The 513,053-nt window shown below is 47.2% G+C and overlaps 4 protein-coding genes and 1 pseudogene across 12 annotated transcripts; 3 read left to right on the top strand and 2 right to left on the bottom strand.

Moving 5' to 3' along the window:
* Positions 1-32,454: 32,454 nt before the first annotated feature.
* On the bottom strand, positions 32,455-284,661 carry EFCAB11 (EF-hand calcium binding domain 11). 6 transcript variants are annotated; one of them, XM_062181231.1, is made up of 8 exons: positions 284,504-284,661; positions 283,899-283,994; positions 279,467-279,512; positions 262,317-262,418; positions 261,031-261,121; positions 63,261-63,390; positions 50,907-51,024; positions 32,455-32,517 (listed from the first exon to the last, which is right to left on the bottom strand). In XM_062181231.1, exons 1-8 carry the CDS (start codon positions 284,576-284,578, stop codon positions 32,489-32,491), a joined length of 687 nt encoding a protein of 228 aa, XP_062037215.1. In that variant the 5' UTR covers positions 284,579-284,661; the 3' UTR covers positions 32,455-32,488. The 6 variants fall into 6 exon arrangements, with proteins under 6 accessions (XP_062037215.1, XP_062037221.1, XP_062037216.1 ...); XM_062181237.1 differs by lacking the exons at positions 32,455-32,517; positions 63,261-63,390 and having other exon boundaries at positions 50,976-51,024; XM_062181232.1 differs by lacking the exons at positions 32,455-32,517; positions 50,907-51,024; positions 63,261-63,390 and adding an exon at positions 118,497-118,710.
* LOC133751642 (transcription elongation factor A protein-like 8) lies at positions 131,522-131,842 on the top strand (annotated as a pseudogene).
* Positions 284,662-285,311: 650 nt separating the features above from the next.
* On the bottom strand, positions 285,312-286,028 carry LOC133751186 (basic proline-rich protein-like). Its single transcript, XM_062181031.1, has one exon. The coding sequence runs from the start codon at positions 286,026-286,028 to the stop codon at positions 285,312-285,314; it is 717 nt and encodes a 238-aa protein (XP_062037015.1).
* On the top strand, positions 285,413-374,153 carry TDP1 (tyrosyl-DNA phosphodiesterase 1). Of its 4 annotated transcripts, none has more exons than XM_062181212.1 (17): positions 285,413-285,457; positions 287,135-287,332; positions 289,547-290,115; positions 292,628-292,671; positions 293,823-293,878; positions 297,094-297,190; positions 304,671-304,705; positions 308,793-308,885; positions 315,656-315,823; positions 316,267-316,345; positions 319,664-319,849; positions 320,710-320,758; positions 323,512-323,578; positions 324,867-324,974; positions 352,307-352,409; positions 364,468-364,576; positions 373,857-374,153. In XM_062181212.1, the coding sequence occupies exons 3-17, from the start codon at positions 289,554-289,556 to the stop codon at positions 373,928-373,930; spliced, it is 1,830 nt and encodes a 609-aa protein (XP_062037196.1). In that variant the 5' UTR covers positions 285,413-285,457; positions 287,135-287,332; positions 289,547-289,553; the 3' UTR covers positions 373,931-374,153. The 4 variants fall into 4 exon arrangements, with proteins under 4 accessions (XP_062037196.1, XP_062037197.1, XP_062037198.1 ...); XM_062181213.1 differs by lacking the exon at positions 285,413-285,457 and adding an exon at positions 285,689-285,768; XM_062181214.1 differs by lacking the exon at positions 285,413-285,457 and adding an exon at positions 285,735-285,808.
* Positions 374,154-392,274: 18,121 nt separating this feature from the next.
* KCNK13 (potassium two pore domain channel subfamily K member 13) lies at positions 392,275-486,402 on the top strand. The gene is made up of 2 exons (XM_062181676.1): positions 392,275-392,608; positions 485,522-486,402. Exons 1-2 carry the CDS (start codon positions 392,275-392,277, stop codon positions 486,400-486,402), a joined length of 1,215 nt encoding a protein of 404 aa, XP_062037660.1.
* The last annotated feature ends 26,651 nt before the right edge of the window (positions 486,403-513,053 follow it).

The following is a 513,053-nucleotide window of genomic DNA, read 5'->3' as shown; positions in this document are numbered from 1 at the left end:
GACACCTCTCTCTCTCTGTCTTTCAAATAAATAAAATAAATCTTTAATGAAATATGTATGCAAAAATGTAGTATCTCCTTCCCATACCCTGACTATAGGGGACTGATTCCTGCTGCGTATCTTTCTTTGGCATTGTGCTCTCTGTTTATTAGAAAGATTAGCTAGCTCTCCTACTTAGTGTGAGATATCCAAATCTTTTGTTTCTGTGTTTGAAGAGCATGAAGTATCTATGGATTTGCTTGTTGGCCACCTGCAGCATATAAATTGTGGAAATGATTTAAGGGGTTTGAAGAGCACATAACACAAACATACTTCCAACATAAGCAACATCCACATACAACTATGCCCCAGTGAAGGCTTTCTCCATTTCTTAACCTAACTCCTGATACAGTCAGAATCTCACACTTTTGAATCTTCCTAAACAAATTAAAGCAAAGAGTGCACGTTTAGGCCAGATTATATAGAATTATAAAGATTGCAACATTGATCAACAGGAAATCTTGTGATTCATGGCATAGTAACAAGTTATCATATAATTCCATAAATTTGAAAGTACATTTGAGAAGGAAAATGGAGAGGAGACAGCTTTTTAGAAATGAAAGGAGGAGCTGGCGCCGTGGCTCAGCGAGCTAATCCTCCACCTAGTGGCGCTGGCACACCGGGTTCTGGTCCCGGTCGGGGTGCCGGATTCTGTCCCGGTTGCCCCTCTTCCAGGCCAGCTCTCTGCTGTGGCCCGGGAGTGCAGTGGAGGATGGCCCAAGTGCTTGGGCCCTGCACCCCATAGGAGACCAGGAGGAGCACCTGGCTCCTGCCTTTGGATCAATGTGGTGCACCAGGCGCAGTGCGCCGGCCACAGCGGCCATTGGAGGGTGAACCAACGGCAAAGGAAGACCTTTCTTTCTGTCTCTCTCACTGTCCACTCTGCCTGTCAAAAAAAAAAATTTTTTTAAATAAACAAAAGGAGGAAAGAAAGAGAAGGAGAGTGTTGCACTCAGATCGTCATCCAAGGAAGGCTGGGCCCCTGCCCCTCAGCAGTTACAGACCAACTTAGACAGGTTCACACACAGACCCGCCCCACGTGTGAGCAATGGCCAGCTAGTGGATATTGACTTTTTCTGGTTAAAAAAAAAAATAGTAGGGGTGTTAGGAAGGAGGTTAGAAATTAACCCCTCTACTCTGCCTGGCGCCAGCAAATCTGGGGAGGAATTTGCTAATTTTCACCCAACAAAACCTTCTTCTAGGACTCCCCACCCTTTGTCCTGGAGGAGAGGGGAGGTGGGTAAACAGACTCCCCTGAAAACCTAGGGAGTCCGAACAGACTGCGTGCTCAGCCCTCTGCCTCTCGGCTGAGCCGCCCGCCTGGCCTGCCCAGGTGTGTTCTCTCCATTCAACCATGTAACCTCGCCCTCCCCCAGTCCGAGTGCCTGGGCACTCTCTATCTGTCCCTTCAGTCCTGATGGATGCCCTTCCCCAATAAGGCCTTACCACTTCGCTCTCTGTCTCACGCCTGAATTCTTTCTTGCGTGAAGACAAGAACCCCACGGCCTCCACGGCCTTCCCTCCGGTGACGTGGCAGGCACTTGGCGCAGTGGTAAAGATGCCACTTAGGATACCCACATCCCATATCAGAGTGGACCCACGTGACCCACCTCTGCTTCCAATGCCAGCTTCCTGCCAACGCACGTCCTGGGAGGCAGCCAGGGACGGCCCAAGTACTTGGGTCCCTGCCACCCATGTGGGACACTTAGAGTGAGTCCCTGGCTCCTGGCTTCAGCCTGGCCAGGCCCAGCTGACACAGACATTTAGGGAGTAAACCAGCAGATGAAGGATCTCTCCCTCACTCTCTCTCTGCTTTCAAATATACAAAAATAAATTAAGATTTATACAAATAAAAACATCAAGCATGCACCAGTTGTTTGGGGCCCGAAGTCTCTCCCTGCCTTATTGGCGGATGGTCCTGTTCATGACCTCATCTATGCTCTGGGAATTGAAGTCCCTCCAGGAGCCTAGCAGGCTGTTCCCAGGGTCAGCCGTCACTGCACTCTTAATACTCCGAAAAGTGCAAACCAACCACACCAGGAAGGTGTCTGTCTTACTCACTGTTGTACGACTCCCATGATTTTTAGAGTAGAATGACAGTAAAAATGAAAACAAATTTACAGGGCTGTAAAGGATCGCATTAGGTCTGCACAGTCTGATACGGTAGCCACTAGTTACATGAGGCTGTGGAGCCCTAAAAACACAGCTGGTCTGAGCTGAGGCGCACTGCAAGTATAAGATATGCTGTTTGCTTTTTTTTTTTTTTTTTTTTTAAATTTATAAAGAGGCAGAAAGAGACAGTTTGGGGTGTTGTGGATGGGGGTGGGGGACAGGGAGGAGAGAATCTCCAATCCCTTGGTTCACTCCTCAAATGCCTGCGTTGGCCCCTGGCTGGGTCCAAAGTCCGGAGCCAGGAACTCAATCCAGGTCTCCCCTGTGGGTGGCAGGGACTCAGCTACTTCAGCCATCACCTGCTGCTGCCCAAGATAACATCAGCAGGAAGTTGGGATCAGGAGCTGGAGGCAGGTGTCAAGCCCAGGTGCTCTGATACAGGAATACAAGTGTCTCAGTCTGGGTCTTAACCACCAGGCCAAGCACCTGCTCCTACACTCTGGCTTTTGAAGACTTGGAAGGAAAAAAAAGATGCTAAATATCCCATTACTGGGCCGGCGCCATGGCTCACTTGGTTAATCCTCCGCCTGCGGTGCTGGCATACCATATGGGTGCTGGGTTCTAGTCCTGGTTGCTCCTCTTCCAGTCCAGCTCTCTGCTGTGGCCCGGGAAGGCAGTGGAGGGTGGCCCAGGTGCTTGGGCCCCTGCACCCGCGTGGGAGACCCAGAAGAAACACCTGGCTCCTGGCTTCGGATCGGTGCAGCACCGGCTGTAGCGGCCATTTGGGGAGTGAACCAACGGAAGGAAGACCTTTCTCTCCATCTCTCTCTCACTGTCTATAATTCTGTCAAATAAAAAAAAATTTTTTTAAATCCCATTACTAATTCTGTCTATTGATTGCATTTTGAAATAATAGTACTTTGGATATATTGGGTTAAATAAAATTACTTAAATTAATTTAACCTGTTTCTTTTTACCTTTTTTATTTAGTGTGCCTATTAGATTATTTAAAACTGCCTAAGTGGCTCACATTATATTTATATAGAATAGGGCTTCTCAAGGCAATTCTTTTCTTAAAACATTCAAGGTGGATGGTACTATGGTTTATTCTAGAAGAACCACAGAGATAGAGGTAAGTAGTTTATCTACATTCATGCTTTGAGTCCAGAAAATTCCTTCTCTATAAGAACAAAATCTTATGAATATCTATGGTAGGGGGAATCCCAAGTTTTTTTCTTTATAGGAACAGATAGTAAGTATGAGTGTACTTCAAAATGCTTGTGGAAAAATAAAATTAAAAGATAAGTTTATTATGGTGCAAAGTATTTTTGAAATCCATGCCAAATTTTCTTATAAAACACATTTTCCATACATTTTTGAAGACTCCTCTGTATGCATAGATTGTATATTTTTTGCACCAAAACATCTTTTAATTTTATTTTACCATGAACTTTTGCAGTACCCTTCTATTTTAGGTTTTGAGGGTTAAATGATTTCTATCATGATTATTCAACTCTGTTCTCCTAATGTGAATGTAGCCATAGCCAAGACCCAAGAGTATGGCAGTATGCCAGAACAACTGTATTTTAAAAAATCAGGCAGCAATGTTTTCAGTTACCAAGAATTTACAAGTGCACATTACAGACGTGACAAAACTGCTGCATAAAATAAGGAAATTCTACACAGTTATCAAGTCCTATTCAATAACACATGCCATCCTCTTTACAACTGTTGGACCTATTTGACCTAAAAGAGATGCCAGGGCTGAAATCATGAAAAGTCTGCACTAAATATGATGGGTTTTAACACAAAACAGATTTTCAAGTGCACTCACACTACATTTGTTACAAGGCAATTTATGTGTAAAAGTATTTAATATTCATAATTTTTTACACAATCCATTCGTTTGCCCATGTGTCTGTTTTTTCCATGCTCTGAGATCATGTGCTCTCAACCAATGAGAGAAAATTTGACAAACTGTGCCGTATGCTGTTACCAAAGAACACTGCTGTTCTACAAAGCACCCACTGTCAACCAATTGACTCTGCTGTGTTACTTAAGTGGGTTTTGTAACATTGTTTCATCTCTGATGATCACATTGTCTGACACTTGTTTTGCGTTCTGGTTAAGAGTTTTGACCTTCTGTTTCTGAAACTTCTTTTAAAACATTAACTAATTAATTTGAGAAGCAGAGAGAGGGAGTGAGTGAGCTCCCATCCACTGGTTCACTCCCCAGATGTCCACATGGCTGGGACTAGGCCAGACTGAAGGCAGGAGCCAGGAACTCAACCCAGGACTCCCATGTGTGTGGCAGGGACCCAATTCCTCAAGCTTTTTAGAGTCTGCATTTGTAGGAAGCTGGAATTGGGAACGGAGTTGGGACTTGAACCCAGGTTCGCTGATATGGATGCTTACCTGCTAGGCCAAATACCTGCCCCGACCTCTAAATGAGGAACAAAAGTGTACATGTAATAAGACTAGACCTGGGTTCAAGGTTATGAGGGACTTCAAAGGTTACAATAGCTTGAGGCCTCTCCAGGGACATGGCTGAGGAAACAGTGAAAACCAGGAGGTGCTTGGGATAGGTAGGGACCTCTGAGGCTATGCAGGGTATTGTGGATACGCCTCAGCCAGAATGGGGAGAGAGCGCAGTGCCCTTTCTGGGCATTTGGAAATTGACAGGAGATTGGCAACACAGCAATGTGTGTTCCTGGGCACACAGCCCCACGGGGCAGCGCTTCGTCAAGCTGCTACAGTGCTGGTTTGGGTGGTGGTCCCATTTCTATAAATACATCCCCTCTGATGAACGTTTATGTGCAATGTAGTAATTTAAACTTTTTCCAGTTGGTTTTGACAAACAGCAAATCTCTGGACATGCTTTAACAAATCTATTTTAAAATATAGCATAATATATAGTATATATTATTTATATATTATATACAATAAATCTATTTTAAAATATAGGCTACATGTTTCATTCATTATCAACCATCTAAATATATCAGAATTTATTTCCTAAGGTGAGTTCAATCTTTTCCTTGGAAATATTTTCAGACCATTTATTTCCATGGCAAAACTTCTAATACAAAAGTAATCTGTGAGACCATCTCTGACCACCAAATTATGGCAAATTCTAAATCAGCACCATCTAAATTAGAGACCCACCAGCTAAACATCAGAATCTGTCATTAATGTCTCCGTGAAGATGTTATTTTTCTTTTTAAAGGAGATAGTAAAATTATGTTCTTGGAAGTTAGGGTTTAAAATTGGAAAGGGACATAGGAACCCTGTAAGAAGACAGCTTCAGACAGCAGTTTGTATTCCATTCTGGGTTAGAGATGGTTACCAAGGAGACCGCTAGCTTCATCAGTAGGCTTCTAGGATCAGGAATCCAGTGGGCTCTCAGGAAATATTTGTAGAAAGAAAAAGGAAGGAAAGCTAGAAAGGACAAAGGGGATGAAAGGAAGCAAGAACAAAGAGAAGAAATAGCACCATGATGGTTAATTCTAGGCATCAACTCGGCTGGACCACAGAACCCAGATATTTGGTCAAACATTATTCTAGGTGTTTCTATGAAGGGGTGAAATCAACATTTACACCAGTACTTGGAGTAAAAAAAAAAAAAAGATTACATTCCATAATGTGGACAGGTGTTATTCAGTCAGCAAAGCCCTTAATGGGAAAGGTTGATATCTAATAGAGGACCCAAAAGGAATTCTCTAGCAATAAAATTGACACTTAAGATTCGATTAAGATTGTTTCGACTGTTGAGGAACAGTGTTTTTTTCTTCATACTATTTTTTAAAATCTATGTAGATGGATATTTAGCTTTTTCTTTTTTAAAAAATATTTTATTGATTTATTTGAGAGGTAGAGTTACAGACAGCGAGAGGGAGAAACAGAGAGAAAGGTCTTCTGTCCGCTGGTTCACTCCTCAAATGGCCTCAATGGCCGGAGCTGCGCCGATCCGAAGCCAGGAGCCAGGAGCTCCTTCTGAGTCTCCCACTTGGGCACAGGGGCCCAAGGACTTGGGCCATCTTTCACTGCTCTCCCAGGCCATAGCAGAGAGCTGGATTGGAAGAGGAGCAGTCAGGACTTGAACCAGCACCCATATGGGATGCAGGTGCCGCAGGTGGAGGATTAACCTACTGCACCACAGTGCTGGCCCCTCATACTATTTGTTGAATTTGTTATTTAGTGTAGGGTTAATTTTATGCATATAAAGTTAACTGAAAGTAGATCTTTTTTAAAAAAAAAAAAGAATGGAAATAGAGGGAGGAGGAAGAAGGGTGAGGGTGTGGGTGGGAGGGAGGGTAGGGTGGAAAGTATCACTATGTTCCTTAATTGGTATATATGAAATACATGAAATTTATATACCTTAGATAATTTTTTTTTAAAATGGAAAATAAAGGAGAAGAAAAGGTTGACCTTGCGAGAGGGGATTCCGCCAGCAGACCACCTGTGAGCTAAACGGAAGTCGCAGCTCTTCCTCAGTCCCCGCTTAGGCCAAGCTGCCTTCGCTCTCCAGCCTGCACCTGTGGCCTCATGGGCACAACCTCTGGTCATCTGGAGAGAGAGAAGACTTGGGCCTGATTCACAACGGTCCTTTGTAACACGGGGACACCCGCTGCGAGTGGGCAGCCTTCTCAGGACATCCCTGAAGAACAGTTGGCAAGGGAACCCTCTCAGGAGCAGAACTATGAGCAGGGCACCAAGCTGTTCCTTTGCTAGGAGGGTCAAGTGTCCGATTTGTGATTGTTTGATTCAAGTACGATAGCCAAGGGTTTGGCTGGATGGTCAGAGACTTAGAAGGATCTTGCCTGGAAACTTGGTTACAATGGAGTCTGGGGAGGAGGGATATGGATAGATCTCTCTAAGTGGGCGAAAAATGTGAAGATACTTGTGCTCCATGTGAATTCTTACCAAAAGGTGACCTCAGGATTTCAATAGTGATGTGGCTAGGATGGCCCACTCTGCGTATATTAATTGGCCTCTTTCCAATCTGCCTGCTATCACCCACTGGGCTCATAAAGACAGGATGGTGGGAGAATGGAGGTTGTGTACCATGGATGTCTGCTCACCAAGGTTGATCTGGCTACAGCCATTGCTGAGCGTTCAATTGCCAATAGCAGAGACCAACACTGAGTCCCGGACATGGCTCCGCTCCTCAGAATGACCAGCCAGCTACCGAATGGCAGGTTGATTTCACTGGGCAATGTCGAGCAGGGAGGAGCTGTGGACTGTGGTCTTGCCAGGTCCCTTGCGATCCTGAAGCAGCTGACTTGAGAGAGTGGTGGAGTGGCCTTTTGAAGACTCAGTTACAACACGTGCTGCATGACTGCAGGGCGGGGCAAGGTCCTGCAGGAAGCTGTCTAATATGTCCCGAATCTACACCCAGTATGTATGTGGGCTCCTTCTCTCATGACCAGAATTTAGGGGTCCAAGAACTGATGTGTGGACTTGGAAGTGGCACCACGCCCTGTTACCCGTAGTGACCCACTAGCAAGAACACTTGCTTTCTTTCTCTGCATCTTTATGTTCTGCTGGCCTAGGGGTCTTAAGTCCAAAGGGAAGGAAGATTCCACCAGGAGACACAATGATTCCATTGAATTGGAGGTGAAAACTGCTGCCTGGCCACTTTGGACTCCCCATGCCTCTGAATCGGCAAGCAGTGTTCCTGTGCTAGCTGGGATAATTTATTCTGACCACCAATGGGATAGTGGGCTGCTACTCCACGATGGAGGCAAGGAAGAATATTATCAAGTCCTAGGATTAAAGTTAATAACCCAATTCAGGCAGGACTGCTGATAGCCAGACCATATAGGAATGAAAGTTTGGGAAACCCCACCAGGAATAAAGCTGTGACCAGCAGAGGGAAAAGGAAATATAGAATAGGCAGTAGAAGGTGGTTATAAATACCAGCTATGACCATGTGAGCAGTTACTGAAACAGACTAATCATAAGAATTTCTTCCCCATTTTGTTATGAATACTTGTGTGTATGTATGTGTGTATAGACAGAGATCAGATCAAATACACTTTATTCCCTTATGTAGCATAAGATGTACTGACTTTATATCATAGTATTTGAATATTGTTAACTGGATACTATATTATTTGTTACAATATTTTAAGGAAAAGAGTAAAATGCCACTCAAAGACTTTGCATCCTCTTCTAGAGAAAGGGCTAGTATGCTTTTGGTTGTACACAAGATAACCGCATTAAGACAGGTGAAAGCATAACCCATTATTGTCCTTGTTCATAGGTCAGGTATGGTTTAAGAAGTGATGGGGGGGCTGGCATTGCGGTGCAGTGGGCTAAGCTGCTGCCTACATCACCACATCCCATCTCAGAGCATTGATTCAAGTCCCAGACACTCTGCTTCTAATCCAGACCCCTGCTAATGTGTTGGGAAAGCAGTAGAGGATGGCCCAAGGAATTGGACCCCTGCCCCCAACAAGCAGACCCAGATGGAACTCTGGGCTGCTTGCTTTGGCATGGACCAGCCTCAATTGTTGCAGCCATTTGGAGAGTGAGCCAGCAGATGCAAGATCTGTCTCTCCCTAGCTCCCTCTCTCACTCTGCCTTTTAAATGTTTAAAAAGGAAAAAAAGTATATACGGTGCCACATTGACAAGCGGCAGACTTGTCGTGGTTGATTTTGTGTGTCAACCTGGCCAGGCCACTGTACTCAGCCCTTTGATCAAACGCCCCTTTAGCTGCTGCTCTGAAAGGACTTTTTAGATGAGATTACATGTAAATCAGTAGGCTTGGAGTACCGCAGATGTGGCCAGGCCTCAATCAGATGATGACCTTCAGAGGAAAAAAGACTGAAGGCACTGGGCACTCGGCCACTAAAAGGAGGTGACTACCAAGTCCTGGAAAGACGTGGAGGAGTCTTAAATGCATTTCACTAAGTGAAAGAGGCCGTCTGAAGAGGCTCCATACTGTGCGGCTCCAATGAGGCAGTCCTTGGAAAAGGCCAAAGGGCGGGAGGAAGGGATGCACAGGCGGAGAAGAGAGGATTTTAGGGCATTCTGTATACGTGCCCATCTACCCTTAGAACGTATAACCCAAGAGTGAACTTTGTGTCAACAAGGCACATTGGATGACAAAGATGCATCGGTGTAGGTTCAATGATTGTAACAAATCTGCCCCTCACTGGGGGTGGAGGATGTTGGCAATGGGGGGAGGCTATGCACATGTCAGGGCAGGGGGGTTTATAGGAACCTCTCTGAACTTTCCACTTGATTTTGCTGCGAACCAAAAACTGCTCTAAAAAATAAAAATTTATCTTAAAAAAGGATTGGGTGAGTGTTTGGTGTAGCAATTAAGACCTTGGTTCGGATGCCCATGTCCCATATCGAAGTATCTGTTTTTTGTTTGTTTGTTTGTTTGACAGGCAGAGTGGATAGTGAGAGAGAGACAGAGAAAAAGGTCTTCCTTTTCCATTGGTTCATCCCCCAATGGCTGCTGCGGCCGGCGCACTGCGCTGATCCGAAGCCAGGAGCCAGGTGCTTCTCCTGGTCTCCCACGGGGTGCAGGGCCCAAACTCTTGGCCCATCCTCCACTGCCTTCCTGGGCCACAGCAGAGAGCTGGCCTGGAGGAGGGGCAACCGGGACAGAATCCAGCACCCCGACCGGAACTAGAACCCAGTGTGCCAGCGCCGCAGGCGGAGGATTAGCCTAGTGAGCCGCGGCGCCAGCCAGCATCTGGGTTTGATACCTGGCTCCAACTCCTAACTCCAGCTTCTGCTCGTGCACTCCAGGGGAGCAGCAGGTGATGGCTCAAGTACTTAGACTCCTGCCACCAACATGGAAGACCTGGATCACGCTCCCAGTTTTCAGCTTCCGTCCTGGCCCAGACCGGGCTACCGTGGACACGTGGGAAATTGTCTGTCTTTCAAATAATTTTTTTAAAAAACTGAGGTTCCCCAAAAGAAAGGGGGATTTTGCCTCTGGACTACTTTTAGACACAATGTGCAACATCAACTCTTCCTGGGTCTCCAGCTTTGGATTTGCCAGCCTCCGTGGACACTTGAGCTGATAGTTTAACATCTCTCCCTCTCGCTCATTGTCATTGTCACGTGGAAAGCAAAATGGTGGGGCTCCAGGTGGATGGAGCAGTGAGCAGTCAGAGGCAGGGTTCTCCTGGTGGGAGGCATCCCAGACCCACAGGGAGGTTCAGGATGGATCTGAGGTTTTTAAACCTGTTGGACCCAACCTTGGCATGGGTAGGTGAGAAGAGAGGGGCCATCACACTTGGAAATCTATTTCTTTAACTAAGCTATCAGCCTTATGAGCAGATGGAAGGCTAGGAGCTTTGGGAAGTTACAGTGCCAGCCAGAGAGCAGCCAGGATCTCTGAAGGGAAAAACGAAGGTTCCAATGATGGAAAAGGAGATTTTCTGCAAAGCTTTAAGAATAAAATACAGATTAAACAATGACTGATCAGATTTAAGGATGGGTGAGAAATGTAGCCCATGTACTTAGGTATATATTTTCCTTAGTAATTTGCTCTGTGGGACTATCTTCTTTGCTTTTAATGTTTGTTATCTGTTTTAATAAAGCTATCTCTCCTTTGTAAAAGAAATTATAATTAGGTTGTAAAATAAATTAATCTTTCAGCTGATCATACCTTTGGGAGATGTGGGTTTTTAGATTGCAAGGCTCTAGTGTGAGAATTGTTACTTTCTTGGTGGTCACTACCCTAACCATATGCAAAATACTAAGAGGACTGAAACAACCTCTAGTGCTAAGCTTAAAAACTTAACCCCAGACAGAAAGAAGTATCAGAGAGCTGCAGAAATACTATGGTTTCCATATGTACATCGACTTCAGATGCAGTTCTGGGCCTCCTCGCCACTGCCAAGTATCCACAATAGCCATCACAAAGTGGCGTTGGAGGCACCGATCAATGGTTTCAAACTTTTTCAAGCATGAGGAGTCCTTTCTAATATCTTCAAAAGTCCTGGGACACTCTACAGAGTAGTCGCCATAATTTAGTATTGGATGCAAAATTACTGAATGAGAGGGAGCAGGTGTTTCGCCTAATGTTTAGGACAACGGTGTTCCACTCTAGAGTACCTGGGTTCCATTCCTGGCTCTGGCTCCCGACTCCAGTCTTCTGCTAATGCAGACCTTGAGAAAGCAGCAGTGACAGCTCAAGCGACTGGGTCCCCGGATCCCAGCTCTGGCCTCCTCCAGCCCCAGCCGTCCGGGGAGTGATCCAGTCGATGGAGCTTTGTTTTTCTCCACCTATTTATTTATCTCTGTCTCCGACTCTCTAGCTCTCAAATAATAAAAATTTAATGACAAGAAGTTACTAAGAATTTGGAAGCTATTCTAAATGAATGTGTCCATTGTTGCTCACAAAGAATGGTGTCTGCTGAAAACAGTAGATCACTTGTAGGTGAGCACCATGAGTAACACGGCGCAGGTACATACATGAATTCAAGAGCCCCTTGTTGTAATTCCTTGGTAGCCTCAAGTCACTTCAGCCATGAATTTGACTTAATGGGCTGGGAAGTTCCTCAGCAATCTGCCCTCGCTTGTGTCCTCTGCATTTTATAACAAATAGATTCCTTGCTTACTTATCAACGGCTCCTATTGATGCTCACAATAGCTTCCTACTCACTCCACTCACCTCCACTCTAACTCCCAATTCTTTTTTTTTTTTTTAGGTTTAGTTTATTCATTTGAAAGGCAAAATGAAAGAGAATGGGGGGAGACAGAAAAAGAGAACTTCTATCCACTAGTTTGCTTCCCAAATGACCACAATGGCTGGAGATGGGTCAGGATGAAAACAGAAGCCAAGAACTCCATCCAGGTCTTCCACTGTGGGGGCAGGGGCCCGAGCACTGGGGCCATCTTCCTCTGCCTTCCCAGACACATCAGCAGGGAGCTGGATCCAAAGCTGAGCATCTGAGACTTGAACCAGCACTCCAATATGGGATGCTAGTGTTGTGGGCAGTGGCTTAACCCACTATGCCATAACGCTGGTGCCACCATCCCTCAGTTCTAATGCATCCTCTGCATCATGGCAGAATTACCTTCCCCAAATCCTAGCTCTAACCAAGCCACAACCTCAAACACACGCATGGCTTCCTATCACCACGGGCAGGCGTCTCAAACCTGGACATACCTCAGGCTCCTTGAGAGCGTATGTTAGCTAGACCGCGGGCTATGGCTCCACTCCCACAGTTTTTGACTCAGTCTAGGGCAGGGACTAACAATTCATCTTTCTAACAAGTTTGCAGTCCATAGTGACGACGCTGGCCCAGGGACCCCACTTTGAAAACCACTGCCCGGGAGCAGAAACCCAGACTTCTTAGTACAACGAAGTAGGTCCTTCCTGGTCTGGACCCTGACATTTCTTAAATTTTGTTTCCTGCCTGGTTTGCCCTCCATCCATTACCTGCTTGTCAAATGCCTACTCACCCTAAGCTCAGGAGCACCCACTAGGCAAAATTAATCAATTCACCTTTCATGTTTCCACTGGCTTAGCATTGCTTTTGCAGCCTGTGTCACAGATTTTTGGAATCTTCTGTGTACATGCGTCTGCCTCATCCACCAGACTGCGGGCTGTGAAGACAGGGATCAAATCATCCATCCTCTTGTTCCCAGCACCACAGCATAGTGGTGCCACAGCACGGTAGGTACTCAATAAGCATTTCTATATGCGTTAGGATCAGTATAAATATCAAATCACAGTTCTAAAAATTGAGATTATTTTTATCTATTTGAGAAGCAGAGAGAAAGCCAGCTCACTTCTTCTGGTTTACTAGCCAAATGGCCACAACAGCTAGAGCTGGGCTAGGCAGAAGCCAGGTACAGGGACTCAATCCACATCTCCCACGTGGGTGGAGGGATCTAATCACTGCTGCCTGGCAGGGTCTACATTAGCAGGAAGCTGGAGTCAGGAGCCGGTCTAGGCACTCTGCTGTGGGACTTGGGTCCCTTAACTGCTCTGCTAAGTGCCTGTTCTCCAATGCACGACTTTTTAAAGACATGTCTCTAAGGCAGTGAGAAGCCTGCCGCCCTGCTGGCTCCTGTCCCTTAGACTAGGTTGTTGTCAATGACTCAGAGCTCAAGATGCTGCCTACAGCAAAGAGAGTAACAAGTATGTAACACCATCCAGCTACTTGTGATCCTGATTACAAAGGACACATATACACATGTGTCATGCATGTAAATAAAACTGAGAAATGCACAGAATATTAATTAGAATGTAGGACCAACCAGGCTGACAACAAATTGAAAACTCGGGTTAGTCTGGTTTTTTTCAATTTTATTTACTTATTTTCATTTTATTTATAGTCAGAGAAAACTCACAATAGCCAGGGCTGGGCCAAGCTGATGCCAAGAGCCAGAAAATCAATCCAGGTTTCCGGGATGGGTGGCAGGGACCCAAGTACTTGAGCCACCATCTGCCGCCTCCCTAGGGCATACCTTAGCAGGAAACTGGATCAGAAGTAGAGGAGTCAGGACTTGAATCAGGCACTTAAAAATTACTGTGCCAACTATTCACCCAGTGTCACTGAATTTTTGTAGCATTCATTGGAAATCAAACATTGTCCCACATCTATCGGCAACACAGCATCAAAGCAAAGGCAGCAGCATTTCAGTCTTCCTTTCTCTACACCTCTAACAGACACTGCTGATGGGCTCCAAATTACAGAACAGGAATGTGGCAAGATGAGACAGAGGAGCTTTTAAAGTTTTTAGATTCTGCATAGTCCATGAGATAAAGAGGAAAAGGAGAGTCTATAAGAACATCTGATATGGTTACTAATAAAAGCAGACTTTGTGGGATGGATGTTTGTCCTAGTGGGACTCCTGTATCCCCTATCAGAGTCCCTGGGTTTGAGTCTCAGTCTGCCCCCAATTCCAGCTTCCTGCAAATGCAGATCAAGGGAGAGAGCAGTGATGTCCAGTAGCTGGGTGACTACCTGTCACCCAGATGGGAGATCGGGGTGGGATTCTTCTGCGTTCTGCCTGGCTCCGTCTTGGCTTTTGTGGGCACGTGAGGATGAACCAAAGGATACGACATTGGTCTGTCTCTTCCCCTGTCTCTCTGCCTCTGTGCTAAAAAATGTGGACTTGGTCTTAGGACTGTGTGTTATATAGCCACACTCTGGAGAGAGGCCTGCACAATGGAGAAGCCTCTTCAGATGTCTACAATACTATTTATACAGAGGCTATCATTCCATTGTTTGTACCTACATGAGGTATTGTTGCTTACTCATTGACTTAGGAAATGTTTGTATTACACTTCCAAGGATATGGCTTAAGACCCATGTCTGTAACTGCTATAACCTGTCAGTTCCCTCCTCTTCTTCTCTCCCCTCTGTCTTCCCCTTTCCCTCACTTCTCTTCCTTCCTTCCTCCCAACTTCCCTGCCTTCATATATTCATGCAAACTTCTTTATATATGCATGCACACACACACACCGTCCCATTTTTCACTTACTTCTCTTGACTTTCATAAATTTAATTTGCTAAATGATGGGTTCCCCGCGTTCTGATAATGGCTACCAAGTTTTGCTTAACCTTTGACTACCAGATCCTGTTCATCAGAGCATATTCAGCTTTTGAAACCGTCTTACTCATTCACTCACTCAGTAAGTGCTGGTGACACAGCAGTCAAATAGATAAAATTCTGACCCCATCAAGCTCACAGCCTTGTCTGTGTGTGGGAAACCGTCGTTAAACAAGGAATCTCACAGATACCTAATTATCAAGCACAAATTTCTTGAAAGAAAAGTCTTCCCTGTTAGACATTAACAATCTGGGAAGTGAATGTAAATGAAGAAAATGGGAAGATTCCATTACTGATCCCAATTCTTTACCTCTTCCTGCATCCAAGCCCTTTGCCACATGATTGTTGAAGTCCCCACAAGAAGTATGGGGTTGTGCTTCCCTGCCCTTTAACTCCGGCTTTGGCCTTGTGACTTGATCTGGCCGATAACAAGAGGCACAGGGATGTGTGCCAATCTTGGGTCTCAGCCTTAAAAGTCCGTATGTGCTTACACTTGACTATTCCACTTGTGCCATGGCCATGAGAAGAGCATGCCCAGACTAGTCCGCTGGTTCCAGGAGCCCACCTGTCTCTTCTAAGGGACTCCAGCCAATCCCAGGTTAAATCAGAGCTTCCAGCCACCCCCTAGTCACATGTGAGAATCGGGCTTGTAGCAGATGACCATTGGAGGCACAGGCTCCAATAACACATGATGATTGAGTTTTGGCCACCGAGTTTGGGCACCATTTGTTGCTCAATCATGGCTACTTGATGCATGCCATCAGGGAATTCTCCAAGAAAGTGACTGTTGGACCATGAGCCAAATATTAAGGAGGAGCTACATGGATAAAGAAGGTAGGGAAGACTGTCCGGGTGCAGGAAAAGGCAAGGCTGGAAGACCTCAGTTGGGAAAGAACCTGCTGTGTTCCAATGACTACAAGGAGCTCTGGTTTAGAGAAGGGAAGGACTGGAAGCCAGAGAGGGAGCCTGGGCTAGATCATGAATGGTTCCTCATGGAGTCTTGTTCGAGAACTACTTGTAATCAATGACAGTAAAATAAGACAATTATCATCTTCATCCTCATTAATCTAAATCTGTGCTGTCCAATACAGTAGCCATGGGCCTCATGTGGCCACCTAAGTTGAAATTAATTAAATTTACAAATTTCAGCTCCTCAACTGCAACAGCTTCATTGCCACTGCTCAGCAGCCCCAGGGGGTTGGTGGCTACTGACTGTCAAAGCAATAGAGGACACTGCCAGTGTCACAGACACTTCTATTAGGCTGGTGCACTGGTTTCACATGTTGCCAAACTAATCACTACAACATAAACTTATCATCTCAGAGCCCATCTGCTGCTCATCAGGCTGAGGTCAAGGTGTGGACTGGGGTCTCCTCCGAGGCTCAGAACCCTCTTTCCAAGCTTCCTGGTTGTCAGAATTTATTTTCTGGCATCTGTATGAACAAGGACCATCTTGCAGCCTCTTGAGGGTGCCCCTGGGTCCTCACCATGCGATGCCCTCTCATAGGACAGCCATTTCTTCTGTTTCCTCGAGGCCAGCAGGATACATTCCCTCTGACCATCACCTTCTTGCTTGGGGTCAGTGCTGTGCTGTAGCAAGCTAATCCTCCACCTTTGGGATCCAGTTCCTGTCCTGGCTGCTCCTTGTCTGATCCAGCTCTCTGCTTATGGCCTGGGAAAGCAGTGGAGGATGGCCCAAGTGCTTGGGCCCCTCACCCATGTGGGAGACCTGGAGGAAGCTCCTGGCTCTGGATTGGCCCAGCTCTGACCATTGTGGCCATTTGAGGAGTGAACCAGTGGCTAGAAGATCTCTCTCTTTGTCTCTCCCTCTCTCTGTCTGGAACTTTGCCTCTCAAATAACTAAATCTTAAAAAAATATATAATAGTAAAGCACTTGCCTGATGAGGTCAGGCTCACCCAGGATGAATTCCCTTTTGATTCACTCAAAGTTGGCTGATGAGGGCGTGATATCCAGTCACATTCACTAGTCTCACCCACTCAAGGTGAGAGAACGACGCATAGGCAATCTTGAAAAATATCTGAAAATGGCCTACCGTGGACAATACTGATCTAGAAAGTAGAAAAAAGTTCAATAAATGAAGTAGGCAATGGGAAAACTGCAATGACTAATGTGGACTTAGAGCCCAAGGGCCACAGCTATTTAATTCGTCTCTACATCACCAAGGTCCGAAAGAGCCTTCTTGTCAGTGAAGACAGGCCTCCGCCAGGATCAAGGTTTATCTACAGTAGTTTCCCTCTCAGAGTGGCTGTAACCACTACCCTGCATGTGACCACAAAGGACCATGGGTAAGACCCTTTCAAGCGTTACCTTCAGGGCTGGCACTCCTGCCCTGTGTTTCCTTGCTGTCACTCACCTCCTGGAGTTTCTGACCTTAAGCTAGCCCTGATCTCCAGAACCAAATCGCTGCTTCTCAGATTCACGGACTCGCTGGCTTGACACACCCTGGCTTCCAGGCCCTTGGCTCCCTTGACTGCAGACAACTGTGAAGTTTCAATCCTTGGCTCTGAAACCCACACACGGCCAGATGCTTCTGGGCACGGTCTCCATCTCTATCCATCCCCATTGGCTGCTGCCTGTCTCCCACCGCCACTTGGGTTCAGGGCAGGAGAGGACCCAAGTACTGATTTCTGGGGAGAAGTGAGCTGGCAGAAAAAGGTACTCCCACCACTTGCCTTGGTCGCCCTCAATGTCCACTTCAACCACTGATTAGAAGGACTCTGTGAGGCTAATTATTAAAGAAGCGCTCATTAAAAATCATGCGAAGGATACATGTATCACTTTGATAAAATTAGATCAACATAATTTTAAGTTTTACAAAAATACTGCTTTTTCAATGTTGTATTGACTGCTTTTCAGAAGTGCTGTTTCAAGGCTATGCTTGATTCTGAAAGGGTGCTTCTTAAAAAAAACCATAAAACTGGTTTTTCTCTTACAAGCAAAGACTAAGTGTTTGCATTCTAATCACCATCAGTGTTTCAAAGGAGTGGAGATATTTTAGTGCCTTTGGTGGGCATTGATCTTCTTACCATCAACACAACAGAACAAAAATGCACTCATATTAGCATTAATAATAAAACCAAGCCCATTATGCAGACTTCCTTGTCAGTTAAATTTGTTGCAGGCTCAGTTTGGGATTCAGTTTCATCCATTTGGAAGTACTTTTGCTGTCAAGCAAATTTTTGTTTTATCATTTTAATTTTGGAAGGTTTTTTTTTTTTTCTCTCCTATGTCTGAATCACATTTCCAGAGGTTGGAAGATGGTTCTTCCCCAGTGCTATAGGAGGGGATCGACTTGGCAAACTTAGATATTTTCCTTGGGATGTGAATAGAGTTAATTTTAACAGAGCTGTTTCATTTTAACAGCCTCGACTCGCACAGTGTGTGTCATGCCAAACAGCTTTGTGTATGACCATCGGCTGATGTCAGCACAGTTCTAGAAATAGTATTTGGTAGTTAACAGCTGCCACACAGAGCCAGAGGGGAACACGAGACATTGTGTTTTGGGAGGGTTTACAAACCTCATGGCTATTGTTTTTATTTATTCGTTTATTTAATTTCTTGACAACAGAAGATGAGCTTAAAATATCAAGTGTAGGCTTTTCCAAAACGACTTACATTCCTATGTAGGTCAAGTGGCTCTTAGAACCCCAACCCTGCTTGTACATGTGAGATAGATATTGTGCTTGGAAACAATATTTAATTTAATGTCTTTACTCATTTCACAGTCATGTATCTGGTCAACAGGTATAGAACAAAGGTTATTTTCTTTTAGCTCAAGGGATGTCAAAATCTTTACTCAAGGGCCAGACAGCAAATATTTCAGGTTTAGGGGCCTGTTTATGGTGTTTGTTGAAAGTTCTTCTGTTACTGGCCATAAATAGGCATGCTCAATATGTAAGTAAGGGGGCACAGAATTCCAATCAAACTTTATCTTCAGAAGAGGTTGGTGGGCCGGACTTGGCCATGGGCCATAGTTTCCCCAGGGTTGCTTCGAATGGCAAGTGGGCAGAAGCCATGCATTTCCATACGGCATGCCGTAAAGGCTAAAGGTACTAAGACTCTCTTACGGGCTTGTGAATCAAGCTCCCCATGCAGTCCCTGTAGAAACACATACAGTCCTTTAACGGCCACTGAGGGGTACTTCATTATATACATCTGTGTGTTCTACGAGCACTCTAATAATGGCACGGGAGTAACCGAGCAGTAGATATGATTTTATGCACTGAGAGGTAAAGACCAAGATCTCTGGTGGACCATGAACCTGATTTTTCTTCCCTTCCTTATTGTATTTAAGATAATATCCCCCTTAAAGTTTGAATTATCCTGCAAGAAGGCAGGTTCATTAACTCCAGTTCAGCCTGTGTATCATCTTAATGGGACGTATTTCGTAATGATGCGACTCACAAAACAGTCCTGTGCTCCAAATGACCTAAATGTTTCATTGAAGTCATTACAAGCATTGCATACTGGGAAGAAAAAGGATTATTTAAAGATAACTTGCACAGAAAAAAAAAATTCAAGAAGAAAAGTTGAATCACAGTCTAAAAAAAAAAAAAAGATCAGAAATATGCTGGTTGTGCAAGGTTGGTAAGGAAAGCTTTTCCAACCCGGTGTGTGCTCGCTCTCTACCACACGAGCTTATTGTCATGAAGTGCCCAGTTAGGTGGTCTGCAAAGACAGCGTGGAAACGGAACAAGGCCTTCCACTTTCTTTGTCTTTTGCACTCATGTCACATGTTCTAGAAATGCTATTTGAGCCACCAGGACCTCACAGGCAAAGTAATGGTGTCCAGTCTGGGGCCCCTGTCCTCTGTTTCCTGTGGCTGAAGCCAATGCCTTAGACCAGGTGATTCATAAGGAAAGAAGAGTTGTTTGACTCACTCTGGAAGCTGTGAAGTTCAAGTGCGTGGCGCCGGCATCCGCTAGGCATCTGGCAAGAGCCTCGAGCTGCACCACGACATGGCTGAGGGCCTCACACGGCGAGGCAGAGCACGTGTGTCAGAAAGCCCCCTGTTACAGCAAAGCCGTCCCCGAGACAAACCATTAACGCATTAATCCTTGAGCGGATTCACCAGAGCCCTATGACCCAACCCCGTCGCACCTGTAAATACTAGGCCACATGGAGTAAGTTCCCAACACATGAGTTTGGGGGCTCAGTCAAACCACAGCGGCTGGGGATGTCTACATAGACAGGATCTCATTCACCCGCGGCCTCCTAAAAGTGAGCACGTTCTTCAAGCACACCTCTCGCTCTAAGACTACATATTCTTTTAAGAATAGCTTTTGTGAGGGGTGGGCCTCACGTGCAGCCTCTGTTTAAGACACCCACATCGTATATCAGAGTGCCAGTTTGCTCCCTGCTACTCCACTTCCAGCCCAGCTTCCTGCCGATGTACCCCGGGAGGCAGCGGGTGAAGGCTCACGTGCCTCTGCTCCTGCCACCCACAGAGGAGACACGAATGGGATCTGAGTTCCTGGCTTTGACCCGACACAGCCCTGTCGTGGGCTTTCGGGGAGTAAACTCCATGCACGGAAGATTTCTCTCGAAATAAATAAATAAATAAATAAATAAATAAATATTAAAGATAGTTTTTTTAACCTTTCTTCTCTTAATGTTACCAATAGTCTTGTCTTTCATTGTTTCTTCTATTTGTTACTTCCTAGAGATGGAAATGTCACCCATCTGGCTAAGAGAATTCAGAATTATTTTAATACTGCAGCTTTCGTTTTTAGCTGGGTCTGTTACCTTCAATACTTACGTCTCGTAGCACCATCCGTATCTTGCCAAATGTTACAATGTTATCTTTTTCTTTAAGGGGTTTATTCTTACAGCAATTTCAGTTGAATGTTTAAATTGTTATACTATAAGCCATTCTTATTGGCCCACGTAATTTATGAAACCTATGCCTGCTTTGTGTTATTCATTTTCCTAACTGGGTTAAGTCCATCTGCTGATGTCTTTGGCAATGGGTTATCTGAAGGAGGCTGTGTTGTCAGAACCACTTTTCAGTTTGCTCTTCCCACCGTCATGAGGAAGCAACACTGGTCGCAATATGGATGGCTAGAACCTCACAGCCCTAACTTCATCATCACCCTCTTCACAAGGCGGGGAAGCGTTTTCATGTGCACATCTCTGCCTCCCAAGCCCTTCACTCCATCCACTGGACTCCTCACTAAGTGCTGAGCAAATTTCCTAACGTACCCCACTACTTTACAAAATGTGCCCCCTGGTGCCTAACTATTGCACCTGCTCTCCCTCCAGGACAAGAGTGCCCTTTCTAGAACTCTGAAGCAAGGGGCTGGAGGCAGGTGGAGGGCAGGAGAGCTCAATACTCCCTTAGCTTCTCGCTGGGCCACCAGACCCTCGCTTCTCCACCTTCCTGCAGCCCTCCCTGCCTCTCTGAGGCCCTCGCCATCCAACGAGGCCGCCTCTTACGTGTCCTCACGCCTGTGTCTGTTGGCACAGAGGCAGGCATGACAGGTACTATACACAAATAGGAGAGGAATTCGTGAAATAATCAACACAATCCCGGCTCATTTCCTTGTTCATCAACGATGGGCTCATCCTTCCCCTCTCTCACAGGTCCCAGGGTCGTCTGAAGGGTAGATAACCTGTCTAAATGCCTTACCTCAATCCTTTGCTCATATCTCATTTCCAATGGCTGTCACCTCCACATCCATGGTTGTGCAGTCAGGCAACACATCACAATGTTTCTGTCAACAACAGACAGCATGTGTGAGATGGTCCCATGAGACACTGTATCTGATTCAGTTGGTGTAAGCACTTTCTGTGATATTCGCACAACCAAGTCATCTAACGGCCTATTTCTCAGAGTGTATCCCTTTAAGGGACACATGACCGTCCTTGTTTCAACATCACCTGGAATGCATACTTACTCCACAACTTAAACATTCATCAAGTTCATTTCCAATCAGTCCACGGCCATCTCTACTTTTTTATCAGACCGTCTGCTTCAGTGTTTCTTTGAATTTTGACACCCACAGACAACTTTTTGGCTGCTCGGAACATGTGAAGTTTTTTGATTGTAGCTGAATTGTTTTTTAAGAGATTCATCAAAACTGTAATTGGGTTTCACTGTTCCTCTGAGGCATAAATTGGCAAGCAAGGGATTGAGTTGAGATTAACACCTGTGAGAGGAGGCGGGCAACGGAGCTGCACCGCGGCCACTACGAGGCCTCAGCTGGACCCGCCCGGAGCTGCTCTGAGTTGGGACACAGGAGTTGGGCCCTTACACAGTGGTGTCCGGTCACTGGCTGTGGACTGCCCTGGAGAAGGGTATGGCCAAGGGTGGGCTCTCTTTGGCCCACGCTAGTGCCCCAAAGCATGGACAGCTGGGAGTCCTCAGCCAACATCCTTCCCGGAGCCGGGGAGAGGCTCCTTCTCTCCTAGGGGAGAACCCGGCCGTGCAGCGCAGCGTCCCCATTGCACACTGCGAGTGGCATGGGCACTGCACTGATCCTCGCCACGCTCTGTGAATAGAGCAGCGCTCGGCCTGGCACTCAGGAGCGTCTGTCGTCTGCAGAGCCAGCTTTGCCTTGCTGCGCTAATAGGTGAGATCCATGAGTACTGCGCCCAGCGTAGCTTTCCCAGTCCACGTCAAGGTTTAGCAAGAGCCTAAAAAGCCTGAATATAGAGCAATTTTTTAAAAAAGGTATTTATTTAATATTCAGAATTTCAGAGAGAAAGGGACACACACACACACACAGAGAGATAGAGAGAGAGAGAGAGAATCTTCTATCCTCTAGTTCATGCCCCAGATGGCTGCAACAGCCAGGGCTGGACCATGCTGAAGTCAGGAGCCAGGAGCTCCATCTGGGTCTCCCAGGTGGGTGGCAGTGGCCCCAGCACTTGGGCCATGTTCTGCTGCCTTCCCAGGTGCATTGGCAGAGAGCTGGATCAGATATGGAACGGCCAGGATACAAAGTAGAGCCACAGAGGATGCCAGTGTCACAGGTGGCAGCTTCACCTGCTATGTTACAACACCGGCCCTAAAACCAATTTTGTGTGTAGGAAAATACCCTCATGAGAAAACACAAAACAAAAGACTTGTGCATACGTGTATATACTAGAATACACATACAAAACCTTCAGGAATGCAGACGAGGTAGCCAAGTAGCTACTATATATACTTAATTATGCATATTTAAAAACATCATGTTATAAAAACTCAGATTTCATGCAGCAAAGTCAAACAGACACAGAGATCTCCTACCCGCTGGCTCATTCCTCAAATGCCCACAATAGTTGGGACCAGTCTGGGGCTGAAGCTGGAAGCTGGGAGCAGGATCCAGGGGACCAAGTGCTTGAACCGTCGTCTGCTGCCTTGGCAGAGTGTGCATTGGCAGGAAGTGCACTCAGGAGTGGAGCCAGGACTCAGACCCACGCACTTGTGTCAGGGACGCACGCCTCAACCTCTCTGCCAAACGCCTGCCCCATCATATGACAACTTTATCCAGGTTTATTTATTTGAAAGGCAGAGTGGCTGTAGGAGGAGATGAGACAGACACGTGTGCTCTCGTCTCTGGCTGTGTGATGCTCTGTGCTGCCTCAGGGCTCTGCCAGCAGGAGGGCCACGGCAAGCCCAGGTCCCCAGGTCTCACACCTGCCACGTCGTAAGCCGAAATGAATCCTTTCTTCTTTATAAACTAGCCTGCTTTAGCCGTTTCATTATAGTAACAGAAAGTTATCGAATATACCCATTTTATTTCCACTGAAGGTATTTAAGAGCCAGCACTTAGGGCTGGTAATGTGGCACAGCAGGTTAAGCTGCCACCTGTGATGCCAGCATCCCAAGTGGGTGCCGGTTCAAGTCCCAGCTGTTCCACTTTCAGGGAGCATGAAGATGGCCCATGTGCTTGGGCCCCTGGCACCCACATGGGAGACCTGAGAGAAGCTCCCGGCTCCTGGCTTTGGCCTGGCCCAGCCCTGACTAAAGTGGCCATTTGGGGAGTAAACCAATGCACAGATCTCTCTCTCTCTCTCTCTCTCTCTCTCTCTCTCTCTCTCTGCCTCTCCTTCTCTCTCTGCAGTTCTGCCTTTCAAATAAATAAATAAATCTTAAACAAAAAAAAGATCCAGCACTGTTGAAGTCTCTACCCAATAATGACCTTGAAAATTGTATCTATGCCAAAAGTAGCTACTTACCATTGGTGAATTCCACAATAAAATGCTTGCTTTATTGCTTCTTAAAGTATTTTGAAAAGGTTTATTCTTAACAATTTCCCTTTGTAATTGGGAGGTCATTTTCCCGTTAATACTTATTAAATCTGTTTTAAAATTTTCTTTCTTTTAACTGAAGCCACAGTTTATCACCGTGAAAATGTAAAGCCAGCAATGTCTTCTCCAGGTGGCGTTTATTTATTTATTTAAGAGCACACCCTGCCGTGGGAGTGGTTTTGTAAGGATTCTCACTCATGGCAGTGGTGTTGCCGAGGTGGGGGAGGGGTTATTTGCATTCTGCCGGGGTGTGTGCAGCACCCAGGAACCCAGTGAAAACCTTTCCCACGGTATCATGGTTTCCAAAGAGAAAGAGTTTGAGAACTCCCTCAACTTCCTTGATCTCTCCTCCCGAATGTATCCGCCTCACATCTTCTCTCTAGATCAGAGGGAAGTTGTGCAAGGTCGGTATTATTCACCAGCGCACGGTTGTAGCTAAGATGGAGTCCCAGGTGACACCAGTGCAGACACCGGGACGCTGGCGATAGGGAAGACGGCAGATGACAAGTTGTAACAAACTGCTCAGGAGAAATTCCTTTATCAGAGAAGTCAATAGATGCGGCAGTTTAGGTGCCGCACCCCAGCACCCCAGCACCCCAGCACATCCGACCTGAGAGTACCCTGCCAGCAGGGCCTTCAAGACAGATCTGGGATCCGGCCACTTCTCACGACCTTACCCGGTTTCAGATCAGAGCAATGGGAACCTCCCGCGTGCCTCAAGTCAGCCACGCACAACAGACCTTGTCGGGGTCCTGCTGAAGACCCTGGCTGTCGATGAAGAATGACACCCAAAGTCCAAGGCTCTCCTTGACCCAGCCCCGCCTACCCCTGGGCTACCTTCCAAACTCTGCTAACCGGGAGTGCAAACCTCCAGAACGTATCCCACTCAGCTCACCTTTCCCATCAACCCCAGCCCGGCTCCAGCTTCTTCCCCTTCAGGGATCGCTGCTGGGATCACTCCGGGAAGGTTTGAAACAGGACCAGATGCAAAGAGGTGGGTGGGGTGTAGGGCGCTGCCGGCACTGCACACTGTCGGGGGGCGGGAACAGTGAGAAGACAGACCCTGGAAGACCCAGCTGGGTGGACAGGTGACCCAGTGCCTGCCGGCCAGCTGGAAACCACGAGGTCCTGGACCCCACACTCCCTTCCCTCCAAATCTCCTCCTGGAGTCTCCATTGGCTGAAGCCACGTGGCAGCCATGGGGCAGGTGTTCCTGGCACCTGGCAGGAGCAGGGGAGGAGGGTGGAGGGCAGCACCTGAGGAGCAAATGATAGGATCATTGTTTAAACAGATCCAGGTACCTCTGGGGCCAGGGGCTTGGCACACACACTTCCTTCTACCCGGGTCACCCTTGCCCTTCCTGACACCCCGAACACTCCCTCCAACTCCAAAGCACCCTGCCCTGGACAAGGTGTCCCTGCCCATGTGCCCGCAATACCCCATAGCACAACTGTGTCCAAGATGGGCTAATTATCTCAGGGCCACAGGGACAGGACCTGCGGGTCCCAAGCATCACTCCTCAACCAGCACACAGGCACTCAGTTTCTATTTGTTGACCAGAACTTGGCTCTCTAGGCCAGGGCTTTCTTCTCTATGACAAAAGGGAGTTGGGCCAGACAGTCTCCATGGCATCTACCGCCCCCTTCATCTCAGCACCGGCATCGACTCCATCTTTAGGGACCCAGGAACCCTGGCTCCCACCCAGGAACCCCAGAGTAGCCCTGCCAGGAGATGTCTACATTCACACCCAGCTCTGCAACACCCGGGCTGTGCAAACCTGGTCAATCCTTAACCTCTCAGGGCCTTAGCGCCCTCCTCTGAAAAGCAGGGACAACACCCAGATAAGGCGTGCCAAGAGCCAAGCACACAGCCCAGTGCAGTCGGCTCGCTCAGAATGCAGAAGAACCTAGGATCCAGTGAATCTAGGGTTCTAGAACAACGGCCCAGATGATTTATTCTGCATCGTGTACCCCAGATACGGCGTGATCAACCTCTCTAGTTCATAGAGTAGATGGAGATTAGCTCTTTGAATTTGTGTTGACACACCACCTGTAGTGACCTGCATCGTGGAGTAGCGAGTAAACCTGTTGCTTGCAAATGCCAGTACCCCATATGGGCACTGGTTCTAGTCCCAGATGCTCTACTTATGATCCAGCCCCCTGCTAATGTGCCTAGGATAAAGCAACACAGGATGGTCCAAGTGTTTGGGCCCCTGCACCTTTGTGGGTGACCAGGAAGAAATTTCTAGTTCCTGGCTTGGGCCTGGCCCAGTCCTGGTTGTTGTGGCCATTTATGGAGTGAATCAGCAGAAGGAAGATCTCTCTCTCTCTCTCTCTCTTCTATTCTCTCTCTGTAACTCTGTCTTACAAATGAATAAATAAATCTTTAAAAAAAAATCCACCAATAGGGCCGGTGCCGTGGCTCAACAGGCTAATCCTCCGCCTAGCGGCGCCGGCACCCCAGGTTCTAGTCCCGGTCGGGGTGCCGGATTCTGTCCTGGTTGCCCCTCTTCCAGGCCAGCTCTCTGCTTTGGCCCAGGAGTGCAGTGGAGGATGGCCCAAGTGCTTGGGCCCTGCACCCCATGGGAGACCAGGAGAAGCACCTGGCTCCTGCCTTCGGATCAGCGTGGTGCGCCGACCGCAGTGCGCCAGCCTCGGCAGCCATTGGGGGGTGAACCAACGGCAAAAGGAAGACCTTTCTCTCTGTCTCTCTGTCACTGTCCTCTCTGCCTGTCAAAAATAAGAAAAGAAAAAGAAAAAACCCCACCAACTATAACTAAAACAATACAGTTGTTAATTACATGGATATTGCGAATACATTTATAATAAGGGGCATACACTAAATGTATCTTATTTCTTATGCATAATTTTATACATAAACTGATTATGTCTACACTGAAGTGAGCAGCAGTATGAACATTACATGGAAAATTTTTATGGGTAATAATTTTCCATTTCTAATAAAAAAGACCCACTTGATTATCATATTGTTACCTAATTATTCCAGAACAAAATAGAGTCTGCACTTTTATTGGGTTAAACCAGAGCCCAGGAGTTATATTATCGTGCAAACCAAGTTTCTGACTATCTCATTAAATAAGAGAAGGTGTACCAACAAATGTAATTACCAAGTAGGACTTGTCCTGCCAATTGTTTTCCCCTTTAACTGTTTATGCTGTGGGTTTAGCCCATCTGGTTTTCATTTGAGAATAGAAATCATAAATCCTGCAAACCATCCACTGACTCCTAATCCTAGAAAAGACTGGAATTACTTTAGCAGCATAATATGTTTTTCTTTCCTCCGGTGGAAATAAATGTGCAGCTTTATAGTGGATTAAAAAAGACAATTGAGAAATTTCCCATTATAAACATGTATGGTGTCTTAATTTCCTAGTATACTAGCAGGCTGACTAACATAATTAATTATATTTTAAATGCAAATTGTTAACAACCGTTCATTTGGCTGAAATTATCAAGCCACATCCACTCTAAAGAAAGTCCTTCTTTCTAATTTCGACTTTTTTTTAATAAAAATAATTCCATATTCTCTCCCCTGCCCGGCTATCTCTTAAAAATTTCACATGATATTTAAAGCACCATTGTAGCAGCCCCACCGAGACAACAAGGCAGATGTAAGTGACTTATATGCAGATTTCAACCTATTTACAGAGCTTAATACTAAGAGACAAAATATTATATGCAAAATGCATTCATTTAAATTTTTGATCAGATCTTTCTGTTGCTTGATGGAGCAAGTGAGTTATATTGGTACAGGAGCAAACATTTCAGAATAGAAGTCTCAAGTCAAGGGAACTGTGATGAAAGACCTGGCCAGCTCTACGGCTGCGTGATCCATTAGTTTCACTCCTCTTGATTGACGAGTATCACCGGAATGTGAAACAATCCTGACATTTCCACAGCAAGCACCGAAGTGGCTGAGATAATGACAGCTCTCAGTGCTGTAGGATCCACGATGGCCCCAGGTTTCTGAAAAGGGAGGACCCCGCCCACTCACGGGATACAAGATAATGTTAGGAAGGACACACACATTGGGTACATTTCCAGTTATGTTCATATATCAGTGTGCATTGGAAAAACCTAACTAGCGTATGATTTCATGGATGGTATTACTCAGGAAAAAACCTCAAGTAGTTCAGAAGAGATGAGTTGATCAAAGAAAAGTATTAAGAAAGTAAGAGTGAGGGTGTAACAAAAATGGAAATAGTCATTTATGTGAGGGGCCTGCGAGGAGCTCATGGGAAAATGGAATTAAACAGAAGTTTGTTTTGGTGCAAAGAATTTTGAAATCCATGCATGGTTTTTCATGATACACGTCTTCCTGAGCTTTTTGAACATCCCTCTTATGCATGGATTTCAAGACGTTTGCACCAAAATAAGCGAACTGTTAATTCCATTTCTCTGTGAGCTCTTTCAACTGCCCTCATCAGAATGAGTAAAATTTGGAAAACACTGAACTAACCTAACTTCTAATTTTTGAAAAGCATTTATTTTAATTTTATTTGAAAGGCAGAGAGATAGGCCAACAATGATCTTCTATCCACTAATTCACTCTCTAAGTACCCACCACAGCCAGGGCCGGGCCAAGCTGAAGCCAGGAGCCTGGAACTCCATGTTGGTCTCCCACATGGTGCAGGGGCCCACATGCTTGACCCGTCATCTGCTGCTTTCCAAGATGGGCATGAGCAGGGAGCTGGATCGGAATCAAAGCAGCTGCACCAAATGCCCACTCCCGAGTTCTAATCTGATAGGTGAGAAAAATGAGGCCCAGAGTCACGTGCAGGGCTGATGAGGAGCCTGTGGCCTGTCAGAGGGAGGACAGGGTTGGGTTGTTAGTGCAGTGGTTAAGTCGCCCTCTGGGACGCCCGCACTCCATTCTGGAGCTGCAGGTCTGAGTCTCTGCTAATCCCCTTTGGCGCTTCCTGCGCGTGCACACCCTGGGAGGCAGCAGGTGACAACTCAAGTAACTGGGTCCCTGCCACTCATGAGGGAAACGTGGATTGAGTTCCCAGCTCCTGGCTTGCAGGCATCTGGGGGAGTGAACCAGTGGATAGACGATCTTTCTGTTTTTCTCTTTCAAATAAAATGAATATACAGAAATAAAATTCTTTAAAGAATGCAGATTCTATAGTTGACAGCCCCACACTAGGGTTGCCTATTTTGCCTTTACAGCATTTATTGAAAACAAAGAGCATGTAGGTTTTTGTTTTTTTTTTTCTGGAAGCATAGGTGGAAGAGAAATTCAAGCAAATTCCCAAGCTATTTGTGTATTTGCCATTTCTTTTTAAGGAATGGTGGCGGAAGACTTGTCATCTGATCAGAATAAAAACACGCTAATGAAAGCTGATCTCATGTTCAGCTATATTTACACAGAGTGATATTGATTAAATATGTCTTGTTATTGTTATTCCGTTCCCAGGAAATGGAAAGCAAAAGTCCGCATTTGTGAGGACATTTCAGAAAGTTCATGGAAAATGAAACTGAAAGGTGGGTTTAGGAGCAGGTGTTTAGGCTAGTGGTTAAGGTGCAGGTGGCGACACCCGCATCCCACATGGAGTGCTTGGTCTCAATACTGACTCCAGCTTCCTGCTCCCGCACACCCTGGGAGGCAGCAGTGATGGCTCAAGTAATGGGGTCCCTGACACCCACATAGGAGTTTTCTGGCTTCTGGCTTTGGCCCTGGCCCAGACCTGACCATTGTGGGCATTGGAAAGTTAACTAGATGAACATTCTCTGTCTCTGTCTCTCTCTGTCTCTGTCTCTCTCTGTCTCTGTCTCTATCTGCCTCTCAAATAAATAAGAAAATAGTTTAAGAGATTAATTTATTTTGGTGCAAAAAGACTGAAGTCCATGCATACAAGATATCTTCAAATTGCTCGTGGAAAACAGTATATTATGAAAAACCTATGCATAGATTTCAATAGTAGTTTGCATGAAAATAGGTTTATCTTTTAATTCCATTTGTGCACAAACTTTCTGAAGCATGCTCACACTTCCCTATGTTCCCGGTGAGGCTGCCTCCCCCTGCCTCGCGAGCCTCTCTTCGCATCTCCACGCTGACGCTGGCATCTTGAAATCATCGGCCCCGGTGGGAATATTTACACCACAGCCATTGGCAAAAGCTACAAATCGGGGCTTCCGCTGAGAGAGAGCTGATCATTAAACGTTTCTTTGCCAGCACATCCAATCTTTGAGCTATTCTGAGGGTGAACGGAAAGCAAGCTCTTTTAAAATAAAACTTGGGGACCTTACGGGACGATATGCAGATTCATTTGTATACCCACAGAAAGATTTCCAAGGGAGCCACAGAGCAGCACAGGCTCCTGGGAGCAGATAAGCTACAGCAGGAGGACAGCATTTGCCTGTGTTTTCTTTGCCTTCCAGGGACTTTAGTGCGATTTGAGCCCTGAGGAAAAATAGGTCCAAATAGTCAGAAACGGGTTTTCTTGTCATTTCGCTGACTAGAAAGACATTGCCTACAGCTCTTTGGAATGTAGAGATGGCAGGTGATACCTTCTCCAGAAAGACAAGTTTGTAGATAAAAATCCTCATGCCTAGGCTAGACATGTGCCAGCCGATAGAACTCTGCACAGTGATGGAAATGTCCTGTCTCTGCTCTCCAGCTTGGCAGCCGCTAGCCACACACAGCTCTGTAACACTTGAATAAGGCTGCCCAGGACTGAGATGCGCTGTATGGGGAAAATACACACTCAGCATAAAGAAAAGCCGTGCAATGTCACATTCACGTGTTTATATCGATCCCATGTTGAAAGATCATCTTTTGAATATATTATTTAATAAATATTATGTATTATTAAAATCAACATGTTTCTCTTTACTTTTTTTTTTTAAGATTCTTTGATTTATTTGAAAGGCAAAGCAACAGAGAGAAAGGGAAAGAGAGAGAGAGAGAGAGAGAGAGGAAGAGAGGGAGAGAGAGAGAGATCTTCCACCTATTGGTTCACTCTCTGAATGTCTACATAGCCAGGTCTGCACCAGGCTGAAACCAGGAGCCAGGAATTCCATCCTGGCCTCACATATGGGTGGCAGTGGAACTTGGGCCATCTTCAGCTGGCTTCCCAGCTGCCTTAGCAGAGAGCTGGATCAGAAATGGAGCCGCCGTGACTCAAACCAGCAACCGGCACTCTGATAGGGGATGCCAGCATCCCAAGCGCTGGCTTAACCCACTGCACCATCACGATGGCCTCCCTTTACTATCTTTAATGTAGCTACTAGAACATTCAAAATAACATATGTGGCACACATTGTATTTTGCTGGCACCACTGAACTTGATCATGAACTTCTGAATCAGGTGCTAGAGAAGGGAGAAGTACTGGGAACCACAGGGAAGAGGCAAGGCACAAACACAGATAAATTCTGCAGACCTTACAAGTTTTTGTAATGTACCCTCCTCTTCTCCGTGGAGGGTTCGAGTGCCCGGAAAACGCAAGTTGCGAGCCAGTGTCAGCGTCAGAGAGAACACACCCGGCTATTTGAAGCCAGAATCAGTGAATCTGAATCTGAGTTTCCCCCAGACCCTCGCCTTTGGTAGAGAGAATTACATCACTAAGAAGTCTCGATGGAATTCTCTGAGAAATTCGGATCAAATTTTTGGTCCTGCTTCCAATAGATTGTGTGTTCTATTTCGAGCCCCTACAAGACAAAGAACATTACTGTGCTTGAGAATTTACGTCTGATCACTTCCCACCTTGAAATACAGCCCCTGTTTCAGAAGGAGAGCTTCAAGGCACAGACGAATACATAAGCATGCCCAATAAATCAGAAGGGGGGCCATGGCCGCACAGGACTTGGACTTCATTATTGTGATATTAAGTCTTCCACGGCTCCAGAAGGTTAGGAAATATAACACAGTAACTCCAATAGACTTGACGTTGAACACAGACTTGGCTTCTGAATATGTCAACAAAAACATCTCTTGGGGGGGGGGGGAGAAATTATTTATTGTGCCATACAGAAATCCAAACCTTCGAGCCATTCACTGCCCACTTTATTAGCATCTCTGGGTTAAAGAGACAAAGGTCGAGTTCTAATTAGAATGCAGATCATGCATTAGGGAACCAAGTTTCCACCACCTGTGCTACCCGCGGAACCTGAAGAAGAAAGCACATCGGGAGGTGGCATGATGGGAACGCAAAGCCACACTCTTGCTGCACGCTCCTTCTGGGACCTGATCATTCACCGCAGAGTGGGAGCTGGAACAGTGGAGGACATGTTTCTGAAGAAGTGAAAGACGCATTGCATCAAGGGAGTAAACCGTGTCTACTAGTACAGGATGACTGCGCATGCGAACAAAACTCAAGAGATGTCTGCCCCTCCAAATTTATTTTTTGAAACTATTCCGTTTGAAGGAAAAACGTGCAGCTCGCGGGGTAAGCTAACAGCCTTGATCCTGTTACTGGGGAAGTGAAGTGACGTCGGCTGGTCCGCAAATCTGGCCAACCAATCCAGGTGGTCACACGGAGCCTTCCTCAGCTGTCAGTCTCAGGTTGTATCTCTCCTTTTTACTTCCTTTTCTCTTTGCAAGACTGATCTAGAAATGGAAAGGAAATGATTTCTAAACTAAAAGCACTGATCTGTGCAGAGACCTTGCAAGTGCAAACCTACTATTTCCTTCTTTCCTCTGCTCCTTGCGCTCCACCATTCCTGTGTCCCCTCCTAGGTTTCCCAAGGACTCTGCACATCTCTGCTGACACTGTTCTCCCTAACGCTACCCACCTGCTGATTCCCTGACGCACGCCACAGGTATTTACTGAGCGCCCCAGATGTACAAGGCCTGGGCAGCTGCTGTGGATGGAGGCCATAGTGAGAGAGAGGGATGAGACACCAGAACTTGACCATTCAGAGAGATAGATATGGAGGCTGTCATGAAAGAGTGCGTCAAGTGTCACCGGAACGCGGTACACCTGCTAGGGTCTGTGTGTCTTGGAGGAGGAAGCCGTCCCAAGGCGAGGCAGCCCAGAGATGCAGAGATGGTTCCCAACTGCTGCTTTCCGGTCAGAGCAGATGACTCAGGGTGGGCACTGGCTGGCCTTCAGCCACATTCCTGAGTCCCAAGGGACAAGGCCCAGCTGCACAAAGCCCTCCCATCAAGAACGTGTCTGGGGGGACCCAGTGGCCGCATTCACATTGTCTCCCTACTGCTGGAAGAGTTTCATCTCCCACCAGGGTTACTTTTGGAGTCCATACGGACATAGCACTGACACAGTATTTTAAGCAGCTGGACAGTCCAGCCAGAAGTTGCAACAAAGAAGATGGATGAGAGGACAATGTATGTCCGTCTCCGTTATCACCAATGGCACCCCGGAGGCCTCAGAAGACGGAAGTTCCTTCCAAAGGCTTTTCCTGGGCAACCGCGGATGATGTCACCCTCACAGCAATAGAGCCGTCATAGGTAGCAGAACAGGAGGCAGGAAAATGAGAGACGTGGAGGGTGTCGATTACCGGGCAGGAGCAAACACAAGGCGCTTCATGGAGCCTGGGTTTGTTTTTGCGCCAAATGTTTACTGGGCACCACCAACGTGCTGGGTATTGGGCTAGACTCTGGGGGTTAAATGATCAACCATTCAGATACATGGGTAGGTGCCATGATGAAAAAAAATATGCAATGGAAGTATACCAAGGTAAGGTCGAGGTAGTCTTCTTTGACAGGAAGTAATTGGGCAAAGTTGGGTGAAGACGTTCCTATAATCTCCACAGGGACAGAACCGGAGAAAAGGTAGTTGTGGCTGTTATTGCCCCAAATCTGCACGCTCTGGGAACGTAGATTTCAAAATGTACACACAGGGAGCTGTGGGCGCCCATAGGAAGTTGGCTTGTCGGACCCGGGACGCTTCCTGGGACAGGTAGCATTCTAACTGGCCTTGCCTATGGTAGGGTTTTGGTGGATGAAGGATGGAGGCAGACCACGTTCCAGGACGAGGAAGAAACAATAAAAGCAAAGACACTGAACTTGAAGGAAGGGGCGGACAGCGACCTGTGTTCATACTGTCGATTTGGAAGAAACACACACACCAGTGTCGCCATACCAGTCTGGGGTGGTTATTTCAGTTTTTCAGACAAGGAAACAGAAGTTCTAAAAGCTGAAACAGAAACACTCGCCCAAGGTCAGAAAATCAGGTATTACGTGGGAGACCCGGAAGAAGCTCCTGGCTCCTGGCTTTGGATCGGCGAAGCTCCGGCCATTGGTGGCCATTTGGGGAGTGAACCAGCAGATGGAAGACTTCTCTCTCTCTCTCTCTGTCTCTCTCTCTCTCTCTCCCTCTCCTCTCTCTGTGTAACTCTGACTTTCAAATAAATAATCTTTTTTAGAAAATATTTCAAATCAACCAGTGTGGTCTCTATCCTCCTGTGCCAGAAAAAATGCCCGAGAGAATTTGTCTCCTAGGTGGAGGGTTGGGGAGAGGGGAGGGGGGAGGTAGGGCGAGAGGCATTCTTGTTTGGATAAGCCAGGTAAATAGCCCTCCCGTGGAGGAATTTGATTTTCTGCAGGAGATAATGCAGCATCCAAAGCATTTGCCTGGGAGGGGTGCTACAATCAGATCTGTGTTCTGGAAGAATCCCAACAGCCATGCGAAGGAAGGATCAGACATTTCTGCACCATCTCATCAGCGGTGACCTGTTCTCCTTGAACAGTTACGGGAGTACTGCCCATTATACTGAGTGTCTTCCACCCTTGTGCCTAGCAACTGACTCAAGTTCTCCTTGCACTTCAATGGAAGTGGAGAGTTCCTAGAGAGGCAAGAACAACCCTCTAAACCCTGCCCTTCTAATGGGAGCAATTCAGATCCTAGGAGAGGAAATATTGGGGGGAAGGAAAAACACTGGGTACCAAAGCCACCACCAAGGAAGGCAGCTTTTTCCTCTTGCCACGCGAGTGTTTTCCACCTCAACAGACCACCCAGATGAGAATGCACTCACTCGAAGATCTGCATTTAGACAGAAGAAATAGGAGCAGGCATTTGGCCTGGTGGTTAAGATGCTGGTTAAGGGGCTGGTGCTGTGGTGCAGTGGGTTAATGCCCTGGCCTGAAGCGCCGGCATCCCACGTGGGAGCTGGTTTTAGTCCCGGCTGCTCCTCTTCCAATCCAGCTCTCTGCTATGGCCTGGGAAAGCAGTAGAAGATGGCCCAAGACCTTGGGTCCCTGCAGCCACGTGGGAGACGTGGAAGAAGCTCCTGGCTCCTGGCTTCGGATCAGCACAGCTCCAGCCATTGCAGCCATCTGGGGAGTGAGCCATCGGACGGAAGACCTCTCTCTGTGTCTCTACCTCTCTCTGTGTAACTCTGACTTTTGAATAAATGAATCAATCTTTAAAAAAAAAAAAAAAGGATGCTGGTTAAGACACTCAGGTCCCACACTGGACTATCTGGGTTGGTTTTTTGTTTTTTTCTCCTTAAAGGTTTATTTATTTGAAAGGCAGAGTTAGAGAGAGAGAGAGAGAGAGAGAGAGAGAGAGCTCTTCCATCCACTGGTTCACTCTGTAAATAGCCACACCCACTTTGGCTGGGCCAGGCCAAAGCCAGGAGCCTGGAACTCCATCTGTGTCTCCCATGTGGGTGCAGGGGCCCAAGGACTCGGGCCATCTCCTGCTGCTTTCCCAGGTGCATCAGGGAGCTGGATTGGAAGTCCAGCAGCAGGGACTTGACCCAGTGCCCATATGGGATGTTGGCCTTGCAGTTGGCAGCTTAAACAAACAGCCGAGCTGCAACGCCAGCCCATGGTGTGTTTGGTTTGGAGTCCTGCCTTCACCTCCAGGTTCCAGCTAAGCAGACCCTGGAGGCAGCAGTGACAGCTCCGGGGTTGAGTTCTTGTCACCCACATGGGAAACCTGGACAGAGTTCTGGGCTCCTGGCTTCAGCCTCAGCTCTTGCAGGCATTTGGAGAGGGAACCAGCGGTTGGCAGTGCAAGCGCTCTCTTCCTCTTCCTCTCTCCTTCTCCTCTATCTTCCACTCAAATAGAAACAGAAATTTTAAAATAAAATTTTAAAAAATAACAGAAATGTGTTTTCCTAGAGTACTTCCTGTGGTGAATTTCAGGAAAACACAGCTTCCACGGCATTGAAGTCCAACTGTGAATTGTACACTTGACTGTGGCGCTCAGCTCTTCCGCGTGTCAGTTTTAACTGGAATTCTGAGCTGCTGAGACTCGACATACACGAGCGGACTTGAACACATTTGTGGAGAAATGGAATTAAAAGATTTCCGTATTGGTTTAAAACACTTTCGAAATCCTTATAGAGCTTTATAACAATACACATTTTCTATGAACTCTTAGAAGACCCCTGACACTTCGGGCAAGAATCTGTGTTGTAGAGCCTGCCCGCAGTGAAGGTGGAAAACTAGATTTCAGCTCAAGACTTCTCCCTGCTCAGAGTGTCTGGAAGGCTGTTGGCTCTTCTAGTCTCTTACTTCCTGCCACCTTTTTCCATTTCTTGTTTGAACAGCCACGTCTTTCCTTCGTTCATCCATTCAGCTGTTCACTTAACAAATACTGGATGGGGTGTGCTGCATGCCCCGTGTTCTGCTGGGGATAGGGATGGGGAAGGACCAATACCTGCCATCCAGAATGTGCAGTGAAGTGAAGCTGGGGGGAGAATGTGATGGAGGTATGGGGGGGGGGGTGCTGCAGGAGCTCAGAGGAGTAAGGGGGCAATGCACAGGGGAGCTGGCACTTGAGTGGGGTCTTAGAGAGGAGTGGATGCTTGAGACATCAAGAGGAAGAGGGGGCTCGAAGCAGAGGCAAGGCGGTACATTTCCTCTCGTCCCGCTCAACCTCTTCTTTCCTCAATTCTATTCATCTTTTTAAAGATGAGTCATCCCAAGTGGACAGAGGGGGAAGTAGCTCTGAGAATGCTTTTGTCCAATGCCCCAAGAATATGTAACTCTATGTGTGCTCAGCAAGTTTCAGCTGTGTCTCCCTGTACCATGAGTGACTCCTCGACTCGCTCCCCAGTGCAGAAATCAGTGCAGTCGGTCACCTGCCTCTGACATCATATTCTGTTCCTCTTCATCTCCCACGAATGTCTTCAGTTAGCATTCAACATGCTGGTGTGTCTCGAAGGGCCACTGACGCTCTCCAGCCATCAGGAAGATCAGCTGGATTTCAGGAGGAGACACGAGGGATAGATGAAGGTGAACGTTATTTTTGTAGAAACTGATCAGACATGTACTGTCTGTGAGTCCTAGCATTGACCTTGAGAACCCTGTCTATAGCTCTTAGCACTCCTTTAAGGAGGCACTGGGCATCAATTTGCCCACATGAGTCCACTTTACCAATTTAAAATCTTTCTGAAATAGGGGGTGTTACCTATGATGTCTTTTCTTAAAAGAAACACCAGCAAATGTATATGACAATTATTTTAAAATCCCTGAGAAAACCCCACAATTATTGCGATGCTTTTCACCCTTGGTCTATACTAAAAGATTCATAGCCCATATTGATTTTTCTTCCCCAAAGACAGCTCAGTTTTCAATAAGCCTTGAGGCCTCCCTCCTCCCTTACATTCTTCTCCCTGTTTTCTCTGCTGACTCTGGCCTCTGGCCATCTTCCCAGGCAATCCATTTTCCAAACATATATATATTTTAAAATTTTACTGATGAAATCCAGCGTAGGATACGCGATTGCCCTGCTGCTGTGTGAAGTTGAACTTGGACAGTCAGGGATCAGGTAACAGTGGATATCTCTTCACATGGACAGACCTGAACCTCCTTGGAACGATTAACTAACGTGGACAAAGTGTCTGTTAGTATTAGGAAGAAAGTAGGGGAGTCAGGGGATCTTTTTTTTTTTTTTTTAAATTATTTGAAAGGCAGAGTGAGAGAGAGAGAGAGGGAAAGGAAGAGAAAGGGAAAGGGAGAGAGAGAGAGAGAGAGAGAGAGAGCTCTTTTATCTGCTGGTTTACTACCTAAATAAAGGACAGCCCTGGGGCCTACAGGGAAAACAGGTAGATTTCAGGCACATGAATGCCAAGGATCTGAAAAGATGTTTTGGGGGAGACCCATCCTTGAATAAACAGAGATATAATGTATGGGTGACCACTTATTTCTCCCCTACATTACTCAGTTAAAACGAAGGACAAGGGATGGAATCATAAAATGTTTGAGATGAGCCATGGGATTGTTTAATTTAATCATCTCATTTTCCACAAGAGGAAGTGGAGACCCAGAACTCTAAGTGAATTTTTTTCCTGCCATTGCATAGCTAATTAGGGACAGGGCTGTGATTAGAATTCAGATCATCTGACTATCTGAAAAGGAAACATCTCAGACATGTATTTTATGCAAGGGACATTAATATACAATTCACAAAGGAAGTACAAGTGGCCAACAAACATGAAAAAAAAATGTTCAGCTTGACTCATAATCAATCCTCAATAGAACAGGGAAACAAACACATTCATGTATGGCTTGGGGAAATCAAAATTGTAAGAATCTTTTTTGGAAGACATTTTGGGACTAGGAAGTGAGAATATAGTCATTAAGGTCAGCCTTGAAAGCAGACAGGCTCGACAGCGCACCCCTGGCTTGTGAATGTGATTGCATATATGGTGACTTATTATTTTTAAAAGTGCAGACTAATGTCATGTGTAAGTTGCACTAAAAATTGAGGACGGTCAGTGCGCGTCTGTTTCCACAGACGCCGTGGCCTGTGAACTGTGGTGTGCGTTCAGCCTCTGCCAGCGCTCCAGAGCCGTGTGTTCTTGTACATATGTGTAGAACTCTTACTCCACATGTGAAGCCTGCTTGGAATTGCACTGGACAGGGGCCACAGCGGGGGACTTGGATGAGGGAGGCCAGGGTGGCCCTGGGAGGGGCGGGGCCAAGGAGCTCTGCCAGCCAGCACAATAAAAGAGGTGGGACCCCTCCCCCGCAAAAAAAAGTTTAAGTGTGAGGTCCGCCAGCTGCTGTGACTAAATCTTTTCCTTTCCTTTCCTTTTAAAAAGACTTATTTATTTTGAAAGACAGATATATATATATGGGGGGGTGGGTGGAGAGAAGCCATCCACTGGTTCACTCCTCAAGTGGCTGCAAAGACCAGAGCTGGGCCAAGCCAAAGCTAGGATACAGGAGCTTCATCCAGGCCTCTGACACGGGTGCAGGGGCCCAAGGACACGGGCCATCTTCCACTGCTTTCCTAGGCACATTAGCAGGAAGCTGGATGGGAAGTGGAGCAGCCCGGACCTGAACCTGCACCCAAATGGGATGCTCACTGCAGGCAGCGGCTTAACCTGCAACACTGGCTCAGACTTAACCATTCTCTAGGTACAAGCCTCAGTACCCTCTGCAAAATAGTGATAGTACTTATCTCACAACTTTGTTGGAAGGGTTATAGGAGATTATATCTATAAAGCACTTAGCACCATGAGTAATACCGAGGTCTAATAAATGGCTCAGCATGATTATAAGTAAAAAGTTTTACAAATATTCACATGTGTGGGCCCAGCAGCTTAACATCTAGGAACTGAGCTTACAGAAGTGATCTGAACTGGCACAAAGATGGATGCACATGGATATTCATCACAACATTATTTATAATAGTGAAAAATTGGAAACACATGGATGTCCAACAATAGAGTGGGTAAATAAATGATGGTTCATCTTGCTGATGGAATACCACGTGGCCACTAAATATTACGCTACAAAAGAGCACTTCATCATGTGAGACGACATCCAGATTAAGTGACAAAAGCAGGTTACACAACAATGTATCAGCAGAATGCCAATTTCATAATAAAACACATGTATGTGTAGGTGTCCTAGACATACAGAAAGTGCTGGATGGCGATTTGGCAGGAAGAAGACTCTTCATACAAATCCAGGCTAGTCACACAAGTGCATTTCCATGGGAGACCCGTCTCCTAAATTAAGGAAAATCCAGTTCACTGGGTTGTGTTGTGAAGTCTGTACCAGAGGGAGAGAAAAGCATTAAGAGAGTTCCTTTTTCTGCTACTATCAAAATTACGTAAATATTTGAGCTTAATGAGTCCTTCTCAATCTTCCAAATTTGAGACGTCCTGAAAGGAAATTATATTTTACAGTTTATCTCAGTATGTTGAGTTTCTGTATAATTTCTATTATTGCTTTTCAATGCTGGCATGAGACCTGTAACTTAGACAATCCTCTGTGTTAGTTCTTACAGGAAGCTGATTAGGCTGAAGAAAATAAAATAGTAAGCTAAGTAGGCAAATTCTCTACGGACTAGCACTGAAAAATAATGTTAGAGTTGACTTGTTTACTATTTTCTTCTATCAATATATCCTAGGAAACCTACAGAGGGGTTAGGGTACTAACAAGAAAAATAAAGAACCCAAAGGAGCGAGTTACCATTTTCCCCACACATATGATTCCAAATTGTTCGGTTTAATAGACTTTGGAAAGACTGCAGTATGCATTCTTGGCGGTAAGTTACTTAACTAGTCTTTCTAGTTGAAACTTATCTGTGTGAGGTTCAGAACATACACACACCAAACAGGTCCTATAAAGGCAGACTTCATTATTATGGTTTTTATGCTTTAATTTTAACACAGTTAAATTATAAACGTGTTCCTAGGAATGTGCTCTTGGGCAAGTCACTTAACCTAACAAATCCTCAGTATACTCACCTGTAAACACGCAGGGTTGAACAAAATGATTCCTGAAAGTTTAAATCTACAATGATACAGCAAACTATGGCACAAAAATGTGAATTACATTTCAAATATTATGCTTTTCCTGGAAAATAAGTTGGTTTTATGAAGAATCCAACCTGGATTCGTTGAAATAAAATGTCTATGCTAATGTTTTTTGATGTTGAAGAGACAAGTTTCTGAGTATTATATTAATTCGAATTCTGATCACCAGAAAATCATAGATTAGTTATAACCATGATATAAATCATTCAAGTGATGGGTATACTAAGAAATTACTCTAATATCTTTTTACGTTTGTGGATCAACAATTTGTGCAAAGGTATTTACATTTTGTGATAGAAATACTATTTTTGAAAGCTGCATTTTAGCTTTAAAGCTGTTCCACCTGAATGTCATAACAAATCTATACAGGTAGCTTCCATTGCATTCTTTCCTTTATAAAGATCACAGCCTATATGGTTTTCTCCACATAGTATAATAAACTTGAGTTTGAGAACCAACTCTGAAGACCACATCTCAAACTGCAAAGCCAATCCTTTCTGCTACAGTGTGCTCGCTCCAAGGCTGAATCTGTAGCTCACTGAAATGCAAGCTTTCAGGTACAACTGCGGGTGGCTTTTGCGTACAGTAATGATTTTTCAGTGATTACATTTGTTTTTATAATTCATAATTAATATTTGACTTATTAAAGTTATAATGTTTAAAACTTACACATTTTTAGATATTCAATCTTTTAGATCAGAGGTTGGCAAACTACATAGAATGTGAGCCAAATCTGGCTGGCCACCTGTTTATGTAAATAGAGTTTTATTGGAATACAGCCATACCTGTTAACTTACACAGCATCTTTGTTTTTGTGCTAGAACAGTCAAGCTGAGCAGTTGCAACACAGCCCATACACCATGGAGCCTCAGACATGTACTATCTGGATCTTCACAAAACTTGCTGAACTCTGATTTAGATTCAACCTGCAGATCTTATTATTCAATGTATAAAACTGGGGAAAAGTTTCCACTCCTCAGTAAGAAAGCTTTTATAAATTCAATTAAAACTCCTTTAAGTTTTTTTTTTTATTCTTTTTTGTTTTGTTTTGTTTTTTGGTTGAGAGGCAGAGAGACTGAGAGACAGAAACAGAGCTTGCATCTGCTGACCCACTCCCAGATGCCCACGATGGTGGAGGCTAGGGCGGGCTGGGCTGAAGCCGGGAGCTAGGAACACAATCCTTGACTGCCACATGGATGGTAAGAAGTCAGTCACTTGAGCCACCATCACTACCTCCCATGGTCTACACTGGCAGGACGCTGAAGTCAGGAGCTGGAGGTAGGCATTGAACCCAGGAACTCCAATATGGGACTTGGGCATCTTAACTCCTGGGCTAAATGCCTTACTCCTCCTTCAAACATTTTCAAGTACATTTATATATTTGGCATGTTACCTTTTCTTTTAATGCAAGTCAAGCGTGTATCTTAACAAACAAAGAATCCCCCAAGTGTGTGTATTACTCCTATAAATCCAATAAACCATGTTGAGTTTTTAACTATATATGTAACTTGTAAAGATAGCTACAATTGTTTAACTATATCAAGTTCTCTCTTAAGTATTCCAATACTTTGTATCAATGTGAAAAGATTCCAATTTATAAACCAAAATCAATTATAATTTTTAGAGTAACAAGATTGACCTGTTTATCCAAGATGTCAACTTTTCTTACACAAAAACTAAAAAAAAAAAAAAAATGAAAAGATTCCTTCTTCACATAAGATATATTACAGACTTGATCTTTAGTGTTTCTAGGCTTAATCATGGACTCAAGGGAAACACATTCCAAACAGGAACTCCCAGATGCCCGGTGACCAGTTCCACCAGGCTGCAGGCTGTCTGCCATCTGATTACTGGGTTCCTCACGGTCGCTCCCAAACCCCCGGGAGAGTCATGGTTGCGGCTACCCAGTGAAGGCCCAGTCTCTGGAGTGTCCCCAGCACTGTCACATCCAGTGGCAAAATAAGAGAAGACTTCAGCAACCCTGGAACTCAGACACTTCAGGAATGAAGGTTTAGGTCATGTCACCAGGCAAAGAAGTCTGGCCCTCTGAGCCAATGGCTTGGGAGCAAAGATTTCACGGAGTACGCAGGAAAGGAAGGAAGTTACAGACTTGTCACCAACAGCTCAAAGGAGGGCTGCAGAAGCTACGCACTGTTTCTATGCAATTAACTTGCACATGGTCATCATTTCTTTTTATTTCCATCCCTCTTGCCTCTAATGTGTTCTAAAAGGATTTTTGTTCATGACTTACTTTATCATTTAGTCCAGAGCTAGTGGGACATCAAGACTGGGCTGTGACTGAGCTAACACGGAAAATAAGCATTACCCAGAGATGGACACAGGCAAGTGTTGGTCTCCCTTTTGGGAGCAGGCAAGTGCCCCTGAAGGTGAATGAGGATCTATTGTTGCTATAACTTGAAAGCTTAGATTCAGGAAAAAGAATGTATCTGGTGTTTAACAGCCAAAGGCGTGATCTAGAGCGCACAAGGTGGGTTAGCGCGCAGCAGCCATTCCATCTCCTTTTCACGTGTCTTCCTGTGCTGCTGACGTTGCATATCAGAAGCTCATTTTTCAGACTTCCTGGAAGCAAAGTTTTGAGCAATATGTAGGTTGTCATGATGCACTTGCTCGGTCCTGGCTTCACCTGTGCCATTTCTGCTATTTCTACTGGCAAGCCTGGTCAGGGAGTCATTGAGAGCTTCTTCAACAAGGTCAGCAAAGGTCCCAGTGTGTAGTGGCACTAGCCTGTGGGTGTCAAAGCAGGGTGTGGGCATCCATTCTGCTGCTGTCAATTTCAGGACACTGGAGCTGACGCATGCAGTGGAGGTTCTTGATGGCCATGGTTTCCTGAAGGTGGCAGACTTCTGATCGTGGCTGTGGTAGTGTGGTTCCCGAGCCAGCAGCTGCAGTGGCAACGTCACAACTTGACAGCTCCCCGTGAATAAACAGAAGGCAGTAGATCCTGTGGTGACCCAGTTCGGACACTCATTCTCAAAGTTCAACCTAGAGAGTGTCTTCAGTCCTGCAGACAATTCTGGAAATCATTTACCACCCAGAGAAAATTTTTTTCTGCTTAAAATGGATTCTGATCCTGGCCAGAACACCCAACTGACCCAGAGCATCTTTCCATCTGTGTCTTCAGTCTTTTGCATTCATCAAAATCCTCCATCTTTTTGTATTTCTCCTATATGGTAGATCTCATGATCACACCGTAATCCTCTCTCTCATGGCTTTGTCTAGCCACATCATGAGTAGTTTTATGAACGGTATTCTACTTCAGCTCTATTTTGCACTCTCCTTTGCCTTTTGGCTGTCCCATAACCGGTGCCATGCCTTAACCTCCCCTCTTGATGCTGGTCCATGTTCTGCACTTTTGTGCAACTCCTTGTATCCTCCCCTCTTTAATGTCTTAAATGTCTGTTTTAGTTCTGTCAGAATCCTGTTCCTCTGTGGTTAATTGGTGATGGTGGAAACAATGTTTTAGTATCAATAATAATGATGATGATGACAAACACTACTGCCAGTTATTGTTGATTGCATGGCAAGTGCTTTCCAAGAACTATCTTATTTAATCCTTAAAAAATCCCCAAACCTAATGAGGCAAGTGCTTTACAGATGAGGAGCCTGAGGTCTAAAAGAAGTTTTAAATGTGGGCCAGTGGGCCTTAGAACCAGGACTCAAATCCAGGTCCGAGTCCAGAGTCGAGTCCCTTGGCCGCCACTCTGTATTTATATTACCTCTTTAAATGTAAAGGATTGACCTGGGAATTCTAGGCGGCCTTGCAGCTTGATGGGAAAAGCATCAGATTTCACGTTGGCAGAGTCTTCCAGCACCAGACATTGTATTCTACTGCGATCAGGAGGACTAAATAGAAAACATTAAGAGCTAAACAAGGGGCTGCCACAATTTGCGTCATAGCACCATTTCTGTGGTAACAAGATAAGCATTTTGGCCTTTCTGTTGTACTGTATAAGAAATTAAACTCGGACGAATTTGAAAGAAGGATAAAAGTCTACAGGCAAATGAGCAAAATTGGAGAGAAATCGGGAGAAACAGAAAGGTTAGTTTATTCTTATGACAAATATATTTCACTGGAGTCCATATTGTGATAAGCCTCTAAGAGATTAAAGTGGTATAGATAATGCTGTGAACCGAGTTTAATGCGGGATTAGATAAGAGGCTGGTAGTCTGTACTAATGATAACATGCTTGAGGCTTAAGGTCACTGATTATTTGGAAAAGAGGAAAAGGTGAGCAGGCAAGATGGATCTCTCCTGTTTGATAAATCCTGGGCGCCCAAGGAAACAATAACCGCCACAAAACAGAAACCTGTAGTTCTGGAAGTGGATTCCAAGGGCCGTATGAAGATCACTTCCATATTAGGAAGTCATGTAGAAAAATTAGTGAGACTGTCAACGTGCCCATATGCTGCGTAAGGCGGGCCATGCTTCAGTACTAGGGGCTCTTTGGGAGTTCAACGCTCATAAGTGCTCAGTGGAGCAGCAGGAGTGAAAGCTGGGCGAACTCCCGTGTAACTGAACCTCGAACCAGAGAGAACAACTGAGCAGTTAAGTAGCTGATCTGAGCAGCTCCATTTGCCAAACGTCTGTGGCTCCTTTCCAATATCCTGCAGTCAAGTTGTTCTGCGCTCAAACTGATGAATAACTTCTGTGAAAAGAACTTTAGGGTAATGAATGAATAATCAGGGAGACTATGAAAATTACCAAATGGAAACTGATGTTTGCAAATGCTAATATAATTTTACTACAAAATTGTTCTGGTTTCTGCTATTGGAACACTTACACTACCAAATCTGAATCTCACCTACTGACTTGCCCTGTGCATAAAAAAATACATTAACTATACAGGGTAATAGGTTTTTTTCAATAGTGTTAAATGTAAAACGTATTTTCAGACTCTGCATTTAGCTTTCAGGATTTATCCTGTGCTCTCCATCATGCAAATTAAAGGTTCTATTTTGACACCGGTGGAAAAATAATCTAAGACGATCTCTATCCATCGAAAACTTTTCTATGATCCCTCGCCCGACCACAATCACGTTTTCTAACTAAAAACTGTAGGAACTGTGGTTTTCAAGGAGATTAAATGCTCTGGCAAAATGAAGAGTTAAAGTTCCAAGTGATGATCCTTTGCAGTGGGAAAAGAACACGCTTCTCAGACAGACTACGGAAGATGTTTTTCTTAAGATTAGGGCGCTCGGGTCTCCAGGTTCGAGTGCTGCTCAGTCAGCAAGGTGCTCAATTCCCAGTGATTGCTGCGCATTTCCCTGTTGATCACGGAAATTCATCATCTCAACCCAGACGCATTCACAAGCACGTTTACCATAAAAATGAACCCAAGAACCAGGGTTTTGATTTAAATTGTCCAGTTGCAGCGAAGGAGAAAAAAATATATATATATGCAGAAGATCGCAGCTGAAAAGCTCTGATTTAAATAAGCGCAAAGAGAATGCATCGCTGTGTACCTCGCGGTGTCTTGGAATTAGCAAAGCTCTCCTCGCTCAGAGCCCTTGCCAGTTTGATTAAACTCCCGGACACGTGGCCCACTCCGCCTCAGCTAAAAATACTGAGAATGGCTGAGAGGCCGGGAGCGACCGGGTCCCCGGGCCCTCGTCACACCAGCGGCAGGGCGTCCGCCCAGACGTGAGGCCCCGCATCTCGACCCCGCACCCGCGGCTCTGCACAGTCAGAGAGCAAAGCCCGCACCCCAGGCCTGGCCGCTGCGCCTGCGTGGCCCCGGGACACCGGCGCTCGGCTCGGGGCTGTTTTAGGAGGGCGCTGTCCTCCTGACGGGGTGAGGAGCCACCTCGGGCGAGGCCGCAGGGGCGGCGGCCGGGCCGGGGACGCCGACCCACGGCCCACGGGATCCCAGACACAAGCCCCGGCAGCTCGGACCCGGCGGTTCCCACGAGACGGACTGGAAAGTGTCCAAGCCAATGGCGGGCCCCAGTCGGCGCGTAGCCCAGCCGGGCCAGCACCCTCGCGGCCTGACCCGCGTCGGGGGCCGGTCGGTTCCTTTCCCCCTACCGGGCCCAGCGGCCAGGGCAAGGGTCGGCCCGGGCCAGAGACGCGCCGAGGCGCGGACGCCGCCCGGACGCCCACGCAGGCCCCAGAGCTCCGACTTCCCTCAGGCGACGCCGGCGTCGGGCGCCGCGGCCGCGCTGCCATGGCAACGGCGGCCCGCCCCCTGCTTCCCGGCGCCGGCGCGCCACGAGGGGCGGGGCGGGGCGGGCGTTGCTAGGAAACCGGCGGCGGGCGTCCGCCTCCGCGGCTGGGCCTCGCGGCTCCCACCCTTCACCTACTTCTGCCCTGCGGAGATGGAGGTGGGGGCGGGGACGTGGAGCAGCCGCGGGGTGGCCGCGGCCCGTCCCTTCCGGCTGGACTGAGGTCTGGCCTCCCCTTGGCGTCCGAGTGTTGTGTGCGGTGCCCTGCGCTCTGGCGGGGCGACGGGGCGCGCCAACACTTGCAGCGTCGTCGCTGGCCCTTTTTCCTTAAGCATCGCTGAGCACCTTGCGTGCATCCTCGGGCCATCCTGGGAGCTGGCCTCTAGTAAATTCATTTTTAATGTGAATTAAATGCGGCCAGGGTCATACAGCTGCTTGGGGTGGAAACAGCATTTGAGGTCCCTTCTTGCTCTACTGCAGGGTCCTTGGTTGTTTTTCTTCTTCTCCCCCCCCCCCTTTTTTTTTAAAGAACGCTCACGCTTCCTGTCCCCGGCTGCCTCTTGGCTAGCTCCTCGGCCCTTCTGCAGTCCAAATACACAACACCCACGCCGGCCGGCCTGCAGCGCCTGGAACGTGGTCTCACAGGGCTGAAAACTCCAGATCAAGGAAGTCCAAAAAAATCTGGGGCCCACAGTTTACATTAAGTATCGTTGAGCGACTGCAGATGTCGCAGGCTGTAATCAACCGCTGAAGCCGCCACTTAGGATCTTTGACTTCTGGCTGGAGAACGAAGAGCCAAACGGAAGGCTGTGTGGACTCGTGCTGAGGCCCCCCTGCTGGGTCGATACTGCAGGGGATTTTAAATTATTTTCCTTGCAGACGGCGTCTGTGTCCACAGTGAGTTTATTTTCTGCCTTTGGGTTGCCAAGCGTGTGTGAACAAGGGATTCAGGAAGGAAGCGCTTCCTCAGTAGGGGGAAGAGGGCGCAGAATGGGGTAGGAAGCGCAGCCAAGCAGGGGGCAATTCAGGGTGTACCCCGCCTGACCTAAGGGCCGGAGCCGGAGCCGGAGGGTGTACCCCGCCTTACCTAAGGGCCGAGCCAGAGCCAGAGGGTGTACCCCGCCTGACCTAAGGGCCGGAGCCGGAGCCGGAGCCGGAGCCGGAGGGTGTACCCCGCCTGACCTAAGGGCCGGAGCCAGAGCCGGAGGGTGTACCCCGCCTGACCTAAGGGGGCTGGGTCTTCACCACCGGTCCCTGCCTACAGTGCTTCCTGGAGAAGGGAGGGGCTCAGACACCTGGCGCTTCTGGCGCAGGGGTGAGTGGGTGGAAGGTATGCCCTGTTAAAGGGAAACCGTGTGCTTCAGGGAGATGTGGGGGAGGCAGGAAGCCAGGAGGACTGCGGACACCCAAGCCATGCACCACCCAAGTCCCCTCATCTCCCAAGCACGTGGCTGTAGACTTGGCACGCCCACTTTTCTTCTTGCAGTGGAGCCTCACTTCCGGCCATGCCCCAGCTACCGTGCACACCTTCCTGGAGACCTCCTCGAATCCTGTCTCCTTTGGGTTTTCACAGGCCCCGCCCTGAGCACCATGCCCTGCGCTGTGTGAGGAGCAGCCGGGCCTCGCTGGGGACGCTTCTCCGCCCTGAGCACCATGCCCTGCCCTGTGTGAGGAGCAGCCGGGCCTCGCTGGGGACGCTTCTCTGCCCTGAGTCTGCACTCATGTCTGAGTACGCATGTCTTTGCTTTTCAGTAAATCCTGCTGTTCTCGTCGCCTCTACCTACATCTTACAGTTGTACCGTAACGTGCAGGGAGGTAAGGACCTGGACTAAGCCTCGCTGGGGTCTTTCTCCAAGCCAGGGCTCTCGATCCCCACCATAGAATCTGGGGATCCAGGCATCTGCAGAGATCTGAGCAGAGCACCAACAGCATCGACCACAGTTCCCCACGCTGCTCCAGCAGACGCACAGGCTTCTTCTGTGACGTTCACTTCATCTTGCTGTCAGCTCATCTGGGATTCTAGCTGCTCGCAGATCTAGTGAGACAACCCACGGGCCTTGCTGCTGCAGCTGGGCCCGAAGCAGTCCCTGACAGGTGCCATCCCTCTTCTCCACCATTCATTCCACCGGGCATCTTGCCTGAAGAAGAACTCCTCAGTGCCACGCGGGTCTCGGGGAGTGGTCGCTGTAACTGCCTCTTGTCAGTGAGAACCAGGCCGGAGCGCAGCAGGACCCGCTCTGGCAAATCAGCTGGGAACAAGCATGTTCCTCCCTGCTCCACTGCGTAGCAGTCGCCCTGCCTCCTAGGATAAGGAGCCAGGATAATTGCAGCTGCTTTCTTGGCTCTCCTGGAGCCCCAAATCAGAGGATCGTAGCTGTAGTTTTAAGTCCAGCAGGACTCTCCTTGTGTCTCCTGGTGCAACCACTTCTCTGGACCTGGAGTGTCTAGACCTGGTGTCCCAGGGTTGTGAGGTGTACATTCCCCAGAAGGGTCCCTGAGCATGGTGGTGTGCCAGGCTCCTCCTGTGGCCACCCCCTGGCTCCCAGACCCATGTATTCAACACCCCGAGACACAACACAATAGAACGCTGTTGGTTTACGGCACCGACCATACTCTGAAAGGCAGAGTAACAGAGAGGGAGAAGGGAGGGGGGAGAGAGAGAAAAAGAGAGAGAAATACATAGATAGATCTTCATCTGCTGGTTCACTCCCCAGATGCTCACAACAGCAGGGGCCGAGTCAGGCTGAAGCCAGGAAAAGGGCACCCAAGCGAGGTCTCCCCCCGGGACGGCAGGAACCAAGCAGTTGAGCCATCACCTGTGACCTCCCAGCTGTGCATTAACAGGGAGCTGGGCTGGGGAGTGAAGCCAGGAATTGAACCCAGGCATTCCGATGTGGGACGCAAGGATGCCAAGCGGCATTTTTACCACTGTGTCACATGCCTGCCCCAAGGGAGATGGATGGCAGGGCCCCCGTAACTTGTGCCATCACCTACCACCTCCCAGAGTGGCAAGAAGCTAATCCCAGGCGCTCTAATATGGGACGTGGATGTACAAAATCCCATCTTAACAACTGCATAAAACACCTGCTCCAGTCTTTGGGCTTTTCTGAAGCAGCATTAAGAATTTTGGCTCCTCCGCCACATGTCAGCTGTTGGAGGGTAAGATTGTACATGATTTGATGTGAAATTCCACTGTTTTTATTCAAAACATGGACATAGTAGGACCCTTAATAATTTGGTTCAATGAATGAATAAATGAGAGTCCTTGAGTAAGATGTGAGATATAGATAAAAGGGAGGGGCTAGCACTGTGGCATAGCGGGTAAGGCCACCGCCTGCAGTTCCAGCATCCTATATGGGCCCCGGTTCAAGTCCCAGCTGCTCCACTTCCTATCCAGCTCTCTGCTAATGGCCTGGGAAAGCAGTAGAAGATGGCCCAAGTCCTTAGGCCCCTGCACCCACGTGGGAGACCTGGAAGAAGCTCCTGACTCCTGGCTTTGGATCAGCCCAGTTCCGGCCGTTGCGGCTATCCGGGGAGTGAACCAGTATCTCTCTCTCTGCCTCTTTGTTACTCTGCCTTTCAAATAAATAGTAATTTTAAAGAAAGGGAACATACTGAAGGCACTATTTCTAAATATTAGAGCAGCCGGATCACATGGCTCACCCCCAGCACATTGCTATCAGTGCTAGCTCTCCTGGTACTTACCTCATAGCACAAGTTAGAAAATAAGATGTGTTTTTCTTGATTTGCAATTGAGAGCAGAAATAATTCACAAGAGGCAAGGGAAGCAGAAGGCAGTCATTGTCCCTCACAAGTGGGTCTGTTTCTCCCTGGTTTGCATACACGTGCTCGCACCGAGAGCCCTGAATTTATCTAATTCTGCATTTATAGCAGTTTATTACCTGCAGGGATAAGTGAGGTTATATAATGGGCTGGTTCAAAGAATGTGCACGCTTATATATGCAAATATCTGTCTAAATTGCTTAAAATAACAAGTTGCTTAACACCCTAAACCGAGGGAATTTGGTTTGAAATGTTCAAACATCATCCCTCATTAGGCTTGCCTACCTCCAAGTACATGCCTTGAAAGATGATTCGCTTCTTTGCCAAGCCCCTTAGCCGCTTGCTGATTCCAGAGGAAGGGGAGAAGCTGGGGTCTCATCTCTTGTTTTATCCCCGTTTCAGGCTGGAGTGAGAAACAAATACATGATTGACGAACAGTTGTTATGCTAGTTGTTCGGGTTTCTTACATACACCCAACATGTTTATTAGACTTACATACACCCAACGTGTTTATTAGACTTCTGCTAGCTCCACAGGCAGCCTCCACTTAATAAAAGTGGACCTGGCCAGTTTGGGGAGTGTAGTTTGCCCCCAAGGGCACAAGGAGATGACCTTTGTCTTCTTAGTCTTTCTTGTCCCTTACTCTTCTAACTGCCGCTGCGGCTGCCATTGTTCGAATGTGGTTTTTCTCCCCACAGGTGAGTGTGTTGGGAGCTTGGACTTGAGTGTGGGGACATCGGGAGGTGATGATTACGAGTTGGGGCCTGGGGGTCGGTGCTGTGGCACAGCAGGTTAAGCTGCCATCTGCAGTGCTGCCATCCCACATGGGCACTAGTTCAAGTCCCAGCTGCACCACTTCTGATTCAGCTCCCTGCCAATGTACCTGGGAAAGTCCTTGGGCCCCTGCACCCACGTGGGATACCTGGAAAAAGCTCCTGGCTCCCGGTTTCAGCCTGGCCTATCTCTGGCTATTGCGGCCATTTGGGGAGTTAACCGGAGGATGGAAGAGCTCTCTGTCTCTGTTACTCTGCCTTTCAATTAAATAAATACATTTTTTTAAGAGTTGGGGCCTGATGGGAGACCCTTAGTTAGCTGATGTGTGCCCTACAGAGGGATCAAGTATTTTCTCCCAGGACTGAGCTGAGAGTGAGTCGCTATAAGAGCCCGAGTCTGGCCCACAACACACTCCTCTGGTAGTGAGTCACTTTCTACTACACACCCCTGCCATTCCCCCGGGGGCCTTCATGAGTCAGCATCATGCTGTTCAAACTTTCAGCCTCCCAAACCGTGAGCTAAATCAGCTTTTTTTTTTTTTTTTTTTTCATGAGTAGCTTGCCTCGGACATTTCATTGTAGTAATGCACAAGTAGCTAACACAACAGCTGTGGCACCAAAGCTGCTCACATCACTGGTTAAAAGCCTTTCACTAAAAAAGGGAGGGGGGTGTTGTGGCGCAGCAGGTCAAGCCACTGTTTGGGACGCCATGCTGGCTACTCCATTTATGATCCAGCTCCCTGCGAATGTGCCTGGGAAAGCAGCAGCAGATGGCCTGAGTGCTTAAGTCCTTGTCACCCATGTGGGAGACCCGGATGGAGTTCCTGGCTCCTGGCTTTGGCTGGCCCTGCCCTGGCTATTGCAGCCATTTGAGGAATGAACCAGTGGATGGAAGGTCTCTCCTCTCTCTCAGTCTCTCTCTGTCTCTCCCTGTCACGCTGCCTTTCAAATAAATAAATAATTTTTTTTTTGACAGGCAGAGTTAGACAGTGAGAGAGAGAGACAGAGAGAAAGGTCTTCCTTCCATTGGTTCACTCCCCCAAATGGCCACTACGGCCGGTGCTGCGCCAATCTGAAGCCAGGAGCCAGGTGCTTCTCCTGATCTCCCATGCAGGTGCAGGGCCCAAGCACTTGGGCCATCCTCCACTGCCTTCCTGGGCCACAGCAGAGAGCTGGACTGGAAGAGGAGCAACCGGGACAGAATCCGGTGCCCCAACTGGGACTAGAACCCAGGGTGCCAGCGCCGCAGGTGGAGGATTAGCCTAGTGAGCCGCGGCGCCGGCCTAAATAAATAAATCCTAAAAACGTAAAACCCTTTACTGACTTTCTCAGACCCCCAAAGACCAAAGAACACATCCCTTGGCCCAGCACCCAAATCTTGTGGTCCAGCCCCTGCCCTCAGCTCTCTGAGGTTTCCCCACTGCCCAGCCTCCAGAATTCTGCTCGATGTCAGTTCTCCCAACTCGCCGTGAGCTTCGGCGCCCCTATGCCTCTGGACGTGGGGTCCCTCAGTCTTGTTCACCTTTCTTGCACATGGCCCTGCCCGCACTGGCCCCAGCTGGCTGCTAAGACATTGCTGCCTCTGCAGCCTCCCTCAGCTGGGGGGACCAGGGCTCCCACGCACAACCCAGCCAGGTGCCAAGTGCACGCAGAAAAGCTGGCTCCCTGGCTGCACCGTGAGCTCCCAGGGGCCAGGACTCTGGGCTGTGCCTGCTGTCTCAGCACCCGGCACAGGACCCAGTTCACACAAGAAATTGACAAAAACATAGAAGAAAAAAAAATTTGTGTTGAATGAATGTTTTGCTTACGAGTTTGTAATTTCTGTATCTCTTCTCTGGGCAAATCTCTACTGCCCGAAGTTTGTGTAAGTGGTACATTTCATTCAAAATGAGTGACAGTTGAAGTGAAACAAAAACTGTTGGCACAATAGAAGATTTCCTGAAGAGAAAATTAACTTTTTGAAATGCAAACCACATGGGACTCATTCCTAGGATGGAAGGCACACATCGGAACGCCTCGTCCTGGAATATCAGCGCTTGGTCCTTGTTCGGTTCCCACAGACCCCGTCGGGATCAGGAATCGGCTGACCCAGGGAGGCGGCCGCAATGCCTCCTGGAAGGTGCGCCATACGGGGTTCTTCTCTCCCGCTGGTGTGCTGGTGAGCGGAACCATACCACGGCAAGACTGGGCTTCATGTGGTGCTCATGCAGGCCAGACAACGCTAAGCTCTAAAGAACTCTCCGGAAAGACAGTTTTATGATGAAAACGGATTTAATTGAGACCAGAATTCTTGCTGCCCAGTGCTGCTGTTGCCTTTGGTGGCTCCCAGCTAGGATGGGCGGCAGGGACAATTGGGCCAAACAGGAGGAGACCTGAGTGATCCCGGCGCGATCCCGATCGGACCCCCGGCGCCCTCGTGGAGGCAGGAGGCTTTACCGCGGTACCCGGGGTTGATGAAGTCACGGATGTATCGTCAAAGCTGCTGACGAACCCTCCTCTTAGTACTCTGTAAACTGTCCATCCCTACTGGGGTCTTGCTTACAGCGTTAAACTGGCTTCCTTAGCTTGAAGTGGTAACCAGGGAGCCCAGTTTGCTGTTAATGTGCATCATATGGTTTTCATTCTTGGGAGAATCGCCGAGTCTCTTCTGGCTCAGGAAACTGCTGGAGCCCTGCCCCACCTGACCAAGACGGTCCTTGGCTCTGCAGCCAAGCCAGGCAAGGGGAACAGAGGAGAAGGAAGGCACACGGTCAGGAGGGGCGCTTGCTCCCGAGGGCTGCCAGGACAAATGACCGCGGCTGTGGTGTCTGTTGTCTAACAGAAACCCATTTGTCCCCAGTTCTAAAGTCCAAAATCGGGGTGCCAAAGGGGCCGGCTCCTTGTGGAGGGCCTCCCTCCCGGCTTCTGGCGGTTGTCAGCCACCCTTCGGGCGCACCTGGTTTGCAAACACCTCTCTCCAGTCTGTGGCCCCGTCTTCACCCGGCCTTCCCCTCTATGGGTCCCCTTCTCCTTCCACGAAGGAAGACACCAGTCACTGGACTTAGCACCCGCTCTGCATTCAGGGTGACAGTACTGAAGACCCTCAAAACTAGACCCACAGGACCCTATGTTCACATAAGGTCTCGTTCACAGGGCCCAGGGCCTAGGACTTTGACATGTCTTTGGGGCATACATGATTTAACCCATCACAGAGGGAGAATTCATCAAGGTAAAAATCCTCCCTGCCACAGCGGGTATTGTGGCACAGGGGGTTAAGCCCCACTTGGGACACCCACATCCCATAGAGGAGGGCCGCTTCGAGTCCTGGCTACTCTACTTCTTTTTCTTTTTTAAAATTTTATTATTTTTTAAAGATTTATTTATTTATTTAATAGGAAGAGTTATAGGAAGAGAGAGAGAGAGAATGTTCCATCCACTGTTTCATTCTTCAAATGGCTGCAATGGCCAGGACACAGCCAGGAGCCTGGATCTGCAACCAGGTCTCCCATGTGAGTGCACAGGCTCAAGCCCTTGGGCCATCTTTCGTGGCTTTCCCAGGCACATTAGCAGGGAGCTGGATGGGAAGTGGAGCAGCTGGGACTCGAACCAGCATTCAGATGGGATGCAGGCACTGCAGATGGCAGCTTACCCCGCTGCACCACAGCACCGTCCTGATCCAGCTTCCTGCTGATGCGTCCTGGCAGGCAGCAGTGGTGACTGGAATGCTGGGAACCTGCCGCCACGCATCCGTCTCCGGTTTCCGCTTGGTCCAGCCGTCGCTGTGTGTGGGCATTTGGGCAGTGAGCCAGTGGATGGCGATATCTCTCTCTTCTGACTCTCCCTTTCAAGTAGATGAAAATAAATAAATAAACTTTAAAAACAGCCCTTCCTGCTTTGACCAATCCAAGAACTCTATATTTTGGCCTTCCGAGCTTTACTGGCCACTGAGGCAAACCCTGCCTCTTGTCCACAGTGTTTACAATGAAACCAGAATCTGAGACAGCATCGTAAGGAGCCCCTAAAACTGAAAAAGAGAAAAATAACTAAGAAACAAACACAGGAGGAAGACTGGTCTGAATATCCTAAACAACTGAACTATAAAACCAGTGATACATAATGGCCTCTTTTTTTTTTTTTTTACAATAAAAAATTACTTATATGTTCATAGAAATTTTCTGGAAGGATCTAGACTGAAAAGTCAACAGAGGTAATCACGGGATTTAAGTATTAGGGGTTTTAAATTTCTTCCTTATGTGTATATTTTATAATTTTATACCATCTCTTTTTTAAAAAAAGATTATTTATTGATTTATTTGAGAGGCAGAGTGACAGAGAAAGGGAGACAGTGAGAGAGAGACAGAGAGAGAGAGAGACAGAGAGAGAGAGAGAGAGAGAGAGAGAGACCCTCTGTTCCTTGGTTCACTCTTCAAATGGCTGCAAAGGCTGGGACCTGGGACTGAGCCAGGCTAACGCTAGGAGCCAGGAACTCCATCTGGGTCTCCCATGTGGGTGGCAGAGGACTGACTACTGGGGTCATCTTCTGATGCTTCCCAGGTGCGTTAGTAGGAAGCTACATCAGAACTGGAGCAGCCAGGACTTCAACCGGCACCCACATGGAATGCCAGCATTGCAAGTGGCAGCTTACCCACTGTGGCACAACCCCGACCTCATATAACATCTCATTTTAATCACTGGTGTTTTTTTTTTTTTTTTAATTAAAAGACAATGAGGGATGGACATCTGGCCAAGTGTAGCCTCCTGTCAGCTGTCTGCATCCCGTATTTGCTGTCTGGGTTTGATGAATGGCTCCCGCTCCAGGTCTACTAATGCAGACTCCGGGAGGCAGTGGTGCCGGTCAAGCACTTGGGTTCCTGCCACCCACGCTGGAGAGCTGGGTCGAGTTTCCAGCTTCAAGCCCCTGGCCAGCATTTGGGGAGTGAACCAGCAGATGGCAGCTCTCTCTGTCTCTCCTCTCCCCACCCCATTGTGGGCCCCGCGATATGGGAGAACTGGACGAAGATGGTAGCATCATCATCTGTTATGTAACGAGAAAAGTATTATCACTACAGCCGGAAAGTGAGGGTCAGCGACGTCAAATAACTCACAGTGCCACTGACTAGAATGTCCCAGGGCTGGCCCTGAGCCCTGTATCCAAGTTCACATTGCCTTTTGTGACTGAAAGGTGCCCAGTGATTTTTATTTGACTGGCTCAGTGTAGTGGAGAAGTGATTTGTGCCAGCACATGAAAGGTTACCTGGACCCTCACCCACGTGTGTGATCACCTCCCGCAGTCACGGCGCTGTCTGTTCCTCCTGCACGTGACCCATGCCTCCCCTTCACCCAGACCTACTGGCTCTTCTCTCGTCCTTGCTAACACCGTCCCCACACCACCACGCAGCTCCCTGGGTCTTCCCCAAGGCCCCAGTGCACAGCACCTGCTTCTCTGCCTTCTGTTTTATTTTCAGTTTTCTATTTCCCATTCATAAGTAACCAACTACAACAGTTTTTCCCCATCTAATTATTCCTAACAGAAGCAGCTTTAATGTTTATGAAGAAAAATTCTTATGGTCATGAGTAAACGCACTGCATTAGCCAGCACAAGGGAGAAAAATCCAATGCAATCAGCCTTAAGGAATTAATTGTCTCATGTACCTGGTAAATCTGGGAATGACGACCTTCAGGCACAGCTGTATCAAGTGGCTCAAGTAACGACATGTGGACTCTGTCTGTCCACCTCTTGACTTTGATTGACTTCACTCAGATAGGCTCCCTCCAACATGGCAGCAAGAATCCCTTGGCATATTCAAGCTCCCATGTTCCTTGTATCTCTGGATTCCAGGGCAAGAGAGACGGCCGCCCCCTCCCATCTGCCCCGTACCCACAGTTCTCATACAAACTTCCTATAATAATATTGACTTGTCCTGCTTGGGTTGTAAGTACAGTACCCAAAACAGACGGAAGCCCATCAGCTTAGAAAGGGCAATGGAGGTAGAGCAACAGTTGTACCCCCAGGCCCACTGAACCAACTTTCCCTGAGGGGTGCTCAGGACAGCAGAATGGGAGAGCACACGGCTGCTTCCTGGCCACCACAGCCCCCAATGCCTGACCTGGGAGATTTACCTGCACTTCCAGTTGGCTTGGGCTACAGAGGTGCCCAGTAGTAGATCTGGACAGGCTAGGAGGGAGCAGCTGAAAGCCCCTCCCACCCCCAGGGCCTTCCAGAAGTCTCTGTGAGAAAGGGGGAGAGTGTACAGTTCCTTCCCCTGCTCCTCGGCTCCCAGAGCAACTTCAGGGCCTCATTGCAACAAGCCTCGTCCTAGGTTGTTTCTTTTGGCTCCTGGACCCAAAAGATACTGATGGTGGTGGTGGTATCATAAAACTAAACTTTCTGGAGCACCAAGGACTGGTGCAGATGCTTTGGGTTTACCGGGTCACCTAATTATCTCAGCAAGCCCATATCGGGCATCTGAACCTCAAGGAAGTTAAGCAATGTGCCCAAGGTGCTATAGCGGGTGAATGGAGAGCTGGGCACTCAAGCCACTCCTTCCGCAATGAGAATGAACATTAACTGAGCACCTAGTAGGCGCCAAGGGCTTCATCTGGATTGTCTCTGTGGGGTTTCACACCAGCCTCACAATGCAGCCTCACTTCCTAAAGACGGAAATGAGATTCAACTGACTCGCTGTAAACCCGAGTTCATCAGCTTCTCATTACTGCTACAAAATACCCAAGACAGCCTCACTTTATGAAGGTTTAGTGGGGCTCACGGTTCTGGAGGTTTAAGTCCAAGATCGGGTGGCCCCATTGGTTTGGCCTCTGATGAGGATGGTGGATGGTAGTGGCAGGGCCCGGGTGGAGGGAGCCAGGACACAGAGAGAGCAGTGGGCAGAGACAGCAGAGGCATGTCTAACAGCCCTTTCACGAGTGCTGCCCACAGGACCGAGGGCCTCCCCCTGGGCTCCACCTGTGATCATGGTGGCTGGATTTTCCTATCCATTCTCTTCATACTTTTGACTTTGGGTTTAAAGGCCCATCTGAGTTCAGAGAGCAAATGATATAAAAACCAAGGCATTGCCAAATCCCAGAGCTCCACCCACCCCACAGTGAACTGCTTCTGCTAGGCAGCTGGGAGCCATCACGAGAAAGTCAGGGCCAGGGCCATGCTCTTGGAAAGTTAACCGGGCATCAGTGTCTAACTTCATAGAGGTTTAAGTCCAAGATTGGCGGTCCCATAGGTTTGGCCTCTGATGAGGGTCTATAAAGTTAGACAGCTCTGTGTCCCCAGCCCAGCGGTAGCAGCTGTTGGCCCTGACCCCAGGAGCAAGTGGCAGGACGGGGGTTCGAGCCCCAGCTGTGAGATTCCAGCACCCACGTTCCCATCGTCTAGGCCTGGCTCCCTGGGCCCCACGAGCGCCCGGGCGTCATCAGGGCTGCCTTGGTGCCTCCCTCCCTCACTGCACTTCCGCTTGTTTTGAACCCCTCGGCTGGCCCACCTCAATGGCCGTCTCTGAATAGAATCTGCTCCGAAAAAGCCAAAAGCCACCAGCAGCCGGAGCTGCTCGGCTGCGCTACTTCCTGTCGAATGGCGTCCTGGGGGCAGAAACCACCCTGTTATTTATACCAGAAGCTCTTTATTCGTGGCGCTTTACAAAACACAAAAGGGGCAGTCCCCTGCCTTTGAGCAGAGACAGGCACGCGGAGACAGAGAGTAGCAGCCGCCCTCCCCCCTCCTTACACCCCAACTTCCCCTGCTCCTCAGTTCTCTCCGCTGCCCGCTTTGTTTCCTCTATGACCTTCCTCTGTGCAGTCTGGTTATGGGACTACACTCCTAATTAACACATCAGGTCTCCCCTAGTCCAAAAAGTCTCTGAAATTTCCCTCCTCCATGATGCCGTTCACCCCCAACACCCCCTGCCATCTCTGTTTTGTTCCGCTTTGCATCCTGGCTGCTATCATTTGTTTCTTTGTATTGAAAGCTTGTCAGCTCAGGGGACCCGGCACGTAGTAATTAGGAGGTTGGTGCAGCACACGGCACAGCTTGATGGGAAGCAAGGCTGAGTAGACGCTCAGAGAGAAGCCGGAGCGAGCGGGCATGGGGGAGATGGCCCAAGACCATGACCCAATTTCCAGACCCACGGTGGCCAACAACCAGCCGGAGTCATCACTTTGGCTAAGCCTCCCTTCCACTTGTGCCACCAAAGAGGACATCATCTCTCCTCTGTGCCCTCGCTCAGTTGTTCCTCTCTGCCACGATGCCCTTCCTGCTCCCTTCCACCTGTCCCAACTCTGCTGGTTTTCAAGGCCAGAATGAAGCATCATCTCCCAAAAGCCTTGCACGGCTCCTCCAATCCCAATGAACCCCCACTGTCATGGCTCGTCCAGTATTTGGAGCACCTGAGCCCTTGATTTTGTAGACTGGTCCAGGTGTCTCCAGGCATCAGCCAACAGCGGGAAAAGGTTCAGCAAAACACCAGCTGAGTAAGAGAGAGCCTGTGCGCTGCTTCCGGTCAGGGCAGCCGGGGGCCCTTTGCCCTGCCGGGTGTAGCAGCAGGAGAGGAACGCACTGAGCAGGGACAAATGATGCCGCCCGTGCTGGCCTCCCAGCCCGGCCCCGTTTCAAAGCATTTGCATGTGCACAAAGCTGCACTATTTCCAGGGGCGGGGAGTTGCCCGGGTGAGAAGCAGCTCAACTGTCCCTCAGCTTCAGCATTCGAAGTGTCTGTCGGTGGCATTTTGGACTCATATCCGAGACATCCGTGGCTGACCTGGCCACTGGTCTTGTGCCGTACAGGGAACGTTGCTGGGATGCGGCACCAGCCGCTCACCGTCCTGTCCCTGTTTCTGGATGTCCCTCTTGTAGCTTCTGTGTTCTGAAAGTCAGCGCCAGGGACTCTTCTGAAGCTCCTGGGAATCGGTGCTGTCCCCGGGGTCTTGGTTGACAACTGCCCCGTGCAGAATACGCAAGCCCAGCCTCCAACTGGAGTCCGCACAGAGTCTGGGGTGGAACCCACTCCGCCCCTCTCCATGCGTTCAGGCCGAGGCTGCCACTTGTCCTGCAGTAGCTTCCTGGCTTGGTTTCTTCTCCACTCCCATCCTGCCTCTCCCTCTCCTTCCCTCCTCTCCCAGGCTGATTCCCCCGGGGGCATTCCCTTCATAAATCCTTGCCCATGAACCCTCACCTCCCAGTATCCTGCTGGGAGAACTGATCTATGATCACACATGCGGGGCATCTCTTCACTGGCAGTCACGCCCACACCCGGAGCCCGTATTTCCAGTCCATTTATTGAGTCCATATTTCTTGCCATATTTTAACTCCAAACATGCCCAAGACAGTGAAAATCCACCCACTCCTTCATAGGCGATGTGTTTCAGGCACAGACAGAAACTATTTTATGTATCTAGATTGCAAATTCAGCTTTTTAAAGATTTATTTATGGGGACCAGCACTCTGGCACACTAGGTAAACCCCTGCTTGCAGCGCCGGCATCCCATATGGGCGCCGGTTCGAGTCCCAGCTGCTCCTCTTCCTTTCCAGCTCTCTGCTATGGCCTGGGAAAGCAATGGAAGATGGCCAAGTGTTTGGGTCCCTGCCACCCATGTGGGGGACCCAGAAGAAGCTCCAGGCTCCTGGCTTCAGATCAGCACAGCTCTGTGGCTATTTGGGGAGTGAACCAGTGGATGGAAGACCTCTCTGTAATCTGTAACTCTACCTGTTAAATAAGTAAATAATCTTTAAAAATATTAATTTATTTGAAAGTCAGAGTTAGAGAGAGAGAGAGAGAGAGGTCCTCCATCTGCTGGTTCATTCCTCAAATGGCCACAGTAGCTAGGCCTGGGCCAGGCCAAGGCTAGGAACCAGGCTCTTCATCCAGGTCTCCCACATGGGTGACAGGGACCCAAACACTTGGGCCATCTTCCAGTGCTTTCTCAGACCCATTAACAGGGAGCTGGATTGGAAGTGGAGCAGCTGGGACACAAACCGGCGCCCATATTGGCTGGGCGTTGTAGGCGGTAGTTAAACCTACTACACTACAACACCAACTCCAATTGCAAATTGTGATCTTTCACCCTCCTAGCGAGCAGCATGACTTTGGATGCTGGCAAGGTAGGATAGATTCCATTCATCTTTCTAGAGCCTATAATTTTGGTATTGTAGCTCAAGAATGCCTTTGTGTCACTAGTGCTGCCACAGATCCTTCTGATAGGTTACCTCGAATAACCACGCACAAGAAGAAAATGAGCTGTCTTGGGTCATACGTCTCTGAACTCTATGTGCTTTATTCAACCTCTCCCCAAAGCCCCAACACCACATTGCCTCCTTTGCAGCTCGTGTGTGTGTGTGTGTGTGTGTGTTTCCCACACCCCCCACACCCACGCTCAAGGCCAGGACTTGTACTTCTTTGTTCTTCCGATGGCCTCAGCACGGGGCCAGGGTCACACCTGTCAAATTCAGCCACGTGCGAAATGAAAGTCACAGATGACTTTGAATCCAGCCAGGCAAACAGAATTTGTACAAGATTCACTCTGTTCCTGGGTCCAGGTACCTTTGTGAACCAGAGCCTGAACTGGCCGAAACATAATTTTCTGAAAGGCAATTTCTAGAACTCCTTGAGCCATCGGCCCTGGGGCACTTGGGTTTTCTTGCTAGCTCTGTTGTTCTGTAACCTGATCCATTTTCCTGCCTCGCTGAGAAATTCAAGTTTTCCTGAAGGTAAGGTTTTTGGTACTCCAGGTTTCTAAGAATGGCAGTTTATTAGGAAGTCTTGTGCTCACTCAAGTATGCAGTGAGCCCCGGTCGGCCAGCGGGACAGATGGGATTCCTTGAAGCCCTGTTCCAGGCATGGATTCCGGGGAGCTACATGCAACACTGACTCATCAATAGGATACTTTAGGCTCCTTCTTTCTACTGGCTTCTTAGGAAGGGCTTGGCTTTCACTCTGGAGTTCTCTAGAACACGAGACTCCCCACCCCGAGGAAGGATGCCACCTATCTCCTGCACTGGTTTCCTCTCTGCTTTTGGGCTTCGGTGCCACGTCTGCACGCGCTGACTTTTTACCGTTCAGCCCAGTAAGAACATCTACATGCGTTGGCCACGTACCATCTGGGATTCAACTCCATGTCTGGCTCTTGTTATGTAGGCATTTTCAGAACATTACAGCTCAGCTGTGAAAGTACTCTGGCTTAAAGCGAGAATGCAGTAGAACCTTGCTAATCTAACAACTTAATAACACTTGCCACCCCTTCGCAGCCAGGCCTGAATAGCAGGACGCAGAGCGAGGCTCCGTGTTCCCAGAATGCACAGGGGCATGTTCCACTGCTGCCTGTGCTATCGTCACTCATCTCTAACCTGACTTATCCAAGGAGATGCAGCACCGTTACTTTAACACTGTGCTAGCCTTTGAATTCAGCCATCACGCGTAGCCTCAAGATGCCGGAGGACTTGACGGAAACACGCTGGTTTATGTTTCTGGCTGTCTCCGTCAGTGCCAAGACTATGGGAAATGCATTGCAGTCCTCGGGCATTGGGAGTCTTCAGGTATCTGAAGACGATCTTCAGGAGAATGTTCTCAACGTGCTTTAGATACAGATAGCCAAACGTCGCGCAAGACTGTTTTCCCAAGGATTTCACTCACAGAGACATAATTCTAGTTATTTAGCCAGAACAGGTTAGTCCATTTTATCTCCTCATGGGGCAAGGCAAGCTTTCATATCCATATGAAAGTTGTTTCTGATGATCTCCAAATGATTTCCATGGCACATACTGAAATTTGTTTTCTATATACCATCTCTCCATTGATAAAAGTACAGATACTGGGTTTCTAAGACTAAAAGTCTTCTCTGTTGTTATTTTTTAATTTTAGCCCACATTTCCTAAAATTTTACTTACCCTAATCAAGACACTAGAGTTGAAACTTCTGGGGCCAGGGCAGTGGTATAGTGGATTAAGCTGCTGTCTGCAGCACCGACATTCCATATGGGCACCAATTAGAGACTTCTGATCCAGCTCCCTGCATGGCCTGGGAAAGCAACAGAAGATGGCCCAAGTCCTTGGGCCCCTGCACCCATGTGGGAGACCTGGAAGAAGCCATTGTGGACATCTGGGGCGTGAACCAGCAGATAGAAGATCTCTCTCACTCTGTCTCTTCTCCTCTCTCCGTAATTCTACCTTTCAAATAAATAAAATATAAATATTTTTTTAAAAAAGAAAGTTCTCTCTCTCTAATATTATTATACTCTTCTATATGATGAAATTTTTACAGGTCCTGGAAAGCAGCCCACTGTCATAGATATAAAAAGTTTAATGGAGATACACAAAGGAAAATTGACTGCTTGTGTTTATATGTTCCCATGAAAATGCCTACCAATCCATTCAATGAAAATATTTTCTGTTGGATATAGTGCTTATATCTGAATATAATATAAATACACTGTAAAAAGTGACGGAACCCAATTGACCCATTGGTTAAGTTGCCACTGGGATGCCCACACCCCATGTTGGAGCACCAGCATTAGAGCCTGGCTCCTCCCGTCCTGATCCAGCTTCCTGCTAATGCATCCCCGTGAGGCAGTTGGTGATGGCTCAAGAGCCTGGGTCCCTGCCACCCACGTGGGAGGCCCAATGGAGCTCCAGACTCCTGGCTTCAGCCTGGCCCAGTCTTGGCTGTTGTAGGCATTTGGGGAGTGAATTAACAGAAGATCTCTCTGCTCGTCTTTCTTTCAAATAAGATGAAAATAAATAAAAACATTTTTCAGTGGGTATAACCATTTTAAACAACTCCAGTATCCTGATGGCTCGTGGTGTGACAGCATCATGCAGACTTCCTACCTGTGGAGCTTTGGAATTCAGAGAAGGGTTGAGGTGTGCTGTGTGTGAACTGCTTTGTGGCGACCCCTTATCTTTTGACAGCAAATTATTCAAAACGTCCAAAGCTTGTAACTGTCACTCTCTTAGGTCATGCAGATGTACACACAGCGTTTGTCAAAAAAAGGAAGGACACCTCAGCGTCTGCCCTGACCCAAACTGCCCCACGTGAAGTCACTTTAACATCGCTCCTGTAAATACAGACCTAACCATCACAACCAAAGCTTTTCTTCAAGAAAAGAGTGTTCTTCCATGGATGCAAACAGAGCCATGTATTTCTCTCTTATAAACTCAACATCATTGAATGAGGCAGGGGAAATTTTAGAGTAATCCAATATTCTGGAATATTTTTAGTTGCTACCTTAACCCTTGAGGCAAGGAATTCTTAGAAAACCAGTGGATGGCCGGTGCCGCGGCTCACTAGGCTAATCCTCCGCCTTGCAGCGCCGGCACACCCGGTTCTAATCCCGGTTGGGGCACCAATCCTGTCCCGGTTGCCCCTCTTCCAGGCCAGCTCTCTGCTGTGGCCAGGGAGTGCAGTGGAGGATGGCCCAAGTGCTTGGGCCCTGCACCCGCATGGGAGACCAGGAGAAGCACCTGGCTCCTGCCATCGGAACAGCGCGGTGCGCCGGCCGCAGCGTGCCTACCGTAGCGGCCATTGGAGGGTGAACCAACGGCAAAAAAAGGAAGACCTTTCTCTCTGTCTCTCTCTCACTGTCCACTCTGCCTGTCAAAAAATAAAAAAAAAAAGAAAGAAAGAAAGAAAACCAGTGGAGAGTAACCACTTGGGTAAGCACCTTCACAATTCCAAGAAAATTTTCTGGATTTCGGTGTGGTCTTGCCTGCTGCATTCTTAGAAGTTACAGAAAGCCTGTTGGGAATTTAAAAAGTGTCCTTCAAAAATCTACGTAAGATTATGTGCCTGCCCTGCTCAAGACAACCCAGTGACTGATAATTTCAGGAGAGAATTCAGTCCTGGCGATGCTTCCCAAGCTCCTCAGGAGCTGGCCTGTGCCGTGGCCAGCGGTGTCCTTGTCCTCCTCTCTGGCTGGACTGTGGTCTCCATGGCCTCCTCTTCACGTTCCGGCTGGGGCTCTGCACTCACTCTCCCGGCTGGGAGTGCTGCTCTCCTTGATGGCTCTCCCTGAGCCACTCCTTGTTCCTTTGTTCAGGACTCTGCTCAAACGTCTCCCCCAAGGGTGGGCATGTGGCCTCAGGTTGAGATGCTCGGGTCCCATGGGGGAGAACTTCGGTTCAATTCCTGACCCCAGCTTCCTGCCAAGATGGGCTCTGGGAGGCAGAAGCGATGGCACAGATGCTTGAGTTCCTGGCACCCGTGTGGGAGACCCGGATGGAGCTCCCAGTTCTCAGCTTCAGGCCAGGCCTAGCCCCGGCTGTGCAGGTATCTGGGGAGCAAACCAGTGGATGGGAGCTCTCTGTCTCCGTCTCCTCAAATAAACATTTTTACGTGCATTTTTAAAAATGGCTGCCTTCTCCAAAGGATCTTCCCTGACTCCCTTGGGCCCATCCCAGATTCAGATGTTGAAGCCCCAGCCCCCCACAACCCAGAGTGTGACTGTTTGGGGAGAGGGCATTAGAGAGGTAATAAACGGCTTCATTAGCATGGATTCTGCTCACATATGACAGGTGTTCTTATAAGAAGAGGAGATGAGGAGGGTTACAGAGAGAGAGAGAGGGAACAGGTGCACACGCAGAGGGTGTCAAGGAGACACACCGTGAGACGGCAGCCTCGTACTGAGGAGAGAGGCCCCGGGAGGAGGCAAACCTGCTCCCATCTCGCTCTTGACTTCCGGACTCCAGAATCATGAGACAATGGCTTTCTTCTGTTTAAGCTGCCCAGGTGCTGGTATTTCATTCCAGCGCCCTAATGAGTAGCCGCCCCCAACCCAAGAGCCCCTCCCCTCACCCTACTTCCTATCAAACTCTACAGCTCTTTGCAACACATGATTATGTGTCCCTGCTACCTGTACACTTACTACCCTTCTTCCCCACTACAATGAAAGATCCTTAAGAGCAAGAACTTCACCTTCGTCACTGCTAGATTCCTGGTCTCTAACATAGCACCCCGCATAGAGTGGGTGCTCAATGCATACTCCATTAATTAATTTTGGATGTATTTTAAATAATGCACAGTAGCCTAATTCTAACAGGGGAGCTTTGGGCACAGCATATACACACAGATATTGACGTTCTGCGTTTAAATCAAATGAACCAAGTTATTCCCTAAATGTATAGTAACTTCTGTTGAAATGACTGTAATCCTAACAGGCACCTCGTAAATGACATTGAAATGAACCTAATAACTAGAGAGGTACTAAGTGGAGGCTGTGAATACGAAATCAAATTCAAGAACATAAAATGGTTTCTTTTTCTGCTTTCATGGCCATTATACTATATTTGGAATAATTAGGAAAAAATACACCACAAAGAAGCTAACGTTCAAAAAGCAGAGATACTTGAAAGCCTTTGAATACCTCACCAGAAATAATTTAACCAAATAAGATTAACATTGCAGATCAAAGGTAGAAAAACAGAAAGGGGAGAAGGGCAGTTGGGAGACTTCCCATTCCCACACACATTTAACGCCACACAAATGACTAATCGGCATGGGTTCCCACAGCAAATCATTCCCATTTTCAACACCTACAAGGGCGAACATCACACCACTGTTCCTGGAAGTAGAGTTGGTTGTGTCCATCATTCATGACCTGATTGGTCTAGGAGCAGATAAACAGTAGGGAAAAGTTAATGGTGTGGTAGGGTGAATCTCTGCTATTGCTATAATTAGCAAATATCTATTGGCTACCTGTCACTATGTGAAATTCCACCTGTGGTCTTATAAGAAAATGCTACATGCGAAAGCTCCATGTGGTGGGCACAGTCAAGCAAACCTACACAAATGGCTCTGGAGTGAGCCCTCAAAGGCGGGATAACTAGGGTTGTGGCGCTGACTCACCTCTGTGTTCCCTATACACAGTGACCCACGAATAGTTAGTGAATGAATAAATGACCATCAAAATAAATGTAAATATCCAGCAGCGCTCTAGAAATGTAGCACCAGCCATCCATGAACCGTGAATTCAAAGCAGTTAAGGTCTTTAAAGGGACCTTAGTCAGCTTTGTAGTGGGGTGGCAGGAAACAGGCTACTGTACCACAGTCCAATGAGACAGAGATTCCTGCACTTGACTTTGAGGTCAGGTCATTTCCAGTGGTACCAAGTTCGAATAACTATCCACGCAGTCTGGTCAAGACTAGATACACTTGTCAATCATTCAGGCATTGAAAAAGGGATCCAAATGTAGTTCTGAGATCTGACCTGACACCTGACCCATATGAGCACCCACAGGTAAACAAGAGGCCCCCACAGGCCAGAGCCCCTTCCTTTAGCATCACCCAGAGCCCAAGAGGCCGGGGGTGGGCAGGCTTCCATCTGTACCAGTGAACCCAGCCCAAGTTCCCTTCTCCATGGATACCAACAGGGACACCAGGACTGTTAGAGGAACTAAGGGGAGAAGGTAATGGTAGCTTCAGCTCGCCTCTGAGGCTGCTGCCAGAGAGGTTCATGGTCTTGATCATTTCCACTTCCTGTTTAAGAACTTGAGGGAAGCACTTCCCTTAAACGACACGAGGAAGTAAAGGCCTAGTTCACATGCCAGCCTACAGACCATGGTCCGCTCGGCCACCTTCCTAGTTCACGTGCCAGCCTACAGACCATGGTCCTCTCGGCCACCTTCCTGGCACACGTTTCGTATTTCTCCTTCTTCTGCCCTCTCTCTTCTGTAGTGGTAAAATACACACAACATAAAATGTACCCCTGTAATCAGATTTAAGTGAACAGTTCAGTGTCTTTAAAGACATTCACATTGCTGTGCAACCATCATCACTCGCCACGCATCTCCAGAACTCCAGAGAGAGGGAGAGAGAGAGAGAGAGAGAGAGAGAGAGAGAATCTTCCGTGCATTAGTTCGCTCCCCAAATGATCACAACAGCCAGGGCTGAGCCAGGCCAAAACCATGACCAGAAACTAAAACTGAGCCTTCAGTGTGGGTGGTAGAGACCCGGTACCTGAGCCGTCACCGCTGCCTTCCAGGGTCTGCATTAGCAGCAAGCTGGACTTGGGAGTGGAGCTGGGACTTGAACCCAGGCAGTCTGATAGGGGATGCAGACATCCCAAGCAGTGGCTTAACCTCATGCCTAATACCTGCCCCAGAACTTTTCCATCTGCCCGCACTGAAAGTCTGTACCCATTAAAGATCAACTTCCCATCCTCCCTCTCCCAGGTCCCTGATAATCACTCTTCTAGTTTCTGTTTCTAAGCATCTGACTTCTTCTGGAAACTCATAGAAGAAGAATCATAAAATATTTGTCATTTTGTGACCCATTTTTTTAAAGATTTTATTTATTTATTTGAGAGATAGAGTTACAGACAGTGAGAAGAAGAGACAGAGAGAAAGGTCCTCCATCCACTGGTTCACTCCCCAAATGGCTGCAATGGCCGGAGCTGTGCCGATCCAAAGCCAGGAGCCAGGAACTTCTTCCCGGTCTACCACGTGGGTGCAGGGGCCCAAGCACTTGGGCCATCTTCTACTGCTTTCCCAGGCCATAGCAGAGAGCTGGATTGGAAGAGGAGCAGCCAGGACTAGAACCAGCACCCATATGGGATGCCGGTGCCACAGGCAGAGGATTAACCTACTGCGCCATGGTGCTGGCCCTAGTGACTGTAGTAGCTTTGGCAAATTTGCTTCTTTTTCACTATCTGAAGAGTATTCCATTGTAGGTGTGGACCATCTTTTGTTTTTCCATTTACCTGTACTGAGCACTTAGCTGCTTCCACCTTTGGGCTGTGATATGACGCTTCTGTGAAAATGCGAGTACAAATATCGGTTGAAATCTCTGGTTTTAATTATTTTGGGCATACTCCCCAAAGTGGAATTTCTAATCAGATGATAATTTTATGCTTCATTATTTGAGATTTGCCATATTGTCTCCCACAACAGGGCTCCCCTTATACATTCTCATTAGTAAATGCTTCATTTCATTGGTTCCATGAAAATTCCATTCATTTTTTCGTAATTTGCACTGTTCGCTTCATCATGGCCGTGTTTCCATTTAGATTTTTGAACATAAGAGCTGTTTTGAGGCCCTTGTCTGGTAATTCCATGGTTGGTGTTATTTCCATTGATTGGATTTTTCTCCTGGCTAGTGGGTCCTATGTTCCTGCTTCTTTGATTGTCTAGCAACTTCTGATTGTGGTTGTAAACATCACAGTTTTGGGTCTGGACTTTGTTGTTTCTTTAACGAGTCTTGAGGATCACTTCATAAGCATTAATTTGCTTGTGCTTCAGCTGAATCCTCTCCAGCTTGTTTGTGAGCTTTGTTCGGTCGGATGTGCAGTAGGCAGTAGGTTAGGTACGGCACGGTCAATAAATGCCTCAGTGGTCGTAGTAAGCAAAATTATGGCCTCCAACAGTGTCCACAGCCTAACCCCTGGAACCTGAGAACATGACAGGTGACATAGTAACAAGAATTAAGATAGTAGGTGGGATTACGGTGCCAATCAGCTGCCTCCAAAGAGGGAGATTATCCCGGGTTATTCAGGTGGACCCAGGGAGCCTTACAAGCAGAAGAAGAGACCGGAGAGAACGAGAGAGAGAGAAGGACTCGGCTCAGCGTTGGCGGAGGAAGGAGCCAGGAGTCAAAGAAAGAAGGCAGCTGCCAGGAGGTGGAAAGGCAAGGAAATGGATTCTTCCCTAGATCCTCAGGACACAGGGAGCACATGGATTCCCTAGATCCTCAGGACACAGGGAGCGCACCACCAACACGCTGACCTCGGCCCGTGAGCTGGGTCAGATTCTGATCACCAGAGCGGCAAAGCCGATGCCTCTGTGCTGTTTTCGGTCACTAGGTTTCTGGTCATCGATTGCAGCATCCATAGGGAACAGGTGTAGGGGCAGACACCTTCTCCACCCCCGCTGGGCGGACCGCGCTGTCCTCCAGACCGTTGTGAACGCGGGGCCTGCTTCACTCCGCTTTGTTTCCTTCCTCTGGGAGAGCATAGTCCTGCTGGCCAACGTCTGAAAACAACTGAATCATGTATTTTTTCCAGTTGCCTAGCTCTTTGTAGCAGGAAGACATGTAGCACTGGTTATTCTATTCCAACATTGCTGGAGGCAGAATTGATGTGTTCAATTTTGCATACCAAGAAACAAATTTATAAAGCATGAATTTTTTTTAAAAATAACATCTTTCAGCTGAAGACTTGTCCTAACCTTCCCCTGCTTTCTTCTGGTCCTGGCAGCCACCACCAAAAATACAAGGAATTCATGGTGTTTTTACATGGTCTTCCCTCCACGAGTGCCCGAGTATTAATCTCCTCTACTCTGGTCGTTTTGAATCAAGGTCCACCCTATTGACATCATCTTGACTTAATTACCCCTTTTAAAGACCCTATCTAAGCTGCTGGGAACTCTCCAACACATAAATTTTGGAGCAATGCAATGCAGCCCATAACAGTATCTTTGACATTATTGTTCTAAAAGAGTCTGGCGTGTGTTCTGTTTCTGCGGCCCATTGATTGCATTTTCTCATTTCACAGCAGCAAATATTTAATGGGGATGAACTTGAGTTGCTGGACAGGAGCCGGGCTGTAGATAGGACACTGTTCTTACACGTAAGGAGCTTACTTCTGGGTGGTGGGATACACATGTGTATGCACACGTGTATTCAATTTTTTTTGAAAGAGAAAGACAGACACAGAGGCGTCTTTCGTCCTCTGGTTCACTCCCCAAATGTTCACAACACCCAAGACTGGGTCAGGCTAAAGCCAGGAGCACAAAATTAAATCCAAGTCTCCCATGTGGGTGGCAGGGACCCAAGTAGTTGGACTATCATCTGAAGCCTCTTAGGGTGGGCACTAGCAGGAAGGTGGATCAGAAGCAGAGTAGCCAGGACTTGAACCAGGCACTCACAGAGATATGGGTGCCCGAAGCTACACAAAATGCCAGCCCCTCGGATTCTATTTTTGAGACATTAAAACCTTAACTGATTTGTTTGCCTTACTACGTTCTTGTTTCCATCACCCAAGCCAGCTTCACTTCCCCTCTGGACTCTCTCATAGCCTCTTCACCCTATGTACCTGGAATGGGCATGGAAGCCACTCAGACTTACATCAATAGAGGGAGGCCTTGGACTCAAGGGTGAGTGAAAGTCCCACAGCCAACTGATAATGAAATGAATGGCAGGTGGAAATGAGGATGTCTCCATTAAACGCCAATCTTGCAGGCCTGTTGCCCACCTCGTAACCCAGAACTTAGGTTCAAGTCTAAAAATATAAGAAACTCCCAAGCTAACTAGAATTCCCTTTCTATTATCTTGGTGGCATGGGAACTCAAGAAGAAAGTTCAATAAATAGATTGTTGGCACCTTGAAATCAATACTGGTGATATTGCCTAACTGGAGAGGCAGGACAGTTTGATAAGAAGAGGAGCTCTGGCATTGACCAACGGAAGCTAAGGGTGAGGGTAAGTGAGCGGGGAGCACACTCTTTCTTTCTTTCTTTCTTTCTTTCTTTCTTTCTTTCTTTCTTTCTTTCTTTCTTTCTTTCTTTCTTTCTTTCTTTCTTTCTTTAACAGGCAGAGTGGACAGTGAAAGAGAGAGAGACAGAGAGAAAGATCTTCCTTTTTTGTCGTTGGTTCACCCTCCAATGGCTGCCGCGGCCGGCACGCTGCGGCCGGCATATTGCACTGATCTGAAGCCAGGAGCCAGGTGCTTCTCCTGGTCTCCCATGTGGGTGCAGGACCCAAGCACTTGGGCCATCCTCCACTGCACTCCCAGGCCACAGCAGAGAGCTGGCCTGGAAGGGGGGCAATTGGGACAGAATCTGGCGCCCCAACCGGGACTAGAACCCGGTATGCCGGCACCGCAAGGCAGAGGATTAGCCTATTGAGCCACGGCGCCGGCCAACACACTTTCTACAGAAGGTCAAGGCCTCGTCTATCCGTGGAGATGGAAAGACATCAAGCAAGGCCGATGACCTGCAGGCAATCTTAACTGACCGCGTTGGGTAAGCCTATGCAAAGTGCCTAGGAGGCTAGCTGCTAGAATAAACAAACTTCAAGTTTCCAAAGCTAACAAGAATCGAAGTTTAGCTCTTGTCTGTGTAACAGTTTGAGAAGGGACAATATCGTCCACACAGTCATTCAGGGATCCAGGCTGCTCGGTCTCCCCAGAGCAAGCAGGAGCAACCATGTAGGGAAGTACCAGGAAAGGAGTCATCCCAGTTCTCACCCACCCTGTGCCTCCTGAGTTCCTCACATGCGTTGAGAAGCTTCTGGTTCAATCTCACAATAACTGTTCCACGCAAAAGCCGATCCCCATCCAATGCTGGCGGGACCCAATTGGACTCTTAATCACTCTGGTTTACATCAGCTTCGTGATTAATGCTGATGTTATATTCTGGGGAAGTGCCAGTTAATTCAAAAACATGTAGAGCAAAAGTGAATTTTCTTGCAAGAAATGAAGGGAAAGCAAAGCAAGAGAACTGCTCTCGTAGGCTGCAAAGATTCCAGTCATGTAAATGGTTTTGCCATATTGCATTAATATGAGCAGTAAATAAACAGTTGATGGGGGAAATGGAATGTATGAAAATGTATTCATAGAATAACCAGCAGAAAATAGCTGCCGACTGACGGAGCGCTGGCCAGTGTAGCCTGCAAATGCTAGCAGGCAGCTCCGAGTTTGCTGCACTAGACGAGTTCTAATGTATGGAGCCCCTCATCAGACATCCCTACTCCTCTTGGCGTTCCTGCTTAAGTTCTTTGAAGCATCTTCATGGGGGCGAAGCAGACACCCAAAGCCTGCGATAATAATAATCAGGAGAAAACCGTGTGCATGCAGACAGCGCTCTACACACGCGCTGTGACGCATTTAATCTCCATGTTCACTCAAGAGCATAGCTTCTGCTACCACCTCCCTTTTGCAGGTGAAGGAACAAGGGCATGGAGGGCTGGACTGACTTCCTGTGAGTTACTTCTGTGTGTCAATGTGGCTGGGCCAGGTGCCCAGGTATTTTGGCTATTTCTGTGATGGTCTGGGTGAGATTTGCATTTAAAATCAATAGATCTTAAGTCAACCAGGTTGCCTCCTTGATGTGGGTGAGCCTCATCCAATCAGCTGAAAGCTGGAAAAGGCTGGCTCTCCCCTGAGCAATAGGAAATTCTGCGAGCAGACTGCACCCCAGCATCAGCTCTTCCTGGCTGACCAGCAGATTGCCCATGGACTTGAACTGAAACTCTTCCCTTGGTCTCTAGCCTGCCAGCCTCCCCCATCAGATGTGGACTTGCTAAGCCTCCACGATGACATGAGTCATTAAACTCTCCTTCTCCCTCCCTCCCACGTCTGTCCCTGCTCCTTTCTCCCTCTTACTGGCTGAGCATCTCTGGCCAATGACTTGCCTAAGGTCACACGGGCAGTGAATGGTAGGACTGGCTTTAAATCCTGAAGTCTGGTGCCAGGATCCACACTCCTGATGAGTACTGTCTGGTTAGCCTTCATCAGTGTGGTAGGGAATGTCTATTTTGGGGCCAATCATGATAGCTTTGTCCTATTTCTTCTTCTAGCTGACCAAAGCGGTCAAAGTGATACAAAGTGTCTAAGAGGCTGTCTGCTGGAAAAACCAACCTCCAATGTCAAGGCTAACCCCATGGCGGTTTGCTTCTCGCACATGTAGCAGTTTGGCAGGTGTCATCCTGGCTGCCAGGTGGCCTCCTCCACACAGTTACTCAGGGACCCAGGCTGCTAGAGGCTCTGCCACCTGCAGATTTAGTTTCCAAGATCACCTGAAGCTCCACTCCATCCAGCCAGAAGAAGCAAGGGGCACGGAAAGCTTTTAAACTACTACCAAGGAATTTTTTTTTTTTAAAGGCAGGCAGTTTAAATTGTGTTATTCTGAAATTATTATGTGTGGATGTGTGGGTGTGTCTGTAAAGTCTCCAACTTATCTTTCATTTTATTTCAAACTCCTTAAATTAACAGGGTATAGAAAGGCAGGTGTATTTCCTAATGAATCAACCAAATTGACTAAAAGGTTATTTTACATAGCAAATATTATGAGAGAAGGTTGGAAATAATGTTGGCACCAGATTGCGGAAGACTTTGAATGCTAGGCCAAAAAGCTTTAGACTTTATCATAGGAGAGATCCGTGGTTTTCTCTTGTTCTCCTCAGGACAAACAGACCTCATTCTCTACACCAACTATCACAGGCTATGTTTATTACACATATGAAAAGTGATGACATTTAACCAGTTGTTTATTTGCTTCTGATTTCGCCTCTTCCCCTACATACATCACCTGGAGGAAGTACGTGCATGTCAAGGGCAAGGACTAGGGTTTATATTTTCTCCAAGCTGCGCAAGCCCAGCACAGCATCTCCTGCATGAAGTTTAAGGACAACATTCTGTTGACATTCAGGAGGTATATGTTGGGGCGGCCGCTGGGGCACAATGGGTTAAGCTGCCATCCCACACTGGAGCGCCTGGGAGTGCCTTCTCTTCTCCTCCTCTTCTTCCTCATTCTCCTTCTTCTTTTAAAGATGTATTTATTTGAAAGGCAAAGTTACAGAGATACAGAGGCAGAGCGGATGGTGGTCTTCCATCCGCTGGTTCATTCCCCAAATGGCTGCAATGACCAGAGCTTGGCCGATCTGAAGCCAGGAGCCAAGAGCTTCTTCCGGGTCTCCCACATGGGTGCAGGAGCCCAAAGACTTGTGCCATCTTCCACTGCCTTCCCAGGTCATTAGCAGAGAGCTGAATTGGAAGAGCAGCTGGGACATGGCCCAGCACCCACATGGGATGCTGGCACTACAGGTGGCGACTTTACCCGCTGTGCCACAGTGCTGGCCCCCCACCTTCTCTTCCGATGCAGCTTCCTGCTAATGTGTCTGGGGGCGGCAGATGATGGTGCATGTGCTTGACTTCCTGCTACCCATGGGAGAGACCTGGACTGGCCCAACCCTAAGCTGTTGTTACCATTTGGGGAGCAAACCAGCAGGTGGAAGAACTTGCTCCTATCTCTCCCTCTCTCTTTATCACTCTGCTTTTCAAATAAATAAATGGATAAAACTTAAGGAAAAAAATGGTGCGTATCCCTACCCTTCAAATAACCCTCAAACTGGTGAATATAACCATAGGGTATAAGATACTAAGCCACTCTACTCAGAATTCTCACCAAATAGTTTAGTGAATTTAAGTTCCTTGTCTTGGGCTCACATCCTCAACTGTGTTTATATCATGGCTACCATCACAGTTGACTTCTATTCTTTGAAAAGCCTATTATTGGGCTGGGAGGCTCTTTTTTGGCCTTCTTTATTTTTCCTTAATTTCTATCAGTAGGACTAGTAGAATAGATTTTTGATGAGGGAGCAAAGCATTAAATAAATCACACCAAAAATTTATTACATAAAGAACTATTAGGGTGCTTTTTTAAAGTTTTCAGAAAAAGGAATTTAAAGATAACGGGGAGTGGTTGTTTAGCTTAGCAGTTGAGACACTACCTCAAGTCTCAGGGCACCTGGGTTGGATTCCTGCTTCCTGCTACGACAGATGCTGGGTGTAGTGGTGATGGCGCAAGCAACTGGGTTCCTGCCATCCATGTGGGAGTCCTTGATTCCTGGTTCCCAGCTTCAGCCTGGACCCAGCTCTGGCTATTTCAGGCATTCATGGAGAGGGTCAGTGGGTGGGAGAACACTCTCTCTTTCTCCCTCTCTATTTCCTTCTTTCTCTCTCTCTCATAAACAAATAATTTTTAAAAGTTTATTTTGGTGCAAAAATTTTTGAAATCCATGCATATAAGGGACCTTCAAAAAGTTATGGGGAATGTGTATAATAGAAAAAACTGCACACGAATTTCAAGTTTCTTGTCCCTAGTTTTTGAATCCACTTGTAACAAACTTTTTGGAACCCCCTTGTACAAGTAGAAAACAAAGCACTGTTGTGCTGGTAGTCAGCTACGATCATTCACTAGCTGAGGAACCCAGTCCCACCCTAAGCCTGTGTCTCAAATTCATGGCCAGCAGAATTACAAATCACTGTATAGTACGAGTCTGAGATTTGCAAATAATCGAAACCATTCATGCTGACGGTAGGGAAGAGTCTGCGGCATAATAGGTAAAAGTGACAACAGGCCGGCGCCGTGGCTTAACAGCCTAATCCTCCACCTTGCGGCGCTGGCACACCGGGTTCTAGCCCTGGTTGGGGCGCCGGATTCTATCCCGGTTGCCTCTCTTCCAGGCCAGCTCTCTGCTATGGCCCGGGAAGGCAGTGGAGGATGGCCCAAGTGCTTGGGCCCTGCACCTGCATTGGAGACCAGGAGAAGCACCTGGCTCCTGGCTTCGGATCAGCGAGATGCGCCAGCCGCAGCGGCCATTGGAGGGTGAACCAACGGCAAAAAGGAAGACCTTTCTCTCTGTCTCTCTCTCACTATCCACTCTGCCTGTCAAAAAAAAAAAAAAAAGTGACAACAGCACTGGCCTCTCTAGCTACCAAGCCCATGCAACTAAATCAGAATATGTGTACGAGTATGTATACTTACAAAGGTGAGCTTGGATGTGTATATATTTTCATGTTCTCCATTGCTACCTATGAAGCTACCTCAAATGTGGTTTAAATCAACAATCATTTCTTTCTTTCTTTCTTTTTTTTACAGGCAGAGGGGACAGTTGTGGTGGAATGAGAAGGCCATGCCAAGGTGGCCACTGGCAAGTGAGTGTCAGTTACTCAGAAATGGCTTTGAAACCCACCTGGCAACGGAGCCTGCCTGGCGACAGGCTGTGATTGGTTGGGGTATAGACCGCCCCTTGACCAGATTGGCTGGTCTTGGCTATATAAGCTGTTGTTCCAACTGTAATAAACGAGTCTGCGGGCTGCTCGCCTCAGGCCTGCTTTCACCCAACTCCCAGGGTATGTGTGGTGACTCCGCGCCTCTTGCCCTCACCACGCTGCTCCTCTCAGAAACGAATCCACTGCAACATTGTTGAGAAATCAACGGCGACAGACAGTGAGAGAGAGAGACAGAGAGAAAGATCTTCCTTTTGTCGTTGGTTCACCCTCCAATGGCCGCTGCGGCCGGCGCACCGCGCTGATCCGAAGCCAAGAGCCAGGTGCTTCTCTGGGTCTCCCATGGGGTGCAGGGCCCAAGCACTTGGGCCATCCTCCACTGCACTCCCGGGCCACAGCAGAGAGCTGGCCTGGAAGAGGGGCAACCGGGACAGAATCCGGAGCCCCGACTGGGACTAGAACCCGGGGTGCCGGCGCTGCAAGGTGGAGGATTAGCCTGTTGAGCCGCGGCGCCGGCCCAACAATCATTTCTTGTCTTACACAGTTCCAGAATCAACAGAGCTGAGCTGGATGGTTCTTACTGTGGCCTCTCCAGGGTTGTGGTCCAGTGTGAGTGGAGCTGGAGTCATTTTGAAGGCCTCTTCAGACACATGGCTAGGGCCTGAGCTGGGAAATAATCCCTATAGCTGGGGGCTGGGGCTGGGAGACAGGCGGCTCCCTGGGCCTCTCTCTTCATGTTTCAGCTTTCCATGTGCTGGCATCAGAATGGTGGCTTCAGTGTAGCTCCACTCCTCCTGCATGGCAGCTCAAGGTTCCCAGGGCGTACGGTGTACTGGGAGGCAGAGACAGACAGACAGACCCTACCAAGCTGAGTACTGTGCTCCTACCCAATCATGTATGTCCACTGCTTAGAAAACAAGTCAAGGTCTGAGCCATAGGAATAACAGAAGGCGTGAATACGGGGAGGCATCTCAAACTCTGCCACACTTTGTGACGCTAAGTCACATGCTCCAGCTCCCACAGCCGGTGGGCAGCAGAAATAAGATGTGAGCCCAGGAGTCTGCATCTGGGCTCCACAATCTCAGTTACTGCACCCCAGGCTTTCCTGGTGTGGGTGAATGTTCTTTAATAGTCACATTTCCTATTCTCAATGGACCCATTCCCCTCTGTGTTCTGAGTGAGTTCGAGGCTAGGCTGCTCTCTTGACGCTGACAGAGACACATATCTGAGTCTGCAGAGCCAAGGGCCAGACCCTGACACGGGAAGACTCCAGGGAGGGAAGGGCTGCCTCACCAAAGCTTCCCTGGGACACCTGCTGCGTGGGTACGTATTCAAGTCACAAAAATACACAGCACCTGCCTTTATAGAGAGAGAACGAGGTCTTGTCAGACGTCCTTAGGGTATCTTCAGGCCAGAAGCACATGAGCCGGAAAAAAAAAAAATGGATCAACGGGGAACAACTGGGAGAAAGCCCCACAGACGCTGGGATTCAGCCTTGGAAAGGGTCCCAGCAGCAGCTGATTTTCTGCCATATAATGGGCTGAAAAAAACCCATCTCTGCAAAGATGAAGAAAAGCCTAACCAAGTGCAGCTGCCATCCTCCCAATAATTAGATCTGGAGGATTATTGCTGAGATGAATGGAAGATATCATATGGTCATGGCTAGAAATATTTGCTATCCCTGTCTAACTACACTAGGAGACACTAGAATTCTTAGCAGACCCACATATGTTTGTTTTTAATTAAAATGTGCTGAATGAACCGTTAGCTGCAGTGAAATAATGAAGAAAAGCAACACAAGACAAATCGGCTAATTGACAACTCCAAACATCCTATTTTATACCCTTCAGTTATGTTAATGGAGATTTCCAATATGTTCTAGTTGAAATAATAATTACACAAACACAGTTACATAATAATCTAAGAGGTAGATAAAAACATATTACAAATAACGACAGCAGCAAAAACCACAAATGGGTCAAAGGATTACAAATTCATTTTCTCAGCCTTTATTCCAACAAGTATTTATGGAGTGCTTACTGTTTATTAAGTGCCAGGCTCTCATGGGCTAATGCCTATGATGGAATCATCCCAGTGTTTTCAAGCGCATATTTTTGCTTATGGTCACATGTTCTGTGCGTATCGAGGTGCTATGCAGAGTACATCTTCCATCACATGACAAGTCAGGGCAGCAAGTGACTTGCAAAGGGGGTCCAGTAACTTGAAGTCATTCCCAAAGCTAGTCTATGTGAAGGCAGAGAATCTGGCCAAGATCTCAACAAAGTCCATTTTATTTGATGCACAAGAGACCAGCACAGCTGTCTGGAGGAAAACGTGTCCTGGGACCATGCACACGGTACAAGGCCAAGGGCAGCTACCGTCCAAGTGGAACTCAAACAGGGGTTATCGGAGCCCTTTCCAAAGACCATGCCAGAATTTCCACCATGAGGTAACTAGAATTCTGGCCAAAACTGGGAGTCAAAATGTCCACTGTCTTTGGAATTTCGTGGCGATGAATCCTTTGGTGAAGAGTCTCTGATGAATGGAAGAGAATCACTCAGAGCCTCTCAACACCCCCGCTCTTAAATGCAGGGGCAGGGGCTCAGTGAGGTAAAGCAACCCCAGTGCGTTCACAGTTTACTTACAACCTAACTGCAGAGCCACCATCTCATCCATATTCAAGCAGAGAAAATTGTGGCTCATCCAAGACAAGACATGAGCCAAATTTGGGGCAAGGCGAGGGGTGACATCATCTGAAAGGGCTGGAAATGAAGTGTCAATTTGAATATCATCTGTACATAAGTGATAATTAAAGCTGTGAGACTCAGTAGGTGCCAAGAGGAAAGTCAATACAAATGGAGAACAGCAGTGTCCCAAGCCACGTGTCCCTTCCGAATGGAGATTTATTTATTTATATTTATGTGGTGGGGGTGAGATTTTCTTTCCTGCTGAATGATCTCAAACCTGGGGACCCCCTGAAAGAGAAACTAGGACCTCCTGTGGACGGTCACCAAGTCACTTGGATGTGGAGCAACACAGAGGGGGCTTTTCTCTAAGATCTGCGTCCCACGGGAACCAGAAGTCATTCCATTTATATCGGGGGAAGCCATGCCTCTCCGAATAGTTGGCTTGAGTAAGACAACCACCAATTCAAGCAGACACTCGAATGTCATTCTCAAGTCTGGTGTTAAATTTGGGCAGGAAGGCCGGCGCTGTGGCTTAACAGGCTAATCCTCCGCCTTGCGGCGCCGGCACACCGGGTTCTAGTCCCGGTCGGGGCACCCATCCTGTCCCGGTTTGCCCCTCTTCCAGGCCAGCTCTCTGCTGTGGCCAGGGAGTGCAGTGGAGGATGGCCCAAGTCCTTGGGCCCTGCACCCCATGGGAGACCAGGATAAGCACCTGGCTCCTGCCATCATCATGGAAGGGCAGCCTGGGCCCTCATCCTGCTCTGGACTTGTCACTTCGGATTCTTTTTATTTTTGACTACCAGATATGTTTCCAGATCAAAGAAGCGTCTTCTTCTTCTTCTTCTTCTTTTTTTTTTTTTTTTTTTTTGATAGGCAGAGTCAGACAGTGAGAGAGAGAGAGAGAGAGAGACAGAGAGAAAGGTTTCCTTTCTGTTGGTTCACTCCCCAAATGGCTGCTACGGCCAGCGTGCTGCACAGATCCAAAGGCAGGAGCCAGGTGCTTCCTCCTGGTCTCCCATGCAGGTGCAGGGCCCAAGCACTTGGGCCATCCTCCTCTGCACTCCCGGGCCACAGCAGAGAGCTGGCCTGGAAGAGGAGCAACCGGGACAGAACCGGCGCCCCAACCGGGACTAGAACCCGCAGTGCCGGCGCCGCAGGCGGAGGATTAGCCTAGTGAGCCACAGCGCCGGCCAGAAGCTTCTTAAAACACTAGGTTCTGTGGTAGCAAGGGCTGAACAGGGGTGGGTGTAAACGTGAGTGAAGGGTGCTGGGGCTGAATTAGTACCCCTGAAAGTCCTGTGTTGAAACCCCAACACCCATGGCTGCAGCATGTGAGTGTATTCCAAGAGTCTCTAAAGAGGCAGATAGCTTAAAATGGGGTCATTAGGGCAGGTCGTAGTCCAATGTGACTGGAGTCTTTATGAATGGAAGGAATTAGGACACAGCCACACACGTGGGAAAGAGCAGGGGAGGAGACAACGGGAAGACAGCTGTCTGCCGGCCAAGGAGCCAGGCCTCCGAAGCTGGCACCTTGCACTTCCAGCCCCAGAGCTGTGAGAAGACACTTCCTGCCCTGCAAGCCACCCTGACCGTGGTGCATCGGAGCAGCCGAAATGACCACAGTGAGGCAAAAGCAGCAGGGCCGACGGACGCGGCCTTCTCCACGGAAGCGCTTCGTCTTGCAGGTGCCCTCTGGTTCTAGAACTCGACCTCCCCATAGACGCATCTGTGCGGCATCAGCAGCAAAGAAGCACACCATTTGGTATCACTTCTCTCTGAGCTTTAGTCTTCTCACTCCTGAACTGAGATGAACGAATGACTGGTTCATAGTATTACGACGCTGGAAGTAGAGTCTCAACCAAGTCCCCTCCCTTTCCTCCTCATTTCTCAAAAAATCATAAAATACTATGGCTTCCTTGCTGTGTTTTTTTTTTTTTTTTAAGTTTATTTACTTGAAAGGCAGCGTAACAGAGAGAGAGAGAGAGAGAGAGAGAGAGAGAGAGAGAAAAGAGAGAGAGAAATGCCTGCAACAGCCAGGGCTGGGCCAGACTGGAGCCAGGAGCCCAGAACTCCATCTGGGTCTCCCATGGGTGGCAGGGACCCGATTACTTGGACCCTCTCCCTCTCCCTCCCCCTCTCCCTCTCCTGTTGGAAGCTCAACAGCTGGGATGGATCCAGCACTCCCATAGGGACGTCAGTATCCCAAGTGGTGGCTTAACCTGTTGCCCCACAACACCTGCCTGGCAGGTTTTTTGTTTGTTTGTTTAATTCGCCTTGTCTGGTCATTCATTGTGTGACTTTGGTCAAATTATTAGACTCGTGCCTCCTCACAACCCGCTTCCTCAGTTGAGGAATTAAAACCCCAAGGACAATGATTTGGTTTCCGGAGGAGGGGCTGGCACACAGCTCGGTACAAGTTCCCTTCATCCTTCTCAGGCCGTGAGCCTGCTCTCACGGCAGAGGAATGGTTGCTGCACTTGGTACTGTGCTCATTTATTTACGCTCCTCCTCATTCTAACAGGAGTTCAGCGCATAAGGATATCTCCCAAATAAGTGAGTCCTGGTCAGGGAGAAGCAGTGATCAGAGACCTCCTTCCTGTAACAAATTCAAAAGGGCCTTGGGGCGGGGGCGTGGCCTTGCAGCTGCGCCGCTGGTTAAGGGCCACAGCCCACATCAGTGTGCCTGGTCAACACCAGCCCACTCCTGACTCCCGCTTCCTGCTAAGGCAGAGCCCGGAAGGCAGCAGTGCTGGGCTAATGACTGGGCTCCTGCCATCCACGTGGGAGACCTGGATTGAGTTCCCTGCTCCCAGCTTGAGCTCCCACCCAGCCTGGGGCTCCTGCAGGCATCTGGGGAGGTGGCTCAGTGGGCAGGAGCTGGCTCTCTGTGTCCCCTGAAAAGAATTTGTTTTAGACAATCAAGAGGGGGCACAGGGGTGATCCCTAAATTCCCCCACAGTTGCATGAATCCAGAATGCAGCGAGAGGGAGCAACATTATCCTAGGGAGGTTGAGGTGAGATAAACTCGCACTAGGCAGCTTCTTTGTGGTTTCTCTTCACCCAAAAGCAAACTGGAAGTATCTCCGGCAATGGATGAGTTGGCCATTCTTTTGGCTTTTTTAGTTTCTTTAAAAGCACAACATAGGCCGCATTGTGGCGTAGTGAGCTAAGCCTCTGCCTGTGGCACTGGCATCCCATAATGGGCACTGGTTCTAGTCCCGGCTGCTCCTCTTCCGATACAGCTCTCTGCTGTGGCCTGGGAAAGCAGCTGGGGATGGCGCAAGTGCTTGGGCCCCTGCACCCACGTGGGAGACCCAGAAGAAGCTCCTGGCTCCTGGTTTCAGACTGGCTCAGCTCCAGCTGCTGCAGCCATTTGGGGAGTGAACCAGTGGATGGAAGACCTTTCTCTTTGTCTCTCCCTTTCTGTAACTTTACCTCTCAAACAACTAAATCTTAAAAAAAAAAAAAAAATTAAGAAAAAAATTTAAGATGATACTCTTAGCTACTATTTAAAATTAGAAACCATTCAAACTAAACCTTTTATTTGCTTCCAATTTTTTTTTTTTTTTTTTGGACAGGCAGAGTGGACAGTGAGAGAGAGAGAGAGACAGAGAGAAAGGTCTTCCTTTGCCATTGGTTCACCCTCCAATGGCCGCTGCAGCCGGCGCGCTGCGGCCGGCGCACTGCGCTGATCCGAAGCCAGGAGCCAGGTGCCTCTCCTGGTCTCCCATGCGGGTGCAGGGCCCAAGGACTTGGGCCATCCTCCACTGCACTCCCTGGCCACAGCAGAGAGCTGGCCTGGAAGAGGAGCAACTGGGACAGAATCCGGCACCCTGACAGGGACTAGAACCCGGTGTGCCGGCGCCGCAGGCGGAGGATTAGCCTAGTGAGTCGCGGCACCGGCCCCAATGTTTTTTAATAGAAAGCTTTTATTTAATAAATATAAATTTCATAGGTACAACTTTTAGATTATAGCGATTTCTAATATTTTTAAAGAGGTAAAACATCACAGTTAAGGTCCTGTTGAACCAACCAACATAGAGGGATGCTCTGAGTTGAGCTGATCCTTCCAGAGCATTTAACTGTTTATATTCATATACAAGGGATCTTCAAAAAGCAAAAGTAAAATGTTTATTATGAAAAAACTATGTGTGGATTTCAAAATTTTTTTTTGCACCAAACTTAGCTTTGAAATCTACTTTTTGCATGAAGTTTTTGAAATACCCTTCTAGGTGACACGCGGATAGGTTTATGTGGCTGTTTCATGACTGTGAGCGGTATTGTATGGAATGTACCATGAGGGTCCTGCTTTTTCAGTTTCTTTTTTTAAGGACTTGTTTATTTGAAAAGGAGAGAGGGAGAGGGGAGAGGGGAGAGGGGAGGGGGAGAGGGGAGAGGGAGTGAGAGAAGCAGAGGGAGAGGGAGAGGGAGAGGGAGAGGGAGAGGGAGAGGGAGAGGGAGAGGGAGATCTTCTATCCACCAGTCCACTCCCCAAATGGGTATGATTGCTGGAGCTGGGCCAGGCTGTAGCCAGGAGCTTATTCCAGGTCTCCCACACGGGTGCAGGGCCCAAGGACTTGGTCCATCTTCTACTGCTTTCCCAGGTGCATTAGCAGGGAGCTGGATTGGAAGCAGAGCAGCCAGGATTCCAACTGGTGCCCATATGGGAGGCCAGCACTGCATATGGTGGCTTTACCCACCACAACATGGGCCCTAGGTCCTGCTTGCTCTTCCTTCCTTCCTTCCTTCCTCCCTCTCTCCCTCCCTCTCTCTCTCTCTCTCTTTCTTAGATTTATTTATTTATTTGAAAGTCAGAGTTACACAGAGAGAGGAGAGGCAGAAAGAGAGGTCTTCCATCCACTGGTTCACTCCCCAGTTGGCCACAATGGCTGGAGCTGCGCCAATCAAAGCCAGGAGCCAGGAGCTTCTTCCGGGTCTCCCACGTAATTGCAGGGGCCCAAGGACTTAGGCCATCTTCTACTGCTTTCCCGGGCCACAGCAGAGAGCTGGACAGGAAGTGGAGCAGCCAGGACTTGAACCGGCACCCATATGGGATGCCAGCACTGCAGAATGGCGGCTTTACCCGCCACAACATGGGCCTTTGGTCCTGCTCTTTCAACTCCACGTTATTTTCTGAGCCCCTACTCTTTGTAGGGACAGCATTATAGGTGATTCCTGTCCTGATTTTCTACACTGAAGTCCTAATCCCTAGCACCTCAGAATGCAACGGTGTTAGGCTAAAGTGGTGTCACAAGGGTGGGCTCTAATTCAATGACCGGTGTCCTTGTAAGAAGGGGGGATGAGGACACAGACACAGAGGCGAGACTACGTGGAGACACGGCAGCACGTGGTCATCTACAAACCAGGAGAACGGCCGCAGAAGAAACCAACCCTGCTGACGCCTTCACCTGTACTTCCCGACTCCAGAACTGTGGGAACATCAATGGCCGCTGTTTCAGCCACCCCGTGTTCCTTTGCTAGGGCAGCCCCACTGAGCTAAGACAGCCCGCAAAGAACTGCACAGAACACAAACGCCATGTGGTTTTTAGCCGTTCCCTGTGATGGGCGTTCGGCTGGAAAACACAAACACACAGACTTCCCAGGGCTCCTTGCGCACACCTGTGGGAATATCCCCAGGGTAAACGCCTAGAACTGGGATTGCTCGCTTCCGGGGAAGGCACATTTTCAAATTTGCAAGATGCTGCCAAACGGCTCCCTGAAGTGTCTGTCTGTTTCCACTCTCAACAGTGACGGAGAGCAGCAGCTCCCTCGCAGCCTCGCCGACATCTGATATTCCCAAACTCAAACATTTCTGCCAGTCTGATTGGGGAAAAATCCGATTGTTTGAACTGCACTTCCCTAATTATGGATGGAGTGGAATGGTTTTAATACACGTGTTGCCTGTTCTTATTTATCTTCTATAAATTCTTAATTCATGTCCTTTTCCTGCTTTTCCTTTAGGTTGTGTGCGGGATCCACCTGATTGGTGGGAATTATACCCATTTGATAACAGTCCCCTCTCTGCCAGATATTTGGCAAATACCATCTCCCAAGACACTAGCCAACTTCTAATCTTGTTCACGGGGTTATTTTGACCACAGGTTTTTAATTAGGTGAAATCAGGTATACTGCTTTAGTTCATATTTTTTGTGTTGTTTTAAAGAAAATCTTTTTTTTTTTCTCCAAGATTCATGAAGGTGTTCTCTTAGAATTTATTCTAATAGTTTTAAGTATTGTTTCTTTGTTTAGATTTTTGTAGTACATCTTTAACTTATTTCTGTGGTGGAGAGAGGCTGAAACTTTTCAGAGTGAACTGTCCCAATACCATTTGATAAAATATCAACTACTTGCCGAACTGTTTTTTAGAAATTCAGCAAAGCACCCACAGACAGTCTCGTTCTAAGTGGTGTAATTTCCTGGTAAACCCTCCCTAATGTATTAGAAGAAAAGTGCCCCCGTAGGTAAGTAAATCAGCAGGCCTAAATGGGTGCCTGGACACGAGCCAAGCAAATGCTAGCGACTGCCTGCCAAAAACTGGTTTTGACATTAGAAGAGCCGATGCCAAGCCCTTCTTCCTGACCGTCACTGGAGAGCGGGCCCAGGTGCCTGGGAGGCCACTCCAAGTCTGCCTTGTCCTCCCATTGTCCCTGCCAAGGGAATGTGCTTGCTGCCCGCCAGAGCGCGGCCCTGCACAGAAATCTCTGGAATGATGTGCTGAAGCCAGCCACAGTGCTGTCTCTGAGCGTGGGGGCCGGGGCATTTGTAGGTATTATATTCTGAAATCTCTGTAAGTCTTCTTGGGATGCAAAATAATACGTACTTTTTAATCTGAAAAACTTTTTTATAAACTCCAATATGTCACTGAGACACTAAGGAAGACCAGGAGAAAAATCCCCGTGTTATTCTGCTTAAAAGGAACACGGACATGGGAACTTTGGGGTGGGGAGGTTCACACTGAGGTGACACTGCACTTGGGTTATCTGAATGATCTAGACCACTGCTTTCTGAATATTCCTTAGCCACAAAACGCTTTGTGCACCACAGGTGTTTCTTGGAAGACCGACACGCAAGAGGAGAGCATTTCTGTTTATAAAGGGGGGTCCCTTAGAGGAGGCTCTCTGGGCTCTACACCGCTGTCCCCAGGATTTTCATCAACTTTCCCTGAAGTCAATGTATCTGAGAGTCAGGAAAAGTTATAATAGTGCTTTGCACTTTCTTTGCACGTAATGTTATATGCTATTCTGAAACTCACGGCAGAAGGCAATCACTTCTTGCGTAAACATTGCTTGAGCGCCTCCTGTTTCCCAGGCCCTGGAACAGGCACAAAGCAGGAGGAGGTGACGTGGAGATGGTGAGGTCTGGCCACAAGTCTGAAGTGTATCGCTTGGGACAAGCAGAGTCAGGGAGGGCACTCTAGGCCCAGAGGACTGCTGGGCAAGGCAGGGAGGAAGTAGGCTGGCAGATTAGGGGCCCGAGGGGCTCAGTGCACTGAGACGCACGCCGGCATCTGTTGGCCATAGCAGGTGCTGAAACCAGAGAGGCAGGAGCAGTGAGTTATTATTGCCTAGCGGACTTTTCTAAGTTTGGACTTGGAAGGCCATGGGGATATGACGGAAGGGTTTGAAGCAAGAGATTGACACAGTCACATTTGTGCTACGGAACAATCCATTTGGTCACAGAGGGCACTGACAGGAGGCGTACCTCCTGCACTAAGGTGGGGAGACTGGGCAGAAGACCACTGTGGCCATCCGCAATGACCTGAACACAAGCAGTAGGGATGACACAAGGATGGAATCAGCCAGATGCTGGTGGGAGGAAGGGGGAGTGTCTAGGGGACTGCTGGAGCCGGGGGTTGTGTAATTGAGTAGGGTGGGGAACGGGTCTCATCCAACAGAGCAGGGAAGATGAGAGAAAGGGCCTGGCACATGATGAGTTCCATTTGGGGGAAGGCTTTGAAGTTCCTGTAAGACCTCAGTTGGTCATCAGCTCCCCAGGACCAAGACCTGAGATGCAGGTGAAGAGGAAGAGGTAGACATCAACCTCAGGAAGCAGGAATAGTGGTCCCAGAAAGCCCTGGGAGAATGTGCGTCCCAAGCAGGCCGGGTAAGGGCCCCATGAAGTAGACAACACTATCAGGAGGATCAAATGCTGTGCAAAGAAGAAACCCAAGCACTAGAGAACCCACTGGACACAGCAAGTGGCAGCTCAGTGGGGTAATGATGAAAGGCATTTCCCAGGACACTGCCTGGGGGAAGCCACATGTCAGAGCATGGGTTGAGAATGGTAGTGGGTACTGGAGACAGGGGAAGCAGGCCCACTCATCCGAGGACTGTGATGATCCAGAAAGCATGAGCTACCTTGAGGTGCACCTGCTGCAACACTTTGAGGAATGACACAAACAGTGGCTGGGCCCCCGACTCTCAATTCTAACTGCAGAACAGCATCACCTGGGGATTTTTTTTTTTTTTAAATGACAAAGCCTGGGCCACAGATTTAATTGGTCTACAGTGGGGCCTGGATAAGGATATATTTTTAAAACTCAGAAAGATGGTCTAATGTGAAGTCATGGTAGGGGAGCACTGTTCCAGTTATTCCCTATTTTGGGCAACAAAAGATTGAATCAGGTCACCGTGGGAGAAGTCAGATGACTGTCATACCTGTCCATCCTGGTGGGACACAAAAAGAGCTTATTAAAGGAAATGGGAGCCCGAGAAAACTCGTCTGTGCGGACATAGTTCCTTTCAGTGGAAACAAGCCAGAAGTTGGGTGGACAGCAAAGATGTATCTCCGTTAATCGGGAGAGGAATTTCACCGGATTTCCCAGAACACAGGAGACCTGTCCTCCGAACCACTCCCTGTCCACACTTGCCAAACACCCTCCTGATGAATAATTAAGCTTTGAGTACAGGCATTTGGTGCAGTGGTTAAGATGCCCACACCCCATATCAGACTACCTGGGTTCAAATCCCGGCTCTGCTGGTTTCCCCGTTTATTACTAACATGCACCCTGGCAGGCAGCACTGATTGGCCAAGTGGTTGGATCTCTGCCACCCATGTGGGAGATTCAGGCTGACTCCCTGGCTCCTGGCTTTGGCCTGGCCCAGCCCTGGCTGTTGCAGGCATTTGGGGGAGTGAACCAGCAGATGGAAGATCTGTTTCTGTCTCTCAAACAAATAAAAATTAGCAATTAAGCTTTGTCTGGTGATTTTTAGTCATATATATTTTTCAAAAAAAAAATTTTTTTTGACAGGCAGAGTGGATAGTGAGAGAGAGAGAGAGAGAAAGGTCTTCTTTTTTGCCGTTGGTTCACCCTCCAATGGCCACTGCGGCCAGCGCATCTCGCTGATCCGAAGCCAGGAGCCAGGTGCTTCTCCTGGTCTCCCATGCAGGTGCAGGGCCCAAGCACTTGGGCCATCCTCCACTGCCTTCCCGGGCCATAGCAGAGAGCTGGCATGGAAGAGGGGCAGCCGGGATAGAATCCGGCGCCCCAACCGGGACTAGAACCTGGTGTGCCGGTGCCGCAAGGTGGAGGATTAGGCTGTTAAGCCACGGCGCCGGCCTTCAAAAATTTTAAAGGAATAGATAAAAAGGATTAGAAAAAAAAGATTACAGAATTGTCTCCCCCACAGCCCCCCCCCCCCCCAAGCCACCTCCATCAGCAGTCACATCCAGAAGCCAACAACCTCACCATTTTTATTCTGGTTTCTTCTGGTGGTCACTCCCATCCTCTCAAGTAAAATGCTTACTCCTCTCTTTAGTAATTTATCAATACTGCTGTCCATCATATGTCAATATTAAAAGATGAAAATTTACTAATTCTGTCTTAACTCTTGAAGGTTCTCCCTTCCAAATCTTATGGCTGTAGTGTTGCTTTTAATTCTTTTATTGATCACTTTTCCACCTTAAGTAATGCATTTAAAATTCTGGTTCTCAGGTGAGAGATTAGCCCAGTGGATAAGATGCCAGTTGAGACACGCACATCCCGTGCTGGAGTGTCTGGGTTCTGGCTCTGGATCCTGACTCCAGTTTTCTGCTAATGCAGAGCCCAGGAGGCAGCAGGTGATGGCTCAAGTGGTTGGGTCCTTGTCACCTACAGGGGAGAACTGGACTGAATTCCCAGCCCAAGTCATCAAAGGCATTTTGGGAGTGAACCAGTGGATAGGCGCTCTCTCTTTCCCTCTCTCAAGCAAATAAATAAAATAATTTTAGTTCTCATTCTATAGTGTTTTATAAAGAGTTATTTATTTATTTAAAGGCAGAGTTACAGAGAGAGAGAGGAGACAGACAGAAATCTTCCATCCGCTGGTTTACTTCCCAAATGGCTGCAACGGCCAGCTTCTTCCTGTCTCCCACGCGGGTAGAAGGGGCCCAAGCGCTTGGGCCATCCTCTGCTGCCCTCCCAGGCACACCAGCAGGGAGCTGCATTGCAAGTGGAGACATGGACAGCCTGCTCACTGGGATGCCAGTGTTGCAGGCAGCAGCTTAACCGCCTGTGCCACAACACCCGTCCTATAGTGTTCCTTAAGTACACAACCTGAGGTGAAGATTCTGGCTGCCCCACCTCCCCCTTTCAATTTCTGCCAGCATTATCTTTGCTTTTGCAACACGCACATCCCATGTTGGAGTGTCTGGGTTTGAGTTCTGGCTCTAGATCCTGATTCCAGTTCTCCTTGATAATATGCCATTTTGTTTTTGTAACCCTGATAGGTTTTCTCTGCTTGGCCCACAGATTAATCCTGAGTTGAAAACCAATAAACCGTGTTTAAATTACTGTACGTAGATAGCTGTTGTACACTGAAGTGTCACGGTCTGTGCTGGGACCACTCTGGTCTCTTTCTGACATGCCCTCAGTCTCTCCAGACACTGGCCAGGTCTCTCTTCCAATGGACCCTGGGCTTTGAGGATCACTTCCTGCCGGGACCTTTGCTGGCGCCGTGGCTGAATAGGCTAATCCTCCACCTGCGGCGCCGGCACACCGGGTTCTAGTCCCGGTCGGGGAGCCGGATTCTTTCCTGGTTGCCCCTCTTCCAGGCCTGCTCTCTGCTGTGGCCCAGGAGTGCAGTGGAGGATGGCCCAAGTGCTTGGGCCCTGCACCTGCGTGGGAGACCAGGAGAGGCACCTGGCTCCTGGCTTCGGATCAGCGCAGTACGCAGGCCGCAGCGTGCTGGCCAGAACGGCCATTGGGGGGTGAACCAACGGAAAAAGGAAGACCTTTCTCTCTGTCTCTCTCTCTCACTGTCCACTCTGCCTGTCAAAACAAACAAACAAACAAACAAACAAACAAAAAAAAGAAGACCAGCACTCACCTTTCAGAGGTGATGGGAGATTGAGGAAGATTAAATGACATGATCAGGGCCAGCATGTGGCACAGGGGGTTAAGCCACAGCCTACAATGCCACCATTCTATATTAGAGCACCTGCTCCCAGCCTGGCTACTCCACTTACAATCTAGCACCCTGCTTATGTGCCTGGGAAGACAGGAGAAATGGCCCAAGTACTTGGGCCCCTGCCAGGATGGCGCTCCTGGCACATGGCTTCAGCCTGGACCAGCCTGGGCTGGTGTGGTTATTTGGGGAATGAGTCAGCAGAAGGGAGGTTTCTCTCTCTTTGTCTCTGTCTCTCTCTGTCACTCTTTCACACTTCATTACAAATACTTAAAATACATATTTAAAAAATTAAATGATCATGTAAAACCACTGACACACTGCCCAGAACAGAAGCATGAAATAAATGTTATCAACAATAATAAATCCAACATCATAAACAAGATAGAAATGCATTTGTCCAACATAAACCAAGGCTGGAAGTCTGAGCAGAACCGGGGCTGTCCTGGTTACTTTGCCATGGTCAGGGGCTCGGTCTCCGTCCGTGTTCCTGCATCCACCTCACGGTCTCAGGTTTTTGTATTCACACCAGAACCACAGTTATTACTACTGAATTTTGACTATCAGAACATTGGCACTGGTTTTTCAGTTGCTAAAATGCTACTGCCCGAGCCTCTGTGAGAAGTAGTTCGATGGAGTCCATTTCTAATTTTCCATTCTGAGGTTTTGTCTAATTCCTGGCTTCTCCCTTCTCCCTGGAGACTCCAGCTGTGGAGGTCCCAGTGCGCCTCACACCGAGGACGCCAAGTGTGGCTCCTGCTGGTAAACCCTTGTCTGCACCAGGCAAACACCTGCTACTCCAGCGTGGCAGACGTGTGTTTTTTCAAACCCACCAGCTCTGTTCACTGCCCCAGCCCACATCCACTGCCCTGTGACATTAATCTTGGGGCTACCCCGGGAGGCCTGACCAAGTGGAGAGTTGTGCTCTGGACATGAGGTTGCACTGAACCCTCACCCTGTCCTTCCTACATGTGGATATTTCTGCCACCTCATTTTTGTCCCTTTTGCTTTTTCTACACGATTATTCTTTTTCACATACGAAATAAAGAACATCTGCTTCATTTTAAAGGCACAGAGAAGCAGACAGATGGGAAAAAGCAAACATGCAACTGCTCCACCTTGGTGTGTATACTTCCAGAACATCTATGCAAGCCCATAAATTTTGTTTCCATGGAAATAAAGTCATGTAAGCTGCACAAATAGTTCTCCATCAGGATGACTTTGTCACCACAGAGGACATCTGTAGACATTTTGGGGATGTCAAAACCGGGGCAGGGGTGCTACTGGCACCTAGTGGTAGAGGCCAGAGACGCTGACGAACATTCTGAATGCACAGCACAGCCCCCCTCCCAATCCTTCAGTCACAAATTCGCTACCCAGATGTCCAAAGTGCCAAGGTCAGGAAATTCTGGTCTAAACCATGGTTCAGCAAACTATAGCCCCTGCTGGTTGGCTGCCTGCCTGTTTTTATAAATAAAGTTTTATTGGAACACAGTGATGTCCATTGCTTTATATGCCATCTAGGGATGCTTCTGCCCTATAAGGCAATTGAACAGTTGTTACAGGGACTATGTGGCCTGCAAAGGGCAAGTGTCTGGCCTAGCAGACAAGATGCCAGTTAGGGTGCTCACTTCCCACACTGCAGTGCCTGGGTTCGACTCCTGTCTCCAGCTCCTGACCTAGCTTCCTGCTAACACAGACCAGGGAAAGCAGCAGTGACGGCTTGTGGAATTGGGTCCCTGCCTCCCACCTGGGAGACTTGGGCTGCGTTTCCGGCTCCTAGCTTCAGCCATGGGCTAGTCCTGGCCTAGTCCTGGCCTAGCCCTGGCCGTCGTGGGCATTTGAGGAGTAAACCAGAGATGCGAGCTCTTCTTTCTGTCCCTCTGCCTCTCACATAAGTCAAAATTTTAAATAAAATTTGAAGCACAACTGAAATGTTAAATTTTTCTAGTAGGCACATTTAAAAAAAGGTATAAAGAAACAGAGGAAATTAATTTTAGTTCTTGAAATAAGTGTAGAAATTATTAATGATATATTTTATGTTTCTCATTTTTCTGATACCTAGGGTTTACCTGCAGCACACCCCCATTCAGATTAGCTACACTGCAAGCACTCACGTGGCTCGCGGCCCCTGTACTGGACAACGCAGATCTACACTGTTATAAGCTGACTTTTTCAGGTAGCATAAACAAGTCTGTTTATGTCCACTGCACATTTTTTAGAAAGATGTATTCATTCATTTATTTATTTGAAAGTCAAAGTTAGAGAGAGAGAGGGAGAGACAAAGAGATCTTCCATCTGCTGGCTCTTACCCCTACGCTGACGACGTGCGGAACTGCAGAGCTGCTTCCCATGTGTCTTGACTAAGGGGCAGACTGGCCTAGAGAGGTTCCGCTTGAAGCGAACGCTAGCACATCTCCCCGCTCCCTGCAAACTTGCTGGGCAACAAGAGCTTTGTGCCAAAGAAGTCAGATCGTCATCTGACAGCTGGGACGCAATAGATCCCTACGGCTCTTACCGCTATCAACAACCTCGATTCCGTAGGAAAGAGAGGGCAACGGTTCCCTCAGAACAGGCAGAATGGGTTTAATATTCTTATTTGCATCACCTGTAAGATCAATAGTTGTGACCAGCAGCGGCTGCTGTAGCACTGACACTTCAGCACCTTTGAAGATTGAGCCAGCCAACAGCGTGCTGGTCTGGTCAGCCAGAGGGACAGCTCCACGCAACAGGGCTGAGCCCTGCGTGAAGACCTGAGCCACAGGATCCGGTAGCCTGCCTGGTTGGAATCCTCATAGAAATGTGTTCCTACAGTCCCAGCATCGGACCGTTTTAGAATGAATAAATGTGCATGGGCTATGCACTGGCTGTGTTGTAAGTTATTGCACTAAAGAAGCCCTTCTAGGAACATGAGAAACGCAAAGGGGCAGCGTGTGTCTCCCGAGGTACCCCGCCTCCTCGCCGGGTCTCTTACTTACATAACGAGCCTTTCCGGACCGAGGGGCCCGCCATCACGCTCAGCAGCCGCTCTCCCAGTGGAGACGCTCAGCGTTTTCCGCCTGCTCCGGTGCTGGAGACTCTTGTCCGTGTTCTCCTTTTCATCAGGCCCTGGAAGGACTCCATGCCCAAAGGGTGGCACTATGGGTCCTGGGCCAACAGCCAGGGGGAGAAAAACAGCACGATCCTCTCCATCCCAGCGGGCTGTGGAGCTTGTGTGAGCCTTGGAGAATGGCCGGCAATGAAGGCGGAGTGTTTTCTTCTCTACTCGTTTTTAAACGCTCAGTCTTTCAACACCCAGGCTCAAAAGCCGCCTCAGCCATGAAGCCTCCACTGATTACCCCAGATGAGAATGGGCTTCCTTGTCCTGAGGCCCAGTAGGGATTTCCTGACTTTGGTCTCCCATAGGTTCTGTCTGGGCTGCCTCACAAGGTTGGTTAACTTTTCAAGTGGACTGGAACAGCCATGGATGTTACAGGTTCACCCCAATGGTTCATCCCAACTGGCTCAGGGTTGAGCCTGTGACCGCCCAGGACCACTCAGCATTTGCTCTGTGGGGTTAAATACACAGCAGGAGAGAGAAGCTCCTGTCCTCTCCTGGCTCAGGAGCGATAAGGAAATCATACGCCTGGCATGTCTCAAGGCTGGCTTCCTGCACTCCTGAACAACGCCAGTGCTGAGACAAGGAGAGCCTGAGAGACATCGTTTAAACACCTGGATCCAGCTATGCCTGGAACCATGACCCTACACTTCCCAGTTACGGCAGCATGTACAGGACACTTCCTCGTCTGCTTTGGCGTGTTACCATCTGTAGCGTAAAGGACTAATACTCTCACTCAGAGCTCCTCAAGAGGAAGGATGCCTAAAGATAAGAATTCTTAGGACCAGGGCGGGCGCTGTGGCATAGCAGGTAAAGCTGCTGCCTGCAGTGCTGGCCTCCCATATGGGCGCTGGTTTGAGTCCCGGCTGCTCCACTTCCAATCCAGCTCTCTGCTGTGGCCTGGGAAAGCAGTGGATGATGGCCCAAGTGCTTGTGCATCCACGTGGGAGACCTGGAAGAAGCTCCTGGCTCCTGGCTTTGGATTGGCCCAGCTCCGGCCATTGTGGCCATTTGGGGAGTGAACCAGTGAATGGAAGACCTCTCTCTGACTCTCTGTAACTAAGCCTTTCAAATAAATAAATAAATCTTTAAAAAGAAATTCTTAGGACCATAAAAATGGCCAGGATCTTCTCCATCCTCTGCTCTGCCCTTGTTGTTGTATGTTGAAGCCCAGCTGCCTCCAGGCTTGGGTTCCAGCTGTTGGGAAGAGGAAGAGCGCACGGAGGAGCACCAGGCTGTGTCTGCAGGTGCGGCACCAGAGCTGGCACAAACACCTGCCCTCCCACGCATGCTGCGAGTAGTCACTGAACAGCACGGGAGGCTGGGGCGTGTCATCTGGCTGGACAGCCGCGTGTCCAGTCACAGCTCTATTTCTGAAAGAAACAACAGGTGTTGATGCACAACTGGCAGTCTAAGTCACTCCAGGTGTTTGGGGATTAAAACGGTTGGAAGACCAAATTCAACTTAAGTGCATACAAGGTTGAGAGGGAGTGAAACCTCTGCTTCGTAGCTGAGAAGTGCCAATGAGCGCAGCTCCCCAGGGTCTAGTGGGGTGGTCTTGTGCTATGTCAACGTCGGCAAACTGGAGCTGCATTTTGTAGAGTTTGCTTTCCTGTTGGGTTGCAGGTTAGGGCTGACCAAGAGAGAGGGCAGCACGAGGCTCACAGGTGGCTGCAAGGCAGCAGCCTTCACGCTCCGAGGCCAGGGCAGGTGCGACCACGGCTGCAGGTTACATGCGCTGCTGCTTGTGTGGGTGGCAGCCAGGCCTGCAGCCCTTCAGAAACTGCCCAGTCACCATCAGCTTCCGCCTCTCCTTGGCTGGATGCAAGTGACAAAGCACTTGCACTGACAAAGCACCCAGCTCCTTCTGTGGCGGCCCCCGTCACTGAGGACGGAGGTGGTGAGACACAGACACGGCGCCAGCTGGCCTCCTGGGCTGTGACCTTTCTTCACATAAGGGTTTCTCCACCTCAGCACCATGGACAGTTTGAGTCAGATCATTCTTCGTCACGGGGGCGGCCCTGGGCGTGGTAGGAGGTTTAGCAGCATCCCAGGCCTCTACCCACCGGATGCTAGTAGGAATCCTTGCCCAAGTCGTAACAACCCTGTCTGTAGACATCGCCAAATGGCTGCTGGGGGACAAAAGTGCCCATGGTTGACACTCCCTGTCTTCACATCCAACCTTTCTTGCTGGCCTTGTGACCTGCAGCTACTTCAGGCCCACCTGCTGATGTAGAGCTCTGGGCAGCCTTGCGAAGACTGATCTCAGCTCCCACAGTCATACAATGTGACCTCCTACAATAAACCCCCATTCCACGTCACTCAGCCATTCCGCTTGGGGTAAACATGGACTCCTGTGGGCCAAGGCACTTAGCCTTCATGGACCCCACTGACATTAATAAAAACTGTTAAGAATTCTATTTTGGGGCTGGCATTGTGGTACAACAGTTTAAACCTCTGCTTGTGATCCCGTATCGGAGTGCCAGTTTGAGTCTCCGCCTCCCCACTGCTGATCCAGCTCCCCTGGAAAAGCAGCAGACGATGGCCCAGGTACCGGGGCCCCTGCCACCTATGTGGGAGACTAAGGTGGAGTTCTGGCTCCTGGCTTCGGCCCGGCCCAGCCCTGCCTGTTGTGGCCATGTGGGGAGTGAACCAGCAGATGAAAGATCTCTCTCTCTCTCACTCTACCTTTCACATAAATAAATCTTTAAAAGTTTCTATTTTATGATATGCTGCCATAAGCATTATCTGGGCTCAATAAATCATTGTGTAGTCAGTGTTATACTCATTTCTCTTCTATAAAAGATATGAAAAGGAACACTTCCGCAGGCCCCATCAGCAGGAGGCGCGGTGTGCCGTGCAGGGAAGTGAGCCTGGAGTTTGTCACTTCTGCCGAAGCCTGGATGACACTTGTGCTCACTTCACGCAATTAACTTCTTTAGAATCAGAGCAAAAACACATGCAAATGATTTGCGTTTGGCACAACCTGAGCTGAGGGAAATAACTCTGAACACCTGATGCTGCGCTCCATGGTGGCACAGCAAAATGGGACGAAGCCCCTCCGTGAGTGCTTGGCGTCTACCAGAGGGGTCAGCAGGAGGGCTGGCTGCTGCGGTGGGTGACTGCCCCCTTACAGCCCGTGCAGAAATTGAGTCACGATTGTGGTGGTGTGAACCCAGGGCTTCTAAGTCGTGCTTAGAATCCAGTCATGCTGCTGTCATGGAAATGAGTTATTAGGGAAGTGGGCTCCTGATTGAAGGGTAAGTTCAGCTCCCCACCCCCCAATCTGTCTCACCATGGGGATGCCTCCACCATGTAATGACACAGCAAGAAGATGCTGCCTCCCCATCCCCCTGGCCCCCAGCTTTGGACTTCTCAACCTCTGGACCCTTGAGCCAAACAAGCTTCTACTGTGTATAAAGGACCCAATATGGTATTCTGTAGCAGCAGAAAATCGACTAAGACAGTTACTATATGGGGAATTCAGGGGGAAAGACGAGTGTGAAATAAAATTGCCTTTCAAAAACACATCAAAGAAAACAAGTGTGTCTCAAAATGAAATTGCAGACATATGCTTTCGATGTGTTTTCCATTAGATTCTTAATAATAGGATGTAAATCAGTGAGTGGCGTCAGCTGGACCAATCCCAGGACCCTGTTTCCTACCGGTGCCGGCTGCTTCTGATTAGCTTGGAGCCCACCGCTCTGAGGGACAAGGAGCACCTCTCAGGGTCTGTGGGGGACAGGAAATTAGCCACCAGGCATCTTGCCTATTATTCTCATGCTTGCTTTAAGCAGTAAATCCATCAAATATGAAAAGGAGAAACAGAAATTGGGCAAAGTGGGAGGAAGCTGGGGATGCTGCTTTATTTCACATCCCCCTCGACAAGTTTGTGTACAAATGCTCTCTAGTCATTGCAGAATTACACCTGCTTCACACCAGATGTTTAATTGATCGGTAAAATTGTGGCGGGAGAAAGTTTGTATCACATTCTTCCTTTAGCAAGAACTGTTTTGTTTTTTTTTTTTTACATAGAAATATCAAGAATCCATTCTGTAGTTGAACAACCAAACCAAAGGCAATAGAGTTTAAGATAAATGTTATGAAAATTGCATAAAACATTATATCAAAACCCTTGGCAGTGTCAAAAAGCAAGGTTTCTGAATCCAGTGAGTAGCTGAGGAAGAAAATTCAATTTCATTTTTTCACTTTGTCTGCCAATTTTTATAGCACTTCATTTAAAATGGAATTTCTAAAGAATCAATTCAAATTAGCTTTACAGTTTTCCCAAAAGAATCCGCTTTAAAATAAATTGAATTGGAGCATGTGACATAATAAGTGGGCATAAGATTCATGTTAACTAGTCCGAAGGAAAAACTTCTCATAATGAGGAAACAAATAATCTCACATGACTGAGCTAAAAATAGGTTTGGATTGTCAGTTGCAGAATTGAACAGAAGTAGGGGGAGGTGTTATAATAATGATATGGAGCATGTCTCCCTAATGAAATGGCCTTGGATTTTGTAATAAATTCTAGAAAGAATCCTTTGGGCCAAAAGAAGATACCAGACATGAGTTGTTTTTGTAACAGAGTGACAGTGACAAAGATGCCTCCCAGCTGGGACCCAGCAGCTGCAGCTTTTCTACATGGTGGCTGCACTATGGACCACAGAGCAGAGCAGGTAGCAGAGGGAGGGCCACTTACTGGAGTCCGCTTCCCCTGGGTTCAGTTAGCTGTAACCTAAATGTTCATTGAGAGTGATGAAAAGTATTTAAACCTGTAAGCTCTTTGAGGTCAATGGCAACATCTTATTGGACCATGTAACTACCCAGTACCTGGCACGTAGTAGGAATTCCAGAAATGTTTGAGCAAGGAAAATGCTAATGGATCAATCAATGAACAAATGTATTGTTTGTATCAGATTAAACTTAGCTTTTTGGCTATACTTTTTAAGAACAATTTCATGGTGAAGTTGGGAAACGTGCACTCAGTTTAATTAAGGAGGGGGTGGTTAGTTGTTACGATTCTTTCCCCCTCTATTGATATCAAGAAACAAATACTTTGGCTTAGCATAGAAGACCCGGTGCAGATTTCTTAAGATCCTGCTTGGGAGCCAGTGCGCAGAAGTCGATCTTCCTGGGACTCAGCTTCTTGGAGTTTAGCCAGGTCATGCAGCATGAGCCGGCCCCACGTCCTGCAGCTCCCACCTGGGCTTCCTTGATTTCCACTGTGCTCATTCTGCAGAGCTGCTAACTGTTATGCTTCATTTCTTGCCTCTCTTACCTATCCTCCACTTATCAACTCTTCCAATGGTCCATCTATCTGATCATCTGTCCATCAAGCACTTGGGGATATGGAGAGAACAATAATAGCTAACATGTCCCAAGTCCTTATTATATGCCAAAAACTGTTAAGATACATTATGCTAATTAACTCATTTAATGGCTCCCCACATTCTATTATAATCCACATTTTACACATAACACAACTAAAGCACAGAAAGATTAAATATCTAGTCCAAAATGATGCCACTAGGAAATAGGGAAATCAAGACTTGAACCCAGAAGGTCTGGCTCCAGAACCGCCAGTCTGCTATACTAGTTAGACTGACACAGCCACAGCTGTCAGAGCTTACATTCGTGGAATTCAAACAACTCATTATATAATTTATTTATTTTTTATTTATTTTTTTATTTTTTGACAGGCAGAGTGGACAGTGAGAGAGAGAGACAGAGAGAAAGGTCTTCCTTTTCCATTGGTTCACTCCCCAATGGCTGCTGTGGCCGGCACACTCCGAAGCCAGGAGTCAGGTGCTTCTCCTGGTCTCCCATGCGGGTGCAGGGCCCAAGCACTTGGGCCATCCTCCACTGCCTTCCCGGGCCACAGCAGAGAGTTGGCCTGGAAGAGGAGCAACCGGGACAGAATCTGGCGCCCCAACCGGTACTAGAACCTGGGGTGCTGGCGCCGCAGGCGGAGGATTAGCCTATTGAGCTGCAGCGCCGGCCTCATTATATAATTTTAACTATAACAATTGCTTGCAAGGACAGTACAGGGTATATATGAAAAGGGACACCAAGTATAGTCCGAGGAAACTAGGAAGACCCCCCAGACGGAAGTCGATGCTTGGACTGAGACACAGGGGGTGGGCAGTGCAGGATAATCAGGAAAGAACAGCACAGGCAGGAGAAAGAGGCATCTGTGTGGACAACAGAGTGGCCACATGGCCTTTAGTGCCCACCGAGGTCAACAGGATCCAAATCGGCTCCTACACAGGCCTGTGTGACATTCTGTTGAGTAGCTCTCATTTACCCAGTCTGGAAATCAGAATCCGGGAGATAACCTTGTCATCTCCCTCACCCAATGCCCAGCGTAACTAATCCGTCACCAGTTCCTATCTCCCAATGGCCCAACATATCTAATCAGCTGTTCCCCCACAGATCTATCAGATCAACTCCTTTCTTTCCAATCCTAGCCCGCCTCCAGAATCCAAGCCATATTCATGTCTTGCTTGGATGCCTGCAGCATTTTCCTGTACCCAAGGCTCTGCTAGAACACGCCCCAGGCCCCTCCAGGTCTACAGCTAACAGTTCTAAAAAGCACCTCTAGTCATGCCACTTCTGCCCTCACTGAAAACCCCTGGTTGGGCTTTCATTGTTCTTGAGAAAAAGATACACACACACACACACACACAAGACAGGGTGCTGCATGGCCTGGCCCCCACCTATAAACTCAGCTTCGCTCCCGGCCCCACACTCTCAGCACCAAGCCTGCCTCCCCCTGGTCTCCTATGAGCCCCAGCCTCCCACTGGAGGACTCTGGCACAGGTTCTTCCTGCTTTCCTGGGACTGTCCTCTCCCCCTCCCTGTATAATTAGCACCTCCTCATCCTTAGATCTCCACTGCGTCCTCAGGGGAGTCCATGCTTTGTCCCTGCTTGGGTATCTCAACGGTTCCCGTTCAAATCTGTCAAGATACTTCTCCGTGGTGGCTGAATTATGTCTCCTTCAATTCACGTGGGAGCTCTAACCCCTGATTCCTCAGGATGCGCCCGTGTTTGCAAGGATGGGCCCTAATCCAATCTGCCTGGTGTCTGTACACCAAGATGTCTGGACACAAAGGGCGATGGCGGGGATGGGAAGGCTTGTGAGGAAGCCACAAGAAGGCGGCGGTCTGCAAGCGAGGAGCGAGGTCTCCATGAAACCAACCCTGCTGACACCTCGGTCTTGGACTTCCAGTCTCTAGAAATGAGTGTTTGTCGGTGAAGCCACTGGCTCTGTGGTTTGTTAGGGCAGCCGGAGCTGACTCTGGATCCATGGAACCTCCCATCTCAATCTGTTTTTATTATCTGATTGCCATCTCCCTGATCAGAACACCAGCTGTGAGGACAGGAAACTGGGTCTGGCTTTGCTCAGCCTGTAATCCCCAGAGCCTGGCACGGTAGCTTCCACACAGCAGATGCTCAAAATATGAAGGGTCTTCAACAAGCTCATGCAAAATGCCTATTATGCAAAAACTAGGCATGGGTTTCAAAACCTTTTTGCACTATCATGAGCTTGTCTTTTGGTTCCATTTTTCCATGAACTTTTTGTGGTGTTCTCATATTTGCTGTGTAAATGAGTGGCAAATGCAGTGAATGAGTGGGCAAATGCAAACATCGAGTGAACGGATGAACGTACATGAAAGAACAGTAATTAGCGAGCAGGTTTGACCTCCAGGAGGATTCTCTCTAGGCCTGGGTTGCATCTAGAAGCAAGGGCACCTTGTACTGGCTAATATGAGTGCTAGCGTGCATTTATACAATTTCACTAGATGCAGCAAATTCCTGGAATTTTAAGTTTCTGTTCCCTCGGAGAAACACTATTCAATGAAATTTAATCGCATGGATTTTATTTTTAAAGTGGCAAATATATCTCTCTTGAGTTAAAAAAAAAAAAAAGGGGGAGATCATTCTAAGAAGTATAAACCCAAGGTCCTTGCCATGGGAAGGAAACACAGCAGTGACTGAATGTCCTCACGTGTCTCTAGCCATGCTGACTGACTCAGCCTGGATGAGGTCCTCGCTGCTTCTCGCAGGGGCACGGACGCAGCCAGAGCAACATGGGCTCACCACGCGGGAGGCGGGGGCCCCACGTGAGGCTTCGGGCGGAAGTCTTCAGAGGAGGCCTCTTTTCTGGGAAACTCATTATTCACTTAATTATTCATTCTGTTTATTTACTGTATAGTTATTACACATAAATATGGTGCAAATCCCTAGAATCCTCAGACACCAGATGCCGGTTTCCCTCCGCAGTCCCAAAAGACACAGCCAAGCCATCACTGTGAGAATTAAAACAACAACAACTAAAACCCAATTAAAATTGTGCCAGCATGTTCATTTCCAAAAGAAAAACCCAGCGAACGAATAATATTCTAGTCACTCTCCTGCCTGCTTCTGCAAAGAAAAGAAACAAACAAACGAGAACTCTTCAACCTAAAACCGAAACAGCATTGGAGTTTAAATCACAGCTACGTTGAACTTCGTATGTGCACAAAAAGAGCGCTGGCTAAGTTCTCTTCACGTCGTCCTCCCATTTTCTACATCAAATGATTGAAGAACATGTTGTTCTGCTTTTCTTCTTTTTTTTTATTTTATTTTTTTATTTTTGACAGGCAGAGTGGACAGTGAGAAAGACAGAGAGAAAGGTCTTCCTTTGCCGTTGGGTCACCTCCAATGGCCGCCGCAGCCAGCGCACCGCGCTGATCCGAAGCCAGGAGCCAGGTGCTTCCTCCTGGTCTCCCATGTGGGTGCAGGGCCCAAGCACTTGGGCCATCCTCCACTGCACTCCTGGGCCATAGCAGAGAGCTGGCCTGGAAGAGGGGCAACCGGGATAGAATCCGGCGCCCCGACCGGGACTAGAACCCAGTGTGCCAGCGCCGCAAGGCGGAGGATTAGCCTGTTGAGCCACGGCGCCGGCCTTGTTCTGCTTTTCAAGCTTTCGACGTGTCTGGCAAAGCCCAGTGACAGCGGGGGAGATGCTGTGGGGGACACAACACTACTGTTGGGGTCTTGGAATCCTTGAGTCACGCAAGCTCTTCCAAGATCTCCCTGATCTGAGAGCAGAGGAAGGCTGATGGGTCCCGTCCACCGCAGCGCGCAACCTGAGCAAAGTCTGATACAGGTCTCCCACCAAGGGCCAAGGAGGTGAGCCTCCCATGAGAAATGGCTGGGGTGCAGGGAGCCTCCTCTGGTGACATCGGCCTCATGAGGCACAAAGTGGCTTTGACACAAGTGTGTGACAGTGGCCACCTCTAACAGAGGCCACAGACGCCCATGACAACAGACCTACGGCAGCCTCAGAGATGCAGGCAAATGATTCCATTCCTGGGGTACCTGAAGCTCTTGGGGATCGCACAGAGGCCTGCGGTGCCCCTCAAGCCCAGAGCTCAGAGCTGAAAGGCCAGGGTGCACCATTCTGTGTTGGGGGTCTGAGGATGGGCTCAGGGGCCAGACTGTCCAGGTTCAAAATTCTAGTTTTTGCCTTTTCCCACCCAGGGCCCTCATTCCACCTGCTGAAAAGTAAAGACTGCACCTGCTTCTCACAGTTGCCACAGGCATGAAATGCAGTAGCGCACATGGAGAGCACTGAGAGCAGTGTCAACAGTCGACGCTGGTTGTCAGTACCGGGGCCACTGAGTTCCCCCGTGGCCACACAGCACAGCACAGGAACACAGCAGCCAGCAGGGTTAGCTGTTTCACTGCTCAGCACCAAGAACGTAGCCACGCTCTCATGTGTGGCTATTCCTGGCACCTCAGATGAAAATGACTTCATCACCCTTTATCCCACAATGCCTCCTGGCCCTTTCTGTTACCTGTTGCAAATATTTTCACGTGAGTGGCCTGAATTGGGGGCCTTTCTGCTGAGAAGGCAAAAACATTTTCTGATCTGTTTGGCAACCACATTGTAAAGCATCAGACCCACCAAATCGCACAAGGTGTTCGTGAATAATACATGGAACAAAGACTCTGTGTATTTCATGTTTTCATTTTTACTAACATAACATTAATAATCTGCTGGTGCTTTAAGAATTCATGTGTGTGAAAGCTCAGTAGATTAAGTTAGGGCTCAAATTAGATGTATTAAACAGCAAGACCCGTGATATCATGGAAGAAACACAGTAGACCTGAAAAAATTCAATTTTAAATTAAAATAAAATCATTCTGTCCTCTGCTTTGATTTTCAAAGCAGCTGCTCTTTTCCATGGGCACTGACAATGCCTCATCATTAGAGTCAAAGCTAAATCACAGGCATCCCAGCCCCTTCCCCCCGGACAAGCATTTTGAGCAGAGTCGCTCCAGCTTCTGTTCTTGGTGGGACAGGGAGTGAAAGCAAGGCCTGCAGGAGTGGAGGGTCAGGTGTTTGGCTCTGCGTGGTCATAGCGATGGCACCGCCATGGGCCATAATACTCTGGGTGCATCTTCACAGAGTTATAAACACGTGGAATTGGAAGATTCTGCAGAGGTCAGCCAACTGACCACTTCCCAAGCTGCAATCCATGGAATGTTGGCTCTTTATGATGCTTCTGTTCACAGCCCCCACCCCCGACACACACACACACACACGTGGTTTCCTGGTGCAGCGAATGAGTCTGAGAAACTCTGCCCCGTCCATCCCTTTCTTGGAATGCCACAATGAACTTGGAGTATCTGAAAGCTCCTGTGAAGCCCTACATTTTAAAAACAGCCATTTACCGTCATGTACCATGTATCTCCCCAGCTTTGTTGGCCTGGCACCCTCTCTGTTCATAGCATACCACCTCATGTATAACAAGGTAATAGACGGTGTCTCCTCCAAAGACGTGTGTTAGAATCTTACCCCCTAGTTAGGAGGAAGGGACTCTGGCAGGTCATTAGGATCATGAGGGTGAAGCCCTTACTAATGAGATTAGTGCCCTTGAAAAAGGGACCCAGAGAACTCTCCTATTCCTTCCACCCTGGGAGGACACAGTGACAAGGCCAGCCATGAACCAGGAGGCAGGCCCTACCCGGACCCTGAATCTCTGTTGAGATATAAATGTTTGTTGTTTCAGCCTCCCAGTCTGTGGTGTGTGTGTGTGTGTGTGTATTTGAGGAGGGGAGCAGGGGGAGAGGTAGGGAGGACTCCCCCTTCTGCTGGTTCATCCTAAATGCCCACAATGGCTAGGGCTGGGCCAGAGTCAGAGTCAGGAGTCAGAGATGCAATCCAACTCTGCACATGATGGCAAGGACCCAACTTCTATAGCCATCTCTTGTTGTTTCCAAGGTTCTGTATTGGCAGGAAACTGGCATCTGGAGCTGGAGCTGGGAGTCAAAGCAGGAATTCTGATATGGGATGCAGGCTTTTTAGCAAGTGTCTAAACTGCTAAGCCGAGTAAATACCTGTCCCTATGATATCCTGTTACAGCATCAAATGGACGAAGATAACTGAGCAAGGAGCAACCTTATCTACATCAATCTCATCATTAAAATTTCCCTCTGATTGAATATACCAGGACCTATCATCCTTCAGGCACTCTGCTAAGACACAAAGACAAAAACAAAAATCAAAACCATGCACACACACGTACACGCACACAGTCCTAGTCTTTGAAATCTCATAATCAAGAGGTGGACACTGCTTCGGACATTTACATCTCATATGAGAGTGCCTGGGTTTGAATCCTGGCTCCCCTTCCAACTCTAGCTTCCTGCTAATGTGTGGGAGATGGCAGATGATGGCCAAGTGCTTGGGTCCCTGCTACCCACATGGGAGACCCAGACTGAGTTCCTGGCTCCTGGCTTTGGTCTGGACCAATCCTGGCTATTGTGGGCTAAAATGTAGGGAGTGAACCAGTGGATGGAACATCTCTCCGTCCCTCTGCTTTTCAAATAAAATGAAAATAAATAAATAAATAAAAATTTAAATGCTTTAAGAAAAAGAGTTGGAGACAGAAATGGAAATATTTGAATCACACTACAAGATGGGCAGAGCCCTGAAGAGACATCTGTGAATCCAAGAGAAAGCGACTCCTTCTAAAGGAGTTGGGACAGTTTTGATGTGGGAGATGATGCAGGCCTTGAAGAGGGCCATGGTTTGAAAGCTCCCTCCAATACTCATGTTGAACTTAGTTGCCAAGGTAACAGCAGCTGGTTAGGTTACCAGGGCTCCACCCTCCTGCATGGATTGATGCCACTGTCTTGGGAATGTGTTTGTCACAAAGGCAAGTTCAGCCTGTCTTTCATTTTCTCACCCTCTTGTCCTCCACCATGGGGTGACAACATCACAAAGGCCCACAGCAGATGCCAGCCGCCTGACCTTGGACTTTCTGGCCTCCAGAACTGTTGTTTATACATTACCCAGTCTCAGGCACTTTGTGATAGTAGCACAAGCAAAGACAAAGGGGGACCAGGTACTTGCCAGGAAGTTTGCTGCACAACATTGGTCTTTCTCCCAATCCCTTTCTAAAGTGCTCCCACAATCATCCTTCCTGTGGGGTGCTGCTTGCATAAATCACCATGCTAGTGCCATGAAACTTTGTCAGCTGATGGGACCAGGGTGGGCACCTAACCCCAGAGCAGCCAATCAAAAGGCTGCCCAGAACCCTACAGCAATGTTTAGGGAGTGCTGTCCAATACAGCTTGCTGCAATGATGTGGGAAAGTTCTGTTCATTCAATATGATAATCGTTCATCACATACAGTTATTGGACACTTGATGTGTGGCCACTGAATGTGGTTGGCCAGTGAGGAACTGAATTATTGACTCTTTCATCATAGTTTGTGTGTAAAAATTAAACTGAATTATCACGTACAGCTTGCTATGACATTGGATGGCACAGTTTCACACTGATTAAGAGATTCATTTGGTAATTCCAATTTAAATTCCAAATGAAGAAAAATCCAAGTGGATTTAGATTTATGATTACAGTTGAAATTTAAGATTATAAATAATATTGGAGTAGTCAAGAGAATGAAGACTTAAAAATCATAGAACTTAATTTATCACCCCAAGACATTTATTGGAATATGTGGGAAGATGTATTGGTTCATTAAGAGAATTAAAGACTTAAAAAAGAACTGATTGAAGGATTTGAAAAGATTCTAAATAAGTCCTCAAACCACAGTGGAATTAGCTAGAAATCAAGAACACAAGAAAAAAAAACTTTAAAAACTTTTAAAAATTTAATAATTGATTTCTGAATAGCCCATGTGTCAAAGAAGAAATTATAACAGAAAGTAGAAAATATTTTGAAGAGAATGATAATGAATGTAAAACATATAATTTGTAAGATGCAGCTAAAGCAGTGCATAGTGAACATTTATAGCCTTAAATACATATTTTAGAAAATAAAAAAGCTAAAAGGTAATGACCATAGCCTCTGAAGAATCTCAAGTAAAAGTGCAATAAAGAAAGATGAAAAGAAATAGCAATAATGATGAGGGCAGAAACAATGACACAGAAAACAAACAAAATAAAGCAACAAGCCTAAAAGCTGACGCTTTGAGAATATTAACAAAATTGACAAACCCCTAGGAAGACCAGTCCAGAAAAGATAGTGGGGAGCAGGCCTGTGGTATAGCAGCGAAGGTGCCAGTTTGGGGCTGGCCTTACGGTACAATGGGTTAAGCTGCCACCCGTGACACCAGTATCCCATATGGACACCAGTTAGAATCCCGGCTGGTCTACTTCCTATCTAACTGCCGGCTAATGTGACTGGGAAAGCAGTGGGAGATGGCCCAAGTATGCGGGTCCCTGATACCCATGTGGGAGACCTGAATAGAGTTCCCAGCTTCTCTGGCTTCGGCATGGCACAGCCCTGGCTGGTGTGGCCACTCAGGGAGTGAACCAGCAGATGGAGGATCTCTCTCTCTCTCTCTGTAACTCTGTTTTTCAAATAAATAAATAAAGCTTTTCTTTCTCTCTCTCTTTTTTTTTTAAAGATGCCAGTTGGGATGCCTGAATGCCATATGGGAGTGCCTGGGTTTGAGTCCTGGCTCTGTCCCTGATTCCAGGTTCCTGCTGATGCAGACCCTGGGAGGCAGAACTTGATGGTTCAATAGCGGATCCCTGCCACTCACTTGGGAGATGTGGACTGAGATCCCAGCTTCCAGCTTGGTCCAGCCCTGATTAGGGGAGTGAACCAGCTGACGGGAGCTCTGTCTACTTCTCAAATAGATAAAATAAATACATTTAAAAACAATTTTAAAAAGTGTAACTGAATACATTATTTCATATATGCAGTTGTAACTTAATGAAACTGTAGAAGCTACTTTAGAGTGATTAATGCAATTTCTGGGTTTGTAAACAAATATGAAAGAAAAAATTAAGGAGGAACTGGGCTTTTTACTACATAGCTTTAATGAATAAAATATTAATTTTGTAAAATCAAACTAGTCCCTGAGTAGGCTCACCATGGCCACACTGGTTTTCCAGGCTCATACGCCAGTGCCAAGGTGAGGCCGAAGGCCATGACTGCAGGGAGCCATGGCAAGTGTGTCATGGTGTGCTGGTGTGCTCCATTCATTCCAGGCTGCAAGTAGCCTAGCAAGAATCGAAGAGCTGCACCTTATGGGCTGATGGCACCCTCCAGTCTTCTCAGTTGTGAGGAATCATCAAAAGAAGTATAAAGGGCTTTCTTTTCGATAGTTCCAAAGGCGAGGGATTTCTTTCCCTTGAAATGTATAGTGGAAGCAGCATAATGGAAGGCGGAGGACTTTCTTCTTGACTTTTTTGAATGTTCTCAAATGTTATTCAAAAAAAGCAGGTGCTTTGAACTATGAAGTCTCTTCTCCGTCAGAAACCAACGCAACATGGGAAACAGCAGTGAACACACTTCCCAAGGGCAGAGGTCTCGCCCAAGCTTTGCCCAGAGGGTCCTAGGAGGCTGCCACGAAGTGGTGACCTGCAACGCTGTTTTGTCCCATAACAGTACGTTGAAAAATTATGTACCCTCTTTGCTGCCCATTTTTAAATGACATCTAAAAGTTGCATTAACAATTAAGATAGTGTCAGGACTATAACTTCTACTGTAAGATCTGAAATAAATAAAAAACCCCAAACTTTTTACTTAAGAATAATTTTAGATTTACAGACAAATGGTAAAGATAAGAGGGAGAATTCCTAAATCCCAGGTACCCAGCTCTATCAATTACTGACACCTTATATTAGTACGGAATACTTGGTCTGCTTTAACACAAACCAGGAGGAAAAGAAAGCTAGGCATCAGAAGCAATGGGTGGCAGGCCTATAAATGGCTGATCTGTACAGTGATCTGCCCTCAAGGAGACCCAACAGGCCAGTCCACTGCAGTGGCTTTCAATGTGGTAAGCCTGGGCTTCAGCAGAAGTCAGCTTGTGAAGAGCCCTGGCAGCTCTGCCAAGAGGTGGATCACTGGAAATGGACCTGCCCTGGAGTCGAAGGATGCCCAGGTCAGAGCCACAGATCTTATTGGCTCTAAGCTGAAAAGCCCTTCACTCAGCCCAACTTCCAAAGTGACCACTGCAGCTGAGGGGATGGTCAAGTAGGGTCAGCAACATTGCAGGCAGAACTGTAAATTTCTTGTTAGAGATGCCCCCTGCCTTTACCTGGCCAGCTCTCCTCCCAGGCCAGCCAAGTAATGAAAGTCAACAGAGTGCCTTCCCCTAGGAGGTTCACACCTCCCTTAGGATATACCCCATGTGAAGAGATAGATAGGCCTGGGCCTCTTAACTTACAAGGCCTAAAGCCCACCAGATTATTATCAAGCCCCTTCTATCAGGTTCTATTTGCCTCTCAATCAGAAAAATTACTTGTAGCTTAGACAGCACCTTTCTTAGCTTCTCTAATAATGACTCTGTCCTTTGTTCTAGGCCCTGTCTAGTGCACTTGGGCCTCATTCCTTTGTAATCATAACCTCTACTCTACCACCAATGGCTCTACTCCCAACCTGTGTGTACTGATGGTCCTCTTCCCCACTTAATGCTGTATAATTGTTCAAACCTGGTTAATGCCACTCTTAGGATCATTGGTTACTATCCTCACCCTGTCTTTTATGACCTTGTCTAAATATGATCAGAGTTGGTGAACTTGGAAGGCTTCCATAGCCTTGGCAACTCATGACGACAGCCTAGGATGGTTACTGGCGCCATAAACTAGAGTGTCAATTTGTTGGGTCAACAACAGGAGCCACTGTGCACTTGCTCCTCATGTGGGATCTCTGTCCTTAATGTGCTGTACATTGTGATTTAATGCTATAACTAGTACTCAAACAGTATGTTTCACTTTGTGCTTCTATGTGGGTGCAAACTGTTGAAATCTTTATACTAAATTGATCTTCTGTATATAAAGAGAATTGAAAATGAATCCTGATGTGAATGGAAGGGGAGAGGGAGCGGGAGAGGGGAGGGTTGCGGGTGGGAGGGAAGTTATGGGAGGGGGAAGCCATTGTAATCCATAAGCTGTACACTGGAAATTTATATTCATTAAATAAAAGTTAAAAAAAATATTAGTACGGAATACTTGAAATGATTCATGAACTAACACTGGGACAGTATTATTAATAAAGCCCACACTTTATTCTGACTTCCAGCTTTTGATCTAAGTCTTCTTGCTGTTCCAGACTCCCACCCAGGCTATCATGTTACATTTAGTCACCATGGTCCCTAGGCTCCATCTGGAGTTTCTTAGGCTTTTCTTGTTGTAGATGACCTTGACAGTTTCAAGGAGGGTTGGTTGAGTGTCTCTGCAGAATATTCAATCACCTTTAGAAGAATATATCTTGGTTGCTTCCAGTTTTTGACGATTATGAATAAAACTACTACAAACATTCACATATAAGTATCTGTGTGGACTTAAGTTTTCAGATCAACTGGGTAAATATCTAGACGTGTAACTGTTGGATCACGTTGTAAGACTGTGTCTACCTTTGTAAGAAACTATTGAATTGCTTTCTAAAGTGGCCGTGCCATTCTTGCAACCTCCGTAAAACAGGGAGAGAAAGGAGAAAGAGCCTGGAGTAGGGGAACAGGAACAGGAGGAGGACAGAGAATGAGAGGCAGGCCAGGTGACTTCATGGATACAAGAGATGCACATTGCACCTTAAATGGCCCAGTGGATGTAATTCTAGCAACGGAGGTGATAAGGAAAAAAAGGAGAGAAGGAAGGAGAAAGGACAGGACAGGACAGGAAAGGAGGGCGAGAGAAGGAAAGAACCCAGCTTTGCAGAGCAGTCCAACCTAACGGTAGCAGCAGGGAACTCTTGGGAAAGAAATTGACTCAAGCACTACCTCTGACACATTTGACCTCAGAAAAGTCATTTCGAATCAAGCTTGGCTGCCTTATTTGAAATAAAAAAGATGCCCAAACCTCATTTCTACCTTACAATAACTGTTGCTATGACAATACACGTGATATTTCCAGTCCCTTGGTCAATTTTTTTTCCTATGAACTCAATATTGTTGGAAATACTCTTTCTGTACTTTAGCCAACTTAACTGTTTTGCTCTCCTTTGGGCTCCCACCCCCACCCCAAGGATCAGTAAACCATAAAATAGGGAGTCTATTTGAATTTCAGTTTGTGTTTTCATAGAAATTAATCTGTATTTCTCTGAAGTTAGAATAACTATTTTTTCCATCCACATTTCTGAGTATTTTATCAACTTAATAAACTAAGAAATTTAGATTGGGCACTCTATATTTTATTACACTAAATTGCTTAAGCTACTTTTCAATCCATGTGGTCAATACCATTTAAATTTGTTTTGTGAGAAAGGTCACTTTGTGAGCTCCGTCCCCGAAGTTGCTGAATTTCAATTTCTGTGTATGTGTGCATATGAAGGTTTCTTTTGAGTTGCTTAATTCTGTAGTTCCAAACAGATTTCTCAGAACTTACAAGCGAGGAAAAAGGAAAGGAAAGAGCAGTTTGTTTTCATTAACCCTAAATTATAAATGTGTAAGTGAAGTGTGACCATCAGGCAGAGTCGTTCGGAATTTGCACACACAGGTGAGGGCTGCACACCTATTTCCAGAACGTGTCCACTGTTCAGCTCATTTCTAGAACTCCTCTTTGAGTATCTCTTTGAGAGTCTACAGCACACTGAAAGTGAAGTTATTTAATAATCCAATATAATTTTGGTTTAGCTTGGTGATTTTATGATGAAAATTAATTTTTTAAAAATATTTTTTAGTTGGGGCTGGCGCTGTGGCACAGCGGGTTAATGCCCTGGCCTGAAGCGTCAGCATCCCATACGGGTACCGGTTCGAGACCTGGCAGCTCCACTTCCAATCCAGCTCTCTGCTATGGTCTGGGAAAGCAGTAGGAGATGGCCCAAGTCCTTGGGCCCCGGTACCACGTGGAAGACCCAGAAAAAGCTCCTGGCTCCTGGTTTCAGATTGGCGCAGCTCCAGCTGTTGCAGCTGATTGGGGAGTGAACCATCGGATGGAAGACCTCTCTCTCTCTCTCTCTCTCTTTCTCTCTCTCTCTCTCTCTCTGTGTAACTCTTTCAAATAAATAAATAAATCTTAAAAAAAGATTTATTAATTTGAAAGGCAGAGTTACAGAGAGAGAGAGAGACAGAGACAGAGAGAAACAGAGACAGAGACAGACTGAGACAGAGAGAGGTCTTCCATCTACTGGTTCACTCCCCAGTTGGCCCCAACAACTGGGACTAAGCCAAGATAAAGCCAGGAACCAGGAGATTCTTCCAGAACTCCAACATGGGTGCAGAGGCCCAAGCACTTGGGTCATCTTCCTCTGCTTTCCCAGGCACATAAGCAAGGAGCTGGATCAGAAGTAGTGCAGCTGGGACACGAATTGGCCCCCATGTGGGATGCCGGCATTGCAGGCGGCAGCTTTACCTGTGACACCACAACACAGGTCCCTGAAAATTAATTTTTTATACTTACTATGTGTGAGATGCTTCACCTAGGTTAGCCAATGAATCTGGGGAAACTCATTTGGTGTCAAAAATAAAGTGCAGGGACCAGCATCGTGGCTTAGCAGGTTAAGCCATTGCCTGTAACCCTGACATCCAATATCAGAGCACCAGTTCAAGTCCTGACTGCTCTGCTTCCAGTCCAGCCCCCTACTAGTGCACCTGGGAAGGCAGTAGAAGATGACCCAAGTGCTTCTGCCCATACAGTGCATGTGGAAAAGCCGGATGGAGCTCTGGGCTCCTGGCTTTGGCCTGGTCTAGTCCCAACTATTGGGCCCATTTGGGGAGTAAATCAGCAGATGGACGGTCTCTCTGTCTCTCCTTCTCTTTCTTCCTAATGCTACCTTTTGAATAAACAAACAAATAAATCTTAAACAAACAAATAAACCCAAAGTGCAACCACAGAAAATGGACTAACATCATGGATGATTTTCCCACTGCAGGTAATGGGAGAGGGCTCTTCTAAAAGTTTGCAGAAAATGCAACTAAAAAGATAAGTTTATGTTGGTACAAAACTTTTTGAAATAGTATATATACATTGTCTTCAAAGATTTTATGGAAAATGCATACTTTGAAAACATGATGCGTTGATCTCAAAATTTTTTGCACCAAAATAAGCTTACCTTTGGATTCTGATTTTTCCACGCACTCCCAGAAGTGCCCCTGCAGCACAGAGGAGAGGCCCTGATTAGTGGCTGGAAGCTTCGTCACCCTCCCACTCTGCCCCTCTCCAATAGCCCAGGCTGTGCAGATTGCAAGTGCGTCCTCCCCTGTGGAAGAGGCTGGTGCAGATCCATCTGGTAGTGTGAGGAGCACACAAAGCAGCTGACCTCCCTTACCTGCTGAAAGCCACCTGTAGTCAACTTGGGTCTGAAAATATAAGTGGAAAATTCCAGAAATCAACAACTCCTAAGTTTCAAATACTCTGTTTTCAGTATAGAACTGTTCCATTCTTATGTATTATTGGTAATCTCTTACTATGCTTAGTTCATAAATCAAACTTCATCATTGATATGTACGTATAAGGAAACCACAGTACATGTTGAATTGAGTATTCCCCAGAGCTCTAGGCATCCACTCGGTGTCTTGGGACACATCCTCCCCAGATTCAGGAGGCGCTGTACAGAATACATAACATAACTGGACTCCCTTTTCCCTTTCCAAGATAACAGCTGTGAGGGAAAAATACAAGGATGAGATGGTCCAATACCTTCTTTAAAGTGAGTTTTTCTTTTTAAGATTTATTTATTTATTTGAAAGGCAGAGCAACAGAGAGAAAGGAGGGGGGAGGGGGGAGAGAGAAAGAGAGAGAGAAAGAGAGAGAAAGAGAGAGAGAAAATATCTTCCATCCACTGGTTCACTCCCCAAATGCATAATATACAGGTCTGGGCTGAGCCAAAGCCAGGAGCCAGGAACCCCATCTGGGTCTCCCACACAGGCGGCAGGGACTCATGTAATGGGGTCACCATGTGCTGCCTCTGTAGGTGCATTAGAAGGGCATTCTGGAGGAGCCAGACTTGAACTGGCACCCCAATATGGGATGCTGGGGTTGTAAGCAGTGGCTTAACCTGCTGTGCTATGACGCTGGCCCCAAAATGAGGTGTGTTTTGTTTCTGTTTTGGTTAAAGACCCACTACCACTGTGGGGAAGGGACTACTGTGTGCATGTGTGATTTTATCTGGAGTGGGGTGTACAACAGAGGTAGTTGTGAACAATGCAAGTGAGAATATCAATTGGTGCCATGTTACAGAGGGCATTGAGTGGTACATTACAGGGTTAGACATTATCCAACAGCAAAGAGGGCTGCTGATACAAAGGACTGGGAGGGTTGTAAGGCCGTGGGCAAAGAATCATGATGGAACAGGAGAAAAATGTCACGAATGTCTTGGAGAGACTGGCTCCAGGGGATCCAGGACTGGCTGGGTGCTGGGGCTAAGGAAGGTCGCAGAGATGTGAACAGAATTCTGAGGCAGCTGGCTTGGATGACAGCGTGGGAGGGCGTGGAGAGGTTGCTATTCACAGAAACAGAAAACACAGAATGGGAAACCGGTTTTGAAAATTAGGGGAACAACGAGTCTGATTTTAGCTCAATGAGTTAGCATTGAGGTGGAAATGTCACACAGGCAAATGAAAACACAGGCCTGGGTCCGAGCAGAGGTCAAGACGGATGACACAGGTCTGTCTGGGGAGTCACCTCCGTCGAGGCCATGACCGAGATCTTGGCATTGCATGAACTCACCCTTGGAGAACTGTTGATCAAGAAGACTGGCCGATGAGAGCTAGGCCTTGCGGGAATACTAACACTTGTGGGATGGTTGTAGGGGAGTTAATGGCACAAGACAGAGGGAAAAAATGGGCACAAAAATACCACAAGAGACCCACGTCATGGGGACGCAAAGGTGAAGGGACCGGCAAGATGAGGTCTCGGAGAGGCAGATGTGCTGGGCCCTCCCAGCTCCCTGGCGACCTCTTTGAGAACCGTTGCCACAGACAAGATCAGAGCTGAGTTCCTCAGAGAGAGGCCCAGTAGAGGCGGGGGTCAGGGACAGAGCAGTGGCCACACTTGCTCTCTCTAGAAGCCTTTTCTCGGCTGCCCCGGAACATGTTCCCATCACCTACGACTCTGTCCTTGGCTCCTTGCTTGTAACAGTGAGGGTTCTCTTGGTTTCAAATAACAGAAAGCCACTCCAGCTGGCTGGAGCCGAAAGATTTATTGGAAGGATACCGGGTTACCTCACAGGACCCAAAGGGTTATGATGGCCTGTGCACAAGCCTTAGCCAGAAACCAAACACCAGAGGGCTTCTCCACCTCCTTTCTTGTTCCCCTCTGGGTGTCTATTTTTTTCCCCTCCCTATGCTCTCATCACAAAGCAGCTGCCTCGGTTTTCTAGGCCACGTGGCAGAAAACATGTCTGTCACTTGCCCCTGAGTCACCGCCCTCACTGGGTCACTGAGCGGAGCACGGCCGGGCCTCAGGGGCACTCTCGATGTCAGCTGGCACAGACGCTCATCCTTGAGCCAGTCAACAGGGACCAGGCCAGCAAGGTCACGCCGCTGCAGATTCACCCCCAGGGGGACTGGTGACAAGGCTCGGGACTGGGATCAAAGACAAAGCTCACGGAACGAGGGTCTGGATTGGGCCTCGGGTGAATGACAAGGAGGGGAAGGTTCATGAGTTCTCCCGCTTTTTGGTTTTGCTCTGTGATCCTGGAAACTCCTTAGTGGCAAACCTGGGAGATGCTGTCCCTACTTGTCACTGTCACCTGCCAAGAAAGGAGATGGAATCTCCCGGATCGTATCACTCCCTCTCTCTGCAACCAGCCCTCGGGACACCTGGGTGAGTCCCCAGTGGCCCACGTCCCTACTCTGTGGGTGAACCAGAGTTGGTGCGTCCAGGAGGCCACTCAAAGCCACTTTCTGGGGTCGCTGGCCTTGCAGTGGGATGAATTAGGGGCTACTTCCTGTCTGGGATGTTCCAAGGCTGTCAGTGCCTATGGGAGGGAGGCGGAGCTACAGGTGCTAATGGTGCTGGCTCTGGCTATCCTGGAAGCCAAGCTATACTGCCCAGCCTCTGTTAGGTTCCGTAAGGCACCCACTGTTTTCCCTTAAATTCCTGCATGGTGGATTCTGTCACTGAGACCAAAGAGCCCTGGCTGATCCAGGGTCAAGGGAGTTTTCTAACAGCTTTCCCCAACCTGGCCTCTTGCCTGTGGCAATCACAGGAAGAGACCCCTCCCTTTCCTTTGTCACGCTTCCCAAATGAGGCCCAAATAGTGACTGCAACCCTGGGTTTTGGTACTGACAGTTACCGGAATACCGGCACTCTGTTGGTGCATTACTCTAATTTCAATACTTAGAAAACAATCTAAAATCCATATCATTCATGTTTTGAGATCAGGATCAGTGACTCAATTATTCTATTTATGATGAAAGTATTTGTTGAACAAAACTCCACCCCAAGTCAGAAAGGCTTTTCATCAACTGCAATCATTTGCAGAAAAACACAGGCTACTTTGATCAACTTTGTTTTAGAAATAACACTTCATTTGTTCATTTTTCTGGTTTTCAATGTTTTCTTCCTTTTAGATGAAGTTTCACTTTTTATGTTTTGCGTAAGAATTTTTTTTTTTAAAGAAACTTTTAATTTTGGAATGGTTTTAGATTTATGGAAACATTATGGAAATAGGACAGAGAGTTCCCACGGACTCTTCCTCACCTGGTCTCTCCTGTGGTTAACATTTTATTTGAGTTTGAAAAAACTGTCACAATTAATGGACCGATATGGATACATTACAATTAGCTCAAGTCCATATCTGATTTCTTTTTACCTGGCATCCTTTCTCTATTCCAGGATCCCATCCAGAAATCCACATTGCCTTTAGTTGTCACGTCTCTTAAGGCGCGTCTTATTTCTGACAGTTTAAAGCTTGATTTTTACTAAAGTCATGTACTAATATCAGAATGATACTCGTGTCACACTTCTATTTTCCCAAATTAGATTTCTATTTGACCTTTAGATGTTTAATACTTTTAAAATGCACATTATCTGAAATACTGTTTTTCTAATGTTGTAATGTTATATAATCCTGATCCCATAAATAAAATATTAGTATTGATACTATTCTTTTGGAGTTGTTTTGAATAAACACAAGGTGTAGAGAACATGAACACGGGGTGGCTGAGGCTCTGGGTGCAGGCAGGACTGCCCAGGGCCGGGGAGACGTGGCAGAGCCCCGCTGGGCAGCCCAGGGCTCGCTTCTCTGCAGCAGGAACGCCAGGCCCAGGCTATCCTGAGGATTCTGCACACAACTCTTCCGCCTCCACTACACTGCTCTTTGTCTGGAGCCAGAGAGGGCTGACTACATTAGCCTAGTCTGGTTTCTTTGGTTTGCACGGTGAGTACCCTGGGGTCACTCTGCCACGATCCCTTGGACTCTGGGTACATTACCTTAGAGCAGTCTTAAGTCTCTGTTTTCCCAGCAACACCTTCCTCATTGCTTGCAACACAGGGAGCACTTAGTACTGGGAGGCATCATGATCTGTTCAACTCAAGTTGAATGAATGAAGGCCACTGGCACCACTACAGGAAAATGCTGCCCCTTCTGAGACATTCGGAGCTCCTAGGAATCAGGGACACGGGCGGGGTGATGCGGGCTAGCAAATGAGGTCAGGAAGTAGAACACCTGACTCACAGTGTGGAGAGGGGAGCCTATGAGGAGAGCAGGCAGGAGAGACCAGCAGGGGGCAGTGCCAGTGGCGGCAGCCTGACACACAGAAGCCTTCCCCAGGCCCCAACCACCTCCAGGATTCTGAGATGCAAGGACCATCGCAGCATTCAGAGAGCGTGACTGAGCATTTAATCACAGGTGTGCACCCATCGTCAGTAGAATGGAGACTGTTCGGCCTTTAAACAGAGGCCCCTCTTCTGATCTCCCGGGAGTGGCACCAAGTGGCTCTCAGTGACCATCAGGCAGCATCTTGTCCATGCTTCATGGCATATTCAAAGTCTCTAAAGCTCACGTGGCCATCAGAGTCTTGATCCACTTCCCTGGAAGATGAAACAAAACGTTCTTCACACACCACTCTTGTCCGCACCCAGGCATCAGGAGCACATCATAACCTTCATTCCTTGCACTTGTCTATGTGAGACAGCAACCTAGTTTTATCCACTTGAAGGTTGAGGTTGATGTCTCCGTATTTTTTCTTACACTGATAATATATATGGTAGGGAAGAAAATAAGGATATTTATTAAAAACGAACAGAAATAACACGCTCAACATATTTAAAGGAGTGAAGCCAAATGAACAGGTTATATAAGGAGGAATGACCTGGTTATATCCTGAATCTTTCTGTGATATATATCAAAAAATACACGGTCATCTGTACACCCCCATGGATACCAAAATCCATCATGCTCAATCCCTTTTAAAAAATGGTGCAGTATCTGTTTTATGCTATGCACATCTTCCCATATATGTTAACTCATCTCTAGGTTACTTACAATACTTATTACAATGTAAGAGCTATGGAAATTGTTATACTGCATTTTTGAAGGGAATAATCAGAAAAAACAATCTGTACATGTTTGGCATAGGTGCGACTTTTTTTCTTGGATGTTTTTGATGGACAGCTGGCTGAATTGTGGCTGTGGAAATCTGGAGGGCTGACAGGAGCCAGAAGCTTCTTCCGTGTCTCCTGTGTGGGTAAAGCAGCTTCTTCCACTGCTTTACCAGGCACATTAACAGGGAGCTGGATTGGAAATGGATCAGCCGGTACCAGAACCAGCACTCATCTAGGATGCCAGCGTCGCAGGCTTCAGCTTAGCGTGTGCCACAACACCAGCCCAGGGTCGTTAAATTCTAAAACCAGAGCTCTCTACTCGATTCCACATTGTCTCCCTGCACAGACAGGGCACTCCAGAGAGAAGCGATTACACTGCAGTTTCCACATGGCCAACTCGAACTCCAGAGGTTTCCGCTGGCTTCGTTCAAGGCCTCAGAGGCTGTTAAATCCCCACAAACACCTGATAAGCTTTTCTGACTCCTATGAAGAGTAATGAAGATGTGAGCCTCTGGCTGCCAGGCTGAGGGTGTGAGGGTGTGGGTGGCCTCCGTGGGGTTGTCCCTTTGTGTCCCTGGAGCTGCTGAGACAAGGGCTTTGCTCCCTGAGCGGGGAGCAGGGAAATGGGACCCACGTGGATCCACGTGGCCAAGAAAACAAATGTCACAGGAACAGAATCGCAGCATAAGCAACACATCCCAATCAGCAGCAGCAAAAGGCACAGCCATTAAGAAGTGCGTTTCGAGTGGCCATCACAGTTCCTCTAGGTGGGGCGATATAAAACAGTGTCTCCTGGCAGCTTCTGTGGCGGATATACATGATACGTGGTTAAAACAACAGGCGGAATCTCCACAACTGCCACAACACGGGCCTTCAGAAAGCCAAGGCTGGCCTAAGCAAGAGGGCCACTAATCACTGTAATAGTTTTAAAGCAGGCTTTTAAAATATTGAATTCTAAGATAAACTTTCTGAATATTTCATGCCAAAGTCTCTGAAGTCTATAATGGTTCTGGATAGAGTGATAATTTTTCATTCTTTTGAAGTAGAGAAAAATCTGTACTTCTCTGCCCCAGGGCAAGACCATGTTGCAATGTGTTCGTGGAAAATGACTGCAGACGCCCAGGCCATTATTCTTGTTACTTCCTTTGGTAAAATACACACGACGATTTCATGCTGTACAGGACCAGGAGCATAATGTCAGATCTTTTCTAAGGGATTAGAAATAATCAGCAACACACGTTGCTGACTACAGAATATAAATCACCCCCTTTATTAAATTAGGTAATTGAAGATTCTTAATATTGCTGAAGTATTTTTTCCCAAGGAATTGGATTAGAAAAATGGCCTTTTTTCTTCCTTTTGAACTGGTATGGTTGAACTATAAATCTCAGAGGGTGAGGGAAGTGAATAACCCAGAGGAGCAATGTTTAGAATATGCTGGTTCTTGTGTGTGTGTGTGTGTGTGTCTATTCACTTATCAAGATGCCGCATGTTTATGGAGAAGAGAGTCTCTTTGCCTGGTTCTCTCAATACATAATCGTCACTGTCTTTATACTGACTTCCAGTTTTTCTGTCTTTGCCAATATGTCCTGTCATTAACTGGGCATGATGTAACTCGGAAGTTGTAACGGACAAGTTTATTCACCAGGTTTGGAGTGACACCCCATTCATAAAAGGAATGGAGGGACGATGCGCTTGTGTTTAGAATGAGAGATGGTAAAATACTTTATGCCTTTTGACGTTTCTTCCCCATCCCATGTATATGAGCAGATCCAGTTCATCTCAACAAGAGTGAAGAGGAAATTCAAGTTTCGGCTAAAATTTTAAAAGCCAGAATGTATGGTGTTTCACTGCAGCCAGAATTATTCTGGAGAAAGAAGATTCCACAGCACCCACACTCGTGTCACTGTGTGACGGAAGATCAGATGTGGCTGGTGGGCAGAAGTGACAGCGTGCTGGGGAGATGAAGAAAATGCCATTGGGTAAACAGTAAAATGTGTCATTATTTCTGTTTACAGCATTCAACCCTAATAAGATTCTACTCTAGTTCTGAAACCAGAACGTGTCGTCTTGTGTCACCCACACACTGGAATTTTTTTATTTGTGTCATGTTGTCATTTTTAAAAAAGATTTATTTATTGATTTGAAAGGCAGAGATACAGAGGGAGAAGGAGAGAGCTGGTCCATCTTCTGGGTCACTTCCCAAATGGCCATGATGGCTGGGGCTGGGCCACGAGGGAGCAGGAGTGCTGAACTCCACCTGGGTCTCTTACGTGGGTACCCAGCAGGGTCCCAAGTACTTGGGCCATGTTCCACTGCTTTCCCAGGTACATTAACAGGGAGCTGGATTGGAACTGGAGCAGCCAGAACTCAAACTGGAACTCTCATAGGATGCTGATGCCACAGGAAGCAACCTAAACTGCTGTGCTACAATGCCAGCCCAACACTGGAATATTCTACCACTGCTCACTCCGCTCAGAAGTAAACTCTAGGAGGGCAAGAGCTTAGTCATGTTTGCTGCGTATCATTTGCTGCATGTCCCCGCTTCGTAGCCCACAGCAGCCAGTCAGTGTTTGTTGAGTGAATGAGTATGCAGGATAAATGAATGCTGCCAATGCTATGGAGCAGCCATTCCCTCCCAGGCGATGAGGGGGGATTTAAGAAAGAGACTCTGTCATCACCATACAGACTCCAAACACTCACAAGAGAAATCACATATGCAAAAGATGTCACCCCAGGACCATCACTCATGGACCTGTGATCTCTGTGCTCAAGCACATTCTGCAAGCCCAGATCAGCTACAAGAGAGACCGAATGACAAACAAGGCTGAGAAATGAGGCAGCAGAAACGAGGCAATGGAAAGAAGGGTGCCCTGAATGGCAGGCTGAACCACTCAGAAATAAAGAGCAGGAGAGTGAACAAAGCAGACGGTGGATACATTCAAGAGTCTGTGTTGACCTGGAGTCCAAGGCCAAGCACTTCTGCACAGTTAAACAGCTACTCTTTGACCAGACACATGGCTACAGACATACATGCAGCCTTGTATTTCATAACTGGTTTTTTAAAGGAATTAAGGCTTTTAGAAGTGTGTGAGGGGCTAGTGAATTGCTATCAACAGCTGCTTTCTAGAAATTTAGGTCCAGTTAAAGTAAAGGCTTTTCTGGTTGGTCTAGTTTGCAAACCAAAACAGAGACGTGGAATGGATTATGGGTGTAGGAACTCAAGAGAGCTCCACTACTTTGTGTAATTTCGTATGAAGAATTTAGGACCAGTTTGGGGGAGGGGGTGGAACACAAGGTAGGAGAGAGTGCAGGAAGAGGGGATGCAGTAGGAAAACTGCCACCAAAGCCCTTAATGGTGCAGCTGTCAAGAGTCTTCTGGTGAACTGCTTGCTGCTATATGCATTGCTTGTCACATCCTTGACCAAGCGGTGTAACAGGCATACATCCTCTGGGGGCAACAGTGAGTTTCGGAGGTGTCAGTGTTGAATCAGAGCTGAAGACTAAGTTAGATGAGTTCTGTCTGAGCAGGTGCAATAGAGGGCAAGAAAGTCAGATGGGCATAATAAGATGATCCACCAACTGAGTTAGTTCAGAGAAATGAGAACTCACAGCCACTTCCCTTCCAGAGAAGTGCAAGTCTCTTGGGAAGTGCTTTAAAATTCTACTGGGTGGGAATTTGGGGTTCCAGGCAAAATTGTCTGGACACTGAAGTGCAGGGAGCCCTGGGCTGACAGAGGTATACATTGAGTATTTCAGGTAGGACTTGACTCTGTCCATTAAACTGGATTCTATCAGATTTCTTATCTGGTAAAATAAAAACATCCTGATTCATTTTTTTTTTTGACAAGCAGAGTTAATGAGAGAGAGAGAGAGAGAGAGAGAGAGAGAGAGAGAGAGAAAGGTCTTCCTTCCATTGGTTCACCCCCCCAAATGGGTGCTACTGCCAGCTGCGCCAATTCGAAGCCAGGAGCCAGGTGCTTCCTCCTGGTCTCCCATGGCGTGCAGGGCCCAAGCACTTGGGCATCCTCCACTGCACTCCCGGGCCACAGCAGAGAGCTGGACTGGAAGAGAAGCAACCGGGACAGAATCCGGCGCCCCAACCAGGACTAGAACCCGGGGTGCTGGTGCCACAGGTGGAGGATTAGCCAAGTGAGCCATGGCGCCGGCCCTGATTCATCTTAAAAAGTGGTTATAAATTACTTTTGTCAAGATGAACGCCAGGATTTTGTTCTGGTACATCCTGATGGGTTAAGCAAGATTCTGCTTTCTCCTTTCTGTGATGCATGGGGGCTCCCGTGGCGCAGGCTGGATGCACCCATGACCCAGAGGGTAAGAGGTCTCAACCCTGATGGAGTCAAGGTGTACACTGTGAATCTGTCATTAAACCAGGCCACAGCGGGATTTTCTCCTTAATTTGTAAATATGTAAGTAATGGCTGTCTCTTACAAGCAGTAAATGTTTCTTGGGTGAAAATATTTACATTGCAATAATTTCTTAGGATGTTCTAAAAGTAGTTATTTCTTGGAAAACAGTATTTGTTGTAAAATCATTCAACAGTACCCCATGGTCAGGTCTCCAAAGCTGGATTTTAGACTGGAGTACTTGTTTGTATATATGCATGGAAAGAAAAATAGAGGGATTGTTTTAATAGATTTCATTCCCTGGGATAACATGTATCAAAATGGCAGGTGATGAAAGTGATATTTTTGAAAGTATTTACTTATTTGAAAGGAAGAGTAACAGAAAAGGAGAGACAGAGAGGGAGAGGGAGGGAGGGAAAGAGGGAGAATTGGGTTGGGGGAGAGAGGGATCAATTGATCTTTCATCTGCTGGTTCACTACTCAAATAGCTAGTATAGCCAGATCTGGGCCAGACTGAAGCCAGGAGCCAGTAACTCCATCTGGGTCTCCCACATGGGTCACAGAGATTGTCCCATCACCACTGCTTTTCCAGGCACACTAGCAGGGAGCCAGATCAGAAGCACAGAGTGGATGGGACTTGAGCCAGCATTCTAATATGGATACCACAAGTGGTGGCTTAACACACTGTGTCACGACACTGCTCCCAGAAGTGGCATTTTTAAGTGGAAACAAGAATATAAACTTGGATATACATCAAAATTATAATATTAAAAATTTTAAATTATTTTATTTGATACACACACACATACACACACACACACCCCTCCCTAATGCTGATTCACTCCCCAAAGGCCTGCAGTGTCTGGGGTTGGTGGGAGACCAGAGCCAGGTGCTGGGAACAGAATCCATGTCTCTCATGTCGGGTATGATGGCTCACACCCGAGCCATCACTGCTGCCTCCCAGGGTTTGTCCTGGCAGAAAGCTGGAGGCAGGAGTTGAGAATGGAACCCAGGCACTCTGCTGTGGGATGTGGGTGTCTTAACCACTAGGCCAAAGGCTTGATCCCATAATTGCAGTCTTAGGGACATCTATATTCATTTGGGCAGAAGTTGAAGGTCATAGCTAAAAAGACAGCTGTCTTATGAAATGGTAGGTTTACGGGTAGCTCTGTTTTAACTGTTCAACTGAAGGAATACTTTCTTTTAGTCTGAATTTTCCAAACAAGTGGCCTTATTTCACATTGCATAAATGTTTGACAGTGTATCAGTTTCTCACCCTCGGTCATATTGACATGTGAGATGGGGTAATGCTGTCTACAGGGGTGAACATGCTGTCCTGTGTGTCATAGGGTATTTAGCATCATCCTGGCTTTTACTCACTAGATGTCAGTAGTGCCAGCTCCACAGTGTGACAGCCAAAAATGCCCCCAGAAATTACAAAGCGTCCTCTGGGAGAACAAGATCATCCCTGGTTGAGAACCACTGAGCTACAGGAACCACAGTTTTAGACAATCCTGGGGAACATTCCAGCTTATCTAGACTCCCTAAAATAATGCTTTACAAACATTGTAAACGAGACATGTGATTTCAAGGTCAGCTAAGGCACACCTTGAGGGCTCCTTGAGTGAATTATGCTGACAATTGCCCCGACACTCTCTCTGACACACACCAAGGTGTTTTGTTGTGCTCCGTTCTATTTGAGGTGGGGGGAGGTGTAGAGGGAGAGGGCTGACTGCCATCTACTGATTCACTTCCTAAATGCTCACAATGGCCAAGGCTAGGCAGGGGCTGAAGCCAGGAGCCAGGAGCACAATCCAAGTCTCCAATATCAGTGGCAGGAACACTAGGATAGATCCCAACAATAAGATTTCTCACTGAGCCCAGGGGAGACCCAGCCGAGAGGTGTGCTCTTGCTGGTGTCAGAATGCTGTGTTCCCAGAAAACACAGTGACACCTGGGTAATTATGTCTGAGTCACTGTGCTAGTCACACGGGCTCTGAAGGTTAATGCCACCTGTGATTCAGGGGAAACATGAATGAGAAATTTAATGTGGAGGCAAAGATTTCAATGAGCAAAGTCTTCCTAGTAGAATTTTTGGCAGGGAGAGGGAGAATCTCTTTTCTCTTTGACACTTCATGGAATAATTTAAACTAAAGTCAAAACTACCATTACATCAGGGACAAAGCTGTCATTGTGACTGAACAGCAAGAGAAAAATTACACTCCAAGGCCACACATTCGATGCAATGGTTAAGTCACTGCTTCGGAGGGCAGCATCCGATCCCGACCGAGTGTCTGGGTTTGAGACCTGATGACTCCAATCTTCCCATCCAGCTTCTTGCCAACGCACATTCAGGGAGGCACCAGATGATGGCTCAAGTGCTTGGGCCCCTGTCACCCACGTGAGAGACCTGCATGGAGTGCCAGGCTTGTGGCTTCAGCCTGGCCCAGCCCCGACTGTCATGGGCATCTGAGGAGTGAACCAGCAGACAGAAGATCTCTGGCTCTCTGCCTTTCAAATAAAATGAAATAAATTTTAAAAATTACCCTCCAAGCAAGGAGCCCTGCTGGGGATGAGAGGACCCTGCAATGGAAGACGGAGGGCCAACAGCTTCTCCCACAACCACCTTCTCACCTGATGGCCCTGCTGCTGCTCTGCCGCTTTGTCAGGGAGAGTCCTGTGGGGTGCTCTGGCAATCCAGTGAATAATCCAGTGTTTATTAATTTTACCTTTTAAAGGATTCATGTGAAGAAAAGTCACCCAGACATGCAGGACACATTAAAGAGACATGCAGGTGACTTCTGGTCTTTCCTGTGCGCCTGCCTGATGCTGACAGGTGCATCCCTTTAGCGTGTGTCAGACTCAGATGCTCTGCACCTGTCTTCTATCCCAGCAGTGGCTGGGAGCAGCTCCCCTCAGCTGCATCCTGTGCCAAGTGCCTTGTGCTGTTTCTCAGAGACTGCCTGCTCACTGGGTGTGGTATGCAGCTACACACACACACACACACAATGTGAATGTACATCCGAGGAATCAACCAACTGCAGGTCATGCACTATGCAGTCATGTAGTACTATGTGGCCTACGATGCCTGTGTCTGCACTGAACACATACAGGCTGCTTTTTTTCTTGCCATCATTCCTTAAACAACAGAGTATAACAACCATTTACACAGCATGCACATTGTGTCAGGTATAATAAATAATCCAGATATGATGCAAAGTATATGGGAGCTCTCAGCTCTGGCTCCTGGCGCCAGCTTCCCACTAATATAGACCTGAGAAGGCAGAAATAAAGGCTCAAGTAGGTGGGTTCCGGCCAGCCACGTGGGAGACCTGGACTGAGTTCTCCCCAGCTTCAGCTGGGCCCAGTCCTGGCCACAGCAGGCATCTGGGGAGTAAACCTGCTGATGGGAGCCTCTCTCTCTCTGCCTCACAAATCAACTAAAAATATTAATAATTTACAAATAAAGCATATGGGAATATATCATAGGATATATGCAAACATCACATGATTGTATGTAAGGGACCAGCGCATCCATAGGTTTTGACATCTGCGTGGGTTCTGGAACCAACCTCTCATGGATAGGGAAGGGTGACTATGAACAAAGGAGTGAAGCCCTCACAGGGCAAGCCTTGACCAAGGAGGCAAGAGGATTCAGTGGATAACAGTTCTCTCCTTCTGACCTTCAGGTAGGGAACTCTGAGGTCATTGGAGGGTCTGGTGGGAATGGGCTCTGGCCGCCCACAGCAGTAATGGACTTAGCAACTGACACTTGCAGTAGCTTCCCCTCATTCCCTGTTTCACCACAATAAGCACACAAGTGGGCATCTCAGCACTGCTTTCAGGGAGAACCCAGAATGAGACACGGTGGGAAGCTTATTCTGAGGGATGGGGTTCGCGTGGAACGTTTCAAACTGCTATCAGCAAGAGCATGTCACATCCGCTTGTCATCAAGCCAAAGGGACATCACCACTTGAAATAGATCAGAGTGTCCTTGTGCTATCAAAATTCTATTTAGAGCCAACAAAATATTGCCTTTAAGAAGAGCTCAAGGTTCAAAGTCCCAGGCAATAGAAATGTCAGAGTTAACTCGAAAAACAGCAGCAGCCCTCTCCCCCTCCCTTTTAAATAAACAAGGACTTTTTATACATTTTTAAAAAGATTTATTTTATTTATTTGAAAGGCTGAGTGAGAGAGAGAGAGAGAGAGAGAGAAAGGCCGGGGCTGGGCCAGGCCAAAGTCAGCAGCTAAGAGCTGCATCTGAGCCTCCCACATGGGTCCAGAGGCACAAGCACTTGGGCCATCTTGTGCTGCCTTCCCAGGTGCATTAGCAGGGAGCTGGATTGGAAGCAGAGCAGCAAAGACTTGAACAAACACCCATATGGGATGCTGGCATGGCAAGCAGCGGCTTCACCTACTGTGCCACAATGCCAGCCCCAGCAGTCTTCTCTTTACTCTGTAATATACTTGTCCAAGTTAGAATATTTAGTCTGTCAACAACAAATAGTATTATTCGACTTTAAGTGTCCCTCCCAATGTGAGGACAATATATTACTGAATGTAAGATCATTATCTGATCTTTTTGGACGCAAAGGCAGTGAGCTTGTGAACAGGCAATGATCTGGCTGTTTAGGATGAACCGTGAACAATAAAGGCTGTCCAGACCAGCCAATAATAAAGAACAGCCCACAGGCCAGGCGGAACTTCAGCTTCAGCACTAGGTTCAGGTCACTAGACTAACGTAGTGGACATCGCTGCTTACTCCCCCAGCCCCCATCCTCCTGCTCTGAGGTCTGCAGCAGCTGTGTGATTTGCTTGGCATGCATCCCCACCTCAAGCTCCCGAAATAGAATCCAAAAGGCCTCAGCCAATCACTGACCCCACCCTCCCTACCACAGGGACTGGGTCCAAGACTGAAGGGCATAAGCCAGTTGGTAGACGGCATTCCTCCCCTGGCCACTACTGATTGGTGCAGTTGTTCTTGACATTATGAAACCTAGTGATTTTGTTTGCAAGTTGAGAAAGGAGGAACTCTTTCAATATGGACATCTAGGATGCAGAGATGAGACTTGGTAAAGCAATAACCTTTTCCTATCACAACAGTGCAATCTTCACAAGAGATACAATGGTGCATTGATCTAACGATTTGTGCCCAAGGCTAAAGCTAATTTATTTATCTGAGAGGCGTGTGTGCGCGCACACACACACACAGAGAGAGAGAGAGAGAGAGAGAGAGAGCCAGGATGCACACTCCCATCTGTTGGTTCACTCCCCAAATGCCCACAATGGTCAGGACTGGGCTGATTCAAAGTCAGGAACTGGGAACTCAGTCCAGTTTTCCACGTGGGAGGCGGGAACCCCACTACTTGCATCATCACCACTGCTTCCCAGGATCTGCATGAGCAGGAAGCTGCAGGTAGGAACTGGACCCAGGTAATCTGATGTGGAATCCGGGCATCTTTAACTGGCATCTGAACCACACGCTAAATACCTCAGAATGGAGCTATGAACAGCAAGGGGAAGAACCAGCTGAGCGCACAGTGAGGCACAGCCTCTTCCAATCAAGCTGGATTCCTGCCCTAGGTCAAGACTCTTCGTCACTGACCCAATACAGTTTTTCCCCTAAAGAAAAACAGAATAGATTCTCCAGCCCAAGAAAAAAAAGGAAAAATGGATGTGAAATGCAGTCACAGCTGGCAAAAGTGATTAACCATAAATAATGACTCACTTTCCCCATTTGCTAGGTTTTAAGAATGAGGAGTCTTATTTAAAGCCAGACATGTTTTAGGAGGAGGAAAGAATGTAATTTCAGAATGCCCGATTGTTGACTGCTCGTGGACATGAGGGGAATGCAGCCTTCAGATGGCCCAAAGTCTCATTTCTGGCCAGCAGCTTGACACTCCTCTATCAAGTGCTTTAGCAGGGCTGCTACTACACGGTGACGTGATCTCGTTCTCTCTGGAAGAGAGATTACGACGCAAGAAAATAGCACGGATCAGACAGCTTTAAGGACAAAGAACAAAAGCCAGAGTGAACGTCTTTGGCTGAATCATAAACATCTGTTTCCTGTGCTTTTGGGCCACCAGATTGTTCATTCTCCGCAGGGCACAAACGTTCTGAATGTGGCAGGCCGGTATCCGTCCGGGGCAGCTCCAACCTTGTGGCCTTGGGCAAGTCTTAGCTGGGGCGCATTTCAAGTTCCTTTTTGTCAGGTTGAATGGTTGCCCCAGCTGATGGCCAGGATTTGATCCAGTTCTACATGTGGGTGAACAGGAACCGGATCTCAGTTACACAACTGGTGTCTGTCTACAGAAACTTTAAAAATGCAACCCAACTGACGTTAGTCATCTTTAGCCTTTTGAGAAAAGCAGTTTGAGTCTCTGATTCTGAGGACAGTTACAAGGAGCCAAAAACATATCTGTACCTATATCTATATCTATATCTATATCTATATCTATATCTATATCTATATCTATATCTATATATCTCTGTATCTGTATCTATATCTCTGTATCTGAATCTATAAACCTAAATGGAGAGAAAAAGGATGCTGCCTTCATTGGTGTGACATACAAATAGCGATACAGCCATTTCTATTTTAAATCTATAATTACTTCAATGGAGACCTCCAGTCTCATCTTGAACTTGATTATGAAATAAGAGAAATGGACAGAGATGGCAATCATTTAATTTCTTATGACTAGCTATTGGGAAGTGATTTTCATCCTATGCTCAACAGATCTCTGGCAGGTTATGATCTGGCTAGAAACAACACATAATGATAAGGAAAATTATGTTTTCAATCACACCTGCTTTGACAGTACAAGTCCTTCCACAAAGGAGGCAATAAAATGAACTCTGACCACTTTAACAGATGGCATAATGGCTCAGTGCACAGATGCCGTTTCTCTGAAAGCAACAAGTTCATATCCTGGATGGGAGGTTTAGGAACCAGCTGAACTTTCAAGTGTAATGTAGGAAAGATTACACACTTTCCAGACCCGACGGCTGAGTCTTAGCAGGTCCAGAGGCTCAGAGAGATGGACTACAGGAATAAAGCTTAATGAACTTTATTTTGCTAATGCAACAAATAGATCTGAAGTTGAAATGTGAACTATAAACATCAAGCCATTTGGAAGTGCCCCACTAATAACCCTGTCAGCTACTGTTTGGCTGGAAACACGCTTTTTCAAATGCATACTTTCTTGAAGTTAGAAAAACACCAATCGCCAAATAATCCTTATTTTTTAGAGTAGTATAATAATGTGGTTTTTTAGAGAAGTTTACTTATTATTACTGAAAGGGTGAGTTACAGAGAGGGAGAGACAGGGAGACAGATCTTCTATCCACTGGCTCACTCTCCAAATTACTGCAACAGCCAGTGCTGGGCCAGAGCGAAGTCAAGAGCCAGGGGCTTCATCCAGGTCTCCCACGTGGGTACAGGAGGTCCAAGGACTTGGCCCATCCTCCACTGCTTTTCCCAGATGAATTAGCAGGGAGCTGGATTGGAACTGGAGCAGCCAAGACCGAGCAGGTGCCCATATGGGTTGCCAGTGATGCAGGTGGCAGTTTAACACACTACATCTCCACGTCAGCCCCTAGGATGTTTTTAAGCAGAATATATTTTGAAATAATATGTAATACAGAAATTATAGAGTCTTTTTTGTTCACTTACTTGTGCTTTAACAATTTTTTAATTTGCTAAATCTAAAGTTTATTTGGAAAAATGAATATGCCATAAAATTCAGAAATTTTTAAAAATAATGATAATGTAAAAATATATAAACCTTTAATAATTAAAACAGTATGACTGTAACTCAGGAATCACTGAACAAGGACAGTGTCCACTCCCTGTAGCTGGAGAAGGAGAAAAGAGTCCTGGATCTTCTACAGATTAATTCGTTCAAAAAGGAAATTACATAAAAATATTCAACATGCAGAAGCCTGGTGCAGAAAATGAAGGAAAGTCACAAGACATGCCAATGGCCAAGGAAGGCTACCATCATGTGGCAGAAGGAAACCCGCAACCCGCCCCGAAGGTGTGAGCCAGGAAGCAGAAGGAAACCTTGAGGAGGTGACCCAGCAGGGCCAGAGTTAAAGCGGACCCTCCCAGTAGGCATTTGGACCCTGAGTGGGAGAGGTGGAAAGGCTGAGCGAAGAGATTAGAGAGGCAAGAAGCAAGTTTGTGATTGATGTATTGGAAACAAAGTCACTCACACAGCAGCCATCCTTAGCCTGTGTGCTTTAGGCCTTGAATTCTTTTATTTTTATTTTATTTTTTTGACAGGCAGAGTTAGACAGTGAGAGAGAGAGAGAGAGGCAGAGAGAAAGTATTCCTTTTTTCCGTTGGTTCACCCCCCAAATGGCTGCTACAGCCGGCGCGCTGCGCCGATCCAAAGGCAGAAGCCAGGTGCTTCCTCCTGGTCTCCCGTGCAGGTGCAGGGCCTAAGCACTTGGGCCATCCTCCACTGCCTTCCTGGGCCACAGCAGAGAGCTGGAGTGGAAGAGGAGCAATCAGGACAGAATCCGGCACCCCAGCCGGGACTAGAACCTGGGGTGCCGGTACCGCAGGCGGAGGATTAGCCTAGTGAGCCATGGCGCTGGCCATCTTGTTTGATATTAAAATCTGGCCCCCGTTTTCCTTCTGTTAGCATGTTTCTGATCTTTGGCCTTCATTTCACTCTAAATCATCTGGTGGCATTCTGCTTTAGGTACCAAAATCCTGGTTAGCAGTATCTCCTTGGATTTTGATCCATCTTCCAGGTCTATTTGCCAATGGGGAAGTTTCACACCTATGCATGAAAATGCATACATTCCATATGGTAAAGTAAACCACGGCAGGTTATAAAGAAGCACGTGAAGGATCAACTCACACATACAGGATAAAATCCCAAATTGTGTGTGTGTATACATCCAAATACACATCAAAAACTTAGCTGCCTGCTTCTGTGTTGTGCGGAGTTTGGTCTGTTTTGTTTTGTTTATGTGTATTTTCTAATGAACACCTGTGGCTCTCAGACACACAGAAAGCATCAGGGATTCTGTTTTATAAGTAAGAGTAAAATACTTTCCAACCAGCTTATATGGGCAATGGGGAAACCTAAATTCTTGAAAGAACTATTAAAGAAGAAATATAAATTTCTGAATCTCTTATTGCATATTAAAAAAACAGTGAACCAGCAGATGGAAAATTCCCTCTCTCTCTCTCTCTGTGTCTTCCTTTCTCTTTCATTCTGCCTTCCAAATGAATACATCAATCTTAAAAAAAAAGAAGGTGTCCAAAAATATGTAGATGCAGGAATTCAGCAAAGGTCAAAGGAGGCATTTCAAACTGGTGGGGGTGAAACTGGTTGACAGGAAAGGAAGCTGGGGTAACTGGCTACCTACTGTGGGGCTGGGGAGAGTGTGAGCTTGCGAAGTGTTCAACAGACCTTCCTTCCCCATTTTGCTGGGAACTATTCTACATTTCTTAGCATCCCTCACAACTAGATGCACCTGGGAAATCTGGCGATGCCAGGTTAATTATGCAATGATACAGAAACGAAGAGTGTCACTGCTCTATCGAATTAAGAGCATACCATACCCTGGCATAAGTAGGGCCTTATAGTCACTCTAGGGACTAGAAAACAGCCAACTCTTGAAAGCTGTTCTTACAACTCTTTACAGAAGGCTTGGGCAGTAGTCCAAGGATTCACTGTATATATGTGGGGTCTTCAGAAAGTTACTGGAAAATGTGTTATCTGGAAAAACTAGGCATAGTATAAAACTTTTCTGCATTAAAATAAATTGATTTATTAATTCTATTTTTTCCTGAATTTTTTGAAGTATACTCGTATCTCTGGCTTTAGGACAATCATTTTAATATTCTATGAAGTCACTTTTTTCCCTGTGAAATGAGAATGCAGGAATTTATATAAATTAAGATTTTAAACAGTTTGTGCTTTAGTTTTAAATAATCCATTTGGGAAAATAAGATTTTACATCTCAGCCCGTTTCTCACTGATGTGCTTCACTGAGCCAACAGAAAACTTGGCCTTCGTTCAGCATAATTACAATAAATTATTTATGTTTTCATTTACAACATGCTCCTAGCACTTAAAACCCCTGGGTCTGTGGACAATAATAAAAAAGATGAAAAAAATATTTCACAATGAAACAATTCCCTCAAATTATCCAAAGCACTCTACTAATAAAGTCCACCTATAATCAGAAAGTCACGCCAAATGAGATGACCGTAAGGGCCTTTAAGAAGAGAATTTCAGTGTGAAGAGGCGAAGGTTCAGGGGGCGCCCACAAGCATTCAGGAAATTACGGAATGCACAGGGGCATGCCCACGGCCCAATCACTCGGATCACAGGAGGAAACCCAAGGACGCCGTGTGCAAGTGCGGCGGGCATCAGAGGATCGGCACCTGGACCTGCTCCTTCAGACAGCAGCTGGGAGACACTCGTTTTAGCAACAGTTCTCCAAGTAGGTACGCAGATGGAGGAAGGGAAGGGACGCACCCCTGCACACACATTGCACCCCAGTCCCAACAGGCCTGTTCTCTGGTGTCCAGCACTAAGTGATTCCTGCGGCGGTGGGGGGTGGGGGGTGGGGGGTGGGGGGTGGGGTGATCACAGATGGCACAGACCCCAGTGGGCTGGAGAGGACAGTGGCTTCCGAGGGCTTTCCATGATGTGCCAGTCACTAAGGGACATCTGAGATTTGGGGGGCTATTCCTTGCCTTGGGGAAAAGCTGCTCTCCCATAAACTGCCACGCTAAAACAGATTCCAGGGACTCAAATTACTGGCCCGATCTGGCATGACATTTTCTGCCCATTATCTAGTTTCTCCTGCCTCCAGGCAGGGCTGCATCACTGATTACTGAGCATTTTAGCCACTAAAAAAGATCGCGTTCATCATTAAAGACATGAAGTGTTGATCTGTGCCGGCTAAGTGACTTACAAGGTTCATGGCCTCCTAGTAACAACTCCAAGAGGCTATTTCAGGATATTTATTAAACAAATTAAGTGTTTACGTTACGCTCAAGTGCGGAGGCATAGTCCCTGAGTGCAGGAGTGTGAAAAGACGAAGCCGAGAGAATTTGTGCTGGGGGAAACTCTGCTTTCTTTCCCACAGCTCGGGGCTGAGGATCCCCCAGATGCTTGGGAAGGAGTCTGAACAAGGCAGGGGATGTTCCAACCTCCCACCCTCACCCACCAATGGAGTCCAACGCCCATCTGCCTAAACGTTCACCCTGTCCCCAGATGTGTCCCTTTTAGAAGATTCCCTCCACTCCTTGGTGAGCAGAGATTAATGACTGGGTCTCTTCAAAGCCTACAGACTGAAAGAAATGAATACAGTACCTCCACAATTCCACGCCCCCCCAATTTAAACTCTGAGATCCACAGTAATGATGGACTTTAGCTAAAACGTATTTTCTTTAGCCAGTGGTATGCACATGGTAAAGGAAATCTGTTTTCTCAAATGTGATGACAGTACATCAATGTCACACCATTCGCAGTTGTTTTCACTGTTCCTGTAGGCAGAGCCACCTCCACCTCCTTCACTCTGCTGTCCCCACCATGTGGTACAGTGACTGGCACAGCAGTGTTTAACAAATATGAGAGTTCTTCATGGAAAGTGGCATTAAAAGGTAAGTTTAGGGATGGCTGTTTGGCCTGGTGGTTAAGATACCATTTGGGACGCCCACATCCCACACAGGAGTCCCAGCTCTACTCCCAGTTCCAGCTTCCTGCTAATGTGTTCTCTGGGAAGCAGCAGGTGATAACTCAAGTAGCTGGGTGCCTGTCACCCACTCAACTCTGGGCTGAGTTCTCAGCTCCTGGCTTCCACCTGGCCCAGCTCCGGTTGTTGTGTGCATCTGAAGCATGAACCAGCTTAAGGTAGCTCTCTCGGTCTCTCTGCCTCTCAAGTGAAAAAAGAAAAAAGAATTAAATTAGTTTATTTTGATGCAATTTTTAAAAAATTCATGTATATGCTGGGGTTTTCAAAAGTTCAGGGAAAATGTGTATTTTCCAGAATCTGCATGGATTTCACATTTGTTGCACCAAAATGAACTTAGCTTGTAAGTTCATTTTTTCACAGACTTCTTTTTTTTTTTAAAGATTTATTTATTTGAAAGACAGATTTACAGAGAGATCTTCCATTTGCTGGTTTACTCCTAGATGGCCGCAATAGCCAGAACTGCGCTGATCCGAAGCCAGGAGCCAGGAACTTCTTCTGGGTCTCCCATGTGGGCCATCTTCTACTGCTTTTCCAGGCCATAGCAGAGAGCTGGATTGGAAGAGGAGCATCCAGGACTAGAACTGGCGCCCATATGGGATGCTGGCACTAAAGGCCAGGGCTTTAACCCACTGTGCCACAGCGCCAGCCCCTCCATAAACTTCTTGAAATACTCTCGTATGTGCTGAACACATGCACCAAGTGCGAAGATCACTTTGGCACTTTTCCTGTTGATCAGCATAGGGACTTTTGGATCCTATTTTAAGCAGAACATAAACATTGCCTACAATTGTTATAGTTTTCATAACTTTAATTTTTAATGGCTCAAAACAATTTTTCCCAACGGATTTATAATAATTTACTCACTGTTGGACTTCTGAATTATCCCAGTCTTTCAAAAACGTGCCCACAAGCACACTTACTCACAATGTTTTTGCTTAGAAATGGGTTTCTGGGTTTACCTACTCCTTCACCAGACACACACTCGGAGCCCAGTATGGACTGGACATGCAGCTTCTCAAGAGGTAGCGCTGATCAGAACAGACAAGCAGCCCCCTGGGCTTCTAGACCATTCGGGGGCAGAAGGATCTAGCTCTAGCAGCACGGCAGCATTACCAGTGTGCGAGAGCCTTGCCAGGGCAACAGAGGGTGCTGTGAGCAGGTGGATGAAGGGACTGAACTCAGTGAAGGTCAGGGCGGCAATCCCTGAACAGAGGGGGACTGGCTAAAACCTCAGGGATGAGAAGCAGCTGAGCTTGTTAGGGGGATGCAGGTAGAGCAAGAGCTTTCTAGGCAGGGTCAGCAGCATGTGCAAGGGCCCTGTGGCAGAAGAGAGCAAAGTGCAAAGAACAAAACAACGGGCAGTGTGGCCAGGGCACAGAGTGAGCAAAGAGACAAATGGAGTTGGAAGGTAAAGGGGATGAAACTACTTAGGGCCCAGTCTTTCGTTTAAGGGTTCTGGTCATAATCCAATGAACAATGGGAAGTCGCTGAAGTGATTTGAGGAAGAGGCTGTCATGCTTAGAAATCTTCCAAGTTCACCCTGCTGATGCAGGCAGAATAATGCCCCACCCTCGCCCCCAAGATATCCACGTGCTAATACCTGGAACCCAGGAATACGTTGCACCACATGGAAAAGGGGGATTTGGGTTTGCAGAATGGAATGAAAATGGCTGACCTTAAAATGCAGAGATCACTCTAGAAGATCTGGGCGGGCCCACTGTCATCTTAAGGGGCTTTAAAAGTGGAAGAGGGAAGTTAGGAGTCAGAGAGAAAGAGAGAGAGATTTGCGGCTGCTGGCTTTCAATATGGAGGAAGGGGCCATGAGCCAAGGATGCAGGCAGTCTCTAGAGGCTGAGGGAGGGGAGGACATGGACACCAACTCCTTGATTTCAGCTCAGGGACCCACTTAGGATTCCTGACCTCCAGCACTGAAAGATGATACATCTGTGTGTGTGCAGGAGTGCACGTGCATGTGTGTGCATGTCTGTGTGTACATGCGTGTATGTGTGCATGTGTGTACACGTGTGTATGTGTGTGTGTACATGTGTGTGTGTGTGTGTGTTGAAAGCCACTAGGTGTATGGTAATTTGCAACAGCAGTCATAGGAAACTATTTGAGGGAAAGACCATGCGTTTGGTTTTGCATATTTAAGTTCTATAAGCCCTTGACACAGAGAATGTGGTCATTTGGAAGTAATCATTTATAGCAACTCTCCTAACAAGTTGTGTGATCTTCTGATCAAGTATTTTACCTTTCATAACTGCAGAGCTGTCATATATAAAAAGAAAACACATTTCAGGTCGGTTCCACTTCTAACTCTCTGAGTTTATAATCTTGGAAAGGAACAAATATGCTTTCCACCGAGATTTCTGCCAGTACTTGGCAATCTTCAGGGAAAAAGTGATATTAAAAATAGTGAACTAAAGGGGGAAGAGATTCCATTTTAAAAAAAAAAGTACCCAAAATACACAATAATCTGGAAGTATCTTAGTAAGAAATGTGTTGACTTTTTATAAGGAAAACTACCAAATTCCACAGAGACACATACAGGGATATTTGACAACGTGGGGGAACATGTCATATGTGTGCTCCTGGATGGGAACACTGGGCATCGCAAAGAAGCCAAAACCTTCCTAATTAATGTATAGGCTGAACACAGTTTTCATCGAAACCCCAAAGGGAGGTTTTCACAAATATGATTCTACCATTCATCTGGGAAATAAACAGGCAAGAAAAGCCAAGAACAGTTTGAAAACAAGGAAGACCAGGTTCTAGAACATATTATAGAACATGGGGTGGGGGTGGGGGCAGAGTGTGTCTCTGGAGTAAAAACAGAGAGACCAAGGAAACAGAACGGACAGCTTCAAAACATCCACTGACAGGTGAAGACTCCATCCAGCGTGTGAGGACGAAGGCATTCTATGTAAAACAGGAGCACTTAACAAGTGGCCAAGGGATCTCCCGATCACCACCAACATAAAGCCCACGTAAATTACGGTGCTAGGCTTAAAATCCCAGCCAACAAAGAACATGGGAGGGGACATTAACCGGGTCTCTAGATGTGGGAAACTCAGTATAAAGGCAGTAGAGGAAACTGTGAAGGAAAAGATCACAGATCTGTATACCTGGAAACTTAAAATCTTTGAACATAAAAAAAATCACAAATATAAAAAGAAAACAATAAACTGAAAAATAGCGGTCATAAAGCAGAAGTTTATATACAGATATTTCACAGAAAAGGGAATAGAGTTAATAAATATGAAGATGTTTGGGCCAGCTCTGTGGCTCAGTGGGTTAAGCCGCCACCCTTAATGCCAAAATCCCATAGAGGAGCCAGTTTGAGTCTGGCTGCTCCACTTCTGGTCCAGCTCCCTGAAAGCAGCAGCAGATGGCTCAAGCCATGGGCCCTGCCACTCATGTGGGAGACCCAGACGGAATTCCTGGATCCTGGCTTTGGCCTGGTCTGGCCCTGGCTTACGTGACCATTTAGGGAGTGAATCAGTGGATGGAAGATCTCTCTCTATGTCTGTTTCTCCTTTTTCTGGTACTCTGTTTTTCAAATAAATAAATAACTCTTGTTTTTTAAAAAAGGTATAATTGTTATCTCACTGATTCAAAAATAAATAAAACATCTTTAAAAAAACAAAATTAAAAAGAAAATGTTCAACATGACTAGCAACTAGTGAAATAAGACAAAACAAAAATGGGATATGATTTTCATCTATTAGATTAGCAAAGATTTGAACCACAAATAACATTTAACACGAGTGAGAACATGGTGAGAGGGGCATTGCCACTAGGGGGAGTGTAATTTGTTAATTAAACAATTTGGTTAGGCCAGCGCCATGGCTCAATAGGCTAATCCTCCTGCGGCGCCGGCACACCGGGTTCTAGTCCTGGTCGGGCGCCGGATTCTGTCCGGGTTGCCCCCCTTCCAGGCCAGCTCTCTGCTGTGGCCCGGGAGTGCAGTGGAGGATGGCCCAAGTGCTTGGGCCCTGCACCCCATGGGAGACCAGGAGAGGCACCTGGCTCCTGCCATCGGATCAGCGCGGTGCGCCGGTTGCAGCGCAGTGGCCATTGGAGGGTGAACCAACGGCAAAAGGAAGACCTTTCTCTCTGTCTGTCTCTCTCTCTCACTGTCCACTCTGCCTGTCAAAAAATGAAGGAAAAAAAATCAATTTGGTAAGAAGAATCAAAATCAAGAACTGTAAGAATGATAAGGTAAAGTCCATACTCTCTAATATGATATCCTGAAATCTAGGAGCTTCTCCCAAGGAAAGACTCTGAAAGTGCAAACTAGTAGGTTTGTTGCAGGCTTATTTATAAGGTGAAAAGCATGGGATATAAAACCTCACTTACTTTAATGACAAATAACATGGAGAGAAACAGGAAAAAATAAAGACCAAAATACTAACCATGGTTCTCTTTGGTTTGCTGGGGGATAGAGTTGGCTTTTCTTTTCTTTTTTTCACTTTCTTCTGTGTCCAGAACATTCTATAAGGGTCATTCGTTACTCTATCTGCTCTCCCCTGCTGCCCTCCCACCCTCAACCCTATTTTGTCAGCTCTCCCACTGCAGGTCCTCGACAGCTGGGGAAAATTCATGTGCAATAAAATCATCTTGAAAGTGGTGGCCAACAAAGGAAAAATATTTAGCGCTTAGAGGGAGTCCATAACGTGAGTTTATAAGGAAGGAATGAAAGGAAGGATGCTAGCTAGGGACGGGACTTCCAAAGAAGCAGCAGCCTTGGGCTACGCAGGGAAGGAACGCGGCTCTGGTGTGGGCACACATTCCTCAGCTCTGGTGCTCTGCGGTGATCGGCGATCGCAGGGTCTGACTCTGTGGCTCATCTGATGCTCTTCAGTAATAAATATATCCCCATATGGAAGTTTTACTGAAAACGGCCCCCAGGGGGGAGAAAAGAAAACAAACCTATTTTTTTTTTCAACTTTGAATCAAACCACAGGCATAAAATGAACGACCTTGAACTTGGTGCTTCGTGCTACAATCCCAGGAGCCCTGGACGGAATAAACACCCTGAGATGAGAACATCTTATGTCTTCTTTCCCTCCCCATTGCTTCTCTGTCCCCTACCCCCACTGCTATGATGTGAGCTATGCTGAGCACCATGGATCTGCTGCCTGCCAGCGCCCACGCCACGTGGTCAGCCACCACATGATAAAGGCCACTACTAACTTTCCCACCACACAGCCCAGTTGGAACCCTCTCCCAGGAACATGAACACACAATCTTGTTTCCCTTCAAGGGCTGTTAGGAACCAGCCAGTAGGGGCTGGCATCATGGCACAGCATCCCATATGAGCGCCGGTTCAACTCACTGCTGCTCCACTTCTGATCCAGCTCCCTGCTAATACTCCTGGAAAGCAGTGGAAGATGGCCCAGGTGCTTGGGTCCCAGGCTTCTGGCTTCTGCAGTCATTTGGGGAGTGAACCAGCAGATGGAAGACCTTTCTGTCTCTCCTTCTCACTCTGTAAGTCTTCTTTTCAAATAAACAAATCTTAAAAAAAAAAAAAAAAAAAAAGAACTAACTCAATCCTCTCTTCACCATACACATGAGGAACCTGAGACTCACTGGCATAAAGCAACTTTCCCAACTCCAACGGACAGCCGGCTCTCTTGATTCATAGAGGGCACGGTCCCATGCCAACCTAATAATCACTTGGGACTTTCTGAGATCTAGTGAGCCCTTGTCAACAATCCGCATGGGTCCCCTGTGGCACAAAAAGGACAGTTAGGTTGCAGAAAACTGCTGTCATCTCCAAGTGTGCACACAACTGCCAGGGGGTACCAGGAACCAAGTTTGGAGCTCCTTCGCTCTTTCACCTTACGGGGAGGATAGGACAAAGCCGGGATTGGGATCACTTTGCTTGTATAGTCAGCCCAAAGACTTTTTTCCCCTTTCTCTCTCTCTCTCTCTCTCTCTTTTTTAAGATTTACTTTTTTATTTGAAAGTCAGAGTTACAGGGAGAGAGGGGAGACAGAGAGATCTTCCATCCACTGGTTCATTCTCCAAATGGCCACTGCTGGGACTGTGCCAGGCCAAAGCCAGGAGTCAGAAACTTCATTTGGGTCTCCCGCATGGATGGCAGAGGCCCAAGCACGTGGGCCATCCTCCATTGCTTTCCCAGACACATTAGCAGGCAGCTGGATGGGAAGTAGAACAATCAGGACTTGAACTGGTCCCTGTATGGGATGCTGCTGGTGGCAGGTTAACCCACTGTATCACAATGCTGCGCCAACCCGAAGCTTCTCGTGGCCACATCGAATGATGGAGACGTGAGCACCTGGAATGAATGCAGTGACCATGCTCTCACACTGGATGTCCTCCTCAGAGCTCCCAGGACAGCACACGGGACCATTCCAATAATTTGGGGGCAAAAGACATTTCAAAATCTGAGTGCTCCAGAACGAGGTAGCACATCTGAGAAATTCTCATTCAAGTTCTTAATTACTTTTCCCCCACAGATACTGGGCTGTGTTTAAGAAAAGAGCCCTCTAGCTGGTGCCATGGCTCAACAAGCTAATCCTCCACCTAGCGGTGCCGGCACAACGAGTTCTAGTCCCGGTTGGGGCGCCGGATTCTGTCCCGGCTGCCCCTCTTCCAGGCCAGCTCTCTGCTATGGTCCGGGAGTGCAGTGGAGGATGGCCCAAGTGCTAGGGCCCTGCACCCCATGGGAGACCAGGAGAAGCACCTGGCTCCTACCTTCGGACCAGTGCGGTGCACCGGCCGCAGCGCGCCGGCCGCGGTGGCCATTGGAGGGTGAACCAACAGCAAAGGAAGACCTTTCTCTCTGTCTGTCTCTCTCTCTCACTGTCCACTCTGCCTGTCAAAAAGTTAAAAAAAAAAAAAGAAAAAAAAAAGAGCCCTCAGCAAAGTCTGAGTTTAATAGAAGCTCTGGTATCATAATTAGAGGAACTTCACTATTAAATCTTTTTGGATTAATGGTACATAAATATCTGTAAATTTGAGTTTTACGCAATGGCAATGGCACGGAAATAAACTGTTAGAAAGTGAGTATGCTCAAAATAACACAAAAGTAAGAGTTTTGACTGATTTGATGATTTAATTGGAAGCATAAAAATCAAGAAAAAAAGTAGAAAGGAGAAAGCTGGATGAGCAGACTAGAGCCAGGGCTGAAAGGACAGAAGACCAGATACTACGGGAGCTCCATGGACAAGACAGAAGACCAGATACCACGGGAGCTCCAGGGACAAGGCAGAAGACCAGATACTACGGGAGCTCCAGGGACAAGGCAGAAGACCAGATACCACGGGAGCTCCAGGGACAAGGCAGAAGACCAGATACTACGGGAGCTCCAGGGACAAGGCAGAAGACCAGATACCACGGGAGCTCCAGGGACAAGGCAGAAGACCAGATACCACGGGAGCTCCAGGGACAAGGCAGAAGACCAGATACCACGGGAGCTCCAGGGACAAGGCAGTGGGCACTAAAGTCTTCTACAAAGGAACATATTTGGAACTTCAGAGCAAAAGATGAAAAATTTTTGAGTCAAAATGAAAAAAAACCCCATATTCTTCTTATAACATACTGAGTGCCAGCTCTCATAATTATTTTTGTATTAAAAGGCTTAACAGGGAATTTTATAAAATAAAACATACATTCTGTTCTTCAATTTCTGAAAACCACATAAAACCAAACCCTTAAAATAAAAAGCCAAGATTGTTCCTGGTGGAGATAAAGATGTTGGTGGCACACTTCGAAGAGCAGAGTCAAAGCAAGCACAGTCTTTGTCTTACATCTCAGAGGAAACAGGCAGCTGCGATGGCGATAAGGCAGGAAGAAGAGAAATGGAAACGGAGTAGCTCTGACTGCTACAGTCATGATTTTCTTTCTTTTTCTTTTTCTTTTTTTTGACAGGCAGAGTTAGTGAGAGAGAGAGAGAGACAGAGAGTTATAGACAGTGAGAGAGAGACAGAGAGAAAGGTCTTCCTTCCGTAGGTTCACTCCCCTAATGGCTGCCATGGCTGGCACTGCGCCAATCCGAAGCCAGGAGCCAGGTGCTTCCTCCTGGTCTCCCATGTGGGTGCAGGGCCCAAGCACTTGGGCCATCCTCCATTGCCTTCCCGGGCCACAGCAGAGAGCTGGACTAGAAGAGGAGCAACCGGGACAGAATCTGGCACCCAGCAGTCATGATTTTATAACCCAAAGAACTCAAAGGAATCTACAAAGAATTTCAGAAATAAGATACTGCAAGCCTATCATACCCAGCAATTCAAGGGGCCTGTGCTGTGACTCAGCAGATGAAGCCTCCACCTTGGGGCAACAGCATCCCCCATGGGCGCTGGTTCGAGTCCCGGTTGCTCCTCTCCTGACCCAGTCCTCTGCTGTGGCCTGGGAAAGCAGTGGAAGATGGCCCAAGTGCTGGGGCCCTACACCCATGTGGGAGACCTGGAAGAAGCTCCTGGAATCTGGCTTTGGATAGGTTCAGCTCCGGCCATTGCAGCCATTTGGGAAGTAAACCAGCAGATGGAAGACCCTTTTCTCTGTCTCTTCTTCTCTCTGTCTGAAATTCTATCTATCAAATAAATAAATAAAATCTAAAAAAAAAAATTCTAAAAATAATAATAGCATTCCTTTTTAACAATAACAGCTACCATTTTTTCTTTCAAATCTAAACCTTTAGATTTCCTTTATAACCAGGACAAAATATTCCTTTATTTAATACATATTTATTGTGTATCTAACTTAGTAACTAATCTAAGGAGGGATAGATCAGTCCAATATAAGTAAAACTATAAATATTTTGTAGAAGAAATTAAAATATTGTAAACATAGAAAAACTTCAAGTTAATTTATACATGTAATATATTTTTACATAAAGTAACAATAGGATATTTTATTATACAAATATCCTAACATGCATATCAGAGATTAATTTGGACGCTAAGGGAGAACGTGCCATAGGAGACATCAGAATGAGTAATAGATCAACCCATATTAAAGGTATGTGGCTGACTTCAGAAATCTAAACCATGGAACAAGGTGGACACTCAGAAACAGGACCCAGGCTATGGGAGAACTGAGGAGATGATGACCCCAGTGCACCAGACAGAAGAACTGCTAAGGGTATTCCTTAGGAATATTTTTTTTTAAATGAAAATCTTTACAAATCTTAACCTCTTGGTCGGCGCCGTGGCTTAACAGGCTAATCCTCCACCTTGTGGCGCCGGCACACCAGGTTCTAGTCCCGATTGGGGCGCCGGATTCTATCCCGGTTGCCCCTCTTCCAGGCCAGCTCTCTGCTATGGCCCGGAAAGGCAGTGGAGGATGGCCCAAGTGCTTGGGCCCTGCACCTGCATGGGAGACCAGGAGAAGCACCTGGCTCCTGGCTTAGGATCAGCGCGATGCGCTGGCCGCAGCAGCCATTGGAGGGGTGAACCAATGGCAAAGGAAGACCTTTCTCTCTCTCTCTCTCTCTCTCTCTCTCTCTCACTGTCCACTTTGCCTGTCAAAAAATAAAAAATAAAAATAAAATAAAATAAAAAATCTTAACCTCTTACAAAGATTTTTTTTATTTGAAAGGCAGAATAGACAGCGAGGTAGAGACAGAGAGAGATAGATCAATTTTCTACCTGCTGGTTTATTCCCCAAAAAGGCTACAACAACTAGTGCTGGACCAGGTCAAAACCAGGAGCCTGGAACTCTGTCCGGGTCTCCCACATGGGTGCAGGAGCTCAAGCGCTTGGGACATCCTCTGCTGATTTCCCAGGCACATTAGCAGAGAGATGGATCAGAAGTGGAGCTGCCAGGACTTGAACTGGTGCCCATGTGGGATGCTGGCATCGGAAGCAGTGGCTTTACCTCCTGTGCCACAACGCTGGCCTCTCCTTGGTAATATTAAGAAATACAAATTTAGACTCTTACTTCACACCTCAAATAGAATAAGATCATAAAAAAAGAAAAATTTCTCAAATTTAGAAGAAAACAGAATAATTTATTTTCTCAAATGAGCATTTAGACTTACTACTTAATGTACTGAAGAAATTAAAAATAAATTACAGACTGGGTGAGGGAAAAACTAAGATTAAAGGTAAATAATGATATGAAAATATTTGTGATATATATTTTATGTGAATTTTGATATTTAAGATAACAAAAAGCCTTGCAAATCTATAAGAATAACTATAACTTTCCAATGACAGGTGGTCAAAAGCTACTAAGAAAAAAAATGTAAAATACACCAAATTTAAGTAAATATTCAACTTGCCAGGTAAGTGAAATGTACTACAACTGCAATGTAACACTTTATAGTTACCAAAATAGTAAGTAAAACCAAGTGAGAAAGACCACAATCAGCAAGTCTCCAGGGAACGTACTATGCGTCAATGACAGTGCTTCCAAACTCTTTGGAAGACAGACAAAAGGTAACTAGAACCAGGGGAGGGAGGGAGATAGAGATGGAAAAGGGTATGTTTTTGACCACTAATCCTACTTTTAACAATGTATCCAAAGAAAACATATTTTTTTTAAAAAAAGCTTTATTTATTTATCTGCGAATCAGAAACAGAGAGAGAGAAAGAGAGAATCTCTCATCCACTGGTTTATTCTCCAAATGCCGCAACAGCTGGAACTGGCCAAGCCAGATCCAGGAGTCTGGAACTCCATCTGGGTCTCCCATGTGGGTAGCAGGGACCCAGGCACTTGGGCCATCCTCCACTTTCTTCCCAGGCTTAGCAGCAGGAAGCTAGATTGGAAGAGGAGTAGCAGGGACTTGAACCAGCACTGTGATATGGGATACAGGTGTCCCAAGCAGCAGCTTAACCCATTGTGCCACATGGCTCACGCCAAAGCAACACATTTTAAAAACTTCAGGAGACAGGTTTCTGGTACAGCAGTTAAGACGCCACGTAGGAGCATCCACATCCCATCACAGAGCGTCCGGCTCGAATGCCAGCTCTGCTACAGCTTCTTGCTGATGCACATCCTGGGAGACCGCAGCTGATGGCTCAGATAGTTGGGTCCCTGCCACCCACGTGGGAGACTCAGATCCAGGTCAGAGCTCCCAGCTCAGCCTAGCTGGGCTGGTGCAGGCATTTAGGGAGTGAGCCAGCAGATGGAAGTTCTCTCTGTTTCTGCCTCTTTCTCTCTCTCAAATAAAATGAAAAAAATTTTAAACTTTTTAACGTTTAAAAATATTTTTCTTCAAAAGATTCTGTTAAGGCAATGAAAAGACAAGTTACAGACTGAAGGGAAATCTTTGCAAAGTAAATATCTGACACACCAATACAAAAAGAACTATCAAAACTCCATGGTAAAGCGAACACAGTAAAAAGTGGGTAAAAGATTTAAACAGACATTGCAATAAAGAAGACATATGGATGGGAAATAAGTGCACGAAAAGGGAGTCAACATCATTAGTCATTAGGAAAATACTAAAACCACAGTGAGAGATGCCATGCCATAGAAACAACCGCTAAGTGCACAAAGAGCAAGCATCCGTGGAGGCAGAGCAAATGGAAGTCTTTTCCACTTTTAAAGCACGGAAACTTGGACAAGTTTTGGCAATATCTTAAAAATTAAACATACATGTACGGCGAGTTCTAGCCACCTTGCTGCTAAGTATTTATCTGAGGGAAAAGAAAGTATACAACCATTCCAACTTTTAATTCAAAGAAATGTCCACAGCTGCCTTACTGTCAACAGCCCAAACTAGAAACAACCCAACTGTCACCAGCATGTGGAACACTGATGCCACAGAATATTACTCAGCCGTGAAAAAGAAATGGATTACTGATACATGTCATCACATGGCTGTATCTCAAAACACTTCTGCTGAGTCAGAGAAGTCTGACAAAAAGAGTACACATTGTGTGATTTCATTGCCAGAATGTTCTAGAAAGTGCAAACTAATTTGCACTGCTGGAAGGCAGTTTGCAGGTTACCTGTGAAGAGGGAGTAGGGAGGAGATAAAGGGGTCAAGGGGTAGAGCGACTGCAGAGGGAGAAAAGTTTTGCTGGTGATGATCCTGCTGTGGTTTGGACCCGGTGTGTCCCCTGCAGATTCATGCCCTGGGAGCCTTGTTCCCAATCTGTTGGTGTTGAGGTGGTAGGAACCTTAGGAAGTGGAGTCCAGAGGGAGCTGATCAGATCATGGGGTGCCACCATCAGAAGGGATGGATGTGCATCTCAAGGTAGTGGGTAAGGTCTGGGGGAACCGGGTTAGTTCCACAGCAGCAGGCTTCACGTGCTTGGTCTCTTCTGCATGTGGCCAGGTCCCTTTCCACCTCTCTGCCAAGGGGCCCTTGCCAGATGCTGGCACAATGACTTCCCAGCTACCCCTTATCCTTATCCACTACCAGCACCAGGTGTTCTGTTACAGGAAGACACCATCAACCAAGACAGAGTACCCTTGATACTCTGACTGTGGGTTTATTTCCTGGGTGTATCTATGTCAAATTTATTAAATGATACACTTAAAATATGTGAAGTTTATTGTATGTCAATTATTCCACAATAAGGATGCTAAGAATTCCTTAGGTAGAAAATCATCTATATCACCCTCTGTTACAATGGCAAAAATCTAGTATGCAAAGTGTCCAAGAATAAGAATACAGCTCAGGTGGCCAGTGTTGTGGTACAGTAGGTTAAGCTGCTGCCTGTGATGCCAGCACCCAATAAAATCACTGGTTTGAGTTTCGGCTGCTCTACTTCTGATCCAGCTCCCTGCTTATGCACCTGAGAAATTAGTGGATAATGATCCAAGTACTTGGATCTCTGCTACCCACATGGGAGACCAGGATGGAGTTCCAAGCTCCTGATTTCAGTCTGGCTCAACCCTGGCTGTTGCAGCCATTTGGGGAGTAGATCAGTGGATAGAAGATATCTCCCTCCCTCCCTCCTTCTTTCTCTCTCTCTCTCTCTCTCTCTCTCTGAAACTACATGTGCTTTTATCATGATGCTGTGAAAACCTATGAGTGCCTAAAGCTGGAAGAGGCCAGGGAGCAACCTAAGGAAGGGATTATAGGAATTATACACAGAGTGGTTCAAACACATTTCTTTCTTTTTCAAAAAGAATAGCAGGTTTATTTGTTTGTTTCTTAAGGTTGCATTCTTTTCTTTCTAAAGCTCTCTCCAAAGTACCTGGGAAATCCTAGCACTAAAGAGACAAAAAAAGCTAATGCACATTTCAATGAATTCCCCACAAAAATATTCATTACTTGCCTCAAATTTCCAGTCTTCTTCATTCCTGCTGTTCCCACCACTGCCCTGCTAGCCTTCAGTCAGGTCCTTGTCAGTCTTTTCCAAGCTACCACACGATCTCAGACTCCATACGGCCATCAGGACAGGCCACGTGTTGAATATCCCTCATAAAAACTGCTATAAGACTTGTGCTCTGCCCACATACTACAGTCAACGCTTTAATACAGGAAGGGGCTTCAAAAATTCATGGAAATGTATATTATGAAAAAACTATGCACAGACCTCAACATTTTTTTGCACCAAAATACATTTATTGTTAAATTCAAAATTTCTATAAACTTTTTATAAATCTCTAAGAGAAAGAACAACCTCTACTTCTAGCCTTTTTCTGACCTTACACCCTAAGAAATCACTAGTGTTCAATTCCTACAGACCACCCTTGGCTCTGGGGGTACAAAAGTGAATAACTTGGGGGTGATGGTCAATTGTATGTATCAAGCTGGCTGGGCCATGGTACCCAGCTGTTTGGTCAAACACAAGTCGAGGTATTCCTGGGAGGATGATTTTAGGAGTGATGAACATTTAAGCCAGTAGACTCTGTGTAAAGCAGAGCGCCCTCTGTCACGTGGTGGCCTCACCCAACAACTTGGAGGCCTTCAGAGCAAAGACTGAGGTCTATTGTCAAAGAAGCAATTCTGCCCCAAGATTGCAACACTTTTTTTTTTTTCAATAATTGAGTTTTGAGGTTTAGTTTATTTATTTTAAAGGTAGAGTTAGAGAAAGAGAGAGAGAGAGACAGAAGGAGGGGTTTATTGCTGGTTTACTCCCCAAATGGCCACAACAGCCACAACTGGGGTAGGCCAAGGCAGGGATCCAGAAGCTTCCTCTGGATCTCCCACATGGGTGCAGAGGCCCAAGTATTTGGGCCATCCTCCACTGCTTTCCCAGGTGCATTAGCAGGGAACTGGATTGGAAGTAGAGCAGCCAGTCTCTGGAGCAGCCAATCTCAAATCAGCACTCACATGGAATGCAGGTGCTGCAGGCAGTAGCTTAACTCATTACACCCCAGCAACAGCCCTGCAGTGCTGACTATGACTTGAGTCTCCAGACTGCGACCTATAGACTTTGGACTTGCCAGCCCTACAATCATGCTAGGCAGTTTCTTAAAATTAATCTCTCTCATCATGTATATACCCACATACACACACACACACACACACCCCATTCATTCTGTTTTTCTGAAGAACTCTAATGCCCTATGACTCTGACATTTATGGAACTTGTAGCCCAAATTAGGGAACAGGAATATAAACAAGTAATTAAACCCACACCATTGCTTCTGCCATAAACAACAGGAAAATATATTTTAAAAAAATGGCTGTCAGAGATTGGACAACAGAGAGCAAGGCCTGTGACCCCGCAAGGAAAAATTAATGAAGCAAGTCCTCCGATGATCCTGGCTCTCTGCCTGCAGGCATGGTGGGAACTGAAGTGCTGGGAAGGGAAACCTTAGTCTCAGTGAGCTGAGAAGGCAGAGTTTAGGGTTTGCAGCACAGAGTACATAACATATTTCAGACCAGGAATCTCTCTTTAAAATTTGAAAGGCAGGGGACAGATATGTGGTGTAGTGGGTAAAGCCACTGCCTGTAGTGCCAGCATCCCATATGAGCACAAGTTCAAGTCTCAGCTGCTCTACTTCTGTGCCAGATCCCTACTAGTGCTCCTGAAAGCAGCAGAAGATGGCTGAGTCCTTGGGCCCCTGCACCCACATGGGAGACCCAGAAGAAGCTCCTGGCTCTGGGTTGGCCCAGCTCTGGGCATTGTGGCCATTTGGGGAGTAAAACAGCATATGGAAGATCCCTCTCTGTTTCTCTCTTTGTAACTCTGTCTTTCAAATAAATAATCTTAAAAAAAAAAATGAAAGAAGAAAGGCAGAGAGATGCAGCTTCCATCTGTTGGTTTACTCCCTAAATATTCTCAATGGCCAATGATAGGCCAAGGCTGAAGCCCAGGGCCTGGAACTCAATCCAGGTCTCCCATGTAGGTAGCAGGAACCTATGTACTTGAGTTATTACTGCTGCCCCCAGGATCTACAATGGCAGGAAGCTGGAGTCAAGAGCTGGAAGGGAATTGAACCGGGGTACTCCCAAGTAGGACACAGGCATCTTAACTAACATCCTGTCAGGCCAAATTCCTGGCCCACATATCCCTTTTCAAAAGTAATTAATTAGGGGCTAACACTGTGGCGCAGTAGGCTAAAGCCCTGGCCTGCAGTGCCAGCATCCCATATTGGGGCAGGTTCAAGGCCCGGCTGCTCCATTTTAATCCAGATCCCTGCTAATGTGCCTGGGAAAGCAGCAGAGGATGGCCCAAGTCCCTGGGTCCCTGCACCCATGTAGGAGACTCGGAAGAAGCTCCTGGCTTTCGGATCAGCCTAGCTCTGACAGCTGCGGCTACTTGGGGAGTGAATCAGTGGATAGAAGACCTCTCTCTCTCTCTACCTCTCTCTGTAACTCTTTCAAATAAATAAATATTTTTAAAAATAAAAATTCATTATTATAAAAAATAATTAAAATATTTTATTTATTTGAAAGGGAGAGAGACAGACAGAGAAAGAAAGACACACACACACACACAGATCCTTTATGCACTGGTTCACTTCCAGCTGGTGCTGGGCCAGGGCAAAGTCAGGAGACAGGAGTCCAGTCCTTGTCTCCCATGTGGGCGGCAGGAACCCAGTCACTTGAAGCATCATCTGCCACTTCCAGCAGGAAGCTGGAATAGGAAAGAGAGCTGGGACTCAGACCCCAGCGCTCTGATACAGCACGCATGGGTCCCAGTGGCATCCTAACCACTGTACCAAGAGCCTGCCCACATGACTAAGTACCTCCTCCTCCATATGACAAAATCATTTGCAGCAGTAATGTAGTACAGCAATAATCATTACTGTGTGGCCCGTTCTCTGGCTTTCAAAGAAACTATTAACAATGCAAAAAGGAGACAAAGCAGCACTTTACAAAATGTTCAAATTGAGTAAAGTAGTTCAGGTGTAAAGTAAAATTTATACTTGACAAACACCACGTGTCAATTTCCCTTTCTGTTTCACTATTTTACATTTTCAACACAAACTAAAACTCGCAAGTGGTCATATAAGGCGACAGAATTTAGTAACTCAAGTCCTTTCTTCATCTTTACAACCTCTGAGCTATCCCTGGTCGCACTGGGTCCATTGTTCACACCCTGGAATTCCTAGGACCACAGGAGACAGAAAAACAGACTGCACCTGAAGCCCGTGCACACGAGTCTGCCATAAACACATCCACAAAATGAGCACGTGTCGCTGCCTTTTTTTTTTTTTTTTTAAGATTTACTTATTTATTTTGAAGGAGTTACAGAGAGGCAGAGAGAGAGAGAGAGAGAGAGAGAGAGAGAGAGAGAGAGAAAGGTTTTCTATCTGCTGGTTCACTCCCCAAATGGTCACAACAGCTAGAGCTGTGCCAATCTAAAGCCAGGAGCCAGGAGCCTCTTCCAGGTCTCCCATGCGGGTGCAGGGGTCCAAGGACTTTGGCCATCTTCCACTGCTTTCCCAGGCCATAGCAGAGAGCTAGATCTAAAGTGGAACAGCCAAGACTTGAACTGGCGTCCACATGGGATGCTGACACTGCAGGTGGTGGCTTTACCCGCTATGCCACAGCGCCAGTTCTTTGTTGCTGTTTCTTAAAACCAAGAAATAAAAACGTGCAACTTAAGCTTTATATGTATATTATTAAAAGTCAAAAGGAAACTTAGCAATTGTTTTGAAACAGACCAACGAAAGCTTTCCCTACCTCTTCCCCTGCAGGAGAATTTTTTTTTTTTTTTTTTTTTTTTTACAGGCAGAGTGGACAGTGAGAGAGAAAGGTCTTCCTTTTCTGTTGGTTCACCCCCCAATGGCCGTTGTGGCCGCTGATCCAAAGCCAGGAGCCAGGTGCTTTTCCTGGTCTCCCATGTGGGTGCAGGGCCCAAGCACTTGGGCCATCCTCCACTGCACTCCCGGGCCATAGCAGAGAGCTGGACTGCAAGAGGAGCGACCGAGACAGAATCTGGCATCCCGACCGGGACTAGAACCCAGTATGCCGGTGTCACAGGTGGAGGATTATCCTATTGAGCCGTGGCGCCGGCCTGCAGGAGAATTTTATCATTGATTTATCAGATTTCCAGAGACGTGGTGACAATTAAAATAAGGTAGACTTTTAGTCATTTCCATAATTGTTTTAAGATTCTCTCCAGACACCCCCATTTTTCAGCAGTTGGGTTGCTTCCCCAGAACTACATTTGGTGCACCACTGGCTGGCACAGGCTTACGGTCTGGATTTTGTGGGGCACAGTACTGGGGGGAAGTACTCCCAGAAATCTGCCTGGGTTTCTCCTAGGTCTGGCCGGATGTGCTATGGATGAGCAAAGGGTGAGCATGATGAGAGATGGCATGGCTCTGCTAAACCACCATGGAACCTCACCCAGGGGATGTACATGCTGGGATTCTAACTCAGGAGAGGGGAGAGACTTACTGAAGTGACGCCAGAAAGGGTGACCCTCAGAAGCAGGGCTAAGGGATGGGTGCTGTGGTGCAGAGGGTAAGGTCACCACCTGTGGTGCCAGGATCCCATATGGCTGCCGGTTCGAGTCCTGGATGCCCCACTTCCAATCCAGCTCCCTGCAATGGCCTGGGAAAGCAGTAGAGGATGGCCCAAGTTCTTGGGCCCCTGCACCCACGTGGGAGACCCAGAGGAAGTTTCTGGCTCCTGGCTTTGGATTGGCACAGCTCTAGCCATTGTGGCCATCTGGGAAGTGAACCAGTGGATGGAGGACCCCCTCCCCCCCCGCCGCCTCTCTCTCTCTGTAACTCTGCCTTTCAAATAAATAAATCTTTTTTTTTTTTTTTTAAAGTAGAGCTAAATCACTCACAGAGTAAAGGGTGCTCCTGAACAATCCTAACAAAGCTGATAAATGAGTTGAGACAATTTCAAACTGATTTACAGGTAAATTAAAAGCCTGCCATAAGAAGGCATGAAAATCCTAAAGATTTTACACCCTGTGGTACCCAGCACATGTGCACATGTTTTGAGACATCACTTCTGGGATTGTTCTGTTACCCAGGTGGTCCTAATCTAATCACATGAGAACTTTCTCTAACTGGTGACCAAAGAGGAATGAGAGTTTCTAAGGTAAGAGGGATTTGACACATTAGTGTTGCTTTGAAGACGGAGATGATCCCCCGAGAAGGAATGTCGGCATCCACTAGGCCAGAAGCAGACCCTGGCTGACAATCAGCATGAAAATGTGGATCTCAGACCTCAGCCTGCAAGAAACTGGGATCCACCAACAAACCAATTGAGCCTGGAAGCATTCTTCCCATGAGCTTCCAGATCAGAGCCCAACCCAGTCAACATCTTGACTTTGACCTCCTGAGACCCTGGGCAGGAACAGTGCGCCCACTGGACTCCTGACATTCAGAACCGGGGGTTGTTTTAAGCTGTCAGGTGTGTGGGAATTTGTCATGCAGCAATAGAGAACAAATACAATGGCACTCAGAATCCAATAAAGACATGACTACACAACACTAAGACGACGGAAAGTGCGATGCACAAACAGGCCAGGACTCAGAGTCAGCTGAGCCCAACAGAACCAGGATTTGTAGGAAGCGTGCTCCATGATTTCAAGGACATGAACAGAATGCAGACAGGCGTGGAAGGTATCAAATAGATCTCAACAGGACATATAGAAATAAAAAACATAATATGTTAAGTAAAAAATGTGTGGGATGGGATCAACATTGTATTAGTGCAGAAAACTATGCATGTGAAGACACAAATCTTCCAAACTGGACCTGAGAAACAAAGACTGGAAGAGAGGAGCACCAGTGACTTGAAGGGCAGCACCGGGGGTCTAACATGCATGTAACTGGGGTAACACACGTGTAACTGGGCTAACACACGTGTAACTGGGGCGCCAGAGATGGGGGGTGGAGAAAATACATTCAAAAGAGTGATGGCAAAATCTGCCCAAATTCTCTGGAGACTACGATCCTGCAGCCGCACCAAACACGCTTTTCTTTTCCTTTGCACATTCTGAGGACCACTGGGCCTGTGACTAACTAAAGATAGGTAATTCTCGCTTGTGAACCCCAGTTGAGTCCCTGCCATTCATGAGGGAGACCAGCATCGAGTTTCTGGTTTTCCTGGCTTTGACTGTTTCAGCCTCAACTACAATTTTCCTGTTCAAAATACAGAAACTGAAAACATGTCTGCAGTAGGAGATAATTTGTAAGATAACTTTTCTTAGGGATATGTTTTGAAGAAAAGCCCCACTTTATACTAAATCCTAAAAAGCAGTGTTTAAACTTGCTGTAGAAAAGGACCACTTTTAACAAATTTCCAGTCCACTGCAAACTGACACTTTATAAAAATTAATAAAAGTGAATTATTAGAAAAATGAAATTTAAGAAAATATGCAAAATAAAAGCTGCAATTTTATGTTACTAGTTCAGCAAACAGTAAATTATATTGAAATAAATACTACCAGGGTAGACACAGGGAAAAATGAAATTATAAAAATTGCTGTTCATTGAAATTGTGCATTTCAGTAATTAATATACAGGTTCAATAGTACACTTGTATTATTAAATATAATTTTTTAAAAAGATTTATTTATTTATTTATTTAAAAGAGTTATACAGAGAGAGGCGAGGCAGAGAGACAGAGGTCTTTCATCTGCTACTGGTTCACTCCCCAACTGGCCACAATGGCCAGTGCTGAGCCAATCCCAAACCAGGAGCCAGGAGCTTCCTCCGGGTCTTCCCACGTGGTTGCAAGGGTCCAAGGACTTAGGCCATCTTCTACTGCTTTCCCAGGCCACAGTGGAGAGCTGGATCGGAAGTGGAGCAGCTAGGATTCAAACCGGCGCCCATATGGGATGCTGGCGCTACAGACGGTGGCTTTACTCGCAATGCTACAGATTATTAAATATCTTTATGTACACTTTGAATGAATACAGTGCACATAAATATTTAAGGTTTTAATGTGACAAATGGACTTGCTTCCTGTTTGACAATTTATCTAATTTACGTAAAATTTCCAGTAAGGTGGGTTTCATGTAGGGAATAACATATCTGTTTCTGTGCTTTATTTTAATAATAATAATACAAAAGAAATCAGTCCCACAGAATGGAGTGGAAGAAGAAACTTTGGAGCAGCTTTGGTGAGCTCAGTTTATTCATTTAAAATTTTTCTTGGGGGCCGGCACCGTGGCTCACTTGGTTAATCCTCTGCCTGAGGCACCGGCATCCTATATGGGTGCCGGTGCTAGTCCCGGTTGCTCCTCTTCCAGTCCAGCTCTCTGCTGTGGCCTGGGAGGGCAGTGGAGGATGGCCCAGGTGCTTGGGCCCCTGCACCCACATGGGAGACCAGGAGGAAGCACCTGGCTCCTGGCTTTGGATTGATGCAGCGCCAGCCGTCACAGCCATTAGGGGAGTGAACCAACGGAAGGAAGACCTTTCTCTCTCTCTCTCTCTCTCACTGTCTATAACTCTACCTGTCAAATAAATAAAAAAAAATAAAAAAAAAATTCTGTAAAACAGGTGCTACTGTGCTTTCCAAGTCCTTCAAGCTTTCTACTTATGTCAATTCTAGCAATGTAGCTTGTAAGTTAGAGTGAAATTTAAATTATCATTTGATGGGAAAAAATGGATTCTGGATCTACAACTTTTTCAAGGCATAGATCTACCTTTAATGGAAAATAAAAATTAAAATGCTTTATCAAGCTTTAAGGTGTTTGGTGACAGTTTTTCACAGACATGCAGTATCAAGAACATCACTGACGTCTTTGATGGTTGTTCGGTTTTGAAATGTGTATCACAATAATCTCTAGAAATTCTGTTCTTCCTAGCTTCTTTCATTTTTGCCCTTTGAAATTACCTGTCACTGGAAAATATGTTGCATTTCTTCCTTACAGAGAAGTATTACGATCACTACAAATGCTGAACATATCAGGTGCATGAGCAATCCTGCTTTTCCATTCTGTATCTTCAGCAGGTTGGGACCAAACTGTCTTATTTTGCAGAGACGTTAACAGTTGTTGTATAGCTCAAACCTCCTTGATCACTTTGCCTCCTGGTTACGATCACACCACAGCACACAGCGACAGCTGTTTATGACCTGCTTCCAGAGTATCATACAGCAGCAAGAGAATAATCAGGAATTGAAGACACCTGCCTTTACCCAATTCACAATGTTTAGTGCAACACTAAGCTAAATGTTAGCTCCACCAACATTTCTTTTTCATAGCAGGACTTTCTCAAGGGAGAAAGCACAGTTTACACGGCAGCACAGCTCCTTCATCAGGAAAGCTGCTCCGGGACTTCTTCTGCACTGTCAGATCACACTCAGACACAAAATTTAAACTCCAAGTCACACTTGTTGACAGTGCCATCCTTCATCATTCCGTATAGTTCAGACTTAGTTATGCGTATCAGCAACCAAGTCGCAAAAAGAAAAAGATTTTGTCTTTCATGTCGTCATCCTGTTTGAATTGCACATAGACAGGAATATGAGTGAAATGATTGCTCGAGGAGTGGCTCTTCCAGGTCATGAGTTAGGTCTAGGATATCCTGAGTCATGCTGACACTGGACAACAGGAGTTGAGCTACCTTCTTTGCTGCAGTTCCACCCAATATATCCAAGGAAATACCTTTGATACAATCTTTCACTAATGTCTCAGGCACTGTATATGGATTTTTGTCTTGGCAAGCTGAAATGTGGCTTATTAAGAATCCTGTAAAGTCCTAATGTTTATATGTGAAATACTGAACATCTGCTCCAATCAGCTTTTTAATCCAATATTCCTGCTTTCAAAAATTTCTTGTGGTTTTTTTAGACTTAATTTTTGTAAATAAATACCCCTTAAGTTTGGATGGCTTGATTGCTTTATGGCCAGTACATCTTAACAAATAACCGAACACTATGTTTTTAGCATGCCAACATCAATTATGGCTTTAAGCTGAACCCAGCATGTCAGGAATCATAGTTTGGAGGAAAAAACAATGGAACTCCTCCGGTCTTCTTCAGAATCGCTATGTGGTTTACACTCCTGGCACAGTGAGAACAGGGAAGTGTTTTCTCACCGAAAAAGGCCCTTCAGTAAAACAAGGGAGAAAGAAACCAATAGAGATCTTACTTCCCTAAGTGTCTAATAAGATTAAACGGTGAAAAGAAAAGTTCTGATTAAAAAGGAACTTGTAGAAATAAGTGTAAAAAAACCCAATGCTTATGTTGTCATGGATTTTTATGTACTTTCAGGGTAGTTGAGTTGACAAGGCAGTTGATGAAATATCATGCATTGTAAGAAGACCCACATGCACAAGATTATCTATCACACAATTGGCACCACATAGGAAGGTGCTTCAAAAAGGTTATGGTACAGGGGATGAAAGGAAAAGTTTATTTTAGTGAAAAAAAAACTGAAATCCATGCATAGCTTTTCCATAACATGCATTTCCATAAAGTTCTTCAAGACACTTTGGATGGCTCACCATGGGAGCTTAGCGACATACCCTGCTCGGTAAATGAGTCCACCCTTGTATATTGCTCCACCTGTCATGACAAGGTCAAATTACTATGAAGTCTCCAATACTTACTACAAATTTCTATAACTAACTTGTCTTATACTAGCAACAAACAGTTCCTGGGCCAGAACCAAACGGCTGCACTTGGAGTAGCAAGGTCATGAAGTATCACAGATAAAGTATCAACAGCATTTTTTAAAGTTTTTTAGAAATTTTTTCATTTATTTAAGGAGAGAGGGATTGTAATTCTACACACTGGTTCACTACCCAAAGTGCCCACAAAGGCTGGGCCTGGGTTGGGGCTGAACCTGGGAGCCAAGAACACAATCCAGGTCTCTTACATGGGGGACAGGAGCCCAGTTACTTGAGTCATCACTCTGCCTCACAAGGTTGATATTATCAGAAAGCTGGAGTCAGGAACCAGAGCTGGTTAGCAAACCCAGGTACTCCAATATGGTATGTGGGTATCTTAATGGGTATCTTAACTGCTAGGGTAAAAGCCTGTCCCTAGAACCAACAGCTTTGGCTGGTGGACTGCCTTAGGGATGTAGGATAAAGGGAGTGGATAAAGAAAGGGAGGATACAAAGGAAGACCCTCAAGCAGTTCTTAGCTGGAGCCAACATGCAGATGGTGTGCTACTTACTGAAATAGCAGGGAGAAATACGAATGGATTTGGATATGTCATATTTGGGGTGGGTAGGAGTCACTCAAGTGGAGATGAAGTAAGTATGGATGAATCTGAAATGTAGGAAGAGATCAGGTCTAAAGGCATAATTGGAAATCAACAGTGTTTAGATGTTACAGCTCTGCATGCAATCACCTAGGGGGAAAACAGGGGTTCAAAGGAAGGCTAGGGCCAGGTCCCCGAGCCTGCCAACAGGCAGAGAACAGGAGGTGGACAAAATCAAGGTAGGGAAGGTGTGTAGGGTAGACAAATCTCGTGTGCATCCCTGGTATGGAGACCTGGGTTACAGTCACTGGAAACTGCCATACTCAGTTAGAGCAAGGGCTAGATCTTCACCTTTGATTCCCTCAGAACCCCTTGCAAGGTGCTCTGCATGTAGAAACACTTGATGGAAAAGCGAAAAAAGACATGATGGCTGTGAATTGCTGTACTTCTTATTCTGGGACTGAAATTTTGTGGCATTTAAATTTTACAGAATATCTTATGATTATCTGTATTGATAATTTACTCCAACATGATTCTTCGCTGTTTTTATACCAAGAACCCTTGTGACAGTTTGACAATGACTGCTTTTAAATGCATAAAAATGAAACCAATTGCATTGAAATTGGTATCAAATGATTTTAAAAAACCAAATTAGCAATAATGTATTATAGGTGATTCTTATTAACACATTAATTAACATGACCGAGTGACAGGTCAAATAATATACTGTAATCAAAGCAGTGATGAGCGTGAACAACAGTTCAACTTAGCCACAACATTCATGATAAAATTTCTATTTCTGAGAAGGCCATAGATGCTGCTAAAGCAACTGCTCTGCTTTGAGTGTTTTGATCCCCTCAAATTCATGTGCTGGAAGACTGATTTCCAATGCAACAGTGTGGGGAGGTGGCACCTAATGGGAGGTGTTTAGGTCATGAAGTCTTGGTCCCACTGAAAGGGCTAATGCTGCTATAAAAAGGGCTTGCAGGTATAGATTCATATTCATTCTCTCTCGCTCTCGCTCTCGCTCTCTCTCCCCTACTCTTCTGCCATGTAAGGGGCAGTGTTCTTCCCTTGGGAGGGTGCAGCGGGTCAAGGCAGCAGCAGCATCCTGGAAGCAGAGACCAGGTCCTCACCAGACATCAAAACCCAATGGCATCTTGGTCTTGGATTTCCTATCCCCCAGAACAATGAGAAACAAGTCTCTATTCTTTGTACTCACCCAGACTCTGCTATGGCAGCACAACATATTCTAGTCGGATGACTGTTTTTTTGCCGACACTCCTGGTTTAAAAAGATGCTGAATATCCATTAGAGGCTCACGTTCTTGGATCTCAGATGAAGAATCCCTGATTCAAAAGCTTCCTTCCACTTGTACCCTGACCTTCAGGTTAAAGCCTCTTTCAACAATATAACTTTTCCGTAAGAACAAAATATCTACCAAATAGTACACTGTTTTTGAAACACCAATTGGGCAATAGCTATTAGATTTAAAATATGCACTTCTGAGATTGGATGAAGATGGCAGAGGAGGGAGGGCGCTTATTGCTCTAGTCTAGGAGACAAAAGTTTAAACAAAATGGAGAGAGTTCAGTCTCAGGGAAGAGTTAGAAAATAAATGGCAGAGGAAACCCCACACAAATTAGAGGGACACAGCGGACCTACATGGAGGGTGTGAGTATGCACAAATCAGGACCCCAGCAGCCAAGCTTTGGACAGTGAGGTGAGACCAGACTACAGCAGCCCAAGCCACTGACAATAAAGCTGCAGGAAAAGCCTGGAGGGAATCTGGCTTGCAGTTTTGTAGGGGATAGTGCACCTGCCAAACCAGAGGAGAAAAAAGGGGGGGAGCGCATTTCTCTCTCCCGGATCACCCTGCAATGGTGTCCTGTAACAAGCTGATAGAGAGCAGGTGCCATTTTGGACATACGTAACAGCCGTGCCAGCTCATGCCTGCACCCAGCAATCAGCCAGGTGGAGATTCCTGAGTCTGGTGGGGAGAACTGAGTGGGGGCCTGGGAGCTCGTGACTGTGGGAGCCCTGTGTGCTGGGACTGTGACAACACTGAGACTGTGGGGCTGTGACAACACTGAGGCTGCATGGGAAGGCTCAGGGTGTGGCTGGGACTTTGGGCAGTCACTGTGGGAGGCTCCACATGCTCAGGGCTCCCTGGTTCCCTGGTGAGGGACATCGCTGGGGAATCTGCTTACATCGAGGGCTGCACAGATCTTTTGTGTGGCCCTTGTGGAAGTGTGAACAAATATTCTGCCCACCAAGGCTAGTGCCCAGGCACTGGTCTCCTTTGAGAGGAGGAAATGAGCTCAGTTTATGCCAAAAGAACAGAACAAACCTCCCTTCCACTAAAAAAAAAAAAAAAAAAAAAAAAAAAGGAGATTTACCACACCCAACTTGGGTGTCACCTTAACACTCCCTTCACCCTGGAGCACTGAACAGAGCTCCCTGGACACACCCACCACACACCTCTAGGTATTGTCCGAAAACAGACACTCCACTAATCTACACAGACATAGTCCAAACATAAAAGCCTTCACAGCAAAAAACAAAGGAACCAATGAGTATCTCCACAAATGTCAAATAATAAATGCACCAATTCAAGAAAAAAGAATAAAGAACACACGATAACGCCCCCAAAAGAACACACTTCAATACTAGATTGTAAAAATGAAAAGACTGAAGAAAGGCCAGAAATGGAATTCAAAAAATTGATCATAGGATTACTTAGAAGAAATTAGAGGCAAATGTACAAAGTAATGAAATCCATACAGGACATGAAAGAAAATTTCTCCCATAAAATTGAGATCCTAAAGAGAAAGCAAAATGATATCTTGGAAATGAAGAATTCAACAGAACAAATAAAAATGCAATGGAAAGTCTTAACAACAGAATCGGTGAAGTAGAAGAAAGAATTTCTGACTTAGAAGACAAAACACAGGAAATTATACGTCTGACAAAAAACAAGAAGAAATTAGAAAACTAAAAAACACAGTTGGTAATATAAAGGATACTATAAAACATCCCAACACATGGATTCTAGGAATGCCTGAAGGTGTTGGAAAGAAAGGATTAGAAGGCCTTCTTAGTGAAATAATAACAGAAAACTTCCCTAATTTGGAGAAAGAAAGGGACATCCAAGTACAGGAAGCACACAGAACTCCTAATAGACATGAACAAAAAAGATGTTCACCACGACACACCGTAATCAAACTCTCCACAGTAAAACAAAGAAAAGATTCTAAAATGTGTATGAGAGAAATGCCAGACTACTTTCAGAGGATATCCATTTCGACTCACAGTAGACTTCTCATCAGAAACCTACAGGCTAGGAGAGAACGGTGAGATATATTCCACGTCTTAAGAGAAAAAAAACTGTCAACCCAGAATACTATACCCCAAAAAGCTCTCATTTATGAATGAAGGTGAAATAAAGACCTTCCATAATTAACAGAAATTGAAAATTTGTCACCACCCATCCAGCTTTGCAAAAGATACTTAAGGATGTGTGTGCTGCACACAGAAACACAGAAACATGTTCATCACTATGAAAGAAGGTAAAAGAAGAAAATCTCCCAGTAAAAGTACAAAGGAAATCCAAAGTAAAAATAGGAATATTTATGGAAAAATGGCAGGGCCAAGTCGTTATTTATCAATAGTCACTCTGAACATAAATGGCCTTAACTTTCCAGTTAAAAGACAGAGACTGACTGAATGGATTAAAAAACAAAATCCATTTAATTGCTGCCTACAAGAAACACATCTTGGCAACAAAGATGCATGTAGACTGAAAGTGAAGGGATGGAAAAAGATACTCCATACTAACAGAAACCAAAAAAGAGCTGGTGGAGCCATCCAAATATCAGACAAGATAGACTTTAACACAAAAACTGTTAAAAGAGACAAAGAAGGGCACTATGTAACGATTAAGGGATCCATTCAACAGGAAGATGTAACTATTATAAATGTATATGCACCTAATTACAAGGCACCTGGCTATTTAAAAGAAATGTTAAGGGATCTAAAGGGAGACATAGACTCAAATACAATAGTAATAGGGGATATCAATACCCCACTTTCAGAAATGGACAGATCAACCAGACAGAAAACCAGCAAGGAAACAGCAGAGTCAATTAACACCATAGACCAAATGGACCTAACAGAAAGCTACAGAACTTTTCATCCTACAGTGGCAGAATACACATTCTTCTCACCAGTGCATGGAACTTTCTTTAGGATACACCAGATGCTAGACCATAAAGGAAATCTCAGCAAATTCAAAAACAATCGGAATCACACCATGCATCTTCTCCGACCACAGTGCATTGAAGCTGGAAATCAGCAACTCAGGAATCTCTAGAACATACACAAACACATGGAGACTGAACAACACGCTCCTGGATGAACTGTTGAGGAATAGCTTTTTGGTTTTTTTTTTCCATGCAAATTGTTGAACTCTTTACTTAGTATAGAGTTGTTCTCCTGTGTATAAAGTTAATCGAAAATGCATCTTAGTGTCGAAGGGGCTGGGGATGGGAGAGGGAGGGGGAGGAGGGGTGAGAGGGCAGGTATGGTGGGAAGAATCACTATGTTTCTAAAGTTGTACTTACGAAATGCATGAAGTTTGTATTGCTTAAATAAAAGATGTCTTTGGGGGGAAAATAAATTTTAAAAAGGAAAGAAAATATGCATTTCCCTGGACTCAATTCCACTTCCAATAATTCATCTTGAAGAGATGCATGTGAGTAAACACAGTTCAACATGTGCCCTGCAGACATGCTTAAAACACTTATTCATTCAACAAGTAGCTGTTGAGGAGCCTACTGTGTAACAAGCATTCTTCTAAGGACCAAGGATTCAGTATGATGGCGTTACTGTTAATTAAGATGGGAGCAAACCAACAGAGAACCACATCCAAGCAAGGAAATCAGGGGTTTCATTCTGAATGTGGAGAGAGTTGCACATGTGTTCAGAGTTGAGTAAGAACAGCAGAATAGCAGAAAAGATAGAAGCAACTTAAATGCCCCTATTAGGAACTGGTTATATACACTGTGGCACCTTGAAAGAACAGGAGTTACAAAGGTTGTGATATAACTATACTAAATACAAAAAATGTGCATATTTTATGAAAATGCAAGCTACAGTATGGTATGATAGTGTTTTTTGTACATTTCATATATTATTTATTTGAAAGACAGACACACACACAGAGAAAGATCTTCCATCTTTTGGTTTACTCCTCAAATTCCTGCAACAACTGCGGTTGGGCCAGACCGAAGCCAGGAACCAGGAATTACATCCAGGTCTCCCACATGGGTAGCAGGGACCCAAGTACTTGAGTCACCACCTGCTGCCTCCCTGGGTACAAATTAGCAGAAAGCTGGAATCAGAAGTAGATCTGGCACTCCAATCCAGGCTCTCTGATATGAGATGCAGGTGTACCAAGTACTGTTTTAGCCACTGTGCCAAACGTGCACCCATGACAGCATGTTACTAAGGTATCTATATGTAATATGAGTGTATATGTGCATGTGTTCATTCGTTCATATGCTCAGAAAAATCTGGATGTATATACACCAAATATGTAGCACCATTTATATGAGGAATTGAAATGGCAGAGGGGAGATTGGAAGATGAATATTTTATGATTCATTTCTCTATTGTTAGAAGTTTTAAACAAAGAACATAGATGATGTGCATAATATAACATTCATAAAATGGAAAAGTTTTAAAAAGTGTTTTGAGATGATGCTTGGTTCACACAGAAGCAAACTGTCTCAATCACAGACACATTTTGTTAAAGCTGTTCCTTGAAATGAAGTAGCAGTGTTCTGCTTCAACTCTTCACAGTTGCAGCAGGCAGTCTGAGACACAGGGTGGCTGGTAGTGGAAAACAGAGACACATGTGGGAAGGGGAATGGAGAAAATGAGACTGGGACAGACATTATTCTGAGAGCTAAAACTTAAGCTGTGGGCAGTACTGTAGCTCTAGCTTTTTTTTTTTTTTTTTTTTGTTTCCAAATGTGGATGTCTTTAGAAAAGTTGGGATCTCTCCTCTTTGCCACAAGCCCCACCACTCCTTACGGCCTCACACTCAGCCCAAGTCACACCTATATGTTTATGAAGGCAGTGCCTTCTACATCCGTACATGCACTGAGTTTGTACTCTGGGCTAGGCACTTTTACTAGATTCTCCCTTACACTGTCTTGCCAGAAGATTATAAGCAGTAACAGAATTTTCCTCATAAAATCTACATACACCTTATCTTCCTTTTAGTCATATTGATTTTCTGGGACATCAATAAAAATTACAATGGTTATCATACCACTTTTTAAAAAAGATTATTTATTTCTTTATTTGAAAGGCAGAGAGAAAGAGAGAGAGGTCTTCCACCTGCTGGTTCACTCCCCAAATGGGTGCAACGGCCAGAGCGGTGCCAATCTGAAGCCAGGAGCTTCTTTCAGGTCTTCCAAGCGGGGGCAGGGGCCCAAGCACTTGGGCCATCTTCTACTGCTTTCCCAGGCTATAGCAGAGAGCTGGATCATAAGTGGAGCAGACGGGTCTCGAACTGGTGCCCATATGGGATTCTGGCACTGGAGGTGGTAGCTTTACCCACTACGCCACTGCGCTGGCCCCTATCAAATCACTTTTTTAAAGAAAATATTTATTGGAAAAGTAGAGAGACAGCTAGAAAGAGACAAAGATCTTTCATCCACTGTTTCACTCCCCAAATGCCTACAATAGCTGGAACTGGGCCAGGCTGAAGCCAGGAGCCTGTAACACGATCTGGGTCTCCCATGTGAGTGCTGCGGAGCAAGCACTTGAGCCATCAGCTGCTGCCTCCAAGAGTGAGTGTTAACAGGAAGTTGAAACCGGAAGCTGAGCTGGGACTTGGATCCAGTGCTCTCACACGGGATGCAGGCATTTCAGGTGGCACCTAAACCACTGTGATAAATGCCCACCCAATGTAATACCCCTTTTTAAGTTTCTACTTATGTTATTAAAAAATGTGAACTATTCAAATCAACAGGTGATTTTTGGTGTAACTTTGACGATTCTTTCTTCCCTTGGACTGATAAGAGTTTGCTCTGTTTAAGTGTAGAGTGGCACTAAAAGATAATATGATGATCATTCTTCAAGTGACTGTAGCAGGAACAGATGGATCTTAACAACAGGATCCTAAAATTCTGTGACTGTACAAAGTAGGTACCTTTGACTAACAGAGGATGAGGGGTAGGGAAAGAGACCTTGGTAGGTAAAGATCAAGTAAAGTAATAAGTGAATTCAGCTTCTCTTTTGGCAAGCATCTTTCTACGCATTAAATAATCTCCACTCTAAAATTACTGTGAGTGGTTAGTAACCTAATTATTTGTTGGGTGCATGATGAATGAAGAAACACATGAACACATCACACGTGGCAACTCCTTATCTCAGTGAAGAGAGAGCTGTGGATAGTTTTCTGCTGAATTCTTTTTTCAAAGTGGGTTTTAGATCTAATGCTGGCCTTGAGGCTGAGGTTTGGTACTAAAGCTGTGAGTATGAAGCATGGAGTGAAGAGAAATTGTACTGCGAGATACAGAAGGGGAAAGGCTGTCGTCGGGTTTTCCCATACCCAAAGGGAAAGGGCTCTGAAATGTCCTCTTCTCAATAATTGTGAGCATACAGTAACCTCCCAAGCTTTGTTTTCCAGAAGAGCAGATCATTCAGTCTAGGCAAACACAGTGTGGCTTAATGATTATTTTATTTTATTTTATTCATTTTATTTCCTAGATTCTCTGGCAAGAAGTACAGAGCAAAATGAAACAACAGTGTGGGGGCTGGCACTGTGGCTCAGTGCGTTAACGCCCTGGCCTGAAGAGCCAGCATCCCATATAGGTTCTGGTTCTAGTCCCGGCTGCTCCTCTTCTGATCCAGCTCTCCGCTATGGCCTGGGAAAGCAGTGGAGGATGGCCCAGGTCTTTGGGCCCCTGCACCTGCATGGGAGACCTAATGAAGCTCCTGGCTCCTGGCTTCAGATCGGCGCAGCTCTGGCTTTTGTGGCCAGTTGGGGAGTAAACCATCGGATGGAGGACCTCTCTCTCTCTCTTTGCCTCTCCTATCTCTGTGTAACTCTGACTTTCAAATAAATAAATTAATCTTTAAAAAAAAAAAAAAAAGAAACAACAGTGTGGGGAGACAGCTGCTAAGCAATCTATCGTCTTTCTAGTAAGATGGCTACATCATTTTTTTTTAAAAGATGTATTTATTTATTTGAAAGAGTTATACAGAGAGGAGAGAGAGAGAGAGAGAGAGAGAGAGAATGAGAAAGAACATCTTCCATTCACTGGCTTCACTTCCCAAATGGTGGCAATGGCCAGGGCTGGACCAAACCAAAGCCTGGAGCCAGGAGCTTCTTCCGTGTCTCCCACATGGGTGCAGGGGACCCAGGATTTGGGCCATCTTCCACAGCTTTCCCAGTTGCATTAGCAAGGAGCTGGATCAGAAGTGGAGCAGTCAGTCTTGAACCAGAGCCCATATGAGATGCTGGTGTCGCAGGCATCGGCTTTGCCTGCTATGCCACAATGCCAGCCCCAAGGGTTACTTCATTCCTGCTGCTAACATATACCCGTATTAGCTCTGAAATAAGATACAAGGGTCGTCCCTCCTCCACCCCTCCTCCCTTCCCCGAGGTGGACTCCAGTCGCAGTAAGACATACATCATGTACATTCAAAAAAGTTTGCTCCTTCTTCCTTAAACTTTTAAAGATTTTTGAGTCTGTTGCATGAACCTGAAACCAGTAGCTGGACTTGCATACATAATATGATATTGACAAGCTGGGAGTTTAATGCATAAGGAAAGCAGCAGCCTTGGGCAGAAGGCTAAAGAAGGCGACATTTAAGGGAAGGAGACTCAGCAAGGTGGTCAGGAAAGAAGGAAGCGCAGGAGCATCAGAGGACACTCAGGAGGCAGACCCGGCAGCGACAGAGTAGGGAGGAGGACTGGAGTACTCACGGGTGTTAGCAACAAGGTCAGAGCAGTTCCAGCAGAGGTACTGGGGCAGAAGTAACATCCCGATGGATTAAACGGGATTTGGTTACAAGGAGCAGAAAAGTGACTGCAGCTTACGGTTTTAGACAGACAAGATAACAGATGCAATTAGGTCTAGAGGATGCAGAGAGAGGCAGAATCCAAGCTTTCGTGGAAGGATCTGAGACTGGGGGTGCAGGGGGGACAGCGCCTCTGCCACCATGACAGGAGGGAAGCCCGCTGTCCAGTGCGCAACCTCCATGCCCCTCTGGCTAAGCCTCCTCTCCCTGTGTGCCACAGGACTGCAGAGCACAGCGGCAGGCAAGAGAGGCTGCTGCTTCCGGAGCTTCTGTTTTCCCAGAGGAATAGGAAGCAGGTCCTTTGCCTCAAGTGACAGAGAAGACGGTAGGATGGGAGCCTGATAAAAGTGGCAAAGATTTGAAACTGGTTTTGTAGAGACCAAGAAAGAGGCTCAGAGAAAACACAGGGTTCCCCAGGAGCTCAAGGGATCCAGCTGGATGCCACGCTTGTAGTGTTTACACTGTTTATACTACAGGCACTCGACAACCAGCACAATGGAGAGCTGGGTTGAAGTTCTGCTAGGTAGGAGTGATGGAGGTGTTCTGTGGCTCAGAGGTTGAGGGCACTGCTAAGAGCATAAAGGATCACAGGCTCACGGCTAGACAGGGAGAGAAGAGGGCATGATAGTTGACAGTCTGAGAAAAACAGCTATGGTGAGGATCAGAAGATCTTCATGAAATCAGTGAAGATCAAGTTCCCTGGGACCAGCATTAAGTTAGACCTGGGCCAGACGGGATCCTGCCCTGGGCTCTGCATTTTTTTTTTTTTTAATAGAGAACATTGGGTTTCCTCCCTCCCTTCCTCCCTTCCTTCCTTCCTTTTTATTGATTTGAGAGGCAGAGTTACAGACAGTGAGAGGTACAGACAGAGAGAGAAAGGTCTTCCGTCCGCTGGTTCACTCCCCAGATGGCCGCAACGGCTGGAGCTGCGCCAATCCAAAGCCAGAAGCCAGGAGCTTCTTCTGGTCTCCCACACAGGTGCAGGGTCCCAAGGACTTGGGCCATCTTCTACTGCTTTTCCAAGCCATAGCAAAGAGCTGGATTGGAAGAGGAGCAGCTGGGACTAGAACCGGTGCCCATATGGGATGCTGGCACCACAGGTAGAGCATTAACCCACTGTGCCACAGTAGCAGCCCCTGGGCTCTACCTCCCACACATCTTTTAGAGCATAATCTAGGTACCTGGGGCCCCAGAATTACCTTCCAGATAGCCCGAGCCCACTTCTGGTGTCCGTGCAGCCTCTTCTGGAGGGTCTGCTCAGGGCAGCACTTTGAAGGGGATGAGGATTGAGCTTGGCCATGAACGCCTGGGCATCTGCACAGCAGTGTGAGGCTGCTCACTGTGTGGAGCAGATCTGGGGAGCAGAGGCCAGCGTGCCCCTGCCACAGGTGTTCTGTGTGATGAATTCCGAATCAAACCTTTGCTTTCCAGCTTATTACTAATTTATAATTGTCAAGGTTAAAATAAAACAGATTTTCTTTAATAGTTTACCTTGACTCTTGGCTTCTAAATGTATAGACATTCAGCATGAGGGCTTCCATTGGTACGGTGCCCTGGGCCCCTCAAATGTCAGGGCGCCCAATGAGGGAGTGAGCTGGGTAAGAGGCTGCAGCAGGCACTGTTAGGCTTGTGGTCAGATGGCAGTGTAAACACTTCCTGAAAACGCTCAGCTGTCTGCACCATCCATAAATCACAGGATCAAATCTTTTAAAAATAACTCAGAGCCCTGTACTGTTCATCCTGCCTTCGCTGATTCATCTGATCCACTTGCTGCCTGGCTCTGCCCCTCTGGACCGCACCAGCGGGGCTCCCTTGCTGCCTGCATTCCAGAAGGGTTTTGCCACCAGAAAGCAGCAGCAAATCATAGGAGGATGGGAGCCCAGAGAAGTGAACATCTCGTCCTTGCTCCCTCCCTGCCTCAGGTCTTCCTTCTGCAGTGGCTGTTCCCTCCCCTCAAACCCATCTTCTACCACCTCCTACCCCTCTGTGTAGCTCCAGCTCTCCCTGGGCTCAGTGGTCGCACTTCCCCCCTCGCCTGCCAGTTCAGGGCTAGGAGTGGCAACAGCTTCCAGCTGTGCTTAGTCTCTGGGTACCTCCAATGATCTTGGATTTTTTATTCCTGCCCACACTTCTATAGGTAGCCCCTTCATTAAAATAGCATGAATTTTAAAAATTATGTTTTAATTTATTAGAGAGAGAGAGAGAAAGAGAGAGAAACTCCCACCTGCTGGTTCACTCCACAGATGCCTGGGATCCAGAACTTCAATCCAGGTCTCCCACCTGGATAGCAAGGACCCAACCACTTAAGCTATCGTCTGCAGCCTCTGTACATGAGCAGGAAGCTGGAATTGGGAACAGAGCAAGGACTTGAACCCAGGCACTATGATACTGGATACAGGCATCCTCACAGCACCAAATGCCTGCCCCTTAAACGCTCTTGAGTTTAACCATCTGAGTATTCTATTTTCTGCTGGGGCCCTGAGAGTACCATTTTTAAAAACAAGGAAGAAGCATCTCTGTGACTAGCAAAGGATAATAAACCCACACTAGTGGTGATGACAAAGAATCCACTGCCATTGTGGCGTTGGAGGTGGGGGCAGGGGCCAGAAAGCCTTGAGAGCTGAGGATCCTATACCTGCATAGGACAAAATATAGGAAGATGAACATACCCCACAAAAATTAGAGGTGAGCGGCTGGCGCTGTGGCACAGTGGGTTAAGGCCCTAGTTTGCAGTGCCAGCACCCATAGGGGGACCAGTTCATGTCCTGGCTGCTCCACTTCTGATCCAGCTCTCTGCTATGGCCTGGGAAAGCAGTAGAAGATGGCCCAAGTCCTTGGGCCCCGGCACCCATGTGGGAGACCTGGAAGGGGCTTCTGGCTCCTGGTTTCGGATTGGCACAGCTCTGACAGTTTCAGCCATTTGGGGAGTGAACCGGTGGGTGGAAGACTTCTCTCCCTCTCTCTCTCTCTCTAACCGGTGGGTGGAAGACCTCTCTCCCTCCCCCCCCCCCCACCTCTCTCTGTGGCTCTTTCAAATAAATTTTTAAAAATCTTAAAAAAAATTAGAGGTGAGGTGGGGTGAGAGTGACATTAGTTACTATTTTTTATTAAGTTAGAGTCAAGGCCCCAACATATTTATGATTAGAAATGAAGATATGATGCTTGAAAATAACTAACACATGAGCACAGAAATACTTCCTTGAAGTGGGATTCCCATGTCATACTTACGGTTTATTTCAGAGCCAAGGAACACACGGGTCTGGGATTGAGGTGATGCCAAAGCCTTTCAAAGAAGACTCTTTTAGGGTAAATTTGTAGGGATGTCAAGATATCATTAAAAGAAAATTACAAAATATACAAGATATGCAGCATGATAATAGGCAGTCCAATGAATGGGAAAATTCGTGTGTGAGGAAATATATATGATAGAACACTCTGGAAAGGAGACTTTAAAAATCCTCAAAGTCATAATGGTGAGAATATTAGCAGTCAAGGAAGACTATAAAATCAGAAGGTTGTAAAATAAAAATAGGCAGAGATGAAAAGAACCAACCAAAAATCTCAGGATGAGAAAATATAATTAGCAGGTTTGACAGAGCTAAGGAGAGACTTAATGAACTGGAAGGCATAACTGAGGACATGTCTCAGGATGCAGTAGAGAGAGATTTAAAAGATTAGGGAAAAACTGAAGAGAAAATTAAGGAGACACAGATGACATAAGGGAAAGTGCTGACACTAAACTAGAAAGAAGTTTAAGGAGAGAGAGAATGGAGGAGAGAACATTTTTAAGGCTTCAAACATCAGATCAGGAGAGAAAATTAATTTGAGCATTTAATATATGTAGAAAAAACTTTCAAAGAATCCAATACCTATTTATAATAAAAATTTAACAAATTGGAATTATAAGGGATTTTTCCTTCTATTTTAACTCTATATAGAGATATACTAACTGGTGAGACTTTAGAGGCATTTCTATAAAAAGAAGAATCATAAGGATACCCACTATCATTCCTACTGCGCAATATTATGTCAGATATTCCAACTTGTGGAAGTTATTTGAACAGGAGACTGTGTAGATGGTGTGTTTCCTGATAATGGTTTAGGATACAGCTTAAGAGATAAGAGGCTCGAATAACAGGCATGAAGATTACTAGAACTGAAAAAGTTAAGAAACTAAAAATCTCAAAGTACTGGTGGCTTTGGAGACGACAGGGCCTCAAGTTCTGGGGGAGGCAACATGTCATATATGTGACTCAGAAGCTGGTGGATGACAGGGACACGGACACAGAAGAGGAATCAGACAGATAACAGGATGAACAAAACAGGATCTCCATTATGGTTGAAAATCATGGCCTCCAAAACCATCATGCTTCTGGAGCAGCGTGGTTCCAAAAGAACAGTTGGAAAAAGTGCTCGGGGAAGAGCCAAATTTCAGTTAAAGCAAGAAGGCAAACGCAGTGTTCTGGCATCCAGGTAAGCATGTAGGAAAATTTGTTTACTGTGGAGAAAGGATTCCAGGGGTGTCCTTAGAAAGTCTATAAAAGAGTAGAATTGTGGAGGGTGAGTCAGAAAAATCAGACTAAAGTGAAAAAATGAGGTTGAGATAATCACAAAGAATGGAGGGGTTTCTGTTTTCAAAAGATACAGTAGGGCTGTGAGCCTGGTAGGATTAGCTGTCTTTGAGGATGAAGGCCATTCTACCGGTCTGCCACAGCCCAGATACTTACAGGAGAACCATGAGATGTGTTAGGAAATGGAGTGCAAGTCCTCTTTGGGGTTACAATGGGAAGAATAAAGACAAGCGATGCAAAGTGCTGAGGTAAACAAGAAGTGAGGTGGCTTAAATGGCCTGGGGCTCAGCCAACAGGCAACAAAGTGAAGTCTGACCCTCGGATTACATCCACTAAGCACGACCTGCAGATCTGTCATTTGACGATGCCTTTCCTTTAAACTGTTGCCTACACTAATTCACAGTAAATGCAGGTACATTCACATTACGGATATTAGGAATCTAGGGGGACTGTGACATGGCACCAAGCCATGAATCTGGAACAAACACCAAAGCTTTACATGTAATAAAATTTAATAGGGGGCTATAAACTTGGAATCTAGAAGTATTTAATGGGTAAATATTATATAGAAACAACATGAGGCATTTTATTTTTGTGATTTCAATGTTGAAATTGTTTTATACCTTGCATAACTAACCTGAGACTGGATTTTGTAGGCCACTTGGCTGTCCCCCAGTGGTGACTCTCTCTTGCATCCACCTGATCATTTCCCCAGATGCAGAACACAGCATGCTCAAGCCTTAGGGGCTTCCCTTTCAATAATGACCACTGAGGAACAAACCCCAAGACATGCAAGGACCAGCATCTGTTAGCCTATGAATCTGGACTATTAATTATGTAAGACAAACATGATGTATTCAAGAAAATAGTACCCATTCATCCGCTTTTTTCAAAATGGAAAAGCACTACATTTAATTTGTGGTTCTCTGCATTTTAAATAGGCAACTCAATGAAGCAATAAATGCGCTCATAATGAATAGATTTTTCTATGTAGGGAACTCTTCCTGGCAGTGGCATAACTGAAGATTTAACCTGGTGAGCATAAAAATAAACAACAGAAACACATAAAGACAATTTGACTTAGCCAGAAATGGTGTTTCTTTTTTTTTTTTTCTTTTCTTTTAAAGAATCACTACGGTAGAGGATACATTTTAGTTTGTGACGTAAATGCCACATTGTGTAAAAAGATAAGCTTGCTGGAATTAAATTACCAGAATCTACAGCGAGGTCTGCTCTCTGCATATCCTGATTCCTCATAACACTACCGCGCTTGGTCATGCTGCTGACCTCTGGCCTTCCGTCCCCTGTGTCTCCTTCCCCACACTGCTCTGTGCATTTATTCCCCGATCCAAACACCCAATACTGCCCTCCTCCTCCTAAACCTTTGCATTGAGAACCATGGAACTTCTGTTCTAATTAAACTGTCTGACATCCTCAGCTTCTTCAGCCAGTGCTCACCTCACCTCACCCCTGGACTGGAACGAGGTTCTTTGTTGGGGATGTGGCTTCCCTCCACGTCTTCCCAGATCCCGTCTCCTGACTCTCTGGAATGCTGCACTACATAAACTTCACCTTGTCTCTTGCACCTTGAGCCTTTTCTCCCTACTGGCTCCTTCCCACAGAAAGAATTACAGTAATGTTTAATATCTCCCTTCCCTTCTCCTTCCCCCCTTTCTCAATCTTAAACCTGCTGAGCTCCACCACTCCAGGGAAAGCACTCTGAAATAGTTGATGACTGAACAGCTACCTCCTTGTGCTTCAAAGGACCCTGTTCAAGCTCACTGTACTGACTTCTCACAGGCTGGTTATCGCCAGCCCCTCCTCTCCTTCTTTCTGGAAACTCTACTTCCTTGGCATCAGTGGCCCTATGGTCTCTGGATCCTCTTGGCCCATTTAATCACTATTGCACACTCTGCTTGCTTTGTGACCCCTTAAATGCTGGTCCTGCCCAGGTTTCTCACCTAGGCAGTCCTCTCTTCTAGTTTAAATCCTCTCTCTCAGGGATCTTACGCAACTCACAGTTTCAGTTATGAATTCTATGATGAAGATTCTCAAATCTGCATCTCTAGCTCAGATTTTTCTTTTCCGCTTCAGAAACACATGGTCAGGTGCTGAGTGGGCATCTCCTCTTGGATATCCAACAGGTGGTCCACAGGAGATCCCCTCCTCCCTTCTAAATCTGCTTGCCTGTGCTTGCTCTGTCAGGGAACATCATTAGTACTCCCAGGTGCTAACCCTGAAACCGGGATTCAACCTCCAAGTCTACCTCTCTCCCTTTAACCACAACCAACCTATTGACCCAGATCTGTAAATGTCGCCACACAAATCTCTTGGAAACTGGTCCATGTCTCTCCAACCCCTTGGTCACACTTCAGTCCAGGTGCCATCATCTGGCTGAGTACCACCATGACCCCTACTAGGTCTCCCTGCTTCCAGACATCCATTCTCTACAGCTGGAGGAATCTAGAATGCACTCTGATGTCACTCTCCTGCTGGGTGGCCCTCCAGTGTCCCCCATTTCCCTAGGAGGAGGTCCCAACCCCTCACATCCAAGGCATGTTCTGATCAGGCTGCTGTCCCCTAGTCCAGCCTTAAGTTACAGCCCTGACCTCTTCACTCTGTGCCTCGGTCGCACTCATTTGCTTCTGTTTCTACAGCGAAGCCACGATTTCTTGCATGCACACTCTTGCACATGCTTTTCCATACACTGAGGGCGGTCATTCTCTCCTCTCTGCCTGGCTAATTCTTCTTCACCCTTCAAGAGTTAGCACGGATGCTGATTTCGCTTGGAAGTCTTTCCTGAATAGGGCCAGGATGTGCTCCCACATCACTGTGCTTCTCCTAGCACAGCACTAGCCACATTCTGTGGGAATTTTCTGTTTAATTACAGATGACTATTAGCTTCATGGGCAAGGCCCACACCTTGTGGAGCTGTGCCGACCCAAAGCCAGGAGCCAGGAGCTTATTCCAGGTTCCCACATGGGTGCAAGGGCCCAAGCACTTGGGCCATCCCCCGCTGCTTTCCCAGGCCATAGCAGAGAGCTGGATTGGAAGTGGAGCAGCCTGGACTCAAACCGGTGCCCATATGGGATGCCGGCATGGCAGGCGGCAGCTTTACCCACTATGCCACAGCACCGGCCCCTCCTTTATACTGTTAAAAATAAAGGAGACTCCTAAAGCATTTCTGTTTAGGAGAGCTATATCTAATAATATTTACCATATTAGAAATGTGCATCAACATTGAGAAAATTTTAAAATATCATTTAAAAATAACATTATTAATTCTACTGCATTTTAACATAAATAGCATTTTTATGAAATTAATTTTTTAAAACAAAAAAAGAAGGTATTACTTCATTTTTTGCACATTTTAAAACATATGGCTTAATAACTTATAGCTAATCTCTAATATTTGCTCCTGAATTCCCTTTGTGGAGAGGTAGTTGTATCATATAAAAAAAAAATATGGCCTCAGGGCCAGCGCCATGGCTCACTTGGTTAATCCTCCGCCTGCAGCACCAGCATCCCATATGGGCACCCAGTTCTAGTCCCGGTTGATCCTCTTCCAGTCCAGCACTCTGCTGTGGCCCGGGAGGGCAGTGGAGGATGGCCCAAGTGCTTGGGTCCCTGCACCTGCATGGGAGACCAAGAGGAAGCACCTGGCTCCTGGCTTCGGATCGGCACAGCGCCGGCTGTAGCGGCCATTTGGGGGGGTGAACCAATGGAAGGAAGACCTTTCTCTCTGTCTATCTCACTGTCTAACTCTACCTGTCAAATAAAAAAAAAAATATATGGCCTCACAAAGATATGCAGTTGACAGGAGAGGAGAGTTTTAATGGCTTTTTCAGATGATGAGAGATGTTCTTTTCTCAATACTATTGTACACTATAACTCAATAAATGGCATTTTCTTAAAGGCAAACTGCAATGTAGAACTTGAAACCATTTCAATTAACTTTCATTCTTTATTATGTTAAATTACATTGGTAACCTTGTACTCTTAATGGATCCTCACTCAAGCATGATGCGTGATTTCTGTATCATCATACAGTGGTCACCAGAAAGTACCAATTCATTGACTAGTCACAGGGCTCTTCTCAATGTTGACACATTTCATTATATGATATTAAAAGATCATAGTTATTAACATCACCACTGAACTCATCAGAAAAGTTTTTAAGGATTGAGAAACTGTCAAGCTCACAGTGGTAGACATGAGTTTCCTAAGTTCTAATTTTCCTTGGAAAGCTCCAATTTTAACTTTGGCAACAAATACGTCAGTTGTTTTTCTTGGATTGACAGGCTCACTTTATTCATTCTGGAGTAAATGTTGACAAACACTCAAGTCTGAATAACAGCAGTATGTCTGTCAGTTATCCTTTCAAATAAGAGGTTGCATTCCTTTAAAACAGTGGCCAGCTCAGATCTCAACAAAAATGCAGATGTTCTTCCTGGAGACACTCATGGGGCTCCAGCGCGTGACACACACGCTGCATGGCCACTCCCCAGGGGTACACTTGAGGACTGAGATTCAGTAAAGTGAATAGCTTTACTGCTTCATCATAGATATTCTTAAGTGAAGCTGTCAAGTTCTTAGGTAACTGTGAGGTCCAGGTGGTAAGTAATACAGTGATTACTATGGCAGCTTAGTGCTACTGTCTCGAGTCAGTGAAAATCAGGTGGAATAACTCATGAGCTTTTACCACAACCATCAGTGCAAATGTCAAGAGAGTGGAAACAAGGCAAAAGTATTGTGAAAACAGTTTTGATTCACAACACTGGGCCCTGGGCCTGTGGATCATGTGTAGAGAACTTCTGAGTAGATAAATGAATACAGGGAAGGCCATCACAAGCTAGCTTGGGTGCCTGGGACCATGCTGCCTAGAACAATCTTATATCCATCTGAGTGCCTTGTACCTGGCTAACCTCACATGTTTCTTTCCTCTCAGACTTCCCAATTTTCTCCTACACACTCCTCCAAAACTTGGCTTTAGCCCAATCTCTGGGTGCTAACACCTAGGCCTTAATGAAGTCCTAAATGGAACTCAATTTCCTGATTTCATTTTTATTGTTATGTTGGGACTTGACTTTGGGTATTAGCCCTTTGGTCTCAGGCTCCCTGATCAGGAGTAAGTTAACCTTTCAGTGGTACTGTTTTTTGGACCACTGTGAGATGGTCTGCCAGGTGGGCCTCTCACTAGCTGGCTTTCTGTTTTGTATTGTGTAGGTGGTTGGAAGAGGCATTGGGGGGGGGGTATAAAACATGGATATGCTATGGATTGATAATGTTTAGGAACATACCTAACATTGAAAATACAAAAAAATTGTTTTGTTATTTTTTTTTTATCTTGTAAGATAAGGTAAAAGAGTTTTCTTGCAGAAAAGGGTTAAAAATAGTCTTGGGGTAGGAGCTTGGCATAGCAGGTAAGATGCCACTTGAGATGCTTGCATCTCGTATCAGAGTGCCGGGGTTCAAGTCCCAGCTCTGCTTCCAATTCCAGCTTCCTGCCAATGTGTACTCTGGGAGGTAGCAGGTGAGGACTCAAGTATTTGGGTCCCTAGCACCCACATGGGATACCCAGATTGAGTTTCAGGCTCCCAGCTTTGCCCTGGCTCTGGCTGTTGTGAGCATCTGGGTAATGAACCAATGGATGGGAGACTGACTTTTCTCTCTCTCTCCTTTTCAAATAAATAAACATTGAAAAAACTTCATCTGATCAATAAGCATAGGCTAAAAGAAATATACACCATATTGTACTTGTTTTAAAATGTATTTTCATCTATTTGAAGGGTGGTGGAAGAGAGAGAGAGAGAGAGAAATCTTCTTTTTGCTGGCTCATTCCCCAAATACCTGCAACAGCCAGGGCTGGGCTAGGCCAAAGCTGGAGCCAGGAATAGCATCTGGGTCTCCTACATGCATGGAAGGGACCCAAGCTCTTGAGCATCACCTACTGCCTCCCAGAATGCATTAGTAGGAAACTGGATCAGAAGTGGAGTAGCTGGGATTCAAACTGGAACCCTAATATGGAATGCAGGCATCCCAAGTATGGGCTTAACCCTCTGTGCCCACAATGCCACCCCTACTGGAGTTCCATTGCTTTGCTCTTCCTTCAGTATCTTCTGGATACACACCAGGAGTTCATCCAAGTATGAGACCTTGGTAAACGCATCATTTAAAATGAAAGTTGTAATGAGGAATGGAACAGAAAAGGTATCATTTTCTGAAAACAGCAAATAATTTAGAAACAAATGAGTATGATTTTCAAGGAGGTATTTTCCAATGGAGTAGCTCATTTTTATCATTACAAAAAGATGCTTTTTTTCTCCATGCATATCTCTTCTTACTTTTCTGAGCATGCTTGAACTACGGTTTACACGTCAGCTCAACAACCTCCTCGTATCTGGAATACCCAAGCACCACCACAGGAGTATGTATGTAGAACAACCCTCCAATATTTTCAAAAGCCAGTGACAGAATGAATGTCTTCATGCCACTACTCAGCTCTCTGGCAAGTAGAGACCAGAGGTTTACCTTCTGGGGGTGCTGAGAAGATGTCTCATTTGGCCCTGGCAGTGAGGGGCACCATCTTGGGAAAGCAGAACTGTGGCCGGCGCCACGGCTCACTAGGCTAATCCTCTGCCTGCGGCACCGGCACACCGGGTTCTAGTCCCAGTCGGGGCGCTGGATTCTGTCCTGGTTGCTGCTCTTCCAGTCCAGCTCTCTGCTGTGGCCCGGGAGTGCAGTGGAGGATGGCCTGCACCCGCATAGGAGACCAGGAGGAAACACCTGGCTCCTGGCTTTGGATTGGCGCAGTGCACTGGCCGCAGCACGCCGCCGGAGCGGCCATTGAGGGGTGAACCAGCAGAAAAGGAAGACCTTTCTCACTGTCTCTCTTTTCTTTCTTCTTCCTTCAGTATCTTCTGGATACACACCAGGAGTTCATCCAAGTATGAGACCTTGGTAAACGCATCATTTAAAATGAAAGTTGTAATGAGGAATGGAACAGAAAAGGGCCAAATGAGAAAGAAAAGGAAGAAGAAAGAAAGAAAGGAAGGAAGGAAGGAAGGAAGGAAGGAAGGAAGGAAGGAAGGAAGGAAGGAAGGAAGGAAGGAAGGAAGGAAGGAAGGAAGGAAGAAAGAAGAACTGTGCAGGTGACAGAGCGCTCGGGAGGCACCATGAGTCTGTGCCCTGGGGAGACACGAGCTGAGAACGAGCAACGAGAAGGCGGGGGTGCTTTCAGGAGCCCCAGTTCATTCCAGTGGTGAGTCTCCGAAAAAGAGATCCCTGGGGTAGTTACTGTCCAATTCCTTCACAAACACGAACACGTTAACTTCTCCCATGAAGATGACTTTGATCAGCCCAGCCACTGAGAGAAAGCTCGTCAGAGTTTGGATCTCAAGTCCTATAGGCAAACTGTCTGGACTTGAATTTTGGCTCCATCACTTATAAGCTGAGTGACCCTGCGCAAGGGACTTAACCTCTCTAATCTTTAGAGCCCTTATCTACAAAATAGAGACAGAAAATGGACCCATATCATGGAATTATTTTAAGGTTATAAAGGGACAGATGATCTATATAAAGTGCTTAGTACACTGGCTGGCATGTGGTGAAAGCTTAACAAATGACAGCGATGATTATTAGCATTATTCTTCAGAACACAAAGCTGGTCATCTCCTGGAAGGAGAAATGGCCCAGGACTTCTAGTCTTCCCCTACCAATCCCAGAAAGAGGACTATGAGAAACAGTCGAGGACGCTATCAGATTTTGGGGTACTAATTAAAGACTATGTCACTAAGGAATGTTTCCACCACAATTGGGAGAAATCTCTTTAGACATAAACGTGTAATTTTTTTTTTTAAAGACTTATTCTACTGGTTCACACCCCAAATGGCTACAATGGACAGGCTGGGCCAAGCTGAAGCCAGGAGTCTGGAACTCCATCCAGGTGTGCCATGTGGATGCACACTTGGACTTGGGCCATCTTTCACTGCATTAGCATGCAGCTGGATTGGAAGCGGAGCAGCTGAGACTTGAACTGGTGCCATACGGGATGCTGGTGTTGTAGGTGTCGGCTTAACCAGTAGCACCACAATGCTGGTCCCTAACATGTGGATTACTAACCATCTGTTCTAAAAAATATGTAGTCTTCTTAGTTGGGGACTCAAAAGATACCAGGGTGAGGTCTCAACGACAACTCTCTGATTAGAATTACGGTTACCTCAGTTCTGATGACCTGCACCTTCTTTGAGTTTCAAAGCTGACCTGTGATGGTTGGTCCAGGGACTTGTCAACTACTCAGACTCATCTGCATATGAGTTGGCTAATGGCAGATTACTGTCCATAACTCCCTTCTCTCTCTACCTGCTCTTCAACATCTCTGAGATCCCTTCCCAGGATCCTGACCGCTCTGCATCCTGTCAGTCGACGGATGGCCTCTTGGTTTTGCTCGTTCTTTATTCTCTCCTGGCCTGAGGCTCTGGTGCCATGCCTTTGTCACACTGGCCATTATCTTTGTTTTTCCATCGCATTTGACCTACAAAACCCAACTCTGAAATCTGTGCAGTCACAATTCTACCAGGCTTTGGATTCCATCTCTCCTCTCTTCTAGTGGCCTTGGTTCCTTCAGTCACATTCTTTTTTGTTTGTTTGTTTTGTTTTAAGATTTTACTTATTTATTTGAGAGGCAGAGTTACAGACAGAGGGACAGAGAGAGTCTTCCATCTGCTGGTTCACTCCCCAGATGGCCACAACGGCTGGAGCTAAGCCGATCTGAAGACAGGAACCAGGAGCTTCTTCCAGGTCTCCCACGTGGATACAGAGGCCTAAGCCCTTGGGCCATCTTCTGCTTTTCCAGGCCACAGTGGAGAGCTGGATCAGAAGAGCAGAAGCTGGGACTAGAACTGGTGCCCACATGGGATTCCGGTGCCACAGGCGGAGGCTTAGCCCACTATGCCATAGTGCCAGTCCCCTTCAGGCACATTCTTAAACCTTCACTCTGTCACCTCTTTCTTCCCAATATATAGATATCCTTAGGAATCTCCCTCAATTTCCAGTTTGTTCTTTAGCATCTTATTATTCAAAAGCAATTTCCATCAGTTCCCTCAACTTCCTCCTCATCAATTCACTCCCAATCCAAAGCAATCTCTGTTCCCATTATCATATCCAAGCTGCTTTTGCTATGACTGTCAGTGTTTTCCATATTTTTGCTAAGACTGTCAATGTTTTCCATATTTCTGCTAAGACTGTCAATGTTTTCCATATTGCCAAACCTCATAGCTCACCTTGTTGATGTTGGTGACACCTAGGATTTCATCCTTACCCTGTAGTCTTCTCACTCTTTAAAAATTCCCCATAGGATCTCACACATGATATAATGTAATATATTTCATTAAACTTTAGACAATGCTACATAATAGTTATACTTCAAGAAGATAAAATGCCATTTTAAACAGGAAGTAATATCACTGATCTACATAAAATTTGAACACATTTAAAAACCATATTTATTTTAAAAGATCTGGCCAAACTGGTCTTATTATTAAATTTATGATTCAGAACCACTATGTAGTATGTATTGATTTTCTAAATGATGAAAGAATTGTTTGTGTTGTTGAACAAAATGCCATTACTACTACTACTACTACTGACAGAAAGAATTCATGAATGTAAACTGGAGGATATCACAGTTTTGTTTAGTGAATATAAATGAACTACTTGTGAGTGCTAGGTGTACTGTTTGCTGTGTATTTTATTTTGTTTAGTTCAGAGAGAGTTGATTGCTGAGTATACAATTTAGGCTAGGAGACTTGTAACTTTGGTATTTAATAAAAGAAGCTATACATACTCTCTTTATAATGTAAGTGATCTATATACATGCACAGAAGATCTGTTTCCTGGGTGCGATGTATGAAAGTATGTATTCTTATTTTGAGGTGTCATTTTGAAATAATTGAAATACATTAAAGAACATCTAATTCCACATGGAAGCATTACTAAAAAATATATTGGTATCATATTTTTTTTAAAAAAGCTCACCATAGGATCTCAACACACCTGAGACTTCAACCACTCATAGGATTCACAAATCCATACCATCTAGCTCAGATATCTCTGCTACGTGGAGATCCCATAGGCACACTGATTAGGAATATGGACTCTGAATTCAGAAAAACTCAGCTTACAAATCCATTCTCTGCATTTAATAGTTGTCTGGTTATGAGAAAATAACTTAAACTTAGGTTATAGAACAGGAGCAATCATATCTCTAGTATCTACCTCCACAGTTCTTTCAAGGAATAAAAACAATGATACATGCTGAAGCACGCAGCTAACATAACTATTGTTGTTGTTGTTGTTACAGAATCCTCTACCCAAATCTCCCCAAAGTGACTCAAAACTCACGTATTGCAGCTATCAATTTAATGCCCCTCTCTTCCTCCTTCCTGATAATAGCCTGTCCCCCTCCTGTAAGTTCATATCAGTGGCATCATCTCACATGAGGAAGCCGAGGCTCAGAAGAGTTCCTCACTCTGCAAGAAAGCGCGGGAAAATGGCCATTTTCAAACCTTGACCCTTCTGAGTCCAAAGTTCATGCTGTCTTCCATGATATATGACTGGTGTTCAATTCCTAAGCCAGTACTTTGGAAATTTATATTTACTAAATAAAAGTTTAAAAAAAAATTTTTTTTTTTAATTCCTAAGCCAGAACCCAGGAGATTTACTTTGGATGCCCTCCCTCTCAGCTATATCTAGTGCGTGCTGGAGAATTGGCTCTCATGAAAAGAAAAAGAAAAATGCCTGGTTTGTAGCACTTGCTGATTTCAAGTCGCCAGGGCACCATCACTGAAACGATGGCAGGGCTGGCTGGAGAGCTGGCGTGAGCTGGCGCCAGCACACCACAGGATGCTGTCAGCCCCAACCCTGTGAGTCTGGATCCTGATCATCTGCCTCAAAGCCACTCACCAAAAACAACTTAGTCCAAATCAAGTCAGATAAAACAACACGCTGAACCGATCTGTGTGAAAAGGAATACTATCCAGTAACAGAAAGCTGAGATCCTCTCCTTTTATTTGCTTTTTCCCTCTAATGTACTTTTCCCCAGCTGACTTAATTCTGACCGTTCTTCAGGAAGTCCAACTATAGGCAAGTTGTTCATCTCAGCAGCCTCCGCTCCCACCTCCCTTCACCTGCATGGCCCAGCCTTGTGTATCTTTCTGTTCCTCATGAGTGCCAGGGCCTCCTCCCTCATCTTCCCTGGCTGATTCCGGCTCCTCCGTGTAGGCCTCTGACATCTGGGATGACTCGAAACAGATTAATGTGAAACAACAGGAATTAAGTCGGGATAATGCAAGTGTCCAACAACTGGCACATTACTGAGATAAACTAGGCTCGTTTTCAGAACCTACATGGTGTGATGCTATTTTGGTAGGGAAGAATGTACTTTTTACACAGAAAAGAATCTAAGAAGTTGGACTTGGGATTCTGGCAATGACTTTATAATGAGGGTGGGGTTATGTGAGTTTTTCTGTGCATCTATAGCCTCTGTAATAAGTAGGTATTGCTTTTTATCATGAGAAAAACCAGTTTTGAGTTAAGATGCTTCTATGGTTAATATCTTGGCATTCCAATTGTTCATCATCACAGTTTTAGACAAGGCTGACTGGCTGACTATCCATCAGATAGAAAACTATGGAAAATACATATTTAAGAACATATAAATCATCATATAATGCCCCAAAATTACCAGGACTGAAGAAATCAGACACCCCAAGTCTTAACTTTCAGGTAAAGTGTAATTCAGCAAGATTTTGTGTTGATTAGATTATGATTGACCAAATTCTATGTAATCATTAACTCTACCTTGAAATCTCTTCTGAATCTTGGAGTTTTCATTTTTCTATTCTCTTGGTTTCCAGCTTAGGAAAACAAATTCCTGGAGTACACAAGCCCCTCATTATGATCAAAGTTCCGCCTACTTGGCATCTCCCCCTGCCACAGGCTCACCTGCTCCTCACCCCAGTGAAATCACCTCTGCCCCTCCTCTGGCCAGTGCATGCTCTTTGCTTGAGTAACCCAAAATCCATGTCCCTGCATGTATCGTGTAGTTTCAGTTCTTTATGCCTTTGCACTTGCTGTGTTCTCTGGAATATCTTTGAAACACACACACACACACACAAATATTCTTTGCCTTTGTATTTTGAATGTCTCTAGACTGGGGTACTCAAAATATTGTCTTCATATCAATAGCATCATTACTTGAGAGTTTGTTAGATGCAAAATTTCAGCCCCCCCCTCCCCCAATAACATCTATTGAATCAGGAACTCTGAGGATGGGACCCAGGAAGGACATTTTAAAATCCGTACAAGTGATTCCCGTGCACCTGAAGTTTGAGAAGAACTGAACTGCTCTATACAACTATTAATGTTGCCTGAATTAATTGGTAAATCAAACTTGGCACACTTCTACATTTTTAAAAAACCTACCTCCATTCCAAGCTTTTGTACATGTAAATATATAATTGTGTACACATAACGTCTCATATCACTCTCATCAAAATGTCTAATGAAACTGTACCTAATTATTTCATCACAAGATATTTAACTTTGTTCTTTTAAAAGACGAAGGAAGTTACCACATTCTATAGCGCTTCATTTTAAAACAATCTTCATTTCAATATTTACTTATTTGATAGGCAGACAGATGGTGGTGGCAGGAGACAGGAAAATAGAGAGAGAGCTCCCAGCTGCCAGTACCTCCCCAAAGGCATACAACAGCTGAGGCTGGGCCAGGCAGGAGACAGGAACCCAATCCAGGTCTCCCATGTAGGCAGCAGGGACCTGAAAACTCAGCCATCACTTGCTGCCCTCCAGGGTTTGCACCAGCAGGATGCTGGAACCTAGAACAGAGCTCGGACCTTACCCCAGGCACTTAGATATGATATGTGAGCATTCTAACTGGTCTCCTAATTTCTAGGCCAAATACCCACCCAATTTATTATTAGGTAGCTGTTTAGTAGCTTCTTCAGACTCTTTAAGCTTAATCTGTGTAACTCCTAATTTGGGATGGAAGTTCAACACTCTACCTCTTGCCTAGGACCTCACAGCAATTGAATGGGAGGTCTGAGTTCATCAAACTCAGAATTTAGTCTAGGCTTGGTCCACTGAGCACAATACTCCTAGTCCTACTACAGGAATTAACTTGGTGCAGAGACCTTGGAAGGTTACTGCAAACACTTTATTCTGTGGTCAGACAATTAAATGTGTAAAGGTCCCTACCCTCTATCTGGTCATTACCTAAAGGACATTCTTATTGGGGCAGAAGTGATTTGTTGGTGTTGTAATATAGGCAGGCTTTTTACATCTCCCTCTGTAGCTGCTGAAATGCTGGCTGGCACCCAAATGTCCCACTTGGGTTTTGTTCAGGAAAGATTTCTTCCAGCTGCTTTATTTGTTCCACGATTACATGTATGAGCTTCCAGAACGTACAAGATCACAAGTCAAATGAAAGGCTTCATTTCCCAGTTTGCATAAAGAGAGAAAATTTGCAACCAAGGAAACAACAAGACTTGGCTAAATGAAAGTCCAAGTATAATGAGACTGAATAGTATTCCTACTAAAAGGTCAGCGCAGGCTAACGTGCTAAAAGAAAACAGACACTGTAGAGTAATCAGAGTGTCTTTGTGCTCTAGTTATGGTTACACTTGCAAAGAAATTCAGACTCCCCTTTTAGCATTTATAATTTGGAGCAAAACAAGCTCATGGAAATGAAAACAAATTCACATTTAATAATCAACAGAAACAACTACATAATCAGGTGCCTGTTTCAAGGTTGGGAAGATTAATCTAAAAGTGAAGTCAGGGCATCCTGGAGATTGGCCATCACTCGAGTGAAAGCCTGGGAATCAGGTAAAGAGATGCAGGGCTGCAGGAAGAGGCTGACCAGAAGGAAGGCGCTCATGGCAGGTGCAAGAGTAACTGAACGCCAGGGAGCGGGAGACCCTCACATCCCAGGACACGAGAAGAGCACCTGTAGCAGGGACGTGGAGAATCCGCCAAAGCGCATCATCAAATCCAAAACTGCATTAGGAAATTTAAGAAGCAAAATCTGAGATTTGTTCCCTGACTCTCAAACGTATGTACTGAAAAGTCTGCAAAAGTGGACAGAGGCCCGAACGTCAGTCAAGCTTCCAACACATCACACGTTTATGAGTTGGGATTAAGTTGCAGAATTGGTGAGAACACAGACTGGCTATATCACAGGTGGACAGCTGCCACAGGTAAAGAAGACGAAGCACAGTGAGACCTTCAGAAGATTATGTGTAAACCATGAGAGGCTCTGCTCGGCAGCAGTGTGGACCAAGAGTCAATCAGTGAATTTCAAAGTCTGTTACAAAGCAGGAAACACACACACAGAACTGGCTGCACATTGGGTGGATGACCCCTCAGCTGCTGGCAGTGTCATCTGCCAGCAGCTCACAGCTGAAAACCTCCTGCAATGAAACCCCCCACCAGGAAATTGCCTTGTTCCTGCCCAGGGCGATGCCCCCTCCTCTGGGGAGGGCCCCCAGTCTGTGTCTCGTCAGTGCAGGACAAGTACAAATGACTTCAATCTCCATCTCCAAGTCTGTTTCCTGAGAGTCCAGTCTGATACACATCAGTTAAATGTTCATTTTTAAACTTAAAATATAAACATGTGTTTATTCCATGATACTCTCATCGATGCTGAGCAGTTAATTTTAAAAACTGGCCCATTGATTATCTGTATCTCGTGTAAATTACACCTAAATTGCCTGTGGTTTCCTATTTTGCTTTCCTGAAAGCATGTAAATTTAAAGACCATTGGAAAACAACCTAGATGTGATTTTTTAAAAAATCTCCCAATCCACAATTTCTATGGTTAACTTATAGCTAATGTGATAGATTTTTTTAAAACTTTAAAAACTGCGATAAAATATATAGAACATAAAGTCTATCACTGTAGGCATTTTTAAGTGGACAGTCTGCTGGTACTAAGCCCACTGCTACTGCACAGTCATCCCCATCATCCATCCCTGGAATTCTTTTCATCTTGTGAAACTGACACTCTGTGCTCTCCAGACCAGGGCTCCCACTCTACCCCACCTCCAGCCCCTGGCAACCCTGTTCTCCTTCCTGCCTCTATGGATTCAACCACTCTGGGTATCTCAGTGCCTCAGCTTAATCAAGTCTTTCCGAAGCCCTCAAAGTTGATTTTTATAGAAAAAGCAGCTGTCTTTTTGTACTTACATTCCATCTGTTTGCCTAATATTTAATTAAATTACATAATTACAATCACAAGTTCAACTGGCAAGGACACGTCTGGGAACAAACAAATGACATAAACAGTTTTTGGAAGAGGCACAATGGCTGCCTGGTGTGGAAGTGCAAAGGCAGGAGGAGCCCATGGCTACAGGTGTTCACCAGGTCCTTGGGACTGCTGGATAGAGGGCTAGAGGCTTCCTTCCACCTGGTAAGCTGGGTGACAGAAGTGTACACTGTGTGCAAATAGAGACTGTTAGCACTCAATGAGCTCATCACACCAGTTCCATGATGTTACTCCAGGCCCATAATCCTGTGAGGCAAATGTTGTCACCACCCTCATTTTACATACAAAGAAACCAAGGCACAGAGAAGTAGTTAGGCAATTTATCCAGTCGCACCACTAAGAGAGTGGCAGGGCTGAGTCATTGCCTCCAAAGCTTGCCACCCTCACCCCACCTACCACTCTAAAGTGAATACTAACTACAAGGTGTGCCAAGAACAAAATACAGAAGTGATCCTTTGTTTTCTGTTGGTGTCACCCAAAATGACAAAATCTATCACAGCTAGTTTTTATAAAAGGCTGTAATTTAACAAACAAGGGATGCACTTAAATCTTCACAAGAAAAGATGGTAGGTAGCACAATCTGCAATTGTTATTTGTTTACATAGAAATGCTTTCAGTTAATTAAAAGACAGGGAGTTAGGAGATATTTACAAGGCAAAGAACTAGAGTCAGACATCTTAATTCTGCTCTCAGATTAGCACACACAAAAGAGGATCAGTTACAAATGAAAAGAATGGAAAGTTTACAGGCTATAATAAAAGCTAAGTGTGTTACAGTTTGAGATAATTCTGAGTTATGGAGGCAGAAGGAGGGAGGGGTTTAAAGAGAGAGTGAGGAGCCCCTGCTGTGGCACAGCAGCTTAAGCCACCACCTGCAGTGCCAGCATCCCATATGGGAGCCAGTTGGAGTCCTGGCTGCTCCACTTCTGATCCAGCTGCAAATGTGCCTGAGAAGTAGAAGATGGCCCAAGTGCTTGGGCTCCTGCACCCATGTGGGAGACCTGGAGGAAGCTCCTGGCTTCTGGCTCCTGGCTTTGGCCTGGCCCAGCCCTGGCTGTTGCAGCCATCTGAGGAGCAAACTAGTGGATGGAAGACCTTTCCCTTTCTCTCTCTCTCTCTCTTTCTCTAACTCTGCCTTTCAAATAAATAAATAAATCTTTTTTTAAAGAGCGAGTAAGCTAGGCAGCGTACCTAAAGTAACTCAGAGTCAGATAGGAGGTGACCAACCAAAGAGGTCTCATTACAACCATCTGCATTAGCCCTCATATGGAAAAAACCAAACTACCATTTCATCGGAGAGATTTTCCCAAGAAAATAAAGCATGCATTTGTGGTTGCCTATTAAAAATAATTATGAATGATAAAACAGACACAGAGAACTTTTTTAAAAGTGGCATTTTGATTGCTAAAGTGTAATAAGTAGAAGCAAGCTGCACAGGGCAGCCAGCAGGAGACCAGGGCAGAGAGAGGGAGCCCTCATCCTATGGGACGACAGGGTAGTGTTTTTTCCACACTCATTAGCAAAAGGTCCCTCACTGCTCCCCCCTCCTCCAGAAGGCTGAGACAGCAGACAGCTGCAGAGATTCCCATCAGAACAGCACATGGCCAAGAAAGGCCGCCTGCCCCACCAAGCTCCTTCTGCACCAGCAGTCGGTGACCAGACATGAGACACACACCTAATACCCAAGCTCTCTCCCAGACGTCCTGGTCGGCTCCTCTTTCATGGAACCTTCTGATCCTGACACCATTTCTAGAGAGGGCACCTCTTCTGGTTAGACTAGAGGCACCTTAAATACTGGAGTGCAAATTCCAAATTGACATTACCGCCCACCTTGCACTTGATCCTCCTGCTATGCCCCCTGTCTTATGGACTGTTACCATGGTTCTGTGGATTTGGGCATACAATACTATTGGAATGCACCTGCTCTTCCACAACGGCCTCCATTTAGGGGCTTGACTCTTAGAATAAGACCTCTTGATAGTGGTCAGAAGGGTGTTAGCAGTTCGGCCAGGAGGTAGGATACACAATCGCATTTGCTGAGTTCCACCTTCCTACCTAAAAGCCATGTTCAATTCCTGCATCAACCAGGGCACAGCCCTGGGGGAAAAGATGAAAGTGAAGTGGGGACTTGCGCTTGGCACAAGTGTGAGGGAGTTTTAGTGTGCCACTTAGTCTGAATACAACAATCAGCTTTGCTTCGCTTCTTTCCTGTCCTCTTCCCTCTCCTCCCCTTCCATTCCCTTCCCTCCACTTTTCTACAAATGTTATTGTGCATATTTAAGGTATACAACACGATGCTATGGGATACATATTTAGAGATAGCAAAAAGGTTATTATACTAAAGCAAATTAACATATACATCATCTCACATAGTTAACCTTTGCTTTTGTGGCAAGAACAGCTAAAATCTACTCATTTGGCAGCACAATTAAACTACCTATATAACTCATGTTGCAGATTACAGCTCTAGACTTAGGCATCCTACAGATCTGTTACTTCACGTACTCTGATCCACATCTTCCTGTTCTCTCCTCCCAGCCCTCGCTCTTGGGAAGCACCATTTAATTCTCTATTTCCGCAGCCTGGCTTTTTCTTTTTATGATTCCACACTTATGTGATATCAAGCAACATTCTTCCTTCTGTGTCTGACTTAATTTACCTGGCATAACGTTTTCCAGGTTCACCCATGTTATGACAAACAGCAGTATCTCCTTTTTGAAGGCTGAATAGTATTTCATCACACGCACACACACCAGTTTCTTTATCCGTTCATCCACAAGCAGATGTTTAGGTTGTTTCCAAATCCTGGCTATCATAAATAATGCTGCAGCAAAACACAGGAGTGCAGATGGCCGTGCTGTATGCTAAGTTCCTTTCCACTGGGAAAAAGCACAGAAGGACTGCAGTGTCACATGGTAGCTCCATTTGCAATTTCTTTAGAAACTTCTGTACTATCTTCCACAATGCCAACAACGTACACTGGTTTCTTTTTCTCCTCACCCTTACAAACACGTGTTATCTTTCAACTTTTTGTTAACAGCCATACTAATGGGTGTGAGGTGGTATTCGCAGTGGTTTTGATTTGCATTTCCCTGATGATTCATGATGGTGAACATCTTTTCTTACGGCTGGTGGCCATTTTGGTATCTTCTTTGGAGAACTGTTTATTCAGGTTCTTTGCCCATTTTTAAATTGGGTGGTTTTTTTCCCTACCATTGAGCTGTATGGGTTCTTCATAAATTTTGGATGTTAATCCTTTATCAGATGCAAGGTTTGCAAAGGCCAGCTTATTTTCAAGACCCTTGTATCCAATCAGCCGACTGCTTCCTCTGGCAGTCTCTTGCACTACAGTGATTCATGCTGTGTAGACACAGAACTATGTGTTCACTGTCCTGAGCCATCTCTCCTGGCTGAGACACGCAAGGATGCTGCTGGGGCTTCCCAGTAGTCCCCTTCTAGAATCTTCTTGAGAGCATCTGAGCTGGAGCAGAAAACATAAACCTGACTTTGTAGCTCAAACTTTGCCATGAGCGAGCAAACTGCAGGGCTGCCATCAAGTCACCCAATTCTCTGAGTGCGAGCTTTCTTGTAGGGAAAACGAATGTAACTGTATTTCCATACCAGCTGGCTAAATCCCACAACAAACAATAAAGATCAGCTAAGGGCCAGGCGCTGGCCTGGGGCTCAGAGATGTGAGTCACAGCTCGGGGCCTTTATGCACTCCCAGCTTAGTGCGACAGCTGCAGACCAAAAACTGTAACAATACAACATGGCAAGGGCTGTAATCCAGACACCTGAAGCAGGAATGACTGAATCAGGCTGAGGGGGAAGAACTGAAAGAGAATTCATTCCAAGTGAGATACTTGCTGAAAAACATGAAGCCTGGCGCATGTAACAAACGTATTTTTGGTTGATTTTGTAAAAATCCCCTGCACGTGGGCTTCTAGGCACTACGGACCTTGTTGTTTCCTTGTCTTCCTGCAAGTTCCCCTTTTATATGAAGGACAAAACGCCTGACGAGCCCTGCGGCAGTTCTGGAGCAGCTCTGGTATAATCGTCAGGTGCCTCCTCTGAGCCTGTTATCTCTGACACCTGCTTTTCTGACCATACACAAATACTATGTGATTGCTGCCCACTGATTGAACCGAAAACCAGGCAGTTTTCTTCCTTTCTTCCCACCTTCATTAAGAAGGCTTCTCAGAGAGGAGACATTCTGAGTTGTTCCCTAGACAGAGAAAGTTTGTAGTCTGAAACACAGAAAATGACATTTTTTGATGCTAATACTTCATGATATTTTTACCGTTGTACCTCATTATCTTATACAAGAGAATAAAGCAAAGTAGATACTAGAAAAAATATAAAGTGGAAACCAAAAATTCTGATATCAAATTTTTACCCAAGGATAAGAAATTAAATAAGGATCTTGGATCACAGCTGATTTTGGATTCTGGACAAAGCATCTAAGGTAGCAAACAGTGTTTGTTGTTGTTGTTGCTTTTAAGATTTATTTATTTTTTTGAAAGTCAGATTTACAGAGAGTGAGAGCGAGAGTGAGCAAGCGAGCGAGAGAGAGAGAATTTTCCATCCACTGGTTCACCCCCCAAATGGCCACAACAGCCAGGGCTAGGCCAGGCTGAAGCTAAAAGCCAGGAGCTTCATTCGGGTCTCTCATGTGGGTGCAGGGGCCCAAGAACTTGGGTCATCTTCCACTGCCTTCTCAGGCACATTAGGAGGGAGCTAGACTGGAAATGGAGCAGCTGAGACTCAAACTGCCGTCTGTATGGGACGCTGGCACTGCAGACTGCGGGTTAACCCGATGTGCCATCGTGCTGACCCCACAGTGACTTGCATTACAGACTATAGTGGTTTTTTTTTCCAACTTTTATTTAATAAATATAAATTTCCAAAATACAACTTTTGAATATAGCAGCTTTTCCCCCCATAGTCCCCCTCTCACCTGCAACCAACCCACCTCTGACTTGCTCTCCCATCCCATTCTCCATCACGATTCATTTTCAATTATCTTTATATGCAGAAGATCAACTTAGTATATACTAAGTAAAGATTTCAACAGACTGCACCCACAAAGACACACAAAGTATAAAGTACTGTCTGAGTCCTTTACCGTTAATTTGCATAGTACAACGCATTAAGGACAGAGGTCCTACATGGGGAGCAGGTGCACAGTGACTCCCGTTGTTGATTTAACAATTGACACTCTTATTTATGACATCAGTAATCACCCGAGGCTCTTGTCATGAGCTGCCAAAGCTATGGAAGCCTCTTGAGTTCACCAACTCCAATCTTGATTAGACAAGGCCATAGTCAAAGTGGAAGTTCTCTCCTCCCTTCAGACAAAGGTACTGCCCTCTTTGGTGGCCCATTCTTTCCACTGGGATCTCACTTACATTTAGGTGTTGTGTGGTTTTTTTTTTTTTTTTTTGGTCACAGTGTCTTGGCTTTCCATGCCTGCAAAACTCTCATGGGCTTTTTAGCCAGATTCGAATGCCTTAAGGGCTGATTCTGAGGCCAGAGTGCTGTTTAGGGCATTTGCCATTCTATGACAGACTATAGTGTTTTGAAAATATGTCCACACATTCTTGGAAGTCACCTGTTTCAAGAACGAAATCTAAAAGCCCTTCCCCTGAAATGTGGGCTCTCTCCCAGAAATCTCCCGTAGGGCCGTGTCATGGAGAAACTCAAGTAACCCTGACCAGAGGGCCATGTGGTGAGAAAATGAGGCCTCTACAAACAACATGCCCCAACTTGCCAGGCAAGTGAGGGAGCCAGCTCAGAAGCAAATCCTCCGGCTCCAGTGAAGCCCTCAAGTGCACACCGAATTGAACGTCACCTCATGAGGGACATGGACCAAGCTCAGCTGCTCAGGAATTAATTCCTGACCCAGACATGCTGGTGAGACGCTATGTGTTCACTGCTGGAATCAGCTAAGCGTCAGGGTTGATTGTTTATCTGCAACAGACAACTAAGGCATGGGCCAATAGGGTAGCAGTGATAAGGCTTCTGTAGCAGGACACAGTTCCCTTCATTTTCTCTGGATCCTTTACATCTGACACACATGGTTGTGGGTTGTGAGACAACACAAAACGTCACTGCTAGCTCTAGCTCATTCCACCACTCCACACTGCCCACCTCATAGGAAAAAACTGAAGCTTAAGATACTAGAATTATAAGACTGAAAAGACCGAGGGGTTGTGGCTTCTTAAGAAATAATTTAAAATAAGGTTCTTGGCAAGGCAGTAATAACGAAAGTAAGCAGCATCACAAAGCTGTACAATCCAGGGAAATAAAGCAAAGCAAGTGCTAGCTACTTTTATTAGTCACCAAACAGTAGGTTTTGGATTTTACCAGAACTGATGGTTTTGGCACTTAAGTAATTTATTTCATTTATTTAAAAACACAGTTTTGTATGGATAGTGTGAATTAGTCTCTAAAGGTTCAAGATGTTAGATCTACAAACAGAAGAAAGGGCACTTTAATCTCACTTATTATTTCTTACTTTTCTCAAAAGTTAGATTCATTTCTTAATAAATATTTCCTGTAAACCTAATTTCTGCCAGAAATTACCCAAGAGCCTGAGAATGGAATGTTGGGAACGAAAGTCTGGTCCTCGAGATCTCGCAAATGGTAGACTAGTGATTCTCACAGGAGCATGGCCTTGGGGACACAATACAATACGGATGCACAGGCCCATTTGTAGGAACTCAACATGAAAGGTGGGGCAGTCAGACCTGGAGGCCTCCCTGCTGCTAAAATCGTAATTGATTCCGATGCTTGTTCAGCATGGGAAAAAACCAAGGTGCATAACACAATACAGCCCCCTTAGTCCTTCATCAAATATTTAGTGCACCTCAGGGCCCAGGTCTGGGGACACCACAGTAAGGAATTCTAGCCAGACAAATGGAGGCGCGGTGAGGATGTTCTGTCATGGCAGGGGCTTCTCCATGGTCCTATCACGTGGCAGGCTTGACAAGTAATGAAAGAACACGGCAGCAGGGTCACGCGTTCTGAGCTCTTCTGATTTGAGAGCAGCCTCACTGATTTCAGAAGGCAATCTTCTCACGTGGTGGCTGAGAAGCTTTAGAAGTTGACCTCCCCAAAGCCAAGCATGAAAGAAGGGAACAGTACCGAGTTCTAATTTACCTTTTTCCTTGACTGCCGCCTCTCAGGACTAAAACGTGTCTTCAGGAAACGGAGCAAGGCCAAAGTATATTTCTCTATCAAGTCTAAAAAGCTGTGTTGTTACTAGAGGCATGTCCTCTCAGGTGCTACCAATCTGGGACTTTTTGGAAAGATATAATTGAGCAAGAAAAAGAAGGTAGATGTGAAAAATGTCTTTCACTTGAGACTGCTGTAAATTGTCTGGAATGTCTCTAATAGGCAGAAAGTAAGTTCATAGAAAACACTAGCTTTCAAGTCTGAATCAATGACCTAGAAATAAATCTCAGAGAGGGATAAGTGAAATTTTGAAAGAGTAGAATCAAAGAATATCAAAATGCTATTTCCAAATGGCTTGTAAAAATAATGTTTTGGGGTTACAATGGTACATTTTAAATCTACAGGTATCAATAATATACTGGCATTTTGTTACTTAATGGTGGTCAACTGAGGAGTAAATTTCCTTCCACAGATATTATGACTGGAACTGACTGAGGAGCTTATGATCCAGTCTCGCCACTAACACAAAGTCCTTTCTCTTTCCAGGACCATTCCCACCTGCTAACCATTGTCACCATGCTTCTAACTACCTAGAGGTTAGCTTTTATTTCTTAAGTTTTTATTTATTCGAAAGGCAGAGCCACACACACACACACACACACACAAAGGGAAAGAGAGAGAGAGATCCCCCATCTGCTCGTTCACTCCCCAAATGGCTGCCACGGCCAGAGCTGGGCCAATCTGAAGCCAGGAGCCAGAAGCTTCTCCTGAGTCTCCCGTGTGGGTGCAGGGCCAAGGACTTGGGCCATCCTCGCTGCATCCCCAGGCTCATTAGCAGGGAGCTGGATTGGAAGCGGGGAAGCCAGGATGTGAACTGATGCCCACATGGGATGCTGGCAGCGCAAGCGGTGGCTTAACCCACTGTGCCACAGCACTGGCCCCCTTGAAGGTTAACATTTTGTCCTCCTCCTACACAAAACCAAGCCCAGATCTCTTATTGATAGATTTCTCTGTTTTCCCTGTTGTTTCCCCTCTGTGTCCATGACACTGGCTCTCCTGGGACAGTTCCTAGTCTGTCTTCCCTCCCAGCCAGTGATGCCCTTCACACGCCCTGCTGCTGCACTTCTCTTTCTAACCATCCACGGCATCGTGATTCTCCTTCTTGCCTGAGCTCCCCATCTTTGGAGCCGACTCTGATAGTTCTCTGTGTGTTGCTTCCCAACATTCAAACAGCTGTCGAGGCTGATTGTTTCTGCATTAACCTTTCTAAGATCTGACCTTCCTCTCCCATGTCCATCTCTCTCCCCATCAACTGAGACCTGGTCAGTTACCATGGCTACTATGCAACAACCTCTTCATCCTCTGGTACCTCCTGCAGCTGCAGCCTACAAGCAGGTGCAGGAAGACCTTTCTCATCATGTCCCTTCCCAGCCATCCCGCTGACTCTACCTCCAGGACCTTAGCTAGACCATCTCCTTTTGCAAGTCAAATCTAATACATTCTCCAAGATCCAACAGGAAACTCCTCCTTGGATGACATCTTCCCAATCAGAAACCCCATCCACAGTAAACTGTAACCTTGTTGGTGGTCAAGTCAGGATCACATTCTCCTACACTTGCTGCAACAAGAGGGCAGTTCTTGCAGAGACCACAGCCATGTGGGAGGGGACAAGGCAGGATCCTATACACGATTGCTACATTGGACTGAATTGCACTGCAGCTCTGCCAAACCTTAATTACATTAGGATTGAGGGGGAAAAGAGGAGGCACATCTTGTTTCAACTGTAATAGTTCTTACTTTAATTTATTATGTAGTAATAACGTGAACAGATGCTAAAAGCATTCATTTTTTTAAAAAAATTAGAAAATGACGAACAAAATCCTTTAAACATTTTTGTTCATTTTCTTTCCTCTGACACTTCAGATCAATCTTCTCATTCTGAATACACAGGGGTCTTTTGGCACCTGAGGAACGAAGGAATCATGACAAGGGGTAGATTCAAATATGTGAAGGATGAATTGTGTCCAGAAAACCCTGGGTCAAAGAGAGATTTTCCAAATGGGAAATGAATTCTGACAGGGAGCTGACTGCTGGGAAATGAAGGAAGGCTTTGAAAAGCTACTCATCATGATCAGATTTTAGTTCTGTTGACTACTCTAAATATACACGTGGAATCTATAATATATGTGTCCTTCTGAAAAGATTTCAATATGCCGAAGAGGAATCCACATCATCAAAGATGGTAATGTGTCACAGACACAAAATAACAGATGTTCATGGTAATCAATCTTACCTCTCGATATTAAGGTGAGCCCTTGGCTAGGTAAAATAATCAGGAAGTTATTCTGATACATTGTGCAACATCACATGTGAAAATTACAACTATATTTTATTTGTCCTTGTTGCTTCTGCATTATTTCATTTAATATGTGAACTGTTTTCTCTCATGCACAGGGAATTTATTGAGCATTTTCAGTGTGCCAGGCACTGTCCACAGCTCTAAGGATTCAAAAATTGCTGTTCAAAAGGAAGTCACAGCCAAGTAGGGGATTTCACAGGCTTTGTGGGGAAAAAATGAAATGTAAAAGACAGGAATTAACAAAAAGGGAAGACAGAACACAAATTGGAAAATGTTAGTTTTGTTTATCTTTTTTAAAGGATTTTATTTGAAATGCAGAGAGCGAGAGCGAGAGCGAGAGCGAGAGAGAGAGAGAGAGAAAAGAGAGAAGAGATGGATCTCCTATGCACTGGTTTACTACCCAAACAGCCACTACAGCTGGGGCTGAACCAGGCTGAATCCAGGTGTCTGGAATTCTGTATGGTCTCCCATGTGGGTGGCAGGGGCTCAAGTGCTCAGACCATCTTCTATTATTTCCCCAAGGGCATTAGCAGGGAGCTGGATTGGAAGCAGAGCTGCTGGGACTTGAATTGGCACTCTACTAGGGTATGCTAGTGTTGCAGGAAGGCAGCTCAACCCACTGCACCACCATACCAGCCCCCAATATAGCTTCAATCTTTAATTTCTTAAATTAAGAACAATCTAACCACTCAGTGTTAAATAAATCCAGCTATGAACTCTGCCAATTTGATCAGATTCAGTTTTCTGAAATTCTCATGTCTGAATGTATCAGGCCAAATGACAACAGTGACAGTTGCACATGTGCTAAGATGCTGCAAAAACAGGGATTCTGCAGATGGAACAGCCCTCAGTACCAACATCTACCCCTTCAGAACTATAACTGTTGGTATTTTTATTTTCTCATTTGTTATTTGGCAACACTTCCTTCAATGTTGTATATGAAACTGAGAATGATATTAATTACTACATCATTATAAAATAATCCTGAAAGAATAACAGAAAAGCATCAAAGAAATTCTGGAAAATGTATGAGTGATCAATAGGGATCTATGTGACCAACTCCTAACAATTATGGAGGAAACATTACACAAGAAAGACAACCATGGAACAAAGCAACAGGATTAAAAATACTAATTTTAAAGAAAACAGAATAAAATGCAGCTGAAAAAGCAAACCTGCTCACCACCTGGAGTGTTCTCTTCCTAGCCAACATCTGAGCCTTCGCCACCCCTGCAGCCCTTCCTCCCTCACCTCCAACTGCTCCCCCTTCTGAACTCCCTCTGGTCGCCTCACCTGCTGGCACCAGGCAGGGAATCAGAGGCCACTTTCCATGTTCCATATATTTGCCTTTCTTTCCAAATGGATGAGGAAAGGAAGTACATCTCCTGTTCTCTGTCCCAGCAACCAAGGAAGCCCTCTGCCAATGGTGAGTGTGGGGTTGGTGAGGGTGTGTATGCTAATGTTATGCTAATGCTTCTGCAACATTAATGAACATAGCTGGTTGAGAAGAAAGAACCTAGGGTTAAAATTTCTAAGTGCCACATATTTTGCCCAATTTGAAAATATTTCTGAAGAACACAATATAACATTGTATTACTTAGATAAGTAAACATTGTAAGAAATAAAACTTTCCCATTTAAGAACCAGAAAGATAATTTATTCTGAATTTTAAAACTCTTTAAGCTTAGATGAGATATATAGAGAACAAAAGATCATCCAACCTTTCATTAACCAATAACCTAATTTGCATGTTCTTCCCCTCTTGTCAAACTCCAGTTTACAAAATTATTCTAACACAGTACAGCTGATGAGGAACACTATTTAATTTTTTAGCGCTTTTAAAATTATTTACTATTTATTTGAAAAGGAGAGAGAAAGAGAGAGACAGAGAAATCTTCCTCTTCTGATTTACTCTCTTGTTCACTCCCCAAGTTCCTGCAATAGCCAAGGGCTGGGACAGGCTAAATCAGGAGCCTGGAACTCCACTGGGGTCCCCCTTGTATGTGGCAGGACTGCAAGTACTGGAGCCATCACCTGCTGCCTCCTAGGGTTCACATTAGCAGGAAGATGGAATTAATTGGAAGTAGACTGAAACCCAGGTACTTCCATACAAGATGCAGCCATCCAAGGGGGGTCTTAATCACTACACCAAACACCCATTGCTGCTTAATTTTTAAAGTACATTTATTTTGGGGCTGGCTGTGGTGCAGTGGGTTAATGCCCTGGCCTGAAGCACCGGCATCCCATATGGGTGCCTGTTCGAGACCTGGCTGCTCCACTTCTGATCCAGCTCTCTGCTATGGCCTGGGATAGCAGTAAATCCTTGGGTCCCTGCACCTACATGGGAGAACTGGAAGAAGCTCCTGGCTCCTGGCTTCAGATCGGCAGAGCTCTGGCCAATTGGGGAGTGAACCAGCGGATGGAAGACCTCGCTCTCTCTCGGCTTCTCCTCTCTCTGTGTAACTCTGACTTTCAAATAAATAAATAAATCTTTTTTAAAAAAATAAAATAAAACACATTTATTTTATTTTTAAAACAGTTCTTAGCAACTGTCCCTAACAAGTGGGATCCACATCTTTACTGAAGTCCAGGCCCTCCACCCACTCAGCCAGTGATCAAGTGTCAAGGGCAAGGCTGGATTGGGAAGCACATGTTTCAGGGTCCCCTGAATGGCCTGTCTACCCTAAAAACAATTTATTTGAGGTCTGTTTGCTGATGCTCTCCTTTATTTAACATTATACAAATAGACAAAAGGCTTAGAACATCTGCCTGCTGCCCTCGAGGTGTGATGCTTCCCTACAACCCACTGGACTGGGCCTCTGTTCTTGGTCTCCAGGATCCCTGAAGTTTGGGAAGGAAGGACCCACCCACCGCTCTGGAGATGTGTCCTCAGTGACTAACTCTTGGATGGCTAGGCTCTCCTGGCCCCACTTATTGACCCAAAACCTTTAGAGTGAAGCCCCACTCTTCTGGCCCTCTTGAGAAGAGCGGCCCTCCCACCTCAGGCCAGTGAGGCTGTGGGCACGAGGCCTGCAGCAGGTGCAATGAGCATCACCACCATGCGAGGAGTCAGCCGAGATCACAGCCAAGGGCGGGGAGGGAGGGCAGAAAGAGTACCAGATGTGTGGAGCCAGGGCTCCGGTGGAATTACACCCGAAGTCAGTGCCACCTCGGCATGGCTCAGCTGCAAAAGCCAACAAATTCCTTCCATCATTCACGCCAGCTGGAATTACAATTGGCCACATGTTATATCCAGGGAGAAGAAAACAGAGCAATTCAAAATGGCGTCCTGAAGTTCACAGCAGTCGTCCTGGACAGACCCTGTCTTGAAATCAGGCACTGATTTATCCACTGACACATGAGCCCCAGGCACCTGAAGGCAGTAGAGATGCCAAGGAGGGAAAGGGCCTTGCTCTGAAGAGGATGACTTTTAAAGATGTTATTTAGGCTTCAATTTTGTCCAAGACTGCTTAGTTGTTAGGGGACTAGAGTTTTAAACTGTAGGATTTTATATTACAGAATTTTCAACCATAGGTGTCAGGGATCCTTGGGGGCTAGGGCCTAGGCGGGCACCCCTCAAATGTCTCCACGTGGCAGTCCCTCCATCTCCCTTCTGATCCTGACTGCCCTCACTAATGAGACCACCCAATGGGGCTGGGAGGTCTGCGGACCCCTCAGACATAGGGCTGCCAGGATGGCTGGGAAGTCTGTCTCCAGACCGACCGGCATCTCCCCCACTAACAGCTTCTTGTGCTGCATGTGTGACCTTGCGGCTTTAAATCGCACCTCCAGGGTGGTTGCCATCTTTCATCCAGAGCTAGCAGAGGAGGTGGCTGGGTCCCTAAGGAGACGGGCTGTCTCCAAGAGACTCCCGGTATCTCCTTGAGCCCCAAGCCAATCAACACACAGTATATGAAACCCCCTGTCCAATGGGCACCCCCACAGAATGACCCAATGAGCAGAAAGTAACGCCTTAAAAACCCTGGGTACTTCCTCAAAGCCAGTGTCCCACTCGGGTACTCCGCCTGGTCTCCTCCTGGACCAGACACTTTTCTGTCAAATAAAAGTTTCTGCCTCTTTTCAAATTGTTTCCCAGCTTTTTATTTCTCCACTAAGCTGAGGAAAAGAACCTAGGAAACTCGCTCCTGCAACCTCCCTCCCCTCCACAACCAGTAACAACTAGTAGGCTTCCCTTCTCCAAATCCCAATAAGACTTACAGACAGGATACCCTGTCCCTCTCCTGCTAAAATGCTTGGGGTGATTCCATGTCTTTGGCCATGAGGCCCGCGGGCCACACTCCATGTACACACAGCCCTCCCTCTTCAAGCCTCACTGGCAACTCCTCAAAGGCCCCGAGAAATGTTTCCTCTCCAGGATTCTGTGCACCCTACTAACTTTCCCTAATGTGCTCTCCCACAGCCCTGTCATCAGGCTGCCTCCGACTTGATCTCCAGGTCCCTGTGTAGACGTGTCTCACTCAGAGAAGCTGCCCTGGGCCCAGCTCCGTCAGGGCTCCCAGTTATCACTGGTCATGATGTCCCCTGCTATTCTAGAATGGCAGTAGAGAATGAGCTAGTTTTTAGTGTAATCATTTACAGAAGGTCTGTTTCCCTGTCTGGACTGTAAACCTGAGAATGAAGTCAAGAACCAGGTCTACTTGTTCATCCCCTTGATGGGGACTGAACTGACTCACGACTTCATGATTTCTAGTCTCTGTTTGCTATGCTGTCTTGGTCTCCTTCAGGTCAGTGTCCATGTCTTCTATCGGCAGCTTTTAACTCTATTACACTCTCTGCCTTATACATACCTCGGACCTCAAATCAGTCACTGGTGACCTAAGTCAGGAGAAGTCAAACAAGGACACTTAGCCCCTTCTGGACCTCACCTCCGCCAACGGAGTTCCACTCCTTCAACTGTGTTAACACATGGCCTGTCTAGTGCCTACCAGTCCGGAAAGAATACAAGGAAAAGAGTGACAGAAAGCAGGGCTGACTCAGGAAGCAAACTCTAGCTAATGATCCTGCAGTCCCAACATCGCTCCCTTTGCTTGGCCTTAATCTTTGATTTCACCTTTATTCCCTTTTAAAAAAATTTATTTACTTATTTGAACTGAAAGTTGAGGGGGAGGGAGAGGGAGAGGGAGAGGGAGGGAGGAATAGAGAGAGAGAGAGAGAGAGAGAGAGAGAGAGAACCATCCACTGGTTCACTTCCCAAATGGTCCAAGGGCCGGGGCTGGGCCAGGACAGTCAGGAACCTGGAATTCCATCTGGGTCTCCCACATGGGTGACAGGGGCTCAAGTATTTGAGCCACCTTCCTTTGCTTTCCCAGGTACATTAGCAGGAAGCTGGATTGGGAGTGGAGCAAACAGAATTCTAACTGGTGCCCATATGGAATGCCAGCATTGCAGGTGGTGGCTTATCCCACTGCACCATGCTGGCCTGATTTCACTTATTCTGTGTGTTGAATAATCTATGCTTGCTTGACTTAGGCATTTAGTAAGTCTTTTCTTTTAATAATGCAAATGCCTCTGGGAGGATTAGGGAACTATCAGCTACACACATGTTAGTATGAAGGAGTTAAATCAAAATGCTTCCCTACCAACATATGAGATCAGCTACTCCAAGGGGATGACAGGTTAAGGAAAGCGCAGGGAGCCACGGGTGATTGTGGAGGGAGGGGTGCACCCTGGGGCAGGAGGGCACAGAGGAGAGGGAGCCCAGGAAGGCAGGAGAAAAGGTTTCCCTCCTTTCCTTTCTACGTTTTAACACTAACGAGAGTCCCAGGCATTAGGGTACAGGTGAGCCACACCAGGAGTTACAGATGTCTCATGGGCTAGCCTGGGAAGCTAAGGGTCATTTTACTACATTGTTGGGTGTTCTAGGCTAGCTTCCAGATTCAACTTCCCAACCATGGAAATTAATCCATTCTTAACTGGGGACTATACTTCCTTTGTTTTATTCCAAAGGGCAAAATCCTGAACTAAGTCCACAAGTGTGCCATAAAATGATTGCCTAACTGATAGACCAACAAGTGTACAGTCTTATCACCAAACCAAAACCTGCAGTCCCTGAAGAGAAACCCTGGTAAGATCAGGACTAAACTAAACTAAAGATCTCTCATGATCATTTTCCAAGGACCTGGTATAGTTTTTAAGTTGGAGTGGCTTGTATTTCAAATTACACATTATGGCCAGCGCTGCAGCTCACTAGGCTAATCCTCCGCCTGTGGCGCCGGCACACCGGGTTCTAGTCCCGGTCGGGGCGCCGGATTCTGTCCCGGTTGCTCCTCTTCCAGTCCAGCTCTCTACTGTGGCCCGGGAAGGCAGTGGAGGATGGCCCAAGTGCTTGGGCCCTGCACCCGCAAGGGAGACCAGGAGAAAGCAACTGGCTCCTGGCTTCGGATCAGCGCATTTGTGGGGTGAACCAACAGAAGGAAGACCTTTCTCTCTGTTTCTTTATCTCACTGTCTAACTCTGCCTGTCAAAAAAAAAAAAAAAAAAACACAAAAACGCATTATTACATTTCAAGCATTATTATGCATACGGTACACCATGCATTATCATGCATGGGACTGTGTGATCTCCAGAAAGAGGTAAAGTGATAACAAAACATTCTTACTAAAAGGAAAGATATTTTGATTTCGTATACAAATGCCTCACTTGGTGGGATTTGATATATCAAAATGAAACTCTCCTTAGAGTTAAGTAGCAAACCATCTTCTATACAATATGCTCATGAAAATGTCACAACAGGGGGTCCTGGGTCCCTTGTGCACTGTGCTTAGCCATGCTGCCAGCCTAGGGGAGGCTTATTCTGCTCCTTTACACTGCAGTTCTTTGTTTCAACTGCTCTCCAAGTCAGACTAAAGTATGGTTTTCTTCCTTGCCACTGAATAAAGATAAATCTGCAAGCTAAGGATAAAGAAGTTCATCCTCCGCCTTTGAAGCCCATTCCACATTAAGTAACGGAGTTTCCTCACAGGGACCAATTATGACTCAGGAGGAAAATGACATTCGAGCACACCAGAGATCAAACACTGCACATGTCCCGCCTACTTCTTACAGAAACAAATAAGCGCACACACTAGGTCTCATCCCAGCACACATAACATCTGTTCTCTTTATATTAATAAAAAAATTGTTTTAAAAAGCTAAAAAAAAAATCCACACAAGCACGTTTAATGAAATAATAATAAAAAAAATCTCTAAGATGCTTTTCCTCTCCTTTAGAAATGTTAAGTCGAGCTTATAAAAAACATTAACCATCCAGGTATCAATGATACAGCTTTGCTGGGAAGGAAAAATATGAAATTCATTTGAAAAAGGGGTAATCAGAGGGATCTCAGCAAATCCCAAGGTAGTCTCCCTCCTGCCTAGAGCTCATGGAGCCTGCCCTACTTGTCCTTACAATTCACTTCTCACCACCACAACTGTGTAGCTTTCTGACTTCCAGGAGATTAAAAACAAAAATTTATGGGGCCAGCACTGTGGTGTAGTGGGTTAATCTTCCACCTGCGGCGCCCAGCATCCCATATGGGTGCCGGTTCTAGTCCCAGTTGCTCCTCTTCCAATCTAGCTCTCTGCTGTGGCCTGGGAAAGCAGTGGGAGATGGCCCAGGTCCTTGGGCCCCTGCCCCGCATGGGAGACCAGGAAGGAGCACCTTGGCTCCTGGCTTCGGATCGGCTCAGCTCCAGCTGTTGTGGCCATTTGGGGAGTGAACCAACAGAATGAAGACCTTTCTTTCTGTCTCTGTCTCTCACTGTAACTCTACTTCTCAAAGAAATAAAATCTTAAAAAAAACACACACAAAAATTCTGGGGCTGGCACTGTGGTGTAACAGGTAAAACCACTACCTGCAAAGTCAGCATTCCACATGGGCATAGATTTGAGACCTGGTTGCTCCACTTCCAATCCAGCTCCCTGCTAATGTGCCTGGGAAAGCAGCAGAGGATGGCCTCTGGTTCCTAGGCCCCTGCACCCCTTGGGAGAACCTGGAAGAAGCTCCTGACTCCTGGCTTCAGCCTGGCCCAGCCCCAGCCATTGTGGAAGCTCCTGACTCCTGGCTTCAGCCTGGCCCAGCCCCAGCCATTGTGGCCATTTGGGGAGTGAATGAGCAGATGGAAAATCTGTCTCTCGCTCTCTCCAACTCTTTCTCTCTCTGTATAACTTTGACTTTCAAATAAATAAATCTTAAGAACAAATTCTAGGGGCAGGCAATCGGCCTAGTGGTTAAGGCACTAGTTAAGATGCTGCATCCCATAATAGAGCACCCGTGGTTCCCAGCTCCAGTTCCTAACTCTCACTGCCTGCTAATGGGCACCTTGAGGGTAGCAGACGATGGCTCAAGTAGCTGGGTTCCTGTCACCCGTGTGGAAGACCTGAGTTGAGTTTCCAGCTCCCAGCTTCAGCCCCATCCCAGTCCCAGCTGTTGAGGACATTTGGAGAGTAAACTAGTAGAGACAACTTCTGTAAGGTAAGTTTTTAAAATGACGGAAAAATTTTAAATTCTGCACACTCACATTACATTACTAGAAACTGAAGGATTAAGTGACAGGTTTGGCATTGTTAAAAGCATGAGCTTTACAACGCGCAGAACTGAGTTTGCATCCTGGCTCTTGCTCCGTAAGAAGTTGTTTCATTGCTCTCTGAGCCTCTGCTTCCTCAACACAAGTGGGGGTGATGATAGCAGCCAGCTCAGGGTTTCTGTAAAAAGTAAACTTAAAAAGGCATGGAAAGCGTTTGGGCTGGCATTAGGTATGATGACAACTTCCAAGAGACCTTAGAAAGACTCTAGCGTCTCAACTTCCAAGGTCAGCTAGAACGAGTAGCCAGCTATCTTCCCACATTTGATAAGGGTTGGAGAGCTCCCAGAGGCCTTGTTTTAGGCTAAGCTACCAGCAGCAAGGAGCCAAGGACATTCTCAGGGGACGCAAGGACACAAAATTCTCCCTAGAGTCGGGCCACCGGAGAAGGCTTGCTGAGTCCTTCTGGCTCTTGCCTACAGGGATGGAAGCAGGAAAGGAAACAAGACCGGCTGACCCAGCCCCTTGGGCAGTGGAGAGGGTACACATAACATTCCTCCAAACTTCTCTAAGCTCTGGGTAGTGTTTCCTCAGCATGATAAATGTACGTATTTAGAGTCTGCTTTCAAAAATTATGAAAATTAACTGTACCTAGATTAGACATGAAGACCAATGTTTAATTAATCTTAGCTTAGGCAAATACCAGAGTACTTATTTTGATAGTTTCATGATATACCTACTATCTAAAAAAGGTGAAACACTGATTTTCCGGTATTTCTCCCGTGAGTGTATGTTGTGATGCCATTTTCCTGTTGGGTATTCTAACTGGATATTGTAGAGTTTTTGAGAAAAGCTACTATCCTCTATGCTTCTACAACTCATATAATAATCTAACAGATGTTATATAATTCACAGCAATTCAATAATTCCAATTATAAACTGTTTCCCTAAATTGATCACAAAAATTAATTATGTAACAGTTGACACATATAAAAAATATGTGTACCAAACAGGTACATTATGAAGCATGATAATAAAGCCCAGAGTTGTGAACCCACCCCCAACTAAAGAAATGGAAATTTTCCAATCTTACCACAGCCATCTGTATGTTCCTTCCTGACCTTAGCCCTGTGCTTTGTATTTAGAAGTGCTCACTCTCCCGAATTTATCGTTCTCATGATTTTCAAAATATGTTCCTTCTTAACATGGATCTTTAAATGTATATTGCTTAGTTTGGCTAGCTACTACAAGGATCCAAGGTTGGCATAGCCAAGTGCGTGTGGAAAGGGCTGAGCTATGATGGCTCAGCTGTCATCATTCTCCCTTAACAAGGGAACCAAAGCTCTAATAGTTCTCTTGGTTTCTGCCTATAGAAATCACTAATTTCTCTTGACTCTCACTCAATATAGGCATCTGTCTATACACGTGTAGTCTGAAAGGAGACAGAATCATCTGCCTGCCAGGATAAATCTTTGTTGTTTCATTGGGGGTGGACTTGAGGCTAACTACCATATTGATGAGCAGTCCTGCCTGTAGGGGAATAAATCAAAACCTAGACCCAGCTGTCCCGGAAGTTGTCTGGGAATCCACTACAACTACCTTCCCCATTCCTCTCCATTAACAATAAAGCAGAAGACCATCATGGCCTGGTTGACCATACAGTTTGGCTAACCTGTTTACTACTAATGTCCATGGACTTCCCTCAAATCCTGTTGAGGACCATGATTTCCCACATCCTTCTTCCGGAAAGCCATGGCTTCATCATCAAGAACGAAAGAACTTGGGGGCCAGCACAGTGGAGTAGCAGGCAAAGCCGCTGCCTACAGTGCCAGCATCCCATAAGGGCAGCGGTTCAGGTTCCAGCTGCTTCACTTGTGGTCCAGCTCTCTGTAATGGCCTGGGAAAGCACTAGAAGATGGCCCAAGTCCTTGGGCCCCTTCATCAGCATGGGAGACCTGGAAGAAGCTTCAGGTTCCTGGCTTTCGATCAGTCCAGCTCCAGCCATTGTGGCCATCTGGGGAGTGAATAAATGGATGGAAGACTTCTCTCTCTCTCTCTTTTGGCCAGGCAGAGTTAGACAGTGAGAGAGACAGAGAGAGAGTTATAGACAGTGAGAGAGAGAGAGACAGAGAGAAAGGTCTTCCTTCCGTTGGTTCACCCCCCAAATGGCTGCTATGGCCAGCGCGCTGCACCAATCCAAAGCCAGGAGCCAGGTGCTTCTGCCTGATCTCCCACACAGGTGCAGGGCCCAAGCACTTAGGCCATCCTCCACTGCCTTCCCAGGCCACAGCAGAGAGCTGGACTGGAAGAGGGGCAACCGGGACAGAATCTGGAGGATTAGCCTAGTGAGCCACGGTGCCGGCCACTCTCTCTCTTTCTCTGCCTCTCTGTAACTCTTTCAAATAAATAAATAAATAAATATAGAAGGAAAAAAAAGAACCTGTTGAAAGAAATTGCTAAAAAACTATGAAGGATCAGGGAATTTAGCCCCCTTGTAAGCTGCCACATCCACAGGCTCATGGGTGCTGGTAGAAGAACCAGGTCAACTGGGTCACAAAAAAAGACTTCATGATCCACAGCATGGCGAGCAGCAAGATCTCAGCACATTCATGCCGGTTCTCCTTGCTCCCAAATCCTCCTGGGTGATGCAGATGTAGATACTTACACATGCAAAAGGTTGCATGACTGAAGAGGAACTTCACATTGGAGGAAGCCGGATCTTTCTAAGTGGTCATAAGCAAATCTGCCCTCTGCTCTGCAGGAGACACTATCTCCATCATGCAAGGATATCTGTTATGAAACATTCTTGGAAAGGTATTCAGGAACAAACAGTAGTCAGTGCCTCACTCACAAGTCACACAGAAATGAGAAGCACAGTGGAGAGTCTTCCACCACGTTCTACTTCAGTAAACCATTTTGTTAAAATTTATTGTTCAGGCCGGCGCCGTGGCTCAACAGGCTAATTCTCCACCTAGCAGCGCCGGCACACCAGGTTCTAGTCCCGGTCGGGATGCCGGATTCTGTCCCGGTTGCCCCTCTTCCAGGCCAGCTCTCTGCTATGGCCCGGGGAGTGCAGTGGAGGATGGCCCAAGTCCTTGGGCCCTGCACCCCATGGGAGACCAGGAGAAGCACCTGGCTCCTGCCTTCGGATCAGTGCGGTGCGCCGGCCGCAGCATGCCAGCCGCGGCGGCCATTGGAGGGTGAACCAACAGCAAAGGAAGACCTTTCTCTCTGTCTCTCTCTCTCTCTCTCTCACTGTCCACTCTGCCTGTCAAAAAAAAAATTTATTGTTCAACTATTTTAAATTCAGTCTTGAGTGCATAAACAGTAGATTTTTTTCCTGTTTTGTTTTGCTTTTACAGAGCCTCTTGGAAGAGTGTGTGTGTGTGTGTGTGTGTAATGCACAAGATTTCCCAAAAGATGTGTGTTTATTACTTGACACATAGGTGGCTGATAGGGTTAAGCATTCAGAAGATTTGAGAGAATCTTTCTGACACAGTGCTCTCTTCTATTAAATAAGAACAGTCATTTTGCTCCAGAATATTAGCTTGAGACATAATTAATGGTTGCAAAAGACTTAGAGATAGAAGTCTAAAAATACTGAAAGTTGTAGCCAGCGCCTGTCTGGACAGCAAGTCTCCTTGGAATGAGGGAAGCCCATCTTCACTGTGAAGCCCCTACCTCATATTATCCTACAATTTGCACCTTTTCCTCCCAAACGGTCAGTTTCCCCATGTTACTAATGCACTGACCTCACTGTCAGATTACCCTGTAATTTATTCCTTTTCTTTAAGTCCATCTCGTGCCCTGCATCACTAACACACTGACCTCGCCTGCATGTTAGCCTGCAATTTACACCCTTTCCCCCGACTCCATCAGATGTCCCATGTCACCCCTAATGTACTGACAGCTCACAATTTGCACTGCATTTCTTGCAATTTGTACTCATTTTTTTCAGAAAAGTTTCACAGTTATTGTGTGTCTGGAACTCAAAAACAGAGACCTCTGAGGGTACGGGCAGTGGATGTCACCATTGTGAAGCGAGAGAGATGAGGAGATGGGCCCTGAGCGGATGGCCAAGTAAATGATGAAAAGGAAGAGGTGAATTTTCTCTTCTATTGCATTCTTATAAAAGAGGTGCCTTTTCATATGTTAATTTAAAGTTTCTCTCAATTTGTACTACTGTTTCTTGCCATATTTCTCCCTGGCCACTCAAGAGGTCTGGCTTCCTGCAGGATGGGCTCCCTTTAAATGAGTGGGAGTCGGCGAGACAGGAGGAAGTATGGTTTCCAGGTACAGAAAGCTGCCAGTGCAAATACGTCTGAGTTGTGGGTCTAGAACTGTTAGGAAGCTCTAGACATTTAAAAAAGGTGGGAGCATGAGATGAGAGCAAGGTGGCTGCAGTGCCTCGTAAAGAAGTGCTGTTTGAAGGAACCTGCATGCGACGTGCCACGTGCCTGGGAGCCACTGAAAGCTTTAAGCAGAACTCACGTTTCAAGTCAGAATAATCTCTCAGATGGTGGTTACACAGGACACATTAGAATGACTCCTTATTATGAGACTGGAGATAGGGAAACAAACATCATTTTCACTGCCTTATCTAGAGTACGGAGGACACTTTCCATAGCAATCACAGCTCTACTCTGGGCAATTCTCTTAATGATTATTATAATTCAGTATCTAACTTTTTAAAAAGTTGACCTAAGAGACAATAATGAATGAGATCATTTATCTTAAACTTCTTTGAGGTCTAAATTCACTTTCCATCCTGGCTTTTCTCATTTTCAGCCTGTGTCTGATTACTTTACAAGGCACATGTTCCTTTCTTCCTTTAATTGCTTTTTGTATTTCCTTCTTCTTTTTTTAAGTTACTTGTTGCTAAGCAATGTGTGTATCATTAGGATACATATTACCTTCCTTTATTACTTTGCCTGATATAAATTGACCCAAACAGTACTTTCTGCCTTTTTTAACCTGTCTTTGGCCATAATGAATTCCGCCCCCCCCCCTTCTATCCTTGATCATTATTCAATAGCTATTGGATGTAATATTTAGCCCTGCTTTTTCTGTTCTCTACTGTTTTTATTAAGCTCTGGTGGGCAGACTCTCACATAATATCACTATTGTTCCTTTCAGTCTACTCTGTCTTACTTCTTTCCTCTGCATTTAAACATTAGAAAAATACCTCTTCTTTTATGAAACTTAGGTCAGTTCCTCTTACTTTCCTTTTATTATTTTGCTATTCCAGATGTTGGCTCCTTGCCATTTCTTAGCACTTCTTATTTACATTAGTGATTGTATTAACTATGGCACAATCCTACAAAACCACATCCTTACTCAATGTATTATGAACTCCTCATTGAGAGGGTCAAGTAGTATTGCTCTGTTTGTTCCTATTAAGAGTGAAGGGCAATGTGAAGTGTATATGGACAGGTTCTGAATGATGATTTTTGTCTTTTCTCAACCATTGCCAAATAATACAATACCCAGAGAAACAAGCTTATGAGAACAAGCCAAAGAGATTATCCGTAAGAAACCATCTGTGATGGCTTATTACACACAGGTGAAAAACTAATGCTATGCTTCCATAACCCTATATATCCACCCACTCACCTTAAAATTAGACTGTTTGGGGTGGAGGCTGTGGTGCAGCGGATGAAGTTGCTTTTGGGGATGCCCACATTCCCTGTTACAGGGACTGGTTCAAGTCCTGGCTGCTCTGCGCTTCTGATCCAGCTTCCTGCTAATGCACCTGCAAGGCAATGGATCCCAGCCCAAGCACTTGGGTTTCTGCCTCCATGTGGGAGATCCAAATGGGTTCCTGGCTCTTGGCTTTCATCTGGTTTAGCCCTGGCTGTTGGCTGTTGAACCAAAAAATGAAAATGGATCTCTCTCTCTCTCTCTCTCTGTTTCTGTCTCCTCCCCTTCTTCTGTCACTCTACCTTTCAAATAAATAACATGTCTTTAAAAAATCAGATTATTCAAGATATATATGACATGGTGAGAAATATCAATTTGCAACAAAGTGTGCCTTATGTGCATTATGCTATTCTTAGGAACAAGAAAAGTCCTGGTGAATATTCTTGTTCCATCACCTCTCAGTCTGTGGCTTTGTTACATGCATGACTGAACAGAGGCAGAGGTAAAAAGTTCCATGGGTATCCTAATATAATAATGTCTAGCCAAGCTTTGAATAAAAGGGACTGATATCAGAGGAAGGCTTTACAGTTTCTTGAAAATTTGTTCAGACTTACACAGAAATACTTTCATTAACCTTTGTCAAAAGGTGACTAGATACACAAATATTGGATTATTTTCTATTTAGGCACAAATCCCGAGTTACCTGTTGCAGCTGCTGCTGCTTTTTTTAAAAAGATTCATTTATTAATTTATTTGAAAAGCAGAGTTACAGAGAGGAAACAGAGTAATCTTCCAGCCTCTGGCTTACTCCCCAGATGGCTACAACATCTGGAGCTGGGCCAGGCTGAAGCCAGGAGCCAGAAACTCCATCCAGCCCTCCAGTGTGGGTGGCAAGGGCCCAAGTGCCATCATCTGCTGCTTTCCCAGGAGCATTAGCAGGGCTCTGGATCAGAAGTGGAGCGACCTGGGACTTGAACTGGTGCTCATATGGAATGCCAGCATTGCAGGCAGTGGCTTAACCCTCTATGCCACAACCCCACCCTACTTGTTGCTTCTAAACCATTTCTCTGTTCATCTATTTATTCCTACCAAGTACCTGTTAGGTATAAATAAATTTAACAGGATGACACCATAGATTTATGCTACACATAACAAAAAAGTCATTATATAATTTTGTACTTCTTATGCCTTACATTTCCTAATGGTGTAATATACTTTCTATTTTAATTATTAACATCTACTGCATCTCATCACATTAGTAAAAGAGAAGAGTAACATGATCATGTCAACAGAAGTGGAAAAAGTATTCAATAAAAGTCAGTATTTGCCCATAAAATTTCTTAAAAGTAGGAAGTCCCTCAATCTAATAAAGGTTATCTGGTCTCCCAAAACAAAACAAAAAATAAAAAACTATTATAATCCTCCTGCTTAATGTGAAATAGTAAAGCCTTCCTCTTCCACCAATACGGGAAAGAAATAGGATATCTGTGATACTTGCTAACCTAAATTTTATTCACTACTTCACCGGAGGCCCTTGCCAGGGCAATACAAAAAAATAAATCAATCACATAAGAGTTGGAAAAGAGAAACAAAACTACTATTATTTGAAGATGATACAACCAGCTCTCTGCTATGGCCCGGGGAGTGCAGTGGAGGATGGACCAAGTGCTTGGGCCCTGCACCCCATGGGAGACCAGGAGAAGCACCTGGCTCCTGCCTTCGGATCAGCGTGGTGTGCCGGCTGCAGCGCGCTGGCTGCAGCGGCCATTGGAGGGTAAACCAACAGCAAAGGAAGACCTTTCTCTCTCTCTCTCTCTCTCTCTCTCTCTCTGTCCACTCTGCCTGTCAGAAAAAAAAAAAAAGAAAATATATACTGAAACATGAACTATTATGTTGCTAAGATTAACTATTAGAATTAACAGTTAATTAGTGTTAAATGTAAATGTACTCAATGTGCTTTCTCCTAAATTCTATACTAAAGACATATTCTTCAGTGTGATAGTATTTGGGAGATAACAAGGTCATGAAGGTAAGGCCCTCATAATAGGATTTGTGCCCTTATAAGAGGAAGAAGAGATCTTTCCCTCTACCCCTCTTTCTCTCTCCACTAAGGAAAGATCACAGGAGCACACAGCAAGAAGAAGAAAGCCATCAGTAATCCAGGAAGGACCAGAACGAAATGGCAGAGCAGAGTCAGACCAAGCTCGCACCACAGTCTTATACTGTCTGCCTCCAGAATTACGAGCAATAAATTTCTGTTGCTTAAACCACTCGGTCTATGATATTTGTTACAGAAGCCATAGCACACGAAGACATTCAGCAAGGCTGCTGACTGAAGACCAGCAAATGAAAATCAATTGTATATCTAGACAGACAAGTAGGAAACCATCCACAATGTGTACATATTTCAAAACATTATTCAGGACATGAAAAATATATAAAATTTTACTTCTCAATTAAAATGAATTTAAAAGTTTGCCAGTCTCTTACCAATTTAAAAGAAATATCTACCATATGATACCAAAATCCTACTTATTAACCCAAAAGAAATGAAAACAGATATCCACACAGAGACCTGAACACAAGTGTTCACAACAAAACCATTCATAATTGACCCAAACTAGAAGCAGCTCTGACGTCCACCAGTAACCCCATCAGCAAGCTGCGCTATAGGAACACAACAGAATGCTACTCAGGAATCAGAACCACCGACACAGGCAACATCAAGGGTGAACCTCAAATACATCCTGAAAAGCAAAAGAAACCTGATATGAAAGATCAACTACTGGATGATGCCATCTGTAGGCACTTAGGAAAGGGCAACAACATGGGGACAAAACTCACATCAGTGATGCCAAAGGCTAGGATAGAGCAATCACAAAGGGTATAAATATTTTGGCTGCCAATTGTGGTTACAAAGTTGTGCAAGTTATCAAAACTCACATAACTGTGCATCTAATAGGGAATGCTATAATAAAACTAATTCAAGCATGTTGGCAATAAAAAGCTAAAAGTGGAAAAAACTATATTAGGATAACATTTAGTGGGGAAGATTAATAGATGCATGAGGTAAATTTTTTTTAAAAAGATACAAAATTTAAAAATTATTCAAGGGCTGGTGCTGTGGCACAGCAGGTTAAAGCCCTGGCCTGAAGTGCTGGCATCCCATATGGACGCCAGTTCTAGTCCCGCCTGCTCCTCTTCCAATCCAGCTCTCTGTTGTGGCCTGGGAAAGCAGTAGAAGATGGCCCAAGTCCTTGGGCCCCTGCACCCACGTGGGAGACCCAGAACAATCTTCTGGTTCCTGGCTGTGGGTCAGCCCAGCTCCAGCCGTCGCGGCCACTTGGGGAGTGAACCAGCAGATGGAAGACCTCTCTCTCTGTCTCTACCTCTCTAACTCTTTCAAATAAATAAAATAAATCTTAAAAAAATATTCAAGAACTTGTTCACATAGTCATAAATGCTGTTCATACAATTTTTAAAGAAAAATGAGTATCAAATCATTATGGTATTAAAATCCCACCATATACATTTTAAAAGAGGGATATTTCACTTTTAAGTGTCACTATCTATAATATTTTGGAAATTATATATTTTGACAGCATTTAAACTTACTTTGAAAATTTTTAGCCTTCTATCTAAAAATGCATGTGGAAATACATAATTTTTAAGAATTCTCCCAACAATATACAGAGACTACTGCAGTAGGCACAACCTCCTCAGACTGTGCACAGCTGGTTGACAGATGTGGCAAGGTACAGCCCACCCCCAGGTCTCCTAGGCAGACAGGCAGGCAATTTCCTTCCAGCTTAAGCAACTTTCTACCTAGGGATGCTTCTTAAACACTCTCACGGTGCCATAGGTGAAAAGATCACACAGTATTGCCCTAGAGCACTTCTTGCACATGTGCCCAAACGGAAAGGTCCAACAAAGCACTAATTAAATAATGAATGACTGAAAAGAACTTAAATAGCCTTACACAAGAGATTAGATACCCTTCCATGAAATACTGCATGGCAATGAGAATGAATGAACTACACGAGCTGCATGAATCATTATGGATGAGTATCAAAAGCTTAATGTTGAGTGAAGGAAAAATCAAGGTGGTAGTTACATATGATAACAGACCACCTATGAGGGTACTTCAGAAACTTCAAGGAAGAATGGAATGAAAAGATAATTTTGGTTAAAAAAAAATTTGAAATCCATGCAGAGCTTCTTCCTAATACGCATTCCCCATGAGCTTGCTGACACCGCCTCTTTTATACATTTGAAAACATGCAAAACAAACCAACATATTATTTATTAATAAGAACCTATTAATAAGAACCTTGTATTTAAACATGCACCAGATTGATCAATGCAAAACTATGGATCGTGGTTCTCTGTAGAGAGACAGAGAGAGGAATCTGGAAAGAACGCATAAAGGTTTTCAGCTCTATGTGTGATATTAAAAATCTGTAGCAACTATGGAAAATATTAAGACTGGAAAAAATTAGGTGGCCAAAGGGCAAGTGTTATTATTCTCTGTGCATTTCTGTGTTGAAAATATTTCCAGTTGGCACAAAAAGATCAAGGTACACATTTAGTATCTTGAAATTTGGCAGGAGTTCTGGTTGATTGTAGTTTTGATGATTTATGGCAGATATACAATCCTCAGACACAGACCAAAGTATCAAAAATTTAATCAACTTAGAGATTCAATATATTCATGTTAACTTTTTAGTTCGTTAATTACTAGAACCTAAACCTAAAGTTGATCTGGATATCATTTTTAACTCCCACATAACCCGAAGTAAGAAAGACCAGATATATCTAACATAAATACCCTGCCATTCGGGTGGCAGGCATACAAGTACTTGGGCCTTCATCTGTTGCTTTTCCCAGGTGCATTTATTGGGAGCTGCTTTGGAAATGGAGAAGCTGGGACTCAAACAGGCCCGAGGTAGCAGGTTGAGCTGCTGAGATGCCTGAGTCCCACATCTACGTGCTGAGGTTTGACACCCCGCTCCACCTCCTGATTCCAGTTTTCTGCCAATGTAGGCCCTGGGAGGCAGTGGTGACGGCTCCAGTAATGGGGTCCCTATCACCCACACTGGAGATTTAGATTGAGTTCCTAGTTCCCATCTTTGGCCTCCATCCAGGCCTGGCTGTTGTGGGCACTTGGAGAGTGAACTGGCAGACAGGGGCTCTCCGGGTCTGTCTGTTGGTCTATCTGTCTGCTTCCCAGATAAAACAAAGCAGAAACAAAGCAGCATAAACTTACTGAGGTGGGGGATGGGGCGATGTTACTTCGCTTGGGGACGGTCTCTCTGATGATGTGATGCTGAAGGAGGGAATTACAGATGCAAAGACGGAAACAGAACGGAGTGGAGGCCAGCGCTGCGGTGCAGCAGGCTCAGCCGCCACACGTGAGGCTGACATCCCATGTGATGGCCAGTTCAGCCCTGCCTTTCAAATAAATAAGTCTTCTTAAAAATTTTATTTTAAAGAAGGGAGAAAGTCTCCAACAACTAAATGCACAGGATCACAAAAGTGTAATGAATTAGATGCAAGTTTTCTAAGCCTAAAGAAATACAGTACACTTATCATCATGCGTAGTGTGAAGTTCTAGAACTCTCCTTTAAATGTTAAAACTAGAAATAACTTTTTTCCTATCCATTAAGTAATGTCACACCACAGTCATATCACATGACTTCCTATGTGGTATTCAAATATAAACATTATTAAGGTATAACACTGAAATAAAAACTGAAAATAAAATAAGAAAGAATCCGTAAGCTACTTCCTGAAAGACACTAGAAAGAAATCAACATTTTTCTAACATATGTACCAAGCATTTAGAAAAGAAAACAGACTGCAAATATATTCTTGGGAACAGGTGTTAAGGAATAAAGAACCAAACTTAGACAGGAATCAAAAAAGCAGGTGACTGTGAACAGTAAAATAATATTACAGCAAGACATTAAACATCTGTATCATATTTCAGCGCATGTGTTAACAATCAAACTTTTCTTGAAGCTATCATGCATTTTCTTAGGAATGGATATGGCAAATGGTGAATCCTTTCATTTCAATCAGAAAAGGATCATCTAAAGCACACTTGCAGAGAGGTAAACTCTTAATCACCAGCTATATCCCAGATGGTCTTCCGGGAGTCACTGTCCAATGCACGGAGACCAGCAATACAGCCAACACAATTAGAACACCAAGGAAGGAAGTAAAACAGACAATGCTGTCCCTGTGGTCCGAATATTCACGCAGAAATCTAACCATCCTATCACAGCACTGGGGTGATGAGAATGCTTAGGAATGGGGCTGAAATGGCCTGGTTTTCCCCTTCCACTCTGTGAGGACACAGCTTGAAGGTATCATATAAGAACCGGAAGACTCTAGATTGGATCTGCGTGCTCCTTTCTCTTGGACTCTATACCCTCCAGAAGTGTGAACAGTAAATTTCTCTTGTTGATAAGCCTTCTGTTTTTTGTATGTTTGTTACAGCAGGCTGAACTAAGATAGCTAGCCTGCCTTTGTTGGTAAACGGTAGGGCTGTGACTCCTTCTCTCTTGTAGTTCTAATGGATCGGCTCAGAAGATGCCACAGGAAATACAAAGAACAGTGGAAGCAAATTGGTGGTCGAGGACCAGACAAACCTTCTGTAGGATGATGGAAAAACATCTCAGATTATTCAAGCCAGAAAGACAAAGACCACGAAAGTCCTGTGAGGTCAGGAAGGGTTGGCAGATCACAACTAGAATGATTTTCCACGTCGGAAAATTAAGAGCCACAGGCAACACTGAAGATTAAAAGAGACTACATGAAGACAATTTCTCTTAATCACACTCCCATGCAAATGTATGAAATGTCTTACCCATGAGGTGAGACAAAATACAAATAATCCTTAAAAAAGACAAGAAAGCATGCAATAATGTCATGGGTTCTGAAGCCTGAGTTTGGATCTTGTGTTAGTACTCACTAGCTGTGCAATCTTGGGAAGTTTTTTAACCTCTGTGTGCCTCAGTTCTTCACCCGTGAAATGGTTGTTGTGAGAATTCAATGAGTGAAGGGCTTAGAACAGTGCTTGTCACACAGGAAGTGCTCCGCACGTGGCAAAGAGCCCACAGAGCGGACTTGACCACCATCCTGCTATCAAGGTTGGCCCTTGACGGGCATGTGGGAGCTAGGACTTCAGGACGGTCCCCACGACCACTAAATGATACGAGTGCATCACTGTGTCTCTGACAGTGTGTGCACTCCACCTGGTTTAATCTGAACACTGGTCTCCTACTAAGAGTCTGGAATGTTGGCACATGCCAAGCAGGGAGTGCCTCTTGTGATCAACTTGCAATAAAAACCCCACGTGTTGAGGCTGTTGAGCCTCCCTGGTTGGCAGTTCCACAGCTGTTGCTGGTGGAATCGAGGGTGTTCTGTGTGACTCCAAGGGTAGAGAACTCTAGGAAGCTTGGACCTGGTTTCCCCGGGACTTTGTCCCATACGCATTTTCCTCTGATGATTTTTCCCCCATCTTCTTGTGCTGAGATACATCCTAGCAGTGAGTGTCATGACATGTCAAGTCCTGGAGTCCCTCCAGTGAATCATTAAATCCAGTGAAGGTTTGGAGAACCCGCTGACATACCAAGACACAGTTAATCCATTATTATTTTAAAATAGATTTATTTATCTATTTGAAATGTAGGGTGACAGAGAGAGAGAGAGAGAGAGAGAGAGAGACAGAGACAGAGACAGGAGAGAGGATCTCCAGCCACTGGTTCACTCCTCAAATTGCTGCAATGGCCTGGGCTGGGCCAGGCTGAAGTCAGGACCCAGGAACTCCATCCAGGTCTCTCAAGTAGGTGGACCAAGTAATCGCACTGCCTTCCAGGCATGTTAACAAGAAATTGGACTGGAAGTGGAGCAGTCAGGACTCAAACTCTTGCTCTAATATGGGATGCCTGCGCCACAAGCTGCAGTTAAAAACACTGTGTCACAAAGCTGGCCCTCAATTGTTTTATACTAAGCATGACTATAGCAAGAATTTATTTCAACAAATCTTGACGTTAAGTTCAAGAGAAGTAATTTTTAGATATAGTACCTTGATAAAAACAAAAAATACTGCATGGGTTTTTGTTTTGTTTTGTTTTGTTTTGTTTTTGACAGAGTTAGACAGTGAGAGAGAGAGACAGAGAGAAAGGTCTTCCTCTTCCTTCCATTGGTTCACCCCCAAATGGCCGATACAGCTGGCACTGTGCCGGTCCGAAGCCAGGAGCCAGGTGCTTCCTCCTGGTCTCCCAAGCGGGTGCAGGCGCCCAAGCGCTTGGGCCATCCTCCACTGCATTCCCAGGCCACAGCAGAGAGCTGGACCAGAAGAGGAGCAACCAGGACTAGAACCCAGCACCCATGTGGGATGCCGGTGCCGCAGGCAGAGGATTAGCCAAGTGAGCCACGGCACCGGCCACATGGTTTCTTTTCATAAAGAATAGATGCAGTAAGAAAGTTGAAATTCAATGACACAGTCATTAAATTATATTACTATTTCCTGATACTATGCTCTTATGTCAACAAAAATAAATATTCAGTTTATATCTTTTTAATGATATTTAATACAAGAACAGTAAGTGGTCGGAAGACCATGTGGTCATCTCCAAAGAGTGACAGAAGATACAGCACAACGAAAACACCAGAATTGCTATACCTTACAAATGATACTAGAGCAAAATCATCTTAAAATTTCTGAAGAGTTAAAAAGATACTGGGGACTGCCAGGTCAAATTCTTGGAGTAGATCAAACCCAAAGAGGTGGAGCGGAAAGTTGGCATTCCAAACCCACTTTTATCCTCTAGGCATTGGCCTGTGTCATTCACTTGAGTTTTGGTTTCACAGCTTTGTGGGTGAAGAGGCCAGAAGTTAAGATCCAGGTCTTGCTCAGTACGGGTCATCTTACAGGATTAACTTCTTCACATTAAGCTGAAACCCAAAAGCTTTTGTGAAAGAGTCCTGTTGTTGAGAAAAAGAAAAATGAAGGAAAAAAAACGATAAGCCATCTCTATTGGGTTGTGCTGCTGACTGGCCCTTGGGTAAACCAGAACTCTGATCTTAGTACACCTTGAGTGAGTACTGAAACTTCTACCTGAGATTTGTTTAAACATGGCTGTGCCGGTGGTGCTCCCTAGAGCCTGGCAGACACAAGCAAGCTACTCTGAGGAAGAGTCCTTCATCTTGAGCCCATGAAAGCCTCGCAAATAATTTTCCAAGGCTAATGAATACCAGAAAGTCAAATACAAATTTACCAGGAGACAAGTCACCAAGAGCAAGAATCAGCAGAAAGAGACCTACATCGACTGTAGCTCTAGTCTTTATATATAAAATATATATTAAAATATTCCGGGTATAGGAAACAATAATTTTTACATAGATAACTAGTAATATTTGGTTATAATTTTTTAATAACTTTGTACTTTTAATTCATTTATAATACTTAATAGTTTGGAATATCATGGTAGAAACTGGAGTTTTCAAGTAGCAGAAAATAATGCATTTTCAAAAGCAAGAGGTTTCTCATTATATACGTTAATATTTTGAAAGCTATACAAATACCAAGGTAATATTCTATATACAAATAGCAAGATATTTTGCCAAATAGGAAAAGAGGAATGCTCCCTTACTTACGGTATGAGGGCAGTGTAACCTTGACACTACAAGGATATGTATGTGTGCGCAGGTGCCTAAAATGGGGCTGAGGTCTTCCTTTCTTGTCTCACGTATATAAAAAGACAACAGCATGCCCCAATTGGGTTTATACCAAAAATTTAAAAGATGGGTTGATATTAAAACTAAATAAAAAGAAAAATGATAAAAGTAAATAAAATTATACCATTTAAAATTTTAAAAAGCTAAATATACATACATACATCATTTACTACATTATCAGATTAGAGAAAAAATGGTATCCTCTCAAAAGATATCAAAATAGCATATAATAAAATTTAATGCTCATTTTTGAATTAAAAAAAATTCAGGGGCAGGCACAGTGTTACAGTGGGTTAAGCTGTCCCTTGGGATGCCTGCACCCCATATTGAAATGCCTGGGATTGAGTCTTGGCACCACTACTGAGCTAGCTTTCTGCTAATGAACCTAGGGAGCAGCAAATAATGATCCAAGTACTTGGGTCCCTGCCAACCACTTTGGTGACCTGGATAGAGTTCTGGGCTCCCAGCTTCAGTCTTACCCAACCCCAACAGGCAGATGGAAGATGTCTGTCTGTCTGTTTCTCTCTCTCTCTCTCTCTCTCTCTCTGCCTTTCAAATAAATGAATAAAACTTTAAAAAGCAAAAAACTCAAACTAGACTAGATGGGAACTTCTTTAATCTGAAAAAGGACCTAACTATAAAGCACCTATAGCTATGATCAAACTAAGTGATAACATTTGAAATCTTTCCCCTTGTGCTACAGAACAAGGCACCATCACCACTAGACATCCTCACCAATGCAGTAAGTTAAGAAAAAAGAAGTTAAAGGGGCCAGCGCCGTGGCTCACTTGGTTAATACACCACCTGCGGCGCCAGCATCCCATATGGGTGCCGGGTTCTAGTCCCGGTTGCTCCTCTTCCAGTCCAGCTCTCTGCTGTGGCCCAGGAGGGCAGTGGAGGATGGCCCAAGTGCTTGGGCTCTTGTACCCACATGGGAGACCAGGAAGAAGCACCTGGCTCCTGGTTTTGGATCAGCACAGTGGCGGCCATATTGGCCATTTGGGGGTGAACCAACGGAAGGAAGACCTTTCTCTCTGTCTCTCTCTCTCACTGTCTATAACTCTACCTGTTCAAAAAAAAGAAAAAAAGAAAAAAGAAAAAAAAGAAAGAAAAAAGAAGTTAAAGACATCAGGATCAGAAAGATAAAAAAAAAAAAAAGGTTACTATTTTCCATGGTTTTGCTTACTATCTTTATAGAAAAACTCTTAAAAATCTACAAATTTAGCAAGGCTGTTGGAATACGATCAATATACAAAAAGCAGTTTTGTATTTCAGATGCCACTTGGGATGATCACATCCTGTATCAGAGCACCCAGGTTTGAATCTTGGCTCTGCTCCTGATCCTAGCTTCCTGCCAATAGCATCCTAGGAGGCAGCAATCAAGGCTCAAGTAGTTGGGTCTCTGCCACCTGCATGGGAGACCTGGATTGAGATACTGAGATTGAGTTTCCAGCTTCTGGCCCAGGCTGGCCTAGTCCAGCTGTTGTTGGGCATTTGGGGAGTAATCAGACAGAGATTCTCTCTTTCTCTCTCTCTCTCTCTCTGTCTTTCAAATACATTTTAAAATGTTAAGTTTAAAAAATCAATTTTACTTCTATAATAAAAAAGTTTAAAATCTATGATTTATAATAGCAGCAAAACTATAAGATATGTAAGATAAGTCCAACAAGAGAAGAGAAACACTAGAGCTTGTAATACAAAGTAGTGATTAAAAGCATGATCTGTATATCCAGGCACCCTGAGTCAGAATCCTGCCTCTGCCATTGCCATTTGCGGCTGTGTGATCTCCAGCAAGTCAATTAACCTCTCTGCGCACCAGTGTCCTATGTGTGATGTCTCATACTAACAAGATACGCCTCATAACGTTGTGGTGAAGACTGATTGTTAAGGAACAGCGTGGGGCCTGGTACATAGGAAACGTTGTGTACGTGAAAACCATTACGATTATGATGGGGATGGTGGGGTATGATGTTACAGAAAAGTAGCAACATCCTCTGAAAGCTTTAAGCAATGTCCCATTAAATGAAATATATACTATACTTACGGATAGAATAAAGTATCACTAAGATGTCAATTTCCTAGAAACTGATCTGCAAATTCAACACAATATTAATTAAAATATCAACAGAGTTTTAGATTTTTTAAAAATATTATTTATTTACATATTTTATTTGAAAGGCAGAGAGAATGAAAGAGAGGCAGAAAGACATACAGACAGAAATCACCCACCTGCAGGTTCACTCCCCAAATGCCCACAACAGCAATGGAGCAATGGCTAGGCAGTCTGGCTGAAGCCAGAACCCTGGATCTCAACCTGGGTCTCCAATGCAGGTGGCAGGGGCCCAAGTACTTGAGCCATAGCCTGCTGCCTCCTAGGGTGTGCATTAGCGGGAAGCTGGAATTGGGAGTGGAGCGGGGACTCAAACCCAGGCAGTGCTAAGAGGGCATGCCAGATGGTATCTTAATCAGTGTGCCAAATGTCTCCCTAGGCTTTTAGGATCTCAACAAGCTGGTCCTAGAATTTACATGGAAAATCAAAGAACTGGAAACAATCAATAAACTGATGAAGTAGAAAACTAAGGAGGGAGATTTGTCCTATAGATATTAAGATTATACGAGGACAATGAGATATTGGTGTAGGGACAGATTAAGTGACCCATGGAACAGAACAGAAAACACAAGAAGAGAGACAGCAGGGCAGAACAGTAGAGAGAAGAGGGCACAACTGAGAAGCAGAGCTGGAGATCTGTTATCTGTACAGAAAAAAAGTGAAACTGGTCCCCAACCACCAGATTATATCCAAAACCCATTCTAGAAGAGTCAAGGATTTAATTGTCAACAGCAAAATCTTGAAGCAAGTATAGGCAATATCTCTCTGGACTTGAGTCAGATAGAATCATTCTAACTAAAAAAAAGTTCATAAATTCACCCAAATGAAATTTCACTTAGCTCCCTAAAGATACCTGAAGAAGTAAACAGACAAGCCACAAATGGGAGAAGATTCCTGCTAGCTGACAAGGTTTGTACATGATATGAGAACACATGTAAAGAACACATTCAAAGCAAAGGAAGCTGCAATAGAAAAATGGATTAAACCAGAATGAATCCATAACAGAAGGGACCAATAGCATGAGATAGGATAGATAAATCATTATTAATCAGAGAAATGCAAATCAAGCCTACAATGAGATATCAAACACACTGGACTGGAAAAGATTGAGAAATCTCAGAGTAGTAGGAGTTGAAAAGAATGTAGATCAACAAGACCTCTCACACACTGCTGGAGGAAGTGCAAATTGCCATGAGTGACTGGAAATATCACTTGGCATTATCAGTAATAACAGAAACAAAGTTGGGAGAAAAACAGTAAGTACTCATCAATAAGAGAACAGATAAATTGTGGTAAATCTGTACAATGGAATTCTATAAACATTTTAAATGAATTAATTATAATTATACATAAAATGATAAATATTAGAAGAATTATTGATACATACATTGTCATGCTTTTATTATAAAGTTTTATGTTGAGGAAGATTAAACTTTGGGGAAGTGTGGGGCCGGCGCCATGGCACAGCGGGTAAAGCTGCTGCCTGCAGTGCCGGCCTCCCATATGGGCGCCGGCTGGAGACTCGGCTGCTCCATTACCTATCCAGCTCTCTGCTATGGCCCAGGAAAGCAGTGGAAGATGGCTCAAGTCCTTGGGCCCCTGCACCCATGTGGGAGACCAGGAGGAAGCTCCTGGCTTCAGATCAGCGCAGCTCTGAACGTTGCGACCAATTGGGGAGTGAGCCAGCAGATGGAAGACCTCTCTCTCTCTCTCTCTCTCTCTCTCTCTCTCTCTTTCTCTGCCTCTCCTTCTCTCTCTGTGTAACTCTGACTTCTGACTTTCAAGCAAAATAAATAAATCAAACAAAATTTAAAAATTAAAAAAAAAATGTTAGGGAAGTGTGGGGTCTCCAATGAGTGGAGGAATACCTGGGTATATCTGAGTTAATGGTAATAGTTCTTAGGTGGAATATACTAATTGTACTGTTCAACACACTAACTTAAGTAAATAAAATAAAGGCATTCATGCAAGGAAAAGTTATATTTAAAAATAACTACACACATTTACAAATTTACATCTAGTTACAATCTGATTCAAAGCATTCCGCTGTAGTTTTAATTTATGCAAACTGTTAATATGCCATTTTGGAATAATTTACCATAACATTTAACTTATTTATACAACCTACTGGGAAGACTAGCATGTAAATACAGTAGAAAATAAGGAAGGAAAACAGTATACATTATTTCCATAAAGCCAATTTAAAGAAGTATGCTGAATAACTCCTTTTAGTACCAAGAAGCTAAAAGATGCAATCATCAATAGGCCAAATGTACTGAGACCTATCAGTCAAAGAAATGTATCTGTAGAAACCCACATCAACTTTATACAAACAGAATAATGTTATGCTTCTATAATCCATTGCAATGGCAAACACAATGGGCAGCAGCTGAGAGACCTGGGTCTTAATTCTATTGTGTGCCCGCTGAAGTGTGTGACCTTGGGTAGGCCATCTAACCTTGCATGTGTGAAACGAGAGACTGACCCTTCTGTTCTGTAAGGCTCTACTACTGGCAAAAGTCTATGGTCCTTTAAGAAACTATACTAATGAAGAATTACCAAAATCATGATGTATTTTCCTAATATAATTATCACCATATGCAATTTAGTACTCAAAGACTGGATGATGGCAGTGTCTACAAACTCTGAAAGATAATAAAGCATTAATACAACATTAATATGGTAACCTGTAATGGAATTCGTTAAAACGAAAAAGCTGTGTTGCCCACAGACAGTTGCCAAGAAGTAGACAAATTTGCTTTTTGGTAGACTAGAGGTGTTTTGTGGTATAGCCTTTTCGTGCAACTATATTAAGACAGAAAAAAAATCATAATTTAAGCACTAAACATTAAATTCTGTAAACTTGAAAAGTAACGTAATCTTAGAAAGTCATTGTTAAACTGGCTAACATAATATAGGAAAGAAAGGTCAGAAACTGTTCAAAGATAGCCTGAAAACCCCAATGGGCAGAAAAATCACAAGTATGCTCATGACACTATACTCATTCTCTATAAAATTCTAGACTTTGGACTTATCAAAGAGTTCTAAACTTTCTCTTCTATCAAGATTTCCATACAAAAAAAGATTTCCCCAAAACTTCTGGGAAAATACATATCCTTGATAAATATCAAAACTTTCTCCCCTTTATCAAAGAAAAAGAAAGGACAAGTTATAAGTGGGTGAAGATTTCTGTCTTATAAATGAGAAGGAATTACTGCTCAGAATATACAAGTACCGCTTATGTGGATCAATAACATGAACAGGAATGAACATAACAGGAAACCCAAATGATGGTGAACTTTACTAGTAATCAGAGAAATTAGAACACCAGATGCTATTTCAAGGCTGCACTGTGGTGCAGCAGGTTCAGCTTCCACCTGCGATGCAGGCATGCCATACAGGCGTGGGTTCAGTTCCAGCTGCTTCACTTCTGATCCAGCTCCCTGTTAATGCACACGGGGAAATAGCAGAGGATGGCTCAAATGCGTGGGCCCCTGCCACCCATGTGGCAGACCCAGAAGAAACTCCTGGTTCCTGGCTTCAGACTGGCCCAGTTTCACCCCTTACAGTATTCTGGGTAGTGAACCAACCAGCAGATGGAAAATCTCTGTCTCTCCCTCTTTCTCTGTAACTCTGCCTTTCAAATAAACAAAAAAAAATAAAATCTTTTAAAAAAACAAAGGATGCCATTTCACACCCATCAAACTGGCAAAGGTGAGCATTTTCCAACAACTGTGGGTAAGAATAATGCCGACGTGCCGATGATGAGAGTGAACTTGCACGACCATGGGGAAAGCAAGTCAAGCTGCTGACATGCACGTGCTATGACCGTACGTGTAGGGGCCCTAGAGACGCTCTCCCACGTGTGGATGGAGAAGAGGAATATTCACTGCAGCCTCATTCGTGATCACAGCAAATAAGCCCATCCATGGGAGGACAGACATACAAAAGGGAAAACCTCTCTTTCTGTTTTCGTATTTCCATACAGAGGGACCAACACTCCAGCCTCTCTACCTTCTCATTCCTCCTAGAAAAGTGACTTGTCCAGTGGGTGGCCCCATCCTCCTCTTCTCTATTAGGGCCACCTGACTATGGGAGGCATGTACACCGTTCTGCTCCCCAGTACCACAGTGGTAGGCCCTCGTGGCAAGGCAGAGAGGCATCCTCGGTAAACCACCCAGGGCGGGATTTGAAGGTTAAATTGGCTTAATTTGGACTGCAGTTCAGCAAGCCCATCCCTCCAACAGAGCTGATAATGAAGCTGATATTTCTACAACTGATCTCTTACACTTGGAGTCTACTTATTACTTGATTCTAGATGGTAAAAGAAGGTCACAACAGAATACTATACATCAGGGAGAATAAATGAAAGAAACATGTATCAATGCAGATAAATCCTAAAAACATAATGAGGAGAAAAAGAGCAATTTGCATTTAAGGTTTTAAAATAAGCAGAACAATAACATGTATTATTTAAAATATGTAAAAATGTGTCATAAAATATAAAGATGCGCATGAATGATTTAAAAACTTCAGGATAATGATTATCTCTAGGGCAGAGGAAGGGAAATGCAACCAAGGATAGCTAACCAGAGGGCTCCAAACACATAGGAATGGAAGGTTTTGCTTCTTAATCCGGGAGGAGTATGCACAGTTTTCTTCTTCTATCTCAAATATTTCAAATATACTTACATACCACACATGCTTCTATGAGAAAATAAGAGGCAGAGCTACAAAAGCTTTGGGCACTGCCTAGAATGCCCTGCCTTGTCACATTCCGGCTCTGTCAGCTCTTCTCCAGAACCCTCCAGAGCACAGCCAGTGGGAAGAGGGATTTGCGGTGCCTGGGGGTAGATAGTAAAGGTGGCACTGGCTTCTCCAGTTTTGTTCTAAATAGGAGGAAAATCTATCAAACCCCAGAATCAGAAAGAGGAACAAACAAGCAAAACAAACATCCAAGGAGTGGAATCACTACCAGCAAACCACAGGCAGGCTTCTAGAACTTACTTTTGCCCTAATGAAACTTAAAGTATTGCCTTTTTTTCTTTCTTTTTTTTTTTTTTAATAAAGTCTTTTTGTTAATTATGTCTGAAGGAAGATTCAATAACTGCTCCTGGTAATGCATTTCAATGTCTTATAAATCACTGGAAAGTTTAATTCACTGGAAATCTTAAGTCAGTGTATTGTAACCACATACGGTCTGAAGACCCAGAAAGGAAATAGCGCTTCTTTACTTCCTGACCCCTTATCTAAATCAGACACCCTGAATCCCAGCCTCATGACAGCATGGCCTGCAGACCTGCATCACTTCAGTTTAAAGAACATATATTTGAAACTTTCATATATTAAACTACTAATTTTTTTAACATCCTTTATTTCTCTCAAAAGAGAGATATTCAATTGCAAATACATTTTGGTCTGATGCATCCACAGGCCTCCCAATCATTTTTTCATGTTCCGTGTCAGCAATGCAGAGGAACAAATGAATAGAACGTTAAATATTACAGATCCATGGCCTTCAGGTTAGCTAACTTGCCTTTAGTACTATTTTACCATTTGTAACCTAGGGATTCCTAAGATGGTAAAAGAGGTGGGTGTTCACTGATAGAAACAGTAACTATAATTTAGGAAAAGCTGCTTTATAATGAAAGCTTATCACAATGTCTGCTGCAGTGAACACACCAGTGTCTTGTGCCCAGCATATACTCTGGAGGTATTTGTTGAGCCGAACTTAGGGGGAAAACTGGCAGGAAATGCGGGAAGATGGTGGGGAGCCAAGCCCTGCAACCCTCCACCATGTGTGCTGGGGGGGAGGTGGTGGGGAAGGCGCTGAGAAAGGCAAAAACCCTTCATCTCCCTGTAGTCAAGGCACAGAAACATCAACATACAATGCCAGCACAATATGATGTGGGATACGATATGACATGTTGTAAAGGAATACAACACAGGATATGAAAATAATCTAAAGCAAACAGAGCAGCACCTAGAATTAAAGCACCATTTTACCCCAACTACCTTTCAGTTCTCACTCGCTGTCCCTCACACACTGCAACTGGACCAGGCTGGCTTCCCTTCAGCACCAAGCACATCTGCATTTCCAAGCCTTCTCAACTTTGCTGCCAGCTAACAAGCAGCCTTTTCTCAGGAGGTCTCAGTTCAAATGTCAGCCCTCGAAAATGCCTTCCCTATTAATCCAAAGGAAATGAAATCAACATATGAAAGGGTGAGCTGTACCTCTATGTTCATGCCAGCTAAGATATGGAATCAACCCAGATGTCCATCAACTTTAGACTGGATAAAGAAATTATACACTATGGAATATTACACAGCAGTAAAAAAAATGAAATCCTGTCATTTGCAACAAGAAGAATGCAATTGGAAATCATTGTACTTACTGAAATAAGCCAGTCACAAAAGGACAAATACCTTATGGTCTCTCTGATCTGTGGTAACCAACAGAGTACTCAAAATGTGATCTATAGGAGTGAAACTGACACTTGGAGATGCGATGATTTTGAACAGCCCTAGCCTTGACTCTAGGAGAACAATGTTTTCCTTATTCGTTTGCTTGTTTTTGTTCATCTTTTTTTTTTCCTTCTTATTAATTGATGAACTTTCTATTTGGTGTAGGGCTAATCTTATGAGTATAAAAATTATCTGAAAATTGATCTCTGTAAAAAATAAGAATGGGAAGGGAAGAGGGAGGTGGAAGAAGGGGAGAGGTATGGGTGGGAGGGAGGTGGTGGGGAGGGAGAAACGCCATGTTCCAAATCTATATATATTAAATGCATGAAGGTATATTCCTTAAACAAAATAAATTATAAAAAATAAAATAAAAAAGAATTGTACCTATGAAATACATGAACTTTGTTAAAGCCTTCCCTGACTTCTCTATGTAAAAACAATTCCCCCATGATGGTGTGCAGCTGTCACACTGCCCAGGATGCCAGCATCCCATACCAGAGCGCCTAGTTTGATTCCGGCTTCCTGATAACACGCACCCGGGGAGGTGAATGGGTCCCTGCTGCCTATATGGGAGACCTGGCTTGAGTTCCAGGCTCCTGGCTTCAAAACGGCTCAGTCCTGGCTGTTGTGGGCACTTGGGGAGTGAATCAGCAGATAGAAGATTTCTGTCTGTCTGTCTCTTTTTTGACAGGCAGAGTGGACAGTGAGAGAGAGAGAGACAGAGAGAAAGGTCTTCCTTTACTGTTGGTTCACCCTCCAATGGCCACTGCGGCCAGTGCACTGCGCTGATCCGAAGCCAGGAGCCAGGTGCGTCTCCTGGTCTCCCATGGGGTGCAGGGCCCAAGCACTTGGGCCATCCTCCACTGCACTCCTGGGCCATAGCAGAGAGCTGGCCTGGAAGAGGGTGAACCGGGACTAGAACCTGGTGTGCCAGCGCCGCAGGCGGAGGATTAGCCTATTGAGCTGCTCTCTCTTTCAATTGAAATGAAAACAAACTTTAAAAATTTAAAGCAACTCCCCTCATACTCAGTCTTTCTCTGTAATTTATTCTGTTTCACTTTCCTTATGGCATTTTCTAATAAATATGAAATTAATATGTTTGCTCAGTTACTGCTTACCTTGCTTTTGGACAAACTGTGATGAACCCTGTGAGAGCAGAGATCTGATTTGCTCTGTTAGTGGCTCTAGCCCCAGCTTCCAAAACATACCTGACACACAGTAGATTGCTCAATAACCACATCATGAATGAATATATGCCTTCCCAATTTAAAATTCCTTAATCTCAAGGCTTCTAAGAATGTAACAAACATTGTTCTACATAAGACCACTGGTTGAACTCTGTAATCAATGAACAATCATTCTTAGGCATTTAAAATTAACAGAAAAGTGATCTCTGTTAAACATAGGAGTGGGAATAAGAGAGGGAGGAGATATACAGGTTGGCACATGCTCACTCGGACTTACCTCCAATGGTGGAACTAGAAATGTGCCAGAGGATTTCAACTCAGTCTTACCAAGGAGGCAGGTACCAATGCCAGCGCACTTGGTAAAGTGATAAGTGTAAATACACAGCCGATCAAAAAGATAGGGTATGTGTCGAAGAGATTACACAAATAAGACCAGTGTAAGCAAATAATGAAGGTTAGAATTAAAAGGGAGAGAATGATCCTGCGGGGAAAGCAGGACACACAGCAGACTCATAGAATGGCAAACACCCAAAACAGCACTCCTGCCTCAGAATCAACCCTTGGGACATTCGGATCTGGCTAAAAGGTCCATGAGAGTCTCACAGGCATGGAAAGCCATGACATGGTGGCAAAAAACAATCTAAATGAAAGATCCTGGTGAACAAGACCCCAGCAGAAGGAACAGGCCATCAAGGAGAGAGGCGCCTTTCTCTGAAGGGAGGAAGGAACCTCCACTGTGATACGGCCTTGACTAAACAAGTTCAGAGTTGGTGAACTCAAGGGACTTCCATAGCCTAGACAGCTCATAGCAAGAGTCTCGGGTGATTGCTGACGTCATAAATAAGCGTGCCAATTGTTAAATCAACAACGGGAGTCACTGGGTACATGCTCCCCACGTAGGATCTCTGTCCTTAATGTGTTTTACTATGAAACTTAAAAACACTACTAGTCGAACAGTACCCTATACTTTGTGCGGTTGTGTGAATGCAGCCTGTTGAAATCCTTGCTTAGTATATACTAAGTTGATCTTCAGTATATGAAGGTAATTGAAAATGAAACTCGATGAAGGGCGGGATGGGAGAGGGAGTGGGAGAGGGGAGGGCCACAGGAGGGAGGGAGGTTGGGGGGGGGGGGAAAGCCACAACAATACAAAAGTTGCACTTTGTAAATTCACATTTATTAAATAAAAAAAATAAGAACTATATAAAAAAAAAGAATGTAACAAACATGTTGCCAACTTTATTGTTTTTTTTTTATCAAATTTTATCAAGTTTTTGAATACTGATCTACAAAAAATGGGGAAGGGCGGAGAAAAAAACTTATAAATTAGATAAAGTTATTCATACTTAAGATTAGATACCACAAAGGATTGATACCACTAAGCCTGCTGAACAGAACGCTGTTATTTATGTATTTAATCACACTGATCTGATCCATTAAAAACTAAAAATAAATGCTTTCACTATTTTTCCAGTAGGCACTAATTTAATTATATTCTGTTACTAAAGCTATTACATTATTTCCTATCCAAATTACCTTGTACTTTCTAGCACTGATATTAGCTATCTCAATATGTCACAAGTATTCTTGTAGAATGAGAGACGGGAAGAGGCGAAACACAATGTGAACATATTACCGAGTACAATGCTTAGAAAATGTGACTCCTTTTCTCAGCCAGAAAAAGGAGACATGACACATTAGGGTAGTCACTGGGAGTAAAGCCTCACGAACAGGCCCATCAGAGTTCTCCATGCGTCTGGCTCGCGTACATGTCTGCCAGAATCTGGAAAGCTGTGTTTTACTGAATACACTTTTAAAGCAGAAAGCTATTCCTTGAAAAACAAACTCAAGAATCCTTCAAACACAATTTTACTGGCACGGTTTCAGAATCTAACTGCAGCGGGGTATTTTGTCTAAGTTAAATTTAAACCTCCTCATTTTTCAAGCTAACTTGTTCTAACTAATAGGTTTTAAAATAATGAATAGCCACGGGATTATAAATGCTATTCCACCTTTATAAAATGAAAGATCATTCTGCCTGATAGGAAGCTTCATTTTGAAGACTGTGCAATTGGAAAAAAACAATATATTCTTGGAATAAATGGTCATTTTCCATGAAAGCTGGGATACAGCTTTAGCACAAAAGTGAAATAAATGTACACTGTCAAGTAAAGGCCATTTTGCCATTTGGCAAGTACAGAGTGTGTTTCCATATAATGGGGGTGGGAAGGTGGGGAGCATTCCAGGTGTTTGTAAGCTGAGAATGTAAAAATACAAGGTTTTTAAAGCTTAGAATTATGCCTTGGAAAATCAACACTCGTTTTGGACTACGTTCAAGAAACTGTATGCGACAAAACTGAGGTCTGGTATGAGGGTGTGCGAACAGTCACCACTTGTTATCCAGCGTGGAGGCCACTTCTAGAGGCGCACTAAGACTGTGGCTGAAGAAGGCTCCCAGACCACACCTGGGACATGAACCCAGTGCAGCCAAACCTCGAGAGCTAACACAACAAAGCCTGGTTTCAGATGGGATCCTTGAGTGGGGTGGGGCCTTCCCAAGACCCTACCAGGTTGGAGATTTGTTACTTTTTGATACATCCTTTGTTCAAAGTTGAGTCTCAAGGTCAGCACAGATTCAGGAATGGAGGCATAAACTCTCTTAGTGGGAAGAAAACCAAGTCAGTTTGTGAAAAGGGTCCAGGCACAGGGGTTGAGGATGTGTGGCCACTGTTGCAAATGAGCTATTACCACGATCCATGAACTTATCAGTCCCTTCCTAGGGAAATGGCTCTCTGAATAAGGTTTGAGGAATTAGCAGGAGATCTCTTTACTGAAATACATGACAGATATATGACAATATTGAACAGAACGATATGAGCTCACAAAAAGAGAGATTTACGATAGTTCCACTAAAGTTACTACACAGTTACCATAATTATGCCTAAGGTAAACAGCAGTGTTAGAGAAGAGAGGGAGGGAGTCAATCCCCACCATCCCACCACAAAGAGATCTCATACACAAAGAGCTGCACAGCCATGCCAGCAGGTGCCAAGCATTTAGTAAACAATGACAGGTATGGAAACGCAGAGTCTGTGACTGGGGCAGTACCTAACCTAGCAGTTAACACGCCAGTTAAGACACCTGCATCCCGTCTTACAGTCCCTGGGTTCAATACCCAGCTCTGGCTCATGACTCCAGATTCCTGTAAATGCATACCCTGGCAAGGTGGGTGGGGGCAGGGGGACAAAAGGGGGCAGCGTCAGGAGTGATGGGCTCAAATACTTGGGTTGCTGCCACCCCATAAGAGATCTAGATGGAGTTCCTGACTCCTGGTTTTGGTCTGGCCTAGCCCTGGCTCTTGCAGTTATCTGAGGAGTGAACCACTGGATGGGAGTGCTTGCTCTTGCTCTCTCTTTTTCTCACTCTGTATGGGAAAAAAAAAAGTTTAAGTGTGTCTTTGGAAACAGAATTACTTAACATCTCTGAGCTCAGTTTTCTTAGCTGTAAAATAGGAATCATAATAATAGCGTACAACTCATTAGGTTATTGTGAGGATTAAATGAAATAATGACAACAGCTGACAAGTAAAACACTTAATAACAACAACAGAGACTTTCACTGCCATCACTATCCATTTGACAAATGGTCCAATAACTCTTTTTTGTCACATCAGCACATGACTACCTGATATTCCTTTTATCAGGTTTTGTTTGGCTTCAATACAACTGAGATAATTTGAATCATTCTATTCTAATGGCAGTCCTTGCAAATTTTCTACAGCTTTCGGCTCTGGATAATTTATAACCAGGAGAAGGCTCAATTCTATGACAAATTCATTACTGCAACTCATTAAAACGACTATGTCAGCTGACACCTCTGGGTTACACATGAATCTGGGATGCCTATGCATTGTCCTTTCTTTTTACTTCTATAAAGGGAAACAATTTCATATTTCCTAAGAGGCATAATTTAGCAGGTTTAAGGGTGGAGCTTCTTTAGGCTGAAAAAACTGAAAGAAAAAAATGCATGATTTGATAATAATTTGCAGCATGCTAAGAATCCCATTGAGAATGAAAGATTTTGCTTTCTTTGTTTGGAGATCAGAAAATGGGACTTAAGGGTACAAAATTTTATAGCAAAATTGTGGCCGTGAAGGAAACATTGACAATGAAGAAATTGAGGGATATAAGTAAGTTTGAGAATTTAACATTGAAATTACTAGCAATATTGGGCAGTGAAGCAAACATTTATCTTGTATATAGTAGGTGCTTAATAAACTTTTGTTAAGTAATGTTGGATGAAATTCAAGACATCAAATTATCTGTTTTTCTTTTCATCTTCATTTCTTGCCATTAGATCGCCGTACTATTAATTACAGTAAACAAAAGGTACAGAGATGAGAATCAAGGTATTTTAATATGGGAATTCCTTTATTCCTTTAGAAGAGGCATTGCAAGTTCAGGGAGGTTAGCAGACTTGTCTACATCAGCTCCCCCGAGCTAAGGGATGCAGACTTGGGAGAACTGACTGACAGCACCGTGCACTGACATCACCCCATCCTGGAGAAGAAAGAGTTACAGAGAAACTCAAGCCAGTCGACTCTGTGATTTGTTTCAGGGTCTAACAAAAGGGTGAAATGAGTAGCTGGATTCTGAGAAACATGGACTTCAAATAATTTAAGCCATAAATGTTTTCCATTATGATGTTTAAACAGTTTATGGCTGCCTAAAAATACAGACTTTTTTGGTCATTAACACAGATTTTACAGTATGGCAGTATGAGGTTTCTGATATTTTTATCAGAAGATTTTATGACCAATTTGCAAGGAATCAGAGAATTTTATACAAAGGATATATAATTCAGCTAAAGTGTTTTCATATATCTACAACCTTAGGTCTATGAAAAGAGTTATGGCCTTAGATTATAACAGCTCTATTTCTCACTAAGAAAATTTATATGCTGTCCAGATCTTTATTCTATTGAAATTGAACTGGAAAAGGCTCTTAAATAAAATGATTCCTTCAAAATCTGTAGTCTGTAATTGATTGATAAAGCGATTCTAAACCCCTTTTCAAGGGTACACCTGGGGAGTGGTAAGCAGGAAAGACATAGATTCGGCCTTGCACGCTGAGAGACCCATTTGTTTCCAACTGGAGTCAGGATATCTGGCTCAGACACAAATTCCATCCGTGAATGTGATCTTAGCCAAGTGATGCTTCCTCTTTGGACCTCAGCTGCCCCATCTGTGAAATGGAAGCAATCACAGCAGCGACCTTGTGGGGCTGGTGTACGGTTTGCACAGGTAAAGCATTCAGAACTGGGCTGGGCACACAGTGTGCCTTAGCTGTTGCCCACCCCCACCCCCTTCACAGCTACTTGCTCACCGTGAAAGCCTTCCAACTGAGGAGGGTATGATATTACTATTACCTTTGAAATATTCACAGTGAAGAGGAAGAGTGGATAAATATCCACTTGGCTGTGATCAATCATTCCTGAAGTCAAAAACTTTTTATGTTCTCCTGCCATTTTCCCTGCGATAAAGTTGAGATACCTTCATGAAAACATTAAGAAATAGCGAGGGCTCACTACAGGCCAGGTATAGTATGTTTAGATGCATTTACTCATTTAGTCCTCCAAACAACTCTATGGATGAGGAAATGAGGCACAGAGGAGTTACCTGCTTAAAAATCTACTAACTAGTTCAACTTACTAACCCATCTTCTCAGATGTGGCTGTACTGTCCCGTATGGGTGTGCCTTGAGCATCAGCTGTAAAGTATCTGAGATGCACAACTGCAGGGAGAAACAAGAGAGCAAGGGGAAGTCCCTCAGGTGCAGATCTGGTCTGCCTGGGCAAGAAGGGCTGACCACGTTTACTGCAATGAATATCAGAGGGCAAAGGAACTTGCTGAACTCAGGCTAGCACCACACTGGTAGGGAAAACCATGGGCTCTTCAGGCAGTGGTAAAATGGAGAACCAGAGGGTGTTTCAGGTAATACATTCATTTTAGAGCCAGAGCAAGCCCAGAGCTTGGCAGAAGACAGGGTCCTGGCCTTCAAGACAGGAAGCTAGAAACGGCAACTAGAGTTTGGGACAAGCCATGGTGTTCATCAGCAAAATTCAAAAAGCTGGACATGCTGAGCTGGACAATCACTGTGGGGTTACAGGGATGGTTGGGTTTGGGAAGGTAATTCCTGGAACCAACCCTGATAATAGCTACACTTGCCACATTTTAATCCCTTCTCCATGCTGCAATGGGAAAGATCACATAAACCCCAAGTCTGATCATGTCACTTCTCTACATTTCTGTAGCTCCCCGGTCTCCTCTGCATGAAGCTCAACCTCTCAACAGGTCTCACCAGGCTCTTCACGACCTGGCCCCTGCCTGCCTCTCCAGTCTCATCACTGCACTCATCCTTCTGGTCCCACCCAAGCCAAAGCAAGTGTGTTCGCCAGCAGACTAGCTGCACTCTACGGTCCTTTGGTGCTCTCCTGCTGACCTCTGTAGATGCAGTCTCCTGTCCACCTGGCCAACACCGTCCTTCCAGTCCCACACCAGCCATCACTTCTTCTGAAGTCAGCCTTGGTGCCTGCTCTGTGGGATGCATCCTTCCCACCCACAGTTCTTTGTAGTCATCTTTCAGGATTAGCCACCTTGGATTCTAGATACCTATCTCTAGCTAGCTATCTACAGAAGACCTTAGAAGGCAGAGCAGCACCTGCGTTGTTTGCTGTCATATATCCCTAGTGTCTGCAATGTAGAAGATGCTAACAAATATTGGTTTCCCAAAGCAGGATATAAGCCTGAGAACAGAAAAGCCTAAGGCCAAGACAGCCCCCACCCCCCAGTGACTGAGAGACCAAGAGAAGATTGGAGTGGGTGTTGGCCACAGTAAGAGAGAGGGGAAGACCACATATATAATCAGGGCTCTCGGAGGATTTGAATGGGTATCTACAGATTGAGTACTGGAGTCCCTCCAAGTGTTGCCAGCCTCACTTGGAAGACATGGCAATCTGATTCCTTGTTATTTGGCAGGAAGAAGAATAGAAGAGGGAGAACAAAAAGATTCAGACAAGTTAAAGCTATTTCTATCTCTTTAGCATTGAAAACAGCATACTGATTAGAGGACAAGGGAAAACAAAGAGCTAAATAAAGAAACTCAGGGACACTGTGGTATATTATTAGAATGTAGCAAAGGGCAAACTCTAAAAGGCTATTTTACTTTAATCATTAACAAAGGTGCACCTAGTACACACGCTATGGATCAGACTGGGGATGGGGGAAGACAGATTAATCCAAGCCTGCTCATTTGGTGATAGCTTAAAGCAAACAACTTTCAGAAATACTATGAAGCAAGCTAGTAAAATAAATAGAAATGAAGTCCAAGGGATTTCAACACAAAAATTTGGGGGAGAAAAAAAGAGCTCCACAAAGCAAAACAGACAAAATACAAGGCTAACCAAACAAGAGCTAAATCAAATAAACAGGCACTGCCGTGTGCCCTGGAGGACTGCCAAGGAGGGTGAATTTCAACAAAGAATGCTTCTGCCACCAGTTTGGAAAACTTCAATTCCAAAGAACACTACAGCCACTGTCAAGTGACAAAGGAAGAATGGGAATAGAGAAGCAGTGGCTCAGACCTTATTTCAGGCTCTGTACACAAACACTAGAACCTTCCTGAAGACACATTGAGGCAGCTCATGCCCTCCCAATGTGCTCCACTCACAGCTCCTTGTAAGAAACAAATCCAGGTCATGGATGAGAAATTTGCATCATCCAGGGGTGCCTGCAGCAGTTTTCTCTCAGTTAGCAGAGGAAAAGACCACAGTAATTACCTGTTTGGCTACCATGCTAGTATCCAAGGTGTTGAGACATGGCCATGGAGCCTAAGTAAAACAATTCATCTTGTGAACCTGAACCCTGGGAACATACTCCTGAGCTTTGGGGCTGGAACTCGTGCAAATCAATCAAGTTCCCCACATAGGGTTAAGGCATAGTTCTCTACTTAGTTCTAGTCTGTGGCAGTCACAGTAATAGTAGCCATCGCCACAATGACAACAGCCCCCACTGACCAAACATTTATCCTCTGCCAGGCACAGAAATAAGCCTTTTTGCATGAATTATCCACATTGAGCCTCCCAACAACCAATGTCTTAATGTTGTAGCTGCTCACTCCACAGATAGGGAAACTAAGGCAAACCGAGATTCTATTCACAGAGAATTATAAGATATTTACATAGTTATAAACAACACAGCAGTGATTTTCACTGAGAGTTATTCCAGAACATGCCCTCTGGAAAAAAAAAATGTATTTACGGGGAAGTGTTGTGGCATAGTGGGTAAAGCCACCACCTGCAACGCCAACTTCCCTTATGGAATCCGCTGATTCGAGTCCCGGTTGCTCCACTTCTGATCCAGCTCCCTGCTAATAGCCTGGGAAAGCAGCAGAGGATGGCCCAAGTGCTTGGATCCCTGCACCCACGTGGGAGTCCCAGATGAAGCTCCTGGCTCCTGGCTTTGGATCTGCCCAGCCTTGGCCATTGTGGCCATTTGGGAAGTGAACCATTGAATGGAAGACCTTTCTCTTTCTCTTTCACTTTCTCACTCGGCCTTTCAATTACATAAATCATAAATAAATAAATAAAAAGATGTATTTATGTATCTTAAAAGGTAGAGTGATGTGAGAGAGGGAAAGACAAAAAGATCTTCCATCCACTGGTCCACTTCTCAAGTGGCAGCTAATAGTCAGAATTGGTTCAGGCCAAACCCAGGAGCCCAGGTCTCCCATGAGGGTGGCAAGGGCCCAAGCCCTTAGGTCATCTTCCACTGTTTTCCAAAGTACATTAGCAGGAAGCTGGCTCAGAAGTAGAGCAGCTGGGACTCAAACTGACACTCGCATGGGATGCCAGCATCATGGGTGGCAGCTCAATGGCTGTGCCATGACGTCAGCTCCAAGAACACGGCCTCTTAATTGGGAAGAAAGGCCAGAGTCTGACAAAACAAGGCAGTGCACTATGAACAAGCATTTATTAGCTATTGGTACAGTATGTACCATGAACTATGTGGGATAGAACTGGAGTAAAGGGGCTTCATTTTTAAAACAATAAGGAAGAATAACTAGAATTCCTTTCACCTATACTGCGTTAAAAAAAATCTTCAACTTTATTAGACTCCGAAGAAGGAAGGATTGCTACTCTTTAACATCCATCATGTCTACACATGCAGTATTTAGGTGGTTCAAACCACGAAGAAGACTAATACAGCCAAACAAAAGGGGAAATGATTATACACAACTCAGGGGCTTGCTTTTTTTTTTTGGCTGAAATTACCCAAAATGTGGATTTATTGGATTCAAACACACAGGGACCTCAAAAATCTCAAGTTCCTTCAGGTTTCATTGGCTTAGCATTGCTTTCCCCCTTGCATTTCAGTATTGCTGTCTTTATTGAAATTTCTATACATTAACATGTGCTTTTCTTTTATACATGACCTATTTTTCCAATGAGACTGAGACGGGGGCAATCATGAATGCACATTTAAAGCCACAGGATATTTAAATTCTCCCTACTTTTGTCATACATTTTTAGTACTTTCTGTGCACGATGGAAGATAAAAACTTGTGTGCATGATTAATTGTAATGATGAAAGAATGTGAGGCAGTTGCTTAAGAAACGGGAACAACAAAGGAATAAACTACTGCAGGCATCACCAGGACTGGAATGACACTGCTCTGTGTACTCGGTTTCCATGGCAACTAGCAATGGGAAGATGAATGTTTCATAGTCACTCCACTCTGCAGTACACGTCTATAAATCAAACTTGCATACAGAGCACAAGATTTCTGCTGTGGGCTGTACTCAGAGCCGGTTTATTTTCCTGTTACTGGATAATTATGGAAAAGAAGCACAAAACAATGAGGTCATTTTGAGTAGGGAGCAAACTCAGAAATTACTAATATACCTGCAGCATATGATGCCATTCATCTAGTGCAAAATGAGAAGCAGGCAAGGCAGAGCGAGTGAAAACCCTGCCTGCCTGGGCTGGAGACCAATCCAGGCACGGGTGGGCTTTGACTGAGAATTGCTCATTACAAGCCTGGTGTGTCCTACCTGCCTCAAGTTCGGCTCTCAGATGGGTGTTAAGAGCACCTTCACGAACTGCCCCAGGTACAAAGTTTTCATTCTGGTAGCTGGGCAGAAAGTATACCCCATATTTAGTATTAAAGTTTATTGAGGCAGAACAAGTGTATGCTTGTTTTTCTTTACTGAAAATGATTCAAGGTGTACAAGTTTGGATGTAAAACAATGCATTGGCATGGGATTAGAAAATAGGACCTGAGTTTTGATCCAGGTCTATGCAACCTTGGGTAAGCCATTTAAATTAATTCAGCAGCCTCCATTTTCTTAGCTAGAAGTTCAAGAGATGGTGCATATGATTCTTAAAGTTTCTACCACCTTTCAGTCCATGATTCCATTATCTTTAATCCTCAAAGGTCTGACCATATCAACCAGATCCAGCCTAAGATATTAAGGTATGCTATTTCTAAACAAACAAACAAACAAACAAAAACCTCCCTTGCAGAGTTTTGTTTTTAAATTCTGTACTGGCTAACATTCCTAATCACTGGTGTTTTCTGATTTCATTGTTCACACTGGACTCTTCTTCTGACTCGTTTCAACCTTTCAAACACAGAATAGACTGTGGAAAGCAGAGTAGAACTATCAGAGTTTTAAAAAGTTAAAAAAAATTCTTTTTTACATATAACCTTATAGCTTATTTTATAATATTACAAAGAATATTTAGATTTAAGGGATTTCCTAACATTGATAAGGACTGCTTATCAACCCCTGCCAAACCTGAAGCGTTCTGCTTCTAGAAGGTCAAGATCTCAGAGACATGCACAGGGTCCAACCAGAGCCCACCTTTGCAATGCCAGAGACCCAGCAAGGGTAATGCTCAATAAAAGTTTGTGAAACAAATAAATGCAGGATGAACAAATTCAGTGACCCCTCTGCTATTCCTTTCAACACCCTGTGTTTCCTTCTTCAAACTTAAAACATTTAGAAGGGTTCAGACCAACATATAAATATCCCCCAAAATAGACAAATATCTAAACACCAGATCTAACTACAGAGTATCTCTTTTTGGAGTCTTTACAAAATCTTGTGGAACTTAAGTGTGGGGTATCTCTGTATTAGCAGGACATCAGGCACCTTCAGGAGCAAAACGGGAGCATCTGTCCCAAAGCCCCGTGGGTTGTGGTGGATCCTCAAACTGGACCGAGTCTCTGCTTCAAACCAGGGAAGAATCCATACAGGTGCACGGTGGCTGTGGAGCACCTCATCACAACAACCATCAATCAGGGGTGCTTATGCCAGCTCTGGGCTACAGGTATTAACCACACTCACAAGCTGGGGAAATGCAACCGTAAAGAATCTATAGGGCCGGCGCCGTGGCTCAACAGGCTAATCCTCCGCCTAGCAGCGCCAGCACACCGGGTTCTAGTCCCGGTCGGGGTGCCAGATTCTGTCCCGGTTGCCCCTCTTCCAGGCCAGCTCTCTGCTGTGGCCCGGGAGTGCAGTGGAGGATGGCCCAAGTGCTTGGGCCCTGCACCCCATGGGAGACCAGGAGAAGCACCTGGCTCCTGGCTTCGGATAGGCACGGTGCGCCGGCCACAGCGCGCCAGCAGCGGCGGCCATTGGAGGGTGAACCAACGGCAAAGGAAGACCTTTCTCTCTCTCTCACTGTCCTATCTGCCTGTCAAAAAAAAAAAAAAGAATCTATAAAGTAACTAAGGGGCAGTTATGAAGCAGGTAGAGAAATTCAAAACCTAGTCTCCTGCACGGGAAGCTAGTACACAGTGACTCTTTTTGTTTTGGACTTCTGTCCCCAAAAAGTTGCATTGTGAGACTCAATAGTAAAACTTGTTCTCAAGAATCACTTCCATTAAGTGAATTAAATGGAAGATAATACTATGTCTCATAGGTTAAAGTCATGTCTAAGAGCTCACAAGAGATGTGCCATCCTTGGGTTCTTCTTTAAATACAATTAAGTTTCTAAAAGGAAAGAAAGTAGAGGAAGGAAGGGAAAAGAGAAGGGGGAAAAAAGGCAAAATCACCTTCAAGAAGCAGTAACGTAGCACAGCTCTTGTCGAGACTGTTGAGGAACAGTTCTTATTATTTTTATCCATCCTTTTTTTTTCTTTGTTTCTTCTTCTTTCTCAGATTAAACAAGGGTGGGGAGGAGTGGGTGAGAGGGCGGGTACATGGGAAGAATTACTATGTTCCTAATGTTGTATTTATGAGATACATACAAATTTAAAAAAAAAAAAAAACTAGTCTCTCTGGCTCAAAAAAAAAAAAAAAAAAGACTCTTGTTCCACTTAGACTTCTTCAGAGCTAAGAAACAAAGAGTTAAACAGGGGTGGAGCGGTCAGTGAAGGTGTTCAAATCCCATACAAGTATGCCTCGGTTCAAGTTCAGGCTCAAGTTCCTGATAGGTGATGACTCATGTAGCTGGGTCCCTGCTACCCTTGTGGGAGGCCAGGATGGAGTTCCTGGCTCCCAGCTTCAGCCTGGCCCAGCCCTGGCTGCTGGAGTCAACTGGCAGATGGGAGCTCTCCGTTTCTCATTGATTCTCTCTCTCCCTCTCTCCCTCTCTCTCTCTGCCTCTCAAAAAACAGAGGAGAATTAAACAAACAAACCTAGCTTCTACAAAGCAATGCAATGCTCCTACTTTCACAGTAATATATTAACCATAAAAAAATTGTAGCAAAAATACATCAGTATTCTTAGTTGCTAAATTCAGAACATCAGTATCACCATGATTAGCCATCAACCTCTCCAGCACATACTATTTCCTGCACCTCCATCCCCAGATGAGCCTTAGAAAATGCAATGATTTGGGCACATATTTTTGGTCCCAATTTTTAAAAAATTAACAACATTACATTCAGCAAGGCTCCAGGTATACCTTCATCTCCCTCTAATTAGCTTCTTATCAGAGTTTTTAGCACCACCAACTGGCTAAAGAAATCTACTACAAATGTGCTTGGCTCCCAATCTGTTTTGCCCATTGAGATCATACATTTATTTCACATGTAATTTACAGTAAAGTAATTTATTTCAGTCACTAAATAAAATTAGAAATGCTTTTCATTGTCAGTCAAATAAATAATAATCTACTCTTGTTTTTCACATAAGAAAAAAGGTATATTTTGGTTAGCAAAAGTCATTAGAGAAAACTAAATCTACCCACCAAAGCTAATTTGATTTATTCTGCCATAAACTCACACTCAGAAAGCAAAGGACTGAGAACCACAACAAAAATTAAAAACCAAAAGAGAAAGCAGAGTCAGCGGTGTCAAGTACTAGGCTAGCCTATATTATTTATATCAGAAATGAATTAAATTGGAAATAAAAGTGATTGAGGGGGTAATTTCACATTTTAATACATTCTGAGCTTTTCCCACCAGGACTGCCGTCTCACGGATGGATATGGCCATCTGATAGGTACAGATACACTGCCATGTCTTCCCTTCCTGCTTAATGGAACCACACCTCGCAGAGGATACCAGGATAAAGACAGCACAGCTGGACCCCTGGGGTACAAATCTGACCTCTGCACAATGAATCAATCTGTGAAAATAAGTATTCCTCAAGGACTAAGTCCAATTTTCCCTCCAATACAACCAATTTGTGGATACAGTTGTCTATGAAAAGCACAGCAATCCACCTGTTGTCATGGCAAATCTGTAACCTGCAGAATGAATGGCACCGACACTATGACAGTCATTGCAGAAACCTCCCCACTAGATAACACGCAAGAAAGAAAGAAAAAGAAGGTGCTACCCAAAGAATCAAATTTGTCTATGATAGCAAGATGCTTGCTGTCAAAGGCTTTCTAACAGAGTCTAAAACGACCACAATAATTGTTGTGATAACAGTTTATATCTCTATACAAATGGATAGTCAATTTCATATATATTTTTAAAGTTTTTATTTATTTGAGGGGCAGAGAAACACACAGAGAGAGAAATAAGGGAAACTGGCAGTCACTGTTCCACTCCCCAAATGCCCTACAATAGCTGGGGCTGGGTTGAGAATGAAGCCGGGAGCTAGAAGCTGAATCTGAGTCTCCTCCATCAATAGCAGTGACCCAACTGCTTGAGCCATCAGTGCTGCCTCCCAGGGCTGCACTAGCAGGAAACTGATGTCAGGAGCCGGAGCTGGGAATCAAACCCAGGGACTCCAATGTGAGACACGGGCATCTTATCCTAAGCTAACCACCCTCTCTTCCATTTCATAATTGTTAAACCCTGCAAGTCTAAAGCTGCTATTTAAAGCCCAGAAGTTAATTTGTAATAGGCACAGATAAAATAAAGGGCCAGAGGCTGCAAACCCAAGTTAACGTGTAACTAGAACATTCAAATTTCAAGTAAAATAATCCTATTTTTTTTGCTCATTTATTTGCTTGTTTCATTCATTCACCCACTCACATATACATCAAATACTCTCTCCAGCAAACAAAGTTGAACTTCTGCAAGAGGAAGAAAAGTGAGTCTCTTTCACTGCTCCTTCCTCTCCTTGGATGAGAGTTTTTGTATTCCACCTCTAGGCAAATATTTCTAACTGAGATCATGAATGGATAATGAAGAACTTTAACAATGAAACTTAGGTTAAGAAAACCATTCTGTAACTTTTACTTATTTTTGTTTCTAAATATATCCTAAGGTGATTCCTGAATGATACCTAATGCAAAATTTGTTTAGACAAGTTTGTGAGATATGATTGACAAAATAGTATATATGTTTAAGATGTGATGTGGTGTTTTGATGTAACAATACCTTGTGTGAATATCAATTAAAGTGGTCTCCCATGCGGGTGCAGGGGCCCAAGCACTTGGGCCATCCTCCACTGCCTTCCTGGGCCACAGCAGAGAGCTGGACTGGAAGAGGAGCAGCCGGGACTAGAACTGGCGCCCATACAGGATGCTGGTGCCTCAGGCGGAGGATTAACCAAGTGAGCCATGGCGCTGGCCCTGGGAACCACCTTTCTAATTTGTTTCTCTAAATTTAACTATTTGAGATTTCACAAATAAGTAATGTTATATAATATTTATCTCTCTGTGTCTGCCTTATTTCATTTAGCATAACATTCTCCACATTCCCCCATATTGTCACAAATGTCAGGATTTCCTTCTCTCAAGGCTAAATAACATTTCATTGTACATATTCATATATATGAATATAAACATATATGAATATGTATCTCAAACTTTGATGAAATTAATTATTTTGTTTTTTTGCTCATTTATTTGCTTGTTTCATTCTTTCACTCACTCATACATTCATCAAATACTGCCTCCAGCCAACAGTTGAATTCTGCATAAGTCTATATACACCATGGACACTTAGGTTGTTTCCATGTAATGGCTCCTGTGAATGATGCTGCAATGAACATAAGGGTGCAAATATTTTCACTGTAAGCCCAGTCTACTCCACCATTATTGTTAGGCAGTGATATTCCTAAAGAGGTGATGAAAATAGTTGACCCTTAACAAGTACCAGAAACAATTATTATCAAATAAAAATTATTGTCAATTTCCTATGATGGTTTTTTTCATTAACTAAAAGATAAAATAACTGAGAATGAATCCAGTTGAGCTTGAATGTAGCAATGAAGGAGTCTCAGCTTTATCTGTAAAATGGGTGGAAATGCCAGTCTACAGGTAAGGGCTCTGTAAGGTCACATGTTATAGGTTTTCAATGAATGGGAGCCATTCTCATGGGATATGACAGCTGGGATACAGCAAGAGCGGAGGACTGGGTTTGAATGTTGTGAGTTGAATGCTGTGAGAAGCTTTCAACAATGAACTCTGAGAGAAAGGGCAGGAGATAACTGGCGGCACACAGAAGGAAACAGCAGCTTTCTAGGTGGGGGACACGAATGCCTCTGCAGGCAGGGATGGAAGTTACACACAGGAGAGGGAGTGGCTGATGGAAAAAGTCGTAGGTCAGAAAGAAGGGGAGGGATGAAACCACAACAAAAGAAAGGAATTAGGAATTAGACCTACTTCTCCCTACAGGGAAAAATGAAAGGAAATTAGAAAACTTTGGAGGTGAAGAGGAGGCAGCGAAGAGAATTCAGGCAGAGGCTATGTCCCACTCCACAGGGGCAGCTGGATCACCTGCCACACACCACGGCAGGAGAGGCTGGATCCAACCATCACCAGAACAGGTCCTCACAGACCCAGCATGTGGCCGGCGTCTCCTGGAACAAACTGGCTTGGGGTGTTTTCCTGCAGAAGAATACAGGTCACAGGCACAGGAGGGCTGGTGATGGCACACATGTCAACTGTGTGCTGCTCCTGTAAAGGGACTTGTAGACAGCTGAATTAGAGCCCTCCTGGACAGCAATAAAGGTATTACATGACCTACGTGACAAGTGCACCAGACCTCAGCAAGAAAAGCGGAGCACTGGAGAATTTTACAGGACAGGGCAGGGAGCTGAGTACAGGAGACACATCTGGGTAGGTCAACCACTTTGGTGACCTGGGGACCACAGGCTCTGCCTGAGCTGTGAAGGTGTCCCATTCTGGTATTCAGGTGGGCAGCAGGGGGTCTCAGCAAGAAGATTCAGAAATCTCTCAGGCATCACTTTTTTTTTTTTTTTTTTGGACAGGCAGAGTGGACAGTGAGAGAGAGAGACAGAGAGAAAGGTCTTCCTTTTCCATTGGTTCATCCCCCAATGGCCGCCGCAGCTGGTGTGCTGTGGCCAGCACACCGCGCCTATCCGAAGCCAGGAGCCAGGCGCCTTTCCTGGTCTCCCATGCAGATGCAGGGCCCAAGGACTTGGGCCATCCTCCACTGCCTTCCCGGGCCATAGCAGAGAGCTGGCCTGGAAGAGGGGCAACCGGGACAGAATCTGGCTCCCCAACCAGGACTAGAACCTGGGGTGCTGGCACCGCAGGTGGAGGATTAGCCTAGTGAGCCACGGCACCAGCTGCTGGCTGCTCCACTTCTGATCCAGCTCTCTGCTATGGCCTGGGAAAGCAGTAGAAGATGGCTCAAGTGCTTGGGCCCCTGCACCCATGTGGGAGACCCAGAAGAGGTTCCTAGCTCCTGGCTTTGGATCAGTCCAGCTCCAGCCTTTGTGGCCATCTGGGGAGTAAATCAGCTGATGGAAGACCTTCTCCTCTCTCTTTCTCCCTCCCTCTTTCTCCTCTGTCTGTAACCCCACCTCTCAAATAAATAAATAAAAATCTTTAAAAAAATGCCAGCAGAGCAATGTGACAAGCAGACCAGAATGGTGGAGTGGAATGTTTCATCAGGGAAATGTGGGAGACATGTGAAAAACGCATACCAGTTTCTATGTAGGCCTTGCATGTTGGGCTAAGGAATCTAGACTATCTGGTCAGCAGCAAAAAGCTACTGAAGTCAGAGCGTGACATTAAAAATAATATAATTCACAGTTATTATCCTACATTTAACTAGAACAGACCAGTGATTTTAAAACTTCAATGTGCATGTGAGTCACCCAGGGATCATACTAAAGTAACCACGGGGTAGACCTGTGGTGCAGCAATTATGTCACCACTTGGGATGCCCACATCCCATATCAGAGTACCTGGGTTCAAGTCCCAGCACCACTTTCTGATTCTAGCTTCCTGCTAATGCACACCCTGCTGAGGGGGGTGCGGGGAGTGAGATGCAGTGATGGTTGAAGTACTGGGTCCCTGCACCGAGGGGGGAGAGCTGGACTAAGTTCTGGGCTCTCGGCTTCAGCCTGGCTCAGCTCCAGAACTGTTACAGATACCTGAGGAGTGAGCCAGTACGTAAGAGACACTTTCTCTCTCTCTCATTCTCTCTCTCTCATCCTCTCTCTCTCTCTTATTCAAATAAATTAGTTAACAATTTCTAAATTAGGTTTCTCTTTTATAAATATAATACACAATAGTATCAGAATTTCCACCTAGAAGTTAGCTAACTACAATACACACAAGAAATTGATTCCTTTCTCTGTAAAGGAAAATGGCATGAATACATTCATGATGTGCAGCTATTAATAACTTCAAGGATGACTGAAAGGGTTAGCAACATTTGGTCACAGAAAGAAACCACGGCAGCAGTTTCTTACGTGACAGTTGAATTAAGAGAAAAATGGCCCTCGCGCTGTTACAGCAAGAGCAGCGGATTCCACCACATATGCAGATGAGGAGTTGGACGCGTTGGCCACAACACTTGTTACAGTGACAGCTTGAAAACGAAACCTGGGGTTGCAGCGCTGCCACAGGCAGTAATTTCCTGTGAGAACAGCCTTTGTCACACTGACAGACCACATCTGCATTCACGCTGCGGTGGGCGCTGGGCACTGTCTGTGCTACCACGCCACTCTCCGTGCTAAATAACCCACCAGGGAAGCCTGCCATCCCTGAGCACAACCCCTCACCTCCGAGATGAGGAGCCAGCACCCAGAGGGGCTCGGGCGTCTGTGGAAAGACTAAAGCACGCTTGCGCTGGGACCGGAACCCGGTCTCCTGACGGCCAGCAGGGGCTCCACTGGACCCCATCCCCTTCCGCGGTGCCAGTGTGGCATTTGGAGAGCAAAACAGAAAACCTAAGACAAAATGTCTGTTTTCCACAGAAGCCACTCATTTACATAAAACGTAGCCACCACCTGTTAGGACCCACAGTTTGTGCTACAGGAGTGGGATGACAGACACTCTCTGCCATACCTGCTCGTGCTAAGCTCGCATTCTGATGCTGCAAGTGATATACAGATATGTCTCCTCCATGAGGAGAAAGACATTTACAGCAGGTTGGGGGTTTAAAGCAGGGGAAGACAATTTCCTTTACGGACACTGGAAGGTGGGTGGCTAGGATGTAGTGTATGAGTCAGTTTTCGAGGCAAGCAATGGCTTAACATCTGGGCCTCGAAGGGTGAGCAGAAACTGCACCTGGATGGGTTTCACCTGGGAGAAGACCACCAAATCAAGACATCCTAAATGTCAAAGAGATGAAATATATTCCTTCCAAGTAACACATTCTTGATAACATGAATCACGATAGCTTAACTGAAGAAATAAAAGTAACACATTCTATTTAAAGACAAATGGGATGAAGTCATTATTCTTTAATTGTTCCTGGTCCAGTTTCTGAGCCACAACTCTTGCATAACCAAGTCTAAAGTTCATATCGGTAAAAACACTATCCTCAAATGCAAGGAAATAATTTTTGTTCATGAGGAAAAATCAATGAAAAGCTGGCATTTTTTAATAACTAGAATATACTTCTATAGCTGGATTTAACATTTTTAATTGACATGCAATTATACATATTGATGGAGAACCCCGTGATACTTCAATACATGTACATAACGTAAAATGATCAGATCAGGATAACTGGCATATCCATCTCCTCAAATATTGGTCGTTCTATAGCAGGATATCTCACAGACAGATTTACTCAATATATTACATGTTAGGTCCTGGGAGTCCCTCAGAGAGGAAACTCTGAGGTCAGCTTGCGAAGGTCACATGTTCCAGTCCTCATGCACTAAGCACATGTAAGGGGCTAATTGGAGAGGGGAATCTGACAACAAAATTCTGAATGAAGAAAAGTGGAATAAAAACTAAGGCATTACTGTTGCAGAGAAGACACACAAATTAATGAAATAAAAATTGGAAACTCAAGAAGTCTACAACTTCGGCCATCACTCTTGCAGATAAAGCTATTGACTGCTATCTACAAAGAAAGAGATACGATTTCCAGTCTCCTTTTTCCTTTTTTAAAAATAATGGCAGTTACCTCAAATAATTTTATTTATTTATTTATTTATTTGAAAGCGTTACATAGAGAGGGAGAGACAGAGAGATCTTCCATCCTCTGGTTTACTCCCCAGATGGCTGTAACAGCTAGGGCTGGGCCAAGCCAGAGCTAGGTTCCAGGAGTTTTATCTAAGTCTCCCACATGGGTGACAGGGGCCCAAGCACTTGGGCCATGTTCCACTGCTTTCCCAGGTGTATTAGCAGGCAATTGGATGGGAAGTGGAGCAGCCAGGACTCAAACCAGTGCCCATATGGGCTGCTGGTGTTGCAGGAGGTAGTTTTTACATGCTATGTTACAACGCCAGCCTATACAAAGAAGCATGTAGGTACACAGATCAATAAGCGTATTCATTGGAGTAGGTACTCACGATAATAACTTTGACTTAATAGCAATCACACGACTGAACTTTATAAAGAATCATTCTGATGTCCCAAATGCTGACAGGGAAGCTTTTTCTTGTTAGAGACTTGCACCAGAAAATGAGAGCAACAAGTCGGCAACTGGCAGATAGGAATCACGGGAAGCTTAAGAACTCACCACAGAGTAACATTTCGAAAGAGATGCAAGTGATTTGAAAAAAAAATAAATGCTACCTTAAGTCACTTCCCTGAGCCCCCAGGCTCTGTAAGACTCTTCCACTCAGCGTTCGATGGTTTACTCAAGCTCATGACAATCCTCTCCTCATAACGGCTGTGACAGGAGGCATCGGAGAGAATATCCATCATTCCCTTTCACAACTGAATCCCCTAGTCCCTACCCCCCACTAACTCTCTGACATTCAACATACTTTATTCAGCAAATCATCATGCTCTTATTTTGAACCAATTTTTAATACCCAAAAAGGAGAGTTAGATATTCCATGTTCTCTGACCTTCCCTCATAAATATGAAAAAAGGGACTCTCACCACCAAAAATACCAAGCTATAACTTCCAATGTCTCCAGCTGTGACTGGTGTGTATTTTTGGCATCTCAACATTCTCACTTTACCTTAGTCTGTGGCTATTCACCTGTGAACTCCGAATCTTGGGAATGGAGTCAGACCAAAGGCCTTCTGCATGTCCACATTTCATTTCATAGCTGGGAAGCAAAGGAAGCTTCGCAGAGCTTTTTGCCAACTGACAGGTGGTGGAAACGTACAAATCTCAGTGCTGACAATGAGACAGAGAAGGCTCTGAGGCATGGAGAAGTAAACAGACCCAGGCAGAACAAAACGCCAGCCAGAAGTACCGTGGGGTGCTGACGGCGGGCAGAGTCAAGAAGAAGCATTAAGCCCGCTCTCTGATGACAGCTGAGGCTAACTCATGAGCTGAAAATGCCCCCAAAAATAAAGCAGAAAAAGGCCGTTGGAGATTAATTCATGAAAATCACATGGAGAAAGAGAAAATGGAAAATAAAGCCACATGTGGCTATAAAGCTCCTGATTGCATTTAAAGTACTCTTTCCTAGTTTATAAGAAATAAATTAAACCATGAAGAAAACTGTAAGTGGGAATTTCACTGTCCTTGGGTATTTAGCCTAAGTGACAATAGACCAACAATTATTTATTAATTGCAATGCATAAAGCAACAGGCCAGTGCTGGTGGAGATTATAGGTGAGTCCATAAACCCAGAGAACTTGAAGTATTTTATGGAGATGATGATAAACACCATATTTCTGTTTACCAAGTAAGTGGTTGAAATAATACAGACCAATAAATATCATCAAAATTTAGAGAAAGGAGGCAAGCCGTTCAAGGTAGCAGGATGAAAAAACAACAACAAAAAAGCAGTACTGAGCATGACCTTAAAAGATAATTCAAATTTGCATAGCCAAGGAAGAGGGAGAGGCACCGCCAAGAGAGGGAAACCAAAGAAAAATTGCACATCACACAATCAAGGGAGCAAGCACTATGCCAAAGGAAACACAAGAATTAGGGACCAATGAAAGATGAGTTTGGAAAGGGGACCAGATGTTTGAGAAAGGACCATATGCTGGAAGCCAGGTTAACGTTACCTGTCAGGCTCACTGGAGATTTCTGAACACTAACAAAACAACAACAACAAAAACAACAGCAACACAAAGTTTTCACCAAGTTCTTTTGCTAAAGAGGAAAGATGTTTCCTGTTTTAATCTTTTAGTGCTAAAGACAGTCCAATATTTAGCACTAATCCCATAGTAGAAACAGTCCTCTTCAGCTCTGTCTCTTGAACTTCTGCCATTTCTAGGGGGTAGGAAAAAAAGAGTCTTCAAGTAAGGAATTTCCTAAGAAACTCTGAATAATAACAGACATAATCTTTGATACAGCCTCAGCTATTTTAGTATACAAAAAAAAAAATCATGACTACCAGCTCTAAGAAGAAACCAAAGTCTCAAATTTTAAACACTGAAACAAATCTCAAATTTCAAAATTCAACTATGATATATCTTATGATATATTTAGAGAAAAAAAGTAGCACCAAGTTTTGATTTTGTATTTTATGTGAGAGATATCACTTGGTTTAAGGAAGTAATTTGTTTTTCATAACCCTCACCTCAGTAGAAAATTCACTTTCATTAATTTATGCCAAAAAGTTACAGTGAGCATCCCCCACTCAATCACTCAGTGAAGAATCATTGTTTCCCCCTAACGAAGCCAACATTTCCATAAAACAAGAGTTGAAAGTTGATACAGATCGACTTACAAGAGATACTATAAATAACTAGATAACAGGTAGCCAAAAAAGGACATAAAACACCTACAGATATAGCTCAGGAAAGAAATGTAAGAGAAAACTCAAGACAGAAAATAGAAAGTCATACTGGATTCAGCACAAAGTGGAAAATACACTAAGAGACAAAGCAAGGATTTTTGAAATCAATGTTAACAAAAAATATAAAAGGACTTCCAACATAACTAGCTTTCTCCAAGAAAGTGACTCAAAATGGTAGCATTTAAGCCATCATCTATTTTTATTAAGTACAATGCCCCAATAAACATTTCTGGACATGAAACACAACAGGGAATACAGTTCTTATGATCCCTACTAAAGAATAAACGCCAGCGAAGCAGAAACAATGGCACAAGGCTTGGAAGTGTACTTTGAATTCATTTCACTGCAAAACTGAGACTAAAACAAAGTTAGGAATACAGAGCAGAATGTGACTGTTATGAGTCCTAATGATCCATGAGTGTTTTCTTACAAACCACTGCTTTCATTCACGATGGAATTACAGTAAACAATATCAGAAAAGTAGACAACAAATCATAAAGCTTATAAAAGCATCACCATTAGTTCCTGTAGTATTCTCAGTGTTGAAGAACAAGACACCAGTGTTTCTATCAAGTCATAGAGGGAAGTGATTCTGTGAATCCTTATGTCCAAGTCTCTGGATTGTTTGATTTTACTGTCATTTGGTTTGTTTTGTAAAATGAAACTGCAATATGAACAAATACTTCCTAAAAAGACTACTATTTAAAAAAATTTATTAATATAAAGAGAACAAATTTCATTTGTTTCATAGGTACAATTTTTAAAAGATAATCTTACTTCCTCCCTCTCTCTCTTTCCCTTCATTTCCCTCTTCCTTCCTTTTTTAATTTTTGCAAAAACATTATTTCAATATACCATTTATTCACAGGCTTAATGTGACACTAACAAATAAACAAATAAAAGTAGAAAGAACACAAGTCCACAAGAGTATAAAAAAGAGCTAAAAACAACAATCAAATCAGAAGATGTCATTTCATTCCTAAACATTTTTTGCATTCTGTATTATCACATACCAGGGAAATGTTTATATATTTGTCTTTTTGAGGACTGTCCTATTTCAATAATCTTAATGGTTCCCAGTAGCATGCACCATTTTGTTGCAAAAGACAGGATTTCATTCTTTTTATGGCGGAGTAGTATTCCACAGTGTATATATACACATTTTCTTTATTTGGTCATTAGATTACGGACATTTGGGTTGATTCCATAGCTTAGTTATTGTGAACTGAGCTGCAATAAATATTTGTGTGCAAGTAACTCTTTTTTTTAAAGATTTATTTCTTACTTGAGAGTAAGAGTGACACACAGAGAGGAGAGGCAGAGAGAGAGAGAGAGAGAGAGAGAGAGAGAGAGGTCTTCCATCCGATGGTTCACTCCCCATTGGCCACAACGGCTGGAACTTTGCCGATCCAAAGCCAGGAGCCAGGAGCTTCTTTTGGGTCGCCCACGTGGGGGCAGGGTCCCAAGGACTTGGGCCATCTTCTACTGCTATCCCAGGCCATAGCAGAGAGCTGGATCAGAAGAGGAGCAGCTGGGACTAGAACGGGCATCCATATGGGATGCCTACACTTCAGGCCAGGGTGTTAACTCGCTGTGCCACAGTGCTGGCCCCTACAAATAACTCTTTCATATGCTGATTTAATTTCCTCTGAGTAAATGCCCAGGAGTGGGATAGCCAGGTCATATGAGAGATCTATTTTCAGATGCCTCCATACTGTCTTCCATAATGGTTGTATTAGATTTCATTCCCACCAACAGTATATTAGGGTACCTATTTTCCCCACATCCTTGCCAGCATTTCTTATTTTTTGATTTCTGTATGAGAGCCATTCTAACTGGAGTGAGGTGAAACCTTAATATGATTTTTATTTGCATTTCCCTGATGGCTAGTGATTTCATGTGCCTGTTAGTCATTTGCATTTCATCCTCTGGAAAATGGCTGTTTATGTCTTTTTCCCAGTGACTGTTGAGTTTGTTGAGCTCTTTATAGATCTTAGATATTAATTCTTTATCAGTTGCATAGTTTGCAAATATTTTATCCCATTCTGTCAGTTGGCTGTTCACTTTAATTTGATATGATCCCATTCGTCTTTTTTTGCTTTTATTGCCTGTGCTTCTGGGGGTCTTTTCCAAGAAATCTTTGTCTATGCCAATGTCTTGCAGAGTTTCCGTGATGTTTTCCTCTAGTAATTTGATGGTATCAGGTCACAGACTTAAAACTATCATCTACTGTGAGTTGATTTTTGCATAAGGTGTAAGGAAGGGGTCTTGTTTTATACTTCTGCATGTGTAGATTCTATTTTGCCAACTCTATTTGTTGAATAGACTGCCCTTTCTCCAGGGATTGATTTTATCTTGTTTGTCAAAGATTAGTTGGTTGTAGTTGCATGGACTGATTTCTGGGGTTTCTATTCTATATAATATTCATGTTTATTTTTGTGCCAGTACAAGGTTGTTTTGATTATAACTACCTTGTTGTATGTTTTCACATACCACATGAAATATGGTATTGTGGTGCCTCTGGCTTTTGTTGTTGTTGTTGAAGATTGCTTTAGCTATTCAGTCTCTTGTGTTTCCATATGAATTTTAGGTTTGTTTGTTTTTTTTTTTTTTTTTTGAGATCTGAGAAGAATGTCCTTGATATTTTGATTGCAATCACACTGAATCTACAAACTGCTTTCAGTAGTATGGACATTTTGATGATATAAATTCTACCAACTCACATAGATTTTTTTTTCCATTTTTTGGTGTGTCTTCTATTTGTTAATGTTTTGTAATTTTCATTATAGAGCTCTTTTACATCCTTGGTTAAATTTATTCCAAGGTATTTAAATATTTTTTTAGCCACTGTGAATGGTATTGACCTTACAACTTCTTTCTCAGCCATTGCATTGTTTGTATATACAAAGGCTATTGATTTTTATGTGTTGATTTTATATACTGAAACTTTACCAAGCTCTCTTATGAGTTCCAATAGTCTCTTAGTGGAATCTTGGTTTCCCTATATACAGGATCATGTCATCTGCATACAGGGATAATTTTACTTCCTCCTTTCCAATTTGTATCCCTTTGATTTCTTTGTCTTGTCCAATGGCTCCAGCTAAAACTTCCAGAACTATATTGAATAGCAATGGAAGGTGGGCATCCTTGCCTGGTTCCAGATCTTGGTGGAAGTGTTTCCAACTTTTCCCTATTCAATATGATGCTGGCTGTGGGGTTGTCATATATTGCCTTGATTATGTTGAGGAATGTTTCTTCTACATCCAATTTTCTTAAGGTTTTTGTCATGAAGGGATGTTGTATTTTATCAAACATTTACTCTGCAGCTATTGAGATAATCATATGGTTTTTATTCTTCAATTGGCTAATGTGATATACCGCATTTATTGATTTGCATGTTGAACCATCCCTGCATACCAGGATAAATCCTACTTGGTCTGGGTGAATGATCTTTCTGAGTTGTTGGATTCAGTTAGCTAATATTTTGTAGAGGATTTTTGCATCTATGTTCATCAGGGATACTAGTCGATAGATCTCCTGCTTTGTTGTATATTTTCCTGGCTTTGGAATTAAGTTGATAGAAGTTGATAGAAGGAGCTTGGGAGGATTCCCTCCCTTTCAGTTGTTTTGAATAGTTTGAGAAGAATTCAGTAGTGAAGTCATCCAGTGCTGGGCTTTTCTTTGTTGGGAGTATCTTTACTACTAATTCAATCTCCATATTGGTTATTGCCCTGTCTAGGTTTTCTATGTGTTCATGACTCAATTTTGATAGATTATATTTTTCCAAGAATCTATTCATTTCTTCTAGATTTTCTAATTTGTAGGCATGTAGCTGTTTGTAGTAATTCCTGATGACTCTCTTCATTTCTGTGGTATCCATGGTAACACCTCCTTTTTCATGTTGATTTTAATAATTTGGATCTTCTCCCTTTTTTTCTGGGTTAGTTGGATCAACAGTTTATCAATTGCTTATTTTTTCCAAAAAAACAACTTTTCATTTCACTGCTCTTTTGTATCTTTTTTGGTTTCAACTTTGTTTATTTCTTCTCTAATTGTAATTATTTCTTTCTTCTTACTGACTTTGGATTTGGTTTGTTCTTGTTTTTCTAGGTCTTTGAGATACAGTTACATAATTTATTTGATATTTTTCCAATTACTTGATATAAGTGCTAATTGCTATAAACTTTCCTCTTAACGCTGCTTTTCCTGTATCCCATAAGTTTTGATAGGGTGTCATCTTCATTCATTTCTAGGAATTCTTTTATTTCCCTTTTGATTTCTTCTATGACCCACTTGTCATTCAAAAGCATGCCGTAAGGTAAGAGCCTACTCTTGATCTTCAGAAACTTCTTTGGGAATAATTTAGAAGAATCTAAGAAAACTTCATTCATTCAAACCACAGATGACTGGTCTAGCTAAAATTCTCCTTCTCTAGCTGTCTTCTGAGAGTGTTCTTCAGAAACCAGCTTTCTTCAGGGGAATGAACTCCATTCATGTGGTCAATTAGGTCAAAAACTACTCAAGTTTCTGAAAAAATTGTCTAATCTTAGCAACATTATACAATCTTGTACCACCAATAGCCTCAGTAGATGATTTTTATTTTTTTAATCCTTTATAATTACTTGCACCATTGAAACAGGGCTAAATGTGAGCCATCTGTGTTTTTTTGCCCAACTTCAATTTGCACAAAAAGGGAGGATTTTTCTCTCCTTTCTGGGTTCACAACTTCATTTAATACTTTTTATTCAACATTTGTTCTGGTTTAGGGATTGTGATGTTTAAAAAAATACAATTAAGAGTTTAAGCAGGGCATATCCAATTAATTAAAATGCCTTGTTTGGGTTGTGTTATTGCAGTGTTCTCCAAAATGTTTCGATCACCCAACCCTAGCAAGTAGTACAAATCTTGTGGGCATGTAATCCACAATATAAATATATTTATTTATACATTATATGCAATGTGCTAGCATATTATATTACATGCATTATAAAATTATATAGAAATTTCTCAAGGACTTACTATAAATATTCATTATTAGCAGCAAATAACTATTTGCTATCATTAGAAGTTATTAATAATGTGAAATAAAGACAATGTGATCCAATGTTTTTTATTGTTTCTGAACACCTTAGCTTAATCCATCTTTTGTGATTAAGCAATTTAAAGTTCAATTTGTTTTGATGCTTAGTTCTAACAGTTGTCATAGACACTTCCAGAAAATACATAGATCTAAAGGAAAAAAGGTCATCATGGCATTGAGAGACTCAATTTTTTAATTCTATTCTCTGATAATGCAAAATGTTAGAAGATTTTCAATTTATTTTTCATTTTAATATTTTTTGCTTGTTACTGTTAAATGAAACTCAACTAACAAATGTCCATCTTTCCTGATATGGATTAGTTGCTCTTAAAAATGTATCAAAGCTACTGAATTTGTATATTTAAAAAAATGTATTCTAAAACCAGTGAAACTTTATGAAATTTTTTTAGACCAGATTTCTACAATTAAGTTCTTGAACACGGAGATATGAAGAGTTTTAACGGGTGACACACATCATTTTTTAAAGTAAAATCACATTACCAAACATCCATTTAAAAAAATGTTCTCCCTGTAGAACAGGTCTCATCCATTGTTAAAACATGGCTTTTATGGTGAAGGGCAATATTTTAGAATATTTCTCAAAAATCTCTGTAAGGTAACATCTACTAAAACCATTTAACACATAAAGTCAGCAAATCTGGACTTGCCTTTTTGTAAAAGGAAAACGAGTAACAATTTTTAGTTCCTTTGTTAAACACAACCTCTATGTGGTAGAAATACACAATACTCCTTACCATCCCATTGCCAAGCATATACAAAGATGCTACTATGTTGTAAAGGACTTAACGTTCACAAATCCACTATGAAATACCGCCTGATAGCACTGAGTGCACATCTGGGTGTAAATTCTTTGCTCTTCTTTGATAGATGCCTCAATGAATTTCATACATGTCACTGTTAATGAAACTGAGTGCAATAATTATTCAAATTACCTGCTTGATAATTTCTATTGAACAGGGTGGCTGCTGGTCAGTTTACACTAAGCTGATGTATCACAAACAAGAAACCTGCTGCAAGTCCTCCACTGTCCACTCTCTCCTTCCTGCGTATCAGCACCTCTGGGAGTGGGCATGGGACTGCCTACAGCAGATTCCATTTTCCTAGCTCCCCTCCCCTTGCAGAGACATACGGCCTTGGGGCTACGATCCAGTCACTGGGCTGTCAGGATAAAGACATTTAGCCTTACAGGGAAGGGCATATCTTCTGCTTTCTCTCCTCCTGTCTGGCTGGAATTCATATGTGAGAGCTGTAACTTAAGCAACCATCTGGAAGCAAGGAGGAGAAGCCAAGTGTTGAGGCAACCAGGGAACAAGAAAGGGATCCACATCCTTCCGTGCTGTCATTCAGCCCTGGTTGCCCATGTTGGTGTGAGTGGGAAATACACTTCTATCTTTTTAACTTCTGTTATTTTGGTATTCTAGCTCGCCCTGGTGCGCTGACCCCTAATGCATGTGCTTGGTAACAGGGCTGACGCAGGGCTCGTGCTTGGTGTCAGTCAAGACAGCTCCGCCACTTTCCCACGGCAGCACGTGCGTGCGTTTGACAGCGCCTTCAGGCTGCAGTTCCCTAGCAGACACTGGTCCACTCTGTCAGGATTAGTTCAGAAAACTGCATAATCTAATCTTTTCATAAAAAGCAGTGTTATTCATTTGAGACACACAGTGTTTCCAAATGCCTGCAACGACCAAGGCTGAAGCCAAGAGCCAAGAATTCAATTCAGGTCTCCCACATGGGTGGCTGGGAGCAACTTCTTAAGCCATCACTGCTGCCTCCCAGGGTCTGCATTAGCAGGAAGCTGGAATCGGGAGGGGGAGCCTGGCACCAAGCCCAGATGTTCTACCTGGCATCGTACCACTAGTTCTAACACTTGGCACACCTCGAAACACCAATCTTTACATTCACGTTGTCAGGTAAGTGTGAACTGCAGCATGTGTAGCACGGGAAACAAGTGAATGAGGAGACACCATAGGTAACTCCCACTCTCCTCTCCAGACAACTCAACAATCAGGTGAAACCAGAGTTTGACTAAAATACAGACCAGAGGACAGCATGAGCATCCATGTTGAGTATCTGTGAAGCTTTTTCTTTGTTGTTCAATGCATAAGTATATGAGGTCCTGCTTTCTTCCTGCTCCTGTCCTGCTCCTACCACAAGTGTTTTCATGCACTTGCCTGGGATACGAGCACTCTTTCCACTGGGTCCACGTTAGTGCCCACTGTCTAAGGTAGAGATAGATTCACTGATAACTTCAGAGTTCTCACCCAGATCATGACACTACACTGTGAAACTGTTCACAAGTGAAAAGACCGCATAAGTAAGTGTAAAACTTGTAAAAGCAAACGGCAAGTCAAGGAGCAGACATGAGTGAAGATGTTGGTGCCTACCTGAAGACCTCAAGAACAGTTCTCCCCGGCAATCTGGGAGCCACCTGCCTAAAGGCTTTTTGGAAATCTTCCAAAGTTAAAAATCCACGATCTATATGAAAACAAAACAGAAAACATTTTCTTAGTTCCATAAACCCAATGAACTGTTTTTTTCAGCCATGATATCTGCGTGAACCTTTGTTTTCATAAATATTACTAGGAGAATGGCAATAATCCAAGATGGTCTCATGGGAAGAACTTGAGAATGGACTAACATTCTCCACAGTGCACTCCTGGGTGATCTCCAAGGTCACTTCCAATCCTACCACGCTGGACTATGAAGGTACTCAGTGAAATAATGGTCTTTGTGAGTTGCTACAACAATTCAGTCTTTAAAATTCACTTTTTTTTTTCTTGCTCCATGTTAGAGTTATATTATTATTTGGGGAGTGACCACACAGCAGCTAAGACACAGAGCCTGGTCTCTTTTCATCCCATGTTTGAGCTGGGGGAAGGGGGAAGGGGGGAGTGAGGGCAACTCCCTCAGCCACACTCGGCATGGGGAAACAATTCCCCAGTCACACGTGACGGAAGTAGGAGCTGAAGGGGAAGGCCACACGGTCTCCCACATTTCCATAGGTGGCTTGTGGTCTATAACCCCACAAGGCCAGTCCTTCTGTTGTCCATTACAATATAGGGACAGTACAGAGATATGCAGGCACAATTATAAACACCATGATCCAACTGTAAATGTCACTGCATCTGGGGCAGATACTGGGCACAGCAATTAAGACGCTGCGTACGATACCTGTGTACCATAGCAGATACCTGAGTTCAAGTCCTGCTCCTGATTTGATTCCAGCTCCCTGCTAACACACGCTGGGGGGCATCAGGTGATGATGGCTGGAGCACTTGGGTCCCTGTCACCCAAATGGGAGACCCAGATTAGGTTCCCAACTCCTGGCTTTGACCTGGCCCAGCCCTAGCTGTTGTGGGCATTTAGGGAGTGAACCAGTGGCTGGAAAATCATTCTGTCTGTCTCTGTCTCTCTCCATCTCTCTGCCTTTCCAGTAAATAAGAAATAAAAATTAAATATATATTAAATATATAAGTATTATTCCGTGTTATATGTAGCTTAAGATTATGGAGAAGGAAAAAATTTACATCAACACCATAGTTGATGCTCAATGTAACAAAATAGCCTTTCAGATAGATTGTAACTTGATTTACTGATTATACATTTTCATTTACAGCTCCTTAGTAGCAGTTTGCTACATCTACACACTCAACAGCCACAAAACACTTACAGCGAACGTCAAAAGCCGTGAAGATGTGTCTTCTTTCATTCTGATATAGTTGGGCCTCCTTCTTCTTCCTTACGATCTTTACAAACTCCTCAAGTAATACACCTAGAAGTTTAGGGGAAAAAGCAATTTTCCAGAGATGACAGCCTTCCTCTTAAAGAAAAAAATAAAAACAGAAATGAAAAGTGATAAATAACACAAATAATCAGAATTTATTTTAATTTCAGTGAATAGCTTTACTCCAAAAGATCTATAAAGTCACTAGGACATTTTGCTAAGCGCTAGGTAGGTACACCCAACACTTGCAATCAATGCCAAACGTGATGGACACTCTTAGGGTTCATGGGGCCTTGTCAGGGGATAGGGGTAGTGACCTTGAGAAGTGAGCACCCTTCCCTCTACAGAGATGGCAGACAGGCACGAAACCAGCTATTAAAGAAGGTCTCAACAGGTTTTCCTTATGCGTCTTTGATCCCCTTTTTCCTTCCTGGCCAGATGTCACTGCAGCAGGGTTTTTTTTCCAACTGGGAGATCGGGTCAGAGAAGTAGTTTCTCCAAAGTCGCTGTCAATGGCACACTGCACATAAAGGTGGGGGGGAGCATTACATCAACAATAGAGCTGGCACCAGCCCCAGCCCTGGATCCACCCCACGATGTGTTCAGCAGCCGCGGGCTCAGCTTCCTGCGACTCTTACAATAAAAGAACCCAGCATGATAACAGGAGATTGGATACTGTGCTTACGATGTCTATGAAAATGAATTCTAATGTGATCTTTGTAGTAGGCTTAAAGAGCGGAGCCAAGAGCTTAAACATTTTGGAGAAGGGAGTCTTAAGTATGTAAAAAGAGCAGTTCATTTTTATAACTCAGGATTTCCATTTTTTAAAAAAAGTCATCACTTTGTTTTAAAAATAGCCCCAAATCATATATTAGCCACACGTGCCCTTTTCCTTTTGGTGAGGTAATACTGAACTTTATTCCTTTCCTAAAATAGTTCTGATTGCCTAAAAACAAAAAAGTAGAATAATTTTTCTGTATTTGTAGAGATTTATAAACTTAAAAAAAAATCTATCTTTATGTTTTTACTGATCCTTTTACAACATTCCAGGACCTACTAAGTGCCAGGCCCTGTATTAAACTCCGGAAAAAGAGAGGAAAGAGAACATCCAAGATTCCAGGCCCAAGGGACTGCCGGGCTAGCACGGGAGACGGCCACGCCACAGGCTCAACCACAAATGTACCTGAAGTTGCCATCTGGGGTACGGGCAGAGAAGGGGAGAACGGTGTCTCGGGAATCCTCTTGAGGGCCCGCTCTGGTGAAGGAGAGTGCTCTTCCGGGAGCTGAGACCTAAGCCAGGAGACAATACCAACTGGCTAAGGGATGGCAACAGGGGCGTGCCAGGCAGTGGAAACAGCGAGTGCCAGGCCCTGGGGCCGGGAAGTGGGAAGTGAAGAGGCCGTGGTGAATAAGAGATGGAAAACAACAGAAGACAAGGTTGGCGAGGGAGGCCAGGCTGGAAATCACAGGCCCGCATGCACCGCAGCAAATAACTTGGGTTTATTTAGGAAGAAATTGTAACGATCCAACTGGGAAGTGACAAGACCTGATTTAGATTTTCAAAAGCTCTTTCTGGCTACTGCCATCGGGGTAGGGGAGGGGAAGGACTGTGGGGAAAGCAAAAGTGTAACAGGGGAAGCCAGTCACAGGCCTTTTGGCAAGAGACGCAGGTGCTAGAGTGCTGGCCACGGGAACAGGAGCAGAAGGTTTCCAGACACATTTTAGAACCGACATGACACAACTTGATGGAGAATCAGACACAGCAGGTGGGAAGGAAGATGTCCAGAACAACCCATAGATTCTTCAGGGAGTCACTGGGGGAAGAGCAGGATTGTCAGGTGAGATGTCTGGTTCCAGTCTGGATGTGTGAAATGTTCAATGCTCGGTGAAGACAACCAAGAGGAAAAGTCAAGAAGACAGCACCCTGTACTCTGGGACACAGGACAGACCTCCCAGCACCCAGCAGAGTGCCTGCAGGCATTCAGTAAACCATCAGCAGCAGGGAGCCTTAGGGGATTGCTTCCAAAACTCCTACAGGTACCAAGACCCATGGATGCAGTAATTGCATACAACCCATGGTTAGCCTCCTGTATACCTTAAATCATCTCCAGCTGGTGCCGCGGCTCACTTGGCTAATCCTCCGCCTACAGCGCCGGCACCCTGGGTTCTAGTCCCGGTTGGGGCGCCGGATTCTGTCCCGGTTGCCCCTCTTCCAGCCCAGCTCTCTGCTGTGGCCCGGGAAGGCAGTGGAGGATGGCCCAGGTCCTTGGGCTCTGCACCCGCATGAGAGACCAGGAAGAAGCACCTGGCTCCTGGCTTTGGATTGGCGCAGCACTGCTCATAGCGGCCATTTGGGGAGTGAACCAATGGAAGGAAGACCTTTCTCTCTGTCTCTCTCTGTCAAAAAAAACAAAACAAAACAAACAAAACAAAAACAAAAAACAAACAAAAAAAAAACCTCCAGATGACTTATTCTATCTAATACAAGGCCAGTGCTATGTAAATAGTTAGCATGCTATTGTTTAGGGAACGATGACAAGAAAGAGAATTCCGTAGTTTTTTTTCAAATATTTTTTATCCAGTTGATTGAATCTGCAGATGCCTATTCTGTGGATGCAGAGGGCCAGCTGTATGAACCACAATGACTTCACATCTCAAAGAGCGCTCTTTCTATCACTATTCCCGTCAGCAGTTGTTAAGGTTAAAGGAAGTGAGGTAGCTCCATTCTCATCTAATCACCCTGTGGCCAGAGCACATATGAGGATACTTCAAAAATTTCATGGAAAAAGTGGAATTAAAAGTTCTATTTAGCAGGCTGCTGCTGTGGTGCAGTGGACTGAGCTGCCATCCCGTATGGGCACAGATTCAAATCCCAGCTGCTCCACTTCCAATCGAGCTCTCTGCTATGGCCTGGGAAAGCACCAGAGGATGGCCCAAGTCCTTGGGCCCCTGTACCCACGTGGGAGACCTGGAAGAAGCTCCTGGCTCTTAGCTTCAGGCCATTGTGGCTATCTGGAGAGTGAACCAGCAGATAGAAGCTTTCTCTCTCTCTCTCCTGACCCCTCTCCATAACTCTGCCTTTCATTAATAAAGTTTAAAAAAAAAAAAGTTATATTTAGCACAAAAAAATTCTGAAATTCATGTGTAGTTTTTTCACAACACACATTTTCTATGCACATTTTGAAGACCCCTCAAGTTTAAACCTGCTAGGTGAGGTTAATATTGAAGTCTGGCCATGCTGTGTTGCCCTAAGAGCATACCCATCACTTTAGTTTCACGAACACCAAAAGCTAATCAATTAAATAGCATCTAGACTTATCAAAGCCTTTGAATAATTATCCAGTGATAATGATAATGTCCTTGAACCAAAATGAGTCCATTGCCACATGCATCAGAAGGCCAAACACCAAAGACAATGTCTTTTGTGGAAACAGTTTACTAAAAAGTGGACAAGCAAGGAGCCAGGAATCATTCTGAAAACTGACTTCTTGATCAGGGGTCTGGAGAAAGTTTTATAGATTAGGTAGAAGAGGGCCAGTGAAGCGGCAACACTGGTGAGGCAAGTTCTGATGGGGGCTTGGAATCAGGCCAGCACAGTGTGTTCTATGTAGCTCTCTTTCAACAGCAAGAATTTAAAAAATATATCAGGGGCCACCGCTGTGGCACACAGGGTTAAACCTCTGCCTGTAGTGCCAGCATCCCCTGTGCCAGTTCTAGTCCCAGCTGCTCCACTTTGGATCCAGCTTCCTGCTAATGCCCCTGGGAGAGCGGCAGAAGATGGCCCAAATACTTGGGCCTCTGTACCCACTTGGGAGACCCAGAGGAAGCTCCTGGCTCCTGGCTCCTGGCTTCAGCTTGGCCCAACCCCAGTCATTACAACCATTTGGGGAGTGGACCAGCACATGGAAGCGCCTGCTCGCTCGCTCGTTCTTTCTCTCCATCTCTGTGTATAGCTGCCTTTCAAGTAAATAAATAAATCTTTAAAAAATATATTAGGCCCATAGTTAATGCATAAGATGGGGGAACTTTTCGGAAAAGAATGGGGAAACATAACAAGAGAGTTTTGAGTCTGGGGCATCAAGAGGTAGTATCCATGGCAGGTATCCTGGGCACTTCTTGGTAGCCTTTTCTATTCTTACCCCAGCCCACCTCGCTAGCCTTCCTCCACAACTTCCTGGTGCCTCCCCTAGGCAAGGCTCTACCGGCCCTCCTATCTCTGGCAGTGTAAAACACTGCCTGTAGTGCACTTTCTCCTTTCGTCTTCCTAGTGAATCTTTGTATCTTCTTCCAGATGTAACTTAACTCTTCTTTGAAGGCATCTCTGGTTTCTCTCAGCTGAGTCCCTTTTCTGTAACCCTGAGGAGTTTATGGTAATCATTTGGCCACATGGCTGTCTGAGACGTGTTGAAGGAAGGCAGTATACATTTTCGAAATTTCGTCCCCAGTGTTTAGCATGACACCTAGCATGTGGCAGGCATTCACTGGGTTTTCTGAATATGTTAACATATAACAAACAAATGCTAACTAAAAGGAAGGTCTTATTTCCAGTTTTCAGCAAAAAGCATTACAATATATGTTTAAAATAATCTTATACCTCTTTACTGACGCCATAAACAAGAGTGTCAAATTGTTAAATCAACATCAGGAGTCACTGTGTACTTACGTCCTATGTGGGATCTGTCCTTAATGTGTTGTCCAAGGTGAGTAATGATATAGCTAGTACTGAAACAGTATTTTTACACTTTGTGGTTATGTGTGGGTGCAAACTGATGAAATCTTTACTTAGTATATACTAAAGCGATCTTCTGTATATAAAGATAATTGAAAACGAAAAAAAAAAAAACCCTTGGTTTTAAATTGGAAATTACATAGAAAAATAATATTTTTAAAAAAAAATATCTTGCAGGATCTCTGTCATTAATGTGATGTACACCGTTATTTAATGCTATAACTAGTACTCCAACAGTATTTTTTCACTTTGTGTTGCTATGTGAGGGCAAACTGTTGAAATCTTTATATATACTAAACTGATTTTCTGTATATAAAGAGAATTGAAAATGAATCTTGATGGGAATGGAAGGGGAGAGTGAGTGGGAAAGGGGAGGGTTGTGGGTGGGGAGGAAGTTGTGGGGGGGGGAAGCCTTTGTAATCCATAAGCTGTACTTTGGAAATTTATATTCATTAAATAAAAAAAAATAATAATTTTATACTTCTGCAAACTATCGCCCAAAAGTAGGTCACTTTTTGTTCACAAAGCCAGCAAAAAAAAAAAAAAATAGTAACTCCAATTTATTAATATATAATAATCCAGTAAAACAAACGAAATTCAGAGAAAGGAAATGGAAGCATAATAATTGCTCTTTACTTATCATTGCATCTGACTTTGAGAAATGATGAGGGTGGAAAAAACACAATTTCACAGCACATGTGTGGTGGTCTCTTCTAGATTATGGATTCAGATAATGCATCAGTATTTGGAGCTATATTCAGGTTTTTATTTCACAGTCTTGTGGGCACAAAAAAAAAGTTTCATTTTTTACCAGGAGAAAAATTTATGTAGACTTGAAATGTATAATGAACAGTTTAGATTGCTTAAAGAAACAATCTAGTAGCAAAAGTAACCCTGCATGTTCTTTTACACTGTTTTCCCATAGAATCATATTCATTATTTGTTAACGTCAGTTCTGAAGGGGCCAAAGTGCCTGAGTTCTTGGACTGTAAATACATCCCTCCCGGCCATGTCCTTCACTTGTTTCGGCCTTCCAAGGCAATACGTGACTTTTTCAGAAAAGGGAACTTTCATTCAGCTTGGCTCTCATGCTGCACTAACACGATCACTTTCCAAAGCCAATACATAATCATTTGCATCTCCTGAAGCCTTGTAGTGAAACACAATGTTTTATACATCTTGCTGCTTTTTAAATGGCCTAGAAAGAGAGTGCCTACTACTAGCTCCACCTGCTGTCACAATATTCAAACCTAAAATTTCCACTTCACAAAGACTTTTGCATGATTCTATTGGCATTAGATTTCAAACTCAATGAGAAAAAGGTAAAAGAATATGTTCAGAAAATTCTAATTTCAAATACGATGTTGAGCCCTCTTTGTACGCTGTTCCACTAATAACAGTCACCTAACCACACTCTATTGTGGTTACAAATTAGGATCACAACACCAGGAACCATGTAAATTGTAAATCTGTGTTCATCTGCATTTATTATTAAGATGTTGGCCCGTGCCACCGCTCAATAGGCTAATCCTCCGCCTGCGGCGCCAGCACACCAGGTTCTAGTCCCGGTAGGGGCGCCGGATTCTGTCCCGGTTGCCCCTCTTCCAGGCCAGCTCTCTGCTGTGGCCAGAGAAGGCAGTGGAGGATGGCCCAAGTGCTTGGGCCCTGCACCCGCATGGGAGACCAGGATAAGCACCTGGCTCCTGGCTTCGGATCAGCGCAGTGCGCTTGCCACAGCGCTCCGGCCACGGTGGCCATTGGAGGGTGAACCAACGGCAAAAGGCAAAAGGAAGACCTTTGTCTCTCTCTCTCTCTCACTGTCCACTCTGCCTGTCCAAAAAAAAAAAAAAAGATGTCTATAAGAGTTCAAAAATCACCTGTGTAGTTGGACACCAGCAACAGTTTGCAGATCTCTCTCCCTCTCTCGCCCTCTCTCCCTCTCTCTCACTAGAAAAAGTTCTTCTTTATAAACAGGAAAACCTGGGGCCAGCGTTGCGGCACACTGGGTTAAGCTGCCACTTTTGGTGTCAGCATCTCATATTGGAACACTGGTTCAAGACCTGGCTGCTCCCCTTCTAATCTAGCCCCTTACTAGTGTGTCTGAGAAAGCAGAGGAAGCTGGCCCAAGTACCTGGGCCTCTGCCACTCACTCAGACCCAGATGGGATTCCAAGCAAATAGCTAAAGCCTGGCCCCACCCTGGCTCCTGTGGCCATCTGGAGAGAGAACCAGTGAATGGAAGATCTCGAGCTCTTTCCTTCTCACAGTGACTCTGCCTTTGAAACAAATAAACCTTTTCTAAGTGTCTCCCCTCAGGACGCAGGACTGAGGATTAGGGCATAAAGACCACTAGCACCAACGATCTGTACAAATCCTTCCTGATTTCAGGGCTGCACAAATGAAAAAGAGCCCCTTCGATTGTATACACTTCCCTTAGCAGAGTGAGCCCCTCTCAAGTTCTGTAGGGAACGGCTATGTGTATTTTTACCTCCTAAACCACATAATACATGTGATGCAGATAAGTCATACTATCTTTCTTTCCTTTTTTGTTTTTAAGACATTTTTCCCAGGAGAGTAATCATCTTTCTCCACAGGGGTGGATATATTCAAAAAGTCCAATAAGGCTATATAGTTTTCTTCCTTGAAAGTTCCATTATGTATATATTTTTTTTGTGGTTCACAGTTCTAAGCTTCAGGGTCAGTGCACACAGAGAAATCCCCTTGAAAATGAAGCAGTCTGGTGTCTGGCTATCACCGTGAGCTCAAATTAGAAACTGCAATAAACCTGGGGAGGGTGAAGGAGAAAACAATAAAAACGTCAAGTTATTTGGGCAAGAAGCCTGGTGCTAGATTTACTAGAAAACTGAGGGTTCAAGTTCATTGTGCCGTTTTTCCATGGATTGAAAATGCCTAAAATGAGGGTGAAGTAGCCTTGTAAAAGGTGTAACGTAAGCCTTCTCTCATGTGAGAAATGAAATTCAGACTGTGACTTCTGATACAACGTGTCTGCATAAAAAGACTGCAAAGACAGAGGTAAAGGTGCCATCACCGAAGGTGACCAGTAGTCACAGCAAGAGGGGTAAGCAAACTCAAAGGACTGATATTTTCTTCCAGCTTCCTGCAGAAGAGTGGGGAATAAAGAGAAAACAATCTGCCTGAATGGAAGAAATCAACTTTTACTACATCACTGGGAGGAGAATGAGTAAAACCAAGTTGCAGTAGAACAGAGGAAGCTGAGACAATAAAACCTGACGAATATCAAACACGGACAGGAATCGCTGCCTTTTTTTTTTTTTTTTTTTTTTCTATCATCCACATCTCCTGCTCCTAAAGCTTCAAAGGTTCTTTGGTGTTAACAGCACAAATTCCTGGTACCGCATTGCATTCTGGAACGGAAAGCTGCATCTTTCCTTCTAGGCAGACTGGTCCTTACCCTTCCCTTCCCAACTCTCCACCCCCATCGGGCCAGCATGTTTGGCTGAACCCAATTCAATGTCAGGTTCTGTGCTACACTCTGCTGGTGCAGGAGGTAAAAATACTCCAAGGAGAGTGGATTCTGTTGATGGACAGCCTCTGTAATAATAGCATGAAGGCTGATGGATCTGGGTCTGCAAACCTGAGAGGGGAGAAGCAGGGAGTACTGTAATAAGTGGGATAGGGTCTGGTCCAGGAGGAAGAGCTCAGGCAGAGGGTGGAGCCCTTGAGTAGAGGGTCTATGAGAAACCACCCTCCCCCTACAGGTGGTATGCAGGAAGAGCCCTTTTAGACGGTGCTAAACCTGCCACACTCTCCACCACCTGTGGACAGGCCAGCAATGAAGCCCCTCTGTCTTGTTACAAACAAGTCTACACGATATCCAATGTGGGAGGGAAGTGTGTGGGCTACTTCTGAATCTGTACCAAGTTCTGCACCCATGCTGGCCCAGCAGAGCACATGAGAGCCATGGGAGCTGGAGATCGCATGCCGCTGGTGTCAGCTCTGTATTCATTTGCCACCTTTTCAAAGCCGCCCATTCTTCAACACTCAGCTTCAGGACCATCGGTATCTGTGTACAAAGAGGAAGTGCCACCTTCCTTTGAACTCTTCAGGGTCTTCTTGGCTATGTGGTATATATTTGTGTAACATCCGGCCTAAGAGAAGTGACAATACTTCTCTCATTTTCCCTGGCACATAAGATATGCATTTTAAGATATGCACAGTGTCTGTGTCTCCTAATTCATTCCTTGCATTACACCATTCAAAAGGCTACTTCATCCTCATTTTAGGCATTTTCAACCCATAGAAACATATTCACCATTTTCTAAATGGGAAAATAATTATAGGTATGTATGGGTGATATCTGTGATATCTGATATTTTCTTCCAGAAATGTGTGGCAGAAATGTGGCAGATATGGGTGATTGTCTGCCACAAAACAGTCCTATAGTTATAATTATAGACAAGGTAATCTTAATGCATATGCAGTTTCCTAATTATGGAAAGGAACTAAGACAGCAACTGAAATCTGAAGTCAAACAAAACCTTCACCCCTGCTACACCCTGGCCTTTGTTCTGTAGGCAGGAGTTAAAGACAACAAAAGACATACAATAGCAGCAAGTGTTTTACAACAGAACCTCAGAGACTAAGAAAAATGGGAATTTAAATTCAGAAAAGTAGAATGTTGAATAGTCAATGGTCTGGTTTAAAGCATGTCAGACAAGACAATAACAGATAAAAGCTTATGAACCAACTGGTCATTAGCCTAATCAGAAATTATTTTTCAATTGAACTTATTCTGTATGGCATGACTGAGTCCGACAGTGCACAATTACTGTTCGGATGAATCAATCTCTTTGATTTTTCCATCATTCAAAGTCGAAGATTACAAGTCAGTTCCTAGAAAGCTTTTTCAAGTAGGAAAGGAAAATATGTTCATTATTTCAAGAGGGCAATAATATAAGGAAACAGAGGGGGAAAAATGCTCAGTCTAATCATTCAGTGAAAACAAAAGACAGAGGGACCCTGTTCTGGCTTTTCCCTCGGTGCGTTTTATGTGGATGTGGGGTGATAACACACAGACAGTGGCATCGAATGCTGCCCATCCTGAGTCTCATCTGTAGCAATTAGCAGCCAGTAAGAGTTGTAGCGAATATAATAATCAATGCATAGTGTTCAGATAGCAGGTAACTGTTTAGAAAATGACAACCACAGTAAGTAACTACAACAATAATTTTTAAATGCTGTATCACACGTAAAGGTTACTTCATAAAGAATCACGCAAACACCAGGTATCTATTATAATTTCTTACACATTATTTTATTATTCTTTTCTGGATCCTGGTTTCCTCATGGTAAAAAGGGGGCAGAGAACCACTTTCTAGTCTTTTATAGGCATACGTCTTTCAGTTTGTATACTTGGTGAAGTCATGAAATGTATGAGAAAGAATGAGTACATGAATTGTAAAATATATATATATATATATATATATATATATATATATATACACACATACTCCCCAGTAGGGAAGAGGCACCAATACTGTAAACTGGAAATAACCTCGCTGGTGATCTGCTGCTTCCTTAAATAAGTGGCTTGATTCTTTTTTTCTCTCACTAATAAACGTCCTTGTTTCTGGCTGCCTAAACAGTTTTTGCTTGCATTAGCTTGCTTGTGGGGTTACAAGCAATAAAAGATGTCGTTAGCACCTTTCAGCCACTCAAGCCAGCTGCCCTGAAATTCTCCCAGCAAGAACTTTTCTTTCTGACATTCTACTCTTATTTCCAGTAGTTTTTAGCCTAACTTCTCATTCTTATTAATTTTCACAAGGGACCCCTACAGAAATGACCCATCCAAAGAGGACTAGACTCTGGGGAAGCAGGCCCTGGTCTTCCAGGTTTAGAAATTGTCCCAAACCAAAAGCAAAGTGGGCACATCTTCAGGACTTTGGCCTTCCCTAAGGGCAGCTGAGCCAGGTCAATGCAGGACATGACCCTGGATCTCACCCAGGATGTTGGGCAGCAACTGGGCCCTACACAGGGAACTCCACGCAGTGGCTTGCTCGAGACCTGGCATGACCTTGCCTTGAAGTAAGAAGAGCCTCGGGAAGCAGAAGGAGAGTCCCCAAGTCACAGCTACCAGAACAACACTGGAAAGTTGGTGACCTGCATAAAGAGTTCCCAGGAAGTCAAACCAACACTTCACTTCTTCAAGATCAAACATTAAGAGGAGAGATAATATATTTGGAAAAACATTTAATCTGTGTACGAACCCTCTTTATTCAGGGGAAGTACTATGAAAATAGGACTGAGGTCATTCACAGGGAGAGAGTGGACTAGACGCTCTGAAGTTGGTTCAGTGTTGAATAGCTCTAACATAAGAAATTCGTGTTAGTGGCCGGCGCCATGGCTCACTTGGCTAATCCTCTGCCTGCAGCGCCAGCACACCAGGTTCTAGTCCCAGTTAGGGAGCCAGATTCTGTCCCAGTTGCTCCTCTTCCAGCCCAGCTCTCTGCTGTGGCCAGGGAAGGCAGTGGAGGATGGCCCAAGTGCTTGGGCCCTGCACCCGCATGGGAGACCAGGATAAGCACCTGGCTCCTGGCTTCAGATCGGCGCAGCGCGCAGGACGTAGCAGACATTTAGGGGTGAACCAACGGCAAAGGAAGACCTTTCTCTCTCTCTCTCTCACTGTCTAACTCTACCTGTCAAAAAAAAAAAAAAAAAAAAAAAAGAAATTCGTGTTAGCAGCAGAGTTACAGTGACTTCCTGTTCAAATGGATATTTTACATTCTCTTCATGGTCTTGAGCCTCCCCATTCAAGAGACTGTGAATTAAAGCTGGCTGAATAATTAGTGTCTTGGTTATAAGCTTGTTCCTTTAATCCTGCTTTAAGAAAGCTAATTTGATGTTGAAATCAAAACCGTAAGGAAGAAAAAGACTGGAAGCTTGTAGCCTGAGTAGGACCCCTTCATGGCAATTTTGGAACAAGGCACTAAGCACCTACATTTTGATCTCACTCCTCCAAACGAATCCTTTCTCTGATAGCTTCCCTGAATTTCCAAGATGACTAATTTCTTCATAACCCTTTGAAGTAGCTTTAAAACATTCATTCTTGGAAAGAACTGCTGAGAGAGGAAGCATCCTAACGACCTGATTGAGAAGTGGCTGTAAGAGTCACTCGGGGATACTGCATGCAAGGAAACGCACACTGGACCAGTCATCAAAGTTGGAAAGCCCTTGGTCACAGGGAAGGCTACTGTCAGCATCAAACAGTCCCATAGTGCGTTGGAGGAACTGTTCCCCAACAAGGCAATGTTTGCCGCACACAAAAGAAACCACGTGAGTGAGGTGAACACAGACGCGTCCTTGTCTACACACAACTCAGATCAGGAGGAAACTCCATGACTGCGGCAAACATGAGAAATAATCCTGCACGAGAACCCACACGGGAGGAGAGATTCTGTATGTTTTCTGAACATAAGATATCTTCAACCACGAGTCAAACTTCAGGAAGAAAATACGGACGAGGAAAGTATCATTGGCACCCCAAGAGGGTCCTTTTACCGTGAATCCATCCTTACTTACACTGTTATCAGCGCACTCACACACAGGAAGTCCAGAGCGTGCTGAAGGCGGGAAAACCTGCCAGGACTCACACAGGAGAGGATGAGTGCGACACACGGGGCAAAGGCTTTCTATGCAGTTGTATCTTCTTAAATGTAAAGGGCACAGATGGAAAGGAAGCCTCTCAGTGTACTGACTGCAGATTAAAGACCTGTGGAAGTCAATCTTTACATCGAACCCCTCATTACAGATGTAGAGAATTCAGGGAGTCGTTCTTCCAGAACTTCTACCTCTCTGTACGTCAGAAAACTGCTTAAGAAACCTTCGTTATGAAGCCAAATCCTTAACTCAAAATTAAAGAACATACAAGAGGAACAAAATAATAATGAACACTAAGGTGCCTTCCTCAAAAGTCACACTCGGTATGTCAGAAAAGTCATGTAACAGAGAAACAACGAATAGGGGAAGACCTTCATCCAGACAGAATAACTCAATGACTATCAGGAGACTCTCAGAGCTGAGAAACTTAAAGCAGAGAGTGTGGGAAGTCCTCCTGCCAGAAACAGAACTCTTTATAGGTTCAAATATCAGAGACCATGAGAAAAATGCAATTAAGACTTAAATAGGTATATAACTAAATTTTTTTTTTTTTTTGACAGGCAGAGTGGATAGTGAGAGAGACAGAGAGAAAGGTCTTCCTTTTGCCGTTGGTTCACCCTCCAATGGCCGCTGCAGCCAGCGCATCTCGCTGATCTGAAGCCAGGAGCCAGGAGCTTCTCCTGGTCTCCCATGCGGGTGCAGGGCCCAAGCACTTGGGCCATCCTCCACTGCCTTCCCGGGCCATAGCAGAGAGCTGGCCTGGAAGAGGGGCAACCGGGATAGAATCCGGCACCCCGACCGGGACTAGAACCCTGTGTGCCGGCGCCGCAAGGCGGAGGATTAGCCTGTTAAGCCACGGCGCCGGCCTATTTCTTCTAATATGTGGTAGAATTCACCAGCAAAGTCATCTGGACCTACAGTTTTCTTTGGGAGAAGGCCTTTTAACTAAACAACTTCTTTGAGATATTTGAGATAGGACTATTCAGGTTATCTGTTTCTTCCTGAGTGAGCTCTGGTAGTACGCATCTTTCAAGGAAGCTGGTCAGTTTATTTATTAAATTGTTGGCATAAATCTGTTCATAATATATTCCTACCATCCTTTAAGTAACTGTAGAATTCATAAGTTACAAATATCACCTCTCACATTCCTAATATTAGTAATCTATGCCTTTTCTCTTTTTTTTTTTTTCCTGCTCAGTGTAGAGACAGTCTCTCAATTCTATGATTGCACCCTGCTACAGTTTGAACATTATTTGGCTCCCAACTCATACAGGCCTTTTAAACCTCCATGTCATAAGTTAACATGACTAAGAAGGCAGAAGCTTAAGTTTATGAGGTGGGCCCGTGGGCAGTCCTTAGACCACTGGGGCCATGTCTTTGGAAGGTGCTTTCAGGAGAGTTGGTTACAGAAGCTGAATTAGATCCGCCTCTCTTTCTGCTTCCTGGCTCTCCATATGGCCCTTCCTTCCCACATGCTCTGTGGTGGCCATCCACTACCCTTACCAAAGGCCACAACAGTGCTGCCACCCTATATTAGGCTTAAAACTCCAAAACCATGAGCTAAATAAACCTCTTTTTTCTCCCTAAGTAGGTTGTTTCATGAATCTCACTGTAGTGCCCAAAAGCTGACTGGAACATATCAAAAACTCAGCTTTTGGCCGGTGCCGTGGCTCAATAGGCTATCCTCCACCTTGCAACGCCAGCACACCGGGTTCTAGTCCCAGTCGGGGCACCGGATTCTGTCCCGGTTGCCCCTCTTCCAGGCCAGCTCTCTGCTGTGGCCCGGGAGTGCAGTGGAGGATGGCCCAAGTGCTTGGGCCCTGCACCCCATGGGAGACCAGGAGCACCTGGCTCCTGCCTTTGGATCAGCACGGTGCGCCGGCTGCAGCGCACCAGCCACGGCGGCCATTGGAGGGTGAACCAACGGCAAAGGAAGACCTTTCTCTCTCTCTCTCTCACTGTCCATGCTGCCTGTCAAAAAAAAAAAAAAAACTAAAAACAAAAAACAAAAAAAAACAACAAACTCAGCTTTTGACTATCCATATTTTAGTGTTTCTCTTTTCAATTTCATTGATTTCCATTCCAAACTTTGTTATTGCTTCTCCTCCACTTACTTTGGGCCTCATCTGCTCTTCCTTTTGTAACGAAAAGTGAAAGCTAAAGCCATCAGTTTAAGACTCCATCTTTTCTAATGTAGGAATTCATCACCATTACCTCCCAAGTACTACTTTCAATGTATCCCATAAAATCTAAATCTAAAATGTTATATTTTCATTTTTATCTAACTCCAGATATTTTAATTTTCCCATTTAGATTTTTTTCTTTAACCCATTAAGTGTGCTTTTGTTTCCAAATATTTTGGGCTTTTCCAGACATCTTTTGCTATTACTTTTTAAGATTTATTTATTTATTTGAGAGGAGGAGTTACAAAGAGAGGGAGATACAAAGAAAAAGGTCTTCCATCCACTGGTCCACTCCCCAAATGGCCACAACGTCCAGAGCTGGGCTGATCCAAAGTCAGGAGACAGGAGTCTCCTTTGGGCCTCCCATGCTGGTGCAGAGGCCCAAGCACTTGGGCCATTTTCTACTACTTTCCCAGGCCACAAGCAGAGTGCTGGATAGGAAGAGGAGCAGCGGAGACACGAACTGGTGCCTATATGGGATGGCAGTGCTGCAGGTGGAGGCTTAGCCTACTATGCCACAGCGCCAGCCCTTGCTATTACTTTCTAATTCCTTCACAAGGAACATGGTTTGTACTTTAAGTGTACTGACACTTGTTTAATGGTCCAGAACATATGTTCAATCTTATTAAATACACCATATGGACGTGAAAAGAATATGTACGGTGCTGCTGGGTGTTCTGTGGATGACAATTATGCTAAGTTGTTGAAAGTGTTATTTACGTCCTCAAGATCCTTACAGAACTAATGTCCGTTAGCAAGCACTGCTGCTGATGTGATTCTGCAACCTCCTATCATCACTGTGGATTTACCTAGTCTCCTTTATAGCTTTTATCAGTTTCTGTCTTCATGTATTTTGAATTTTCACTATTAGGGGTATAAATGTTTAGAACTGTTTAATCCTGACAAATCCACACCTTCAGCATTTTTAAATGATACTCCTTATTCCTAGTAATATCCTTTTTCTGAAGTTTGCTTCATTGGATATTAATAGACTCAAATCTAGATTTCTTTTGATCAGCATCAATGAAGTATGAGCTTACTTGAAAAAAGTTTACAGAAATAGAATTAAAAGGCAAGTATACTTGGGTGCAAAAAATTTTGAAATCCACTTTTAATATATATTTTTCCATCCATTTAAAAACTATTGTGATTTTATATTTAGAGTATGTTTCTTTTAAGCAACACAGTCAGATCCTACCTACCTTTTTTTTTTTTTTTAAGATTTATTTTTTTGAGAGGCAGAGTTACAAAGAGGCAGAGGCAGAGAGAGGGAGAGAGGTCTTCTATCCACTGGTTCACTCCCCAAATGGCCGCAACAGCCAGGACTGGGTCGTACTGAAACCTGAAGCCAGGAGCTTTTTGCAAATCTCCCATGTGGGTGCAGCAGCCCAAGCACTTGGGCCATCTTCAGCTGCTTTCCCAGGCCATTAATAGGGAGCTGGATTGTAAGTGGAGCAGCCAGGACACAAGCCAGCACCCATATGGGATGCCAGCATTGCAGGCAGTAGCCAAACCCACTACACCACAATACTGGCCCCAGAAGAGGTCATTTTTAAAGCCAATCCAGCATGCTCTGGATCCTATCCCCCATACAACATTCATCTCTCCCGCTCCCTCTCCCTCTCTTTTCCCCTTCACTAGGTCATTTTGGCTAAGCTTTGAAATATGCTCTCACATTCTTTAAAGAAAAAAAAAAACAAAACAACCTTGATCCATGCCACTCTGGAGTTAATAAAAGACCTGTCTACTCACACTGCCACACTTTATCACTATTTATCTTCAACTCACTCTAGCCGGCCTCTGCCCACGCGACGTACTAAAACTCCTCTTGTTAAAGTCGCCAAACACCTCCAGGTCGCCAACTCCAACGGACGCACTCAGTTCCTATGCTACCTGATTTTCCTGCAACACTGGATGGTGCTGACCACACTCTCTCCACTGAAATCCCTGTTTCTCTTCACTTTCCACCTCCCACTCTTGGTTTTCCTTGGTTTTCTCCGGGTCTCCTGTGTCATTTCCTCATCCTCTACCTGACTCCTGATGAGCACAGGTCCTAGGGTTCTCAGTCCACTATGTCTCCCATGGTCTCATCCTCTCCCATGGCTTCAACAACCACATGCATGCGACAACTCCCAGGGAGTTCTGAATTCCACATCTTACAGCCTGACTGCTCCGACAGAGTGGACTTGACACTTCTCCAACTTACCTATTCTTCCCCCATCCCAGCCTTCCCATTTCAGTAAATGCCACTTCACGGCCCAGCTACTCTAGACAGAAAACCCAGAGGCATCCTGGGATGCTGGAATCATAAGTCACACTTTTTCTTTGTGTCTTTTCAACAGCTTAAACATTTCCCATAATAAACATACCATATTTAGAAAGAAAGAAATAAAATTAAAAGAACCAAAACCTTTCTTTTAAATAATGAGAAACAAAACAAAGATGGACTTCAACTTAATGCTTTATGGTCTCTATGTTTGTTCTTAATTTTAGTCTTGTGAAAGTCTAAATAAGGATACTAAAAATGAACATTAAGTTTCACATTACCAGAAGTGCCTGGGCTTATGGAAGACATCACAGAATCCGCTTCTATCTAGAAAAGAGGAGAGAATCATAGGACATGTAATTTTTACAGTATAAATTCTAAATTTCTGGAGTAGGGGGAGGGGTGTATTTTATGAGAAAACAATCTTGTTATATTTCATTCAATAGCTATAATCATCATTTAAGTTTTACAGTAACATCTGTAAGATACCAGATACTAATCTGCTACAGACTCTAATGTTCCAAAACTTTATTTCATTGGCCAAGACAGGTTAAACCCAGAAAATCAATTTGGGCGTCCAATACGTAACTTAATCAAAAAGGTAAACGTTTGCTTTGGACAAATACAAGTAATTGTTACAATGAGCTCTATAGCTTTAATTTTTTGATTGCTTTCCTGATTATAAAAGTAACACAACTGATATTTTAGAAAGTGGAAAATAGGGGCTGGCACTGTGGCACAGTATGCTAATCTTCCACCTGTAGCACCAGCACCCAGGTTCTAGTCCCGGCTGCTCCTCTTCTGATCCGGCTCTCTGCTGTGGCCTGGGAAAGCAGTGGAAAATGGTCCAAATGCTTTGGCCCCTGCACTCGCATGGGAGACCTGGAGGAAACTCCTGGTTCCAGGCTTTGCATCGGCTCAGCTCCAGCCATTGCAGCCATTTGGGGGAGTGAACCAGGAGATGGAAGACCTTTCTCTCTCTCTCTCCCTCTCACTGTCTGTAACTCTACTTCTCAAATAAACAAAACAAACAAACAAACAAAAATCTAAAAATAAGTAGAAAATATAAAAAAAACTGTAAAGAAAATTTAAAAACCACACAGTAAAAACTACTATTAATATTTTGGTCTAGTATAGCTTTGATTTCCCATGTATTTTAAAAATTTTTATTATTTGAGAGGCAGGGAGAGAGAGAGCAAGAGCGCATGTGCCAAGAGCTCACTCCGGCCCAGCGGCTCACTCCTGCAGTCGTCCGCAATGGCTGGCTGAGGCTGGGCAGAGGCTGAAGCCAAGAGGTGGGAACTCAATCCAAGCCTCCCGGTGGGGACCGGGAACCCAGTTACTTCAGTCTCAGCGCTGCTTCCCAAGGTCTACGTTAGCAGGAAGCTGGAAGCAGGAAGCAGGAGCCAGGAATCAAACCCAAGTACTCCAGCGTGGGACACGGATGTCTTAACGAGTAGGCTAAGCGCATTCCCTGGAAGCGTTTTAAAATGTATTTGAGGACACACTATATATACAGTTTGGGGACTCACGTTCCTAAACATTACAACCCAAGCATTTCCCCATATTGTTATATCAGGGAAGCAGACCCTGCATTACAGGTTCTGACCTAACTTCTCCATCTTCAGTCTTGAACTCTCTACAGATTTCAACTCCCTGCACGTTCTTGGTCCCTCAAGTCCCTCCCAAATGGGCCCCACTCCATCTTCTTGGTGAAGTCCCAAGCACGCTGGTGTGTTGGTTTCCCTAACACAGGGGTCTAGGGTTCTGTCCCTAGAGCCCTGCTCTTCAGACTCCACACTCCCTTGAGTGGTACCCTCTGGTCTCAAGTCTTGAGCTCCCACCTACAAACTGAGGTGTCCCAAATCTACCTCCAGCCCTCACCTCTCCACCCAATTCCAAATTCCTGAGAGGCAGTAAAGCCGAGATTTCTACCACTGTCAGCTCAGTACTCTGCCCAGTTCTGAACACGCGGATGCAGCTGGACTGCCCCGGTCTGAGCTGACCTCCCCTGAACCTGCTCCTCTGAACTTCCTCTCACATGGTGGCACCCCCGTGGCTTCAGTCCTGGTGGTCACTCCGTGTCTTACTGACACGAAATCCCATCAGTCAGCAGGACAAGACTCATCCCCGTTCTCAGACGCTTCCTGTCAGGGTGGCCCAGCTTCTCCAGGCTCAGCGACACCCACGCCTCTCTCACAGTTACCGCCGGATTAGGGCCTTCTCAATCCCCTTCGCCTTGCTCCTAAATCGCAGTTTTCTAGGTCTCCCTCACCAAACTGAACGGCTTCGAAGGACTACGTTCAGGTCATCTTTAAATCTCCAGCAACTAGCCACTACTCCTTTTATTAATATGAAGACACAAATGTCACTGTGTGAACAACTGCGTGAGTGTAAGTCATTTACTATCTAAGTTCTTTTTTGTGAAATAACATTCTACTGTTGTGGTATGGTTGCTTCAAGTAACATTTGCAAAGAATAAACATTTTCAATGACAGCAGTTTTATCTCATTTCTTGACCTGTAAACATTCCATTTATTCAAAAGCAATATTCAAAAATTAAACCCTAAACCTCAATCTAGCATAAAAATAAAAATCTATTAAATTTCACTTAAGGGAATGAGAACTGTGGTACAGATTAACCTCTGCTTGGGACACCCACATCCCATATTGCAGTGCCTGGTTTAAGTCCCACCTCCTCTGCTTCAGATCCAGCTTCCTGCTAATGTTTACACTAGATGCCCCGGTGCACGGGTTCCTGCCACTCACAAGGGAGACCCAGATGGAGTTCCTGGTTCCTGGCTTCCACCGGCCCAGCCCTGACTACTGTAGGCCCCTGAGGAGTGAATCGGCAGATGGAAGATCGCTCTCTCTCTCTCTCTGTCATGCTGATACTGCCTTTCAAATAAATAATCTTTAGTAAGAATTTCATAGAAGGTATATAGCAAGAGCCACTTATTTATTAAAAGTTCACTGTACAAATGACCGTTAGGTGATTTACTCTATTAGTACATTACTGTTTAGCGTCCTGCCACCAGCAAATATTTCATTTGCTTTTTAAAAAAGAAAACGGGCCAGCATCGTGGCTCACTTGGTTAATCCTCTGCCTGCGGCGCTGGCATCCCGTATGGGTGCTGGGTTCTAGTCCCAGCTGCTCCTCTTCCAGTCCAGCTCTCTGCTGTGGCCTGGGAGTGCAGTGGAGGATGGCCCAAGTGCTTGGGCCCTGCACCTGCATGGGAGACCAGGAGGAAGCACCTGGCTCCTGGCTTCGGATTGGCGTAGTGCCGGCCATAGTGGCCATTTAGGGGGTGAACCAAGGGAAGGAAGACCTTTCTCTCTGTCTCTAACTCTGTCAAATAAAAAAATTTTTAAAAAAGAAAAAAAACAATACTTCAACTCAGTATAAAAAGAAAGACCTGCTACCTGCCGTGAAGTGTGTGCACAGTGTATTACTGCATTACTGAGCCCTCCCTTCGCCTGACGGTTGCAGTCAGAGTTCCTGAATCTGGACAGGATCTTGACCTTGATTAATTCCAGTTCGGCATCTTAACAAGAGGGCATTCACTTCCAGAATGGATGTATGGGGCCAGCAGGACAGCACCCAGACAGGGGTGAGCAGGAACTCTGTGCTCCTGAAGCAGGAGGCTCATTGGGCCCCAGCTTGCCTCTCCAGCCTGGTGAACGGGCCTCTTCTCTGCAGGGTAAGATCCAAGTCAAAGGCACACATCGCATGACCCGGAATCACCTCTCTGAAAATGTACATCCCAGAGAGACAGAACATGAACACTTTTGCATTTGTCTTCAGATATAAAAGGACGCTCACTGCAGGAGCTTGTAGGAATGAAAAATAACAGAAACAACCCAGGTAACAGAAGCCAGCCAACTGGCTGAGTGCTAGGAAGCCATTTTTTCAAACAGAGTAGCGATGTGTTCTAGCAGGCTGATCTACTAGATGAGAAGCCAAAATAAAGTCGGCAGAGTACGCGCCCTCCATGTTTCCAATAGAACGCCATGCATATATGCGGGTCATGGGCAGGAAATTTTGGAACGACACACAGGAGACTGTAAATGGGAACCCTGGAGAAGTGGGACCTCTAGTAGGAAGGGAGGGGGCTTTTTTATTATATGAATATATTATTTATAATTTTTTTTGACATGCAGAGTAGACAGTGAGAGAGAGACAGAGACAGTGAGAAAGGTCTTCCTTCTGTTGGTTCACACCCCCCCCCCCCAATGGCCACTGCGCTGATCCGAAGGCAAGAGCCAGGTGCTTCTCCTGGTCTCCCATGGGGTGCAGGGCCCAAGCACTTGGGCCATCCTCCACTGCACTCCCTAGCCACAGCAGAGAGCTGGCCTGGAAGAGGGGCAACCGGGACAGAATCTGGTGCCCCGACCGGGACTAGAACCCGAGGTGCCGGCGCCGCAGGTAGAGGATTAGCCAAGTGAGCTGCAGCATCGGCCTATAATTTTTAAAAAGGGGAAAATTAAACCAGAGAAGAGAGAGTGTGCGTGAAGATCCATCCCCAGCTTCCCTGACACCTGCCAGCATCTCACAGTCTCCATCCTCACCCGCGGCCGGCAGGTGGGACAGGGGGAGTGCGTCCCAATTCCCCGCTGAGGCCGGCACTGGGGACAGCCCGGGCGTGGCTCACCAGGCCGCGTCTGCTGGCCCTCGGCACCCACTCCCGTCCGCCGTGTCTGCCCGGGCCCTACCTTGGAGGGCTTGTAACCAAACAGCATCACGACAGCAACTTTAAAGTCCTCTCTGCTCAGGTAGCCTTTGTTATCCTCGTCGCAAGCTTTGAACACCTGCGGAGCACCAAACACCGGCAGTTAACGAGACAGAACCTGTTTGTTCTCTTACTTTTTATTAGCAGTGACGGGCAATCTGGACCTTAAAAGTCCGAAATTCGGCCCAGAAGTACATGCGCGTTCCATCATCCTAATTTAGTTCTCAAAACATATTAATGATGGGCTAAAAAAAAAAAAAAATGGAAACGAGTGAACCCGTACACTAATGCAAATTAATGGCTTTAAACCTGTGGGATAAATTCTACTCAAAATTCAGTTCTGCGATTAGGGCGGAGGAGCGAAGGAGGCTGTGAGCGCAGCGGAGACCCGGTTCCAGGCCAGGCGCGGGGAAACAGGCGAGGGGACCCAGAAGTGGCCCGAGAACCGGACCGGGAGCCAGGGCTGGCGGGGGTGGGCTCGACCTCGACCCCCGGCCCCTCCGAGGGGCCGCCCGGGGGTCTACACCACCAGCGCGAAGTACCCGTCCGTGCCCCGGGCCAAGCTGAAGTCGCCCTCCGGACACCTACTTCCACCCACTTCCTGTGTTCCGCGGGGCTGGCTTCCCAGGCCCGCGGCCGGACCCGGGCCCCTGAGGCAAACATAGCCCAGTCACCGACGAGTCGGAGCCAGAACCGTTCGAACCAGAACCAGAACCCCCTCCCACAGAGGCCGGGCCGCGGCTGCAGCCACGCCCACCGCGGTTCCGGAAGCGCGGCTTCGGCGTGCGACTCCACGTCTGCTCCCATTGGACGGCCCGCGAGCCACGGGCGTCGACTCTGCAGCGCTATTGGTCAGAAGCTTTGTTTAACAACGTTTCCTAGGACCAGCTGGGGCGGGGAGGCTCCAGGGCCCGCCCCCAGCGCCTGACTCCGCCCCCTTCCCCGTCCCACTTAACTCCTTGCGCGCCGCGGGGCTGGCGACGCATCCGTGTGCAGTTCCCAGGTTCACTACGCTTTCTCATGCGCTCTCCCCAGCTTGCAATCAATAAACTTTGGCTGGTTTTGATCGACGGCACCTGTGCCTAACATCACAGGAAACACGGAAAGGGCGTGACCGGGGAAGCCATCGGTGTCAATCTCTAGGGGTTCCCTAGGAGATGCATAGTTCATCTCAGGCTGCTCTAGTCCTCTGGCAAATCCTTAAGGTCCCAAAAGAACAGACACGCGCCCCGAAGCAGAGCGCGGCGCTCCTTCTGCAGCAGGGGCTACGGTCTGCGCCAAGGTGAGCGCGCTCCCCTCCCCGCGCGTTCTCGCTCGCTCCCTTCTGCAGGCGCCGGCGGGACGGACCGCGAGCATCCCCTTCCCCCGCCCCGCCTCTCGCTGAACACCACGGCCTTTAGGACCCAGGGGCGGCCCGCCCGGGACGGGAAGGGGCCAGGCCGAGAGGCGCGCGCCGCGGCCCGGGGTTTGAACCGCGCGCAGGCGCACGGTGGGCGGCGCGCGGGGGCGGCGACGGCGGCGGCGGCGGACCGGGCGCCTCAGGTACGTGGCCGCCGGCTGCGGGAGCGTCGAGGTCCGGCCTGAGCCCGGGGCGGGGCAGGGCCGCCGGGGATTCGCCGGGGGCGGGGCGCTGGCGGGCCGCGAGGGGCCTCCCCGCGGCTTCCTCCCCCGGCTCCGCGCTCGGCGGGGCCGGGCGGTGACGGCGCGAGCCGAGCCCGGGCTCCCCGCGTCTGGGCGGGCGCGGGGCCGTCACGGGCCGGGCGGTGTGCGGGACGGGTGCCCTGGGCCGCCCGCAGCGCCTGCGGGGGCCCCCCGTGCTGCTAGAATGTTCTCGGACGCCGGTGTCGTCTGCGGTGAGTCTCCAGCTTGGTGGTGTTAGTCTCTCGAGAACAGGTAATGTGTGGGGTATAAATAAAAGAGCGATGGAAACACAGCACTTTCGAGTTATTTTATGAATTTGAGAGAAACGGAGATGCCCGTTCTGGTTCGCCGCCCAGACGTCCCCAGCAGCCTGGGCTGAGCCCGGGGGAGCCCAGAACCCGACCTGGGTCTTGCACGTGGGTGGCCGGGACTCCGGCGCTGGGGCCGCCACCTGCTGCCTCGGGGTGCGCATGGGCGGGAGGCTGCGGCGACTCGGTGACTCCTGTGGGCCGGTGGAGCCCCCGGCAGCTTACCCGCTGTGCCAGGAGCCCACCCCCCAGCTCCAGGGTCTTTATTAGCAGACCTTCCGGCTGCCCCCGCTCTTGCAGTTAGGAGCCGTGTGCCACCCCCTGGCGTCTGCCTGAGTCGCCCCCCATCCTGCTGCTTCCTTGGCGTCCCTGGAGGCTCCGACCCCCTCGGAATGCGACCCCCTCGGAATGCGCCAGAGTAAGGGTGTCCCTGCTTTTCCGTCTCACCCCTGAAGCCTAATTGTTATGCTGATCAGCCTCTTCCATCCTGAAATTCACCTGTTCTAGAGGAAACTATGTTGTTAACTCCTCGTTCCCAGTGCTTGGTACTGAGTAGCTCATAAGGAAGAGTGTGTTGAGTAGATGGGTGGTATGCGTGATACCCATTTTACAGATAAGCACACTGAAGGCCAGCAGTTCTTGAACCTGCCCAGGTACACATGGTCTGGGCCCACGGCTGGCCACACAGAGCCTCACTGAGCAGCCTGGCTCCCGGGCCCTCCTGAGGGTCTGCCAGTTCGAGAGGGAGCAGCTGGAGGTATAAAAGGACAAGCCTCAGCTGCGCGTGCAGTGCTGGGGAGAGCGCAGGCTAGCAGCTCTGGGCACGGTGCCTTGCCCACCAGACTTTAGGAAGTCCTGACCCAAGTGCTAGGAAGGTTCTGAGTTAGCATCTGGCGGCAGAATTTCTCCAGATTTTCATCCTTCCAGTGTGGCACACGCCACGTTTCACTCACCTGCCTCCCCAACGTCTGTTGTATTTATTGTTCTTTTTATTTGAATCTTCTGTCTTACACGAACAGAACAGTCTCTTAAATAAAAGTCAGTGTTCGCTTGCTATCGTAAATGCAGTTGAGTGAGGACACCTTCCCCTGACGGTAACAAACGTCGTCGTGCTTACGTAACAGCCCAAAAGCTGCTGCTCACTCAGAAGCGAGACTCGGAGCGTTTCTTCCACACTGCAGCTTTCTCCTTGATGACGGGACATTGGGTGGGCTGAGAAGGGTGCTTTCATAGTATTCGTTCATTAACGTCAAGGCCTCGTCCCCTCCAGCGTGAGAACACCGCTGTCCTGATCGAGTGCCCAGATTCAGGGTGAGCCCACCTTTGCTGTCGGATTCTTACTGCTTACGGAGAGCATGACTTTGGACGTCAGCCGTGAACGAGTCTCTGCACTCTGCGTGAAAGCACCGTGAGATGTGTCATTCACAGAGGAAACCTTGTCGGACTTGTAGTTCATTGGAAAACTCAGGTAAGCGAGTAATTGTGGAGTGTTGGGTGTTTAAGGGGGCCACATTGTGGCTCAGCGGGTTAGGCCACCAGTTGCAATGCCAGTGTATTGAAGTGCTCCACTTGCAATTCCATTCCCTGCTGATGCACCTGCAAAGGCGGCAGAAGATGACCAAGTACTTGGGCCCCTGCCACACACATGGGAAACCAGCATGGAGTTCCTGGCTCCTGGCTTCAGCCTGACCCAGAGCTGGCTGTTGGTGACCATCAAAAATTGGCTTCCTGAACATCACAGGAGTGGACCCAGTTCTGTGGGCTCTGTGACAAATGTGTATTCATTTTAAGATCTTTTCATGTAGAATCAAGCCTCCTTTTAAAATTCGTTTTATTTGAAAGACAGATCTTCCATCTGCCGGTTCACTCCCCAAATGCCTGCAAAAGCCAGGGCTTGGTCAGGCTGAAGGCAGAAGTCCAGAATTCCGTCTCTAGGGACCAACTACTTCTCAAGGCACATGTCAGTAGGAAGCTTGAATGGGAAGTGGATCTGGGACTCATGGGATGCAGGTGCCCCACACAGCATCTTAACCACTGCGCCAAAGGCTGTGGTTTTTGTTTGTTTGTTTTTTTTAATAGAACCTTGGGTTATTTTTTTAATTATTATTTATTTGAGAGGTAGAGTTTCAGACAGTGAGAGGCAGAGACAGGTCCTCCGTCCACTGGTTCATTCCCCAAATTGCTGCAACTGCCGGAGCTGCGCCAATCCAAAGCCAGGAGTTAGGAGCTTCTTCTGGGTCTCCCACATGGTGCAGGGGCCCAAGGACTTGGGCCATCTTCTACTGCTTTCCCAGGTCACAGCAGAGAGCTGGACTGGAAAAAGAGCAGCCGAGACTAGAACTGGTTCCCATATGGGATGCCAGCGCCGCAGGTAGAGGATTAACCTGTGCCACAGTGCTGGCCCCTATTTTATTTTTTAAGGAATGTGGGTCCTATTGAAAGAGTGCCGTGGTTTACCCTACTCAGTGCATCCTGTTCGGCCTCTTTAAAACAGCAAAAATTTCAATTGATTCCATCAATCTGAGCATAAACTCTTTGAGTTCTATAAGTTTTTTCTGAGTCTTGTACTTAAAAATGTTACATTAATAAACTGTTCTTTATCTGGAAAATCTACTTAGATACCCCTTTTCCACTGAATTGACATTTTGTAAGTAAAACTGGAAATACTCGTTTCATGTGTTTTCTTTCTTTTTTTTTTTTCTTTTTTTTTTTTTTCTTTTTTTTTGACAGGCAGAGTGGATAGTGAGAGAGAGAGACAGATCTTCCTTTTTGCCGTTGGTTCACCCTCCAATGGCCGCTGTAGCCGGCGCATCGCGCTGATCCGAAGGCAGGAGCCAGGTGCTTCTCCTGGTCTCCCATGCGGGTGCAGGGCCCAAGCACTTGGGCCATCCTCCACTGCCTTCCCGGGCCATAGCAGAGAGCTGGCCTGGAAGAGGGGCAACCGGGATAGAATTCGGTGCCCCAACCAGGACTAGAACCCGGTGTGCCGGTGCCGCAAGGATGAGGATTAGCCTGTTAAGCCACGGCGCCGGCCTTCATGTGTTTTCATTGAGAACAAGAAAGCTGGAATTATACTGTGGTTTAGAAAGTAAATGTTCCATATATGCTCTTCCTCTGCAGGTTTTAACAGTTTGGTTGATGACATGGACAGTAAGATAATTCTTAAATACCGTACAGATGGCATCCTTCTTGAGGACTTTAAGCCTTGTAAAATATGGCTTGGGGGGGGGGGCGGGCAGTCAGATATACCTACTTAAGTCCTGTGGTGACTGTGCTTGGGTGGAGGATAGATTTGGAAATTCCAGTGTGACCTTAAGAATTTGAGCATCCTTAGAGTTACTTTTTAACTTGGCCTTAATCCTAGTCACCTGTTGGAAGCTTCAGGGTTGGGAGTAACCTTTGGTTTTGGAGTTTGGCTGCAGCCCCCACCCAAGGGTGTCAGAGAGCAAGGTCTAGATTGAAAGGCAGAGGGAGAAGAAGGGAAAGAGGGCAGGACTTTTGTTGTTTGGCAGATATTTATGGCAGATCTGGTAATGTGCTGATGACCAACCACAAAACAGCTGACGTTGGTCATGTGCCCCAGCTTCTGATAAACTCAGAAGCGCGTCTGACGGAGAATTTGAGAAGTGATTTTGCCAGTGGCCCAGTGAACAGGACCTGATGCTGTTTCTTTCATTTCCAGAAGTATAATGTCTCAGGAAGGTAATTACGGGAAGTGGACAATATCCAGTAGTGATGAGAGTGAGGACGAAAAGCCGAAACTGGACAAGCCATCCACTTCTGCCCTTCCCCACGCCGGGCAAGGCACAGCAAGTGAGCCAAGGTACACCTGTTCTGAGGCTCGCAAAGCTGCACACAGGAGACAGGCGTCCCCTGTGAGATTCAGCAACACAGATTCGGCTTCACCTCCCAAAAAGCAAAAAAGTGGTTCCCAGGGAGACCTGGGCTGGTGTCTCTCCAGCAGTGACGATGAGGTCTCCCCAGAGTCCCAGCCAAAGCAGGCCAAGGAAGCCGTGGGCTGCGAGGAGCCAGACGTCTCTTCTCCCAGAGACGGCACTGCCCAAACGAGTGGAAATCACAGCGCTCCTGCCAGCCACAGACTCAAAGAGGAGGTGGAAGACAAGCATGAGGCGTCGTTGGAAGGCCAGGACCTTTGGGATATGTTGGATCGAGGGAACCCCTTCCGCTTTTACCTCACTAGAGTCTCGGGAATCAAGCCCAGGTACAACTCCGGAGCCCTCCACATCAAGGGTAAGAGGAAGCTGTGCATCAGAGAGCCCTCGGGTTGCCCTTGAGAGGTCGCTGGGGTCAGATGAGGAAGGCAGCCCAGAGTGTGCCTCAAGAACCCTGCTCAAAGGTTTAGATGTTCTCAGAGGAAAAGAAGTGCTTTAAACAAGCAAGTACGTTAGTGGGAGTGGGACAGCAAACCTTGCCTGGGTCGGATGTACAGAGGGTGTTTCTGCAGACCCTGTCACTCAAACCACTGTAACACTTAGCACCATACTTAGAATTGCTGAAGTCCAAGATTAAGCCTGATCGGTGACAGTGTTGATGAGGTGACAAACCTCACAGCCTTTGTTTATCCTCTGTGGTCCCTGAACCGGCAGCATCAGCATCACCTGGAACTTATTAAAAATGCAAATTCCTGGGCTCCCCCATGCTCGTTGACTCCCACCCTGGGGTGCAGGCCTTGCAGTCTGTATTCTAACAACCCCTCCCAGGATTAATGCCCAGGCACGTTACAGAACTGTTGCTTGGAAGCTGGCTTGGGTTCCTGGTGAAGAAGCAAAGGCACGGCCAGCGCCGTGGCTCAACAGGCTAATCCTCTGCCTTGCAGCGCCGGCATATCAGGTTCTAGCCCCTGTCGGGGCGCTGGATTCTGTCCCAGTTGCCCCTCTTCCAGGCCAGCTCTCTGCTATGGCCCGGGAAGGCAGTGGAGGATGGCCCAAGTGCTTGGGCTCTGCACCCCATGGGAGACCAGGAGAAGCACCTGGCTCCTGCCTTCGGATCAGCATGGTGCGCTGGCTGCAGTGGCCATTGGAGGGTGAACCAACGGCAAAGGAAGACCTTTCTGTCTCTCGCTGTCCACTCTGCCTGTCAAAAAAAAAAAAAAAAAAGGCACAAATAGATACTTCACTGAGAATCAAAGGTGGTCTTGGGTTGCTCTCCCTCCCTTTACTCCCTGGGAGCCACAGGCACTCTTGCTGTATGGATTGTTAATGCAAGACCTGTCTGAATTTCAGTTTGGGGATTCAGAAAAAGAGGCACTGTCAAGAATATTTCTAAATTTCAAGTACATAATTCTGTATCCCTTTATACAATGAATAAGGGTTGGGACATTTAATTGCATCTTGTTGAGAGTTTGATTCTGCAGGTTATTTTCTCTTTAAGCATTTCCCATCAAGGTTCTTTGAAGAGCTTTAAGATGCTTGTCAGTGTTTTTGTTTTGCTTTAGAGTTTGTCATGTTCCACAGAGAACTCTGGAGTTTCTCTGTATAGAATGAAGTGCTAAAGACTAGCAGTTAGTGAAGGTGGGGAGGTGAGATTTCCTTTTCATTAATTCTAGGTCTTTGCCTTGCTGGATCTACAGTTTAGAATAGTTAGCCTGCCCATGGTCACAGAGCTGGTTGGTGGTAGGGCTGGGATTTGAATCTAGGCATTGTGGCGTCCATGCTGTTTGACGAACCACTCTAATATATGCCTTAACTGTAGAGCCTTGAGAAAAGCTCGTGGAGGAAGGGGACCTCAGATAGCCCTTAAAAGATGGGTAGGATATAGAAAGATGGAGCGAGGTGCTGGTGGGGGCAGGGTGGAATAATGATCTCTTAATTGTGCCCTTTCCCAGTAAGGCAGGAACTTCTCTGAGAGTATTTTGTTGGCAGTGGCAGTGGTCTTTTAAAATCTTTGTACCCAGCATCTAGATCATTGGATATCTGCCAATCATATAAGTAAAGGAGCTGACTCTTAACCCCCGGAGGCAGGAGGCCGCAGGAGCAGAGTTGCTGGAATCTGACAGCTGGGCCCAAACTCCAATTCTGCCCTTTCCTGGCTGCATGGCCATGGGCACTTCTTAAAGAGATTCTTCATCTACAAAATAGGAGTAGCAAATCCTGTCCCCTACAACTCAGAGAATGGTTCTGAAGGAGTAAGAGTTACTATGTGGCAAGCACCAAGAGTGGTGCCTGGTACCAGTGGGTCCCCTAGACACAGCTGTAGTAATTGAAGATGGTGATGATGGGCGCTTCCTTTCATGGTGAAGTTCACGAGAAACCAGCTTTCCACTCTGTCTAAAAGTAAGGCCCAAATGGGTTCCAGATGGACCCACCTGACCAACATACCAGCAGCGTGCATTTAGAATCATGGATGCCCCTGACCCTGGGTTCACAGGAAGTGAGAGCTTGCAGGCTCCCAAGGAGGGGTCCTGGAGAGGAACTTGGGTGGGTGCTTGGAGGAGGTCAGAGTTCAGAGACCCAGGAAGAGGAGCATGCATCTTGAGGAGCTTCTGAAACTGACGAGCACTGAAGTAGATTTTGGTTTTGCACCGTATCTCATGAAGAATGCAGAATCAATACCCTTCAGTAGCACAGGGGAGTTCTTTCTTGAGTTTTATGAAACCCCCAAGTCTAGCTTCACCATCACTTTGCAGTTTGTTTTCTGAACCAAATCTTGATCATCAGTGACTGTTGATTAAGTTAGTTGTGATCACTGGGACTAGAGGACTTTTTCTGAGTGTGAATTTGACTTTTATGTTTTGTTGTTGTAGATATTTTATCTCCTCTATTTGGAACACTTGTTTCTTCAGCTCAGGTAAGTTTATGGTCAAGCTCTTTTTCCTTTGGGTGAAAGGAGACAACTAAATAACTTCTCAAGAGAACACTGAGCGGTGGAACCTGTGCCCTAGCAGAGTCCTTGAGATGTGGGCACGGTGTCCTTAAGATGGCAAGAACTGGAGGCCAACACCACATGCCAGTCATGGGATCATGGCCGTCAACATAGAACACGGATGCCACTGTCCGTAGAACAGTTGACTCTTGATCAGGCCACAAAGGCGGACCTAGGAGGCACCGTGGACATTCCAGCCTGAAGACTCACGGGACTCGGTGCAACCCCCTGGGAAAGTGTGTGTAGATCTTAGAAACATATGGCACTCCCTGCACCTGCCAGAAGGGAGGGAGTGGGTGTGGGGGTACAGGGGCATGTTCGTTTTGCCTGGCTGCACTGCTCCCTTTGTGCTGATAGAGCACGTGAATGCTCCAGGCTTGCAGGCAGATAGGAAAAAGGGCCATGTCCCTGGAGAAAGGCAGGCTTCCTCTGCCTTTCACGAGTGGGTGTGATCTTCAGAGCCCTGGTTTCCAGATGGAAGATAGGGTGCTGTCTCAGGCAGCTTGAGTTCCCGCATCCAAGGTTACCCCAGCGTAAGGGGGAGCACCCCGGGGCAGACCAGCCCAGAGCTTGTGTTCAGGTTATAGTTGTCAGCCTCGGGACTGTCAGCCGCAGATACCTGTGCACAGATCTGTCTAGTGAGTTAGGCTGAAAGTAAGTGCTCCTTTCTGCAAGTCCTGGGAACTTTTATCTTGTGTGCTTGGGTGTCTGTCTTTATAATCACCTGGGGAAAGGGAGATACATGTACAAACCTGTTTATTCAAATTAACCTCAGAGTTGTTAGCAGTAATGCACCATTGACAAGTACAGTTGCTGCCAAGGTGTGCAGTGATAATTCCCTTAGAACCTATCTTCTTGTGCATTTAGCTCCATTTATTCGGTTCCTTTAACCATGTTTTTCTTCAAGTTCAATTTTAAGTGTGTGAGTATTGCAGCATGACTGCCCAGGGTTATAAATAATTTATGTCGTCCATCACTATTTTAGACTCTCTTTCCATGTAATAACTAACGGTTCTTTTTGTGAACTGCTTGGCTGAATGACTGGTGTCTTAGTTACTTTTCTCTTCCCTGTCTAGTTTAACTACTGCTTCGATGTGGACTGGCTCATAAAACAGTACCCACCAGAGTTCAGGTGAGTTCTGCGGGGGACAGAGGGTACCATGAACCATAATAGACTTTGAAACCTAAGATTTGTGCTTCTTGGGCAAAAGTCACCCATCTTTTTGAATATTTTTTAGAAACCATTAAAATCAGACAGGTGGTGGAAACGTTTTTAAATTTCATCAGATTATGTTTGCAGAGGTTAGTATTCTCCTTTGTGCTCTGTCCAGAGGCAAAGAAGGGCAGATTCCAGCTCAGCAGAACTTGGCATCCAGTATGAACCTGGAAGCAGAGATCGTCTCCGCTTGCGTTCCCAGCCTCTAGTGTGCAGCGCGTGTGCGTCACGTGGCACCTCACGTCTGCTCTGTGTGGAGGATCTCTGAGTTTTTCAAATGGTTCTCCCTGTAGTCCAGGAGTTAGGAAAGGTCGGTAGGCTTTCCTGGACCCGGGCCGTGCGTGTGAAGCACTTTAAAGCGGTTCCATCTTCTGCAGTTGCCATCCTTGTGTTGGACAGCAGACCAAATAAAGATGCCTGGCGTGGGAGCACGCTGCCCGCCGCCCATCCCCCTCTCTGACACGTTCATGTGGCAGAATCCCGTGATGGCAGGTAGGGTGGAGGGACACACCAAGTCCTTGGTGGATTTAGGATATCAGATTGGGGATACCTTTGTCATTCGCAGACGATAAAATAAGGAGATTTCCCAAGCGGTGCTGGCACTGAAGGGCTGGTATCTGACCTGCAACACAGAGGATGTGTTTTAACTGCCCGTTACAGAAAACCAGAAATGACAGTGGGTTAAACAAGACAAATTAATTTTTCCAGCATGAGAAGCCTTGGTGGTAGGCATTTGTGCTCTGAGTTGGGAGCACTGCTGTTCTCTGAGACTTGGCCACCTCTTCTTTCTGTCCTGGTGGGTGTCTTCAGTCCTCAGAGTCACCTTGTGGTTCAGGATGACAGCTGAAGCTCTAGCTTGCTGCTCTGTGTTCTGGGTAACAGGAAGGAGGAAGGAAGGAGGTATGAAAGGCCCATGTCCCCGCTGTGCCCTAGTGAGCATCCTCTGGGAAGTCCTCTGTGACACCTCTGTCTCACTGAGCACAGCTCAGCTGCATAGCAGGGGCTGGCAGTGTCTTCATGCAGCTGAGCACACCTTGTCCTGAAGGCAATCAGGGTTTTGTTCAGAAAGGAGAAGGGTGTACCTGGAGGCAACGAGCGGTCTCTGCCTTGAGCTCCTGCCAGCAGGAACTGTCCCTGGCACTTTCTCCTCCTCCCTTTGCTGCTCAGAGACTTTGAAATCAACTGTCAGTCATGTAGCGACTTGGCAGGATATTAGTATCTGTCACAGGTTGAATTGTCTCACCAAAAAAGATGTGTTGAGAGTCCTGAACCCCTGTACCTCAGAAGGGAATCTTACTTGGAGATGAGGCCTTTACAGATGTCTTCAAGTAAAAATGAGCGAGTTAGGAGGTAGACATTAGTCCATTACAGTTTGTTCCTCTGTAAAACGGAAAGTGAAGATGTGGAGAGACAGAAGACTAGGAAGGCAGAGGGAGGGTGCCACCTGCAAGCCAGGGACTCCAGAGAGCAGGAAGGGGCAGGGAGCAGGTTCCACACCCCCACACCCCACCTCAGGAGGAACTAACCCTGCCCACACCTCTGTCTCAGACTGCCGAGCCATGGAGCTGTGAGACAATGAGGTTGTGTTGTGTAACCACCCAGCTCCTAGTGCCGATTGAGCATCCAAATCCGAAAATCTGAAATCCAAGATGCGTGGCAATCTGGAACTTTTTAAGCACCTGCATGTCCTCAAAAAATTTTGGATTTTGCAGCAAGTCAGAGTTTTCAGATTAGGGATGTTCAGCTGGTAAAGTCTATGCAGATTCCCAAACCTGGAGAACCTCTGGAACACTTCTGGTCCTGGACATTTAGGGTAGGGAATACTCAGCCAAAGCTTCCTTACGGCAGCCCCAGCCCACCAATCCAGTGTCTGTTGGACCCCCAGTAACTAGTGTCGGGTTGGAGGAGCCTCCACCCCTCATTGCTACGGGCATCTCGAGAAAGCTTTCAAACATCGTAAAGATGAGGAATGACCTGAATGGCCAAGTTTAAGTGACAGCCAGGACTTGTATATGGAAAACCAGAGATCGACAGGCTGTGTAACTGATTATGTCGTCGTTTAGATGCTATTTTTGGTAATATTTCAAGAACCCATAAAGGTATCAGTGAGTTCAGCTTTTCATCTTCTGTAATTAAGAAAACCTGATAGTCTGTTAACATCTCATTTCTAAGAGATAGATGGATTTTCTTATATCATTCTTGTACTGTTTTTTTGTGTGTAAAATCTGTTCCAAATAAGAAAAGCAATTAGGAACGCACACTTCATGGTTTCCTCTTGGTAAAAGAAAGCTGCAGGGCGTGACGTAGTTGGGGGTCAGCAGTAAGCATGCGTTTCCTGTGATCTGCATGCGAGGTGGGCCCTGTGCAGCAGGATTGATGCAGTGTGGATGTGGCTGTGGTTTATCTTAACTCCATTGCCTGTTGGAGAAAAATCCAATTTTTGTTGTGTTGGGAGAGCCTGTAAAAAATAAATTGATTTCTAGGGATTTTTCTCACTTTGAATTAACTGAAGAAGATCAAGGATCCCCTAGAAGCATTTTTAGTCTATTGAAGAGTGTCTCAGGTTCCTTGGAATTTGAAAACGCAGCATTTGAGTACACGTTGAGCTCTGTTTCATTTCAGTCTAACCAACCATTAATGAATCGTGTTGTGCCGTGAGCCTGTTCACTGTTGTGTTGTGGTTCTAGTGTCGTGTAGAAGTATATAGTTCATAGCAAGAGCTTGGTGAATATAGATATGGTGTGGAATGAATCCATTGCTTGGTCCAAAAGGAAAGAAAAAGCATCATATTATGAAATGATTATTGTCTTTAATCTGTTTGAACTTGAATATATTAACACAGAGCTACCTGTGTGCCCTTTGGGACCAAAGAAATAATTACCAAGGACTTTGCTGAGTCCCAGCCCTGCTGTGTTACAGCAGAGCTCCAGGGTCAGGCCATGTGGCCCCGTGTTAACACGAACTGGTCTGTGACCAGTAAGTGGTCACTGCTCTGCATTAGCGCCTGTATTCAGTCACCATGAAGGCAAGAAGAAAATGCCAGGTAGCAGGTGGGGAAGCTGGCATTCCCTAACAGGGAAGAGCCCAGCATCATGAGTGATGTGCTTTTACTACTTCTGATCTCGTTTCAGGAGGAAACCCATCCTGCTGGTGCATGGTGATAAACGAGAGGCCAAGGCTCACTTACATGCCCAGGCCAAGCCTTACGAAAACATTGCCCTCTGCCAGGTAAGAGCCTTCCTGCTGTTGGCAGTGATGTGCATTCTGAGCACTGAAGGAAAATTTGGACCTTTGGTTGGTCTTCCCACCTGGTGTAGAAATCCTCTCTCCAGCCTCACCAGCAGAGACTGGTCTAGCCTCAGCTTCAACACTTGCAGAAATAGCCCTTCCCATTTGGCACCCTCATAGTTGGAAAGATTTTCCTTTAAAGATTTGTTTTATTTCTTTGAAAGGCAGAGTAACTGGAAAAGGGGGGGGAGGGGGAGGGAGAGAAAGGGAGAAAGAGATCTTCCATTTGCTGGTTCACTCCCCAGATGGGTGTCCATGTCTGCCAGATGGGTGGCAGGGGCCCAAGCACTCAAGCCTCCTCCACCCTCTGCTACCTTCCCAGGCACATTAGCAGAGAGCTAGACCAGAAATAGAGTAGCCAGGACTTGAACGAACATTCCAGTGTAAGATTCCAGCATTGTAAGCAGTGGTTTAACCTGCTGTGCTACAACACCAGCCCTGGAAAGATTTTTCCTTTTTTTTTTTTTTTTTTTTTAAGATTTATTTTTTATTTGAAAGCCAGAGTTACAGAATGAAGGAGAGACAGAGATCTTCCTTCTGCCATTTCACTCCCCAGAAGACCACAATGGCTGGGACAGGGCCAAGCCAAAGCCAGAAGCCAGGAGTTTCTTCTGGGTCTCCCATGTGGGTACAGGAGCCCAAGCACTTGGGCCATCTTCTGTTGCTTTCCCAGGTGCATTAGCAGGGAGTTGGATTGGAAGTAAAGCAGCCAGGACTCACGCCAGCGTTACAGGCCACAGCTTAACCCACTACACCACAATACTGGCCCCAAGATTGTTCTTCGTGTACCTGAAGTCTCCCTCCTTTTTACTTCCACATGTTGGTTGCTCAGAATAAACCTTCCCCTGTGACTGTTGGTGATTCATGTTTGAAGTGATCTAGCCTGTCTCCCTGTATCCTTTACAAGTTAGAGCATTCACTTTCCTGAGCTCTGTTAGTACACCGTGAATTGCATGTCTTTCCCCAACCTGTTGGCTAGTCCTCTGGTTGCATCTGACCGGTCAGTGACCACTTAAACCTGGGTTTCAGCACTGAAGAGATCTCAATACGCAGCTCCATGGCTGTAGGTTCTTTGTCGTGTGAACCTTGTGTTTTGTGACACCTTGTCCTACATTAACTACATTGACACTTTCACCACAGTCCTCAGTTCTTTTGTACACAGTTGCATCCAAAGACTACACTGGGAGAAGGCAGGGGCTACATTGTGGTGTAGCAGATAAACCCGCCGCCTGTGATGTTAGCATCTCATTTGGACACCAGGTTGAGTCCTGGCTGCTCCACTTCTAACCCAGCTCCCTGCTGATGTGCCTGGGAAAGCAGTAGAAGATGGCCCAGACATTAGCATCGCTGCACCCACATGCGAGACCTGAATGAAGTTCCTGGCTGTGGCCTGAACCAACCCTGGCCATTGCATCCATTTGGGTAATGAACCAGCTGATGGAAGATTTTCTCTCTCTCTCTCTCTCCCACCCTCCCAGTCTTTCTCTAACTTTGCCTTTCAAATAAATCTTAAACTATTTGAATAAAGTCTACTGGGGAGACCCATAGATAGATAGAAGTCTGTTGGAAAACTACCTGTGTGAGTCATGCGCTGTGTGTGAGCCAAGCCCAGTGAAGGGCACTAGTGGTCTCATGATCAGTGTGTCCACTTTGTTTGCTGGGACCAAAGCAACATAGAAAAAAAAAAGTTCTGAAAGCTATTAACTGTTTCTTAATATGTGCTCATAATTTTAGTGCTGATACTTTGCAGGCAGAACACTGAATTGTAGACTTGCTTTAGACTTTCTGGAAGATTTTTTTTTTTTTTTTTTTTTTTTTTTTTTTTTTTAAGCAGGCAGAGTGGATAGAGAGAGAGACAGAGAGAAAGGTCTTCCTTTTTGCCATTGGTTCACCCTCCAGTGGCCGCTGCGGCCGGCTCATCTCGCTGATCTGAAGCCAGGAGCCAGGAGCTTCTCCTGGTCTCCCATGTGGGTGCAGGGCCCAAGCACTTGGGCCATCCTCCACTGCCTTCCCAGGCCATAGCAGAGAGCTGGCCTGGAAGAGGGGCAACCGGGATAGAATACGGCGCCCCAACCGGGACTAGAACCCGGTGTGCCGGCGCCGCAAGGTGGAGGATTAGCCTGTTAAGCCACGGCGCTGGCCTGGAAGAATTTTTAAATTTAATTGTTTTTAAAGATTTTATTTATTTGAAAGTCAGAGTTAGAGGGAGAGGAGTTAGAGAGAGAGGAGAGAGAGGTCTTCCAAATGCTGGTTCACTCTCCAAATGGCCGCAACAGCTGGGGCTGAGCCAGGCTGGAGCCAGGAGCCCAGAACTCCATCAGGTCTCTCACATGGGTGCAGGGACCCAAGCACAGGGCCATCTTTCACTGCTCTCCCAGTTGCATTAGCAAGGAGCTGGATCAGAAGCAGAGAAGGTGGGACTTAAACCTGCACCCACATGGGATGCAGCTTTAACCCACTGCACCATATACCATATACCAAAGGATTTTTTTTAATTGCATTTGGCTTTCTCAATAAGAAGCAGGCCTAATGGGGAGAAAAGCAAGGACTTCAGAAGAATTCCTTAGGCTTAGCATTTCCTTCTCTGGAAAGATGAGAAAGCATGATGAAAGATACTAATGTAGCTTTTTTCTTTCCTTGTCATTAGCTTGTTTGTGAGTTCTGCTCTTGGAACACAGATTCGAGGATGAGCTACAGGCTCCTAGATTCCTTTTCTTTGCTGCATTCTGCCAAGTATCTCTCTCCCCATCCACACAAGATAGAAGAGATCCAGCTCACCTTGTGTCACTCTTCCAGCTCCCAGATACCTGTCTGTTTCACTGAGGATTAAAGCAGTGCACGTGCTCACCTGCTCAGTTTTAAACATACCTCACAACATTTCCCCTGTGACTTAATCCTCCGTGCTCTATGTTGTGGGTTCTGCCCAGCGTGTGTGTTCTGCCGAGCCTAGAATTCCTTTGTTTGCCTCTGTTTTTAGCAACAGAAGTTAAACTGGAGTAAAGTAGTTTTTATGGGACTAATAGGGGGCAGGAAATAAACTGACAGGGGAATCCTGAGAACCAGTGATTAAGTTAAAGTAGAAATAGAAAGTGTTTTTCAAAGGCTTCTGTATTGCAAGGTTTAGGAGAGTCCTGCACCTGATGACCTGCTCCAGGCCAGCCACTAGAGGGCATAACAAGCCACTTCTTCCAAACTTTGTGCCAGGAACTATTGAGATCCAGGATTGAGACTTCATCCATACCTATTGTATTTAGTACCTTGCCTGAAAGAGTAATTCTTGACTTTTTCTAGCAAAACCTGAGGCATATTAGTCAAAGAACCAGTGGACGCTGACACGTCTCCCATTTTGCAGATGAACAGCCTGAGGCCAGAGGTAGAGACCTTTGGGGGTCAGGGGCCACATTGCCTAGTTCTGTGCCAGCTTTTTACCTGGGTATATCAGTCTGCGCTCAATGATAAAACAAAATATCAGTGGCTTTAACAACTGGCAGTTAACCTCTCATGGTTCTGGAAACAGAAATCCAACATCAGTGTGCCAATATTTTCCGTTCCTGGTGAGGGCCTCTTCCTGGCTTGTAGGAGCCCACCTTTTCACTGCCCTCGCGTGGCAGAGTGAGCACACACACGCTCTCTGGTGTCTGTGTTTATATGTACATGAATCCTGTTGCATCTGAGGCCAACGCTGCTGACCTCCTTTAACACCAGCTGCCTCTGCGAAGTTCTGACTCTCCAAATACAGTCAAGCTGGGGGACTTTTGGGGGACACAAAAGTTCAGTCTGTTCTGAGCTGATCACTTAAGCCTAATTGTTGAACCCAAATTTCGTCATCTTTAAAATGGATTGCTTTCTGCATTTCCTGACGAGGGCTCTGCACCACGTGGTTTTGGCTCCTGGGGTAGCTTAAAGGGAAGCTGTCGTGATGTCCGGAGACCTTGGTGTCCTGCACGTGAAGGAGGAGGATGCCCTCCAGCGCTTGAAGCAGGAACCCACCCAGGTGGCAGCAGCCTTGACTTCTAGTAGAACAGGACATCTACAACAGGAAAAGGGATGGCCTCTCCATCGTACGTCTGGAGAGGACCTGGGAGAAGCTTCTGTTGGCAGTTCGTGCCATGGTGGCCTTTGAAACCCTTGATGTCAGTGGGGTACCCTCCAGGAACACTGGCTGAAGTTGCTGCTGCCACTGGAGCCGCTCCTGTTGCTGGCCACTCTGACTCCTGGGTCTTTCACTAACCAGATCCAGGCAGCCATCTGGGAGCCATGTCTAACCAGGGCTGACCGCCAGCCTCTCACAGAGGCATCTTCTGTGAACCTGCCTACCATTGCTCTGTGTAACACAGACTATCCTCTGTGCTACGTGGACATTGCCATCCCATGCGACAGGGGAGCCCCCTCAGCGGCCCTGATGGAGTAGATGCTGGCCCAGGAAGTTCCACACGTACACGGCACCATCTTGTGTGAGCACCCGTGACAGTTCACGCCTGATCTGTCCTACAGAGATTCTGAAGAGATGGAAAAGGAAGAGCAGGCCGCTGCTGAAATGCTGTGACCAAGGAGGAAGTGGTGTGAGTGCTACTCGGCCCGAGGGTGCAGACTGTTAAGGCGTGCAGGGCCCCCTGTGCTTACACAGCAGTTCCCTCCTGAAGACTGGGCTGGGCTCCCACTGCTCAGGCCCCCGAATGGGGCAGAAAAACCGCTGGTCTTAAGCTGCGATTCAGTCTCTAGAACAAAATGAAAATGAGGTTGACACAAAATAAATACCAGTCTCTAAGAAGAAAAAAAAGATAAAATGCATTGATAACATTTCATCATCAGCTGTGTCAACCCAAATAACAGGTTCTTGAAATATTAAGTTCCTTTGGGAATAGCAGAACATTGCAGTGGGAGTACATGTGTCAGTGATCTGAGTGCATTCAAGGAGGGGGAAGCAAAAGGAAGTGCTTCAAGGTGAAGTGAAGATTACATTAGATATGTTGAAAGAGGGCCTACAAGGCTCCACGAGGGCGGCGCCAGCCATGAGTAAGCAGCCAGCTGCTGGGCAGACGTGCTTGCATAAGTTTTTTTTGTGGACAGTGAGAGATAGAAAGCTTTCTTTGCCGTTGGTTCACCCTCCAATGGCCACTGCGGCCGGTGCATCGTGCTGATCCGAAGCCAGGAGCCAGGTGCTTCTCCTGGTCTCCCATGGGGTGCAGGACCCAAGCACTTGGGCCACCCTCCACTGCACTCCCAGGCCACAGCAGAGAGCTGGCCTGGAAGAGGGGCAACCGGGACAGAATCCAGTGCCCTGACCGGGACTAGAACCCGGTGTGCCGGCACCGCAAGGCGGAGGATTAGCCTATTGAGCTGCGGTGCCGGCCACAAGTATTGTGTCAGGTTGCCATGGCCTTATACAAGGGTGTAGTTCTGGCCGTTGTTTGTGAATGACTGTGGTTACCAGGCACACGCACATGAAATGTTCTTCACGGCTGCCTGGTTTACCTTACTGTTTTGACTAGGCCTTTGACAAAAGTGACCCCATTTTGATTCTGGCAACTTCCAGAGGTTTGCAGAAGGGTTTGGTTAGCCCCAAAGAGCACCCATTAAGTATTGTCTGGGGAAATTATTGTTCCCGTTGTTTTTGTGCTTAGACTTGCCCCAAAGCATGAAACTTGTGGCAGGACTAAGCTCCGAAGCCAGCTCTCTGACTGTTGTGCTTCCTCAAAGAATAACCAGCTTACAGAATGGAGACATGCAACCCAGTTCTCTGCTGTGTCTCCTGCAGCCAGAGCACCCCCAAACACCACGTGGAAAAGTACAGTAGCTCCCCCTACCCACAGTGTCACTTTCCTTGGGGTCATTTATCTGCAGTTAGCTGTGGTCTAGAAGTATGAAGTAGGGAATTCCAGGAATAAGCAATTGCTGAGTTTAAAATTGTGCACCGTTCTGAGCGGTGTGATGCAGTGTGTCACTGGGCTCCGTTCTGCCCAGGACATGAGTTGCCTACTCGCTTCCTGCCCTGTGGTCAGCCAGTGGCTGTGGCAGCTGTCAGAGCAGCTGTCGTGACGCTGCAGTGCTTGTGTCCAGGAAACCTTATTTTTCTTGATAATGGCTGCAAAGCATCAGAGTCAGGATGCTGGCAATTCGAATATGCCAAAAAGAAGCTGTAAAGTGCTACTTTCAGTTTAAAGATGAGAGTTATATCCTTAATAAAAAGAATATACTGAGGTTGCTAAGATGCAGGGTAGGAACAGATCGCTCTGTGAAGTTGTGAAGAAGGAAGAATATCTTATTCTGCCTAATCTATCTCTGAGCTAGCCTAGGGACGTAAGTATAGGAATAACAGTGTAGTGTCCAGGACTGTCCCAGGTCTCAGGCACCCGTTGGGGTCTTGGAATGTATTCCCTACAGGTCAGGGGTGACTGCTGTACAGTAACTGGTGTACCTGTTGGTGAGCACGCCCAGAGCACTGGGTATTCCAGTTGCCCATTGCTGCCCCAGCAAACAGCTCTACCCCTCTGTCCTGCAGAGAGAGATGGAGTTGGGGGCAGGTGACAGCAGCAAGAGCTACTGTTTGTAGGCATTTTGTATGCATTTTCTCATTAACTCCACCTTCTCTCTGAATCTTGTTAATAGCACCCAATTTTTAAGAAGAGAAAGCTGAGGCATAGAGACACGAGTATTTCCTAAACCATTCAAAGACGTAGACTACATGCCTAATGGCTGAGCTCTTCCTGTGGCTTTTAATTCTTTCAAAACACATCTAGTGGCATTTTCTGCTTAACCAGGATGTTGTATAAAATGTTTTACTTTTCCACGTGCCTACCATTGGTTTGTAAAGGTCAATTTGTAATGTGAAAGTGGATTTAATGTATTACCTTTTTATTTATGTTCTAAGGAATTTCTGTTTAACATTCTAATGTCTTCATGTTGTCACCACGCTCAATGTTCCTTTTAAATATGCTCTGAAAACTTCACTGATTTCAATGTAAGCCAAATACCTAGCTTTAAAACTTTGCATGGAATCTTATTTGTTTTATTAGCTTTTTTTAGCAACTAAAGAAATTAAGTTTTTCCTCCCAATTACTATATTAGAAATGCAGTAATATTGAGTCATTCTGGGTAACAATTGTGTGTATGTGTATGTGTGTGTGTGTGTGTGTGTGAGTGTGAGTGTATGTGAGAGTGTGTGAGAGTGTGTGTGAGAGATGTGCTTCACTGGGTCTATTATACTTGGAAAAGCTGTCTTGTTATTCAAGGGCTTGGCCAATAGAGGGCAGTAAAGATAGTTTTTTTGTTTTTTGTTTTTTGTTTTTTGTTTTTTGTTTTTGTTTTTGTTTTAGTTGACCTGACCCTTTACTAATTTGATTTCCAATAGGAAATACTATTTCAGTTAGGGATATTATTGAATTTTTGAAAAATAAAATGACTTTTTTTCTCATCCTAGGCAAAGTTAGATATTGCATTTGGAACACATCACACGTAAGTAACTTTTTATGAAATGGGGGGAATGTGATTTTTTAATTTTTGTTTTGACTAGTTATGGGATACCATGTGGTGCTTTGATGCTTGTGTACATTCTGTATTGTTCAAATCAGGGTTAACATCTGTCTTGTAGAACATTTATCATTTCTTTGAGGTAAAAACATTCGAAATCTTTTCTTCGGACTTTTTCTTTAACTGCGCAGTCCCCTGTTAGCTGTGGTCACCCTGTTGTGCAGTAGGACAGCAGACTTCTTCCTGCCGTGTAACTGGGACTTGGCACCAGCTAGCCTCTCCTGCTCTCCCTGGAGCAAAGCTCACTTGCAGGAAGCATCCTCAGAAAAGCTGGGGCCTGAGGGTTTCTTGGGGGAGGACAGAGCCGTCCACAGTGGGTGCTGTTGTTTTCCAGCAGCTTTAACTCAGGACACTGAGGTTCTGGCTGTGAGTGTGAACAGAGACCCTTGGGTTCCTCCCCTCCGCCGGGGCCTTTGCCTCTGCCTGGCTTGGGAAGAATCGATTGTGGTTGTGTGGCCCCTGTGGCTGCTGAGGGTGTGTGTGTGCACGTCAGCACCTGTGGATCCCCCTACCTGTAAGAGATTCTGTGCTTTTTGTAAGAGTCTGAGTCACATTGAGTACAGTATTAGAAAGTCTGCTCCACATTTCAGTTGAAAGAAAACTACTTTATTAAAAGTTGTCAGCCTGAGAGGCTGACACCTGTTTCAGTGCAAGACAGCTCCTCAGACATTTCTCGGTTACTGCCTGTGTGACACCTTGTGTGAGATGATCAACTCGACTCTCATTTTGCATGCTAGTTTTATAGCTGTTTTGTAGGGCCCTTTGACTTGATTCTGTAAATGAGAAAAAGAACAAGGCATGGTTGCTCCTAGCTCAGTAGTTTCAGGCAGCATATTGCTCCAGCCAGGGTTTATCGCAGGGCTGTGACAGGGCCTCATCTTTCTTCCAGTCCAGCAGTGGAAATGGGTAGCTTGCTGCTTCCGGCATGTTCCTCAGGGCAGAAGTCGGTCTCCTAGGAGGGATGTTTGTCCTGAGTCTTGTGTGTTTGTCTTCTTTATAAACTTAAACCTCTGTTGGCCAATCTGATTTGAAAGAAACTAGAGTAGGAAGAGTGCAGCCAGCTGTTATGAAAGGGAGGCCATCCACCAGACTTTGGGGCTTTAGATGCTGTTGTTAAATGTTGGGGCATCCACAGACCATCCCCAACTGTCACTCTAGTCCCACAGAGGATAGAGCTTGAGGCCTGTTGGAGATAGTCAAGCACCTGACTCAGGGATAAGCTATTCTTTGTGCATCACTGAGCTCCAGGGTGCTCACTGCCGCAGAAGATACAGACTGCCATCAGGGAGGGCCGTCTCTGCCGCAGGGCCTGGCACCAGCAGCGAAGTCCTCAGGCCAGAGCCCTAGCTTAGAGACTTCCCTGATTCCAGAATATGCCCGGCAAGTCCCGTCCCCATTTGGCTTCTGACCGTGACTCAGACCCCCGGGTTCTGGTTTCTGTGCGGGCCACCTGTGTGCTGTGCCAGCAGTCTCGTTGTGTGTGCAGCTGCCCTGCCCTTCACTGCCGGCAGGCGGTGAGGAGCCTGCACTGCTGCTGACCGCTTGTGCTGTCCCTCCTGGGAGGGACTGGGCATGGGAAGCCAGTCCGGGACCTGGCTCAGCGAGGCTGCCTGGGCCTACAGGGCGTTCTCCTTTGTCTAGTGCTCTTCAGCTAGTTATTTTGTCCATCCCCTTGGGACTAAAGCTCCAAGAAGGTGAGTGCCTTTCCTTGGGCCAGTGATGGGGATGGGATTAGAACCCTTTCACTCTTGTTTTTAATTCTGTTCCTGTTTGCTCACCGCTAAAACTGACCTCATGGCTTCTCTTTGGTCCATTTACCACCTCTCCCCTACCTGTACACACTTTCCAGGTAAAATTAACAGAGTTCTTAATTCAGAGTTTAAAATGCTTGGTCACGGGAGTAATTATAATAGAACATTTCCCACCTACTTAGTATCTATGGTTTACATTTTGTTGAAACACTGGTATCTTACAAGTGGATTGAGCTTATGTCTCACTTACTCTTGGTTGCTTATTTTTAAATGTTTTACAAATTGTTCTTTAAAAATCTGTTCTGCTCCAGAGGATATAGTTTTTGTTCTTATAGTTTTCCAACTTCTGGTGAAAGAAGCAACACAAACCTGAGTTAGAAAAGGAGAAAAACCTTCCAGCTTCTTTGTTGTGGGGCTGTAAACTCTGTCCCTTCCTAACAGAGTGGGGCTGGCAAGAGCGGGTAGGAGACAGCCTTTGAGAGGGCATGAGTTGGCCCGGAGGTACAAAAGCAGGTGCTGTGTGACAGCACAAGGACACAAGCAAAGGCACAGCCTGACCTCAGGAAGCTTACGGCTTTGTGAAGTGTAGTAAAGTTGCTCTGTCTCTTGTGGAGTCTTAGGATGGTAGAGCTCTTCAGTTCCCCCCAAAGCTGGGAACAGGGTTACCTCTGATGGCCCTGAGGCTCGGGAGGAGGGGAAGAGAGAAAGACAGGACAGCGAATGTTGGGTGTCATCATCCATGCAGGAGCCAGGGTGAGTGGGCCATGCCTCTCCCCCACTCACCTCTGTAGCCGGGCCTCCACCACCCTCTAAGTCCTCTGTCTCACACCACCACCACCACCTCCCACCTCTCCCCATCCTATGCAAGCAGCATGAAGAGTTTATCATCTCCATGTCCAGGGAGGTGTTCCCTTTGTGCCCTCCAGCTTATCAGACCATCGAGCAGGTCAGCCTTCAGGACGGCCACACCACCCACCCTTGTCTGTCCCTGTGGACACACAGCATTTTGCCTCTGGAAAGATGAATGTGGCTCCCCTGAAATGTGTCCCTAATGCTGTTTGATTGAATTCATTGTCATTAGTACATGATTCTAGTGATAATTGATGCCTTGATTAATGAAAATATTTGTAAAACGTATATCATGCTCCATAGCTGGCTTATTCTTAATTACAATCAGCTGCTAATTTGGCAACTGTGTATGTAAATTTACCCAGATTTCAGGAAGCATATTTCATAAATGGAAAGACAATGGCTCAACAGCTGTCACTTCTCCAGCTTTGCATTAATTTACTGTTTGCCAGCTGGGGTTAATCTCTCATTTTGTCAAGAGCTAAAAATCTCACTCTTCTTTCTGTCCTTGTATTCTTTCCCTTTTTCTGCCAATATCATCCTGCCCAAATAGTATTCATACGGTTTGTTTTTCTCCACATGTGAGCTAAGTCACATTAAGTATTAAGTAGCAGTTTGGCCTCAGTGGGAATTATAAAAATGAGTCAAGACAGAGTTAGAGATACCCTAGTTGGGGAGAGAGGAGGAAGGTTATGAGTGTTACAGGTTTGTAATGGAAGAGTTTAAAGATTGTGAAGACAACAGGCAGGTAAAAGTCATCCAAGACTAATTACAAACACAGCAAAGTGCTGAAGGAGTCATAGAACAATGGCATGAGTGTGGTTTCCATTTAACAATACATTTTGTACTTCATTCACAACAGTCCTGAGGTGGAGTTGATCATTCAAGCTACAAGTGAGGAAAAGCCCGGGGTGTTGAATGGTGTACCCAGAGTACAGGGCTTCTCAATGAGAGGTGTTCTGTTGCACACATACATATCTGTGCTGAGAGAAGAGTTCCGTGAACCCATACCTAGCAGTGTGCTCTTAACGTGTTTCAGTTGTTTAACATTTTTGTCAACAAGAGGTTTTGACTAAACTCTGGAAAACACTGGACAAGAAGGTTCCTGTTGTCTGTGGTAGAAACAGATGATCTGTAGACAGTAAGGGACCAGGGCTGAACATGTCAACAAGATGGGGTGGAAAATCGTCTACCTGCAAGTTCTCCAAGCATTTTTAAAAGGCCATGTCCATTCACCACTAAAGCAGACTCCTAACAGTAGTGTGCACAGGGGGAGATTTTGAGTGTCGCACGTTGTGTGATGCAAAAGTTTAAAGAAGAATTCCTTTAACTGTTTACTACAGTTGCACCAGACAGGTATTACTATTTTTAAAGTGCTGTTAATACTTTTGATCCCTTTTCTGTTTTTGTAGGAAAATGATGCTACTGCTTTACGAGGAAGGCCTCCGGGTTGTCATCCACACCTCCAACCTCATCCACGAGGACTGGCACCAGAAAACTCAGGGGTTCGTAGGAGACTAGCCACCAACTTCATAGCAGTCTCTGTATGTGCTGAGGAAATCAAAAGCCAGAGTATTTGCTTTATTCCTTTTTTTCTGTGTGTGGGTTTTGGGTTTTTTTTTGTTTTTTTTGTTTTTTTTTTTTTTGAAAAATTACTGAAATGTACAGAAAATTATATATTTTTTTTATTTCAAAGAGTTACAGAGAGGGAGGGAGACACAGAAAGATCTTCCATCTACTAGTTCTTTCCCCAAATGACCACAACAGTCAGGGCTGGGCCAGATGGAAGCCAGAAGCTTCCTCCAGGTCTCCCACATGGGTGCAGGGCTTTCCCCAGTGCATTAGCAAGGAGCTGAATGAGAAGTGGAATATCCAGGACTCCAACCAGTGCCCATATGGGATGTCAGTGTTGCAGGCAGCAGTTCAACCTGCTGTACCCCAGTACTAGCCCCTACAGTGATCTTGTACTGCCTCCTCTTTCCCCCATCCCACCCTGTTGAGGTAGCCAGTGTGCACGATTTGGCACATCATCATCTGCAACCATCTCCGTTATAAATGTAACACATAAATGTGAGGATACTTTTAAAAGTTCCTGGGAAAGAAGAATTAAAACATAAGTTTATTTTGGTGCAAGAAAAATTTGGAATCCATGCAGAGTTTTTTATGATGTGCATTTTCTGTGAACTGTTGAAGGCCTCTTACATTTACATACAACGAGTTTCTTCCACTAGTTTTTACAGAAATAGGATCATAGCAAGGTAGAAGGACAGCATGTGCAAAGGATTTAAGGCAGGAGAGGGAATGCAGGACAAAGACCTGAACCCGTTAGTCCAGGAGGACTTGCCACATGGCTTTCTTGGTTTCCTCTTGCTCTTGTACTCACCTATGCTTTCTCATGCCACTGCCCAACAGGTGTCAGAAGAAAACTTGAGGTGGGGCAGGGTCATGCTAATTGTATGCTAAAAATTTCCTCATGTCCCCAATCACTTTATTTCCCCATGAAACAATTCTAAACTACCTTCTCTTTAGAACATTTGATATGGTTGTGAATCTCCAAGAGAAGAATTGAATGAGAATGTTTTTCCCAGCTTTTTTATTTTTATTAACACTTTACCCTTTGTCCTTGGTGCACAGGTACTAGATCTAGTTTTTTATTCCTTTTTTTTTTTTTTTTTTTTTTTTTTAAGATTTATTTATTTGATGGGGCTGGCACTGTGGCGCAGCAGGTTAATGCCCTGGCCTGAAGCACCAGCATCCCATATGGCCTGGGAAAGCAGTGGAAGATGGCCTGAGTCCTTGGGCCCCTGCACCCGCGTGGGAGACCCAGAGGCTCCTGGATCCTGGCTTTAGATAGGCACAGCTCTGACTGACTGCAGCCAATTGGGACGGAAGATCTCTGTCTCTCTCTCCCTGCTTCTGTTCTCTCTGTATAACTCTGACTTTCAAATAAATCTTTAAAAAAAAAAAAAAAAGATTTATTTATTTGAAAGGCAGTTACAGAGGCCATCCCAGATGGCTACAACAGCTGGAGCTGGACCAATCTGAAGCCAGGAGTTTTCTTCTGGGTCTCCCACGTGGGTACAGGGGCCCAAGGACTTGGACCATTTTCCACTGCTTTCCCAAGCACATTAGCAGGGAGCTGAATCAGAAGTGGAGCAGCTGGGACTTCAACTGGCGCCAATTTTGGATTCCAGTACTACAGGTGGCAGCTTTACCTGCTACATCACAGTGCTGGCCCCTTGATTCCTTTTTTTTATTTAATGAATGCAAATTTCATAGGAACAACTTTAGGAATATAGTGGTTCTTCCCCCCCATACCCGCCCTCCCACCCCACTCCTGTCCTACCTCGTATTCCTTCTCCCATCCCATTCTTCATTAAAATTCATTTTTAATTAACTTTATATACAGAAGACCAACTCTATGCTATGCAAAGATTTCAACAGTTTGTACACACACACACACCCCCAAAACATATAAAGTACTGTTTGAGAACAAGTTTTGCAGTTAATTCTCATAGTACAAGTCATTAAGGACAGAGGTCCTACATGGGGAGTAAGTGCACAGTGACTTCTATTGTTACTTTAAACAGTTAGCATATCAGTGATCACCCGAGGCTCTTGCAATGAGCTGCCAAGGCTCTGGAAGCCTTTTGTGACCACAAACTCTGTCAGTATTTAGACAAGGGCATAAGCAAAGTGGAAGTTCTCTCCTCCCTTCAGAGAAGAGTACATCTTTCTTTGATGGCCCCTTCTTTCCACTGGGGTCTCACAGAAATCCTTCATGTAGGATATTTTTTGCCATAGCGTTTTGGCTTTCCATGCCTGAATGCTCTCATGGGCTTTTCAGCCACATCCGAATGTCTTAAGGGCTGATTCTGAGGTCAGAGTGTTAATTAAAGCGATTGTCATTCTATGAGTCTGTTGTGTGGACTGCTTCCCATGTTGGACATTCCCTCCTTTTTAATTCTGTCTATTATTATTACGAGGCACTTGATGCTATTTATGTGATCTCTTTAACACTTACCCTTGATTCCTTTTTAAAATTTATTTGAGAAGCAGAGAGATAGAGCTCCTGTCTGCTGGTTCAGTCCTCAAATGCCCACAGCCTTTGAGCTGAGCTGAAGCTGGGAGCAAGGAGCTCAATCCTGATCTGCCACCTGGGTGGCAGGAACCACTTGAGCCGTCACCATTGCCTCTCAAGATCTGCTTTAGCAGCAGACTAGAATTGGGAGATGGAGCCAAGAACTAAACCCAAGGACTCCAGTGTGGGATGTAAGCATCTTAACCACTGGGCCAAAGGCTGCCCCTTGATCCCTTTTTAAAGAGTTATTTGCTTTTTGAATGAGGAAGTTGGGAATTTGCTCAGATTTCAGTTCAATTGTTGCTCCCTCCTGGTGATCTCTGAAACTCGAGAAGCTATAATTTCCTCCCATTGAAGTCATTTGCGCATGGCTGCCTTCCATGGGAAAGACGGGCTGGTGAGCATCCTTCTCTGGTGGAAGAAGCTCAAGTACTCACTTGTCTAGCCCCATTTCAGGATGTGAGTATTTTCTGCTATCCTCCTCTGCCTCACCCTATCCCATATCATGGCTTAGCTTGGGCAACCCTGTTGCACCTTGGACTGAACCAGTCGAGAGCCTCCCAGCTTTCACCCATTGGGCCTACTTCAGTCAGTGTGTACGGTGCAAGCCTAACTTCTCTCCTGTTGAGTTTTGGAAGACAGTCGTTTTCCCTGAGGCATGCATCACTGTTCTCACCACTCTGCTTCCCCACCACAGCTGTGGCTCCAGCCCTCATTCCTGATCCCTGATAGTTTTCCTATGAACGTGTTCTGGTTTTCCAGTGTCCCTCGGAAAATGTACTTCTCAGAATGAACCCTAATTCTGACTGGTACAGGGTTGAGGGAATCCCCACTCCAGGAAAGTCTCAGCCAAACGACTCTCTTGACTGAATTTAGGGTAACTATGCCTTTGCTGCCACGAGAGCTTGCAAGCCAGGTCTCTCAAGCTGCCAGATTGGGTCTGGGCACTCACATGTAGCTGCATCAAAAAAGAAAATGGGGACTGTGCTGTGGCACAGTGGGTTAAAGCCCCAGCCTGCAGTGCCATCATCCCATATGGGTGCCGGTTCGAGTCCCAGCTGCTCCACTTCTGATCCAGCTCCATGCTAATGTGCCTGGGAAAGCGGTGGAGGATGGCCCAAGTGCTTGGGCCCCTATACCTGCAAGGAAGACCCAGAAGAAGCTCCTGACCCAGCCCCAGTCATTGCAGCCATTTGGGGAGTGAACCAACAGATGGAAGACTTCTCTGTCTGTATCTACCTCTCTTCGTAACTGTGCCTTTCAAATTAGAGAGAAAGAGGTTAGTAAGGCTCTGAGAATCCCATGCAGTCTCCAGTTCACTATGATGTCTAAGCTTGAGCTGCAGGTGATGGTGCTTCCTCAGGCTTCCCTAGGGTAGTTACTGTGAGACTAAAGCTAAGAGCTTTAACCTTATTCCTTGGGTAAAAATAAAGTGTTTGGAAAATTTTTAAATTAATTTACTTATTTGAAAGGCAGAGAGAAGAGATCTCCCATTCACCAATTAGCTTCTCAGATGCTGGCAATAGCCAGGGCTGGACCAGACCAAAGCCAGGAGCCAGGAACTCAATCCAAGTGTTCCATGTGGATAATAAGGATCTGCACTGGCAGGAAGCTGGAATCGAGTGGAGGCAGGACTTGAACCTGTGCACCCTGATACGGAATGTGGATGTCCCAAGGGATGTGTTAACCACTGTGCCAAATGCCTGCCCATAGCTAGGATTTTTTAAGAATATTATTAATTAGATAGTTGCTTCATGTGATTCAAAACTCAAAAGATACCACGGGTATGAAATCTCCCTCCTGCTTCCCTCTGCCAGCCCCTTGTGTGGCGTGATACTGTTTCATGCGTAGTCTGCTCCTCTCTGGCTGGTACTTAGCAGTTTCTTGTAGCCAGTCATGGTAAAAGGTTTTCAACTTTCAGAAGCAGTTTTTTTATGCATGACCTTCATCCTTGGTCTACCCTGGCTCTGCGGTCCTTTCTGCTGTGCCGTGGTTCCAGTCTACCTTCTCAGCTGCTGGTAGTTTCTCACTTAGTGAATCATTCGGCCTCCCTAAGTTTCTCATCTTATTTTATGAAATGTTAAATCTACCTTGTGGCTCAACATCCTAGTGTAGAAAAGTCATCTTGTGTCCCGTTCCTCATCCAGCATGATCCCCCGAGTAACTAATCCAGGAGGAGCCCTTGTGCAGCCTGTGGGCCCAACCCAGTCATTTTGCATCCTCGGAGCAAAAGCCCTAGAGAAATCGCTGGGCCTGTCCCAGATGGCCAAGCCAGCTGGAGGCAGATGTGGGTCCAGAGCCCGGCCTCCAGCCCTTACCACACCACATCACCTGCTGTGCTAGGGGTCTCCCCGAGGTGGGGAGGGTGTGTAGACAATGCCACCTGCTGGGAACACCCAGAGCTCCGAGGCCGCACAGCCAGTGTCCTTGTTTCTGTGCATGCTTCCTGCCTTAGGGCCTGTAGCTCACTGTATGTTTTCAGGCTGAGGTTGAAGAGGAACTGGACAGTTTCTCTTTTTGGCGTAATGGTTAGGGCTGTGCTGGAAGTCACCACAGAAGGGGGAAGGCAGTAACAGCTGGTTCTTTCTGAGTACCCTAGTCACATACTCTGCATTGCCTCACGTGAGCTTCAGCAGCAGCCCCGAGAGGCAGGACCGTGAACCTCGTTTTGCAGTTGAGTGAGCCTGAAGCACGGAGCCTAGAAGCCACACTTTTTTATTTTGAAGTCTACCATGGAGTGGTTTGTAGGATTGACTTTAGATATTCTGGTTTTCCATTTGCGGGCATAATGGAGATGTTTTGTGCCAAGTGCCTTGATTTCATTCGGGAAAAAATATTTGAGAAATGAAAGATGTCTGTAATGTTTCTTCACTGAATTAAGTATTTGAAAATCTGAGGTTGGTGTTAATGACGTATCGTTAAGTGGTACGTACTCATTCCTGACACCAGAGTCTAGGATATGAGAATGTTTCAGGATGATTTGCTGTATACTTTATGAAAGTCAGTTGGTCTAAAAGACTTGGCATTTTCCTTAGTATAGATAACTTGGTTCTTAGTACTCATCTTGTTCAAGAGGTACATTGATGTAGACGTAGGTAGATTCTGGTTGGGATTACGACAAATGGTATGGATTAGGAGTTAACCTTTGTCATCAAGTCTTAGAAAGCAACATGGAAGTGTGGAGGTGAGAAGAGGAATACGGGAGGGAAGGATGGAGGGTGAATGAGGGAGCTTGGAGGGGTATGGGTTGGAAGATGGAGGCAGAGGCCAGGTCCTACTGGGTCTTTTTTTTTTTTTTTTTTTTTAAAGATGTATTTATTTATTTGAAAGGCAGAGCTACAGAGAGAGAGGGAGAGACAGAGAAATCTTCCACCCATTGGTTCAATCCCCAAATAGCTGCAGCAGCTGGAGCTAGGCCAGTCCAAAGGCAGGAACCAAGAGCTTCTTGCCAATCTCCCACATCGGTGCAGGGACCTAAGTACTTGAGCCGTATTCTGCTGCTTTCCCAGGTGCACCAGCAGGGAGCTGGATTGGAAATAGATTAGCTGGGACTCAACGCACCCAAAGGGGATGCCAACACTGCAGGCCGCAGCTTTATCTGCTACGCTACAGCACCAGCCCCTGTCCTGGGTCTTAAAAAAAAGTTCACGACCAGGAAATAATTCTGAATCTGATGGAAAGCCATTGGAGCAATCTGATTAGATTTTTTTTTAAGATTTTTTTATTTATTTGAAAGAATGAAAGGGAGAGAGAGATCTTTCATGCACTGGTTTGCTCCTAAATGCCTGCAACAGTCAGGGCGAGGCCAGACCTTAGCCCAGAGCCAAGACCATAGGGGTGTCCCAAGTGAGTGGCAGGAACCCGAGTCCTTGTGCCATCATCTGCCTCCCAGTCACATCAGCAGAAAGCTGGATCAGAAGAAGAGATGGGCTTCAATTCCAGGCACTGTGATGTAGGATGTGGACATCCTAGCAATGACGTAGCCTGCTGTGACACAGCACCTGCCCTAGATTGTGTTTTGTACCTCCTAAGACTCACTGTTCTTACCATGGGAAGGTGTATGGGGAGAGCGTGCCTGTTCCTGCTGGTGGGTGTACAGTCAGTACAGAAGCATCCTTGTGACCAGTTGTGCTCCTGACTGCTAAAGGTTTTGGTGTGTATGTGTTTGTTTGTTTGTTTGTTTTTCTGTTCCAGAATATGGTTGAGCCCCTTGTACCCACGACTTGTCCATGGAACCCACAAATCTGGAGAATCGACAACACATTTTAAAGCTGATCTCATCAGTTATTTGATGGCTTACAACGCTCCTTCTCTCCAGGAGTGGATAGACACCATCCATGGGCATGACCTCTCTGAAACAAAGTGCGTGTCAGCTCATCATCACTTGGGGTGTGGGATGGAGTTCTGCCATGCATGCCCCGTGGCGGCTGGGATGCAGGCCTCGGGGAGAAGTGCAGTGATACTCGCTGTGCTTGTGCTGCGGTGAGGCTGAGGACAGACGCTGTCCGTGTGCATCTGTGGTTCTTGAGTGTCAGACTGGCCGCCTGGGATCTTGCTGCTTGCCTTAAGCTGCCCCTTGAGGTTCTCTTCAGCTTGGAGTTCCTTTGCTTGCTAGCTTTCCCCATGCAGATGTTCCACTGTTGGTCGGTTTGCTTGAAAATGAGTTGAGTATCAATCACTACGGTTTAGGTGGCATCACAGAAAGGTTTCTTGATCATTGTAGTTTTTTTGTGTATTTTGTGATTTTTTTTAGGTGACAAAGCTTATCACTATGTTCTGTAACTTGTGTTTTATATCTTTTTTAGCGTTTACCTTATTGGTTCAACCCCGGGACGCTTTCAAGGAAATCAAAAAGATAATTGGGGACATTTTAGGCTGAGGAAGGTAACAGATCCTATACCATTTTAACATTGCTTAAAAATGTGTATTTTTTTTTTCATTTATAATTGTGTCTTGATGGCAGCTTCACAATATCTCTAGTAGAATTTTGCGAGAATGTCAAGCACTTGATAAATTGTCTTGATTCTAGTTTTTACCTTTTTTTTTTTTTTTTAGATTTATTTGTGTGCCTGTTTGAAAGGCAGAATGACAGTGAGACAGAGAAAGAGAGAGATTTCTTTATCTGCTGGGTTCACTTCCTGCATGCCCACAGCCAGGGCTTGACGAGGCTGAAGCCAGGAGCCAGGCTGGGTCTCCTATGTGGTTGGCAGGGGCCCATGTACTTGGACTGCCACCTGCTGCCGGTGAATTAGCAAGAAGCTCATTGCAAGTGGCGGCAGGACTCCGTCCTAGACACTCTCATCTGGGATGTGGTCATCCCAAGTGGCAGCCTGACCCACTGCCCATTTGCTTGTCCCACACTTGCTTTTTCATGTTTTGTTTTGCCTCTTTGATTTTTTAGATCATTACAAATAACATAAGTGTATGGACTTGTTTAGTTTTTTGTATTCTTGTAATAAAGATTATTAGAGACTTCGCATTCATACAAATATGAGGATACTTCAAAAAGCCTATGGAAACTGGAATAAAAGATAAATTTATTTTGGTGCCGAAAATGATGAAATCCATGCATATGTAGGGTCTTCAAAAAGTTCATGGAAAATACATTATTCTGAAAAAATGGATTTCAAAATTTTTAGCACCAAAAGAATTCATGACTTCATGACTATTTGAAGTACTTCCATCATAGCTTTAGATTGTTTGGCATGTCAGAGTCTTAACTTACTAGTTGAGCATAGAACAGAAAATAGGGTTAAGTAAAGGCGACAAATGAGCTGTAACGTGTCTTGTTTATTAAATCAGTGCCATTAAGAGAACTATAATTTCAAAAATGACACTTGGTGCTGGTATGAAAATAAATACAGAAAGATCTTTAACACGAGAGCACAACAAGCAAGTTCAAGATTAAACTTTCCTTCACCTGTGTAGATAGTTTACCAACCTTAACAAATTCCCCAACATGACTTTTTTTTTTTTGACAGGCAGAGTGGAGAGTGAGAGAAAGAGAGAAAGATCTTCCTTTACCGTTGGTTCACCCTCCAATGGCCACTGTGGTCGGCGCGCTGTGGCCGGCGCACCGCGCTGATCCAAAGCCAGGAGCCAGGTGTTTCTCCTGGTCTCCCATGCAGGTGCAGGGCCCCATGACTTTCTTAAAAAACTTATGTACCGACCAGAGTGTGGCACAGTGGGTTAAGCTGCTGCTTATGACGCGGGCCTTTCTGATCGGATATCGGAGTGCTGCTCCACTCCTGCTAATGCACCTGGGAAAGCAGTGGGTACTTGGGTCCCTGCCACCTCTGTGGGAGACCCAGATGGGGCCCCTGGCTTCAGCATGGCCCAGCCCTGGCTGTTGCAAACATTTGGGAAGTGAACCCAGTGGATGGAAGATACTTCTCTCTTTCTCTCTTCCTGTTTTTCCCTATCTCTCTGCCTTTCAAGTAAATAAATAAATAAATCTTAAAGACAAAACCTTGCCTTTTATTCTGCAAATTATGTAGTGAAAGACTCTCCCTTGGTTAATAAAAGTTTTTCATTTTAATTTGCTTTTTGAAAAGACAATGCTGCTTAAACAGTATTCTGAAGGCAACGTCTTTGTACCTTGACCTAGATGGGAAGGAGAACACCACCCTGGCTGTTCGCACCACTTTGGAAGTAGATACCAACTCCTGGACTCAAATCCTGCCCCATTGTCTATGAACCATGTGGCCTTGACTTGTTCCTTAACCACCAATCTTGCAATCACTTCCTATGTCTCTTTGCCTTTCGCATATAAAGAAAATAGATAAATAAAACATTTAAATGGGCAGAATAATGATACTTCTCTCCAGGATTGTGTAAGGATTAAATTAAACAGTGAATGTAGGCGCTGGCGCCATGGCTCACTTGGTTAATCCTCTGCCTGCGCTGGCATCCCATATGGGTGTTGGTTCTAGTCCCGGTTGCCCCTCTTCCAGGCCAGCTCTCTGCTGTGGCCCGGGAGTGCAGTGGAGGATGGCCCAAGTGCTTGGGCCCTGCACCTGCATGGGAGACCAGGAGGAAGCACCTGGCTCCTGGCTTCGGATCGGCGCAGCGTGCCAGGCTTAGCAGCCATTAGGGGAGTGAACCAAGGGAAGGAAGACCTTTCTCTCTGTCTCTCTCTCTCAGTCTATAACTCTGTCTGTCCAAAAAAAAAAAAAAAAAAAAATACAGTGAATGTAAAACAGTGGAAGTAAGCACATGGTAAGTGTTCTGTAAGCATGAGTGGTTATTTGTCTACTTACGGTTTTTAAGAGTTTTCAGAAACATGTCTCATACCCAGTAGCTGATGATGCATCCCAGCTATCTGCTTAAGGAAGACAGGTAGATAGATGCTCAGAGCCTACTTTTCCGGGCCTATACATCACAGCACAGGGACTTGTCTGGAAGCATGGTTCAGGTTCAGTAGAAACCAGGTCTTAAGAATTGTCAATTCAGTTCTGCTTCCTGCACTGTGCTGCACCCAGGGTGGAGGTGGAGCACTGGGCTCTGGTAAATGTGTGTGAATAACAAAACATCCATCAGAATATGAGCTCCCCTGGGGCTGCAGCAGTCACTCTTCTTCCTGTCTAGCCTCTGGGTAGGCGGAGACATGTTTAAGTAGATACAATTTCAAATGTTTTCTGAATCATTCCTTCAGCTTTGCATAAATACCCGAGCAACAATTGCAGATTAGTCTTCTCCAGTGCCTTGGGTGGTGTAGAGCCAAATATAATTCTATTCCTTTGTTTTTAAATCGTCACAGGTACTCGGAGCCCAAATATTAGACTGGGGATATCAAGCTTCTTTCAAATAATCGGAGACAAAAGATGCAGTGGTTTCATCATTTAGGAATTGACTAGGTGTGTTAAGCTGTTAGGATTTCCAGATAGAAACCTAATTTCATACCACAGCTCAGTTGTTTATCTGACATTTCTACTAAAATGGATCATTTAGAAAATTTATCCATTTTTGCTTTTAGTACAAACCAAAGAATTTTGGGAAGGCAAACTATCTACCTACACTGTGTTTCAGAAATGCCTCCCAAAGAAGAAAAATGGATGTATGGGTGTGAAATTGTTCGCTAATATTTTCTGCATTTCCTTGTTAATGAGGCATTCCAAGGGCTGAAGTCTGTGTTTTTAGGTACTGTAGCATTTCTGTTAGATTATTTGAGAGATTGTAGCATTCACCTTTCTTCTTTCACAGCTTCTGAAAGAACACACCTTGTCCGTCCCCCAGGCCGAGTCCTGGCCCATCGTGGGCCAGTTTTCTAGCATTGGCTCCTTGGGGGCTGATGAGTCCAGGTGGCTCTGCTCGGAGTTCAAAGAGAGTTTGCTGACCCTGGGGCAGGCAAGCAGAACCGCAGGGAAAAGCACCGTTCCTCTGCATTTGGTGAGTTCCCCTCCTCCTCAGGTGAATTCATGTTTATCCCGGGAGAAGAACTGAGACTCAGTGCTGCTTGTCGTAGAGAGAGGTGCTGTGCTGCAGTGTGCGGACAGGAAGAGTGGTGTGCCGGCATCACCCCTTGCGTCCAACCGTGTCCGTGCTGAGAGCTGGGGGTGTGTGCAGGAACCCCGTGCCAGCCACAGACCAGCCTATGATTTTTCCATTCTTTGGGGTTGTCAAACCAAGGTAAAACCATACTTGGCATAACATGGCCGATAGAATCACAAGCATTGTTAACTATTGAAGGACCTGGGAATTAATCATTAATTTTGCATTTAATTCAGTGTTAACTTGACCTTTCAGAAGAAGAAAAAATTCTAACCAAAATATAATACATTTGTGCTTTCTGTAGTTTAATTACTACTAGAAGGTCAATTTCTTCAGTAAGATGGGAACATTTAAAAACCTAAGGCTTATTTTCCAAGTTTCTAAACTAAGTTTTTTTTTTTTTTTTATTGTTTATTCAAGAGACAGAGGTCTCATCCATTGACTGAGTCCCCAGATGCCTGTGATGGTCAGGGCCAGACTCAGGATCCCAGGATTCATCCAGATCTCTCATGTAGGTGGCAGCAACCCAACTACTTGAGCTGCCTCCCAGGGTGCTCATTAGCAAGAAGCTGGAATCAGTAGCCAGAGCTGGGTATCAGGAAGCTAGAAGCAATAGCCAGAGCATTCCACAGGGACATACGCATCTTAACTGTATCTCAACTGCTAGGCCAAATGCCCACTCCAGTGATTTTTCCTAAAAGCTGGTCATCATTCCTTCAACATGATACATTCCAATTTTTTTCTCTTTTTATTTTTAGATCTATCCTTCTGTGGAAAATGTGCGGACCAGCTTAGAAGGATATCCTGGTAATTGTCAGGGAGACCCTCATTTGTGCTTTTTGTGTATGTTCCATAGATGGCATAGATGGCATCCAGGTGGGCAGTGTGGGGGTATTGTGTAATCTTCACAGCAGCTCACGTTGTACACCAGTGCTCTTCTCGTTTTCACTAAAAAGGTAACCAACAAGTTGGGTGCCCAGACCAGATGTCCAAATAACATTCGTTCTCCCCACTATTCAGTATCTCTTCAGAGCATTTCAAACTTAACCTTCCTCTTATCTCTCCTAGCATCCTCCCTGCCTGTGTCTGAGAAACTAGAAGGTTCTTTCACATTTAAATTCCTGATATAGAGATGAGTTGCAAAATTATCTTCACCTTTTTAAGAAAAGATTTATTTATTTATTTGAAAGACAGAGTTAGAGAGACAGATATTTTCTGTTCACTGGTTTACTCCCCAAATGACCACAACAGCCAGGTTGAAGCTAGGAGTCTGAAACTCCGTCCAAGTCTCCCTCATGGGTGGCAAGGGTCCACATACTTGAGGCATCTTCCACTGCTTCCCCAGGTACATTAGCAGGCAGCTGGACTGGAAGTAAAGCAGCTGGGACTTAAACCTGTGCTCATGTGGGATGCTGGTGTCATAGACAGTGGCTTAACCTGCTGTGCCACAGTGCTGGCCCCTAAATTGACCTTCTAATTCCATTTTTCCATGAACATTTCAAGTTCCAGAATTTATGCATGGTATTTCCTTTGGTATAATCTGTTCGTGTGTCCGTTATGTCAAGGGTGTCATCTGCAGATGCCTAGGATTATTTTGCCAGACAGCTATGAGACCTGATCTCCATTTCCTTTGTGCCATTACTGGGCACTAAACTTTTATCTGGAATTCAGCAACACCCTGGATAGTGCAATCAGGATGTATTAACTAAAAGCCCAAATGCTGTCTGCCTTTGGAGAGAGCTGTGTTGGGCTGACGTGCGCTGGTGGCTGGAAGCAGCATGCCCTGAATTAGACTGTCACATTCACTTACTGCTCATCGAGCTCAATGTAGCCCTGCCAGAAACATACCAGTAGTGTTTGGAATATAGGGGCCATTTGTTGCTTTTTAAGACTTTTTTTTTTTTTTTTTTTTTTTTTTTTTTTGACAGAGTGGATAGAGACAGAGAGAAAGGTCTTCCTTTTTGCCGTTGGTTCACCCTCCAATGGCCGCTGCAGCCGGCACATCGCGCTGATCCGAAGGCAGGAGCCAGGTGCTTCTCCTGGTCTCCCATGCGGGTGCAGGGCCCAAGCACTTGGGCCATCCTCCACTGCCTTCCCGGGCCACAGCAGAGAGCTGGACTGGAAGAGGGGCAACCGGGATAGAATCTGGCGCCCCAACCGGGACTAGAACCTGGTGTGCCGGTGCCGCAAGGCAGAGGATTAGCCTGTTAAGCCATGGCGCCGGCCCATTTGTTGCTTTTTAATGGTAAATATGAAATTATCTCACTGAGACTCTGGGACGTGGTGATAGTTTTTCTTTTGTCTTCGTTCTTTACCTCTAATAGCTGGATTCATTCTAAGTGTACTTTTAATGGAGAAAATTTTGAATTTTTCAATAAAGCTATTTTATGACTAGTTCTAAAACTGAGAATGTTTACAGTCATTTGTGGTAGGAGATAGGACGCCTCATTTGATAGACTGGAGTTGTTGACAGCCCCCCTCTGGGTGTAGGTTACTGTGGAGAGGTTCCAGAGCTTGTCAGGAAAATCACTGATGAATCTGCAGTGGGAGTTCTCTTCCTTTCAGAGAGGAACAGAAACTGGCTTCTAATTACGTTTCCACTGGAACTGTGTCTTGATTCTCTTTGTATGAATAAGGCTTTTAAAATTCCTTTTTTAAAAACTGAGCTATTTACTCAACATTTTAATTCACTTTCCACTCCTCGCATTCTGTAAGAATCTGTTCAGCTAGTACAAAGTCTGTTTGGAAGCAGCAGTGTGTGCAGGTAAAGTAGACAGAACTGAGGTAGCACCCTGCACTGCCCCACAGGGTTGTGGTCCTAGGCAAAGAGAGGCTCCCCACTCATGTCTGTGATCTGCCTCGGGGGTATTGTGGGCCACAGTCCTACCAGTGCTCTTCCAGCAGCTCCAGTCTTTGCTGCTACAGCTGTTAAGTTACCACCATCATGTGATTTAGAAATACCTTTGTATTTTTTTGATAGTAAGCATCTATTTAAATATTTATCACTCCTGAGAAAGGAAACCCCTTTAACAGTACATGCCAAATGCAAATATAGACATTTTCATTCAAAGAACTATTCCATAAGGTAAAATAATGGCAGTGGTGTTTGTTTACCTTCTTTCTTTCTTTATTTATTTTTATTTTTTGACAGGCAAAGTGGATAGTGAGAGAGAGAGACAGAGAGAAAGGTCTTCCTTTGCTGTTGGTTCACCCTCCAATGGCCACCGCGGCCAGCACGCGCTGATCCGAAGCCAGGAGCCAGGTGCTTCTCCTGGTCTCCCATGGGGTGCAGGGCCCAAGCACTTGGGCCATCCTCCACTGCAGTCCCAGGCCACAGCAGAGAGCTGGCCTGGAAGAGGGGTAACCGGGACAGAATCCGGCGCCCCAACCAGGACTAGAATCTGGTGTGCCAGCGCTGCTAGGCGGAGGATTAGCCTGTTGAGCCACGGCGCTGGCCTTGTTTACCTTCTAACATGATGTTTATTACAGAGTTTCTTCTGAGGGAGTTTCAAGTTATATTTCCTAATTCTTATCATTTTGTTTTGTTTTTCTTTTAAAAGCTGGGGGCTCTCTTCCCTATAGCATCCAGACAGCTGAAAAACAGAATTGGCTGCATTCCTATTTTCAGTAAGTAATTGGTTTAGAATACTGCTGTTGCTTCTTTAGGAATATGAATGTTATTTATGTCAGTCTGGTGTTTTTTTTCATTTTTTTTAAAGAACCTTATGTAATATAGCTATATTCTTTCATCTACATATGCTAGTGGTAGAAATAATTTAAAACAAGGTTTTAAAATGTTCTTGGAATAGGTTTTTAATACCACAGGGTAAAATTTATCTCCGTGAAGTTTCTATTTAAATATTGGCATTCAGAGAAAAAGATAAATAAAAGATCATGCTGGGTGGTTTATAATTTACAGAAACAGTGTTTTAGTTCATTTTTCTAAAACAAAATATGGTCACTGTGTCTGCACCATCGTCTGATCGGTGGCTGCAGGCTCGCCGAGGGCAGAGGCCCAGGACACGGGACAGTGCGCAGTGTCCTGAAAGTTGAGCAAGTGGCTGATGTACGGATGAGTGCGAGGAGTGCCCTGCGTCCTCCCCAGCCACAGCAGCCACGCCAGGCCAGTCCCGGTCTCATTGCTGGCGGCACAGGTGGTCATTGCCCTGCTTAGCCGGACATTAAAGCAGGGTTACCTTGCAGGAGCTCTCAGCTGTAATGAGCGTGTCGCCCTGGCACACCTCTCTGCTGCTTCCTGAGAAGCTGTCCCTTCCAGAGAACGCTTCCTCGCGCTGTGTTACTTAGTCACGGCTCTGCTCTCAGCATTGTGATGGCGAGGGCCTCCTCGTGTGGTCCACAGTAAGAATTGCTGCCACAGGCCATCATTCCCATGGAACCTCAGTCCCACGGCATTGGAAACAAAACTCAGATACGGCGGTACCGGCATTGGAAGCATTTCTGAATTACCTGCCTGCCTTTCAGCGTTTAATCTTGATGCACTGTTGTATTTGCCTATTTTGCATTTTGTTTTGCTCAGACTTTTTTCTGCTCAGCAGTGCCCTGTGAGAGCACGAGTCTTGCCTTTCAGGAACTCCCAGTCCCGCTGGGAGAGTAGGCCCACAGTCAGTTAAAACACATGTGCATGGCGAAAAAGAGGAAGGCTGTGTGCCACGAGGGTGTCGTGGTTTGTTTGTGGGTAGTGTAAATTTTTCTTTTTCTACATGCCTGCACTCTAAAATATGCCTGCACTCTAAAATACGTCTGCACGTATCCATTATCTGAACGGAGTTCACTACAGTACAGGGCACGGAGCTGTGTACTCAGCAGCTTTCAGATCCTGCAGTTTCCTCCTGTTAGCATTGTGACTGGTTTGTGTTATCTTCTAACCGGTGGTTTGTGTCTGCCCTGTCACTAGCAAATGGTCAGCCGAGACATCTGGCCGCAGCAACGCCATGCCACACATTAAGACCTACATGAGGCCCTCTCCAGACTTCAGCAAAATTGCCTGGTTCCTTGTCACAAGGTATATGTAGTCCCCATATTCCTGATGGCAGGGGTTTTTTAAATGTGTTTCTGATTCTTGCTCTGAATATTGAATGGGTTGCCCAGAAGTGGTTTGTGCACTGATTGTCATTCGTTTCCTGGGTGTGTGTGCGCGTGTGTGAGCTGTATTTAAAAGAGGCCCACGGCTAATCCCTTTATAGAGTGTGAGGTCATCACCTGAGTTTATTGGTAAGCTTTATGTGTTTGTAAGGTTTGCATAAAGTTTGCTCTTGCGTCTGTTATTTGATACTTCAATGAGAGTAAACTAATGGACATTTGGAGTAAATATACAAGAAATGAAATGTTAAAATGAATAATTTTGCCTTAATTACTTTCTGTTTAAACAAGCAATCAAATCTCTTATGTGTTCTTTTTAAAGCATTTATTAAGATATAATTCACATACAGTAAAATTGACCCATTTGAAATTTACAATTTAATGAGTTTGTATAGTCAGGGAATATCACCATAATCTAATTTTAGACATCACTCTATAATAAGAAATCCCTACCCATTGGCATTTTTACATCTGCCTTTATGAAAGGAAGATAAATTGCTATGCCTTTTGAAAATAGAGCTGTGGTTCCTGACGCTAGTCTGAACTCAGCTCTTTATGATTCAGTAGCATAATTGATGTCAGTAGTGACTAATTAAACCATGACAGAGTAGAATTATTTCTTTAAGAATGAGACAGTGCCCATGAACAAACTTTTAAACAAAAGAGCCACTTAGAAACAAAAACCAACTTCAGTCCTAGTTTGTGGCAAGTGGCAGCTAGTTTTGACCCCGGCTGAGGATAGGGACAGGTGGTGTGAGGTGGATGCAAGGGGACCTCCTGAAGGTCTGGGAGGCAACACAGTTAGTGGAAAAACACCCTTTAGGGTCCTGAGCACAAGGATTCCAATGCCGTCCTGTCACTGACCAGCTGTGGGACTGCAGGCAGCTGATAACTCTGTTTCCTAAGCAGTCTAGAAATAGCGGGACACGATGGCTGCCTCTGGGGGGCTACCGTGAGAGTTAAATGAGATGATACAACTCAGTGACTGGAATGACTCGGGCCCTCTGTGCAAGGCTTGATAGCTGTGATGACGCTGTTCAGCCTCTCCTTCTCCGACTATGGAGGCTGCTCAGGGAATCGGTGCTCTTTTTCTTTGCTGGGCACTGCTTCTGCAGAGGTAGGGCTCCTGGATGGACAGACAGGAACAATAGCCCCTGGGCGGGGAAGTCCTCACCTGAGTCGGAATGGCGTGGCATGCCGGGCAGCCAAAGTGTGCAGTGTGTCTGGCTGCTCTTTGGGCAAGGAGGTCCAGGCCTGCCTGGGTTGGTGAATGTGAGGCCGTTACTAATCCCCCCACCCCTTAAGCTCAATAAAGCGAAGTTGTTATAAATATTCCTAAATTCAAGTGCTGATAATTTAGTCTGAATGCTCTCCAGCTTTCTACAAAGTTAACCAACAAGAATGTGAGGGACCTGGATATTCAGAGAGACCACCTTTCAGTGTCAGCTCACCTGGTTGTTCAGTAAAGTAAAACCAAGTTATGGCCAGTGCCTAGTAGCGTCGGCACACCAGGTTCTAGTCCCGGTCAGGGCGCCGGATTCTGTCCCTGTTGCCCCTCTTCCAGGCCAGCTCTCTGCTGTGGCCAGGGAGTGCAGTGGAGGATGGCCCAAGTCCTTGGGCCCTGCACCCCAAGGGAGAGCAGGATAAACACCTGGCTCCTGCCTTCAGATCAGCATGGTGCACTGGCCGCAGCGCGCTGGCTGCGGTGGCCATTGGAGGGTGAACCAACGGCAAAGGAAGACCTTTCTCTCTGTCTCTGTCTCTCACTGTCCACTCTGTCAAAAAAAAAAAAAAAAACCAAGTTACTAAGCTGCAAATTTTGAAAACTTGGCTTTTAATACCAGTTCTGCCATACATTGGTCTGTGTATTGCCCTCACTAACCGTATACTCTGATGATAAGTTGGTAAGACTAGAGGAAATCACCTACCTGCTTCCTGGTCTAAAATGCTGTCATTGGAAACATTTTCTGAAAGTAGATTCTCATCCAGCCTAAGGACTGCTTTACTAAAAGACAGTTGTTTTGTTGTTCTAAGTACCTTAAAGTGGTGGATCATTTTCCTCAATCAGGTGTAGCAAAAGTTGAGTTGTAAGATTTAACCCATTATATCATTTTTTTATGCTAGTCAAGTCACTTACCAGCATCATGCTCCTTTGCATAAAAATCACGTTGAATTTAAAGACTGCACTGTCAGCTTTGGTTAGAATTCTCTTAACTGTTAGCTTTGCTATCTGATTTTCCTCAAAAGGCAGGAGAAGAAATACAAAGAAATAGAATTATTTGATAAACAAGTGGTTTTGTGTGGCCTCCTCATTTTTTCCTGCTGGGAAAACTAGAACCCACAGAGGCAAAGTAAACATACAACCATGAAGTGCGAGCTTTGTCCCCAGAGAGTGAGTGACTAGAAGTGGGTTTTTTTCTCCTTCTGTCAGGTGGACGATTTCTCCAAAATGGAGTGGTATCTGAGTCTTTTGTGTGTGAATCTCACTGCTCTTTGGGTTTGCTAGAGATGGAGAGCCTAGTGCTGGGGACCGGAGACAAAGAAGAGAGGCTGTTTGAAAGGGCTGGCTTCAGAGATGAGAATGGAAATTTAGGGTCCAAAGCAAGCAGGGGTGATTCCTTTAACACTTGTGTGGTGTTCCTTGTTCTCCAGAGAAACAGCTAGTTGGGTTGTACAGGTGTATCTGGCTGTCCCAGTAGAAAGAGAAGGAGATGGTGTAAAGGAACTGGGGCATGCATTGTGCAAAAGTCCAGAATCTGTAGGGCAGGCCAGCAGCTGGAAGATTTGGTAGGCTTAATGTTGCATTCTGGAGTGTCTTTTAACTTTATTGGAGAAGTTGAATTTAAGGGCTCTTTCGGGTTTGTTTCTCTTCAAAGTGGAATAAAAAAGGCAGATGTACTTCACAGCAATTGCATGAGTGCTAGTGATCGTGTCTCAGAGCCACTAAGGGGGTTGAGATTAAAGCAGCTCTGTGAGTAATCATTTTCTAAAAGCAAAGTTTTTCTAGTTCAGTTCAGGGACAGCCTGTGCTTGGCCCTGGGCACAGGGTGGGGCACAAGCTCTGCCATGTTGGCAGCACCGTCCGCTAGCTGTTTACCTGTGTGAGGACTGTAGTGGGAGCATTGTTCTTGAAGGAGACGCATCAGTGGAAGATCAGCTGAAGCTAAGGAGGAAAGTGATGTTTCAAGTCAGCCTTAGAAAAGTACGCCAGAGGTTAAACCAGAGGGATCGGAAGGGGGATTGATGAGAGGAAGTGGTGGGGACATGGCCAGGGCGGTGGGAAAGCACATGGAGTTGTCAGGGCTGAGCTGAGTGATTCTTTGTAGCTGGATAAAAGGAAACATGGGCTCAAATGCCTTGGGGACAGCTTTTCTAAGACTAAGGCCCCGGTTACTCCTACAGTCCGTCACACAGCTTCCACTACCGGTCTCTTCCCTGTTGGTGCTGATGCTTCTCTGTGCGGGCCAGACAGGGCGCGAGCATGACAAAACAACTGTCGGCGTTTCTTCATTCGACATCTCAAGAGGCCTGGATACAGTTTTACAAGAGGTCTTCACAAAATTCCTGGGAAATGCACATTAGAAAAATTATGCAAGGATTTTAAAATGTTTGTACCAAAATAAATCTTTTTTTAAGGTTTATTTATATGAAAGTCACAGTTACAGCAAAAGAGGGACAGAGAGAGAGAGAACTTCCACCTACTGGTTCACTCACCAGAAGGCTGCAACAGCCAAGGCTGAGCCAGGCCAAAACCAGGAGCTTCTTCCAGATCTCCCACATGGGTGCAGGGATCCAAACACTTGGACCATCTTCTGCTTTTTCTAGGCCATTAGCAGGGAGCTGAATCGAAAGTGGAGCGATTGGAATATGAATGTGCATCCATATGGGATGCCAGCATCGCAAGTGGCAGCCTTACCTGCTACGCCACAACACTGGCCCCTGAATTCATCTTTTAATCCCATTTCCCACAAACTTTTTGAAGAGTGCTTGTATGTGAGATGCTGTGAATCAAGAATTAAATGGGACACAGACCCTGATATAGTCAAGGCCTCTAGGAATGCCCTGGGAAACTCAGGACATAGTGTATCTTGACTAAGTGTTATCTTTGAAGACAGCTCAGGCTGCAGGATGGAGAAGGGGTCTCTGGGAGGAATAGGAGCACACAGGTGCAGCCCAGTTAGGGCAGCATGGAGAGATGACTGTTCCCGGGAAAGAGCTGGGAGACACAGGCTGTAGTGAGAGTGAGCCCCAGAAGACCCTCTCTCAAGAGAAGGCAGTTAAAATGGTGGGAAGAGCATGGATTTGCAGTTATGCAGATCCGTGTCTGGATATCTGTATTCATAAAAGTAGCATGTGAGTTAATACTTAAGGATTTTTTTTTTTTTTTTTTTTTTTTTTTTTTTTTTTTTGGACAGGCAGAGTTAGACAGAGAGAAAGGTCTTCCTTCCATTGGTTCACCCCCAAATGGCTGCTACAGCCGGTGCGCTGCGCCGATCCGAAGCCAGGAGCCAGGTGCATCCTCCTGGTCTCCCATGCAGGTGCAGGGCCCAAGCACCTGGGCCATCCTCCACTGCCTTCCCAGGCCGCAGCAGAGAGCTGAACTGGAAGAGGAGCAGCCGGGAGAGAATCCGGTGCCCCAACCGGGACTAGAACCCGGGGTGCTGGCGCCACAGGTGGAGGATTACTAGTGAGCCATGGCGCCAGCCTAACTCTTAAGTTTTGTTGTAAGGTTTGAGATAAGTTATACAGAGCACTTTAACACAAATGGTAGAAGATGCTCAATAAATGACACTTCTCTTCCCTACTATGGAAGCTTGATTTTTATATTAGTTATGATTCCTGAGTGTTGATACTCATAATAAATACTCCATTGCAAGCACTTGAAACAGCATCTCTAATAAGTGTATGGTATTAATTTTTCCCAGTAGAGCCCAACCTGGAAGCTCACAGTGTCACCGCAGGAACTCAGTACATCAGGGTCTGTCCTCAGGCCCTTGGACCAGTCCCTTGTTCTCGGTCTCTGTATCACCCAGAGGATCTCGGTCATATTGCCAAACCCTTGCCAGCACCAAGGAGAAAATTGTCCTTTCTGCTCCGAGAGCAGAAGAGAGTCGACCTTCCTGAGGCAGCTGCCGTGTGGCGGACAGGGGCAGTGCTTGCCTGCATTCCCCATTCCGTCACTGCCACACAACCTCGTGAGGAATAAGGCTGCAGGCGGAGGCAGCTGCACCCAGTACGGAAATAGAGTGATAACAGAGGTGAGGTTGCTGCTCCCGTGGAGTTTACACATGGGTGAGAGATTTACCAGACAGCTCATTGTACGCTTACCTCATCACAGTTGTGTTTCTCCGACTGCTGCATAGGTAGCAGCCCCCCTGAGCAGGCCTTAGCTTTCAGTCTTTTAGTTCTCAGCTTAAACATCCTTTCCTCTGAAAGACCCTCCTGGCTTCCTTGGCCTGATGGCTTCTATAGTGCCCTGGACTTTCCCCTGCAGTGTGGTTGCTTGTGTCATTATCTCCGTAAGGCCAAGCTCGTGTCTGTCTTGTTCAGCAGCCCCCAGTGCCTGGCAGCATTCCTGTCTTGTCAGAGGCGCTCCATGAAAATTTGTTGATGAGGCCAAGGAAGGCCAGACTGACACGGTGGCGGTGAGAGCACTGCCTAGACTTTGTGTGTACTTAAATATGAAGGAGGCTGGGCCGGCGCCGCGGCTCACTAGGCTAATCCTCCGCCTAGCGGCGCCAGCACACCAGGTTCTAGTCCCGGTTGGGGCACCGATGCTGTCCCGGTTGCCCCTCTTCCAGGCCAGCTCTCTGCTGTGGCCCGGGAGTGCAGTGGAGGATGGCCCAAGTGCTTGGGCCCTGCACCCCATGGGAGACCAGGAGAAGCACCTGGCTCCTGCCATCGGATCAGCGCGGTGCACCGGCCGCAGCGCACCTACCGCGGCGGCCATTGGAGGGTGAACCAACGGCAAAGGAAGACCTTTCTCTCTGTCTCTCTCTCTCTCACTGTCCACTCTGCCTGTCAAAAATATAAAAATATATGTATATATGAAGGAGGCCTCAAGGATAATTCTTGAGTTTGGGTATGACTGGTAGGGAGACATGGGTTGATCACTGACATCAATGCAGTGTAGAAGTCAGGGAATGGATCTAGTTTTGGCCAGAGGATGGCAAATGTGGGAGCAGATTGACTTGTGATGGGGACTTTTAAGGGGAATTGCTTGTTGGAAATGCACTCAAAAATGTGTCTGTAGAGCATATTAGGTGTTTTCCTTTGCACTGAGTGTTGACATCATAAGCCTTTACAACTTTTCCAGGGGAGGATGTAGCAGGTTGATGCCTGGGCTCTGAGTAACATACAGGAGAGAGATCAGATAGGTAACAGGTAGGCTTTTCATGTTTGCCAAGTGTTCAGTCATTGCCAAACAGAAGAGTTGGGTACAAGCCAGACCTCCCAGGTTGAAGAGCAACTGGTCACTATGAAATAATCTTCCAGAGTCTAGCCAAGAAAAATTTTATACATCCTGTTTTAGACATTGTGTTTAATCATTAATTCAACACATGTCTATTGAGCATCTACCATATACCAAGGCCTTTTCCACATGCTGGGAATACAATACTAAAGCATAATCCTTAACTTTATGTTCTGGTGTTGGGAGTTACACACACAAAAGAATAGGTTTATTTTATTTAGATAATGTCAAATGGTAATAAATGCCATAGAGAAAAGCAAAACAAAATGATAATTTTGGTACATAACTCTTTTTTCTGTATCCTTGGGACTAGATGTAGTTCAGTATTTGAAATTCAGAAAGATAATGCAGTGTGTACATTGTCAGTTTAATGTCCCTAGCTCACCATGATAAAACAGATGTTTCAGAAGCAAAGACTACAGGCAGCCTTCAGTCCTCTTAGGTCTACTTTGCCACCCAGTGAGTTAAGATCAAATTTTGCGGTCAGATGCAATAAGTTAAGTGAAAATTTCATTTTGAAGTTGATTCAGGTTGTTGTTTTTAATAATCAGAGCTAGCATGTTGTTCTCGCTGTCAGTTCGCAGCACATGCTCTGAGCACACTGTATGTATGTGTTATATATATATATATGTATATATGTATGTATGTTATGTAGGTTTGCTAACTCCTGTGATCCTCAAAGCAGTCCCTCAGATGGAGGAACTGAAGCACAGAGGAGGGACACAGGTGCCAGGGACAGGGACAGGGCTCCAGCAGGCACACCTGCAGGCGCTGTGCTACAAGGCAGCAAGGGCCCAGGGCGGGCAGCAGGCCACTTGTTCCACGGGAGGCCCAGGAGAGCCTCGCGGGTGCAGTGACTTCAGCAGAGACCTGAAAGACTCCAAGGAGGAAGCTGTGTGGACTGAGGGAAAGCATGCCGGGCCACAGGGGCAGGAGTGGGCGTGTGGCATTCCCAAAACAGCGTAGTGCTGCTGCAGGGCGTGGGTCTGGGTCTGCGAGTTCAGAGCAGTACCTGCGGCAAGACTTTGCCTCTTTCTTTTTTTTCCTTTTTGACAGGCAGAGTGGACAGTGAGAGAGAGACAGAGAGAAAGGTCTTCCTTTTTTTTGCCGTTGGTTCACCCTCCAATGGCCGCCGCGGTAGGCGCGCTGCAGCCGGTGCACCGCGCTGATCCGATGGCAGGAGCCAGGTGCTTCTCCTGGTCTCCCATGGGGTGCAGGGCCCAAGCACTTGGGCCATCCTCCACTGCACTCCCGGGCCACAGCAGAGAGCTGGCCTGGAAGAGGGGCAACCGGGACAGCATCGGTGCCCCGACTGGGACTAGAACCCGGTGTGCCGGCGCCGCTAGGCGGAGGATTAGCCTAGTGAGCCACGGCGCCAGCTGACTTTGCCTCTTTCTAAACCTGCTTTAGGGCCTCAGTGGCCATTGACTTGTGTCTTCTGGATTTCCTGAGGCTTTAATATTATTTGTGTTTTTTTTAAGGATTTATTTTATTTATTTGAAAGGCAGAGTTATGGAGAGAGAAGAAGAGACAGAGACAGTGTGGCTCACTCCCCAGATGGCCACAACGGCTGGGGCTGGGCCAGGCTGAAGCCAGGAGCCAGAAGCTTCTTCTGGATCTCCAACATGGGTACAGAAGCCCAATTACTTCAGCTGCCCTCCGCTGCCTTCCCAGGCTATCATCAGGGAGCTGGATCAGAAGTGAAGTAGCCAGGACTCAGACTGAGTTTATGGAAGACAGTTCTATATCCATGAATTTTATAATCTGAATTGACTGGAAAAATAAGGTTCTTTTTATATATTTTCATTTTATTTGAAAGAGAAACAGATCTTCCATTCGCTGCTCCATTCCCCAAATGCTGGCAATTACCAGGACTAGGCCAGGCCAAAGCCGGAAACAGAATTCAATCCAAGTTTCCCATGTGGGAAAAGTATTTAAGCCATCACTTGCTGCCTCCCACTGTACACATTAACAGGAAGCTGAATCGAAAGTAGAGCCGGGACTTTGATATGGGGTGTGGCCATTACAAGTACTATACCAAATGCCCATTCCTGGTGTTTTTTTAAAATGCTTTTTCTACGTCCCATGCTGTGGCGTAGCAGGTGAGGACACCGCCTGCAGCACTAGCGTCCCATACAGGCACCAGTTCAAGTCCCGGCTGCTCCACTTGTGATCCAACTCTCTGTTATGCCTGGGAGGGCAGTGGAAGATGGCCCAGGTCCTCAGGCCCCTGCACCCATGTGGGAGACCTGGGGGAAGCTCCAGGCTCCTGGCTTCCAGTTGGCCCAGCTCCAACCATTGCTGCCATTTGGAGAGTGAACTAGCAGATGGAAAATTCTCTCTCTCTCTCTCTCTCTCTCTCTGCCTCTGTAGTTCTGCCTTTCAAATAAATAAATAAATCTTTTTAAAATAAATACTTATCCCATGAGACTGTCGATAATAAGACATGGTTTTCATATGGTAGACTTTAGCTTATACTCAATATGTTTCTCAACATTGGTGTTTTGATCAAGGTAATTGCCATTCAAGATTGTCCTGTACATTATAGATATTTGATAACCTGGCCCACATGTACTAAACACCAGCTCAGTAAAAGTAAATAAAAAAGAAAAAAAGTGCTATTTTTTTAAAGATTTATTTATTTGAAAGTCAGTATTACAGTGAGAAAGGGAGAGACAGAGAGAGATCTTCTATCTGCTGATTCATTCCCCAGATGGCTACAGGGCTGGGACTGGACAAAGCTGGAGCCAGGAGCCAGGAACTTCTTCCGGGTCTTCCACGTGGGTGCAGGGGCCCAAGCACTTGGGCCATCTTATGCTGCTTTCCCAGACCATTAGCAGAGAGCTGGATTGGAAGTGGAGCAGCGAGGACACAAACCAAGCCCCATATGAGGTGCGAGCATCGCAGGCAACAGCTTTACCCACACTACACCACAACACCAGCCCCCAAAAGTCTTACGTTTCTAAGCATTCCTTAGATGTCTGTCTCTGGGGATATTATCATCATTCTTGCAAATAACTGCACAACTTTGTGAAAACTGATGTATGAGTGCTACTGTCCTTTCGTTTCCTGTATTTACCCACTTGGGTGAGGGGAGGCAGGGTTATAGAAAGCCCCATATGTTCTAGACCAAATGAAACGCTGCTGCCAGGAAGTTTGAATACTACATCAGTGAAGTGGCAGAAATGCTGTTTGAAGACCCAGATTTCAGCCAAAGGAAAGTAAATACATCAAAAGTTACATAAATTTAACCTTCTGGACTTGTTTCTACTTTGTGTATTAACAGTTCATGTTAGTGTTTGTGCTTTGGGTATTTTATTAAGTGCAAAAAAATTCAAGCCAATTCCCCAGAAAAAATTATAAGGGTAATAAACAAAATGGATGATCAGACTATGAGTTTTGGTTTATTTATTTATTTGAGAGGTAGAGTTACAGACAGTGAGAGGGAGAGACAGAGAGAAAGGTCTTCCTTCAATTGGTTCACTCCCCAAATGGCTGCAATGGCTGGAGCTGCGCCGATCTGAAGCCAGGAGCCAGGTGCTTCTTTCTGGTCTGCCATGAGGATGCAGGGGCCAAGCACTTGGGCCATCGTCTATTGCTTTCCCAGGCCACACCAGAGAGCTGGATTGGAAGAGGAGCAGCCGGGACTAGAACCAGTGCCTATATGGGATACTGGCACCGCAGGCAAAGGATTAACCTACTGTGCCACAGGGACAGCCCCAATCAGCCTATGAATTTTGAATTAACAAGACTTTTTATTTTAATAATCCAGATCTATGTATCTAAGGAATTATGGCCCTTCAAGGTGGTAACCTTTTTTTGTTTGTGTTTTAAGATTTATTTGAGAGGTAGAGTTACAGACAGATGGAGAGACAGAGAGAGGTCTTCCATCCACTGGTTCACTCCCAAAATGGCCGGAACTGAGCTGATCCAAAACCAGGAGCCAGGAGCTTCTGGGTCTCCCAAACGGGTGCAGGGGCCCAAGCACTTGAGCCATCTTTCACTGCTTTCCCAGGCTATAGAAGAGAGCTGGGTTGGAAATGAAGCAGCTGGGATATGAACTGGTGCCCATATGGGATGCCAGTGCCACAGGTGGGAGCTTAGCCCACTACACCACAGCACTAGCACCAAGATGGTCACCTTTTGAAATCATGAAAATATTGACCTTGCTCATATTTTCAAAATTGCCTTCAGAGTAAGTTGATGGGACACATTTAACAAATACATGTTGTTTTGTAATAGGCACCCTTTTATTTTGGCCTTGTTTCACTTTTTCTTAGTTCATAAATTACTGCAAACTAAGGAACTTTTACTGCCACAGGTTTACCATCTTCTGGTTTCTGTGGACCAAAAGTGGACACAGGTTAGCTGGCTTACCTCTCGGAGTCCTCACTCAGCTTCACTGGTGGCTGGCATAGTGGAGTTGCCTGTGGCTGCAGGACTGCGGTTCCTGCTTTCTTCCTCTCTGTCCCTGGGTAATGTCTCAGCTCCAAGGTGCCGGTGGCTCTAGCGTCTGTTTCCTTCTTCAGTCCAGCAGGAGAGTCTGTCTCATTAGGAAGGATCCAGGCCCACCCAGGGTTATGTCCCTTTTGATGAACTTCTTGTGGCTGGTTATATAAGTGAGATTCACCATTCTTGCTCACACTGGGGATTGTGCAGGGCATGTGCACCAGGGGTAGCAGTCCTAGGGGCCAACTTCCAATTCTGCCTTCCACAGCCTTTGTGGGCGTTTATTACTCAGTTTGATTCAACCATCGTATTCTCCAACCTTGGCTTGAAATACCAGCTTACTGTTTGCAAAATTGAAGTTTATTTTTCACAGTTAAACAAAACTATCCTTTTTTAATAGAAAGCTTTTATTTAATAAATATAAATTTCAAAAGTACAACTTTTGGATTATAGCAGTTCTCCTCCCCATACCCACCCTCCAACCCACAAATTGTCCCATTTTCAACTCCCTCTCCCATCCCATTCTTCATTAAAATTCATTTTCAATGATCTTTATATACAGAAGATCAACTTATTATATACTAAGTAAAGATTTCAACAGTTTGCACCCACACAGACACACAAAGTATAGTATAAAGTACTGTGTGAAGACGAGTTTTACTGTTAATTCTCATAGTACAACACATTAAGGACAGAGAGGTTCTACATGGGAACAAATGCACAGTGACTCTTGTTGATTTAACAATTGACATTCTTATTTATGGCGTCAGTGGTCACCCGAGGCTCTTGTCATGAGCTGCCAAGGCTATGGAAGCCTCTTGAGTTCACAAACTCTGACATTATTTAGACAAGCACAAAATCAAAGTGGAAGTTCTCTTCTCCCTTCAGAGAAAGGCACTTCCTTCTTTGATGGCCCCTTCTTTCCATTGGGATCTCACTCACAGAGATCTTTCATGTAGATCATTTTTTATAACAGTGTCTTGGCTTTCCATGCCTTAGAAACTTTCATGTGCTTTTTAGCCAGATCTGAATACCTTAAAGGCTGATTCTGAGGCCAGAGTGCTGTTTAGGGCATTTGTCATTCTTTGAGTCTGTAGCACTTCCCATGTTGGGTCATTCACTCCTTGTTAATTCTATCACTTATTATTAGCAGACACTGGTCTTATTTATGTGATCCCTTTGACACTTAATCCTATCTTTGTGATCAGTTATGAACTTAAACTGATCACTTTAACTAGTAATGTGGCATTGGTACCTGCCAACTTAATGGGATTTGGAGTCCCATGTCAAGTTTTCAGCTTGACCCTTAGGGGTAAATCTGAGGGAATGTGTGCTGAACTGTGTATCTCCTCCCTCTCTTATTCCCACTTTTATTTTTAACAGGGATCAATTTTCAAATGGATTTAAACACCTAAGAATAATTCTTTGTTAAGAGTTCAACCAATGGGGCCGGTGCCGCAGCTCAATAGGCTAATCCTTCACCTGCGGCACCAGCACACCAGGTTCTAGTCCCTGTCGGGATGCCAGATTCTGTCCTGGTTGCCCCTCTTCCAGGCCAGCTCTCTGCTGTGGCCCGGGAATGCAGTAGAGGATGGCCCAAGTCCTTGGGCCCTGCACCTGTATGGGAGACCAGGAGGAAGCACCTGGCTCCTGGCTTCAGATCAGCATGATGCACCGGCCGCGGCAGCCATTGGAGGGTGAACCAACGGCAAAGGAAGACCTTTCTCTCCCTCTCTCTCTCTCTCTCTCTCTCTCTCTCTCTCTCACTCTCACTCACTCTCACTCTCACTCTCACTGTCCACTCTGCCTGTCCAAAAAAGAAAAAAGAGTTCAACCAATGGGTATTAAGTAAAAAAAAGAAAATACTAAAAAGAATAACGTAGTAAGCTGTTCCTCAACAGTCAAGACAAAGGCTGATCAAGTCATTGCTTCTCATAGTGTCAGTTTGACTTCTACAGGTTTCCTTTTAGTTGCTCACTTAGTAGTCACAGATTAGGGAGAACATATGATATTTGTCCTTTTGGGACTGGCTTATTTCACTCAGCATGATGTTTTCCAAATTTCTCCATTTTGTTGCAAATGACCGGATTTCTTTTTTTTTTTTTAAACCACTGTGTAGTATTCCATAGAGTACATCTCCCGCAATTTCTTTATTCAGTCTTCTGTTGATGGTCATTTAGGTTGATTCTGTGTCTTAGCTATTGTTAATTGAGCTGCAGTAAACATTGAGGTACAGATAGCTCTTTTATTTGCCAATTAAATTTCCATTGGGTAAATTCTGAGGAGTAGGATGGCTGGATTGTGTATTAGGGCTATATTCAGATTTCTGAGGTGTCTCCAAACTGACTTCCATAGTGGCTTTCCAACTTCATTCCCACCAACAGTGGATCAGTGTGCCTTTTTCCCCCACATCCTCACCAGCATCTGTTGTTTGTTGATTTCTGTATGAGGGCCATTCTGACTGGGGTGAAGTGAAACCTCATTGTGGTTTTGATTTGCATTTCCCTGATGGCTAGTGATCCTGAACATTTTTTCATGTGCCTGTTGGCCATTTAGAGTTCCTCTTTTGAAAAATGTCTATTAAGGTCCTTGGCCCATCTCTGGTTGTTTATTTTGTTGTTGTGGAATTTCTTGATCTCTTTGTAGATTCTGGTTATTAATCCTTTATTAGTTGCATGATTTGCAAATATTTTCTCCCATTCTGTTGGTTGCCTCTTCACTTTCCTGACTGTTTTCTTTTGCAATACAGAAACTTCTTAATTTGATGTAATCCCAGATGTTAATTTTGGCTTTGGCTGCCTGTGCCTCTGGGGTCTTTTCCAAGAAGTCTTTGCCTGTGCCAATATCTTACATGGTTTCTCCAGTGTTTTCTAATAGTTTGGTGGTGTCAGGTCATAGATTTAAATCTTTAATCCATGTTGAGTGGATTTTTGTGTAAGGTGTACGATAGGGGTCTTGCATGTGGAAATTCAGTTTTCCCAGCACCATTTATTGAATAGACTGTCCTTGTTCCAGGAATTGGTTTTAGCTCCTTGATCAAATGTAAGTTGGTTATAGATGTTTAGATTGATAACTGATATTTCTATTCTGTTACATTGGTCTATCCATCTGCTTCTGTTACCAGCACCAAGCTGTTTTGATTATAACTGCCCTGTACTATGCCCTGAAATCTGGTTTTGTGATGCCTCTGGCTCTGTTTTTGTTGTATAAGATTGCTTTAGCTATTCGAGGTCTCCTGTGCCTCCATATGAATTTCAGCAGCATTTTTTCCATATCTGAGAAGAATGTCTTTGGTATTTTGATTGGTATTGCATTGAATCTGTAAATTGCTTTTGGGAGAATGGACATTTTGATGATATTGATTCTTCCAATCCGTGAACATGCAAGATTTTTCCATTTTTTTTGTACCTTCTATTTCTTTAAAGTTTTGTAATTCTCAATGTAGAGATATTTGACATCCTTGGTTAAGTTTATTCCAAGGTATTTGATTGTTTTTGTGGCTATTGTGAATGGGATTGATCTTAGAAGTTCTTTCTCAGCCGTGACATTGTCTGTGTATACAAAGGCTGTTGATTTTTGTGTATTGATTTCATATCCTGCTACTTTACCAAACTCTCCTGAGTTTCAATAATCTCTTAGTGGAGTTCTTTGGATCCCCTAAATAAAGAATCATATTGTCTGTCTGCAAAGAGGGATAGTTTGACTTCTTCCTTCCCAATTTGTATCCCCTTAATTTCTTTTTCTTGCCTAATGGCTCTGTCTGAAACTTCCAGGACTATACTGAATAACAATGGTGAGAGTGGGCATCTCCGTCTGGTACTGGATCTCAGTGGGAATGCTTCCAACTTTTCCCCATTCAGTATGATGTTGGCCGTGGGTCTATCATAATTTGCCTTTATTGTGTTGAAGAATGTTCCTTCCTTGCCCAGTTTTCTTAGAGTTTTCATCATGAAAGGGTGCTGTATTTTATCAAATGCTTTCTCTGCATCTATTGAGATAATCATATGGTTTTTCTTCTGCAATTTGTTAATGTGGTGTATCACATTGATTGATTTGCAAATGTTGAATCATCCCTGCGTACCAGGGATAAATCCCACTTTGGGTGGATGATCTTTCTGATGTATTGTTGGATTCTATTGGCTAGAATTTTATTGAGGATTTTTTGTGTCTATGTTCATCAGGTAAATTGGTCTGTAAATTTCTTTCTTTGATGGCTTCATAGAAACTATTTGGGAATATTCCCTCTCTTTCAGTTGTTTTGAATAGCTTGAGAAGAATTGGAGTTAGCTCTGCTTTAAATGTCTGGTAGAATTCAGCAGTGAATCCATCTGGTCCTGGGTTTTCCTTGGTGGGAGGGCCTTTATTAATGATTCAATTTCTGTCTGGTTATGGGTCTATTTAGGTTTTCTATGTCTTCATGGTTCAGTTTAGGTAGGTTGCACGTGTCCAGGAATCTCTCCGTTTCTGCCAGATTTCCCAGTTTGTCGGCATACAACTCTCTGTAGTAATTTCTGATGACTCTCTTTCTGTGGTCTCTGTTGTTACATTCCCTTTTTCATCTCTAATTTTATTGATTTGGATCTTCTCTCCCTTTTTTTGGTTAGTTGGGCCAATGGTGTGTCAATTTTGTTTATTTTTCAAAAAAGCAGCTCTTCATTTTGCTGATCTTTTGTAATGTGTTTTGGATTCAGTGTTGTTGATTTCTTCTCTAATTTTAATTATTTCTTTTCTCCTACTAGTACTTGGTTTGATTTGCTATAATTTTTCTAGATCCTTGAGATACATTGATAGCTCATTTATTTGGTCGCTTTCCAATTTCTTGATGTAGGCACCAATTACTATAAACTTTCCTCTTAACACTGCTTTTGCTGTATCCCATAAGTTTTGATATGTTGTGTTGTTATCCTCATTTACTTCCAGAAAGTTTTTGATTTCTCTTTTGGTTTCTTCTGTAATCCACTGTTCATTCAGGAGCATGTTGTTCAGTGTCCATGTGTTTGCATATGCTCTAGAGATTCCCGAGTTGCTGATTTCCAGCTTTATTCCATTGTGGTCTGAGAAGATGCATGGTATGATTTCGATTTTTTTGAATTTGCTGAGACTTGCTTCTTGGCCTACTATGTGGTCAATCCTAGTGTAAGTTCCATGCACTGCTGAGAAGAATGTGTATTCTTTTTTTTTTTTTTTTTAATTTGATAGAGTTAGAGAGAGGGATAGAGAGAAGGGTCTTCCTTCCATTGGTTCACTCCCCAAATGGCCGCCACAGCCAGTGCTACGCCAATCTGAAGCCAGGAGCCAGGTGCTTCCTCCTGGTTTCCCATGCAGGTGCAGGGGCCCAAGCACTTGGGCCATCCTCCACTGCCCTCCCGGGCCACAGTAGAGAGCTGGACTGGAAGAGGAGCAACCAGGACTAGAACCCGGCGCCCATATGAGATGCCGGCGCCGCAGGCAGAGGATTAACCAAGTGAGCCACGGCGCCGGCCCTGAGAAAGTGTATTCTTTAAGTGTAGGATGAAAGCTTCTGTAGATATCTGTTAGGTCCATTTGATCTATAGTGTCGATTAAATCTGCTGTTTCCTTGTTGGTTTTCTATCTGGTTGATCTGTTCATTGCTGAAAGTGGAATATTGAAGTCCCCCAGTCCTATTGTATTGCATTGTAAGCCTCCCTTTAAGTCCCTTAACATTGCTTTTTAATAGCCTGGTGTCCTGCTCTTAGGTGCATATATGTTTATAATGGTTACATCTTCCTGTTGAATTGATCCCTTAACCATTATATAGTGCCCCTCTTTGACTCTTTTAACAGTTTTTGTGTTAAAATCTATTTTGTCTGACATTAAGATGGCTACACCAGCTCTTTTTTTGTTTCTGTTGGCATGGAATATCTTTTTCCAACCTTTTACTTTCAGTCTGTATGCACCTTTGTTGGAAAGATGTATTTCTCGTAAGCAGCAAGAGTTTTGTTTTTTTAATCCATTCAGCCAGTCTGTGTCTTTTAACTGGAGAGTTGAGGCCACTTACATTCAATGTGACTATTGATAAGTAGTGACTTTGCCCTGCCATATTTCTAAAGATATTTCTATTTTATACTTTGAACTTCCTGTGAAGATTTTCTTACTTACAGTGAAGATTTTATTTACTTACTGTGAGATTTTCTTCCTTTACCTTCTTTCATATTGATGACGTGTTTCTGTGTGTAACACATCTTTAAGTATCTTTTGTAGGGCTGCATGAGTGGTGACAAATTCTTTCAATTTCTGTTTGTTATGAAAGGTCTTTGTTCCACGTTCATTCACAAATGAGAGCTTTGCAGGATATAATATTCGGGGCTGACAGCAAAACTATCCTTGAACGTATTCTCAGAAGATTGAACTTCAGTGTAAGTTTTATACTTACTTGAAGCCACAGGAGGAAACTTTGTGTGGCAGTGGGGGAGTGACCCCTTTGAAGAGCCATATTCTCTTGGGCATGAGAGTTGTTGAAAGTAAGGTCTTACAGAAGGTTAACGAAATCTGTAAAGATCTGACTTCCTAATCTGAAGCAATGCATGACCTTAGAGGTGTGCTTCATGAGACGGCTGTGGTGTGTCCATCACGCCTTGTCACCCCTTGTCCTCTACCCTTCCTGAGCGGGAGACGCACTGGCTTCCCGATGAAGGTCACAGGTCAGAACCTTGAGTGTCCATCTTTCATTTTACTTCTTTAAACAGAAGTGTGCCACAGTTTTCATCTCTTCTCTTTTAGTCTGTGTTGAGATTGTGGCTGTCCCTGAGTACATTTTTCACAGATACCAGGTCATGTTTTAGTATCTGGCTGCCATAGTTACCACATCACTGAGAATTTTAAAACCATTTTTTATGAAGTTTTCTATTTATTGGACTGTCTGCATTAGAAGTTTTTGTTCTACCCTGAGATAAAATGAGCTTGTAAGTACAATACTTTACTTCCTACCAGAACACTCGTGCTGACTTGGTAATTGCTTACTGTCTGAGTGTTTGGCCAGGATGACTGCCTGGTACTGTGCCTAGGCTATGGAGGCCCAGAAGATTTTGAATCAGTGAGTTCCCCTCAGTCTAACTACCATTCGTTTTTCGACTGCTTCTCATATTTCCAGTTTGTTTATCTGTACTGAATAGAAATATTATACTTCTCCTTGAGAGCAATGTCAGACTCTCCTCTTGGAGATTTTTCTAGCTAAGCAGCCATAATTGATGAATTTTTTTCCTCTGTGTTTTCAGGACACCTTTTACTTGGTCTTTTTTATACCTTCCTCACGGTTTTTTTATGGATATTTTGCATCTGTATATTATAAGGTGCTTGAGCACAGAATCCTGTCTTTACTCATCGTTACGTCCTTGGCCTCTGACACACAGTTAGTGACCAATAAATATTTGAATCAGAACCCTTGAAAAACTTTATTTTTTCAAATATGTAACATTAGGGAATTTTTTTTTGATTAATTTTTGAAGGAGTTACCCAGAGAGAGCTCTTGTGTCCACTGGTTCACTCCCCAGATTGCCACAATGGCCAGGGCTGGGCCAAGCCAAAGCCAGGCTTTCTTTCCAGGTCTCCCACAGGGGTGGCAGGGGCTCAGCACTTGGGCCATCCTCCGTTGTTTTTCCCAAGCCAAAAGCAGGGAGCTGCATAGGAAGTGAGGCAGCCAGGATATGAACCAACACCCACATGGAGTGCTGGAGTCCCAGGTGGCAGCTTAACCCGTTGTGCCATAGTGCTGCCCCATTATATAGGTACTTGAAAAAGCTCATGGCAAATGTGCTTTATGAAAAAAAATTCCAGAATAGATTTCAAAGTTTGTTGTGTTTTTGTTTTAAGATTTATTTTTTATTTACTTGAAAGGCAGAGGAGAGACAATGAGAGAGAGATCTATCCGCTGGTTAACTCCCCAAATGGCCGCAATGGCCAGGGCTGGACTGATCTGAAGCCAGGAGCCCGAATCTTCTGGGTCTTCCAAGTGGATGCAAGGGCCCAAGCACTTGGGCCATCTTCTGTTGCTTTCCCAGACACATTAACATGAAACTGGATCAGAAGTAGAGCAGCAGGGTCTTGAACTGGCGCTCATATGGGATGCCAGCATCATAGGCAGAGGCTTAACTTGCTATTCCACAATGACAACTCTGATTTCAAAGTAAGCTCATCTTTTAATTCCGTTTACCATGAACATTTTGATGTGCCCTTGTATAGGCACACAATATGAAAAAGATACATAAAAAAAAGTCTCATGTGTCTTCCTACTCCTGTTCCTCAGCTGCTGTGCTCCCCATCCTGAAGCCACCACTGCTAGTTTTGTTAGTTTAATAGCTTTAGCCCCATCAGCCTTTTCAAACCCAGATGGTGATGTTATCTGGTCAGCCAGCATAGTATGGAGGCAATAATCTGAGAGAGTCCAAAGAGCCAAGTCCTAACTTGGGATTTCCACTTACTAGCCTTGCCACTTAAATCTTTACAATCTAGGCCTTTATCCCATGTATAGAATGCTCAGAAGATGGTAGAATATATCCTCCATCTACCAATGATGTTATCTGTTAATCTGTTAATAATCTATTTAATATTAACTGCTGGATTTTTAGTGGCTCATCATTTGGACTTTGGAATTTAAGCAAGCAGCCTGCAAAGCCTTTATCTGTATTGCATATATAACACATTGATGCATAATACACGACCTAAAGACTTGTCCGTAGATACAGCTTTGTCTAAACCCAATATGTGGTTAATTTAAAAACCGGTTCAGGTTTTGGCACTGTGGCGGAGTGGGTAAAGACACTACCTTCAGTGCCGGCATCCCATGTAGGTGCCAGTTCAAGTCCTGGCTGCTCCACTTCTGATTCAGCTCCCTGCTATGGCCTGGGAAAGTATTGGAGGATGGCAAAAGTGCTTGGGCCTTTGCAGCCATGTTGGAAAACCAGAAGAAGCTCCTGGCTCCTGGCTTCAGATCAGCCCAGCTCCAGCTGTTGCGGCCATTTGGGGAGTGAACCAGCAGATGGAGGACTTTCTCTCTCTCTCTCTCCTTTTCTCTGTAACTCTTTCAAATAAATGAAAATAAATCTTTTAAAAAAAAAAAAAAGAAACTTAAAATAACAGTTTAGCTTGAACTTCCATACTACTGTATTGGCTGATGATGTTCTTGTGTCTGGCTGCTAGCTTTATGGAAGGCTATTTATGGGTTTAATAAGATTTTCCTCCCATCTGTTTTGATACAATCATGAAATCCCATTTTTCATGGGCAACCTGCTGTTATAGAAATTATTGGGTCATGTTGACAAATACAGCATTTAGATTTTACCACAGGCCAGAGCAGATCAGATGAGCCTTAGAAGCTGCCTTGGCTAAGAAGATTGTGCCCAGGTTTAACCTGCAAACCCAAGGAGAGCAGTTAGGAAAGCTGTGCCTTGTGGGAGGGCAGGAAACAAGGCGAGTACTGCCTTGCCATCATGGTTGCCTAGCAACGAGCAAACAGTGCAGGATTGCCCACGATGAGCCGGAATGTTGGTGCTGCCACTCTGAGAGAAAACGAGACAAGTGCTTGACTACAGGATCGCCACGGCTTTTTTGGAGAAACATAAAAGGCGTTCCTTCCTCTGCTTTTCAAAATCACTGTGCAACACTTCCTTAATGTCTGTTCCTTTGATTTTGAAACTTTTTTTCTCTGAGGACTTTTTTTGGTGTGTGTGTGTGTGTGTGAGAGAGAGAGAGAGAGAGAGAGAGAGAGAGTGTGTCAAATTGGATCACACACACACAAAAGAATACTTGTAGATGGTACTGGTTAGGCTTGGTTGCCTGGCACTGTGGCTCCAAGATACTGGGATTAGTTGGCATGCCTCATGTACTTTGTTACAAATAATGATCGTCAGTCAATAAATTTGCAGATGATTTGCTTCGTGTTAGAGATAATTCAAGGTCGTGTCGCCACCCTTGCTCTCTTGCATTCTGGTACAAGCATGCCCTTTTCCACAACTCTGAGTAATTCTCATGAAGCATTTTCCCTGATGGAAAAGGCCGAGACCCCTGACCTGGGCCTCTGGACCCTTTGTACCCTGGCATTGCTGGTCATGAGGTCACCTGAGGCTGGGGAGGAGGTGCTGTTTGGTAGTCTCCCACCAGGGATTAGCCTCCAAAGAAACGCTGCCCATGAATAGTAATAGATAGTCATATGGTGCTTACTGTATGCTGGCTAAGTCCCTTTTTATACTAAGTGATTTAATCTTCCCAGTTAGCTAAGTATTATTCTATTTCCATTTTAGAGATGTGAAAGCTAAAGTGTAGAGAGCTTAAATAACGTGCCCCAGCGACCCAGTTATAAGCTGGAGAGCTAAGATTCAAGCGCAGGTAGTCTGGTGTGAATATTTTGGGCCTAGCATTTGGTTATGAATGAACAAGAGGTGTTGCCTGCCCTTGAGGAACTTGCATTCCAGTTGGTATAGGCATGTTGTCCCTCTACTTTGGGTTTGGCACTGTTGGCTAATATTCTAGAGAAAGCACACAGCTCAAAAATTGGACCACAGCCCGGTTTCCTAAAGCAGAACCTGCCCCGTCTTCTCTCATCTCTGCACACAGCGTCAGCTGCCTGTGCTGAGTCAGGTTCCCTGATCTCTGCCCTGGCCCTGCACCTGCACCCCGTGTCCTGGCTTCCTGCCCTCACCTTTACCGTAGCCTTACCTGCTGTCAAGATTTTCATTTCCACCATTGCTGTCATTTGCATCCCTTGCTGAGCAAGCTTAGGTGACTGGATCACCAGCAGTGAGTCTCCAGATGTTGCTTTTTGGTCAGCTTTTGTGTGCCCTGCCTCTGTCAGTTCACTCAACAAGCAAGAATTGGGTGTCTGTTCTGTGTCAGACTTTGTTGGGGTACGGTGCCTAGAGCTCCAGTGCTCCCATGAAATACTTCATCATGACCATCCAGTTCTTGTTTACTGGTCAACATCCGGGCAGCTGACAAAAATTTCTTGAGCATCTTGCTTCTGTGGTTTTTGCCCCTACAGTCTGTTCACACCAAGCTCAGCTACCTTGTGCCTGTGTCCTGGCTGTTTCCACTGCCCCACACTGCTTTTAAGTCTCCTGTCATCCAGTGTTTCACTCCCCTGCTCTGCCATTTGCAAACACATCCAGTGCCTATTCAGGTTGCGGACCTGCAGGCATCCCTGAGCTTGCTACTTGTGCTGGCCTGCTGAGAGCCTGATCAGTGAGTCATTAGGTTTACTGTGTGCACGGGGGAGAATGTTGGCTGTAGTAGAAGGCATCCCATTTAGTACCTATTAATAAATTAAGATCCCTTATGCATGGAGTGAGTACAATAAGCTTTAAAGTGGTACTTTTTGTGCCTGAAAGAGCAGGTATCTTGTAGGGCTTCCTGAGCACTTTAGTAGAAGAAACGATGAACTTGAAGGTCCTGAAATGGTACATTTGGGGATATAGAAAGAGAAGCTTGGCTGGCATGGAGTATTGGATAGGGAGGGCTGAGAGAGAAGCCCAGCGAGTGGAGGACACCAACTTTGATGGAGGGGGAATGATTTTAGACTTTACAGTTAGGGGTCACCAAACGTTTTTGAACAAGGGTGTGACGTGATCCGCAGTGTTTTACTGATGTCACCTGTAATGCCGTTATTATAATCAACAGCTGTTTTCACAACAGTGCTGTCATGTGCTTTCTGAGCTCTAGATGATGCCATTATTATTCTACACATCTTGTGGATGTGGCTGTGGGCATATAGGGTTCAGGCTGTTCATCTAGTAAATGCTTGAACTTGAACTTGAATCTAGAACTTTTGTTAGCTCCAAGTCATATACTCTTTCTGAAATGAGTTTATGGGATGGGTTAGAAGAATTAGAACACAGAGACAGGAGCACCTCCCGAGAGAGGATGCCAGCATCCAAGATGGGGTACGGTGGCCGTGGGGTGAGAAGGCAGCAGAGCCTTCACCCAGAGATGTAACAGAAAAATCCGTGGGATTCCCAGGCTGAGAGTGGTCTCGGGCCAAGAGTTGGGAGGAAGGAGCGGCTTACCTGTTGGGGGAGCACAGCTCTCCAGGAGAGTCGCAGATGCTGTGGGGCGGGCTGGTCACTGGCCTTAGTGAAACCCCTCATTTGTGGCACCAATGCACTGTGTTACTCTCCGTGAGGCTCCAGAAAGATGAGAATGACTCCCAGCAGGCTTTGACCAGTGCAGGAAAACAAAGTCGAGGCCGTGACCTTCACAGACTGGGGGGAGGGGCCAGAGAGTGGGAGGGGCGCATCAGAGGAGGGGCCTTCTTCAGAAAGCTTTTCAAGGCTCCTGGGGTCCGTTGGTCAAATGTTGGCCACATCTCAGACCTTTCTGTCTTACCTGGCTGTGTAACCGTCTAGGGTCTGCAACCCCACTCCTGCTTATTAAAGACAGTTGCTGCAGCCATCTTGGCCTGCTCCGCATCTGTAAGCCAGGGCTTGGGCTGAGTCGGTGGTTTTCACACTATGTTTCTTGGAGCCCTGTGGGTTTTGGAAACAACCTTCCAAGGCCACCCCAACAGTGGGCATGAGGAGAGGAGTGCATTCCCGGTGCACACAGACAATAATCTTTTGTTTGTTTTAAATGACTTCTGTGAACAAAGGGTTATCCAGGTTAAAAAGAATTTTTTTAACTGTTATTAAGATTATTTCCCAGGGTCCATTCTAACAAACATTCTGTAATTCTCTTAAAAGCGTCAATACTTGAAGTAGGCTTTTGGCTCAGCAGTTCAGACGTTACTTAGAATGCCCCTGTCTCATGCTGTAGTGCTCGGGTTTGAGTCTGGCTTGCTCTCACTTCCAGCTCCCTGCTCATGTGTACGCTGGGAAGCAGCAGGTGCTAGCTCAGGTAGCTGTGTCTCTGCCCCCCACTGAGAGACCCAGATTGAGTGGCAGGCTCTGATTTGGCCTGGTCCAGTAGTCAGAGTCATTTAGGGAATAAGCCAGCAAATGGGAGCGCTCTCCCTCCTCCTCTCCTTTCTCAAATCTCTTTTCCTTCCTCCCTCTCTCCTTTTCAAGTAAATAATTTTTTTTAAAGTTTCAGTACCTTCCCAGACCTTATCTTTATGTTGTGCTTTACAGTGTAAGCACTTTCACCTAGATTGTTTCACTTAATTCCTCATTATAACCCAATACTATGAGCAGATGGTGTTAAATCTGTATGATAAATGAAGAAATTGGAGACCAGAGTACATAACCGAAAGGTAACAGAGCTAGCCAAAACCAAACCTCAAATCGCTAAGTCTGTTGCTCACACAGCGGGCAGGTAGTGTTTGGAAATGTGCACCCCGGCTTCCTGGCTGTCCTGATACCAATGATCCAGATGTTACTCAGAGTAAAAATAAGCATTAAAGGTGATATTTCGAAGCCGGCGCTGTGGCTTAACAGGCTAATCCTCCACCTTGCAGCGCCGGCACACCGGGTTCTAGTCCCGGTTGGGGTGCTGGATTCTATCCCGGCTGCCCCTCTTCCAGGCCAGCTCTCTGCTATGGCCCGGGAAGGCAGTGGAGGATGGCCCAAGTGCTTGGGCCCTGTACCCGCATGGGAGACCGGGAGAAGCGCCTGGCTCCTGGCTTCCGATCAGCACGATGCGCCGGCCGCAGCGGCCATTGGAGGGTGAACCAACAGCAAAATGGAAGACCTTTCTCTCTGTCTCTCTCTCTCTCACTGTCCACTCTACCTGTCAAAAAAAAAAGTGATGTTTCGAGGAATGTTGACTTCCCACAGCCCACCAGTGACTCGCAGCCTCTTGGTGTCTCAGGCTGAAGTTGAGATTCTGGACACTTAGAATTCCCCTTGGGAGCCCACTGACAAAGGCAGGACTACAGGAAACCTCCGGACAGGTCTGTGTGGTCTCCCGTGGTCCTCACTGCGAGTTAGCCTCGGGTCTTGGAATGCTGAGAACACATGGCCAGGGCTGGGAGGATGAGAGGAAGCCTTCTGGCAGGTGCCTGTGGCGTATGGTGCTGACCCTCAGGAGAGGAACCTAGAAGGTCATCAGAGTGAGAGCAAACAGCACAGGAAGACGACTCCCACCTCGCACTCACTGGCTAGCTTTGCCCTTGTGCCTCTGTTTTGTGTTTGGATTTTTTTTTTTTTCCTTTTTCTTCTTTTTGCTAACAGGGGAGAGGTCTGAAAGCAAGTTGCTGCAAGTTGGACCTCTAAAGAAAACATCTTCCCCAGAGTCAGTACTGCTTTCCCGTGAGCGTCCCACGTCCCCTGCATTTTATGTCTGACCCATCCCCGGCCGTGGCTTCCGGGCCTGGGGCTCTTGTGCCCGTTTCCGGAGGCAGCGAGGTCTGCGAGTACTTTTTACAACGCGCTTCATCAGGGAAAGAGTTCCCCTTAGCTCTGACTTCCACGTTCCTTCTGGGGTGTCCTCTTGGAGCTCTTCAGAGAACTAGTTCTTCTCTTTCTGGGTAGCTGGTCTCCTGTTGGAGCAGACAGCGATCCCCACGTGTTACACAGAAAGAGACTTGATGTCCCAATGAATGAACCTCGAAATACTCAGTTACCTGCAAAGTCAGGCCTGAGGAGTTCTGAACAACCGAGGTTTTACGATATGTCTTCAAGGTAAAATAGAGTTTAGGTGAGCCTAATTGAGAAAACGTTTACAGCAGGTTTCCATCAATCAGCTGGTCCATGCGCATTCTCAGCCGCCGCAGGTGCTGTGAGAGAGGCTCAGTCTGAGCCGCTGCCTCAGCACCCAGAGCTTCCTCCCCACCCTGCCGCAGGTGTGATGTGGTGATTCGATGCAGGTGCACACTTTGTTAGGCTCAAAGCAGGGTAGCTGGCCGGCGCCGCGGCTCACTAGGCTAATCCTCCGCCTTGCGGCGCCAGCACACCGGGTTCTAGTCCCGGTCGGGGCGCCGGTTCTGTCCCAGCTGCCCCTCTTCCAGGCCAGCTCTCTGCTGTGGCCAGGGAGTGCAGTGGAGGATGGCTCAAGTGCTTGGGTCCTGCACCCCATGGGAGACCAGGATAGGCACCTGGCTACTGCCATCGGATCAGCACAGTGCACCGGCCACAGCGCGCCAGCCGCGGCGGCCATTGGAGGGTGAACCAACGGCAAAAAGGAAGACCTTTCTCTTTCTCTCTCTCTCTCACTGTCCACTCTGCCTGTCAAAAAAAAAAAAAAAAAAAAAGGCACTTCTCTCTTCTCGTTCTTTTTAAAAATAAATTGTTCTGGGGCTGCCATGATGCCAGCATCCCATATGAGCTCTGATTTGGGTCCCAGCTGCTCTGCTTCAGATCCAGCTCCCTGCTGATGGCCTGGGAAAACAGCAGAGGACGGCCCAAGTGCTCAGGCCACTGCCACCCACATAGGAGACCTGAATTGAGTTTCAGACTCCTGGTTTCCTGGCAGTCATTTGGGGAGTGAACCAGCAGATGGATGATCTCCTTCCCTCTCCTTACTTCTCCTTCTCCCTCCCTCTCCCTCCTCTCTTTCTGTATATGTCTGGCTTTCCCTCTCTGAGTAGTTCTGCCTTTCAAATAAATAGACCTTTTTAAAAATAGATTGTTACAAACTGTAGACACCCTGCTGTACTGTCCAGTGTTAGAACTTACTCCTCCTGTCTGTTTTGGTTCCTGTTATCTGACCTCTCTCTGCTTGCCCTGCCCCTACTCCTACCTCTTCCTGGCCTCTAGCGATCGCTGTTCTATTCTCTACTTCAGTGAGCTCAATTTTTTAGATTCCACTGTGAATAGGAACCAGTGCGCATCCTGGCACCTACCTTTCATGTGGTCACTTCTGAGTCTCCTTCCTGCCACACTTGTGATCTTTTGACCATGTCCACAGTTCCTTGTCCTCACAATGCGTGATTCTAAATGCACCATTTCTTTCCAGATATAAATATCAATCTAGTGCCCTTAAGACCTGTTTCCTTTCCATTGAAAAAAAAAAAATTAGCACTATCTAGCACAAAAAAAGCAAAAAAGAAAAGAAAATATGAAGCCTAAGATGCTATTGTACATGGTTTTTCATTAAATGCTACTTATATGTACAAGAAAATCAGAAATTCTAGCTACACTAAGGTCATAAAAAAGTGGGGGGGTGGGCTTTGGACAGGGGGAAAAATCTTTCTAAGGCAAGATAATTATTTTAATAGCTGCCCTGGGGGAAATGCAGATGAGGGCAAAGCTGTCCCAAATCAGCAATTAGATACATCTTGAACGTCGTGGCAGAGCAGGATTCCTTTTCAAAAATGCCGCAGCTCCACCAGGAACTGAATAAAAATGATTGCGCCTATATATTTTCTTGACCGATGCTCTTGCAGCTGTGAGAGTGTGACGCGCACTGAGCCGCCTCCCTGAGCCAGCCTCTTCTGTGTCCTGTCTCCACAGCGCCAATCTGTCCAAGGCCGCCTGGGGCGCACTGGAGAAGAACGGCACCCAGTTGATGATCCGCTCCTACGAGCTCGGGGTCCTCTTCCTCCCTGCCATGTTTGTAAGTTCACACTTCCAGCTGCCCACGTGGTCACACGTGGAACTGGTTGGATTTTTGTGTTCTCTGCCCTTAGTCACAGTCTCCTGCCCAGGGCCAGGGGGTGGGAGTAGCAGAATTGGGATCTAACCCAAAGCTAAGTTCTTAACTACTGGGCCACGTTGATGAACTTACTGAACATTCACTAATGGGCATACAGCAGGATCCGATCCTGCCCTCAAGGCACAGACCTGATTAGAGGCTGCCGATGCTGCTCACCGTGAGGTTACACCAGTGCTTGCACTGCCGATGCTGCTCACGGTGAGGTTACACCGGTGCTTACGTGGATCTGGGGAAGCATGGTGTGAAGATTTCTCACTGGGAGTAAACAATTGCCAAAGGAATGACCTAGCCCAACACAGGACATCTTGGGCTGGGCTGACTGGAGGATGCAGTTGGGAAACAGAGAGCTCAGGGTGGGGGCTTGAGAGGTACGTAAGGTTAAGATACAGGGAGCGGAGGGGAGCAGCGCTACACCTGGGAAAGGAACTGTTAACACAAACGAAGAAGCAGAGGTGCTCGCGTCGTAGGCTAGAGTTCAGCAATTGCCAAAGACACTGCGACTTGTCCAGTGAGTCCCCTGGAAAGGTGCCGTGTTGGAACATCTGCTTCTCTGATGTCCAGCACAGGTGGCTTGTCTCCCAGCTTGGCGTGGCTCAGAAAGTGGCTGGCTTCTGGGTAGGGCCCAGGTTGTATGAGGCTTTTGGTTCCCTAAACAACAGAGCCATAGATGGCCCAGAGAGACAGGCTCTGTCCGAGGTCTCCTGTCTCACCTCGTACTCACACCAGGCACACGTACAGATGGAACACAATCAGAACGTCTCACACTGTGAGTTGGTTAATATTTTTTATTCCTTTTCCACCATGTGCTATATTTGACTTTACAATAAATGCCTACAGCACAGCTCTTGTGGACCAAAAGATTTTGCTAGGGGTGTCATGTACTTGTCATCAGACTTGAGTCTGGAACCTACTAGCTACAGCAAAGTACAGGCTTAAGGCAGGTGTGCAAGTACCTCTGCCTGCCTCCAGCGATCCTCACGTGCGCAGCTGCGGCTCCTCCCTGCCTTCCCTTCACCGCCTTGTGCCAGTTTCTGTCCCCCTTTCTGTCCATCACAGGAGTCTCACTGCAGATCTGTAGGTGTGGTCCCTTGAGGGTCATGCCCTGAGATATCAGCACCTTTTGTGTTTTTATCCAGAGGAAAGCAAAGCAGATCTGCATGCTGCTCACAATAAAGATCGTGACTCCTACTGCACTGTTACCCTGCCCTGTGGACGAGGGAGGGACCTTGCGCAGCCAGAGCGGGCTCTGTCCCACAGGCCTCAGTCTTCCCCACACACTGCTCTGGGAAGCAGTGAGTTCACAGCACAAGGGTGACAATAACTCACTGTGGTTATGGCGACTGTGGCTTAAACTGAGGGTGGAACTATCTCCCAACAATAGCATGAGTAACAGAGTGTGTTCCACACTACTCTGGTTTCGCTTTTGTGACCAGCACCTGTAGAAATTCTGGTGTTTTGTCCGTGTCCTAATGTGATCCCTGGTTGCGAAGGTGACAGCAGGAGAGACACATACTGCTCCTCCAGGCCCTCTGGGCCCCTCTGAGCTGCTCATTTGTGCTTCAGGTGTTGTTTCTGTGACTGTATTAGAGAAGACTTAGAGAAAGAGCGGGAGCAGTCGTGCAGAATCCCCAGCTGGCCTGATCCTGGTCTCTTGTCTCGTGTCTGTACTTCTGGAATAAGGAGGAGCCTCCAGGCAGTGCTTTCGAGTGAAATAGAGATCCCAGTATTCATGAAGACCATCAGACAGGAATGTACAAACCAGATCCCACCCCCGTCCATACTGTTCCAACAGGCTGGCCCCAACCCGGATGCCTGTAACTAGCTGACTGCCTAGGAAGGTAACAGGCTCCCCAGCAGTCTGTGGGCATCTCAGGGCTCAGAGCCTGCAACGGTTCTGAGCACCGGCTCCGTCCCTGACACTGGTGAGGACCCACATACTGCCACTGTCTTGTCACCAGCCGTTTCCCCATTAGGCCGGGCAAGGTGCTGACATCAGGCACTGCAGTGGACAATACACAGACGTATACTGACCTTGTCCTCCCAAGGTCTACAGTCAAGTTGGGCAGGGTGGTCGTGACAGCCAGACAGACAACCTATTCACAGCTGATAGCACTAAAGACGCCCCGGCTGCGAGCCTGAGTGGACAGAGCCCAGAAGCTGAGAAGGGCATTGGTGATGTTTTGGTCTCGGCTCTGTTGAAGCCACAGACAGAGGGAGTTCATTGAAAGGCTCCTGGGGAAATGTCATGGAATCCGGAGTTGTTAAACAGTGGAGCCTTGCGAGGGTGGGGCCTGGCCAGGTCTGGGGGTGTGGCTCTGCGGCCCAGGTGCTGGCCATTCTACCTTGCCAAAAACTCGAGCTTCCACCTGTCTCCCAGGCTTCTCCCACAGCAGTGGACCTGTCGCCACAGATGAGAGAGTTGTTGGGAGGTGGACAGTCACAGGGCATCCACCCATGAGTTGGTGCTTGTCTTACCAGTCTGCAACAGAGGAGACTCGGTCTTCCAGCAACTGTGTCGCAGCGTCTGTGTTGCATGCTGTGGTGCGAAGTGGCTGGAAAGGAACTAGAGCTTTGCGTGACCTTCCCAGTGTCGACGCTGATGGTTGTGACTTTGAGGGCAGCCCAGAGGTCAGTGCCGTCAGGTGACTTGTCGTTCTGCTGAAGTGGGGCGAGCACTGGAATGAGACGGTTGGCCTGTGCAGGAGCGCGTGCAGAACACAGCAGCAGTTTCTGCCTCAAACGTTTCTCAGTTTGTAAGTGAACATCCCGGTGGCCTGGGGGTGACGCCTCCATGCTCATTCCAGCTCCACAAGCTGTGTGCAGAGCTGTGGCTGTGGAGCTGTGATTTTCATTCAGTGTATGGTACTTGCAGTAGGCACTTAAATATGCCTGCAGATCGTGTTGTAAGCAATCTGCAGTGTGGACCAGCTCACCGTAGCTGTCTTGCTGAAATTAAATCAATCAGTCTCTCTCTCTTTCTTTCTCACGCTCCCTCCCTCCCTCCCTCTCTCACTCAGGAATCTCTTACAGTACTTACAAGTGCCAAGCCTGTATATTCATTTAATAAATATCTTAAAGATTTCTGTATTGATCACAGTCTTTAAATGTTTACTGGTACGAATGCATTTTGTCCTTTTTTGGAGGTTTCTTCTTCAGGACCAGCCAGACACACCCCCAGATGTTTGCAGTTAGGCGTTTGCAGGTGGACTCACAGAGCAGGGTTCTGCCAGTGTCCCTCTGGCTGGGCATTGTCCAGTACCCAGTTTCTCTAGTTCAGCCCACGTTTGGCCTTTCAGGCAGAACTCCTTGTCCGCACCTCCCACGTCTCTGTGTGATCAGCGCCCAGAGCTGCCGCTTTTGTCCTGCACCATCAGGCCATCTCGGTCACCGTGTTCCAGTGTTGTGGACACCCAGGCCTGGCACAGTGCCCAGAACCGCAGGGGCCATCGCCTCTCAGGAGCCCTGCAGTTCTCTCCTTTCTCACAGCCCTGCTTAGGACCGGTCACTCAGCTACCAAGTGAACTCTAGTAGGTGGAGAGCCAGTGTATCCCATTCATAACAGAGAGACCTCTCGGGTTGATCTGCAAGCTAAAAAGTCCCTGGTAACTAAATACTGAATTGTTTCCATTTTTTATTTTCTGCTTATTTTATTTGGGTAGATCTATAAATGCTTTCTTTCAAGATCAACCTAACTTCCAGACAGAACAGGTCATCCATTACTTTCCTTTTTTAAAAAAAGTTTTTTTATATCTTCATTTTATTTGAAAGAGTGGGGTCTCCCATCTGCTGGTTCACTCCCCAAACAACCAGGGCTGGGCCAGGCCAGGCCAGGCCAAAGCAAGAAGGACTGAATGCTACCCAGGTCTCCCACGTGGGTGGCAGGAACTCAAGTACTTGAGCCATCATCTGTTGCCCCTCAGAACATACCTTAGCAGGAAACTGGATTGAAAGTGGGGTAGCCCAGGACCCAAACCAGGCACTCCAACATGGAACCAGGGGTGTTGTAAGCAGCGACTTAACCACTGTGCCCAACACCCACCCCAGTAACTTTCACTTTGATTAGGAATACGTTCAAGAGCTTTGGAGATTAATATCAAGATACATTTGACCTTGTGTATACTTAGTGATCTGTGATACATACTAGGTGCCTAATAAAACGTTTAATTTAAATCAGAAACTATTCTTTTGAGGTCTAACAATGTATCCGCTATTTTGTGTTTTCTCAGTAGTCCTATTGCTTTGGGTGTGTTGAACTTTTAACTTAGACTGTTTCATTTAGGTTTAGGAAAATCTCAATTTATGAGAGAGAATGATTTCAAAGATCAGTAGCAGTGTTCTAAACCCTAAGGCCTCGTGTGTACAAATATTTCTTTGAACCTTGTTCTGTTGGTGTTTATTGAGTACATGCTTTGTCTCAGGCACGGAGCAGACCCTGGACTAGAGCTGCCTAACACATTGTGGCTGGAGTACCTGCCCCTCGGAAGGATACACCTGACCCTCTGAAGGCCATGGATCAGCAGCTAATCCTGGGTCCTTCCCGACAGAGGGGAACCCAAGTGAGCCTGTGCTTGTACTGAGGCCAAGAGGCACCTCAGCCCTTCCAAGCCCCAGGTTCACCTGCTCCTTAGGGTTCTCCTTAGGTTCCTTCTTTTCTGTAATCAGAATCAAAATTTTTCTGTCAAATCTCCAAAGAGTCAAGTCTCTGCTTTCTCTTACCTCTGTTTTGTTTAAGCTGTCTTATTATCTTTGTATTCTGAAGTACACCCTCATGATGACTGTGACTGCATAGAAAATTTTAATTAAATCTGTAAGAGCCACTGCCTTCACCTCTCCTTACCTCACTTCCCCCACCACCTCTGCCCACCTGACTTGAGCCCTGCCCCTCAGCTGTAGGCTCCCCTAGTTTCCTGGGAGGCCGCAGTGGGCAACAGTGTTTCATGGGGCATTTCTTAGCGACCTCTTGTGTTCTCCCACTCAGCTGATAAAGCCACTGTCCTCGTCCAGTTGCCACATCCCATCCCATCCCATCTGCCATGCAAGGAGCCCTCACCTGCTGCTTCAGGCCACCTCCTTTCCTCTGGACTCACTGACCGTCCTCCCCTTTCTGCGTCCAGGTCACCACCCTAGTTCTGGGGCCATGTTTCTGCCCATGCACCAGGGTCTGTGTTGCTTTCCCGTCAGTGGCTTTCAGTGGCTCACCTGGGCCCATGAGACGACATCTCCATTCCCTTGTATGACATCCAGGCCCATAGAGAGCAGAAACAGCGTGTCTCCCACCACCATGCCCGTGGGCCCAGTCACCCGCCTGGTCAGCATATTGATGATCCTAGGCCCATGACAGCACTGGCCCTTGCTGATTGTCTCATCCTGTGCTTCCATTAGACACGCTGAAATAATTTAGGAAGGGACAGAATGTGGAAGAACATGTTGGAGAGATCCAAGAACCAAGGAAAGGAACGGTCCCAGAACAGAGAGCTTGAAGATGTAGGAGCCAAGGTGACAGGAAGAGAAAGGGCTCTGACCTGAGACTTTACTCTGCAGGCCCCTCTCCTCTGCTCCTCGGTGGGAACAGCGTAGTAACCAACTCCTAAAGTATTGTGAGATTTCAGTTACAACCTGTCAAGTGCTTACCTTTGAGCAAATGCTCGGTGAAGGGTGTGGTTGACAGTGGCACTCTTAGTGATGGTGTGGAAACTGTGGGAAGACTGGGAGCAGAGGCTGGCACTCTGCAGGTTCCAGCTACATCAGAATCTGTGGTTCCACGATGAGGCTGTGCTGTCCTCCTCTCCGCACCTGCACTCCACAGGCAGTCCTTTGCTTGACAAATACCCATCTTTCAGGGCAGCTTGGAGCTTAGCAAGAAGGCGGAGTATTTGAATTCCATTCCCAGGTCTGGTTGTGTTTTGTTAAAACTCGCCGATCACAGTTTGCTGTGCTTTCAGTAGGATGCAGCTCCCACAGCTCATGCAGGCGTTTAATCACCAAAGCCATCAGTGAATGGTACTAGGAGGGTGGCGACCTAGTCCAGGTACAGTGTATGGGAAGTGGGCCCAGTGGGAGGTCCTTGGGTCACTGGGAAGGCAGCCCTTAAAGGCTGAGCTGGGCCCAGCCTCGCTCTGCTTGTCATCCTTCCCCCATTCATGCTTCTCCACGGCCAGCCTTCCTCCTCGCCAGGTGGTCGAACCAGTGGGCCCACCTGAGCTTAGACTGTGACCCTCCGAAACTATGAGCCAGAACAAGCCTTTCTTCAATCATAGCTTGTTTCATATATTTAGTAACAGAAAGCTGTCAGTCAGAAAGCTGACTGATGCTGCATTAGAAAGTTTAAAAGCTGAGGCAAGCACTTGACACAGTAGCTAAGACACCGCTTGGACACCTGCGTCCCACGTTGGAGTGCTGAGGTCTACATCCCGGCTCCACCTCCCAATGCCAGCTTCCTGCCACGTACACCCTGCAAGGCTGTGGTGACGGCTCGAGTAACTGGGGCCCTGCACCCGCATGGGCAGCACGGACTGAGTTGTGGGCTCCTGGCTTAAGCCGGGCCCAGCCCTGACTGTGTGGGTATTTGGGGAGTGAATCAGCAGATGGGAGATTGATAGCTCTGTCTGTGTCTGTCTCTTTATATGTTTCTGTCTCTCTTTCTCCTCTCCCTTCTCCCTCTCCCTCCCTCCCTCCCTCCCTTTCTCTTTCTCTCTCTCTCTCTCTCTCTCTCTCTCTCTCTCTCTCTCTCTGCCTTTCAAATAAATTTAAATTAGAAAAAGTTTAAATACTAGTTTTAATGTGAATAGCAAATTCTGGTATGTTTGACTAAGGCTTTAGAATGTCTCAGAAAGATTTTTTTTAAAGATTTAATTTATTTATTTGAGAAGTAGAGTTACAGACAGGCCAAGGGAGAGACAGAAAAGTCTTCCATCCGCTGGTTCACTCCCTAAGTGGCTGCAACAGCCAGAGCTGAGCTGATCCGAAGCCAGGAGCCAGGAGCTTCTTCCGGGTCTTTCACGCGGGTGCAGGGACCCAAGGACCTGGGCCATCTTCTGCTTTCCCAGGCCACAGCAGAGAGCTATATTGGAAGTGGAGCAGCTGGGACTTGACCTAGCACCCATATGGGATGCCGGCACTGCAGGCAGAGAATTAACCTACTGTACCATAGTGCCAGCCCCAGATGTTTTAGTATTAATGGACAATGCCACATGTAACATGCATATCTATAAGATAATGTTCGAATGTATATTCCTTAACTAGCTCACTTCCCACTCTGTGTGGTGGCACTAGGCTCCATTAAATATTGGTGACGTTTTATATGGCTGCAGACTTTGGCAAGTTGTAAATAATGTCTACAGCAAGTTTTTATTAAGTTTTTACTGAATTTTATTATTGAAAGTCAAACTTAACATGTAGGAGCAGCAACAAAAAATAAAAGTACAAAAATAGACTCTTCATGGAAAAAAGCAAAAAGTGCCCCAAAAAGCTTTTCTTAAACCCCAGCTGGCAACACTCACACTTGTGGATTATACAAAAGATCTTCCAAAAGTTTACAGAAAATTAATATTGTGGGGAAAAAAAGCTGTGCACAGATTTCAAAATTTGTTTTTCATCAAAATGAACTCCTATTTTCATTTTTCATAAATTTTTGGAAGTCCCATAATGCACTGCCTTGCAGAAAGGCCTCACCACCAACCTACTATAATGTACTTCCTCACCAATTAGTCCATCTTTAAAAAGTCTCCTCCTGTGAATGGACACTTAGCCGAGGTTAAGCCAGTTCCTGGCTCCATCACACCCTGGGAGGCAGCAGCAGTGGCTCAAGTAATAGGGCTCCTGCCATACACAAGGGAGATCTGGATGGTGTTCCTGGCTCCCTGCTCGGGTTCCTGTCCAGTCGCCACCATTGTGAGCATTTGGGGAGTGAAAACCAGCAGATGGGAACCCTCCCTCTGCCTCTCAAATTATTATTTTTAAATTAAAATAAACAAAAAAAAAATTGCTGCTTTGGGAAGTTCAGCTGCCGTCACAGTTAGGAAAACCTAATGCCTTGCAGAGGATTTCACAGTTGAGGCTGCTGATCAGGTAGATGCAACTGAAGAAATATCTAACGTGTGTGTGTGTGTGTCCTGTTCTCCGAGATGGAGCTAAGCTGCTAACCCTGGGTCAGCACAGGGATAACGAACAAGCTCTTTCGCTCCCAGAGCTGGCCAGGGGCAAAACCAGCAGTTTCTCCTGCAAGAACCCTCTCACCTGGTGTTTCATAAACCTATTGGCTGAACTGTCTAGTTGGAGACTGTGCCTGGGGGTGCGTTCCTCTGTTGGGTAGATTGCCGAATGATAATCATGGTGGTTTATAAATAGTGGTCATTAGAAGACAGCCTCAAATTATTTGACATCCAGATTGAAGGGAAAAGTGGTACTTTTTTCCATCCATAATTCCCTAGAATTTGGACCAGAAATGGCATTCAAGAAAAAAGCGTATTGGTTTCTGTCAGATGTGGGTGGTTCAGCCCTTTCTACATCTGAGGTCAGATACCACAGAATGAAGCCCTGGGCCAGAACCTGTAGAGTGTCAGACCTGAGTCCCAGCCACGAAGAATCTTTACCCCTTGCCATGGTACAATTGAGCTAGAAACAAAAGAAGGTAGAAGTGTTTGTTCTTTTTACCCAAATCCTCATAAAAGTATTTAATGACTAAATGGGCATCCCCAACCTCTGGCCTCTTTATTTTTAAAAATATCCAAATACTAAGGTTTCCAGAATTAGGCTCATCCTACCTCCGCCTGCCTCGATACTGACTCTTAAATTCTCAAGGATTTCTTCCTTTGTCATGGTTCATGGTGGTGATTGTGAGCCCATCTGTCTGCTTAGTGGAAGGAACATTGGACAGGGCTGCAGCCTAGCCAGCTGTTTCTTTGTTTTAATTTTTGAGACAGAGAGACAGGGGCAGACCAAGATCCATCCTCTGGTTCAGGCCCCAAATGCCTGCAATGCCCAGGCTAAGCCAGGCGAAAACCAGAAGCTGGGAACTCTCACACAGGTGACAGGGATCCAACTACTTGAGCCATCCATCACCTGCTGCCTCCCAGGGTGAAGGTTAATAGGAAACTGGAATCGGGACTGGAGGTGGGACTCGAACCCAGGTCCTTAACTGCTGGCCCACACGCCCGCCCGCTTGCCCCTCTCAGCAGCTGTGTGGTCTTGGGCAGTGACTGAATGTGGGGATTTGTTTCCTCTCTGAGAACTCCCTGAGTGCACTCACAGCTGTGCCAGTTCATCTGCAGTGCTGTGCTAGTCGTCCTTCTAAATAGCCTTACAACTTGGGTGCTACTAGCAGCTTCATAAATGGATGTGGAAACTGAGGCCCAGAAAGGTTCAGTAACTTGCCTAGAGTCACACAGCAAGTAAGTGGTCTACACAAGGACCAGATTACAAAGGGTTTCCTCAGCCCCAGAATGCATCATCAGTAAGATGTGAGAAAGGTCACTTGGCACCGTCCGTGGGGAGGAGGTGGCCCTGCAGAGCAGGCGGAAGGGTGGGGAGCCAGCAGGCCGTGTATCCTTTCAGACACATGGCTCAAGACCTCCAAGAGTCCTTGGTCTCCCTGTGCTCTGCTCTCCTCTGTCCCTGCTTTTTATGTTTCTTCCATCTCTTTCAGATCTTTGTCTTGGATGCCCACCAGCCCCATTCTGGGCCAGGGCCGCCTCCCTGTGTAGCTGCAGCCCAGTCACAGTGGGGACTCGCGCTCGCACCTGCATGGCCCAAGGCCATCGGCTGAGCCTTTTCCTGTTCGAGTGGCAGTAGCTGCTGGTCTCACTCCAGCAGTTCCTAGCCCCATCTGTTCCCATAAACACCACACCTCTCACCAGGAGTCCTGTGGCTCACAACTCAGAGGAGTGAGTGACAAGGCAAGGTGGTGAGCTCCGTGCTTCGGGCAGAGCTGAGGCCAGGGTCTGGGGCCACGTCTTCAGGGTTTATTTCTTCTGCTGGACTTAGGGGAGCCCCAGCAGCTCAAGGCTTGCTCTGACCTGATGGATTCCCCCGACAGGAAGATGAGGTCTACCCAGCACCTCTGACTTGGGTCACATGCCCAGCCTGAGTCACAATGGCCAGGGTGTGAACCTGGTGGCCCAGGGACAGTCTGGCTGCAGCTTTGCTCTGCGGGCCCCCGCCCCCCACTCTGTCCTTACACTTGCTGTGCCGGATGTGCCCACAGGAAGCTGGTTCCTTCACTGATGTTCTGGATACTGAAATTCTGTTAGATTTGCAAAACCCTGCTGAAATGCTGTGTTCTACAGAGGCTTTCGTGTCCTACCCCCTGGAAATGGGTTGTCTCCTCCTCTGTTGAACAGAGCCTGCGCCAGGCATCACTTCCTGGTCACTGGACTGCTGGTCCCCATCTCTGTCCCTGCCGTAGCTCGGAGGGTTCCTGGGCTCTTCCCACGCACAATAGTTCTTTACTTCATCACCCCTGTGCCCACCCTCTCCATGTACCTTCAGGCAGAGGCCTACAAAGCAAGCAGGGAAGGTACTTCGATCTCTTTCCACAGTCCCATATTCTTGAGCAGCTGCTGTGCGCCAGGACTTGCTCGGTGCCGAAATTAGAGACGTGAATGTGACAACCCGCAGGCCCTTCGTCAGCCCGGCTTTATGAGCACCCAGCTGTCCACTAACCGCCGTCTTCCCTGGAACACACCAAGCTCTTTGCCACCTCTGGGCCTCTGCCCGGGACATGGTTCTTTCCACCCCCACCTGACCGGCCCTACCCTTCCCAGTTTTGAGGAGGCTTACCCCAAATCTCACCCAGGCCCACCGTCCTCTCACAGCGCTCCTTGGCTGTTTTCACAGCACCTCGCGCCAGCTGTAATTACTTACCTTGCTTTACCGCCTCCCCACCAGGCTGTGCATCCCCTGAGAACAGGATAGCATTTTTGTGCTAATACCTGTATGACTGATGCCCAGCCCCATGCGTGACCGACAAGAGAGACACGAGACAGAACACGTTAAGTAAATAAAAGCATCTGCCGTTCCCACAGCTTAGTGGGTGTCAGAGCAGACGCTGGGACTCGGGTTGTCTGAAGCGCCGGTCAGTGTGGCTCCTTTCGTGGGCCCTGTGCCGTGCCCGTGACCAGCCTCCCCTTCCTGAGCTACTCAGTCACAGAGGCCCAGGACCTCGGTGCTCCTTGGTGCGGGCTTCCCAGACACCGGCCCTGGGGTTTAGGATGTGGAGGTGCATCTGTCTGGGTGGGTAGACAGAAGGAACAACAGACTGAAGGCTGGGTGTGGGGCGAACCTGGGAGGGGCAGAAGTGAGCAATGCAGGAAGGGTGGGTGGGCTGATGTACTAAACATTGCTGGAGAGAGAGAGATTCAGCTTGCACCCTCAATGAAGTCTAAAATTAACACCGTGTTCTGGGGTTTTTGGGATAAACTTTGCATCTTAGTGGGTTTTGCAGTTTCATTTCTGTATTGCTGTCACATTATAATGGAACAATTTCATTATCCATGAAAGCAACTTTTACTTCTCCTTACTCCAGAGCAGGCAGCCTGTTTCTATAGCAATATTGGAAGCATTTAGAGGTATTTTTATGCAGTGAGCTCTACAAAGTCCCTGCAGACGGTACACAGTGTCTGGTAGAAATGAGCCATAACCACACACACACACACACACCCCCCCCCAGATGATTGCTTTGCATCCGTTATTAAACTTCTGCACACCTTGCTATAGTGTAATTCCAGAAATTTTAACCTCCCTGATTTTTAGGAAAGCAGGTGACTGGGAGGGAGGGGCTTGTAGGTATGTTTGCCTGTAACCATGGATGACAGTTCTGAAATAGTCTGAATGGTATTGGGGGGGGTGCCACAAAGAAGATGCGATTGCTTCTTGGGACCTTCTGGGGTGTTCTTGGAGTGTGTAGGGAGCTTGTTTTTTCAGAAAGGGGGTGTTGTCATGGATGCCCTCCGTGTGTCTACAGGGCCTGGACAGCTTCAATGTGAAACAGAAATTCTTCTCCAGTCACCAGGAGCCAACAGCTGCCTTCCCTGTGCCGTATGATCTGCCCCCAGAACTGTATGGAAGTAAAGGTAAGACCGAAAGAAAGGAAACCATGGGTCACTGTGCCTCTCAGCGGGACTCTGGCTCATGGAACCCTCCAGAAGCCAGGTGTGCAGCGTCCCATTCATCTCTCTGCCTGGGGCCACACCTCTCAAACTGCTGGTCTTTGCACTCCTCTAATCATTGAGAACCACAAAGAACTTTTATTTGTCGGACTTTGTGTCTATTGGTGCTTACAATATTAGAAATTAAAACAGCAGTTCTCAAATATTTATTTAGTTTTACAATAACAATAATAAGCTCCTTTAACATATTTTTATGACCATTTCCAAAATGAGAAGCTAGCTAATAAAGTGGCACTAGGTTTTTGCAAGCCCCCTCGCCGTTCGGTTCTCTTTTTCCCCTCCGCTGCTCTCTTCTCGTAGCTGCCCTCCCATTCCGTCTGTTGTGATGTCCCACATTACGTAGCCTCTGTTCATGTGTGTGAAAATGGACGCATAAACAACACACGACGACTTAATATTGTAGTGAAGATCATTCTGGCCTCACGGGCCACCACCCTCCCCCCAAAAGGGAGAGTCCCAGGCCATACTTTGAACAGTGCTGTCCTTGACCATGAGCTTCCTGGGCAGTGAGCAAGCGTTTCACAGTGGCAGTCAGCAGGAACATCACAGCAGGCTCAGCTGTCCTGGGACGAGGCTGGCTGGCATGGGTGCCTCCTCCGTCCAGCCCCCTGTGGCCCCGCCTCCAGGCTGCTGTGCTGCTGTCCCCAGCTGGAATGAGGTGGGGAAGAATGTGACATGGCAGGTGCTCATGTTAGCACAGCCAGCATGTTTTCCTCCAAAGGGAGAGAGGCCTAAGTGAGTAGCCATATTCTAATCTGCAGGTCTCTGAGCTAGCACTAAATCTGAACAAACAACATGTATTTTTCAATTAAAAGCTTTGGATGACATCACTGTTAATATTCCAAAGTCTGCCATTCCTTAATGGGGCCAGGGTACCCAGCAGGTGCCTGTTTGCCCCAGACAGTGCTGGAGGGACCCTCGCAACATCACAGCCCTCACCATGTTGGGTGCCTGTGGAGAAGCAACGCCTCCCTTCTGATAGACCCGTTTCCTAAATGGTTGGCTCATCTGGTGAGGTTCATCCCGTCTGCTGCTGTGCTGCCCCTGGGCTACCCTGACCCTGGAAGGTGACTGTGTAACTCTGGAATCAGTTGTGTTCGTGTTGATGCAGAGTTCCACACAGCGTTCTTCTTCCCAAGCAGAGACACTCTGTAGAGGCCTCTAAAGCTGTCATCTGTTCATGCATACTCCTTTGACATTAGTAAGGTGCAAAATCTGAATTTCAAGAAATCTGTGCACACCCCACCCACCCGCAGACATGGCCATGGTTATGCACAAAGTCTACAGCTTACTAAGTGGTGCTGGACATTCATTTCTTTCTTTATTGTGACTGCTTTGGGCTTTACCTCCTAACCCTGAGCTTTGCACTGCCCACCCCAAGCCTGGAACCCAGGCCGGACTCCACCTTCTCTTTTTAGTCCTGATTTCCAGTGAATGTAAAAGCAATAATGGGAGAGGCTTAAAAATATCCCAAGGGGGGCTGGCGCTGTGGCATAGCAGGTAAAGCCGCCGCCTGCAGTGCTGGCATCCCTTATGGGCATCCGTTCAAGTCCCGGCTGCTCCACTTCCAATCCAATTCTGCTATGGCCTGGGAAAGTAGTAGAAGGTGGCCCAAGTCCTTGGGTCCCTGCACCTGCATGGGAGACCCAGAAGAAGCTCCTGTCTCCTGGCTTCGGATCAGCCCAGCTACAGCTGTTGTGGCCATTTGGGAAATTAACCAGTGGTTGGAAGACTTCTCTAGCTCCTGTTCTCTCTCTGCCTCTCTAACTCTGCCTTTCAAATAAAAATAAATCTTTAAAAAAAAATATTCCCAGAGGAGCAGGCGTCTGGCCTAGCAGTTTAAGCCATCAGCTGGGACTCCTGCATCCCCTTTCCACGTGTTCTGGGCTCAAGTCCTGGCTCCACTTGGCCTGGCTTTCTGTTCATGCAGGCTCTAGAAGGCAGCAGTCGTGGCTCACCGCCTGGGAGACCAGACTTGAGACCACAGCCCAGCCCCTGCTGTTGTGGACTTCCGTGGAGTGAGCCAGCAAATGGGAACACACATGTACAAGCTGTCTCTCAGCCTCTCAAAACAAAATTTTTTTAATGTTCAAGAAAGTCCTGTCCCTTCCCAAGAAAAAGCGTTCCCAAGAGCTTAGAAGTTTATAACATGATAAAATCTTAGAGTATGAAATGATAAATCTTGTATTTGGCCAGCAAGTAGGATGTTTTCCAGTGTTTGTCTGAATTGTTTCTTAGGCATTTTCTCTGAGAGACACACACAGGCAGAGCAGGAGCGTTTAGTTTGTGTCGGTGCCATCTTCCTCTTCACTGTTCCAGCAGCACAGAGCAGAGTGCCAGTGGCTCAGATGTTGCACTTCCGCTGCAGCCAGCGTTCAGGGGAACCTTGTGGACCCCACAAAGGCGTTTTGTCAACATTTAGAAAAGTGAGTGGGGAAGAACATTTCAAAAATCCTTCATTTTGAAAAGTGATTTTTAACCTGTTGGAATACACAAGGTTTTGTATGCTTAGCCAAAGCAGGTTCTACTGTGACCAAAGCTACAGCTCAAGACAAGATCACCAGAAACCAAGAAAATGATCAAATAAAGCAAAGCAAAAACTGGGACTCAGCTGCCAGGTTCCTTGCCTCGTGCTGTAGCTGGGCTTGGCTTCTCTCTGCAGAAGCGTGGGAACCTGTCGTGTGCAGACTCCGAAGGAGACAGCACAGATCCTGCCCTAATCCAGTTCACACTGTTCTGTCCTGAAAAGTTCTACAGCAAACCCATTTGACCTAGAGGAGTATTTTTAAAAATATATTTATTTTGGCCGGCGCCATGGCTCAACAGGCTAATCCTCCGCCTTGCAGCGCCGGCACCCCGGGTTCTAGTCCCGGTCGGGGCGCCGGATTCTGTCCCGGTTGCCCCTCTTCCAGGCCAGCTCTCTGCTATGGCCTGGGAAGGCAGTGGAGGATGGCCCAAGTGCTTGGGCCCTGCACCCGCATGGGAGGCCAGGATAAGCACCTGGCTCCTACCTTCGGATCAGCGCGGTACGCCGGCCGCAGTGCGTGGGCTGTGGCAGCCATTGGAGGGTGAACCAATGGCAAAGGAAGACCTTTCTCTCTCTCTCTCTCTCTCTCACTGTCCACTCTGCCTGTCAAAAATAAAAAAAGAAAAAAGAAAAAGAAATATTTATTTTATTTGAAAGACTGAGTGTCGGGGCCGGCGCTGTGGCATAGCGGGTAAAGCTGCCACCTGCAGTGCTAGCATCCCATATGGACACTGGTTCGAGTCCCAGCTGCTCCACTTCCAATCCAGCTCTCTGCTATGGCCTTGGAAAGCAATAGAAGATGGCCCAAGTGCTTAGGCCCCTGCACCCATGTGGGAAACCCAGAAGAAGCTGCTGGCTCCGGATCAGCACAGCTCCAACCATTGTGGCCATTTGGGGAGTGAACCAACAGATGGAAGACCTCTCTCTCTCTGTCTGCCTCTCCTTCTCTCTCTGTGTAACTCTGTCTTTCAAATAAATAAATAAATCTTAAAAAAAAAAAGAAGAAGAAGAAGAAAGACTGAGTGAGTGTCATAGAGGGAGAAACAGAGAAAAAGCCATCTAAGTTCACTCCCCAAATGGCTACAAAGATCAGAGCTGGGCCAGGAGCCAGGAACTTCATCCGAGTCTCCCATGTAGGTGGCAGGAACCCACATTTGTGGGCCATTTGTTGCAGTTTCCCAGGTGCATTAGCAGGAAGCTGTATCAGAAGCAGAGCATCCAGGACTTGAATTGCACTCCAAAATGAGATGCTGGCGTCACAAGTGGTGGCTTAACCCACTGTACCACAGTACCAGCCCCTGGGGGTAGTATTTTTTCTTTTCTTCTTCTTTTTTTTTTTTTTTTTAAAGATTTTATTTATTTTATTTGAGAGGTAGAGTTACAAACAGTGAGAGGGAGAGACAGAGAGAAAGGTCTTCCTTCCATTGGTTCACTCTTCAAATGGCCGCAACAGCCAGAACTGCGCCAATCTGAAGCCAGGAGCCAGGTGCTTCCTCCTGGTCTCCCATGGGGTGCAGGGCCCAAGCACTTGGGCCATCCTCCACTGCCCTCCTGGGCCACAGCAGAGAACTGGACTGGAAGAGGGGCAGCCGGGACTAGAACTGGCGCTGGCCCCTATTTTTTTTTTAAGATTTATAGATTTATTTGAAAGGTAGAAGAGAAGAAGGAAGAGACAGAGATCTCCCATTCTCTGGTTCATCCCCCAAATGCCTGCAACAGCCAAGGGTGAACCAGGCCCAAACCCAGAAGCCAGGAACTCCATTAGGGCCTCCCATGTGGGTGGTAGGAACCCAAGCTCTTGGGCCATTATCCACTGCTTACCCAGACACAGGAGCAGGAAGCTGGATTGCGAGCAAAGCAGCCGGAACTCTAACCAGGACTCCAGTGTGGAATACTGGCTTCACCAGCGTCAGCTTTATCCACTGAGCCACGCCAGCACTAGCAGTTTTCTTAAACTAATCTATTGATTGATTTATTTTTCCACAAGGCAGAGACAGTTTTCCTCCATTGGTTTATTTCCAAGATGCCCAAAACAGTCGTAACTAGACCAGGCTGAAGCTGGGAGCTAGGAATTCAAGTCAGGTCCCCAGCAAGGTTAACAAGGACCCTAATGACTTGAGTCATCACTATTGCCTCCCTTGGGCTGCATTGGCAGGAGGTTGGTGCCATGTGCAGGAACCAGGAATTGAACCCAAGTACTCTGAAATGGGAGGCAGGCACCTGTTTTTGTTTTGTTTAAGTTTTATTTATTTGAGAGGCAGAGTTACAGGCAGAGGTAGGGAGAATCAGAAAGAGACATCTTCCATCTGCTGGTTCACTCCTAAATGTCCACGACGGCCAGAGCTGGGCAGATCCGAAGCCAGGAGCTTCTTCCAGGTCTTCCACGTGGGTGCTGGAGCCCAAACACTTGGGCCATCCTCCACTGCTTTCCCCAGAGGGAGCTGGATCAGAAGTGGAGCAGCTGGGGCTCAAACCCATATGGTGCCCATACGGGATGCGGGCACCACAGGCAGAAATGTACCTGTTATGCCGCAGTGCCGTGCAGCCTCGAAATGCATGCATGTTAACTGCTAGCTCAGACACACTCCAAGGAGGATTTAGTTTTGTTTTTGTTTTTTGAGGCCACAAAAACATTTTTAAGCGTGGTTGTGATCTTTTTTAATAAAATGTGAGGGTTTTTTGTTACTTTGTAGAAACAGAAGATGGAAAGTAAACTTCTATCTCAGCTTTTAGATTACTTTGTAATCAGGAAGCTTAAGGAAATCTGAAATTCTTAAAGTGAAAACAAGTTAATTTACCAGATTCCCTGGAACTAAGTAAGTCCTGGCTTTCAGTGAGTTGAACTATGCTTCCTGCCACCGGTTTGGCTGTGGAGTGGCGGTTCACCGTGTGCGGTTCTTCACAGAGAAGGGACCCATGGGTCGCAGACAGCACTGACTCTGCAGTTGTGATGGCTACGTTTCTGCTGAGTCGGGGAGCTTTGTACGCTGGGTGAGCTTTCCCTTGCGTTGTTAGCTGACTTGTCTTCTGTACATCTCTGAGTTCAGAGTCGGCTAAAATACAGTGGAATTGGAATTCATAAGCTGACTGGTGCATCTCTTTGGGATCCTCTCTCTCTCTCTCTCTCTCTCTCTCTCTCTCTCTCTCTCTCTCTCTCTTTCTCTCTCTCTCTCACACACACACACAGTCTGCTTACGGAAGAAATGGAAAGTGATTGTTCAGGTGACAGTGGCTTCCAGAGGAGCATATCAGGTTTCCCTGTAAAGACAGTGGGAAATGTACATTTGGGCCAAGGGGTGAGAGTGGGGTGGTAACTCCTTAACCCACAGCCGCATCTTAGAGGATTTGCCTGGCTAAGTCCAATAGGAATTTGCTCCTCACGTGGGTTTTCTGATCGTGGAGAAACCTGTTGGTACCTGCGCAGTACATGCAGTAGGGACAGCGTCCCCTGTGAGCTGAAGGAGATGCTGCTTATCCTTGCAGCCCGGCTCATTGAGCACTTTGTATGTACCAGAAACTGGTGAATTCATTCACTGTAACCTCACAGCCTCGCAACACAAGTACCATAGTAGAACCCCCGGCTTCCAGATAAGGAGCCAGGACACTGCCGTTAAGTCGGTCAAGGCCCCTTGGGCAGTCTGACCCCAGAACGTCCACAACCCCTTTGCCATCACACCATACTGCCTTCCTGCAGAGGCTAAGTCCTGGGGTTCACAGAGGTATGAGGTGGACACAGTCCAGCCACAGAGCGATGAGCTGGGTATACAAAAACAGACCAGAACGCCACGGCTCTCATTCACCCCAGCTTCCCACTGTGGCCTTCACATAGGCCTGGTTCGCACCTGCCCTCACTGCTCGTTCACCCTCCCCGTGCTGCCTCCTGCCACAGGAAACCATCTCTGCACCACTGGCATGCAGGTCTGCTCATGTTCCTCTTGGGTCCTCGGCAGCCTTGAATCTCATACTTAACTGAATCAGGACCACCTTTGGAATCTGAGACGAGAAGATACTGCCAGGCCCCAGCTCGGATCTACTAGAACACGCTCCCTGAGCTGGATCCTGGGGATCCAGGATCCCATCAGCCAGGTTAGGGAGCCGTTGCACAGCCCTGGTGAAGTCCGAATTCCAGCCGCGTGGCAGGCTGCTGGTCCGCCTTCCCCTTGGACCACAGCTCCATGAGGCTTATCCACTGTCTGTCGACAGCCCCCAGCAAAGCCCCTGGCATTCAACCAGCGCTCAGCAACTATTTCCGCTCTGTGTGTGCGTCGGTGACGACGCCCAGTGCCCTCTGGGGGTAACCTGGGACGATCATCTAGGACACGTTTTTCTATAAGCCACTGCGTGCTGGTTCTGTTGCTCATAGCGCTGAGTAAAAAGATTTTCTCGAGTCCCAGGCCCTCCTCCCAGCAGCCATCTTTCTGACTTTCCCTCCGGGGGTACTAAACCTCTCAGCCAATGTGGGCGCTGTTCAGCCTGCACCGTAAGAGTTCTCTCTCTGAAGGGGAGCCTCCAGGAAGTTGCCCATGGCGTGGTTACTAGGTCCTTGCTTGGTCATTATCGCTGATTCTGAGGGACGGGAGTAGATGCAGTGGTGTCCTTGGAGTCTCAGGCTGACTGATAAGAGCTTGCACCACAAATCCTACACCCTGGAGAGTGTCTATAATGAGCTACTCGTGTGGCAGGAATCAGGCAGGCTCTGCCTTGGGGATGAAGCAGAGCCAGCGTCACCCAACAGCAGTCTGCAGTGAAAGATGGGTGAGTGACAAGTGCAGGCACAGAAGGTGCCGCTCCCAGTGGGAGGCAGCAAGGGCACTGTTAAGGTCAGTGAGCTGCCATGGGGGCCAAGTGCTCGGCCCTCCTGTTCCCGGGGCCTTACAGGAAACAAAGGTAAAGTAGGCCCCACTTTAGGGCTCACTAACAAGCTTTTTTAACAAGACAGGGCCTCCTTTCAGAACATCCCAAGGCCAAAGACAAACCAACAGTGCTCTGATAATTTGTTGCCATCGCTGATAGCCTTTTCCCCCACATGCTGCTGGGTGCTGCTGTTGGCAGCCGGGGGGCGGGGAGGAAAGAGAGGGGAAGAGATAGCGACTTTACCAGGCAGGCCCCTGAGCTGCTGCCCACTTCTGTTCAGAAGGGGGAAGGCTCCCCACAGGCGAGTGCTGTGCTGAAACCCGCTGCCTCCCATTGGCAGCCCCGCTGAGCCCTGCTGGGTGGTGGCCACAGCAGGCACCCCGAGCCTCCCTTGCTGCTTCTGTACACTGGTCTTGAAAAAATGTGGGGATTTGGCTATAATCCATACATGTGTTACACTGCACCCATAGTATGGTTCTTTTGAAATGATGGCTCTAGCAGTGGTAGAATGCTGCATTTGTTTTTCCAGTGTCTTTTTTTTTAGATTTATTTTAATTATTAGAAAGCAGAGCTACAGAGAGAGATCTTCCATCTGCTGGTTCACTCCCCAAGTGGCCACAACAGCCAGGACCAGGCCAGACCAAAGCCAGGAGCCAGGAGCTTCTTCTGGGCCTCCCACATGGGTGCAGGGGTCCAAACACCTGGGCCATCTTCCACTGCTTTCCCAGGCCATTAGCGGGGAGCTGGAATGGAAGTGGAGCAGTTGGGACTCGAACCAGCGCCCATAATGAATTCCATCGTCACAGGTGGTAGTTTTACCCGTCACACCACAATGCCAGCCAGTCGTTCCAGTTTCTAAAACACCATTTAAAAGGAAGGGAAGGAGGTTCCCATTTCCTGGGCAACTATAACATGCCAGGAACTTCCATAGATGTGTTTTTAGTTAGGCTTCACAGTAACCCTTGGGAAAGCAGTAGATGATGGCCCAAGTCCTTGGGCCCCTGCATCCACATGGTAGACCCGGAAGAAGCTCCTGGCTCTTGGGTGCATCTCCAGCCGTTGTGGCCAGTTGGGGAGTGAATCAGTGGATAGAAGATATCTCTCTCTCTCTCTCTCTCTCTCTCTCCCTCTCCCTCTCCCTCTCCCTCTCCCTCTCCCTCTCCCTCTCCCTCTCCCTCCCTCCCTCTCCTTCTCTCTGTGTGTAACTCTGACTTTCAAGTAAAATAAATAAATCTTAAAAAAAAAAAAAAAAGTGGTCTGTGGTCACTTCTGCAGAGACCTTGGTGTCTCGTCAGTTATTAATCTTTACCACAGAGCAGCAGTCCCCGGAGGGGACACGGGGCCTCTTGGTCATAGATGCCCAGCTGAGACACGTGTCCTGGGGCTGTGCCAACTGTTCCCAGTGCTTCAGCTTCACGCAAGAAGAAAGAAACAGTGCCCTTTGGTTGACCTTTCTGGACCCTGTGCTCTGTCCTTAGCATTGACCTCTGTCTTCACAGCAGCCCCAGGTGGGCACAGACAGGGAAGCTGGGGTTCAGGCGGGTGGTTGGCTCACCAGTCTGACACAGCAGGGAAGGAGTGCCAGGGTTTGCCCTGGGCACATGCTCACCTGCTCCCCCCCCCGGGGGGGGCCCTCATGGGACCCTTCACTAAAAGCCGTTGTCTGAAGGGGGGTGTGGCCTGGGTTTGGCTCAGAAGATGTTTCTCACACTTTGGAGAATCAGGCACACGCGTTCTTCTATCCTTTGGTGACTTCTGTGATCCTGTTCAAATGAACGCTGTGTAATGTGCTTTCTCCCCCAGATCGGCCGTGGATTTGGAACATCCCTTACGTCAAAGCGCCAGACACACATGGGAACATGTGGGTGCCCTCCTGAGCATCTTCCAGTCGCAGGACGTGGAGCCCCAGGACCGAGTGTTCCTGCCGTACTGGACGCGCCCGTCCCGAAGGTGTTCCTTGCGCTCCTGCAGAGGCCACACTTGTGACCATGGGTCTGTGTTTAGTAATCATTGACACGCTCACTAAAAAGAAGAAGTGTCCCTTTGTTAATTCACTTTTATATGCTTTGAAAAGAAACCTATTAAACGTCACAATGTTGAACACACCTTTGGAGAGATGGTTAAAATTATCCCCGCAGCCACACAACCCGTGACGGCTCGTGCTGCCCTGACCAACTTCACAGCCTGTGCCTCGAGAGGCGCCCTTCCCTCACCTGCCCTCACAGAGGGGTAATGTGATCTTCACTTTCTGAGGGTCTGGGCACCCACTCCCGGGTGCCTGCAGCCTTCTTGGCTCCCCGCCTCTGCTCAGCAGGTTCTCACCCACGCCGGCCCCGTGCTGGCAGCCTCTTACAGGCTCATCCCGCGGGACCCGACCACCAGCTGATTCCTCATCCGTTTCCCAGGCCACCCCCAGAGACTCCCCGAGAAGCCCACTGCTAGAATCCGTGCAGCGCACACAAGCACTTTGCTGGAAGGAAATTGTCACAGGTGACTGCGTGGAGTGCCACCAGTTCCCAAGGGAGGAAGCAGAGGCCAGATGGTTCCGGATGTGGCCCAGGCCACAGCTGCCTGGGATCTGAGCGGGGTCTGCACGGTGCATGGGACTCTGCTGGGGTGATTTAGACCCTGCCTTCTCCCGCGTGAGGCTGATCTCCAGTTTGTCACCAGACAGATGATGTCGTTCATCTTACAAACCTAGGAGAGGGTTGAATAATAGTTTTGAAAGTTTTCCGAAAATACTTCTTCAGAGTATTCCCTGGAGGCCTAGGAGCTTCCAAAAGCCCCTTAGGAACCTGGAGCAGAGGGAGGGGCCCTGCTTCCCTTACTACTGGGCCTCCACATGTGAGATACGCGTGTGCAGCTTATTCTGGTTAAAAAAGTTGAAAGCCACTAGGTTAATGAGTTCATTTCACAGGGAAGAAAGCTCGGGCATGAGCCCTCGCGGCCCCACATTCTGTGGATCAGAACATTCAGGTCCTCCACCAGATGAGCTGACTGCCACGGACCGGCAGTAGGAGCCGGTGTGCTGCTGGGGCCGACCCAGAGCCTGGTGGTGACCTCCCGTTCGTTCTTTAGGATTATCCTCATTTTCCTGGTAAGGAAACTTGGGCTCAAAAACGTCATACTTGTAGGGCGTATTTTTACCTGTACCTGCAGCCACATCAGACAAACATCCAAAGCCCGTCCTCTTAACCAGTAGGCTGTCCCACCAGTGGCCTGAGCTCAGGCTCTGTGGGAGACTGATGCCCCTCCTTCCCCACCCCCCATCCACTGTGGACAGATACCACTGTGGAGTATTACGGCAGGCACTTGGATGCCACACTGCTGTCAAGTGCTGGGGGGGCGGTGTTCCAGATGCTTTCTGATCCCATCACAGAGCAGCCCACTGACCACACCTGGAGACAGTTCCGTGGAGTGGGCTAGATAGGCCATTGGGGGCCACACTAGGAGAAACCCATCCATGATCACAGAGTTTGCCCTCAGCCCTCCTGTGCCCCTGCCCAGTTGAGGAGGGCCAGGGCGGGGCCATCAGTAGAGTCAGTGCCGTGTGCTTTCTGGGCAGAGCTGATCACACACGTGGGCAGTGATGCCCCAGGAATAATGAACCAGTGGCAACAGAAGACGAGCAGGTCCCCCCATCTGGGCCTGGTGTTAGGACTGAGCGATCCAGAGTGCGGCAGCCAGGCCAGCTGATTTGGAAACTGCCTCCGTCATTCCCCAGCCTACCAGGTATTTCTGCAATGGAACAGACCTGTCGCGTCTGCACAAAGTGGCCAGCCCCCTCCCAGGCTTTGTCCTGTCTCCTCCCACCCCTCTGATCTCATGGAAACGCCGCCCAGGCAGGCCTCCACAGCACACCCCTCTCTGACTTCCCTGTGAACTGCTAATGTAACAGACTCATGGTCTAATCAGGACATTTTGTACATGTGACAAAAGGTACCACTGCTTTTTTCTCAAAAAAAAAAAAAAAGTTCTTTTTCCGTCTTCCCTAGCATCCTGTGGAAATAAGCTTGCAAATGAGAATGGTGAATGCCTGAGTATTGGAGAGACCTAAAAACAACACAGGGAACGGTCGGCATGGACACACGGTGCCCTCGGGGGTTCACCTGCCACTTTGGCCGGACTCCCTGCCCCCTGCACTGCTCGTGAATTCCTGTGCAAAGGGAAGGATGGCCGGCCACCCTAACCCTAACCAACTCTTGAGGTCGAGGAAGGCGCTAGGTCTTGTAAATGGTTTGTCAGTATACTCCTGGGGACACTTGCCTGGCTTTACCCACAGCGTAGATCCGCCCATGTCAGCTCGTCCCGGAGACAGAACAGCTGCTGCTTCCTGAGTTCTTCCCATAGTCTAAGTCCTGGGCCCAGCTGCTTCACCTTCATCCTCAGGCCAGCCTGCTGAAGAACGTGCCCATCACTCGCCCCGCGTTACAGACGGGAAGCTAAGGCGCGGGAGTTAGACAGCCAGAGGTCCCCCGGTAAGCCGTGGGAGCAGCGCTGAGTTCTGCCCCCTCCTGCACCACGTTACACAGTGTTGGAGCTCCACTTTCTTGGGTTCTTGATAGAAGGTACATAGTTACTTTTTTTTTTTTTTTTACATTTAACCTAATTTTATTCATGCTTGCCTTGGATGGGGAATAGATCATTCAGTAAAAACATACAGTAAAAACAAAATGTCTTACCATGTGTACATAGTTACTTTAATAGAAACGATCAGGATTGCAAAACTTCCAAGTAAATGTGATTTAGGCATCAGACTTGGAATGTTTAAAAATCTTGCAACTGATTTTATTCACAATCTTTGTTTTTCCATGTGAAATTAAAAGTTTATGTTCTAGGGGCAAGTGTTCGACACAGCAGCTAAGACACCCACATTCCATACTAGAGTGCCTGGATGCAAGCCCCAGCTGCACCCCTGACTCCAGCTTCCTGCTAATGTGCACCCCGGGAGGCGGCAGATGACGGCTTAAATACTTGAGTCCCTCTCTCCTATGGGGGAGACGCCTGGATTGAGTTCCTGGCACGCAGCTGTGGCCTGGCCCAGCCCCAGCCTTTACAAGCTTCTGGGGAGTGAGCCAGTGGTTAGGAGCTCTGTCTCAAATATTTGAAAGTTTATGGTCTCGGGAAATTGTCTAATTTTATTTGTTCATTGTGAAACCAGTTTTGGGTGATCTAGATGTTTTGCTTTTCATAGTATGGGACATTTGACTATCTTCATTAATAGAATCTGCTAAGAAAAAATACTTATAGGAAAAATGAGACTTTGAGCAAAATAGGTAGAGCAATGAAGTCGCACCAAAAAAAGAATTAGCATTGTAACCCGTTGGTCTTTGCTCGTGAGTACCTTGAAGGTTTGGACAGGTGTTCTTTTATGTTTATGAAGCTGATCAGTAACACTGATGGGTGTGAAATTGTACGTGATAAACTGCCAAAGCCTGCCCAGGGACTCAGTGACTGGCAGGAGTAAAATAGCTTCACTACAGTGTAGCATTGAACCTAAAGCTCATTTACATGCTAACTACGTTGCACACAGGTTAGATGCCATTAGGATAAAGTCTTTGAGAAGTTTTCCTGGTAGGTAGCCCACTTCAAGCAACGCACAAGGTAAGAGCACACAAACTACAATGGCTGCCTCTCTCGCAGTGAGTAAGTCGGGTCTAGGGTCCACTGCTTGTGTAATAGGACCCACACACAACAAAGACAGAGAACAGGTTAGGGGGTATGTGGAGCCAGTTGCTTCTGGAAGTGCCAGCAATGACATGTCCGGAACCCAGCATGGATTCAGTCACCAGGCAGGTGATTGAATGATTCTGGCCTGTGTCCACTAGTCCCTAAGCAGTGACAGTGACCAGCAAGTACTGAGCACTTGGGCCAGGAACCTTTGCACGTGCTTTATGACACCCTAAGAACTATTTCCCCTACCACAGAGGGAGAGACTACAGAGACCACTTGTCCAGGGTCACACAGCTGGGATCCGAATCCAGGCTCACGCTGCACTGTCGTGAGGCTCAGGCAGTGAGTGTGGCAAATGCTCCCCAGCTCCAGCTGAGGAGCAGGCTTGGTGATAAGCAAGTATGTAGATAGCAGACCGGGTGCCCTTTGATCCACTGCAACCGCAAATCATGGCTGGTGTGCCAGAGCCGACGCTGGGTTTCAGTTGGGGAACACAGAAAGTCAACCAGTATAAATGTCGCATTAGTGTTTCGGACCCGAGCCGATGAATTACGGAGGCCAGACTTCACGGCCAACGGAGCGGGCTCCTTACAAGTGACAGCGTCCGAGGTTCTGTTCAGTTCCCCAACTGAAACCCAGCGTTTCCATGGCCTCGCTGCATCTGAAGCACAGAGCGAGAGGGATCAGGCTGGGTGTCAGCAGAGTAGGCGGCAGCGGAGGTGCCGGGGAGAGAGGGAGGGCCATGTGGAAATGAAGATGGCCCGGGCGGGGCTGAGTGCTGAGCACGGGGGAGCCAAAGCATCCCGAGTCTCGGTACCACCTGTGTCCAGGACTTCACAGAAGCCCGTGTGAGCCGTCCCGAAGCAGAGTCCGGTGGCCACGTCTGGATTGCACGTTAGTCTCCATAGGCTGCAGGAGCCTTGAACCACAGCCTGACCCTTGTGCATGGCCCACGTTTCTGCAGCACCTGCTTCACTGCCTCCTGAGCCCAGTGCAGTTTGTTAGGAACCAGAAGCCTCTGGACCAGCGTCCTTTTTTAGGACAAGAATAGAGAAGGCGCCAGGGAAAGGCCCAGGAGACAGTACATCCTCAGATCGGAGGTCACTACACACCTTCATCACACCACGGGGCAGGTGATAATGCCTTCATTTGATGCTAGAAAAATAAGGTTCATGACCCAATAGCTCAGTAATGAACAAGGGCTGTGCCTCTTCTGGGATGCTGGGTCCGCCCCAGCTCTGCCAGCACAGGGCCGAGGACACAGGTGATGCCACTGCGTGTGCCCTGTGAGACTACTCACACGTTTTTTAAAAATTACATGGCCGGGGCGGGCATTTCACACGGCGATTAAAACGCCCCCATCCCATATTGGAGTGTGCGGGTTCAAGTCCCAGCTGCCCTCCAATTCCAGCTTCTTGCCGATGCGTTCCCTGGGAGGCAGCAGATGATGGTTCAAAGAGTTGGGTCCCTGCCACCAGGGACCTAGATGGAGCTGGAGACCTAGGTGGAGTCCTGGCTCCTGGCTTCAGCCTGGCCCAGCCCCAGCTCTGGCAGGCACTTGGGAAGTGAACCAGCAGAAAGGAGTCTTATCTCTGTCTCTGTCTCTTTCAAATAAATAGAAAAATTTTAAATGAACATGGCAACTGAATGCTGGTTTTGTTTGTTCAGTAATGGGTATTACTAAAATTTAAAAGCCTCTGAAGTATTTTATCACTATGTTTATGAAAGAATAATCAGGATCTTTTTTCTTTTTGACAGGCAGAGTTAGAGAGAGAGAGAGAGAGAGAAAGGTCTTCCTTCCGTTGGTTCACCCCCCAAGTTGCCGCTACAGCCAGCACGCTGCACCGATCCGAAGCCAGGAGCCAGGTGCTTCTCCTGGTCTCCCTTGCCGGTGCAGAGCCCAAGCACTTGGGCCATCCTCCACTGCCTTCCCAGGCCACAGCAGAGAGCTGGACTGGAAGAGGAGCAACTGGCACAGAATCCGGTGCCCCAACTGGGACTAGAACGCGGGATGCTGGTGCCACAGGCGGAGGATTAGCCAAGGGAGCCGCGGCACTGGCCTCAGGATTCTTTTATACTTGCAGACACCAAGCTAATTAGATGTGGGCAGGAAGATGGACTTGAATGAGGCTTCTGTGATGGCGCCAGAGCCAGGGGAACCACAAGGCAGCTGTCCCACGCTGCAGCTCTGCCCCCCAGAACACAGGCTTCATCGTCAAGCCGAACTCCCCCACAGCCTCAGGACCTGCTGCCTGCTGCCAGTCATCCCAGAGGACCTGCTGGCCAGCTCGAGTCACCTGGCCACGCCTGGGGCAGCTCCACAGATGCTGGGGCAGGGACGCAGGGAGCTCTGCCCACAGAGTTGGGAAATGCCTGACGTCTGCACCAGGGGAAGTCCTCACGTGTCACAAGAACCGCTCTCTGCCTCTCCTTGAATAATGTGTGCAAGCCCATAGAACTGATTTAAAAGCAAAAGGAAACCAAGCAGAGGAATTTTCGAAATTGGAGGTTTTAGAAAAAAATGAATGAACTCGTAATCTGAGTGTTCCAAGACAGTGAGTTCCCAAACTCTGGGTCACAGCCCTCCGTGAATCATGAAATCTAGTGAGTCATCACACCCGTTTAGTGGGTCCTAACTGGTACGTTTTGATGGAGGAGAAAATGTACGTGTGGGGCAGGGGTTTAGCCTCACAGTAAAGAGGGGTGCCTGTCTACACCCCTAAATCCAGGTTCCTGCTAGTGCACACCGTGGGAGGCAGGGGTGACAGCTCAAGTAATTGGTTTTGGTTTTTATTAAGATTTTTTTTTTTCATTTTATTTGAAAAGCAGAGGCAGGAAGAGATCATTCATCTTTGGTTCACTCCCAAAAATGCCCCCCCAACAGCCAGGGCTGGGCCAGGCCAAAGCCAGGGCCCAGAAGTTCATCCAGGATTCCCATGTGGGTAGTAGGTACCAAGTGCTTCAGCCACTGCCACTGCCTCCCACGATGGCATTACAGGAGGCTGGCTCAGGAGTGGAGGAGCCTGGACCAACCAAGTACTCCAGTATGGATGCAGCGTCCCAGGGCTGATGTCACTGCTGAGCCAAATGCCCACCCTGCGTAATCGAGTTCCTGCCATGCAGGTGGAGACGTGGGTTGCGTTCTCAGCTCTCAGAAGTTGGGAGATCTCTCGGTTCTCTCTCTCTCTCTCCCTCCCTGCATTCCTGTCCCCAAATAAGTTTTTTAAAAAATAGTAAGCTATTGTTCCCGTTTGCATGTCTAAGCTTTTCAGCATTCCAGTAAAGATGTGTTCCTTCCCAGGTTTGCCAGTTCATCCACCCTTGACATTTGGCTCAGGCCTGCAAGGTGACTCACTGCAAGGCACACAGGACTAGGATCAGCTCGTCCCAGCTTAGCCTCCTCCCCCACGGAGACCCTAGGCAAGTCCTCAATGCCTGTGCGTCTTTCTGCTCCCATCTGCAGAGCGGAACTAACACCCGTCCTGACACACTGGTAGGGACCAGGTGACAGGGAGCCGTAGATGGTGGCCACGCGCCGGAAGCACACAGTGTCATGAGTCTGATTTGTCATCAGTAAAAAATGGACTTGGAGCTGGCAGCTGCACAGGGGTAACCCGGATATAGAAAGTAAACCCACACCTTTCGGGAACCAGCGCTCTTCCACAAGTACTAAATTCGGGTCATTTCTGGCCACTGCGGGGTGGCCAGGGGGCCTTTGGGTCCCGCAGGAAGGGGCACTGCCCACAAGGAGGTCTTGACTGTCAGCCGGGCTCTCTGCAGCAGCCACAGAGGACTCCATGGCGCTCACCTGCACACCCTGAAAGTGCTGGGTCTACAGCGCCTGCTGCCTCCTCTGCTTGCTGGGGGAGCGGGGAGCTGGGGAGACCACAGCCGTGTCAACTCCTAAGGGAGGAGAGGTGCAGAGGCAGGGGTGAGGGCCTCCGGGATTGGGCTTGCCTTGTAGTCATAGTAACGCCCTCAGGCTGCACCTGTGTCCTGGAGCCATGCTGGGAACCGCGCAGCGTTAGGTTCTGGGACCTGCTGTCCGCTCCGGAGATGGGACGGGATAACGTGACAGGGCTGGGGGCACGCACGGAGTTCTGCAGGGATGGCTGCCTTCAGGGGTGTGTCTGGGGTGTGGGGAGGCAGCAAGGAGCTGTGTGTGCTATGGGTGGAGACAGCCCAGGGAAGGAGCGGAGCCTGGACAGAGTGTGTGGTTGGGGGTGGTGTGGAGTGGGCAGGCTGAGGCCAGCCACAGCATGGCTTGAGAGGGGTTGCCTGCAAAGCGTGGTCGAAGCAGTAGGGTAAATTTTTTTCTTTTTTTTTTTGACAGGCAGAGTTAGACAGTGAGAGAGAGAGAGACAGAGAGAAAGGTCTTCCTTTGCCGTTGGTTCACCCCCTCAAATGGCTGCTACTGCCGGTGCACTGCGCCGATCTGAAGCCAGAAGCCAGGTGCTTCCTCCTGGTCTCCCATGCGGGTGCAGGGCCCAAGCACTTGGGCCATCCTCCACTGCCTTCCTGGGCCACAGCAGAGAGCTGGACTGGAAGAGGAGCAACCGGGACTAGAACCCGGGGTGCCGTTGCCACAGGCGGAAGACTAGCCAAGTGAGCCGTGGCACCGGCAGTAGGGTAAATTTTTTAAAAAGATCTATTTATTAGAAAGTCAGAGTTACAGAGAGAGAGGGAGACAGGGAGAGAGAGAGAGTGCGCGCACGCTTTCATCTACTGGTTCAGTCCCTGGATGGCTGCAAATGACCAGGGCTGGGCCAGGCCAAAACCAGGAACCAGGAGCCTCCTCCAGACCTCCCACCTGGGTAGCAGGGGCCCAAGCACTTAGAGTATCTTCTGCTGTCTTTCCCAGGCCACTAGCAGGGAACTGGATTGGACGTGGAGCAGCCAAGACTGGAACTGGCACCCATGTGGGATGCCAGCATCACAGGTGACGGCTGTACCCACTACACCACAATGCTGACCCCAAAATTTATTTTTTAACTTGAGAAGCAGTCAGACAGACACAGCAAGTTCCCAGCTGTGGCTTCCCCTCCCAAATGCGCACAGTGGCCAGGGCTAGGCAAAGGTAGAAGCCAGGAGTTGGCAGCTCAACCCAGGTCTCCCATGGGTGGCAGGGACCCAACTACTTGACCCTCACTGCTGCCTCCCAGGGTCCACATTATCAGGAAGCTGGAGCCCAAGTTCAAGGTCAAACCCAGGCACTCAGATGTGGGCCACTGGCACCCTAACTGGCATCTTAGCTGCTAGGCAAATGCCCACCCTGGGAAAAGATACGTTGAGACACCATGAGTGCCTGCATTTGACATGAAAAGCTCCTGCTAGATTCGCAGAGTTGGTCTAACAACCGTCCTTCAATATCTGAAACAGCACCTGGGGAATCTAGATAGTTCCTTGGCCAAGAGCTTTACCACGTACGAGAGGCATGGAAATATGTAAGGGGCTGTTATGCCCCAGGCATGTTCCACCTTACATTTTTAAAGATTTATTTTTTATTTATTATTTGAAAGAGTTACACAGAGAGAGGAGAGGCAGAGGGAGAGAGAGAGAGGTTTTCCATTCAATGGTTCACTCCCCAATTAGCCGCAATGACTGGAGCTGTGCCAATCCAAAGCCAGGAGCCAGGAGCTTCTTCCGGGTCTCCCACACGGGTGTAGGGGCCCAAGGACTTGGGCCATCTTCTACTGCTTTCCCAGGCCATAGCAGAGAGCTGGATCGGAAGTGGAGCAGCCGGGTCTTGAACCAGCAACCATATGGGATGCCAGCACTTCAGACCAGGGCGGTAAGCCGCTGCGCCACAGCGCCGGTCCCCCACCTCACATTTGGCAGGGAGTGGCCACCCTATGTGGTCTCTAATTCCTGTTTGTTAGAGTCGTATCCTCCCTCCCCTTCAAGTAGAAAAACTGAGTGGCTTTAAAAAATAAATGCAAAGGTGAGGAGAAGGAAGCAAGTGCATAAGGGACTGCTGTAGGGTAACAGAAGTACTTCCATGACCGTGATGCTGGGCACCAAATTGGGCATTTTTATTTACTGTAAATTATAACTTAATAAAAATGTTTTTAAAAAAAATGTACAGTTGAGGTGTATGCAGTCATTCATTGTGTGCAATTCTACATCAGGAAAGAGAAAACTAGACAGCTGTTGAACTCTAGTTGACGATACACATGCTGAGGTAGTTAGGGCCAAGGGTAGCAATGCCTGCACAAAATAGAAGGTAATTAATGGACAGGTAGATACATGGTACGGCAAGCATAGCAAACTACAGCTCAGCTGTACAGCCGAGGGCGTGATTTGCAAGTTGCCACTTTAAAATTCCAACTTTGACGTGCTTGAAAATTTCATTATAAAATGTCAGGGTGGGCGGAACCAAGTGGCTTCAGGTTCCTGGCAGAGCCCAAGAGCTCCCCCGCTCGCACTGGCTCCACGTTGCAAGCCCTGGCGAAGATCCTCAAACCCAGCCACTCACAGAGCTGAAGCGACCAGAAATAGCAGAAACTGAGCGGAGTCAGCGGGTGGAAGAAGGTGCCCCTGGGTAAGTTTCCTGCTGGTTTTCTTTTTCCCCACCTCTATTCATCTGAGGTCGGGTCTCGGGCCGTACCATGCAGGCCTGGGGAGTCTCCAGCAGAAAATCGAGCCTGCCTGGAGCGGGAGCCTTTGGAGCGACCACGGCCTCTGGAGAGAGAGTGACACAAAAGAGAGAGGACTCTCAAGTTCTCTACATAGACTGCTGGGAGTTCCAGCTGACGTTTGAACTTGCACGCACAGCGAGGGCTAACACAAACTCAACATTAAATAAAAAACGCTCAGCCACATTTCAGGGCTCAGCTGTCAGCGTCATGCTACCCTCCCTGTGGAGCAGCACAGATATAAGTATGTCCATTATTGCACACCTTCTGGACGGCACTGGATTGGCCAATCCAGTTAAAACATGGAAGCCGACCGAATCGACCCAGCTCTCACTCAAAAAATACCCAACCATGCTGCTCACAAGTCCACTTTGAATACGTAGTCACAGGTTAGAAGTAAATGGGTGAGAAAAGATAGTAGACAAATGTCAAGCAAAAGTCAGCCATGGTGACTGAGCATCAGATAGACTTCCAAGCCAGAAGACTTCCAAGTATGACCAGAGGGAAAGACGTTATCCTCATAAATGCACATGCCTGAAACAGCTCCAGGTCAATGAAGGAAAATGGACAGAATCAGAGGAAAAAAGACAATCACACAATTATAACTAGTGATGTTAAATACCCTCTCACCCACCCATAGGACGGCCACAATGAAAGTCAGCGAGACAGACCATCTGAAAACTCAGCTGGTCCCTTGACCTAATTGACCTTTACCGGCATTGCTACCCAGCAAGTGCAGACTGCGCCTTCTTTCCAAGTGTGTATGGCACATTCTCTAAGGCCATCTGGCTGGACCATAAAACAGGTGTCAGTCAATTAAGAAAGAGGGGAAAAACTGAATGTTGAATATTAACATAGGAAACAAGTTAGACATACATAACTTGCCTGTTAAGAAAAAAAAAACAGGCCGGCGCCACGGCTCACTAGGCTAATCCTCCACCTGCGGCACCAGCACCCCGGGTTCTAGTCCCGGTTGGGGCACCGAATTCTGTCCCAGTTGCTCCTCTTCCAGTCCAGCTCTCTGCTGTGGCCCAGGAGGGCAGCAGATGGCCCAGGTGCTTGGGCCCTGCACCCGCATAGGAGACCAGGAGAAGCACCTGGCTCCTGGATTTGGATCAGCACAGCGTGCAGCCGTAGCGGCCATTTGAGGGGTGAACCAACGAAAGGAAGACCTTTCTCTCTCTCTCACTAACTCTGCCTGTCAAAAAAAAAAAGAAAAGAAAATATTTCTAAATAATTCATGGTCCAAAGAAGAGAGAAGAAATTACAAAGTACTGTTAACAAAATGATGAAAATACAGCATATCAAAAATGTTAGTATGTAGCTCAGCCCTGGGATAACAGTGAGATTTAAAGCTTTAAAATACCAACATTAGCAAAGAACATATGTCTAAAATCAGGAGCCTAAGCATCCTCTAGAAGCCAGGGAAAGAAGCAAAGTGAATCCAAAACAAAGCAGATTAAAAATCACAAAGGGACATTATGAGAAACAGTGACTTGATCAGCCCTTGTCCTGACTGTTGATGTACAATTTAATACTTTATCCCTTTTAGTATTTTTTTTGTTCTAGTTAATACTATTGGTTGAACTCTGTAATTAACACACAATTATTTTTAGGCGTTTAAATTTAACTGAAACGTGATCCCTGTTAAATATAAGAGTGGGAATAAGAGAGGAAGGAGATGTACAATTTGGGACATGCTCAATCGGACTTGCCCAAATGGTGGAGTTAGAAACGTGCCAGGGGATTCCAATACAATCCCATCAAGGTGGCATGTACTAATGCCATCTCACTAGTCCAAGTGATCAATTTCAGTTCACAATTGATCACACTGATAGGTCTAAGAGTCAAAGGGATCACACAAACAAGACTAGTGTCTGCTAATACTAACTGATAGAATCAAAAAGGGAGAGAATGATCCAACATGGGAAGCGGGATACACAACAGACTCAGAATGGCAGATGTTCTGAACAGCACTCTGGCCTCAGAATCAGCCCTTAAGGCATTCGGATCTGACTGAAGAGCCCATGAGAGTATTGTAGGCATGGAAAGCCAAGACACTCTAGGGGGAAAAAAAAAAAAAAAAAAAAAAAAAACCTAAATGAAAGATCTCTGCAAGTGAGATCCCAGTGGAAAGAATGGGGCCATCAAAGAAGGAGGTACCTTTCTCTGAAGGGAGGAGAGAACTTCCACTTTGACTATGACCCTGTCGGAATAAGATCGAAGTTAGTGAACCCAAAAGGCTTCCATAGCCTTGGCAACTCATGACTAGAGCCTAGGGAGATTACTGACGCTATAAACAAGAGTGTCAACAACAGGAGTCACTGTGTACTTACGTCTCATGTGCGATCTGCCCTTAATGTGTTGTCCAATGTGACGTAATGCTATAACTAGTACTGAAACAGTATTTTACACTTTGTGTTTCTGTGTGGGTGCAAACTGATGAAATCTTTACTTAATATATACTAAATTGATCTTCTGTATATAAAGATAATTGAAAATGAATCTTGATGTGAATGGAATGGGAGAGGGAGCAGGAGTTGGGAGGGGTGCGAGTGGGAGGGAAATTATGAGGGGGGAAGCCATTGTAATCCATAAACTGTACTTTGGAAATTTATATTTACTAAATAAAATTAAAAAAAAATCGCAAAGAGTGGGAAACCCAAGTGGGATTTATCCCAGAAATGCAAAATTGGCCATGACATTAGAAAAGCAATCGAGGAAATCCAGTGTATTAACAGAATAAAGGAGAAAACTGTATCATTCCTGCACACAACGACAGAAAGCATCTGACCAAATTAAGCACTCGCTTGTGCCTTTTTAAAAAATACTCAGAGAACTAGAAACAGAACTAAAAAAGGCTTCTTCAACCTGAGAAAGGGTATCTGAGAAATCCACAGCTGATACCGTGTCAACAATGATAAACTGAGGGATTTCCTCTAAGATCCTGAACGAGGAGACAAGGCTATGGGCTTCCACTCCTGCTATTCAGTAATGAGCTGACCGTAACCATTGCAGTAAGAGAGAGCGATCAGGAAGGAAGAACCAAACTGAACCGCAGATGACTTGGTCACTCACCCAGAGACTTCTAAAGGACCCCACAGAGCAGTGGCTGAGCCGCGGCTGCTGACGATATTTAGCAAGGCTGCAGGATAGAGAGAGTTCTGGAATTCCATTGACAATACCATCAAAAGAATCTAAAATACTTCAGAATGAATTTACAAAAGACGTGCAAGACCTCCTGATGAAAGCCTGCTAAGAAGACTGAAGTCATGAGAGACAGGCACCTCACTCACAAAAGGCCAAGATGCCAGTTTTGGCCCAAAATAGGTCTAACACAATCCCTACCAAGATCCCACAGGGGCGATTAGGATGAAATTGACAAGCTGATTCTGATTTCCTATGGAGATGTAAAGGATTTATAACATCCAAAGAAATCCTGAAAAAGAAGAACAGAATTGGACGACTCACGCTTCCTTAACTTCAAGACCTACCATAGAGCTACAAGTTAGGGGCCAGCACTGTGGTGTAGGGGGTAAAGCTGCTATCTGCAATGCTGGCAGCTCATACGGGTACAGGTTCGAGTCCCAGCTGCTCCACTTCCAATCCAGCTCCCTGCCAATGCACCCGGGAAAGCAGCAGAGGATGGCCCAAGTGCTTGGGCCCCTGCACCCATGTAGGAGACCTGGAAGAAGCTCTGAGTTCCTGGCTTCAGTCTGGCCCAGCCTGGACTCTTGCAACCCCCTGGGGAGTGAACCAGCAGATGGAAGATCTCTCTCTGCTTCTCCCTCTCTCTAATTCTGCCTTTCAATTAAAAAAAAAAACAAAAACCCTTTATTTAAAAAAAAAAACTGCAAGTAATTGAAATTGTGTAGTATTAGGATAAGAATGGGGACATAGATAATGAACAAAAAACAGAAAGAAATTCAGTCATGGTTGTCTTTTCAACAAGTGGCATTGGATAAGTGAATGGCCACACAGGCAAAATCAACCTTGACTCTTACCTCACACCTTATAAACTTAAAATAGATTATAGACCCAGATATAAAGGGGAAAACCATACAATTTCTGGGGCAGCAGAGGACAGAAAATCTATGCAACCCATACAGAAAGACTGATCTATTGGTCTTCACCAAAATTAAAAACTTACATCTGTCTGAAAACATTTAAAAAATAAACTGGCAAGCCAGAAAGAGAAAGCATTGCCCAGATTTGAATTGAGGTGACTTCACTATATCTATGCATAGTTTTTTCATAATATGTATTTTTCATGAACTTTTTGGAGACTCCCTATATTTGTGGTTTTCACAAAGACTTTGTACAAAAATTAATTTACCTCTGAATGCCATTTTTCATGAATATTTTTAATGTACCTTGAATGTGAGAAAGAACTGGTATCCTGGATATATCCAGGGGGCTTCAAAAGACTTTGTGAAAAAATGGGATGAAAGATAATGTTGATTTTCCATGAACTTAATAAAAGGACTCATTTATTTATTTATTTATTTGAAAGGCAGAGTTAGAGACAGGAAGAGAGACCTTTCATCTGCTGGTTCACTCCCCAAATGACCACAGTGTTGGGGCTGGGCCAGGCTGAACCCAGGACCCCACATCTCCATCAGGGTCTCCCAAGTGGGCCTAAGCACTTGGACCATCTTCTTCCACTTTCCTAGGCACACCAGCAGGGAGCAGAATCAGAAGTGGAGCAGCCAGGACCGGAACCAGCACTCACATGTGATGCCAGTGTCACAGGCAGTGGTTTAAACCACAATGCCAGCCCCTCCATGGACTTTTTCTAATATTTACTTATTTGAGAGACTAAACTACAGGCAGAGAGAGGAATAGACAGAGAGAGAGAGAGAGGTCTTCCATCTGCTGGCTCATTCCCCAAATGTCCACAATGGCCGAAGCTCAGCCTATCCAAAGTCAAGAGGCAGGAGCTTCTTGGTCTCCCAGTGGGTGCAGGGGCCCAAGGACTTGGGCCATCTTCTACTGCTTTCCCAGGCCACACAGAGAACCGGATTGGAAGTGGAGCAGCCGAGACTCAAACTGGTGCCCACGTGGGATACTGGCCCTGCCGACGAGACGTAACCTATTATTCTACAACGCTGGTCCCCTCCTCCATGAACGTTTTGAAGATGCCTTGTATAAATAATCCCTATAACTTAATAAAAGAGAAATGAATTTTTTAAATGGGCAAAATATTTCAACTAGAAATCTGCAAAGGAAGACATACAAATGGCCAACAAGCACTTTAGATATCAACGAAGTGCAAATTAAAATGACAGTGAGACATCACTGTACATCCACCGAGTACAGTGTCTTAAAAACAGCCTGCCAGCTCTTCACAAGGGGAGGGGGGCTCAGGAACTGCTGTACCTCGACAGTGCAAGCAGCACCTTGGGGACAGCGGCAGGCAGTTTCTTAGGAAACTACCCCAGCACCCAGAACTCCCACTGCTATGTGCCCACCACCTGAGCAAACAGCTGCCTACAAGCAGTTGCTCGAGGAGGTTCCTGACAGTGTTACTTATGATGACCAAAATTCCCTAGAAACCCTGCTCCCATCAACAGAATAAGTAAATGAACTATAGTATATCTAAACAATGAAAAACTAGCAATAAAAAGGAAAAAGTTACTAAAACAGGGACACATTACTAAAGCACGGATAAATCGCAAAACTATGCTTCACACCAAGGAGACCTACCCAGAACAGGCAAAACTAAATGCAATAAAGGCCAAAAAATATATTTTTTTTTTAATCACGAGGTCGGTTCCCTGTGGCAAATGTGGGAGGAAGCATGGGAGTGCGCACCTGCAGGTGGTGGTCCCTTGGCCGGCTGCATAGGCAGCTGCCTGCATTTGTGTATGCAATTATCAGAACCCTTTTAATGATCCACTGCAGATCTGGGCATTTCACTGCTCGTAATCTTCACCTCCAAAGGAGCAAATAAATATTGAAATAAAAAATATTGAAATCTATGTAACGACAGTCAAGCAGGAGAGCTGGGACAGGGCGGAAGTGCCTACAATTTTCTGCATCCCAATTGGATAGGCCGATGGGAGGAGGGGCGCACAGATGGGGAATCATGCAAGCATAGTGCAATGTTAACTGTGGAGTCCAGGTACTGGGTATGTGGGTGCCCAATGGAACATCTGTACAACTTTTTGTCATGGTTGAAAGTTTTCATAATAAAATGGACACTCACCTCGGGTGCATATACCTGCCCCTGCGTCTGCTACTTTTCCAAAGAGCCTGCCCCCAGTAGGCTACTAAAAAAATCAAAGCAGCGAGGAAGACGGGCGGCGTCAGGGCTTCTTCACGCACCCCAGAGCTGTGCGTGACTTTCATTCAAAATGATTTGGTTTTGCTCCTCAGGGCTGTGAGCGGGTGGGGCTCTGAACCTGGGACCACTCCCTCAGAAGGCCAGGAAATCCAACTGGGTTCGAGGATCCCACGTCTCCATTTCTTCTCGCACCCACGTGCCCGGGGTGAGGGATTCCGGGGGGGGGGGGGGGCAGCAGGTGGCTTTGTCCATGGGTGGGGCGACAAGTGTAGCAAGGGGGCCGAGCGCCCTCTCCTGGCCCCCGACGGGCCGGCGTAGGCCTGCCGAGCGCCCATCTCCGGGAACCGCGCGGCCCCGGGTGTGAGCGCCGCAGCCCCGAGGTCGGCCCGCCGAGCGCCGGGCCCAGCCGGCGGAGTCCAGAGCCGCAGGCGGCCCTGCGCGTCCTGGAGGCGGGCGACGGGGTGGAGTCGCCGCCGCGGGCAGCCGCGCGGCTCCACCTGTTGCAGCGTTGGCGCGCGCCTGCTGGGGAAGGCAGAGCTCCGCGCGGGTCTCTGCCGCAGGGCAGGGCGGAAGCGGCGAAGGGTTCGGGGGACAGTCCCAGCGGAGCGGCACGGAGAGGGCGCTCCCAGGGAGGTGAGAGCCGAGCGTGGCCGCGGCCCCAGCGCCCCTGCAAGGTGGGGTCTCCAGGAGGGGCCTGGTGGTCTGCTGGAGCGGGGGCAACCGGTGTGCGCCGGGAGCGGGCGGGGAGTGCACTCTGCGTGGAGCCCAGGCCCGCAGCCCGTGCGCAAGAGACGAGGTGTCCGGGGTCACTGTGGCCAGGGGGCCCCCGTCCCCGTCCTTGGATGCCTCTCCCTGCACCGGGCAGGCTCGCCGGACGCGCTCCGTCGGGGCCGGGCCGAGCCTCGCTGGCAGACGACGCCCCCGCGGAGGACCCAGAGGCCAAGGGCGACTGCCCGGGGGAGAGGCCTCTGACTTCCTTGGCGCCCTCGTTCCAACCTCCCTTTCTGATCTCTCTCCAGCCCCTCCGCCCGCCGGATGCCGCGCCGCGCGGGGGCCGAGCAGGCGGTCCGAGTCCGCAGCCCTCGCTCGGCACAGTCGGGCCATCCCGGCCCCCGCCGGGGACCAGCTCCAGCCTCTAAGCTCCGGCAGCCGGGTCGGGGACCCCGGAGGCCACCGGGGCGACACCACGACTAGGACGCGCCCCCGCGGACCTCGCAGAGGAGGCCCTGCCACGGCCAGCAGGCGGACCGCGCGTCCGGGCCGTGAGAAGCGATGGTCCCAGGGGGCGAGACCTCGGGGGGAGATCCGAGTCGCCTGGAGCTGGCCCTGACGCCGCGCCACGCCCCCTCCCCAGTCGGAGCCGGGTAGGGCGCCGGCTGGAAACACAGCGCCGCATCCGCTGGCCAAGCAGAAGCGGGCTCTGCGCCGGTCCCACCGCTCTTGAGCGTCACGGAGAACTCTGCGGCGGCAAAGAGGATTCGAAACCAGGGCTCAAGGCGGACGTGGGGAGCCGGCTGGGCAGGCGCGGCCGAGGCGGCGGCCCGGGGAGCCGCACGGCCCAGCGCGGCGCGCGGCGGTCATGGGCGAGGGCTGAGCGCCCGGCCCCGCGCTGCCTCCCCGTCGGGCCATGGCCGGCCGCACCTGCAGCTGCGGCCTGGGCCTCCTGCACGAGGACAACGCGCGCTTCCTGCTGCTCGCGGTGCTCATCGCGCTCTACCTGCTGGGCGGCGCCGCCGTCTTCTCGGCGCTGGAGCGGGCGCACGAGCGCCAGGCCAAGCAGCGCTGGGAGGAGCGCCTGGCCAACTTCAGCCGCGGCCACAACCTGAGCCGCGACGAGCTGCGAGGACTCCTCCGCCACTACGAGGAGGCCGTCAGGGCCGGCATCCGCGTGGACAACGTCCGCCCGCGCTGGGACTTCACCGGCGCCTTCTACTTCGTGGGCACCGTCGTGTCCACCATAGGTGAGTGGGCCCGCGAGCCCCCGGCCGCGTTCCCCAGCGCGGCTCGCGACCTGCAGGCGCGGGTGCCTCCGTGCTGTCCACAGGTGGCCTGCGCACCGGCAGCGTCTGCCCCACCTGGGGAGCTGGTGGCAAAAGCAGTCCTGGCGGGCGGGCGGGTGGGCGGGCCTGCATCCTATGCAGGAGTACCTGGCCTCGAATCCGACTCCAGCCCTGGATCCCAGCTTTCTGCTCCTGTAGACCGACCCTGGGAGGCAGCAGGTAGTGGCTCAGGTAATGGAGTTCCTGCGCCCAGTGGCACAGCTACTGGGTTGAGTTCCTGGCTCCATTGAAAGCACCGGGGGAGGGAGCCAGCTGATGGGAGCACCTACTCTCTTCCCCCTTCCTCCCCTCCCCGCTTTTTCCCCTTTTTCCTTTCCCTCTTCCCCTCTCAAATAAACTAACTGCTTTTTTAAAGAGAGAGAGAGAGGCCATGCAGCCTTCGGCCCCTCCCTGCGACTCTGGAGAAAACAACTGCAGACAGGGACAGGAATATGTGAACATTCACTGACGTTATTCTGTGCGCCAACTGCTGGCCAAGGAAAAGCCCGAGGTTTTTTTTTTTGTTTATTTGAGAGAGAGAGAGAGAGAGAGAGAGAGAGAGAGAGAGATCTTCCATCTGCTGATTCACTCCCCCAGATGCTGGCAACAGCCAAGATGGGGCTAGGCCAAAGCCAGGAGCCTGGAACTCCATCCGGGTCTCCCACGTGAGTGGCAGGGGCCCAAGAACTTGAACCATTCCCCGCTGCCTCCCAGGGAGTGCACTAGAAGGGAGGGAGCTGGATCAGAAGCAGAGTCAGGACTCGATCCCTGGCCCTCCGGTATGAGATAAGGGCATCCCATGGAGCAGCCTAACCCAGTGTGCCATAAAGCCCACCCCTAAAGCCCAAATTTAAAGACTCGGTCCTTGACGTCACGCTTACAGAGAGCAGATCAGGTAGAATCCCAGATTGGCAGTGATGTGTATTCCGTAAGGTGGAAACATTTCCTACTAGAAGAACCAGGGCAGACATGAACCAGTTAGGGTTCAGCACGATTTGGATTTGAGGACGAAAAGTGTGTTGCCTCTGGGGCAGGCAAGAATTGCGTTCAGCAGCTGTGAGCTGGCTTGTCTGGTGGGAGCGGTGGAAGGGAGGCTAGGAAGGTCTGCTGGCTAATGGGTTGGAGGAGCCTTCACTGCCAGACTAACCAGCTAGACCGAGCTTATCTGGAGGCAGCCGAGAGCCAGGCAGAGCTTTTGAGCAAGGGTGTGGCATGGTTTTGGTCTGTTTTGCCTTTGTTCCCCAGCAGAAGATGGGGGGTCTTTGCACTACACCCCTCAAGACTGTTCATCCTTGAAACTTAATCCGGTGGTAATGGATTCAGGGACGATGCTGTAGAGATGGAGAAGAGAGAGCTGGAGCCGGAGAAGGGTTTGCAAGGCTAGCCAGAGAGAGGCAGCAGCATCCCCAGGAGCGGCGAAAGGGCTTCCCGGTGGCCACAGCGCCAGGTGTGTGTGCTGAGTGCTGCGCAGCCAGCACCCTCGGGTGCTCCAGAAGGCTCATCAGGGGCGGGCGTGCCCAGCTGGAGCTCCCCGGGGCTCCCACACGTGGAGGTGGCGTGCACACGTTCTGCTGGGAGGCGGAGCACTGTGGAGGGAAGAGGTCAGCCTCAGGCCTGATCGGTGAAGAAAGGTTAGTCCAGGAGCCAAGGCTACAGCTGCTGAGTAGGAGGTGGGACAGAAAGGACCAGCATGACCAGGGACACACAGGGGGTATACCGAAAGCTGCGCTAAGCATCCTGGCTCACAACCCCCAGCCAGCTTGGGTGGCACTGCCCATCGGCGGGCCATGATGGCACCATGATAACTGGGGATCCGGGAAGCACTCGGCACGTTCTCTGGATGACCAGGACCCAGGACCCTGGGGGGGATGGAGGAGGAGTGATCCCCCCCACACCATGGCTCTCTCTCCCAGTCCACACCCTGCAGGGCTGAGTTAGCCATGTTCCTGGAGTCCCTCAGCAAACCTCCTGCTCTAAAGACGGTTCTAGAGTTTCTACTTAGGGAGATCTTGGGGTGAACAATGTAATAAGCAGGTGTTGCTCTGAGACTTAGCCTTGAGCCTGTTGTGTTTGCGTGGCAAGTACAAGATTTTGATTTCAGTAGAGTGATGAGTTGGTGGGAAATTAGGGAACAGAGTGCTCTTGACCGCCATCAGAAACCACCTCGTTGGCTGGCACCGTGGCCGTGGCTCACTTGGTTAATCCTCTGCCTGAGGCGCCGGCACCCCAGGTTCTAGTCCCAGTCGGGGCGCCGGATTCTGTCCCGGTTGCTCCTCTTCCAGTCCAGCTCTCTGCTGTGGCCCGGGAGGGCAGTGGAGGATGGCTCAAGTGCTTGGCCCTGTACCCGCATGGGAGACCATGAGGAAGCACCTGGCTCCTGGCTTCAGATAGGCACAGTGCGCCGGCCATAGCAGCCACTGGCGGGTGAACCAACGGAAAAGGAAGACCTTTCTCTCTCTCTCTTTCTAACTCTGCCTGTCAAAAAAAGAAAAAAGAAAAGAAACCACCCCCTGGCGACTGCCAGGGCTGCAGAGGGGGAAGGAGCAGTGGGGGTAAGGACGGGAGCGTGGGTACGGCAGGCACCGGGGCTGCCTGGGGAGTTGGGCACGTGTGAACCCAGGCATTAGATGATCGCGTGGCTCAGGGGAGTGGAACCAGACTGGCAGGATTAGGGTTGGAGACTTTGGTGCCTCTCTAACTGGGCACGATTCCTAACGCTTCTGAGCTCCATGCTTCTCATGAGAGCCCCCCTGGGCACCTGGTGCACCCTCACTGTGCAGTGACACCTGCTCCTGCCCCCTGCCCACTTCTCCCAAAGCTCTTACAGGTTCTTGAGAAGGACAAGGCACTTTGGCATGTGAATGCTTGTTAAAAAGTACGAAGCATTATACTACTAGGAAGCCTAAGTGTGGGCTTTTTTTCACTTTGTCATGTCTTTTTAAAAATTTTTTATTTATTAGAGAGCAAGCGAGAGCACACACTCATCCATGGATTCACTCCCCAGATGCGTGTGATGGTCGGGTCTGGGAGCCGGGAATTAGTGCAGTCTCCCCCGTGGGTGCCAGGCCCGCAGTCCTGAGCCATCACGGCTCCCTCCCAGAGTCTGCATTAGCAGGAAGCTGACGTCAGGAGTGGAGCCGAGATCTGAACCCAGGCACTTCCGTGGGGAACACGGGCCTCTTAACCGCCAAGCGAACTGCCTGCCCCTACTGTCTCATTTCTAACACTTGGCTTTTACTTGCTTCACCGTTGCTGTAGTAACGGCGCCTGGCACCCTTCAGTGAGCACATACTAGGTGCGCACTGTGACTCTGTGGTCATGGGAGGCCGTTTACTGCTGCCTTACGCTGACACTTTATGTCAGCACAGCTCCGTGAGGTAGCGGTGACCTCGCCCATTTATAGATGAGCAAGCTAAATCTTCATGTTCTTTGTAAAATCAATGTAAAGAAGAAAAAATTAAACCGTGTGTCATGGTATCACCAGCATCCCGGTGCCTTTCGTTCTGTTCTGGCCTTTTCCCCTCTAGGCATATGCATGTATGCGTTGTTAAAATGAGGGTGAAATTCTCTCGGCTGTAGCCTGGGTTATCATCATACAATCATATGATGGTGTCCCCTAAAAATTAATTCCGCCATGCTTTATTCTGCCAAGACTTGGATGTAGCAGACAGGGAGGCACGCGGGAAAGCAGTCATAAAAGGGAAGGGAAATACCTGACCGAGGGAAAGGAGGAACAGAAATATGGAAGACAGAAGGATCTAGAAAGTGGCTGGAAAGGAGCTTTGTGTTGGTTTGAGTTCCCTCAGAAGCAAAGAGCCAGGAATCTGCAGAAAGTTTACGGGGAGGTGCAGGGGATACAGGTGAGGGAAGGGGGAAGGGATACAAGGAAGGGAAGTGTATGTAGAGTGGCCGGGCAAGGATGCACACCACAGGGTGCACCTGCTGTGAGGTCCTTAGTGGAAGCCAGAAGCAGCACAGAATTCACAACCCAGCGTGATCCTAGGTGTGCAGGCTGGGGTGTTGATACACCCACACCTGTCGTGAGTGGTTAAAGGGCGTCTGTGAAGGAGCTTGGGGGGGGGGGGAGACATTCCCAGGAATTGGGGCTGTGTTTTACATTGTCAGCCCCCAGCCAGAGTCATGACCCAGCCCAGGATTCTTGTTATCACAAAGGAGGAAGCGTAGGCTGCTTCCCAGAGCCCAATTCTCTGAAGAATCTCCCCCTTGTGATTTTGTGCAGGGCACCGTGCAGGGGAGACATTTTCCTGGAAAATGAAATTGAGAACTGCACGCATCAGTTATCTAATTGAACTGTGATTTAAGCGTCAAAGCAGAGTGGAAAACAGTTTCTCAGAAGGTTAAACATAGAGTGACAATATGACCCAGCATTCTGCTCCTAGGTGGAGAGCCCAAACAGCTGAAAGTGAGGATTCAAACAAATATTTCAATGCTGCCAGCGCCACGGCTCACTAGGCTAATCCTCTGCCTGCGGTGCCGGCACACCGGGTTCTAGTCCTGGTCGGGGCGCCGGATTCTGTCCCAGTTGCCCCTCTTCCAGTCTGGCTCTCTGCTGTGGCCCAGGAAGGCAGTGGAGGATGGCCCAGGTGCTTGGGCCCTGCACCCGCGTGGGAGACCAGGAGGAAGCACCTGGCTCCTGGCTTCGGATCAGCACAGCCCGCCAGCCGTAGCGGCCATTTGGGGGGTGAACCAACAGAAGGAAGACCTTTCTCTCTGTCTCTCTGTCTCTCTCTCTCTCTTACTAACTATGCCTTGTCAAAAAAAAAAAAAAAAAAAAGACACAATTCCAGGATGTTGATTTTGAAATGAGCTGGTGATCAGACTTGAACAAGAATAACCTGAAAGTATTTGGAGACACAGACTGACAGTATGTTCTGTAAATGATCTGTAAATATCTTCTCTCAAATAGGCTTTTGTTGGGAGTCTGTTTCTGTGCGCGTTTGTAACAGAGTTTCTGTCCAAAAGGATTCGAGGCAGCTTGCACATGATCTAATCAGTGTGGCTGAGGTTATGTTGCAGTAAGAAGATAACCCTAAATTTCAGTCACGTGATACAGCAAAAAATTTATGCCATGGTCAGGGCTAGGCCAGGCTGAAGCTAGGGGCCAGGAGCTTCCGCTGGGTCTCCCATGTGGGTGTAGGGGCCCAAGCACCTGGGCCATCCTCCGCTGCTTACCAGGCCATTAGCAGGGGGCTGGATCTGAAGTGGAGCAGCCAGGACTCCAACCACGGCCACATGGGATGCCAGTGTCACAGGCAGTGGCTTTACCAGCTGCAACATGGCGCTAGCCCCTGGGACAGGTATTTGGCCTAACAGTTAAGAACCCATAGGCAGAGTGCCTAACTCCAATGCCTACTCTGCTCCTGACGCCAGCTTCCTGTAAATGCAGACCCTGGGAGGTAACAGGTGGCTGTTTAGTTGGTTGGGTTCCGGCCACCCATGTGGAAGACCTGGATTGAGTTCCTGACTCTAAGCTCCAGCCATTGCAGGCATTTGGGGAGTGAACCAACAGATGGAATGCTCATTCTCCTTCTCTCTCTCTCAGTATTTTTAAAGATTTATTTATTTATTTGAAAGACAAAGTGACAGAGAAAATGGAGAGAGGGAGACAGAGAAAGAGGTCTTCCATCTACTGGTTCACTTCCCAAATGGCCACACCGGCTGGGGCTGGGCCGGGCTGAAGCCAGGAGCCTGGAGCCCCATCCTGGTGTCCCACATGAGTGGCAGTGCCCAGGTACACGGGCCATCTTCCACTGCGTTTGTAGGAGCATTGACAGGGAGCTGCACCAGAAGTGGAGCAGCCAGGATTCGAATTCCACTCATAGATGGTGGCTTAACCTGCTACGCCACGACATCGACCCTAAAATAAATAGTTTTTACATTGACGTCCTCCCCATCCAGAGTGCAGCACGGCCCTAGCAGCTCCCAGGCTTGTCTCGGGGTTTGGGGCTGCCTTTATCTGGGGCTCTGCTTTAGAACCACATGCTTTCGTATCGCCCAGGAAGGAGCAGGAGTGGCCGGAAGGTTGAGCACCAGCAATGAAAAGGCTCCACCTGGAAGAGACACAAGTCACCTTGGCCAAATCAAGTCACACGGCTGTCCCCAACTTCAGGGGGTTGAGGAAACACAGTCCTCCCGTGAGTCCAGCCCTGGACAGGACATGATGTTGGCAAATAGTGCTGGTGGCCACTACACGTGCACACAGAACCTGTGCCAGAAATGGGCACTGGTGGGTTTAAGGCGTTGGGAGAGGAGAAAACACGAGAAGGGTAGGACTCTCAGACACAGAAATACACGTCAGAAGGACCTGCGGAATTGACAGAGCGACCCCCAGATGGTCTGCATTTTCCAGTTGTCAGAGAGGCAGCGACAGTAAGCGGTCACCCCTCTCCCAGCTGGCTTCTTGGAAGACACCCAATTTTTTCAGAGTGGAATAAAAATTTCTCCTGCACTTGTTGTGAGGGGATGTGAAAATGTGGTGAGTAGGTTCCCCCACACCTCTGCCCTCAGCAGGAAGGACTGCGAGCTCCATCGTTGCCTGGCGTCCCCCAGTGTAGAGTGCAATTCATCAAACGTCCCTCAACCAGAACCCAGGGCAACACAGAGCAGACACAAAGCTCTTCTCTAGGGGCCAGCACCGTGGCACAGTAGGTTAATCTTCTGCCTGCAGCGCTGGCATCCCATACGGGCGCTGGTTCTAGTCCCAGCTGCTCCTCTTCCAATCCAGCTCTCTGCTATGCCTGGGAAAGCAGTAGAAGATGGCCCATGGCTGGCGCCGCCGCTCACTAGGCTAATCCTCCACCTGTGGCGCCGGCACACTGGGGTTCTAGTTCCAGTTGGAGCAACGGATTCTGTCCTGGTTGCTCCTCTTCCAGTCCAGCTCTCTGCTGTGGTCTGGGAGTGCAGTGGAGGATGGCCCAGGTCCTTGGACCCTGCACCTGCGTGGGAGACCAGGAGGAAGCACCTGGCTCCTGGCTTCGGATCAGCGCAGTGCGCTGGCCGCAGTGCACCGGCCGTAGTGGCCACTTTGGGGTGAACCAATGGAAAAAGGAAAACCTTTCTCTCTGTCTCTCTCTCTGCCTGTCAAAAAAAAAAAAAAGATGACCCAAGTCCTTGGGCCCCTGCACCCGTGTGGGAGACCTGGAAAAGGCTCCTGGCTTTGGATCGGTGTAGCTCCAGCCGTTGCAGCCATTTGGGGAGTGAACCAGCAGAAGGAAGACCTTTCTCTCTGTCTCTGCCTCTCACTGTCTGTAATAAATAAAAATCTTAAAAAAAAAAAAAAAGCTGTTCTTTAAGACCACCCCTCTATAAAGCAGTGGAGTCAGAATTGGAACCAAGGTCCATTTTGTTCCATGCCCAAAGATAAAAGAAACAGATCTACATTTTAGAAGGCTAGAAATGTATGGTAAGATATAAAAACGAGAAATCACCCTTCATTGCACAACAAGAACCACTGTTTGTTAACACACTCTGCATCATACTGTATTGAACCTAAAACACTCTTAGGAAATCTAAGATGTATCATAATTTTAGGTGCCATTGTAAAAATAAAGAGCTGTTACTTAAATTCTGCTAATAGCTTGTCAGATGTTTCCCAATTTCAGACGTAGTAAAATGTCGGGGAGAGAGCAGGTGGGAATTTGGCCTAGTGGGTAAGACCAGTTAAGATGCCCACATCTCACATCAGAGCAGCTGGGTTCAATATCCAGGCCTGGCGCCCGTCTCCAGTTCTCTGCTGGTGCAGACACTGGGAGCAGTAGTAACGGCTCCCTGCCATCCACGTGGGATAGCCAGGTCGAGCTCCCGGTCCTGCTCGGCTCTGCCCTGGACATTGTGGGCATTTGGGGAGTGACCCAGCATGTGGGAGGTTTTCTTGATTTTCTCTCTCTCTCTTCCATCCTCTGATTCACTCCCCAAATGGCCACAACAGCCGGAGCTGAGCTGATCCAAAGCCAGGAGCTTCATCCAGGTCTCTGCGTGGATGCAGGCCCCAAGCACCTGGGCCATCTTCTGCTCCTTTCCCAGGTGTGTTAGCAGGAAACTGGATGGGAAACAGAGCAGCCGGTGCCCATAAGGAATGCCGGCACTGCAAGCTGTGGCATTACTCACTGCACCACAGCGCTGCCCTGAGATACATCATAAAATCAGTGAAATACATCATATTTTGTATCTCATTACTTTCTATAGCACCATGAGCATATTATTGTAATTAGGCAACAATCACTTTCATTAGAATTAAAATTGCTTTGATTTATACTAAAGTTAATTATTTTAAATATATATTGAAAGCACTTACAATGCATTGTTTCTGAATCAGCTAGCTAATTCTCGCACATTTTTCTACTGCAAGCAGAGGGATGTTGTATTAGTGTGTAAGTGTGCTTCATTTTTGAATTTTAGGATTTTAGCCTTTATCCTAAAGTCTAAGTGATTGTATCATTTTTTTAAAGATTTATTTATTTACTTGAGAGATAGTTATAGACAGAGAGGGAGAGACAGAGAGAAAGGTCTTCTACCCATTGGTTCACTCCTCAAATGGCTGCAACATTCGGAGCTGTGCCCACCTGAAGCCAGAAGCTTCTTCCAGATCTCTCACACAGGTTCAGGGGCCCAAGCACTTGGGCCATCTAATACTGCTGTCGCAAGCCATCAGCAGGGAGCTGGATCGGAAATGGAGCAGCCAGGACTTGAACTGGTGCCCATATGGGATGCCGGCACTGCAGGCAATACGCTTAACCTACTTTGCCATAGTGCTGACCCCTGTGTTACACTTTTATCCTTTGTTCTCTGCTAACTAGCTATAGCTATAGTTAGATGGAAAAATGCTTTTTAAAGATGATTTTATTTATTTGAATGACAGAGAGAGAGAGAGAGAGAGAGAGAGATCTTCCATTCTCTGGTTCACTCCCCAAATCCTGCAGTAGCTGGAGCTGAGCCAGTCTGAAGCCAGGAGCCAAGAGCTTCTTCCAGGTTTCCCACGTGGGTGCAGCTGCTGCTTTCTCAGGCACATTAGCAGGGAGCTGGGTCAGAAGTGGAGCAGCTGGGACTCTAACCAGCGCCCATATGGGATGCCGGCACTGCAGGCCGGCACTGCACCACAGCACCAGCCCCTTTTGTTCTTTCTTTTCATTTTTTTTTTAAAGATATATTTTATTTGTTTGAAAGGCAGAGCAACAGAGAGAGGTAGAGGCAGAGAGATATCTTCCCTGGTTCACTCCCCAAATGATCCCAACAACTGGGGCTGGGCTAAACCAAAGCCAGGAGCCTGAAACTCCAGTCTCCTGCGTGGGCAAAGGGGCCAAGCACTTGGGCATCCCTCCGCTGCCTTCCCAGTGATGTTGCAGGGAACTGGATTGGAAGCAGAGCAGTCAGGACTTTAACCAGCACTCTAATGTGGGATACCAGTGTTGCAGGTGGCAGCTTAACCCCTTGCCACGTAACACCAGCCGGAGAAATGTTTTTCATTTCTATGCAGTTTGATATTTTTCTTGTGCTTCCTTCCATTGTCTTTGTACATAGAAAATCTTTTCCCATCCAGATCTCATAAGAATGAAAGTTTTTGTTCAATAGTTTTCCAATCATAACAGTATATTTCCAGTCATAACAGTGGTGTTAAAGGCATTCTAATGTATTTTTTCCTCTGAACAGCAGCAGATGCATTTAAGGGTTGTGGCCAAGGAGCAGCGCATGGTTGTGGGGAGTCAGGAAGCAGAGGGAGTGGCTGCCAAGAGCTTGCATTCCTTCAGGGTCAGGTGCGAGGGCCACCTCTCGAGCTGCACCTTGAACGTGTGGTGGGGAAGCTCAGAGTTTCCGTTCTGAGAATGTGGGTTTGTTGAATTGTTTGTTTCCTACCTGGAAAAGTTCGGTATCTTAAAATCAGAGTTCTATCACAAGACAAAACTCACACCCTCTACTCACCAGCATTGTAGGATTTATGAATGTTAACTTTTATCTATTTATTTGTTTCTGTTAGGAAAAGGGAAAGAGAGAAGTTTCTTTGACCTTTTAAGAATGATTTTATTTATTATTATTATTGTTACCTATTTATTTATTTTTGACAGGCAGAGTTAGACAGTGAGAGAGAGAGACAGAGAGAAAGGTCTTCCTTCCATTGGTTCACTCCCCAAATGGCCGCTGCGCTGATCCAAAGGCAGGAGCCAGGTGCTTCTCCTGGTCTCCCATGCGGGTGCAGGGCCCAGGGACCTGGGCCATCCTCCACTGCCTTCCCAGGCCATAGCAGACAGCTGGCCTGGAAGAGGGGCAACCGGGATAGAATCCGGCGCCCCAACCGGGACTAGAACCCTGTGTGCCGGCACCGCAAGGTGGAGGATTAGCTGTTAAGCCATGGCGCCGGCCCGCAGGTGCATGTTGAAGGATTCTGTCTCTTAGTTATTGTTTCTCTGAATCCTGCTGTCTGTCTGTAATTCAGGCAGCTTTTCTCATTCACTGTGGAATTTGGAGGATGGGGAACACCGTGACCATCCACCCTGCAAGCTTTACAAACACCCACAGTAGCATTTCATTGTGGGGTGGGAGTCAGGACTAATGCTTATATCACTTGCATAACTCTTGCTATTCTTCTATTAGTATTACCTTTGTTGAGCTCTTGGGGAGTTTTCTTATTGTAGGGAAATTTGGTGCATTTCATCTCGTTCTCCTTTATTCTGTACTTTCCTTACTTTTCTGCTGCCTATTCAATGCTGTGTGTTTATTATGTTGAGTTAGGTATTGTGTTTGTCACTTCAGTATGATCAGGAGGAAATCTCATTGAAACCTGAGGATAAAAACCATTTCTGGGGAGTGTGCATCCAGCCCAGACATGAAGGTGCTCACGTCCCATGTCATAGGAGCTGGGTGGGTGCCTGCTGCAATCCCCAACTCTGGCTTCCCTATTGTTCCAACCCTAGTGATGGCCCAAGTACTTTGGTTCTTTTTTTTTTTTTTTTAAGATTTATTTATTTATTTGAGAGGCAGAGTTACAGGGAGCAGGAGAGACAGAGAGAGGGATTGTCCATCCGCTGGTTCACTCCCCAAATGACTGCAATGGCTGGAGCTGGGCTGATCCATAGCCAGGAGCTTCCACCAGGTCTCCCACACAGGTGCAGGGGCCCAAGCACTTGGGTCATCTTCTACTGCTTTCCTAGGCCACTAGCAGGGAGCTGAATCGGAAGTGGAGCAGCTGGGACTCCAACCGGTGCCCATATGGGATGCCAGTACCACAGGCGGAGGCTTAGCCTGCTACACCACAGCACCGGCTCCTAGTGCTTGAGTTCTTACCACCATGTGGGAGGCCTGGGTTGAGCTCCACATTCCCAGTTTCAGCCCTGGCTCTGCCTTGCCTGTTGCAGGCATTTGGGGAGCAAACCAGCAGATGAAAGCTTTCTGTCGACTATCTCTTTGACTCTCAAATAAATATAAAATAATTTAGAACATTCTAAAAAAACATTTTCACCACTATTTTCCATGTGTATAAATAGAATTGAGCCTTTCCTAGAGGACCGAGAATCGTTCCCTGTACCTCCGACCTCCTTGCTCCCCAGTCCTGCAGCGCATCGTCTGGAGATGATTTTTACAGTAGCATCGTTTACCTGTGATCACGTCTGTCGCTGAGAGCCCAGTCCTCCCGGCCCTTCTTTCTTTTGCTGGCCTGAGGGCTTTTCTTCTGTGATATCTCCACCTTCATTTCCAGTTCCATTCTCCTGCCCCTGCACCTTGGAGCTTTGGTTAATCCTTTAGCACCATTAGATTTTTCTCAAGCTTTACTTCTGCTTTCAAACAGAAAGGAAAGGCAAGAAAATTAACTTTTTAAAAAAAGATTTTTAAAATGTATTTATTTTGGAAGTCGAGTTACAGAGAGAGAGAAAAAGCTTCCCTCTCTCTCTCTCTGCCCTTTGTAACTCTGCCTTTCAAATAAATAAATAAATCTTAAAAAAGAAAGAAAGAAAGAAAAAAAAAAAGAAAGAAAAAAAGAAAGAGGGCAGGAAAGAGGCGAAAGGTTTGAGCCAGCTCAGCTGGTCCCCAGAGAAGAGTGCTCAGAAGAGAGGTTGGAAGGAGAGACCCCAGATGTCAAAAATCAGATGAGAAGGCTGGTGCTATGGCTTAGTGGGTTAAGCCTCCTCCTGTGGCTCCGTCATCCCATATGTGTGGGCACCGGTTCACGTCCCGGCTGCTCCTGTTTGATCCAGCTCTCTGCTATGGCCTGGAAAAGCAGTAGGAGATGGCCCAAGTACTTGGGCCCCTACACCCCCGTGGGAGACCCAGAAGAAGTTCCTGGCTCCTGGCTTAGGATTGGTTCACCCCTGGCCATTGCAGCTATTTGGGGAGTGAACTAGTGGATGGAAGACCTCTCTCTCTGTCTGTAACTCTGCTTCTCAAGTAAATAAATAAAATCTTAAAAAAAACAATCAGATGAGTTGGCAGGGGAGGGTGGACTAGGACAGTGCGTTGGCAGACTTGCCCTTGACGTGTGCAGCCGTCATCTTTGTAAGTGCAGCAGCAGCGCCAAGCCCTGGAGAGCTTCTCCTCTTCCTCCTTTGTTTCCCAACCCAAGGTGCCCTGTCCTCCAGGACACCCTCTGCCCCACACCCCGGACCCGCTAGGGCTTCCTGTTCTGGATTCCCTAGGGCCAAGACAAAACTGTAATCCTTTCTGCCCCCGCCCCCCAAAAAATGAACCTGCCCATGCATTCACAAGTGGCAACTGATGTCAAGCACCTTTTTGTGCATTTGTTGGGATATTTGTTATGTATCTTCTTGATATACATGTGCACTTGTTGGTATATTTATCGTACATCTCCTTGATGTACTTGTCTAACCAGACCCCTTGCCTACCTTTCAGTTGGGTTATTCATGCTTTTATTATTAAATTGTAAATGGACTTTACAAATACTAGGTTCACGCTCTTAATCAAACTCTTAATTTGCACACTTCTCTACATTATCTTTTTGCTTACTTAGCATCCTTTGAAGCACAAAATGTTTAATTTTGCTGAAGTCCAGCAGTTTATCTATTTTGTCTTTCATTGCCTGAGATGTTAGTGTCATCTCTAAGAATCAATCACATAATCTACAGGCATGAAGATTTGAACCTGTTTTCTTCTAAAAGTAATCTTACAGTTTGTTCTTTCTTATATGTAGGTTGTCAATCTATTTTAAGTTTTGTACAAGGTGTGAGATGTGGGTCTAATTTATTTCTCTTGCATGTTAGATTTTTGTTTTATTTATTTGAAAGAGTTACAGAAAGAGGTAAAGATAGAGAGAGGGGTCTTCCATCTGCCGGTTCACTCCCCAGATGGCAGAAATGGCTGGAGCTGAACTGAGCTAAAGCCAGGAGCCAGGAGCTTCTTTCAGGTCTCCCATGTGGGTGCAGGGGCCCAAGGATTCAGGCCATCTTTCACTGATTTCCTAAGTGCATTAGCAAGGAGCTGGATAGGAAGTAGAGCAGTCAGGGCTCGAACTGGCATGTATATGGGATGCCGGTGCTGCAGCATCACCCCCCCCCCCCACTTCCCCAGCACCATTTTATTTATTTACTTAAAAAAAAAAGACCATTCTCCCCATTGAGTTGTTTCCACACTCTTGAAAGAAAACTCATTGGCCATAAATGGGAGGGTTGATCTCTGGCCTGTCAGTTCTCTTCCATTGATCTGCGTGTGTATTCTATGCCACTACCGCGTGGCTTTGTAGTAAATTTGGAAATCAGGAAGCGTAGTCCTCCAACACGATTCCTTTTTGAGATTGTTTTGACCAATCGAGTCCCTTGAACTTCCGTGTGAATTTTAAGATCAGCTTGTCGGTTTCTGCAAAAAAGCCTTGTGATCAGCCTGGGGAATGTTGCCATCTGTCTCTGTTTGGCGCTGCTGTAACAGAATACCTGGGCCTGGGTAATGCATGAAGAGCAGCGATTTATTTCTGACAGCCTGGAGGCTGGGAGGTCCGAGAGAGAGGAGCCTGTGTTTCACAAGGGCCCTCTTCCTGCATCATTGGGTGGTAGAAGGTGGTGGGACAGGAAGACTTGATGGAGACGGAGAGGGAGGGGCCAGAACTCAGCCTTGTATCCAGAACCAGCCCCCGTGATAATGGCCTTAGCCCATCCACCAGAGCAGAGCCCTGATGACCTATTCACCTCTTAAAAGTCCCACCTCTCAACACTGTTGCACCAGGGACTGATTTCCCAACACATGAACTTTCTCTGGGGGCGGGGAACGTGTTGAAATCATCAGGCCACATAAACAGTATTTAATAATTAATGTTAATATTTAATAGAACAATATTAAATGTTCCGGTCTGTGATCATGGGATGTCATCCCATTGATTCGTGTCCTCTAGTTTGTACCAATGCTTTATAGTTTCCAGAGTTTATGTTTTATACTCTTGTTGGTAAATTTCTTAAATATTTTATTCTTGTATTCTTATATTATTATATATGAAATTTATTAGTTTTATTTTGCATTGTTTGTTGCAAGCATTTGGAAATGGAATTAGTCTTTTTTGTGTTGATCTGGTAGCCTATGACCTTGCTGGATGCATGTTAGTTCCAGTAATTGTTATAGTGAATTCCTTAGGGTTTTATGCCACAGGATCTTATCTATAAAGAGAGATGGTTTTAATTCTTTCTTTCCAATGTACATTCCTTTTGTTTCTTTTATCTTATGCCTGGCTAGCACCTTCAGTACAAGGTTGAACAGAAGGGATGAGAGTAGACATTCTTGCCTCATTCCTAGGGGGAAAGTGTCGGTCTTTCTCCAGTGTGTGTGAAATTAGTTTTGTAGATGATCTTTGTCAGGTAGAGGAAGTTCCCTTCTGCCCCTACGTTATTGAATGTTTTTATCCTAAAGGGATGTTGTAGTTGTGCCAAATTCTTTCTATGCACCTGTTGAGATGGTCATGTGGTTTTGAGCTTTGGGCTGATGACATAGCGTATTATGTTAATTGATTTTAGATATCAATCTCAGATTCCTGGTAAAAACCCCACTTGGTCACAATGTGTGCATGTGTGTTTGCGGCATGTTGCTACGTTCATTTTGCTACTATTTTGTTGAGAATTTTCACATCTGTATTTCAACGGAGATATTCACCTATTTTTTTCTCTTGTGATATCTTTGTGTTGCTTTTGATATCATAGTAATACTAAAAGCCTAGAGAGTGAGTTGGGAAGTATTCATCTATACTTATTACCTTTCTGAGGTTGCCCAGGATATGCAACCCGATATGGGCATTCAGTGATGTAAACACTCCTCCTACTGTAGGACGCGCAAGTTGTTTTTAATTCTTTTACCTGGGGTGAGTACTTGGGACAGTCACATACCACACTGGAGCTCCTGGTATGAGTCCTGGCTACTCTGCTTCCAATCCAAGTTCCTGCTATGTGCACCCTGGGAGGCAGCAGATGATGGCCCAAGTACTGGCAGCCCTGTCATTCACGTGGGAGGCTCAGACTGAGTTCCGGACTCCTGGCTTCAGCCTTGCCCAGCCCTGGCTGTTGCAGGCATTTGAGAAATGAATCAGCAGATAGAAGATCTCTCTGCTTCTGTCTCTCTGCCTTCCAAATAAAATGGAAAAAAAATTTAAACGTTAAAAAATTGATTATTTGCTAGTACAGTAGCTCGGTAAGTAATTTTTTAAAAAAGATTCATTTATTTACTTGAGAGGTAGAGTTACAGAGAGAGAGAGAGAGAGAGAGAGGTCTTCTAGCCACTGGTTCACTCCCCAAATGGCTGCAACGGCTGGAGCTAGGCTGATCCAAAGCCAGGAGCCAGGAGCTTCTTCTGGGTCTCCCACGCAGGTGCAGGGGCCCAAGCACTTGGGGCATCTTCTGCTTTCCCAGGCCATAGCACTGAAGGCAGATGCTTAACCTGCTGTGCCACGGCGCCGGCCCTCTGTAGGTCATGTTTTTAAGCTTAATATTTAAATTGTAAGTTATAAATATGTAGAGGCACAGATGAATTTTGAGACTCTAAACAATACTTTGGTAACTGATTTGCCAAAGTCATACTCACAGCTCCCATGTGCTGTGTTTTTACTTTTTCTCAGTCTTCTACTAGGCATTCCAGTACGTCATCTCTCATCCCATGAGCCAAGAGCATTGTTTTCCCCATTCTGTGGGTGAGACAGTTCTGCTGCGTGGAAGTTAAAGAGCTTGCCCCAAACCACACAGCTGGTAGGTGGTGGCACTTGGATCTGAATTTCATACAGCCGTGATTTAAATTGGGGAGAGGGGCTAGCCCTTGGTGCTGTGTTTATTTTGCCATCAGTGGGTGTTTTTGTACTTAATGTTGCTGACCAATGTTTTGTGCAGGCTCTGGTTTGACGAAATGAGCTGCTCAGCTGTTCATAAGAACAAAGCCTGGGTGTCGCACTCAGGGCTCAGCGGGGTCTCGACTGTCTTAGCTCCTTAGGACCACCCCCAGCTCCGTCTGCATCTAACGTAAAGGCCATTGGTTTGATTGGAATTTATTGAGTTTTTTTCTTTTTTTTTTTTTTTTTTGACAGGTAGAGTGGATAGTGAGAGAGAGAGACAGAGAGAAAGGTCTTCCTTTTTGCCGTTGGTTCACCCTCCAATGGCCACTGCGGCCAGCGCATCGTGCTGATCCGAAGCCAGGAGCTAGGTGCTTCTCCTGGTCTCCCATGCGGGTGCAGGGCCCAAGCACTTGGGCCATCCTCCACTGCCTTCCCTGGGCTATAGCAGAGAGCTGGCCTAGAAGGGGGGCAACAGGGATAGAATCCGGCGCCCCAACTGGGACTAGAACCCAGTGTGCCGGTGCTGCAAGGCAGAGGATTAGCCTGTTAAGGCACGGCACCGGCCAGAATTTATTGAGTTTCTATGATAAGCTCTGCCTGACCACAAAACGTGGGCCCGTGGATGGAGGATTCAGTGCATCTGTACGTTTGCATGGGAAAATAAGTCCATGTTTGTTTGCTGACTTCCCACTAGCTCTGCCTAACCTCTAGCGTTTCCTTCAATAGTGAACGTACGTAACTACCCGGCAGTAACGTAAGCAGTGCCTCTTGCTCAGTCAGCATTGGAAACCAAGGACCTGTTCCCCTCTCGTCACAACTGTTCCAGACGCCTCGTTGCCTTCATGACTGTGGCGCCTGTTAGACTTGGTCTTGAAATGACAAAGCGCGCACATCCATGCTCCTTTGTTCCAGTTTAATGGTTATGTCTTAAAAGCTGCTTTGCAATCTAATGCACTTTAGTTCATTCATTTTTTAACAAAAAATCATTCTAAGAAGGGACCCATCGTCTTGCCCAGATTGCAAAAGGCTCCTTGTCTCAGAAAACAGGAACTTAGAACCAGCCCCAGGCTTGGCTGATTTTGCACCAAGGGGAGGAGGGAAGCAGCCTCCCCCGCTGTCAGGGCTCCTGGTGTGGCGAGTGGAGCATGCGGATCCCTCCTAGCTGCTTGGAAATGAACTTGAGACGCTCCTGTCACTCCGCCGCTGCAGAAGCTCCCCCTTTCCTGGTGGTTCAGACGTTTCCGGATGTTGCAGCATCTTGAGGGTCATCACTGGGAACATGAATTGCCACACACCCTCCGAGCTGTGGGGAAGAGGAAGCCTTTGGAAATGTGCTGTTTATAGAGCCGAGGAGAGGTTCAGAGCTGCCTTCCTCCTCCTTTGTCCACGCATTTTCGACAGGTGGTGATGATCCCTGACGCATAGCCACCACCAGCCCTACGCTTTCAGCGCCGTCTTCCTTGTAAATACTGATTTTGGAATAGCCGCATAGAATAGTCCTTCATGGTTATCCACCACCAATGTTTAAACCAGAAATCACAGCTCACAAGCCGACGGGCTTTATCTGACCTGGTGGCAATAATGAGTTGATCAATGTATAGAAGTTTAAGAGCCAGCTTCAAAAAAAAAAAAAAAAAACCAGTTCTAATTCATAGCATTAGCCTATTTCCATGGTGTAAATATTGCCACGGTGGAATGGTCAGCTCGCAGGAGGCTTTGCCAGCCAGGACCTCAGCGTGTGTCAGAACACTTGAATGCGTGATGCCATGGTTGGAAGTCACCTCGGAAACTCGTGGTGAAAGTGAATGGCCACTGTGGAGCTAACGGGAGAGGAGACTTCAGGGGGCTCCACTCTCATGAGGGCTCGTGGGTTACTTAGTGTGGAAGTGGCTTTATTACACCAGGGAGCTCCCCCTAGGCCCGAGCTCTCTTGCTCCCACTCTCTCACCGCTGCCCGCCTGCCCGCTCCCATGGGATGGAACAGCAGGAAGCCCTCATCAGAAACCAGCAGCAGGCCTCCCGAGCTGGGAGAAATCGGTCCTCCCTCTTTGTAAATCACTCAGTCTGTAGAATTCTGTTAGAGGCCAGTGCCGTGGCTCAATAGGCTAATCCTCCACCTTGCAGTGCCGGCACACCGGGTTCTAGTCCCGGTCGGGGCACCAGATTCTGTCCCGGTTGCCCCTCTTCCAGGCCAGCTCTCTGCTGTGGCCAGGGAGGGCAGTGGAGGATGGCCCAAGTGCTTGGGCCCTGCACCCCATGGGAGACCAGGAGAAGCACCTGGCTCTTGCCATCGGAACAGCGCGGTGCGCCGGCCGCAGCACGCCTACTGCGGCGGCCATTGGAGGGTGAACCAACGGCAAAGGAAGACCTTTCTCTCTGTCTCTCTCTCTCTCTCACTGTCCACTCTGCCTGTCAAAAAAAAAAAAAAAAAAAAAAAAAAGCTGTTAGAGCCACGAGACAGTCGTCGAGCTCTGAAAGTAAGATTTCCCAGTCAGAATCTAGATTTCTGATTTCTCTTGGCAGAATGGAAAATCTGGCTAAACTGAGCCCACTTCCTGCTCACCGTCCACTCGCTGAAGAGGAGCTGCAATTGCAAACTCACTGCGTATCCTGGTCCCAGCTCCCCAGGGGCTGAGGGACACCTGCCACTCAGCCCTGTCCTACCCCTGGGACTTCTGTGCTGAGATTCCTCTGGACTCTTTATAAGAACCAAGTGATCTTATCTCCAACTTGTTATCTGAGACCAAGACAGTGTGGCAGAGTAGACTTCCATATGGCATTGATTTTTATAAATTGCTCCCAGTTTGATCGTGGGGCAGTCGAATTTCTTCTGATGGGGTACGTGGAGATTTTATTCTCCTCTTATTAGTTTCCTCTTGGTCATCCCAAATCAGGCAAAAGAGCTTTTTTACTTAGGATATTTAATTAATGAGAAGCAACTACAGAAACATGAACTCTGTGGCAGGCTAATGATTTTCCTAAGGGAAATTAAAGACCCACTAACCGGAAATGATGGAAAGTGACAAGTTCAGAGGAAACTTGGTACAGTGAGTAATTAAAGATGGATCAAGTCTCGTACAGTAGGCAGCTGACACAGCAGAGTAAAAGAAAAACAGAGCCTCTGAGGTCTTGTTGGGTGGGGTCCATGTTGACTTTGGATAGTGCCCAAGTGTCTGGAGGGAAAGACTTCTCTGAAACCAGGCAGGGGGGACACCCCGGGATGCACCAGGGCGAGCGCGAGCGCAGGGCAAGCAGCTTCTTACTCCCGAGCAGTAAGGACCCACGCAGGCTGTTAGACATCTGAATTCCCTGCCCCTGCGGGTGGGCGGCTCCTGCAGGTGATTTATGAATGGGAGGTTTGGGAAGTGGCTGAGGGGACCGTCTTGGAGCGCGCAGCACTGGCGGGAGAGAAGGGAGGGCCAGGCAGAGAAGCAGCAGGAGGTGTTTGAAGAATGACAGTACGTGTGGACTCACCCAAACATCAGCAAAAGTGTTGTCACTTAAGAACAATATTGATTTCGTTTTGAGAATTATAGTTCACTTAGTTGCTTATTTCAGCGAGCGCTCCTGTCTGCTGGTTCACCACCCGTGTGCCTGCAATGGGCTGGGCTGGAGAGAGCAAGAACCAAGAGCGCAATCCAGTCTCCCGTGTGGGTGGCAAGAGCCCAACTCCTTGAGCTGTCTCCAGTCTCTCATCTCTCAGTCTGCATTAGCAGGAAGCTGCTGCAGTCATGAGCTGGAGTTGGGAGTTGAACCCAGGCTCTCTGATACGGAACACGGGCATCTTAAGTGGTAGGCTAAATGCCCTCTCCATGGAAGTTGCATTTGTTTTAAAATTTTTATGTATTTATTTGAAAGAGAGAAATGGGTCAGGGCAGGGAGGGTAAAAAGAGAGAGAAAGGGAGAGAGAAAGAGAGAGTAGATATGCTGTCTATTGGTTTATTCCCCAAATGCCTGCAACATCCAGGCCTGGACTAGGCCAAAGTCAGGAGCCTAGAACTCAGCCTGGATCTCTTACATCAGTGGCAGGGACTGGAGTCCTGGAGCCATCACCTGCTGCCTCCCAGGTGCACCTGAGCAGGAAGCTGGAACAAGTATCAGAGCCAGGACTCAAACCCAGGCCCTCGATATGGAATGCAGGTAACACAAGAGGCTTCTTTCTTTTCCTTTTTTTTTTTTTTTTTTTTTTTGACAGGCAGAGTGGACAGTGAGAGAGAGAGACAGAGAGAAAGGTCTTCCTTTTCCGTTGGTTCACCCTCCAATGGCCGCCGTGGCCGGCGCGCTGCAGCCGGTGCACCGTGCTGATCCAATGGCAGGAGCCAGGTGCTTCTCCTGGTCTCCCATGGGGTGCAGGGCCCAAGCACTTGGGTCATCCTCCACTGCCCTCCCTGGCCACAGCAGAGAGCTGGCCTGGAAGAGGAGCAATCAGGACAGAATCCGGCGCCCCGACCAGGACTAGAACCCGGGGTGCCGGCGCCACAGATGGAGGATTAGCCTATTGAGCTGCAGCGCTGGCCATGCAAGAGGCTTCTTAACCACCACACCAAATACCCACCCCAGTCCCATGTTTAAAGACATTTTTTATGGCCATTAACTGAGCTAACTGTTTCTTTTGTTTTTGTTTTTACTTTATCACCATGTAATATTTGCATATTTTATGGCATACAGTATATTTCAACACATATATACAGCATAAACTGATTGTATGAGGCAAATATCATTTCCATGTCCTTATCTTTATTTTTTAATGTAATTTATTTATTGGAGTCACAGAGAGTTCTTATCAGCTGGCTCACCCCGAATGTCCGCAATGACCAGGGCTTAGCCAAAGTCGAAGCTGGAAGCTGGGAACTCCGTTTGGGCCTCCCGCAGTGGTGGCAGTGTCTGGAGTGGCTGCGGTTTGCTGTGAGGGTCCCCCCCTCCACTCCCGTGGAGAGAACATGATGTGCTGTCTCCGTTCTCTGCGTTGGGAGCCTTCTAGAATCTTCACCCATGGGTGGAGACTGACATCCAGTCCTCGAGCATGGAACACTGGAATACAGCCAGAAATCTCTCTTGATACTTGGATGGCCTTGAAAGCGCTTATTCTGTGACTGTGTCTGTGCCTGGGATTTGGGGGTGCTATGTCACTACACAGTTGAGTTGCCGTGTTGAGATTTGTTTCAGGGGAATTGGATGGCTGCCGTTCTCCCCCTCTGGCCTCTTTCTCTCATCAGATCTGACTTCTGCGTCAGCTTTCCCTCCGTGGAAAAGGGTGAGGAGTCTCCCAGGTGCTTATGTGGTCTTGCTGTCCACGCGGAACCGTGAGCTCTGTGTCTCTCGTTCACCTCCGTGAGCCTGTCTCGCACAGTGCTGGATCCAGCAGGCGCTCAGTAAGTACTTAGTGAGGAGATGAGTCAATGGCATGGGCTGGTGCCCTGTCTTTGTGGGCACTGAACGAGAGCCTGGTGTTCCCAGGAGCTCCTACATGAGAGTTCTTTCCGATGCCAGAGGGCGCGGCGGGCCAGGCGGCCGTGGAGTGGTTGCTCCCTGGTTCTGGCAGGCGAGGCCAGTGCAAGGGGCCTCGTCTTCATGCTAAAGCTGGTTATGCTGCTGGTCCCTGGTGAGCAGAAACGCCAGCATACGGAGTTCTGCCTTAACTTGTTTCCTTCCCAGCTAACCAGCTAAACCCTACCCTGAGTCCACTCGAGGGCACTGGGGGTCCGATCACACTGCGTGGCCACCACAGCATCCCAGGGTTCATCTGGCATCTAGGGGGTGATGGGCTGATTATCAAGAACTCTTGTATAGCATCAGCGGTTTGTCTAGAAATCAATTCCAAACTTGCTTTTCATGCGGCCATTTCACTGAAAGCCTTGGGAACAAATGACGAGATGTTAGCCCACCTTGCCACCAAGTGTGCCGCGGTCATAGTCTAACCTTTTGCATGTTTGAGGCTCGTCCTGGAGGGTTCTGAGCTAGACAGGAATTCAGTCCCTGTGAATGTCGGGCTCTTAGGGAACCGCTGGGTTTCACCCTGAGCGATTCTGAGTTGTCTCTTCCCTGAGAGCCAGGGCTACAGTCTACATACCTCCTGCTTTCAAGAAGCTGTCCCATTTTGCCCAGGAGTATTTGGAGGGGGCCCCAGGAGGGCTTCTGCCAACGAGTTAGTTGCATTCAAACGTGTCTGGCTGGTAAGAGCAATGGATTCTTAATCTTTGAGGCATGCCATGAAATTGTTCTCTCGTAATTATTCGGGTCACGATGTATTGCCCTCTCATGAAAACTGGGGCCAATTTTCTGAGCAGTAAGGATGACCTCATTTGAAATATTGTCTTAGTTAAGGCCCTTTTGCTCACACATGCTAGGACTGACTTGAATGCGCTCCAGACAAAAGGTGGAGGTGTTAGGAGGATACAGGGACAGTCCTGGAACGGTGTAGCCGCAAGTGCAGGTGAACCTCTCAGGAGCCCAAAACGAGGGCCTGGAAAACCACAGGAGTTGGCAGTCTTTTTCTGGCTCTTGTCTTTGCTTTTTCTCTTTATGTCTACTTTATTCTTTCCCCCTTGATATTTATTTACTTATTTATAGAGGTGAAGAGAAAGGGAGAAGGAGAGAGAGAGAGAGAGAGGGAGGGAGGAAGAACCCATCCACTTGTTCTTTCCCTCAGATGCCCACAACAGCAGCGGCTGGGCTGGGCACCAAAGCCAAGAGCCAGGAACTCAGTCCAGGTCTCCCACCTGAGTCATCACCACCCCCCCACCCCTACCCCTCCCCAGGGCCTGCATTAGCAGAAGTCTGGAGTCAGTAGGCAGAGCTGGAGCTCGCATCAAATCCAAGCCCTCCAGTATGGGATGCAGGGTCTTAACTGGCATCTTCATTTCTAAGCCTGACCATCCACTGTTTCTTAATCCCAAGTCCATGTTCCTGAGAGAATGTGATTGACCACATGTGGCTCAGGTGTTTATCCTTTGCCCGACCCGGTGGAGCCTGGGGGCCCGGATCTGGCAAGATAACATGCCTGCTGAGGCAAAGCACTGTGGGAGGAAATGGGGGCTGAACCCCAAGGCTTGTTTTCTGTGCTCATTCTACCTCTTCGCATGCACCCCTCTTCCCAGGCACCCAGAGATACCTCTGCCCCATAGACCCAGCCATTTTATCAGCAGCCACAAACTGTATCCCCATCCCCAGAGGGAGACTATCAAAGCATCCCTGAGCTGCAGTGCCCTGAGGCCCTGGGTCCCAGATTTGACTGTCCACCAGCCACCCTCTGTGAGGAAGCTGTCGGTAAGCACCTCTAGGGCACAGTCGTGGGGTGGGGGGTGGAGACAGTCTCAGGAAGAGGAGTGGGATCCAGGAGGCTCTGGGGGTCACGTCCAGGGGCGCAGAGCATGGACAGCATCCTAAAGGGCAGAGGAAGGTGGAGTGGGACCCCTTGAATCACAGGCATTGCAGCCCACTCAGACTGCCACCAGCCAGCAGAACCATCCCCCGATCCAGCTCTCTCCCAGCACCCCAGGGCCAAAGCTCACAGAGGTGTGTGCGGGGCGGGTAACTCTCTCGGCCTCTCTCCATCCCTTCGCGTCTGCTCTCCACTTCTCTGCTGCTCCAGGTGCCAGACATTAACTGTGGTCCTCAGAGGCTTTAATGCGTGAATTCCGAGGACCGGCTGTGCCCCTGCAGGGTTCCCCCAGCACACTTAGAGCCACACATAATTTTAGGCAGCACATGGAAAACACAGTTTTCAAAGACTGTGTCATTGACATTTATTCTAATTTTCTTTATTTACTGAAATGGCACACACACAGCTCTGGGGTTTCTCGGTTCTCACTGCTTCGGATGAAGCTGAGCTCGAGTCTGAAGGAGCCGCAGTTTGTCCAACCCCATGAAGTGTTGACGGCTCTGGCTGAAGGGCACTGTGGCGTCCTCACAGTGGGCACCCGGGAGACCGGGGCCTCCTCCAGGTCGCTTGGGAGTGGACTGGTTCTCGTTCACTAGCTCCTTTTGTTTTGCTTGTTAAGGGTTTATTTATTTTATTTGAAAGGCAGAAAGAGAGAGAGAGAGAGGGAGAGAGAGAGAGAGAGAGAGATCTTCCACCTTCTGTTTCATTCCCCAAATGGCAGAGAGAGAGAGAGAGAGAGAGAGGGAGGGAGGGAGGGAGAAAGAGAGAGAGAGAGATCTTCCATCTGCTCTTTCACTCCCCAAATGGCTGCAATGGTCAGAGCTGGGCCAAAAGAAGCTGGGGCCTGGAACTTCACCGTGGTCTCCCACATGGTTGGCAGGGGCTCAAGCACTTGGGCCGTGCTCTGCTGCCTTCCTGGGTGCATTAGCAGGGAGCTGGATCAGAAGCAGAACAGCCAGGTCTCAAACTGGAGCTCTGATATGGGCTGCCATTGTCCCAGGTAGCGGCTGAACCTGCTGAGCCACAAGGCTGGGCCCATCGCTGACTTATTTTGTTACCAAGGGTCCTAGGATCCTCCCCCAAAACTTTCCAAAATAGTTATTTACTTACCTATAAAATTAAAGAACAAAAAGCATACATCAACTCACTAAGCAGAATGAATATTTGTCCTTCCAAACATTATAGTAGTAACAGTTAAAATGAATTTTTTTTAATTTTCAATTTTTAAAATTTTCTTGAAAGAGAGAGAAAGAAACAGAGAAGGGTCTTCCATCTGCTGGTTCCTTCTCCAAATGCCTGCAATAGTTGGGTGTGGGCCAGAGAGAAGTCAGGAGCCTAGAACTCCATCCGAGTTGCCCATCGGAGTGGGCAGGGACCCAAATACTTGAGCCATAGAATGAAGTCTATTTCTAAAATGTATTGGTCCATTCTTTTTAGCAGAATTTCCTTGGTGCCTTTGAACTTGTCTGTGAGGCGTGTTCAGGAGCCTGCACCACGCTGACCCCACTGTGGACAGCTCAGCTACAGCAGTGAGCTCTCTCCTCCCCATTCCAGTTAGCCCTGGGTGACTGCGGCCGATGTCCTGAATAAAACTTGTTTCTCATTCCTGGTCTCCTTCACCTGAAAGTTGAGTTTGTGAAAAATTCTTTGAGATGTCTACTAGTTGGGTTCCGAGCAATCAAGACTTGATTTGTCTAGACAGTGAGTTAGTGGAAAGATATTTCTGACCCAGCGGTTGGGGCCTTCTGCGGACCGTGGAGTTTCCCACTTTGAGACAGCTGGGGACGAACTGCTGGCTGTTTAGGCAGGTGTGCAGGACTCCGGGTGCGAATCAGGGCTGCTACCATGCAGAGGGAGCTCTGCGGTCGGGAGAACTGACCACGCGGCGCTCAGTGGACAACAGGAGGCTCACAGGTACTCAGGAGGGTTCGGAACATCCAGTTTAGGAAGAAAGTCCCAGAATCCTATCCTTTCTTCTACCAGATAAGCTCAGCTGTTCCTTCCGGCGGGGCACGCGGTGTAAAACAGCCCAGATCTTGTGCCTGTTTGGCCGTGGCGTACACACACAAGGCAGATTGCCTTCCCTCGAGGGGCACGTGCCGATTTTTCTCACCCCGCAGGTGTGTTAGCACATTCCCCAAGGCTCCAGTTTCTCCTGCTCTTCCTTTGCTATCAGTAAAATTAATCTGTGTTTCCTGTGTTAGGAAATACGCAAGGGTCAGAATAAAGTTTCTTCGGAGTTAATTTCATGTTGGAGTTAATAGCATCAGTCATATGCAGATGGACAATTGGATCCACCATAAAAAAGAACGAAATGGGGGCAGGTGTTCAGCCTGGCAGTTAAGATACCGGATAGCTCCTGGCTCCTGGCCTTGAGATCAGCGCAGCTCCAGCCATTGCAGCCATTTGGGGAGTGAACCAGTGGATGGAAGCTCGCTCTCTGTCTCTCTCTCTCTCTCTCTCTGTGGCTCTACCTCTCAAATAAATAAATCTTTAACAAGAGAGAGAGAGAGAGAGAGCTTCACGTGGGGACCCTTGTACAGGAAAATAAGTCTCCTTTTCCACCCGAGAAACTCTGCAGTAGATCCAGCTGCTGCATGTGTGTGTGTGTGTGTGTGTCGTTGGTCAAGTCTTAAACAACAGCAGTGCTGGCCCTAATAAAATCTAAACTGGAAATTGATTCTGCGTAATGAAATTTACATTTACTGAGCCGCTCTCTGGCTGGTACTGGGGGATCCCAGGGTGTAAGGCTTTTCTATTGACTGGAGAGAACATTGCCTCCCTGGTGGAAGATTAAGATGTCGTCAGCCCAAGGATGTGAGACCAGCCTCCAAGTGAGAAGCAATGGATGGTACAAAGGAGAGCGATCATTTTTTCAAATCAGTCGTGATTATTTCCATGGCTCTGCGTTGTCCACACAAAACGTGGAATGATCATGAACACTCTGCTAAAGAGCTGCCGCTTTTAAAATCATGTTTGCGTCTCATTAGATACCCGACTCAAACGGATGCCTCTGTGTTCTCTACAACTAAGTGGTTTGTGCCATATCTGAGCGTGCTTCAAAAAGTCCACGGAAAGTGGAATTAGAAATCTACTTGGGTACAAAGTATGTGGAAATCTGTGCATTTGAGAAGTCTTCGGAAAGTTCAAGCAAAGTGCATTTTATAAAAAAGCTGCATGGATTTCAGGTTTTTTGCACCAAAACAAGTGTTATCTTTTGATTCTGTTTCCATGAACTTTTTGAAGTACCCTAGAAGGTGGAATCATCCCTCGCAAGGTGCGTCACTCCTCTGTGCCTCAGTTTCCCCACCTACAACACGGAGGTTACGGGATTGCCCTGAGGAGCAGAGGCATCGAAAGAGGCGTGGCATTCAGAACCACACCTGCCTTATAGTGGGCGCTCGGTCACCTGGGCTCCAGCTGCCTCTCTCTCAAATCTCTCCCAATACAAGGGGAGGGGGAAACTCCGATGTTTTGAAATCTGCACCGAAAGTCGCAGTCTGTCTCCCCTCTGATTCCTTGTGCTAGACCAGTGTCTTGTCCCCATATGGCAGAACCAGTGCTTAGACAAGAGGCCAGAGTGTCACCTTCAGTGCCGCCCATGGAAATGGGCTCCTGTGGATAACTCTCGTGGAGGAAGAGGCGCACAGCCGGGACGTAGAACTGGAGACAGGGACAGCCACGCACTCGGCACAGGGCTCTTACTCTGACAGGCACATCTCCATCCATGGGTGTGAAAACGGAGGCTTGGAGGGCCCAGTAAGGCTTCTGTGTGCTGAGCTGCCTGACGGCCAAGGCCAGCTTCCATCCTGGGGGTCAGGCTCAGAATGCAGCATCTCGACCCCTTCCCCACTCAAAGCCCCGATCCGAACATTGCCTTCTCTCCCACTGCTTCCCTGGTTGTTGGGATACAGGGACATGGCCCGTGTCCTCTCGCCTTGTGACAGTCCTCCCTTGTCTGTCCGTGGCCCCGGGAGCTGCAGTTCCTCCCCAGAGCCTCTCGGTCGTGTTGGCTGTGTGGTCGCAGGTGTCAGCCCGAGTTCCTGTTGCTCTGTGTGCTTTGATCTAAAGTGTTTGACATTAGATCTGGGAGGATGTATTCCATTAATACTTGGGGGGTTCACAGGTAAGCTGGTTTATTTTAGCCACGACCTTTTCCCATAAAAAAAGTGCAGGTATTTTTGGAGACTGAACAACACAGGAAACCTGGAGCATCCTGTCCACTTGAGAGAGGGAAAGGCTTCCTGCTGTTTGGCTTAGACCAGAGAGATTTAGAAGCCTGCCCCCCAGCTCTGAGGACTTCTTTCTTCCACTCTTTCTAGCATCAGTAAACTGTGGACCTTACCTGGATGTTGGAGATCAGCCTTTCACTTCCTTAAAACCTTGTCCTTTTTAAAGATTTGTTTATTTGAAAGGCAGAGTTACAGAGTAGGGGAAGAGTAGGGGAGGAGGAGGAGGAGGAGGAGGAAGAGAGAGAGAGAGAGAGAGAGAGAGAGAGAGAATATGAATGAGAATGAATCTTCCACCCACTGGTTCACTCCCCAAACGGCTGCAATGGCAAGAGCTGGGCTGGGCCACAGCCAGGAGCCAGGAGCTTCATCCAGGTCTCCCATGTGTGTGCAGAGACTCAAGCACTTGGGCCATCTTTTGCTTTTTCTCAGGTGCATTGGCAGGGAACTGGATCAGAAATGGAGCAGCTGGGACTCAAACTGGCACCCACACGGATGTCAGCATTGGCAGGCAGGGGCTTAAACTGTGACACCATCCTGAGCTCTTGTTCCCTCTTGATCTTTTTTTTTTTTTTTTTTTTTTTTTTTTAAGAGGCAGAAAAAGCTCCCATCTGCTAGTTCAGTCCCCAGATGCCTGCAGTGGCCAGGACTCAGTCCAGGTCTCTGACATGGATGGCAGGACCTATCGCCACTGCCTCCGGGGGGCTGCTTGGCAGGAGCGAGGACTGAACCCCGGAGCTCCAATATGGGACACAGGCATCTTAACCGCTGAGCCTCTCTGCTCTTCCGCCTCCTCCAACAACCCGCTCACCTCATCCCTCGATCCAATTTTCTGTGGACAGCAGCTGTCCTCTTCTTAGCCGAGCCTCATCGTGCTCCTCCTCCAGGACACCTCCAGATAAAAGCCTCGCACAGCCCCGAGAGCCTTCCTCGGGTGGCGATTGGCCCTGCCCTACCTTCTCCTTGGTGTCAGGAGCTGAGCCACTCCTGGGCTTTCTCTCTGGACCCTTTGCTCCCTTAAAGCAATAGGACGCATTGTTTGTCTATAGAGACAGCATCACATGCATCGTTATGTAAGCCACTCTTTGATGAGTTTCTGGAAAGCTCCTTGCAAACACAAGTCCCTGAAGGTGTTTATCTCCTTCGGCACAGCAAGCACCCGGATGGCAGTAAGACGCATTGTCCTGGTTACAATGTGCTTTGCCAGGTTTGGGGACTCTTGTGATGTGCTTGATAAGTTATCGTTTCAAAATTTCTTCCAAGCCTTTGTGTGATCATTTGAAGAGTTCTGCCGGAATCGTCTCTCATGAGGATGAACTGGATTCTCTGTTTATCTCCTGGACCAATCACCCCCCTTAGGGTGTGGGCTGTGAAGCCCAGGGGAGGCTCTGCTTTTCCCAGGTTTGTCAAGGAAGGTGGGAGAAGCCCTGGAGCCCCCTTCCTGGTGGGGTGTCATTGTCTTGAACTTGGGGATCCACTACCTTCCAATCCACTTTACTGTGTGCGAGTTAGGAGGCGAGTTCAGGTCCACACACACATCCGAGGCATTGGCAATAGCACTTCCCTCCTTCCCAGGGGTCTCCTGTGTTCTCACTCCCCCAGCTCGCTCCTGCTTCGGGTCCTCTGGATGTCCGTGTTCTCTCAGCTCTCCAGAACACCTGCTCACCCTCCTCCAGTCTCACCCAAAGATGGCAGGTCCTCTCTTGCCACCAATCCCCTGGTCTCCCCTGAAAGTACGGGTGTTAGAGGCCAAGGGGGTCCCTTCATGCTCACGTGCAAGACAAAACCAATGGCAGATAAGCTAAAAGCTGAGCAGCTCACACCCTTAGCTCATTGGTGAGAGCACTCTGTGTAGACAAAGTGAGCACATCCACCCTGTGGAACTGGATTGTAGTCATACAGAGGAGTTAGACTCCTGGGCCTTTTACAGGACCATTGCCTTCTGATTTTAGGGGAGTTATCCAGGGGCTTTTCTGGAAGACTCTTAAATCCCACTTTAAACAGACAAGGACGAGCGGCAGAGACAGCCGGAAGCGAGGGCTCTGTATATTTCTAACCTGTAATTTCTGTGTCTCCAATGAGAAGATCATGAGTTAAAAAAAAAAATGGAAAACCCAGGGAGGCTCTGCGTGTCTTTCTGAGGCTGTGCGATGTTACAGGTCTTGCCCAGGGCTTAGCAGGAGTGGAAGGCTGGCCCAGCGCATGTTGAGTACCTGGTGACCTTGGGCACCGCATCTGCAGGTCTTCAGATCTCTCATCTGGAAAATGAAGCCGTTCAATCAGAGTGAGTCTCGGCTCCTACTACACCGAGCCACCTCTTTTCAAGTCAACATTTTCTGATGCTACTATAATGAAACTTTATACAGCAAATATCCCTTTACTGTCTTGAGTTGGATTTTGAAGATAAACCATCTGTACAAATAATTTCAAAAAGGCAATTCCCCAACCATAACATACAGAAGACACAACAGGAAGTGTTTTACAGTAGAACCATAGTGTGGGTCTGACCATCATGGAGGACACGTTCGGTGCTTACGCCCGCAGGCGGAATGTCACAGATGTGCTGTCGTGCTCACCACTGCATTACTGCCTGGGGTGAAATTGCCTGACCTCATACACAAGTCTTGCTTATGCTCAAAATAAAACAGCATCCCTCAGCAGCCGAGCAGGGTCAGTTCCAAGACCTCGTGTAGACACCACAATCCAAGGATGCTCCGTGTAAAATAGCACAGTATTCGTGTGTAGCCATGCACAGCCTGCTGTACACTTTGGGACATCTCTGGATTACTCGTACTGCAGTGTTAGTGCCACGGAAGGACTGTCTCTATTGTATCGCTTAGGGAAGAATGACAAGGAAAAGTGTCTGTACGTGTTCTCTACAGAAGCAATTTGGCTTTTTAAGTTTGTTTTTTATTTGAAAGAGCAGAGGGAAGGAGAGGGAGAAGGGAAGAGAGAGATTAGTCTCCATCCACTGGTTCATTCCTCAAATGCCTGCAACAGCCAGGCCTGGACCAGGCCAAATCCAGGAGCCAGAACTCCATTCAGGTTTCCCATGTGGATGGCAGGAGCCCAGGCACTTGAGCCATCACTGGCTGCCTCCCAGGCACATTAGCTGGAAACTAAATCAGCAAGTGGAACCAAGACTCGATCCCAGGCACTCCCAAATAGGATGCAGGTATCCTGAGTGGTAGCTTAACCCACTGTACCACAAGGCCTGCTCCTTCATTCATTTTTAATTATTTGCCATCCACGATTGGCTGAATCTGTGGGTATAGAACCCAAGGGCATGGAGAACTGACTGCAGATGCTACCTGTTCCCTCCACTCATGTGGCGGTTGCATTCCTGGAAATTTCAGTATGGAAATTGTGCCAAAAAAAAAAATTCTGTGAAACAGGAGTTAGATTCTAGGCTCTGATAAATGCAAGCAGGTTTCCTGTACACATGAATACGCAGTGGGACATTCGGTTGCTGTGTAGCTTGCAGGATAATTCTTTAATTTGCTGGACATCTAGCACCCCTGGCCTTGCCCACTCAATACCAGATTCTAAGTCAATCAAACCACCTGCCAATCACAAATTCCTGCCTGCCCAGTAAAGTTTTGAGAACTCTGCTGGGGAAACCCGGGGTGTGCTGCTCCAACTTTAGTTAATGTGCTTGCTGGGAGAGCATGAAAATGCACCTGACCCAGGAGCTCTGGAGTGGGGCCCAGGTTTTGCCACCCAGGTGATGCTGCCGCTGCCTGCCTGGGACCACACTTTGTGTATCAAGGACCTTAAGGATCCACGCAGTGATCCTTGGGTTAAGTGTCTGGATTCAGGGTGTGTGTCTCTAAAGTGGGGTGTCTCTGAGAACCACTTGCTGCTGGATCTCTGGGGTGCCTGTCCGAGGCCATCTCTGGACACCCAAATGGGGAACTCCTGCATCTCTGCTTGATTGCCCATGTGTTGCTTTCACGGCACTCAAAGCAGGAAAGCCTCCGAGGTTTGTCTCAGTGTCTCTGGGTCTTGAGGAACCTGCAGAACAAAGCACTGGTTCTCTGTCCAGATCTCGGTTTCGGTGCAAATCAAGAAACCGTCCTGGGATGTCAAGCAGAGGGGGAGGAGTCGCCCACTCGTCCGAGGTTCTGGGAATTTTCTCATTCTTTACTGCGGGGTGCTCATGTAGATGTTCGAGCCATTGATGCTTGCATTCATTTTCTTCTGAATGCATGAGTATATTGCATTACACACACACACACACAGAGAGAGAGAGAGAGAGAGAGGTAAGAGCTCTTGGTGGCGGCTTTACTAGATGTGGCTGAAAGAACGAGGGGAATTACTGTTTGCTACTCGAGCCCAATTATGTTGTGTTTTCCCAGCTGTGCCCTTTCTCTGTTGACTTCATCTATACAAATCCGGGCATCTGGGGTGGGTGAACGGCTCCCTTTTGTTGTCCTGAGCCCAGGTGGGCAGACGCTGACCTGCACTTCCTCGGAAGAGGTCACCTGGGGGCATCGCTGGATGCAGAATCCCCAAGAGGTTCAGCCCCTTCCCTCTGCGCAAGCGCTCGGCCACTGTGGAGTGTGAGGCTACTGCAAAAACTGTGGGAAATGGACTTAAAAGACACGTTCGTGCGTGCAGCAAAAATGTTTGAAATCCGTACATAGTGTCTTCGTGATGTGCCTCTCCATGAGCTTTTCCTGAAGACCCGTCACACGTACAGCTCTCCCCTTGGCCGGACCTCGGCCCTGCATCTTTGCCTGGAGTGCAGCCCGGCGTCCTCTCTGCTGGCTCCCCTTGGCCCTGCCCGCCCGCTGGTCATCTGCACAGCTGGGTGTAGAGCGGCTGCGATCCTGTGCCGCACCACGGGTGCCCTTCACCTTGTGTTCCAGGGGCAAGGCCGGGTGACCGACAGGCAGGCATCAAAGGACCTGATGTGGGTTTTTTTTAAATGAAGAAGGTCGCCCCCTCAGCTCGTTTGACCCGGCATTTGTTCCTGCTGTGCCAGCCGTGGCATATGAAGGGAGCACAGACGTTCAGAGGAACACGACGAGCAATGCCAGAGATTAATCCTGGATGGCAAAGCATGTGGGAGAAATGTGAGGACAACCACTCGATTCTGCCATGGCTTCACTGGAAAAATACAAATTATCAATCTCTTATACGGACCATTGCAAATGCTACTGTAGAAATAACCAGTGCAGAATGAAGCTGGCAACAGTTAATACTGTGGTTGATAAAATGTATTACAAACGAGAAATGAAAGAAAGCAAGCTCTGTTAAATTGAAAAGTGCAACAATTGAACTGGGAACAGGTAAAAACCCCACACAAAGTAAAAGCAACAGGAAGAAAAGTGTACATGGTAAAGCTGATTTTAAAAATGCAATAGAGGGGCCGGCGCTGTGGTCCAGCAGGTTAAAGCCCTGGCCTGAAGCACCGGCATCCCGTATGGACACTGGTTCTAGTCCCGGCTGCTCCTCTTCTGATCCAGCTCTCTTCTATGGCCTGGGACAGCAGTAGAAGATGGCCCAGTGCTTGAGCCCCTGCACCCACATGGGAGACCCGGAAGAAGCTCCTGGCTCCTGGCTCCTGGCTCCTGGCTCCTGGCTCCTGGCTTCAGATCAGCTCAGCTCCGGTTGTTGTGGCCATCTGGGGAATGAACCAGCAGGTGGAAGACCTCTCTCTCTGTCTCTATTTCTCTCTGTAACTCTGTATTTCAAAATCTTTTAAAAATAAATAAATAAAATGCAATAGAAAGGGGCCAGTGCTGTGGCATAGCGGATAAGGCTGCCACATCCCATATGGGTGCCGGTTCAAATCTCAGCTGCTCCACTTGTAATCCTGCTCTCTGCTGTGGCCTGGGAAAGCAGTAGAAGATGGCCCAAGTCCTTGGGCCCCTGCACCTGTGTGGGAGACCTGGAAGAATCTCCTGTCTCCTTGCTTCAGATCACCCCAGCTCCCGCTGTTGTGGCCATTTGGGGAGTGAACCAGCAGGTGGAAGACCTCCCCCCCACCTCTGTAACTCTGCCTTTCAAATAAATAAATCAATCTGTAAAAGATTAATAGAAGAATAAAAATAATTTTTGGCAAAATTCTGGATATGCAAAATTTAATCCAGAGAAAATTATTTTGGTAGCAAAGTGATCATTGAAGAAAATTCAGATTATCAATATATGATTGCCCGGGGCAGACACTGTGGCACAGCAGGTAAAGCCACCGCCTACAGTGCCAGCTTCCCATATGGGTGCCAGTTTGAGTCCCGGCTGCTCCATTTCCAATCCAGCTCTCTGCTATGGCCTGAGAAAGCAGTAGAAGATGGCCCAAGTCCTTGGGCCCCTCCTGACTCCTGGCTTTGGATCAACATGGCTCTGGCCATTGTGGTCATCTGGGGAGTGAACCAGTGGATGGAAGACATTTCTCTGTCTCTTGTCCTGCCTCTCTGTAACTCTGCCTTTCAAATAAATAAATAAATCTTTTAAAAAAATATGATTGGCTGGCATTCATATAGGCAAAAAGTAATGAATCAGATAGTTTTAGTCAAATTTTTTTTTGTAGGAAAACCTGTTGAAAATAAATTTTTAAATATTTATTTATTGGAAAGTTGGGATTACATAGAGAAAGAGAGGCGGAGAGAGAGAGGTCTTCCATCCACTAGTTCACTCCCCAATTGGCCACAATGGCTGGAGCTGTGCTGATCCAAACCCAGGAGCCAGGAGCTTCCTCCAGGTCTCCCACAAGGATGCAGGGGCCCAAGGACTTGAGCCATCTTGTACTGCTTTCCCAGGCCCTAGCAGAGAGCTGGATTGGAAGTGGAGAAGCTGAGACTAGAACCGGCACCCATATGGGATGTCGGCACTGCAGGTGGTGGCTTTACCTGCTACGCCACAGCGCTAGCCCCAGAAAATAAATTTTTTTAAAGTTTATTTTTTGAAAGGCAGAGCAATAGAGAAAGAGAGAGCGAGCGAGAGAGCGAGAGAGCGAGCAAGAGCTCTTCCATTGGCTGATTCACTCCCCAAACACCTGCAACAACTGAGGCTGGAGCAGACCAAAATCAGGAGCCAGGGACTCCATCTGGATCTCCCCTGCAGGTGGTACAGGGCCATCACCAGCTTAGGGAGCTGGATGGGAAGCAGAGTAGCCAGCTCTGTGGGATACAGGCCTCCCAAGCAGCAGCTTAACCTGCTGCACACCACAGCCAGCCCTGAGAAGTAACTTTTTAAGACGGGAAAGTATGGTGCTAGTTTACTTGCATGGACTGGGAAGAACTGTTGGAAGAATTGTCTTGGCTTATAATGGGAGTTACTGAGGGAAGTGCTTTTCTCAATGTCGATAAAATTCAGCTGAAAACTTATACATTCATATTTATAAAGACAGAAGAGAGAGGTGTTATTTTTAAGGCTTAGTTATTTATTTGCAAGGTAGTTACAGAGAGAGGGAGAGAGGGAAAGATGGGGAGAGAGACCTCCCATCCTCTGGTTCACTCCCCGAATGGCCAAAACATCTAGGGCTGGGCCAGGTCAAAGCCAGAAGGCGAGAACTCCATCCGGGTCTTCCAGTTAGGTGCAGGAGTCCTGGGCTGTCTTCTGCTTCCTTCTTGGGCACATTAGCAGGGAACTGAATCAGAAGTGGAGCAGCCAGGACTTGAACCAGTGCTTATATGCAGGTAGTGCGGGCAGCAGCTTAACCTGCTGGGCCACAACACTGGCCCCAGAAATGTAGCTTTTGTTTTGTTCTCTTTTAAGAGTTATTTATTTACTTATTTGGGAGAGATCTTTCATCTGCTGGTTTCACTTCCCAGATGACCACAACAGCCAAGGCTGGGTCAGGCTGAAGGCAGAAGTGTGTGTGTGGGGAGGAGCTTCCTCCAGGTCTCCCACGTGGGTGGCAGGAGCCCAAGTACATGAGCCATCCTCCATTGCTTTTTCCAGGCCATACACAAGGAGCTGGATTGGAAGTGGAGCAGCTGGGCCACGAACCGGCCAGCGCTCATATGGGATGCTGACATAGCAGGTGGCGGTCGCACCCACTATGCCACAGTGCCAGCCCCAGAAATGTCTTTAACTTCAGAGCACCAACTGTGTCAAACAGCGTGTTCAAAAATGGTGGGGTATGAATAAAACACAATAATAAATACAAGGCACCAGGTTAGATTGCAGCCTGGAACGGAAAAGGGTGTCGATGGGAAAATTGGCAGGATCCATATGAAGTCTGGTCCCGTGAATCTCCACGTATCAGTGTTGCATTTTTCGTTTTGACAAATGTTTCTTTGTATCGAAGGTGTTGACATGAGGGGAAACGAGGTGTAGGGTATACAAGAACTTTCTATATTATCTTTGCAGCTTTTCTATAAATCTGAAATTATTGCCAAGTGGTGAGCAGTGGCACAGACACGCTTGGAACAACAGCGTCCCATAACAGAGTGTGGGGTTCATGTCCCAGCTCAACTCCTGACCCAAGCTAATGCGCACCCTGGGAGGCAGCAGGTGATCGCTCAAGTAGTTGGGTCTCTGCCATCCATGCGAGGGACCCTGGCTGCGTTCCAGGCTCCTGGGTTCAGCCTGGCTCAGCCCCAGCTGCTGCAGGCATTTGGGGAGTGAACCAGCAGGTGGGAAATCCCTGATGCTTGCCTGTCTTTCTGTCTCCCTCTATCTTTTTCCCTTTCAAATAAAAAAAAAGTATTCCCCAAAATGTGATGGAGCCAAAATGCCCTAGGCCAAAGGAAAAAATCAAGCAGAATTCCCATAGCAGTTCTTCCTTTTGGACCTCAGTTTACTTTTCCATGGCACCCACTGGGTGAGCAAATTCATTTCAGTTTATTTCCAGAGGGTCGTAGCTAGACGGCTGTGCCCTGCTGGCCCCCGGCCGCTCCCTGCATTTCTCCACCCAGGTCCAGACAGCTTCTACTGCTTGTCCCTGCAGCCAGTCTTCTCTGAACTTCCCAAGGTGTAGACCCTGGTGCTCAAACTTGGCTGTACATTGGAGTCACCTGGAGCTTTAACAAACATGGATGCCCTCTTGCCACCCCCCACAGATTCTGATCTCAGTGTTCTGGGGCATGGCTGGGGCATCAGGATTTTCAAAGCCTGCCCAGGAGATTCTAAATGTGCAGCCACGTTTAAAAACTGGTGTCGACGACAAACCCTGCTGGGCCTGGATTAGCCCGGTGAAGCCCTGCCTCCACGGCCCCACCCTGGGGACCCCTGCCTCCTAGCAGAGGTGCCCACGTGTGTGTGTCACACCCCCTCCTGTGTCAGCTCACCCTCTGGGCGGGGATTGTGTTGCCTGCATCTTTGTCTCTCCACCACCAGGCGGTGCATGCTCCTGCTTCTCTGGACATCCTTGTATGCCATCACCCTTCTTGGGAGCGGGGCTTAGCTCACTGGGCTGGGCTCGCTCCTGGACACAGGTGGTGCTGGCTGACCTGGGGGAGTTCGTTGCTGGTTGAGCATCATTGCTGTGCGCACCAGGTAGCTGCCTCGCAGGGCTGCCTTCCTCTCTCTGTGTTTCCGTGCGCAGTCGCTGGCTCACCCCAGTCCTGTGAAGAGCCAAGACTTTCAGGTGCCCGGCCTGGGCAGACCCATCTCTTTTACTTGCACCTAAAAAAAATATTTTATGTTGGGAGAGAAAGAGACAGACAGACAGACAGAAATCAACCTGCTATCTGCTGGTGCACTCCCCACATGTCCACAATAGCCAGGGCTGGGCCAGGCCAAAGCTAGGAGCTGGGAACTCAATCTGGGTCTCCCATGTGGATGGCAGGGAGGCAAGTACTTGAGCCATCACCATCTGCCTTCCAGGGTGCACATTAGCAATAAGCTAAATTGGAAGAGGAGCTGGGACTTGGATCCGGCACTCTGATATGGGATGCAGGTGCTCCAAATGGCATCTTTTTTTTTTTTTTTTTTTTGGACAGGCAGTGAGAGAGAGACAGAAAAGTCTTCCTTTTTCCGTTGGTTCACCCCCCAAAGTGGCCACTATGGCCGGTGCATTGCGGCCAGCACACTGCGCAGATCTGAAGCCAGGAACCAGGTGCTTCTCCTGGTCTCCCATGGGGTGCAGGGCCCAAGCACTTGGGCCATCCTCCACTGCACTCCCAGGCCACAGCAGAGAGCTGGACTGGAAGAGGAGCAACCGGGACAGAATCCGGCACCCTGACCGGGACTAGAACCCGGTGTGCCGGCGCCACAGGTGGAGGATTAGCCTAGTGAGCCGCGGCGCTGGCCCCCAGATGGCATCTTAACTGCCTCACCAAATGTCCACCCCTCTTGTTGCACAGAAAGCCAAAGTCAGATCCGAGTCATTTGACTTCTGCCAACCCAGTGCCAACCCTGGTGTCCAGGGGGAAACTGTGCCTTTGAAATACCAGAGCTGAGCCCTGGGTTCATTGCAGCTCCTCAATGTCCCAAGCCCAGAGGAGAACCCTTGATGTGCTTTTCTTGGTATCTGTTGCTGTTTGTGTGCGCACACATTTGTAACAGCAGGTGGACCCTTCCCCAATCCTTAAGTTCATTGCTGGGAGGCTGAGTTTGCAAAGTTCCTGAGGATCCTGGGGAGCTCCAGCCCCCACCTCTGGGTCTTAGACTATGCTGGGAACTGCAACACGGCAAAGCATCAAGGATGCTGGCTGAGATGTGGGGTTGCCTCTAGGAGAACCTCCTGTGGAATTCACGGAGAGGCCAGGGCCAAGCCTCATTCATGAAGCGCCAGAGCCAGAAGTCCCAGGTGGTGGTGGTGTGTGTGTGTGTGTGTGTGTGTCTCCCGCTCCCCGCCTGGCTCAGATGCGCAGTCCCGATCTGACCCGGGTGTGGGGAGACTCTGTCTAGGGCCAGCTGGTAGGTATTTCAAGCCTGCAGGCCCTGTGGTCTCTGCTCAGACTTCCCACTGGACCTCAAAGGCAGCCATGGGTTTACAAAATCGAATGTGTGTAGCTGAAATCCAGCAGCACTTTGTTTACAAAACACACCACAAGCCCATTCAACTCGGAGGCCATAATTTGTCCTCCACCCCTGGTAAAGCTGCCTGGAGAGCAGCTGTAAAATGAGCTTCCGGGGCCGGCGCTGTGGCCTAGAGGGTTAAGCCTCTGCCTGCAGTGCCGGCTCCCGTATGGGTGTCGGTTTGTGTCCCGGCTGCTCCACTTCTGCTCCAGCTCCCTGCTAATGTGCCTGGGAAAGCAGTAGAAGATGGCCCAAGTGCCTGGGTGCCCTGCACCAACATGGAAGACCCAGAAGAAGCTCCTGGCTCTTGGCTTCAGATCAACCCACGTCTGGGCATGGCGGCCATTTGGGGAGTGAACCAGTGGATAGAAGGTTCTCCCTCTCCTTCCCTCCCTCCCTCTCTGACTCTGTGTGTCTGTGTCACTCTCTCAAATACATAGAAGTGTTTAAAGACACTGCCGCAGGGCAGGTCGTTGCACATCTCGTTCTAAGGAGCGTCTGGCTCTGACAGCCCTTTTGCTTCTTGTTATGTTTGCCTCTTTGCTTTTCCTCCCTGTTACATGGAGGGATTTGAGCAGGTTCTGGATGTTCTATGGCTACCTTCCAAAAAAATTTTTTTCAACAAGATACGGCACCTATACAACCAAGTGTACTAATCTTAAGTGTAGCGCATGTTGAATTTTTTCATTCATTCTTTGCACTCCTTTGCTCCTGTGTTGTATTCGTATAACCACTGCTCAGATCAAATCAGAGAAGGTCAGAGGCACCCTTGCTCCTCCTCCCTGTCCATAGCCTCTTGAAGTTTTCAGAAACCCGATTATAATCCATTTTCTTGGAATAGCTGTCACTAGTCACCAAGGACCCAGCAGCTTGCGTTGTCCACAGATAATCTTGACATTAGGGGGCAGAAGTGAGCCTGGGGTGTGATTGAGATTTTTCTGTTGTACACTTGTCGCTGTTGCACAGGGCAGCCCTGGCAGGGAGTGGCGCCTGCCCTGTTGGCCCGTGTCCGCCAGAGGACAGCTGCAGCAGTCCCCAAGCAGCCTCTCTGCTAGGTGAGCTCACCACACTTTCATAGCATTTGCTGGAAGGGAAGTAAGTCCAGCTGGGTGTGGACAGTTGACTGCAGTACTGCAGGCAGCACGAGCCTCGGGCATGCGTGGGTTCCTCTGTCCCCTGCGTCCTGTGGAGGTACCACATACCTAGGCTGGGAGAATGCTGAAAGCCCGGGGTCTGTGTCGCCCCTGAGGGGCCCCACGCTCAGGAAACCCCAGACCTAGGAGGAGCTGTGAGCCACTGGGCTCAGCTTTTCTTCCACGGGGAGAACTGTTGTTAACAACTGCGATGCTGCTCACACATACAGACCAACCGTTTGAAGGCAGGGATCGAGTGACGTTTAGAATATTCACAGTTCTGTGCCATCTCTGTGTCTGTCTGGTTCCAAACCGTGTTCATCACCCCCAAGGAACCCCACCCCCTCCACCGGCACTCCCTAGTCAGCATTTCCCTCAGCCCAGGCACCCGCCAGTCTGCTTTCTGTCTCTCTCGAGTTATCTGTTCTAGATAGTTCCCTTTTTCAATATTTATTTATTTATTTGAAAGGCAGAGTTACAGAGAGAGAGAGAGAGTATGAGAATGAGAGCGAGAGCGAGAGAGAGAGAGAGAGGTCTTCCATCCTCTGGTTCACTCCCCAGATGGCTATAGTGGCTGGAGATGGGCCGATCCAAAGCCATGAGACAGGAGGTTTTTCCAGGTCTCCCACATGGGTGCAGGGGCCCAAGCACTTGGGCCATCTTCTACTGCTTTCCCAGGCCATAGCAGAGAGCTGGATCGGAAGTGGAGCAGCAGGGACTCGAACCAGTGCCCATGTGGGATCCTGGTGTTGCAGGCGGCAGCTTTACCCACTATGCCACATGACAGCCCCCTAGATATTTCTTTAAAATGGACTCTCATATAGTATCCTATGTGGCCTTTTGTGTCTTGCTTCTTTCACTGAGCACAGTGTGTGGGAGCTTCCTCCACAGTGCAGCACGGTCAGTGCTTAGTAGTGGGTTGGCGTTGGGTGGGCACATCCTGGCTGTTACGGAGAGTGCTGCTGCGAACATTCACATACCAGGATTCACTTGAATGCCTGCTGTCGGTACTTTGGGGTGGACACTGGTATCTGGGAGTGGAGTTGCCAGATCACACGATAACCCGACATTTAACTTTTTGAGGAACCACCTTACTGCTTCCAGTTTCTTCACATCCTGGCCAATGCTTGTTATTGTAAAGGGAACCATCTTAGTGTGTGTGAATTGATAGCTCACTGTGGCTTTTATTTGTGTTTCCTAATAACGATGCTGAGTACCTTTTCATGGGTTTATTGGCCACTTTTATGTCTTCCCTGGAGAAATATCTATTCAAATCTTTTGCCTATTTTCAGATTGAGTTGTATTGTCATTGTTGGCCTGGGTGTGTGTGTTGGGTAATTGTGTGTGCACCACTGTTGACTTGGACACGTGTGTGTGTGTTAGGTAATTGTGTGTGTGTGTACCGTTGTTGACTTGGACACGTGTGTGTGTGTTGGGTAATTGTGTGTGCACCATTGTTGACTTGGACACGTGTGTGTGTGTTGGGTCATTGTGTGTGCACCATTGTTGACTTGGACACGTGTGTGTGTGTGTGTGTTGGGTCATTGTGTGTGTATGTACCATTGTTGACTTGGCCATTGTGAGTGTTGGGCATGTGTGTGTGCTGCTCCAGTGAATATGACCAAGTACACTTGGCCCTCCATACCTTGGGGTTCTGCATCTGTGGATTCAACCAATCTTGGACCAAAAATATTTTTATTGCATCTGTACTGAACATCTATGTACTGATTGCATGGCACTTACACTGTATTTAGTATTAGAAATAATCTAGAGGTTATTTGATGTAAATAAGAGGATTGTACAGGTTCTGTGCAAATGCTACGCCATTTTTATAAGGGATTTGAGCACCCAAGGATTCAAACTGAGGAAGAGCTCTGGAACCAGTGCCCCACAGATACCAAGGGACAGTTATAATCTCTAAGAATGTGAATTTATTTTATCCAAGTTTTATATTTTAATTACTAAAAAGCAAAATACCTAAGGTAAGCTACTTATGAGAGGAGGAGGTTTCTTTTGGCTCACAGTTTTAGAGGTTCACAGGCCAAGATCAGACAGGTACCAACGGTCCAGCCCCTGGTGAGACCAGAGGATGGCAGTGGTGGCAAGCCAGGAAGCAGAGAGAGTAACCAACTCTCTCAAGGGAACTACCTTGCAAGGGTATGACCTCAGTGACAAGGACCCCCCTCCCCCTGGCCTACCTCACAAACACCGTAAAAGGATTAACTTTCCATTCTCTTAGCACCATCAATTTTTTTTTTTAAATTTTTTTTTTTTTGACAGGCAGAGTGGACAGTGAGAGAGAGAGACAGAGAGAAAGGTCTTCCTTTTGCCGTTGGGTCACCCTCCAATGGCCGCCGCGGTAGGCGCGCTACGGCCGGCGCACCGCGCTGATCCGATGGCAGGAGCCCGGTGCTTCTCCTGGTCTCCCATGGGGTGCAGGGCCCAAGCACTTGGGCCATCCTCCACTGCACTCCCTGGCCACAGCAGAGAGCTGGCCTGGAAGAGGGGCAACCGGGACAGGACCGGTGCCCCGACCGGGACTAGAACCCGGTGTGCCGGCACCGCAAGGCCGAGGATTAGCCTAGTGAGCCGCGGTGCCGGCCTTAGCATCATCAATTTAAGACTTGGGGACTGAACCATCTGGCAAAGCAATTAAGACATCACTTGGGACGCCTGCATCCCATATCAGAGTCCTGGCTCCACTCCTAATCCCAGCTTCCTACCCCTGCACCCTCCGGGCGGCAGCACTGTTGACTTACGTGGTTGGGTCCCTGCCACCCTGTGGGAGACCTGGGTGGAGTTCCTGGCTCTTGGACATTTGGGGAGTGCACCAGCTGGAACTCCCCTTCTCTCTTCTCTCTCTCCCAAACACATAAAATAAGTAATTGTTTTTGCAAACAAGAAGCTTCTCACCACCAGACACTCCATCACTCCACGTTCACAGCCAGGGTGAGGATTTGGGGCCTACTTAGCTGCAGGGAAGTCCTGTGGCCGGGCAGAATAGAGGAAGGGCTGAGTGTGTGGGTGAAGAGAGGATTCTGGGGGGTTTAACTTCCTGTTTTCAGGCTGCTGATGTGGCCACTGAGCTACCAAAGCCCCAAGTCAACTTTACAGCACGGCGGTTCAAGCAAAATCCTCTATCAGGGTCTGGGCTGGTCTCCGGACCAGGGAGCTCCACGGCAGCTGTCTTCACACTTCTGTCCCTGGGCTTCCTAAAATAACTTTGGAAAATTCACACGTTGTCAAGTTGACATCTAGAATTCTCAGGATGAGTGAAAATAGTTGGTAATGATGGACTTTTAAACATGTTATAAATATTGATCTTTACAACAAAACTCAGGGAGTCGGGCACAGCAGCCCAGATACTGCTTCAGATGCCAACATCTATCAAGTGCCTGGGTTCAAGTCCCAGCTCGGCTTCCTATTCCAGCTTCCTCCTAACGAGTGCCTTGGGAGGTACCAGGTGATGGCTCAAGTAGTTGGGTCTCTGCCACCTACGTGGGAGATCTGGACTGAGTTTTGGGCTCTGGGTTTTGGCTTGACTGTTGCAGACATTTGAGGAGTTAGCCAGCAGATGGGAAATACCTGTCTGTCTCTCTCTCTCTCTCTCCTCCCCTTTTTAAATAAATAATTGTTTAAACAAGAAAATAACACAAAACTAGCATATATTTCTTTAAAATACACCCAGTGAAATTTAAATGCCAGAATAATTTGATACCTATTACCCACTATCAATTTTTTAAATATGTGAATATTTTTACAGTCAAAAATTTCTCATTGTTCCATATTTTAGGACCTATGTATCCGTTCCATCTCTCCAGAGATTTATACTCATGCAAATATTTTGTACTTGTTTCTCCTTGATCATACTTCTTCTACAACCAAAAATATATATAAATTGAAATTTAATTTTTTAATTTTACTGTAATCATAAGGCCTAAATTTTTAAAAACATTCTTCCCGCTTGAGATATTCTTGAACTATTAATAGCTTACAGTAGCAGGGCTGCACTGTGGCGTAGCAGGTAAAAGCCACCGCCTGTAGTGCCGTCATCCCATATGGACACCTGTTCAAGTCCTGGCTGTTCCACTTCTGATCCAGCTCTCTGCTGTGGCCTGGGAAAGCAGTAGAAGATGGCCCAGGTCCTTGAGCCCCTGCACCTATGTGGGAGACCAGGAAAAAGCTCCTGGCTCCTGGCTTTGAATTGGCTAAGCTCTGGCCATTGTGGCCATCTGGGAAGTGAACCAGCAGATGGAAGACCTCTCTCTGTAATTCTGCCTTTCAAATAAATCTTAAATTAAAATAGTATACAGCTGCTCAAAACCACAGAATAAGGAATTTGGTAATTTATATTATTAAATATAAAAGGTGACATTTTATTGAAAATACATTTTGAATTGAAATCAATGGAATGTTTTGTTTTTTTCCTGATTACTGTAATTACTGTGAATGAACGTTACTTATTGCTAGAAAGAGTTGGGTTTACAATAAATTCTAGGGGCTGGTGTTGTGGCCTAAGGGGTAAAGTTGCCACTGCCTGTGACACTGGCCTCCCATGTGGGCATTGGTTCATGTCCTGGCTGCATCACTTCCAGTCCCGCTCCCTGCTGGTGGCCTGGGAGGAGCAGCAGAGGATGGCGCAGCTGCTTGGGCCCCTGCCCTCTACATAGGACACCCAGGGGAGGCTCTGGCTTCAGCTTGTCCCAGTACCGGCATTGTTGTCATCTGGGAAGTGAATCAGCAGATGGAGATGTCTCTCTCTCTCTCTCTCACTCTCACTCTCTGTTTCTCCTTCTCTGTAACTCTGACTTTCAAATAAATACATATAAAAAAGAATAAATTCTATTCCTATTTTCTATTTCAGTATAATATTTGTTTATATAAACATGCAAATGAATACAAGAAGTTTTGTCTAACAATGCTACTCAGTTATTTGAATGCCTATGAATTATATGACAAAAATCACATGTGCATTTTGATAAAAAATGATACTTACTGGGGCCAGCATTATGGTGTACCAGGCAGTGCAGGCATCCCATATGGGCGCCGGTTTGAGTCCTGGTTGCTCTATTTCTGATCCAGCTCCCTGCTAATGTGCCTGGGAGAAGGGAAGAAGATGGCCAAGTGCTTAGGCCCCTGCACACACGTGGGAGACCTGGAGGAGACTCCTAGCTCCTGGCTTCAGCCTGGCCCAGCCCTGCCCATTGTGGCCATTTGGGGAGCGAACCAGCAGATAGAAGATCTGTGTGTGTGTGTGTGTGTTTCCCTCTCTGTGTCACTCTGCCTTTTGAATAAATAAATCTCATTTAACAAATGTTACTGACTGACTGGCAGGCAGAGGAACAGCCCTCCTCAGTGCAGCCACACCTGATCCCAGCACCTGTGAGTGCCCGAGCCTGGGGAGCATTCTCTAGGATGTGCAGGTCTAGACAAGGGAACTTGATCCTGGATCATGCTGGGCCTGATCGCACCACAAAATCTAAGGGGACATAGAAGGAACCAGGGTGAGAAGAGAGTGAGAGAGCAAGGAGAGAGAGCTGGAGATCCTTTATCATTCATTAAATTGAACTTATAATTGCCAAGTCATAATTGTATTACACTTATGAATACAATGTGACGTTCTGATGTATGTATTCCAAAAGTGCATGGGAAATGGAATGAAAAAGTAAGTTTGTTTTGGTGCAGAAACATTTTGAAATCTGTTGCATAGTTTTTTCATAATATGTATTTCTTTTTTAAAATTTTATTTACTTGAAAGACAGAGTTACAGAGAGAGGTAGAGCCAGAGAGAGAGGTCTTCCATCCACTGGTTTACTCCCCAAATGGCCACAATGGCCAGAGCTGAGCTGATCCAAAGCCAAGAGCCAAGAACTTCTTCCAGGTCTCCTACGTGGGTGCAGGGGCCCAAGGACTTGGGCCATCTTCTACTGCTTTCCCAGGCCACAGCAGAGAGCTGGATCAGAAGTGGAGCAGCTGGGACTCAAACCAGTGCCCATATGGGATCCCAGCGCTGCAGGCCAGGGCTGTAACCTTCTGTATCACAGTGACAGCCCCTATAATATGTATTTCCCATAAATGTTTTGAAGACCCCCCACACACATGTAGAATGAGTAAATAAAGCTAACCAACATATCCATCCTCTCACCTGACAGTAGTTGTTGTGATGCACTTGAAGTTTACCCTCTGTCTTGAGACACAATACATTATGGCCGACTGTAGTCACCCTGAGAGCGGGCGAGCTCAGAACTGGTCCTCCTGTCTCGCTGGGACCCTGCTCTGTTTGGTCAGCAGCTCCCCGTGTGGTTTCCAGCGCTTTACTAACTGGGAGGACAGAATTGAGCTGTCAGCAGGCAGGACTCGTATCAGTTCCCCGTGACTACTGTAACTGATTAACACACCCACACACACACACTGGAAACCGTGACCCCCACGTCCTCCCTGAAGCCCATCTTTGTAGGGGTGGTGTCGGGAGGCCACAGATAAGCCAGGAGGTGCCACGTCTGTACTTGGAGTTGTCTGGCCTCAGCCAAATGCAAGGAGCCTGGGACATCCCATTTTTCCCAAGTGGCCATCTGAGTTCAGCAAGTTCTCGGAGGTTCCGTTACCCTCGAGATCTTGCCGTTGTGGAGGGGGAGATGGCCGTGGCCTTGGGGGGGACCCAGAACCCGTCACCAGTGGGACGTGAAGGGCCGTGTGTGACTGTGAGGGCAAGGGAGACAGCAGGGTGAACAGACTGTGGGAATAATACCTGTGCCTTATCAGAGCTGCAGCTGTGTGAGTACGGCCTCCATCGACGGGCTTCTGTTACATTAATTAAGAGGCTGTTGTGTTACAGGGCAGAGGACAGGAGTTGCTGTCGCAGCACTTGGCAGCCGCGTCCTTTGCCTCCCCGTGAGCACTGGGACTTCCTTAGGGCGTGCGTTACACCCACACCAGGAAAGCCTTCTGGCGAGCGCCTGGCTGGGCCAGCGCTGTGGCATTAGCGGAGTGGCACATGGATTTGCATACAGTGCCGAGGGATAGCTGGGCTCCTAAGCAGGGCCTCCGGTGCCTGTTTGATTGTTTATCGTTGGTTGTTTCGTACTAACTCTGTCTTATTCCTTCCCCTGATGAATCTAATGTGTTCTCATGATAGAAAGAAGTCCAGGGAGACTACTCGTGGTCCCGCCGTCTAAGGCCCCACTTTATTGGCGCTTTCTTGGACTTCCTTTCAGCCTTATCTCTGCTTTTTTTTTTTTTTTTTAATTGTTTTGAAAGGTAGAGACACAGAGAAAGCTCCCATATGCTCATTCACTCCTCAGGTACCAGCAGTGGCCGAGTCCGGGCCAGGGTCAAAGCCAGGTGCCAGGAACACGATCCAGGTCTTCCACGTGGGTGGCAAGGGTCCCGTCACTTGAGCTGTCGCTGCCTCCGCCCAGGAAGAGGAAGCTGGGGTCAGGAGCCAGCGTCAGCATTTGAATCCGGGGCTACAGCACGGGACACGGGTGTCCCAGCCACTAGGCTAAGTGAGCACCAACTGTGCATTTTTTAATGTACATGTTTTCTATCTTTTTTGATTTATTTTTAATTTTTAACTGATGCATGAAAATTATACATGTTTGGGGTAACATGGGCTGCTTCAAAACATGTGTACATTGTGTAACGTCCCAGTTAGGGGGAACGTATCTATCCCCTCAACCGTTTATCAGTTTTTTTATGGTGAAAACATTCAAACTCCTGTTTTCTAGCTTTTTCTTTAACTCAGTATGTTATCGTTACCTGTCGTCACGCTGCTGTGCAGCAGCGCAGAACTTCCTTCTCCTAGCTAACTCTATTAGTATCCATTGGTCACCTTCCCTATGCCCCCACTCGCCCCAGCCTCTGAAAACCGTCACTCTACGTGCAATTTGTATTAAATCAACTGTTAGGTCCTTTTTTTTTTTTTTTTTTTAAATATTTGCTTAATGGGCTGGTGTCATAGCATAGCAGGTAAAGCCACCACCTGCTGTCCCAGCATCCCATATGGGTGCTGGTTTGAGTCCTGGCTGCTCCACTGCTGATCTCGCTCCCTGCTAATGTACCTGAGAAAGCAGTAGAAGATGGCCCAAGATCCGGGGCCTCTGCACCCAGTGGAAGACCTGAAAGAAGCTTCTGGCTCCTGGCTTTGGATCGGCACAGCTCTGGCCATTGTGGCCATTTGGAGTGAACTAGCAGATAGAAGACCTTTCTCTCTCTCTCTCTCTGCTTCTGCCTCTGCCTCTTTGTAACTCTGCCTTTCAAATAAATACATCTTTAAAAAAAATTATTTGAAAGGCAGAGTTACAGAGAGAGAGGGAGAGCAAGCGAGAGAGAGAGGTCTTCCATCCGCTGGTTCACTCCCCAAATGGCTACAAAGTCTGGGCTGAGCCAGGTCAAAACCAGGAACAGGAACTTCTTCCAGGTCTCCTACATGGGTTCAGGGGCCCTCCTCTGCTGCTTTCCCAGGTGCATTAGCAAGGAGCTGGGTCAGAGCCATCCGACAGCACCAGCCCCCGATTCATGTATCTATTTCTTAAGTCAGCGCCGTGATGTAAACACTTCACATGATTTCATAACTTCCTAATAGTCTACTATGGACATATAGTAGATTTCATTTATCCCTTACTTAGTGGGGATTTAGATTGTCACTGAGTTTTCCTTTACATAGAATGCTATGAATAATCTATTTAGGAATAAAGCTATTTCTGTATTTAACATTTTCCTTAGAATTAAGTAATAGAAGTGAAATTTCTAGGTAACAGGATATGACTATTTAAAAGACTTTGCACCCATAATTTGACATTGCTTCCCAGAAGATTTGTACCCACTTATATATATATATTTTAAGGATCATGCATGAAATTGTTGGGTTTTGTTTGGAACATGCTATTTAAAACCTGGGAGAAGCTGTATCTTGGAGGAGATGAGGTTAGAACTAATTCAAAAAACTACAACTGAACTTTTTTTTTTAAGATTTATTTATTTATTTGAAAGAGTTAGAGAGAGAGAGAGGCAAAGAGAGAGGGAGAGAGGCAGAGAGAGAGAAGAGAGGTCTTCCATCCAATGATTCACTCCCCAGTTAGCCACAGTGGCTGGAACTGCACGAATCCGAAGCCAGGAGCCAGGAGCTTCTTCCAGGTCTCCCACATAGGTGCAGGGGCCCAAGCACTTGGGCCATCTTCTACTGCTATCCCAGGCCATAGCAGAGAGCTGGATCGGAAGTGGAGCAGCCGGGTCTCGAGCCTGCATCCACATGGGATGCCAGTATTTCAGGCCAGGGCATTAACCCACAGCGCCATCCCTACAGCTGCACTTCTGCAAGAAGGCGTCTGCATGGATTTGCTCCATGAGTCCGTGCATTCTTCCAACCACAGCCAACAAGCTGGCCTATGCGGGTCAGGATCAGGCAGCTGCGGGAGGTCTCAGCAGGTTCCCCTCCACGCTGGTTCTTCCCTGTCACCTCGGTGGTCTCCTGGGGTCGTGTAAGTTTTCAGATGAAGGTTCTGAAGCTGAGTGTGCTAGTGAGTGCTGGTGTGGCTGGAACATAGTTGTGAGTGTTTTCTCCTAGTGCTGGAGGCTGGGCGTTTGCGATCAGGGTGTCGGCAGGGTCGGTTTCTGCTGAGGCCTCGCTCCTTGGCCTGCAGGCCACTGCCTCCCTGCCGTGTCCTCACGTGGGCTGCCTGTGTGCACGTCTTCATCCTCATCTCCTCCTATAACGACACCCGTCATGTTGGATGGGGGACCTCCCCTAGGGCCTATTTCAACTCAATCTCCAAATACAGCCACGTTTGCAGGTCCTGGGAGGGGGTTGAACTTGAACACACAGATTAGGAAGGAGCACAGTTTGCCCTGTAGCAGAAGGCAGTGGGATCAGAAAGGTTGCAAGTCCTCCGTTATGAAGTATGGCCAATTAAAAGCAGTGGCTCTTTAGAATCACTTGGGATTTGTAACAAATAGCAATGGCCCAGAGATTCTAATGTAATTGGTCTGAGGAGAGCCCTAATGTAGATGTTTTTTGTTTGTTTTTTTCATTTGTTTTTAAAGATTTATTTATAGGCTGGCGCCGTGGCTCAATAGGCTAATCCTCCACCTGCGGCACTGGCACACCGGGTTCTAGTCCTGGTCAGGGCACCGGATTCTGTCCCGGTTGCCCCTCTTCCAGGCCAGCTCTCTGCTGTGGCCTGGGAGGGCAGTGGAGGATGGCCCAAGTGCTTGGGCCCTGCACCCGCATGGGAGACCAGGAGAAGCACCTGGCTCCTGGCTTCGAATCAGTGCGATGCGCTGGCCGCAGCGGCCATTGGAGGGTGAACCAACGGCAAAAGGAAGACCTTTCTCTCTGTCTCTCTCTCTCTCTCTCACTGTCCACTCTGCCTGTCAAAAAATAAATAAATAAATAAATAAGGATTTATTTATTTATTTGAAAGAGTTACACTGAGAGAGAAGGAGAGGCAGAGAGAGAGAGAGAGAGAGAGAGAGAGAGAGAGAGAATCCCCAATTGGCCACAACTCTCAGAGCTGCGCCAATCCAAAGCCAGGAGCCAGGCAGTCTCTTCCAGGTCTCCCCCATGGGTGCAGGGGCCCAAGGACTTGGGCCATCTTCTACTGCTTTCCCAGGCCAGAGCAGAGAGCTGGATCAGAAGTGGAGCAGCCAGGACTCGAACCGGCGCCCACATGGGATGCCAACACTGCAGGCAGCGGCCTTACCCACTGTGCCACAGCACCGGCCCCCTTGAATTACTTTCATAAAACATACTGTGTCCTGCTCCACAACCAAGCACATTCTGTAGCTGAAACACTGCAGACAGACCTGAGTAGCTTTCATTGTCCTGAACTGTCACGCGTTCTGCCCAGCAGACGTTTTAGAGTCTGTCGGTAGGCACAGTCTGAGAGGGGCAGCTGGATGGCACGTCTCCCGTTCATGGGCACTGGGCACTAGGAGTCTTCTGCTCTTTCATTCATCATTTAGTTCCCAGTTGAATGCTGAGGATCTACTAGACAATGTGCTGGGGTGATAGACCAGAGAGTGTCCCCGAGCCCTCCAGCCAAAGATGCTCACTCCCTGGAACCTGGGAGTAGGGCGATTGTCCTACATTATCCAGGTGGCGTCAGTTGAATCCTAGGACGTCTTCAAAGCAGTGTATCTTTTCTGGCAGAGGTTAGAGAAATGTGATGGAAGAAGACAGAAGAGATTAAAAGCATGGAGCATTCTCCACCCACCATTGCTGCATATATATTTTATCATTTTACAGGAGAGGCAGGGAACAGACAGACAGGGAGCCCCCATCTGCTGGGGGGCTCCTACAGCATCCAAGGATGGGCCAAACTCTCACAGCATCCAAGGCTGGGCCAAACTAGATCCAGCCAGTACACTACAAACCTGTCAAGGTCATCACAGACAAGACAAGCCTGAAAAGGTGTCACAGACCCACAGAGATGTGTCTTCCCTAGGGCTGTGTGTGTCCTACAGAGGAGGAAGCACCCTTCTGCGTGTCCTGGAGGGATGTGCCCAGGGGGCACGGGTCTGGGCCTGGGGACCTTTGTTCTGCCGTAGTTTAGAGGGAAAAGCTCCCACCGTCCTGGAGTTGGATGGTGTACTGGCTTCTCTGCTAAACACACATCCAGGTCACTCGTCAGTGTTTGCTAAAGCTACTTGATGCCCGGAGAGTTTGCGTCATTGACAAAGTGCCTTCTGGTGCCCGTTGTAAATGCACTTTGGAGGAGTGGGGAAAGGTAGGCACCACTGCAGAAGGCAGACGCAGCACTGGTAGTTGCCCAGGCGGAAAGCCGACCTGGCTCAGCCCTGGAGCTGTGGGACTGCCAACTCCAGCCCATGTCACAAGTGACCGCTTAGAAGAGCTTTGCACCCGAGGGCTGGGAAGAAGTGTTACATCCGTCTGCACCTGGAAATAAAAATAGGAACCTATCCTCTGGTCCATACAGGAAGGACAGGAATCATGTTTCTCATCTTCTTTTTAAAAAAGATTTATTTATTTATATGAAAGGTAGAGTAACAGAGAGAGGACAGAGAGAGAATCTCTCATCTACTAGTTCACTCCCCAAATGGTCACACGGCTAGGGCTGACCCAGCTGGAGCCAGGAGCTTCTTCCAGGTCTCCCACATGGGTGGCAGAAACCCAAGCACTTGGGCCATCCTCCACTGCTTTCCTAGGCCATTGGCAGGGAGCTGGATCGGAAGTGGAGGAGCCAGGTCTCAAACCAGTGCCCATATGGGATGCTGGCGGCACAGGTAGCAGCTTTACTCACTACGACACACTAGCCCCTTTTCTCATCTTTATTTTTTAAAAGGTTTATTTATTTATTTATTTGAGAGGCAGAGTTACAGACAGAGAGAGACAGAAAGAAAGATCTTCCATCTGCTGGTTCACTCCCCAGATGGCTGCAATGGCCGGAGCTGCGCTAATCTAAAGCCAGGATCTTCTTCCGGTCTCTCATGCAGGTACAGAGGCCCAAGAACTTGGGCCATCTTCTACTGCTCTCCCAGGCCATAGCAGAGAGCTGGATTGGAAGAGGAGCAGCCAGAACATGACCCACCTGCCATATGGGATGCCGGTGTCCCAGGCACAGGCTTGGCCTTCTATGCTACAGCACTGGCCCCTTTTCCTCACCTTTAATGATGGGCTGGGCACAAATAGTTGAGGACTTTGGAAGGAGGCTAAGTACTCTGTATTTGAATGAAACTTGATTGTTCACTCAGGGATTTAACATTTCCCAAATAGCAATTCAATTTCACTCCTATGTAGATGCAACTTGTGGTTTAAAAAAAAAAAAGAATTGGGCCGGCGCCGCGGCTCACTAGGCTAATCCTCCGCCTTGCAGCGCCGGCACACCGGGTTCTAGTCCCGGTCGGGGCACCGATCCTGTCCCGGTTGCCCCTCTTCCAGGCCAGCTCTCTGCTGTGGCCAGGGAAGGCAGTGGAGGATGGCCCAAGTGCTTGGGCCCTGCACCCCATGGGAGACCAGGAGAAGCACCTGGCTCCTGCCATTGGATCAGCGCGGTGCGCCGGCCGCAGCCCGCTACCGCGGCGGCCATTGGAGGGTGAACCAACGGCAAAAAGGAAGACCTTTCTCTCTGTCTCTCTCTCTCACTGTCCATTCTACCTGTCAAAAAAATTTAAAAAATAAAAATTAAAAAATTAAAAAAAAAAGAATTGTAAGTAGTAGAAACACCTGGATGTTTCAGGGTCCTCTTTACCCAGGCCCGGGACTCCCAGGCCAGCTCCCTGCCTTGGCTCCTCACTGCCTGCCGGCTCGTTGCCATGGCGGACTTCCTGTTGTGCAGCACTTTATAGAAGTTTATGAAAACTCAGAGTAGATCTTCAGAAGCCATAAAAATCCATTATACACACAATGCAGCAAGCATCCAGTGAATGAGTGACCCAAACAAACGGTGGGAAAAAGAGCAGCGCTGAGCACATCACCACTGTGGAGGCCGAGTTGGGGAGCCCTAGGTTCCCCCAGTTCCTGAGACACAGTCCCTTCTCAGCTGATTCTACTCTTGAGAATATTCTGGAACATTCTCTTAGCAATTGTCTGAACATGATTCTCCTAACCAAGCCACAGTGCGATACTTAGCAGATTTCATCCCCATTCCCATTTTTAAAAACACTTCATATTTGACACATGCAGAAAATCAGTGTGGCATGGCTGTAAGTTATGAATCCTATGATGAACCGCCACTGCCCGGTCCCGACGTGTGTGTCTTCCCTCCCCCTCCTCCCTCACCTACCCCAGGGGGGACCACTACCCCGAACCGTGTCGTTGTCATGCCTCTGGTCTTTCAAAACTTTTATCGCACAAGAACATAGCCATGAGCAATAGATTGTTCTGTTTTTGGCTTTGAGGTTGACGAAAGAAGCATCGTAGAGAATATAGTCAACAGTAGCTTTCTTTTTAGCCGCAGAATTAGGTTTCTAAGATTAATCTACGTTGTGTGTGTGGCCAGAGTGCATTTGTTTGACTTCCACATAGTGTGGGATTGTGTGACTATTACAGTTTCCTTGTTGACTGTCCTGATTTGGGCATTCTTTTTCCAGGTTAGGGCCATGTACAATCAATGCCACCTTGAATGTTCTGGGTGGACGTCTCCTTGGCACACACACGAATAAGTGTTCGCTGGTGCAGCGGTTCTAGGTGTGGGCCTGCATCCGAGGTCCCTGGAGAGAAGGCAGGGTGCTGGGCTCTGTCGCAGGGCTTCTGATTCCGTAGGTCTGGGTGGAGCCAGGACTTTGCGCTTCTGATGTTTCCACGTGGTGCTGATGCTGCTGGTCTGGGACCCACTGTCCAGGGTCCACCCCGAGGGCTGGGCTGACCGGGATACAGTATGCGCCGTTCCACGTTCTAGATGACACTCAGTTATTTCCTGTGCGCTGTGGCGTTTTGTTTCTCAGGATGGGAGTGTTCATCTCGTGGTACTTGTCTCCTTTCTCTACATTCCGTGTGACTGAATGGTGTGGAGGAAAAGGACGGGTGCTTTACCCAGCATCTGAAGCAGACGAAGGAACTGTGCATGATCTGGTCTGTTTTCTGGAGATTAGCAAGCGGAAGAATTGACTTCTCCAGGGAAAGCACAGTAAGGAATCCATATGAATTTAACAGAACCTGATTTGCCCACATCAGGGAAGGTGCCAGGTGGTAGTCACCTAGGTCCACTTCAAGTACCCACAACACACTGGAGGTGTCGCTGCGCGCGCGCGCGCACAAACACACACACACACACATAAACACTTCATTTGGAGAAGATGAAGACTCAGGGGAGTTGCGATGGAAATTTCACAAGAGTGACAGCTACGATGATGACTATGGTTTCAACATCTCCCCCCAGCACACATCTGGAGTTCATGTGTTGGAAACTTGGTCCCCAGTGTTGAGAGGTGGGGCCTTTTAGAGGTGATTGGAGCCTGCAGGCGCTGTCCTCATGACTGCATTCATGTCGTCTCACAAGGACGAACTTTTTATACCAGTGAGTTTGGCTCCGTCTTGCTGTCGCTAGCTTTCTGGCCCTCTGCCTTCTGCTTTGGAAAACCCAGCACAAGGACCCTTGCCAGCTGGGGCCCCTTGATATTGGACTTCCCCACCTCTAGAACAGGAAGAAGTAAATCTCTGTTCTTTACAAGTCACCCTGTCTCTCACAGCCCATCGGAGCAGCACAAACAGCCGAGGACAACGATCATGATGGGTGCAACAAGGCAGAGTGGGCGTTGGAAGTAAAGAAGGGAGACAGATCGCTTCGTGCAGGAGGTTGCGCAATCGCTTTGCTCCCAGGGTTGCAGACCGGAGCGTGGTGGAACCTGCGTCAGCTTCCACCAGCCAGTCTGGACTCAGACCGCCAGCTCCGCTAGCCAGGCCCTGGGCTGAGAGCAGGCACAAGTCACTCAGTCTCTCCTGCATCCCAGTTTCCTTGACTGCAAATCGAATCCCTCCTGTCTCCCTGGCAGGGTTACAGAGGTCTACGTGCATAAGGTTTGCAAAGGAAAAGCTCCTGGTGTGAGGGAGGGCCCTGCTGTGGTTTGTCCCTAGCCTAAATGTGTTGAGAGGTGTTGGGACTGTAACAGGCAACTGGGCCGTGCAGGATCTGCACACACACACACACACCCATGAAGGGATTAACTTCATCTCCCGGGACTGGGTGAGTTCTCACTCTCACGGGGCAGGGTTTGTTACCAGGAGAGCTGATTGTTGGAAAGCGAGGTGCGTCCTGGTCTCTTTCACATGTACCGGTTTGTTCCCTTTGCGCTCTCCACCGTGAATGGAAGCAGCACAAGGCCCTCTCCGGATGCTGTCAGCAATCGGAACTCCCCAGCCTCCAAAACCGTCCATGACATTCCCCTGTTCTCTTGATGACTTTCCCAGGCTCAGGTGTTCTGTTAGGGCCACGGACAGGGCTGGGACAGGCGCTCTGTAAGTGCCACAGACGCCGTGGGTGTGGGGCTTCTTTCTGGAGTGAAGGAAATGTTCTGCTGTGGAGGTGGCTGCATAGCCCCACGAACGTCCTCAGCTCTGGTGAACCTTGCACTTGAACTAAGTGATTTGTACGATGTGTGATTATATCTCAATAAAGTTGGTTTTTAAAAATCTTATTTAAAACGAGGAAGTTAAGGACCGTGTCCAAGAGTGCAGAGCTAGCCAGCACGGGAGCTGGGATGTGAACCAGGCAAGTTGAGTTCAGAGTCCACACTTCTGGCTTCCTCTCTCCCTTCTGTCCGCCTGAGAGCCCCCTGCTGCTCCTGTAAGACTCAGCTCCGCTCGGCTGCTTTGACAAAACTCTGATTACCAGGCAGCCTCGCGGGGGCCCTTGCCGTCCTCGGACAGCTCTGCGGGGTCACTGTGCGGCAGGGTACCTGTCTTTTCTGTGGTTACCATTGAGCCCTCACCCAGACAGCCGTCTTGTCAAGCCTGTGTGGGTGTGATTTGGGAAAAACACGTCGTTGCCCTTTGGAAAAATATACGCAAGCCCATGTCCAAGTGGTAGGAGTTAAGCACCATTTCCTTGTAACGCTTCTGAGCTTAATATTTGTCTTTCTCTCCTTCATAGTTTACAGAACATATAGCCTCATCAGAGCCCAACTGAAATTGGACGTGGGTGGGAGTTGTAAGAAAAATTACATTTGTCCATAAGAAAAACCCCAAATGTATGAGATGATGTTTGATGTTTGTAGACACAGAGAGAGAGAAAGAGCAAAAGTTCTTACCAGGCGCTGAAGTGCTTTACGTTATAATCGCGTTTAATCCTCCTGTGAGGGTGCTTCATAAAGCTTGTAGAAAGATGAAATCTAAAAATAAGTTCATTTTGGTGCCAGGAAAAGAATTGAAATCCATGCATCATGTTTTAATAGCATGCACTTTCCACGAGCGTTTGGAAGGCCCCGTGTGCCTTTCCATTGCTTGTCTCCCATATTGGTGATGGGAAAATGAACTTCAGCGAGATGTGCTCAGCCCCTCTTCTGGGGCTGTTTTCTGTTTCTGCACTTGCTGAGCCCCCTACAGTGAGAGTGTGTCACATGAAGTACGATGGTGAACAAACACTGTGTCACATGAAGTACGATGGTGAACAAACACTGTGGAAAACAAACCATACGAAGCAGCAGCTGCCGAGAAGGAAACACCCCTGGCTGGCGGGGCTGCCCTGGGGGGCTCACCACAGCCTCTTCGTGGTGGACGTGACCCCACCACCAAGGCTCCCTCAGCGTCACCTGCAGGCACTGCACACCACACGTTATCAAAGCAGAGAGGAAGCGAGCCTGGTGGCTCCTCTGGGGGCCTCACACCTCCACGCTGCTGCCCGGGCCTTCGCATGTAAACACAGAACCCTGTGCAGAATCCCACCCTTGAGGCTCATTGGAAAAGAAAACAGAGATAAGAAGGCAGTGGGTTTCGCGAAGGAAAACTAGCCTTGATGACTTCTTGGCAAAGGCCAGGGGAAGCGTGCTCCTTGGGCCACATCTGGCTGCCACGGCGTGAGCTCAGCAACCACCTCCCTGAGCGCCAAGGGAAGGGAGGTGCCCGGGTTCACCAGCGTCTCCGACCATTGCACCGCTGATAAAGGATGCCACAGGAGTGATTTCCCAGATTGCCAAAACATAAAGATACTGAGGCTCCATTGTTTCATGTTTGATGGCCACCGCCCCGTGTCAGTGGGGGCCTCCCCCACCTTCCTCCCATATGGTGGATGATTTCTGTGGCCCCGCAGACAGGCCTGAGGGAGAAGCTGGCCAGCGGTGTGACCAGGGGATGTGGCTCCTGCAGCATGGTTGGGCAGGAGGGGGGTGTGGCCTTGTGGGGAAGCTCACGGGCATTTGGCCTGATTTCCAGCTTTGAGTCATGCTGTGACCCCTTCTGGGAGAGGGAGGTTTTTCACTCCATGTTTACGTTTTTCTTCTTTACTTAATTTGTTTATTTGAGAAGCAGAGAGAGAGAGAGAGAGAGAGAGAGAGAGAGAGAGAGAGAGAGAGAGAGGAGACAGAGCTCCCATTCGCTGATTCATTCCCCAAATGCTGCAATAGCTGGGGCTGGACCAGGCTGAAGCCAGGAGCCAGGAATTCAATCTAGGTCTCCCACACTGTGCCAGGCATCCAACTACTTGAGCGATCGCCTGCTGCCTCCTGGGATGTGCGTTAACCGAAAGCTGGAATCGGGAGTGGAGCTGGGACTCAGACCCAAGCACTTTGATGTGAGTTGTAGGTGTCCCAACCAGTAGCTTAGCACGAGGTCAGATGCCCTTCCTCAAGTTTTCACTTCTGATTGATTTTAAGGACCTAGCATTGTTTGCAGGGCATAAAAGGAGTTTCCAAAGTGCCTGAATGGGGACCTAGGAGCACCGTGGTATACCCCAAGCCAGCTGCCACCCTCTCACACCATCTGCAAGACATCCACACCTGGCCAAGGAAGCCTAAGCCGGGCCAGCCGTGCTGTGCACTGCCCAGCAGACGGTGTCCAGAAATGCAGGCAGGTGGTCCAAGAGCATAGCTGCTGTGAGGGTCAGGAAAAGTGACCGAATGTGGCTGAGAGCAGCTGGAACGGACAAGAGCGGTGCACAGTGGAGGAAGCCCGACCCTTGGCTGTGCAAGCTGCGTGCCTCCAGCCTGCTGTTCCCTCGTTGCCTGCAGAGCAAAGTCTGTGGAGTGGGTGCCCCTGGTCTACTGTGTAGGTCTCCCTGGTCCCCCCCTTCTCGCTTCCAAGTGGGAACCGGCCATGGGGACACTGAGGGCAGGTGGCCTCCGATGGGGGCAGGGAATCTGAGACTGTTGGCAATTGAATCCCAAAGCCAGGTGAGGAGGGAAACGCCTTAGAGAAGGCATAAGAGGCTGCGCCTGTGGAGCAGGGACAAAAGCTAGTTAGCTTGGGGTAGGGGGATTTTTTAAAATTTTAGTGAAACCTGGGGCCGGCGCCGTGGCTCACTTGTTAATCCTCCACCTGCGGTGCCAGCATCCAGTATGGGCGCCGGGTTCTAGTCCCGGCTGCTCCTCTTCCAGTCCAGCTCTCTGCTGTGGCCTGGGAGTGCAGTGGAGGATGGCCCAAGTGCTTGGCCCCTGCACCCTCATGGGAGACCAGAAGCACCTGGCTTCAGATCGGCGTAGTTCCAGCTGTAGCAGCCATTTGGGGGTGAACCAATAGAAGGAGGACCTTTGTCTCTCTCTCTCTCACTGTCTATATCTCTACCTGTCAAATAAATAAAAATATTTTTTAGCAAAACCTGAACTGTTCAAGGTTTTACCGAAAGTAAAGCCATCGGTACCAGCGGTGGTCACTGTAACAGACCCAGCTCACTGCGTCGTGATTCCTCCCTGAGGCCTCTCCGAGGAGAGCTCTGGAGAGGAGGAGCGTCTGGTCCCTGTCCTCAGTGTCTGGCCGGAGTGGATGCAGAATGAGTCTGCAGGGTGGATGCAAGGAGGGGAGAGAGCCTGGGGAGAAAGGAGGGTGCTTCAGCCTCATCCACGACCCCGTCCGCTTGGGGGTGCTGAAAGGATTTTAGTCAAGGTAGCTCCCATTAGCATCTACATGGCCCTTTCTCTGGCTAAGATGGGCAGCCAAAGAGAAAAGCAAAGCAAAGCAGGGGCCACTCATTGCAAGCCAGACAGTGAAAAAAGGAAAGGTTATAGAGCGAACTACCCACAGGACGTGGAGCTGCTCGGTGACTGTCGGGTTCGTGTTTCTCTTCATCTGCTCATGTTTGTGCTCACGTAAAGAGAGCCAAAATCAACACACACGGAAAGTGGCCAGACTCCTGCCCCCGTGGCCTTCAGTTTCCTCTCTTTGCCCCAGTGGGGGCCCTGGCTGCAGAACCCCACTTCTATTTCCTGCTGGAGATGAGCTCGGCACAGAACACAGGCGCTGCCTCCCTCTGCAGCTTTTCTGCCCCGCGGCCCACGCTGCTGCTCCTGTTTAAAAATGACCCACTGGGAACAAGGAAGGAAAACTGTCAGCGGTTGAAGTTCTTGCTAAACACGGAGGAAGTAAACGAGTTGTAAAAATGTGAACCGTATAATTGACTCCCAGCTGTATGTTGATCACAGCAGAGCCGCCAATGTCGGAACTCATTGTCACGCTCAGTGGTTTGGCGCAGGAGTAATGAGCTGCTTTTGCACACGCTCGTGCGTTTGGAAAGCCTGGAGCTTCTAATGAGAGGTTGATGTCACTGGGAGCCTGGCAAGTGGCTGGGCTTTTAGTGTGAAGACTGGAGCGGTTCCCATGGCGGAACCAGGAGATGTTCTGGCCGCACCTTGGGCTGGGGCATCTCTCCTCTGACCTCAGCCCCTCAGGGTCATTTCCCAGCTTGCCTGCACCTGTAACAGGTAGTCAAATGCAGGGTGAAAGAACCTGACATTCAGAACAATTCATTTGGCTATTTCTGTACAGATTCTTCTTCGATGCTTTTTTGTTCCAAAATGGAAATTGCTTTATTGTTATTTTCCGTTTTTAAGAGTGAAAATATGTGCTCATTGTAAAGAAAATTCTACAATTCTGAAACATACGAGTGTAAATTCCCATTGCCAATCCAGAATAGTTACTGTTAAGAGTTTTCTCTCTCCCATCTAGATTGTTCTATGCATGCATAAAACATGCCCACCTGTTAGTATTTTGATTTTTCTAAAGGGGTCCTCTATCTGTTGAATTCACACATGACAATGTGCTCAAAGCTCCAGATCAGCCCCTGACAGGTTAGGGCTGGGGAAGTCCTGAGGTCTCCTGGAGAGAGCCCTGGGGGTTGTCTTTGGCTTCCCTACCTCCATTCCCTGTTTGCCTTGAAAAATTCAAGTTCAAGAGACAGAGTGGCCTGGTTAACTCCAGAGATCCTGATCCCTTTAAAAACAAAGCAACAGAGAGAAAACAAACATGTGGGAGCACTCGGTGGTGAGCAACTGCAAGGGGCGGTAGAACCTGGCCTTGTATCTTCCCTTCACAGAAGCGCAAGGTGTGTTCAGGGAACGGCCTTGAGTCCTCTAGGGGGCACACTTGCGGGAGGTGACTGTGTGCAGGAACTCAGGGCAGGTAAGGGCGCCCTCCTGGGGTTGACGCAGATTCAGGGACCACTCAAGAATGACTGTCCCCGCCGGGAGGTGGAGGGAGGACACTTATGAATGGATGGATGGTCGCTGGTCGCTCTGATGGAAGTTCCCTAGGAGCACAATGTTGAATGGGAAATGCACAGCCTGGCCAGAGAGGGATCGAAGAACAAGCCTGTGGGGGATGGGAGTGCGCCCTGGGGAAATCGCTTGCTAAAGATGAGCAGGTAAAAGAGTCAGGTGTTAATGAGCACACAGTGGGAGAAAGACCCTGAAGGCCTCGCTGAGCTGCCCGTCCTGCTCAGGCCTCCTCGGCTCCTGAGCCCCAGGATCCCGCTTCCTGTGTTCAGCACCCATCACGGCTCGTGGGGGCCCAGGTGTGACTGGCGCTGGTGGCAGACCTGGTGTCCTCAGAGGCACTGTTTTGCAGGTGTGCAGAGGGTCAGAGGTCAGGAGGCCAGGCTGAGTTGTGCCCCTTCCCCTTTGAGGAGGCCTGGCAGAGCCGTGGGAGTGAAGCCACGGTGGAGACCCCAGGAAGACAGAATGACCGACAAGGTGTGGTGTCCGCTGGGGAAAGCCGCATGCAGCCTAGGACAGCAGCCCTGCGAGCAGAGACCAGCATAGCCATGGGGGACCGGAGCCCTCCCCCTGCTGAGAGCCTCCGCGGGGGCAACGCTAAGTGGAAATGTGGGGGTCAGAGCCGGCACAGAGAGCGCCCCCAGAGCACTGCCTAGCGGAGCTGCAGAGACCGGACTCCGGCCTGTGACAGCCACTGCGGGAGCTGTCAGCAGCAACACTGTAGGGCCAGGGCCTCCTCCAGCCCCTGCGCCCACAGTGTCAGACTGGGAGCTCTGGAACTGCACGTTCCGCCTGCTGGGTTTTGGTCTTGCTTTGGCCTGGTTAATCCTTTCTTTGCTGTTGCACGCTTTCAGGATGGAGATATCTACCCTGCACCTGTCCCACCGCTGTGTCTTGAAAGCATGTACTTTGGATTTCTGCAGGCTCACGGCTGGAGGAGGGAGCCTGGTGTCTCAGAGGAGGCTTCGGACTTCTGAGCAAGGCTGAAATAGTAAGATTCCGGGGGGCTGCAGTGAATGCATTTTGCATTGTGAGGTCAAGAACCTTTGGGGGCAGGGCTGGAGTGCTACAGTTTGCATATTAGCTTGGATGTTCAATGTCCCCGAGGACCCACGCGTTAAAGACTTGGTCCTCAATGTCCTATGTTGATGGTACTACAGAGGGGAGATAACCCAGTCACCAGAGATGGTTACCGGAAGTGGGGCTCCTGAGGAGCGCCTGAGAATCCTGGTGCACCTGCTCTGGTCATGTGACGCCCTGTGCTGCCCCGGGACTGCGCCAGCCCCTGATGTGGAACCAGTGGAGCTGCCTGAGCTTGGAGTGGGATCTGGAGCCGTGAGCTGAAAGAAGCCTCTCTCCTTTTTTGTAGCTCGTCTTAGGTATCTCCTAGTGATGAGGAGCTATTCCAGTTGTGTTCTTTGTTCTCCATACTTCGCGTTTAATGTGAGTTTTTTCCTTGTTATTTCAGGTGGAAGCTAAAGTTGAGTTGAGACCTTTCCTCTCTTCTAGTCTAAGCATTTAGTGCTATAAATTTTCCTTCTGAGAACTGTTTTGGGACGTAAATGGCAAGCTTTAAATTTCCTGTATTGCATTTCGTTCATTTAAAAATACTTTCCAATTTCTACTTATTTCTTTGGCCCATGGGTTGTTTAATTTCCAAATAATTTGGATTTGTGTCTATGATTCTCTAAGTGTTTTCTAATTTAAGCCCAATCTCAGAGGTCAGCAACATGCAGGTTATGATGCGTGCTTTTAAATTTACTGAGTTTTGTTTTATGGCTAAGAATATTATCTAGGCTGGCGCCGTGGCTCACTAGGCTAATCCTCCGCCTGCAGCACCGGCACCTGGGGTTCTAGTCCTGGTTGGGGCACCGGATTCTGTCCCGGTTGCCCCTCTTCCAGTCCAGCTCTCTGGTGTGGCCCGGAAAGGCAGTAGAGGATGGCCCAGGTGCTTGGGCCCTGCACCCACATGGGAGACCAGGAGGAAGCACCTAGCTCCTGGTTTCGGATCAGCGCAGCGCAGCGCACCAGCCGCAACCCGCCAGCTATAGTGGCCATTTGGAGGGTAAACCAACAGAAGGAAGACCTTTCTCTCTGTCTCTCTCTCTCTCACTGTCTAACTCTGCCTGTCAAAAAAAAAAAGAGAATATTATCTATCTTGGTGAAGGTTCCATCCACTTGAAAATAATGTGTAGTTTGCTACTGTTGGGTGGGATGGCCCATAAATGTTAATTAGGTCTCGCTGGTTGCTAGTGTTCTTTGAGTCTTCAGTACCTTCGCTCATTCTCTGTCTGCTTGTTGGGACCTCAACTGAGAAGTCATTGTTGAAATCTTCCACAGTTCTAGCAGCCTTGGCTCATGTATTTTGGAGTTCTGTCATTCAGTGTGCAAGCATGTGGGACTTTCTATGTGCTCTTGATGAATTTGTCCATTTATCCATCATGGAAGATCTCCTTATAAATGATTTTCTGTACCCTGATAATGTTCTTTGCTCTGATCTACGGTTCATCTTTTATGAATATACCATTCTTGATTGGTTAGTGTTGATGTGGTATATCTTTTGTCTTGGTTTTACATCTAACCCTTTTGTGTCTTTATACTTAAAGTAGTTTTCTTTAGGCTGCATAGAGTTGGATACCGAGTTGTTCTCTTTCCAATCTGACAACCAGTGCCTTCAAATTGGATGTTTAAAGATTTACATTCAATGCGTTTTTTGCTATGACAGGGTTTAAATCTATCATTTTGTGATTGCTACCTCTCCTATCCATTCTTTGCTCTCCTTTTCCTCTTATCCTGCCTTCTCTTGGAATAACTGGGTGTATCCATGATTCCATTTTACTTTCTTTTTGTTGGCTTACTCGCTAAAACTCTTTGATGTCTTATTTTAAAGGTTGCTTGTGGTTTATTTTTCTTTCTTTCTTTCTTTTTTTTTTTTTTTTTTTTGTGACAGGCAGAGTGGACAGTGAGAGAGAGAGAGAGAGAGAGAGAGAGAAAGATCTTCCTTTTGCCGTTGGTTCACCCTCCAATGGCCGCCAAGGCTGGCGCACTGCGGCCAGTGCACCGCGCTGATCTGAAGCCAGGAGCCAGGTGCTTCTCCTGGTCTCCCATGCGGGTGCAGGGCCCAAGCACTTGGGCCATCCTCCACTGCACTCCCGGGCCACAGCAGAGAGCTGGACTGGAAGAGGGGCAACCAGGACAGAATCCAGTGCCCCAACTGGGATTAGAACCCGGTGTGCCGGCGCCGCAAGGTGGAGGATTCGCCTATTGAGCCGCAGTGCCGGTGCTTGTGGTTTATAATATACCTGTTTAACCTGTCACCGTCTGCCTTCAAGTATTATTATGCCATCTCACTGATAGTTTAAGATAAAATAGTTCATTTCCATTCCTCCCCTGCTGCTGTGGCACCTGCTTGTTCTGTGTGTGTGCTCTCTGCTCCCTGATGTCTGCAAACTGTAGGGCAGACACTGGTACCTTGGCTCAGCAGTGTGGCAGGAGGGGCCGTTGGGCCTGTTGTCCCATCACAGTCAGGAGCAGAAGTCCTGAGAGTTTTTCAGTTTATCCGTTTTTAAGTAAATGGCCTCCTGCCTCTCTATTCATTGTGGCAATTAGGAGGATTCTCAGCGCTGAAAACAAAATGATACCCAAAAGTTAATCACCCAGAAATAACCTCCGCTGGTATTTTATCATATCGAGCCATTTGTAAAAACACTGTTACCTCACTGAGCTTGTATATTTGCTTATAATGATGCGAAAGGAGGTACTTCCTTCACTCGTGAAAACCTCTGCCAAGAACACAGTATTGCCATCTCCCTGGTCCACAGGCTGTCACTCACTCAGTTTACTGTTCGCTCAGCCTGGGATGCTCAGGTTACACCTCTCACTTCCTGTTATGAATAATAGTGCATTGGACATTTTTAAGATTTTTGAATATTTGACACCACGGTCTGATTTTCTCATTTCCTGAGAACCGATCCTGAAGCTGGTGGGGAATGAGCATATTTGAGGCACTTGATGTGTACGTGCTGCCGAATTGTTGTCTAGAAATGTGCTACTCACTCACACTTAGCAGTATCAGGATGTTAAAAAAAAAAAAAAAAAAAAGTCGACATTTGGTACCATGGTTAAAATCCCTCTCGGGACACCCATACCCATATTGGAGTGCCTTGGTTTGAGTCCTGGCTCCAGTTTCTTGCCAGGATGCACCCTGGGAAGCAGTAGTGATGGCTCAAGGGACTGGGTTCCTGGCAACTGTGTGGGAGACCTGGCCGGGTTCGGCCTAGCCCTTGAGGGCATTTGGGGTGTTAACTATCAATGCGGATGTTCTCACTCTGTGTCTCAGACAAGCTGGGGTGGGCATTTGGCCTACTGGCCAAGCAGCTGGTTGGGACGCCTACATCCTGCATCAGAGTACCTGGGTTCAAGTTCCAGCTCCACTCTTGATTCCAGCTGCCCATCAGTGTGCAATGCGTGTGCTTGCCACTCTTGCCCTAATCTCATAAAAACAGACTCAAGTCATCGAGGCGCGCTCTCTCCAATACTCTCCACATCGCTGGCGCTGCCCTGAGCCGTGGGGCTGCCCCGAACGAGGCCCTCTCTCTATGCCCAGGGCCTTGAGCCTTTTCTTGACCAGAGCGAGTGAGAACAGATGGGTTCACGTGGATGGCAGGTGCTGCCGAGGCCGGGAGAGGAGCGTTCACTCCGTCATCAGTACTGAGTGGCCTCTGAGCTCAATCTTGAATGGCAGGAGGGGACGTGGCAGCTGGGACACGCGCAGGCAGTGCTGCAGGGGTGTGGAGAGACAGGTGCCCTTGGAGGCACGAACTCTTCTGCGTGGTGGGCAGGAGCAGGAAGAGGCACAGCCAGTCTGGGAAAGGCAGATTCTGCAGACCCTGGGAGCCCTGCTGAGAAATTTCTATTTCTTGTATGAGCAACAGGGAGCCATAGAGGCCTTTGTGAGCTGCGGGAACCTATAGATCCTTTCTGCCTGTGAGAGGAGGTTGTCCTCACTCAGCCTGTGAGACACTGGAGATTCGCAAATGAAAACCAGCACACAGGAGCCACCGTCTGCAACACAGGCATCTCGTGTGAGCGCTGGTTCAAGACCTGGCTGCTCCACTTCACATCCAGCTCTCCGCTAATGTGCCTGGGAAAGCAGCAGAGGATGTCCCAAATCCTTGGGTCCCTGCTGTCTGTGTGAGAAACTTGGATGGAGTTCCTTGCTCCTGGCTCCTGGCTTCAGCCTAACCCTGCTCCAGCTGTTGCTGCCATTTTGGGAGTGAACCTGCAGGTGGAAGATCTTTCTCTATCTCTCTCTCTCTCTGCTTTTCAAATAAATCATTTTTTATATAAAAAAGAACACAAATACGCAGCAGCTCCCAGTCACATACAGGAGATGGATTTTATACCCAACTGCAAGTACTCTGGGAAAACGCTGCCCCCGTGATGTGATGCTGAGAGATGCATGAGTTCAGGGGACGGCACCCTGCACCGGAGGACCAGCAATGAGGTGATGGGAGCATGCCTGGTGAGATTGAAGACCTCAGCCTGGAGGCCCATAAGGCCGTGGTCTGGAATGAAGAATTGGGAGGTCTTTTTGAGAAAGAATTTGACTGCATGTTGGACTCAGAGAGCTGGGAGTGGACAGAGGCTGATGGAGGTTTCCAAGCTGATTGCACAAATACGAAGAAGCCCTTACTGTATGCCAGGCTTCGTGCTGACCAAGCCCTCCAACCACCTCGGATGCAGGTGGTGAGTCAGACAAGTCGAATTGGCAACTAAGATGGTTCCAGCCTGCAGAGGGTGGGCACATATCACACACCTGCGTGGGTGTGGGAAATCGTGAAGAAAACACATCACTCCATAGCATGAGGATTTCCCAGAATTCTAATCTCTACACTGCGGCTTGAAAAACAATATGTAAATTATCCAGCCAAAGAAGGAAGCAGATGTGTGCAAGATGGTCCCGGGTCAGGTGTAGCAGAGTTGGAGAGAACACGGCTTGTTTTGGGGAGTACAGACAGTGCAGGGGGCTGGGCCGTGCAGCTTTGTTCTGTTCCACTTTCACTCCTCAGGGGTCTGCAGGCTAGAGAGTCCATAGGCCTCCGGAAAGAGGCTTTCCTGCTGTGTCCACATGATAGAAGGTGGACAGGCAAGAGAGTGAGAGCGTGCGGGAGAAAGCAAGAGACCGAACTCGGCGCTGGGGGGCGGCCCATCGGCCTGCTGGTCCACATGATAGAAGGTGGACAGGCAAGAGAGTAGAGCGTGCGGGAGAAAGCAAGAGACCGAACTCGGCGCTGGGGGGCGGGCCATCGGCCTGCTGGTTAAGGTGCCAGTTAGGACGCTGTGTCCCATCATGGAATGCCCGAGTGAGAGTCCTGGCTCCTCCCCCGATTCCAGCTCCCCACTGAAGCTCACCCTGGGCGGTAGCAGAAGACGGCTCAAGCAGTTGGGTTCCTGCCACCCATGTGGGAGACCCAGAGTTCTTGGTTTCTGCCTGGCCCAGCCCTGGCCATTGTGGGCATTTGGGGAGTGAACCAGCAAATGGTAATGCACTCTCCCTCTCTCCTTCTCACTGGGGATTGGGTTTCTAATACATGAGCCCTGAGGGAACCATTGAAGCCACAGCAGGATCACAGTGAGAGGGGGGACTGCAGAGGCACAGAGCACCAGGTCACGTGAGGAATTTGGATTTGATCCTGAGAGCAGCGGGCAGCCACTGTAGGGTTTGAAGTAGGAATGTGTTTTAGGAAGCTCACACAGACACATAGAGTATAAAGTACTGTTTTAGTATAAAGACTAGTTTTACCCTTAATTCTCATAGTACAACACATTAAGGACAGAAGTCCTACATGGGGAGCAAGTGCACAGTAACTCCTGTGTTTGAATCAACAATTGACCCAATATCACTAATTTTTTTTTAGAGATTTCTGATTTATTTATTTATTCGATAGGTGGAATTACAAAGAGAAAGGTCTTCCATCCACTGGTTCACTTCCCAAATGGCTACAACATTCCGATCTGGGCCGACCCGAAGCCAGAAGCCAGGATCTTCCTCTGGGTTCTCCAGTGTGGGGACAGGGGCCCAAGCACCTGGGCCATCTTCTACTGCTTTCCCAGGCCATCGCAGAGAGCTGGATCGGAAGAAGAATAGCCAGGACACAAACCAATGCCGTATGGAAAGCTGGCGCCATGGTGCCCCCCGCCCAGCATCACTTTATTAAAGAGACTGTACTTTCCTTACTGTGTGTTCCTGGCGCCTTCATTGAGAACATCAGTTGGCCGTAAATGCATAGATCTATGTCTGGGCTGTCGATAGTGTCTCGTTACGCTGTGCCCGAGCGAGTGCTGGCAGAGGAGCGCCACACACTGAGAAGCTGGAGTCCTTTATTGCAGGCAGTGGAGAGCGGGCTCACGCCCCAGAGAACTCTCGACCTGAAGCCCAGAGCAGCAGGGTTTATAAAGGCAAAAACCACAAGGACAGGAGGGGGAACACATGGTTGCTAGGATCGGGGGTGGGGGGAATACATGGTTACTAGGGTCAAGCTGACCTAAGGCCAACGTGAAATTAATATCAATTATAATCTTGGTGGCCAGTGCTGTGGTGTAGCAGGTTAAGCCACCGCCTGCTTATGGGTGCCGGTTCCAGTCCCGACTGCTCTGCTTCCAATCCAGCTCTCTGCTATGGCCTGGGAAAGCAGTAGAAGATGGCCCAAGTCCTTGGGCCCCTACACCCACGTGGGAGACCTGGAGGAAGCTCCTGGCTTCAGATCAGTACAGCTCTGGCCATTGTGGCTATTTGGGGAGTGAACCAATGGATGGAAGACCTCTCTCTCTCTCTTTCTCTCGGCCTCTGCCTCTGTGTAATTCTGCCTTTCAAATAAATAAATAAATAAATAAACCTTTAAAAAATTAGTCTTGACAACACCAATTACAATCTTGACCTAATGTATATGTGAAACTATTATCAATTACAATTTTGACAACACCAATTGTAATCTTAACAATTCCAGTTCCAATCTTGACATTGATCCAGGTATCGGCCTAAGTCGTATGTGGGACATAGATAAATTACCATCTTAACATTAGCCCAGGCGCAGCCTATCTGTTTTCAGCTTGAGCGATCATGCTAGGGAGATTCTACGTTCTGCCAAGTGCGATGCAGTGGACTGTTCCTGTGTGAGTTTTAGATCCTAGTTTCAGACCAGAGTCTCACGGGTGTGTGTGTGTGTGTAGGGGTGTGCCTTCTCCAGATGGAGTCTCGGGGGCTCTAAAATGCTGCCCCTACTGTCAAGGTGTCACTTCAGTTGGTCTGTATGTCTGTTGTTATGCCAATCCCATCCTATTTTGATTACTGTAGCTCTGTAGTACACTTTGAAATCAGATGGTGTGATTTGGCCTTGTTCTTTTTGTTCAGGAATGCTTTGGCTATTTGTGTCATTTGTGGTCCCATAGGAATTTTATAGATAACCTATTTTAGTTGACCCAGGTTCCCCCGTCCAAGGGGATTTCATTCTGGAGGTTTCCGAGGTCCGAGAGAACTGTGGCACATCATGTTAAGGGCTTGACCTGGGCCCTGACCTTTCCCCAGCTTGGCCCCTCTGGCCCCGACTTTCCCCTAGCTGTCGTTCTGCCCCAGTCCTGGTCCCCATTCTCACGTGCTGGCACTTTCCCGGGTGCACAACACACTTTTTGCGCCATGACCTATGCCCCGGAGGTGCCCTTGGCCTGGACCATCGCTCCTGTCACTCTTCACTTCAACAACTTGCACTTGCCCCTGAGCCTCAGCTCCAGCACCTCCACCCCCCAGGGGACACCTCCTCTGGGCTCCCTGCCCTCCTCTCCTGGTCTCCCAGGGGCCCCAGTCAGAAGTAGGTGACCCCACTTTACTATCTAGCATCCCGAGAACCCATGGGGTTGAGTGGTCAGGGCTCTGGCTTGGAGTCAGAAAGACTGTGGTTCTGATACTGGCTCTGTGGGAAGTTTATTTTACCTCTGTAAGTCTGTAAATTGGGAACATTAATGCCAGTAGTGGCTACCCCAAAGGTTCCTGAAGGTTAAGCAAATAATCCCTATAACGTTTGTAGCACAGAGCCTGGCACCTACTAAGTGCTCGGTGAGTACGAAGAGTTGCTATGATTATTGTCATCATCCTAGTTCACCTGCTCCTGCTTGTGATTCTGTTTTTACCACTGCACTTGTAGGCAGGCACTGTGTTGACCTTAGAGCATAAGACATAGCCTGGTGGGGGAGGCCTGGGACCATGGCTCACTTGGTTAATCCTCCGCCTGCGGAGCCGGCGTCCCATATTGGTGGCAGGTTCTGGTCCCAGTTGCTCCTCTTCCAGTCCAGCTCTCTGCTGTGGCCCGGGAGGGCAGTGGAGGATGGCCCAAGTGCTTGGGCCCTGCACCCGCACTGGAGACCAGGAGGAAGCACCTGGCTCCTGGTTTCAGATCGGTGCAGCGCCAGCCATAGCGGTCATTTGGGGGGTGAAACAGCGGAAGGAAGACCTTTCTCTCTGTCTCTCTCTCTCTCACTGTCTGTAACTCTACCTGTCAAATAAATAAAAATCTAAAAAAAAAAAAAAAAAAGACAGAGCCTGGCGTGCAGGGGACACTCAGGAACTCGTGTTTCCATGAGGTGCCCGCTCTGGTTTCAGCAGAGGGGAGTCACAGTAAGAAGTGTGGGCTGCAGCCTGCAGGCCTGGGGCCGTGAAGAAGAGGCTGAGGCAGGGGGCTATCTCCGGACATGGCAGCCACAGCTGCCTGCCCCGGGTGCCCACTCCTCCTCCCAAGGGCGGTGACATGGGCAGCTCTTACCTGCTCACTGAGGAAGTTGCTTAGAGTGAGGGCTCCTGGCGTCTGTCCTGGATCAGCAGGTGGAGATGGATGGGTCGCAGTGTGGACCTTGCTGTTTGTTCTGGTTACTTCCATGTGTAACTGGACCTCTACCTGGTCGTTCACTTCTGATTTGACTCAATGGCCTGACTTTGGTCAGGATTTTTAGACTTTGCTTCTGCCTGGCACGTTTTCTCTTTGGCTTGAACTGAAACTACGAGAAATGTATATATTTGCCAATGGACCCGGGTGATCTCTACCAATACTGCTGTGTTCTGTTACCCACAATGCTGTGGTTTCCCATCCATGGTGCCTGCTCTCCTATCCATAGTGTTGCACTCTGCTACCCACAATTCCTGCTTCCTGTCCATGATACCTGCTCCTCTACCCATAATTCTGTGCTAAAAACCAGGAGCCCTACCCACAGTGCCACACTCTCTGCGGTTACTGCCTTACTAAGCAGCCCAGGCTGCCAGCTGGTTCTCGGTGATCCTGCCCAGTTGGCGTTGTACAGACGAGTACGGTAATAAGAGGCACCGAGCAGATTCATTCAAGCACATTTAGACCTGCCTGAGTCACCGTTAGGAAGGACTCATAGACAACTGACTGTGTGTATGTACGTGACGGCATCCAGGGTGAGGACGTCTGAGGACGACTTATCCTCCAGGAACTCAGAGTTAACCATCACAGGCTCCTCCATGCCTCCCCCATGCCTCGGGTTTTCAGTCTCCAGCACACCTTGGCCAGTCTCTTCAACACAGTCCCTGTCACAGCGCTGGCTGGGTTCAGTGTTTCCAAAGAGCAGGTTCTCCCGGCAGCACTCTGGCACGGCTTCTTCACTCTCTGCCTTGTCCTTTGGGCAGGATGAGTCACCGCAGTACACATGATAATAGAGTGATTTCATTTCCCTTGGCTGTATACCCAGTGGCAACGTTGCTATTTTATATGGCAACTCTTCTCTTGGTGGTTTTTAAAAAGATTTATTTATTTACTTGAAAGAGAGAGAGAAAACATTCTTCCAACTGCTGGATTACTCAAATGGCTGCAACAGCTGTGGTGGGGCCAGCATGAAGGCAGGAGCCGGAAGCTTCCAGATCTCCCAGGTGGGCGCAGGAGCCCAAGTATTTGGGCCATCCACCACTATTTTCCTAGGCATGTTAGTAGGGAGCTGGATCAGAGGTGGAGCAGCTGGGACTTGAACTGGCACCCACGTGGGATGCAGGCGATGCAGGCGGCGGCTTGACCCACTGCACCACCTGTGTGTGTGTGTATGAGTGTGTGTGTGAGAGTATTGTGTGTGTGAAAAGTGTGTGTGTGTGAAACAGAGTACAGGAGTGTTTGTGTGTGACAGTACTGGTGTGTGTGAGTGTATGAGTGAGCGTGTGCTGGGATCTCGGGCAGGAATGGCCAGGGTTCACAGTCATCCCGGGCAGAACAGAAGGGATTTGATGAGGGCCTTGAAGGTGGAGTCCATTTGTTTTGTGTTGGGTTTTTTGTTTCTATTTCACTGAGGGAGGGCATCACTATTTTTTTCTGATTAGATATTGACTACCTTTGTCCTTCTGTATACCATTGAAAATCAGTTATAAAAGATGTTCAGGGGCTCAGTGCCGTGGCTCACTTGGTTAATCCTCCGCCTGCGGCACTGGCATCCCATATGGACACCAGGTTCTAGTCCGGTTGCTGCTCTTCCAGTCCAGCTCTCTGCTATGGCCCGGGAAGGCAGTGGAGGATGGCCCAAGTGCTTGGGCCCTACACCCACATGGGAGACCAGGAGGAAGCACCTGGCTCCTGGCTTCGGATCGGTGCAGCACTGGCTGTAGCGGCCATTTGGGGAGTGAACTAATGAAGGAAGATCTTTCTCTCTGTCTCTCTCTGTCTGTAACTCTACCTGTCAAATAAATAAATAAAAAATCTTTAAAAAAAGTTGTTCAAATATCATTCTAGTATATACCCAAAATGATCAAAAGCAGAGACTCAAATGGACACTTATCTGTACACCTGTGTCCATAGCAGTGTCATTCACAAGAACCAGAAGGTGGAAACTAGCCATGTCCATTGCATAGATAAACAAAACGTGACTGTCAGCCAGTGCGCACCGCAGAATGGGAGTCGGTCGAGAGAGGGGACAAAGCCTGATGCAGGTGGCAACGTGGCGGACCTTGGAGACATGCACCATGGGAGCAGTCAGACCCAAAGCGACAGAGCCTGCTGAATTCCACTTGTGTGCCCTACACGGAGTAAGCGACCAGAGCGACAGAAGAGAGGTCCCCCGTGCGGGGGACAAAGAGGGAACGGGGAGTGAGTGTTGCAGGACAAAGAAGGAATGGGGAGTGAGTGTTGCATGAAAAGGCCTTGTTTGGGATGATGACAACGTTCTGGAAATGGGTGATGGTGATGGATATATAGCACTGAGAATGGACGCGATGCCAGGGGACTGTAGACTTAACAATGGCCAAAATGCTGGGTTTTACGTTTACATGTATTTTACCACAATAAAAAAAAAAATCGATCCTGAGAAAAGCAAACAACCCAAGAAGATCATGGAGGAAAGATTCCATCCTCATCATCTACAGAAACTGTGGAGCAGGAATCTGTGATGAGAATTGTGCAGAAATTGCATGTTTATCCTGAGGCTTCTTTGCAAAGGATGTGAAGGGGGCGAGGGGCGCTGTGTTCCTCGAGGAAGAACGCAATTTGGCAAGGATGTCATTTCCCCACAAATGAGTCTCTAACTATAAGGCAATGCAATCAAAATCCACATAGCTTTTCTGAAACTTAACCCAGTGATTCTAAAACTCATCAAGAAAATCGACCATGAAATAAGCAAGGACGGCTTTGACAATCTAAAGGGAAAAAGGCAGAGAGCGAGGTCTTCCTAGGTGTTTAAAAAATGAAAACTGTTTCTATTTTTGGTGCTTGCACCAGCAGAGATGGCTCAGGGCATCCGTGGAACAAAATTTAAAATCCAGACACAAATAAATACAAGAATTTGCATCTGCTAGAAGTAACAGTTCAAGCTAAAGAATAGACTATTCAGAAGTGGTGCAAAGGAACCTACATGGTGGCAAAATTGTGTAGGACTCAATGCGTGTACACGAGGACAAGGTGTTTCAGGAAACGTAAGAGCAGAGGCTGCGGCGATGGCAGGATTCTGGTTGTCATAGAACAGTGAAGTTCTCCAAAATGCTACCGTTGCAGCGGCTGGTGCTCGGCACAGCCCTGTAGCTGCTGCTTGGTCTCTGAGCACCTGAGTTCAAGTCCCAGCTCTGCTTTCACTTCAGTTTCCAGCTCATGCACACCCTGGGAGGCAGCAAGCGAAGGCTCAAGTTCTCGCGTCCCTGCCACCCACATGGAGACCTGGGCTGAGATACAAGCCCCTGGAGTGAGCCTGGCCCAGCCCTGGTTTGTTGTTGTTGTTGTTAAGATTTATTAATTTGAAAGGCAGAGTTACAGAGAGAGGGAGAGACAGAGAGAAACGTCTTCCTTCTGCTGGTTCACTCCCCAAATGGCCGCAGCTCCAAAACCAGGAGCCAGAAGCTTCTTCTGGGTCTCCCGTGGGGTGCAGGGGCCCAAGCACTTGGGCCATGCTCCACTGCTTTCCCAGGCCATGGCAGAGAGCTGGATGGGAAGAGGAGCAGCCGGGACTAGAACCAGCGCTCATATGGGATGCTGGCACCGCAGGCGGTGGCTTTACACGCTACACCACCACGTCAGCCCCAAGCCCTAGATTTTGCAGACATTTAGGGAGTGACCCAGTAGATGTCTGTTTTTCAAACACATAAAAATTAATAATAATAAATGTTCTTAAATGTTCCCTTTGGAGAAAACCATGGAAAACATAAACAGAATCTTTCTTATTTCTTGAAACTGAAGGAGAGTCTGCAATTATAATAGAAATATGAATTTAAGATGATTCTCTCAATGATAGAGCGCTGGTTCACAATGATCTGTCATCTACTTTATGAATAACTAGAAGAGAGGAGTTGAAGCCTTCAAACGTGAAGTAAGAATTAGGAAGTGTCAGGTACCTTAATTTGATCAGTACATGCTGTACACTGCTGTATGTATTTTTTAAAAAAAGATTTATTTATTTGAAAGAGTTACACAGAGAGAGAAGGAGAGGGAGAGGGGGAAAGGGGGAGAGAGAGGGAGGACTTCCATCTGTTGGTTCACTCCCCAAATGGCTGCAACAGCTGGAGCTGGGCCAATCTGAAGCCAGGAGCCAGGAGCTTCTTCCGGGTCTCCCACGTGGGTGCAGGGGCCCAAGGATTTGGGCCATCTTGTGCTGTAGGTATTAAAATATCACATTGTACACCAGAAATATTTACCACTATCATGTGTCAATCAAGAAGAATGCTAGCGCTCAGTGCCATGGAAGTGCTGACTGTGCAATTTGATCATCACACGTTGTGTGCATGTAATGAAGAACCACACTGTACTCCACAAAAATGCACAATTTCTTATAAAAGGAAAACATTGGTGACAAGAAAAGCTATTTTTAAAATGTTAGATCCTTCTAATTAAATATTACGTTGTTCTTAAAAATTAGAGCCATAAATACTGGTACATTCCAAGGTAATGGAAGGACTTTCTCTCCATGACCCCTGAAAGCAAAGCTACAAAAGAAGAAATGGATGATTCACCTACATGAGACGTAAACTTTAGCATAGTAACAAAATATTTAGGTAAAAATGTAAGACACACACAAATTGGAGAAAATATTTGCAACATCTAAATGATAGAGATTTCATTTCTTTAAAAATATGACCCTGGAGGGCAGTGGAGGATGGCCCAGGTCCTTGGGCCCTTGCACCCGCGTGGGAGACCAGGAGAAGCTCCTGGCTCCTGGCTCCTGGCTCCTGGCTCCTGGCTCCTGGCTTCAGATCAGCACAGCTCCGGCTGTTGCGGTCAGCTGGGGAGTGAACCAGCCGATGGAAGACCTCTCTCTCTCTCTCTCTCTCTCTCTCTCTCTCCCTCTCTCTCTCTCTCCCTCTCTCTCTCTCTCTCCCCCTCCCCCCCTCTCCCTCTCTCCCCCTCCCTCCCTCCCTCCCTCTTCTCTCTCTGTGTAACTCTGACTTTCAAATAAATAAACAAATCTTAAAAAAATAAATGTGACGAGCTCTTACAAATCAACAAGAGGAATGATTGATACCCTAGCAGGGAAATGTGCTAACATGCACAGGGAATTGACAAAGAAATACAAATGAAACATGAGAAAAAACATAGGTGATGAAGCAAAAACTGGTGGGGAAAGTGCAGTTCTGGAAGAAATAGAATTGAGGCAAGCTGAGGGGTGATGTCTTTCTTATTAACTCAAGGTTTGGCACACAGTAGGTGCTCAATGTTTGTTGAATGAATAAATGAATGGAAAGAAGAACACAGGTTATCTATCAAGGAGAAGCAACAATCTGGATACAGGTAGGAGAGAAGACAATTTTAAGGGAAAAAAGGATAAGTTAGTTCAACTTTTATTATAGAGCCTATTTTGCAATTTTTTTTTAAAGATTGCTTGCTCACTTGCTTGCTTGCTCTCTGTCGTATTTGTTTACTTATTTCAAAGGCAGAGTGACAGAAAGAGAAGTAGGAACAGAGAAAGATCTCTCATCAGCTGCTTTTCTCACCAAATGCCCACAACAGCTGAAACTAGGCCAGATTGAAACCCGAAGCCAGGAACTCCATCTGGGTCTCCCACGTGGGTAGCAGGGGCCCCCGTCCTTGGGCGCTCATCCGCTGCCTCCCAGGCTCATTAGCAAGAAGCTGGATTGGAAGTGGAGGCGGAACTTGATCCCAGGCACTCCACTACAGGAGGCAGACGCTCCCAGTAGGCAGCGTAAGCTACACCACAGCGCCCGCCCCTTGCAGAGCCTGTGACATGGTCAGAAGGGAATCCCTTTGTCTCAGCTCAGTCAGAGGGCACTCGGATGGCAGCACCTCTGAGGTGACGGTTTAGGGTCAGGACCAGCGGCCACGATGCCCTTTGCACCTGCAGCTGCCACACCTCCCGTGCCCCAGGGGACAGCAGCGATTCTGTGCTCTCCTAGCCAGTGTTTTTGCCCCCAGTCTGACCCTGCTGAGCACAAATGTGTGACTCACAGGAAGTGCTTCAGCCCAGGGTGAACCTGAATTCTGCTTTGCCCTGGGCCTCATCCTTGTTCTTTGAGTCGGCAGTCAGTTTCACATTGAGCGTCACATTTCTATTTTTACTAGCAACTCACTAGAGACGCCAGCGTCTGGGTCAACAGCCTGCAGTTCATAGGACACGTGTGAGCTCATTGTTGCCTTGGGGGAAAAATATCAACCTTTCTTTCCCTCCGAGCCACTAAAATATCCCAGGTCAGAATAGTTCCTAACATTGCCTTTGACAGTTACATTATTTTACCAATCCCATTTGTGCCTCAGACATCATAGTACCTTTTTTTTTTTTTTAAAAGATTTATTTATCAGGGCCGGCGCTGTGGCACAGTAGGTTAATCCTCTGCCTGCAGTGCCAGCATCCCATATGGGTGCCGGTTCTAGTCCTGGCTGCTCCACTTCCATTCCAGCTCTCTGCTATGGCCTGGGAAAGCAGTGGAAGGTGACCCAAGTCCTTGGACCCCTGCACCCGCGTGAGAGACCCAGAGGAAGCTCCTGGCTCCTGGCTTCAGATGGGCCCAGCTCCAGCCGTTGCGGCTAATTGGGGAGTGAACCAGCGGATGGAAGACCACTTCTCTCTGCCTCTCCTCTCTCTGTGTAACTCTGACTTTGGAATAAATAAATAAATCTTTAAAAAAAGAGAGAGAGAAAATCAGAGCTCCACAAAGATAAGGAGAGACAGAGAGAAAGAGCTTCCACCTGCTGGTTCACTTCCCAATTGGCCACAATGGTTGGAGCTGGGCTGATCTGAAGCCAGGAGCTTCTTCTGTGTCTCCTACATGGGTGCAGGGACCCGAGGACTTGGGCCATCTTCCACTGCTATCCCAGGCCATAGCAGAGCGCTGGATTGGAAGGGAGCAGCTAGGACTCAAACTGGCGCCCATATGGGATTCTGGCACGGCAGGTGGTGGCTTTACCCACTACAGCACAGCGCCAGCCCTGTCGGTAACTCTTATGTCAAGTCTCACGTGAGGGTGATCTCGCCCTTCAGTGTCCTGGGCTGCGCTTCGTTCGTGCCGCGACGTGAGACACATCGCTGAGAGCACACAAGGGAGAGAAGCACCAAGGCTCTGTAGGACTTTGGCTTTCAAACTGGGCTTCCGGGAGCACGAGGGTCCCCTGGGGCATCAGAGGCTGCAGCAGGGAGAGGGTGAGAGCAGGTGGGTGGGGCCACATCCATCCCTGAGCTGCAGAGTGGCTCAGCTTCCTGTGGCTTGGACACCGCTCCCGCCTCTCCAGCGGGGCCGTCCATTCATCTCGTGTGCGGCAAGAAAGCCAGGAAGGCAGGCCGACGTGTGCATGCTTTACCCGGAAGTCCGTCTACCCAAAGAACACTCAACTCTCTGAGTATTAGAATTTAAAGATCCTTGAAGCTCAGCTGGGCCATCTAAGAAACCACCAGCCTGAGCTGTGGCTAGGCCCCACGGGGGTTATTTATGGCCTGGAACGGAACCCTCAGGTGTGGGGGCGGAGGGAGTCCTGTCTCGCAGGCTGGCGTGCGGATGGTGTGTGCAGGCCCAGAGCCGGTGCCAGGCCCAGAGCAAGCGCTCTGTGCACGTGAAGCGTCGTCGTGGCACTGGTGAGGCTCTGCGGACGCTGCTCTCCCCGCGACGCTCTCCTGCCCACCGTAAGGAGCTGGAGCAAACCGCCCAGCGGCCGTGTGCTCAGGGCCCCCGGCCCATTTAACACCCGTGCAGCACTGAGGGACAAACAGGCCATAGAGCAGAGATGGAGCCGCCTCAAATCAGTCTGCATTGCTTCCTTGCTGCCAGGTAAAGCAGAAACACGAAGTGCAGCATCAGGATCCTGGGAGCAGAGAGCTTAGTTAACTCCTCAGTAGCCAGTTCCCTTTTGGCCTACCGACTCCTGGAGCAGTCCAGCTCTGGATGGAAAGTTCTAGAACAGTGTTTTTCCAGTGTGGTAAAACACCAGTGTGCGTGCAGGGCCCAGGCCTGGTCACTCAGCACAGTGGAGCACAAACCCAGCAGGTGCTCGGCAAACGCCCAGGCAGGGAGCTGATTCGGAACCAGTGACGGTTTCAGCCCTCGGTCCTGCATCCCCTTCCCTCTTCTTCCTCCCCCAGCAATCCAAAACCTCATTTTATAAAAAAAAAATAAGCTGGGCGTAGCAACTGCCTGGTTCACACTGCAAAAAGTGGATTGGCTGAGAAGTACTTCCTCCTACTGATTTGCGTGGTCACCACCGGTACTGTGGGAAGTGACCACAGTCCGAAGCAGAAAGGGGGCATGGTGTGTTGTCTGCCCCAGGCTTTACCGCTAGCCCCGAGCTTCTAGAGCGTGCTCACATTGACATCACAAATGTCCGAGCTGCTCTTTGTGTCCTAGGTGAGGGTACTTAGAGTATTCCTGGCAAATGGAATTTTAAGTAAGTTCATCTTGCTCAAAAAACAACTGAAATCCATGTACAGTTTTTTAAAATATTGTTCATTTTCTGCATGTTATAAACAAAATTTGCACCAAAGTAAACTCAGTTTTAATTCCATTTTCCGTGCGTTCTTTGAAGTACCCTCGCGTTAGCAGATGAAGGAAGCAAAGGTTGCCACTGCCTCCTGTACCCCAGCGGTGGTGGGAAAGCTGGGCCCTCACTTAGTCTTAGACCCTGTGTTGCCTGTCCCAGCCAACCCTGTCTACCCCCAGAGCTCTGACCTCAGCTGGCAGGAGTTTCTCTGAGTAGGGTTTGGGGCCCTGCCCCCAAGTCACTATGGGCACCCATCTCAGAATATCCGAATATCTGGGTGTGGGACCTGGGAACCCAGTGTTTAACGGCACCCTCAGGGAACAGCCAGCCGTACAGAGGAGCAGGGCCCCTCTCCTTCTACCTGTCTGACTTCCTGGGTGGCTTTTATGCCATCAGTAAACGCACAGTCAGCCCCCCATTTGTCTTTCATGTCATCGCAGGTGACTCAGACAAGGGCTCGCCTTGATTGTGCAAACGACCCTGCATGGGCTTCATCCCGTGTGCCGTTTCTGCTGCTTCGGGTCCTGAACCAGGCTGGGAGCTCCTGGCGGGCAGGAGCTGCCTCCTGATGCTGCCCCCTTGCTCTTAGCAAATACTGACATCCTGCCTTTTCCGTGGCCATGGCAACACCGTGGTGCTCTCCTCCACAGCAAGAAACCATCGTGTCCCAGAGGAAGTTCCGATTGTGGACGCTTGACCCTCATATACGAAACCTCTGTCTTTAAGCATTTTCTTTTCTTAAAAGAAGAAGTTTTATATATTTATTTTGTAGAGTGAGAGAAAGCAAGAGAACAAGCTAGCTTCCATCTGCTGGTTACTCCCCAAATGGCCATAGTGGTCATGGCTGAACCAGGCCAAAGCCAGGATCCCAGAACTCCATCCAGGGTTGCCGTATGGGTGCCAGGGACTCAAGCACTTGGGCTATCTTTTGTTGCTTTCCTGGGTGCATCAGCAGGGAGATGGATTGGAGGCAGAGCAGGTGGGATTTGAACTGGTTCTCCAATTTGGAATGCCGGCATTGCAGGTGGCAATTTAACCTGCTATGCCACAACTCTGGCCCCTTTATGCATTTTCTTTAGAAAACCCATAGACCTTTGTCCACAGACTTGCTTTTGCTTTTTGCTCTTTATTTCTCTCTGACAATGGTGTCTCTTTATGAGCACAGTGTGATGTTTTGATTGATGTGTGCAAGGGATCCTCAAACCGCTCATGGGGAGGGGTCAGCACTGTGGTACAGTGGGCTAAGCCTCCACCTGAGGCACTCAGATCCCATGTGGGCACCGGTCTATGTCCCAGCTGCTCCTCTTCCCATCCAGCTCTCTACTGTGGCCTGGGAAAGCAGTAGACGATGGCCCAAGTGCTTGAGTCCCAGCATTCACATGGGAGACCTGAAAGAAGCTCCTGGCTCCAGGTTTCAGATTGGCCCAGCTCCGGCCATTGCAACCAGTTAGGGAGTGAACCAGGGATGGAAGACCTTTCTCTCTGTTTCCCTCTCTCTCTAACTCTACCTCTCAAATAATAAAATATTAAAAAAAAAAAAAAAAAGTTCATGGGGAGTATGTGTTCTGGCAAGATTATGAATGGATTTCAAAAGTTTATACACCAAAATAAGCTTATCTTTTAATTCCATTGTCCCTGAGCTTTTAAAAACTATTTGTTTACTTATTTGAGAGAGAGACAGAACTCCCATCTACTGGTTCCTTCTCCAAGCCAGCAATGGCCAGGGTTGGGTTGAAGCCACAGCTGGGAGCTAAGAGCTCAGCCCAGGTCCCCCATGCAGGTGGCAGGACCCCAGTCACTGGAGCCACCACTGCTGACTCCCGGGGCCTGCGTGAGCAGGAATCTGGAGCCAGGGACTAGCGGCAGGTATCAAACCAGGCACTCCAATACGGGACTTGTCCCAACCACTAGTCCAAATGCCTGCCCCACTATAAACTTTTTGATGTACACCTATACCTTATGGGAAGATTCAGGCTAATTGACATGTCTATTACCCCACTGAGTTGTCAATTTTTTGCAATGTTAAAAATTATTTTAGCGGCCGGCGCCGTGGCTTAACAGGCTAATCCTACGCCTTGCGGCGCCAGCACACCGAGTTCTAGTCCCGGTTGGGGCGCCAGATTCTGTCCCGGTCGCCCCTCTTCCAGGCCAGCTCTCTGCTATGACCCGGGAGTGCACTGGAGGATGGCCCAAGTGCTTGGGCCCTGAACCCCATGGGAGACCAGGAGAAGCACCTGGCTCCTGGCTTCGGATCGGCGCGATGAGCTGGCCGCAGCGGCCATTGGAGGGTGAACCAACGGCAAAAAGGAAGACCTTTCTCTCTGTCTCTCTCTCTCATTATCCACTCTGCCTGTCAAAAAAAAATTATTTTAGCAATTTTGAAATTCTCGTATGTATTCTTATTAACCATGGCCACCTTATGGTACAATAGACCAACTAAAACTTGCTTCTCACACCTAGTCCAGACCGTGCCTTTGACCAAGAGCTTTTTCCTTGTACCCTCCCAGCCCCGTCTCCGGGACTGCCTTTCTCTTCTGTGTTTGTTGATTTGACTTTTCACTTATACCGTGTGGATATACTTACAGACATCAGACTTGGTGAGATAAGCCAGGCACCAAAGGCAGATATTGATGACCTCACAAGAGGCTTTTGATAGTCTGTGAAATCCAGGTGACCTCGCCACCTGTTTATGTAGGATGCACACTTCTGCACATAGCTCCTGACGCGCATGTCCTAGAGAATTTAATAGTCTCCTTGATGAGGCGCTCATCACTGCTGAGATACTTCCAACAGGGAGAGAGAGAGACAGAGAGAGACAGAGTTACATGCTGTGTAACTTCATCTTCCGTAGGGGCAGAGTCCCATTTTTAAACACTGAACCTAGGGAGCAAAGACCACGTTGTGCCCTTGTGGCCGTCCTGTCAGTGTCAGCTCCCTCGCCTCATCTTGGCACCTGTGCCTCCCCTCACTTCCTCCTAGGTGAGAGAGGAGACAGGGCTGACTGCTCACACATGGATGGACTTGGACGGCCTGCTGGGCAGCTCTGGCCTGCAGAACCAAGGCTGTGCTGAGTGGCCCTGATGTTTTACACACACAGGAGCCACAGGGCACGTTGGTAAACTGCGAAGAAAAACTCATATTGGTCAGGGAGACTGACTTCACATCCCGCTGTTCCTTCCTGGTAGCTCTCTGGTGATGTTGGTTAAGAAAGAACTATTTCCAAGGACATCATTCTTAGCTCGATTTCAATAATCCATAGGGGCTGTGCTTTTTACTGGGAGGGCAGAGACACAACAGACCAGCAAAGGGAGTTCCATCCTCTGGTTTACCCTCCCGATGTTTGCAACAGCTGGGGTGAGCCTGGAACTAGAGCCAGGAGATGGGGATGCAATCCGATGCTCAATGTGGGTGACTGGAATCTGATTACCTGAGCCATCACCCCTGCCTCCCAGGGTCTGCACTAGCAGGAATCTGGAGCTGACAGCCAGGGCCAGGCACTGAACCCAGGCATTCCCATGTGGAGTGCAGGCCTCTTACACTGCTAGGCTGAGTGCCTGCTCTGGGATGCTCTTTAAAAAAAAAAAAAAAAAAAAAAAAAAAAGATTTATTTATTTGTTTGTTTGTTTGAAAGTCAGAGTTACAGAGAAAGAGAGAGAGGGAGAGACAGAGATCTTTAGTCTGCTGGTTCACTCCCCAGGTGTCCACACAGCTAGTGCTGGGCCAGGTCAAACCAGGAGCTTCTTCAAGGTCTCCCATGTGGGTGGCAGAGGCCCGATCACTTGGGCCATCCTCCGCTTCTTTTCCCAGATGCATTAGCATGGAGCTGGATTGGAAGTGGAGCAACCAGGATTCGAACCAGCACTAATATGGAACACAGGGATTGCAGGCAGTGACTGTACCTGCTACACCGCGGTGCTGGCCCCTGATTTGTCAATTTAAATCCTGATGGGGTGTTCACACGAGCATTTTCTGGAGTTATATTGTTTGAGTGAAACAACTTATTGGGAGCAGATAAGTGTGTGAGATGACCTCTAGTTTAGCTGTCAACAGAGGCTCTGTTCAGGAAACCATTCCTGCGCAGTGGCCACTAAGTGCTATGGATGCTGCCATTAGAGTCCACCATAGGAGGTACTGGCTGGCATCAAAATTGTTGGAAATAATCCTTGGAGAAACATGTGCCATGCAAGATGTAAGGCTGGCCAAACTGATCATGTGAAAGCCACTGTCCTTGGATGAATGAGACTGTGTGCTCACCCAGCAAACTGGCCCCCTTCAAAGCAGCGTCAAGGCTGAGGGCTTCGTTGTTTCTGTGTCAGTGAGAGTCAACGACAAATAGAAAAGTCTGTGGAAGTTAAGATGCCCACGTCTGATGGGGGGGCGGGGGGCTGAATTTGAGTCCCAGAGCCAGCACCAGCACCCAATTCCAGCTTCCCACTAAGGCAGACCCCAGGAGGCAGTGGTGATGGCTCAGGTAATTGGGTTCTACCACTCACTTGGGAGACCTGGATGGAGTTCCAGACTCCTGGCCCCAACCTGGGCATTTGGGAAGTGAACCCACACATGGGACTGTTTCTCTCTCTCTCTCTCTCTCTCTCTCTCTCTCTCTCTTTCTCTCTTTCTCTGTGTGTGTGTGTGTCTGCCTCTCAAAGTAAAAGCAGCAGTGAGATTGAGATGTCCAAGTTAAATACACAGATACTAAAGAGATTATCCAAATGACCATAAACATGCAAAAAAAGAAATGCTCAACTTGATTAGGCCATTATGTACCAGCCAGAATAATGCAAATGAATATGGGCAAGAGTAGGAACTGTAACTCAGGCATCGATTGGGGGAGGGTAAATTGGTACGTTTATTGCCTGTGAGTCAGCAGTCCAACTCCTGACTGTACATGTCCAAGAGCAACGTGTGCAGCCAGGCACCCCGTAACAACGTTTCACTCATGGATGGACTGCGTACAGGATGCTGTTCCATAAGATTCCGTCACCTGATGCTGCTTTGGCTGTCTGTGTGTATGGTCCACTTGATGGTGTTTGCACAGTGAGGACTCGCCTAACACTTTTATCAGAACATACCCAGTTGTTAAGCACCTCGTGACGGTACAGATGTTCGCCAAAAGCCGTGGACAGGAGTGTTTAAGGAAGCACTATTCCTACAGCCCAGTTCCAGAAAGAACCCAAATATCCCTGCTTCCTCCTGCCCCAGCCGTGTCCTAAGCTGGTGGCTGTTTCTCAAGGTCAAACAAATTCAACTGCCTGCTGGATTTGGGAAATTCGATTTCTGTTCAATTTCAAACGCTGTCTAAGCCTCCTCTTCTAACTCCTTACACTCATGATCAGTACAAGTGGAGGCAGGGAGATGGAGGGGGAAGAGGGAGAGAGAGAAGCCATGCCTGTTGAAAAATTGCCAAGTCCCAGACAGCACTTGCTTCCTTATCCACCTCTCTGTAGCAAACTTCCCCACATTAGTAGCTTAACCAAGAACTGTGGACTTTTCTTACAATTCTGTGGATGTCCTGGGCTCACTGGGTGGTCATTTGGCTCCAGATGGTGTTGGTTGCTGATGCCAACTGCTGGCTCATGCGCCTGCGTTCTGCTGGGAGCCCGACTGGCTGGGGAGTCCAGGCTGATGTTACTCAGTATCTGGCACTTCCTCAGGGGTTGGGGTGTAGCACGGCTGGCTGGAGGTGGGCTGGGCCTCCCTCTGAGTGCTCACCCCTCTTACATGGTGTCTAGGGGTCTGGAGACAGGAAGCCAAAGCTGCTAGGCTTCTTAGGGCCTAAGCCTGGAACTGGGGCCGCGACACTCTCACCGTGTTCTGCTGGTCAGAGCAAGTCCAGTGGTCAGCCTAGACTCAAGAGGAGGGGAAAAGGGCTTCAGCTCATAATGGGAGGAGCAACAGGTGCTTACAGGGGTGGGAGCAACTTGCTCAAAATCATCTTTGCAAACAGTTTGCTACAGGCAGCGAGAGGAGAGGATGGATGTCTGTCTTGGGGGTGGAGGGCCTGGACCCGGCCAGGCCTCGATCCCTTATGAGGCTCCCCTGGCTGGTTAACACCAGTGTTCATTTTATTAGGTGTTTGACTTGGTTTATTAGGTTATTCCCCACCAGTAACACAAAAAGCTAGCAGTTTTCATAATCCACATTAGTACCCAGGCAGTGTGCCTGGTGAGGAAACACCTACCAGACTACCTTAACCTGCTCTTCTCAAGGTGAGAGTAATCTAAAGTGTTCGATGCAACGGTTACGACACCACTGGGGAAGACTGTATCCCATATCAGAGTCCCCGGTTCAAATCCTGGTGCACACCACAGCAGGCAGCAGCTTAAGGACCCGGGTCCCTACCACCCACATGGGAGACCCAGATGGAGTGCAAGACTCCTGACCCTGACTTTGGCCTGGCTCAGCCCTGGCCATTGTGGGCATGTGGGGAGTGAACCAGCTGATGGAAGACCAATCTCCCCCTGTCCCTGGTTTCCTTTTCAAATAAAAAAGACAGACATACACAAGGTATGAAATCAACATTTTCTGACCACAGTCACTGGGCTACCAGGGAGTGATGCCTGCTGTTGGCATGTAGGGAGCCAGCTAACAAGTTGATGGGCCAGACCAGAAAGGTGAGTTGGTCTTGGTTCATGTTAGGTTCAAAGTCACCATTCCTGGAGCTGCCTTGTCTCTAAACTTCTGTTCCCTGGGATAAAATATCCCCTTCATGTTCACGCTGCCTCTGTTTAGGGTTTGCTCTCACTGACATTTTAACTGCTGCTAGATAGGTAGGTAGGTAGGTAGGAAGGTAGGTAGATAGATAGATAGATAGAGGAATAGATATATTTTATAAAGTTTATTCATTCACCCAACAAATATTTAATGAGGTGCTCCACATGCTGGGCCTGAGCGTGTAGCAGACCATGCTCCAGCTCTGCTTTTTACCACTTAGCCTTTTCTCCCATTGTTGAGGACTCCTTGGATGTGCAGTTTTAATGACCACTTTATTTAGTCCTTTATTTTCTGACATTTAGGTTGCCTAGGATTTTCATGATTGAAAGTGAAGGCATGGTGAGCACCCATGTGCACCGTTAGTCACATTTCTCATCATCTGGGGGCCACACAGCAACAACAACACATGCAGATATTTTTAAGGCATCTGATTCATGGTCCCAAATTGCTCGCCAGTTTGTATGTCCCCACGCGGCTTCTGAGGGCTGCCTTTGCCTTGGAAGGGGCTCATAATACACACGCTTGATTCCACCCTCACTTACCTCTAGAAAAAAACTAGAGCAAATCTGCAGGGCATTGGTACCCAACACTGAGAGAGGAGACTGGTGATGAGTAGCAGACAATAAGAGACCCACTCAGCGTGTGCACCTTCTTAGGGCCCCCACTCATACAAAGGATCTGGGAGATTTGTGTATGGACCAGGTACTATGTGATGTCAGTGTTCATTTTATTAGATGTTTGATTTGGTTGATTGGGTTATTGATGGCACAGGGGCTGTGTTGGGAAAGCAGTTTCCCATGTGGCTTATTGAGGAGTGAAGTGGCTGGGACATGCTTTAATCTGGCAGGGAAGGGGTGAGGTGGGATAGGGGAAGCCAGTTCACACAATGTGGATAATTGCTGAAACTTGGAAATGAGGGTTTCTACTACACTTTTCTCCACCTTTGTGGGTGTTGGAAAATGTGATAATTCAAAGCTTTGGACGTTTGTTTGTTGTCTTGGCTGAGTCTTTAAAAAGAATGTCGTTGGGCCGGCGCCGTGGCTCAATAGGCTAATCTGCCTGCAGTGCCGGCACCCGGGTTCTAGTCCGGTCGGGGCGCCGGATTCTGTCCTGGTTGCCCCTCTTCCAGGCCAGCTCTCTGCTGTGGCCAGGGAGGGCAGTGGAGGATGGCCCAAGTGCTTGGGCCCTGCACCCCATGGGAGACCAGGAGAAGCACCTGGCTCCTGCATCAGATCAGTGCCGTGCGCCGGCCGCAGCGCGCCAGCCACGGTGGCCATTGGAGGGTGAACCAACGGCAAAAGGAAGACCTTTCTCTCTGTCTCTCTCTCTCTCACTATCCACTCTGCCTGTCAAAAAAAAAAAAAAAGAAGAATGTCCTTGACCACGGATACATAAAAGCCCGGGAGACTGCAGCTCGCTCGCTCGCTCTCCTCTCTGCTCACGCTCTCAGGGAGGGGCTGATCTGGGTTGACTGGGACCCTGCACATTCTAAGCCCCATGGACAACAGCCAGCCTGGTTTCTCCCAGAATCTGCCACCAAGGTCAGAGTCCCACACACACTGGTCTAACATGAGTTAAGGGAACGAGACCAAAAGAGACCCCGAGGTCCGTCGGCCCCCAAGCCAATCTCATGTGCTCTGAGCTTTGATCGGCTTAGCTGCTTCCGGCCTCGCTCAGACATAAATCCAATGACTTCAGGCTGGAAGCACAGGAAATAAACGGCACAAGGAGAAGCACGGCCTATGACGAGCGGTTTAATTTGTGTGCTTGTGAAATACAGGGGGAGGGAAGTGCCTGGGTGCAACAGGTGTATGTAGCTGACTTCATTACGTCTGTTAGTGGAAGACACACACACAGTCAGAAACGTGTGCTTCAGGAAGTGAAAAGTGTAGGTTTCCAGCTTCTGATGCCAGCTAATCCCCCTGGATTTTGGTACCGGATTTGGTGGCCGCAGAACCATGGACCTTGATGAATTTGCTTCCCTCGACGCTCTGTGTGGCTTCTACCCTGATCGTGGCCTACACCGGATTAGAACCGGCAGGTGGGAGAGCACAGGCCTGAAAGGAAGACAGTGTGGTTCTGGCTCTGGTTTTATGGCTCCAGGGACGTGACCTAGCGTGTGCGGCCTTCTTTTTCTTACCTGCCAAATGGGACTCACACTTCCCAGTGCCCACCCCCCCCCCCCCCCATACACACACGCAAACACTTCATTACTCTGTTGTGGGTTTTTTTGTTACCATAATGAAATGCCTGAGCTTGGGTAGCCTTGTAAGGAAAGGAGGTTTATTCTGACTCCCAGTTCTCAAGGTCCAAGGTCAAGGGGCCTCATCTGATGACGACCTTCTCGCTGGCAGAGTCCCAAGGCCTCACGGAACGTCACGTGTCCCTTTCCACCAAGAAGGGCCCTGAGGCTCACTATTCGCCATCCAAGACATCCTCCGTGCTCAGCAGCAGGGGGCTCTCAAGGCCAAGGCTCTCTGTTGTGCTGCCTCGTCAGCTTGTACACCTTGAAGCTCTGGGAGTGGTAAAAGCTGCAGCGACACCTCTGGCGCCCACGAAGGCCCCCACGGTGCCAGTCCCTGTCATCTGGCTGATGGAAGACATAGCAGTGGCCACTTACATGCAGTAGGCACCTGAAGTCGGGATTTCTCTTCTGTCGTAGAACTAAACGCTTTCATTCCGAGTCAGAATCTAGACATTCTCAGCTCCTGACACGTGTCACAGGATCACGAGAGGCCTCATTCACTGGAAAAGTCAGCTCGTCAAGCTTGCCGGCTGCTTCCGCAGTGCACCTGCGTGTCCCCGAATGAGGCTGCAATGGGGACCCTGCAGCCAGGGTCACTCCAACCCGTTTCTGCCTCACTGCGACCTGTAGACAGTAGCTTGTTGGTCGCAGTCCTGGATGCCAGGCTCCCTCGAGGTCAAGCACCTTGTTCAGAACATCTGACGTGGCCGTCTTAATCCACACGGGCTGCTCTAACAAATGCATCGCAAGCTGGCTTAAGAACAACAGAAATGTATTTTTCCCTGTCTGGAGGCTGCACAGGGATTCCGCGGCTGCTGAGGGCCTCTTCGCCATGGACAGAGGCAGAGTTACAGAGAGGCAGAGGCAGAGAGAGAGAGAGAGAGAGGTCTCCCTTCCACTGGTTCACTCCCCAGATGGTCACAATTAGCTGTGCTGATCCGGAGCCAGGAGCCAGGAGCTTCTTCTGGGTCTCCCACATGGGTGCAGGGGCTCAAGAACTTGGGCCATCTTCTACTGATTTCCCAGGCCACAGCAGAGAGCTGGATTGGAAGTGGAGCAGCTGGGACTAGAACTGGGGCCCATATGGGATGCTGGCACTGCAGGTGGCGGCTTTACCCACTACGCCACAGCTCCAGCCCTGACAGCTCCTTCTTGCTGTGCCCCCACCTGGTTGGAAGGTGTAAAGAGCTCTCCAGGGTGTCTTTTGTAAGGGTGCTAATTTCATTCATGAGGACCCCACACCTATGACCTAATCGCCTCCCAAAGCACCCCCCCCCAATGCCATCTCCTCAAGGGTGAAGAGCTGTACATGTGAACTTGAGGGGACATAACTATCCAGACCACAGCCACTGGACTTGTGATACAAGGCTTTGGATTTAACAGGTGCTCAATCCATTACCTTGTGGCTGGGAGTTAATACCCAGTAACACCTGCCGTTCTGCCTTCCCAGAGTAGAATAACCGAATCGCGTCAGGGACAGGAGGGGGAGCTCCACGAGGAAGCTCTCTTCTGATGGCTGTGAGTGCCCCCCGCCCTCACCCTCCTACAGTTTCTGAATCCGCCCCATTCTCACTCACTGGAACATTGTCAGGCCAGTAAATGGCCCAGGTAAAGGTTTCCTGCTCCTGTGCTGTCACATTGACTGGAGCAGCAGTACTCTGGTCCTCCAGCTGTAGGGCAGAGGGCTCAGCTGTCGTCTTCTGTCTCAGTGTAGAAGCACTTGCAGCTTTTCCTGGTTCCAGGAGTGTACTGACCCAGCAGGTGTGAGCCCAGCGACCTCAGGTCAACAGGAAGTTATTACACAGCACCTTGGTGTCCCTTATCCTTGGTGTTCTTTTGGAGTGGGTAGAAAAAGACACTGCTCAGGGGCTGGCACTGTGGCCCAATAGGTTAAGCCACTGCTTAACCTGCAGTGCCGACATCCCATCTGGGCGCCGGTTCGAGTCCTGGCTGCTCCACTTCTGATCCAGCTCCCTGCTAATGGCCTGGGAAAGCAGTAGAAGAAGATGGGCCAAGTTATTGGGCCCCTGCACCTGCATGGGAAACCCGGAGGACGCTCCTGGCTGCTGGATTTGAACCTGTGCTGCCAAGAGTTACTGTGGGCTTTACTTTTGAAAATGAGGGTTTCTTGGCTGGCACCGTGGCTTAACAGGCTAATCCTCTGCCTTGCGGCACCGGCACCCCAGGTTCTAGTCCCAGTTGGGGCACCGGATTCTATCCTGGTTGCCCCTCTTCCAGGCCAGCTCTCTGCTAAGGCCGGGAGTGCAGTAGAGGATGGCCCAAGTGCTTGGGCCCTGCACCCGCATGGGAGACCAGGAGAAGCACCTGGCTCCTGGCTTCGGATCAGCGCAGTGCGCCGGCCGCAGCGGCCATTGGAGGGTGAACCAACGGCAAAGGAAGACCTTTCTCTCTGTCTCTCTCTCTATCCACTCTGCCTGTCAAAAATAAAAATAAAAAATAAAAGAAAAAGAAAATGAGGGTTTCCTGGGAAGAGAGGACAGTCTGATAGCCTCGAGGACCCTCGCTGCCTGTGATGGAATTCTTCCCTGGCTCTTAGTTCTTTTTGCCTCATCATCCCATCCATTGCACACCGCCCCATCCAACTGAAGCTAAAGTGTCTCCCTCTTGTCTCTTGGTTAAACGCTTTAATTCCCTACTCAGAGGTGTCTCCTTGAGTGCTGAGAAAGGAAAACTAAAGGGTGACACAGTGTGCACCCCTGGGAGTTCGGAAAGCTGGCCCCTTGGCTCTACCTGGGGAGCCCAGGAGGTCAAAAGCCCAGAAGGCCACGCATTTGCAGGTCTGCTCTGTCCCCTACCCAGAGCACTGGGAGGCAGCCACTGGCTGAGCTGTAACGACAAGGAGAGGCACTGGATGGGGGACGAGCGGAAAATAATCAAAAGAGAGGATTAGTGACGAAGTCTTTGTGATCCAGTGGTGGAACCTGAGTTAGGAAGCTGAACATGAAAATAAAGAAAAAAAAAACCTAAAACAAAGAATGAGTTTCGAATGGAGTCAGAAACTGAATCCAGGGAGGTGTGCCCTGGGCTCATGTTCTTGGTGTTTGCATTCAGAGTGACTCAGCGCCGGTCCCCTAACTGAGTCTCTTGTTCCTGTGTCGTGGCTCAATTGGAAGGAGTCCACAGGCCCCTGAGCGTCCCTGCCGCAGCGGGGAGCACTGTGTGCACCACTGCTGTCTCCTCTTTTCTTCTTAGTGGCCCCATTGCCCTTCAATGTTTCTGCCTAGCGGTAAGCCCCTGCGCGCAGGTGGGACGGTCAGGCCGGTGGAGATTGCGAAGTGAGAAGCAAAGGCGAGACACTTCATGTTTTCTCCAGCAGTAGCATCCAGTGTCTCCCCCAGCCTGAGGTGTGTGTCTGAAGGATGTTGTGCGGAAGCTAGGAAGACTTTGAAGCAAATTTCTACGGATGTTGGCATCTCCCCGGAACGTGCCTCCATCGCCATGCACACACGACTTTTCCCTTGCCCGCCTCGCTCCTCTCTGGTGTTCACATCTCCCCAGGGAATCTAAGAGCCTACATCTAGGAAGGCTTCCAGCCTTAGCAGCACCCCAGAACTCTGTACTTCCACCAGCACAACCCTTGCAATACTTAGTAATGATCCCACTGAACTAGAACCCGTGAGGGCAGAGACCGGGTCTGAATTTGTGATGGTTCTCTCTCCAGTTCAGCAAGAATTTGTAGAAGAATTCTGATGAATCGTATAAGCCTTTCCTGTAGATGAGCCTTTTTTTTTTTAAAGATTTATTTGTTTATTTGAAAGTCAGAGTTACACAGAGAGAGGGAGAGAGAGAGAGAGAGAGGTCTTCTATCCGACAGTTCACTCCCCAGTTGGCTGCAATGGCTGAAACTGCGCCTATCCGAAGCCAGGAGCCAGGAGCTTCTTCCAGGTCTCCCACGTGGGGGCAGGGGCCCAAGGACTTGGGCCATCTTCTACTGCTTTCCCAGGCCATAGCAGAGAAGCTGGATTGGAAGTGGAGTATCCGGGTCTCAAACCTGCGCCCATATGGGATGCCTGTGCTTCAGGCCAGGGCGTTAACCCACTGGGCCACAGCGCCAGCCCCTGTAGATGAGCCTTAGCTTATCTCTCTGAACAAGGTCTGTTGAGGATGGTTGTTCCAGTTGCACGGTGTTCAAAAACACCTAGCAGCTGGAGGCTTCCCGCGGAAGAGGTGCCACTTTGTGCTTTGCACGGTAGCCCCGGACGAGCTACCGGCAGCCCAGCTCCAGACTCCCAGCATCCTTCAGCGTGCTCAGAAGGAGGTGGGAACTCTCCCTCCTTCCTGAGACGCTGGGATTGAGTGATCTTATGGATTCCTTAGGTCCACTGCCTGCCGCCAAAGCCAAGACTGAGACCCCGGTCGTAGTAAAGGCTTCTCTCACTCTCCTCCGATTTTTGTCCCCTGCAGGGTTTGGGATGACAACGCCAGCGACAGTAGGAGGAAAAATCTTTCTGATCTTTTACAGCCTCATTGGATGTGCCAGCACCATCTTATTCGTCAACCTTTTCCTGGAGCGCCTGATCGCCGTCATCACCTACATCATGAAGTCCTGTCACCAGCGGCGGCTCCGGAAGCGAGGGACCCTGCCCCAGGACAGCCTGAAGCGCGAGGTGGACAGCATGGCTGGCTGGAAGCCCTCGGTGTACTACGTCATGCTGATTCTGTGCATGGCCTCTGTGCTCATCTCCTGCTGTGCGTCGGCCATGTACACCCCCATGGAGGGGTGGAGCTACTTTGACTCCCTCTACTTCTGCTTTGTGGCTTTCAGCACCATTGGCTTCGGGGACCTGGTCAGCAGCCAGAACGCCCAGTATGACAGCCTGGGCCTCTACCGCTTTGCCAACTTTGTCTTCATCCTCCTGGGCGTCTGCTGCATCTACTCCTTGTTCAATGTCATCTCCATCCTGATCAAACAGTCCGTGAACTGGATCCTGCGCAAACTGGACAGCAAGTGCTTGCGGCAGTGCCAAAGACGACTCCTGCGGTCACGGAGGAACGTGGTGATGCCGGGCAACATCCAAAACCGCTGCAACATCTCCATCGACACCGACGGGGTGATGGAGAGCGACACGGATGGCCGGCGTCTCTCAGGGGAGATGATCTCCATGAAGGACTTCTTGGCAGCCAACAAGGTGTCACTGGCCGCCCTCCAGAACCAGGTGTCCGAAGCAGCCAATGGCTGTCCCCACCAGGCCAGCACGTTGTCCCAAGAGGATGAATTCTCAGGGGGGGTCGGAGCCTTGGCAATCATGAACAACAGGTTGGCAGAGACGAGTGGGGACAGGTAGAAGTGAGGTGAGGCTGCTGGGCCTGGAGGCCTGGAGGAGACAGGAGGAGGAGAGACAGTCACCCAAAGGACAGACTCAGCTCCGCGCCTCGCCTCCGTTCGTTAGCCTGCTCCAGCCTCACTTTGCAGATCTGACCCTGGCCCCACCAGCAGCCCTCTCCCAGGGCTGCAGGAACCTGACGCCTCAATGCCTTTCTCTGGTCTTTATTCTTTAGGTCTAAGTTCAGTCTATTCAAAATGAGTCACAAAAGCCCCATCAGGCATTGCGTTGTTTCTTCCTGGAGTCTCAGCTGCAGGGGAGATGGGAGTCACTTGATTTCCCGCTGCTGTGTTCTTCAGCTAGAAGTGAAAATCCTGAAGACCCTAGTTTCCCCTGTAACTCCAGATGGCCAAATTCACCTCCTCACCCCGCCCTCTCAAAATTGAGGGCAGGGTCTGGTACTGTGGCATAGCGGGTAAAGCTGCCGTCTGCAGGGCCGGCATCCCATATGGGCACTGATTCGAGTCCCAGCTGCTCTACTTCCAATTCAGCTCCCTGTTAATGTGCCTGGGAAAGCAACAGGGCATGGACCAAGTGCTTGGGCTTCTACATGCACGTGGGAGACCTGGATAAAACCTGGGCCCCTGCACCCATGTGGGAGACCTGGATGAAGCTCTGGCTTCGGCCTGGCCCTGCCCTGCCCATTGTGGTTGTCTTGGGAGTAAACCAGCAAATTGAAGATCTCTCTCTGTCTCTCTCTCTGTCTCTCCCTCTCTCTCCGTAACTCTGACCTTCAAATAAATACAACTTTTTTTTAAAAATTGGGGGAGGGTAACATTTGAGAATGTGTCTGGGCTTTCCTTGCCCTGGGTATTCTTCATAGCAGATTTGTCAGTGGTCCCACTGATGGGGGAAAATCTGTTCTGCTCTTGACACCTGCTTCTCTGTGTGTTTGCCCTTCTTATTATTTATCTCGGCTAAGGTGTCTGTGGGCCTCAACATGATAAGAAAACTAAATCCCCCTCCCGGTCTTTAAACTGTTGCAAGGAGGTGGTGGCAGGGCCAAGACGGGAGACACTCACGGTTGTAGTTAAAGGACACAGCGTTAGTGGTTTCTCTCATTTCTACCAGGGCTTGGGGCCCACTGCAACAATACTATTTATTAGAACTGGAAGTTGAATAAATCATCATTTTCTGAACTGAGATCCGTGAGCACCCATGGTGGATGGCGGGGGGGGGGGGGGAGCACCTAGCTGAAACGACATTTACTGCACTCAGAAAAAGGAAGCAGGAAAGCGACTTTGAGGGCCTGAGCGTCGCCGCGGAGTCTTGGCAGGAGAAACGCTGCAGGCCAGGTAACGACCCGGGGCTCGCCCTGGCTGGGCCACCGCCGTTCTGTGATGCGTCCGGTTCTGTGTGGAGACTGACAGGTCTGGTTATGTTGACCCCCCCTGGGAGGTCAGACCATCTGAACTGGAAGCAAAGGCTGTTGGCCTCCCTCAAATATGCAGTAGAGCCCACTGTGTGTGTATGGGGAAGAGAGGTGAGAGAGGGGTCTACAAGGGAGAGCGGTGTGCACAGAGGTGATCTGGAGAGACACCCACCACACGCAGACAAAGCTGAAATCCTGTGCCTAGTGAAGGTGAAAGGTTAAGCAGGCAGCACCTGAGCCAGGAGGACCCTGGGCAACCATCTTCCCCTACGCCCTTGCTCCTGACCCAAGGGAACAAGGGCTTGCTCATGACCAAGGCCCTAGGACTGCGTGGTGCACAGCTGGGGAAACTGTTGATGGTGAAGTCCCAGCCCTCACTCCTCCCCACGCGGCCTCCAAGGCCTCCCTGATAGCTCCCTCTGCCTCTGCTTTGCACTTGCAATCCCGGGATAAAGCCTTGAACTCTAAAGTCAGAGATCTTTGCTCTTACAGGGAAGCATCCCGGAGCTTCTGTAAAGCCCTTGTTAGGAATCTCTGACCACAAACCAAGCTCCACCCCGTGGGCTCTGCAGTGAGAGGAGCTGGCTCCTGGCCCCTGGGGGAGTTCTTCATCTCCATATTGCTGGTCCATGGATGGGCGTAAAGCAAGCATGTTAGTCTCCAGCGGGGTCCCTGGGGACCGCAGAAGCGGGCCGAGAAGCCTGGGAGTGTGCGGCCAATTGGGAGGTGCAATCTTGCAATGATTTGTTTATTGCTGTCTCTGTCTTTTGTTGAAATGCTCTTGTTTTAGATCCCAAGGACTTGTGTGTGTGTGTGTGTGTGTCCATCCATGTCCCTACGCTCCTGGAAGGTGATAACGGGATTTACCTCTGTCCTGCTGGCTCATGGTGGAAACCATCAAAGATGCTTTCGTTAGCCCTAAGAGCAAAGGCTCCTGGGAATCCAGACAAGGGGTTCAGAAGCTCACTTTTTACCCGTCTCAGTCATTTTCCCATGTTTACTTTTACAAGTTTCAAAGTTCATGTCATACATGTAGGTCATTAACCTATTTTGAGTTGATTTTTGTACATAGTGACACACAGTGGGGGCAGAGGCTGTCTATTTTGATTCTTTTGCATGTGGATATCCAGTTTTCCCAGTACCCTTTATTGCGAAGACTGTCCTTTGTCCATTTTGTATTCTTAGCACCTTTGTCAAATATCAATTGACGGTAGATATGTGAGTTTGCTTCTAAGACTCTGTTCTGTTCTATTGGTCTTTGTGCCTGTTTTAATATCACTGCCATGCTAAGTTTTAAAAATTTTTTTTCATTTTTTTAAATTATTTTTTGACAGGCAGAGTGGATAGTGAGAGAGAGAGAGACAGAGAGAAAGGTCTTCCTTTTTGCCGTTGGTTCACCCTCCAATGGCCGCTGCGGCCGGCACATCGTGCTGATCCGAAGCCAGGAGCCAGGTGCTTCTCCTGGTCTCCCATGCGGGTGCAGGGCCCGAGGATTTGGGCCATCCTCCACTGCCTTCCCAGGCCATAGCAGAGAGCTGGCCTGGAAGAGGGGCAACCGGGACAGAATCCAGCACCCCGACCAGTGTGCCGGCGCTGCAAGGTGGAGGATTACCCTGTTGAGCCACGGCGCTGGCCTAAAATTATTTTTTATATAAGCTGAACAAATTTCATGTATTTTGTATACACAAATTTAATTTATATATGAGTACACATATTAAATAATGTGTGTATCATAATGATATTTCCCACCTGTTTTTTTTTAAGATTTATTATTTATTTGAAATGCAGAGTGACCAAAGGAGAGACAAAAATCTTCCATATGCTGGTTCATTCTCCAATGGCTGCAACAGCCAAGTCTGGGCCAAGCTGAAGCCAAGAGCCAGGAACTCCGTCTGGGTCTCCCACATGGGTGACAGGGGCCCCAGCACTTGGGCCATCCTCCAGTGCTTTCCCAGGCACATTAGCAAGGAGCTGGCCTGGAAGCAGAGCAGCCAGGACTCAAACCTGCGCTCTGATATGGGATGCCTGTGTTGCAGGCAGCAGCTTAACCCACTGCACCACAACACCAGCTGCTACCACGCTTTGGTGACTTTGAAATGTATCATTTTTAAAAGATTTATTTATTTATTTGAGAGAGTTACACAGAGAGAGAGAGGCCATCCATCCGTTGGTTCACTCCCCAGTTGGCCGCAACGACCAGAACTGTGCTGATCCAAAGCCAGGAGCTGGGAGCTTCTTCCGGGTCTCCCACATGGGTGCAGGGGTCCAGGGACTTGGGCCATCCTCTACTGCTTTCCCAGGCCATAGCAAAGATCTGGATCAGAAGTGGATCAGCCAGGACTCAAACTGGCACCCATATGGGATGCCAGCACCACAGGCAGAGGTTTAACCTACTGCGTCACAGCACCAGCTCCTTAAATGTATCTTAAAGTCAGGTAGTAGAATGCTTCTTTGTTCTTTTTTGTCAAGAATGTGTGTTATTGAGAGTCTCTTCTGGTTTCATAAAAATTTTATAAGTGTTTTTTCTACTTCTGTGGAAAATGCCATTGATATTTTGATAGAGATTACATTGAATCTGCAAATCACTTTGGGTAATAAGATCATTTTAACAATATTGATTCTTCCAATCCATGAACACAGGATGCCTCTCCATTTTTCTGTGTTTAATTTCATCAATGACTTACAGTTTTCATTGTAAAGATCTTTCACCTCTTTAGTTAAATACTTATTCCTGTTTTATATAGCTATTGGAAATGAGATTGATTTCTTGGTTCAGATAATTCTCTATTAATGTACAACTGTGCTGCTGGTTTTTGAAAATATTCTGCAGCTTTGCTGACATTTTTTATTAGTACTAATAGTCCTTTGGTGAGGTCTTTGGGGTTGTCTATACATAAGATCATGTCACCTGCAGACAGTGATGGTTTGACTTACCCTTTCCAATTTGGATGCCTGTTATTTCTCTCTCGCTTACCCACTCTGTCTAGGACTTCTCCTACTGTGTTGAATATAAACAGTGAACGTGAAATCCTTATCTTATTCCAGATCACAGAGAGGAAGCCTTCAGATTTTTCCCATTAAGTGGCCTCCTCTATGACCTTCATTATGCTGAGTTATAAAATTGAGTATTTTTGAGCACCTCCTAAAAGCAAGAGACACCAGGAGTGAGAAGCAAGACCAGAACTGGAGGTTACTGCTTGCTCCTACTTTTCTGCATTTTGATTTCTTCCTCCTTCCTGGGAAGTCCTGCCTCACCCTTGTCCTCCCTTTCCAAAGAGATCTCTGGTTCGTTCCTTCCTGGGCAATGCTGGGCCCTCCAGGACATCTCTGTAAGGATCCCATTGATGTCTACACTCCAGGGGATTGGAGGTCGCGACCAGCAGCGATGCCTCACGCTCCTCGAGGAGGAAGAGTGGAACAGAGGGGGTCGCTGAGCTGAGAGACAGCAGCAGGGGCAGATGTGGGCAGTGTTCTCCCGAGAACCAGACCCCATCAGAGGTGTCCAAGCTGTGGAGGCTGGCAAGTCCAAGGTCTGAGGAGACCGTTGGCTGGAGACCCAAGGAAGAATTGATGAGGTAGAATGCTGCAGGTGGAACCCCCTCTACCTCAGGGGACCCCAGTATTTTTCTCTTAAGGTCTTCAGCTGATTGGATAAGGCTACATCTCAATGCCAATCTCATCTTTCAAATACCAGACTAGTGTTTGACTAATGGGTACCATGGCTTAGCCAAGTTGCCGTAAGAAATTAGCCATCATACCCATTAAACCACTCAGAGCCTGGCAACAGAAAAAAATCAGAGATGATTCTCGGCCTTTAAACCCGTGTCCTGGTCAGCTTCAGGAAGAATGCACAAAATGGCCACTGTCTCCTCAAAATGGCCTCCCTCTCCTCAAAATGGCCTCCCTCTCCTCAGAGCTCTGGATCTCAGCCTGGAGGAGGGGTGAGTGTTCCGGAAGCTTCCAAGGCCCACCCTCATCTCTAAGGGCAGCAGCTTCCTCGCGCAGTTCCTGCTTCTCTACTCCCTACCATTCTTTCTCCCCCATTAGCCACCTCTCAAAGGGCAATAATCCTTTATGTCACCTGTTCCCGGTTCTCATGGTGGTTGTGGTTTCAGTCTGTATTGGACCCTGATGGGTCAGAGGGAACATCCTGAGAAATGGTCTCTGGCCTTTCTCTTCCCTGATACGCTGGGAGATGGGAGAAAGAAGAGAGAAAATCCTGGCCTCTGCCAAGAGTGGAAACCACTCTCCATAGGTCTCTACTCCAGGCTTTCCCTGGAACGGGCCTCCGCTACTCCCGATGTACATTCGGCTCATTGGAAAGCTTAAGAAGTATGCATTCCCACCTTCAGAGGGTTGGGTTCGGTTGGTCTGAATGACCCTCAATCAGGTGTATTTTTTAATGGCTCCCAAAATTGTTATAAGGAAGATTTTCATGAAGCTCTAAATGTATGCTCCATAACTTACGATCTATTTTGTTTTGATCTTTTTAAATTTCTCCTGAGCTCTACTTTAGTACAATTTGTTTTGAAACTTTCAGCCTACATCAGGAGAGAGGTGGCTTTGTCCTCACTCAGCCTAGGGAGAAGGGCATCATTGAGACTCAGGTTGAACATACATCCCTTGCCCTCCAGGGTGTCCCTCACATACTCTTGTTAGTTCACCATCGTAGCTCATACAAATATGGAGGGAGCAAAAGTCAAAGATTAAATAAATCACTCAGGGAAGGAACTGCCAGGATGACAAAGCTGGTTCAAAGGATGCTATGAGACACATACACACACACACACACATATTACATATGCATACACATAAACACATGAAATATATACACACATACATGTATATGCACGTGAGATACATAGTACATATACAATCACCTATCCACATAGGAAAAAAAATCTATGAACACTAAAGGGTCAAACCTTTGCCTTCAATGTGCAAATCAAAGGAGTGATGGAATCATTCGACACGGGACAGCCACCCTCTCAGTCCTGAGAGAAGCTGGTCAGTGGCACAGAAACAAAGCAGTGGCATCTCACATTGCTGCCAAAATGAGTTTGTATGGGTAATAATGTTAAGGCAAGAAGTACAATATGATGTACTTCAGTGATATCTCTGGTTTAATACCCAGGGCCAGCATTGTGGCGCAGCAGGTTAAACTGCCACACGGGACACCCGCATCCCTCATCGGAATCCCTGGTTCAAGTCCCAGCTACTCCACTTCCCACCCAGCTTCCTGCTAATGTACCTGGGAAGGTAGTGGAAGATGACCCAAGTGCTTTTTGGCCCCCACCACCCACATCGGGGACCTGGATAGAGTTCCTGGCTCCTGGCCCAGCCCTGGCCATTGCGAGCATTTGGAGAGTGAACCAACGGATGGGAGATTTCTCTGTCTTTGTCTCTCTCCCAGAGATGCACTTGGGTCGTCTGCTGTTTTCCCAGGCACATTAGCAAGGAGCTGCATCAGAAGCAGAGCAGCAAAAAAATATTTTTAAGAAAAGGAGGGAGCAGACCTTATCCAACAAGTTGAAGACTAACAAATCACTTAATTAAAGACTTTTACAAAGCAGAATAGACATCGATAACACTGAGTGTCCCTGTTTCCCTGCAAGTGAATAATTATGCTAACCTTGCATCTGTGTGGCTTAACTTTAAAAACACAATGTTTGCAAAATAACCAGAAGCTCCTGGCCCAGAGCAGGCATCGGTCAAGGTACAACTGTGACTCTTTCTTGAAGACCTGCTCTGTTCATGACCGTGACTGCTCCCCCTACCATGCGCGCTCCATCTCGGGGTCGCAATGGCAGCCCTTTCTCAGCTATTATGTCACTTACCACCCGCCCCTGTTCCATCCAGTCTGTGCTCCTAAAATGAAACACTTGAACAAGTTGTAAATTATTAATTAAACACAAGCTAATGACGCTGAAGAGAGTCTAGGCAAGAATAGCTGGGGTGGGGATGGGGGGTCCAGGGCAGCTATTTCAAGCATTTCAGGGCCAGATCTGTGTGCCACCGTGTCCATCGATCATCCACCCACTTAGCAAACATTCCTGGAGCCTCTGCTGCCTGCCACGTGCCACCCGAGACACTGGAGGTAGAAAGATGACCAAGGCACAGTCCAGTCCCATGAGGGTCACAGACTTCAGACTTTATCCACAGTAGGAGATCTCTCAAAAGAATGGTCTCAGATGAGCATCCGTGTGGATTTCCTTTTCCCTGAAGGTCTAGATAAAACCGATTCCAAGTCCCACACTCAGGATTGCTGAGAATCCCAGAAGACCTGCTGCTGTGTGGTCATCCCTGGCTCTGAGCTGGTTACTAATGGAAACCTGAACGCTTTCCTGTGTGAATCCAGGGCTGTGAGCCCCACCCATGGGCCCCCACAAGCACACCTGAGCCAGTCTTCTTCGCTCTCCCTCTCATCCCCCCCCTTACTTTGTCCTCCTCTTCTGGATTATTCTGGGGGGGGGGGGGACACTGGTCCTTCTCACCTTTTGGAAAGAATCATATGTTCCATGCCTTTACTGTTTTCCCTTTCCAAGTATAGCCCTGGAAGGAGGAAAAGACCTGTTGGCTTTTATTTCTCATTAGCTCCATGGAGGAAGAAGTGATGGCTGAAAGAGGAAGAAATTATTGATGTAGCCGAAGTTTTTTTTTTTTTTTTTAAGATTTATTATTTATCAGAGTTACAGAGACAGATAAAGCCAGAGAGAGAGAGAGAGGTCTTCCATCTGCTGGTTCACTCCCCAATTGGCCACAATGCCTGGAGCTGTGCTGATCCAAAGCCAGGAGCCAGGAGCTTCTTCTGGGCCTCCCACGTGGGTACAGGGGCCCAAGGACTTGGGCCATCTTCTGCTGCTTTCCCAGGCCACAGCAGAGAACTGCATCGGAAGTAGATCAGCCAGGTCTTGAACCTGCACCCATATGGGATGCCAACCCTGCAGGCCAGGGCTCTAATCCACTACACCACAGTGCCAGCCCCCCCCTTTTTTTTTTTTTTTGAGATTTATGAAAGCAAGATTTATTAGAGTCAAAGACCTCCAGCTAGAGCGGCATGGAGGAGGGCTCTGAGAGAGAGAAAAAACAAACAAACAAAGGTCTTTCTCAAATAAGGAGCTGATGGAAGTGGGCACCACTCAGTCCCAACAGTTACTTTTCTTGGAGGCACAGTACTTGCCGTTCATTTATTTCACTTGTCTTCCAGATCAGTGGTGGGTTTGAGGAGGCTGAATCCTAAGAGGGTTTGAAAGCTCTCATGTGAAACAGACAGAGCTCCTCCTTGAGTATTCCCGAATCTGAGCTGGAGTGTGGAGATAATTGTTCTTCTTTGTCCACTGACAACTGCTTCTTTCTCTCCCTGAGAATCTCAAAGAGAATTTCAAGTTTCCCTCAATCAGCTCCATTTACTAGGCACTCCCGAAGACGACACTTAATTAGGGCCTTCAAGTGCTCCGTGAATAGTAGATGAAGTGGATGGGCAGGGGAGTGTGGGTGCTGTTCACCCAGTGCTCAGTTATCTGCATGCTTTCTTTGTCCAAGCTGGGGTGACCGACTCATTACAGGGCAGCGCCCAAGGTCGTTGTGAGCCAAGGTGCCCTGAGTTAGAGGAATTCGGGGTTAGGTCTGCCTGACGTCAAAGCTCTATACGCTTCACCCTGCAATGCAACAGCCACTGTGTTATGCTCACTCCCAGTAACAGCAAACTAAGAAAGAAAGATTCTTTTGGCTCACCCCTCACCCCTCCTCTTTCCTTCAAAGCCAAGCTTCCGGGGTGGGCATTGTGGCACAACGGTTAAGCCTCCACTTAGGGCACCCGCATCCCTTACGAGAGAGGCTAATTCAAGTACCAGCAACCTTGCACCACTTCTTTTTAAAATTTTTTTAAGAATTTATTTATTTATTTGAAAGGCAGAGTTAGAGAGAGGCAGAGGCAGAAAGAGAGGTCTTCCATCCACTGGTTCACTCCCCAAATGGTTGCAATGGCCGGAGCTGGGCTGATCCAAATCTGGGAGCCAGAAGCCTCTTCCCAGTCTCCCACACGGGTGCAGGGCTCAAGGCCTTGGGCCATCTTCTACTGCTTTCCCAGGCCACAGCAGAGAGCTGAATCGGAAGTGGAGCATCTGGGATGTCGGCACTGCAGGAAGCAGCTTTACCCACTACACCAAAGCACCAGCCCCATACCTTGCACTTCTGATCCAGCTTCCTGCTGAAGTACCTGGGGGTGGGGGCGGTGCCACCGCCGTGGTGCACTAGGTTAATCCTCCGCCTGTGGCACCAGCATCCCAGATGGGTGCCAGTTCTAGTCCCAGCTGCTTCTCTTCCGATCCAGCTCTCTGCTGTGGCCTAGGAAAGCAGTAGAAGATGGCCCAAGTAATTGGGCACCCGCACCTCATGGGAGACTGGGAAGAAGCTCCTGGCTTCGGATCGGCGTAGCTCTGGCCATTGCGGTCATTTGGGGAATAAATCAATGGAAGGAAGACCTTTCTCTCTGTCTCTCCCTCTCACTGTCTGTAATGCTACCTCTCAAATAAATAAATAAAATCTAAAAAAAAAAAAAAAAAAAAAAAAAAAAGTACCTGGGAAGCAATGGGTAGCCCAAGTACGGGTAGCCCAAGTACTTGGGTTCATGATACCCACATGGAAGACCTAGGTGGAGTTTGGGGTTCCTGGCTTCATCCTGGCCCAGCCCCAGCTATTGTGGGCATTTGGAGCATGAACCAAAGAATAGAAGATCTCTAATGTGTCGCCCTCCGTCTCTCTGCCACTCTGCTTTTCAAACAAACACATAAAAGGGGAAGAAAGCAATCCCACCTTCAGTGTGAGTACAGGATGCTTTCTTTGAAGATGTTTTTTGCCTGTTGTAACTATGAGGGGTTTTTAAGAGTTCATGGAAATGCATAGTATGAGAAAATAGAGCATGGGTTTCCAAAACATTTTGCATCAAGATAAACTTATCTTTAAATTCAATTTTCTATGAATCTAAAAAATTGTTTTAATTTGAGAGACAGAGACAGAAATAGAGCTCATATCGGCTGCTTCCACATGTCTGCAAAGGCTGGGGCTGGGTTGAGACTGAAGCCGGGAGTCTGGAAGGGTCTCTGGGTCTCCCACATGGGAGGCAGGAACCCGATTTCTTGAGCCATCACCACTGCCTACCAGAGTCTGTGTTAGCAAGAAGCTGGAGTCAGGAGCTGAAGCTGGGAATTAAGCCTGGATACTCCAGTATGGGTCACAGGCATCGCAACTGCCAGGTTAAATGCCTACTCTGTCCGTGAACTTTTTGAGGCACCCTAGTATTTCAGTATGAGAAGTGTGGTGGGTTAGGTGCATCCCTAAGTTAATCCAAACCTGGAACCACCCGCTAGGGTTGGCTAACTAGCATAAGAATGACAGACGCTGGGGCCAGAACTGTGGCTTAGTGGTAAAGCCACCCCCTATGCCACCGGCATCCCATAAGGACACCATTTCGAGTCCCGGCTGCTCCACTTCCAATCCAGCTCCCTGATAATGCACCTGGGAAAGCAGGGGAGGATGGCCCAAGTCCTTGGGCCCCGGCACCTGTGTGGGAGACCTGGAAGAAGCTCCTGGCTCCTGGCTTTGGTCTGGTCTAACCCTGACCATTGTAGCCATTTGGGGAGGAAACCAGCAGATGGAAGATTTTTCTCTCTCTGTCTCTCCCTCTCTGTAACTTTGCCTTTCAAATAAATAAAATAAATCCTTAAAAAAAAAAAAAAGAAGACAAAGAAGAAGAATGACAAAAGCTTCTTTTGACAGGTGGTATTAGAGGTAATGAACTAGGACCCGCTGAGTGATGCGGTGTGAACACAGTGAGCCCTTACAACCGGAAGACTCTGGAAGTCTCGTTTATTTTTTTTCTTTCTTAAAATATTTATTTATTTATTTGAAGGGCAGAGTTACCGAGATATCTTCCATCCTCTGGTTCCCTCCCTAAATCCGAAGCCAGGAGTCAGGAGCTTCTTCTGAGTCTCCCATGTGGGTGCAGAGGCCCAAGGACTTGGGCCATCTTCCTCTGCTTACCCAGGTGCATTAGCAGGGAGCTGGGTCAGAAGTGGAGCAGCCAGGAAGTCTGGTTTGACACAGGACTCGTCTGCCCTACAATAGGGAAGTTGTCACTGATAGTGTTCATGCCTTGGGTGGATGTAATTCCGTGAGAGAGAGACGCTTCTGCTGAAATTCCAACCCTCTACTAATCGAAGTGTGCGTATTTGGCGTTGTTTTGGCTGAGCCTTCTTTATAACTTCCCAGCTGACAGCAACACTGTGGGGGTGGGGACACAGAGCTCCTCCCTGTCCCCAAAACTGGAAGCCGCCCAGATCCGTCAGAAGAACCCGACAGTGAATTACAAACTGACATGCTGGTTCACTCCCCTTGGGAAGGATTAAACCTGAGCTCATAAAACACCCAGCTGGTGAATGTTTTTTTATTTTTAAATAAATATTTTGTTTTGGAATCCTTTTATATCCACAGAGAAGTAGCAAAGATAAGTAGAGTTCCCCTGTGCCCTATCCCCAGCTTCTCTGGATGTCTACATCTTTGGTACAAAAGCCAAAACCAAGAAGTTGTCATTGATTCATTCGCCTTAACCGAACAACACGCCCTGCTCAGATCTGACTACTCTTTGCTTTCTGGTCCGGAATCCAGCTCAGAAAACCACGTTGCATTCCCTCTTCATGTCTCCTTCTTCTCCTCTGGTCTATGACAGTTTCTCCGTCTTTCCTTGCTTTTCGTGATCTTGATTGTTGTTTTGTGTTGTTTTGTTTTGCTTTTTTTTTTTTTTTTTTTGACAGGCAGAGTTAGACAGTGAGAGAGAGACAGACAGAGAGAGAGAGAAAGGTCTTCCTATTCCGTTGGTTCACCCCCCAAGTGGCCACTAAGGCCAGCACGCTGTGCCAATCCGAAGCCAGGAGCCAGGCACTTCCTCCTGGTCTCCCATGCGGATGCAGGGCCCAAGCACTTGGGCCATCCTCCACTGCCTTCCCGGGCCACAGCAGAGAGCTGGACTGGAAGAGGGTCAACCAGGACAGAATCCGGCGCCCCAACCAGGACTAGAACCTGGGGTGCCGGCGCCACAGGCGGAGGATTAGCCAAGTGAGCCGTTTGAAGACTACTCCTCGGGAGTTTTGCAGGAGTCCCTCGGCTTGGGTTTGTCAGACGTTTCCTCAGGGTGAGACAGGGAGGTGAATTTGGGAAAAGGCCACAGAGTCGGTGCACCTTTCTTGTGGCCGTGTATCAGGGTGTGCAGTCAGCTCCCTCAACAGTGCTGGTGCTCACCTGGATCCCTGGGATAAAACACAAGGGTACTTCCAAAAGTTCCAGGAAAATGGAATTAAAAGAAAGTGTATTTTGGCCCAAAAAAGAGAAATGCGTGCATAGTTTTTCCACAACGTACAATTTCCCCGTTGTCCTCTCTCGCATTCCACCTCTGTTCTTTGTGGGTTTTTTTTTTTTTTTTTGACAGGCAGAGTGGACAGTGAGATAGAGACAGAGAGAAAGGTCTTCCTTTTTGCCGTTGGTTCACCCTCCAATGGCCGCCGCGGTAGGCGCGCTGTGGCCGGCGCACCGCACTGATCCGATGGCAGGAGCTAATGTTAAGATTGTAATTTGTCTATGTCCCACATATGACTTAGGCCGATACCTGGATCAATGTCAAGATTGGAACTGGAATTGTTAAGATTACAATTGGTGTTGTCAAAATTGTAATTGATAATAGTTTCGCATATGCATTAGGTCAAGATTGTAATTGGTGTTGTCAAGATTATAATTGATATTAGTTTCATGTTGGCCTTAGGTCAGCTTGACCCTAGTAACCATGTATTCCCCCCACCCGCATCCTAGCATCCTGTGTTCCCCCTCCCGTCCTTGTGGTCTTCGCCTTTATAAACCCTGCTGCTCTGGGCTTCGGGTCGAGAGTTCTCTGGGGCGTGAGCCCACTCTTGACCACCGCAAGAAAGGACTCTAAGTCCATCAGGGTGTGGCACCCCTCTGCCAGCGCTCGCTCAGACACAACAGGATCCCAGACCCAGACAGATAGGCTGTCTACGCAAGAGCTCTCGCAAGACTTTTCTGTATAGAGTGACCGAGGGGAAATATCTTCTGCATCCAAAGTTATGAGGGAGATGAGACAGGGGCTGTTTTTATAACGTGCCTTTATGTCTTTATGTATGTTTGAGGACTCGTCCTGGGCACCCATCCACTGACCTTGCAGGCCTTACCAGGAAGACTTGTGACAACACGCCAGCTTTAGGATCCGAGAGAAGGTGGTCAGTGCTCTTCGGAGGTACGGGTGGGGTCAAACGGGGGAGCAGGCTTCCAAACGGCCTGACCGTGGCTTGGGGTCTTACCTCCGCCTGGAGCCCTGAGCACTCCACTGGTGCACACACAGCTCCAGCTCCTGTTTGCTCTGAGCCTTGTCTTCCAGCCGTGACGCACCGTGCTGAGTGGTGAGACAGAGTCTAGCTCTCCCGTGGGGACGGATGCCTGTGGCTCTGTCATCCCAGGTCCTGCTGAGCTCAGCATCCGCACTCGGTGCTTCCTACAAAGCCCTCACCCCGCACTCCCGTTCACTGGGGATAGCTCCCTCTGCCAGGCTGCCAGGCTGCGGCAGCAATGGCGTCCCTCCCGTACTGGGCTCCTGGGTCTTCTATCACAGCGGCCCAAACCTGGCTGACTTCCGGGCTCCAGAACCAAGAATCAAGACGTCAGCTCCCACTGAAGCCTCTCGGGAACACTCCCTCTTCACCCCTCCCTGGCTTCTAGGCATCACCAGTGTGCTTTGGTGCTCCTGGCTTATGGCTGCATCACCGCCCCTCTGCCTTCATTGCTACCTTGTATCCGCCCTCTCTCTCTCCAAATGATTATCTTAAGAGATGCCAGTTATATTGGATTAGGCACACACACACACACACACCCCTCCAGGATGACCTTATCTTTTTTTAAAAAAAAAGATTTGTTTACTTTATTTAAAAGGCAGAGCTACAGAAAGGGAGAGAGAGAGAGAGAGAGAGAGAGAGAGAGAATCTTCCATCTGCTGGTTCACTCCCCCAAATGGCCACAAGAACCGGAGCTGGGCAAGACCAAAGCCAGGAGCCAGGAGCCAGGAGCTTCTTACAGTCTCCCACATGGGTGTAGAGACCTAAGCACTTGGGCTATCCTCTGCTGCTTTCCCAGGTGCATTAGCAAGGAGCTGGATCGGAAATGGAGTGGCCGGGACTCGAACCAGCGCCCATATGGGATGCTGGCATTGCAGGCGGCAGGTTTACCTGCTACACCACAGCACTGGCCCCACCTCTTCTTAATGTTTTACATACTTAACAACGCTATTTCCAAACAAAGTCACAATCTGAGATTCTGGAGGCTAGGACTTCAATATATCTTTTTTTTTTTTTAAGATTTATTTATTTGAAAGGCAGACTTACAGAGAGGCAGAGAGAGAGAGAAAGAGAGAGAGAGAGGTCTTCCATTCACTCCCCAAATGGCCGCAACAGCCAGAACTAGGCTGATCCAAAGCCAGGAGCCTGGAGCTTCTTCCAGTTCTCCTTCACGGGTGCAGGGGCCCAAGGACTTGGGCCATCTTCTGCTGCTTTCCCAGGCCATAGCAGAGAGCTGGATGGGAAGAGGAGCAGCCAGGACTCGAACCAGCGTCCCTATGGGATGCCAGCAATGTGGGTGGTGGCTTTACCCACTTCACCACAGCACCAATCCCTTCAACATATCTTTTTTGAGGGGGCCACCAGCCAGCCCCTCGCACCATCCCGGTGGTAGCATTTCCCACACCCCACCTTACGTTCCAGGTCAGACTCACCTGTCTGCCTTCCCACTAAAGTCTGGGCTCCTTGAAGTCGGGGCAGATCCTAACCTCTGCAACTTCCGTGAGACACCCAGCACGGGACAGGGAGTGGCAAACATTCCAGAAAGCGCCATTTCCAGTACTGCACATGCTGGGGGAGGGGGCTGCTGGCCTGCCTCCCTCTGTCCTCAGCCTGGATGCTGGTCCTGCCTCCCACGCGAGCCGGGCTCCCCCGTGTGGAAGCCTGGGCCTGACTTCCTGCCCCAGGCTGCTGTTGGGGTGATCCACCTCAGACCCCGGCCCCCAGCACCCCATTCTCAAATGCCATCCCCTCCCCTGTGGGCCCCTGTGCCATCCATTTTCACCAGAAAATGGGAGAAAGCAGGAGGTCCCCAGGGCTGGGTGGGGCCGGCAGCGGGTGGATGGGTGGGGCTGAAAGAGAGTGGCAGCGGAGGGCACAGCTAAAGAGCAGAAGAGGAGGGAGTGGGGGCGGACGGGGCCAGGGCTGGTGGCAGTCAAGGCTTCCGGATGGTGGGCGAGGGGCTGAGCAGAGTCCAGGGTGACTGCCCCTAGGGGCCACAGTAGGGGGGACAACGTTGGCCACCTGGGTTACTGGGCGTGCCCTGCTCCTAGGGGGGACCTGCCCTGGTGTGTCTGCCAGTCGTCCCAGCCAGAGAAGCACCTGAAAGTTACTTGACATTTCCCCCTTTCAGATCCCCCAGGGAAACGACATCCACCCTCGCTGGTTATTGGCAGTCTCACCAAGGTCACAAATCCGAAAGCCTGACCCAGTGGCCAGTGTAGAGCTGGCCCTCCCTAAGGGAACTGTCCAGCCTGGCAGCTCCGAGTTAACAGGGCGCCCTGGACTCCTAGGGTCTTCCCGGGCTCCCTCCCCATGCCTGGTTCATGGAGCTGGCAGGGGTTAGGATGCCCTCTGACCCCCATGTGAGCTTCCCAGCAGCTTGGCCTCAGGGCAGGAGGGGACCTGATGGGAGGGGAGAAGGGAGTGGGAACCAGCAGGGGTGGAGACAGGCTTGGGCTGCGAGAGTGCTGGGGGTGGGAGTGGCCCTCACGGGAGGGAGGTTATTTGCTCCTCACTATAGAAGCCACTCCTAAAAGCAGCCCGGGAGCAGCTGTCCAGCTCAGCACTTAGGACACCTGTGTCTCACCTGGGTTCACTTCTGGGCTCTGGCCTCTGACTCCAGCTCACTACTAATGCTCACGCCGGAAGGCAACAGTGACGGCTCAAGTAGTTGGGTTCCTGCCCCCTAGGTGGACTGAGTTCCCAGCTCCCAGCTTAGGAAAGAGCCCCAGCCATCGTGGACATTTGGGGAATGAACCAGCATAACGGCACTCTCTCTACTCTCTGCTTCTCAAATTAAAAAAAAAAAAAAAAAAAAAGTTTTATGGAGAAAGGGGTCATGCAGGTCCTGGAGGACCTGGGGGTCCTGCGTCCTCTGGGGTGACGCTCACCAGCCAGTGTTCCTAACGAGAGGACAGACAGAGCCAGAGAGCCCCGGCTGCCCGCAGGGGAGGGGGCGCTGTCAAAGGGCCAAGGAGTGGTCGAGGCTTGACCTTGAGAACCCTTGTTCTGCTGGCTCCACAGGGACTGACTCCTCGGTCCACGCTAATTGGATTAGCGGAAAATGGCAGCCGTAAATGGACAGCCAGCCTAACTGGTTAAAGTAGCTTAAAATCAGAAGTGGAATTGTTGTACCTGAGCGAGTATGAACAAAGGAGCTCCACACATTGATAACATTTGATGGTCCTTTATTTGCCGGTGGTGGAGAGTGGGCTCATGCCCTAAAGAACTCTCGACCCTGAAGCCCAAAGCAACAGGGTTTATAAAGGCAAAAACCACAAAATCGGGAGGGGAATACATGGTTGCTAGGATCGGGGGGAATACATGGTTACTGGGGTCAAGCTGACCTAAAACCTATGCAAAACTAGTATCAATTGTAATCTTGACAATACCAGTTACAATCTTAACCATTCCAATTATAATCTTGACATTAATCCAGGTATTGGTTTTAATCATATGTAGGACATAGACAAATTACATTTTTATTATTAACCGAGGTGTAGCCTACTCACTTTCAAGCTTGAGCGATCATGGTAGGGGGTTTCTGTGCTCTGCCAAGTGTGATGTAGTGGACTGCTATTGTTTAACTGTTTTAGATCATAGTTTCAGACCAGAGTCTCACGGTGTGGGGGGCCACCTTCCCAGAATGGAGTCTCAGGTTCTCCAAAATGGAGTCCCTACTGTCAAGGTGCTACTTCAGAATGAAGCGCTTTGAGCCTCGTAGCTGGAGGAAGAGCGAGATTACTGCAGAGCACAGCGGGCAGGCCCCGCCTCCTGCAGAGACAGCGACAAACAAGTGATCCTGGACCTACGTCACCCGCAGGGGACAGCGGTACAGAGGAGGAAGCTACTCCTCAGAGGGCAGGGAGACTTCATGAGGAGTTTGCATGTGGATCTGAAGAGAGGTCCGAGGACGTGCGGGGGTCCACGGACGGAGGAGCTAGGGAAGAGGGTGAAGGACACGGGCTTGGGGGCGCAAGAGACCGAGGTTCCGATTCTGTACAATCGTGTGCCAGGGATGCACGGTGCACTCTGTGAGACTCGGTTTGCCCAGGGGAGCTCTCGGGAGGACTAACAACAGTGATGTGCAGATTCTTCCCAGGCATTCCCTGGCCTCTGAGGGGCCTCTCGGAATAGTAACCCCACGAGGAGAAGTGAACTTGCAGCTGAGAGTTTGTACTAAGACCGAGGCTGCGCTAGGAGAGGGCGTGTCGGGAGACAGCTGAAGTGCCGAGAACCTGTCTGGGTTTCATCCAGTCCTCGACTTACCAACTGTGGGACCCTGGGCTGCTGCTTTAGCACGCCTGAAACTGTCAAATAGGAGCAGTGAGAGCACAGCCTTTTAGGGTTTTGTGATGATGCAATGAGTTAACGCACTCAAATGTCCCCACAGAATGAGCCATCGGTAATCGGCAGCTGTGGTCACTGCTGTCATTGTCCTCAGTGGGAAGAGGACGGGAGGGAGCGAGGCTGAGAACAACAGCTCGTATCTGGCCTTCTCCTACCTTGATGCTGTGTGTTGACAGCTTTATCTGTGTATTGCCTCTCCACACTAGCATACGAGCTCCAGGGAGGGTGAGCTCTCTGTCTTGTTCCTGCTAGAAGCGCAGCATCCAGCAAACTATCTGACACACAGTGTGGGCTTCACAAACACACATGTAGGATGGGTGGCTGCTTGGCCAGATGGATGCTTGGCCAGATGGATGGACAAATGGATGGAGGGGTAAATGAAGGGATGGGTGGTTGGATAGAGAGAAGAGTATATGCTTGGAAGGAAGGAGGGATGGATGGATGGATATATTAATGAATGGTTGGGTGGGTAGATTATGGGATATATGTTTGGGAGGATGAATGGAAGAGTGGATGGATGGAGGGATGGATGATGGATGGATACATGGTTGGTCGCTTGGTTGGGAAAAAGCAGAAGGCACATTGCAGGGAGCACCCAGGCCAGGGATGTGGCCACAGCCCAAGTCCAGCTGTCGTTCAAGCTCCAGAAAGGTTTCCAGCAGTGGCCTTGGCAGAGAGCAGCAGGAAGGCAGCAGGTGGGAGCTGCAGGTGGATGGGAGAAGTGGCAGGTGCAGTGCACCCAGCTCCTGAATGCCGGACCTGAGGGCAGGATCAGCTGGGCCTGCAAGGAGCTCCTCGCCAGCCCCAGCCCCCAGCGCTAGGGGGCTTGGAACCCCACACAGACAGTGCAGACGGGGGCCCGGACGGGGCGTCCAGAAGTAGTGGTGTGGCCTCACTGCCTGCTCAGACTCTGGTCATCCTTTAACTCCCTTTTCTGAGTGTCGGGAGAGCTGAGTTCAAGTCTTGGTTCTGCCACTCACTGCTGCGTCTCATGGGCCAACTACGTGATCAGCTGTGCCTCGATTTCCTGTGCCCAACAGGAAGACCTATCTTCCCAACTGTTGTGATGATAAGATCCAGCTAGGCAGAGCACTCCACAGCAACCAGTGGAGAGGAGGCACTTGACACCACTAGCTGACATTATAATCACTATCATAGTTACCATTATTAATAAAATGGCACTTCATAAGTTGTTAGAATGCCCACTGCAGTGCAAAAAACTTTCTCTTGTAGCAGCTTTTTCTGTCTGAGCTGCAAGTTCCTAGGGGAGCGTGGCCCCTGAGATGACCCCTGTGTGGTTCTACTTTCCCCCTCCCCCTGCCCCTCCTTCCCCTTCCCAGTCTTTTGGGGAACCTTGCACAGGTCTCCCCGTCTGTAAAGACAGGTCCAGCGCCACTGCAGGGAGGCCAGTGCCTCGAGCAAGGACTTCCGGCCTCCAGGAAGGTGACACATCACCCCCTGTGCTTTGTAAATCACCCAGGCCGCGGTGTCTGCTCCAGCCGCAGGAAACAGACACTGGTCTGGAGGAGAGCAGGGGAGAGGGGGAGTCCCCAGGGTGGGGGGGCGAGCTGGACGTTGCAGGGACCACCCGCTGAGGAGGGGCTGCTGAAGACAGGACACGGTTCACACGCCCTCTTCCTCCAGACAGAGTCATGCTTCTCCAGACGCGCAGGTGCCTGAGGTCGGGTGAGACCCCAGCAGGAAAGAGGCGACGGTCGGGCCTGTCCCACAGAGGTGAAGGCTAGCGGCGCTGTCCTAACCGTGGCCGGCCCAGCATGCCAAGGCAAGGTGTGCTCACCTGCATTTTACAGCTGGGGAAACCGAGGCCCAAGGCGTTTAAGTAATTTGCCGAAGGTCATGCCTGTCCCCGGAGGACGGCAGGGACTCGACACCAGGCCCCGCTGGCCGCTTGTGGCCCCTCAGCTGAGACTCTGATCAGTGCACTTGCTAGGTTTACTGAGACCATGTACAAGGCAGGTCCCGCACGAGAAGCCCTCGATGCTGACCGCAAAGCCGTCTTAAGGGGAGCGTGTTTTCATTCCCACTTACAGATGGACGCCTGGGACGGGGCTGGCTGGGGTCACGTGGTCGCTTGGTGCCATTCCTGTGACCGCCCCTCGCTGCTCTCCCCGCCCCCTGTGTGTCCCAGCTCTAGGCGACATCACAGCATTTGCAGACCTGGACGCACGGAGGAGGAAGTCCGTTTGCTTTTGCTACAGCACTTCAATGGCTCAGAGCAGTGTGCGTGGATTTGGTCACGTGCCTGCAGCTGGGCGTGGCACAGCCACACTGGGCTCAGCTGCCGGCGGGGGCCTCTCACCCTCCTCCCGGAACCACCGACCGCCCAGAGCCACCTTCTCCTGGGGGTGGCACAAGCAGGATGGGCAGGTGGAAACGCACAGCAGCAAACACAGTCCAGAGCCGAGCAGAGGCGAGAGGGCGATGATGTGGGGCTGGCGCTGAGGCGTGGTAGGTTAAGCCGCTACCCACAATGCCGGCATCCCACACGGGCGTCAGTTCTGCTCCATTTCCAGTCCAGCTCCCTGCTCTGGCCTGGGAAAGCAGCAGAGAATGGCTCAAGTCCTTGGGCCCCTGCACCCACTGTGGGAGACCTGGAGGAAGCACCTGGCTCCTGGCTTCAGCCTGGCCCAGCCCCGGCCATTGCGGCCAGTGAGGGAGTGAGGCAGGGGCTGGAAGATCTCGCTGTCTCTCCCTCCCTCTCTCCTTGTAACTCTGTCTTTCAAATAAATAAAATATATAAAATATTAAAAAGAATCGGCTAAGAGGTGGCAGGAGCGCTCTGGGGACAGAGCCTGGCTCGTGGGGAGTGCTCATCAATCAGGAGCCGCCGGCCCCCATCACCACTGCGGTCCCCACTGTTCAGTGCAGGAAACAGCCCGGAGGCAGCGTGGGTTGTCGCCTCCTACATGGCAGAGCCGACAGAGCCCGCTTCTCTGGTTCCTGAGTCAGTGCGCCATGCATACAGCAAATGCTCAATAAATGCTCCTTGCCAACCATCTGAAACCCAGCAGGCATCCACCAAGCTGTGGAGTCCCCAGGACCAGCCAGGGCGGGACGCCAGAGGCCTGGAGCCAAAGCCTCCTCTGTCATGCGCCCTGGCTCCCGGGGTCTCCACTGTCTTTGAACCCACTCGGCGCAGCTCCCCGCCTGGGCCAGGCTGTCACACGCGATCATGGTGCAAACCGTTAATAGAGCAAATCGGATGTCGTTGCTTAGTCGGCTGCCGGCGCTACCTGGCTGGGCTCCTCCGCAGCTGGTTTTCAGCTGTCCCAGGGCGCGGGGGACCTGCCACCTGCCTTCCCCAGGGAACCTGCTCCATGCAGAGCCTTTGCCAAGACAGGGAGGGCCACGTTTAGACATTTGGTGAACACTCTTGGTAACAAATCGCACCCAGTCTCACCTCTGCATGGGCCTCCCTGCGGTGCAGCGCAAGGCTCCTGGGAGTTGGGGGAGTTGCGGCTGTGATGCGGCCAAGTCCAGGCAGAGCCAGGCCCCGGGCAGGTTGTACCGGGCACAGAAGGCAGCTTAGACATTGGCCTGCTCAGCTCCAGTCTCGGGGGCATCCCTGGCATTTGCCCCATGTGTAAGGCTCTGGGCCAGACATGGGTCCTGGGACACAGGCACAAAACCAACATGGTCCTGGCGATCTGGGCACAGAGAGGGCATGAGGGACACACAGCCTCCCTGGTCAACTCAGCGGGCGAAGACGCTTCAGAGAGGATGGCGGCGGCACAGCCTTGGGAAAGCCTTTGGCGATAGGTAGTGTCTGAGTGGGTCTTGATGGTTGCGTAGGAGTTCAGCAGCCAGCAGCAGAATAAGAAGTGTAATTAAGGCAGGGAGGCGGGGGTCCCAGGGCATGTACGAGAAGCAGCGCTGTTGCCAACTTGGCTACACAGGTAATAATGACCGAATCCAGGAATGCACAGAGAAAATGCTCGCAAGCTCGCCAGAGCCCCAAGCTGCGAATGGGATGGGCGATCCACCAGCCCCGGGGGAGGGGCCGGCAGGCTGTCACCAAGACCGGGGCCCCCCGGGACTCCCCTCCAAACGCTGCACTACCCGTCCTCATAGCACCTGAGGAGGGAGGGAGTGCGAGCCCACTTCACAGAGCGGGGAGAGGAGGTCCAAGGCTTTGAGGTGGGCAGCGACTCGGGCCGGGTCTCAGCGTGCGCAGGCCCAGAAAGCAGCCAGCCCACGGAGGAGGCGCTGCCCGTGCGCTCACACCAGCTCAGCGAGCCTTTGCATTGAGGCTGGAGCGGGACTGGCGCACGCGCCACCGAGCTCAGCAGACCAGCGCCGTCCCACCCAGCCGAGCAGCAGGAAGCAGGGGCGGCTTCCCGGAGGAGGGGTGCGTGTCCTGATCCTGCAGGAGTCTCTGTGCGCAGGGAGCGGAAGGCAGCCAGGCACGCAGGCAGCTGTGCCTGGCACAGAGGCCCGAGATGCACACGGATCCAAGGTGGTTCCGTGGGCTCAGGGCTCCCGCTGCTCACCCCTGCGCCCTGCCTGGCCCACAGCAGGTGCGCGGGGAGCACTGAATGGACCAACAGTGCTGCTTAGAACTCAGGGTGAGCGCAAACCGGAAACGGTGGAAATCTTCAACCAGTGCCCATCCCCCCCCCCCTCGTGTGTGGTCATTTCTGAAGTGGCGAGGCAGGCATTTGGTGCAGGGCCTAGGACGCTGCTGGAGGCTCCTGCATCCCAAGCGCCTGGGTTTGTGTCCTGGCTCCGCTTCTGAGCCCAGGCTCCCAGTAATGCACACCCTGGGAGACGGCAGAGGATGGCCCCGGCCCCCCACCCCCGCCCCTGCCACCCACATGGAGGCCAGGATGGAGTTCCTGCTCCTGGCTTATGGCAGCAGTGAAGAGAGGAACAGAGGGAGGAAGCAGCAGGCAGCCAGGAGATGCCAGGAGGCCCCAGGCCAGGCTTCTCGGCCACAGCACACAAGGGCCCCGAGGAGAAGAGGGTGGCCCCTTCCGGGGAGCAGTGAGAGCGCCCGGGCCCTTTGGAAGCCCCGGGCCGGAGGACTCCCCGCCAAACTTGGCCGCTTAGGGAAGGAGGCGCGGGTCGCCGCGCGGTACGTGGTTGTGCGGCGCCCTCTGATGGTGAGATCTCGAACTGCACGCACCTGTTGCCTGCCCCATATGGGCAGCCGGCCCACCCTTCCCTCCTTCGCCAAGTGCAGGACACACAGACGGCGGCCAGCGGCCTGGGCGCTAAAGCCGGGGTTAGCTTTGGTGCCGGATGGTCACACCTCGGGTCGTTTTACACAAGCGCTGCATTTGAAAGAATCATTGAACAAACAGGTAGCACTTACTACCTGTTGGGCGGTTTTCAGCACTTCACAAATGCCACCGAGGTGTTATTCAGTTTTCCAGATGAAGAAACTGATGCCTGGGCTCACCGCTGACCTGCCCTGAGCGGCAGCCTGGCTTCGGGGTTTGTGTGCTCCTAACCCTGGGCCACAGCATTTTAGTAGAGCAGCCTTATTTATTTATTTATTTATTTGAAAGTCAGAGTTACATAGAGGAGAGAGAGAGAGAGAGAGAGAGAGAGAGAGAGAGAGAGAGAGAGAGATGTTCCATCTGCTGGTTCACTCCCCCAAATGGCCACAACAGCCAGAGCTGAGCCGATCCGAAGCCAGGAGCCAGCCAGGTGCCTCTTCCAGGTCTCCCATGTAGGTGCAGGGGCCCAAGGACTGTACCATCTTCCACTGCTTTCCCAGGCCATAACAGAGAGCTGGATCAGAAGTGGAGCAGCCGGGACTTGAACCGGTGCCCATATGGGATGCCGGCACTGCAGGCGGCGGCTTTACCCAATATACCACAGCACCGGCCACTAGAGCAACTTTATTGATGGGTGAGTCACGGGTCAGGCGGTTTTCCCGTTCACAGTGTGCAATTCAGGGGGTTCTAGATATCCGCAGACGATGCAGCTCTCAACACAGTCAGTTGTAGGTCGCGTCCATCACCCCACAGGAAGTCCCCAGCTGGGGCACTGGCAGGTTAGGCCACGGCTGCAGCGCTGGCCCCCTCATTTTATCTTTCTCATATGTTTTGCTTTCTGTTCCCCATTTTTGAAATTTATGCGTCAGAAAAACTAAACCATCCTATGTATTTTTCTTCATTCATGGAATATGTATATACACAATGCTTAGTCCTGATGATCATCTTACAAAATTAATGCCATTGCTTTGATTTCTTGCACTTGATTACCACATAAGTGTTCTCAAATTCAAACATCAGAATTCCAGAACTTCACACCTATATGCATTTGCCAAAGAACGCAGTATATTTTTATTATAATCCTTGCTTCATGGTAACTCATATTTTACCTGGTTATATCACACAACTGCAAATCAAATTAAGAAAAACATATTAATTCAGCCTGCTTTACAATTTGTAAGTGGACACTTGGTTTACTGTAATTTTATCTGAACTGTATTTGGTCATTTGTCTTACAAGATGCTTTCCATAGTGTGCTGCTCAGTGATTTAAAAGATAATGTGCCTTTAATTACCAACTAAGAGGTTTATGTAATTGAATAATGAAGTCACAGGGGCTTTTTTTTTCCTGACATGAAATAAACCTGATTTGGTTCAATGAGGTGAGCTGAGTACTTCAGCCACTTGGGCATTCTCCCAAGATAGAATGTTCTAGAACTCTGCAGTGCCATGTTTTTGACAAAAATATATGTAAAGGAGGTTATATGGTAAACACATTTTTTTTAAGATTTGTTTCTTTATTTGAAAGTCAGAGTTATGGAAGAGAGAGATCTTCCACCTGCTGGTTCACTCTCCAGATGGCCAGAGCTGGGCCAGGCTGAAGCCAGGAGCCTGGAGCTTCCTCCAGGTCTCCCAAGTGGGTGCAGGGGTCCCAAGCACTTGGGCCATCCTTTGCAACTTTCCCAGATGCATTAGCAGGGTGCTGGATCAGAACTGGAGCAGCCGGGACTTGAACCAGCGCTCACATGGGATGCTGGCACTGCAGGTGGCAGTTTTACCTACTATGCTACAGCGCCAGCTGTGATCAACACATCTTTTGAAAAACCTCTTTCTCTCTGAAGGCATGGTGAAGTTACGATTTTAAAACTGTCGCAGACATTTCTGAGGCCCTCAGTTTACCCCGTGAGCAGAGAAAGGCGTGAGAGCGCAGCAGGTAATCCGTGGCACTCGAGCTACGCTGGGGGCTGCCCTTCCTGGGAACCGAGAAAGCGCGTGGCCCAGAGAACTGCACCCGCGTGGCTGTGCCCGTCCCACGGCACAGTCACAGCCGTGTGTCTGTTTCGGGCATGGTGTCTCCATCCCCCACAGCTCCTACCTCATTTGCACTGCTAGCCCATCTGCCTAGAAAGTTCTTCCGCTAGGTATGTAAGTAACTCAGCCCACCTTCCGTCAGCTTTTACCCAAGTGGCATCCCCTTCATGGTGGTCTCCCCTACCATGCCTGCTCCTTACCCTATCTTGTTTCTCACCATGTGGCACGCTACATATTTACTTACGTGGCATGCTACATATTTTACTTATTAGAAAATCCATTAGGAACAGGACTTTTGTCTGCTTGTGCACTGCCCTGGGGGAGAGCAGTTGTTTGCTGATGCTGTTTGCTAGGTAAAGCGGTCTGACCCAGGAGAGGTGTGAGTAAGCACACCTTTCTGTAGGTGGCACACACCAGAGTGTACCTGCGCAACCAAGATGGCCACCTCGTTGTGTTAGGTAGGAAGTCAGTTATGTGTGTAACAGGCCTAAAGAGAAGACATCTGTGTCCAGTGTATGCTGCATCTCAAGGTCATCCCTATGGTGTTTCAGGGGCAGCCCAGAGTTCGAATCCTGCCCTGCCCCCTTCTACCCGATAACCTGCCAGGTGGAGGTCCCCACCCCTTCTGCCTGACAATCTTCCACAATCTCCCAGGTGCAGCCCAGTATCTGCATCTCAAACACCCTGCTCCCTTCCTCCAGTCTGATAACATTTGCATCCATGAAGTCCTTTGTGTCAGACCTTCAAGAGAGAAGTTTTTCTATTTACATCCAAAAAGCCCTTTGTTCCAAGGGTGGGGGGAGCAAGACCCATCCCCTTAAAAACCCCCGGAGCCTCAACTGGACTTCGCGCTCAGCCCTCTGTCTTTCTGCTGAGTCACCCGCCTGACCTGGGCAGGTGTAATCTCTCCACTCAACATGTAACCTCGCTCTCCCCCCCCGCCCCCAGTCTCTCAGGCTGTCTGGAGAGGTGCCCATCCGCCTTAAGGATGTCCCTTCCCTAATAAACCTTGCTATTTTACCTCCCACTACTCTCTGTCTCACGCCTGAATGCTTTCTTGCGGGAAGACAAGAACCCTGAAATTTCTCCGGTAACAGTTGGACCATAGACTACTACGGGAGCACTGCCACATATACGGTCCACTGCTGACCGCAGCATCCTTACGTGGTGCCTGGTTATACATCAGGTGTATGTTACACACAGGTACCAGACACAGGCAGGTGTA

This window comes from Lepus europaeus, chromosome 22, assembly GCF_033115175.1.
Source record: "Lepus europaeus isolate LE1 chromosome 22, mLepTim1.pri, whole genome shotgun sequence".
Classification (NCBI taxonomy): Eukaryota; Metazoa; Chordata; class Mammalia; order Lagomorpha; family Leporidae; genus Lepus; species Lepus europaeus.
Note: the sequence above shows the minus strand (reverse complement) of the source record. Positions and strands in the feature narration are given on the sequence as shown.

Excerpts from the sequence above, each read along its gene's own strand:
- LOC133751186 (XM_062181031.1), bottom strand. The coding sequence starts at position 286,028 with ATGCGCACCCCGAGGCAGCAGGTGGCGGCCCCAGCGCCGGAGTCCCGG.
- EFCAB11 (XM_062181231.1), bottom strand. The coding sequence starts at position 284,578 with ATGTTTGCCTCAGGGGCCCGGGTCCGGCCGCGGGCCTGGGAAGCCAGC. Across the intron at positions 279,513-283,898 it reads TTGGTTACAAGCCCTCCAAG|ATAGAAGCGGATTCTGTGAT; the intron begins GTAGGGCCCGGG and ends CCTCTTTTCTAG. Across the intron at positions 51,025-63,260 it reads ACTCTAGTGTCTTGATTAGG|CCTGAAACGGGGATAAAACA; the intron begins GTAAGTAAAATT and ends TTCTCACTCCAG.
- TDP1 (XM_062181212.1), top strand. The coding sequence starts at position 289,554 with ATGTCTCAGGAAGGTAATTACGGGAAGTGGACAATATCCAGTAGTGAT. Across the intron at positions 304,706-308,792 it reads GCATTTGGAACACATCACAC|GAAAATGATGCTACTGCTTT; the intron begins GTAAGTAACTTT and ends CTGTTTTTGTAG. Across the intron at positions 320,759-323,511 it reads CAGCTTAGAAGGATATCCTG|CTGGGGGCTCTCTTCCCTAT; the intron begins GTAATTGTCAGG and ends TTCTTTTAAAAG.
- KCNK13 (XM_062181676.1), top strand. The coding sequence starts at position 392,275 with ATGGCCGGCCGCACCTGCAGCTGCGGCCTGGGCCTCCTGCACGAGGAC. Across the intron at positions 392,609-485,521 it reads CACCGTCGTGTCCACCATAG|GGTTTGGGATGACAACGCCA; the intron begins GTGAGTGGGCCC and ends TGTCCCCTGCAG.